This window comes from Phalangium opilio, unplaced genomic scaffold (genome assembly GCF_054372755.1).
Source record: "Phalangium opilio isolate 3A_F unplaced genomic scaffold, DU_Popi_V2 ptg000017l_1, whole genome shotgun sequence".
NCBI classification, from domain to species: domain Eukaryota; kingdom Metazoa; phylum Arthropoda; class Arachnida; order Opiliones; family Phalangiidae; genus Phalangium; species Phalangium opilio.
In genome coordinates this window covers 1295616-1762966 of record NW_028324151.1, presented here as the reverse complement: position 1 = coordinate 1762966, position 467351 = coordinate 1295616, and the positions used below count along the sequence as shown (strand labels likewise).

General features: G+C 37.6%; 93 protein-coding genes, 9 long non-coding RNA genes and 18 other non-coding genes across 175 annotated transcripts; 59 read left to right on the top strand and 61 right to left on the bottom strand.

Moving 5' to 3' along the window:
- Window positions 1-15036: 15036 nt before the first annotated feature.
- LOC149702368 (corticotropin-releasing hormone receptor 1-like) lies at window positions 15037-17352 on the top strand (the record flags this gene model as incomplete). The annotated part of the gene is made up of 8 exons (XM_089866144.1): window positions 15037-15230; window positions 15304-15418; window positions 15496-15652; window positions 15712-15842; window positions 15912-15997; window positions 16169-16304; window positions 16373-16414; window positions 16578-17352. Coding segments are annotated over 8 exons (1020 nt in total), but the record flags the coding sequence as incomplete, so codon positions are not given.
- Window positions 17353-20945: 3593 nt separating this feature from the next.
- On the bottom strand, window positions 20946-22895 carry Pex2 (peroxisomal biogenesis factor 2). Its single transcript, XM_089866139.1, has 8 exons — window positions 22651-22895; window positions 22170-22247; window positions 22043-22105; window positions 21778-21975; window positions 21566-21718; window positions 21460-21507; window positions 21188-21397; window positions 20946-21070 (listed from the first exon to the last, which is right to left on the bottom strand). Exons 1-8 carry the CDS (start codon window positions 22693-22695, stop codon window positions 20975-20977), a joined length of 891 nt encoding a protein of 296 aa, XP_089722265.1. The 5' UTR covers window positions 22696-22895; the 3' UTR covers window positions 20946-20974.
- Window positions 22896-25176: 2281 nt separating this feature from the next.
- LOC149702366 (uncharacterized) lies at window positions 25177-25850 on the top strand. 2 transcript variants are annotated; one of them, XR_016381722.1, is made up of 3 exons: window positions 25177-25295; window positions 25431-25636; window positions 25698-25850. It is a non-coding gene; the product is annotated as an uncharacterized LOC149702366 (long non-coding RNA). The 2 variants fall into 2 exon arrangements; XR_016381723.1 differs by having other exon boundaries at window positions 25257-25346.
- A 98-nt stretch (window positions 25851-25948) lies between these two features.
- On the bottom strand, window positions 25949-27195 carry MED7 (mediator complex subunit 7). Of its 2 annotated transcripts, none has more exons than XM_089866141.1 (2): window positions 26859-27195; window positions 25949-26676 (listed from the first exon to the last, which is right to left on the bottom strand). In XM_089866141.1, exon 2 carries the CDS (start codon window positions 26639-26641, stop codon window positions 25982-25984), a length of 660 nt encoding a protein of 219 aa, XP_089722267.1. In that variant the 5' UTR covers window positions 26642-26676; window positions 26859-27195; the 3' UTR covers window positions 25949-25981. The 2 variants fall into 2 exon arrangements, with proteins under 2 accessions (XP_089722267.1, XP_089722266.1); XM_089866140.1 differs by having other exon boundaries at window positions 25949-26691; window positions 26859-27185.
- Window positions 27196-27629: 434 nt separating this feature from the next.
- Window positions 27630-30288, top strand: LOC149702364 (uncharacterized). The gene is made up of 4 exons (XM_089866138.1): window positions 27630-28023; window positions 28635-29042; window positions 29141-29278; window positions 29569-30288. The coding sequence occupies exons 1-4, from the start codon at window positions 27924-27926 to the stop codon at window positions 29880-29882; spliced, it is 960 nt and encodes a 319-aa protein (XP_089722264.1). The 5' UTR covers window positions 27630-27923; the 3' UTR covers window positions 29883-30288.
- A 102-nt stretch (window positions 30289-30390) lies between these two features.
- LOC149702363 (rac GTPase-activating protein 1-like) lies at window positions 30391-33886 on the bottom strand. 7 transcript variants are annotated; one of them, XM_089866136.1, is made up of 14 exons: window positions 33647-33886; window positions 33235-33515; window positions 33107-33167; window positions 32926-33035; window positions 32694-32856; window positions 32565-32634; window positions 32297-32471; window positions 31985-32225; window positions 31721-31903; window positions 31552-31657; window positions 31385-31490; window positions 31187-31319; window positions 31010-31115; window positions 30391-30901 (listed from the first exon to the last, which is right to left on the bottom strand). In XM_089866136.1, the coding sequence occupies exons 2-14, from the start codon at window positions 33480-33482 to the stop codon at window positions 30747-30749; spliced, it is 1857 nt and encodes a 618-aa protein (XP_089722262.1). In that variant the 5' UTR covers window positions 33483-33515; window positions 33647-33886; the 3' UTR covers window positions 30391-30746. The 7 variants fall into 7 exon arrangements, with proteins under 7 accessions (XP_089722262.1, XP_089722261.1, XP_089722257.1 ...); XM_089866135.1 differs by having other exon boundaries at window positions 31385-31481; window positions 32297-32634; window positions 33647-33885; XM_089866131.1 differs by having other exon boundaries at window positions 32297-32634; window positions 33643-33884.
- Window positions 33887-34055: 169 nt separating this feature from the next.
- Window positions 34056-36010, top strand: LOC149702362 (protein odr-4 homolog). The gene is made up of 8 exons (XM_089866137.1): window positions 34056-34279; window positions 34331-34465; window positions 34524-34723; window positions 34793-35159; window positions 35219-35338; window positions 35409-35496; window positions 35560-35820; window positions 35885-36010. Exons 1-8 carry the CDS (start codon window positions 34187-34189, stop codon window positions 35953-35955), a joined length of 1335 nt encoding a protein of 444 aa, XP_089722263.1. The 5' UTR covers window positions 34056-34186; the 3' UTR covers window positions 35956-36010.
- Window positions 36011-36087: 77 nt separating this feature from the next.
- LOC149702345 (uncharacterized) lies at window positions 36088-38874 on the bottom strand. 3 transcript variants are annotated; one of them, XR_016381725.1, is made up of 9 exons: window positions 38772-38874; window positions 38079-38622; window positions 37919-38015; window positions 37437-37855; window positions 37117-37373; window positions 36635-37053; window positions 36475-36571; window positions 36315-36411; window positions 36088-36251 (listed from the first exon to the last, which is right to left on the bottom strand). It is a non-coding gene; the product is annotated as an uncharacterized LOC149702345 (long non-coding RNA). The 3 variants fall into 3 exon arrangements; XR_016381726.1 differs by having other exon boundaries at window positions 36315-36571; window positions 37117-37213; window positions 37277-37373; XR_016381724.1 differs by having other exon boundaries at window positions 36315-36571.
- On the bottom strand, window positions 36134-36215 carry TRNAS-UGA (transfer RNA serine (anticodon UGA)). The gene has a single exon. It is a non-coding gene; the product is annotated as a tRNA-Ser (tRNA).
- TRNAS-AGA (transfer RNA serine (anticodon AGA)) lies at window positions 36294-36375 on the bottom strand. Its single transcript has one exon. It is a non-coding gene; the product is annotated as a tRNA-Ser (tRNA).
- On the bottom strand, window positions 36454-36535 carry TRNAS-UGA (transfer RNA serine (anticodon UGA)). Its single transcript has one exon. It is a non-coding gene; the product is annotated as a tRNA-Ser (tRNA).
- TRNAS-AGA (transfer RNA serine (anticodon AGA)) lies at window positions 36614-36695 on the bottom strand. The gene has a single exon. It is a non-coding gene; the product is annotated as a tRNA-Ser (tRNA).
- On the bottom strand, window positions 36780-36861 carry TRNAS-CGA (transfer RNA serine (anticodon CGA)). Its single transcript has one exon. It is a non-coding gene; the product is annotated as a tRNA-Ser (tRNA).
- TRNAS-UGA (transfer RNA serine (anticodon UGA)) lies at window positions 36936-37017 on the bottom strand. The gene has a single exon. It is a non-coding gene; the product is annotated as a tRNA-Ser (tRNA).
- TRNAS-AGA (transfer RNA serine (anticodon AGA)) lies at window positions 37096-37177 on the bottom strand. Its single transcript has one exon. It is a non-coding gene; the product is annotated as a tRNA-Ser (tRNA).
- TRNAS-UGA (transfer RNA serine (anticodon UGA)) lies at window positions 37256-37337 on the bottom strand. The gene has a single exon. It is a non-coding gene; the product is annotated as a tRNA-Ser (tRNA).
- Window positions 37416-37497, bottom strand: TRNAS-AGA (transfer RNA serine (anticodon AGA)). Its single transcript has one exon. It is a non-coding gene; the product is annotated as a tRNA-Ser (tRNA).
- TRNAS-CGA (transfer RNA serine (anticodon CGA)) lies at window positions 37582-37663 on the bottom strand. Its single transcript has one exon. It is a non-coding gene; the product is annotated as a tRNA-Ser (tRNA).
- On the bottom strand, window positions 37738-37819 carry TRNAS-UGA (transfer RNA serine (anticodon UGA)). Its single transcript has one exon. It is a non-coding gene; the product is annotated as a tRNA-Ser (tRNA).
- Window positions 37898-37979, bottom strand: TRNAS-AGA (transfer RNA serine (anticodon AGA)). Its single transcript has one exon. It is a non-coding gene; the product is annotated as a tRNA-Ser (tRNA).
- Window positions 38058-38139, bottom strand: TRNAS-UGA (transfer RNA serine (anticodon UGA)). Its single transcript has one exon. It is a non-coding gene; the product is annotated as a tRNA-Ser (tRNA).
- TRNAS-AGA (transfer RNA serine (anticodon AGA)) lies at window positions 38218-38299 on the bottom strand. Its single transcript has one exon. It is a non-coding gene; the product is annotated as a tRNA-Ser (tRNA).
- On the bottom strand, window positions 38384-38465 carry TRNAS-CGA (transfer RNA serine (anticodon CGA)). Its single transcript has one exon. It is a non-coding gene; the product is annotated as a tRNA-Ser (tRNA).
- On the bottom strand, window positions 38540-38621 carry TRNAS-UGA (transfer RNA serine (anticodon UGA)). Its single transcript has one exon. It is a non-coding gene; the product is annotated as a tRNA-Ser (tRNA).
- A 389-nt stretch (window positions 38875-39263) lies between the features above and the next one.
- LOC149702344 (uncharacterized) lies at window positions 39264-40417 on the top strand. The gene is made up of 4 exons (XM_089866143.1): window positions 39264-39359; window positions 39451-39572; window positions 39808-40203; window positions 40282-40417. Exons 2-3 carry the CDS (start codon window positions 39561-39563, stop codon window positions 40186-40188), a joined length of 393 nt encoding a protein of 130 aa, XP_089722269.1. The 5' UTR covers window positions 39264-39359; window positions 39451-39560; the 3' UTR covers window positions 40189-40203; window positions 40282-40417.
- Window positions 40418-40785: 368 nt separating this feature from the next.
- Window positions 40786-41631, bottom strand: LOC149702343 (uncharacterized). The gene is made up of 2 exons (XM_089866142.1): window positions 41368-41631; window positions 40786-41310 (listed from the first exon to the last, which is right to left on the bottom strand). Exons 1-2 carry the CDS (start codon window positions 41595-41597, stop codon window positions 41076-41078), a joined length of 465 nt encoding a protein of 154 aa, XP_089722268.1. The 5' UTR covers window positions 41598-41631; the 3' UTR covers window positions 40786-41075.
- Window positions 41632-41658: 27 nt separating this feature from the next.
- Window positions 41659-42709, bottom strand: LOC149702342 (uncharacterized). Its single transcript, XM_089867112.1, has 5 exons — window positions 42680-42709; window positions 42513-42613; window positions 42315-42420; window positions 41975-42254; window positions 41659-41912 (listed from the first exon to the last, which is right to left on the bottom strand). The coding sequence occupies exons 1-5, from the start codon at window positions 42707-42709 to the stop codon at window positions 41659-41661; spliced, it is 771 nt and encodes a 256-aa protein (XP_089723238.1).
- A 724-nt stretch (window positions 42710-43433) lies between these two features.
- On the bottom strand, window positions 43434-45206 carry LOC149702341 (uncharacterized). The gene is made up of 7 exons (XM_089867111.1): window positions 45171-45206; window positions 45023-45102; window positions 44858-44963; window positions 44517-44799; window positions 44237-44454; window positions 43909-44171; window positions 43434-43847 (listed from the first exon to the last, which is right to left on the bottom strand). The coding sequence occupies exons 1-7, from the start codon at window positions 45204-45206 to the stop codon at window positions 43625-43627; spliced, it is 1209 nt and encodes a 402-aa protein (XP_089723237.1). The 3' UTR covers window positions 43434-43624.
- Window positions 45207-48749: 3543 nt separating this feature from the next.
- LOC149702340 (uncharacterized) lies at window positions 48750-80095 on the bottom strand. Its single transcript, XR_016381721.1, has 7 exons — window positions 79928-80095; window positions 79791-79831; window positions 60178-60297; window positions 52982-53135; window positions 49706-52860; window positions 49483-49638; window positions 48750-49414 (listed from the first exon to the last, which is right to left on the bottom strand). It is a non-coding gene; the product is annotated as an uncharacterized LOC149702340 (long non-coding RNA).
- Window positions 52406-83604, top strand: LOC149702339 (calcitonin gene-related peptide type 1 receptor-like). 4 transcript variants are annotated; one of them, XM_089866129.1, is made up of 19 exons: window positions 52406-52539; window positions 75133-75290; window positions 76761-76948; window positions 77010-77129; window positions 77369-77454; window positions 77523-77761; window positions 78133-78320; window positions 78405-78533; window positions 78793-78890; window positions 78996-79087; window positions 79159-79306; window positions 80405-80555; window positions 81495-81555; window positions 81786-81852; window positions 81916-82001; window positions 82070-82208; window positions 82294-82335; window positions 82785-82927; window positions 83200-83339. In XM_089866129.1, the coding sequence occupies exons 1-18, from the start codon at window positions 52516-52518 to the stop codon at window positions 82896-82898; spliced, it is 2130 nt and encodes a 709-aa protein (XP_089722255.1). In that variant the 5' UTR covers window positions 52406-52515; the 3' UTR covers window positions 82899-82927; window positions 83200-83339. The 4 variants fall into 4 exon arrangements, with proteins under 4 accessions (XP_089722255.1, XP_089722254.1, XP_089722253.1 ...); XM_089866128.1 differs by having other exon boundaries at window positions 82052-82208; XM_089866127.1 differs by lacking the exon at window positions 82785-82927 and having other exon boundaries at window positions 83200-83604.
- Window positions 83605-84621: 1017 nt separating this feature from the next.
- Window positions 84622-85413, bottom strand: LOC149702338 (uncharacterized). The gene is made up of 2 exons (XR_016381719.1): window positions 85223-85413; window positions 84622-84883 (listed from the first exon to the last, which is right to left on the bottom strand). It is a non-coding gene; the product is annotated as an uncharacterized LOC149702338 (long non-coding RNA).
- Window positions 85414-85985: 572 nt separating this feature from the next.
- LOC149702337 (uncharacterized) lies at window positions 85986-86877 on the top strand. The gene is made up of 3 exons (XR_016381720.1): window positions 85986-86056; window positions 86136-86546; window positions 86621-86877. It is a non-coding gene; the product is annotated as an uncharacterized LOC149702337 (long non-coding RNA).
- A 184-nt stretch (window positions 86878-87061) lies between these two features.
- On the top strand, window positions 87062-91093 carry Vps51 (vacuolar protein sorting 51). Its single transcript, XM_089866091.1, has 18 exons — window positions 87062-87317; window positions 87375-87518; window positions 87579-87734; window positions 87816-87889; window positions 87988-88120; window positions 88192-88280; window positions 88353-88452; window positions 88530-88645; window positions 88709-88808; window positions 88871-88971; window positions 89035-89401; window positions 89467-89574; window positions 89870-89971; window positions 90031-90323; window positions 90386-90506; window positions 90580-90692; window positions 90758-90839; window positions 90915-91093. Exons 1-18 carry the CDS (start codon window positions 87174-87176, stop codon window positions 90942-90944), a joined length of 2373 nt encoding a protein of 790 aa, XP_089722217.1. The 5' UTR covers window positions 87062-87173; the 3' UTR covers window positions 90945-91093.
- Window positions 91094-91217: 124 nt separating this feature from the next.
- On the bottom strand, window positions 91218-95184 carry LOC149702335 (ATP-binding cassette sub-family F member 3). Its single transcript, XM_089866093.1, has 18 exons — window positions 95046-95184; window positions 94397-94544; window positions 94198-94330; window positions 94047-94132; window positions 93852-93986; window positions 93679-93783; window positions 93452-93613; window positions 93230-93379; window positions 93113-93169; window positions 93021-93043; window positions 92902-92957; window positions 92621-92821; window positions 92452-92528; window positions 92193-92367; window positions 91949-92129; window positions 91748-91880; window positions 91601-91688; window positions 91218-91542 (listed from the first exon to the last, which is right to left on the bottom strand). The coding sequence occupies exons 1-18, from the start codon at window positions 95119-95121 to the stop codon at window positions 91390-91392; spliced, it is 2139 nt and encodes a 712-aa protein (XP_089722219.1). The 5' UTR covers window positions 95122-95184; the 3' UTR covers window positions 91218-91389.
- A 148-nt stretch (window positions 95185-95332) lies between these two features.
- Exo84 (exocyst complex component Exo84) lies at window positions 95333-99162 on the top strand. The gene is made up of 16 exons (XM_089866094.1): window positions 95333-95472; window positions 95675-95830; window positions 95897-95992; window positions 96053-96144; window positions 96207-96349; window positions 96493-96572; window positions 96643-96716; window positions 96778-96898; window positions 96964-97107; window positions 97232-97268; window positions 97515-97659; window positions 97730-97910; window positions 97985-98115; window positions 98230-98455; window positions 98522-98712; window positions 98810-99162. The coding sequence occupies exons 1-16, from the start codon at window positions 95418-95420 to the stop codon at window positions 99011-99013; spliced, it is 2076 nt and encodes a 691-aa protein (XP_089722220.1). The 5' UTR covers window positions 95333-95417; the 3' UTR covers window positions 99014-99162.
- Window positions 99028-100537, bottom strand: LOC149702333 (tetratricopeptide repeat protein 36). The gene is made up of 3 exons (XM_089866122.1): window positions 100024-100537; window positions 99721-99909; window positions 99028-99500 (listed from the first exon to the last, which is right to left on the bottom strand). The coding sequence occupies exons 1-3, from the start codon at window positions 100130-100132 to the stop codon at window positions 99229-99231; spliced, it is 570 nt and encodes a 189-aa protein (XP_089722248.1). The 5' UTR covers window positions 100133-100537; the 3' UTR covers window positions 99028-99228.
- A 98-nt stretch (window positions 100538-100635) lies between these two features.
- On the bottom strand, window positions 100636-103141 carry LOC149702332 (MFS-type transporter SLC18B1-like). Its single transcript, XM_089866100.1, has 13 exons — window positions 102941-103141; window positions 102594-102689; window positions 102471-102544; window positions 102259-102403; window positions 102117-102185; window positions 101967-102054; window positions 101695-101831; window positions 101532-101630; window positions 101377-101468; window positions 101221-101316; window positions 101085-101159; window positions 100919-101012; window positions 100636-100853 (listed from the first exon to the last, which is right to left on the bottom strand). Exons 1-13 carry the CDS (start codon window positions 103139-103141, stop codon window positions 100716-100718), a joined length of 1404 nt encoding a protein of 467 aa, XP_089722226.1. The 3' UTR covers window positions 100636-100715.
- Window positions 103142-104219: 1078 nt separating this feature from the next.
- Window positions 104220-105910, top strand: LOC149702331 (uncharacterized). 5 transcript variants are annotated; one of them, XM_089866119.1, is made up of 7 exons: window positions 104261-104398; window positions 104467-104592; window positions 104693-104831; window positions 104899-105075; window positions 105133-105336; window positions 105405-105617; window positions 105773-105910. In XM_089866119.1, the coding sequence occupies exons 3-7, from the start codon at window positions 104750-104752 to the stop codon at window positions 105805-105807; spliced, it is 711 nt and encodes a 236-aa protein (XP_089722245.1). In that variant the 5' UTR covers window positions 104261-104398; window positions 104467-104592; window positions 104693-104749; the 3' UTR covers window positions 105808-105910. The 5 variants fall into 5 exon arrangements, with proteins under 5 accessions (XP_089722242.1, XP_089722245.1, XP_089722241.1 ...); XM_089866116.1 differs by having other exon boundaries at window positions 104220-104352; window positions 104447-104831; XM_089866115.1 differs by having other exon boundaries at window positions 104262-104398; window positions 104463-104831.
- Window positions 105911-105995: 85 nt separating this feature from the next.
- On the top strand, window positions 105996-109430 carry LOC149702330 (uncharacterized). 3 transcript variants are annotated; one of them, XM_089866090.1, is made up of 5 exons: window positions 105996-106085; window positions 106158-106276; window positions 106543-106852; window positions 107023-107222; window positions 107285-109430. In XM_089866090.1, exons 3-5 carry the CDS (start codon window positions 106549-106551, stop codon window positions 109277-109279), a joined length of 2499 nt encoding a protein of 832 aa, XP_089722216.1. In that variant the 5' UTR covers window positions 105996-106085; window positions 106158-106276; window positions 106543-106548; the 3' UTR covers window positions 109280-109430. The 3 variants fall into 3 exon arrangements, with proteins under 3 accessions (XP_089722216.1, XP_089722214.1, XP_089722215.1); XM_089866088.1 differs by having other exon boundaries at window positions 106044-106276; XM_089866089.1 differs by having other exon boundaries at window positions 106044-106852.
- On the top strand, window positions 109332-110507 carry LOC149702329 (tetraspanin-33-like). The gene is made up of 6 exons (XM_089867110.1): window positions 109332-109362; window positions 109432-109440; window positions 109918-109958; window positions 110021-110095; window positions 110147-110245; window positions 110304-110507. Exons 1-6 carry the CDS (start codon window positions 109332-109334, stop codon window positions 110505-110507), a joined length of 459 nt encoding a protein of 152 aa, XP_089723236.1.
- LOC149702328 (uncharacterized) lies at window positions 109551-111373 on the top strand. Its single transcript, XM_089866124.1, has 2 exons — window positions 109551-110486; window positions 110555-111373. Exon 2 carries the CDS (start codon window positions 110582-110584, stop codon window positions 111065-111067), a length of 486 nt encoding a protein of 161 aa, XP_089722250.1. The 5' UTR covers window positions 109551-110486; window positions 110555-110581; the 3' UTR covers window positions 111068-111373.
- A 139-nt stretch (window positions 111374-111512) lies between these two features.
- Window positions 111513-120929, top strand: lgs (BCL9 domain-containing protein legless). Of its 3 annotated transcripts, none has more exons than XM_089866083.1 (14): window positions 111513-111817; window positions 112263-112366; window positions 112431-112504; window positions 112582-112636; window positions 112746-112835; window positions 112976-113024; window positions 114368-114934; window positions 114999-115112; window positions 115188-115540; window positions 115622-116102; window positions 116179-116557; window positions 116711-117213; window positions 117285-117519; window positions 117628-120929. In XM_089866083.1, exons 1-14 carry the CDS (start codon window positions 111793-111795, stop codon window positions 119762-119764), a joined length of 5166 nt encoding a protein of 1721 aa, XP_089722209.1. In that variant the 5' UTR covers window positions 111513-111792; the 3' UTR covers window positions 119765-120929. The 3 variants fall into 3 exon arrangements, with proteins under 3 accessions (XP_089722209.1, XP_089722208.1, XP_089722207.1); XM_089866082.1 differs by having other exon boundaries at window positions 116179-117213; window positions 117628-118475; window positions 118554-120929; XM_089866081.1 differs by having other exon boundaries at window positions 111514-111817; window positions 116179-117213.
- On the bottom strand, window positions 120115-121921 carry LOC149702326 (PIN2/TERF1-interacting telomerase inhibitor 1-like). Its single transcript, XM_089866113.1, has 3 exons — window positions 121611-121921; window positions 121438-121543; window positions 120115-121378 (listed from the first exon to the last, which is right to left on the bottom strand). The coding sequence occupies exons 1-3, from the start codon at window positions 121919-121921 to the stop codon at window positions 121007-121009; spliced, it is 789 nt and encodes a 262-aa protein (XP_089722239.1). The 3' UTR covers window positions 120115-121006.
- A 627-nt stretch (window positions 121922-122548) lies between these two features.
- On the top strand, window positions 122549-124470 carry Gdh (glutamate dehydrogenase, mitochondrial). The gene has a single exon (XM_089866097.1). The coding sequence runs from the start codon at window positions 122549-122551 to the stop codon at window positions 124220-124222; it is 1674 nt and encodes a 557-aa protein (XP_089722223.1). The 3' UTR covers window positions 124223-124470.
- A 161-nt stretch (window positions 124471-124631) lies between these two features.
- Window positions 124632-125994, bottom strand: LOC149702324 (uncharacterized). The gene is made up of 2 exons (XM_089866111.1): window positions 125621-125994; window positions 124632-125491 (listed from the first exon to the last, which is right to left on the bottom strand). Exons 1-2 carry the CDS (start codon window positions 125880-125882, stop codon window positions 124650-124652), a joined length of 1104 nt encoding a protein of 367 aa, XP_089722237.1. The 5' UTR covers window positions 125883-125994; the 3' UTR covers window positions 124632-124649.
- A 137-nt stretch (window positions 125995-126131) lies between these two features.
- On the top strand, window positions 126132-130041 carry Orc3 (origin recognition complex subunit 3). The gene is made up of 18 exons (XM_089866095.1): window positions 126132-126280; window positions 126412-126546; window positions 126623-126743; window positions 127026-127180; window positions 127257-127328; window positions 127404-127528; window positions 127603-127762; window positions 127821-127934; window positions 128006-128118; window positions 128202-128238; window positions 128316-128432; window positions 128492-128571; window positions 128651-128787; window positions 128886-128959; window positions 129029-129117; window positions 129190-129445; window positions 129618-129694; window positions 129857-130041. Exons 1-18 carry the CDS (start codon window positions 126248-126250, stop codon window positions 129960-129962), a joined length of 2001 nt encoding a protein of 666 aa, XP_089722221.1. The 5' UTR covers window positions 126132-126247; the 3' UTR covers window positions 129963-130041.
- Window positions 130042-130189: 148 nt separating this feature from the next.
- On the top strand, window positions 130190-133260 carry LOC149702322 (uncharacterized). Its single transcript, XM_089866103.1, has 8 exons — window positions 130190-131284; window positions 131358-131461; window positions 131519-131609; window positions 131667-131831; window positions 131892-132006; window positions 132063-132295; window positions 132355-132599; window positions 132667-133260. The coding sequence occupies exons 1-8, from the start codon at window positions 131240-131242 to the stop codon at window positions 132944-132946; spliced, it is 1278 nt and encodes a 425-aa protein (XP_089722229.1). The 5' UTR covers window positions 130190-131239; the 3' UTR covers window positions 132947-133260.
- Window positions 132979-135013, top strand: LOC149702321 (uncharacterized). Its single transcript, XM_089866114.1, has 5 exons — window positions 132979-133806; window positions 133869-134033; window positions 134091-134205; window positions 134265-134497; window positions 134581-135013. The coding sequence occupies exons 2-5, from the start codon at window positions 133878-133880 to the stop codon at window positions 134827-134829; spliced, it is 753 nt and encodes a 250-aa protein (XP_089722240.1). The 5' UTR covers window positions 132979-133806; window positions 133869-133877; the 3' UTR covers window positions 134830-135013.
- A 919-nt stretch (window positions 135014-135932) lies between these two features.
- LOC149702320 (dual specificity protein phosphatase 3-like) lies at window positions 135933-138354 on the bottom strand. Its single transcript, XM_089866120.1, has 5 exons — window positions 138222-138354; window positions 138082-138127; window positions 137791-138014; window positions 137439-137716; window positions 135933-137364 (listed from the first exon to the last, which is right to left on the bottom strand). Exons 1-4 carry the CDS (start codon window positions 138337-138339, stop codon window positions 137481-137483), a joined length of 624 nt encoding a protein of 207 aa, XP_089722246.1. The 5' UTR covers window positions 138340-138354; the 3' UTR covers window positions 135933-137364; window positions 137439-137480.
- A 614-nt stretch (window positions 138355-138968) lies between these two features.
- LOC149702319 (dual specificity protein phosphatase 3-like) lies at window positions 138969-139586 on the bottom strand. Its single transcript, XM_089866125.1, has 3 exons — window positions 139442-139586; window positions 139331-139373; window positions 138969-139257 (listed from the first exon to the last, which is right to left on the bottom strand). The coding sequence occupies exons 1-3, from the start codon at window positions 139584-139586 to the stop codon at window positions 138969-138971; spliced, it is 477 nt and encodes a 158-aa protein (XP_089722251.1).
- A 1938-nt stretch (window positions 139587-141524) lies between these two features.
- Window positions 141525-144418, bottom strand: LOC149702318 (dual specificity protein phosphatase 3-like). The gene is made up of 3 exons (XM_089866121.1): window positions 144267-144418; window positions 142466-142695; window positions 141525-142392 (listed from the first exon to the last, which is right to left on the bottom strand). Exons 1-3 carry the CDS (start codon window positions 144416-144418, stop codon window positions 142178-142180), a joined length of 597 nt encoding a protein of 198 aa, XP_089722247.1. The 3' UTR covers window positions 141525-142177.
- Window positions 144419-147803: 3385 nt separating this feature from the next.
- On the bottom strand, window positions 147804-149199 carry LOC149702317 (cystathionine gamma-lyase-like). The gene is made up of 8 exons (XM_089867109.1): window positions 149124-149199; window positions 148945-149057; window positions 148755-148889; window positions 148637-148694; window positions 148502-148579; window positions 148285-148437; window positions 148047-148221; window positions 147804-147939 (listed from the first exon to the last, which is right to left on the bottom strand). The coding sequence occupies exons 1-8, from the start codon at window positions 149197-149199 to the stop codon at window positions 147804-147806; spliced, it is 924 nt and encodes a 307-aa protein (XP_089723235.1).
- An 82-nt stretch (window positions 149200-149281) lies between these two features.
- On the bottom strand, window positions 149282-149573 carry LOC149702316 (cystathionine gamma-lyase-like). The gene is made up of 2 exons (XM_089867108.1): window positions 149442-149573; window positions 149282-149383 (listed from the first exon to the last, which is right to left on the bottom strand). Exons 1-2 carry the CDS (start codon window positions 149571-149573, stop codon window positions 149282-149284), a joined length of 234 nt encoding a protein of 77 aa, XP_089723234.1.
- Window positions 149574-149756: 183 nt separating this feature from the next.
- Window positions 149757-152849, bottom strand: LOC149702315 (cystathionine gamma-lyase-like). 2 transcript variants are annotated; one of them, XM_089866104.1, is made up of 10 exons: window positions 152718-152849; window positions 152577-152658; window positions 152406-152501; window positions 152222-152334; window positions 152025-152159; window positions 151911-151968; window positions 151773-151850; window positions 151556-151708; window positions 151317-151491; window positions 149757-149996 (listed from the first exon to the last, which is right to left on the bottom strand). In XM_089866104.1, the coding sequence occupies exons 1-10, from the start codon at window positions 152847-152849 to the stop codon at window positions 149855-149857; spliced, it is 1164 nt and encodes a 387-aa protein (XP_089722230.1). In that variant the 3' UTR covers window positions 149757-149854. The 2 variants fall into 2 exon arrangements, with proteins under 2 accessions (XP_089722230.1, XP_089722231.1); XM_089866105.1 differs by having other exon boundaries at window positions 151317-151443.
- A 37-nt stretch (window positions 152850-152886) lies between these two features.
- Window positions 152887-154820, top strand: LOC149702314 (uncharacterized). 5 transcript variants are annotated; one of them, XM_089866110.1, is made up of 3 exons: window positions 152887-153443; window positions 153529-154065; window positions 154156-154820. In XM_089866110.1, exons 1-3 carry the CDS (start codon window positions 153371-153373, stop codon window positions 154596-154598), a joined length of 1053 nt encoding a protein of 350 aa, XP_089722236.1. In that variant the 5' UTR covers window positions 152887-153370; the 3' UTR covers window positions 154599-154820. The 5 variants fall into 5 exon arrangements, with proteins under 5 accessions (XP_089722236.1, XP_089722235.1, XP_089722233.1 ...); XM_089866109.1 differs by having other exon boundaries at window positions 154123-154820; XM_089866107.1 differs by having other exon boundaries at window positions 153529-154155; window positions 154189-154820.
- A 36-nt stretch (window positions 154821-154856) lies between these two features.
- Window positions 154857-156759, bottom strand: Phb2 (prohibitin 2). Its single transcript, XM_089866112.1, has 6 exons — window positions 156614-156759; window positions 156204-156345; window positions 155982-156143; window positions 155495-155913; window positions 155121-155198; window positions 154857-155053 (listed from the first exon to the last, which is right to left on the bottom strand). The coding sequence occupies exons 2-6, from the start codon at window positions 156328-156330 to the stop codon at window positions 154946-154948; spliced, it is 894 nt and encodes a 297-aa protein (XP_089722238.1). The 5' UTR covers window positions 156331-156345; window positions 156614-156759; the 3' UTR covers window positions 154857-154945.
- Window positions 156760-157075: 316 nt separating this feature from the next.
- Fim (plastin-2 fimbrin) lies at window positions 157076-161781 on the top strand. Its single transcript, XM_089866096.1, has 14 exons — window positions 157076-157234; window positions 157313-157457; window positions 157728-157895; window positions 157968-158134; window positions 158431-158526; window positions 158613-158820; window positions 158897-159082; window positions 159144-159218; window positions 159288-159498; window positions 159571-159659; window positions 159725-159914; window positions 160027-160136; window positions 160532-160675; window positions 160767-161781. The coding sequence occupies exons 2-14, from the start codon at window positions 157386-157388 to the stop codon at window positions 160944-160946; spliced, it is 1896 nt and encodes a 631-aa protein (XP_089722222.1). The 5' UTR covers window positions 157076-157234; window positions 157313-157385; the 3' UTR covers window positions 160947-161781.
- Window positions 161782-162730: 949 nt separating this feature from the next.
- LOC149702311 (P2X purinoceptor 7-like) lies at window positions 162731-164285 on the top strand. The gene is made up of 3 exons (XM_089866123.1): window positions 162731-163190; window positions 163320-163529; window positions 164039-164285. The coding sequence occupies exons 1-3, from the start codon at window positions 163042-163044 to the stop codon at window positions 164193-164195; spliced, it is 516 nt and encodes a 171-aa protein (XP_089722249.1). The 5' UTR covers window positions 162731-163041; the 3' UTR covers window positions 164196-164285.
- Window positions 164286-164292: 7 nt separating this feature from the next.
- LOC149702310 (uncharacterized) lies at window positions 164293-167999 on the bottom strand. Its single transcript, XM_089866092.1, has 11 exons — window positions 167056-167999; window positions 166701-166964; window positions 166536-166647; window positions 166270-166474; window positions 165806-166163; window positions 165588-165752; window positions 165340-165526; window positions 165034-165282; window positions 164798-164969; window positions 164592-164740; window positions 164293-164529 (listed from the first exon to the last, which is right to left on the bottom strand). Exons 1-11 carry the CDS (start codon window positions 167371-167373, stop codon window positions 164360-164362), a joined length of 2349 nt encoding a protein of 782 aa, XP_089722218.1. The 5' UTR covers window positions 167374-167999; the 3' UTR covers window positions 164293-164359.
- A 371-nt stretch (window positions 168000-168370) lies between these two features.
- Window positions 168371-170564, bottom strand: Ada3 (transcriptional adaptor 3). Of its 2 annotated transcripts, none has more exons than XM_089866101.1 (8): window positions 170410-170564; window positions 170164-170287; window positions 169906-170081; window positions 169639-169755; window positions 169308-169569; window positions 169035-169250; window positions 168662-168975; window positions 168371-168599 (listed from the first exon to the last, which is right to left on the bottom strand). In XM_089866101.1, the coding sequence occupies exons 2-8, from the start codon at window positions 170279-170281 to the stop codon at window positions 168459-168461; spliced, it is 1344 nt and encodes a 447-aa protein (XP_089722227.1). In that variant the 5' UTR covers window positions 170282-170287; window positions 170410-170564; the 3' UTR covers window positions 168371-168458. The 2 variants fall into 2 exon arrangements, with proteins under 2 accessions (XP_089722227.1, XP_089722228.1); XM_089866102.1 differs by having other exon boundaries at window positions 169912-170081.
- Window positions 170565-170718: 154 nt separating this feature from the next.
- Synj (synaptojanin) lies at window positions 170719-177048 on the top strand. The gene is given in 17 exon segments (XM_089866084.1): window positions 170719-171054; window positions 171130-171216; window positions 171289-171562; window positions 171628-171853; window positions 171932-172015; window positions 172091-172249; window positions 172316-172482; window positions 172570-172961; window positions 173031-173210; window positions 173289-173400; window positions 173467-173607; window positions 173684-173876; window positions 174177-174335; window positions 174396-174974; window positions 175052-175211; window positions 175287-175498; window positions 175570-177048. Coding segments are annotated over 17 exon segments (3681 nt in total). The 5' UTR covers window positions 170719-170927; the 3' UTR covers window positions 175999-177048.
- A 186-nt stretch (window positions 177049-177234) lies between these two features.
- On the bottom strand, window positions 177235-183100 carry LOC149702307 (heterogeneous nuclear ribonucleoprotein L-like). 2 transcript variants are annotated; one of them, XM_089866099.1, is made up of 13 exons: window positions 182877-183100; window positions 182728-182798; window positions 182550-182625; window positions 182393-182478; window positions 182203-182299; window positions 182055-182127; window positions 178938-179009; window positions 178476-178656; window positions 178185-178383; window positions 177981-178102; window positions 177645-177907; window positions 177476-177571; window positions 177235-177402 (listed from the first exon to the last, which is right to left on the bottom strand). In XM_089866099.1, exons 1-13 carry the CDS (start codon window positions 182949-182951, stop codon window positions 177344-177346), a joined length of 1470 nt encoding a protein of 489 aa, XP_089722225.1. In that variant the 5' UTR covers window positions 182952-183100; the 3' UTR covers window positions 177235-177343. The 2 variants fall into 2 exon arrangements, with proteins under 2 accessions (XP_089722225.1, XP_089722224.1); XM_089866098.1 differs by having other exon boundaries at window positions 178467-178656; window positions 182877-183096.
- Window positions 183101-183280: 180 nt separating this feature from the next.
- Window positions 183281-189568, top strand: POSH (SH3 domain containing ring finger posh). Of its 3 annotated transcripts, none has more exons than XM_089866087.1 (15): window positions 183281-183540; window positions 183748-184253; window positions 184697-184910; window positions 184976-185071; window positions 185149-185189; window positions 185267-185358; window positions 185425-185768; window positions 185858-186199; window positions 186275-186573; window positions 186659-186826; window positions 186918-187305; window positions 187378-187788; window positions 187861-188024; window positions 188628-188765; window positions 188845-189568. In XM_089866087.1, exons 2-15 carry the CDS (start codon window positions 183748-183750, stop codon window positions 189014-189016), a joined length of 3375 nt encoding a protein of 1124 aa, XP_089722213.1. In that variant the 5' UTR covers window positions 183281-183540; the 3' UTR covers window positions 189017-189568. The 3 variants fall into 3 exon arrangements, with proteins under 3 accessions (XP_089722213.1, XP_089722212.1, XP_089722211.1); XM_089866086.1 differs by having other exon boundaries at window positions 183282-183540; window positions 185428-185768; window positions 186891-187305; XM_089866085.1 differs by having other exon boundaries at window positions 183283-183540; window positions 186891-187305.
- Window positions 189569-189682: 114 nt separating this feature from the next.
- LOC149702303 (pikachurin-like) lies at window positions 189683-226720 on the top strand. The gene is made up of 15 exons (XM_089866080.1): window positions 189683-189925; window positions 191257-191780; window positions 215921-216037; window positions 216172-216795; window positions 217227-217428; window positions 217930-218074; window positions 218162-218351; window positions 218468-218593; window positions 218689-218926; window positions 220359-220587; window positions 222212-222392; window positions 222464-222542; window positions 222616-222846; window positions 222907-223010; window positions 223410-226720. Exons 2-15 carry the CDS (start codon window positions 191672-191674, stop codon window positions 223556-223558), a joined length of 2724 nt encoding a protein of 907 aa, XP_089722206.1. The 5' UTR covers window positions 189683-189925; window positions 191257-191671; the 3' UTR covers window positions 223559-226720.
- TRNAN-GUU (transfer RNA asparagine (anticodon GUU)) lies at window positions 190057-190129 on the bottom strand. The gene has a single exon. It is a non-coding gene; the product is annotated as a tRNA-Asn (tRNA).
- On the bottom strand, window positions 190285-190357 carry TRNAN-GUU (transfer RNA asparagine (anticodon GUU)). The gene has a single exon. It is a non-coding gene; the product is annotated as a tRNA-Asn (tRNA).
- Window positions 226721-235660: 8940 nt separating the features above from the next.
- Window positions 235661-237827, bottom strand: LOC149702302 (uncharacterized). 2 transcript variants are annotated; one of them, XM_089866079.1, is made up of 4 exons: window positions 236797-237827; window positions 236474-236662; window positions 236347-236406; window positions 235661-236229 (listed from the first exon to the last, which is right to left on the bottom strand). In XM_089866079.1, exons 1-4 carry the CDS (start codon window positions 236842-236844, stop codon window positions 236194-236196), a joined length of 333 nt encoding a protein of 110 aa, XP_089722205.1. In that variant the 5' UTR covers window positions 236845-237827; the 3' UTR covers window positions 235661-236193. The 2 variants fall into 2 exon arrangements, with proteins under 2 accessions (XP_089722205.1, XP_089722204.1); XM_089866078.1 differs by having other exon boundaries at window positions 235661-236406.
- A 5595-nt stretch (window positions 237828-243422) lies between these two features.
- On the top strand, window positions 243423-248056 carry LOC149702301 (FHF complex subunit HOOK-interacting protein 1B-like). Its single transcript, XM_089866077.1, has 11 exons — window positions 243423-243781; window positions 243862-244153; window positions 244221-244432; window positions 244500-244650; window positions 244726-244884; window positions 245032-245286; window positions 245369-245448; window positions 245985-247086; window positions 247151-247337; window positions 247419-247515; window positions 247580-248056. Exons 1-11 carry the CDS (start codon window positions 243645-243647, stop codon window positions 247746-247748), a joined length of 2841 nt encoding a protein of 946 aa, XP_089722203.1. The 5' UTR covers window positions 243423-243644; the 3' UTR covers window positions 247749-248056.
- LOC149702300 (uncharacterized) lies at window positions 248013-249961 on the bottom strand. The gene is made up of 2 exons (XR_016381718.1): window positions 249766-249961; window positions 248013-249684 (listed from the first exon to the last, which is right to left on the bottom strand). It is a non-coding gene; the product is annotated as an uncharacterized LOC149702300 (long non-coding RNA).
- A 25-nt stretch (window positions 249962-249986) lies between these two features.
- Window positions 249987-251592, bottom strand: LOC149702299 (major facilitator superfamily domain-containing protein 6-like protein B). Its single transcript, XM_089867107.1, has one exon. The coding sequence runs from the start codon at window positions 251499-251501 to the stop codon at window positions 249987-249989; it is 1515 nt and encodes a 504-aa protein (XP_089723233.1). The 5' UTR covers window positions 251502-251592.
- A 1177-nt stretch (window positions 251593-252769) lies between these two features.
- LOC149702298 (uncharacterized) lies at window positions 252770-255979 on the top strand. Its single transcript, XM_089865775.1, has 4 exons — window positions 252770-254353; window positions 254704-254921; window positions 255574-255782; window positions 255865-255979. The coding sequence occupies exons 2-4, from the start codon at window positions 254721-254723 to the stop codon at window positions 255911-255913; spliced, it is 459 nt and encodes a 152-aa protein (XP_089721901.1). The 5' UTR covers window positions 252770-254353; window positions 254704-254720; the 3' UTR covers window positions 255914-255979.
- Window positions 255980-256054: 75 nt separating this feature from the next.
- LOC149702297 (sodium-coupled monocarboxylate transporter 1-like) lies at window positions 256055-258483 on the bottom strand. The gene is made up of 12 exons (XM_089867106.1): window positions 258157-258483; window positions 258018-258083; window positions 257839-257958; window positions 257626-257777; window positions 257427-257567; window positions 257224-257359; window positions 256955-257162; window positions 256732-256886; window positions 256490-256671; window positions 256323-256423; window positions 256180-256255; window positions 256055-256121 (listed from the first exon to the last, which is right to left on the bottom strand). Exons 1-12 carry the CDS (start codon window positions 258481-258483, stop codon window positions 256055-256057), a joined length of 1731 nt encoding a protein of 576 aa, XP_089723232.1.
- Window positions 258484-259086: 603 nt separating this feature from the next.
- On the bottom strand, window positions 259087-262164 carry LOC149702296 (sodium-coupled monocarboxylate transporter 1-like). The gene is made up of 13 exons (XM_089867105.1): window positions 261991-262164; window positions 261230-261577; window positions 261083-261148; window positions 260901-261020; window positions 260683-260834; window positions 260474-260614; window positions 260277-260412; window positions 260004-260211; window positions 259791-259945; window positions 259547-259731; window positions 259377-259477; window positions 259238-259313; window positions 259087-259174 (listed from the first exon to the last, which is right to left on the bottom strand). Exons 1-13 carry the CDS (start codon window positions 262162-262164, stop codon window positions 259087-259089), a joined length of 1950 nt encoding a protein of 649 aa, XP_089723231.1.
- Window positions 262165-262620: 456 nt separating this feature from the next.
- Window positions 262621-265097, bottom strand: LOC149702295 (sodium-coupled monocarboxylate transporter 1-like). Its single transcript, XM_089867104.1, has 12 exons — window positions 264771-265097; window positions 264628-264693; window positions 264448-264567; window positions 264232-264383; window positions 264020-264160; window positions 263817-263952; window positions 263553-263760; window positions 263321-263475; window positions 263074-263255; window positions 262902-263002; window positions 262759-262834; window positions 262621-262693 (listed from the first exon to the last, which is right to left on the bottom strand). Exons 1-12 carry the CDS (start codon window positions 265095-265097, stop codon window positions 262621-262623), a joined length of 1737 nt encoding a protein of 578 aa, XP_089723230.1.
- A 7896-nt stretch (window positions 265098-272993) lies between these two features.
- On the top strand, window positions 272994-276919 carry LOC149702294 (uncharacterized). The gene is made up of 4 exons (XM_089866075.1): window positions 272994-273189; window positions 273498-273866; window positions 273949-274045; window positions 274205-276919. Exons 2-4 carry the CDS (start codon window positions 273675-273677, stop codon window positions 276823-276825), a joined length of 2910 nt encoding a protein of 969 aa, XP_089722201.1. The 5' UTR covers window positions 272994-273189; window positions 273498-273674; the 3' UTR covers window positions 276826-276919.
- A 60-nt stretch (window positions 276920-276979) lies between these two features.
- On the bottom strand, window positions 276980-279849 carry LOC149702293 (uncharacterized). Its single transcript, XM_089866076.1, has 4 exons — window positions 277974-279849; window positions 277632-277910; window positions 277324-277545; window positions 276980-277245 (listed from the first exon to the last, which is right to left on the bottom strand). Exons 1-4 carry the CDS (start codon window positions 279804-279806, stop codon window positions 277051-277053), a joined length of 2529 nt encoding a protein of 842 aa, XP_089722202.1. The 5' UTR covers window positions 279807-279849; the 3' UTR covers window positions 276980-277050.
- A 44-nt stretch (window positions 279850-279893) lies between these two features.
- On the bottom strand, window positions 279894-284083 carry LOC149702292 (uncharacterized). Its single transcript, XM_089867103.1, has 4 exons — window positions 283797-284083; window positions 280321-280355; window positions 280119-280248; window positions 279894-280042 (listed from the first exon to the last, which is right to left on the bottom strand). Exons 1-4 carry the CDS (start codon window positions 283879-283881, stop codon window positions 279894-279896), a joined length of 399 nt encoding a protein of 132 aa, XP_089723229.1. The 5' UTR covers window positions 283882-284083.
- A 2472-nt stretch (window positions 284084-286555) lies between these two features.
- LOC149702291 (uncharacterized) lies at window positions 286556-287333 on the top strand. The gene is made up of 3 exons (XM_089867102.1): window positions 286556-286562; window positions 286666-286965; window positions 287028-287333. Exons 1-3 carry the CDS (start codon window positions 286556-286558, stop codon window positions 287261-287263), a joined length of 543 nt encoding a protein of 180 aa, XP_089723228.1. The 3' UTR covers window positions 287264-287333.
- LOC149702290 (uncharacterized) lies at window positions 287327-289942 on the top strand. The gene is made up of 2 exons (XM_089865774.1): window positions 287327-287601; window positions 287659-289942. The coding sequence occupies exons 1-2, from the start codon at window positions 287369-287371 to the stop codon at window positions 287888-287890; spliced, it is 465 nt and encodes a 154-aa protein (XP_089721900.1). The 5' UTR covers window positions 287327-287368; the 3' UTR covers window positions 287891-289942.
- A 588-nt stretch (window positions 289943-290530) lies between these two features.
- On the top strand, window positions 290531-290920 carry LOC149702289 (putative sodium-dependent multivitamin transporter). The gene has a single exon (XM_089867101.1). The coding sequence runs from the start codon at window positions 290531-290533 to the stop codon at window positions 290918-290920; it is 390 nt and encodes a 129-aa protein (XP_089723227.1).
- Window positions 290921-291704: 784 nt separating this feature from the next.
- Window positions 291705-292830, top strand: LOC149702288 (sodium-coupled monocarboxylate transporter 2-like). The gene is made up of 6 exons (XM_089867100.1): window positions 291705-291743; window positions 291805-292012; window positions 292078-292232; window positions 292295-292479; window positions 292548-292648; window positions 292715-292830. The coding sequence occupies exons 1-6, from the start codon at window positions 291705-291707 to the stop codon at window positions 292828-292830; spliced, it is 804 nt and encodes a 267-aa protein (XP_089723226.1).
- Window positions 292831-293261: 431 nt separating this feature from the next.
- On the bottom strand, window positions 293262-295104 carry LOC149702287 (uncharacterized). Its single transcript, XM_089867099.1, has 7 exons — window positions 295058-295104; window positions 294774-294890; window positions 294646-294712; window positions 294418-294579; window positions 294168-294324; window positions 293559-294096; window positions 293262-293490 (listed from the first exon to the last, which is right to left on the bottom strand). Exons 1-7 carry the CDS (start codon window positions 295102-295104, stop codon window positions 293262-293264), a joined length of 1317 nt encoding a protein of 438 aa, XP_089723225.1.
- Window positions 295105-295782: 678 nt separating this feature from the next.
- On the bottom strand, window positions 295783-297244 carry LOC149702286 (uncharacterized). Its single transcript, XM_089867098.1, has 4 exons — window positions 297241-297244; window positions 297087-297139; window positions 296266-296478; window positions 295783-295872 (listed from the first exon to the last, which is right to left on the bottom strand). The coding sequence occupies exons 1-4, from the start codon at window positions 297242-297244 to the stop codon at window positions 295783-295785; spliced, it is 360 nt and encodes a 119-aa protein (XP_089723224.1).
- Window positions 297245-298163: 919 nt separating this feature from the next.
- On the top strand, window positions 298164-299311 carry LOC149702285 (uncharacterized). Its single transcript, XM_089865773.1, has 4 exons — window positions 298164-298446; window positions 298513-298742; window positions 298809-298939; window positions 299003-299311. The coding sequence occupies exons 2-4, from the start codon at window positions 298551-298553 to the stop codon at window positions 299151-299153; spliced, it is 474 nt and encodes a 157-aa protein (XP_089721899.1). The 5' UTR covers window positions 298164-298446; window positions 298513-298550; the 3' UTR covers window positions 299154-299311.
- A 436-nt stretch (window positions 299312-299747) lies between these two features.
- Window positions 299748-300933, top strand: LOC149702284 (uncharacterized). Its single transcript, XM_089867097.1, has 5 exons — window positions 299748-299919; window positions 300132-300208; window positions 300270-300425; window positions 300493-300570; window positions 300756-300933. Exons 1-5 carry the CDS (start codon window positions 299748-299750, stop codon window positions 300813-300815), a joined length of 543 nt encoding a protein of 180 aa, XP_089723223.1. The 3' UTR covers window positions 300816-300933.
- Window positions 300934-301249: 316 nt separating this feature from the next.
- LOC149702283 (uncharacterized) lies at window positions 301250-303345 on the top strand. Its single transcript, XM_089866072.1, has 5 exons — window positions 301250-302041; window positions 302361-302437; window positions 302501-302656; window positions 302730-302807; window positions 302879-303345. The coding sequence occupies exons 1-5, from the start codon at window positions 301870-301872 to the stop codon at window positions 302882-302884; spliced, it is 489 nt and encodes a 162-aa protein (XP_089722198.1). The 5' UTR covers window positions 301250-301869; the 3' UTR covers window positions 302885-303345.
- Window positions 303346-303459: 114 nt separating this feature from the next.
- On the top strand, window positions 303460-304489 carry LOC149702282 (uncharacterized). 2 transcript variants are annotated; one of them, XM_089866070.1, is made up of 5 exons: window positions 303460-303631; window positions 303720-303796; window positions 303857-304012; window positions 304082-304159; window positions 304312-304489. In XM_089866070.1, the coding sequence occupies exons 1-5, from the start codon at window positions 303460-303462 to the stop codon at window positions 304318-304320; spliced, it is 492 nt and encodes a 163-aa protein (XP_089722196.1). In that variant the 3' UTR covers window positions 304321-304489. The 2 variants fall into 2 exon arrangements, with proteins under 2 accessions (XP_089722196.1, XP_089722195.1); XM_089866069.1 differs by lacking the exon at window positions 304312-304489 and having other exon boundaries at window positions 304082-304221.
- Window positions 304490-304642: 153 nt separating this feature from the next.
- LOC149702281 (uncharacterized) lies at window positions 304643-306195 on the top strand. Its single transcript, XM_089866073.1, has 6 exons — window positions 304643-304715; window positions 305338-305505; window positions 305567-305643; window positions 305710-305865; window positions 305930-306007; window positions 306075-306195. The coding sequence occupies exons 2-6, from the start codon at window positions 305340-305342 to the stop codon at window positions 306078-306080; spliced, it is 483 nt and encodes a 160-aa protein (XP_089722199.1). The 5' UTR covers window positions 304643-304715; window positions 305338-305339; the 3' UTR covers window positions 306081-306195.
- Window positions 306196-306774: 579 nt separating this feature from the next.
- On the top strand, window positions 306775-308002 carry LOC149702280 (uncharacterized). Its single transcript, XM_089866071.1, has 5 exons — window positions 306775-306980; window positions 307308-307384; window positions 307451-307603; window positions 307669-307746; window positions 307884-308002. The coding sequence occupies exons 1-5, from the start codon at window positions 306806-306808 to the stop codon at window positions 307896-307898; spliced, it is 498 nt and encodes a 165-aa protein (XP_089722197.1). The 5' UTR covers window positions 306775-306805; the 3' UTR covers window positions 307899-308002.
- Window positions 308003-308247: 245 nt separating this feature from the next.
- On the top strand, window positions 308248-309377 carry LOC149702279 (uncharacterized). The gene is made up of 5 exons (XM_089866068.1): window positions 308248-308456; window positions 308535-308611; window positions 308672-308869; window positions 308955-309032; window positions 309150-309377. Exons 1-5 carry the CDS (start codon window positions 308300-308302, stop codon window positions 309156-309158), a joined length of 519 nt encoding a protein of 172 aa, XP_089722194.1. The 5' UTR covers window positions 308248-308299; the 3' UTR covers window positions 309159-309377.
- A 401-nt stretch (window positions 309378-309778) lies between these two features.
- On the top strand, window positions 309779-310659 carry LOC149702278 (uncharacterized). Its single transcript, XM_089867096.1, has 5 exons — window positions 309779-309908; window positions 310024-310100; window positions 310162-310314; window positions 310382-310459; window positions 310558-310659. Exons 1-5 carry the CDS (start codon window positions 309779-309781, stop codon window positions 310564-310566), a joined length of 447 nt encoding a protein of 148 aa, XP_089723222.1. The 3' UTR covers window positions 310567-310659.
- Window positions 310660-310760: 101 nt separating this feature from the next.
- LOC149702277 (uncharacterized) lies at window positions 310761-315771 on the top strand. 3 transcript variants are annotated; one of them, XM_089866057.1, is made up of 9 exons: window positions 310761-311069; window positions 311144-311211; window positions 311284-311439; window positions 311519-311596; window positions 314360-314522; window positions 314599-314675; window positions 314738-314890; window positions 314961-315038; window positions 315420-315771. In XM_089866057.1, exons 1-9 carry the CDS (start codon window positions 310913-310915, stop codon window positions 315537-315539), a joined length of 1050 nt encoding a protein of 349 aa, XP_089722183.1. In that variant the 5' UTR covers window positions 310761-310912; the 3' UTR covers window positions 315540-315771. The 3 variants fall into 3 exon arrangements, with proteins under 3 accessions (XP_089722183.1, XP_089722184.1, XP_089722185.1); XM_089866058.1 differs by lacking the exon at window positions 315420-315771 and adding an exon at window positions 315183-315292; XM_089866059.1 differs by lacking the exons at window positions 314360-314522; window positions 314599-314675.
- On the top strand, window positions 315637-316520 carry LOC149702276 (uncharacterized). The gene is made up of 5 exons (XM_089866074.1): window positions 315637-315793; window positions 315874-315950; window positions 316012-316164; window positions 316218-316295; window positions 316382-316520. Exons 1-5 carry the CDS (start codon window positions 315637-315639, stop codon window positions 316388-316390), a joined length of 474 nt encoding a protein of 157 aa, XP_089722200.1. The 3' UTR covers window positions 316391-316520.
- A 152-nt stretch (window positions 316521-316672) lies between these two features.
- On the top strand, window positions 316673-318182 carry LOC149702275 (uncharacterized). Of its 2 annotated transcripts, none has more exons than XM_089866066.1 (7): window positions 316673-316971; window positions 317042-317234; window positions 317317-317393; window positions 317467-317619; window positions 317682-317759; window positions 317878-317956; window positions 318040-318182. In XM_089866066.1, the coding sequence occupies exons 2-6, from the start codon at window positions 317063-317065 to the stop codon at window positions 317944-317946; spliced, it is 549 nt and encodes a 182-aa protein (XP_089722192.1). In that variant the 5' UTR covers window positions 316673-316971; window positions 317042-317062; the 3' UTR covers window positions 317947-317956; window positions 318040-318182. The 2 variants fall into 2 exon arrangements, with proteins under 2 accessions (XP_089722192.1, XP_089722193.1); XM_089866067.1 differs by having other exon boundaries at window positions 317878-317966.
- Window positions 318040-322277, top strand: LOC149702274 (uncharacterized). Of its 11 annotated transcripts, XM_089866065.1 has the most exons (10): window positions 318326-318533; window positions 318603-318679; window positions 318753-318905; window positions 318969-319046; window positions 319725-319932; window positions 320002-320078; window positions 320139-320291; window positions 320366-320443; window positions 320849-320865; window positions 321087-321940. In XM_089866065.1, exons 1-9 carry the CDS (start codon window positions 318362-318364, stop codon window positions 320852-320854), a joined length of 1002 nt encoding a protein of 333 aa, XP_089722191.1. In that variant the 5' UTR covers window positions 318326-318361; the 3' UTR covers window positions 320855-320865; window positions 321087-321940. The 11 variants fall into 11 exon arrangements, 6 of the variants coding, with proteins under 6 accessions (XP_089722187.1, XP_089722186.1, XP_089722191.1 ...); XM_089866061.1 differs by adding an exon at window positions 318040-318134 and having other exon boundaries at window positions 318342-318533; window positions 320366-321940; XM_089866060.1 differs by adding an exon at window positions 318040-318134 and having other exon boundaries at window positions 318333-318533; window positions 320366-321940.
- A 1397-nt stretch (window positions 322278-323674) lies between these two features.
- Window positions 323675-324223, top strand: LOC149702273 (uncharacterized). Its single transcript, XM_089867095.1, has one exon. It carries the CDS (start codon window positions 323675-323677, stop codon window positions 324221-324223), a length of 549 nt encoding a protein of 182 aa, XP_089723221.1.
- Window positions 324224-326328: 2105 nt separating this feature from the next.
- Window positions 326329-328881, top strand: LOC149702272 (uncharacterized). Its single transcript, XM_089865772.1, has 9 exons — window positions 326329-326786; window positions 326865-326949; window positions 327005-327081; window positions 327194-327254; window positions 327317-327490; window positions 327552-327729; window positions 327793-328013; window positions 328068-328360; window positions 328430-328881. The coding sequence occupies exons 2-9, from the start codon at window positions 326920-326922 to the stop codon at window positions 328710-328712; spliced, it is 1317 nt and encodes a 438-aa protein (XP_089721898.1). The 5' UTR covers window positions 326329-326786; window positions 326865-326919; the 3' UTR covers window positions 328713-328881.
- A 452-nt stretch (window positions 328882-329333) lies between these two features.
- Window positions 329334-334047, top strand: LOC149702269 (uncharacterized). The gene is made up of 8 exons (XM_089867094.1): window positions 329334-329363; window positions 329427-329503; window positions 329636-329696; window positions 330017-330190; window positions 332761-332938; window positions 333000-333220; window positions 333275-333567; window positions 333652-334047. The coding sequence occupies exons 1-8, from the start codon at window positions 329334-329336 to the stop codon at window positions 333926-333928; spliced, it is 1311 nt and encodes a 436-aa protein (XP_089723220.1). The 3' UTR covers window positions 333929-334047.
- Window positions 330775-331432, top strand: LOC149702271 (uncharacterized). The gene is made up of 2 exons (XM_089865771.1): window positions 330775-331057; window positions 331130-331432. The coding sequence occupies exons 1-2, from the start codon at window positions 330816-330818 to the stop codon at window positions 331404-331406; spliced, it is 519 nt and encodes a 172-aa protein (XP_089721897.1). The 5' UTR covers window positions 330775-330815; the 3' UTR covers window positions 331407-331432.
- On the top strand, window positions 331906-332467 carry LOC149702270 (uncharacterized). Its single transcript, XR_016381656.1, has 3 exons — window positions 331906-332186; window positions 332247-332323; window positions 332406-332467. It is a non-coding gene; the product is annotated as an uncharacterized LOC149702270 (long non-coding RNA).
- A 504-nt stretch (window positions 334048-334551) lies between the features above and the next one.
- Window positions 334552-337202, top strand: LOC149702268 (uncharacterized). Its single transcript, XM_089867093.1, has 9 exons — window positions 334552-334724; window positions 334781-334857; window positions 334947-335007; window positions 335080-335253; window positions 335320-335497; window positions 335558-335778; window positions 335833-336125; window positions 336187-336479; window positions 337012-337202. Exons 1-9 carry the CDS (start codon window positions 334695-334697, stop codon window positions 337200-337202), a joined length of 1518 nt encoding a protein of 505 aa, XP_089723219.1. The 5' UTR covers window positions 334552-334694.
- Window positions 337203-338921: 1719 nt separating this feature from the next.
- On the top strand, window positions 338922-344555 carry LOC149702267 (uncharacterized). 2 transcript variants are annotated; one of them, XM_089866055.1, is made up of 6 exons: window positions 338922-339142; window positions 342557-342706; window positions 342899-343173; window positions 343229-343587; window positions 343662-343848; window positions 343916-344555. In XM_089866055.1, exons 2-6 carry the CDS (start codon window positions 342646-342648, stop codon window positions 344297-344299), a joined length of 1266 nt encoding a protein of 421 aa, XP_089722181.1. In that variant the 5' UTR covers window positions 338922-339142; window positions 342557-342645; the 3' UTR covers window positions 344300-344555. The 2 variants fall into 2 exon arrangements, with proteins under 2 accessions (XP_089722181.1, XP_089722182.1); XM_089866056.1 differs by lacking the exon at window positions 338922-339142 and having other exon boundaries at window positions 342394-342706.
- On the bottom strand, window positions 344443-349438 carry LOC149702266 (glutamate receptor 3-like). The gene is made up of 9 exons (XM_089866054.1): window positions 349414-349438; window positions 347760-347808; window positions 347375-347478; window positions 346924-347011; window positions 346682-346843; window positions 346482-346626; window positions 345812-346029; window positions 345451-345740; window positions 344443-345378 (listed from the first exon to the last, which is right to left on the bottom strand). The coding sequence occupies exons 2-9, from the start codon at window positions 347781-347783 to the stop codon at window positions 345084-345086; spliced, it is 1326 nt and encodes a 441-aa protein (XP_089722180.1). The 5' UTR covers window positions 347784-347808; window positions 349414-349438; the 3' UTR covers window positions 344443-345083.
- A 4624-nt stretch (window positions 349439-354062) lies between these two features.
- On the bottom strand, window positions 354063-360084 carry LOC149702265 (glucose dehydrogenase [FAD, quinone]-like). Of its 3 annotated transcripts, XM_089866051.1 has the most exons (13): window positions 359810-360084; window positions 359540-359745; window positions 357959-358151; window positions 357759-357890; window positions 357536-357657; window positions 357296-357469; window positions 356907-357206; window positions 356654-356828; window positions 355019-355147; window positions 354856-354947; window positions 354691-354777; window positions 354514-354600; window positions 354063-354208 (listed from the first exon to the last, which is right to left on the bottom strand). In XM_089866051.1, the coding sequence occupies exons 1-13, from the start codon at window positions 359898-359900 to the stop codon at window positions 354152-354154; spliced, it is 1845 nt and encodes a 614-aa protein (XP_089722177.1). In that variant the 5' UTR covers window positions 359901-360084; the 3' UTR covers window positions 354063-354151. The 3 variants fall into 3 exon arrangements, with proteins under 3 accessions (XP_089722177.1, XP_089722179.1, XP_089722178.1); XM_089866053.1 differs by lacking the exon at window positions 359810-360084 and having other exon boundaries at window positions 357959-358155; window positions 359540-359660; XM_089866052.1 differs by lacking the exons at window positions 354063-354208; window positions 354514-354600; window positions 354691-354777; window positions 354856-354947; window positions 355019-355147 and adding an exon at window positions 356054-356490 and having other exon boundaries at window positions 359810-360082.
- Window positions 359720-363468, top strand: LOC149702264 (uncharacterized). The gene is made up of 3 exons (XR_016381712.1): window positions 359720-359797; window positions 360588-361147; window positions 362718-363468. It is a non-coding gene; the product is annotated as an uncharacterized LOC149702264 (long non-coding RNA).
- A 3354-nt stretch (window positions 363469-366822) lies between these two features.
- On the top strand, window positions 366823-372421 carry LOC149702263 (uncharacterized). Of its 2 annotated transcripts, none has more exons than XM_089866049.1 (16): window positions 366823-366978; window positions 367520-367743; window positions 367831-368068; window positions 368138-368298; window positions 368381-368516; window positions 368594-369837; window positions 369908-370016; window positions 370083-370422; window positions 370486-370712; window positions 370781-370847; window positions 370935-371016; window positions 371081-371270; window positions 371343-371483; window positions 371791-371903; window positions 372061-372186; window positions 372283-372421. In XM_089866049.1, the coding sequence occupies exons 2-15, from the start codon at window positions 367538-367540 to the stop codon at window positions 372134-372136; spliced, it is 3330 nt and encodes a 1109-aa protein (XP_089722175.1). In that variant the 5' UTR covers window positions 366823-366978; window positions 367520-367537; the 3' UTR covers window positions 372137-372186; window positions 372283-372421. The 2 variants fall into 2 exon arrangements, with proteins under 2 accessions (XP_089722175.1, XP_089722176.1); XM_089866050.1 differs by lacking the exon at window positions 366823-366978 and adding an exon at window positions 367112-367380.
- A 463-nt stretch (window positions 372422-372884) lies between these two features.
- Window positions 372885-378177, bottom strand: LOC149702262 (uncharacterized). Of its 3 annotated transcripts, none has more exons than XM_089866043.1 (10): window positions 377791-378177; window positions 377425-377588; window positions 377067-377194; window positions 376903-376992; window positions 376691-376825; window positions 376505-376600; window positions 376245-376355; window positions 376006-376167; window positions 374222-375932; window positions 372885-373523 (listed from the first exon to the last, which is right to left on the bottom strand). In XM_089866043.1, exons 2-9 carry the CDS (start codon window positions 377546-377548, stop codon window positions 374307-374309), a joined length of 2472 nt encoding a protein of 823 aa, XP_089722169.1. In that variant the 5' UTR covers window positions 377549-377588; window positions 377791-378177; the 3' UTR covers window positions 372885-373523; window positions 374222-374306. The 3 variants fall into 3 exon arrangements, with proteins under 3 accessions (XP_089722169.1, XP_089722172.1, XP_089722170.1); XM_089866046.1 differs by having other exon boundaries at window positions 375357-375932; XM_089866044.1 differs by lacking the exon at window positions 377791-378177 and having other exon boundaries at window positions 377425-377772.
- Window positions 378178-379500: 1323 nt separating this feature from the next.
- osa (trithorax group protein osa) lies at window positions 379501-420946 on the bottom strand. 5 transcript variants are annotated; one of them, XM_089866040.1, is made up of 18 exons: window positions 419459-420946; window positions 418217-418441; window positions 417881-418048; window positions 394010-394529; window positions 392035-392121; window positions 391458-391586; window positions 390808-391100; window positions 390462-390708; window positions 389893-390380; window positions 389581-389769; window positions 388725-388929; window positions 387891-388656; window positions 387461-387809; window positions 387142-387361; window positions 385986-386093; window positions 384840-385087; window positions 384424-384734; window positions 379501-383297 (listed from the first exon to the last, which is right to left on the bottom strand). In XM_089866040.1, exons 1-18 carry the CDS (start codon window positions 420443-420445, stop codon window positions 381050-381052), a joined length of 7788 nt encoding a protein of 2595 aa, XP_089722166.1. In that variant the 5' UTR covers window positions 420446-420946; the 3' UTR covers window positions 379501-381049. The 5 variants fall into 5 exon arrangements, with proteins under 5 accessions (XP_089722166.1, XP_089722168.1, XP_089722164.1 ...); XM_089866042.1 differs by having other exon boundaries at window positions 390462-390669; XM_089866038.1 differs by having other exon boundaries at window positions 390462-391100.
- Window positions 420947-421802: 856 nt separating this feature from the next.
- Window positions 421803-422769, bottom strand: LOC149702260 (UPF0184 protein CG14818). The gene is made up of 2 exons (XM_089866048.1): window positions 422562-422769; window positions 421803-422130 (listed from the first exon to the last, which is right to left on the bottom strand). The coding sequence occupies exons 1-2, from the start codon at window positions 422662-422664 to the stop codon at window positions 421958-421960; spliced, it is 276 nt and encodes a 91-aa protein (XP_089722174.1). The 5' UTR covers window positions 422665-422769; the 3' UTR covers window positions 421803-421957.
- A 2244-nt stretch (window positions 422770-425013) lies between these two features.
- On the bottom strand, window positions 425014-426829 carry RpL5 (ribosomal protein L5). The gene is made up of 6 exons (XM_089866047.1): window positions 426672-426829; window positions 426212-426281; window positions 425978-426093; window positions 425778-425912; window positions 425512-425714; window positions 425014-425439 (listed from the first exon to the last, which is right to left on the bottom strand). The coding sequence occupies exons 1-6, from the start codon at window positions 426672-426674 to the stop codon at window positions 425070-425072; spliced, it is 897 nt and encodes a 298-aa protein (XP_089722173.1). The 5' UTR covers window positions 426675-426829; the 3' UTR covers window positions 425014-425069.
- Window positions 426830-427366: 537 nt separating this feature from the next.
- On the top strand, window positions 427367-428241 carry LOC149702258 (sn-1-specific diacylglycerol lipase ABHD11-like). The gene is made up of 4 exons (XM_089867092.1): window positions 427367-427371; window positions 427443-427587; window positions 427729-427902; window positions 427962-428241. The coding sequence occupies exons 1-4, from the start codon at window positions 427367-427369 to the stop codon at window positions 428172-428174; spliced, it is 537 nt and encodes a 178-aa protein (XP_089723218.1). The 3' UTR covers window positions 428175-428241.
- A 127-nt stretch (window positions 428242-428368) lies between these two features.
- LOC149702257 (uncharacterized) lies at window positions 428369-428795 on the top strand. The gene is made up of 2 exons (XM_089865770.1): window positions 428369-428544; window positions 428604-428795. The coding sequence occupies exons 1-2, from the start codon at window positions 428381-428383 to the stop codon at window positions 428746-428748; spliced, it is 309 nt and encodes a 102-aa protein (XP_089721896.1). The 5' UTR covers window positions 428369-428380; the 3' UTR covers window positions 428749-428795.
- A 231-nt stretch (window positions 428796-429026) lies between these two features.
- On the top strand, window positions 429027-429682 carry LOC149702256 (sn-1-specific diacylglycerol lipase ABHD11-like). The gene is made up of 3 exons (XM_089867091.1): window positions 429027-429043; window positions 429124-429268; window positions 429503-429682. Exons 1-3 carry the CDS (start codon window positions 429027-429029, stop codon window positions 429680-429682), a joined length of 342 nt encoding a protein of 113 aa, XP_089723217.1.
- Window positions 429683-429971: 289 nt separating this feature from the next.
- On the top strand, window positions 429972-430468 carry LOC149702255 (sn-1-specific diacylglycerol lipase ABHD11-like). The gene is made up of 2 exons (XM_089865769.1): window positions 429972-430182; window positions 430252-430468. The coding sequence occupies exons 1-2, from the start codon at window positions 429986-429988 to the stop codon at window positions 430394-430396; spliced, it is 342 nt and encodes a 113-aa protein (XP_089721895.1). The 5' UTR covers window positions 429972-429985; the 3' UTR covers window positions 430397-430468.
- A 157-nt stretch (window positions 430469-430625) lies between these two features.
- On the bottom strand, window positions 430626-431773 carry LOC149702254 (uncharacterized). Its single transcript, XR_016381655.1, has 3 exons — window positions 431639-431773; window positions 431062-431143; window positions 430626-430974 (listed from the first exon to the last, which is right to left on the bottom strand). It is a non-coding gene; the product is annotated as an uncharacterized LOC149702254 (long non-coding RNA).
- On the top strand, window positions 431345-431865 carry LOC149702253 (uncharacterized). Its single transcript, XM_089865768.1, has 2 exons — window positions 431345-431616; window positions 431677-431865. The coding sequence occupies exons 1-2, from the start codon at window positions 431500-431502 to the stop codon at window positions 431863-431865; spliced, it is 306 nt and encodes a 101-aa protein (XP_089721894.1). The 5' UTR covers window positions 431345-431499.
- An 866-nt stretch (window positions 431866-432731) lies between these two features.
- On the top strand, window positions 432732-434045 carry LOC149702252 (sn-1-specific diacylglycerol lipase ABHD11-like). Its single transcript, XM_089867090.1, has 6 exons — window positions 432732-432748; window positions 432821-432965; window positions 433164-433337; window positions 433403-433588; window positions 433647-433831; window positions 433901-434045. The coding sequence occupies exons 1-6, from the start codon at window positions 432732-432734 to the stop codon at window positions 434043-434045; spliced, it is 852 nt and encodes a 283-aa protein (XP_089723216.1).
- A 593-nt stretch (window positions 434046-434638) lies between these two features.
- On the top strand, window positions 434639-436052 carry LOC149702251 (sn-1-specific diacylglycerol lipase ABHD11-like). Its single transcript, XM_089867089.1, has 6 exons — window positions 434639-434655; window positions 434716-434860; window positions 435173-435346; window positions 435416-435601; window positions 435666-435850; window positions 435908-436052. The coding sequence occupies exons 1-6, from the start codon at window positions 434639-434641 to the stop codon at window positions 436050-436052; spliced, it is 852 nt and encodes a 283-aa protein (XP_089723215.1).
- Window positions 436053-436180: 128 nt separating this feature from the next.
- LOC149702249 (sushi, von Willebrand factor type A, EGF and pentraxin domain-containing protein 1-like) lies at window positions 436181-456144 on the bottom strand. The gene is made up of 55 exons (XM_089867088.1): window positions 456032-456144; window positions 454877-455107; window positions 454517-454807; window positions 454311-454433; window positions 454026-454229; window positions 453755-453949; window positions 453513-453692; window positions 449707-449889; window positions 449442-449621; window positions 449198-449380; window positions 448957-449136; window positions 448716-448895; window positions 448480-448659; window positions 448235-448414; window positions 447993-448172; window positions 447750-447929; window positions 447505-447684; window positions 447078-447437; window positions 446654-447013; window positions 446224-446583; window positions 445984-446163; window positions 445731-445910; window positions 445489-445668; window positions 445250-445429; window positions 444997-445176; window positions 444735-444920; window positions 444492-444671; window positions 443986-444165; window positions 443728-443907; window positions 443478-443657; window positions 443239-443418; window positions 442997-443176; window positions 442749-442928; window positions 442507-442686; window positions 442240-442419; window positions 441990-442169; window positions 441749-441931; window positions 441121-441300; window positions 440862-441044; window positions 440609-440788; window positions 440357-440536; window positions 440101-440280; window positions 439856-440035; window positions 439349-439531; window positions 439103-439285; window positions 438869-439048; window positions 438615-438800; window positions 438371-438550; window positions 438128-438307; window positions 437822-438001; window positions 437570-437752; window positions 437318-437500; window positions 437066-437245; window positions 436770-436991; window positions 436181-436685 (listed from the first exon to the last, which is right to left on the bottom strand). Exons 1-55 carry the CDS (start codon window positions 456036-456038, stop codon window positions 436453-436455), a joined length of 10542 nt encoding a protein of 3513 aa, XP_089723214.1. The 5' UTR covers window positions 456039-456144; the 3' UTR covers window positions 436181-436452.
- LOC149702250 (P-selectin-like) lies at window positions 450528-452915 on the bottom strand. The gene is made up of 8 exons (XM_089867043.1): window positions 452873-452915; window positions 452531-452830; window positions 452281-452460; window positions 452039-452218; window positions 451787-451966; window positions 451244-451423; window positions 450993-451172; window positions 450528-450935 (listed from the first exon to the last, which is right to left on the bottom strand). Exons 1-8 carry the CDS (start codon window positions 452913-452915, stop codon window positions 450643-450645), a joined length of 1536 nt encoding a protein of 511 aa, XP_089723169.1. The 3' UTR covers window positions 450528-450642.
- Window positions 456145-467351: the final 11207 nt, after the last annotated feature.

The window sequence follows — 467351 nt, the reverse complement described above, 5'->3', positions numbered from 1 at the left end:
CCTTTTAAGTTTGAAATGGAGGAAGATGGGAAGAAGATTTTAAGATGAAGAAAGAGGAGAAACTTTCTCAATATAGTTTTTATGTCTTAGATACAAAAATCAATTTTAAAATGTAGCCCCTTTTTCTTCTACCGTTCCGTTTTACGAAGAAATAGAAAAAAGTTGAAGGCATTTTAGAGAAATATATTTCAGGGGGGAGGGGGAATAGAAAGAAAGACATCAGTTTTGACTCAGTCGTTTAGAATAAAAAGATAAAAAAAAACAAAAAAACATACGTTTTGGATATCAGATCAGATCTGGATTTTGCGAAAATAGGGTTGGTTACTTTGTTTGGGACAATTGAATTTATCTTTTGATTATATAATAATAGATTAGCTTATATAGGTATTTCAGAAAATGGTTTGTTTGTTGTTTTTTTTATGACCTATATAGTCAAAATTCAATTCGTTAATTTCAGAATTTTATTAATTAACTTAAACTGCGTCCTTGATATCAGTAACACTTTTGCGAAAGGTCCATTAGAAGTGGTTTTTTGAAATTTTTGTCGAGTTCTACTTAAGCCATTAAGCCTATTAATAACGGCTTATTCTAAACCTCCACTCGTAACATTGTAGCTTTACGATTATCTCCCAATTAAACATTATCTTTTATATTGAAGTTTTATTGGAAGTTGAAAGAAAAAATAGCTAACAGATTACGTGTGTGTGACCAAAGACTATTCAATGTCTCTTTAGAGGGGCACGTTTCTGCTATATAACACCCTTGAAACGGCGGGTAGCTTAGCTATATTTATAAATTAGGGAAGAATTTTAAAAGATAATTAATTATTATTATATAAAGTTTCCAGGCCGGCATCTTTTTGCTGGAGTTTAGTCAAGCGCTATTCATATTCATTAAAGGCACGCTAAAATTATAGGCGGATAATGAGCCCAATTATCCTCCTCTAATTACGTAGGAATAACTCTTTTAATTTCACTAAAATTTAATTAATTACATCGAGGAGGTCATTGGCATACTGTCCTAAAACTTCGGATGAGCCAAATAGAGATAAATAGACCAAACTTATTTAGATTTTAGAGCTAAACTTTAGAATACACTTTCCTTTAGTCGCCTTTATAAGTAGAAACATAAGTTTATAAGATATATTCCATGATAAGTATGACACTACCTATACTTCGTAATGCTAGAGAGTTGCTTACAGCTCGACCTAGTTCGAGAACGACAAGAGAGAATTGAAGTCCTACACTCGGTGGTTAATTTTGCATGCAGGACCAAGTTCCATCTAGGTCCTATATAGTCTGCATTACTAAGCCTTTGACAGCAGCGCCTCACCAGGCGAATCTATGACCTACCTCACTCTCTTCATGACAAACTCCAGTTTCTAAGTTACCAGTGACAAACTTATAAATGGAACGTATCTTATGAACTTATGCTAGAAAGAGTAAAGAAATCTAAAGAGTACAAGTGACAAAGGCCCGTGCAATAATAGAATAAAATTGCATTAAGTTACTGGGGTTTAATATTAATATTTATTAAATTAGTTCTTTTATTTAATAAAAGTATTAATAATAAAATTATTATCGTTTCTGTTTATATTATAATCTGTAGGGAAATGAAGGAATTCTCCTTTCATCGCAAATTACTATTATTTTATTTTATTTTGGGAAAGAATGTCGGGAAAAGGAAAACCAAATTCGGGTAAGACGTTTCCGCCTCAGAAAATGGTTTAAAGATCGAGTTACGAATCGTTTGGGCAGAGATTTGGTTGCGAAACATCTAACGAAAGGCAGATAAGTAATGAGATTAGGGTAGTATAGACCTACCTACACGGGGACGGGGTTTAATCTAATTTAAGTCGATTTAAAGAAAAAGGAATTAAGATTTTCTCTAATCCATTTATACGGAATTTATTATAAACTGAAATAGGCCCTGATTTTATTTATTTCATTTTAATATCAGAGTTGGTTATCTTAAAACCAAAACGCGGTAACGTTTAAAATACTACGTTTTGTACGCGTTAACCATCACCTCATAAGACATAAGAGAGATACGTGGTTTTGGGTTTTAAAGGTATTATAAATTCCTAGTTATAGTTGATAAGGAAATTTATAATTTGAGCTAGATTAATCACGGTAAATACGCACTTATTTGGTAATTAACGCACTTAAGTTTAAGTTTAAATTTAAATATCTCAATCAATTCTGCGAGGTTTTTCCGAATTTTTATTTATTTGGTGAAAGCCAACTTTAAGGGGTAATCATCCTAATGCTATTCCTACGAGCCCCTTTAGAAATGTTGTTCCTGCCTTACACCGGTGTATACAGCAACAAAACTAAAAAATATTTCTTTCATTATTTCTAGGCATAATAATATATTTTATAATAATAATAATGAAGGTCTTTTCTCTTTGTAAAGAGAACTTATCTGTTCTTTCCAGAGAAAAATTCCCCCTAAACCTTAAAAGGAATTTCTATAAGCCGTTTTATATTGCGGTAAGGAGAAAAATGGGGATTTCGTCTATCTAAGTTGTTGGATTCTATTTTTGGGACTCCTATGAGAGAGACCTTCAAATTAATCACTATACCAAAATGGCCCTACCATCTCTTCAGACGTCTCAAGCGCCGTTTTAATTTTATTTAAAAAAAAATTAAAATTAAAATTAAATTTAAAAAAATCGTATTTAATTTATTCATTAAATTTCAATTCTTCAAAATAAAATTCTAGATTAAAAAAATTATATATCCTTAATATTACTTTCTCGATTTATTTAATGGATCGAGACGGGGAAATCATAATAACATTTTTGTCAGAAGGAAGAGACGACCTATTTTTACTCAAACTTGAATTGTTAAAAAAATCGATATTTTTTTGGAAAAGAAAAAGTAAAAATAAAAATTTTGTCAAAGTGATTCCTGCTCGTTCGTTGAATATCACTAACACTCCCGGATTTGATTTTGAAATTCGACAAAAATGAGATTACCAAATTTTTAAAAAAGAAAAAAAGAATTTCTGAAAATTTTCATTGCTCATGAAAAAGGGCAAGTATCGGGAGGAAGAGAGGAAGGGTGGGTATTAGAACGGCTTCCTTATGTCGGTTTCTGAATGCATATTAATGTATTTCCGTTCCCCGTGGGTTTTCTTTTTGGGAGGGGGCTTCAACCCCTTGGAAATTGGACTCTGTATGATCGATGTATGTATGTACGTAGGCTTGCTTTTTTGACGGACCGTGAAAAGAGCCCGGTTTACTCGCATTCTAGAGGACATATTTTTATTCGCTGTCCCCTGCCTTATACTGACACGCTGTCCAGGCATGGCATTGGAGAATATTATATCATTTAATTATGGAACCTGCCAACGGTGCCTGCCTTATTTAAGATATTGCTTCCGCATCAAGATACGGATTACTTATTGCATGATCCATTTGGTTTGGATATCAAGACAAGTAAAGCTTAGGGTCGGTAGAGGTTACAAGTACCTCCTTCGTGGATTTTAACCGACTTTAATACCTTCTCAAACTTATTAATATATTATTCAATGTCTTTGATTAAATTGGTTTACAGTGATTACAGTTATCTATAAATGCACGCGTCTCAAAGAGATAGTTCAATTATCTTTGGGTTATGACGTAAGAGAGTCACGTGGTCTCGTATGGAAAGAACTGTTAGTCTAAAACAAAAGACACCTTCTGATACCATCTCACCCATAATTCCTCGCGATGTCCATAATTTTTTAAGGCTGACAATATTTTGCGAAGTCGTCAAAGCTTTGCTGATTTCCAGGATAGCTGGAGACTTACAGGTTCCGGTTAATTAACTTATGATTACGATGAAAGAATTCAGAAAAAAGGGTTAAGAAGGCGAGAATAAAACATTTTTTGGTAGCAACGGCAGTCAAAGTAATTAAGGCTTCGTGAAGTCGGTTGCAGCGAGTTACCAATAGAATGTTAATTAATGCAAGTTTCCTGATCGAGCGTTGGAGGGGCAAGTCAATATAACGCTTCCCGAGCCCTTATCGGCTTTGCTTGGACACTTACACGTAAGTAATCTCTGGTTGTCGCGTCTGACACCGGGGTCATCGCCATCTGCTACCACCACCACCAAAATTGAACCTTAATTAATCGAATCTAGAGAAGTACGAACCCGATCGAATAGCAACGGCTATCCAGCATGCAGGTATGCAATTAGAACTCAACGATTCAAAGGCATATATTGTCTTTGAGGGCCTTGGTTTATTCCCAACATTACCCATTGGAAAAGTGGCTTTTCAATAAGGTTTTTAGGGATGAATAAGTCACTCAATGCGTATGTATACATTATTCACTCCTTGACTCGAGTTTCGTATATAACAACTGATTAAGGATTGTTAGCGAAGTGCAATTAATCCTCAGTATCCTCAGTGTTTGCGGGTCTTTTGAATTAACAATAAGCTTTATTTGGTGACGTGTAATTGACGTGTCGATAAACCATAATTGAGTAATAAAAGCCGTAGTTGTCAAGGAATGCTTCAACCTATAGTTGAATTACTTCGAGTGAGGCACAGATTTGCACGAGTAAAGGATACAACGTTTTAACTCATTTAGATGAGTCAACTTGAGTTGAGTAAACTAGTTGGGTCGTCTGAAAAGGCCTTAAGTTGGTAATTTAATCCCTTGCCGGAGTTGACAATACACGGTTTAGTAGTCCACTTCATATCATAGCTCAAACTTATGGGAACACATCTCATGACGTTATGATAAAACGTATAGCTTTATTTATTTAACTAATTAATTATTGCTTTATTGACTCTGCGATGTCAAAACCTTTCATTTTAAACTAATGATAACTACGACCCATTTATTAAATTTCAGCCTTTGTTTAAAATACACTCCAAATTTATCTCATTTACGCTCGATATTTATATTTTCAAAACCCGTTCTTGCTTAGAAAAAAAAATTAATTAAAAATTGTAAGCTGAGGGAATTTAAATTTTGGTTGAACTGGAATTGAAAAATAAAAACAAACATAAAATATCAAAGGATAGATGTGGAACCACCAGGAATAAGTGCCAAAAAAACCCCTACAGCGGGCTTCTTGTGACCAGTTATTGATTACAATCATCGTCCTTGAATGTCAAACGCGACAACCAATGTAACTAAATTGATGATGATATTTGGGAGGGATACGTACGACATAAGTGATGCCAGATTGAAACATACACATTTACTTTCTCGCAAGCCTTTGATATTTTTGGAATTAATTTGCCATTATAGGCCTATATATTTTTTTTATTATCCATTTACTTGAAGAAAAAGACGTCGTAAATCAACTCTGATGCACCGACCATTAAAGGGAATAGAACCTACATACACGTTTTATCTGTATATGAAGCATTAATGGAAGCCATTTTAAACCAACCAGAAATAGATTAAAAAGGCAAGCAAAGTCGGTCCATCCAAGAATGCAATAATTTCCAGAGCGCATGCAGATCCTACCACGCTGAATTTTCTGATAATTACAAATTAATGAATGTGCGCTTTTGGTAGTGCGTATGACCAAAAATAGGTTAAAATGCCTTTCCTACTTGACCTTATTTACTGGTCTGCAGAACTTTTGGGAATGTAAAGAGACCAGATGTTAAGGCACCGCTATATTTTATCAAGTTCAAGTATATATATTTATATTTATATATTTGGGACAGTATAGTTTTTTTTATAGAGGAGGGCGCTATGCCAGTTGCAAAAAGAGATAAAGGGTTTGACAGTTATAAGTGTACTCTAAGTGATCATTTATTAAGCGTCAATGATAAAAATCTGTCAAATAAAGGAGCTCTTAAGTTATTAATAAAAACCGATATACCTCGACGAAACCTTAATTTAGACAAAACGATATACGCTCTTTGAAACCCGAGTGACAAACACGTACCCAATAACCCTCTGATGCATTTTAACAATATATTGGTCCTTAAATTGACTGGACGTCGGATACCAAATTCCACAAAGCAAGGAATTTACGGGGCGTGGTTTAGCAGCTATTTGCGGAGAGTCAAGTCTAGCTTTCTCGATCCTCGGTTCAGATGAAGGACACGCGTATAGCTCAACAAACCCGTATACAACCAGTCTCGTAGTGTCATATGCGTCACCTAACTTCAAGAGAATGGAAATGACTCAGAATTTAACATTATAAAAGGGGATCAAGGGGGAACATTACGTTTATACTACCATAGGTTTTGACAATGGCTAGTGACAGCTTGCTGGTCAGTCACTCTCGTAGTGATGTAACGTCCGAAGACACGCGTGGTTGCGATATTCAAATTCTGTTTACGATTTCACGCGTCGGCTATAGATAGAGTAATTCTAATAATGGACGGTTGTTAAACATAACCAAGAATTTATACGATGTCACTAAGGAATACCCATCTTCTAAAGATAGCTTTAAATTATGAAAGGCATCGAGGGGCAGACACGTTATTTTTCTTAAACGTAAGAAACTAAAATTTCCTCATTGGCTAACACATTAAAGGTAACTAAGGCATTAGGCTAGGTTTCATCATACGAGAAATGTTTCAGCCCTGAAGAGAAGTCATTCTCGCCATAACTGTTAATATTTAAATTGGTACACACTAAAACCGAACGATGGCAAGGTTTGAAAATGACCTTCCATAAAAACCATGTGCTCTTTTACGTTTAATGAAATTCTCTTGGGGAAAAAAACTAGGCCTTGGCATCTCTCTTCTAGACTAGGCTTTCACTGTCTGCGCAAAAATGACAAATAGTTTTGTAAGTAAAAGGAAGCTAGTACCCCTAAAGTCCGGCTTTTAAAAGAAGTGATTAATCTAGACTAAATTCTTTCGCCTTCCTTTCCTTAAAAGAAGAGCTCTTCCTTTTTTGCCACTCAAGCAAAATATGCAAAATAATCCTGCATAATACGGCAATAAATTTAATACATTTTTTTCTTTTACACGTTGATGAGTTTGAACTTAAAAAAGACGCGTCCAAAAAATCTCGCGAAGTTTAACTTGTAGAGTTGTTAAGCCTAGAAGGTTAGGAATTAACAGTTGAACCGGAAGCGGAAGAGCGCGATAGATAATAAAAACACGCGTGAACTATACCTCTACCAATTACGACACGTCTACCTAAACCAAACGACCTTTCAGAGTCTAAATACTCTACAACATTCGCGAGCAAACTATGGTTGCGTATACATTCAAAATGATATTACCGGCACTGTTCTTCGCAATCGTGTTTATTGAAAAAATTTACGGTATGTTTATTTTCCCTTTTACCGTACCAGGTTGGTTAGATTTAATTCCAACTTTAATATTAAATAATTTAAACTAATTACGAAAATACTACTTTAATTAAATCAATTACTTATAGGAGGTGACTATCCGTGTGACGCTGAAACCGAAATAGACGGTAATTGCGGTCCATCTACGGAACCTACTTGTGCCGAACCAATGCCGATAACAAACAAAATGTGCGCGTTTGGATGCTTTTGCAAAACGAATTATATTAGACAATATACAAATGGACCTTGTGTCCCTAAAACATCTTGTTAACCGTCAATAAAACTATAATCGACTTTACGTGGTTTTGTCATTGAAAATTTCTAAGGATTTTCGTTCGTTCCATAGCTAACGAAGATTGAATGATAACCCAGATAAACGCATTACGGTGTACGTCCTACGGAGAAACAATTATGTTGGCAAATGTCGAATTTTCCTCTCAAGCCCTTAAAAGCTAGGAAGTAACGGGTTCCTTCGTTCAATCACGGTTAATATCCTGTTGTCCCTTCTAATCTTCCTCCTTTGTCCTACCATTCGCGAGATATTAGTTATATACCTTAAGTAACAAAGCAACTAAAGGTAAGACACTGTCCAAGAAAAGGGGCTAATAGAGATCATCATCATTATTACTCCTCCTTGGAGGGTGTTCATAGAGTGGTACTGAGAGGGGAGGAGTTACGGGGACGTGACGTCAACATTGGTATGCCTGAGCTGACGACTTCCAATATGGTCGCCAAAACCGAAGTAAAAGATAGGAGGGTGTGACTTGAAAACACACCTTCATTCAGCGTCATACTTATTGAACTCTTAAGTTATTTACGGCTATACTAGTATCTTCCAATCTTTTCCAAGAATGTCGTAAATAGTTAAGAATGACATCAGATAGAAGACGGTAAAGTATTTGATAGTGACAAACGGGACATGGTATTTTTGTACCTTAATTATTGTATCCTGAGCGATAGCAAGTGATGTCTTACCGCAATACCGGAAATAAAACCCATTGACCGCTTCCTAAATAAAAGAGATAAGTTTCGGGGAATCATTTAAAGTTATTTATATAAATCTACTTTCCTACAAATGGTTCTCTTATCGTCAGAAGTCTATGAGAATCTTGAAACTAGGCTCCAATATAAGCAGGTTTTAATCGTGTCAACATAAGTTGGGAGTCGCTTCACCTCGAATCTATGACCTACCTCACTCACTTCATGACAAGCGACTCAGTAACCAATGACGAACTTATGAAACATATCTTATGTCAAGTATAACACGTATACGATGGTATCGGGTAATTTGGAAAAGATATAATACCCTTTTCCCCTGAGCTCGGAAGAAACGGTATAATTGAATACCGCTCTGTGTTTCATCAATTTATTCCGAAAGGCAATATGATAATACCGAGGATACCGAATATAATCAAAGTAACGAATCTTTCCGGCAAGACCCAACAACCTCGTGTTTAGTTAATTGCTTTTACGAATTATCATATATCCTACTTGATTGAAAAACTTTTCAAGTTCTTAATAACGAAAAACTTCTAACCAACTTACACGGACTAAACACGTTAAAGTCCGTAAAATATAACGGTTATTTCTTAACACGTTTAAGAGCTCCCCGTATATAAGAAACGCGTTAAATTCCATTGAGCGAGCGTCCCATAAAACTTCGGGGTTTAAGGTTTCTGCCCATTTAAACTTAACTTTCTTTAAGATTTACTATAACGGTCGACTCGAGAGCGAATTTTCTTATAACCTTGCATGGAGCCCTAACTCGCACTCTAGAGATTATACGGACTCCATCTGGACAAGCGAAAACAAAACCACAGCAACCCGGGCCCTCGCTCGCTGTCTAAGACAATTCGGCAAACATATATTTAATCATAAGTAAGTAATATACTACCCCATAAGTCAAACAGAAGTAAATAGACTTTAGAGTTTCAATAGTAAACAAAAAAATTCACGTGATGTACGCTTGAAGCTCGTGCAATGACTTTTTCACGAGCTGATGTGTTTCGTACAACTACTAAGCAACGATTGCTAAACTAAACTTATGGAGGTTATTTGTTTATGATACAGCGATAGGTAGAGTTAAATGTTCTATCCTATCCTTGGAAGTTGGCATTGATTTTCTTCGAAGAAACTGGGAAATTGTTTCACGCCTCGAATTACTTGAGATAACCCCATTGTACGTCGTCGTTCGGAACTCGACTCTGTCTTCAAAGATGCCTATTAGATTTGTAAACTCCTCTCTATCTTAACGGGGAGATCGGCTGGTTTAATGTTTCAAGGGAAATACTTTCCATATAAGACGCTTATGGCGTAACGTCCTTTATTATCGAGGGGATAGCTAAAGTTGTTCGTTCGTACGTACAGAATTGTTCCATACGGAATAAACTTAGGCCTACCTCGAGAGTGATTAGACCCTCGGTACGTACTTCTCATTCAACCTTGAACACGAGATGTTCTCTATATAAGGATGCTAATATTGACTTTTCTATACATATATTGTAAAACCGGCTATGAAATTTTCTTAAATGAATAAAAGGAAAATGGATATGGTTTTGAGAAAAATTACTTCAGACACGTGATCGGCGATTCTAAAAATGGTTCTTCTAAAGCCGACACGCGAGTACCTCATCTTCGCCATTCGCCATTCCGCGAGTACCTTGAAGATTTTAATAAAGATTTAGACTCTTAAGTTCTAATGAGCTAAGATAGTTTGTTATGAGTGCATGGCGTTGACACGTTTTACGAAAACATTTTAAAATACAAAGGGCAGGTTGCCCGTGGTCTGTTTGTTTTCTTAATACAAGTAGAAATTTTGAGAAGTTTGCGTGCGACTATAAAACAACGCATTAAAATCCCGTACAGTTTTATAATTTCTTTGTACAGGTAATTCTTGAGAAATAGGAAGTCTAGGGTAAAAAGAACATATTCAATTTTCGAAAAATCTAATGGTTCCGGCAGAGAATACACACATTGCAGTACGCGAATATCCTAATATAATAAAAACAACGTTACGTATCTTTCGCTCTGTTTGTGTATATATATATATAATCAAACAGAGAACCGGATGGGGGATCTTCTGTTTTCTTTCAATTTCAATCTTAAAAACTAAAAGAGAATTAAACTTGTTATTTTTAAGGATGCTTTTTCCTTCTTATTTCCCCACAGGGTTGCATTGCCCGACATTCTTCGATGGTTTTTCTTGTTGGCCACCTACCGATGCGAACAGTACAGTTTCGAAACTATGCAGCGACTTCGAAATGAAATCGTTTAATGATGGTAAGACATAAATCCCTTATCTCAGGCTAATACTATTATACAGGGTGTTTCTGAAAAGTCCATCACAAATTAAGGGGCGTGTTTATGGGACCAAACTGAGCGGAAAGTACCAAAGAACATGGGGTGTACAACATTTTGTTACGGAGATATGGCCTTCCAAACATTCGCCCCTAAAACAAGGAAATATCCAAAAATGAGGAGTAACACTTAAGACCGACTAACCAGCTTGTTTAAAATTACTAGACAATTTCAATAGCCTTTAATCGAACAATTGATTTCTACCTTTACTAATCAGAAGCGTATAAATGAGTAGAAGTATGCCTACGGTGGTAATGTAAAATTAATCCCAAGTGACATGATGTTTCAAGATCTTCCCAGCACCAAGTAAAATGGTTCTGATTGAAGGGACTTTTATTAGCACAGCGTAAACAACGTTATTTTCAGGAATTAGTCCAAATGTCCACGGGCGGCATTACAAAAACGAGGCAGTCTTTCGAATGATACTTGGACATGTTGGAAGATCCCTGGCTTGTTCCTGTTATCTCAAACCGTAAAAAGCTACGCAAATCTTCATCATCACGGACAACACTCTTGTACGTTAGGTATGACCTTGAGAAAACCTAAAAGGACATCTCGAATGTATTTGAAAAACCCATCTCCAATTAAGGGGCGTGTTGTTTGTTTCCAACAGAGTAAACTCGCCCAGAGAACAATTACAATGCAGAGCCACGTTTCGGCGTTAATGGCCCACAAAGGTGGTCCCAAAAACAAGAACAAACTTTAATTTGTTTCGTTCAGTAAGTGTTTCATGTGTCATAGATAAAACGCCATGATTAATGCACAAAGAAAATGTTATTGACAAGTTTTCGGACCGCGATGCTGAAATGTGGTGGTGCACCATCGTGCATGAACCACATTCTGTTTATTAAACCTAAGGGTACGTCTTCGAGTAGTTCTGGTAAATCGTCCCGTAAGAACTACAAGTAAGCCACACCGTTTAACCTGGGCTCTAGGAAATATGGCCCAATTAAATTGTCACCCACAATACTACACCACACGTTTAAGCTGAATTGTACTTTGTGAATTCTAACGCAAGTTGCGTGTGGTTTTTTCTTAATCAGCAAACCAATTGGCGGCTGCTTGTTTTTGGATCGTCCTCGAAAATAGTGAGAACTTCGCCTATTCTTAAAAAACAGAGCACTAAAACAGAGCACTATGTTTTTTAAGAAAGGAATAAAAGAGGTTTCACGTACATGTGTTTGTTTTATTAAACTCATAATTCAACGAAGTCTGTTACAATGCCTTTCTTCACAAATGCCGAATATGCGGATATGCACCTAATGTATGGACTAGCCGAGGGGAATGCCGCTGCAGCTGTACGCTTGTATCAGGAAAGATTTCCGCAGAGGCGACTACCAAATCGACTGACGTTCGAGGCTGTGGACAGACGTTTGAGGCAAGATGGACGAATCCAACCGGCTGGACCTCAACCTAGAGCGAGAGCCATCCCAGAGGCCGTAGAAGACGAAGTTCTCACCATTTTCGAGGACGAGCCTGAATCAAGTACCCGCCAAGTTGGTCGCCGATTAGGCGTAAACCACACGCTCGTGTGGAAAATCCTCAGAAGCCACCGGTTTCATCCTTTCCATGTTCAAAAAGTTCAAGGTTTGAATCCAGCGGACTACCCACGACGCACGGCGTTTTGTCAGTGGTTTCTGGCTAAAGTAAACGATATCGATTTCCCACGGGATTTGTTGGTTACTGACGAAGCTAACTTTTCACGGGATGGTATTTTTAACTTACATAATAAACATCAATGGTCCCAGCTAAACCCCCACGCAACTTGCGTTAGAAGTCACCAAGTACAATTCAGTTTAAACGTGTGGTGTGGTATTGTGGGTGACAATTTAATTGGGCCATATTTCCTAGAGCCCAGGTTAAACGGTGTGGCTTACTTGCAGTTCTTACGGGACGATTTACCGGAACTACTCGAAGACGTACCCTTAGGTTTGGTAAACAGAATGTGGTTCATGCACGATGGTGCACCACCACATTTCAGCATCGCGGTCCGAAATTATCTTAACGCGACCTTCCCTTTGCGGTGGTTAGGTCGAGGTGGACCTGTGGAGTGGCCTGCTCGATCACCCGATCTGAACCCTTGTGATTTCTTTCTTTGGGGCCACCTGAAAGACTTAGTTTATCAGACTGAAGTGCCCGATGTTGAAGAGCTACGTCGACGAATAATTCACGGCTGTCAAACAATTCGCGAAACTCCAGGCATTTTTCAACGTGTAAGGGAATCATTTGTAAGACGTGCTAATGTGTGCCTTAACGCGGGTGGTGAACACTTTGAACAATTTTTGTAACTAGTTGCAATTAAATGTTAAAACTTGTCAATAAATTCATTTTCTTCGTGCATTAATCATGGCGTTTTATCTATGACACATGAAACACTTACTGAACGAAACAAATTAAAGTTTGTTCTTGTTTTTGGGACCACCTTTGTGGGCCATTAACGCCGAAACGTGGCTCTGCATTGTAATTGTTCTCTGGGCGAGTTTACTCTGTTGGAAACAAACAACACGCCCCTTAATTGGAGATGGGTTTTTCAAATACATTCGAGATGTCCTTTTAGGTTTTCTCAAGGTCATACCTAACGTACAAGAGTGTTGTCCGTGATGATGAAGATTTGCGTAGCTTTTTACGGTTTGAGATAACAGGAACAAGCCAGGGATCTTCCAACATGTCCAAGTATCATTCGAAAGACTGCCTCGTTTTTGTAATGCCGCCCGTGGACATTTGGACTAATTCCTGAAAATAACGTTGTTTACGCTGTGCTAATAAAAGTCCCTTCAATCAGAACCATTTTACTTGGTGCTGGGAAGATCTTGAAACATCATGTCACTTGGGATTAATTTTACATTACCACCGTAGGCATACTTCTACTCATTTATACGCTTCTGATTAGTAAAGGTAGAAATCAATTGTTCGATTAAAGGCTATTGAAATTGTCTAGTAATTTTAAACAAGCTGGTTAGTCGGTCTTAAGTGTTACTCCTCATTTTTGGATATTTCCTTGTTTTAGGGGCGAATGTTTGGAAGGCCATATCTCCGTAACAAAATGTTGTACACCCCATGTTCTTTGGTACTTTCCGCTCAGTTTGGTCCCATAAACACGCCCCTTAATTTGTGATGGACTTTTCAGAAACACCCTGTATAACAGCGGTTTCCTCATACCCTTCTGGTGAATTGAATTGTTGTAATGGTATATTTTTCAAATCATAGCAGGAAACTAACTATTAGATGACAGCAATATTTTTCTAATTTATTAGTAACAAAGTATCATATTAGCCTAGATCGGGATAAAATTCAAGCAGGCCTACTGTTCTATAATTGAATTTTTCAAATATCATGTATCAGGAACCTATAGCATAATTCAAAACAAAATCTCTCCATTTCCTCAATTTTAATTTCGGGTTAAATTCAAACAGACTTTCTAGTTATAAAAAACGCGAAAGAAAATACGATCCCAGTAATGTTTCTTTAAGCCAAAACAGGAAGTAAACGGAAATAATTCCGGAAATAGCTATATCAGGCAAAGGATTGGTATAAACAATAATCTAATCTATGAGCAAATTGGGTTTCAAAGTTAAATTATGTTGCAAATAAAAATCTAATAATTTAAAACCCAAAATTTAAATAGTGTTTTACGACCAATTCTGGCCATAGTACGTTTCCTCGAGTACTTTATCGGATCCTCCTTAAGAAGGAAATGTTTCTGGTTGGAATTTCCTGACAAACTGATTCGCGATCAGGCGTATATAAGAAAAAAGGGGGGAAATCTTTGAAACAAATCGTGGACAGGAAGTTGGGCTCTAGTTCATTCATTATTCAATTCACGTAATGCAGCAGGTGCTTTCGCCGCTTCCGACAGTCTGAAGAGGTTTAAGGAAGGGTTCCGTGTCTCTCCCATGTCCTATGGGAATTCGTGGGTAGAATGTAGATTGACCGTTGAGCGGAATAAATCCATTTGAGAGTTTGTTATTCGAAAAGTGCGATTTCTCGTTTCTTCCATCTCCTATCGGTTATTCAGCGTTTCCCAAAGATTTTGTAAAGAATTTAAAGTCGAAATCTCGCCGGTGATATTACGCTAAGCAAACCGTCCCTTCTTATTGAAGATCGATACCGGATTTGTAAAGGGGCAACGCCAGCTTGCCAGTGACGTAAAGATTGAACGGAGTTTATCTCAAATTTAAGTGGTGCTCTATTGAATCGCAATTTGAGAAGGCCTGGGTTGGTTTAAAACCTTTCCAATTTCCGGTATTCTTTTTATGAGACTCAGATCCTTCAGTATGTTATAGTCCTATTAGTCCCCTTTCCAACGATTACAACAATCAGGGTCCAAGTAATTAAGCAACATTTTCATAAATGTCCTCTCCATAGGATTAACGTGGTCTTATTTTCAGGACACCTGTAACACCCCTATACTTAAATTTCGTTCGCTATAGCCAAAGCCTTTAGAATATGCACTGAAAACGGTACGTGGCTTTGGGGTAATTGGACAAATTACAACGAATGCCTTCAAGAACCCGAACCACCAACTGTACTCGCGCACGTCGTCTGTGTCGGATCGGCCATATCTCTAACGTTACTTTTAGTAACTCTATTCATTTTCACATACTTTAAGTAAGCAACAAATAATATCAATAATAATCTTAAATAACATCTTCAAAAGACTTAGTGGTTTTTTTTTTCACAGATCACTTCACTGCTCACGTCTACAAGTTCACAAAAATTTAGTATGCGCCCTTGTTTTGCACTGCGTATTTTTACAATTAATCTCTGCACCGTTAGTTTACGGAGCCGATTGGAATGTAAGATGATTTTAATAGTAGGCCTACAACACTTTCTTTATAAATTTCGAAGATTTACTGTGAATTCATTTGATCAGGATTGGTTTTGTAAAACAACAATTTTCGGCGAACTCTACACCTCGATGGCCACAATAAACTGGATGTTCGTCGAGGGACTGTTGCTCCATTCGCGTATCGCCGTTTCAGTATTTCGCCAAGAAACGCCACTCAAATTATATTACTTCATTGGCTGGGGTAAGCTCGTAAGACTCGTTGTCAAATGAACGCAGTTTCATCGTCTCTTTTCCAAACAGTGTCACCTTTAGTATTTCTCTCAATTTGGACGTACTTTACTTGCACGTCGAATCACGGTCCTTGCTGGGAAGGTTACGGAAAATCTCGTAATATATGGATTATCACGGGACCCATGATCGCGGTCTTAACGGTAGGTAATTAATTAAATCGTCTAAGTTATTAATTAATTAATCTACTAATTAATATTCGTACGCTACAGGTTAACGCCGTATTCCTTGTCAATATTATACGTATCCTCGTTGCAAAATTACGAGGAAATTCGTCCATGGAAATAGTGCAAGTATCGTAAGTTTCCTTTCCTGTAGTCACGTAGATGTACCAATGTTGTAATTTGGTCAGTTGACCATCTCGTGATGACCCCTTTCTCCTTCGTAGAATATTAGAGGTCCACGCGATTGCATAATAAGACTTGTTGAATTAGGGACTTATTGTATTCATTAAATTATTTCTAAACAGTAAAGCGGCAAAAGCAACAGCGCTATTATTTCCGTTATTGGGAATTCCGCATCTACTGTTTTGCATAAATCCGGGTGACAATTCGGAATTTCAAGGAATGTATTTGATTTTTAACGGAGTTTTACAATCGTCGCAGGTAATAATAAAATGAATAAAACGTTTCTAGCGGTTTTTAAACTTAAAATACCCCGGTTACTTCTATAGGGAATATTCGTCTCGATTCTCTACTGCTTCTTGAATTCAGAGGTACAGTATATCTTTAAACTTTCAATAAAAATGTGACCTCTTTTTATGAAAGCCTCTTGGGTATAATTTTAGCCGTTATGATTTGAAAAAGAGGGGGTTTTGTTCAAATTTATCGATTCAATCGCTTCTATTTTCGGGGCGTTTTCTCTTTCTCCACGTGCAGGTTCAAACTGTTCTTCTAAACGCTTATATTAGAGAGATTCTACGTCGCAATCCAAACCGAAGGTATTCGAGAGGCCGAACGTTATCCCGAACTTCGACTACATTTCTATCGACAAATGATAGACAAAGAGTGGATTCCATTTACCCAATGAACAAATAGACAGAGAGAGAGGGAGAAATATATTCTTCTTCAAATATAAGACGAAGAGTAATAAAATAAGACTGATTTCGTGCCCATCTAATCTTATTATGAACCATGCTGCAGAGAAACCAAAACTCTTACCCGCGTTGATATTAACTAACTTGCTCCTTCGTAGTATATACTGTATTTAATCTAGTAATGCTACGGTGTAGTTGGCACGAGAGATTGAAGGGACTAAAATAACTAAACTACTATTTAGGTCAGAGCGGGGTCAAGTTGGCAAGATTAGGCTTAACACCGCATGTTACGAACCACCTCCTCTATAAGGGATGGGAAATTTATGAGAGTGGTCACTTTGTCGGCATAAAAAATAATAACGGAAGGAAATTAAGATTAGCGTTCACTAGTTTATCCAGGCCTAGTTATTCCTTAAAACATTCACAGTTAACTAACAGAATAATCAATTATAACCATTCCCAGACCTACTCAAATAACTTTACATTTTCTTATACGTATTTATTTCACTGTTGTTTAACAGTTTCAAAACCGAAATTTTCCAAGAAAACATCTCGATGCATTAGCGATGAATGGACAGCGATACAAGATGGGAGAAAAAGTTAGTGTAAAAAAGTGATCATAATCACTTAGACAATTACATTAATTTAAATGAAATTAAGTAAGGATAAATATGAGTCTACGAGTCTTTCATTTAGAAAATATTGAATCCTGTAAAATAAAACGATTAATTCGTTTCTTAATTGTAAAAATAATAAATGGTGCGAAAAACTGAATTGTAATTAAACCGTGATCGTTATAGATAATGAGCGGGAAATTATTCGTGTAAATAACAGTATAGTATTACAAATTCAATTCATACACTGGATTGCCACAAATGTTTCATTTCAAAATAACCCACCGTATTATCCCCAGACCAATTCGGAACACTTCAATTTGTACAAAAACAAGTCAGAATAATGTTGTGTCTAAAAAAGTCTAGTACCATGAACTTGAAAATATATTAGTTCCTGCAAGTACTACTAAAGGAAACATTTTTAAATTCCTCGACTTTTTTAGGTAATTGTGGCAACCCTGTCACACAATAATAGTTCAATTAATAATAATAATTGTGCAATATAAAATTAAAATTTCACAATACGATCCGAATGAGATTTAAGCATCTGATTAATGTACAATCAATCAATTAAATAAATACGTACTTTCATGTAAGGTACGGTAAATATGAAAATAAGTTCTATACTGTAATAAGGAAACAGTTGAATGTAATAAAGAAACAGATGACATATGTAATGCAAAGTTCATTTCATTGGCAGGGACCCATATCCATCACAGAAGGAGGAGGGGGCGGGAACAAAATCAGTTTTGATCCGGGCGCGGTTGCATAAAAGGGGCCCAACTTGGATCAGGGTAGAAATTGCCCACGTTCCTTCCTTCCTTTCTCTTATTTTCAGATAAGGCCCCCCCTGTTAGGCCTTCACTATAGTTAAGAATTGATTTTTTCCCTTGACTCTAGTATAAGAGCTGTACTTGGCAAAATTCCTTATTCTCGGGCCCTTCGATCTATACATCCGCTTCTAAAGCTCGAAGAGTTAACGGGGGATGCCTGTCGTAAGTGGCAATTGCTTCGTAAGGACTTTCCGCAGCTTTCGTCGAATTAAATGAACCGAAACTAATTATTATCCATTTCAAATGGCCATCGCGTAGCCAAAAGAGAAGAGAAAGTAACTGTGTCAGTACCGACCCAAATTTCTCTCTCTCGTATCTGGGACTCCAGAAGTCTAGAAGAACAACCCCTTTTTTCCCTGGATTGCTTTTATAAGAAAGAAAAGTATAAGATTCGAAAAGAACTTCAAGGGAATCAGAACTAAGATCAAGGCGAAAACGTAGATTAATTAACAATCTAGCTGACATTGACTGAGTTTGTATCTTGAGCTTCGAGTCATGGAAGGAATTATCTAAATCATTAACTAATCAACCCCAATCAATATATATAGGAAATCGTCTGGAAAATTATTGGCGTTTGACGGTTTTAATCCAAGTGCAATGAGATCAATTACTTATATAAACTTTCTCGTTCAAAATAGAAAAAAATAATAATTTAATTAAAAGCTAACATATCCTAGTATGGATAAGTCCTTCCCTTTTCGTGTCCTCAGGTAAAGAAAGTACCCTTGACAGGCACTTGACAGGTAAGTAAATTCATTACCCTCATGAGACCGAAGAGACTCAACTCGAATAAGAAATTTTTCTCATTGTAAGAAGACTTGAATTTGTTACTGGTTCCCAAGTATTATTTGAACTAAAAACCTTTCTTAGGAAAACGAAAGAAATCCCGAATTTATTGCGATTTTATTATCCTCTGAACTAATTAGTGATTTTCTTTTTATTTATTTTTTAATTAAGAAGCTTAATTTTTCTGACAATTGTCCCAATTAGAATAACTAAGTCCTTATCAGATGATCCAAGTTTTGGTACTTAAAAAACAAATGTCGGTTAATTTCTTTTTTAAACACGGAAATTTGTTTCCCAAGACAATTCACAGATTGTCTGAAAGGAGCTGGAGCTTATGTCGTTTTTATTATTCATTGGAATACGGCCAAGGAACTAGCTTCGTATTTCTACACAAACAAACGAGCTAATTTTCTAGAAAATCTTTTTTTGTCATCCCTAGCTAGTTCTTAGAAATAATTAATCAATTAATGAACGATGCTTATTTCTTCTTTTCTTAGTTCAATTAGAAACGAACATAAACTAATTAAAGTAAGTTCTAAGAAGTCGCGTTTGCATTCTATTTTTGCCTATAAACGGATTAACAACTTGGCTAAAATTAGTTTAAATGGGCGAGTGAGTCGTAAGTAGAAACTGTTTGCTTCAATCAAAGGTTCAAAACGCCAAAGTCGTTTTCAAAATAAAGCCTTAACCCAGAAAGAAGTCCCGTTCCCTTTTCTTAAAGATTTTGTGCGACAAGAACAGTTCTAGGTTTATTACCTCGGTGATTGTCGGGAGATTTTGGGAACACCGTGATATATGGGTTCTTTTTTGGCAACTGTCAAAGTCAAAAATGCTTCCAAAACTGTTTTCGAAAGAAATGGGAATTCGACTTTCGTTGGTTGGTTCGATGGCGGCTTTGGCCAACTTTAGTTATCTAAAATTTACGATTTTTTTTTCTTCAACTGAGTTTGCTGAAAGGAACGAAAGTTCCAAAGCAATTTTATTTCTTTCTCGGTGGTGAACATACATTAGCCCCATTATATTATCATATAATATGACTGTAAACTTCAACCTTCGGTGGTAACCGAAGTTTAAAAGAAAAATGATTGATTATCCCCTCGCTGCAAGTTCCAAACAACTATACCTTCAAAAAGGTTTTTATTTCTTTCTTTTTGCGTTTGAAATTTTACCAAAAGTATAAAATTATTTAAGTCTACCATAAGTTTATAAGATATGTTCCATAAGTTTGGAGCTTGTCATGAAGTGACGTAGGTCATCATAGATTCAGGGTAAAGTGACATACGCCTGGTGAGGCGCTGTCAAAGGCTTAGTAATGCGGACTAAATAGGACCTAGAATGAAGTCCTGCAAAATTAACTAACCACCGAGTGTAAGACTTCAATTCTCGCTTGTCGTTCTCGAACTAGCTCGAGCTATAAGTCTCTAACATTAGTTATGTTATCTACCCTTTGAAATATTTGACGTGTAAGGCCACAGCTTATAGAAACGCTCACATAAATATCGTTATCTTTGGTATTTTCGTGGCTTTTCTATGTTTTTTCTAACGTTTCTTTGTTTGTGAAGTTTCTCCTCGATCTCGAGGGAAAAAAATTGGTTTCCGTTTGAGAGATCAACTTCGATAAGAAATGGAAGTTACGGAGGGTAAGATGCAATTACTAGAACCCCACCGTCCGTGTTTCGCCAAGCTTAAGAAACTGTCCCAGTTTTGTTCTTAAAGACACGAGAAAATAAGAGGTAAGGTTTTTTACACCTTGTTGAGATAAGGTGGTAATTATTTTTCAATCAACTCAAGAAAGAGTTGTCTTGAAACCCCAAGAATAAAACCTCAATGTAAGAAAAACATTTCTAACTGAAGGTTGACCATTTTCTGTTCACTAACTAAAGTAAATCAAGGAAGTTTACGAAAGAACTCATTTTTGGACCAAGATTCACGAAGTTAACAACAACCAGTACAAAAATAACAACAAATACACAAGTGTTTTATTTATTTATTTATTTCGGAATGTATCACGTGATGGACACAGGTCGAAGCGAGTTGAGTCCATCAAGAGCCTGTTTGAAACATTTTGGACAACTGAATTTGGCATCAGCCTTTAGATTGCCCTACAAAAAATTCACAGAATGTCGTGATTTGTGAAACATCAATTTGTTTGTCCCAAAAGTAACCCTGGACAATAAAAAGAACTATTTAAAAAATGGTTATTAATAGTCTATACATACCGCGATGCAGTAGTAACAAAAAACGTGACGACATCCATATTCGCAAGGTCTATTGGGAGTTTCGTTACAAAAAGCGCATAATGCGAAGTCTATTTCAACGTTTGAAACCGAATGACTAGTTTCAACTTGTTTTTTTGACCATAGCAATCTCAAAATGGTGTTTTTCAAACGGTAAATATTTATCAATGGTAAAGCGAAACAAATAAACTCCTGAATAGAAAAAGTTCCAACTTTTTTAGACGTTAATTTCATTGTTAAATAATCGAACTCACGGCAAATCCATGCCAAAGTAGTTCCCTATTCATGTATTCATACTGAACCTATTTTAAAATAATCTTCAATATGAACATCGGCATGACGTATAGAAATGTCTCTAACCTGTCTTAACATTTGAGGGTTTGAATTCCCACTTCTAATTTGAAGTAATCTTTCTAAAACACTCTGATACTTTCCATTTCTTAGAAATACGAGAAAATTGAGAACACTAGCTACTTTGGTTACCAACGTAACAATATTATTATACATCAAAACCTAATTCAGAAAAAAATCTGTTAATTCCTCCAAAGCTACTAATTGTCATAAACTTCTACCTTATTTTGTTGTTCAAGAGATAAATGTGATAATAAACTATTAGAAGTTATTCTTTGGTTTAACCAACTACCAAAAATATCCAATGTCATTAGAAGTTTTCTTTTACTAGTATTTATAGTTTTAAAAGTTTTAGAGTCGACATATTCCAAATCTAGCATTTTTTGGCCAATTGAGGCGCCATTCTCGCCAATTGTAAACTATAGGTATTGCGCCAATTACACGTAAGTACTTCTAATTATTTACTAAGTGTAATTAATCACTTACATCCCAAATTAAGTATTTAAGGATAGCATTTATTTCAGGTTGTAAATTAGTAACGCTCCTTGTCTGAAAGGTTTCAATAATTATCTAAACGTTACCCCCGGGTTTCTAATTAACGATCAGAGCTTACGTTTAAAAACTGTAGAGCTTGTGACAAACTTCCTTTGACTAAGTTGAAAACTTCATTATCAAGTGCTATAGCGTCAAGCTTAAAAACGTTTGTCAAATATGTAAAAAACTAATAGGTCTTCTTGACAAATAAGAGCCATTACAGAGAGGGAAGTGCAACAAAGAGGGGGGCATTGGAAATGCTACTCAAATCCAGTAAGTAACTACAGAAATACCGCTGCCACAATAGAAATGATAATAGGTGGGTACAAAGGCTCTGGTGCAGATAAATGGAAATCAAGCCAACACCAATGCAGTTCAAACTATCAAAAGCTTGTAATAACACCACACTAGCTAATGTTATCCCATTTCAAACATAAATTTCCTAATGAACTAATCTTTCATTTGTATTGCCATTAAACATGACCTGTCCCCCGACTCCCTCATCATGAGGGCCTCGTGCAATTAAGCCAAGGCTTAGAGAAGTAAACAAAGGAATCTACCTGATTAACCCTTGAGACATGTATGAATTCGGCTTTTTCTTCCATCCTTATTTAATTGTATTACTTGGAGTCTTTCTATTTCTTGTATTTTCAGTATGGAACTTAATGCTTCATAGAAACATAATTATAATTACATTAAATTCAACATTTCTTCCATATAATTCAGTTCTTCCTTCCTTTTCAATACCAAGTTCTTTGTTCAAAACTGCCGTTTCACGTTTTTGTCTATGACCCGTCGTCTGCTTCATCCAATTATCGGTGGAAGCCACGTAGCGCTATCTATCTATTGATGGAGCAACCATAGACATTAGAATACTATTATCTCTATGGGAGCAACTACAAAAGTAAACACAAGAACGCGCGCGAAGAAAATTCCGGACACACCCATAGATATCTAAAATAAATATACATTTGAATACAAAATGTTTTAATGTTAAAATTACAAAAGTGCGTATAAACTCATATTGAATATTAATAGTAAAACGTTTTTAAACAGCTAAGAATTATTTAGCTAAGTTTAGTCTTGTCCATTAAATGAGCGTGAGTATCATGTGTTTCGCGAATATCAGTATATGTCGTGTTTGCAAAACCAACAGCACTTGCATCTGGCACATAAGAACGAATATAAAGAATAATAAGGACCGCCAATCAATAAGTATAGAACAATGGCAAGTTCAAAACGTTCGCTACACGCGAATTCCGGGTTGACGAAAGTAACAAAAATAGTTTAGCTAAGTCTCAGTACCGTTATTTCTTCCAGGCTTTGCTAACTCTGGATTAAACTGAATAAAAATGACGGTATACGTTACTCCGAGACCTAAAGTCGAGAAAAATAGCTTCTTGGTAAGTACGAAACAAGAACCAGCACGAAATACGACAAACTTTGAATTTAACGCGATGCTCAGCATTTGAACTTCACGACTCATTTCCGTGGTGCGAGCGTTACGGGCCAAGATCGCCAAGTAACTCTTGGCTCGTCCCAATAAATCGGGCACGAGAGAGGCGCTGAAAATTAGATAAGGTAAAATAACAAACTCTTTCAACTTTAAGAGGTAATACGTGGAATCGTGTTTCAATTGCGTGAAAATATCAACAGCAATGATGGTAGAATTGTGACACATGGCGTAAAAGGTCGAAACAAGTATAACGATGGTAACAGTTTGGAACAAGTCATTGACTTCTTCGACCATTTCGTCCAGGTCCAAAAAGAACTGGTGAAACTCGGTGACGCGCTTTACGCAGAAGTTGCGTTTAGAAGAGATAAAATCGCGTACACGAACGCGCGGTAGTTCGGCCACCATACGATAAACGAAACATATCAATAAAGTCGGAAGAAACGCCAGTCCCATTAGACTACATACGTAAACGTAGTACATGGTACTCGAAATTGCTACGATTGTGTCCCTGGACCATGATGGTAAGTCACCACCGAAACAGAAATATATTGTTAAAATTTCTTTGTGGAAAATGTCTACGGTCTTGATGGATAACTTCGCAGCGTGGTTCGCGACTACAACGTTAAGAGAAAATGTAAAAATAAATAGCGTAGCTAACTTCAGTTTAAAGTCACGCGAAATCTTATTTTCAGGAGACCGTCTTTGTACTAGACGCGTCAAAACTTTTAATAACTCCAAGAATTTCATCCGTCGAAAAAATAAATAGAAAACGCAATACGTTGTGAAGAAGATCATTATGGTATCACTGACAAACACATCGTTATGGCCAGCGGTTATCTTTCCGCGTACAAGAGCCACTAAGCTACTTAATCTAGTGAAATTTAAGAAGATTATAGCGATGGTAATCCACGACACCAAAACCTTTATGGTTATTTTCCAGAACGTTCCGTGAAATGGGCTCTCTGCGCGTGCGAAGGATTTTATCATGGCTTCACCCCGAACTTCGAGAGAGTGAGACTGGGATTCCGTAGAATTTGGTTTGGTTTTCTATACCGACTTCGGTGTATCAAATATGTATTGAGCAAACAGAAAACCCGTGGTATTGCGGGTAAATACATTGTCATGAACTAATAAAGTTAAACCTGACATGTCTTAACTAAATAAATCGAAAACAATTCTTTAAACGAGCAATATGATCAATCTACGTTATAAAGAAATGTACTCAAATGTTCTAGTATGTTCATTATTGATTTACTCCTGGAAAAACGAAAAAATGTGCAGTATTTACTTAAAACTATGTAATTACTCATTCCAGAACTATTTCCTTCACTTCTACCTGAACGACTTTCAAGATACGTTTAATTAATTATATCGGATATAAATTTAATGTTTTCGGAGCCGATCAATTCGAGTAAATTTGCATTCTCGTTTAATTAAAAAATGTCAACAAAAACGATACTTTATACAAATATTTGTCAACATTTAAATTCGAATGCTTGAAAATAAAACTCAAATTATCTTATGAAAATATTTCGCACAAATACGAAACTTTCTTTATCACGGATAATGCGTTTACGATTTTTAGGAAATACCAATAATCGTCTATCTCAAGGACCCTTCTACAAATGCGTTGGTAAAATTGAGATATGACTTTTCAAGAATATTGTATAAAAACCGAAAGACTTTTTGTATTTTCATCATTCGTTCTTAAACAACAGATTTCTTAGACTATTCCTGAAAAACCAGAACGTAAGTTTCTCGTTATACTTTCAACTTTTTTAACGTATATTTTTATACAGCGTAAGATTCAATTAATTGAATAGTAACAGAGATGTTTATTATTTAGTTTTGCATTTAAATACAAATCTCCCCTCCCCTATTTAGAATGGGCAAGTTCCTAGCTATCGTTTTGTTGGTTGTCGTCATGGCAGCATTTGCAATGTCTTACCCGCAACAAAACATCCAATTCCCAACGGAAGACATGGATACCCCAGTTCCTTCACCCCCAACTAACCAAGAAGGACCCGTACCGGGACAAGAAGGTCGCTTTTTCTTTGGAAACCATAATTTCCATCTTGGAAACTCTAATGGTAATTAGAACTAAAATATATCAACGTGATTTGTGTGATATAAAAAATATTTGTTTTGTAGGCTGGGGTGGATATCCTTGGGGACGATAAGTAACCTAATAATCACGGAATGCATCAAGAGAGAACTTCACCAAAAACCTATTTAATATCAGTACACAACACTGTAAATTTATAACCAATGAAATAAACGCCCCAGTACCAACTTTTTAATCAATGATATTGTACACCCTTAGTTTTTTTGATATTTCTGATATCTATGGTCGAAGTATGCATTTACAACATCGTATCGTATGTAAATAGTCGCAAAACACATTAAATATGAAGTCAATTTTATAAAAAATTTTATTACAAGAGATCAACAATCTCGCACATAATTTTATCATAAATAGAACACTTTTCAATATTAATATTTTCCAAACTCTCTGGATCCAACTGTTGAATTTCATTGGGAATCAATAACTCGTTTCCCATATCAGTGTTGTCAGGGAGACTGTTCAACGTGCTTTGTAGCAGTTCCATCGCCCGATCCAAATGTTTTTGAAACCTTTCTGCCGTTTCTAATCTCTGACGTTTCTGCATTTCCATCATTACCCTAAGAGTTTCTCTAGCTTGATGTGGACGAAACTCGTTAATTAAATGGTGAATATGAATAAATAACAAATTAATGTCGTCCTTTTTCTCTTCCCGTTTCGAGGTATCGGGACAACGTATTAAAATGTCAAGCATGTCCAAAAAATTGACAAATATAGAATGGTTCAGTTTTTTCAATTCACGTTTATGGTCATAGTTTTGGGGGTAAAGTCTCCTAATGCCTTGAGATTCTAATGGACGTATAATCACATCGTCCGTGTTGAATTGAACACCAAACATGCTATAAACAGTGTCTTGAATAGGTTTCGGTGGTGATGGGGCACGGCCCCGGAGAATATTTTCATCGGTGTAAAGGCTAAAATACTGTTTAGGAGGTAGTGGTAATGAACTGCTGGCTTGTGGTGCTTCCGCCATTATTTATAGCGCCTCCGTTAATAACAAATCAGTATCTGTTAAATTTTAAACTAACAGAAATTAAAGAATCAGAATTTTGCGCCAAAATCCTTAATTCCTGAGGCTGAATGAATCCTATTCCTAAAATAGGAATCCTAATATCTACTAGGCTCCGCGCCAAGGCCCAACTAAGAAACTTCGTATTTATACTTATATATTACACAATAATCACACTTACGAGTTATCAAGTTCGTAATCAATAATATAGGAGATTAAAACTACTTATTTAACGCCTAAAACGCGAAAAACAGTATTTTTTAAACTATTAACTGTAATTAACTAAAACACAACCATTATAACCTTCCGAAGTTCCGAGTTAGAAATTGATTTATAGCAGACAACTCGAAAAGTGAAGAGCTGGATAAGTATCGGATATAAGCAAAATTTTTGACTAAACATAGCACCCTATTTCTCTTTTCAGAGATATGATTGGTTATTTCTTACGTCGTCTGTATTGTAGGGCGTCCTGACTCCTGGGGCGTCCCACTACCCCAATTTAAAAATTAGTAATCCATAAGTTCATAAGATATGGAACATATCCTTTAAACTTATGGTCCAACTAATTAATAAAGTGTTTTTGGACCTGTAAAGTCTATATTCTATATCCAAGGCAAGGAACTTGGAAGCCTAAGCTGATAGGAATTCTGGGAAACGTTCGAGAACATAGATATCATAAATACTGATTCTTATAAAAGTATCTTAGAAGAAAATGTTCCCCAACTAGGCCTATGCCTACTTTTTACAAAATTGGGAACAATGATCGATAAATGTAAAAAAGATAAAATTAGAAACAATCTAAACACGAGAAATTTCATCAGTGATAAAGTACGAGCGTCAACGAATCCAAACTGATTAGATACGCGTATAAGGGCGAAGCTGTTACAATTGACGTAAATAGCTTTCGAAACAAATCTTTGAACCGATAATTATTTGAACAGTATATATCACCCGACTTCCAAAGTTTAGGCACATTCTAGGATATTTTTCCTAGGTTTGATATCGGTGGGTTATTTGCGAAGTATGAAATTTGACTGTTTAGTCGGAAAACATCGAAAAACATCCTTTCTCGGATACTGGATGCCTAGCAGCAAACCTACTTTCACGGTTGCAATAGTATGCACACCGGACTAACCACGAATGGAAAAACTTTAGCCCTTAACAATTAATCCGAATATTAATTTATGTACCGTAATTCATCACTTTAAAATTTTGAATAATTCCCGCCAAATATTTTCCTTCAAAAATGGCGACAATGATGGGATTGTGGCGAAACGAGCCATGCAAGTTCACCCTCGTGTGCGCATTTTTCCTAAATTTAATTCTTCAGACCACGCAAACACGTTGTAAGTATTTTTAGATTAATTAATAAGTGTTTTATAATTGCTTTTTTTCTTTACTAAAAAATTCATAGTCAAAGTTATGTATAATCCGATAGTAAAAGGTCTAGAAACAAAGGCTTAGTGTGTTTACATGAGTCAGATGATTTGAAGGGGTCGGACACACGCTGTTTTTGCAAAAATTGTGGGGTTTTTAGAAAGAATAGTTTTAAAGAGTCCATTCCTGTCGGGAGTGTAGCGCACTCCTGTAGGCCAAGCTACTGGGTGGCATAAATTGAGGGAATAAGGGACTAGTCGGCGGTCCTCCCCACTACCCCGTGTCCGCAGGTGGTGACTTAGCCCAATTCCATCATCCGTCACCGCCTGTACTAAACTCAAATCCTCCCCTGCTTCATCACATACGCTCTAGCGCTTTGCTCGCGGACCCTCAGGGGTCTCCCGCTCTAAAATTCTTCCTGGAGCACAAAACCCCACGGCTATACGCTCTAGTGGGCAGTAGGAAAAAAAAGAAGTGTCCAGCCCCTTGAATGTAAAGGGGTGTGTTTACTGTTTCGAAAGTAAACGTAAAAACGTTACTTTCAATGCCAAAAAAAAAAAAACTTCTTTTCCTATTGCAGTTGGAGCTACCAGCTACTGTGTTGACAAATCTATCAATGATATCCAATTTGGTCCGAGGGGTCCATCCTCCTATGGGACGTTTGAAATGAGCTCCAATGACAAATCCTCCTATATCCTTGGTTTAAATTGCACCGTCCAATTACGAGCGCCTCGAGGATACAAACTTCACCTTGCCTTTTCGGAAATATCCACCAGAAGTTGCGAACTAGACGAAATAGTTGTAAAAACGGCTGAAAACCAGAATGGCACCGCACTATGTGGTCACAGAAATTGTCCAGCCGAAAATTGCCTTGATTTACAGTTTGATTCAGAGAATATCACCGTTAATTTTTTTACATCAGTGAACGTAACAAAGGGGTACAAAGATCTTAAGGGATTTGTCAGCATGATCACTGTATTTTCACATGGTAAGTAGAACCACGGCCTACGTTAATGTAGAACAATAGAAATGGTATCGTACTTAATTATCTGACTGATGTGTCGAATTTTAATTTTTTTTTTGCAGCTGATACCAAAGGAAACTGTTACAGCAAGGACCAATTTAGATGTCATAATAGAAATTGCATTTGGAATGGGTTGTATTGCAACAAACATAACCATTGTGGGGACGATAGTGATGAACCACACGGATGCAAACCATTTGGTAATTAATTAATTTTAACGTGTAGTTTTTAAGTACACATTTATAACTGCGATATTTAAACCCAAAATCATTCTTATCAATGACACTAAAATTCCTAGTATCATATCAGGTCGTTTGAGTTACTAAAATAAGTCGTCCATTGTTTTCAACCTCTTTTGATAAGAGATAAAAAAAAATGTTTCGCAAGATTGCAAAACCCAATTTAGAGATAAATGATATCAATGATGATAACGTCATTAAAAACCCATAGAAACAGTGACGTTTAAAATACATAAAAATTTTCCTTGCAGCTCAACAAAGTCCTTGGGGCGTGATTGTTATCATATTAGGCATCGTCGCGGTTTGTTTCTTCCTACCATTATTCGTTTTCATAACTATTAAAGGCCAAAGACCGGAAGTAAAGATCATAAGATCAACGTATCAACCCATTCCAACATCTATAAACGCGGGGGAAAACCAAGTATATAACGCCGCCATTTTGAGTGACGAAAACCAACCAACATATAGGTTTTACGACGACTCTGCAAGTGGTAGTAGTACCGAAGCAACTCCAATTCACAACAAACACGCCGCCGCCGCCACCGCATCGTATCAAAATGTTTAAAAATTAATTGAAGATAATGAGATTCGCGTAACGAAGAAAGTCTTGTGGCAATTAGAAAGAAAGAAGAGTATTATAAAAAACAAATCCATCCAAACGCCACACGGAACAACACGTAAAGATTGTTTCGCTGTCTCATTATCTTCTGCCATTGAAGGAAAAATATTAAAATAGCTTCCATGTGAGATTAAAACGCGTTCTAGTCGTAAAATGATCATAAATTAGGAAAAGAATTTGAATATTATTTTTATACTCTCGAGAGAAACATTCCGTATTACGAAATAAAAATTCTACCGAATCTCACATCACATCACATAACATTGCAATATTAATTAAAAGAACCACGTGACATTGTAATTAATTTTATGTATACATAAATTCAATAATAAAAACTATATTATATTTTCAATATTGAATTATATATAAACACGTCGTGCCGTGAATGTGATCACGTCACGTACATTCTTTACGCCACGCCAAAATTATTATTATTAATTGGGGACAAAGTTAATTCATCTTAAAACACTTTTACTCAATCAATACAATGAAAATTAATTAATTTTTAACACGCAAAACGAAACGATAAATTCCCAAAAAAATTAAAAAAATAAAATAAACGTTGCAGAAAAATTTTGTTGCCCACCCCAAATGATGGACGCGTCCGCCTTACTTACAAAATGACCAGTTGAAGCTTCGTATCGTGAAATTTTGCCAAAAATGAAATGGGGGTTAGATTCGTTACTTAAAACTTAAAAACAATGTGAAATAAGTATGTTTAGGCCTGCGTTTTAAAAGAAAAACATTTAACACACTGGGGGTGCATTGCGTGATAAGCAATGGATGGATATCTTTGACACGTCACGAGGGTTACTTATGTCCCAATGATGGCGACGCGAAAAATCTTTGTCCTCTAGTCGTTCTCGTCATTGGGTTGCTTCTGGTCGACAGCGGAGTTTTCGTGACGACTTGACTAAGACTCGAGTACGATCCGCTTCTCAAGGAACCGTAATTTGATTCAGGCGCTGCGTAATAAAGTAAACAAAATGGCGGCGGTAATTTGATTGCAGACCCGTTGCAGATTAAAATCATCTGGAAATTTTATACGCGTTAAAACCTCCCAGAAAACTTACTATTTGTGCCTTCGGGAGTTGTTACGTGACTGGTGAAAACTTCCGTCTCAACATTGGTAAAAGTGCTCCAGTATCCACTTGAGATGTTTAACAACTTCTCCATAACCTTTAACAAACAAACAAACAACGTAATTACGCGTGTTTAAAACCGTTCAATTCCCCCCTTAAGTAACTTACGGCGCATTGCTTTCTTTGTTCAGTTATCAAAGAAGCCGCGTCCAACGTCGCCGATGAATAACCAACAATGGTAGGTCCTAAAACAGTGGCTAAATTGCGAAGTCCCATTTTTACTTCCGGAGTTTCGGCAATTCTAATGAAGAAGAACGAGAAAAAGATTAGGCTGCAAACATTAATCATTAATAAATTAGTAATTACCTTTGAAAATGTAATATTAAGTACGCGAGTGTGTCCCTGTTGGGTTGGGGAAGTTGACTGATGGCTTGGTACAAAGCGGTTTGCGAGTCATCATGGTCTTCAATATCTAAAGTGAAATAATGATTGTCGCGATGACGCTGAAGGGACAGTGTTTCTGTAATAATTACCGGAAGCCTTAATGAATTCGTGCCATAGCGCCCTCGGGATTAGAGTTTCAAATCCACGTAGAAAGTCCTTGATGACGCCACAGAGGACATGGACATCAACTCTAGACTAAAATAAAAATTAAGAGAGATTAAACTAAACTAATTGATAGGAAACTCCTTTAATACTTACAAGATTGGGGGCTCCTTTTCCTTTCAAAATCCTCTCTCTCAGTTCCCTAACTTCTCTTTCGGGTCCCGGGACGCGATACAATCCAACTTCTTTCATTCCGCGATTATCAATCTCATTAACGCAATATATAATGAGAGCCGGGACCATTGGCGCTGTTCTTGGCGCGTAGTCAGCGATGGTTGTCTACAAAACAAGTACTTAACCATGAAAAACCATCCCAAGAAGGGGGCGATAGAAGAGGGGGGGGATGTAATTACTAATTACCCTTTCTCCTTTATTTGGAGTATTTGTCGAGGGGACACAAGGTAATCCCACTCTAGATTGACATTCAGGATGGCAAGTCGTTCTGCAATCGATGCATTTCAAGGCTTCTTTATAGAACTTGATTCGTTTTCCGCATGGATTGCATTTCTCCGGTCTGATAACAGTTTTGGTAACAAAGTTATGTTGCCGACCGTTGATTCTTGAGCCCGATAATTGACGTTTCGGTAGGCTAGAGTTGCTTCTACTTACGATAAATTTTGTTAGTTTTAAAGCGTACTAGTTCGTGAAGGACGTGGGACACCAATTATTTACTTTTGGAGTGGCGTGCCACCAGTTGGAGTTGAAAATCCATCCTGCATTGTCATTTTTCGGCCAACTGAAGAGGAGGAGATGGAAGTGGGGTATCTGGGTCTCTCCGAAGAGAAACAATCCGATTCCGATCTCAAGAAAGGACGACCCACGGAGGGAGGCGCGGATGGGATCACTTCTTGAGGAATGAAAGGTTCAGGCTCGCTGTTACATCTTTCCATCTGATTTTGGTGGGAATTGGCTTCGATTCTCGAGGTGGCGACTATCTCACCTTGTTGAGGGATTGTTACAGTTGTGGTTGCAGTTACGGTGTTCTCCTTCCCACTCGTGATAAATATTTCCTTTCATAATGAAAGTACGTTAAAATCATCGTTTTGGATTTGTTCCCTTTGATGTTTACCCCCGATTTCTTGCGTTTAGGCGGGGTACTACCGCCGCCACTCTTGCGTTTACCACTGCTTCTCGTTCGCCTTTTACCAGATCGATTTTCCGTTTCATCCTCAAAGTCCAAATCATCTTCGGTTTTGTCATAAAACTCAGATTGTTCGTTTATGACTTCATTGCTAAGTAAAATACGTCATAATTTAGGAAAACTGATATCACGAAGTCTCACGAGTACAAGAGGGACTTACATTGGTTCAGGAAGGTTGTATCTTACACACTGCGCAAAACGTTCTTTCGTTTGGTCGTTGATCGTGTTGTCTCTGTTTACAACTTCTTTCACCTCTCCGAAGATTTTTTTCTGTAATTAAGTAACGCGTCATCATTTCTAGAATCGGTGACGTCATTGTTTTCAAGGATGTGATGACCTACCAGTTCAATTAACTGTCCTTCAGCGTTAAGTCTTTTATTACGTTCATCTCTGTATTTCTTCCTGTAAACATTAAGATTAGCGTAAATACATACGGGGGAATGAAGGAAAGATGGTTAAGAAGACGCACATTAAGTTGTCAAACTTGGTCTTCCATTCCTTCAATTCAAGAGCAGTTCCGTCATACTCCAATTTAAGTTCTTGTAAAGACGTCTCCGTCAAAAGCCATTGCTTTCTGGCTAACTGGGCGTATTTGACGAATTTGATGAACTCTGATTCTATAGAATTTTCCTGCGATGCTTCGTTTAGTACGGCATGGTAGCGACAAATATCGTCAAATTGGGCAATGAGGGACATCTTCCCACTGCTTGACGCCATGGCTGTTTTCCTTTATTCTACAATTTATACAGCCTGTAACATTAATTAATTATAGGCACGCGTGTAATTTAAGTCCAGAAACCCGACAATTTAAGCGCGGAAACTCAACAATTTAATTAATAATTACTAGTAGTCAACATGTCTAAGAAAAACGTCACACCTACCTACGTTCTTTGTTTCCAGATTCTTTATTTACAGTTGTAAATATTCAAAGAACACAACTAACAAACTCAATACAACGATGAAAATTATAAGCATCGAATTTAAATAACTGAAAATATCTTAAAAAACCTTTATAAACCGTTATCATAAAATTTTCAGAATCAACCGTTGGCGAAAACGGCGGCGCGTGCTTTTCAAAAACCGGCAGGAAAAAAAAATAACGGACTTTCGTTGGTCTTCCTGATTTTGAGAGTCCACGAGTCCCAAAACGCAAAATAAAATTTTCAATGGTTACACGTCGCACCTGGTTTCATGTTTTATCGCTTCTCATTGGCTCTTAGCTAGAGCGCGAATGGTTACTTTTGTCGTCTGCTATTATAGTACGTGTTGATATAGACTAATAGCACCCCATGTTATTTCCCCATAGAGCTTAATACAGTCGAAGGCAGAGGGCTGTCATTACTCTATTCCACGCTCAAGATGGTTTGATCATTGACACACTTTTGAATTTTGATGGTTTAATTTAAAAATAAAGAATAAAAATGGGGAGAACTATAGTTTACAACGATAATGTTGAAGATTTTCTTTCGAAATTATCTAAATCACCGCCACATTGTGGTCTTTTAATTGGATCGGTAAGTTTAAATTCAAAGAATGTAAGAATCCGGCTTATGGGTGACTTTTAGAGTACATCGGTAAGGGATATAGTGGTTCACGTCGCCCCTACACCTAAAAAAGAACCTTTAGAGGAAGAGGAAAATAGAAAGAATGTTAAGGAAGGCGAGATAGATGAGGCTTGGATATGTCAACACGCAAAACAGGTACAAATCACCAGGCTGCATTAAGAGGTACTCGTGGCTAAGAGTACGTTAATTATAGGTGACAAGAATGCTTCCTGGTGGTGTAGATGTATTGGGAATATACGCCTATGGACCACCTGAATTTTTGGTTAAAAATGGTCCCAATTTTCGCCAAATATTATTCGCATTGTATAACTCTATATCCAAAGATCAGAGATTAGGATTTTGTGGCCGAGTTAAAGATAGAATTCAGTTGCAGCTCTGTTCAGTTTCGAAAAAGTACTATGATCTACTTTTCAAATTCATAGATATATTTTCAGCTAAATACGTATAGCGTTTCTCCTTTAGAGCTACTTGCAAAACTTTTGACGTTTCCGACTATAAAAGTGGCGCCCGACCCGCTGATTGGAAACCATCACCTACTCCGATTCAATGGAATCAAATTGACACGGAGTATCATTTAGATCAATGGATACCAATTGAGAGTAAAAAGAGCGAGCAAAGTTTGCTGAAACAAATTCAAACTGGTTTAGAGCCACTTTATGGCTCAGTCGCAACCGCAATTGTTTTGATTGACGGGAAAATGAGGGATGGTAGTGAACTTCTTTCTCAACCGCCTTCGGAGGGTGGAGGGGGCAAAAGGAAACCAAAAGATAATAAAAACATTACTACGGGGAAATTGCAACATTCCGTGGAAATATTTTCACTTCCCGAGGTATTTCGGGAAATACTTTCAGGGTGGTCGAAACTGGTACTTAGTTATGGTAATTTTAGAATACATCGCCTGTAATTGACCCTGAACTTGTCAACTGTGGCGCCGTTATGGAAATGAAAGGCAGTTTTCACTGCAGAGCTTTTGCTCCTAGTAAATCCACAGTTGAAGAATCAATATTGGTAACGTGTCGCACGATGCGGAAGTGTCTGTAGAACTTAGAACTTGAAACTTGACCCCTGTAACTTTCAGGCTATAAAACAAGACATAATTCGAAGTATAGTATCCAGGTGTGAAATCCATTGCGAGGACATGCTGTTTATAAATGAAGAACAGCAAGGTGCACCAACGCGAACGAACCTTCATATTCTTAAACATATTCTGACCAAAACGTTTTTAAAAGATTCCAGTTTAGTTCATGAACTTCCAAGGAGAGTTTTCACGCGTTTGGGTAACATCACAGTTTCAGATTATGATTATGGTGACGCAACATCCTTGGAAGCTTTCAAAGAACTTCTCAATCTCGACCTGTCAGAAGAGGACATCGATACATCTACGGAATCTCGTTGTGGAAAGGATTTTTCCGAACCTGATATGGAAGAAAGGCTGTCCGAAGCGGGAGAACAAGTTATTGAGGCCATTAGCAGTCGACGAAATGTTATTTGTAATGTTCAATAAACGCGCCATGGGTCAAAGTGCAAAGCCTAATAAGGATGTTTTTGTTGCAGTGCCTGTTGTTAGTGCAACTGTTCTCGCAGCGGTTGCTGTTACATTGGGATATTTCTTTGCTTTTGAATAAAAATTATTAGTTGTAATTGGTTATAAATTAAAACAATAAAGATTTATTATTTGGACATTGTGTACTTTATTTACCTTTACCCCACGCTATACCCTTTCGAAAACATGGCGGACTTTATTATTCATTCGCGACTGAAGTCCATGAAGGCGGGAACTTCAGTAAAAGTTAAAATATATTTCGCAGCCGGCAGGATTCGAACCTGCGCGGGAATATCCCAACAGATTTCAAGTCTGTCGCCTTAACCACTCGGCCACGACTGCCTGATGAATGATAATACAGCCCACAATCTGATACGGCTATTAAAGAGATACTTAAACTAAGTCTAAAAATATTGTTATCGCAGTCGGCAGGATTCGAACCTGCGCGGGAAGATCCCAACAGATTTCTAGTCTGTCGCCTTAACCACTCGGCCACGACTGCCTGACGAGTGACAATACAGCCCACAATCTGATACGGCTATTAATGAGATACTTAAACTAAGTGTAAAAGTAGTATTACCGCAGTCGGCAGGATTCGAACCTGCGCGGGAAGATCCCAACAGATTTCAAGTCTGTCGCCTTAACCACTCGGCCACGACTGCCTGACTATTGATAATACAGCCCACAATCTGATACGGCTATTAAAGAGATACCAAAACTAAGTATAAAAGTAGTATTACCGCAGTCGGCAGGATTCGAACCTGCGCGGGAAGATCCCAACAGATTTCTAGTCTGTCGCCTTAACCACTCGGCCACGACTGCCTTGTGAACAATGGTACATACCCCGAACTGCTGATATGTCTACTAAAGTAATTTTTAAAAACCGCAAAACCATGAACATATTTTCGCAGTCGGCAGGATTCGAACCTGCGCGGGAATATCCCAACAGATTTCGAGTCTGTCGCCTTAACCACTCGGCCACGACTGCTTCTGAAAGTCTGAACATAATACTGAATGTTTTGACTATGTTTTTTGTACAAACATAAAAATCCAAAACATATCCGCAGCCGGCAGGATTCGAACCTGCGCGGGAATATCCCAACAGATTTCAAGTCTGTCGCCTTAACCACTCGGCCACGACTGCCTGATGAATGATAATACAGCCCACAATCTGATACGGCTATTAAAGAGATACTTAAACTAAGTCTAAAAATATTGTTATCGCAGTCGGCAGGATTCGAACCTGCGCGGGAAGATCCCAACAGATTTCTAGTCTGTCGCCTTAACCACTCGGCCACGACTGCCTGACGAGTGACAATACAGCCCACAATCTGATACGGCTATTAATGAGATACTTAAACTAAGTGTAAAAGTAGTATTACCGCAGTCGGCAGGATTCGAACCTGCGCGGGAAGATCCCAACAGATTTCAAGTCTGTCGCCTTAACCACTCGGCCACGACTGCCTGACTATTGATAATACAGCCCACAATCTGATACGGCTATTAAAGAGATACCAAAACTAAGTATAAAAGTAGTATTACCGCAGTCGGCAGGATTCGAACCTGCGCGGGAAGATCCCAACAGATTTCTAGTCTGTCGCCTTAACCACTCGGCCACGACTGCCTTGTGAACAATGGTACATACCCCGAACTGCTGATATGTCTACTAAAGTAATTTTTAAAAACCGCAAAACCATGAACATATTTTCGCAGTCGGCAGGATTCGAACCTGCGCGGGAATATCCCAACAGATTTCGAGTCTGTCGCCTTAACCACTCGGCCACGACTGCTTCTGAAAGTCTGAACATAATACTGAATGTTTTGACTATGTTTTTTGTACAAACATAAAAATCCAAAACATATCCGCAGCCGGCAGGATTCGAACCTGCGCGGGAATATCCCAACAGATTTCAAGTCTGTCGCCTTAACCACTCGGCCACGACTGCCTGATGAATGATAATACAGCCCACAATCTGATACGGCTATTAAAGAGATACTTAAACTAAGTCTAAAAATATTGTTATCGCAGTCGGCAGGATTCGAACCTGCGCGGGAAGATCCCAACAGATTTCTAGTCTGTCGCCTTAACCACTCGGCCACGACTGCCTGACGAGTGACAATACAGCCCACAATCTGATACGGCTATTAATGAGATACTTAAACTAAGTGTAAAAGTAGTATTACCGCAGTCGGCAGGATTCGAACCTGCGCGGGAAGATCCCAACAGATTTCAAGTCTGTCGCCTTAACCACTCGGCCACGACTGCCTGACTATTGATAATACAGCCCACAATCTGATACGGCTATTAAAGAGATACCAAAACTAAGTATAAAAGTAGTATTACCGCAGTCGGCAGGATTCGAACCTGCGCGGGAAGATCCCAACAGATTTCTAGTCTGTCGCCTTAACCACTCGGCCACGACTGCCTTGTGAACAATGGTACATACCCCGAACTGCTGATATGTCTACTAAAGTAATTTTTAAAAACCGCAAAACCATGAACATATTTTCGCAGTCGGCAGGATTCGAACCTGCGCGGGAATATCCCAACAGATTTCGAGTCTGTCGCCTTAACCACTCGGCCACGACTGCTTCTGAAAGTCTGAACATAATACTGAATGTTTTGACTATGTTTTTTGTACAAACATAAAAATCCAAAACATATCCGCAGCCGGCAGGATTCGAACCTGCGCGGGAATATCCCAACAGATTTCAAGTCTGTCGCCTTAACCACTCGGCCACGACTGCCCTTAACATTAGAAGAAAAAAACCATGCAAATTAATTTAATAATCGTTTTGCTGGAGAACTCCATTTCACTCTTAGAAAATTATTTAATTTTCCATGAGAATAAGGATAGTTTCTAAGAATGCAACTGATTACCAGAGTTACGAGCTTACAAAATTTAGTGTGAAAAATCATAAGTTACATCTAACTATAATAAGTGGAACTTCAATCTCTCTGTACAAATCTGCCAATCTCCGAAGTTTCAGAAACGAGAACCGCTTTGTTGAAACAATAAATACTTTTTCCAAAAGAGATAAGATAATAAAACTTGACGAATCTTTTAATTTGTTTTAAGAGAAAATATTATTTCTAGGCTACTTTACTGACATACTCTACGCAACCTTGCTTCCCCTAAACTTAAAAAAAAAATCACACTTTCATAAACAAAGCAATTAAAATATTCAATTAACAATACGTAACATTTTTTCTTACATTCCGGTCAATTTTCTCTCACGACTTTTCATGGTAAGAAGGCTGTACGTGTGAAATGACGCGGAAAATTGACCAGCGCTGAATAAATATTACGGCATTTCGTTCCAGTCATTAACTCCAATGAAGGGTGAACTTATTACTATAACTTTGATATCTCGTTGATATTGTCTGTAGGCGCTGTATTCTCATACTGGGATGATCTATATTAAACAGGGGCTAAACGTAACAATTCCGATGGCGCGAATGTGAACCCGCGTTTTCGAAAAAATGTAATTATTAGAGATTGAACCGCAAAATATGTAAGTGAGACGATAGTTACGTGAAATATTAATATTATTTTTTTTGGACAACACCCTTTAGTAATTGAACCGAAAATCGCGTCGAAGTGTCCAGCAGGGTATAAATTGAACGGGGTCCAACAGGGAGACAACATTCGAGATCTACCTTTCGAATTATCAACAACTTCCAACATGAATTCCATGGTAAGTTACTTAGGAAATAACTTTTGATCATGATATAACTATGTTTACAAAGATTGTGAAAAGTATAGAAGAAGTCGGCCTTCGAAGTAGTAAAGCTTAAGATAAATATAATCCAGACTTTAAATTTCCGGGTAGTTCAGGGAATTCTAGTGATTTACCCCTCGGGAAGTACCAATATGATCATTACCATTCCTGCCTTAGTTTTTAACCCATTTCCATCATATTTTTCTTACAGATCGCTGTCGTTTTCGCCACTTTGTTGGCTACCGCCCTCGCTGGACACTTGATCGGCGGCTACGGTGGACTCGGAGGGGGTATTGGTCTCGGAGGTGGTATCGGTGGAGGTTACGGAGGTATCGGAGGCGGTTACGGAGGTATTGGAGGCGGTTATGGTGGTATCGGAGGTGGTATTGGCGCTGCCCACATCGGATACGGTCGACCATACGCTTACCATGTCAAGATCCACCACATTCCCGGCTATGGTTACGGTGGTATCCGAGGTGGATACGGACTCGGAGGCGGTATCGGAGGTGGATACGGAATCGGAGGAGGTATTGGAGGTGGATACGGAATCGGAGGTGGTATTGGAGGTGGATACGGACATCTTTACGGTTAAACTCAAAAATACGCTGTAAGTATCGTCTAAAGACGGCTTTAGAATATAACTACAAAGTATTTATTGATAATGAAAGTATTATTTCTTTTATAGGTGATTCTGCGTCGGTTTTTCCAGAATTTCAAACAGAAATTCAACGGAAATAACACCAACGTTAAGCCAAATATTCAATGCCAACGAATGTATTGTATTTAACTTTGAAATAGAACAATAAACTAAATTATTTATAATTTTTTGGACTCTTTCTTTGTCGTTCTATCTTTAACGGTTCTAAGGACTTAAGTTAACGTACATTTAAGTATCACTTAGAATTAATCTATCGCTAGCGCAAAGAATTATCATAAATAAAAAAAAAGAACTCTAAATTTTCTCGGTTAAACTAATTTATCATAATTGCAGAGCTTTAAGGCCCCAAAATAAAATTAATTATTTTTCCTGGTAAATGCACCTTTTCCATTCCAACTAAGGAAGAATTTTTTACCCCACCCCAAATTGTTTCGGTTTTAATCAACGAAGAGCTTTCCTAAATTTATTCATTAAAATTCCTAGTCAAACAAACGGCTAAGGGGGAGTTGATAAAGTTCTCTGTAAAAATATTTCTCTTCTCTAAATTAACGACTTCGTAAAATTAATTACGATTCGGTTCGGTTAGAGTAGAAAATTATTGAGTTATAATCGTTGATCCGTAAACGATCAAATCAATCCTTGCCTTCCCAAAAATTAACCAACGTAGTTTGTATCGATTTTATTTATATTTTGATTTTCAACTTCAGTTAATATTAGTAGCATAAGTTCATAAGATACGTCTAAGTCAATTCTCGCTTGCGTCGTTTCAGTAGGATTTTTGCAAATGTCTTTGAGATAAAAATGCGTCAAGTTACCCACGATTACGCTCTAAGTAATTTCTTGCTACACCAATAATCCAATGCCTCGACGAGTTTCAAAATTACGGACAAAATAAGTCCGTAAAACCAGAGCCTGAAAACGGGGTAAAGAAAATCCAAAGTGATACTCTGGTATTCGTTCAAGACAATTCGTTCAAAATCCCTGACTTTACTTTCGAGCCAAGAGTCAACTCTCGTTTTTGGTTCGTGTACGGCAGTTTCCACAAACCTCAAAGATCTAGAAACGAATAGACTTTCAGATTCGTTAGGCCTAAACTAGGAAAGTCAATCTTACAAATAATTAATTTCCTCTTTGAGTGAGAGAGGTAACATCTTATTGAAGAAGTAATGAGTTGTCCCAAAATCGTACTTCCCCTTTCCCGTGTAAATTACGCGTTCCTTTGGGAAATTTGTCAAAAAATTTGGGAGAAAGTTTCCGGTGCTTTTAAGATACGCAATTTCTCCGCGATGAAACATTTCCTCAATTTGATTCAAATGTTCAAAATAAATACCGCTTTCATCCATTCTTTCTTGCAGAGACTCATAATGATTATTGAAATTCTCCTGCAACGTGCAAATTTCACTCTTATCCACGTATTCGGCAATTTCGGATAGCTTTTACCATAACGTTAGTGAAGAAACTGGTTGCCGTACAAATTGCGGGTTTGACGGATTGTTGCCGCAGCAAGTCTTCGATCGTATCAATATAATCGGTTTCCGATATCATCATATCGCTTTTCAAATTGCCAGAATACGATCGCATTAAAACGTTGCTTGATAAAATCCAAGCACCGAAGATGAATTTCGTGGCGTTATTCAGTTTCAAGTGTACGTTATCGCCTACGTGTGTAGCAAGCCTTAACGAAACTCAATCAGGACGGTAGGGCCATGGTAGGACTTACCGTTTTGAAAAAGATCTGATACCAGCACCCAAACAAAGTCCGTGAAAGAATTGCGGCGTTGCAACCGAAGTAATACGAAGGCGACAATGAAAAGGGAAATTGCAGTTGCAATCCAAACGAAGCCGTTTAAACCCAAGAGATTGTATTCTTCGGTTCCCGATTGTTTGCGATTGACGGAAGTGTGAATTGCAACCGACGAAAACCAGACACTGGGTGATACGTGATATTCTTCAATAGCTTCGTTATTAATCGACATTGGATATAGAAATACATCCAGAAGCTAATTAATTAAGTGATAATTAGTAGTATTAAAATATATAAAACCAATATTAACTCGTACTCCTTTCGATAAGGCTGTTGTAGCATCCCAAATTTTGATATTCGATGGTTGAATACTATTATTCCTCAGAAGTTGAACGACTGAGATATCGTTCGTGAAAACATTGCTAAAGATTTTGGTGAAATAAATTAACACCGCTACATTCACTTTCTGACATGTCTTTGGCTAAACCAACAGGAACATTTAGGCAAAGCTTACGTTGTATTTTTCAAATGACACACTATAAAATCAGCGTAAGTGTAAGTGAATGTTTCGTAAGCCGATAATGCGAACTTGCGGCAAACGTCGTAAGAAATATCCTATTAACAGATGTTAAAAAAAACCTTCGAACAGTTTGAATTAAATTTAAATATAGTTGTACTTACACCAGGTAGATTAAATTTGAATTGATACATAATATTTAAATATAATTATATTTCTAAATCCTTAAACTCGAACGTTCTAAATTTTAGCAAAAGAGTGTGTGTTCGCGAATCAAGACTAAATAACTAATATTCTTGGCTTTTAACCATTACCGCCCGTGGAACGAAGCTATCGTTACTAGAGTAATCAATATTTAATATTTGTTCTTCCTATGAGGAAATTTTGAAATCAATAACAAAAGAATGATTGTATTGCGTTTCTATTGTTGTGACTGGTCATTGTGACGCAACAAGATGGCCTATAACTTGCTCCATAATAGTTATTATTATTATTATTATTATTATAACTTGCTCCATAATCCTACCCGATCAATTTATCTATTTTTGCATAAATATATTAAATGATTAGCTTTATTTAATTTATTTTCTAATTAAAGAAAACAAACAAGCAAATTTATTAATGTATCCTTGGTTTACTCCGTTTAGAAGCTTAGCCTCGGTGTAATTAAGTATAGTGTGGTATTGGTGCAAGAAAGGGTTTCGGAAACTAGTACGTAAAGAGTGTAATTTTTGTGCCTAGACACATTCAAAGCATTACTACCACCACTACTACAACTACTACCAACATTGGTAAATACTGCAATGTGGCTGAAAAGAAAACGTATAAAACTGTAGTAGATTTGACGCGTTTACAATAGCCGCGTGGATTTACAAACCATTTAATACAAAATCAATGAAGTCAAGCAACTTGGGTAAAGGAAATCTTATCTCAATGAGAAAAGAAAGATTGAACAATTGTCTTTCTTTGTATTGATCTTGATCGTTTTGATGTCATCTCAAGTGTTATAGTGTATTTTCGAATCACGCTCGTGCAGTCTTTTATAAAGATTCCCAGGGTCACCTCTATAACATCCTGGTCTTATTGATTTTTAATGGTTGTCTTTTATTTCACCCTCGCAAACAAAGAATAATTACAATCTCTAGAAATTTGACAACTATGGACAAAACAAGGCCGTAAAACCAGATTCTGAAAACGGGTCGAAGAAAACCGAGTGTCAGGCTCTGGAATTCATTCAAAACGTCTCGCTCAAAATAAAAATCCTCTCTACTGAGCCAGGCTTCCCTTCGAACCCTGACTTCATCCACGGCAACTTCCACGAATCTCAAAGATCTTGAAATATAAAAGCGAGAAAATGAACAAGACTAAAACCGGGGCAAAATTCGAATCTTACAGGTAATCTATGTCCTCCTTGATGGCCAGCGGCAATTTCTTACTGAAGAAGAAGTGAGTTGTCCCAAAATCGTACTTCCCCTTGCTCGTATAAACTACACGCCCTCTTGAAGACAGGTTTTTCGTAAGTGAACCGAATGTATTTCCTTCGCTCACAAAATACGCAATTTTGCCGCTACGAAACATTTCATGAATTTCATGTGGATTGTCAAAAAAAATCCCACTTGCATCCATTCTTTGTTGCAGAGAAGCGTACTGATCCTCCTGCAACATATTGTATACTTTACTTCTTTACAAAAAAATCAAATATTAAATCGGAGAACTTTTACCATAACGCTAGTGAAGAAACGCGTTTTCGTGCAAATTGCGGGCTTGACAGATTGTTGCCGCAGCAAGTCTTCGATAGTGTCAATATAATCGACTTCCGATATCATTATATCGCTTTTCAAATTGCCAGAATACGATCGCATTAAAACGCTGCTTGCTAAAATCCAAGCACCGAAGATGATTCTCGTGGCGTTTGACAGTCTCAAGCGTACGTTATCGCCTACGTGTGTGGGAGACTTTTAAAAAAGTCAATCAGGACGGTAGGACCATGGTAGAACTTACCATTTTGTAAAAGGTCTGACACCAGCACCCAAACAAAGTCCGTGAAAGAATTGCGATGTTGCAATCGAAGTAATACGAAGGCGACAATGAAAAGGGAAATTGCAGTTGCAATCCAAACGAAGCCGTTTAAACCCAGAAGATTGTAATTTTCGGATCCCGATTGTTTGCGGCTGACAGAAGTAATTATAACGACGGACGAAAACCAGACACTCGGGGATACGTGAACTTCTTCAACTTTTCTATGATCGGTTATTCCCATGGGATAAATCAAGGCGTCCAAAAACTGCGATAAAGGGTTATACATTTTAAAACTATAGTATACGGTCTATGGAAAATTATACTCCATTTTTAAGCGCCTCCAAATTATCCCAAGTGTCAATTTCCATTACGCTAACATTGTTATTTCGAAGCATTTCATTCACTGTCGTCTGGTTGACGGAAACGGGGCTAAATAATCGACAATATTCAATTTTAACTGTAATAACATTACAGTAACTCTCTCTCACTTGATATTTTTCAAATGGCATAGCACAAACTGTCCATAAAACTGTGTGAACCATTGTACAGGAGGTAGATTACAAACGTCCTATAACAACTGCTGTTAATTGACAAGAAAAAATGTTTTCCTTTTCCCAATTTAAATTCATATCTTACCCCGTTGAAAAAATAGCTGAATGTATAATTATCCATCATTCCAACCCAAATATTTAGAAGGATCGCGTCTGGCTATTTGATATTACGCGCTTCAAAATTCTGCTACGAATATAACCACGAAACCTCCTGACTTTTAACATGGTCACTCTATTCTCATACATTGAACATGTTCTTATCATTAACTTGAAGATGTAGAGCACTTTATCGGACCAGATCATTAATTTAGTACAAATGAATGTTTTTGCGAACCACGTACGCTTGTACTTTGAAAACATTTTCATCATTAAGGGCTTTTCTATGGCCCATAATAAACGCGATATCAAACTTTTTGTATTAACTACAATAAAATATAAATAAAGTCGCTACACTTCGTATAGCAAGTTTTTCTTGGTTTCCCTAGCAACGTTGTTTTGACAACAATAATTGAAGTAAAACAAAAATTTCAAGTAAGTTTTGCGCAAATGTTGGCTATGAAGTTTGATCCATTAGACCAAGAACTAACTTATAAATCGACACTCCATGCTTTGACACCAGTTTACTAATAGACTGGTTTAACAACTGAAGCTAGAAGGTTAAAAGGTCAAGCGTATTCGAAAGATACACGCGATGAACGAGGGGCGGGCCTTGAAGTCAACTGTTTTGTTTATTCTCCCAAAGAGAGTGAGAGTTGGTTCTCTGTACACACTGTCTTATAGATATTGTCATAATTAATTACCGTCATAATAAACGTTTCTGTTTACATTTTATACTGGCCGTTGTTCACCTCCACATCCCACCTAGAAATTTATAACCGGCAGAAGCAAAGGGAGTTCCTGATAATTAATTTTTGTTTCTTTTATAAATAAACTAAAGTTTATTTAGTTTAAATTTGAGACAAAGTGGCTGCGGAATTAAAATATTTCATAGTTAGCGTCTAGTATCAAAGACAAATAGATGGAATAATGGAAAGTGTAGGGTCGAAGTTTGGAGAAACAATTCTTTTTATCATAGTAGGCCTATTTTAAGAGTTTTTCTAATAAATGAGTTGAGCGAACCGGACACAGTCCGCCTCCGACAATCAATATATTCTTTTATAATAGTACTAAAGAAAGAAAGAGAGAGTCTTTTCTTAACAAATACTTTACGTTCCATAGGGCGACTACTTAGCGATTTCTCCTTGGAGGAGAGAAGTTTACACTGGAGTTGTAATTATACTCTATAACGCTAACACGGTAGGCCCTTCCCAAGCGTGGCTGTAAATTTTACCCATATTACCCCGGATTTAGGTTGGGCCTAAGTTTCGCGTGCCACCTGGTTATAGCAACAAGAACTAATATTTACACGTGACTAAGCTATTATAACGCTGGGATTTTTAACCAGCCCCGGATGGCCGTCCCAACCCAACAATGCCACTCCAGTATGCCCTCCTCCAAGCTTCCTCCAACAAATATTGATTTTAAGTTTTATATTCTTTGCCCGTCTTCATAAAGTGTCTTTTTGGCGCCAGGATGCTATTGAACACGTAATGTATCTTCGTGTTGTTTCGCTGAATAACAAAATTTTCTGTATTTGTTCAATTTTCTTTTTTGCCTTATATATATTTGATGCTACAATCACGACCACAATCGAATATCGTATTGGTAACCATTATTGACTTACGCCCTTCTAAACTAATCTGATTTCCTCTTATATTGGAGTAACTAAAATAAAGAACATACCATGTTCCTTAAATATTTACTATTACTCAGAAAGGGCAGATATTCGGTATTTGCGGAATGCCGAGGTGGGTCCTCGGGTATCCACGTCCCATAATGGTTTTAGAGCCATCGAGTACCCGAATATTCCACTCATCGTTTATCCTCTGATTTTAAACTCGACAAAACCTAAAAACCTTCATAAGTCCAACCCTATTTTGGGACGTATTTAGTCCAATGTAGTTAGTTAGACATCATTTGGGAATTAAATTTGGACTGTCATATCAGCATTTTCGCGACATTCGTATCTATAACACAGTTATCTACCGGGAATGCATCAAAATCCCTACCAAAATAGGCAACAAAATAAAAACAGGCGTCTTTGAATATTTATGAACTTGAGTCAATATTTCATCCAATTCATATAATAAAATATGAATAAAATCGATTGAATCACGTTGAATTAAAGTTGCTTTTCATTTCTTCAAGAGACGCTTTTAAACTTAAAAGCTTCAATTTGTGTAAGAAACGTCCAAGCTTTCAACAAATAAGTTTCCAAACTGGGTCTTCGAATATATTTTGTAACCCATAAAGATTTCGTTTGTCGAGGATAACCTAGCAGACTTTAAAATATTATCGTGATATTTTTAAGTTTAACAAAGTGTTTCATTTTCCCGAAGATTCAGTGTAACGATATTCAATTAAATCGTTTTTATTTCTTCTAAAATTCGCGATAAATATCAGAAAAGATCTGGCAATAGCCGGATGGTTTTACTTTACCTCTAGCTAAATAAAGGTTTTATTGATTCGACGTAAAGAGCCTTGCAGCGCCAGACTTCTTTAATAAACTTTCGTTCCAAGATTGTGGCTGCCTACAATTACGGCTTATATAGTAAAAATAAAATCTAAAAATAAGTAGTGTAAAACCCGATGGCTCTTTCTGCAGTAAGTCATTTTCAGTAGTCGTAAAAAAACACCCAATTTTTAGTTACGATCTTTGAAAACGCAAGTTTGTTTCACTTTCAGTTCGTTGTATCATAATCATCACCTAAATTATTATTATTATAAAATCGGTGCCTTCCTTAATTGCTCATTAATCAGGTGACATTACTATTGTTAACGCGCGCAAAATTTCCTGAGTTCAAAACCAAAGGCTTAACTAATTTTCTACTTCAAACAACTAATGTTTGTTGATAATTCCTTTCGAAAACAACCCCAAATATTACACTTGAAGGTTGTGGGTATAGTCCCAAGTGTTGCCAGAATTGAGATAAACACCTATAGCAGTTCAGTTTGCATTAGTACTTGATTGATCTAACAAAGTATGAGATGGGTTCTTGGTTAGACTTATTATGGAGTTTGTCATCTTGTTTCGTCTGACGTTTTTATACAATCCCTAAAAGGGGTACTTGTAGACAGCTAGACTTATAGCTAGTTCTCTTTATTACTGAAGTAAAGATTTGGTGGAAATGCAAGACGTACCCTTTAATGGAGCTCGTATCTTTTATTTCTTTCTATTTCTTAGGCCGGCGCTAACGACTCACTCTGACGCTTTAAACTTCCTCGGGCCGACAATATTTTGAGAGTGTAGACATATTTATCAAGACTAATTAAGAATTGCGCTGTCGTCCAAGGAATTATAGCGAAAAGAGTCGGATTCCGACGGTGTAGAAGCCATGGACTTTGTAATAGCAAAGAGGACCAGAAAGTGAGCGTCGTTAGCTTGGGGGGGATACGTTCAATTCGTTTACTTCCCCCCTTCCGCACGTGCGCCTAGTGCTAGAATCCTAACGTGAAAATTTCTATGTAGCTTAGAGGGAAAGACACGGGGGGGTAAAACTTTGTATTCCATCTCGCTTTCTGGCGCGTGCGCTGTAGCCTTTTTGTATGTCCCAATTCTGAGGGTTGCCTACCCCCCTTTTATTACGTCGAAAAGGTTGTGGGTTTTGAATTGAAAGCGTTCTCCCAATTTTCCCATCCCCTTTATTGTTAAAGATCCGTGTTAGAGCTCGATGTTTTGCTTATCGCACGCTTGTTAGGCCTCAAATAGACTGTCTTGACAGCGAGTAAGCCTATATTTTGGAAAAATAAGAATGGGAGAAACTTTAGGATGTATAATACGATGTCGTTGCAGGAGACTATAGAAATTCCTTTTGAACAACGTTATATAGGCCTTGAGTCATTAAGTAACCCTTATAAATTTTAAATATGTTTCACTATGAACCAAGATTTTACAATTTGCCCTTTTTAAAGCGAAGAATTGATTGTATACTTCAAGCAACAGGTTTGCAATACCGCTGGATTATGTCTGAAAGTGATTAAAACCGTCCCGAAGAACCAAACGAAAGATTCCGAAGAAGGATTTTCAATCAACTAAGAACCTATATGGTTTTGTTTCGAACGCCATTTATAATCCTAGGCTCAAGATAAATTAACACTAGTTCCGAACTAGGATGCAATTTATCGTTGTTCCTTTCGTTTTTTCCCTCCGCTTTTTCTTTCTTCTTAAGGATATTAATAACACCTTCGATGTCTTATCTCTTATCCGGTAATCTTTTCGATGTCTCGCTGCTACAAGGATGCAATTCATTTATTTCGTACAGTATTAACATCATCTCAAACAGTAAGTTGGTTCTTACCATCCTATTTCTCGCGCAAAACAATTAATGCACCAAGAAAGAAAGAGAGCATTAAATCCAAACGAGCTTCTTAGGACGGTTTTATAATGGTTCATTACTCAATCTCTAATTGTGGTACGCGTGATCTACTCCGGAGGTTTTGGGTTGGTTTTACACCTGCAACATTGGAGGGAGCAAAACTTGTGTTCAGTATGTACGGTACTGTACATCTGTGTGAAGTCACCTTTGGAAGTAGTACAGTAAAGGCGTACGTAATCCAAATCTATTAGAAGCAACTTACAAGGGGTGTTTCTCGTATAAACAAGCTCAATATTGCTTTTTCATCATTGTGTATCTATATAGGTCTACGTGCTAAATAGGCGCTGCATGTGTACACCCTAGACGATAAATAGAGAAGATCGAGCAAATATTAGTATTCTACTTGCTTTTACTTTTTATGACAAGCGTTCCTACCATAAAAGGCTTATTAATGTACATTCAGATGTTTGGAGATTACCTAGTTGCGTTATATTACTATCATCGCGAGGGGAAAACAAATAATTTACCAGATGATAAAAGTAGCCATTCGCCCGCCCATCGAGTCAATATTTAAAGGAGGGTGACACTATAGACAACTAAAATGGCCGGCGTTCTCGGAAGCAGCTAGACAATCGTAAACGAAAATTAAACAAAAAAAACCTAGGCCTATGGGGACAAAAATAAATAAATATTTTAAGCGGGCGCAGAGACTGTCCTTGATACAGACTGGCTAAGCTATTCGAGAACCGTAATCTGTCAATATACATATAATAGGGCTGCTAAAGATCTTCCACTTTACGTGGAAATTCTATACCATCAGTTCAAACCGCTTCGAACAATAATAGCATTACCACATTGTACACTCTCCGGCGTCTCCGCAAATAGCACAGCCACACGGTCAAGCTAGGCATTGACCATTGATCCACTTTACTGACAAAGCGGAACACTCATTAAAGAACTCTGAGCACGAACTTTTTTGGGAATCCGAACAAATTCCTTCAGACTGAACCATTCCGGAAAAGGGACAAAAACGTTTGGAAAGCAATGAAGCGCGGCGCGTGTCTCGGGAATAAAACGATCCTTAACCCTGTTACTACGACCCAAAAGTATCTGAATACAAGCTCAATTGTACTACATCGATACAGCTAGAACATTTTGGGAACGTTTCTGCCTTGAAATAATACACAATACACTTCCTCCATTAGTGTGCGTGGAATAAGTAAGAAGAAGTGTAACCCCTGTAAAACAACGCTCCATTCTTTTACTTGTTGAATCTCTTGCACCTTACGGATACGTCCTTCGAAAGTAATGGCTCGGTTGTTTTTTTTTCTTCTTCTTCTCCAATATTCTTGATTTGTTGCTAAAGTAGTAAACTGTTACGTCTTTCCATACCACGAGAGAATACGGACAAACCTAAAAGTATATTATTTGATTACTGTTTCGGATAAGTCAAGTCTTAACCCATGCGGGCCATGCATGATTATGAGTATAATAAAACAAATTCACGTAGGCAGAATCCATGACTTATCTTTACTTCCCCGCAGTCGTATCATGGTTATTTTAAGGCTATCAAAGACTATTATTAGGACATCCGTAAGATTAGATAAAATAATAGGTCAAGAACAATGTATTATATCACACGGTTTAGCTATATATATTTTAAGTACCACATTTTCTAGCCCACGGCCTACTATTTGAGATGATAGCATAGTCCGACAGTGCCTTAATTGCTCCATTATTGTTGCTAAATCAGAGGCGGCGTTATGTACGGTGGAAGACCATGTACAATAACTGCAATTATGATTCCCGCTCTCTCTGTTTATACCTCCTTCTATAAACAGCCTTTCGAAAGGTTAACCCCTGGCTCCCTTCCACCCTTTCTTAGTAAAAGAAGGATTTACCATGTACGTAGTACCTTCATAAACAGATTATAGTATACCCAAAATGATTCATTATTACTAAAATTCGTTCCACCACATATCTTCACTTATAACTCTGGTTCTATAGAATATGTGGGGAAATCCATTCAGTATGTCATAGCTCCTTTTCTCCTCTTTCCAATGATACCTAAAATTTAGTCTTACAACAATCAGGGCGCGAGTAATTAAGCAAAATACGCATAATCGTAGTCTCCATAGGATTAAAATGGTCTTATTTACACGACACCCTTTAAATTAACTCTGGTACTATAAGAGATACATGTAAGTCCTTTGAGTATGTTGTAGTCCCATATCTTCCCTTTTCAAGGATACTAAGTACTTGACGTTACAATAAACACGTCATGAGTAATTAACCAATATAGGAAAAGATAGCGTTCTCTAGATGCCATAAACTATGTCGTGAAAGAGATAGATATCCCTATAAAGTGTCTATTGAGGAGCGATGCGATGTAAATGGGGCGCTGATGGCTGAGTGTCGAGTATGGGTGGTATTTCCCGACACTGCCATCAGGTGGTGGAGCTTGAAAGACGCGCGCGAGATATCTCAGCTGTTTCGCAATGTTCCGAAAAGAATCTCGACCGACCGAGTGCACAGTATAGTTTGTCCCGTTCGGAAGCTCAGGAGCAGAAACCTCTTCCTTCTCGACGCCTCATCTCATCCTCTGACGATCATCCTCGTATACCGGATGGTACAACCCTACAGTTACAGATTATACCATGCCGTTTCCTTCACTGAGAGGATAGTACTCTTGGACCAAACATCCCAGCCAGCGTTCTCGACTCAACAGTTTTTCAAGCACAGCCAGCCTAGATTTTCTATAGGCGATTTTTTTTTCAATTCGAAACCTCGTCATGCGAGAGAACACAGTTCGAACAGATTGTATTGCTCTAATCCAAGCCAGACGTTCAGTTTGAGGTTTGGAACTTCGCGTACATACGTATATGAACGGTTCGGTCATGACTAGTTGCCTACGAGTAAAAACCTTCCAGAAATAAAGGGTGCACTGGCAAGTACTAAAAAAGGACCTAAATAAAGATTCGGGGTGAATAATATTTTGCCAAGAAAAATATCACAATGAAACTTCAAGTCGTCGTCAGGGTGAGTACTTATTTCTTCGAATAGTTTTTGAAAGCGGTATAGGGTAGGGTCTATCCAACTAAATTTGACAGTTTGACAGTTTTTGGATGGCATTTTTATGTAGTTTTGTTGTCTACCCATGCATGGGTAAACACAGTAATTCATTATTTTAGGAAAATGTTTGTTTCATAGTCTCATAGACCTTGTAAATAAAAACTACTCAAGTAATGTTTAGAAACTATCTCAAAAATTTGACAAAAAGGGGTGTTAGTTATTTAGATACTCGGTTATTAAGTTCGCCTATGCCTTTTTGTTGACACTTATCGCGTCCCATTCTCGTTGCTGAAATAAATAAATTAACAATCAAGGGAAAACAACAAAACAAGTGCATTAATTAAAGTTTGATTTGAATAAAAATGGGCGCTCCCCATTCGGGATAAGGTACCGGGGTACACATACTTACGAGGAATTTGAAGATTTAGCAAAAGGGTTATCTCATGCACGTTCTCCGTCGCATGATACTGGCTAGTTTTATAAAGTATAAACCTCTGGAGAAGATTTTCTCGAAGAAAGAAAAGAACTTAGAGTAATCCCACTCGAGGGATTATTCTCAAGACCTAAAGGAATTTAAGGATAAAGATAAATAAAGGCTATCTGATCTCGAGTATTTCTTAGGTCTAATTTTGGTCTATTCCACTGGGAGGATGGATAGTGTGAACGTTAAACAGGCCCTTTTCCAAAGAAGGGAGTAAAATAGAGTCTGTTTTGTGTTTGACCACATTAATTTGGCGCAAGACTGGTGTCTTTGAAGCACTATTTAACGTCTTTGTGTCAGTATAAGAATTAATCAATGAAATAATAATAGTTAACAATTGCGGGAGTGACCTACCCCTCAGTAAGCTAACGTTATTTAATATTTTCCTTAATTTCTTCAAAACAAATCGATTGTGTTACGATTAAAACCCAAATCGGGTCATAAAATTTTCGATTCGAAACAAATTAAGCCATCCATAAAAAACCCCAGACGTTGTAGGTCTAGTCGAAATTAATTTCCGCTATGCTTTCCAAATTTGAAATTTGAAATATTGTTTTAACGTCGTAAGATTAAATTTTGGACAAAGGTCCGTCCTGTAGTTATCGATTCCAGTCTGAATTAAATAATTAAAATCAGAATTGCGTTTTCGTTTGCGTCAATCCATTGAGCGTAAAGCAACAGGTTATTTAATTATGCTAATTAAAATATCCTGGCCTTTAATTCAAACGCTAAGTGTTCTTAGTATTCTCGTTTGAAACTCCCTTTATAAATTGCATTATCTTCAAAGATTAGTTTCTATTCGGTAATTCCATAGAGGATATACAAGTAGAGGAGTAGACACTTTTGCTTCAACCAGTGCATAAGGTTGCTTGCCTTCTGTACAAGACGTATCATTCGTTATTGGTTGAAAAATGCCGTCTGCTTTACTGTATATCCTCCTTGAAGGCATGGAGTGATATTTAGACGAAAGTAATCACAAATCTTCCAAGAGGGTAGCTCCAAAGAAATTTAACCGGATCTGAATACAAAAATTATCGACTGCTCTATTGTATATCCTCTATGGTAATGCGAAAAAGTCACTTAATATCCCAACCATATTGCTTTTTTCTTGGGTGAAAAACTAAAGTTTAATACAAGTCTATAGAAAAATGTAGCCTAAAGACTCTTGTTACGGTCGTAAGATGAAAGAGAGTTGAAAGTATTTATAAATCGATCTACTTTCATAAAAGAATTCGGAAAGCAAGATTAAAGCTGTTCCCAATAAATCAGGAAATTCTTATTTTTCCCCATTTTTAAGCGCGTCAGAGCTTGATGTAGTGTTTGAAGAAGCTTAAGCTTTTGAATTTTTGCCCGTGTTACGGTTCTTGGTTTCCATCCCATTTCAATTCTTTCCAACCGAAATCCGAGCGAGGAAACCGAGGGGTTAGACACTCTACGTAATCGTTGAACGCGCTTAAATGGATTACTACCACGTAACTCTGGGGAGTGATTACCCCCTCGTTGAAACATTTCAGTGCAGGGCGTAAGTGCATGGCGTTATTCAAACAGATCTGTCAAAAAACTTCGGCGTTATTTTTCAGGAAACTTCTATTTATATTTAAAACTAAACAATCTCGTATTTAAAATATCTAGCCAAGTTTCTAACCTTTAGTACCGTCTTAATGTCTAAAACTAACTGTAGTAGACGAATTTGTTAAGCCTAAACTATCTTCAGGCTTCAGCACCTTTCAATATGTCTTTGATACAAAAAATAGGCCTGCAAGTTAATTATTATTTGAATTTAAACATAGTATTTAAAGACATTTAATTAATCCAACATATTTGACTTTCTTCTTTTTTAATGTATAATTTTAAGTCTCTAATTGATTCATGTTTTTTAAGAGTTCATTGGGGCGAAGGTTCATTAACAATTTCAGGGACCTAATTATATTCAAAAGGGATTCACGCAAAAGTAATTAATTTTCAACGTAATGGCCCAAGAAATAAACTAGAGAATTTAAGAACTTCAATGAAAAAAAAATAATCCAGGCGTCTGGAGATTAAGATATTTCAAACTGCACTCTTTCTTATGGCGTTGCAGGGTCACGTTAGGTTTCTTAACCTCTCTATTTCAGCCAGCGGATGTCTACAAACATGTCTTACGCGTAGTTTGCGGTGGAAATAATTAGCTTTGAAAGCCGCAAGGAGCAATTAATATTCTAGCAACAGCCCTTGAGACAAGTAACGAGGGACTCTAGTAAATATACAAAATTCAACACAGGCCTTAGGCCCAGTTTGGGACATTCTGTTCACGAAACGAAAGAACCAATTTAATAATGTATTGTACCCTCCCCGAAGTTTAAATTTTGGGTCGTTAGTGCCGCAATTGACCAGCTCCATTTTGTTAAAAAGAAAAGTTGATTACGTCGAATTGATCCGCGGTTTCTAGAGTTATAAATGTATAAATTGGTTTCGTTTAAATGGAACTCAAGAACCAACATTAAACGTGAGAGCATTTAAGAGTATAGAATTGGGCTGAAAATGAGTGTGCATGCTGTGATCTCGTGTTCTTCCCTCGTGCAGTTGCAAGGCTCGTATGTATGAGGTATGAGATCACACGAAGCTAAGATCAGGGTTCATAAAGCTTTTGGACAACCGATTTCCCTGAGTTTTCCAGGTTTTGTTCCATATATGTCCATGACATTTCAAAATACCAATGTGCTCGAAAGCACTGCAGATGCATATTCAAGTGTACATCGTTTGACTAGCTCTAAAAAAAATAATAAGAACCACCGCCGGTCTCGAACCCGGACCCTTCCGGGTTTAAAGCGCATGAGATAACCACTACACCGCTGATACATGTACAAGTGCATATCGTTTGACTAAATCTTATTTGAATTAAAAACTGACTTAAAAGAATAACTTCGGTATCTGAGCACAGACCTCTTTAGACACTACTTCATCTGGCACTGATCCACTGTGGGATACTGATCACTTCGGGCACTGATCCACTGTGGGATACTGATCACTTCGGGCACTGATCCACTGTAGGATACTGACCAACTTCGAAGATTGATCTTTTGGGCACTGGCATTCAATGGCGCTACCAACTGCGCCACGATACACGATGATAAAGCCTCTTTGAACTAATTTAGTTGTAAATTTAAACAAACGATCGTAAAAGAAATCCGTCGCACACACGTGGTCTCGAACCCGTGGTCTCCCGTCTGTGAAGCGGATGCGATAACCACTACACTGCAGATACACATACAAGTGGGCATCGTTTGACTAAATATTATTTGAATTAAAAACCAACTATAAAAAAAACTAATAATTTTTCCCATGGAGTAATAACAACGGGAGTGGTTTTTCATCGTTGAAGCAACCCCTTTAGTGCAAACTTACTCAAACTTCAGTAATGTCCCTGAATTTTACCAAAAAATCTAATTTCTTTTGGCAACTATTTATTTCCATGAGTTTTCCAGGTTTGCATGAACCCTGTAAGATGGGTTGTTGATACGTTCTCGTGTCTTATATGGGTTCTTGATTGAAGTGATTGCCAATTGCTGATTGCCATATCGATTGATGCTTCTCAATGTCAACGAATCCGTAGAGATTCGCTGTCTGTACATTAGGGAAATCACGTAATTTGATAGCTTTCAAGAAGGGATGCTGACTATACTCGTGTACAAGATGAACTTACGCATAAACTGATTGAAGAGTTGAATTATTAAGTTTTTTTGTTAAATTAAAATGGTAACTAAGGCAAAATTTAGAGCTGTTAAAAGTAGAATTTTATATTCCCCTAAAGACTAATACAAACCTACGTAAATGTATGTAATCTTTGCGGATGATATATATGGAAATGTCAGGGCGAATCGATCTGATTTCCTGGAATTTATCTACTAACGAACAGTATACCATATACCGACCAAACCTCATTATCCCAACGGAGATAATTAGCTAACAAAACCGGAACCTCCTCGTTACACAATGCCTCCATATTTAAGTAATATAAAGTTTCTCATATACTTCTAAGTTCTAACATAGCGGCCATATATATACATTGCATCTCGTGCAATAGAGCCGCGTCCGGCACGTGGAAAAGGCGATAATGATATTCAAAGGAATGGCGAGAAAACCACCATTTCCTTAAGTTATTCCGGAGAATGAATATTTTGCTTTCGTTTATTGCCCTGAATTATAAGTAGGACGAGAAGGGGAACTTCAAAGCATCAACGAAAACGAGTCTCATTGCGTATCATTTCAGTTTTATATCGTACGTTTACTACGGAATAATGTCTAGATTAAACCTAACGTTTCTAGAATGCAAATGGTTGGTCAGCCTAGCCACGTACGCGTGAACTTTGACCGCGTCGTATGACCATAATTTTTGCGCGACTCAAAGTGGATAGTTTTACCATCCCAAATATTGTTTATAAGATCCGTGATTGAGTTATGAATTTTCTTTCACTCAACCATTTTATTGTAGAAACAATGGCCCATCTGTCTGGTCCCCTCGATAGAGTAAGGAAAGCTAGGGTGTACGAATACGCAATGCTTAATCTCGTACGAAGAAAGTAGTTTTCGTTCGTCGAGTCTGAAGGAAGGTACGTTCCCCTAACTCTTGGAATATTATATTACTTTGTGTTTACGAGTTTGTTGGCTCTCCTATAAGAAGAATGTTAGACAAGAGAGTTCCGGAGTTAGGGTTAGCCCTAACTTGGAAAATTGTTGAGCTAGCCGCTCTTAAAACGCCCTAGTAGACATTATAGACCAACAACAACCGTGTACCGTACTTGTATAACCTCAACTTCTGAGAGATCTCCGCAGCCAGTCTTTTGAAGAATTCCTAGAAAGGGATGTGGATAAGGGTTTTTTCTTGCGGTGACTAATAACACGGTTAGCCAAACACGCTTCGTTCTATATGTTGACGTAAAAAATTGCAATCGCGAACTTTAAGACAAGCGTCAAATGAAGACTCACCCGCGAGGAAACTTTGCATAATGCGAAAATTATTCATAAACAGATCACAACAGACAGAAGTGAGATGCCAAAAAAAAAACCATTTCTTTCTTTGATATTAACTTGGACATGAAGAAATGTTCGAAGCTTTGACATTTCTGAATAAGTAAAGTTTTGCTTTCGAAGTCTTATTGGAAAACGGGTTGAGTCAGTTCGTTGATATTCCATTTGCTCATGTTACTTGTCGATGGGTTTACCAGATTATAGGGTGAATATGTGGAGACGAAAAAGCATAGAGTTGGAATCGTGATCTTTGCCAAAAAAAAAGAAATATCACGAGAATTGATAAAAAATTCACGAGAATTGATAAAAAATTCACGAGAATTGATAAAAAATTCACGAGAATTGATAAAAAATTCACGAGAATTGATAAACAGTTCACGAGATTTGATAGAAAGTTCAGGAGGTTGTTTTTTTACCCTACCATATTGGTCACTGGTCATTAATTTCGAAATCTATTACTTTTCTCTAAATTGAATTACATCTATTTCGAAATAGGATTTAATTTCACGAAAGCCTATTTTAACTTAAATATATATACGAAATGGTTGCTAAACCTGTTGAAGAGAGGATCGTTCTTCGAGGTCAACTGGATTCAATTACGTAAAAGTCTTCTTTCCTAAACTAAACTGAAAGAGAGAGCTCTAGTCCATTTAGACTGCAGTACACACTCCGGAATTGGTAGAGAACACGATTTCCCTTCTATACCCAAAATGCTTTTCGTAGCTTGAGTTAAAACTTTATCGCTGGGGGCATTTTAATACCTAGGTATATACTATCCTCTTTCGACTGATCACGTCTAAATGGACATACCACAAATTCTTAAAAGACGCGGGTAAACGATCTCAACCCGAAATAAGCGAAAACAAAATTGATGAAATTTTAGTGTAAATATACCAAAACAGATGATAATGTCAAGCCCCTAAAACTGTCAATTAGATAAGGACCCTCGTGGTAACCACGAAAGCGTCGAGAATAAACCATGTGAGACTACGAAATAAACACTGCATGGTCTAGCCTTTATGGAAAATCGAAATTTGTAATTAGAAGCCTGGGCGAGACAGCAGCGCAACCGTCTATGTACGAATAATAGACAGTTTAAGCAACTATAACCATCAGAAAACTTGTATGACTCCAGACAACGTTCTGGTGGTGACCCTTTATCAAAGTCATGGGTTAACTTAAAATAGAGTCTGATGTTTGACCACTTTTCATGAAGACGCGGTTCGTGTCTTAAACTGTCTATTACGTACTATATTCAAATACGGTGTGGCTTATTAGCTTATAAATGAGTGGCGAGAGCTGTTTCTAGCGGTGAATCCACTTAGCCAAGCCGACTGACGTGATTGAAGATGATAAATGCCTTTTAGTTAGACTCGGTCCTATCAAATTGCGAATCTACGAGACACGATAGTAGATTTATCATTTCAAATACACTTTAATCAGCCCTGTTTATGATATAACTTTGGGAAAAGTGTTAAATTTCCTAATCTAGAAAATGGAAAATTCTAGTACACGGTTATGACACGGTCCCTAACCCACGCCAAGTTTTTCTTAAGTTCTTTTTCTTTTCTATTATAAACTTTCTTATTACTATATTATGTTCCGTGAAAACCGAGGGGCTAATCACTCCTCGACAAAATTCGAGTATGTGTTAAGGAATGAGCGAATACAATGTGCGAAGATTAAGTAAATATCAAAGCGGGGCTTCCATAAGGCTCCTCCCATTTACATCGACATGATGGAGGATTTTACGAAGTAGAAGGATAGTTGGGGTGTAAAGATGATTGGGTAAGCGTAGGTCTGACGTTGGGTAGGAGGGGTTTTATCCCGTTTTGATATGTCCCTTTAAATTTGCTTAAAATAACTGTGTAGAGAGTTTATATTTTTTCCAACTCTAACTCTACTTATTTAAGTAACAATGGGAATTGTCAAAGATGAAAATACATATTTGCAGCTGTTTTTGAAGGTTAAACGCTGAGGTAATAATACCTTTAGACGAAGAAATATATATATATATATCAAGAATTACAAAGAGAGTTTCAAGTCTATTGCCAGAAAAGGGGGGCTATTGTGTATTAAAAGAAACCTATCTATTTGCAAATAAGGTACTAGTTAACCTGGAGGATACCATATAATGGTGTTAGGGACCAAGGGCCGCTCTGATACCGCCGCGTGATCCCTTGGGTTTTTATAAATCCCCCGTTGGGAGGATCAAGTTTTCCTTATTCCCCAGGCACCTGAATAGAAAAGACCAAAAATAGAACACACTTAGGGTTAAAGGTCAAATAAGGGGAGAATTCTATGGTATATATTTCAAAAGGGCTTTTTGTTAACCTTCAGAATTGCGGTAGTGCAGACCGCATGATTGATTCATTTTAATGATAAATTATTACATAATTGAGCCGCGCTTCCATTGTGTGTCAGTGATATCTTTAGTATTATAATGCTCCTCTGCTAACGGAACAGTGATAAGAAAAGTTCCAATTGTGACTAAAAATGTCTCATTTAAACGCGGAAGTTCAAAGAATGGACTATTCCATGAATTACTCGCTAAGAAACCAACAGACACAGGCGATAGGTCATCCACTTAGGCCTGTTATATCCCTGACCCCAGCCAAAGGGCAACACCAGACGTAGTTCACTAGTCTTAGCCACTATGCAGTAGAAAAGCCATCCTTAAGGGGCACCAAAGGAGCCGGCCTTTGCTTTAATGCTATCTAAACTTCTTTATATCTGATCTTATTAAAACAAGCACTAATTTCTCGACGGACGGACAACGAAAATAATTAAATAATAGCGTCTACGCATTGACGTTTGATGCCCTACACGTATGACCTTGTACCATAATTTGAAGTATTCTAATTAAAATACGAAACTACTAATAATACCTCGAAATTGCAAATATTTTCGAGACATCTTTACCTTTCGAAACGTTTCTAATTAAATTCAACGTACGCATACCTTATATTACTTTTCTTGAAGAGCGAGGATTTCAATTTAGTTCTATACCTTTTTCTTTCAAGATTAAAAGACACGTTCCTATACGTTAAATTCCAAGATAAAAAGAATAAGACAAACTAAACGGAATGAAATGTTTAATCGCTCCATAGATTAAACTTTTAGTGATGTGAGGGGAATTCAGAGCATCGAGAGTGGGGTTGTTTTTTTTCTTCTTAAATTTCACCGCGTAGGTGAACAGTCAAATCAAATTTGCATAATATTACTGAAAGACGAATCGAGCGGGAAATCGGCGAAGACGTGAACATATAGGTACCACTACCGGCCACCATGAATTGAAAATAGCGCGAGAGCAAAATAAATTGCCCGAATCCCTTTTTGCAGTTCCTTTTACTTTGAAAGAAAAATTGTCTCCCTATTTTCCAATTTTATTCCTAGGCTCCGGAACTTTCATTTCAATATACAGTATGGTTTAGGTATTTCAAAAGTATTCCAGACAGTTGCTTAACCAGTTGGGTTATTTTTTCTTCAGATAATGATGCATGTAGAACATGTAGTCTACCTTCAAGATCAGTTCTGAACTGACTTTACATAGAAATACTACAAAGGTAGCCAGTTCAACACGGGAAGACCAATATCTAACCTATTGCATTTTCTCTAAATATCTAAACCATTCTGCGTAATCGCCTCCAGGTTTTGACGCGTCGAGGCAAGGAGAAATTGGTTTCTCTAATTTCCAAGGAAACCTCTTTGTTTTCTCAGAAAATGGAATCAGATTTCAAAAATGATTCGAATAATATTAATATTAATATAATATTTTTAAATATTAACGAATAAACAAACGCGTATTACGTAAACACAAGCGAGATTGATTCATTGAAGTTCGTAACAAAAAGTAAAACTAACAGATCGATACGCGAATTAGCTTCAAATTGTTGCTGTTGCCGATCTGTGACGCGTTAAGATGACGCGTCGACAGAAAAAGGTGCGCCTGAATAAAGCTTCATATTGCCAACTGTGAAAGTTGAATGCAATAAAAAGCAATCCAGCATTGAAAAGGCGCGGTGGTAACACGTGTACCACGACTTACCTCCGCAGATGTGCCTTTGCGAATTTACTGAATTTTCTTTACTGAGGAGAGTTCTGGAAATTCAATTCCAGCAGGCTAGTACGTGAGCCCAAACCCAAAACAAATCCCATTTATCAACTGAGATAAACAATATTTAGCATTTTTCCCCTCAATTGACCCACGGACTATTCGATATAAACATACAGCAGTTTGATTCTCTCTTGTATTCATTGGTTTGTTAGTCCCGAAGTCTCGTCGTACACTCTTAGTTTGCTCAAGAAACATCGGTTTATCAATAATAATTTCAGGGCAAAGAAAGGACTTTCTTATGTTGAAATTGAGGTCGAGAAAAATGTCTTTCGGCAACCGATTTAATTCTCGTTTATAAAGAAGAGAAATATGGGTTTTCCCCGCAGAATCGCGAGCAGCTTTTGTGTCCAAAGTTATATGGGAACCGCTTCCTTGGTTTTTTATCGGATTATTTCGAAAGCTATCTTTCTTCGGGACAATATATTCCGTGGCATCTCTTGGGATACTAAATACTATAATACGGTTTAAAAGAGAAAAGAAATACTCAGAGTTGCGAGGGGAAAAAGGAAAAGAAAGAAACTGCAACTGCTTATCTCGCATTGTACGACCGTACGACCTATGCATTTTTATAAGTTGTCAAGGGGATTTTGGTACTCTTAAAAATACACAGGGAAAAATATCTAGAACTCTTTTAGTTCGATGAATAATTAAAATGTAGCGGTATTTGTTGCAATTTTAAATATGCGCATTTTAAAAATAGCTTTGATCAAATTTAATATTAAAATATTAAGTATAATCTAGTGAATACGTCAGCAAAGTTTCTCCAAAAACTATTTAGGCACTTGAGTAAATATCAACTAAATCTACTTATAATAATTAGTGCATTTATTTATGTTATTACCTTCAATATAATTTCCCATATATAAGTATTAATCGTAATTGAAAAGTAAGTGATTAATCATAATTAAAAGAAGTAAGTGATTAATCATAATTAAAAAGTAAGTGATTAATCATAATTAAAAAGTAAGTGATTAATCATAATTAAAAAGTAAGTGATTAATCATAATTAAAAAGTAAGTCATTAATCAGATTTCTTAGAAACAACGAAACTGATCGAATAATTCTTCCTTCAATATTATTTTGAAGGCGATTCTTGATTAGTCAGTTTTCTTAGTAATTTTGAATTGCGGTTTCTTCTGAATACACGATACAAAATGAGCAATCACTGACACCACGTTAAAAAATAAAGCCCCGATAAGTAAATTGACCAGAAAGTAAAAGACAGATTTCCAAATTGAAAAGTGATCGTACTTCTGATACAAGTAAAACATCCCGACGTAAATATCGTAAGCAATAATCAGGCCCATTAAAGTTAAAAAGAGGCCGTTTTGAAATTGAAAATTTGCAAACAAGGTAATTAGTAAGGACACTAGATAAAGCGCGTGTCCTTGAAGAACAGTGCGAGTTAATAGAAACATTATCCAACCTTTCACCCCACAAATAACGTCACTCTTCCTAACATAATTCAACCCCGTAGATAGTCTCGAAACTTGATTCAGAAATTCGTTAACGGTTAAGGTACCCTGTTCGAGAACTTGACCTTCGACCCAGCCTTTTCTGTAGCCCATATTAAACGCCTTATAAGAAAAATATACAAATTCTAGGATCGAACCGTTAAGACCTCCATCAAATGACACCTCTTTTTCGGTACAATTCTTACAAATTACAAATGAACCTTTCATACAAGAGGGAAACTCTTTCAAAGCCAATGCTGGGACTTTCAATAAACCTTTATCCCAAATGACTCGAATGGCCACCAGCATTTGCGTCAGAGTTCCAATTACGTTGTCCGGGTCGTAGGATACGTCCCCTTCTCCAAAGCAATACCTTCCATCATGAATAAAATTGACGATTCCTTTCAGACCCTCGGTAGTTAAAACACTGTCTTCATCCAAATGGACAATCCAATCATTGTCCGAAAGACAACTGACCCCTTCTTCCAAGCAGTACTGAAGATTCCGAGCTACAGTTTAAATTCGAATTTTTACGCATCGTTAAAGCTCAGTCAACAATTGACGTATTCAGTCTACCACAATTGGGTGACGACGACTGGGTTTTGGACAATTTGGAGGGCTAAAAAATTGAGGGTCCGATAATTAGGAGAATTTAAAAATTGAGTGTCCGACAATTAGGTGGGTGAATAGAAAATTTATTTTTCAAAAAGTAAATATTTGTTGAGAAAGTTAGAAAACTTTGGCGAGAGACAAAACATAACTGAACCAAACCTAACCTAACCTGACCTCGCAGAACATAAAATTTTGACCATCCGAATTTTGTGGTTTTTAAAACTATCTATTTTTACTTAATAAATTTTTTATTCACACAATTGATGCTCTGTGGGTTTCATTGCCACCCAATGGTCGATCACTCAATTTTCAAATTCTCTAATTGCCGGAAACCCAATTATCAGCCCTCCAAATTGTCGCGCTCCCAATTGTTGAGATCCCAGACGTACCTTTGAACATTGTTCCATTTTTCGTTCTGTAAGTTTGTGGGACTACAATTTGTACCAGGTCTAACGGCAAATGCATCTCTTTCTCCGTTACTATCTCAATTATAAAATTCTTCAAGCCTAATTCCGAGCAAATGTTTTTCATCGAGTTGGTATTTTTAGTAATTAATTTCGGATAATCGCCACGCGTCACGATTCTAAATGAAAGACGCGGTAGTTTCGATAAATTCGCCTTCATTTGAACTGGTCCCGGGAAACATTCGTAAAAAATTAGACCAGCAAATCCAATGGTAACCATGAAGAGCTTCTGAAGGACGCCAAGATAGCTCAGAATTAAAACAAAATAGTAGACGTAATTGGAAGGCGTCGTCAAAGCGGATATTCCTTGAAAATTGTTCTTGAAGAAGAACATTGACCGCGTAGACAGATAACAAAGCATCAATAAGACAAAGCAGTGAGATACGTGTTTCAAAGAAAACATCTAGAATTAGAGAATTTTAGTTTGCGACGAGTTGAAACTATAATGATCTATAACTTACATTTACGCGAGTTTGGGGTTGACTTACTCGACTAAGAATGACTGTTAACATAACAACTGTATAAAGTTTTACAAAATCGTATAGGAGTATACTTCCAAAATAAAAATAAACCATACATCATGATTGGTTGATAAAAATTCCGTTCAAAATGTTCATTGCGCGAAAAACCAAGGTTCGAAACAAAATCCTTGACTGACAAAACATCGAGCCTAGCTTAAACCTTTACACCCAGAACGCTGAACGTTGCAAGGACGCTTACAACGCGGGGGAATTTTTGGCAATTTTGAATATGCCCATTTTAAAAACAGATGTGATCAAATTTAATATTAAAATATTACGCAGTTTAGTAAGTACGTTAGCAACATTTCTACAAAAACCTTTAAGCAGTTGAGTTAATATGAACTAAATCTACTTATTATAATTAGTGCATTTATTTATTTACGTTATTACCTTCAATATAATTTCCCAAATATATATTAATCATAATTAAAAAATAAGTGATTAATCAGATTTCTTAGAAACTGCGAAACTGATCGAATAATTCTTCCTTCAATATTATTTTGAAGGCGATTCTCGATTAGTCAGCTTTCTTAGTAATTTTGAATTGCGGTTTCTTCTGAACACACGATACAAAATGAGCAATCACTGACACCACGTTGAAAAAAAAAGCCCCGATAAGTAAATTCACCAGAAAGTAAAAGACAGATTTCCAAATTGAAAAGTGATCGTACTTCTGATACAAATAAAATATCCCGACGTAAATATCGTAAGCTATAATCAGGCCCATTAAAGTTAAAAAGACACCGTTATGAAATTGAGAATTTGCAAACAAGGTAATTAGTAAGGACATTAGATAAAGCGCGTGTCCTTGAAGAACAGTGCGAGTTAATAGAAACATTATCCAATCTTTCACCCCACGAATAACGTCACTCTTCCCAACATAATTCAAACCCGTAGATACTCTCGTAACTTGATTCAGAAATTCGTTAACCGTTAGGGTACCCTGTTCAAGACATTGACCTTCGACCCAGCCTTTTCGGTAGCCCATATTAAACGCCTTATAAGAAAAATATACAAATTCTACGATCGAACCGTTAAGACCTCCGTCGAACGACACCTCCTTTTCCGTACAATTCTTACAAATAACAAATGAACCTTTCATACAAGAGGGAAACTCTTTCAAAGCCAATGCTGGGACTTTAAAGAAACTTTTGTCCCAAATGACCCGAATGGCTACGAGAATTTGCGTCAAAGTTCCAGTTAAGTTGTCCGGATCGTAGGATATGTCCCCTTCTCCATAGCAATATTTTCCTTCGTAAATGAAATTGCCGATTCCTTTCAGAGCCTCGGTAGTTAAAAGACTGTCTTCATCCAGATGGACAATCCAGTCTTCGTCCGAAAGACAACTGACCCCTTCTTCCAAGCAATACTGAAGATTCCGAGCTACAGTTTAAATTCGAATTTTTACGCATCGTTAAAGGAAAGGCTCAGGTTAAATAACTGATAATACCTTAAAAGAAGGGCCATTTTCTAAATATAAAAGGAAAAATATTAAAAATGAAATAAATGATCTCTTATTTCAAAATAATTACCATTTAATTTGTCTTAAACATGACGAGGAGGACTACTTCGCCACCCGCCATTTGTTTAGTGGCGTCTGCTAGCCTGAACCACTTACCCCAACGTGATTGGTTGAATGCTCACAGGCTGCGAGAGGCAAGGATTTAGTGGCTAGCAGACGCTACTAAACCAATTTTGTGATAAGAAACCATTGATTTTTCCTTTTATTTTTAGTAAAAGGCCGTTTTTTTAAGGTATAATGTTATGTTAATTGAACATTTAATTTAAAGTGCAGCCAAGAGTAGACGTTATGTACCTTTGAACATTGATCCATTTTTCGTTTTGTAAGATTGCGGAACTACAATTTGTACCAGGTCTAATGGCAAATCCATCTCTTTCTCCGTTACTATCTCAATTATAAAATTCTTCAAGCCTAATTCCGAGAAAATGTTTTTCATCGAGTTGGTATTTTTAGTAATTAATTTCGGATAATCGCCACGCGTCACGATTCTAAATGAAAGACGTGGTAATTTCGATAAACACGCTTTCATTTGAACTGGTCCCGGAAAACATTCGTAAAATATTAGACCAGCAAATCCAATGGTAACCATGAAGAGCTTCTGAAGGACGCCAAGATAGCTCAGAATTAAAACAAAATAATAGACGTAATTGGAAGGCGTCGTCAAAGCGGATATTCCTTGAAAATTGTTCTTGAAGAAGAACATTGACCGCGTAGTCAGATAACAAAGCGTCAATAAGACAAAGCAGTGAGATACGTGTTTCAAAGAAAACATCTAGAATGAAGAGAATTTTAGCCCTTGCTAGTTTAAAACTATAATGAAATATAACGTGCACTACATTTACGAGAGTTGAGTTTGGGGTTGACTAACTCGACTAAGAGTGACTGTTAACAAAAGGTTTTACAAAATCGTAGAGGTAATACACTTTGAAAATCAAAAAACCAAGTACGTGATGGCTTGTTGATATAAATCTCGCTCAAAACACGAAAGCGTCATATGATTATTTATCCCTCTTCATTAGAGTTGTTTGTTGGTTAAAACGGAGTACGCGTACTGAGTAAAAGCGCAAGTTCCATAAGTTTGTCACTGGTTACTGATTCGCTTGTCACGAAGTTTCTCGTAAAGCTATGCCTGGTCACCCTGGTGAGACGCTGTCAAAGGCTTAGTATAGACTAACTACAAAAATGGACTACAAAACCAACGTGCATCAAATCACGCTTGTCGTTCTCTTGCATTACGAAGTATATGTAGTGTCATACTTATGGAACATATCACTTATAAACTTATGATAAAAGTCATTAACTTTTGAAAACATGTTAGGAAACCTTTTCTAACAGAGAACTCTAGTAGAATTAATAACAGTTTTTATAATTAGTGAGGGCTATACAAAACTCTGCCTGATTGTTCTTAATTGAGATGGATTTTAATTGGGCGAATAACCAAGGTTCGTAAGGAATAATGTATAAAACGCTTGACTGAACCCTAACACCTAGAAAGCTCAACATTTGCAAGGACCTACCCTTGTGAAACGGCTATCAGAAATGCAAATAAAATCAAGACGTACTTTCCTCGCGTTGTCAAAGAAGTTCAAGTACCAAAAACGCAGGGCCGGTGAAGATTTCCACTCTGTACACGGCATACGTGTTTTAGTTATACCTAAACGATCCTGAATTCAAGATAGAAATAATGGAAAAAACAGAATCTTCTACGGTATACAGAATACATCAAAGCCACGTCAATTTACTCCTACACAGAAGTATAGGTGCTTGTAAACGAGTTTCGTTTTTCAATAGCAATTTCCTAAAGAGGATACGTCGTAGAACTTTGGTATACATATACGATTCCTATTGTATAATCCCTATAGGGTCAAGTCGGTAAAACCATCCTTGGACTAATCTCTTTTGGTTCGTGGCATACGTTACAATAGGTTAAGGGTTTAATCGAAGCAAACCAAAGAAAAAATAACATCTCCTAACGATCAGGCAAGACATTGATGCTTTTTCCACGGAAAGAGGACATCCCGTGGTGTTGGTTTCTTAAGCTAGGGATTCCAATAATACCGGAAGTCAGGAAAGGAAGAAAAAAATTGGAATTAGTTCCGTATAGGAGGAGTGGAGACACCGGAGGACACTCGCAATATCTCGAAAAGAGAAAGAAAAGACGCTCTTGTAAGAAGATATGTTTTTTCTGCAGTTGTCAAGTCAACACGCGAGACATCATTCTGATTGGACAATAGTTTAAGCTGCGGACTTTACAAGGAAACTTTCTACGTTGTTTTCTAACATCGAGTTTAATTTTTATCGCCAATTATTGTCACACTTTTTGGGACAAAACCAGTTGAAGCTCTTTTAAGTGCTTTCCATTGTTAGCGTTCAAGGAATGGCTACTTATGTCGAAAAAGGGTCGAGTGACGAGTTCTTTTTCGACAGATATCTTTCATAGAAAGTACAACAACGAGAAACGAGCAACAATTGTCCCGTCAGTAGGATAATACGACATAATTATAAATTAGACGTGTAATTAAAACTGGGCAGATTGTACCATGAAAATTAATTTAAATTCCATCGTTTCAAAAATCCTAGTTTGAAAATTTTACGTCTGTTATATGGTCTGTTTCATTTCAGAAAAATAAAAAAACGAAGAACGTGGGTGTCTCGAATCGTGTAAACAACACTTACAGCGCCAGAACTCTTCCTATAATTTCCTTGGATCATAAATTTCAATCCATTTAGAATTTAAAACCGCAAACTGCTTGCGAACGCGTCTCTCGAATGTGTTGAAGATAGTCCTTAGAAATAAAGAAACTACGTAAGAAGAAGAAATACGAGTCTTTATAATCTACTTTATACGGAAGGAGCAATATTTTTATAAACTAAAGATGGGTTTTTTTGCTGTTTGCCAGACCGTTGGTGATTTCAAGAGAATTATTGCAGTTCAGGTTTGATACTTGACAACGGTGAAGTGAAGTTAGAACCAAGAAGGAAAGGGACTTCTTAAAAATATCTGAAAGCCCTGGGAATTAAGGCTCTTGTATCAAAACTTAAAATAGGAAATGAAATATTTCCGTTTATCCAATAATTATTTTCTCGATCCGTTTTCTATTTCCGTTTGAATGAAATAATATCCGAGTATTCTTAAATTTAATTTCGAGCTTTTGATTTTCATCCCAAACATTACGACATCTGTTCCATATTCGAGGTATAAGAAATCAAGTCTGTAAGTTATTACGATGTATCGCCGCGTGTAATCGAGGATTCTCCGTCGCTATAACTTCCGTCCTTTCTTCCCCCTTAACTATCCCGGAACCGGAAGTTTCTGTTGATTTTACTTCCCATACAAAATATACTCCTGCGCGAGGGCGTATTTCTCATTCAGGAAATGGGTTAAAGCGAAAAAGAAAGTCAATAACTTTTGAGATCCGGACATTTTTGGAATAAAGAAAATTAGGTCTACATTTGTCAAGTTATATAATTTTTGAGCTAAGCTAGGGACGTACTGAACACTAAATACTCGTTGGGACCACTTGGGGCTCTAGAAAAGGACCTTCTTCACAAGTTTAATAGCTGTTAACATAAGTTCATAAGATATGTTCACCATATGTTTGTCACTGATTACAAACTGGAGCTTGTCATGATGTGACGTAGTCATAGGCTTAGTACGTACAGACTAAATAGGACCTTGATGGAAGTCCTGCAAAATTAATTAACCACCGAGTGTAGGACTTCAATTCTCGCTTCAGTCGTTCTCAAACTAGCTCGAGCTGTAAGTCTCTCAATAGCATTACGAAGTATAGGTAGTGTTATACTTATGGAACGTATCACTTATAAACTTATGGAAGAATTTAACCATCAAACCACTTCCGAAGTGTTACGCAATTTTGGCAAATTCGGTAGGGAATTGTGAAGATGCGCCAAGAGCAAAACAAACAAACAAACAAAGGAACAACTTCCTGAAATACATCTAAGACGATTTTACAAATATTTCTACTCGGTAACGAATAAAGCAAAGCTTTCTATTTGATTTATCGCGTTTCGCTCAATTGAAAATAACAACGGATAATACTATGTAGGAAATGCGGTATCCTACAATTCAATTACAACTGGGGTGGAAAACTGCCAAGCCTATCTTGGAAATCTTCCAGACCTGGATTTTCTAAATTTGGTTGCTATTTTATTGGAACAAAAATCTTTCGACTAATTACACTGGGACGGCGCGAAACAAACGGTAAAATACCATCAATCAAGAACAGTTTCGATTTCGCGCCCGCAGCTTGGACATTGCTATAGTTCTTGGTCTTAGAGACCAGTCCGTTGGAGTCCATCTATAACTCTACTACGGTTGGAATCGATACCTGTCACTCCTGGACTTCCTTCGTGAATTGAGGCGAATAGCGTTCGTTGCAAAGACGTCCTGGTGTCTCTGCGTTTCCTCAAAACCCTTACTACGTTGTCTTGATATTCCACCATAAGTTTATGAGATATGTTCCATAAGTATGACTTCGTAATGTTAGAGACTTACAGCTCGAGATAACTAGTTCGAGAACGACAAGCGAGAATTGAAGTCCTACACTCGGTTAAATTGCAGGACTTCCATCTAGGTCCTATTTAGTCTGCATTACTAAGTCTTCTGACCCGTGTCACTTCATGACAAGCTCCAGTTTGTAACCAGTGACAAACTTATCATGGAACGTATCTTATGAACTTATGGTGGTCTTTATATTCTGTACCGAAAATCCAGACTGAGCAAGCGTAAACATTGTTATTCCGCTATCGTTTCGTTTTAAAGCCGCGACCAGATCGCCCCGTCCGTCCGTTCGTCTTTTGACCGGACCGATTGTAAAATGTATCCATTTCATAAATTTCCAAGCCCCGATGGATCGTTTATTTCCGAGTCACGACGCACGGCACTTCTTTTACGTTTATTCCATAAGTAACGTAACTATAATAAGTTTGACAACACATCCCATTGCCAGTAATTCGATAAAAGTTACATTTTCCCCATGTTTTTTTTGGGCGAAAACGTATCTCGAGTGTCACGCTTATTTTTATTATGCTCTTTATGGTTTCAACAATTTTCACCACTCGCCAACTTTCGTATTTGTAACCATTTCGTAATGCATACGGAAGTATGTATGAATAAAGAAAGTATTTCAGTGTATAGAGTCACTTAATATACAGGCCATTCGGGTGTGAAGCGGTGGATGAAACAACCACTACACCGCTGATACACGTACAAGTGGGCATCGTTTGGCTAAATCTTCTTTGAATTAAAAACTAACAGTAAAAAAATAACTGCGGTATCTTTGCACGGACTTCATTAGACACGACTTCATCGGTTACTGACCACTTCGAGTACTGATCCACTGTGGGATACTGACCACTTCGAGTACTGATCCACTGTGGGATACTGACCACTTCGAGTACTGATCCACTGTGGGATACCGACCACTTCGAGTACTGATCCACTGTGGGATACCGACCACTTCGAGTACTGATCCACTGTGGGATACTGACCACTTCTAGCACTGACCATCTTCGAAGATTGATCTTTTGAGCACTGGCATTCAATGACTCTACCAACTGAGCCATGATACACGATGTTGAACCCTCTTTGAGTTAATTTAGTTCTGAAATTAAACTAACGAGCAGAAAATAATTCCTCCGCACCCACGTGGTCTCGAACCCGGGGCGTTCCGGGTGTGAAGTGGATGAGGTAACCACTACACCGCTGATACTTGTGAAAGTGGACATAGTTTGACTAAATCTTATTTGAATTAAAAACTAACTATAAAAAAAATAACTAATAATTTTCCCCATGGAGTAATAACCATGGGAGTGGTTTTTTTTAGTCGAGCAAACTTACTCAAACCTCAGAAATTTCAACTTTTTTACTATTATTATTATATTATATTTTTTGACCTCTATTTCAGGCTTTCCCTGTTTTCCAGGTTTGTATGAACCCTGATAAATCATAAAACTAACTTCCCCAAATGAATATAAATGAGACCTACTTCCGTTACAATGAAAGACAAAGAGAATTTCTATTAAATTCCGAGATAGACCCCAAAAATTATGTAGAAAAAGGTTGCAGTTTTTGACCAAACTTAGGCCGCCGCTCAACTCGGTGCAATACGGACTTAAAAGTTCATTTTCAAAGGGAAAATTAGCATAGCCCGCAGCGTACTGGAAAAATTTGCATCTCTGTCGTTTCAGAAAAATTAAAATTCGAATAACGTGCATGGCCTCGTATTTCCCTCAAAACCCAGTTTTTCTACGCTAAGTCATAACCTTATCATTAATTTTAATTAATTAAGTAGTTAAGTTTAATACTTAACCAAACAATTTTGTCTCGAGGTCTAAATACATAAACTTGTCTCAAACTCACGCGCAAAACTATATTACGTCATATCGATCCAACAGTATGGGAACTATACAGGGTGTTTCAGATAAGTCTGCATACCATAAATTAAGGGAGATTATGTTCTTTGGGAAATATATTTTGAGTAGAAAATTATGTAACTTCTATGTATCTCCATTTTGTTGGCCACAAGGGACACTGTTTCAAATCGAGATATGATTTGATGAGTGTTTAATTAAATTAGAGATCATTGTCTTGAATCAGTTTCTTAATAAAATTTAAATGGGTCATCTCTAAAATACTTTGACCAATTTTCGGCTCAAAACCGATTTCCGAAAGAACATCCCCCTTAATTTATGGCTGCAGACTTATCAGATACACCCTGTATATTATATTGTCCCGACGCAAACAAGGAGAAAGTGCACAACTACGAACTTGGGCTTACTATATATATTGAGTGGTGGGAGTCCCAAACCAAAAATGTAATTTCGGTAACGACCATAGCATGGAGGTAAAAACCCCGAGGGATTGAGTTATACGCGACAGAATAAGATTGGAGGAGCCTGATTTTTATCCTGGTCAGGTCTTCCTTAGCGCGTCAAACTCAATAAAGTTTTGGACAGTGAATTAATACGTAATTAGGTCACACTGTCATTTTAAGTATTTCAAGGCTCCAGTCATTTTTTGAAGATGCAGCCTATATACCACGCTTCATTTTAAGCATCGTATATACATGCCATTCTGTCTTTGTCCTGTATTAATTTTTAAATACCATAAGTTTATAAGTGATATGTTCCATAAGTATGACGTACCCTTCTTGTACTTCGTAATGCTAGAGAGTTGCTTACAGCTCGAAATAACTACTTCGAGAACGACAAGCGAGAATTAATTTTGCAGGACTTCCATCTAGGTCCTATTTAGTCCGCATTACAGCAGCGCCTCACCAGAAACACAAATCATTGGATTAAATCTTATTTGACTTAAAAACCAACTCTAAAAACTAACGAGCATAAAAAACTTGGCCGCGCCTACGCGGTCTCGAACCCGCGACTATCCGAGTGTGAAGTGGTCTTATTTGACATAAAAACTAACTATAAAAAATAACTACGGTATCTAAGCACGCGAGCTTCTTCGGACACGACTTCATCGGGCACTGATCCACTGTGGGATACTGACCACTACGGGTACTGATCCACTGTGGGATACTGACCACTTCGAAGACGGATCCTTTAAGCATTAGCATTGAACGGCTCTACCCACTGAGCCATGACACACGATTATGAAATCTCTTTGAGCTAATTTAGTTGTCAATTTAAACAAACGAACATAAAAGAATTTCTCCGCACCCACGTTGTCTCGAACCCGGGGCCTTCCGCTTGTGAAGCCGGTGAGATAACCACTACACAGCAGATACATATACTTGAAGGCATCGTTTGACTAAATTTTATGTTAATTAAACCAGGCGTCTTCGCTTTACACTGAATCTATGTCCTACTTCAATCACAAGCTCCAGTTTCTAAGTTACCAGTGACAAACTTAAGGTGAACATATCTTACAAACTTATGTAAATACGTAAATATATATTGGTCCCTCCTGCAAAGGGTTCAAGAGAGCGGAAGAGATTTTCCTATTATACTTCTTAAGACAAAGGAGGGATATGTCAAGATCGTTATTATCGCTTCGAAAAATCTCGTTAGCGTTCGCGTAAATAGAACGAATGCAGTGGAAGGTATACGGGGCTTAATCAGAGAGCATCCTTGGTCCTACATTCTCCTACAATACCCTTCATTAGTTATAGAAGCTTGACAAGAAACTATAAGACGTTAATACGTAACGTTTTTAATTTAAAATATTATCGATTGCTTGAGACATTTTAAAAGAAAGTTTATTTTATATCTTGAAGGGTCATCTAATATTTTTAGACTTCGAGGGCCCGAAAAGTGAAGCGCCCTGCATATGGAAAAATCAATTTTGAGTCTAAAATACTCTACCTACAGTGGTTTAATCAAGTTATTAAATATTTTCAGACGATTCTATTCAAGATCTGCTACATATTAATATCACAAGCGGAGGAATGTCGCATAAACGATGAACTTTTATCAGTGGACGCTTTCAAACGCGTCTCATGCGGGGAATGCTACGATAGCATGCCATCATTCGCTTTCAAAGAGAACCGTCAACTTAGGTAAGTTGTATTTAGCGCTCCGCTAATTAGTAATTACCTTTTTTCATTCAATACTGAAATCAGCGTCAACAAATAAACAAACAGAAATCTAATTTATCCGCTTTTGAAAACACCCCCTGTTAATTAATTGACACAAGCGGGGAAATTTAATTAACTATATCGTGTGTAAGGTAAGGCGTAGGAATACGCGATATAAAAAAGAAAGTAGTGTTGTTCCAACACCGAAAAAGCTAGGGTTCCTCTTCCGGATGATGGGAGATTGACGAGCAATCCTTTTTTGCTGGTGCAATTCGTCTGACCAGAAGTATATAATACTTCTCTTAGAGAGAAGTGTACCACCACAAAGTGGGCGGGGTAATTGTAACATAATTCATCCAATTCACCCCACGGTTTGATAAGCAGGAGAGCAAACAAAAAGGGTGGTGAACCAGGGAAGAATCATGTGCTTACATAACTAAAGAATTAAGAGGATACGGAGTGTCATGCTTCTTCTATTATCCCCTTCTGTTCTGACGAACTATTCAGGTCATATACCCATCCAACTTTGAACTTTTTCGGCGCAATTCGTAACTGTCACGGAATTTATAAGTGAGTGATCAACTAGCCTTAGAAATTCATCAAAATAAAGAACTCTTAATAAAAGTTTTGGCGAAACACGAAAAGTGCACTTTTAGACATCAGCATCTTACTACTCTAACATCGTAGAGAAAACCAAATACTTTAGGTTAGAACATTGGTTAGATTTACAGTTAGTTATAAGTGGCTTTTAGGTTAGAAACATATCATGCAAGAGCGTGTAAAGAAGCTCTATGCAAAGAAAAAAATCAAGATTATTTCTTTTCATTCCTTCAATATATTGGAAAAAAGATATACTGCATATTTCGGGAGTAAAAGGGGTCATTTCACTTTGAAACAGAAGTCGCGGGTGTACATTCGATACCGCTTTCAGGAAAGTCGATTCTGAAACGTCAAAAGGCCCCCCACTTTCAAACTATGACAAATTGTTTCCTTTTTTTTCCTACACCGTTCAGGGGTTCTAGAATTCTCAATTTTTATGACAAATCATTTTTAAATCGCTCCCCAATGCGATGCGGGTTTGAATTTCAGCCTGAATTCGATATTATTATTATTTTTCTTTGGAATTATTATTCGGTTGCGGATATTGACACGTAAATAGGTTTATCGACCCAGATGACAAATTCACTTTTGAGACACTGAATACTATATAGAACCTTATCGAGAATCATTATTCAAAAAGGCCTAAAGTTGAAACTGAAGTGAAGTTAGAACGTGTTTCACATTACTTAATGGGGAATAACATTGTCCCAATTAAGTCCTCTTTTTATACTGAGGCTGAAGGTAATTGTACTGACAGAGGCGTACATTTCAATCATACACACTAGGGTGTCAGGACTTTGTAAACACTCCGTGGTAGCGCGTTGAAATATATTTTGCGTAACCCTTAAATAGCTTCAACAAATCAACTGGTCTTCTATTTCACCCAAACACCGATGTAATTTACGACCCGACGGATACTGGTAGAGTAAGTGATTCATTTCGTAACGTCTCTTTCCTACTGAAATGGCAAAGGTGTTGCCACGACGCTGACAAATGTTGCTCCCTCGCAAAATTAAGCCAACTTAGCGAACAAAATGAGAGTAAGCCTAATCTATTAATGATGGAAATATTAATTTAGTAAGTTTAATTTACGCTATACAGCGTGTCTTTCAAGTTGGGACGGAGTTCAATGCTGGCCCGAAATGGACGTAGGGACTGTGTTAGAACTACCCTGTCCCAATTTTATTTATTTAAATAATGAAGACGTTCCGTTATGTCCTCGTAAGTTGTTTATTCTATAATTTATGTCCTTAAAATTACCTTAATTAAACTTGATCGATTGGGATTCAAAACACTATATAGGACTTGAGTGTTTAGATTTAAATAACCCAAGTATTAGGAAAAACCAATTGAACTGGTCAACGGATACTTTCGCCATCCGTTTTAATTAATAACCCTTTAGCTTTGAAAGTATGACATTATAGAAAAACACCGAGCACCGAGAACAATTTCTATTTCAGGCTATTCAAAGAGGGTTTGTTTATGGAAAAGAGGTTGGCAATCTGCTCAAGAACTAACGGACCATTCGGGATGCTCGGCTTTAAACGTAACTTTAAATCATTACTTAAATTAATTAAATATCTAATTAATAAACTCTATAATGATCACTTATAGTTTCATCGCTACATGTTTGACGATGAACGGCTCCGAGAAATGAAAACGTATTTGCCAGAGTTAATCGCACCGCGACAAAACACGTCGTTAAACGACAATAATACGTCGTCATCGGCATTAACATTCTGTTGTAGAACAGAACGAATGTTAGGTTTATCATACGAAGCCTACGTTTTGGATACGTGCGCGCGCTGTTACAATTACATGCCTCGAGGATTTTTCAACAATAGACGTTTCCGGTAAGAACGTGTCTATTTAATAAAACCTTAACCCTTCGTGCCCAAATTAACATAGACTCGTGTACTTGGTACTGTTCTAAAGAGTACAATTCCATCTATCATACCCTCAAGGCACATCCCTTTCACCTTACAGAGTTATAGAAACGTCTCCGGTACGAAAAGGTGTCTATTTAATAAAACCTTAACCATTCGTGCCCTAATTAACATAGACTCGTGTACTTGGTACTGTTGGAAAGAATACAATTCCATCTATCATACCCTCAAGCTATATCCCTTTCACCTTTGAACTTACAGAGTTATGACGTCCCAAAGTAGAAATTGTCAACAACAGAAGACATCGCATTATTATTTTTCTTTTTATGCTACTCTAGGTACAGCGATAGGTTAGCGACACTTACAGACCCGGAAACGAATGTGAGTTACGGAGCGTTATGGCGAAACGCGAGTCACCCGATATATCACACTTTCGCCTCATTGACCGCCGTCCTTAAGTGGAGGTCATGTTGCGTCGAGGCTGAGAAATGTTGTTTGTCCGGGATAGCCTCTTCTAATTCTCAAGGTTAGGCCAAGCTATTATCTTGGGTTTTGTATTTCAAATTTATGGGGTGCGCTAGAATTGACTTATGCTATACAACGTATTTAGGAAACAACGATACATGTGTCGGAACTTGGGACGGTTGGCAATGTTTTCCGGAGACGTTAGCAGGGGGAATAGCTAAAGTACCATGCGCTGATCATGTGTATTTCAAAACGGAAAAACCATCGTGCTTAAGTAATTCATACTTTTTCTTGTATGTACAACATTATTTTTATACATTTTTTGAACAAAGAAGAAGAAAGTGCAATTTAATCTAAGCCAAGAGTGTCTTGTTTCAGGCGCTGCGTTGTCTGGCGCGCTAATGTAGTCCCATTAAATTTTTTCTCAGTTAGGCCTAGCTAATGATTGAAATTAAAAACCGTTATCCGGTTTAAATAAGATACCCCCAAAAATAGGCTTTTCAAAGACAGGTATTCTTTTTCATCTTTTATAGAATACGCGGAGAAACAATGTATGGAGTCGGGACAATGGTATTTTGATAAACGGCGAAGAAAGGAGTGGACCTCGTACGCGCCTTGCGGGAGATTAAACGTGACTAAATATTAATTTCTATGAAAAATACTCGTGTTTATGTTGAAGTTGCTAACTTATTGAGCGTTTTGACAAAACCAAGTCGCTCAAATGCTATCGTTTCAGGATCTACGTCAACAACTCATATTTCATCTAGCTATGTACGCAATATCGGTCGCGTTTCTCATTCCAGCCCTTGTTATATTTTTCATTTACAAGTAAGAAAGTACTTACTTATACCTAGTTGTTTATCTTAGTATGGACCAAGACATTATTTGTTACTTATCAGGCAACTTCAAGTATACCGAATTTCCATGCACAAGAATCTTTTCGCGTCATTGTTACTCAACGGAGTTTGCTCAATTATTTTGAAAAGTACAGTCATGCTAGACGAACTAGACGGACCAACTGGGTACACGATAGTCGAGAAGAATAACGTAAGATCACGTGACCTTAGCCATAATAATTCCCTTCTGCTGGGTACTATCCCTTTCCCAGTAGGCCACAATGTCAATATCGCGGAGATATCTGACATATTAATACCTTACACTTACAGCAAAGGGTAACACTTTAAAAAGAACCTTTAGTTATAAAGTCAATAATGGCGTAGAACCATGATTAAATTTTCTTGGTAGAACGTTGTATTTTAGACATGTTAAACCCATAAAAAAATCGTTTCCCCCAATATATAATAAGCAATACCGAATCTGCACAGCCGAAACTGACAGCTACAGATTATTTTTCGACATAAACTTAATCTCAAAGAAAATATTATTACCAAGAATCAACTTCTCAAAATTCTTAGTTGACAGCTTACTTCTTACGTTTTAAAAACAATATATGTCATTTTCTTATGTCATAACATTGTTAGAAACTAATAATCCCCGATAAATTCCTAAAATTGAAACGTAATAAACTTACCCTAATGCTTATTTCGTCATTAAGTTACCGTCCATCGACTCCTAAAATTAATTAAAAGCATATTTTAGAATTGGCCTACTGAGCTTTGACCCTAACCCTGAAAGAACCCATTGAAAAATGAGGTATTTTCAACTTACAACAATGTAGAACTATTTTCACGTTGTTAAGCTTAGTTATTCTTCATTTTGACACTAGTTTAACTATTAAAACTAATAATGACTATTAAATTAAACGGGCGACACTTGAAAAGTTAAATTATTACCATTTTCGACCTGCCAAACGCGACAGCCTAAATGATGAATCACGTCTCAGCCAACTTGAAAATGAGGCTTAGTTGGAACAAAGAGGAGAGAACAGTTCCCTCCTCCCTGATTGGATCGTTGGAAGCGCGCCAAAACGCAACTCTCGCCTAGAGGGGAAGGGGGAGGGATATGCGCCGGCATCCACGTGCTTTTACCAATATAATTAAAGTGGTTATTTTACTTAAGGGGGGGGGGATTTTCTTTTTCAACTCTGGACTCGAGTTGAGGTCAATAAAATAGGGTCGGATCTGGGACATGAATAATAAATTAGAGTCTAATAGTTCAAGATTGTCTTTCTTTCTTTTGTTTTAGATTTGGTGCCGAATTTTATTGATCCTAACAAAGTACTTTCGAATGACAAATTATATGTGGATGTTTTGCGAAGGATATTACTTGCACAAACTAATAGCGTCCGCATTTGCCGAACAGAAATCGCTCATTCTATACTACTTCATTGGATGGGGTGAGAATAAATCAAATACAGAATCTTGAGTTGATTCATTCCAGAAAAACAACGATTAAACATTCTTACTAAACTATAGCTATCTTCCTAGAATTTTCGTATTTAGCAAGATATAGAGTTCCAACTGCCAACATTAGCTTAGAATAGAGTAGTGTCGGTAGAGAGGGGAGTAGACTGTGTATCCCTCCCTCTAGGCGCGCTTTTGTAAGAGGGGATACTGTACGCGCCTGGTAGGGGGGATGACACTGAGCTAAGAGATAGAAGGGTATGACGTTTGCGTACGTAGAACTGACATTACTCTATACGAAGTCAATAGAGAGGTCAAGCTACCCATAAAAGTGGGATAAGACGGTCTGAGCCGCCTGACCCGTCCATAAGTTATAAACTTATGGTTTAATCTATTTGGTTTTAATCGCGTAGTGCAAACAATTGTTATGATTAGACATTTTACAATAAAAACGGGTATAAATGCGGCGTTAACATAAATAGAGTTTAACATTACGATTTCGGATTAAAAAAATTATTAACTCGCGTCTCATTTTCAATTTTATTCGCCCTAAATATTACCATCTCCCTCCATTGATGGGATCGTGGACAACTCTAGGACTAAGAAACGATATCGATCTTAACCGCTAAACGATGTAGCTAACTTCATTAATCATCCTGATACTATTAGCGAATAAATAAAATATGGTTGCAGCTCAGTCGATGTAACGTAAAAAGAGTTTCTTAGCTTTTCGCCGTCGTCTTCGTGACCCCATTTGATATTGACCCTTCTTCTTTACATCTGGTTACATCTCAGCCTAAGGGAATTCCTATAATTAGATTTCAGTCGATGGGGTCCGATCCATAAAACCGGAAAAACAAATTGAATCATTAAGAAATTATTTATTTCCAAGTCAATTTAAAATAGAATATTTTTTATATTACAAAATTTAGGTTTTCCCATCATACCAGTTGTAATCTACTTAATTCTACGCATTCTCTACTACGATGAGAAGTACGTACGTTTGCAATTGTTTACTAATTAGGCAGATTTAGTTAACGGGGAAATTACACGGACCGTGCGTTGGGCTAATCACTTTATACATTCCCTGTATGTACACTAGCCGTTTTCGTGTTAGGTTGTATTATCTTAGCAACTGCCGTACTAGGCAGAGTGGTTAGCCCCTCGAGTAGCACATCTCGCGCTTGCATTTAATCTCTGTCTTCCAACATTGGCCTTCGTAGGTGTTGGGCTGCACCAGCGGACGACTTTGAATGGGTTTTAAATGGACCCAGTTTATTAAGTTTAATCGTGAGTATTTTACACGTATACTCGTGAATTAGTTTATAATGGACTTAATACTTGTGATTTCAGTCCAATTTAATCTTTTTGGTCAACATAATACGGGTCCTTTTAACTAAACTACGGGCGACCAACGCCAATGAACCTAGTCAATACAGGTACTTGCTTGTAATTAAAATGGTAATTTCGATTTGTTGGCCTTAAAAAGACAGTTTTTTCCACGCAGAAAAGCCGTCAGAGCCACGATCGTTCTGGTTCCTTTGTTTGGACTTCATTTTTTACTCGTAATTTATCGTCCCGAATCTGGATCTTGCGGCTTAGTAGAAGGATATTTCTACTTTGGACATATTCTAGATGGACTTCAGGTCAGTCAGAGATGCCCACAGGTCAAATATTAAATCCCCTATGGAAATACGCTATATCCATACGTTTATTTTTTTGCATTTTCAGGGATTTTTCGTATCTTTGGCATTTTGCTACTGTAATGGAGAGGTAAGATTTAAAGTGTTTAATTTATTAGGCCGTGGGAAGTTCGTTGATGACGGTGCAACTATATCTTCCACTAATGGGAATGAGATGAAACAATTACTTTCAATAAAAATTATATCACTTTTGATGGCTAAACATTATAGCCACCGTCGCCTACTAAATTCTCACAGCCTGTAAAGGGGTCAGAATGAATAAATTATTAGACACGACAAAGTTCAATTATTAAGTACAATCAAAATTAAATTAACTACATTTACGCAACACGTAACGTGCCCAATTACAACGTAATCCCCCCAAGTATTACGGGGTCTTGAAAAGGTTCCATAGATATCGTAAATAAACGTAGCCGTTTTATTTTATTTTTTTTTTCAATTTCGATATGTTATAATAAGCGCGTGTAAGTATATATTTAATTGGGTGTATATATATGCACGTGCTCATTTTCTCAACAGATACAAAAACTGCTTAAACGTTCCTTTGAGAGATACCATTTGCAACACTCTGTAGCAGCTTCTACAGAGCGACGGCGATCTACTCGCACTGAGCTAATCATGAAAAAGATCTAGACAACAATCGCATCATCGGAGAGACAAATGTACGGAGAATCCGTTTAGTCTAGTTGTCCCCTTATTTTTCATAATATCGTTCGTCGTTATGATATTTTTGCAGCCGAGGAATAGAGTGGTGGCACTCAATGTTCCTTCTCATTTATTCTAAACAGGCTAAGGCTGGTAGATGCCATTACTCTATAGCAAATTCAATTTTATCCGTTGACCAACATTTCTTACGTTACATTTTAAAACTTACTATTTAATAAATCAATTTTGGGAAATGTTTTTTTTTTTCTCTTTTTTCTGTTTCCTGCAGGTTCTTTACTTGTTAAAGAGAACGTACCAGAGATATTTATTGCAACGAAGCTTCGGACGTACTTTCGGTACTAGCAGTTTTACAACGGGTCAGTTTTCGATGTCAAACACGCACGCGTCATCGGTCACCGAATTAAGAACTTTCACTCATTCAATGCCGCGAGAGAAAAAATGTATCGTGACACCCGAAAATGTAATACGGTAGACTGACCACCCTCTCACACGTCACCTCGTCGTAACAACCCTTTTAGACACACTTGAGCGTAGAAACTGCCATTATAGGATCCCTGTTATTAGCGGACTCCGAAAATTCAATTTAATAAAAACAAGAGAAAGTTTGTCGTCGTCAATTGATTGTAAATTGTCTTTGGATCGATTAAATGAAGTTACAAATTAAACCATTGGACTAATTTTTCTCTAGCATTATTTTACCATTGTATTGGCAAGGAGGCAATCCTATTATCATAAGTTTATCAGTAATATGTTCCATGAGACTAGTGGTGGTACAGAGGGGTGTAGACTGTGTGTTCCTCCCTCTGGACGCACTCTTGTAAGAGAGGATACTGTACGCGCCCAGTAGGGGGATGACACTGAGCTTAGAGATAGAATGGTATGACGTGTGCATACGTAGTACTGCCATTGCTCTATACTTCGTAATGCTACTGAGAGACTTACACCTCGAGCTAGTTCGAGAACGACTACACTGAGTCGGTTTTGCAGTCCATATTCCAATTTAGTCTGTACTAAGCCTTGACAGCCGCGTCTCACCGGAATCAATGTCGTTTCATGTGATTTCGTGAAACACCCTGTACAAAGAAACAACCCCCCCTTGTGGATCGGAAATCCTTTATAAAAGACATGTGGATTTTCCTTCAATTGTGGAAATGTTCAATTTCGAAATAACATTCCACGTGGGTTGAGCTGAGCGTGCCAAATATTGCATCTTCAATTTAAATAAATCATTCAGTTGATTTAAGTGCGCAGTACAGGCAGTCCTTCTTTTTCCGTACACGCCAATCTCTTTAAAGTCTTACAAGCTACTTATATTAAATTCCCAGGGTGAGAAAGGTAACGTTTACTTTTTTCTTAAGAAAACCCAAGAAGATCAATAAAAGCCCTAAGTCTGTATTGACATTAGACAAGTTTGCTCTCACCGCCCGAACGGAAGTGATCTTTTTTTGGTAAGGAGGATATATTGAGTTTGTTCTGTGGCATACCAGTGTTTCGATGGTAAAAAAAAAGTACCATTAAGTTATTTGGGTTTACGGATTTTCGTAGGCCTACTTGTACAGACTTGTATTATAGACCTACACGATCAAGGAGACTTAGGTTCATGCCTTTAGATCGTTAAGGTTTAACTTTAATTTTCATTTTAAGTTCTGCAAAGTTTTAATCATGTAAATTTAAAAATGAACAACGTGAATTCTGTACGTCGCAATTTCTACATTTATTTTTCTTTATAAATACAATTTAGAGTTCGGAGATGTTTACAGAAAAATATTAATGAACTATTCGGTGACGTACATAATAGTCAAATTAAATTTAAATTTCTTATGTTATTTAAGAGGCTGGGGCTCGGCAATTTCCATTCTCGCAACTTTGTCCGGTGGCGCAACAGAATTTGTTATCGGGGCAGCACACAGCGTTTGACAAAGGACAACATCCGCCGTTGCAAATGGTTCCGGCTGTGAAAGAAGATAAGTGTTTAAGCTCAGTCAGATATTCTGGTCAGGATATCCTTTTCTAATATGGATAGACCGTGAGTAAGACCCAATTAAACCAGAATGGTGAACTTATGGAACATAACCAGTATTGGGGACAATTATAAGGTCGAAAAGGACTACAGAAAATTCGGTTTTAAATGGTAACTGTTCTTCTTCTAAGATTGTAGCAGTCTAAGTCTATTTTTCGTCTATTATCAAAGGTTTAAGTTTAGCTGGGAGAATGTTAAACCGGTTCTAATGAAAACTAGGCATACTTACATACAAAAAAATCTAGCGAAATTAGATAATTAGTTTACTTACTGGAGCAATCGTGGGGAACTCCGGGAGTATCGGCACCTTGGGCTTCGATTTGTGTCGCCATGAACAAGGCGCTGATGGCAACGACAGCCAAGAGAACGGTCATCTTCTTTCCGTACATTTTGCAGCGAAACTTTTTTGATTTGCTAATACAAATGTATTATAAGTAGAGCTGATTTCGTTTGATGGCAATAACGAGTTTTCGATCCCATTTATATACCCGGAGAAACTGTTAAAATGGAAGTGAAAATGTCTTTATCAAAGAACTCATGATTGAAAACCAAACATCTCAAGGGTCGATGGTTGATAACTATTAAAAATTTCAATCTCAATTACTGTAAAAGGAATTTTTTTTCGAGATCACTCGAGTTTTAATTTAAACTTAAACATTTGGGGTCAAAAACATGTTCCAAATGATATTAAGCTGGAATATTTTAGACTATAATCCAAACCATAAGAAACGTAACAACTATAAGTATGATAAGAAAATGAAATACGATAGTGGATGTGTGTATGATAGGCTAAGTCAACGCGATTGGGTAGTTGTCAAAACGTTCAAGAGAGTCAATAGGGTTGATGAGTGTTTGCCCGAAACTTGCTATATTGTTTCAGTTTTTGACTTACAGCAGTTTAAAGTGTCATACCTACAGTTTATACGTTACTTATAAGTTATATCAAAATGTAAAGTTTAAATTTTGATATCGTTTTAAAAGGCTCGAATATTTTCTTGATTTATCTAATTTACTTTTAAAGTTTTCTAGAATTTTTCTATGTAAATATTCGATTGATAATCTTGATTCTTGGAAAAATTCCTTTATAATATCCTACCTTTGAAAGGTAACTAATTTTCCACAATACGATAATTACTAACTGTAATTATTACCAATACTGGTAAAAATCAACCTTGGGCTTTCAGAAGGATAAATTCGTTGTAATTTATTCCATATTGCTTTTGTTGGGTCGATTTTACAAGTCACCAAATACGATATGTTTATCCGGTAACCCTGTCGTTATGACGAGGGCAAAACCTTACGAATTTTGAACGACATAATACGTCATACTGTGTGTGGATATCACATAAATAAGAAACAAATAAAATACACTGTCATTTATAACAAACTTGCTATATAAATAGCAGCAAATTTTTCATGGAAAACATAAGACTGACAAGGTTTAACGTTCATCAATCTAACTTCACTGTTAGGCAACGTTTTCGTTTTCAAAGTTTTCGGTCAATATCTTATTTCAGTTAATTTAATTAAAATGATTGCGAAATTGCTCGGTTTATTGGTGGTTTGCACCTTAATTGCCATGATAACCGCCGATGGTAAGCAAACGAATTGTTATTGTATATTTTAAAACTGTTTTGAATGAATAGTTTTTTCTTTTTGTTAAAAACAGCTTGCCATCCGAATGCAGCTGATGGTACCGCAACCGCATCGTGTGTTGGACCCTGTCCTGGTGGACATTACGTTTGCGATGATTCTAATTGTCCTTCATATACCTTTAAAATTATGTGTGGCACTTGCGTTTGCAAAGCGTTTGAAAATTGAATATAGGGAAAAAATTGAATTGAATAATTGTTAAGTCTTTTTAGTTTATTTTCATGTCTATGTACACTAGAAATAAAATTCGCATTTCGTATATTACCACTACAACTTGCAAACGATTTTTTAACAAATTTGCTTTCATTATTATAAGAAAGCGAGTTTTCAAAATAATACGGTGTGTGAATGTGATTCATATGTCTATGGTACGAAAACAAGGTCCGTAACTATGACAGCAGGCAAGGAGAATGTATACATCTTCCTTGCAGTATGTTTGCTCCATGGTATCGCCTTCGTGCGTACGTGCATACCGTTCGTGCTTATAAGAAGTTGTGTACAGTAGTGTATCGATTATAATTAAACTAATCGTTACCGTGTAAATGTATTAAAATAATTAAAAATACACCATGGAAAATATGGACGATCAAGATCGTCAGAAACGTCGCAGCATGTTAAAGGACTATTACAAAGTGTCAGAAAGTGAAATGGAAAATTTCGATCCTTATAATATTAACGGACCTGACTTTAACCCCGATTTGTTTTTAAATAAAGTAAGATCTCTAATTTGATTAGTGACTTAAGACAGTCACAATATAATTATATTGTAGCTGCTGAAAGAATACAGCTTGACCGAATTGATGGAAAAAGAAACGGAAATTTACCGTCAAATACAATGTCTTGACAGTGAAATGCAAACATTAGTGTACGAAAACTACAACAAATTCATTAGCGCAACTGACACTATAAGAAAAGTAATTTAATTTGAGCCAAAATATAATAGGTCAGTCTCAAAACTATCGCGTACTTTATAGATGAAACACGATTTTAAGAAAATGGAAGAAGAAATGGACCATTTGGCCAAAAACATGTCTTCGATAACGGAATTTAGTGGAAAAATATCAACAACATTGCAAGGCAGACGAGAGATAATATCGAAACTATCTGGAACTCATAGTTTGTTGAAAAAGGTATGTTGTTTTGCTCTAATTACTTCCGAAAGAAAGTATAAAAATTTGGATTAAAATAACGTATCATAAATTTAAACACAGTTGCAGTTTTTATTTGAACTCCCTCCACGTTTAAAACAATCTCTAGAAAGTGAAAACTATGCCCAAGCTGTTAGGTAATTAATTTTAGCAAGCTTATATGACAATTAAAGCGTGTTATTGAGGCTTAATTCCAATTAATTAATTAAATTGTTCGTACAAATTAAATCTCTAGATATTATTTAAGAGCTGAGCAAGTTCTAGTTCAATACGAGCACATGCCTTCATTCAGAGGCATACAGGAAGATTGCGAGGCCATAGTGCAGGAATTAAAGTCGAAATTACGTCAGCAGTTTCACTCAAAAGAAGTGAGATTATTAACTATAACTCACTTAACATTTTACTGAATAGGATAGGATGTACTAATTTCCGTGAATAGGCTACTCCTAAGCAGTTAGCCGATTGTGTAGACATGCTATTGCAGCTCAAGGAACCCGCTGATCAACTCTGTGACGAGTTCCTGGCTTAGTAAGTGAAAAATAGCAAAGAAGGAGCGATAATTGCTCTCAGTCATATTTGAACTGCAATTTTTCTTGAAAGTGCGGAAAGAAAACTCAACTTAGATCTTGAGGAATTGGAACTTCAAAATAGATTGGCGTCCAGTCGCCCTGAGTTGAACGAAAATGGAAATACCCCTATGGTAGTAATTGAATATCGCGTTTAATTAGTGTATTACTACACATCCATACTAATTAATTAATAATAACTCCGCAACAGGATGTTTTAGAATACGTTGATTACGGTTGTAATCATTTCTTGAGTAACTTATGTTTAGTTATTGCTTCGTACGGTGACATGTTTATGAGAAGGAAACCAAACTTTGAGCTTATTAGGTAGTTCAAGATTAGATTAGCTCTTCGTTATTTTCGGCATTTTAACTAGTTTTTATTGAGCAGCGAAGATCTTGATGCAATTGCCACTGAAAAACTAAATAAATTTGTTGCAATGTTAATGCAACGGTACTTTCAAGCTGTAGAAAAACGATTCATTGACAATGTAAGACGTCAATGTCTGTTTGAAGACAATTCCCAATTATTCAAACCTAAACTTTAAATTAGCACGATGACGGAGAAAATAGCGTTTTGGTAAGAGCCCTGGATCGATTTCATCGCAGATTACAAGCCATGACGAAACTAATGCCTGACGTTGACTTTTCAAAGTACTTAACTTAAAAATACCCATAATGAAACCGCCCTCATCTTACCGGCAATGCGAATTTTAGGCAAGGAATGGAGATAGTTTGTGAAGCAGCGAGATGCAAATGCCAACAAACCCTAACCCAACTTCGATTGCACTTTGCTGACTGTATGACAGACATCAGACAGAGTTTGGCTTCATCAGCAACAACAACTCCTTCATCCTTGGGTGGTTCCTTGGCCAATTCGGGAAATATTTTACCGGATCTTTTGAAATCATTGAAGGATTCGGTTTGCGATCAAATTAAGAGATCCTTTGAAAGTTTAAAGGCGTTTATTGAACCCGATATTACATTCGCGATGAAGAGCAACTTCAGGGAACCATTTTGTCAAATACACGTACGCGAAAATGTTCTAATCGCGTTTCTTCAGCACATTCATTCCACTGTTTTGGTAAGTTTGCTGGTGCAATTGCGTCGGATATGACGTCAATTCAATGATTTCCTTCTCGAATGCAGGAAATTACCAAATGTACCGGTAATAAAACCGCGTGTCCTTCAGGAGGACTTTTGTTGTTACTGTCCCGATTTTGTTTAGATATGGAATCGTCAACTATTGTTTATTTAGTAAGAAGTTTTTAAAAGTTCTTCCAATTAGCCTTATTCCTGATCAGCGCCATCTACCCATAGCGGTGACTTTGAGAACTACTGTAAGCGGCAAGCCAATCAGATGTCGCTAAAATCTGGTGACGTCATTTTTGGTAAGACCCGAGAGTGCCAGTCAGTGACGTCACCAGATTTTAGCGACATCTGATTGGCTTGCCGCTTACAGTAGTTCTCAAAGTCGCCGCTATGGGTAGGTGGCGCTGATAAGGAATAAGGCTAATTTGCTTCGCGAGTATTCATTCGCGATGTCTTTCAGTTCTCAATCCTGGAAGAGCAATTTCCAATGGAATACGGATCAACTCCGAGTTCCTACGCGTCTCCTAATTCTTTATGTATCGAAGCCAAAGAATGCGCCGAAGTAATATCAAAAATTCGTAGAACTTACGTCGCGATATATCAACGAAAACATCGTTTTAGGTTTTGTTAAGCAATTTCGTGCGTTTACAAGGATCGGCAATTTCGCAAATGTTAAGAAAGAGTGTCGAAACTCGTGATTGGATGAGTAGTATCGAACCCCGTAATGTTCGAGCTGTTATGAAAAGGGTTATCGAAGACGTCACATCCATGGATGCCCAAGTTGGACAATTGTACGAAGAAGGTTCTAGAAAGGAAAGAAGTTCGGATTCCAGTAGACGAACGTATCCCTATAGTAGTTCCCGACAACAAGGCGCGGTTGTTGGTAGGTCAAATTGGAGTTCATACGCGCCGAGGTAAACACCGTTTGAACAATACATTTTTAAAATGTTTGTGACAATAATGCGTTTTCATTTAGCGTCGAAAATAGTCTCATTAGTAACATTCAAAAGTTATTCTCGGAGAAAATAGAAATTTTTGGGAAAGTTGAGTTTTCTAAGGTCTCTGTTATGACGGGAATAATTAAAATTAGTTTAAAGGTACTTAATTTAAGCGAGAACGCTTGGAATATGTCCAATTAAAAATACTCCCCCCCCCCCCCCCCGATTTTAGACATTTCTCGAATGCGTCAGATTAAGAACTTTTAGTCGTAATGGACTTCAACAAGTTCAAGTTGACACTCATTATTTGCAACTTTATTTATGGAGATTTGTTTCGGATGAAAAGTAAGTGGAATTTCGGGTATTTTGAAGGTTCTAAATAAAAATTCGGGTCGAAACGTTTTTCGTAGCTTGGTTCATATATTATTGGATGAAATTGTCAGCAGCGCTATTAATAGATGCATTGATTCGTCAGTCATGATGGAACCGAGTGTCAGTTACTTTATTAATTATTAATTAATCTAAAAATAATGTAGTTTAGATTAATTTTAACTGTAATTTAATTAGGTTGTGGAAGTAATTTGCGACAGGAGCTAATTGCAGTAAGCAGTCCGACAGATGGCGTTGGCGAATCAGCGCATATATATTGGCGGAATCAGCGCGTATTTAAGCATATATATTAATTATAAAAGTTTATTAATGATATTATTTAATTAAATAAACTAAAAATAATTTATAATAGTCGATATTTTATAGTTTAGTGAGTTTCTTACACCCTTTCCCTGTAATGTTTCTCATCAAAGTCGTCTGCAACACGGCAACGTTGTAATTGTAAGTAAGTATTCACTTTCCATAAGATTTTATTTCCACTTTGTCAACTTAGGCAATTAATAATTAATTTTATTTTTGCAAATATAAATATTTTCAATAAAAAAAGTGAAAATACGTGTATATATATACAATAATCATAACTATTTAAAGCACCTAAATTTAAATAAATCCAATTGTTTAAAAATCATTAATTAATTAATTATCTCTAACATCAATGAACTTCGGCTAATTCCTGTTCGACAAGTTTACGGTACATTTCGAATCCTCCTTCAATGCTCGTGACGGTACCATTCTTGCACAACCATAACTCTTTACAGATCATTTCAATCAAAGTTTGGTCGTGGGATACCAAAATTACTCCACCCTAAAATTACAACGCGACATTAACGAACAAATTGAATTGAATTGAACAAACTTCATACTTTAAACTTGTTTAGTGAATTTCCCAAAGCTTCAACCGTTTCCACGTCTAAATGATTTGTAGGTTCATCAAGTACCAGAATATGAGGACTGTAACCGTAACAATATGTTAATAGTCGAGTTTAACGATGTTTTGAACATATCCTCACTTTGTCATACACATTGCGGCAAAAGCGACCCTACTCTTTTGTCCTCCTGACAAACTAACAACCGGTTGCAACGCGAGATCACCCGATACCCCGAAACTTCCCAGTTGTCTTCTGTATTCTTCCATTGTTTTCCCTAAACGGCACAATGTTATTACACGTCTGTAAACTGAAACAAATCAAATCAAATGAAGGGAACCGAACCTGGAAATTTTTTAGCCATAAACTCCAACGAAGATCCATTTAAATCCAACTGATCCACGTGATGTTGAGTAAAGTAACCAACAACTAAATTCCTATGAGCGTGTCTAATACCGGAAGATGGTTCCAAATCATTGATAAGTAACTTTAAAAGTGTTGTTTTTCCCGAACCATTGTCACCAACCTTTATTTTTTTAATTATTATAATTAACTCCTAATTATTAAATGCGGGCGGTTTAATACGTACGATACAAATTCTAGATTCCATATTAGCAGTCAAGTTTACGTTCAAAAGTATTGGAGTTCCTTTACTATATGAAAAACTAACTTCGTCTAATTGAAGAACTGGGGGTGAAAGAGCTTCGGGATCGGGTAGCCTGAATATGACGGCCGATTCTTTCTCAACTGGAACAAGTTCGGGGCTAAAATTTGCGTATTAATACTCTTAATTAGTTAATTTAATTAAGAGTTTAAAATTAAACTAATTTCCTTTTCAAATTTCTTACAGTTTATCGAGCATTTTAATTTTACTTTGAACCAAAGCGGCTCTATTTGCATTGTATCTAAATCGATCAATGAATTCCTTGAAGGGAAAAATTAATGACATCATTAAGTTAATTTAAATAATTAATTAACTTAATTAACGCGGGTTTTAATATTAATATTAATATTTACTTGAACGTGAGCCCTAAATTGTTGCTGAGCTTCGTATTCTCTTTGTTGATTCTTTAATTTCTCAGTCATAGTTTTATGGAACTGTTCGTAATTTCCGCGGTACGGTTCAATATGTTGCGAATGGAAATGAAGGATATCAGTCGGTACAGTTTCTAAGAATCTCCTGTCGTGAGAAACAACTAAAAGCGTCGTCGGCCAGTTCTAAAGAGAGGGGGTAACGGTACACCTTGATAAATACAATACATCATTCGCAATTGGCTTTTAAATAAAATCTATTCTACCTGTAGATAATTTTCAAGCCATATAATGGCCTTCATATCCAACATGTTAGTAGGTTCTAAAATAATCATAAGATTAGTGATTAGTTTTAATTAAACCGCGTTTAAATTAATTAGTTTACCATCAAGTAACAGAAGATCGGGTCTGAAATTATAATATAAATTGGTTTAGAAGATGATAAATCTTGATAATAATTAGACAACAATATCTTACTTTGAAAACAACGCTCTAGCTAATGCTATTCTCATCCTCCAACCGCCAGAAAATTCCCTAAAATACCGCAGTGATTAACATTTAGAAAAAGGTCGTTCTTTTTTTTTTTTCACGTACTTTGTAGCTTTCCTTTGCATTTCCGGATTAAATCCTAAACCAGCTAAAATAATAGACGCTCTGGCGGGTGCACTATCAGCGTCTATCGCTTGAAGATCAATATAAATTTGGCTGAGTTGTTGGCTCAAGGAGGAATCATCTTGAGCAGCCCTAAACATTAATTAATTAATACAATTACAAGTTTTTGCCTCCTTTGATGATATTAATGGCGACTGTACGTACTTAGATGAAGACATGGCCGCCGTTATCTCCTTTTCTTTCTTCATTAAGTTATTCCGGACTTCGTCACATTCAAGGACGCTTTCCAGGGCTGTTGTATCGTCACCAACTACTTCTTGTTCAACGTGAAGAATGGATATATGGGAAGGAATCTTCAATTGTCCTCTGTAAAGTAATTGTTTAAGGTTAATGTTTTCAATTACAAATTACTCGTTTCTCTTTTAACTTACGCGGAAATCATCCTCAATAATGTAGATTTTCCTATTCCATTTCTTCCTACTAAACCATATCTCCTACCAGCTGCTAAAACGACATCGGCACCTTGTAACAATTGCCTAAAAACGATATAAATAACATTTTTAATTATTCCTATTAATTGCTACTTAAATCAATCAAACTTTACTTATTTCCAAAGGCAACATCAAAATTTTCTATTCTGACGTCTTTAGCTTTGTTACTTCCTTTATTTTCCATTTTGATTTCTTTTTTACTTAAAGCTTGGCTTGCCGATGCTTCATTAGTAATTACAGGTACAATTCTGCGGTAGAAAAAAAATATTAAGTAATCTACAATTAAAATTAACAAAATTAGTACTAACACTGGCGTTTTTTCAATTATATCTCTTTTTTCTTGCTTTTGTTTAAGTTTAGCTTCTGCTTTTTCTAATTTTCTCGCATCAACAACCTAATGTTAAAAGTAACGTGTGAAATAACGTAAGTTTACCGCTTCTAAGGCGCGCTAATTCTTACAGTATTGAACTCCTTTTGTTTTAACCAAATGCTATTCATTTCTTCACTTTGAACTTCAGTGTTTTCCGCCATTCTACCGAGATAGATTGGTGCATTTAAAATTTTTTGCTCTTTTCCATTGCAAGTACTTTCTCTGTAAGTTTAATCAAGGTTAATCAGTAATGACATTGGTTCTTGGCGCCTGTAAATATTTAATTACCGTCGCAAGACGTCTAGAAGGTTGTTGCATACTTCCATAATGGTCAACTGACTTCTCCCGTCACCCGCGATCTCGTGAAGCATTTCTCCAATTGCCTCATAAACTTCTTCCGGAGAACTAAATTCATCCTTACTGTTCTCTAGAACTCCTGTTCAAAGTGAAAATTTTGTGGTTTTTTTTTTGGAATAAGGAGTCTTACAACGAACCCAAAACGTAATTTAACCTTATAACTTAATTAATTAACTTTATTATAATTTCACTTGGATTTAACTTAAGAAACAATAACACAACTTTTCACTTATCATCAAAATCGAATTCCATAATATAATTTAACACAACATTCTCACTTAATCAAACTTATCAAATTTCACTAGGATTTAACTTATGAAACATTACTACAACTTTTCACTTATCATCAATGAAATTCGAATTTCGAATAGGGTAATGGCAGCCCTCTGCCTTCGACTGTATTAAGCTCTATGGGGAAATAACATGGGGTGCCATTAGTCTATTCCTCATGGAAATTGTTTTTAAGCCTTGGTCAGTCGGTCAACAGAAAACAATATGAACTAGCTCAATACAATCGCTTTATTAACTTATTATATCGATTATATTATACAATATTTTTTCATTTAAAACAAACTCTTACCTTCTAAGTAATTTAATAAATCAGGGTCCAAAGCCGGAAATGCAGAAGTTAATATTCTACCGGTGGTAGCGGCCATCTTTTTATTCACGTCACTGGGACTGGTGACAAGCTACTAGTGAATGAATCACCTCGTGAGTCCTTGTTCTAAATGAATCACGGTGTTCGTGAGTCCTTGTTCTCGAACTTCACCAATTTTCGTGACTGATAGATGGCACTCGTCACCTCACTCGTGAACTTGTGACCTCACGTATTTGTATTTATTGACACTTGACAGTCCAAGTCCGGGACTCCGGGTACTCTTGGGTTACTTGTGTATCGTTTTTGGGGTATTGGTCAAATATTCTCGAGTCTTGACCATTATTGTTGTCCGAAATGACAGATATACTTGCAACGAAACTTTCCGCTGTGGATTTCAGCCCGGAATTATGTAAGAAATAATTTTAAATTCTAATTAAGTCAGAGCGGCATTCAGAATGTTGTATTTTTTAATGTAATGTTCGGTGGGTGTGTCAGACTCATAAATGTCAATCAAAATTTTTGACATCTCTCATAACGTCAATTTTGCAAATTAAAATTTATAATTAATTAATTAATTTAGTTAAATCTGATTTCACTTTTAATCTATTCAGATATAAAAAACCTAACCCAAAATGCATTATCAGTTGATGAACTTATAATAAACAAACAAAAAATTCAGTCTCTTTCTGATGAAACAAATGGTTGTCTTAAGAAAAATGTTTACAAAAATTACATGCAGTTCATTGAAACTGCCAAAGAAATATCATGTATGTTTAGCTAAACACTTTCCAACTGTTTTTAAAAGATTAACGTTAACGCGATTTTTGTTGAAGATTTGGAAAGTGAGATGTACCAATTAAGTCACATGTTGACAGAACAGCAAGGAGTAATTAATGCTCTATTGGAAATTTCAATTACTGGAGTGAAATGTGTGTTTTTACATTTTGAAAATAACATTGTAGATGTTAAAATGTTTTATTCTTAAAAAGCGTCAAATACGGGTGATAGACAAGTTGAAAAGAATGATGAGGACTCTAACAAGAGTCTGTCCTCTCTTTTGGAGAAAGTTGAAGGATGTGCAGTTAGTTTCAATGATTTATTCTACGTAACTCTCAAGATAATTAGTAAAATAATGGTTTTTAGAGCATTTTGGATGTGCGCGGACGTCATCTTGTCTACAGCGCGGAGCTTATAGAAGCTAGTCCATCAGATTTTACAATTATAAGAAAAATATACGCCGTTATGCTAAATGATAGTTTGATGCTAGCAACGCCGCTGTTAAACAGGTACACACGCGTTTTTTTACTTTTGCGCGCTTTAGGGCTGTAAAAGTATTGGTCCAACCCCTTATGGCTGACTGGCTGGGTGCTTTTTCGTGTGCGCGTATTAAGAACAGTATGTCCATACGCATTTGTATTTATTTTGTCAGGAGAGGACCCGTGCAATATAAATTCCAGGACCTTTATGAATTGGATAGTTTGGCCTTAGTTAATATACAAGATGATAATCGTAAGATTATCTTTAATTCTTTTAATTGTAAGGATTTCAATAGTTTAAATAACAATTTAAATATATGCAGAAATGAAGAATGCTTTTAAAGTGTTAATGTTCCCCGACACAAAACTGTTCATTTGTGAATCGTCACAAGTCAAAGTAAAGCATTATTAATTTTACTTTAAGCGTAATTAGGATAATTAATTAAATTTAATTGCAGAAAGAATGGATTGAAGTCTTTGAAAGATTAAAGAAAGAAAAAATTACTCCGACTGGAATTAGAAGGGAATCATTTTTAGATGCTAAAAATCCTTTCATAGAAGATCGCGTCTCTCTCCGATGTAAGTTGGAGGTGCTTCTGACGTATTAACTCACATTACGGTGATTTTTGTTATTATTTCTGAAGCATTTGGCGGAGAAAGTGCCGATGATTATAGAACAGATGTAGATATTGATCAAGTACCCGAACTATATCTGGAATTACCCGAAGAACTTGATGTGCATATTGCTCAAAGAGATTTTGAGGGCGCAGTCGAATTAGTTATGAAAGGTACACGCGAAAATTCAAATACGCCTAGATTGGAATTGCGTGTGAATTCGCCTAAATTTTGCCTAGTATTCACCTGAAATCTGATTTTTTTTTATTTTTTTGTTCCAACCTATTTTTTCTGCAGCCAATGATCCTAAAATCGCGTTACCAAAGGAAATGAGGTAAGTCTTTGTATAAGCCCATTTTGTAAGTTAACGCGAGAAATAACGTATATTCGTCGTAACGACGAGTGACGAGCATATTATAGCGCGATTTAAAAATTACTACCGCTTATTTTCATCTTTTGCGCGCCATCTTTGGGGAAAGTCGGTTTTCGCGATTAAATACCCAATCTATCGCGTTGATTATTCTGTTACGCGTGTTGCGAAGTCCAGTTTTCGATCAAAAAGCGAATGATACTATTTTAGGGCTCGTATTGATCATCGAATTAAAACTCTGGTTGATGTTCTGATGAAAGAACTAAGAGTTTCCCCGGATAAATCGCTTCAAGGTGGACCACGGGCCGCCAGAAGAGCGGTTCATCTTCTGATTTTACTTGAAAAATCATCTCAAGTACGATAAGTCAAGCGCTAATTGATTGTGGCGTCAGTTTTTACAATTACTTCTGAAATGACGCGAATAGGCTTGTAGTTTATTCTTGAAACATCGAAGCGCCATTTTGAAACAATCCATGAAACAACAAAAAGTCGAAGGAGCGACCACTCCTTACATAAATCGCCTTTGTACCGTTTTCTTTAATAATATGTCTGATACTGGCAAGGAATTCAATCGGGCTTTTAACAACAGCAATAATTGCGCCTCAGGTTTGAAAGAAAAAAAAAAGAGCAATTGCTTAGAGAACAATGTTGTCGAATTTATATTTTTCGTGGTAATTCAGCTTTTGTTATTTGGGCGCAATCTGAACTGTTGAGATTTCTGAAAATATTTTCGCGTCACGTTTTCACCATGCAAGTGACCTTGTCAACTGTGGCCGAATGTGTTGAGATGGTTCTGACACGATGTCATCAGGTATTTCTTCGTTTTTTTCTCATAACTAGTTTAAGCCTAAACGCGGAACTTAGTTAAGCCCAAACGCGAAACGGAGTTAAGCCTAAATGGGGAACCGTCTTTTAATTTCGGAAGCTTTGCGATATTGGTCTGGATTTGGTATTCATTCTTGAGGAAGTTTTGTGGCGCGATGTTGAAAATATTATCATTGATGCCAAGAGTAAATTAATGGAGGCGGTGAAACTGCGAGCGTCGGAGGAACGATGGAAACCGCAAAATCTTCAAAATAAAGCCGGAGTCACAAAGTTTCTCGAAGATATGATGGATATTGGAATTACCAATACAATTAGCTACGTTTATGGTACGCGACATGAAACAAATTGGTGGTTATTTTCAAAATCCTTATATTCTATTGTCTGTATTTCAGATGATACTTATATTTCGTTAAGTTTAAGCACTACTTTATTTAGTCGATCTTATATGACCTTTGTCGATGACCTTTTGAAACTTTACACTCCTACCAGTCATAATCAGATCACACTCGCTTTAGTCGAATGTTTTTTATCGCAACTTAGACATATCGAAATTGCGCTTTCGAGTGAAAAATATTCCGCAGAGGTAATTACTAATTACTAATTACTTAAAAAGGGTTAATGTAGTTAAATTAAATTAAATTAACTTGTTTGGGATACTTTTAATTTCAACGTCTTTTCAGGCAAAGTTTATTCAGAAAAACGCAAAATTCCTTCTCGATGTCGTACTCCCATTGGCTGAACGAAATTACGAGAAGAAAGTAGGCGAGGCTTCTCGGGATTTGAAGGAATTGCATAATAAACTACCCGAACTTCTCGCCATTCAGACATCAACTCCGAGTCCAGCAAAATCAATTACTAAGTATTCTTCATCCGCGTATTTATAGAAAGAAAGAAAAAATTGTATTACAAAAACAAAATGGTCAAGGACTAATTTTATTGTGTTAACTTAAATTATTCGTGTAAACTTTCCAGGTGAGTTTAATATAAGATTCTATTTAGAAAAGTGTAACAATATAAAACAATTTTGCAAATGAATTGCTCGTATATTCATAAAAAAAACCACGCAAAAAATTTTGAAAATTATTATAACGGGTTTTCTTCACTCGTCATCTTGATCTCTGATTCCATTGGCGACATTTGACATCATTTCACTTAACATTTGATTGCATAATGCGGCGTAAGGGTTCAATTTGACCATCTGCGATTTTGCAAAGGCGTTTCCTAATTCCGAAGCTTTTTTAAAGTCTTCTAATGATTCTTCGTTTTGACCCAAAAATCTCTCGATTATGGCTCGTTGACAAAGCGCTTTTCCCGCCAATTCACCTTTGCCCTTTGTTAAAATAAGTACTTTCTCCAAGTCTTCCAGAGCGCCTAAATTGGGAAATAAGTAGGTTGAATTTTCCCTCTAAAATCGTCTTAACGTAAACCATAAGTTTATAAGATATGTTCCACAAGTGATATTACCTATACTTCGTAATGCTAGAGAGTTACAGCTCGCGCTAGTTCGAGAACGACAAGCGAGAATTGAGACTATTTCGGCTGGGGCCCTGAACTTATGGAACATAACTTATAAACTTATGCTTAAACCAACTTCCGATATTTCCGTCTAATTGCAATGCCTGCGCTCTGTTATTAAAACATGACGGTTTGTCCGGTGCTAGATTAATCGCTTCGTCAAATAATCTTATGGCTTCTTTGATTTGTCCAGTTTCTGCTAATTTGATAGCTGACAACTCTAATTGGACAGCCTCGCGGTACTCCTCGGTTTCGTTTATTTCACCTAAAATGAATTTTTGCATACTAAATTCATCCATTCAACCAGAAATTCATGATGGAGGGTTATATCATGAATTTCTGACGCAACCAATGAATGAACGAACGAAGTATTCCATACCATTTTGATCCGAATCTTCCAAATCATCTTTTTCGTTATCCAAATTGATATCCGTTAGAAAAGGATTGAAAATGGCTTCCAATACTAATTTATCGCCCTTCGTGGCCATTTTGACCAAGGTTTGATTGTCGCTATATGTCAAGTTCCGAAGTTCGGATAGTATAACTTAATTTTGACCCAAATACAAAGTCCCGAATGCAATCGCGTAATATTCAACACGTACTAGGCATATATACCAATTGAAAACTTCTATACTACTACGTTCGAGTTACTAAAATCGTGTGGTAAAAATCACGTAATTATTGACGCATTTCTCCACTTTGATTACCGATATCTATTATTTATCGACTATGATATTTTTTCCTTCAAAATTTTTATCGGTTTTAATGGAATATCAAATTACCATTCCGAAAAAAATACGTTTGGATATTTAGGGAAGCGGCAGGTCTCTGGTTTTGACTGTTTAAACTCTTTTGGAGGAAAATGCAGAGTGCCATACCTATTAATCATTTGTTTACCCATGAATATGATAACGAAGACAGTTCCATTCTACAACTTGGAACATATCTTATAAACTTAGGCAATCCCCTATAGAGTTTATGAGATTCATGCTAAAATATTTTGTATTTTTATTGGTAAAATTTGGTTTTTACATGTATGGCAAAAATATTTCTAATTACAAAATATTTTAATTAATAGACGGTTTTAGTGTAAGATTGTTCGAATATAGATTTCCTCCGCGCCGAATTTCGTTCGCGTAGTAAGGGGTCCATTTCTTCGTCAGTTCGTTTGAAATATCGGTATATAAATTGAATAAGCAACGTTAAAAGCTACAAAATAAATAATAATTAGTCATATTTATGATATTATTAGATTTTTTCGTGAAGTTGTCTACCAATAATGTCTCTAGAGACATAATTGCCAGTAAAGCCCATCGAAAACCGCATATATCAAGCAAGTAACCACCCGCAATTGGGCCCAAAAATGCGCTAAAAACATTAAATTGAATTAATTGATATTAATTACTAAAATATGGGTAATCTTCCCTTTAAATCTCTTACCCTATCGATTGTGAAGTCGCGAAAAGTGTGGAAACTAATCCGTAAGTTGTAATATCATTCGGAAATCCTCTAGCTCTATTGAAATACAAAGTAAGAGTTTAATACAAAAACCTAAAATTAACAACATGATATTTACATTGTGTCTCTCAAGCTGATGACGAAACTTGGCACCAATTTTAATGAAAATCCCAGACCCATGAAAACTAATCCTAATATTACCATCCAAATCTCTCTAAATAGTAATTAAGATTAATCATAAAATTAAATAAGATATTCAAAATGGCGTACTTACGTTTCCACTGGTATAAAACCGACTGGACCAACTATAGTCTGAGAACATAATGCCATAATACAACCAATCAAAACGAATATCCTTGGATTTACCTTCGTAATTAAATCAAATTAAATTAAATACGAATTAAATATAATTAGAATTATTTAGTTTACCCCTTTATCGCATAATCGGCCAACAATGGGCGCAGTTAGCGCGTATATCGTCCCGGTTATAATAAAAATGCAACCAACAGCAAAAGGTGATAATGAAAACTGAAGAGTGTTTGTTACATTACGATGTACTGATTAGCTTTCCAAACTTCAAAATATTACGAACCTTTCGCAAATGCGGTTCTAGTGACGTTTGAAAAATCCCAACGTACAAAAACACTGACATGACAGTTAGTCCATTGAAAAGTAACGGAATGTTTTGGCAAAATTTAAATAATTCTCCTGCTTTTTGATATTCACCACCTGTCATTTCAAACATAATTTATTGAACCATAGTCAAGTGCACTTTGATTTGACAAAACAAGAGGTATACCGGCATCCGTCCAGTGTTAGAAAACTCGACCGGGATGCCGGTTTCTTTATTTTTCATCAACTAACCTGATCTTGTCAAAACTGCTAACATGATCGAAGCATCTACAAGAAGTAGAACCCCGACGACAGCGAACGGAGCCGTGTATCCACCAACCTAAATACATTGAACACAGTGTTTATGTTATACTAAAAATTCCTCTTCGCGCCCAAACTTACCTGGTACATTAATCCACCTAAAGTTGGTCCAACAATTAGTCCAATACCCAGTGACGTCTCTAGCAATGCCTTTTTTTTAATTGAATTATTCATATTGTAATATAATTACCAAGTTTAAAATCATTGCGGTAAATTCTCTTACGAACATAAAGGTGATGTTTTCCTTGAACTCCATTCCGATCAAAGCGTAACTCGATGTCTTGACCGATACCGATCCGATACCTTCGACCATACGGATAATGATTGCGAGTGGTATGAAGGCTTCATTAGATGCACGGTCAAGAATGCTGAAAATAGTTTCAGAACCTTAAATCTAATTCCAAAATAAACAAGCGTGTGTGACGCAATAAATACCCAAATAATATCGAAGACACTCCAACTATTACAATTCCCGTTGTTGAAGTTATATACGGAGGGATTATGTTGACCTAAAGGGAATTTTGTAATTGTTGCGTTTGATAAACATTAAGTACATACTGTTTTCCCGAATATTGGCGCGAAACAGAATATGGCCACTTGATAAACACCGAATACGAAGCCATATTGCGACGCGGTAGCCCCTTTACGTTCTGCCTGAAAAAGATTTAAGTTGTTACATTTAAAAACAAAATTAAAATACGCCTAGCTGTAATCGTTAATTGATAAGATATGTTAAGTAAGTTTGACACCAGTTGGTTATTGAGAGTTAGTCGTGGAGTGACCTATGCATGGTAAGACGCAATTAATTCTTGCTTGAACTAGATCACAGCAACACTGTAGCCTTTCAAAGCATATCTTACGCTGCAAAGTTAATTATCATAATTTATTAAAGAAAATAAACGTACCTCAGCCGGGAAGAACGGGGCTTGAAGTGATACGCAGGCGCCGATAGAAAAATTACCAAAAGCGAGGCCAACAACCGTAAGAAACTTTGCGTAAGTCAATCGACTAAGAAATGTACCCTTCGATTGTTCGACTTCGGTTTCTAATTCCACAGAATTATGCCGTGATTCGCTAGCACTGTCAATCAATTCTCGACTCTCCATTCGTGACAGTATGTTCGTAAAATTATAAAGAATCTAAGATCCAAAACATTTTGAGTTCTTGTTAATCTCGCATTGCTACAAATGGAGAAATTTTTATCATGAAAGAAAAAGTCCATAGTGTCAAAATAACTTGAGCATAACTTTTTGACAATAAATTACATTAGAGGGGCAAATCATGTGGCACACTTAACGAAAATTAGTAATAATTTCTATTACGATTTATTATAATTTCGTTTCAATTAAACGAAGCGTATAGTTTTTAAACTTTTTCGTTAATTAATTTTTAACTTACCGAAATATTTCCTAATTCTTCTTCATCAAAAGTCTATGAACTTATCAGAAGAATTAAGACTCCTAAATATTTCAAACTTTGCACGGAGGTTATCAGTAGAGTTCGTCTAAAGACCTTTTTTTACTCCAAAGTGTCGAATCCTACGTAGTATCTAACATCGTATCGTCTTACTAAAATCTTAATAAAAAATAATATATGTGGCACGTTTTGATAAAATATGAGATATTTAATATTTTTGTGTATTTTAAAACATTTTTTTCATCTTTATTTTATCATTGATTTTTATCGATTATGAGAAAGTTTTAACAGCATTTATTTTAAAATTTAATTTCACTACAAAATTATGGGTAATTTAAAAGATATACATATTTTTAACGAGTTAACTAGCATCTTTCCCAAGCGAAACAATTACATCTACATCCACTTGGTGGGCTACCACATCCCGAGAAGTCACCCTTTTTGATGGCTTTAGCTCGACAAGCGTGGTAAATTCCGCAACCAAATGTACAACCCCAACTAATTTCGGACTGGACTTCTTCCACCATTAGACCACAGACCATCAGGGTAGCCACAATGCACAAAGTAGCCAACTGAAATGAGAGGAATGTTTTTTTTTCAAAATTATGTATAAAATAGGGGACTCTGAATTAATTTTTATTCAATATTTACCTTCATATTTGCCTACGGTCTTTTTACTCCAATATGTAGTTACCTTTTCACTGTCTAAATTATGTATTAACGCTTTATATATAGCCTCAATTTAGGACAAAGGGATCGGTTACTTCATTTTCAATTTAAATATTTTTTGTCTAACACAGTTGATAAGAAAAAGGAGTGTTGTATTTATTTATCATATCATATCAGAGATCTCAGTCAACATTTCCATCCTGTCTTCGTATTAACAGGAAGTAAAGCGACTGTACGTTACACCACAATGATAATTGCTTGGGTTTTTAATATTAATTGTAAGTACCGCCTTTGATATCCGTCCTAAAGTTTTATATCAATTTTAGAAATAAAATTTCAAAGGAAGTTTAGTTAATGTGGAAAATCCCATCATAGCCTTTGAGAGGCTTGGATCGCACCATCGAAATCGTAAAAAGAACCTCAAAGTGTATCAATATGATGCAACAATAAACAGAAAGATACTTCTGGCGTTGTAAGCAATTTAAATGAAGCCAAAGTTAAATAAGTATAATTTGAAGGAATGCCTATTAAATATAACCTTCGTACATTCTGGGACTCTGAACATTGCTTAGTTCGCAATTGTGTAAGTAAATACCAAAACATAGATTTTTGTTCACTATATCGCGAAAATGTCAGGAACTTATGTTCAACGCTATTTAATTCTCTGGTTAATTGTAATTGCGGGAATCTCGTTAACTATCACATCTTCATGTAAGCGTAACTATTATAAAATCTAAATAGTTTTAATCTTTCTTAAAAAGTAATTATTATTTAATAGCGAGTTGTTTCGTATGTGAAAAAGATGGTTGCCAAACTGACCCTTGTAACAGCAAATATTTTTATCAATGCAATTTGAATAATTCAACCAAAACTTTACGAAAATGCAAAAAAGGATATTTTTACGAAATTGATAATAAATGCGGTTGTCGCGAGGGTCCGAAGCCTGAGAGTCCAAGTATTTAATAAATAATTATAAATTAAAGTGATTAAACTAATTATTAATTAATTTTAGCCTCTGACGATCCGTGTCCTCGACCTTTAAAAGGCAGGAAACTTATTGCAGACAAATGCGATTGCAGTACCTATTGGATATGTTGCTCGGAACAAGGGATCGTGAAGCAATCCTGTAAGATAGGGCAAGTTTTTGACCCTGCAACAAAGAAATGCGTCGCTCGTCCTAATGAGGGACCACTAGCTACTTGTTGCGGTAACAGTGGTATGTATAATAACCCCTGGACATAAATGTCATTGCTTGAAATAACTTATATTAGGTCGACATTTCAGATACCCCTGTCGACCGAATACATACGCGTGTATCTACAGGATGTCCTTGTAAAAAAGGGGCGTGTCACTGTCCGGCAGATTCCGAATGTAACACATTCTTCTCCTGCTGTGGCGGTTCAGTTTTGACCGCTACTTGTTATCCGAACTCTCTTGGGTTCGACCCCAATAAGAATTCCTGCGTTAAAAAGTCAGATGACCTAAAGAGTTCATGCTGTAAGATATCAACATACTGAAAGCATAAGAATATAATATAACAATTTAAATTCAAGGTTCTATACCACATAATAACACAGCGCCAATGCTTAAACGAACAGCTTTGTGCGAAACTATCAGTAAATCCCTAATTGCTTTTTTTTATTATTTTACAGCCAGCTGGATTGAACAGAATGGAATCCCAAGCTAATGTCGACACAACACCATATTTATGTCTTTAAAACGGTGATTGTATTACAATAAAATATCTACTAGTATAATGGTACATTTTGTTAAGAAATAAAAACCACGTGGCATTTGGTCTTTTTAAATTTCGCGGCTGGTTCACTTACAATAGCCCGAATCTTAATAATACCTTAAAATATATCCGCAGCCATTTGTATGTGTACAATCTACCTTCAAAGCGGTTTCAACGAAACTTTCTTAGCAATTCGTAACCAAATTCTAAGAAAGAATTCACCAAGAAAGGTAGTTCTAGCTTTATTTTGTATGTCTGAAAGTACGCCATAGATAGTTTCGTTGTCGTTGTCATTGCGGTAGTACGAAGTTACGAATTAACAAATAGAGTACGACGCACTTATCCGTTCGGGACATTCGGGCAAACAAAGACATTTACTAGACGCGTAGCAAAGTACTAATTAATTTAACGACAACTGAAGGTAATTAACTTTTCTGATAGTTTCTCAAGAAATTGTGAAGACTAATTCTTGCCAGTGTTAATTTACACATTTGCATAGCTTTTACCTTAACCGCTTTAAATAAATAAATAGATGATAAGCCTTTGCTATATTGCAACAATAGTTTCAATCATACAATCTCAATACAACATATAATAATGATAATATTTATTTCGCAAAAATAATTCGCTGGCAACCACAGAGGCAAGCCTATATCGTCAAGTTTATTCATAGTTAAATTAAATTAGGTGACGATGGCTTTTTCTGAACATCTGTTGCACGCCATTTTCACTGGCAAACTGGCGGACTACACTTATACTGAAGAAGATATGAATAAAAGCGTGAATAGGGAACTACAGCTTTTTGCCTTCAACAAAACAAATGAATTATTTCGAACAAATCCAGGGTTCTTTTTAGATGATACTGTTCTTGAAAGTACACTCAAATCCTGGCTTGTTATTGAGATTAGGGGTGACAAAGAATTAGATGAGATTCTAAAGCCCAAAGACTTGGTTGACATTCAATGTCTCATGAAATCTGTCAACCAGATTCTTCATGGTAAGCTTCCGCCAGCAATTTTATCTTTTTCGATAATAAAATAGGAAACTAAAATCTAGGTACAATGATGATTAAAATCATTAGTTTTAGGTTAAATTTTTTTATAAAACTGTCGGCCTGGTTAATTATTTAAAAACCTAGTTTATTATTTATGATTCACTACAAAACAGGAAAGTTTTTCCTTTGCCGTTTGCTGGTAAAACCAATCGTAAACGCATCGATTACTTTTATCGTGGAAGATTCAGTTGGAAAAAACGCTGTCACTGTAGTCATATACGAGAATCGATTACCATCGTCTTCGTTCAATAAAGGAACTTACTTGGCTATTCTAAACCCTACCTTCATGGTTAATAAATTCGGATATATTTTCGTAGGTTGCACTTTTTTCTCACCATATCCGCAAACTTGTGGCAATTGGTAATTTTTTTGTAGGTACATTGTTACGATCCAAATGAAGTCCTCATCCTAACGAGAAACCAGATAAGGCGTAGACTTCCTGACCTAAAATGGCACGATGAAGAAGAATCAGTTGAAACCAACACGCGAGTCATGGAACTTCGCAACAAAGGCAACAAGCTCTTTGTTGCTGGTAAATACGATGAGGCTTTGAAAATCTATTCGGATGGCCTCGCTTTGGACCCCAACAACGTGGAACTTCTTTCCAATCGTTCCTTGTGCTTACTGAGACTCGAAAAATACGAGGAAGCCTTGGACAACGCCTTACAATGCCTGAAAAAGGATTCCGTCCACGTGAAAGCGATCTACCGGGCCAGTCAGGCCTACATTGGTCTGGGCCTATTCGATAAAGCTAAAGATCTATTGAGCGCCAAGATTGAAGTACTCAAGCCTCCAAGCAAGGAAATCGAGGATCTTTTGACCAAGACCAAGGACAGAATCTTACAACGTGACCGTGCAATTTACAACATGGCCAAACTCGATGATAAAGATCGCGAGGAACTAGTCATTCAGGATATCAATGAAGAAGAATCAGTTGAAACCAGCACGCGAGTCATGGAACTTCGCAACAAAGGCAACAAGCTCTTTGTTGCTGGTAAATACGAAGAGGCTTTGAAAATCTATTCGGATGGCCTCGCTTTGGACCCCAACAACGTGGAACTTCTTTCCAATCGTTCCTTGTGCTTACTGAGACTCGAAAAATACGAGGAAGCCTTGGACAACGCCTTACAATGCCTGAAAAAGGATTCCGTCCACGTGAAAGCGATCTACCGGGCCAGTCAGGCCTACATTGGTCTGGGCCAATACGAAAAAGCTAGAGATCTATTGAGCGCCAAGGTTGAAGTACTCAAGCCTCCTAGCAAGGAAATCGAGAATCTTTTGGCCAAGGCTAAGGAAAGAATCTTACAGCGTGACCATGGCATTTACAATATGGCCGAATTCTACAAGCATTTAAAAGACTACGATATCGCCGAATATTATGGCCCCGTTAAAGTAGGTAATGCTGGAAAGAAAGGGCGTGGATTATTCGTGACGAAAGATGTAGAAGCGGGAACGTTACTCATCTGCTGCAAAGCGTTTGCCCACTACACAGCTCCTCTAAGCTCCAGCCACAACCAAGATCTAGAAAGTTTCGTTGACTTGATTGCTGAAAAGATTAGAAAGAACCCGGAAGTTGGTAAAGATCTTTATCAATTATGGGCCGGAAAGGAGATGGGCACTTTAGATCCTAGCAAGGACAAATGCACAATGGTCTACAAAGAAAGAATCCGTCGTATCGTGAAATTCAATCTCTTTAAAGCGATAATTAACGATCTTAATCATTACTATTTGTTCATAACCCCATCGTACATTAACAATGATTGCATCGATAGCACTTGCTGTTTGACGCATTTCGGAGACGTATGCCAAGTAAGAAGCACTAAGCCTTTGAAAAAGGGTCAGGAAGTTTTGTTTAAATATTTTCGCGGTTTATGGGATGATATTGATTTCCATTGCGAATGCGCCCTTTGCAAATTCGAAAATCAAGAACCTCTCGAGAAATTGAATCTTAGGAAATTCATCAACTTCACGGTATACTCGAATCCGAACGATCTTGCTCGAGATATCAAAAAAATGCGGGAGTTGACCGTTGGATCACCTTTTGCCGCGTACTATCTCCATCCATTGCTTTATAAATTGGGAAGAATGTACTACGATAGGGAACAGTTCCGAAAAGCCAAGAAACCCTATGAAGAGTTGTTAAGAGATTGGCGCGGAAGTTCCCGACATAATGTAAGGGCGTATTTTGAGGCCTCGTTCCAACTGTCTAGCATATATTTTGTCCTCCATGATATCCCGAATTTCAAAAAGATCAAGGAAGACGTCGTAGAATTGACCAAGATCGTTTTGGGTTCTTTCGATCTGCCAGCCTTGGAAGTTTTCATGCCTAATGTTAAAAAAGAATTTTTCGAGTTGCTGCTTAAGGACTAAGCAACTTCGCAATTCCTTTTTAAACAACGACCCAAAAGTTATTGAAGGTTTTATGCATGTCTGTTCGCCAGTCTTCGAAGTCAGTAAGCCTGGCTTTGCAAAATTCTTTGTATTCTTTATTACTTATCAATAAAATATTTGTTATTCTTAAGAGTTCGATGGTAAATTCAAATAGGCCATAGATGAATTGTGTCTAATAATGCTTATCTGTTCTTAAATAACGCGCGTGATTTATACGTCATGTTCAATATAATATGTCCAGCCTTATGTCGTCTGCCGCCGCCTTTTTTTAAAACAGTTTGGCGCGAAGCTCGGAACAGTTGCAAGACGTTTACAATTAAGTAGGCCTAATATTGGAGCATGCGGGAAACAATCAGATTAAACATGAAAAAACTTCTTGTGGTCGGTTTTATATTGTTTGTAAGTAGGATTAAAGCCAAGAGATACTTTTTTTTCAACTGATTTTAATTAGGCTTAACTGCATAAGGTGGTTGGAGTGATATACATCATTGTTGGCGCGATATCGCTCGTATACGAAGACAAATACGATATTCTTTTGAATACCCGAGAGTTTCAAATAGCGTCAGTTTTGCTTCTAATCGCCGGGATTTTCTTTATTATACTTTCCATTTTTGCAGTCTTCGCGATCAAATGTTACTCCGTTGATATCTTCCATTCAGTACGTTTCACCGACACCAAGTCAAATAGGGTTGTCATTACAAACTTACCTAATTCTTCCAGTTTATATTTTTTCTGTTAATGGCGCTACTGTTTGTCATATTCGCGGGTTCGTTAGCTTGTCGATGGGAGACGAAGGTTAGTAATTATTGGGTTTATAAAACAATCTATTGAACACGGATATTTCAGCGCTTCCATGAGTTCATCGAGACAAACATTTTTGACGTACGAATGAAATATGGAAGCGACGATGTAGTAACGGATTACATAGATATGGCCCAGAAAGAGGTGAAAGGGTTTCCTTCGACACGTAATCTCTTTCTTTGTAATTGAAGAAATATTTTAGTTACAATGTTGCGGATCAACGAGTTATTTCGATTACGTCGGAAGTTACTGGTGGTGGAAACACGGAAATGGAAAATACGCGGTTCCTCAGTCGTGTTGCGTCAATCCTTCGACTAACAGTTATTGCAACGAAGGTGTTCCTCGAGCGGCTGATATTGCCAACAGTGAATTCATTAACACAAAGGTAATTAGGGACACAACCTAGCATTCTTCCGTCAGACAATCTACGACCTTGAACTTTAACCTTTAAAGGGTTGCGCTATAGTAATTAAAGAATGGATGACGCGGAAGATAGGAATATTGTGTGGCTTTGCGTTCGGGTTGGCATTTGTCTTGTTCCTTTGTTTATTTGGGCTGCTGATATCACCGACATCGCGCGAAGAAAGTCACGTGTCTCAAACCAGCAGCATCACTCCATGCACTACTGATGATTTCTCATCAATTGATATCATAGCACCTATAACTTATAGGCCTAGTTTGCAAGGAAAACCCAGTTCATTCGAAGAACCAGTACCTAAGAGGAAGCTAGTTCCTCCAGCGAAACCCCCACGACCGTCGTTAGAAAAGAGGAAGCCAGTTCCTCCAACGAAACCCCCACGACCGTCGTTAGAAAAGAGGAAGTCAGTTCCTCCAGCGAAACCCCCACGACCTTCGTTAGAATCAGGCCGTTCGAAATTGCTTATCGCTAAACCTAAAGGAAATCCAAGGTCTTTGGCTGTGTACAAGAGAGACGCACTGGGCCGCAGAATTACAAAGATTCTGTAAACACAGAAATATGTGTTTTGTTTTATTATTTAATTTGTCATTAAACATTTTAATAAAAATTATGTTATAAGCTATGTTTTAAAAATTGAGAAATTATTTAAAATGTTTCGACGGTCCAGCCAGCCAGCCAGACATCACACCATAGTCTACGATGTTTTTTCAACCAAATAAATGTACGTAAAAAAATTACGTTTTTAGCTGATGTCTAGCCCTAATTTAGCTCGCATCGATAAATTAGGAAATTTTCATGTTACTGCGTTTTGTTTCTCGCATCTGTACAATAAAAAAGCTATTGTACAAAGACAAAAAGCAGTAACTGCATTCCTGAATATGATCCTTTACAACTGATTTGTAAGTCCTCCAGCCTTAGAGGCCTTTTTCTTTAGTCTTTGTTCTTTTCTTAGTAGTTAATTCTTTAGTGTCCAAAGAGACTGGAATGTTAAAGTTTTATCAAGCTAACTTGTTAGGTTAGGCCCGCTTAAGTACGCGTTAATAGGCCTAGGCAACGTTCGGCGATAATGAAGTTTCGTTTGTGATGTTATAACCCCGTAATTAATTCGAGGAAATGTGAAAAAAAATCAAATATTTAATAATCGCGAGTGGTGGTGTTTTCTTTCGCGTTAAATAAGATCACATGGCCTCAAGATGATTAGAGCGTCAACATGGAGACTTTCCAAAGTCTCTTCTCAAAAATGCCTGCGATTTGTAGGTGAAAGTCTTAGAAAATGCCCACAAAGCTCCAAACGACAGGTAGGCCTTTGCTTAATTAATTAATTAAGTTAACGATAATTACCTAAAAATCGCTATTAATAAAGTCTACTTTGACCAAGGCTTACGTATGATAGTAAAAGCGAAAATGGCTTCTATGCTATTTTAAGCTTGACATAAGCTTCAACCTAATAATATAGGGTTCAAAAGCGTAATTCTAATAATACAATACAAATTGTGTCAATTATCAAGCGTGATTCTTACTTTTTCTTTTAATAATTGTGGGATATGACAGTAGTGGTTTGAATTATGTGTCAAGTAACTTAGTAATGCAACAAAATAATTCCTCAAACCATTGCCATAATGCAAAGATATGTTAAAAATTTAAAGAACACTATTGAGAGTTTAGTTCACCATTGTCATGTTCTCTCTAAAGAGGAATTTCACGATGCACTTAAGATTTAAGCATTCTGACAACTCATTTTAGATGGCATTACAAAGGCTGAACAAATGTGGGAAAATTCCTACGCAGCGCAATCAGATGATTGGCTTGTCTCAAGGCGTCCAGTACTGCATTTAAAACAATTATCTGTAAGACCAACTATTCATTCCAACCTACAAATTATATATACCTATAATGTCTACTTTCCAATAGATTTTAGAGTATATTAAATCAAAAGTACACTTGGTGTGTGAAGTTATAATTCATTTTATCATCAATGGCATTTTGTATGTTAAATAGTTACCAAAACTTTTCAATGTCTGTCACGATATTTCAATACGCAACCTTAATTATTGTATAACAGATTTCAAGGTTTTTACGTTACACTGAATCTCTGGATATTTAAAATATTAGAACAGGTAAGCGTATACCTTAACCTTAGGTAACCTATCCTGCACGTGGCCATGTTGATTTTTTTTAACTAAAATCACTAACTTTAATTTAATATCAAAATTATTAACAATTTAGATTTTAATTCATCAAACTGACAATGTTTACAAAGAGAAAAAGGAAAACGTTATTAAGTTCTTGGATGATAATTATTGCTCTAAAGACTTGGTACTAAAATCTTTTCCAAATAATCATTAATTTCAAGGAATTTCAAATATTTATACAAAAAACAAAAAAACAAAAATTAACAGAAAAAAATATGCTTAGTATTTATTTATACTTAAAAACGTTTGTACATATTTTTCTAGCAAGGATTTTGTTGTGTTTTGGATGATTACTCCAATTGTAACGTAACAGGTATGTAACACTTGAGTCAGTGTTCATACAAACCTGGAAAACTCGGGGGAAATAAATAGTTGACAAAAAAAATACAGGGAAAACTCGGGGATTTTAAGAATTTTTAGTAAAATTCATGGAAATCGCGGAATTTGTGAGGTTTGAGTAAGTTTGCTCTGAAGGGGTTGCTTCAACTATAAAAAAAACTACCCCCGTTGTTATTACTCAATTTATGGGAAAAATCGGGAAAACGCAGGGAAATATATGGGGAAAACCTGGAAAACGCAGGGAAGTATATGGTAAAAAACCTGGAAAACGCAGGGAAATATATGGTAAAAAACCCTGGAAAACGCAGGGAAATGAATGGTAAAAAACCCTGAAAAATGCAGGGAAATATATGGTAAAAAACCCTGAAATACTCATGGAAATATATGGTGAAAAACGCAGGGAAATATATGGTAAAAAACCTGGGAAACGCAGGGAAATATATGGTAAAAAACCTGGGAAACGCAGGGAAATATATGGTAAAAAAACCTGGAAAACGCAGGGAAATATATGGTAAAATGCCTGGAAAACGCAGGGAAATGTATGGTAAAAAAACCCCTGAAAAACGCAGGGAAATATATGGTAAAAAACCTGGAAAACGAAGGGAAATATATGGTAAAAAAAACCCTGTAAAACGCAGGGAAATATATGGTAAAAAAAACCCTGTAAAACGCAGGGAAATATATGGTAAAAAAAACCCTGAAAAACGCAGAGAAATATATGGTAAAAAACCTGGAAAACGCATGGGAAATATATGGTAAAAAACCCTGGAAAACGCAGGGAAATATATGGTAAAAAAAACCTGGAAAACGCAGGGAAATATATGGTAAAAAACCTGGAAAACGCAGGGAAATATATGGTAGAAAACCCTGGAAAGCGCAGGGAAATATATGGTAAAAAACCTGGAAAACGCAGGGAAATATATGGTAAAAAAACCCTGGAAAACGCAGGGAAATATATGGTAAAAACACCTGGAAAACGCAGTGAAATATATGGTAAAAACCGGGATAACTCAGGGAAATATATGAGAAAAAAACTGGGAATATAGAGCTATTTCAGAGGGGGTAATGGCTACGTCACCAATGCTATTTGCCCATAGAGAAACCCTCACAAAATGGCCGCCCTCTACACAAAAAGGCAGGCCCAATTTTCGTAGCAGACGAAATTTTTCCCCCACTGAAATAGCTCTATATGGGGAAAACTCGGGAAAATGTGTGGGAAAAACGCAGGGAAATCGGTTTTCCAAAAGTTGTATGAATCCTGTTGAGGGAAATAATTAAATCAATAGAAAGAAATTAATTGTGGTCACATTGTCATAGATGTGTGTCATTGTGTCGGAACAAATTTCAAAATTGAACTGATATTAAAAAAGCATCGTGTTGTACAAAAAGTAAAAGTATTTGAGGAAATGTTGGAGAAGAAAATTTCCTGTAACGGAAGCACCGCCGCTACTACTCTAATAAACTTAAACGCAAACGTTAATAAAAGCAACGCAACCGCCACAACGAGTAGTGGTAACACGTCGAATAGCAATAACAAAAGTTCGACGACGTCTAGCGGGGGTGCCAATGCGTTAGAGACTAGTGCCTCGAAGCCCGTTGATGGTATGGCTATTAAGACTGAGGATAAGTCGTCGAGAAATACGTGTAAAACGGAGAAAGACTCTGAAAAAAATGAACAACTCAATGTGTCTTCGAGTAATAACGGACCGTCCGCTACCGCGTCTCCAACGAGTAGCGCGACCAGTAACGCCTTGCCAGTTACAAATACTACAGGCAACGCGACAACGAATGTTTCCAACGTGAATGGAAAACCTACTGGAGAAAAAAGTGTCAATGCCAGCCCCGAAGTCAGTCCGCAATCGCGGGAGATTAAAAATGAAGGAGGTAAATACGAGTTAGGGAAAATGTTAGGGGACATCATTGATGAAGGTAATTTCCGCGCGTGTAGGCGGTGCTCAGCAACAGGCGCCCTTTATGGAGAATCAGGGGGATAAGAAGGAAAGTGTGGCGCCTGGGAATAAAGGAACAGTTACGCCTGTTTCTTGCACCAGTGCTATTAAAAGTATGGTGCTCTTTTAAAGCTTTCGAACACGCGAAAAACAACTTAAAACGCATAATTTTCGCTGTGCCTTTCCAGCCGAAGTGATACCTAACACTGGGGCTAACATTTCCCCAGCGTGTGGCCGGGTTATTCCACCATGCCCACCAAATATAGGTCCGGGTGGTGGACCAGGCTTACCTCCTGGACAGCCAAATCCTGGTCCGGGCGGTGGGCCTCCAACACCCGCTATCTCAATTCAACCTCTTCCCAGTAACATGGTTAACAAATCGTCGACTTCCATCGAATCACAATATATGCAGCAGCAGAGCCAAATCTTTGTCTTCTCAACTGGACTAGCAAACAAAGCGGCGGAGGCGGTTCTTTCTGAACATTATCCTTCTATTATTGCCTTTCATTGCGCACAACCAGGAACAGTCAGGTTTTTAGAGGTGCGTGTTTTGTTGTTGCGTTTCATGGTTGAATCGCGCTGGTATTGTAAGTGTTGGAAAACGTGAATTGTCCTTTTGCAGAAGCATCCGCTAAAGGTTCAGCAATTTCACCGTCAAAGCTCCGCTATGTGGTTAAATAACCTAGCACAAATGAAACAGGGTAATCGTCAAATGAAGCTTGGTCCCATGAACCCCGTGCAAAGTTCCTTAGTTCATCACCAGTATCCTGGTGGTCCTTGTGGACAATGTCACGGCCCTTGCAACCAACCGGGTCACGGTCCAGGACCCAGAATGCCAATGGTTGGCGCCAGGGTTCCTGGGCCAATACATCAGGGAATGTGCGGACCCCAAGACTTTGGCATGGGTCCGAGGGGTAACTGGAACCATCCTATGAATGGTGCTAACATGAATTGTGATCCGAGATTTCAAATGCAACAAGGAAACCGGCCAATGTTTCATCCTGGAATGGGTCCGCATTGCGGTGATCCAATGGGAGGCGAATATCCTTGCAACAGTGATAATATGGGGCCTTGTACAAATCTGGACTCAACAAAGTTGAACAGTAAGTATTACCTGGAAAATGTTTCAGAATGCATCAGGACACTCGACGGTGTTTTATTTTTAATTTGCAAACCTAGGTGTCAAAGTTCCTGATGAAAATTTAACACCCGAACAAAGACAGCACAGAAAAGAACAACTTGTCATACTAAGAAATCTTGGACAATTATTGCTGCCCGATTTGCACAGTCCCGGTGGTAATGAACCTCCGCATAATTCTCAAAGTCCCATGATGTCGAATCATCACATGCTAGGAAATCCTCAAGGAATGATGCCTCATTGTCACAATGAAATGTGTAACCATCCCGGGGCGCATCCTCTTCAACATCAAGGATGTTCTAATAACATGGAAGGAGTTAAACACCCCTTGTCCCCCGCGATGGCCAATCATTTTGCTCAGCAAAAGGCGGCGTTACAAGGACCCAATTGCCCTTCTGGCGATCCGAATGATTGGCAAAGGTTAAATCATTTTTACGATGATGGAAACTCTAAATGTGGCGGTCCTTCCGTTCCGCAATCTCCTCAAGCTATGAATCAAAATCAACCCCCACCTCTTTCTCATCATCCTATCACCCCTCAAAGCGGTATTAAACAACAGCCATCTCTTAGCAGTTCGAGCCCCACTGTCGGTGCCAGTCCAAATTCAACCATAAGAGTTCAAGGTCCACCTCCTCCTTATCATCAAGGGTCGCGATGTCCGGTTCTCAGCCCTCATCCCGCTTCACCCAGTACCGTATCACTTTCATCTCCTCATATGGCATCCGGTCTCCCATCTCCAGTTGACCCATCTAGATCATTTCCTCATCCACCAACATCGACAAACCGTTTGTCACATCCGAGTCCGAGTGGAGGAAGTCTTCACTCGACTCCTCTTAGTTCGCCCAAACCATCAAACCCTGGAAATTCTGGAACTTCGGGGGCATTACCCAAGACGTCGTCGTCAACTCCCATACCAATTTCAACCCCGAATAATCTAGCGCCAAGCCCTGGTTCAGCCGTATCGACGACAGCCAGTGGTACCAATAGGAAAAGAGCTACCACACCCGGAAGTGTTAATCAACAGTCAGTTGATATGGATTACGGACCTCTTTCTCAGCCTTTGACCCCGAGTTCTGGTACGCGTCTGTTGGGAATAAAATCAACATTGAAGGATAGAGGATGAAGGTTTTGTTTATTTCATCAACAGATGGAATGATGTTTGGTAGCAATCGAAGTTTGCATCTTTGTGGACAATCTCCGAGAGCTACCCCAAAACCCGTGGAGGCAATGGGAGGACAACCTTGTCCTGGAAAGGAGCCCAGTTTGATGCCAGTTCCTTCTCCGCAACAAATTCAATACCTAAATACGTTTGAAGGCCAAGAATTAACTATTCAAAAACAGCCAAATACGGGCCTTAGGGAAACGGAGATGTTATCCCAAAAGTAAGTGTCCGCGATAAACCTCTTTCTCAAGTTATTTTAAGCGTTCAAGGAGTGCCGTTTTTCTTCAGTCAACTGCTCTTTAAACTTTAAACCGAGATTTGTTTTCAGTGTTCCTCCGAATGGTGCGGACCCCGCGGTCAATCCAAATTGTCCACCTTTCTCCGGACCCGATATGCAAAGGAATTCTTTTGGTAATATGCCTGGTCCTGGTCCTGGTCCTGGACCGGGTCCTTGTACGTCGAGTTTATGTTCATGCTCTGATGGCCCACATCCACGGTTTCCCCAAATGAATAACGGTGACAGTATGTCGCGTATGTATCCTGGTCAGCACCCCGGAATGCAACAGATGGAAGGGCCGATGCATAGGTTTAGAGGCGGCGCGCCTCCGAATAATATGAATTTTCATAATCAAGTGCCTGGAGCAATGCCTAGGTTCGCCGCGGCAGGCCCAGGCATGGATCATCATAGATACAGGGGTCCTCATGTTCAAAATGAAATGGGACCCACGAGGTTCCCGACTAATTTTGGCGCTCCTCAAAGAATGGATGGTATGATGATTAGGAATCAGTTTATTCCGGGAAATGGTAACCCGGAACCGGTTTTGCATCGTCAGTATTCCAGTCCCGGACCTTCGAATATGCAAATGTTTGAAGGACATCCTCCTCATACTCAAAACCTACCGAATTTACAAAAAATGTCGGGTCCGTTTGACCATTCTAAAACGGCGAGTCCCTTGGGATCGGGTATGGGTGGGGACGACAGCAGCTCGGGTATGGGAGTTTCCGGTGGTTCGCAAAGACTTTCTCATTTTGATCCCATCGCGTCGATGACGGCCATGAGCGATTCCGCCTTGGCGTCGCCTGGACTGAATAGAAATCAAAACCCTAACTCGCCAGTTATGAATGTTCCCAACATACATATGGGTAACAGCCCTGTAGGATGTAATCCCGGTCAAGGTATGAACTTTAATCCAAATGCGCAATCTATGCACGTAAATCAGTCCAATAATAATAATATGATGCACGGGCAACAAGGAATGCCTTTTGGTGGAATAGGCCAACAACAGGGTCAGAACTTAAGTCCAGCTCCGCGTCAAAACAATACATTTGTAAATGCAAGTATGTCCATCCAGCAGATGAATATTCAAAATGCTACTACCTCAAACTATAATCACGGGCAATCTATGAGTCCTGGCCCCTCAATGATGCAAATGCAACAACAACAACAACAACAACAGGTACCTTGTCCCGGAGCGGGACCCCCCATGGGGCCGGGAGGGAATACCATTAGTTCTCCCGCCACTTCAAACCATCCCATAATGCACAGCGGCGTTGGTGGTGGTGGCAAAACGGGTGGCCCTCGAAATGGCAATAACTTGCAACAATTTCCCGGATCACCCGTTGGTGTCCCTAAGAGGGGATCGAGTCCCTTGCCTCAAGGCAGTCCGGCGATGCTGCCGAGAAATCCGGGAGCGGTTGGTTCGCCCGGTTACATGTCCCCGAATGTGCACGTGAAAGCTAGCGCGCCAAACACTATTCAGTATCTTCCTGCCAGACCTCAAAACTGTTCATCCGTAAGCAATAGACCTCCGAGCTTAGATTTTTTGCAACGTTACGCGTCTCCGCTGACGAATCTGGATAGTAAAGTACCAACGCACAATTTACAGTATTTTCCCAGCGCGGGTCCGCCAAATAACGGACCTAACGGAATGCAGTTGCCTAACCCCGGAGGCGATATGCCTCTGGCGGGACCCGCTCACGATCTCGACGCGCAATCGAGGGCCATGGCCCAAATGAATCGGAACCCGATGAATTTTATGGGTGGGCCACCGACTCCCAACGCGATGGGTCAGCCAATGTCGGCCGCCTCCCCTATGCTAAGTGACCCCAATGACTTTAATAGGACTACGGGAGTGCCAATGGGTAATAATGGTCCCAATATGAACAACTCGATGGTTAATATGGGCTCTGTGAACAGTCCACTCGGAGGAATGTTTCACAGCAATAAAAACCTGCCATTATCACCGTCCGGACTCGCGCCGGACACAACTCAGCCATTACCATCTTCTATGGGCCAAACTTTAAACTATAAACAATCGCCGTTTTACGGGCCAACTACGGCGGACCCTAATTACGCTGTTCAGTTTCATAACTTTCAACAGCAACTATATGCAACGAATACGCGCGGAAATCAAGGTAATAACCAAAATGTTTCCGCCAACCCTAGTTTTTTCAACCTCAAGTGATATTATTAGCAATAAAATAATTTAAGAATTTATAAAAAGGTGAATTAAAAATGGAAGAAGGAATATCGAAGTAACCTCTCGATACCCCCTTTTTTTTAAAAAAAAAACAAAAATTACTAGTGCCACTCTGTAAATACATGAAAATCGCGTCGTCTATGTTGTAAATATTATTCTAACCGGTTTAAACAAGTTCCCCCCCCCCCCCGATTGTTTTTAACGAGAACTTTATTATAATTAATAATAATTAAAGTTTTTTGGCTTGGTTCTCATTTTTTGCTCAATGAGGGTTTATTTTAAACTGTAGTTTTCTTGCCATGGGTTGTTTATTAATATTGTTTTTTTGGTTTTAATTATTATTATTATTATTTTTAGTCAGTTCTGTAGAAAGTTTAACTATTTAGTTAACGCATCATCAGTTGTTATTATTATTATTATTATTATTATTATTTTTTTTTGAAAGTGTATTTTTTTTGCGCTTATTATTATTATTATTATTAGTTAATGTTTGGTTTTTAATTATAACATCCCCGCCCCCGCGAATGTTCTCCCCCCACTAAGTGCCACAAAAAAAAAATTTAAATAAATACCTTGATACTCTCGCCAACCGTAAAATGGTCGGACGCTAACTTCTTCGAGCTCTACGATTCGTTAACATCGTAAAGCGAAACAATTTGATGAAAGAAATAATTAATTAAAAAAAGTAGCCCAGTGGTTGTGTTATAATATTTAGTGCCATTGTTTTTACTCTCATGTGAATATGTTATGTAAATGTATAGTTAAACAAACAAACAAAGGGTAGTTTAAACGTAACTAAACTAAAAAAAAAAAACAACAAGAAACTTAATTTTTTTGGGATGGCCTTTGTTTTTAAAAGATTTTAATAAAGAAACTTAAAATATTTTCTACTTATCATACGCTCATAATTTTAAAAAAAAGACAAAATTAGCATAGATAGAATTAAACTAAAGTTAGTCATTTAAATTATCAAACCTACCTCTCAAAAAAAAAAACGTAAGTAATACGCGATGATGATGATGACGCTTTGGTGGTTTGCTATTTTATCTGAACTTGTTAAAGCCCACAGTACTTATTAAGAAAATAAAATAAAAATCATGTTGCTCATGTTATTTCTGTACTCAAAATAAAATGGTCATTTACAAAGTTCTCTGTTTTGCGTGACCTCAACAGTTTGACTTTGACTTTGACGCGGAAATGAATCAGACACAATTCTTTTTTTTTTTTTTACCAATTACCATATCCTTTAATATACAAGAAATTTGAACCAGGAAATACATCATTTTCATACATATCACTTAAGGATTTACAAAATTCCGGCATTTTAGTCGCTAAACTACGGTATTTTACTGTCCGTAAGTTATGCGAAACTATATTTAGGAAGTTCAGATTTTTGTAGAATGCTGGATCATTCTCTTCTTGAGGATTGTTTTTCGTAACTGGTTCATCTTTGAGTACAGGTTCAGTATTCTTTGGTTCAGGTTCCAAAGTGGCGTCAACGTTATCATTTCCGTTTTCCACCTTTTTACGTTTCATTTTGTTCGAAAAATAATCTTTCATGTTTGTTGTACTTGTTTTCAAGTTTGATTCGTCGTTTTCCTGAATTACAAAATTATGGTTTTTCAAGTCTTACCCACCATGACGCGGTTTGGTATTACCTCTGTCGGAGTGTCTTTACGTTTCCGTTTTTTTAGACCTAAAATGGAATTCATGTCCTCCGCATTAGCTTTACTTAAATCCTTCCCTTTTATGGCTTTATGGTAACTGAAAGTAAGGCGAAACTTTAACAACGTCAATGTCCATCATCATTGTATCAGCAACGTTTTCTTACTGCACTCTACTTCTGGACTGTTTCGATTTTTGTTCTAAGTTCATCCCATTTTTTCCCGTAACTTCTTTGGCGGTATCTTTGACGTTGTGTTGATCTTGAAGGGCAGACAATAGGCCATCAAAGTCATCTTGATGTGCCACCCAATCCAATTCGTTCCCTGTGAACCCCACTCCTTTCGTGTTATTTTTCTTCGATACTCTAATAATATTAACGTTGCCATCTTCGTTCTTTCCCAGGCCCCTTCCTTCCGACCAACCCATTTTTCTCATCATCCTCGAAGCGAAGCTAGACTCTTCCTTGGTTAGGTCCATTATTGTTTAATATAAGCACTCTTAAAGTGTTTAATTTGATTGAACGCTCGCTTTTAATATTTAACCACGTGGTAATGTAATATTTTTTGGCTCCAGTTTCAGTTAAACTTTGCTCCACGTGGTCAAATTCCCACCACGTGTTAAGTCGCGATAATTTCACCACCCATGTGCTTAAAAACCATCAGACAACGTAGCAGACATTTCGAAGTGCGTCACAATATATTTCGGGCGGGGTGTAAAAATTCTATCCAATTAAAATTATCCGTTTGTAATTATAATTCTTGATATAAGCTATGATCTAACCGTGTCGGAACAATAAGCTTCAACTCCTGTCTAGACCTTGAGTTTTTTTGACGTAGTTTCTAATCTCAATGGTGATGTCATAAGAGAGGCTCTGTGGTTTTCGATACCGACCGGGCTTCGAGCTCACGCTACATTTTGTGTGTCGGAGTTGTAGAGGTGAGTGTGAAGAAAGAAATCTGGATCTGTCCTTGTAGGGAGGCAAGTTGAATAATTATTATTCATAAGGTAATATAATTTGTTTTTTAACGCGTGGGATTTTTTATATTGTAGGTGTACAATATAAGGGTTTGAGTTTAAACTTTGATAGAAATTGGAAGGATCAAGATGTTCCGGGCGGCATCGTCGTATACCAAATTGGGCCTAGGTCTTTTAAGAAACTCGGCAGTGAAGCCAAATAACGCGGCATTAGTACCATCTTCTCAGGGGTATTTCTTTAGTACCACGAGTCAAGTTAACGATTTGCACGAAATTCCCGAGACACTAAAATACGTTGAAGATGCCGAAAATCCCTCTTTCTTCCACATGGTTGAGTATTTTTACCATCGGGGTTGGCAAGTGGTTGAAGATAAGTTAGTGGAAGAGTACAAGGGCAAGATGGCTTTGGAAGAGAAACGCAAGAAGATTCGGGGTTATTTACAAATATTGGGTCCCTGCCATTCAGTATTAGAAGTCGCCATCCCCCTGAGAAGGGATAATGGCGAATACGTCATGATTAATGGTTGGAGAGCTCAACACAGTCATCATCGTACGCCTTGCAAAGGAGGTATTCGTTACAGTATGGACGTCAGCTTGGACGAGGTCAAGGCGTTATCCGCCCTTATGACCTTCAAATGCGCCGCTGTTGACGTCCCCTTTGGCGGAGGCAAAGCCGGCTTAAAAATCAACCCCAGGGAATTCAGCGAATTTGAATTGGAAAAACTGACCCGAAATTTTGCTCTGCAACTATCTAAGAAAGGATTTTTGGGACCCGGTCTCGATGTACCGGCCCCTGATATGGGTACTGGAGAAAGGGAAATGAGTTGGATCGCCGATACCTACGCCCAAACCATTGGACACGCTGATTTAAACGCCCACGCCTGCGTCACCGGTAAACCAATCAACCAAGGTGGTATTCACGGTCGAGTCTCGGCTACTGGTAGAGGAGTATTTCACGGACTGGACAATTTTGTAAATGAAGCCAGTTACATGAGCATGATCGGAAACACTCCGGGATGGGGTGGCAAGTCCTTCATTATCCAAGGATTCGGTAACGTCGGTCTTCATTGCATGAGGTACCTTCATAGAGCGGGTGCCAGGTGTATCGGAATTATGGAAGTTGATGGCAGCATTTATAACCAAAACGGAATCGACCCCAAGGAACTTGAAGAATGGAAAATCAATAACGGAACCATCATCGGATTCCCTGGTGCCGAACCGTACAAAGGAGAGAATTTATTGTACGAAGAATGTGACATTCTGATCCCGGCGGCCACCGAAAAAGTTATCACGAAAGGAAACGCCCATAAGGTCAAGTGCAAAATTATCGGAGAAGCCGCCAATGGTCCCACAACACCAGCGGCTGATAAAATATTGATCGATCGTAATATCCTGATTATCCCTGATCTGTACATCAACGCTGGCGGTGTCACCGTATCTTACTTCGAATGGCTGAAAAACTTGAACCACGTCAGCTACGGCCGACTGTTGTTCAAGTACGAAAGAGAATCCAATTACCATCTGTTAGAAAGCGTTCAAGAATCTTTAGAAAGAAGATTTGGAAAAGCCGGTGGACGAATTCCCGTCACTCCCAGCGAATCGTTTCAAAAAAGAATTTCCGGTGCTTCGGAAAAAGACATTGTTCATTCGGGACTCGACTACACCATGGAGAGGTCAGCCCGGGCCATTATGAGGACGGCCATGAAGTACAATTTAGGACTGGATCTGAGAACGGCCGCCTACGTTAATTCCATCGAGAAAATTTATAATACATACAAAGAAGCGGGGCTTACATTTACTTAAATAAATAGCAGCTAGAATTAACGCGTTTCAATTAATAATCTAGGTCTGTCATCTCTCTTTAACACGATAGTAGCAATACCGTTTCATATTTGCTAATTATGAAGTTTGTTAGAGTAATAATAATATATCAGCATTTAGATTATTGGATATTGTTTGTTTTTTTTTCCTTGTTCTTTGTTAAGCTTTAATATTAGAAAAATTCCGAATGCTATTCTAAGTCAGTGAAAACTAATAAATGTTTTTAAGTATGTTGGTAGTTGTTCTTTATTGCAATCCTCGATCCATCCTAGAGCTTTGAATTGATTGCTTCTGTAGTTTAATTGCGTTGCGGTTAATTTTAATTTCAATTTAGATTAGTGTAAGTTATCATGGCTTGTTGGAATAAGAAATATAAGACACAACTACTACATTTTTCCATTAAATATTTTTATTTGTTTATCACAATCTCTCCAATTACTTCGCTATCAGAGCTAGAGCTCGATGGCATTTCAAACTTTATTGGTTTAAGGTTGACATTTTCTGGCTTAAGGTCAACAGGTACAAAGACTATTTTATTTGGCTTAAGGTCAGCAGGTACAAAGACTATTTTATTTGGCGGAACTTCAATGTATACGTATTTATCTTCTGTCGAATCACTTTCATCAGAAACATCGCTAACGCGTGTTTTCATGGATTTGTTTGCGATGGAAGTGTCAGGTCGCGTATATTTATCAACATCGGCAATTGCATCAGTATTAGCAACGTCAATGTCTTTATAAGTCGGACGTGAACTGCAATTTGATTCTTGATCGACTTCCATTAGGTTAAATTCCTTTTTAATATTAGCCAGATCTTTATGAGTTAAAAACTTCATTCTCTCAGTGGTTTCAACACCACCATCTGTGAAGTGCTTGATGATTTCATCGTCAGACACTCCACGTGATATGTTAGTGGCTATGGTCAACCTATCTGGCAACGTTAGCGAAAGGTGCTTCAAATCTATTCCGTGACCATAGTGAACTTCGCAGTAATTTGCGGTAAGTGTCGGCACATCGTCACTAGAGAATTGATTCTCTTTGAATACAATGAAGGCTGTGCATATCGCGTTGATTTTTTTCGATCCTTGAGATTTTATGCGCCGTTTACGATTGGCTTTATGCGTGTAATGACCGGTGCGAGAGCATTGGTAGTAATGATTTTTGGTAAGGCCATCGGGACTAGTTTTTTTGCGACTAGCTACAAAGTAACACATGGTATCCTTTTCCAGTTGCAATTTCCAACGTTGGAATGCTGCGGAATAGAATGAAAAACATTGGTTTAGGCCTATATTGATCTACGCAGAAGCAAATAAGGGAGGGAATAAGTAGCTTCTGGCTATATTTGCTTCTAATAAGTGTGTTACGTCATTAATAGATATACCATCTACGCTATCAAACTCCTTTTGGTTAACTTTAAATTCGGATAAATTATGAATTTTATTTAAATGTTCGACCAATTCCGAGGTACTAAGACACGAAAAGTCACAATCCTCTTCGTAACATCTCCTCGAAAAATTTGCCTTGGCATTAGAAACAGCTGAAGGATTTGAGTTTGTGTTGTGAAGCCTTCGAAGATGAGTTTTTAGGCCAGAATTCTTATTGTAAGGTTTCTTACAAAAATCACAAACAAATTGTTTACTCATAGTTTTTAATTAAATCTCGACAATTTTTTCGATTTACATTTGTATTTTTTCCCCCAAAAAGAAAACGTTTATAAATCCTAGAATAGAACTTAAAATAGCAGACAAGGATGCAGACGATGTTATCACTCCTAGCAAACTGTTACCATGGAGCAATATGTATGGAGATATAGGTATAACTATTGCATTTTAATGGAATATTTGTTTTCACTCCGATAAAAATACTCCATGGAATATTCACACACAATTTTTCAAGTCGTCTGCTCTAGTTCGCAGACTATGAAATTCAAAAGCGGTCGTGAGTAAAGACGTGCCGGACTCGTACATCTCTATTGTTCCTTTCTTTACCATTATTTCACAAAGAAATCATGAATGATGACAATCAACCATCACTTTCTAAAGTAAGCGTGTTTATAATAATTACTAATTGTACTAAGTTAAATGTTTTGCGGAAACAATGAATCTCCAGCATGGCAAGATTACTAGAATAGACATAGTGGACGTAATGGGTTGGTTGGGTGATTATTTTTAGGCAATTTTTGTGTTGAAGCCAAGTGTCACTTCACCCAGAAAAAAGCGTAAGGCTTCTTCAGTAAGTGTTGATTCATGGACCAACAGACGGAAGCTATTTCTCAAAACATGGATGGGGTTTGAAAAAGAATTGGATGTAGGTTGTCAAGGTGTCTTTTAAGTGGCATCACGGATAATCCGTAACAGTAGGCCTAAATTGTAATCAAATATAGGACCTTTGTGACGCCACCATTGAAGAAGAAAAGGCCTTTGTTTTAAATTACGTTAAGTCTGTTCACAACGCGGAATCTTTTCACACAATGCAAACCATTCCGACTATTGTTCTTATCATGGGTAAAACAAATTCAACCATATTATAATTTAAACGGCGTCAATTCAAAACTATAACCTAAGCCTTGGTCTTTTGGCGGCCATGACAGTTGCCGCCATGTTTTTATTATTACATCCTATTTGATCTACCTTTATTACGGATCTTTATGATAATAATGTGAATAAATAAGTTAAGAAGGCTCAAATACCGCAAATATGGCGTCTCAAAAACAAAATGGCCGCCATGTTGAAGTCTAAGTTTGAATGATCAAACGTGTCTTTGTATTAAATTGCATTATTGTTCAGGGGTTAATATTCCGGACCATTCGAAAATTTTCGATAAAATTGCTGTAGAGCTTTCTCATATTGAAACTTTATGCGTTTCGGTGCAAGCTAAAGATTGCACCTCTGTTCCATTAATGGTTCAAAACATTGTCACATCCGTTATTGAATCGTGCGATGTGAGTTAAAACATGTCATAGTTCATGACCCGAAGATTTAGATAAAGCAACGAAACTATTATGGGTCTTTTTTTAGGATGAGGTCAACATTAAAAAACATAACTGTACCTTTCAATCGTTAGCCGCTTGGTTCAAGAGTAAACCAAGGGTAAGGAACTTACTTACGCGTGCACCCGTAGACCTAGGCCTAATAATAAAAAGCACCAAATAATGGTCAATTTAGGTATACACCTCTGTTGGAACTCGATCTAAAAAGCAGTCAAAACCACTAAAGAAAATTGTCGTAATTCTTGAAGATGTTGAATCATTCAGTTCAAACGTTTTAGAAAACTTTATACTAATTTGCAGGTGTGTTATTATTATTCTGTTAAACTGAATATAGGCCTAGGCTTAGTTTATTTTGATGATAATATTGCTTCCAGCAATTACGTGGATTGTTTACCGCTTATTCTGGTTTTTGGGGTCTCAACCGCTATGGTATCTGTCCATAGCTTACTATCCCAAAAAGCTACTGCTCATTTATCAATGACTGTATTCACACCACCCCCGGCTTCGAATTGTCTGTCGCAAATACTACTTATGGTTAGTTTTCCAGTCATAGACCATTCTGAAATAAATTTACAATCATGCATTTATTTAGCTGCTAAAAAACGCAGCTGTACCTATTAGACTATCACCGGATGTTTTCCAGTTGTTGACGGACAATGTCCTGTACAATGATTTTACTATAAGCAGTTTAACACATTTTTTAAAAGTATGAACATAAGGGATCTCGTGTTTATATTGTAGACGAAATGTGTTGTGTAATTAGTGTTTTTTAATTAGTTTTGTTTATGGGATCATTTCTACTCGAAACCCGTTTCCATGTTTTTGGATAAAAATCAGGAAATTGGGGTTTCAGATTTAAAATATTTTGAAAGTCTTCCATCGTACCAAAAGTACGTTTTTTGTAATATAGTTAACGCGAGTAATAGTTAGAGGTGTAATAGTAAACAATATGTGTTATGTATTCTCATCTCAGGCACGTTTTAAAGTCAAAATCAACAAACAAACAACCCGTAAGCTTATAAAATTATGTTTAAAAAAAAGAAAAGGTCGGGAAAGAATTCTAATTTTTGGGTGCGTCATTTTTAAGGAAACAGTTTCTGAACTTTTAAATGAATTAGGGATATATTTTGAAAGTTTAATGGTTTTATTGGAATGTTTGTCTGAAATGACGAGCGATCTTCCCGGAAATCCCATGGGGAAACAAGTAAGGCCGATGTGGACACCATTTGCGAACAATTTCAAAGATATTGAACACTTTTTAAGGTTGTGAAAGATGCCTATATGCTTTTAAACAAACCCCTGATCAAATCAGAAAATTATGAAAAAACTATAAAATTGTTAAGGTATCCATCAAAAGTATCAATTATTTTTGAACTCATGGAAAGGCTTTCAAAGCACCTGACACCTTTCTCCATTCATTAGTATGCAAACCCCCGAAAATCTCAAGGAAAAATTGTCATTGGTTGCAAAAAGAATCGGAAATAATAAGAATTTTCCGGGCTTTTCTCAGTTCTTAACGGATTTAGAGAAGTTATTGAACGATATTGACAATATTCACGGTACAGTTAATGAATGAATATAAAAAACATACGTGATCGGTGATCACGAAGTTGTACCTTGATTTTCTTTCGGTTTTCGAATGTTTAAACAATTACAGATAAAATTGAAAAACCCAAACAAAAATTAGACGTGAAATTTGAAAAAGGAATTAAAGTTTCGGAGTTGAAAGAGGTGACGTCAACAACTGAAATCTGAAATTCAACAGCAGATGATAACCGTTTTGATAATAATTGTTTGTAGAAATTGAAAAAGATGTCCAGTCAGAAACCATTGTCCAATTTGGAACAGTGGAGGAAACAGTTCCTAAATACAATGAATAACATTTTCAAGTTAGCTGCATTTCAGCATTTAAAACGCAATTTAAAATAATTAATTCCAAACTGACTTGAATTATCTTCAAGCTTTCAACTACCAATGGACGTTCCGTTACACGAAGTCCTTATTTACAATAACGTGACGAACGTTAAGAATTGCCTTTTGCCCGCACCAAAGACGGCAATTCATCAGGGTTTACTTAATCCGTACAATTACCTACAATGCAAATGTTGCAAACTCACGAGTATCGAGGAAATACAAAGCACAATGCCTCGTTTATCAATTTTGTACAAAATTCATTTGGAACACAATAGGGTCATTAATCTTCAAGATTGGCTTCAGGTAGGGAGGAGTAGACCTTATTTACGTATGGCTTTGGGGAGTCCAGTGGTCCTATAATTCCTATAAAATCCTATAACCATTAAAATCCTGTCAACGAGTGTACTTAAAACTTGTCGCCATAAAAGAGCGAAAATAGAGAGCCTATTTAAGAACGCTATCTTAACATTTGCAGACCTTTATCGGAATTACGCAATCTCAAACACCAGCTAAGAAGGGAAAGAAGAAAACGCAAGAAATTAAACTGCGACAGTATCCTTCAGTATAATATTCATCATAAGTCTTATAACTTATCTTCGAAGATAAGTTATTAACTTATGATTCATATCTTGGGTTGCCTACAAATATTGATTTACCTTTTTCTAAAGGGGAGTTAAGATTTTCTTGTTTATTTTCCTAAGTGCCTCTTATCAGAGCACATTTTTATCAAGCATTGGCGGAATTGCATCTTTTAGGAATTGTCAAAACGCCTAAACGAAATTTGGATTCCGTTGTTAGGTTAACGTGGGGTCCATGTTAAAAACAAACAATACCGTCTTTATTTTTTCATATAAAACCAAACCTATTTTTCTATTGTTATTAAAACACTAATTTCGTAATTGGGGTGAACTAATTTAACCAATAAACAATAAGGGTTAAGCAAACAAACATGAGAAGGAGCGTTATGGATTTCTGACGCAAGTCATTTCGCTGTGTTAGTCAAAAAGTCTCCGTTAAAGTTAATGCAATTTCATGAAACGTTTCTTGAGAAATTCAATACCATGGATCATATACTTACATAGACTTCAAATTATACATAATAAATGTGCCAAATTAATATTACTCCGAAATAAGAGATCATCTGCCACAGAGGCTCTTAAAAACCTAAATTGGATGACCCTATCTCAAGAATATGAATATCAGCTATTAGTACTAATGTATAAAATCTATAATAATCAAATGCCAAAGTATATCCTTGATATGTTTCATTTAGTCGATCATAACTATAATACCCGCATAAATCTTAAAACCTTTGTTCTGCCATCAAAATTAACGACAACCAACTTGAAAAGTTTAAAAAACAGGGGAATCCAATCTTGGAATAACTTACCATGTGATATAAAAAATATAGCTAACATTAATGAGTTTAAGAGAGATGTAAAACAGCATATTTTTAATGTTTAACAATTAATTTAACTAACGGACCCCTTTGTAAACCAGTTTCGACTGAACAGGGATATCCAATAAAGCTTTAATTATTATTATTATTATTATATACAATATAGGGGACAGGATTTCTTTGTCGATACAAAAATGTATATAGTAACACAGTGAGTTAATTAAGATTAGTGTTCTAGAGTATCAAGGTCACTCAAAATTAATTTCAAGCACTGTCTAAAGGTAGGTGCGTTTGGGGTTGGAATTAGTTACTAACGTATTCCCCTTAAACTCATTGCATAATTTATGCTCGTATCGCTATTACTTACTTTCTGGTCCTCTTTATAAATAGAAAGTCCATGAGCAAACAATGAAGGTTCTGTTGTGGTTAAACGTTTTTAAACCAAACGTTTACTATTGTTTCGATATTCTAAATATAATATTGATTATTACTAACCGGCCGACGTTTGTTATTGTAGTACCTTCGTTTATTTCGATTTTTTTTCCTATTTTCTTGAATTGAACCCTCTTTACTGTCGTGCCGCGGAACCTCTCTTAGATTCGGAATTGAAGTTAAAGATTACTGACGCGTTACATTACGTTACCGTCAACCGCGTCCGCGCGTTTGATTAGGTTTAGTTATTGACCGGTGGTCAAAATATGTGTGAATGTTCTGGAAAATTGCTACAAATTGGTGTTGTTCAGGTAATGCTTTTCGGTTTAGAGAAATTCGCAAAATAATGAACAAATCTTTATTTACTTTATTATAAATTTAAAGACTTGTTACTTTGAAATTCTGAGATACAAAAATGGAACCATTTATGGGGGAAACCAAATGGAATATTTATTACTTCAAACCTTAGCCAGTTATTTAAATTTCAGGTACTTCAATTAAATTAAACTATTAAATACGCGTTTAGTTCATTAACATAATTACAGTTATGTAATCGAGGAAATTACCAATAACCATTTTGGTCATCAGCAACCCAATGGTTCATGGACGGGTTTGCTCGGACTAATAGTTAACGGAGTATGTACCGAAGGGCAATGTGTAATGATGTGTAAAGTTAATGAAGACTTTAATTAGGAAGTAGATATGGGAATTGCTAGATTATCTCTAACTGCGAGCAGAATGAAGGTACTTGAATATTCGAGTCCTTACGCCATCGATTACCCGTCGTTTTTTATGAAAAGTCAATTAAGACAAAAAGTAGTGAAAAATATCTTCTTCGTCAGTCCTTTTGATATTGGTGTTAGTATGAATTAACTTCACGGGTACTTACAATGTTGCTAAAAAGGGTTAGTTTTTCAGACGTGGATCGTTATTTTGATTCTGTTTGTCGTTATAACTTTCATCCTGGCAAGAATCGTCGTAAAAGATCTATCTTATATCCTTCTGCATCTTTTCGCGTCCATTTTTGGAAAAGGTTTGATTTAAATACAAGTTCCCTTAATAAGTTAATTATTTATGTTTAAAAAATAGGTTATGGTGTATTGGTTAATGAAAGTGGCTTGAGATATTCTTTATGGTCTGTGTGGTTTATATCGTGGGCTTTTCTTTTGGCCAATTACGGCAGTATGTTAACGACATCCATAACTAAAACCGATACAAGTGTTGTAAGTACTGTGGAGCAAGTGACCCAGTTGTTCAAAGATGGGTCCTACAATTTAGGGATACTAGCGGATAGTTTTTACTATCAGTATATCATGAATGACGTAAGAAGACGTTGTATTACGTTGTAATACAACGTGCCATGTAAGTTAACGTGTTTTAGGCTGGACACACACTACACGGACGCATTTATAAAAACGCCATGGAAACGTACAACGATTTCAAAGTTTTCGCCACGATTAACGAGAGGTCAATAATTTACCTTATGAATGCGAAACTGTTTAAGTTATATATGCATACAACGTTCCCGAATGTAAGATACCATCAAGTAGAAGAGAATTTGCTGTTCGGGTACTTATCAATTGGGATGAGAAAGAATTTTACTTGTCCACTCGCCATAAGCAAAGCGTGAGTTGCTAATCATGATCTGTTAAGGTACGTTATGATTATGTGGTCTCATGGTAATGTATTTCAGCATTGATCGTCTACGGGAAACCGCAATTGTTAAAAAATGGGAGGATGACATGCTATTCGAATCTAATATGAGATGGTTGGTGTTTAAAAGCAATTTGAAAGACGCAGTAGGTTATATAACGTTCGATGATCACGTGGCAACTTTTAAACTCTGGTTTTACGGAGTTGCCATCAGCTTTGCAATCATGTGCCTCAAATTAGCGTGGATCAAACTGAATAAGATATTAAAACGCTGGCACACAGGTGGACCAAAACAAGAACACAGTCGAACATTTAATTAAGATTGTGAAACGCGCGTTATGCTTCGATGCACATGAGATCTTTCGCCTGTTCATCGATTAAAACGCAGAGACACCGTTGCCATAGAAACTATTGTGATCTAATAGAAAAAGAAAAAGTTTAATGAAGTGCCCAAACCGTCCAAAAACCATTTAGGAGAAATACAATAACTTCAATAAGTTTAAGCAAACATTCTTAGCTGAAAACATTGCGTTTTCTCTCGCTATTGTTTATTCAAAGACAATGACATCGTGTCGAGTCCTCTATTGTCTCAAGTTTAGGCATATTGATTAAATGCTTTGCGAAACCTTTCTTGTCAGCGATTGCGTGCGTAGTTGGTAAACTAATGAGATTTCTATGTTCATTTGGATCTCGCCTGTTTCTATTTAGTTACATTTGTTCTAATATTGACGCGCAGGGTATCCCGATATCTTCGATTTTGGGTACTATAGTGTTTAGGGCGTGTACAGAGACCGATTTTAAAACGTGTTGAATTCGTATTAGTAATTAATGAAGTATGTTTGATGAAATTACCAACGAATGTTCTGGAAAATGCCTACAAGTTGGTTTTATTCAGGTAAAATTCATTTGGGTGGTCAAATTTAGGAAATATGTATGCTAGATATATTTGATATTTATTAGACTAGCTATTTTCGAAAAAATGGAACTGTTTATACCGGAATGGAATACTTTCTACTTCAGACATTATCCAATTACCTAAATTTCAGGTAATAATTTAATCAGACAATTATATATAAATACTAGAAATAGTTTCAGATTAACGGAAGTTACAAAGAATCGTTTCGGTTATAAGAGACCTAATGGAACATGGAACGGATTAGTAGGATTAATTGCCAATGAAGTATGCTTTCAATTTAAGCGAAAGTATTTTCTTAAAATGTTGTTAATCAAGTTCTAATTTAGGAAGTAGATATGGGTATTGCTAGATTGTCTCTAACTTCATTGAGAATGGAGGTACTTGATTATTCGAGTCCTTACACCATCGATTACCCTTCGTTTTTCATGAAAAGTCAAACGCGACAAAAAATAGAAAAAGATATTTTCTTCATCGCTCCTTTTAATATCGATGTTAGTATATCTTGATTTATCTTAAAAATTTTGGAAAATAATTAATTTACACTTCAGACATGGATTTTTATCGGAATTCTATTCGTTATTTTAACTTACATTTTGTCAAAAACTGTCATTAAAGACGTGATATACGTCGCTACGCATCTTTTTGCATCGGCGTTGGGAAAAGGTTCGTTAATTACAAACTACTCAAAAAATAAAAATTTTGAATGTACAATTGTATTGTAGGTCATGGAAATTTAGTTCAGAAAAGTGGTTTGAAATATTCTCTGTTGTCTCTGTGGTTTATTTTGTGGGCTTTCCTTTTAGCCATTTACGGCAGTATGCTAACGACATCCGTAACTAAAACCGATACAACTGTTGTAAGTACAGTGGCGCGAGTGACAGAGTTGTTCAAAGATGGGTCCTACAATTTAGGGATACTAGCAGATAGTTTTTACTATGAGTATATCACTAATGACGTAAGATATTCTTGAATATTTGGATTCTTTTATTTTCAAACTATGAAGCGATGAATTTTTCAAGTTAACTAATCAAATTCCAGGCTGTTAATACGCAACAAGGATCATTGTACAGGAAGGTCATGCGTACATACAACGATTTCAACGTTTACTCGACTATAAACGAAGATACTACGATTTACCTCGTTAATTCTAAGATCTTTAAGTTATATATGGAAACAAGGTTCCCCGAAGTGAGATACCATAAAGTGCGAGAACATTTGTTTTTTGGATACTTGTCCGTTGGAATGAGAAAGAATTTCACTTGTCCTATTGTCGTAAGCAAAGTGTGAGTCGCTACCGAGTAATTGTTGGTTAACTGGTCCTGATAGAAATATGTTTCAGTATTGAACGCTTATTGGAAACCGCCGTTCTTAAAAAATGGGAGGATGACATGTTATTCGATTCCAATATGAGATGGTTCGCGATAAATAGCAGACAGAAAAGAGCACCCGATTACATAACCTTCGATGATCACGTGGCAACTTTTAAACTCTGGTTTTTCGGAGTTACCATCAGCTTCGCAATCACGTGCCTCAAATTAGCGTGGATCAAACTGAATAACATACTAAAACACGGAGAACTTTTTCCCCGCTTAAATATAAGATTGTGAAGCGTGCGTGGCAGCGTTGCAGCTCGAAACACGCCAGATATTAAGTAATACTGTCACCAATGTCACGTTCCTCGTTTAAAACGCCCATACACGCCTGCCTTAGTAACTACAGCAATTTTGTCGAAATCGTGTGATAAAAGAAGGGTATAGAGAGCCCATCAACAACAATGGGTTACAAAGAGAAACAATAGCAGTTCTATCCTAGTGCAAACATTCTTGGCTTTTAAATAAATCGCTTTCTTTCGCAATTGTTTAATGATTTCTTTGGGTGTATATTGAAAGACAAGGAAAATGCATTTGGTTCTCTATTGTCTCAAATCTAGACCTAGAAAAGTATTGATTTAGTACGCGTCGTGTTTGAAAAGTAACCTTTCTTAGCGTCAATTGCGTGAGAAGTTCGGGTTCTAACGGATACTTGCTGTGTTCATTCAGTTGCAAATGCGTTCATATTCACCTTCAAGTATCTCCACGAAGCGTTCGAATTTTAGGCTTTTAGTGTCTGACGCTTACGTAAAATAAATTTAAATTTAGTTCTAGTATTATTAGTTATCAACTACAAATGTTTGATCAAGTGACGAACGAATGTGCAGGAAAATCTCTAAAAATTGGCGTCATTCAGGTAAAATGCATTCCGATGAAATTGACGAAAATGTGTAGGTACTATTTTATTGTTTGATATTTGTTAGACTGCCTATTTTCATATTCTGAGGGACCAAAATGGAACCATTCATGGCGGAAGTCAAATGGAATATTTACTACTCGAAACATTATCGAGTTATCTAAATTTTAGGTAAAAATTTACCTATAGGCTATATTTATTTTTTTAAACAAATATCTTACACATTTACAAATACTAAAAATAGTTACGGATTGAACGAAGTTACAAATAATCGTTTTGGGTATAAGCTAGCTAATGGTACATGGAGTGGTCTTGTAGGACTAATTGCCAATCAAGTACGATCTCTATTAAAACGAAAGCATTTTTCTTAAATATTGACAATTAAGACTCGAATTAATTAACTTAGGATGTAGACATGGGTCTTTCCAGATTATCTCTAACCGCCAGTAGAATGGAGGTAATTGATTTTTCGAGTCCTTACACCATCGATTACCCTATGTTTTTTATGAAAAGTCTATTAAGACAAAAAGTAGAAAAACATATTTTCTTCGTCACACCATTCGACGTCGATGTTAGTATATATTTATCATGAATATTTCGATTATATTGTTTCGAAAATTTATTAATTAATTAATACTTCTCAGATTTGGATTGTTATCGGAATTCTATTCGTAATTGTAACTTACATATTGTCAAAAACTATCATAAAAGACGTGTCATACATCGCTACGCAGCTGTTTGCGTCGATTTTAGGGAATGGTTCGTTAATTAATTAGAAACTATACATACAGAAGACATTTTTTTGACACGGTGTTGTAGGTCATGGAAATTTAGTTCAGAAAAGTGGTTTGAAATATTCTCTGTTGTCACTGTGGTTTATTTCGTGGGCTTTTCTTTTGGCCATTTACGGCAGTATGCTAACGACATCCGTAACTAAAGCCGATACAAATGTTATCAGTACTGTCGCTCAAGTTGCCGAGTTGTTCAAAGATGGGTCCTACAATTTAGGGATCTTAGCGGATAGCTTTTACTACCAGTATATCATGAATGACGTAAGATATTTTATTCGTCGATCTCTGGTTTTTTTATTGGTCAATTTATTGATTTTTTTAACTGGAAAGTCATTTAACTAATCGAATTCCAGGCTATAAATTCCGAATATGGATTATTATTCAGAAGTGTCATGCATACGTACAACGACTTGACCGTTTACTCGACCATTAACGATGTTAATACCGTTTATCTCATCAATTCTAAGATCTTTAAATTATATATGGAAACAAGATTCCCCGAAGTGAGATACCATAAAGTTCAAGAACATTTGTTTTTCGGATACTTGTCCGTTGGAATGGGAAAGAATTTCACTTGTCCTATTGCCGTTAACAAAGTGTGAGTTTTTTTAATGAACAGATAATTATGTTTTCAACCATTGGTGATACGTTTCAGTATTGACCGTCTCAGAGAAACTGCCTTTCTTAAGAAATGGGAGGATGACATGTTATTCGATTCAAATATGAGATGGTTGACGATAAAAAGCAGACAGAAAAGGGCACCAGATTATATAACGTTTGATGATCACGTTGCAACTTTTAAACTCTGGTTTTACGGAGTTACAATCAGCTTTGCAATTATGTGCGTAAAATTAGCGCGTATCAAATTGTATAACTTACTAAAACGTTAACTGGACGAAAACAAGACCACACGACGAAAGTTTAGTTTAAATTGTGAACGCTGCATTTTGGTTTGACACTAGTGATATCTTTAAGTCCGAGTTCATCATTTAAAACGCACAGTTGTCGCAAGAATCCGGTATTTGGGAAAATATAGCGCGATGCTTGAACGGTATCAATGGCTTTACGAATTGGTATACGGTGTTTTTTCATCAAATATGCAAGGACAATTGTCGGAGAGCGACTCATACCTACTCGGAAATGAACCAATACTTTTCCTGTAGAAATGTAATGATATTTTAAGCGGAAGTTTCGAAATTGTAATTAAGAAATGGGTTGATCTAGAATTTACCTCTGTTATCGAGACATTCCTCCATGAAAGCGGTTGTTTCATCAAAGAATTGGTTTATTTTGAAACTCTCGGTATCGTAGGATCGAAGTCCGAAATAAACTATACCATTATTTCCGTAGAACTGCTTTGACGTGAAATCTTGACCGATGTTTCGACCTTCGGTCATATTGATAACGTGGGTCACTCCGTAACGCCTCAATCGTGTTTGATTCCTGGCAGCCCTTCTTTACTCGTCAAATAACAATTAAAAATAATTATAATTAATGTATTCATTCGCCGATATTTACTTACTCGTTTCCCAAGTAGATATTTGGCCAAACTTCATTCATGTCATGATCTTCCATTGACATTGACACGATAAAGAACGCGTGACGCGAAATTGTGTCATTTAGCAAAATGACAAGTTTTAAATACTTTGACCCTGGACTTACCAATATGAAAAAGTCCTTGGTTGCTTTGTATAGCCAGCTGTCTTATCAAGTCCTCGTGGGTCACCGTAAGGTCATCCTTTTCCCGCTCAGATGGCATGGTTGCTTTGTTACAGGACATTTCACTAATAACGCTTCACGATTTCAACTCAGCACAAAATCACATGAATCAGATAATTCTTTTGAGAAATGAACAAAACTAGAAGATTCTAGACTCGTATCTATTTTGGGGAAAAACATCTTCGAGTTTGTTTGTTTGTTTGGGTTTTTGTCGATAAGAGAATCCCTTGATCAATTCAAAATATTTCAACTGCAAATTAAGCCTCGTACGCCCGAGTTATTTATGCCTATATTTGCAAGTAATATCTTTAGTTTATTTCACCAAGAACGGGGCTATTGCTTTGTTGACTACAGTTCCAAAGTGTGCAAAGTTTCAAGTCGATTTGGTAACTAAATATAATTGGTTCCAATTTATAGACAAATTGGTTTTTTGGCTTTTTTTTTTTACTAAAATTTGAAATACAGTAATTCATATACGAAGGCTGACGTTGCATCAGGATTCTTTTAAGCCAAGATCATCATTTAGTACGCATAGTTGCATAATAAAACCATCATTCGGGAAGATATACCTCGATTTTCGTACAGTTTCGATGGTTTTCCTGACTGGTACGCGGTGTTTCATCATTAAATACGCTAGAACTATCGTGGCTGATCGACTCATACCGACACGACAGTGAACTAAGACTTTACCTATAAAAATATAATTCTACAATAATTATTCAGACACTGAAATATATCGATAAATGGGAATCCACCTCCTTTATCGAGACACTCAGTGATGAAAGCTGTCGTTTCATCGAAATGTTTATTGATACTATAACCGTCAGTATCGTAAGCTTCAATCCCGAGGTAACGGATATCGCATTTTTCGTAGAATTGTTTTGACGTGAAGACCTGTCCGAGACTTCGTCCCTCAGCCATGTTTATGACGTGGGTCACTCCGCAGCTTTGAAGACGGTTTCTATTCCTGGCTGCTTTCCTTAACGATAAATGTACAGTTAACTTGGTTTGAAAGTACTTTAAAATTAAAACCCACTACGCCAAGCACTTACTCATTTCCCAAGTAAATGTTTGGCCAGACTTCATTCATGTCATCTAACGAAGGTGAAAAGAATTAAATTATGGACACAAAGGATATTCCACAATAAAACAAGGGATCGTACCAATATGAAGAACACCCACAAAATCATTGCGATCTAATTGAGTTTTCAAATCATCCGGGTTCACCGTCAGATTTTTTCTCTCCCACCATGGTGTAGTGACTGAAGTCATACCTGAAAATAGATATCCAAGAACCTTACGTGACATCGTATATATAAACTCAGGAAATAGGAACTGACACGCTTCATAACAATAACATTGCCATATAACTCAAAACATAAGTAGAGCAATTTTCTACCAAGTCATAACTTCCCGCGTTAGCAATGTTATGGCAAGACTATATAGAAATGTGATTTCAAAGATTACCCTCTACGACGTGTTAGTTCTAATTCTTCTCTTTGCAATGATGCCTTATACTGTGGATTACAACAATCATAACTCGAGTAATAAGTTTAATTGCGTAGTGCAAGCTACCGTTAATTCTTTCCTGAAGTAGGCCTAGTCGAAGCTCAACTCAACACCTACATTTAAGACAATCGTGACTACGTAATTTTGGGACACTTTCCAAATGAACTTAGTCTTTGTTTTATTAACGTATGATGAAAGGAAACTTACTTGGACCCAAAGAAATATTACTCCTCTCGAATTGTTTTTCAAAGGGCGACTGAAAAAATTATTTATAGCCGCGGTTATTTTTGTCCGAAACTACTGTTCGGTCGGTTCCTTGTCGCTTTCCCGTTAGCTCCCAAATTTCGAGAGATCTTCGTCCCCTTCCTCCGTCTTAGCTTAGCGCGATGGTAAAAGAGTGCGGTTGGAATTCGTGGTATTTCCCTTCTCGTAGGTGGCTAAATATAAATCTCGGTGGAAAACCAAAAGAACCCCGAGCTAGGCCTCCAGGAAGAGAAAACAATCCAGCTATGTTATTGCGTAAATAAACCCATTCATTTCGCGGGAATTTACCCGCATACTCCGGATATTTACACCAACCACGTGACCTGTTGTATTTCTCTTTTTAAAATAAGCGATACAACCATAAATGTCTCAGCTGTCATCTCTAATCACGCCATTTTCCCCCCTCCCATTTAGTAAACTTATAGACCACACCATTAATTCCAGAAGAGAAGCGAACACCACAGGGGGTGGAGAGCGCCTTTTTGGGTTATTTCCCTCGTGCCAAGAAGCACCACTAGAGGCAGCGCGAGTCGACAAGCCACCAACGTGTAGTGAACTCGGGTGACCTCCATCTGGCGTTGCTTCTTGGCGCCAGGCAAATAACCACGTGTGAATCAAAAGATAATATAAAGTGCTTGACTTTCTTTATTTAGGAAATTATAAAAAAAATAATTAAAAACTAACTAAAATGGATTCAATTTAATATTATAGGCATAAAAATTAATTTAAAAACTTGAGGCTTTAAAGTTGACCTCTGACCCATAGGGGCTACAATCGCGAATCACGATAGGTTTGTGGTATTTGGTCCATCTTGTATCAGTACTTAACATAGTTTTCGTCAACCCTCGTGGATGGTTGATCGCACCAGTCCTTGTCATATTTTAGAAATCCATAAATCACGTGGATTTTGTCTGTATAGGGAAGAAAATGGTTACAACTGGACATAGGCAACGACGCTTTTGCGAATAAGGGTGGCGAGTCCAATTAGTCGTTGTTGAAGTCCGTGTAAATGAAGAACCGGAGTTAGGACAGTAGCAAGGAATCAAGGTTGGATTAGGGAGTTCCAAGTACATCTTCGTTATGACTATCTCCATAAGTACATCGTTTCTTCTAGCGAAGTTAGTCGTGTCGTTGTTTACTAGTCCAATAACGGTTAGGGTTAAAATTAACACTCGAAGCACGTTGAAACTCGTCATGGTTAAACTTAAGTTAAAACAGAACGAGGATAATGATTGAAACCACTAGTTTATCAGTATATTTTTTTGAACTCAATCGTGGAACTTGATAAATTGAGAGTACTTTGTTTTTGAGATTTAATTTTTTTTAAAAAAATCGGACCTTTTGCGCCTGCGCGACTAATATCTAAATTTAATAGGCTTATATATTTTTAGTAGAAGCTTAAAAAAATATATATTACTAACTTGGGATTAGGAAAACCATAGTCGATACAAATATCGTGAAAGGACACGAGTATTTCAAAAAATCAATAATTTATTTGTTAATCATAAAGTATACGCAAAATCGTTTTGTTAAGCCTAAAATTACAATACTATTATATTAATTTACAATCTTGAATATTATTATTATTATTTACACGATGTTTTCTCTTAAACTGGAAAATTGGTATGAGATTGAGAACCGATATTTCAGTTTTATAAATTATATGTAAAAATGTAAATCAAAGCTTAGCTTATAATTATACCTTCATTCCTTACGTCACTACTGAATAGTTTTTATATTAAAAAAAAAACAGAAATTCGAGCCACGTGACGTAAAAAATGAAGTTGATTAAAGGGAAGGTGACCTCTTGACATGGGTGGGGATGAGAGAGACAATTTTTCTTTCCTCTCCCACTAAAAATATAGGTAACCATCCCTTTAACCAGTTATAATAAATGCTCAAACCGTAGCCACCTTCGCGTCTAATGTAAAAATAAATTATAGAGAAAAACAATGCATTTGTGATTTAAAATAATTATTTTAAGAGTTGAGTAACGCGCGAGTCCGTCTCAGTAAGTTTTGGCGCGAATGATCCTCGTGTCTTCTTATGACGAGATGAAGATAAAGTGTTGTTTGTCTTTAAAATATATATTTTATGTACAAGATTTGGCGACTGGGAAGGACTTCTTAAACTGTGATTTCGTCCATTAGTCCTTCTTGCATAAGCCTTTCGTTGAGGACGCACAGCTGTTTTAGGAAACCTTCGTTCGGGATGATTTGTCTGTTCGCGCGCACTATTTTAGTCGCCTGTTGAGCACTCAGGTGGCATTTGATCATTAAGTAAGCCAAAACTAAAGTTGCCGAACGACTGATACCTTCTCGACAATGAACCAGGATTTTACCTGCAATTAAGAATAAAAACATCTAATTAGATCACCTTTGCCACGATAAAGACTCGCCTACCAAAATACCAACCTCCATTTTGTAAGGCATCGTCGATAAAATTGGCTGCGTCTTCGAAGAAAGGATCTAGTCTGAAACCGGACACGTCAATGGCTTCCACTCCGAAGAAACGTATTCCAGAATCCCGGTAGAATGATGGTGACGTGTTGATTAGACATAGCTTTCTGTCCTTCCCATGAGCGGCGTTAAGGACGTGCGTTATTCCGAGTCTCTTCAACAATCCAGTACACAAAGCCGTCGTACTAATAACGGGGAAAAATAATAAATTCCAACTTGAGAATCGGGCCAAAATTAAAAAAGCGTATAAAAAAGTAGATGGAAACATCCTTGGCATCTTAGAGGTAATTATAAAAGGAGATTGTGTGTCCCGTCCCTTGGCCCACCTGGCAGAAATTTCAGACGCCCCCAATGTTTGTGGGATAACCTTCTTCTCAAAACATCAAACCCTCCCCCAATAACGACAACGAGACCATGGACTTTGCAGTTCTCTGACGATAAACCTATCATGTATCATGGACTTTTTAGTCCTCTAACGATCCTATTGCTCGTGCATACCGTGGACAAAGAAATCACTCTCCCCTATAAGATCCGTGTCTTGATGAAAACTCCGGGCGATTATCCCTCCAAGCTCGCGCGCGTAAAGGGAATTTTAATTTTCTTCAATAACTCTTGGCAAAGTCGCAAATACTTTATAGGCGGAACGAAGAATGTAAGGTGTGTCTGACGTGTTTTTCTCTCTCGAGCGCGCGCGTTCCTTGCCCATAATTATCCACGAAATAGACCTGGTCCTCTTATTCGAGCGCTTAATCCTAATCTTCCTAAATGGTCAAAATAATTAATATATCCGAAAGACTAAAGTGACATCAGTCACCGCGGTGACATAATGACTTCTCGGGTTGTTGGTTACGTAAGTGATAATGACGAAAGCTATTTTCGGTTAAGTACATTTTACAGATGGCTGAACCCGTTAAAGTTAATCGTAATTCTCTCTTTCGAGAGGAAAGGCGAATCAGATTTGGAACAAGACGGCGAGACACTCAGTTGTCTATTTAACCTAGATGCGAAGAATTACGTTGGGTTCAGGAATTCTTTCGTATTGCCGTTCAAGCAAAGTCCTCGGATCACGCACCATGCACTATAGTACCCTGACCTTATTACGTAAACTCGTTCGAAGCTCAAAACCCCAAACTCTAGTAATTGGCTTGAGTGTTTTCTATTTTAGATTTTTCATCATAAAGGTTTCGTAATGGTGGCTTCGTTAAATAGCCTTGAGAAGAGTATTGGCCTTATAGGCTTCGCTTCTAGCCACTGGCTTCAGTCCAGATTATTCTAAAACGCGCACGGCGCACTTTGACGATCATCCCGAAGATCTATTTTTACTTCAATGGCATTTATAACTTGACCTTGGCAATGACCCATTAAACGCGAGTGTAATGACAAGGCTATTGACAGGGCGATTCGATACCAATCCTCAAGGACGCCTTACGTAAAGTTTACAAACTTTGTCTGAGTCAACGTTCGAAAAGCGATGTCAGATATACTACGCCCCTCTAGGTGATGCCTAACTCAGTTTAGGTCTTAATTAGCACCCTTTACCCTTAGTTTTCCCGCTTTTTTTGTTGCGATTTTTGGCGCCTTTTGGGTAGGGTAAAATACGCCCTATGAACTCAACCTACGTTTATACTAATGTGACCTTTGGGTTTTGTATCAACTTAGCTACTTGGGAAGGGCATAGATTGTTCAATTGGAATTTTCGCGCAAAGCAAGCGCTGTGCGGCTGTTGGGTATCTCTCAGTTTAAAGTTACTTCTTACCCGTCTCCAATGAAAATTCCAGGGTAGACTTCATTGTAAGGATCCGTTGGTAGCATGTAATATCCACCAGCCGGTTCAGTAATGATTGCTGTCAAATCTTCAGGCGTGCAAGACATTTTTGGACGTGCTCTCCACCAACCAGTCATAGACATATTGAGAATTTAGTCCTTGGTTTTTATTTCAAATTTAATCAACGAGTAGCCTAACTTCCCTGTAAAGATAAAATTGAAAATACGTAAATTTTAAGCAGTGGGCGAATTTAATTGCAAAAGCGGCTTTTATCTCAATTGACCCTGAAATATTTCAACATTTCAAGTATTTATTTCTCACTAAAGATTTTTATTTTAATAAATTCAAGGCTAATTACAATCTTGGTGTAAATCACACGATGGACACTCGTTGGTCCTGTGATACACAAAAAACATCAGCTGAAAATATCGAATTTCATTGACTTGACGATTTTATCTCAAAGTCGGCCGTGTATTTGAGACAGTTGTCAAGAAGATATCGAATTACAAAATCATAATTTATTTCGTTTAAAATTTATGACGTTCTTCGTCGGAAGATTTTTAGATCGTTCTAACGATTCCGTTTCCCACGAGTTGTTTGCTCCAAAGACCCAATCAATTATCACGTATTTTTGAAAAGTAACGTTCGATGATGTTACTATGGCCTAGAATTGTTGTTGACAAATAAAAGAACCTCGTCGCAATTAACCCGATGGATTAAGTTTCAATAAACCATTTGAAGAATTGTGATAAACAAATCGTATATTGGAAACATTTCTAGGACGATGGTGGACCGTGGAATGTTAGTTAGGATTTGGGATGGCATTGTGGTACGAGGTTTGGGTTCAAAACTTAGTTCAAAGTCCATCTTGACCCCTGGTGTATCTTGGCGAGGACAATACGGACTGTCACACCCTAACCTAACCCAACTTTAAGGAACCGAATCTAACCTAAACCTGACCTCGCCAAACAACCCAACCCAACCTCACCAAACCCAAAACTATTCCCGAAAACAATTTTGATTAACTCATAAACATACACCCTGTAACTATCTCGCTAAGGTCAAGAGGTCAACACCTTTAAACCAAATTAATAATAACACCCAAGAACAATATTTAAAAACTTACCGCGCGCTTCGAAGGGAAGGGTGAGACAACAAGTGTTAGTCGTTGCAGTGACAGTAGTTCTCCCGCTTTGAGTCACTCTCTAAGAATCTCTCGTCAGACAGTCTTTAACCGTTTCGCGAAAGTAACCGTTATTTTAGAGTCAACACTTTGCGCTTGTCTTGACTTTAAGACGCTCTGAGCTGGAGAGGGGGATTTTTTGGCGTTACACCGAGCGTTAATCTCTTCGGAGAGTATGAATTCGCTCGTGGCGCTGCGGTTTAGCTTAGCTTAATCTTTGGGTTGATGACTCACTTCGGTGGCACTCGTGTCGCCGGGGGCGTTCACGCCGCGATGGGGGAAAATGATGGCACGCGAGAAATGTGACTCGTATCGATGCTCAGGCGACTGCAACTGTTTCTCCGAGTTAATTTTAGCCATTTCATCAAGCGGCCTTGAGGGCTTAGCGACTTTTCTTGATTTGAAGATTACCTCTCCCCACTCGTTTTTTATTTCAATAATTTTCAAATGAAACAAGTTCTTATTTCTCTTCAAGGCGAATATTAATCAACCTGAATCATGGGACACCGCTTCTATCAAAAGCGGATACAAATATCAGAAAGTAATTAGGAATGAAAGCGTTTCGATGTCTGGGCTACAACTCCATCAAGTGGTGAACAACAATATACATAAAAACCTTTGTTTTTAAGATCAGGTCACCATTCTGGTACGCGTCCCTTGACGCCAATATACTTAACTTTTATTATTGCTTAATATTTTTCTTGACGGAGGAATGTGGTATATGGAACAAGGTTTTTATTTGCTAGTGAAGCGTCAATCGTCGGTTTTAGAGTTGACATGTTAGAACTTTTTGAGGAGAAAAAATCGGGGTAGGGTAAATAAACATTCCAATCTGTTTTGAAGAAGTATATGCTCTAAAAAAAGGGGTACGCTTATAATTCACACTTGAATTACCACCAAAAGTAAAAGAATTTGGTGACACATTTTCTACCAGAGGAATTTTTCACCAAAAAGAATTTGAACCAGTAACATCCTAACTTGGAATATGTTTGAGGTTTAATTATGGAGTGAGTGTGGTTTAACGAAAGTTATCTAACCGGTTCTGTTGCTACCGTGGTCATCCCACGTTAGTATCGTGAAAAGTTTTTTTTCATTTTAGGTATACACTGCCAGCAATGGCTATTCTGGTGTATAGCAACATTCCTTTGACGTAAGACCTAAGGTTGTAAATAAGGTTTAGCCTTGGTAAGGTGCCAGTATTTGTTAAAAACAGTCAGGCACGTTGTTCTTGGTGTTTTAATTTGGGGGGTGGTTGAATTGAGAAGGCCGATCTATTTGGCATTTAATTTAAGAAAATATTCTTCACCCTATTGGCTTCGAGTAGTGGGTGGAACTAGGCCTAGGTTTAGATGAATCTGACATTCGAATCAATCCCGCGAGCGAGGTAAGGTAAATATAAATTTGTCCAATTCGAAACTGCGCAGTTACCTCGAGTCTTCTGTTTGGAGACAGGATGTCTATCCGTCATTCGTAGCTTTCGCGCTCTTTTGACTTTGGAACGTCAAGTAAGGTGAAGAGCGGACCGAAACCACGAGGATGTATCTAAAACGGGACTTGTTTCTGCACCCATAGTGAATCCCTCCAAACAAAATTTGATGAAATGAGACTCGAATGATCGAGGCTTGACTACACTCTGTTAATTTTGCAGAACTTCCATCTTCTCCTATTTAGTCTGTACTAAGTCTTTGATAGCAGCGTCTGACCAGGCCTCGCTTTACGAGAATCTTTGTCCTACGTCACTTCATGTAACCTCAGTGACAAACTTATCTCATGAACTTATGTTATATTAATTTCTGCAAACATATTATTTGTCTTTTCTTGACCGTTCCTTCGAACCCCTTTATTCCGTGGACAACCTAAACGTTACGCGTCATTGCTAACGTTTGAAGGTAGAAAATTCCCTTTGTTAGTTACATCTATGGAATACGTCACTCAAGAGAGGAACGTAAGAAAAGAGTTGTCCCTTCTTGGCATACCAAATTTAAAAATATCCTTTGGCATTAAGTGTATTAGAGTACATTCGCGTGTGCACTGTGCTGTGTATCGTCGAGAGACTGGTTTAGTTGCCAAAGTTAGACCTTACCTATCTTAAATGCGAAGATTAACGCCGCGTATACTCAGCTGTACTTTCCAATCCTTTGAACCGTATGAACTTACCGAAACCCTTTTAGTACCAATCCAAGAAGGAAATTTTCTAAAAATAATTTTAAAAAACGAGCTGACTGAAGTGCAATCTCGAACCTCTATTACGAAACTTTTAAATTACTCCCAACTCGTACATCCCTGGTTAGATATATTATTTTTATTTCAGTTTAATATCGCTATTTCAAACGCGAGTCATCAATTCAATTGAGAGCTTGTTCAATATCCGATATAATATCTTCGACGTCTTCCAATCCAACAGAGAGTCGAACCAAATTCTCCGTAATACCAAGTTTCAATTTGGTTTCGGAAGAGACGTAATAATGACTCATATTCCATCTGGAAATATAAACAATGGGGATGAATTCAACTCTGATAACATTATTTCTTTGTCTTCGTTGAACTTATAGGGCACGTTCGTTGTTGAACTTATGATATATACTAACGGATAAGCGAGAATGCTTTCGGCCATTCCCAAGCTGGCAGCGTAGGAAATGATTTTAAGTTTATTGACGAATGATTTCACTTTGTCTTGACCACCCTTAATGTAAATGGCCACCATTCCGCCAAATCCTTGTAGAAGAGATTTGGCTATTTCATGTTGAGGGTGACTTTCTAAACCTTTACGAGTGTGATAGGGTTTTTTAAAGATTCCATTGGTATAAAAATTAATACAATTTTAACCTGGGTATTTAACTCTTTCTACGGCTGGATGATTTTCGAGATATTTCGCAACTGATAATGCAGACTGTTCATGTTGAATCATTCGAATTCGAAGCGTTTTTAGGCTTCGAGACACGAGATAGCAATCAAAGGGTGAAGGAATTGAACCCAAGCCTTAATTTCAAAATGTTGTTTATTTTCTTTTTATGAAAGCAATTAAAGGAAAGTTTAAACTTACAACTCTGCACGTTTCTCAATTTTTTCCCCAATTCATCATTGTTGGTTGCCAAATATCCCATAATGGCATCACCGTGTCCTGAAAAGTGTAAACGTGTCAAGATATTTTTCTCTGTTATCTTTGATCACTATGTACCATTCATAAACTTTGTAAGGGAGGTCATAACAATGTCTGCACCGTTTTTTAAACATTTCTAAAAACAAATATATTTTAAAACAAATCAATCAAGCCCAACTAAAGCAGAACCAATTACCAAAAACTGTGGCGTCAAAAATGTGTTATCCACGCACAATAGCGCATCGGGTGCAATTTCACGGACTACCGTCGCAACCGATTTGATATCGACGATATCCAGGGTTGGATTAATCTCACCTTCCATCCAGAAAAGCTGAAAGTATAACGACATAAGTTGCACCACCAAAGATAATATTTAATTTACTTACATTAGCGTTATGGATTAACTTATTTTCACGCAAACTGCTAATATCCAGTAAATCCACGAAAGAAACTTTGAATCCCTGCTGTTTACAAAAATCTTCAAAGTAATGGGACACTCCTGAAAGGATAAATTGATCTCAGCGACAGGTTCCGAATGGTTCGAGTGAAATCAAGTGATTCTGACCTCCATAGATGATATGCGAACACACAATATGATCTCCTGGTTTTAGGAGTTGAACTACGGCCATGACTGAAGCCATTCCGGACGAGAATGTAACAGCTGCAACGATTCAAGCGTTACCTTGTAAATATAAATATTATTATTATTATTAAAATAATTAATTATGTAGTTAGATCTTTGCCATGTTTGGCTTCTTCCAATAGAGCCAGGGCTGATTCCAAGCATATTCTGGTTGGATTAGCGTTCCTCGAATATGAAAAGCCCTAATGAAGACTACGTGGTCAGCCATAATGATTCAAGTACACTTCTTTTAATAGTTACCGTTTCCCTCCTATCATCCAATGAATCGTATAAATAATTACAAGTTGAAACGATTGGTAATATGACTGGTTTCCAGGACCAAAGTTTCGGGTCGTGAGCGTGAATTACGGACGTGTTCACCTTGTAAGACATTTTAGAATCTTATAATGTAGGGACCGGATACATGAAGCTCAGACAAAGATAATTCTTGTGAATTTAACAGTTTTTAATAATCCATGTTTGCGTTTGATGAGAAACAGGTGTAGATAATTATAATATTTCACACAAATACGTGTGATTACGATAAGAACTTCAAGAGACTAATACTCGAGAAGATGGTTTGCGCAAACAATCTAGAAACTTTATTCTTTAAACATTTGCATATCGTACATCATTGTTAAAAAAACGTATAATCAGTTTATCAAAAATTAAATTTATTCACAATCGAGTGCTTGTTCAAGATCCGAAATTATATCTTCGACGTCTTCCAGTCCAACAGATAACCGTACAAAATTCACAGTAATTCCATTTTTCAACTTGGTTTCGGGCGGAACGTGGTAATGACTCATGGACCATCTGAAATAAAAATTCATTATTCATCAGGAACGTCACTTAAGTTATAAACAAACAAATTTTTATTGAATTAACGTAATCAGAGTATAGAAGGCAGAGTTGATGCGGCGTGTCATTAGACTCTTCGAGACTTACGGTTTTAATTGACTTTTCACCCTAAATAATTCCACCGATTGAATATTTCCATAAAAATAGTCGGTTCATTATTCCAATCTTCCGTTTCCGTAATTTTCTGGAAATTCTCTACGACAAACGGGAGGACGATGCGTTTCAAACCTCTACAACCGTACAGATCGACTCTGTACATCACCTCGGCGGCATTTTCCACATTTAACAGTTGAGCGGTATAAAACACACACATGTAGAACAAGGTAGGTATCGCGTACATACGGGCCAAATCCCATAAATTCAAAAAGGTCTTAAACATATTGGGCGGAGTCATGTTCGAGTACGCGAAATACAAGAAATCTCGAACGGTCAGAGCGTCGAAGACCCCGCGCCAATCTAGCGCGTTTTCGCGACGTTCCTTCATGTCGGTTTGAAATATGTTAAGGAAAACGATTGACTGAGATGCCAGCATCAACCTGTGACACGGGTAATTGTATTCGTTAGTTACGATAGTTAGATCCGTTAGTTGGCCGTTTCGAAGCATGTCGCAGAACGGAATGCATGACTTGATGGTACCGGTGTAGAGTGCACCAATTGTTAGCCTCAGGTTCCACGATTGTCGACCAACGGGCATTCGCGCGAAGAACTGGAAGGACGGCATTGACCCGTAAAAGGATGTCACACCGATCTCTTTGTTTTCGGTTTCTAACAGACAGTAATGTCTGCAGTACCTCCCCCCGTTTCGGCTGAAGGCCTTTACGCTAACGAAGCTCTTGTTTTTCACTTCCACTCTGAAGTTGGTCCACGTAATGACCCATATTACGTGTCCATCGCGGTAAGCGTAAGGTACTGTCCAATTTTCTACGTTGACCCTAAGTTCGTTTGTGATGGTAATCGGGATTTCCGTTCGTCTTAGTACTTGATACATTGTCCCGACTAGTCAAGCTGCTAAAGTGATTTGAAAGGCATCAGGATAATATTTTATATATTGTGGAACCGGCTTGATAGTCTATCATTAAATAAATGTTGCCCTTCGGGTCAAAAGGTCGATCGGTAACTTCCCCGGAACAGTAAATAATCAGTTATTGCCATCGAATTTGAGTGTGTAAATATTGGTACATTGAACAGTGTACACAACGGCTGGTTTTGCCCATTTTCACAAGAACTCTGATTACATTAATTCTCATCTTTGTTGATCTTATGATATATACTAACGGATAAGCAACAATGCTTTCAGCCATTCCCAGACTTTCAGCGAAGGAAATGATTTTAAGTTTATTCACGAATGACCTCACTTTGTCTTGACCACCCTTAATGTAAATGGCCACCATTCCGCCAAATCCTTGTAGAAGAGATTTGGCTATATCATGTTGAGGGTGACTTTCTAAACCTTTACGAGTGTGATAGGGTTATTTTAAAGATTACATTGGTATAATAATTTATGTAGTTTTAACCTGGATATTTAACTCTTTCTATGGCTGGATGATTTTCGAGATACTTCGCAACTGATAATGCGGATTGTTCATGTTGAATCATTCGAATTCGCAACGTTTTCAGACTTCGAGACACGAGATAGCAATCAAAAGGTGAGGGAATTGAACCCAAGCCTTTCGAAATTATATTTCTTTTGACATTGTGACACACGAATGAAGAAAGTTGAAAGAAACTTACAACTCTGCACGTTTCTCAATTTTTTCCCCAACTCTTCGCTGTTGGTTGCCAAATACCCCATAAATACATCACCGTGTCCTGCAAAATGAGCCATAATGTCACTTTAATGTTTTTCTGTTATCCCTTAACATCATGTACCATTCATAAACTTCGTAAGGGAGGTCATAACAATGTCCACACCATTATTCAAACATTTCTATAAGCAAATATGTTTGAAAAATTAAACTCGGCTAAGAATTACTTCAAAATTACCAAAAACTGTGGAGTCAAAAAAGTGTTGTCCACACATAAAAGCGCATCGGGTGCAATTTCACGAACTACGGTCGCAACGGCTTTGATATCAACGATTTCCAGTGTTGGATTGGTTTCAGATTCCATCCAAAAAAGCTGAAGACATAATTATAAAATGTACCAGACGTAACAATATAGGAAAATATGACAAAATTTACATTAGCGTTATGGATCAATTTATTGTCACGCAAACTGCTAGTATTGAGCAAATCCACGAAAGTTACTTGGAATCCTTGGTTTTTACAATAATCTTCAAAGTATTGAGACACTCCTGAAGTGGAAAGATAAATTTATCTCATTGAGAGGCTCAAAAAGGTACTAATGAAATGAAGTTATTCGGACCTCCATAGATGATATTCGAACACACAATATGATCTCCTGGTTTTAGGAGTTGAACTACGGCCATAACTGAAGCCATTCCGGACGAAAACGTAACAGCTACAATGATTTAAACATTATCAATTTCAAATGTGAGCTTATTAATATAAATATTTTTAATATTAAGGTCTTTGCCATGTTTGGCTTCTTCCAACAAAGCCAGGGATGATTCCAAGCATGCTCTGGTTGGATTTGAGTCTCTCGAATATGAAAATCCCTAATGAAGACTACATGGTCAAGTCATAAAGACTATGGTAGTCTTCCTTCAATAGTTACCGTATCTGCGTTATCATCCAATGAATTATATAAATAATTACTAGATGAAACAATGGGTAAAATTACTGGTCTCCATGACCAAAGTTTCGGGTCGTGCGCGTGAATAACGGACGTGTTTGCCTTGGAAGACATCTTAGAATCTTATAATCTAATGACCGAGTATGGGATAGTAGTTTATCTTCATATCGTAAGCTCTGAGAGAAGAAATACAGACTTAGATAATTCCATACTGCTACGTGTACTCGCGATAAAACCAAGAAGTACTCGAAAAAAATATTTAATCGTTTTAATTCAAATACATGATCTAAGATACAGTTTTATATTAAACCCCTTTACAATATTCATTTTGAAAAGTTGGATATATAAAGACATTAAATCTAAATTGCATTATTGTGTGTTCGTGTCATGTCATGATATTATGCTTTCGATATCGCAACGTACAAGGAGAATGAATTATTTCAATGGGAAAATTTTTATTGAGCATTGTTATTACGATCACAATGTGACATTAAGAATAACTGACTGACACGTACGAGTTTCGATATGATGTTTAACGACTTCAAAGCGAGGACATTTATCGAAATAAAACAAGCTTATAAAAGGATTGGAATCCCAAGGAAGCTTTACATTTTAGTTCCGACTCAGCGATCAAAATGGTTAGGAATTCTATCTTCTGTTTGGTTCTTGCATTGACCATTTGGCACTGCTCCGAAGCCATCGAAAAGCGTAAGTCTTTTGAACCATAAACGCACTGTATGAAATCGGGTATATCCTCAATGACGTAAACACTTCTTACCAAAAACAAATACAGGTTCACTTAAAGATATCCCTTTGTTTGGTCAATTAGTTCAAAAAACCTATAACAATTTGAATGAAAAGACACCCGAACTGGGAAATTTGCTTGGCAAATTCCTTGCCCCTCTTGGCTTTGATACAGGAAAAGCCAAAAGCAGCGTCGCCACTAATGTTAATCTTGGTGGTGCTACTGGTGCAACCCAAGGCGGTGTCACTGCTGCGAAGGAAAGTGGAGTCATTCCAGCTATTCAAGCCGGTGCAGACGCTGCCAATGGCGCTATCAAAGCTACTGATATCTCAGGTGGTACAGACACGACCGGGGAAGGCGCTGGAGATTACTCAGAAGGTGCCGAAGATACGAGTGGGGAAACCGCTGGCGAGAACTCTGGAGATGAGGGAGTGGCCAACAACGACGTAAGCGATTCAGGTGATGGAGATGCCGTAGGTGAAGCTGAAACAGGCGATGGAGATGCCGAAGCTGAAGCAAGCGATGAAGGTGGCGAAGGTGACGCAGAAGCAAGTGCCGAAGGTGAAGCTGAAGCAGGCGATGGAGGTGGCGAAGGTGACGCAGAAGCAAGTGCCGAAGGTGAAGCTGAAGCAGGCGATGGAGGTGACGCTGAAGCAAGCGATGAAGGTGGCGAAGGTGAAGCTGAAGCAAGCGATGAAGGTGGCGAAGGTGACGCAGAAGCAAGTGCCGAAGGTGAAGCTGAAGCAGGCGATGGAGGTGACGCTGAAGCAAGCGATGAAGGTGGCGAAGGTGACGCAGAAGCAAGTGCCGAAGGTGAAGCTGAAGCAGGCGATGGAGGTGACGCTGAAGCAAGCGATGAAGGTGGCGAAGGTGACGCAGAAGCAAGTGCCGAAGGTGACGCTAAAGCAGGCGATGGAGGTGACGCTGAAGCAAGCGATGAAGGTGGCGAAGGTGACGCAGAAGCAAGTGCTGAAGCAGGCGATGGAGGTGACGCTGAATCGGGCGATGGAGGTGCCGAAGATGACGCAGAAGCAAGCGACGAAGGTGACAGTAACGCTGAAGAAGGTGGAGACGCCGACAGTGATGCTGAAGGCGGTGGAGACGAGGAAACCCAATAGGTTAATTTTTTCCCCAGATGAGAGTAATCTCACCATGTGTGTTAAATTATTTATGGTGGCACTAAAATTCTTCTAACATAAGCGGATAATATGCTTATGCTCCTAATAAAAATGGTGTGTTATGTTAACTAAATTTTGGAAACCCGCACAAAAGAACAACACTCCCCAGGCAAACACAATCAATTGATGTGATAATAAAAATTATTTATTTAATTGGAATAACCTATTTTATATCAATGAAAACAAAAACTGAAAATATTTATGAAAAAAGAAAAAGCGTATTTAATTCTTTATTTCGCTTTAATTGAACAACTTTAAGTCTAAATTTTACATTTATATAAAAAAAATCACTTCTTCTTTCCACCAATAACACTAGTGATGTCAAAGTCTTTCTCGGTAATATTTAACATCAATGAATTTGTGTTCAAGTAGACTCTATTTTGAGACTGGGCAATCTAAGGATAATTAAAAATAATGGTTAATTAACTTTGTAATCAACTTTAAACGTAATTAAGAACATACTGTTCTCGCAATATTCTGAGCTGCTCTAATCTTTCTCAATTTAAGATAACCAGGATTCAATGTAATGGCTTCTCCAAGGTACAACAATGTTAAGGAAAAGTTAGTAGACATTAAACCTAATTAGCCTTATTCCTGATCAGCGCCACCTACCCATAGCGGCGACTTTGAGAACTACTGTAATCGGCAAGCCAATCAGAAGTCGCTAAAATCTGGTGACGTCACTGACGGGCACTCTCGGGGTCTTACCAAAAATGACGTCACCAGATTTTAGCGACATCTGGTTGGCTTGCCGCTTATAGTAGTTCTCAAAGTCGCCGCCATGGGTAGGTGGCGCTGATAAGGAATAAGGCTAATTAAGACTGATCAAAGGATATCATTTTAGCCGAATCAGCTTCTCCCTCGGCTTGCACAATTTTTTGTTGCCTTTCTTGTTTGGCTTGTTCAACAACAAAAGCGGCTCTCTGGGCTTCTTGTTGAGCAACCTGCTTGGACTCAACAGCGGCGGAATATTCTTTACTGAAACTCAACTCGGTAAGTGAGACGTCATCTAAGATGATATTAAAATCCTGAGCTCGCTCGATTAATTCTTTTCTAATGAGAAGAGAGACTTGTTGTCTCTGCGTAATTAATTGTGAAGCGTTGAATTTAGCCACGACGCTTTTTAAGACTTCATTGCAAATTGAAGGAAGTACTCTTTCATCAAAATCTGTCCCCAACATTTGATAAATGTGAGGTAGCATTTTAGCATCGGGTCTAGCTAATACTCTCAAAGAAATGTTGACCATTTGAAGGTCTACAATGATAAAGTTCGCATCTTTAACTTTGGGAAAAATATAACTCTTATGTATGGGTATTTTTTACCCTTGCTTCCAGTTGGAGAGGAAATTTTTCTAGGCTTTGCTCTTATATCATAGATAATAGGGTATTGCAGCCAAGGTATTCTAAAATGTAACCCTTCCGCGTAAACATCCTTTTGTATACCTCCAATACGATTGAATATAATGGACCTATGACCACCTTCAACTAAAATAGTGGCAAGTACTTATAATATGGGTCGATAGTTGGTGTACTTAAATTCCTTACCAGTGTATAGGGATTGGTTGATACCGTATGCTAAACCTCCAGCTGCAACTAATAATTTGAGACCAGTTCCTAAGCCTGCAGGTCCCTTGTTAAATCTACCAGCTAAATCTTTGAACTTATCAGCCATTTTTTAAGGTTCAATCTGATATCAAAAAGGGGGATTGTATGAGTTGCGAATATGTAAAAGAAAGAACTCTTATTAGTTTCGGAGATATAACCAAAAATTGTGACAGTTATTATTTAAAATTAATAATGAAAGCATTTCATCATCTTTCTTAATGAAAAAAATAACAATAAGCCTTTGCTATCTAAATTGTAAGGGAGTTTTCAAGTTTCGTTAGAATGCAACAGCTACGGAACTTATCAATGAAGACATAAATAAAATAAATAGCACATTTTTTTTACATTACCTATCAAATTTTAACGAAAATTACAAGATTTTTAATCACTTTTCTATGGAATTAATATAAAACCGGCACTTATCCTTCCTACAGAACGTGCGAAGAAAAACCACTTCGTTCTCACACAAGGTATAAGCGATCAGTACGTTTTATGAAGATATTGATATACCTTCAAGTTCGTCTGCTAAAATTCCCAGAAATTATATAATTGGTTATACCTCGCACCCATGTTCAACTTTTGAGAAATATTATTGGCTATAGGGGCTTAACAGAGACATCACATGATCATCTTTTCATGCGCATGGGATATTTATTGCTACGTTTATGAAACGTATTATATACCTTCCAAGTCCGTCTGCTAAAATTCCCAAAAATTATAAAAGCCTTTATACTTCGCACCCAGTTTCGTATTTTGAGAGATATGATTGGCTATTGAGTTGTGGGGGCAGAACACGGATACAGGTAAACGTTTAGACTCCCCTTCCGGAATCTCCGGATACCATTGGCTTTACGTAACGTTAGAGAACGGGATATTACTAGTAGTACCGCTGAGTCAGTGGTGGTGACTGGTGGTGATCGTAATCTTTTATTTCCGAAGAAGTGGAAACGCCCACTCTACAAGCGAATAACGTAAGTATTAAATATATGCGTGTATATTAATCATGCTTTCATATTTATGAGTAAATGATTTCAATTGATATTCGATAGGCCGAGGAATCCGATCATTCCGAAATCGACAGTGGAGTGGAATTTACTTCAAAGGTTTTAGTGAAAATTAATTATGACGAACGTAAGACAAAGCTTATTATTATCGGACGAACAACGACATGAATTATCGGATCATTTTCACACGGTAAGTGTTGTGTTATTAAATATAATCCGCTAAGCCTTGGCGCGTCCCAATTTTTTTGCCCAACCCATTCAATTTCATATATATGAAGGAAGCCACTTACCGAAATTCTTGTACCCACTTGAGATAGGAATTTTAATTAGTTTCTACTTTAATAATGTTCCTCGTATTTAAGTGCTTTTAAAACAATAGTTTTTATGTCAGAATAGATCACAAAAATTATTTATTTTTCTTTTAACAAAATGTGATAAAAAAATATGAATCTTATTGTAGCTTGATCAGGATGGAAATGGTTTCCTTGATCTCGGGGAATTGAAACAAGCCCTTGATATTGTTGGATTTAAAATTCCACAATGGCAAGTTCGACAAATGATAGATGACTTAGAACGGAAGAAAGTGGGAAAAACCAGGGGCCAGTTAACATTTGAAGAGTTTCAGAAAGTAAGATCGACTGTAGAAAAATTTAGGCCTAAAACTCTAAAACTGAGGAGTTTTTGCTTGAATGATAAATAGGTTTGTACAGATTTAAAGCTAAAAGATGTTTCGGTAACATTCAAACAACAAATCTCTAAAAGAGAAAACCTCCAAACATTGGGTGGCATGTCTGAAGCTTCCAGCGAAGGAACGACACATTCTGTCAGACACGAAGAACAAGTTGCATTTTCTGACTGGATTAATGCGTAAGTATTTTTTTATTATTTACCCCCTGAATTACTCTTACGTAATTCTAAATTATCTTCTGTGAGATAAAAGCTGTCACTGATAAATTACATTTTTATGCGATGTTGTTAAATCTTATCTTCTTGGTTTTAAGTGGGGTTTTGAAGATAAGACCTGTGAAATGGTCTATTTTGTTATCTATTAAAAGCTTCCTCTTATTATAATAACTGATAGCGTAGCAATTGATTTATTTTGAAAATCAGTTTTAATGTAATCATTCGGAATATATTATATCTTAGTAATTAAATAATTTCAGTAATTTGGGTCACGATCCAGATTTAAAACATCTTTTACCAATTGACAATGAGGGTAAAGGTTTATACGAAAAAGTCAAAGATGGAATTCTTCTATGGTAATTTAATTGTCAATTAACTATTGATGTAAACCATATTGGCCTTAAGTTAATTTAATACGCGTGTTTAACTATAATCTCATTAGCAAAGTCATCAACCATTCTTGTCCAGATACAATTGACGAACGCGCTATTAATAAGAAAAACTTGACATTATACACCAAACACGAGAATCTGACATTAGCTCTGAATTCTTCCCAAGCTATTGGCTGTAATATCATTAATATAGACGCCCATGATTTGGCTAAAGGAAAGCCTCATCTCGTCTTGGGCCTTTTGTGGCAAATTATAAGGGTAATTAGTATTACTTTAGCCGGCCGGGTGGTTACTTGTGAGAAGGACAGTGTTTGAGTTGATTCCTTGGCTCTAGATTGGTCTGTTCAATCAAATAACTTTGGAGCATTGCCCTGGTCTAGTCCAATTAATGTTGCCGGGTGAAGAGCTCTCTGAATTGATGCGTCTCTCCCCAGAAAATATTCTACTTAGATGGGTCAATTATCATTTGGAAAGAGCGGGAGTTAATAGAAGAATCTCTAATTTTACCACCGATGTTAAGGTATTTAAACTAGTCCGGGTGACGTAACATTACGGGCCTTTTAATCTGTTTTTATTTCTAGGATTCCGAAATCTACACTTACCTTCTAAAACAAATTTCCCCACCGACTGCTGGCGTCACGATAGAAGCTCTTAGGGTTAGTTTTATTCACCTTTGTGCCATCCCTCCGTGAACAGTTGAAGAATTTCGCGTGTGTTCACTCTAGGAACAAGATATGATTGAACGAGCTGAAATTATGTTGAAACAAGCTGAGAAAATTGGTTGCCGAAGTTTCTTGACACCCATGGATGTTGTTGAAGGAGTTTACAAACTGAACATGGCCTTTGTCGCCAATTTGTTCAATAATCACCCGGCATTAGACAAACCCGATGAACCCCTTGAATACGAAAACTTGGAAGAGAGTAGAGAAGAGAAAAGTAACTTAAACGAGTTAAATACTTCAATTTAACAATTACCTTGTAACAGATCGCGTGTTCTTTGCATTGCAGCTTATCGTAACTGGATGAACAGTATGGGAGTGTCTCCTTATGTTAATTGGCTTTACAGTGATTTGGCTGATGGATTAGTAATATTTCAAGTAAGTTTAGAAAGGTTTGCGCCTTTAAAGTCTTCAATAGTTAAGGAATATTTGCGCTCGTTTAGCTTTATGACGTCATCAAGTCGGGGACTGTGGAATGGCCCAAAGTTCATAAACAATTCAGCAAGTTAAAGGCCTTCATGGAAAAACTTGAGAACTGTAATTACGCCGTTGAACTGGGAAAGAAGTTGAAGTTTTCCTTAGTTGGAATCGCTGGACAAGATATTTCTGAAGGAAATCCAACCCTTACACTTGGTAAGTACATTGGTACAAGAGTATTGCCAGTTGCCACACGTCAGGGAAAGAAATGCTTCTTGGTAAATGAAATGGCACAATTAATCGTTTTTCAAACCCTTTTTGTTAATAGCTCTCGTTTGGCAATTGATGCGAGCTTACACATTGACAGTTTTAACCCAGTTGGCCAATACCGGACATCCAATTGTTGAAACCGAAATTGTGGAATGGGTAAACAGAAAAGTAAGTCTACGTGAACAATTTGTTCAAGCAGGGTTTGTACATAACCTGGATAAGTTGGGGATTTGGAAACGTCAAGGATATGTCAGGGATATAAAGTTTTGTCCTAAAACCTCAGGGATATAAAGTTTTGTCCTAAAACCTCGGGGATATAAAGTTTTGTCCTAAAACCTCGGGGATATAAAGTTTTGTCCTAAAACCTCAGGGATATAAAGTTTTGTCCTAAAACCTCAGGGATTTCGTTTGGTATAACAAACCATGCAATGCTAAAGATGGGCCCTGGTGTGACCATGAAGTGGACCTTATAGTGGTCAGGGATAAGCTAGAAAAGTCAATATAAAACAATTCGTCTGAACCCCGAGTTGAACGCGTTTTCCCCACTTGTTTACCCTTAATAGCTTAAGGAAGCGAACAAACAGTCAAGCATTAGAAGTTTCCAAGATCAAAGTATAACGACAGCCCGACCAGTCATTGATCTTCTTGACGCCATCAAACCAGGATCAATTAATTACAGTCAAGTTTTACCGGGAGAAACGGAGGAAGTAAGACACCTCACTTCATTCATTTCTTACCAACAGTTATTTATAGATTAATTAACCCGTCGTCATATCTTTTACAAAAAAAACCCAAAAGGATCGCGTTGCAAATGCAAAATACGCAATTTCTATGGCAAGAAAATTAGGTGCAAGAATCTACGCACTTCCCGAAGATATCGTGGAAGGAAAATATAAAATGGTTATGACCGTTTTCGCTTGTCTGATGGCCAGAGATTACATTCCAAATATGGGATCGAAAAATGAGAACAACAGTTGAAAATTTTGAGAAAGGTCTCAGTTCAATTCAATTCAATTCAATTCCGAATCAATCAATCTTTCCCCATGAAACAAAACAGTCTTTTTTTCTATAATCCTACTAGTAATTGGTGCTTAATTAATTAATTAATTAATAATTAGGGAGGGCATTAATGGTTAAGCCACGCTGCTCGTGCGCTCGTCTACGTGTGAAATTGAAATTGAACTCTCTAGATGTGGGTGGGGATGTTGGTTGGTGGGGTGGTGAGTTTTATAACGCGGCGGCGGGCTTTTTTACAACACGCTTTCAATGGTTATCGGATTCGGAAACACAGGCTTATTATTAGTCTCTAGGGGAGCGTTGAATCTGTATGGTCGTCCTTGTATCGAAACAATCATTCCATATTTTGTGTGCACGTAAGTGACGTAAGTCTAAAGGAAGATTTATTTTTTCTACCAAAAAGGTTTTTTATATAATGCCTTGAATTTAATTTAATTTAAATTAATTTTGTTGGAATCATTAATTATATAGTTTAATTGGTTGTGGAAATTAATTACTAGTTTTCTGGTCATTATAGAAGGGTGGTTAAATTAGGCTTAATTATAATAGTTAGTCGTTAGGAATTGAAAGTAGGCTTACGTTTTTAATTTTGATTTAATTATACTAATAATAAGTATTTCGTTTCATCTTCATATATCAAATTGAGAGATTTTTAATTTTAATATACTTAATCGTGAACGCTAGTTTTATATTGCGCGCCAAATTTGTATTTACGCTTTTTTCGTAAGTGTCATTCCACTGACTGTTTAGTATTTCATAGATTATCGTAATGTATTTTGAAAGAGATGAAATTAACCCCCCCCCCCTTTTTTTTATGATTTAAAGGGACTGGTCATTTGACAGTCACTTAAGCGCGGGTTTATTGGAGGAATTAATAATAATAATAGCAACCATAGCAAATTAACATTCCATAAAGATCTTTGCGAACCAGATTTATATATATGCATTTGTTAGGATAGCCTTAAACAAACCAACTGGTTCATTACATATCGGGAATTATTTTAGCTGAAAGGAAAGGTCGGTAACATAACGTTATATCTTAATTAAAAGAGCGGCCTTTTTCTAATTATAAAAGGAATTAAATATTAAAAATAATTAGCATTTATTTAAGTCTTAAAAACGAGGACTTCTGCGATACCCGCCATTGCTTTAGAGGTGGCTGCTCACGCGCGTGATTGAGTGTGCTGTGTGATTTCAGCCAATCCCTTTAGGGGTGGCTCTCGGACGTCACTAAAGCAATGGCGGCGCGGTAGTTATCGTTTTTAAGACAAATTAAGTGTTAATTATTATCAAATAAGACGTTTATTTTTATTTTAATATTTAATTCCTTTTATATTTAGAAAAGGGCCGTTCTTTTAAGGTATAATGTTATGTTACCTGAACTTTCATTAATTTGCTATGATGTGTTATTTCTGCCACCACGAAACCCTGTGATTTTATTTTAATATTATTTGCTTCCCGTTTTGAAATGAGTTTGTTTAGGAAAGGAAAAAAAAACGTAGCTTTGTTAGTTTTGAAACAAATTATGTGCCAACCTGAAATATTTTTTAATTTAATTGTTGTTTTAATAAGAATTAATTAATTAATTAATCCATTCCATTTTTTTTTATTATTATTATTATTATAAATCGTAGTGAAGATTTACGTCGTTAACAACTTAATTAATTCCATTTCTAAATTAGTTTGAAGTGTTTTTCTGTCGGGATTGACTAACCCTATTTATATTTTTTGAGACATTTAAAGGATAAAAGAAAGCTGCCTTAAAGAATTTTAGATTTTGGTATTTTTTGATTCTATGATATGAAAAACTAATATTGAAATTTTTAGAAATTTTTTTAAAACCTTGAAAATGCTTAAAAAAACCTTTTTAAAAGACAAACTTTCGTCTGCTACAAAAATCTATGGGTCTAATGCATTTCAAAATTGAATTCGGTACGCGACCAATGAGCACTATCGTCACCTCGCGACCAATCAGAACTCAATACTACTCGTTAGAAGTAAATCTGGAAAAAACTCGCGTTTCTCCCTTGTTTCTGCTATCTGCTCTGCTTAGAAAATGTTAGAAGAAGAAGAAGAGCAACAAATGCCAGAAGCCTATGCTTTTGAGCCTTTATTGCAAGATTACGTCGGTCAATTTAACGACGAAGGAAATGATGTGGAAGTAAATATTGATATAAATGAAAATCGAATTGGAAACACAGATTGGTAAGTTTTTTGTTTGACATTTCTTACCAAGGCTTAACACTATAGCCAGAAGGCTGTACTTGCTGCTATGTTATGTTTGTTAGGGTCAGTTTTCTAGGGTTTATGAACATGAACTAAACTTATTTACAGGTGCACGTGTGGTGAATGTAAAGCAATGGAGACGGGGAGAGAGAGCTTATGTTGCAAAGAAGTTGCAAGAATCCAAGCGAAGCTTGGTGACAACGTTTGTGCAACGTTACATGAATTTTTCCATCGCGTATGCCTGGATTATTATGTGCTGGATACAGCCATAGTTCGATATGTTGCTGAAACAAACGAAGAACATGATTATTCTCCAAGGTAAATATTTACTCCTGCATAAATAAATTTTATCTAAGATTATTAGCTTTTGGAAACTATAGGTCAATGATATAGTGTGCTCTCGGTGGAATATAATTTCTTTGGGCTTTAGGTTTGTTTTTAATGGGGTTATTATGTTCGAAAGAAATGTTATTTCCTCAACGAAACATTTTGGAATTACATAGGTGGGAAAAAGATACGATTTTAATAGGCTTAGAGTTGAAACGTTGGGGGGGGGGGGGGTGATGTTTCAGCTTCTTGACCCATAGGGAGCTAACAGTTCTGACCCAGAAACGTCCCGCCCTTCTATCTCTTACTGGAGTTTCATCCTCCCTAACGGTTGGAAACCGTATTCTACGCGCAAAAATGCCAACCAGAGAGGGGCTGCGTGACGTCAGACTATCTCTTCCCCCTAGCCAGTTGTTAGCTCCCTATAGGTTTGTTTCATTTTGAAATCATCTGATGTGAATTTGAAAGTAAAAATAATAGCTTCCAATTAACTTTCTCAGCCGTTTTAGATACATTGCTTATAGACAATTTGTAAGTGCCATTTGGCGTAAACTTCCTTGGCACACGAGAAAGGTTCTTCCGAGCTGTGTGGTCAATAAAATACGGCAAGAATTTCCTGATGATGTATATGTCGGTTTTAAAAACTACAATGAATAAATGTGTAAAATGTAAAATAATTTATAAATTGAGACTTATGTATGTTTATAACAATGTTAAATTTTAATTAAAGTGATTTCACAGCGAAAATGACATTTGGTTATTTAGAAGGATAATGAAGAATTTGTGCCACTAAAACAATTTTTGTCAAGTTTTTTAATATCTTATTTGGCAAAGCGGCTTTTGTGTTGTTCGATAATATCGGTTTTAACCACACCTTCAGAGTGTTTTTGTGACAAAGTGCCAGGTGATAGACTAGGTGGAATTAAGCTGGCAATCGTTGTTGCGGTTGAAAAGGTGGTTACAGTTTCTTCTAAAAGTTTGTCTATATAATCTTCAGGAATAGAATTATTATTATTAAAGATAATTTTATCATGCTGCAAAATTTGTTCTTACTATAAGTACTCTGAGCCAAAACTGGTTTAGCAACGGGCTTGCCTTTTTTGGCTTTTGAATATACAACTTTCCATTGCGGCTCGTTTAAATTTGTAAGGTCTTGGTCCTTAGCTCCATTTTCATTGTAATGCAAAATAGCAAGTATAGTGCTGAATAAACTCAAATATTTTACCATTAAACCATATTTAAGAATGTCACGTGCCTACCGTCCAAGCATGCTGTCATAGAAGAAGTGAAGCCTCTTTGGGCATTTAGACAATAACACACTATGAAAAGCCTCCACTGAAGATGTTTGCCACTTGGGAGATAATTTTTCGATACTTTTCAACGTAAGGGGAGATTTTACAAGGGCTGATAGTTTGGAATGAACTTCTGAGTCTGCGAAATGACAGCTGATGGATCAGTTTCTTATTTGAAGAAGGCTAATGACTTGTTATCTTACTTTTTGCAATCCATACTCTCTCATCATGATCTAACAAAGCACCATGGGCGCACTTTTTGTATGAGCCTTTGTGGTTTTGGTGTTGATTTGCAATGTGATTCACAAGGGAGGTCCATTTGTCTGTAATTTTTCCTGGAATTTTAATGGTGGCAGCGCACCAATAAACATGATTGACTATGGAAGGTATCCAAGGGGCTACAATTTCACATTTCTCTTGTTTTGACAGAGCTATCAATTTCTTTTGGATACCTAAAAAACCATAAACGTTAGTACTCTTACAGCCATTTTATTAGCATTGCAACCGACCTTTTGCAACGTGCCAATTATCAAAGTAATGATTAATTTCCGTATAATTTTCACGCATGAATTTCTGAATTGATACATGTCTATCAGTGATAAGACATTTCATTTTTATACCACTTTCAACGAGGTACAAAAGACCTCTTTTTAGCCCTTCAAGTTCCATGGCAAAAGAATTCTTGACTTCAGTTGACTAAAGAGAATGTTTGTAGGACATTAGCTTTTTAAATTCAGTCAGGAAAAGACTAATATACCTGAACTAATTCGAAATGTAATATTTTACGGCGATCTCCGTCCATAAATGTGTATGTGCCATATTTGGCAGTGTGACCAGGAGAATCGGCTCTGCCATCACCACAAATTGCCACTTCTGAACTTTTGTAGTCTTCTAATAGGAGCGTTTGTTCTTTTCTCCAGATCTAAAAAAGACCTAGTTTTAAGCTTTGTAGTATGGAAATTTAAAATTATTTACCTTTTGCGTAATAGACACAAAAATACGCTGATAGTAAAAATAAGTTCTGTCAACGAAAATTTCAATTCCAGCTTTCTTCATAGTGGATATAAATTTGTGGGGAAGATTTCCCATGTAGAAAAGGACTGACGCAAGAATTATGTTTCCCCAAAAGGTCTTCCCTAACCTGGGTTGACTATCCCACACGCAATTATGTCCATTTACACATTTAGTTTTTATCGTGAGAGCTGTCCCACAAACAATTTTGTCTAGTTTAATTACTGATTGTTGACATTGAAAACAAACGTGAAAAAGTAGAAGCAGGCAAGATTCAAAGACTATATATTTTTTTTCTTCATTAGGAGACTGTGCCCCTATGCTATAAGAGAAAGTTTCATTATAAAAACCCTTCCACGTGAACTTGAGTGAAATGTCATGGCCAAAAAGTCAAATTTATAAAATGACATTTCCCACGGTGTACTTACTTTTCAGCCTTTTCTGAACAAAACGACATATCTATTGATGATGCGGCGGTCATGTCAGGGTCAAATGTCGGATCATCCGGATCTGGTACATCTTCAACAACTGCTTCTTCAACCTCCATTGAAAATTCAGGACTTAGGTTGACAGGTGTTGACGTGCGAGTCCCCAAACCGCATTGAACTCCTATATCTCTGGTCTTTATTCTACCTAAAAATTAAACAATTATCTTTCCCACTTCTAAATATTTAGTTCTCAAAATCAAGTTTACTAGTTTCAGTTGCTTTTGTTTTTGAATTCACTTGAACTTGAACTTTCTTGTGACTAATATGCGTTTCTTGATGAAAAATATTTTTATTCAATCTAGATGAAGGCCGAGAGCCCTAAACAAATTTCATGTTAATCTATTTATTACATAGAGTAAGCTTTCACATACCCCCGAATCACTATCACGAGAATAAGTATGGTCTAAAGAAGAACTTGGTCTCGCTAAAGGAATATCAGTTTTTGGTGTAGAGGCTAATAAATTGCCTTCCCAATCTTGACTTTCATCAATTGTCAAATGTTCCACTATATCAATATCAATTTCAGTTGTGAAATGTTCCGCTATATCAATATCAGTTGTCAAATTTTCTGCAAGATCAGTTTCAGATGAAGTAGATGCATAGTTTATAGTATCTATCGAAATGTGCGAGGCATTCTAAACATTTAAAAGATGTTTGTATTAGGTAAGGTTTGTAGTTGATGGAAATTTTCAAATCATTCGCTAAAGAATCAAAATGTTGACTTACGAAAATTGGGTTAGCCGAAGCTCCATCAGCATTATCGTTAAAAATTCTAGGCGGAATAGGTTGCAAAGTTGGAATAGCATTTTTCTTCAAAAGTGGCCTTTGATTGGAATTTGGTAATGGTAAACAACGATAATCCGAATCTAAAAAATGATTTGAGCACACGCCGTCGCCATTCGCCACTAAAGTATTTTCAGGTTTGCCAATGGCAGTAAGCCAACTTATGATTTCAGTTCGGTCATTTGGAAACCGATGTATGACTATACCGCATTTTCTAAACGATGCTTTCTGACTGTTTATCCCACATACCATACACTTCATTACAAAAGCTTAGCCGACGCAAATTTATAAACAAACGGAATAACTAACCTATTTGAATGTATATTTAAACTAAGTAAAATGTTCTAAACGATGCCTTCTGACTGTTTGTTTATCCCACATACAAAGGCTTAGCCGACGCAAATTTATAAACAAACGGAATTACTAAACTATTTGAATGTATATTTAAACTAAGTAAAATTTTAAAAGAAAATTTCATACTAATTAAGATTATATCCTTGGAAATTACAAGAGATTTTAAATGGCTAAAGTTGAAGGAGTTCTACGAATTCCGAAAATCACAGTACACTAACCCAGGCCAACTTAGTTTCTCGTCGCGACTCTCGCTGTTCGAGTTTCTAAGCCCGACCCCATCTTTAAAATCCACGATTTTCACTCATTGGTCAGTTAAGCGTCACGAGGCATGGCACCAGCTCATTGGTCGCGTAACGAAATCAAAAATAAGCGCCAAGTAGAAATTTTTCCTCCGAAGAAATTTATCGTTCAGGTTTTATGAAGTGTTTTATAAATATTTTTTTACAATCTAAAATTCTGAGACTTTTTTTTTAAGGTTTTTGAATACGTAGAATTTCAAAACCAATACAATAAAAAAGTATGCCTCGCAGTTTTCATTTTCCCTTTAACCCTTTTTCGTTGGTAAATCAAGGTAGATGAAGTTTATAATTAATTAAACATATTGGATTGGTTGGTGACTACAAAATTGTTCGTAACGTTGTCAGTTAGGGGTTAGCACTTGGTTTAAGGAACGCAAAATTTAATATTAATCATTCCATTTAAGGTAGGGCATAATCTGTTGTTATATTAGGAAAAATAGTATAAGTATTTTATTCTAGAATTTCTACACTTGATAAAAACAAACCAATACAAAAAACTAATTCCCAAGTATGTTATATACCTTTTTATAAATAAAAACGTATTTCAAACATTTATATTATAAGTTTGACTCGCAATTTTCAAGACAAATAATTAATACAAAGCGTTTTTTTTTTAAAACAAAATGTTTATTAATGAAATATTTTACAAAAATGAAACTTGATTACGCGTAAAAATATTAATTAGAAAACGAGTTAAACATTTTGTCCTCCGTCAATTTGTTTGATAATCTGTTCCCTGTCTTTCAAAGCTTTCCAGGCTTGTTCTCTTTCTTTCTTACTAGGACTTCGCTTCTTTTGACGAGCGGCGATAATACGACGATAGATATCCATCACCTAGAAGTAAAATAATAATAAATTCCGAATGATATCCACGAAGTAAAACCTTCGGAACTTACTTCCGAATCAGCCAACTGCAATCTTTTCCTTATTTCTTGTTTAGCAACTTCGTCTTTGGCCAATCTCAGTAACTTTTTAGTTTGACTTATATTTGAAGCCGTGACCGCTTTCAATTCTGCTTGGCATTTGGTCAATTCCGTGTAGATTTCATCTCCGGATGGATTTTCGTGAGCAACTTCGTCTACATCAAGGATTCCCTGTTCCTCCAGTTCCCTTCTGATACGTTTCTCAAGATTGACGGCGTTTGATATATTCAATGATTTAATAAAGTTGGCCTTGGATGGTGGAACCGCGGCTCCCTCTTCAAGTTGATCTAACAAAATTAAAACTAAATATTTACGACCTCTTAACCCGATTGGGCATTGAATCAACCTTTCATGGGTCCATCTAGAGTTTCATCAAGAGACGCGACCAAATTTTCTTCAATCAAACAAGAGACTAGTCTTTGTGTCAAGGATCCAAATGGCGGTGATTCCTCAGTGTCCCTAACTTTATCCGATACTTTCTTCAGAAGACGATCCGATTCGGAATAATTCAAAGAAGAGTTGTTGTTGCTTAAACCGCGACGTTTGTCATTTACTCTCGCGCCTTGGAGGTTGAAGGAGGTTAATTAAACTTTCTCTTAGGTTAGTCTGATGGTTATACCTTCTTTTTGTTCTTCAAGTAAATCTTCTTGAGCCCATTTAATTGAGAAGTGCTTCCCAAGAGCGGGGACTTTATAGTAATCCGCGTCATCTTCGTGAGATTTCAACAAATCTTCCAAAACTTTTAAATCATCTTGGGAAATTTCTGAGCAGTATGGCTCAATAGAGGCCCAAAACCTATTGGGGGCGTCATTCTTGGGGGCGTGTTGTCTCGGTGCATCGAGTGGGGAATCATTAAATTCATATTCTTGTATCTTGCTTTGCTAAATTACAAAGTTGAGTACTCGAGTTTCTAAAGTTTTCTAAAGGGTGGTTGAACAGGGCTTAAGTACCTGAATATTTTTGCTTTTGGGTCTTCCAACTGGTAAAGGGTGAGCTTTCCCAGTACCATCCTTGAAACGTTTTTTAGGCTTGCCATGAGTTAATCTACTGCGTTTTCCCATTTCAGGCTTAAAATTCATGACTAATTAGAAACTAATTCTAAATAATATTAATTATCCCTAATAAAGTGTCACTAGGTGGTGTTAGGGTCTAATAGGCCAATAATAGACATAACCCCCTCCCTCCCTCCCCATATGTCAAAATGCAGTGCAACATACACTTACTATCTTTCCTGTTGGTTTTTCTTTCTTCTCTTGCCATGATACAAGTATATTCATTTCTTGCTCAAGTTCTCGGCCTCTTTTGGTGACTGACACCAAGAGGGTTTCAAGTTCTAATTGAAGGGCATCCAAGTCATCTTGACTAACACCATCACTCTCAGAACGTTGAAGAACTATGGAGATATGTTAATAATAATACTTATATCATTTAGTTGCTGGCAACCACAGTTAAATTGGTGTAAATGATTCACATACTTGATGTGTATTTCTGACAAATTCTTGTATGGTCAATTGGAGTGAAATCGAGAAATCCTAGGGGACAAATGTCTCCGGAATCCACTGATTCCTTTGAACCCTTTCCTTTTCCTTTCATTATTACCTGAACAGTTTTAACATACGTAGATAACAATATTGTTATTGTTGTCTATGTACTATGTAAGGTTACCTTCAATTTAAAGCTTAGTTTTGAGTATAGATTGAACAAAGAAATGAAAGACTTACGTTTTGAATTCGTTAGTATTCCTTAAATTTTAACTATTATACATTCAAATCTAATTTATGATAATATAAAATTGTTTTACTAACGAAACGAGTACAGCGGCCTAGTTGTCGAAACTTTGTTTACTTTCTTTTATATCAGACGAACTCTGAAACCGAAAGGGAAATTTTATTAAAATTTGTTATTTAAACTGAACCGACCTGAACTTCTTAAGTCCAAAGTAATAAATTGACCAATCATATCACAATTAATTGTGAAACTAGGTGCGATATATAACCCCAAGCTGGAGGTATTGGAAAATTGTATCCCGTCGTCTGCTTTTCAATAATTCTGACAGGTGGTGGTGGGCGGAATAGACTTAGAATTGTGAGTGTAACGATTTGTGATGAAAAAGTATTAATTAAAGTAATAATTATGAACGTTCCGGTTTGTTTAAGTAGTTTTAATTGAATTCAAAGCCCATTATCACAGTTTCATTAATTCCCGTAACCCGAAATATATTAGACCTTTAATTATCGAGATGGCCATTGGTAAAGGCTTCCGCGTTTATCATAAAATAGCACCATCAAGTCCTTACAGTGTAATTCTTGAGAAACGCAACTGCAAAGAGACATTACTATTCGAATCGCAGGCCATTGCTCTATTGTGTAAGCTCATTTTGAAGTTTGCACAATCTCAATAAAGATAGTCCCTCTATGAAGCCATTTTAAATCATATCATAGCTGCTCAAGAAACTGGATCTCTAAAGAAACTGTATACTACCCTTCTTGACGCTCATGGGTGTCTGGGAGTTCTCCAAGTGTATACTGGTTAGTGAAATTTAATTAATTTAAACTATAGAAGCGTGTTCCTTCATCGGGTTGCGTAATTTGTTGATGCAGGTGAAGAAAATCTGTCCTTCCTCGTTCTCATTATTGGGTGTAGCTCAGTCGGCAAACTGTTTCACTCTGAAATATTTTGTGTTACTGATGTAGCATTCGTTTCTCTTCGTAACGTACCGCAAGATATAGATAGGGTACAAGAAGTGAAAAGGATCCTAACGTGTGGTACATTTTACTTTTCCTGGAGCCCCTCCGGAGAGTTAGAGCCCTTTGACCTGACACTTTGTGCCCAGAGAAGGATACATACTGAAGAAACGGATAACAGATTTTTCTGGTTCATTAATTTTCATTAGGCCTATATTTGAATGGTATTTGAAGGTGTTATTTTATGGAATTAAGGAATCGCATGTTGCACATTCCATTACTTCGTTTTGGAGTTGATTGTTCTCAATGGCTTTTAAAAATCATGTGTGGTGGAATTGAAATGAGAACTATTTACGTTGGTCATCTACAAGCTAGAGCTTGCGTAATTTCCAGACTTAGTTGCGAAAGAGCGGGAACCAGGTTTAATGTTAGAGGAACGAATGATGATGGCCATGTAGCTAATTTTGTTGAGACCGAACAAGTAAGACCTACTGTGGTCTAAAATTCCTTTAGCAAATGGGAGAGTTTCTTATACTGTCGTATATATTTTTGGTATCAGGTAATATTTTTAGATGATAAGGTTTCGTCTTATATTCAGACTAGAGGCTCTGTTCCTTTGTTTTGGGAACAACCCGGTGTTCAAGTAAGTTTTGTCAAGGGAACATGTTCAATTACAAAAAAAACTGGGGCAATAGTTGATAGATTGTGGTGTTATAAGGTGGGCTCGCATAAAGTGAAAATGTCACGTGGAAGTGAAGTGTCCATGCCCGCGTACGAAAGACACTTTGCTTTAATGAAATATCGTTATGGAACCCAAGCTATAATAAATTTATTGGGAAACAAAGAGGGTGAAGCGCTTTTGAGTCTCATGTTCCAGGTATAATACTATTCCGTCTTAAGTACTCGCGATCTTCTGGGTAACTTAGACTTTACATACACTTAGAACCATCACAAAGCCAGTCACCATAGTGACATTCCACACTTTGCGTTTGATTACCACGCCATTTGTCGCGGTGGTAATCAAGAAAACTTACACATTCTAAGGAAACAAATTCAACAGTACATTGAATCTTACGGGTTTTTTGTCAAAGTAAAGGATGAAGTCAACTGGTGAGATAGATACCTTAGGTAGTTTCCCCTCCTCAGAGGTGTTCTGAAATTTCACCAATCGTCGTTGTTGCGTTTGTTCTTTAAAAGCATTCAAACTGGATCTTTTCGAACAAATTGTTGCGATTGCTTAGATAGAACCAATTCCGTACAAACATTCCTCGGGTTACTGATACTACCTAAACAGTTGGAGTATCTCGGGTTACACGATAAACCTCAAATCATGAGTCGATTTGTGGAACTGTTCCATCAAATGTGGATATTGAACGGAGATCAAGTTAGCAAAATATACGCTGGTACCGGAGCTTTGGAAGGAAAGTCCAAGCTGAAGGACGGAGGACGCTCCGTTGTCAGGACAATTCAAAACAATCTTTTGGATAATAGCAAACAAGAAGCGATTGACGTATTAGTTCTTGGAAATTCACTTTCAAATGAAAATGCTGATCGAGCTAGAGCCCTTCTTCCTACAAAAATGCTTCATGGTAAGTGATGTGGCCTTTATTTACCACATTACGGGAACTATATCCAACCATCCGTGTCTCTACCATCAGTACCAAGCACTATTTTGAATGAAATGTGTAGCCGTTACGACGAATACACGAATAAAATGAAAATGAAGGTATCTGTAGCCACTTGGAACGTCAATGGTGGTAAACATTTCAATAGTGTAGTCTTCAAACATCAGTCCATGGCGGAATGGTTGTTAGATAACCAAAAAGGACACAAGTCTTGTAAGATTTCGAGTTGATTTAATGGACAATTTAATCAAATTTTCTATACAGAAAATCGTATGGTATTACTATTTTTAGCATTGGTTGACGTCACTCATAAAGTTGATGACGAATCTACTTCACCTGACATATTTGCAATTGGTTTTGAAGAAATTGTAGATCTAAACGCTTCAAATATAGTTGCAGCGAGGTAAACTGAACTGATCAACGTTCTCAAGGTGTTATATGTTGATCCAAATTGATTTGAATTGCGCAGTACAACGAATCAAAGAGAATGGATGATCGAGCTACAAAAAACCATTTCGCGCGATAATAGATATGTTCTTATCACGTCGACGCAACTGGTTGGGGTCTGCCTTTTCGTTTTCATACGACCTCATCACGCGCCATTCCTTAGGTTAGATCATTCATTTCGTGACCTCTGACGTTAAAGGTCAAAATGCGTGTTCTCAAATTAAGTATTTATAAAATAGAGACGTGGCTGTCGACATGGTTAAAACTGGGCTCGGAGGAGCCACGGGAAATAAGGGAGGGGTTGGAATTCGATTCATGTTGTACAGCACTTCCATGTGCTTCGTTTGCGCCCATTTTGCCGCTGGCCAATCGCAGGTCACTGAGAGAAACGCTGATTATACTGAGATCACCAAGAAAATGTCCTTTCCAATGGTAAAATAATAAGACTTAGGCCTAAATGTAGACTTTAGTAGAAGCCTTTAATATATGTTGACCTTCAGTGACCTTGTATGTCCGTATCCATATTTTTGGGTGTAGACCATAGGGTTTGGTGTTATTGGGATGATTTGCCTTAAGTACTTAGGTTAGGCCTACAAAATCGCCAAAAACTACGACGTCAAGGTCAATTGAAGGTCAAGTGTTAAAATTTGCATTCGGCATTATGGCAAATGCAAAGTGACGTGAAAAATTGTTAGACTTGTCCATATGGAAGGCGATTGTTTATCTCAACAGGGTAGAACAATCAATTCGCATGATTACGTGTTTTGGTGTGGTGATTTTAACTATCGAATTGATTTACAACACGAAGAAGTGAAGCAGCTAACGAAAGATAGGAATTGGTCAGCTCTTCTTCAAGCTGACCAACTTAGAGTTCAACAGGAAGCGGGACAAGTATGTAATTTAGGATTACATCCTTGACCGCTCTTTGGTAAACGTTGTTTCTTGACGCAGTGTTTTAAAAACTACGTCGAAGCCGACATTGATTTCCCTCCGACTTATAAATACGACATATTTAGCGATGATTACGACACTAGCGAAAAAAATAGAATTCCAGCGTGGACTGATAGGGTTCTTTTCAGGCAAAGAAAAACACCTGATGACAATGGTAGTCACGAAATTCGCGTGGTCATCCTCTGAAATGTCGTTGCAATTTTCGTAACACCCTTTTCAGGTTATACCAATGGTAGTATTATACATTATGGCAGAGCTGAGCTCAAAACTTCAGATCATAGGCCTGTTATTTGCGAACTTGAAGTTGATGTTGTGGTAACGGATGACGCCAGGCGGGACGCGGTATTTCAATCCGTCATTTCGTCCATGGGACCCCCTGATGCCACAGTAATTTTTCACGGGGATTACGAAACTATTGGTGCTGAACTTTTTGATGACCAATTCATCAACGCGATGATACACGAATTTTCCGGATTTGGGGAAATTATTCTTATCAGATTTGTTGATGACGCACTTTGGGTGACGTTTAAGGATGGTCGAAGTGCCATTCACGCGGTTAGCCACTTTTCTGGGAAGGAGGTTAGTAATTAGGTCATTGGGTCACAGCTGGTCACTGGGTTTACATGGTATTACTCCCCTTTGTTGTTGTTCTCCAGATTGGTGGAAGATTAGTTACGCTATCGCTAAGAACACCTGATTGGACCAAATCCGTTGAACACGAGATGAAGTTGTGTACGACCAACACAACATCTCTTGTTGATAGCAATGCTCAGTTAGATGGATATGATCAGATTGAAGTTGATTATGATCTGGAAGGTAAGCTCTGAACAAGACTGTCTCGCGGTGAGTTGGTTAGTGTCACAGAGAACCGTGTCCCGATTGTTCGTTCAGCTTGCTATATGTTGGACGAGGATGACCATTATTCGTCTGGGCGAAACACGCCTCTGGAACCGGGTGATGCCGAGGTACAACCTCATCAGACATCACCTAGCAGACACGCGGTATCTCCTAAACCTCTTAGACATCCGCCTCCGCGTCCGGCACCTTCTAGGCCACCTCTTCCCCAAAATTCATCGCCGGTCCACGAACCCACGAGAGATGATGTAAGTCTCTTTGAATTCTAACCACTCCCTTTGACGAATGGAGGCTAGATTTCTCCGTGATAAATTAACAGAGTCACAAAGCGAGCCCGAGGAAGGTTCCACCACCTAGACCGCCACCGTTAGCCTCTGGTTCGCCAGCCAAGAATAGTTCGCCTTCCAGAAGAACAACCGAGTCGAAGGATTCCAAAAGCTTGTTCTCGAGTCAAAAAGATTCTTGGGAGACGCGTCCCAGTAGTGCCGATACGATTCGAAACGAACGAGACGAATACGTCGCCACATTCGAAAAGAAAATAATTCCGAAACAACCCAATCCGGAGTTTACTTTTTCATCTCCTAATTCGACTCCGACAAGCGTTCCACCTCCGGCCTGCGAACCACCACCGCCTCCCATACCAAATCGACCCAAAGTAATGCCAAATTTACCACCCCCGATACCGGCAAGAACAAACATTAAACAAACACCCATAAGTTCTCAAAATACAAAGACTACCGATTCCTAAAAGGTCAAACACCCCCCCCCCCACGTTTTCGCTCTCTCTCTCTCTCTCCTTCCTTACCTTATCGTAATGGTGTAAAAATATTTAGGACCTAAAACATTCAGCTTTAACGGTACAAAATAGATAGACTAGTAGGTTGTCCATAAATTATAGTGCAATAATTAATATTGACTGTTAGTAAGTACTGGTAACCATAATGCGTTTAGGACAATTGCGTCTGCTGAGGTCACAATATCAACCGGAAACTTAGTCTTTCTGCTAAAAATATTTTTTGTTGCTTCTACAGCATTCCAATCCAAATCAGTTGTGATATAACTTTAGGATATATTGGTCTCTGGTACGTATTTTGAGCCACTAACCATCTGCCTTTGGTTAGAAAGATCTCTTTAATGCGTAATTTAAATTAATTAAGTTAATTGCTTAATTATCCGCTGCTATTAGATTTTAACCTATTAGGTCAATTTTGAATGATCAAAGTCGCTGCCTTTTCTGACCATATAATTTCCAAAATGGCGGCTTAATTTTTGAGTTCGATAATGACCTTCACACAATAAAGGTCACAATATTATTTGCATTAGCAAAGCGAGTGCGAGGTTACGTATTACCATGCACCTATTACCAGGAATCGATACTGAGTACGGAATTCGATTAGTATTAAATTAATAATTAATGTTAATAATAATGTTTTATTATCTGGTGTATATTTACCGTGAAAAATCCATAATAATAATAATTTCCAGGTATTTTCATGAAATATTTTTGGGCGTATTACGTACAATCGCGTTATAGGCCTACATAATCCGTGTTACGATATAATCTAGTCAGAGGTCACAGTATAACACTTGATCGTGTTATATATATATAAAATTGATCTTTCATTAATTAATTTCCGTTTCTCGTTAGTTAATTATAATTAATTTAATTTAATTTCGAGTTACGGAGTTAAATATTTTAGGATGGTTTATTATAATATAATGTATATTAGATTGAGGAATTATCAACTGTAATAATCATGGATAATAATTAACGGTATTAAAATCGTTGCGCTGTTAATGCTGAGAGTATTATGTTACCTACCATAAGTTTATGAGATATGTTGGCCATAAGTTTATGAGATATGTTGGCCATAAGTTTATGAGATATGTTGGCCATAAGTTTGTCATGAGTGCAGATTCGACTTATGGAACGTATCTCATAAACTTATGTATTACGTAAGCAAATAAGTACAATTTACGGTAATAATATTCAATGATTCATTTATTTTTCGTTCAATTAATACAAAGGAAGTTTTTATTTGTTTTAATTATTTATGGTTTTAATTAGGAAATGGAATGAAATGATTCTGATTTTAGAATCTCGGACCACTCGATGAGAAACAAAGTTTTAAGATGAATGGGAACTTTCCAGCTAACGAAATAATTAATCTTATAATGTTTCCAATCAAAATTAATTAAATTCCATAAAGGAGTAATTAACTTACATGGATTAGAAATTGGGCTATGATTGCATACAACCAACGCTTCGAGTGCATCGGAAACACTTTCGAATTCGAGCAAACCAGACGAACTTCTTTCAGCTAAACGCGAAGAAATAGATGTACGTCTTTGAGTCTATTTCCGCCACTCTAACTCAACATTTGTTCATCTTACTTTTAGACGGGAATATTTTGATCATCTTTGGTTCTTTGACTTTACAATCAAGGAATATTTTCTGCATATCATCTTCTTTAAATCCATGAGGGGTGTTGAAAAAATGTAATGTTTTTGACGGAGGAAGAATGCGATTTTTCCCAGCCGCGTCGGGGTTTGTGAAACGATTGTTACGATTTCCCATAAAATCTTTAAAGGAAACTGTACCATCTGGAAGCTCGAACGGGGCTTGAACGTCGTTGAGAAAAGCTTGCTTCGAAAACCTGGGAAGAAGTCAGTGTTCAAATTGAACTGAACTGAAAATAAATAAATAAGCCACCACAAACATCAACGTACTTGAGCTGAATTTTGCTTCCAAAGAAACTAGCGTTGTTCAAATTACTTATAGATCTTTCGACCGCAATTCCATCCCCTAATTGAACCATCGCGCAACCCTCCTTGCTTTTTAAGAACTTCACCTACACATAAACACCAACACCAATGTGTCCCAAACATTGCAACAATCAATCACTTCCGAACATCGAATGTCCACTCACTTACCCTTACAACATTTCCATACAAACAAAATAGGTTGAATATCCTATCGCAATTAATTTCTTTCGGGTTTAAACCATAAACCATCATGACAGCCCCTTGTTGGGGTACTCCCCCAGGCGATGAAGGAACTGGCCCACCCATGGCGTTGTATCTTGAACCACCACCACTTGGTCCTTCCTCAAACATATCGTGATTTGAAAACCTGACGACGACTTGATAATATAGCTTGGTGGTTCCAAAGACGATGACATCTTGAAGATGTCATCATTAAAGAATATAAAATACCTGCCAAACCTATCATTTCCGGGTTGTGGTCCGCCATATCGTTCGGGTGTTACCGCTTGTGGCCCGTAATTGTCCCCGTAACCCGCGGCGTGACTTCTCGGACCCGGACTTGAGTAACTATCGTCGTATCCGCGATCGGGGGTGCCAAACAATGGTGGGTTCAAGACATTACGAGTCGGGATATCATTCCCTAAATTATTTAAAATTAAAATTAACTTCCCGATTTAATTTTTTAATTACAACATTCTCTGGGGTATACGCTTCAAAACTAACTAAAGTTCTTCGAATAAACGAGAGTCTGAACTCACTATAATTGGCAGGCCCTCCAAAGGCTCATGCAGGGTGGAATAAAAAATATAAGATTCGTTTTAAGGATAAGCGCGGCTTTCGATTAATTGTTAATCTACTAAGCTCTTAATTAATTAATTAATTCCCCTTTGAAACAATTAATGAAGCCTAGCTCAAACTCACTATATCCTCCTGGTCCGAAACCTCTTGGTTCTTGAAGCAAAGCCGGTCTTTCATTTTTCAACAGCGCATTTCCTGGCAACAAACGAGAAAAGCGGATGTGAACGATAATTGCCATAATTGCATTCATTAGGAATTAATTTAAGTTTCTTTTTTGAAAAGGAATTTGCGTATTTAACAAAACATACATTATAAATAATAATTCGGAATGTTTTAGATTTAACGGTGAATGAATATCCTGGTACCATATATATGTTGGTTGCGTCTAAAGATTGGTTTTTTTACGACATTTACGAAAATACATCATTACCATACTACGAAGCACGTTTTCACAGACTTAAATCATACGAGGACGTTTCCTTTGTCCATGTTTTCGAAATGTTCCAACGTATATCTTTAGTCCTAAACACATAAACATGAGTTAAAATGAACAGTCGTCGCTTATTTTTGTGTTGTTTCGTGTCTTTTTTGTTTCCATGTGTCTCGTGTGCGTGGGTGTTCTTGAATTTTGTTTTCTGTTTCGTGTTTTTTTCGCGATGTTCAGTCACTCGATCGTTTCTCAGTCTGTCTCACGTGAACATGGATGGAAACTTCTTGCGCTTCAATCTCAGGAATAAGGTTAGAACGTGTTGTTGTTGTTTTATGAGGCAGTCATGTTTATGTGCTCGTCTTTACTTATTTTTCACATTTTCACGCTAATGTTGTGAGAGTTGTTTTTTGGTCGGTTTGTTTAATTTGCCTCGTTGTTTCAGTGTTTTCTTGAGATTTTCAGCGTATTTTTATTCAGAAGTGTACAGTATATGCGTATTACGTAAATGAACATAACATATCGGTAAAAGAAAATTACAAGTTGGGAAAACCAAAATATTACCTCTCCGAGTCAAGAGGTCTACTACTACAAACTTATTTACCCAGATATGGAGTTATTTCACTTTTTTGAAGTAAAAATTTACGAAATATTGAAGTAGTATTCCAAACATAGCAAACAGTAAAGTAGACGACATTTTACATCCAATAAGGATAAATCTTGGACACATGGAAATCAGTCAATGGGGAAAAGAACAGGAAATGAAGTCTACGCTTCAGCTGTTTACCCTATATTCTGGTAGCTACATTCACAACTGGTTTTCAGTGTAAACACAATCGTCTCGTCTCACCTCAACAATATTCTTAGTTTGCCAACACGAATGTTAACGTTAAATAACACCAAAGCTAAATTATACCCAGACGCACTAATAGTCATAGCGCACCGTAAAGAGAATAAAAAGTCTGTAGCTACTCGTTTACCACTAGCCCTTTTACTAATCTAATTGCCACCATGATCTTTTCTTCTATTATAAAATCTTTACCTGATTATTTAAGAGTGTATTTAACTTTCGGCTCACTCTGAACCGTTAATGTCTCTTCATTTCAGACACGAAAATCAAAGCCAAAAGTTTACTTCACTTCAGGCCTCAATAATTTACACTTTGTTTCACTAAGCCTATTGCGGATAATACTTGTTTTACCCGCCGGAGTCTAGGTCTTAGGTTTCTTCATGAAGTCACTAAACCAAGGATTATTCTATATACAGATGTCGTATAGCTTAAGTAATATATAAACAGCCATTTCAAATAACAATATTAAAAAAAATCTTTGGAATATCAAAATGAAACAGAGCTTTAAAGCTACAAAACTACTAAATGCATCATAATTACGAAAAATACTTCCACATATTCACTTTATATTATGTAAAAAGGGAATATTAAGGTTCTGTATGATTTCTTAACACATCAACACAAGGCTAACTGCTAACGCGACGCACTAGTGTAACAACGGACGGACACACACAGACAAAAAAATAAGCTGCTTTTTAACTCTTTCCGTATTAATTTTGAGATGAGAAACAAGATTATCTTAAATATTAAAATAAATATAATTAATATTAAATATTTTCTTCGTCAGTTGTTTGCCTTATTGAACGTTACATCGTTTTGATATAGAACAATTAAACATTCTAGAGAGACTTGACTAATATTGGCGTTTGAAATGAAGCATACGCCGGTTGCTTCGACTTACTCAAATAGGTAGTATATAAGGGATTCGAATCGCGGCTGTAGATAAGAACATCGCAATTGCGTGAACCTTGGAGGAAGACCCCTCCATTGGAAGGCTAGACGTTTCTCGTAACCCTAGCCGATCGCCGCGTATGTCTTAACCTTAAGGATGTTGGTGGTGTTAGAAGCCAGGTGTACAGACTGGTGTCCATGTGGGATGGACAAAAACAAAGACCAGAAGATGGTTGTGTTAGAAACCAGGTGTACAGACTGGTGTCCATGTGGGATGGACAAAAACAAAGACCAGAAGATAGTGGTGTTAGAAGCCAGGTGTACAGACTGGTGTCCATGTGGAATGGGCGAAAGACTAGAAGATGGTGGTGTTTAGAAGCTAGAAAGTTCAGACTGGTGTCCATGTGGGGTGGACAAATGAACAGTTGTTAGACAGACAATGGAGTTATAGCCTGTAAGTGGAATACAATTTCCGGGACTGTAAATGCGGTCTGGAAATTGAATACACGTTTGCTCCGATCTGCAAACTGCGAACGCGGTCACGTGGGTATAACAACGGACAGACAGACAGACAGACAGACAGACAGACAGACAGACAGACAGACACGTCGAATTTAGAACCTCTCCGTGACATACGTCACTCGGAGAGGTAAAAACCACACCATTTTGTTTTTTTCTTCGAAAAACTTCACCCATAATCAAATATTTTTGTAGTATTTGTACTCTCTGAGCAGCTGAAAGCGACTAAATAAATTTTAGATGGCGCTAAAGTCATTTTCAAGTTGCTCGAAGATTATAAAAGTGTAATGAAGACTTAGACATCGAACGAGTGTTAATATCCACAGAAAAATTTCTATTTTAACTTAATTAACAATAAATTAACAGAATGTACATGTTTTTTCACGATGACTGCCTCATTGTGTCTAATCAAACTCGGGGTGAATTTCTTTGTTTTTATTGTTATATATTATTGATTGTTAAATGTATATGACCAAAGAATGTAATTTTTAATTGCACATATTCATGTATTTTATAAAACAAAGCTATCATTCAAAACCAACATCAAACTCACCTGGTTTTCCTAAACTCGGGTTTGTGTAATCCCAACTTTCATTATCATTCTTGTAAACGTTCAAGCGACTCGGCTGTGAACATTCCAAGAGAATTTTTTAAACCAACTTAAAAATTAATTTTGTACTAATTTTAATTTCAATTCACACCTTGGCAAATTCAATTTTTAAAGTGCAACAACCGGAGTATATATCCGCACCATTTAGGGATTCTTTTGCACGGGAAGCTGAATCAACTCCGTCAAACGTGCAAATGATAATTTAGAGTTAAAGAACCATAAATTATTATAATTATCCGAAATCTTATAGTCATCGTGATCCAAGTTTAAAAAAAGGATATTCGACCATAGCTTGTACACCATTCTTTTTAAAAATGACGATTCTTAACACTTTCCCACTTGGCGAACATATTGTATGAATAACATCCTACGCGTAATTTGTACGTTTTTTCACCGTCAACGAAAACTTACTTAATTGCATGCATAATTAGTACTTACCACAGTAACTGGATATGCTGGATTAATTACAGTAATCAATAGTATATGATTCTCTTTCACTTCTTCATCGTGTGACCTAAAGTTAATTTTTTAACGCGCGTTAACTAATAGTTTGGGAACTACGTTGCGTAGTCCGACCCCCCCCCCCCCTTAACCAATTTTAGTTAACAACAATTACTTGTTATATCTCCCGCCTCCACCGCCTGATCTTTGATTATTTCCGTAATAATCTTGACCATAACTTCTGTCCTACAATACCATAATTTGACATTACGCAATTATGACAAGTTGACAAGACTTTTTTCAATAACAATTAAAATTAATTACCCTTCCATCTACGTCAGTTCTTTGTCGCTTTGCAGCGTGTCCATTATATCCTGCCATTTTATTCTTATCGTTCATTAGTCAATTACCAAGTTGTTGGGTTGTTGAACCAAATCAAAATTGGATCTGTCAAGTGTCAAACTGTCAAATGTCAATCTTCACGGACCGTGGCCGGTGCCTTGCCCCTGTTTAGTGACCTTTGCTACAAAAACGCGAGGGGTGGGCGCTATGGCGCTGTATATTTCAAGCAATAGAACCGTGAGATCTTTCCATGGAGTTATTTTATTGGAGAGTAAACGAAAGTTTCATTAGCGTGATTACTAGCAGACAATGGAAAACGGCATCAGATTATAGTAATCACCGTTTTCTACTCCAGTCTAGCGGGTTTTTATACTCTCCTTGGTAAAAATCGGAATTTTACGCCTAGGCTTAATTTAGCGTCGACCGCGAGAAGAAAATTAAACTAATTATCATAAAAGTATTATTAAATTATTGATCCTAATATGGAGGTATTATTAAAGTCGGATTATTCAACGATTTAACTGCATCGAATATAAAGTTTAAGTTAGGTTTCTTAACTGAGTGGAAGTTTCGAAAATTTGACTTGAATTAGGCCTGTTTGAGTTAGGATTCATTATCTGTCAAAAAAATTGGATATACCTACCTTGTAAGTTTTTAACGTTTAATAATCATTTATATTCTTTAATTAAACTAAGTTTATGGAGTGAAACTTTGTAATTCTAACTGTTAACGAACGTCAATGTTATTTCGGTTTTTATTTTGTTGTATTTCTGAGTGTATTGAAATGTTTAAAGAAGTAATATTACGTAAGTCGGGATTGTTGAGTATGAAACATCACCCGCTTATATTTCAGATGGATGCTACTTTTTTAAATGACCTCTTAGAATGTTCAGTCTGTCTAGAACAATTAGACTCGACGAGCAAAGTCCTACCTTGTCAGCATACCTTTTGCAAACAGTGCTTAGAAGAAATCGTATCATCTCATAAAGAGTTAAGATGTCCCGAATGTCGAGTATTGGTTGAAACCAAGATCGAAGATTTACCTTGCAACATTCTCTTGATAAGGCTACTCGATGGCATTAAAAATAATAACGCCAGAAACCCTAAACTGGTGGAATCATCAAAGAAAGAAACTTCTTCTAGCCGTCAGAAATTAGCCACCAGTTCCTCCTCATCTTCCTCCTCACCCCTAACTCAGAATGTGGTTCGTTCTCCGCCACATTCTGTGCCCCAATATGTTCCTCGACAACGAGTTTCAGTTCAACCCGATCCGGGAAAAATGTCTGGGGTTTCCAAACATTATAATCACAGTTTACCCTGTGCCAAAGCTCTTTACCCATATGATGCTAAAGAACCCGGGTATGCCTTTAAAGGAAAAGTTCAGGTCACATAACATAATCCCTTAAGAGAACAGCCTTTTTCTAAATGTAAAAGGAAGAATATTAATTGATCACTTATTACAAAATAATTAGCATTTAATTAGTCTTAAAAACGGGGACTACCGCGCCGCCATTGCTTTAGTGACGTCTGATAGTCACCCCTAAAGTGATTGGTTGAAATCTCACAGCCCACTCGATCGCGCGCATAAGAGATTTAGCAGGCGCCACTAAAGCAAAGTCCTCGTTTTTAAGACGATAATTAAATGCTAATTATTTTGTAATAAGAGATCAATTAATATTCTTCCTTTTATATTTAGAAAAAGGCCGTTCTCTTAAGGTATAATGTTACGTTACGTGAACTGTCCTACAAAAGATCTGGGCCAATATCAACATGGAAATACAATAAAACTATGTTCTTTTTAGTGATTTATCATTTAAGAAGGGCGACATTATATTTCTTAAGAAACGAATAGATCAAAATTGGTACCACGGTGAACTGAACTCAAAGAGTGGCTTTTTGCCAGCCAGTTACGTTCAAGTCTTGGCACCAATATCTCACCCAATTCCTCAATGTAAAGCGTTGTACGACTTTTCGGTTAGCACAAATGATGAGCAAGATTGTCTCACATTTTCCAAGGTACATTCTCTCTTTACCCTTATTAGCGGTATGAGGATGTCAAATTAAGCTTTATCATTTAAAAGGGTGACATATTAACTGTAATAAGACGTATTGATGAAAATTGGGCTGAGGGAAAACTCGGTGATAAAGTTGGGATATTTCCCGTGTCATTTGCGCAGGTTAGTTTTTTCAGGTCACCAATGACGCGTGTCAATGTATTTTAAAAACAAAATGGCATTATGTATTTCTTAAATAGATGAATTCAGCTGCTAGAACAATAATGAAACTATCAGCAAAGTACGCGTAATTTGCCAGCAATTTTAATTAGATTTATTTTATACTTGCCTAACAAACTTATTAATTATTCGGTTCAGTACATTTTCCGGGCCATCGAGAACCGCTCCCCCAACCCCTAGCGAATCTAGCGTTGTACAGATTGATCAACCAACATGTGCCTCTGTTGATGGTAAAACAAATTGGCTTTTCCGTAATAATAGAAGTAGCTTCAATTTGAGAGTGTGATTTCGTTCAGAAGGAACTGTTACGACTGTCGCGAAAACTGTTGAGGCTACAGATGCAACGAAATCTTCAGTAACTAACCCTGGCACGACATTTTTGGAGCAAGGAACTTCGAGTTCCGTTTGCGCTTCTTCCATATCCTACTCCACCACTGCCACAAATGCCACCTCTTCCTCCGTTATGTCAGTTTCGGCTTTCCCCGGTGAATCCGTCAGATCTAGTGACTCTGGATTGGTGGCCGCTCCTTCGCACTCCATTAGTCACAGTACCCCAACTCCTAGCGTTCGAAATTCTTCATCCTCATCTTTGTCTTCTTCCTCATCTTCTTCTACATCATCTAATTCTTCAACGTCTCAGGTATTTGCGTTAAGCCATTGTCAAAATAGGCTTAAGTGTAAGTAAGTAGCTCCCGCTCAATGTCCCCGGCATGGTTTTTCGCACGGTAGGCTCTGTCAGCCGCCAATCTTTCTCAACCATCTCCTAGTAGTATGATGCATTTGCAAACGCACCATCATCGTAATCCGCACAGCGCTAGAGAGAAACGTCACTCTTTGGCTATGATAGGCGCTAATCAAAGATCGCCTCAGATTCTTCCTGGAAACTCTTCTCATCGTCATTCCATGGAAATTCTGAATATTTTGGATTGTTGCAATCTGAATGACGCTCCTCCCTTTGGTCCAGCACCATCCTCTTCTGGCCCAGTTACTGTCACTACCACTTCTACAGTGGCAACGGTGTCCGCTCTTTCTAGTGGCAATGCCAGAGCGATCCCTCCTACCCCTGCTCAAGTAATTTGACCCAACCCTTTTGATTGTCCTCTAAATCTTGGACTATCGGGAATAAGATTTAAACTGTGTCTTCAGATCTTTCAAACTCCAGACTCAAATCTCAATGCTCTGGCATCAAGTGGTGGTAAAAACGTCAGACGCGGCTCAACTCCTAAAGATAAGGAGGCATTTACAACGGGTACTTCAGTCTGCGGAGGTCCTCCAAGCGCGGGACCTTCCAGCCCTTTGGATCGAAGTTTAAGGAATGATTCAGTATCATCCAATAGTACTTCCGCTATTTCTTCAAGCTCTTGCACGCTCACTCAATCTTCTTCACCAATTTCTAATAGTAATCATTCTCAACCTAATCTCCAGAATCCTGACATGCCTATTTAGTAAGTGGTGTCACTAGTGCCAATAAGTACTTGAGGTTGTTTGTGAAATTTATTTACAAACTGGAGGGTTTATTGATCGTTTCAGTTATGTCGCGCTGTATAATTACAAACCGCAAAAGGAAGATGAGTTAGAGCTTAAAAAAGGCGAGCTTTATACTGTTAGTGAAAAGTGTCAGGATGGTTGGTTCAAAGGAACCGCTTTGCATAGCGCTCGAAGCGGCGTCTTTCCCGGAAATTACGTTCACGTCGCCAAGTAAGTGAACGTGGGACAAGCTTCTTATAGTTCGTTTTTCGGTCTTACCAAATGTTTTTGTCAGGCCTTCGCTAATTCAAGCTCAATTTAGTCAGCCATCAGCTGTCACAAATGTTCGTTCTATGGCTGGGAAGAACCCATTTGCCACGCCCTCTGTGGCTGCCGCCGCATTGTGTCATTCGAGACAACGATCTCTTTGTTCTTCCGTTAAACTTTATTCTTCGCAGCAGCAGCAGCAACCTGTTGATCCGTTAGATTCTAATATGCCATCGAGTTCGAGTACTTCAAGCCCCGAAGGATTGTCTTCTAAAACGGTGACAACAGTCACGCAATTACCGGTTAATAAAGGTCCCGGTGCTGAATTAACAACAGCTCCCATTTGCGCGCCCCAAGCGACTCCCCTCAATTGGGTCTCTTTGGAGAATACCCCTCCCGGTAAAACGCAAGTGGCTCTAAATCAACACGAACTTAAACAAGAGGTAGGTTGCTTATTGATTGTCTTACGTCGGTTGTTCAATTTGAACAACAGGATGTTGGTTACATTCATTCAGGCTCAGAATGTAAATCAAGGGTCCCCTTGGCCTAAACCTTGGCCAAATGACCCGATACCGAGTGTAAGTGACACAAACGCGAAATCGGAAGAAAAATCCTCGCAGAGAAACGAACAGCAACCGACAGTTATGGTTCCTTCGAGTGGCCAGAGTTTAGTTTCAACAACATCGGCAATTAGTAATTCCCATTCTCAACGTTCGATGGATAACTTTCCAAGCTCTTCCGTTGGAAATCCTCAAGTTTGGCTCGGGCCGAACTCTCTTTATTCGAGCTTGGTGCTATCGACGGCCGCTTCGGCCGTTACTCCCCCGAATGTATCTCTCGGAATGACCCCTCAGTGTGGTCGAAGCGGCTTACCAGGTGGAAGCCACGGTAGCCATAGTAGCCAACACGGATTAAGAAGCGAAAGGGTTAGTGTCGCTTTCTTTTGTTCGCGGGACAAAGGTAAGTAACTATGGAGGTTTTTCGCGTGTTTTTTGCAGAAAGAAAAGAAGGAAAAAGAGAAAGTTAGTCTGATGAAGCGATTGACTAGTAAACGAAAATCTCGTTCCCCACCTCCATCAAACTATTCCTGTGATAACCCCTCATTCGTCGACAGTTTCCCACAATACACCGCTCCACAGAAACCATCCGCAATACATACAAGGTAAATATGTGTGTATTAGGTTGTCTCGCGTTGCGCTTATGGAGATAGTGGTTGTGTTGCGTTGGGGACATGGAGGTAGTGATTTTGTTGCGTTGGGGACATGGTGGTAGTGATTGTCTGGCGTTGGGGACATGGTGGTAGTGATTGTCTGGCGTTGGGGACATGGAGGTAGTGATTGTGTTGCCTTGGGAACATTGAGGTAGTGATTGCGTTGCGTTGGGGACATGGAGGGAGTGATTGTCTGGCGTTGGGGACATGGAGGTAGTGATTGTGTTGCCTTGGGAACATTGAGGTAGTGATTGCGTTGCGTTGGGGACATGGAGGGAGTGATTGTCTGGCGTTGGGGACATGGAGGTAGTGATTGTGTTGCCTTGGGAACATTGAGGTAGTGATTGCGTTGCGTTGGGGACATGGAGGGAGTGATTGTCTGGCGTTGGGGACATGGAGGTAGTGATTGTGTTGCGTTGGGAACGTGGAGGTAGTGATTGCCTGGCGTTGCGCATAAGGGAGGGGCGTTTAACTAGCGATGCGCGTATGGAAGCGGTGATTACCTTGCGTTGCGCACATGTAAGCAGTGATTGTCTCGCGTTTGAAAACAAATAGATCTGGGTCCTGCCCAAGTGAAGCTTTCGGCAGCCAGAACACAGTTCATAAAAAAACCAGCTCTCTAGATGGAAGTTCCAACGAAACTCCCAAAATGACTTATAAATCAAAGCAACCTCCGCCCTTAGTACGAGAAAGGTAGGCTTATACTTTTTCCTTCGTTCATTAAAAATTTTGCGAATGGTGCCGTAACCCGGGAATATTTCGCTCGCTTAAGATTTCGATGCATTGTGCCTTACCCTCCGAACAGCGAATTTGAATTAGAGCTTAAAGTTGGAGACATGGTTTACGTACATAAGAAACGCGATGACGGTTGGTACAAGGGAACTTTACAAAGAACGGGAAAAACCGGTTTATTCCCCGCCAGTTTTGTGGATAGCTGTAATTAATTAATTAATTTTGGCTAAAAACTTTTAATTCATATCGATAATGTTATTATATTAATTCAAATTTGTGGAAATGTTAAATACAATTCGCCGTTTAAAAAGTTTTATGTGAAGAATCATGTAAAATTTGTATAAAAACAAAAATTAATAATTCTAATACTAATAATAATAATGATTAATAATTAGAGGGGGCTATTAAGAGCGTTTTAGAGTATTTGGAACTTGCATTTTTGGTACTGGTAAGTGATATTTATATTTATGTATAAAAATAAAAAAACCAAAAGAAAATCCAGGGTGGTGCAATGCCAAAAATCAATCACCTCTGTAGTATTCGAAAATAAGAGAGAAAAAAGTGTTTTACTATTTGTACAATTTTAACTTTTATCAAATTCTCATGATGATGATGATATTAACTGAATCTCAGTAGTTTATATCTTGGTGCCAATACAATAATATAGTGCGTTTTTTAAATTGTAAAAGTTACCAACCAATTTTTTATGTAATGGTTTACCGAGTTGAATTTTTGTTTTGTCCAGTAAATCTTTTAAACATGAATGTTCCGACTAATTTATTTCTTCTAATTAAATTAGCTTTAATTATAAGCTTATCATTCGATAATTCATGAATTTGAAGTAATTTGGTAATAAAAATACGGGTTTCTTTCTTTATTTGCAATTACAATTTAAAACTCCAGATGTCGTTACTAACGATCCCGCCATTTTTTCATGAGCCAATCAAAATCCTGAGTTTGAGTAACTGAAACTTAGACTTCGTCTGCCATTTTAAGTTCCCCATATCGGCACTCTGCAGTGCAGTGCAGTGTAGAAGCGTTAAGTTAATTATCCTACTTAATTTGGTTTTTAATTAGTAATGATTAAATAAAAGTGTCATTCAAACAACAGTAAATCTTTCGTAAGTAATGAATTTTACACCTCTTAACATTTCAATGGTTTTAGGAGTGTTAGGCCCTATACCGATAAGTGGTAACTCCTTGTTAGGTCATAGGTCATCAACTTGTGGCTTTAAGTGTAAAAAATCTTGTTCGCCCCCGGGTGGGCTCGAACCACCAACCTTTCGGTTAACAGCCGAACGCGCTAACCATTGCGCCACGGAGGCTGTGATATGTCATTCTAAGTTGTAGAGGCGCCATTTTGCTTTTCGGGTAATGATAATGACAAAATTGCTGATTTCTGCACGAGGAAAGGCTAGATTATATTATGACGTCATAGTTACGTTTCTAATAAAGGTCTGTGCGTAAAAAACCATTTTTCCGCCCCCGGGTGGGCTCGAACCACCAACCTTTCGGTTAACAGCCGAACGCGCTAACCATTGCGCCACGGAGGCTCTGATAAGTCTTGTTAAGTTGTAGAGGCGCCATTTTGTACTCTTTCCCTCACTACAAAGCGTCGCCACTGATGCGAGTCGTGGCTTTCCCTCTGATAATTTCCACCCTCCCCCTTTTTCCCCGCGTGGCGCATTAATTAAGATTCAGTTAATGAACTTATGATGACTTCCTTTAATCTTGATGCATAAATCAAAACAATCGAAGGCAAAATATTCTGGTAAAAATAAAAAAAAACCCCAATAGCATTAGGTGAATAAATTCTCCAGCAAACGGCTCTTTCCCCATCCATGGACGGTGAGTCATAGAGGACTAGCAAAGCGTGCGTTTTTTTACCCTTTCATACCGATCAGACTGCAAGGTCACTATAAGCTAAGGGTTGAACCCTTGAAAAGAGTGTGAAAAGTCCCCAGCATAATGTGGTACCAAGTACCTTGGACGATGACCAATTTTTCCCCCAAACCCCAAAAGGCTACGGAATTCCGGTCCTCTTTAATTCACCGTCCATGTCTCACCCACCATCTCTCTTTGTCTATTTTATTTTTCTCATCGTTGTTCATTCAAGGAATGCTTATACGATTCGGGACGGGAAACCAACACGTGTTATATTTTAGTCGGATCCACTCGTTAGATTAAGAGTTAGGTTCTTGAGGGAATGCCATTAATATTACTCCATATTGGCATAAGTAGGGTAATAACTCCAAGCCACGTTTCCTAGTAAAACGTGATTGTATATGCCCGTCCCGTTTGGAAGGGGAGTTCCCTGACGCAGCTCTCGGAATAGAGATAAGGGCAAGGCGCGAGTTGAGAGAGAGAGAGAGTCAGGAAAGCACGGGCTCGGAAACGAAGGAGTTGGGCTTTACGTAAGGCCCCTATAACGGTACTATTCTTTCGCATTTAGGCTATCAGCAGCGCTCCCACCCGCCCATCAGCCCGCCAACTCTCGTTGGTTCGTCCGTTTGCCGCTTCAGGTGGACCCTGAACCCATGGTTTTCTAATGGCGGACTGCGTTGCCACTCGGACTGGCTGCTAACGAATCCTCGGGACTCGCTGGTTTGATTCTGTTATAATTGAAGAATGAAGTTAGTCGCGACGATGCTTTATTCGGCCTTGGTCGGAGCAATTTCGTAAATAATCGGAAAAAGTGGAGGAAAAATAGCGCGTTTAAAAGTCCGGGAAAATTTTGTGCGCGCGAGAAGACGGACGGACGAACGAACGGACGGCTAAGGCCGTGAAGCTCCTTTGGCGGGAGCTGGTAGGCCGTACACCACCGTACGGCTTTGTCTGGCTATCGACCGGCTAAATTGACGGCAAACATGGCAACTTCTACCGTTCTCAAGCTAGGCCTGTTCTTCGCCTCGGCAGTTTTGATAGCGGGAGTCAACGAAGCCTCGTCTGATGTGCTTTTCGAAGCCGCTTTCCAGGGTGAGATTTTTGTTTGTTTTACACTACAAATTCTCCCTGCCCGAGTTTACCCCGTTATTATAATTCGTAAAATTTCAACACTTATGTACTGCACCCTCGAATCCCTTCCTTTTCCCGCCTTATTTTACGCGGGTGGTTAAATCATACCGAAAACAAACAGATTTTTTTTTTGCCCCATTCAAACATATATATTTACCTTCGCGACCAAAATCACGTTCTTTCTTATATAACAAGCGATAAAATTGCTAAATAACGAACAAAGCTGCAATATTTTACAAGGATCAAGATAAATAATAGAACACAAATATATGAAACGGAAGAATAGGTGGTGTTAGGCCTAAACAAAACGATTTTCTATACTTTAATCGAGGCCTACTAAAATCTGTTGAAAAAACAAAGTCGATTTTAATGTTTAAGGTGGCATTTAGACATTAAATATGGTAGATATCATGGTATCTTTCTCTACTGGGGTTAGATAATTGCTGTAGGACAGAATTGTTCAATTTTATTTGGGGTTAAAGAGCATCCCGTTGTAAAAGGTCATGGCAAAGCGAGTAAGGTCTAAAAATAGAATCGTCAAAGCAATCGTCGTCGATCGGGGGGTCAAAAGTGGTCCTGCACTTTTAAGACAAAGGCTGACAATTGATAAGCCCCTCCTCGATCGCGCAGTTGCAGCTCAGATTTATTTTCTTCTTTCACTTCCTAGTGAGATAACAGTCAGAGCCGTAAATGTTTTTTAAACGAAGATAAAGAATGCTCCAGTTTTTTCCTTTTTTGTGTGTAAATTGAGATAAGTTGAACTTCAGACTGAGATGAAACGTCTTGTTTACGTTTTACTTTAAAGACACTTCTACATCGAATATTTAACTACTGTTATATAAGTAATAGGACAGCAATTTATTGAAATGCAAATACAGCTAGCACCAGTTTTGACTTCATAGACTGAAATGACAGTTACCGAAGTCATTATAAACTTAAAACAGAGTAAATAAATAAGCCCTATGAATATGGAATCAAAGATCTAATAACCCATTCTTAAATTAATGAATTTTGAGCGAACCTGGAAAAATTAAAGTTTAACATAAACGACACACGTTTTAGGGAACATCTTCGTTCCCTCCTTCTCTAATGTATTCTTGTACACGAAGTAATTTATGTACGACCCCCTAGACCGCCAGATGCTAGGATTGTAAAGGCTATAGTTTGTTAAAACGTACGATAACGTAAGGGAGTAGGTAGGTTTAATGTACCAGTAAACATTTAAATATTCATGTCTCCTCTAGGCCTATAGTTTTAGCAACGCTTTTTTTCCAATGAATAACGAATGAAGACGAATAACGAATTACTCTCCTTAAATGAATCGAATTAATTATTTATTATCATCCAATCCAAATATGACAAATTGCGAATAGAGTTGTACATTTTAATTTAAAATTCTATTAAGAATGCGTCTCGAAATACGTCACAGGCACCACGTGACGTACATCAAGATACAAAGATGAACTCCTTATAGAGTGGGATTGGACACCTATAGTCCTTGTTTTGCAGCTCGCCAATTCTCCAAAGGGCTAGTTAGTTTTCCAAATAAAATTAACGAACTAAGTTTCTTTTGAACCACCACGCCTATCCTCGGTCACGTGTCTCTGACGTATTTTAAACCCACTTGGAGTCCCTTTTAATTATGGACTATAAAATTCATTATTAGTTTTTGCTCAATATTCCGCAGTTTTTTATTAGGCTTAGGAAAAACGTCACCGCCTCTAGTCGAGTCTTGATCCTTTGTTTTTTAAGCCTAAAAGAAAAGAAAATGCTATTAAAAGAAGGTAAGGTACATCAGGTACCTTAGGAGGTGAAATAGTGTAGATGTAGAGCTCTCGTTAAAGACGCTTCTGAAGGTGGGCGTGGCCGGTTTTACGCATTCTAATGACTCGTGACCCTTCTTTCTTTCTTTCTTCAAAAAACCCCAGGCTGTTCAGCTCTTACTTGAATGAATTTCGCCTTGGAAAATCGGTTTTCTTTGTTTTTTAAAAACTATGCATGGTAGCCAAGCTAGATTCTAAGAAACAATTTAAGAAATTGAATTTAAGAAATTGAATTTAAAAGGATTTTATTTTGATTACTGTATATTGCCCCCCCCCGTGAATGTCGCCAAATATTGACCTGTTTCGTCCTTATGAGAACCCGTAGAATTTATGTTGGTCAAGGGGTCATATTTTCTATTTGGTGGGTTTACAAGATACTGTTTAGACCCTAAGTCTCTCAATTGCCTATTAGGTGACGCGTAAACAACTTGAAATCGAACTGAAGTGCCGTAGTTCAAGCAGAAATTGTGGTTTCTATTTGCATATCCAATTTCGTAACATTCTATACGCCATAGATCGATTAGGAAAAGAAAAAAATGATATATTGTTTGAATTTAATAGCATATATTTTAGTTGGTGAGTTGAGGATACACTGCAATCAAATGTATGTTTAAGTTTTACATATTGGCAATTTTCCCATGAGAATATATACGTTTTCGTAAGCGGCTTTTGGCGAACCAGGGGGGGGGAGTTCTTGATACCAACAGATAAAATCAATAGTTATAGAAAGAACATTTCATCCCCACGCAAGAGGCGGTACTAGACATATTGGCAAATGGTTAACCTTTGCCTAAATGCCAGTTCTTGGTATACCATTAAGTCAGAAGTTTCGCTGTGCATGCATCTCAAAATAGATCAGAACCTATTGTTAAAAGTTTATTTTGGGTTTCATTATAACAATGAATAGTCCAATGTGTATTTAAATTTGATATTAGTCGCCTATTTAATTTATCCAACGGTATAGTTGTCTATGGTTCCGTAAGAGATGCAAGTCACTAGGGAAATTAGCAAGTTCTGTGGAGATTCGAGATCGGGGAAAAGTTTAAGTTTGGCATAATGCCTATAGCAAATTCAGGGATTTTGAAATTGTACTAAATTTTATAGAATTTCATATTAGTTCGGTAATTTTCCTACTATGGCATATATAAGTTCGTAAGGTATGTTCCATAAGTTTGTCACTGGTTACAAACTGGAGCTTGTCGTGAAGTGAGTGACGTATGTCATAGATTCGAGGTAAAGCGACGCCTGGTGAGGCACAGCTGTCAAAGGCTTACAACAGACTAAATAGGACGTAGATGGAAGTCCTGTAAAATTAACTACCGAATGTAGTCGATTCTCTAACTAGCTCGAGCTGTGAGTTTCTCAGTAGCATTACGAAGCATAGGTAGTGTCATACTTATAAAAGGAACATATCACTTATAAACTTATGGTTCATGGTACTAGTCATTTATTGATACCACCAACATTATTTCTGACTTTTCTACCTATAAAATTGGGGATAATGACTTCAGACTGTCACTGATGGGAAATCCCTTAGGACTATCATCTTAATCAGAGTTTACTCGAATATTTTGTACACATAAATTGAAATTGCGCGGCGTACTTACGAGTAGATATATTACTTATATTTCGTTGAATAATTAATGATGTACCAGCCAAGGAATTCTTGGATTTATTGGTATCTTTCCGCCGTAATGTAAAACGTAAATAGGTTACTGGGTCATGCTATTTTGAAACTTTAAACCCCCGGCCCGCATCTCAATGTACCGCTTTGGATAAGCGAAACTGGAAAATCAATTTTAAATCTTGTCTCCGCTGCTGTTAATGGAAGCTTATTTTTACCTTTATTCCAGAGATTATTATCGGTCCTTTATTCTCTCTCGTTTCAGTCTTATCCGATATTATTAACAAAGGATGGTAGCTAACACTCTTCATTTCATAATCCTTAGTCTCGAGTGACTCTTATGTGTCGCGATCTAGACTCTAATACTCTGAATTTAATTTCGAGATAAATTAATTTGTCTAGAGGTGCTTTTTAATTTTAATTCAGAGATCTTCCCTCCTCCCCCCCCCCTCCTAAAGTGGAACGAACAAGACAAAACGCTCGAGTGGCTTAATGTCATTATTTGGTTAAGAAATCTCAAAATATAATTTTTATTTTTTCTCTACCAATTAAGAAAAGTCAATTTTAGAATTTGTCAAATTAAATTTCAACGTAGGTTAGGTTTTCTTCGAATCAGACAGTGTCCCTAGAGTCTAACTTTGATTATCAGAATTCTGGAGCCGTTTAGTTGCGAATGTTGGGTCAGTTTGAAGCATGGGTCAAGGAATTAATGGGTTGCAATAACTTAGCATCTATTGCAACCCACACTTTGACGTGTCAGAACTCTGGTTCTATTAGAGATACAGGGACGTCCTTTGAGTATGTTATAGTCCTATTTGTCCCCTTTCCAATGATACTAAATAATTGGGGTTACAACAATCAGGTCCCGAGTAATTAAGTAAAATAACCAAAAAGATAAGGTCAATTTTCTCCATCCCAATATGAACGAACTTCCGTTAAACCGCAATGAAGGCCTAAATTCTAACTAAACTATATCTTTTTAGTTTACTCGCTAAACCGGAAATTCTCTAGGCAAACAGTAATTAATTAATTTCTACGCGAAAGTAAATGACTTTGCTAAGAAAGAGTGTTAAAATGTGTGTGAAATGGTCTTCTTCCAGTTTAACGAGATAGAATATGAAATATTTTCGGAAATACCAAGTTTACTCTTTGCCTGAGTGGACTATATTTTTAAAAATGTACTCGCTCGCTCGCTCGTTGCACTATATATTTTAGGAAAGTGGGTCAGACAGCTGTATTTCCACGAAGCCCATCGCCCATGCAGAGAGAGGCCGAAACGTTCCACCACCCACCCGTGCAGATGTTAATACGCTTGAAGATTTAATAATTAAACAATGTCATCTCCATTCTTTGACCGTTCTCTCTCTCTCTAAGATAAGAAAAATAGATAAAAATCTTCTTATTTTTCTTCTACTTCTTGGTGGTGCTTACATACTTTACTAAACTATTTTAAGAGTGGAATAAATTAAAGGTCATATGCCAGACCATTAGACCAACTTTGGAAATATAATCTTTGGGACTTCAGAACTCGGGTTGGTTATTTGAAAGCTAAAGGGATAAACTCTTTTGATAGACTAAATTCTCCTCTTTCCAATGGTGCCAAGTACTCGCGCCTACGTCATTCATAGCTTGAGTTTTTAAGGTTTTACTGAAATCAGTTTATCTTAGACCCCCATGGCACTGGGAACAAAACATGGACGCCAGAGCTCTGCCAATTTCTAAGTTAAGGGGAAAAGTTTTTATTAAGTGGTAGATGGAGGTGTCCTCTTTCTAATGGTACAAAGTACTTGACCCTAACTATACGTCAACCGGATCTCTGATAAAGTTTAAAATAATCATTTTAGACTTGCAACTGTGAAAATTACCATCCATACGCGTGAAATATATTTAGTAAAGCTCTTAAAAGTGCTGAATATATTTTCTAGGCGGTTACGTTATGAGCAATAAAAACTTAATGTCTCGGCTAGCACTTGGACTTTAGTATATAGCGGCTAAGATGGAATAAATTAATATAAAAACAATTTAGCAACGCGGGCGGAGCCCTACTTTAATAATTAGGGGTTTTGGCGAAAACCATTAGCCTAGGATGAAACTCAACGCCATTTTGGTGGTACTGGGGGAAAAGGCAAGGAGAGCGATATTTGGAAATTAGCATGACGCGTGCTTTACGAAGATTCTCTCTTATTTACATATTTAATAACGAAGCTACGCTACGCCGAATTAACTAAAGCTCCTCCTAACGTTCAAATAGAGAAGTTATTATCATACTACTACCACCATAAGTTCATAAGATATGTTCCATACATAAGTTTGTCGCTGGTAACTTAGAAACTGGAGCTTGTAATTTTGAAGTGAGTGATGTAGGTCATGATTCAGGGTAAAGCGAAGACACCTGGTTGGGCGTTGTCAAAGGCTTAGTAATGCAGATTAAATAGGACCTAGATGGAAGTCCTGCATGTAAAATTAACCACCGAGTGTAGGACTTCAATTCTCGCTTCCATCTGTAAGTCTCTAGCATAAGTGTTATACTTATGGAAGATATCTTATAAACTTATGCTACTACAACTACCACGCTACGCTCTCTGGCCGCTAGCTGCTTCAGTGACATTCCAAGCGTTCCTCGTCCAAACACACACATACACATACAGCAAGCCGCAATCTCCGTTTGCCAGAGCTATGATAAAAGCCAATCACGCAAAGTCAGTCTCCCTCTACCATCTTGAGTCAACCGATCAGTGATTGCTCTATTTTAATATTATACAGGGTGTTCAAAAAAGGGAGGACTGAAGTACATACAGTGAGATAGTAATTGATCTGGGAATGTGTTAGAAATGATATTTTAGGTTATTGGGAAATAGGCAGTAAATAGCTTATATTATTTTCGTTGGCCCTTCTTGTTCCTCGCGTCTTACTTTCTTTCTTTCATTTCTATTAACCTTTGTCAATAGGTTAATTTGAAATTAGCCGGAGTAAGCTTTATTTAAGCTTGTCACGTGATGAGCTTCGGCTTTTCGCGTTACAGTATGCTAATCCGGAATTACGCGAGTCAAAAAGAAATATAACAAGTTGCCAGTTTTGATTAGATAAGGTGAACATCTAGAGGCATTAGTATTTGGCAACGCTCTAACGCTCTCTCTCTCGCTCTCTCTCTCTCTCGCTCTCTCTCTCTCGCTCTCTCTCTCTCTCGCTCTCTCTCTCTCGCTCTCTCTCTCTCTCTCTCTCTCTCTCTCTTGTCTTATCCGTCGGACACGGCCGGCGTCGGGTGAGGTGGCGTTTTAGTTGGCCTTCCGTTGCCCTCCTCTATTAACTCTAAATTATTGATTGGAATTAGTGTTTGGATTTCCAATGAGTGATATCGAGGTTCGCCTCGCGTCAACACGATGATATTTTTATTTCATTAATTCCCGTTCGTGTACGCGAGATTCGAACTAAGCGTGTCTAATCGAGCGTCCTATTATTGGCTTGCCACCCTTCTCCAACTTACGATACGCCTACGAATTTAGTCGCCTCGTTGAAGCCATTTATGTTCGGGGCACATTCTAATTAAAGCGACAAACAGGGTGAAACGGATCAGACGAATTCCTCTCTGATTTTGAGTGGTGCTGGATTGCGCCGAAAAGAAGAGAAATCGTTATGATAACTGTCAGAAATACGACGCTGCTTTTAAACCTTGAAATAAATAGGACGCTTCGGATTTTGAACGTTGAAGAACGACATTCGCTCAATCTGATCCGTTCCACCCTGTGTGTATTCCGTTTGAAATATGTTTTGGCGAGTTGCAGCAATAGGAAATACGGTCGATTCTTAAAACCATATGGTTTAATTTTCAATACATAACATTGTTTTTTTATAGTAATATTACAAATATAATTTATATAGCCAATAGATTTTGCACTATTTCAAATTTAATTTTGATTTCTTGCGAAACTTGAGCCAAACCTAACCTAACCTAACCTAATCTCACCGTACACCCATTGTGTAGTTCGGTTGAAGTACTTATCTCTAATACGAGAATTTTTATACTATTATTATTATTATTATTATATTAAAAGGCAGATTGTTACCTATTTAATTATATTTATGTAATGTAATCAATAGATATTCCGACAGATTAATACATTTTTATTTTACGTGACCGTCTTCGTCACGTTTTGACGAGAGACCCGTTTTCCGGGACGTGCTTACGTACAACAAATAGCTTGATTCTATCCCAACCGAATGAAATTGTTGTTTTATTCAATTCTCGCTCGCTTGTTTAGGCCGGGCAATCCATTAACGGTTATTTTCGAGCTAAATAAGAAGAAAAAAATCATCAGAGCCCGCGCTAAATAGAACGGACGCTCGTGCGTGTAATGCTCAACTGGAGGGGTATCGCATTTGCCATTTTAATACGAGAATGTTTATACCCGGGATGGTACCGAATTAGGTGGCGAGTATCCAAGGCCTCGATCATTGAGTTAGGAACAAGAAACGTCGCAAAACGGTTGGTTACATTAGTGAAACATTACTCGAAATACAACAATATTAAAACAGTTTACGGGAACAAAAATGGGGAGAAAATTAATGAAAAATAAGTTGCATGTACCAGTTGTACTTGTGTTGTGGTTGGTGACCGCGTGACACGAATTACACCGCGAATTAGTGTAGTTTAGTTTAATTGACTTGTTTAAAGGTAGGCCTATATATTTTTAAGTCTTTCGCAAAAGCAATCAGAGTTAACAAACCACGTGCCTAAGGTTGTTTTTATTTTATATATTAAAAAATAATTTTAAATATTTTATTATGGCGCCTGTATGCTGGATTTTCCCTGAGCACAGGTGTGCGGCAGGAGCAACATTTCTACAGGGGCTATGGGAAAATACATTAGGTACCAATCCCCTTTATGTTTGCTTTCCCGTAATACATATAAAAAGCCATCGATTCCGGCTACAAACACCAAAACCGATGAAAACACTCTTAAAGACATCTAACATGTACCTACAAAACCGATTTTTCTAATATTACAAAATCCACATCGTTAGGCTTAGAGTTGACTTTTTTCCGCACTCCCGGCTGGCTCGTAACAGTTCATGAGTCACTTCCTATTTCCCCGTCGGCGGCGGGGGGTCCCGGATTGGTAGCTAATGTGCAGGACGACATTATTACCCCGTGCTACAAATAAGAGCGGAACACTATTAGACTATTACGAGAAAAACGGGCCTTGCTTGATTGCTTGCTTGGCTGGGTATTCGCCTTTTGTGAAATTCCCGTTCAGTTCGTTAACTGATTATGTTAGGGGTTGTAGTCACGTGACAATTTGGGTGTAATGGTACCCACCCACTTCGTGTTTTGTAAAGAGTGCTTGGTTATTAGCTGTGGCAAATAGAAGTAACAGAAAGTGAGGAAGTAAGCCCTGAGATAATTTTAAAAGCAATTTTCCTTATTAGCTCTAAAACGTAATAAGTACTGAGAGTACGTAATTACATCCTTGGAAGGTAGTTAAAGGCCGTAAGAAAATGGTGTAGATATCCCCTTTAGCAAGAGTGTAACTGAGATATCTCAAGAGCCCTATCAAATTTCATGAATTTTCATTGTGTTTACACATAGAATACTCGATCACTCCTTTCTTTTTCTTTCTCGTGGAGGAAACAAACTTTGAGAGATCTCGAAGACGTACGTACTTCCTTGAACGAGTTTGAGACCAAACTCTAATATTTACACTAGGTGTAACTCAGCACCGCCGTTTCCTGTTCAGGCATTATATTTTGCGCTCTCAACCAGTTGCGAACTCACCCCCTCCCCCTGCAAACCCTGGGAGTAGAACCCTCCTTTTATGGATATGACATAAGCACCTGTAAGCTCTTAGGCCTTTGCACAGGGTACCCAGTGTTACAATAGGTATGCGGATTGATACGCGGCGTTAAATCTCGTAAAAGAAAAAGTAGTGTTGTATATATTTGGAAGATTACGTTGGGTCAGTGGCAGCTGCGCATCGAAAATAGTATAAGCGGAGGGGACCCTCATTGTTCCCTTGGAATTGGATCTCGACTTATTGCGTGGTATGTCAGACTCTTGTACGCGTGATGGTGGTGGTTCACCTTCACCACCCCGACCCCTGCAGCGTGTGGCTTCTCCGTAGGAAATTATCGACAATCGTGTATTCGTATAACTCTCCCTCATTGATGAATGTAATTCAACAACGCTAGCATGCAAGGACTTCGTATTTGCTAAGAGGACCAACAAGGAAATTATTTTTTTTATCATTGCATTTACTCCTGCCTACCTTTACAGTAATTACTTAGAGGTTAATTAATTTTGTATGACCTTGAAGTACCAGAAACAATACAGTTCCTCATTTAAGAATATAATGTTGTAATTAATAATGAGAGGAATCCTTTGACCATTTCAAACCCTATTTGTAATCCTTTTGTACTTACGTCATGGTAAAACATCGTCATTCTCAAATAACAAAAGTGTGACGTCATTTAAGTAACCCTTTTATAACCCAATTTGTTATTTCGTCACGGAAGCGTCGTCATCCTCAAATTTCCAAAGCACGCAGGACGTCATTTATGGGAAGAGCTCCATTAACTTATCCGAGAGTCCTCCTAACTATAGGTATAACCTAATTTTAAACCCTAAACATATCCTTATACTTTACCCAAAGTTGCTTTTCGATTTTCCCGCGTCGTCTTTAGTGCCTTGTCAAAGTGTTTAATGACCAAAACTTTTCGAGGAAAGGAATAAGAAAGTTGATAATAACCGCGAGCGCGGCGAAATAAATAAAGCATAAAGAGCTAGGGTCGAAGCCCCCGCTAATATGGAAAACATCGCGATAGCTATTCGCCCCCCAAAGACTTTGTCCTATACTTCGTGTTCTACGGTCATTAGCGCCTTACTTCTTGTCCCTACAAACACGCCTAAGAAAAAAAAAAACGTCTAGCTGTATGCCTAGAACTTGGGGCCCCGCTCCTTCTTAGATGATGGAAGGAATAATGCATTGATGGTACGTACCGGGGAGCACACCTTACCACGTCGAAAACCACATCCCTTATCCATGCAGTGGATTTGCGCCTAAACCATAGTCATTGAGCTTCTTGGTTTGCCAGTTTTTACCATTTAAATTTGGGTAGACTTAAGCCACTATGAAATGAATCCGGGGGACTTAGACCATCAACTGTAAGTTAATATACGCCATAATTTTGGTAATTTTCACATTGAAATTTTACCAAGTACAAAGCCTGACTGCGTTATCTTTCCTCTTGAAGGATTTAACGAAAAGCTTGGTACGATTTTAAGATGAAAACTTGATATGATAGTACGCGATTTTTTATTTGCTCTAACGACTTGGGGTGCTTTTACAAGCTTCAGGATTTATAGGAACGTATTCCTAAATATCCATTACAACCATCCGTATATTGTCTCCAGGTTACCGTGACTTTTATCAGCCGGGTCAAAGGTTAGATTTCTATAGATTATCATTTGTAACATTTTGGGTTTCCCTCTTGCCTCGAAGACGTTCATTATATCGCACCTATCCAAAAAGGATATGTTGGTATATATCATCCATCGCATCTCAACCGCGAACTACAGGTACTTATGGGATGGCGAAAATACACCCCCATAGGTAACGACGAATTCTTATCAGACTATACTCTAAAGAGGCTTCGTGTCGTTGGCGCTAAACCGAAGCCAAGATGAGACTCGAGACACTGTCGGTACGCTTGGTTGCTGGCTGCCTGGCGCTTTCAACAAAGACTATTTACACCCGGTAGGACTAGCTACACATCCGTTGAAACTCTACCATTCTCAAGATATGGTTACGTTTACTTCGCTTATGCCTTTTGCTAGGACGAGAGAGATATGTAGCCTGAAACAGTGAAGATATGTCTAATTGTTTCCGGAAGTTGAAGGCCATAACTAACTAAGGAATTTTAAGAGTAGGATGTGTTATTGACGGCGTTCAGCTTGGCAAACCGATCCCACGGTTACTTCTATATAAACAATGTCTTCGGTATGTGCACTGAACGCGCAGGGTGCCTGCAAACAGTTGTACGAATCATCAGTCGTTAGTCCTTGCGGACTTTAAATGGTCTATGTAGTTTTGGTCTTTTGCAAAGAGGAGAGAGTATTTCGTATCGATCGATTCGTGCGTAGGCCATACTAATATCGCTGGCCTTTTATCTGTAGCCGTCCATACATCGGCTCGGCAATCCCCCCAGCCTTAGCACGCTCTACGGCCTCCCCCGCTCCGGCCCTCTACCGCTTTTCTTACGGTGTCACTCTAATAGTCTGTCATAAAATACGTAAAGCTCGAAAAGTGTACTCGGGGCCACATATATCCTATACACCAAAGGTATACGCCCTGCACCCCCCTTAATACTTTTACCTATGTACGTTTCTTTTTCCACTCTCGAGATACCGTTAGACGCACTTTACTTTCGTGCAAGGCAATAGCCCACCCGGCTATCTCTTTTCGCTAGCCAGTTTTCAAAATGCGCCCAACGTTACTACTATCATTCCTACAGGTCTACAACCTTACTGTCATACGTTAATAACACTTCTCTAAGTTTATGAGAACTCAAAAGAGTCTTATCAGGTTGTCTTCCTCGCTCGCTCGTGTACCGTTCCGTTGTTATCTATTTTTGCACGTGCACAAAGCACGCGCTCCCCCACTTTTCCCATCTTCCACTTGGGTTTATAAGTTGCGCGTATTACCCTTTCGCGTTATTGTTAAGATACGAACTTAGATGAGTATAATTTAACTTGGGCGAGTACATGATATAGTCTTTCTCGTAATGGTAATGGGAGAAAACGCTTTTACGTAGTATTTTTAGTCCGCTGTGTAGCCTAGGAATCGTCCGTTGCCATAAACCTCTTTGAGAAATATCGGTGTATAGTTGAGATTTCGTGTTTTAACAGAAACGTTAACTCGTTTAACTCGAAAAGCCCCTCTCTAGTTTCCTAAGAGCCGCGCACGCGATCCACTCAACAATTTCTCCCCAGTTTATGTTCTGACATTTATATTTGACTACTACTTGTTCTAACAAAAGTTAATAGTCGCGCCAAAAACCCTAAACTAAAATGAAACGGCGAATAGGCCTTTTTCACTTTTGAAAATCATTAGTACGTACACTCGTTCTCTTCTGGTTTGTTATTTACGGCGGTAATGGTACGTTATGTAGGGGGACTCGCTTCACAAATGATGGGTTTTTGATAGTTTGTCAAATTCATTTTGTTAAATTGACAAAATACGCGAGACCTACTTTGGTTTGGTTTAGTGGCAGAGATTCGAGTTGAAATTTCAAGTCAGTTTCTAATTGAAGGACCTTATACACCTATCAATCTTCAGAACATCGTTTACCGTATTCCGAAACCGTTCAATCGTTTCGTCTAAACATGATCTAGAGAAACTTACTACGAAGTTTCTAACCAAAGTTAGTTTAAACTTTACGAGTAAATGAATAGAAATCTTCTAAGTGTTGTTGACAGTTTCGAAGAGCCAAGGACGAAGGGGGAACTAACGATATTTGACACCCCTTTCGTAACACACGCTCCATATTAGCCCCCGAATGTATCGAGATATATAGTTTTCCAAGACACGTACCACTAGTCACTAGTCTAGGATTTCTAACACTTCTGCTTCTCGTCAAACGGAGATGCAATTTCCTCCTCCCAAGGCCTAACTATAAAGATTCCCCGATTGAAGTAAACAGTATAGGAAACTCTCACTCAAGTATCACGTGCCATGTTGTAGCGCGCGCGCCTTTACTCAAAATTGCGCGTGAACCTAAGTTCTTTTATTCTTAAGCTCGAGGTCATCGGCCATCTTGTTTAAATTTGACTTGAAAAGCTCGAGACATTCCTACACTATAGAGTATAAACACGAGGAGTATAAGGAGTGGCAATATCTCCATCCAGTCTTATTTCTCTAAAGAAGTAAATAAGGACAGGGACTTTAATTCTAAAGAGGACCAGAAATTAAAGAAGTATTTTATTTTTTACAAACGGAGCTAGGACGCAACGAACTTAGAGGAATAAATTGATTTCATTTACTTCCCAGTACTTAATTAAATTAATTTCTTGATATACTAGAATAAATACTGTGAATTTAGTATGACTTTGATGTACTTACTGTAGTAAAGGCCAATCTTAATACAGTGGCTTTTGTATGGCGAGTTCTCCCATCCCCAATAGAGTAGGGTTTAAGATCCGTGATAAAGGCAAAGAAACTAACTTTGTCGGCACGCGATCGAAGCTAGAGCTCAGTGTTGGTGGTCTAAAAGTACGCTCTAACCCAACACAGAGAGAGAGAGATCCATTCGCCGCAATCACTTTTTATTTTGTAGAAAGTTCTAACACTTTTCACTATACTACCTCGCCGACTTTTATTTCGTTTTTGGCCCAAGGCCTATATTTTCGAGGTTTCCTTGGTTTTCTATCCTTTCCTTTCCTTCAACTCTTAGCCAAGGCCTAAGATTCTCTAGGAACTTCCTCCTGTAAGTAGCGAGAAGAGACGACGTCTGATGTCTCTTCTCGAAGAATGACCTCGGATCACGAAGAAGTAATTAAGGAACAACTACTAAAGGAAAGGAAAGGAGATAGAGAATAAAGTTTAAAGGTTTCAGGCGACATATCGAAAATTTATTTTTAGTATTTCAAGGATGTAGTCGGTATAGTTTTGGGTGAAAGGTAAATGCCACAAGTATGGTAATTCATTCCCCTATTTCCTGCGCAGTCCATGTTGCACAGAAACGTGTTTAAAATAGGGTGCATGGTTCAGTTGTGATTTGCCCTACATTGATTGTGTACAAACGTTTATCAGGTAGTATTGACTGATTAGGTTAGGTTAAGTTTCTCCCTTGCTTCGTGTACGAGGGGCCAAAGGTTAAAGGGTCACGCATGATTTGGCCTTTCGTAATGCAAAGACAGCGCTTGAAGAGGTAATTAATATATGTATTAAGATATCGAATATTCTAGTAGAGTTTCCGTTACGATTTACGTGGGACTCATCAAAAGGTTAAAAGGTCACTTACCCTTTGAACTTTATACGGAGACAATCAAATTATATCGATATTAAGAAATCAAATATTTATTACGTACGTATTTACTTAAACATTGACGGAACACTCACTCGTGAACATGTTCAAATTTCCAAACCATTTACGTGGACATTTTTTAAAAAGAGAAGCTTGGTTATACGTCATGGAATGGAAGAACGGGGGGTGGAAGGGGGGCTGGAAAAACTGATTAATGTAAAAAGATTGGATGGATGCGATAACTAATACCGTCTTCGGGCCCCGGAAAGACTCGACGAAGGATTCTCTCCGATTGGATAAAAATAATAAGATTTTCCAATAAAATAGAGAAAAAGAAATTGATGGCTAAGAAGGAAAAACGAATGAAAAATTTGACACTGTCCCTGTTAAATCAACTGGATGGAGACTATCTTGATTTTTAGACAATATCTCCTCATTTTATTAATGGCTCTTCCTTACCCTTGACTGAACGGAGCCGACAAAAATTAATGCCTTTTCCCCCTTGAATACCCAAATTATATTATTGTATTCTGTATGCATGTTTTGGCCTACTTTTGGGAAAATTACCAATCCAATATCCTGGTCTTTAGGCAACAATGTAGCAAAATATCTGAACCAATGAATTTCATATAAATATAAGATAAGACAAACTTTTAAGTTACTCTACTCTTTGGGGAACCGATGGCCCTCTTAAACAAGGTTTTAATAATTTGCGAGATTCCGTTTGATGAACACCTGCTAACCAAAGGCTCTAGGAATTCGGAATTCAAAGCCGGGGGTTTTATTAATTACCGAGATACTTTTGCGTTTTAAGTTTATTCTCCAGTCGCGGCTCGGCTTTAGCGCTCTTTCGTTAAAATTTAAATTTTTCTATACGACTATGCTAGTGGACTTTGCGCCATTCTCTTACATGAATATGTAGATACCCTTTGGTGTCTTCGTACGCTTATATACTATCAAATGCAAATAGAAATTACCGAGAGCTTACGTTGTCTCTGGTCCAACAAAAATATACAGAGTGTTTTACAGTGAGTTTGCAAGGGGACCTTGTCTTTACCGCTTCAAGTAAAGTCCTACTTTCTGCCGCTTACATTTGCATTTGATACTATGCAATATATTGATATTTAGTACGCGATGGCGCGAATTGAAGCTGGGAAAAGACGTACTGTAATATACCACAATGAAGAAAGGCTGGTTTGTTTATGCGGGGAAAACGTATATAGGGAAGTTCTCCACTCGTACCCGAGGGACAACATTCGCTTTGTTCTTCGACGATCAAAGGAAATATCATCCAAATTTAGCCAAGTATATTTCATAAATGCATCGCGAATAAACAATGAAAAGAAAAGGCGAGAATGATAAAAACAAATGCGCATACATTTTCCTTACAAAACAAAGTATAGACGACGAGCTACAAATATTAAGCACTTTGGAACTGCTACTCCGTCCGCTTCAGCGAGTTGCTTAAGTTGAACCATAAACAAATGTAACGCGAGGACGTACCATGCAGACTTCCTCAAGAATATATTATTTGCTCGGTCCCCTGTTTAACGCAACCCCAAGTATTTGGTATCATTGGATAGATTAAGAGTTGGACTATCACGCCCCTTAAGGAATTTCGAAATGCGTTTAGTTTAACGGGAGTTGTGAATTTTTAAAGTTGGTTAACAATTTTTCCTCGATGAAAATTACTTTTTCATTCAAGGCGTTTTTTCTCAGTCACGGATTAACGTAACCCCTAGTATTTAGTATCGTTGGTTAGATAAAGAGTTGGACTATGATATCCTAAAGGAATTTAGAGTTTGGTTTTGTTTTGGGGGAGTTACGACGTTTCAAAGTTGGTTGGTGTCCTGGAAGTTTATTTGTTCTTGATTGAAGATTCGGCCTTTGAAAGTCTGGTCACGTACTAATTTATCTTCGTAGCATTATTTAGCACGCGCGCACGTATTTACTTTATTGCCTATTTTTCTTCCTGTATTCTTTTGTACGTTACATAAAAATTATTATTCACTTTATTCATTCCTTTCTCGTGCAGTGTTTTTCCTTCTATCCTACAGTAAGATTCATACTGTGGTCTTTTTTATTTATTATCAAATACAATTTATCGATTAAACTATAAAAGAATCATAGCTTAAAAGTGGCGGTATAATTTCCATAGAAAAACTTGGGAAAATAGATAAATTTAATGGCTACAATTAAAGCGTGATTTTCGTAAGGTTTATCATAAGGTCATAAGATATGTTCACCATAAGTTTGTCACTGGTAACTTAGAAACTGGAGCTTGTCATGAAGTGAGTGAGGAAGATCATAGATTCGAGGTAAAGCGAAGACGCCTGGTGAGGCGTGGCTATCAAAGGCTTGGTGATGCAGACTAAATAGGACCTAGATGGAAGAAGTCCTGCATGCAAAATTAACCACTGAGTGTAGGACTTCAATTCTCGCGTTGTCGTTCTCGAACTAGTTATCTTGAGCTGTAAGTCTCCAGCGTTACGAAGTGTCATACTTATGGAAGGAACATATCTTATAAACTTATGCTTTATTATGTCGTTATCTTCCTGTACTTTTTATGCTAATATTTCATACACGAGTCTCTTGTATATCGGTCAAAATGTAGAAGTGGGATTTTGTCGAGTATTCATTTAAAAAAAAACCCACTGGTTATATTTTTTCTGGGAACGGAAAAACGAAAGTTATGTTTGAAAGGGGGGAACCCAGTGGATGCATGCCGATAAATATCCGCAGCTTGGATCAGGATGGAGGTTGAAACTTTTAAAGCTGATTTATCGGTCTATCTAAGAGAACTCCCCTTCCTTCTTTAAAAAAGGATCGGCGCTCTTGCTTGCTTGCTTTGAGAGGGTTTATATACGACCAGAAATCTTAGTTTTGTTTAAAGGGATGATGAAAAAAAATTGGAAGGAGAAGCTCCTCGAGAACGATCAGGGGCCAAAAGAAGAAGCGAGGAAAGTGAAGGCCTCTTCAAAATCCAAATGGTCATTAGGCGGACGGATCTGGCGGCTGGGGGTTTACATTGAGTGTATGATACCGGAGGGGGGGGGTTCATGGGGATAGGGGGCGGGGGAAATCTGGGTCAGTTTGGCTTGGACTTCGGGAACATACGTTGGCGATTAGGCTTTAAAAGGTCGTCGCTATATCTTGCCTTTCGCCTCCACAATCTTTGGCATGAGGGAAAGTATATTAACCGGAAGTAGGGTTGGGGTCCTGTTTTGAGATGAAGGGTTGCCCCATACGTCCCAGAGAGCCCTGACATACTTTGATCGGTTAGGGTATACAAAAATAAGCCTTAAAGGTTGGGGAATTTGAATCTGAAAATTTTGTTTCGCTACAGACTACACCTGTATAGTTTGACCACCACAAATGAGCTTAATGAATTTAGAACTTGACTCGAAGGGTCCACTTGCACTTCCGGTTAATTTTGTTCGGTATCGACGTCGTAAAAATGTAGTATTACGCGAGCGAGGGTTCGTTTATCGTATCGGGTTCGATGGTTCCCGTATCGATTTTAACGCGGCTAAGCTTAAGAGAGCAGCCCTGGATCTCCCGCGAGTTCGCCGCTTGTTTGAGCCCCGAGAATCAATGCTATAGCTTAGCCTTTAAACGATATCCACGCATCTATGGAGTATGGACCACCGCGTCTTTTCTTTCTTTTTCCAAAATTCGGTGCACATGGGCCAGAAAAAAAATGAGAGAGAAACTATAGTTCCCGCCCGTTCAAGTATAGATGGAGATATTGGGGTATACAACGCTGAGATTTCTTAAAGGAATCGTGAAGTCTTTAAACCTATTAGAGCTATCTCAGAAGCCTTAAGTGTGACGTCACCTAAGGCTACTGTCGTCCGCTTACACCCTTCCATTTCTTATTTGTTATCAAAATGCGGACTAGCAGCTTTGACAAAGGGACACTCACCGTCTTTGGTAGAAGAAGACGGGGGTAACCCGACCCCCAAATCGACCCTAACAAATCCTTATCTTACAATAACATCCACGAATTCAACGGTGAGGGTCGTATATATTTCATTAGACCTTTGAACGGTCCTAAACCTTAACGTTTATTGACCCTCGTAACTTGAACCGAGTTTGAAGAGGTGACGTACTTGGTTGGGGTTAGACCATTTTCGCGTTATCAGCAAAGGCTTATAAAAATAATAGCCCCAAAAGCTTAGGGTCGTATTAAATAACGCGTGTCCTAACTCCGTGTATGATTTTTCTCTCAGCTATTGCCAAACTGTATATTTATATACGTAGCAAAGTGATTCCGATGTCTAAGTCTATTTGATCAATCTTACCGATCTCTCTCTCTCTCTCTCGCCATCAAAAGTTTCCTGGCGATCAGGGCCTGTTTTTACTTTGCTCAAGGGCAATTTGACGAAAATCCTTTGGACACGTAACTCGCCTTCGATTACCGTCTGTATATACCCAGGACCTCGAGAGACAATTCGCGACAACAAGCTTCTCTTCACCGACATTTTTTTTGGTTTTTTATTTAAAGATCAACAAAAAATTATTGATTCTTCTCTTTTCTTCTAGGCCTATCTTCTTTCTTGTTTTTAGGATATCGCTAGGTGTCCAATAAGCGAAGGTAAAAAGATAGGGGTCAAACGTAAAATGTTTTTGCAAAAAATGTAAGGATAGGTTTGGACAAACATAAATCTTTTTGACGTAAAAAAGGATCTGTACACACTTAACCTGGTATCTTTCCCTCTTTGTTATGTCATCGAAATGGTCTATTAAACCAGATAAATGCGTTGATGCTTAGCTTATAAAATGTACTCCTTTGCTAGTCCTCTTTAGATCTAAAAAGTCCATGGTTATAGCCAGACTATCCAATAATACAGCTACGTACCTGCGTGGGGTACTGAGTTGATTTAACATAGCTCTAGAGTAAATGGCTACGGAATAAAGTGAAAAAGAAAAAATCAATTAGCGTATTAGCTTGCCAGGGAGTGTATTTCAAAGTTATCTAGTCAAAACGTGGACCGTAACACCCTTGTACATCCTGTACCAGTGTCAATCGAACATCCTTTTTTTACATTGTCAAAAATCGAATGGAGGTATAAAAAAAACCCCCGGCTAAAACAATGCCAAAACATTAAACCCCCGTATATAGTTTACCTAATCCGCTGCTATTCACCGTCGCCAGCGGATCTTCGTCCTAAGCAATTAGCTTCGGTTTCAGGTTATATTGTCGCCGATGAAAGGGAGAAGGAGACTACACCTATAGGACTGAAACTGGGTGGAGTTGGCGGTGTAGCCTTGGTGTCAACCTCGGTTGGTCCGGGTCGTACTACGACCCCGAAAAATCAATGAAGCCCAGCCAGGCTAGCTAGGGTTTTTCTTTTTTTCTTTGCTTATTTCGACGAGGAAATGGGGACCGGGACTTTGGGTTGGCAAACGCCACTTCCGTTTTGAAATCATCAAAATTCCAAACTTTCATCGTGCAGTTCTCACTTTCTCTTTTCATTCTTTCTTTCTGTTGTTTAGTTTGGACTTTATTTTAGAGAAGTTCTATTCCCAAGGGAATTCTTTTAGTCTTACCTAAAAAAGAAAGAGGAATAACTATGCAAACCCCTTTCCACGCATGCAGCATTGCGGAGCCAACAAACAAACTCTCCCAGTCGCTCTCAAGATGGATTAAGCTAGGGTCAAATTCTAATGGACGTATAAGCTTAACCTTACATTAATTTCCAGCTTGCTCCCTTTGCTTACTTGCTTTCCTTTTTCTCTTTTTCTTGAAAGTCCCGCAAAGGCTTAGCTGAAAGAATTTAATGAAACTCTACGTTAACCCGTTTGGTGTACGAAGTTCATTAGACGAAGAATGCGCTTTATAGCAATGGGAGATTGAAATAGCTGAGTGTTAACAACGAGTAAGGAGCGCCATTTTGGTGTTAGAGAAAATAATGGAAGATAACCTGATATTAAGCTATAGAACTGATTGGTTGGTGCACCCAAATTAGGTAGAGAGATGGAAATCGATACTGAGTTGGAGTACGTCTTTTACATCATACTGGGAACTACAGTTAACTTTCACGCACTCCTGCGTATCTTCACTTTTAATTCTATACACGTGCCTTGATCGTAGAAAAAAAAGCCTTTGTTATTGATCGACTGTAATTTTCGATTAATTATAAACTTGTTTGATGATTAACATAGTTTTAATGATAATAATGGGAGCTTATTATTTTTTAATTTTCCGCTCCGTTCATTATAGTTCTATCATAAGTTTATAAGATATGTGTACCATAAGTATGACACTATTCCTATTAAGTCTGTACTAAGCCTTTGAGTGCGCCTCACCAAGCGTCGCTTTACAAGAATCTATGACCTACGTCACTTCATAACAAGCTCCAGTTTGTAACCAGTGACAAACTTATATGGAACGTATCTTATAAACTTATGGTACTATACTTTCTACAAAGAGCAGAGCAGTAGCGATTCGTCTTAGATATAAGGAAGAGTGTATTTTTGACAATCTTATAATCAATCACTGTCCGTGCCAATGGACTTATCTCTGTCGTGTTGGGATTAAACTAGATCGTCGGTGGTTATAACTCTCACGTCGATCTAGAGTTCTCGTCTAGAAAACTCGTCTACCAAAAGTTGCGAAATAGGTTTTAAATTTCTCTACCACAAATGAAATGACTCTGAGGCATTTGTCAAATTGTCCGAGACAAATTGTAATTGGACGAAATTCCTTGGCGAATTTCAGCTGACTGTACGATACGATTGCTATGGGAATTGAATTAACTAACTTGATTAGATGAGCAAGGAAAATGGGTCAAATTCTAATGGAGTTTTTGCAACGTCTTCACTCAATGTCATTTGTAATATACGTATAGTATACAGGGTGTTTTTGAAATGTCTTTCACAATTTAAGGGACATTTTTCTTTGCAGGATTTCAAGTCGAAAATGTTGTTTCATATTTTGCCCTAAGGGTTACCGTTTAAATCGAAAAATATTATTTATTACTAATCGATAATACTGTTTTTAACCCTTAAAATTAAAATAATACGAGAGAGGCCCTTAAATAATTGATATAGAGGCATTATAAGTCTTCTGTTTAAAGCTGCAAGCAGACTTGTTGGATAAAATTTTAAAAACACGAGTACTTATACATCATGGTACGCGTACCTAACCTCTCTCGTCTAGCTGTTGAAAATTGTATGGCTTCGCTCGGCCGTAGAATTGATTATTTGACTCGCGCAAAATTATTTCGGGAACTTTCCCGACTGATTTAAGATTCAGGGCTCAAAGAAGGGATTAAACTTTAATTTATTCACTCTTAAAATCTATTTCACGTTTTTTAAGATGAAATAAAACAGTTGGGACCTTTGCAATACTGAAAAACCAAGTCTTAATACGCTCATAAACAACGTGACATTAATTATTCCCGCCAAAAAATTGTTAAAGCGCGTGACATTAGTTTTTCCCGCCAATTTGTTAATTTAGGCCTTATATTTTAGCATTTTGGTTTTTAATTGATATTTACAACGCTAGATTAAGTTAAACCCAATTAACGCGCACCACATTTTGTCAGCAGCATTTTCAACAAGGTAATCTACATTTAACTCAAAATGGCCAGAAGAGCGGTTGCTAATTGGCCCTAGGTCCAAATTAACCTTATAACGAGACAGGCACTTAGTCACGTTTTAAATACCACTAGAAAAACAGCGTTAATATCCCTTCACGGGACTGTACTAGGAAACACTGTAGCGATGTTAACCACTGTTGAGGTCAGGCTGTTGAAGGAGACGGTAGCCCGTGTACCCTGTCCCTGACAATGGATATACCTTGATGGGTTCGCTTCCTACCAACCAATTACTTCGATCGAAGATGAATTTACTTTCAAAATTCAATTTAAAAAATGGTTCCTTCCGAATGAAAAGTCTTTATGGTCTTTATGGGCCTTTCGAAATTATATGACAAACAACAGGGAAGCAAGCGCTATGGGATACATGTACAGGTACCTGCATGGAGGTTGCTATTAGGGAGTTGGGGCTTAATTACGAAGCTTTACCCGAAACACGGTCGATAAGAGTAATTCGTTTTTCTCTTCCTACTTCACGGGCTCGATCTTCTTGCCCACTTTTTGCCCCCCCCCCTTTTTCTTCTTCGGGGAGTTTTCTATACCGGGATTCAATTAGAAATGAATCGATTTCGCTAGTGATTGATCAAGTTGTAGACTCCTTTTTCCTAACGGCTATAAACTATATCGACTTGGGTTTTGGACCAAAGAGAGAGAGAGAGATTCTCAAAGGCCTAACCATCTCTATATATATATACACTCCCTCGCCTCCCACGTTTTTAGCTACGCTGTAATAATTAAGGTTCGTGAAAATTGTACTTTTTCATCGGATGTCGTGGTGTTTTTATAGTATTATAAAGTAACCTTGATATACTAGAAATAGTACTGATACTAATTTTTACATCCACCCCAAGCTACTGTAGGTTTATAGAGTTGTGAAATTGAAATTCGAATCTTACCTTTATTAGGGTTTATAAGATCCATGTTAGTGACTGGAAATGTTAGAATTAGTCAAGTTAATTCTTTCAAAATTGTCATATGGTAATATATGAAATCAGTTGTTGAAAAATGTTTCCCTAACTGATTTCAACCGCATCTTAATTCCAAAGTTTCAGTTTGTTAATCTAAAATAAAATGGCAATGCAATGGTTTCCGGCGCATGTTGTGCAATAACTGCAATTCCATACGTCACTTACGTGTCAGTACTGATGTAGGGTAAACTTTTATTTCGATATTGAGCATCTTGTTCGTATTTTGGATGGAAGGGGGAGATCTTGACTTTCTCCTTATATCAGTAATGGCTTCAATCTTCACTGGGTTCGCTGGCTGGACCTGTTCTTCTTACTTAAAGTTGCCGTATGGTCTTCTTTATTGACGTTCCCCGTTCCCTATGTTTCTTTATATACGTCTAGACTCGAGTAGACTTTGATTTATAAGGTAGTTTCGACTTCCTCCAACTCTGGCAAAAATCTCGGAAACTTAAAGCTTACGACTGTGAAAAACCGCCTATAGATAGAGAAGGTATTTTACAGCTAGAATGAGTTCGGTTCTTTTTGGTCGAACTGAGAAACTTGATTGAATCGAATCGGTTTCAATTTTGGTCTTTTACGATTTCTTTCGAGTATTCTTTACATTTCATTTCCTCTTTAAATTGCTCGATTGGTGCGAAAATTGCAAAATGCGTTACGCAATTTTCAGGTACATCAAAAGTTAAATTACTAAAATTGTTTAGGTCCCAGCTCTATATAGGACACGAAAACTTTTATTTACAATTCCTGCAATTTTAAGGTGCATCATAAGTTAAGTTCCTAAAATTGTTTAGATCTTCAAGGAAACTTGTATTTACTATTCCTTTACTCAATTTTCTGTCGTCTAGACATAAGACAAGATTATAATAGCAAATTGGTATTATTATACTTGACAGGAAAGTTAATTTAGTACTTAATTTTTACGCTTCGGTTTCTTTATTTAATTTAGGATGGGAACCAGTCAAATATTTGACAAGTGTTTAAGTTTATTATCTTGTCATTTATTTCAGAGTGATGTCTCGTCTGGTAATCTTTTGGTTAAACTTTTAAATTTTAATTTTTTTCAGGAGAGTGTGGGGAAGATAGCCCGTGTCAGCATCTGTGTTTTGATTTGCACGATGGTACATTCGAATGTGGTTGCAGAGATGGATTCACGTTAAGCGATAATGGATATAGTTGTTCAGGTATTATAATTTGAACACATTCGGATTGATTCAAGTGGGATGATTTGTCATAGGATTGTTAAAAAAATGGAGTTAGGTCGGGATATGTTGTTGAAAATCACTGTTTTTATAGAGATTTGACATCTGTTTTTCAGAGAACTCCGATCTAAATGGCAACTACACGAAGGAAAGGCGAAGCAAACAAAACTTAACTTACTCGAGGTCGGTAAATGGTAAGCGTATCTTACCGTTGCCGCAACCCTCGCCGTTAGTCCGCGATACTAGTGATATTCGTTCCAACGGGAACATTCGAGTTTTGGAAGGTTTCGATGGAGGCTACGAAGAAGAAGAAACGGCGGCGGGGACGGGGTCAGGGGCGTCGGAACTTTCCAAGAAGAAAGTGGGTCGTTACTTGCAACAAGAAAAGTATAATAACATGGACAATAACGTGAAAACGATCGTGGAATCGTCGCGTTTGAAAACGGCGGGAGAATACCCTCTCGAGAGTTACGTTCCTAACTTTGAGTCGTACGATGACGATGACGCGTACGACGTCAGCGACGAAGAGTCCTTGGAGGAGGAGGACTTTGACGACGACGAACGGTACCAGTACCAGCCCATCAATACCGTCTCGGTGACGACGCCGACGAGTAAAATTAAGTTTCGATCGTGCCGCGATTTCGAGTGCGAGTCCGGTGGTGTTTGTGTCACGAACAAGAAGAAACAAGGTGCTAGGTGTCGGTGTCCTCTAGGAAGAAGGGGATTCTTCTGCGAGTATCGTAAGTATCAAAAGATTTATCTCTTTCTCTTCTTAAATGCCACCCTGAAGCAACGCTCTCTCTGCCCGCCGCTCTGATATAGCCAATTAGCTTTAGCTGAAAGAGTAAGAGATCACGTACCCCACTCAAATGGACTCTGTTAGTTTCTACTCTAGATTTCGTAAATGACTCTGTGTTTATTTGTTCCACATTGAGTGCTTTATACCTTTAGAGTCAATAGTTATAAACATCAAGGATTAATACGGTTTTAGAGCCGCCTAACCCATGTTTAACCAATATACCCCGTGGAAACATTTGCATTATTATAGGGTTCTCGCTTAAGTTGCCAGTATCTGTAATTATTAAGGAGAACTTTCACTAATTCATTTGATAATATGAGTTTGCAATGTATCGTTGTGAATGGTATTTTTTTCCTATTTTTCGGTGTGTAGCTACGGAGGTTCGATATCCTCGGTTCAAAGGAACATCGTATTTAACTCTTCCGATCCTCAGGGACGCGCACAAATCTATGCAGATAACGCTCGAGTTTAGGCCCGAAACGCACGATGGTATTCTTTTGTACAGCGGAGAAAAATTGGACCTTTCAGGCGATTTTATCGCTGTTACCTTAAATAGAGGATTCGTCGAATTCAGGTACGTACCAGCGTTCTAAATTTAACAACGCGCTAAGAAACTATAATACCCAAAAATCCTCTTTATTTAATTGCCCTAGATTTCAATAACCCCACCATTAACTAATAAACCATTTTTTTAATCAAATTGATTGTACCTAAATCAGATAATGTCATTATTGATTTCTTTTGAATTTACATTTTCGAAGAATGAGCCATATGTTAAGAAGGGAAAAGAAAAAGAATGTAATTGGGAAACATAATAGAAAGATTGTCTAGACGATTTTTTACCAAATTTTATTTTTATATTAATTTGGTTTAAAAACAAGCCAAATGAATTTGTTCACTTTGACTCTGAATTTTAAGCTCCTAACAAATTTCAGGTGTCAATTTTTCGATATGAAAAGTTTTTATTAGTTATTAACTTTACGTTGTTTTTAAGGACGAATAAATTTACGTTAATAACTAGATAGCGTGATATGATTAAAATTTGAGTGGTGGTCTTGTTTTTCTCGGTACTCAGGTTTGACTGTGGTATGGGCGAAGGCATTGTTAAAAGTGAGCAGCCAGTTGTATTGAATTCTTGGAACTACCTTACTGTCTATCGAGATCGATGGGACGCCTGGATGCAGTTAAATAATGGAAAACAAACGCAAGGAAGGTCAAAGGTCGGATTATTTATTACTTGAGCTCTTCTTCTTTAGACTCGCGCGTTATAAATCTTTGTCGTTTGTCTATTTTCTATATTTCGGTAGGGTCTTTTTTCGAGAATCACGTTTCGTTTGAGTCTTTTCATGGGAGGTTCACCAAACACGACCATCATCAGGGATCGTTTGAAAATGGACCGTGGTTTCCACGGATGCGTTCGTCTCTTAGAAATAAACAAAAGGTTGTACGACTTCCGGTCCGGAAATAGGGGTGACGCTAGCGATGGACTTGATATAGGTAAGACTGGTCACGCTATTTCACTCGTCATGATATTTCACGCATCCCGAGTTCTAACTTGTGGGTTTAAAAAACAGACTTTTGATATTAGTGTTTCTCATTTTATTTAATCACAGAGGAATGTAGCGCCGATGTTTGTAATCGTATGTCTTGTAGAAACGGCGGCCATTGCGTAGCGTCGAGTCCTGATCAAGGTGTTTGTCTATGTCCTCTTGGTTTCGCCGGATCTCTTTGCGAAAATGGTAAGTCAGTTCATAATTCTGAAGAGAACCGAGACACAAGTTTAATTTGGTACAGTTAGAAGTGATTATCTTTGGTTGAACTTTTCGTTTGACAGCCGTCGATATTGTGGTTCCATCCTTCAATGGATCGTCATATTTTCAGTACTCGGGCCTGGGTAATACGGTATTGTCTTTTTTGGAAGTCCAGATAGTGTTTCGACCCAGAGAACCGAATGGTCTTCTATTTTACAACGGTTATCGTATGGACGGTACGGGAGATTTCTTTAGTATAAATTTGCACAATGGATTCGTCGAACTTCGGTTTGATCTCGGAACTGGACCGGCTATTATAAGGTAAGTGAAGTTATCCTTTTGTTTCTGATATCTATGGCCCTGATTGTCGTCAAACGCAACAATTTATCACGTAGTTAAGTCTCAAACTGGTTAGCCATCATTTTGATTAACGGTGGCACTATTTTGATCCACTCTCGAGAACTTATTATGGATCAATTTTGGTCAAATATTAAACTCGCTTATATTAAACATAAGTGAAATAACTACCCTATAAGTTACAATTTCCGTGTTACCATTTCAAGACTGTTTGCTTGTTTGTGGATCAAAGCAAATATAAATAACAAATTATGGTGCAGGATTTGATCTCCCAAAGATTCCTAGCCATTACGCCTACGATAACTCAATAAAATTTGTGAAGCACGAGCTGGGAACATTTCGCTTTGAGACTTTGAGGGGTATTATTAACATACGCGGTTAGTCTTAAGGTTCCAGGAATATCGTTATCGTTTAATGGTTAAAACTTAGGTCGGGTTACGCGTGAGGGGGTTCAGCCCCCCGCGCTTCCCTCGTTGTCAGCGCGGCGTTGGTTGGGTCTCTGGTACTGGCTTCGGCCCGTTATATATCCAAATGATTCGGAGCACGAACCCGTGCGTGAAATTTGGCTTCAATTTATAAAAGATTTAACCCTCTGTTATAATAAATGGCAACAACGAATGGGCCCTCCTTATACTTCCCTCCGCGTCTTGGGGCGAACCTACCGAGGCAAGAAGCATAATAAAAGATCGAAAGGCAATTTGTTCAATTTTTAAACCAAATAGCCTGAAAGTTGAAATCCACGTTCGTACACTTAGCTAGCTATACGGGTTAACTATCGATTTATCCTTAACTCCTTTTGCCAAAATCAAAGACAAATGATACACTCGCGTGGACTAGAAACGGTCCCTGATCTTATAAAGATTTGGCCCTTCTCTGGCTTTGGTTGAGTATTTAGTACGGTTTCATGGAGGGTGAGATAGTTCATCTTTACCCACTACCTTCTGGAAGGTCACCATGTACCAAATTTTAACGTAGATTACGAATAGTCCCTTTTGTTAGTAACAGTTTATTCGAAAGACGATCAGAGACGAATTGCAGTCAAGTTTATAAGATATGTCTCCATAAGTATAACGCTACCTATACTATACTCACCAGGGGTCACTTTACCTCGAATCTATGACCTACCTTACTCACCTCATGACAAGCTCTCATTAACCAGTGACAAACTTATGGAGGAACATATCTTATGAACTTATTTATCTCTAAATAGTTTGGGATGTCTCATAACGAATCTAACGACCAGTTAGTTTTCCTTTCCCCAGTAGAAGTTATTATCCACGCACGACCTAGGCGATATGTAGAGGCGCGAGATCAATAATATTTTTATCATTTTATTTTTTTGTTTGTTCGGTTCTTGTTGATGTTGAGGGCGTGTTTGTGTTTGTGTGTGTTGCAGGAGTCCCGAGCCGATTGAAATGGATGAATGGCATAACGTGTTCGTGTCGAGAACAGCCAGGGACGCCATTCTGGAGGTAAACAAGCAGAAACGAGTCGAGGGGATCTCGCCGGGCGCCTTTACCCAGCTTTCTCTTCCTCTTAACTTATACGTTGGAGGTGTTCCCGATCTGCACGACGTTGCCAGAAAAGCGCAGATTAAGGATTACTTCACCGGCTGTATCCAAAAGGTAAACACGCTTACAAACTTTAATCTAAAACGACCCATCCGAGCTAGCTCCTTCTCAATAGAGTATTATTACCCTTCCCCCCACCCTGTGTCCGAAGCTCCTTATTAAGAGTCGATAAAGGGGGCTTTAATCTCTCTAAGGAGAATAAAGTAGGCCGACAACCATTTTTTTAATAGATTTAGGCTAACATAAGAATCATTAAGAGTTTCCTTTATGGCTGATATGAAGTTGATAAATTCGTTTGTTCAATTTAATATGCGTCCAAAAAACTGTTAAATTAGTAGGCCTTACAGTGTTAAGGAAGATTCGAATTAAAAAAATTAAAAATTAAATAAAATAAAATCGTACACCGGTGTATTGCGGGTTGGTGTTTTACAGGGGCCCATAGGAAATACATTATGACTTTTACCCCTGGAAGTTGGCTTCCGAATTTTCCGCGCCCTTTTAGTAGCAAATAATTAATAAATAAAATTACATACATAAAATTTCGTTAAGCCTTGGTTTTTGATTTAAATTACAAAATTAATCGCGCTTTAAAAATAAATAATTTAAAATAAAAATTTAATCGTACACGGGTGTATTGCGGGCTGGTGTTTTACAGGGGCCCATAGTAAATGTATTATTGCTTTTACCCCTGGAGGTTGGCTTCCAAATTTTCCCTCAAATAATATTTAGTGCATAAATTAATTTTCGTCTTATTTTTTTTTAACTAAGAAATTATATGCACTTTAGAGTAAGGTCACGTGATATATATAGATTTATGTGTATACTTTCAAAGTTTCAAAAATTTACTTTTTAAGCCTAACGCTCATTTTTAATAAGCAACGTTTGTAGTTTTATATTATGAACCTATTTTAACAATTAAATGGTTTAAAGACGTCAATCTGACCCCCTTTGAACCTAACGTAAGCCACCCTAAACTAACCAATCATACCAGGTTCTTTCTTGTCATGGACTTCTGATTACAACCTCTGTATTCGGACGAGTAGACGATGCAGAAAAGAATAAGCACGTCGCCTTTTTTCGATCATAAAGAAACATCATTCAAAGGGAATATATCCGATTTTTTTGGCGCGGGGGGGGAACGCGACAATAGAGGGCGAACAGTGAACACGTTTCCCACTCTAGGACGCCGCCCTATAAGCTAAGCTACAAGATACCGGTAATAGAACTTTCCGATTTTGTTATATAGAAATACATCACCGGGTATAGTCATATATTATATTATACTACTAGTCTTAGCTATACTCATCGATTTTCCTTCAGCTAGCAAAAGTTTTTCAATTTTGAATCCTTTTTTACAACTACAGTATGCCTGCCGCCTACAATATGGTAATATCAGGAACGCTACCAAAAAAGCGCGACACGAAGTTTCTTTTTTGAATGAAAGGCAGTTTTTTTTTCCATTTTTGTCACTGTAACGGTAGCTATTGGCAGTCTTAAGGAAATGTGTTAATTCTATACGTAACTTTTGAAATATGTTTCTTGTTAAAATTTCGACTGGTTCTCGTTTTGTCGTAGTGACAGAAAAGTGAAGCTACGTACAAGATGCGTCATGCGCGTTGACTCTGAGATAGCGAAACCTTATTAGTTTTCGTTGTTTTCTATTTGCATTTGTTTATAGGTGGTAATAAACAACCGGCCGTTAAAATTGGTACAAGACGCGCTATCCGGGATAAATATTGCCAATTGCGAGCATCCTTGCGTCCATTCGCCGTGTCATAATGGTGGCTCTTGCGAAACTAGAATGGATTTTTACATCTGCCATTGTCTCTTAGGTTCAGCCGGAACTAATTGCGAAAAAGGTGCGGTAATTAAACGCGTCTCCTTCAATTATCGTTAATTAAGGATTGAATTTACTAATGATAATTTGTAGAAGTTACCGAAATGATAGCGGAACCGATGTTCAATGGTTTCAGTTACCTTCAGTTTGTTGATGAAGACATAATGAAAAGGTACGTTACCTTACGTGTGCGTCTTACCACCAGTTTCAATATTAACGCGTCATTCGTTTGCGCATGGTCGCAGGATACGAGGTGATAAAACCGATATTAGGTTCCGTTTCCGTTCTTTCGCCTCGGAAGGGTTGCTTCTATGGACGGGTGAAAGGTTAATCGGACCAATCAGCGATTACTTGGCGCTAAGTATCAGAGACGGTTACTTGAAACTTCAGTTCAATCTGGGGTCGGGCGAAGTGTCTCTGTTGAGGAATACGACAAAAGTAGACGACGGAAGGTGGCATACTGTTCATATCATAAGGTTAGTTGTGGCGGCTTGGTCTTTGATTCAAAGATATGATGGTAAGTTGACTGTGTTTAGATTTGAGCGCGAAGGAACTCTGATTGTGGATAACAGTCCAGTTGCGACTGTCGCATCTCCGGGTGGTTTAAGTCAGCTTAATGTCAATAGCGGTTTGTTTCTTGGTACGTATGATGGTAATTGTATGCCTTCTTCAATTATCTCGCGCGTTGGGTTCGGGAGGATGACAAAGAATGTTGGACAGTCACTAAGCCTATTGAGTAGTTATAAGCCAAAATGGAGGGGACGTATGGTCTGTAATCCTTACAATTTTGACGGAGGTCTGTGGGAAGTGTTTCCATGAAACTATGGCGGTTGGGATTGGGAGGGGGTTACGTAAAATTAAGAGCTCCAACTTTGGCTGGGTAGGCATTGAAGAGAAAAGTGTCACTTACACATTTGTTTGAGAATCTTTACGGGTACAATAGTCCAAGTACCTCGTGTGGTAATCCAATAGAGTTAAAGGTACTGGTCCAGAGAGATTCAAAGTTAATGGCACTATTGTTAATTTTGTTTCAAAAAAGGCGGTCTAAGAGATATCGGTCATCAGACGGTCAACAGGTTTCATACGGGCCTGGTCGGTTGCATAGCCAACTTTACATTATCAACCGATTTCCACGTCAGGTTGGTGACGCAAGCGGCCACCGGGGTCAATATTCAACCATGCGTCTGACAACGCGCGCGAGTGTGACGAGTTCGTATGATAAAATTTAAATAAACCAAAGTATATATCGCTTAACTGATATTATATATACAACCAAAATCTGCCTTGTCAAAACTTCTTAAATTTTGCGGATGTTATATGAAAGAAAAAAGATGAAAAAACTAATTACAAAGAATGATTAACGAACGCGGGTGGAACAAACGAAACTTAATCGAAAACCCCAGCAAGCGTCTTCGTGGCCGCGGTTTCCGATACCTACCGGAAGTACTCTATCTAATTACCCTAAAAAACTTTAATTCCTTCCCTACGCCCCGCCCCCAGACACCCCAAAACGCGCGCGTTTATAAAGCAATCAAATATATCATTGAAACAAACTAATAAATAAACAAACAAACAAACATTGCTGATATCCGGTTTGATACGAACGTAACTTCCGCCATGTGTTTAAAGATGTAATGTAGCCTAGTAGTTGATGAACACGAATGACCACACCACACACCCCCTCGTCTTACCTTAACACACCTGAGACAGTAACTAATTCGCCTTTATAAAGAAAATTAATGTTTTAATTTTACTTTAATTTAAATAGTATTTTTAAATTTAGTCGAGTTATATTTAAGAATGAGCAAAAATAATTTGGATGGTTTGTGAACTAATTGGAGATTGGTTTTGGTAGTAGATGAGGTGGTAATGGACCCAAGGTTAATATGGCCCGGAGGGGTTAGGGGATTTGAAAGCATTTATTTTTTGGGTCTATAAAGGGGTTGGAAAAGCTACGTCATTCTACGTGTGTCACACGTGATATCAGAAAACCTGAAATTGGCTGAAATATTTTTTATTCTGTTGAACGCGACTTTCCAAGTTCCTATTGGTTAAATTCGCAACAGGTATTGTACGTTTGTTTACAATTTAGTGTTTGTTTTTGTCCAGTAATTGGAGGGGGGGGGGAATAAAACCACTCACTAGCGCCAAAAATATGTAGACCCAAAGACCCTGGTGGCATTTATTTGAATTAGAACCTTAATTTGCGCGCGAAGATATTATAGACGCGATTGGCATTTGACAATCCGATAATCGTTTGTGCCTAGAACATGATTAACAATTAATTAAATTAAATTAAACTCTTAATTATTATAATTATTATTAATTAATTAATCAACGCGTTTATGCGAAACCAATCTCTGATTAGTTCTGGGTAAAATAATTCTTAGATATAATAAAGCTAAATTAAAACTTATTGATTGGGAAAACACCAGATCCATTAGTTTTGATGACCTTAATATAAATATAAATATAAACAAATGCTAGGACACCTATATACGAAATAAATAAATAAATAAATAAATGACGTCATTTGAACCCCTAAACGACGCGACAAACATATATCAAATATTGTGAAAAAAAAAATAAGTGTGAATAAATTTCCGAAAAATTATAAAAAAATGGAACTGTTGCTTCTAAATTTAAAAATATATAGAAAAAAAATCGGTAAATATACAGAAAAAAATTTAACACGCTATCAATCTACGTGACGTCATCGGTCTTCACTGCTACTTCAAAAAAAATGAAGCATGAATTTTGCTAAATATTGCAACAAATTGATAAAATTTGCAAATAACAATTGCAACGTACCCCTACCGCGATTTGTTTATATTAAAAAAATAAATAAAAAAAACTACAAAAACATATATATGTATATATATATATTTGCCATTTACAAAAGAATAAAAAAAAGAGTAACCAGAATTTCACAGCCCAAATGTATGAAAAATCACGGTTTTGAAGTTTTTTTCGTTTAAATGATTTTTAGTTCGCGAATTTTTTTAATTATTTTTGGACTTCACATCGTCGTTAGAAGAAGAAGAATAAGAAGTCCGAAAAGTTCCGCGTGTTGACGTTGTTGTGATTGTTCCTATAGTCCTTGTACAAAAAAAAATTAAGAGATAAACATAAACAAAAGAAATACAAGATGAAATAAAAAAAACCATAAAAAAAATCCAAAAATGAATAGATTAAAAAAAAGTAAAACAAAAATTATATATATATAAATATAGAATTAATATAATAATGATGATAACGATCTGATAACGTAAGTAACTTAGTAACAATAAGTATGACATTAATTTTAAATCTATTCCCTAAACTAATTAAATGTCTTGAGATTACCAATTATGGTTTAATAATGGCATTTAATAAATACCAGTAAACCAGTAACACATTGAAGGGATATAAGTTTGACTAAAAGTGTCAATCTAATTGTTGTTAATTTCAGAGTTTAAAATATTAAAGTGCCATACTTATAATAAATAATTTATTTATGTAATGAAAATAGTTAACGCGCGTTTATACCTGATAATTTTTAAGTAACCACGTAATTAACATTTTCAGCAAATATAGACGGATTTTATTTAACAAACAAACATTGATTGTCATACTTATTGCGATGGAGTTACTTAGGTTATAAATAAGTAAACAGGTGTACTACTTTTTTCTTTGATACGAAATTATATATGAAACAAAAAAAAGAATCCACCCATTGCAAACAAACAAACAAACAAACAAATTTCATATTATACGCACTCGTGTAATCAATACCTGTATGTTAAAAAAAATAACGCGAAACACGGATAAACAAACAAACAAAAGTAATGTTTCTCCAGAAAGTAAGAAATAAATAAATAAATAACGTGTTTTTCAAGTTTAAAAAAAAATAAATAAATTGCTTCAGTTAAAAGATGGAGCTTAAATATGATGATAATAAGTAAATTTTTAATTTTGTATCGAGCGTGTTACGATGATAAACAAGTAAACAAACAAACAAAAACGTACATTACGAGCGTGACGTGTTACCATCTACATATAACGGTAATTAATAAGATTACTACAAAACCACGACATATTGTAAAAGTGAGCCTCTATATATAATAAAGTTGTAAGAAAAATAATGACACAAGTAAAGGAGAAGCTATTTAGCTCTATGCAATGAAATCAGTAGATCTGATTACGATTTTCGTTATTGATTTGAATGAAATGAAGGGAGTTAATCAACATTAATTAATTAACATTAATTAAAAAGGGGCTGCAGTAGACGCCGATTAATCATTAAAACAAAATTAATACATTACCTTTTTAATTACTTTAACTTTTAATAAAATTAGGTTGGTTTTCGTATATTTATTTTTCGTTAATTTTGTTGTCTTAATTAATTATGCTTTATAATTTTAGTTAAATTGGACGCAATTATGTTTCAGTTACGTTTCTGGAAGCCCGCCATTTTTTAAGATGGCCGCCGATTGGGGGAAAAAATCTATCACAGTGAGTACCTTCTACTTAAATATTAAATTAAAAATTAAGGAAAGTAATCAAGAATAACGTTGATTTTTTATATATTATTTTATTTATTATATTTAAATAATATTATTGCCATAATCATAAATATCATTAGCCATACAGATGAAGAGACGAATCCGAGGTAAACTGAACTTTTATCAAGACCGTGTCCTCTCATAATGTTTGATCGCAATCCTTTCATTTGCAACGTCATTGGAACGCAGTAACCGATGTACCTCAGTACACGAGGCATCGCTTCCATGGGCCAAAAGAATCCTAATTGTTGAAGGTAAGTAATTAATTTTAAGCTACTTATAAATAGTCAGCGGTGAAATGGATCGATAATATATCAAATTGTTAATCTTACCCGATAGCAACAAGATTGGATACCCAAAGAGGTTCATTAGATTCATCACCATGGGAACACTGTCGGCCATTGATGAGATTAGAAGGCCTTGAAAGAACCCGTGCATCTTAATTACATCCGAAGTACTTGAAATATAAGTCTCTTACCGCAAGCCATGGAGCACAAACTCAGTAATATCAACGAAGATACAGATAACAAAATGGAACCGTGATTTGGAAATCCAAATATAATGTATGGGAAAGTAATTACAATTACTAGTTGAAAAGGAAGGATGGCGAATTGGCAGAAGAAATGAGACAAAAGTATTTGCGTCCTCGTGGCCCCTGTCGTTAAAACCCTGTCGACGATACCACTCTTTCTTTCCATTACTAACGTGATCGCCGTTAGGGTTAAGCACATGCTGAACACAACACCGACTGATCTATTTGGCATGAAGTATTCAGCCATTGTCGTATCAAACGTTCCATATATTGGCGGTTTCACCATCTACAAAGTTGGAAATTTCGCAATCTATTTGGTTAAACTATAGGTTCATAAGATATTTTCCATAAGTTTGTCACTAGTTGTCAAGTGAGCGCTACTTACCCTCAGTGGTGAATCCACTATGTCAGGATTACGTCCCAATAATAGCGCCATTTCTCTTGAGAAAGTTCTATACGCTAATGAAATTTCACTCCGTATTGTTCCAACTATTAGATGGTCTGAAATGATTTCCTTAATATTTAATTAAATAACCCAAAAGAAAGCCGCTTACTCGAATAATCCAAATGAACTTTAATCGAAGCACAATCTATAGTCTCATTTGACGCCTTTAATCCGTCTTTTAATCTTCGAAATAAACATTTCGTGAAGTTGCGACCGATTTCAATCGTCCCCCAACTTGTTCCGTCTTTCACGGAGTTTAAGGCCTGATCCAGTTCCGAATATGATTTCTAGAAGTTGGTTTGAATATTTAGCTTTAAGAGAAAAACCTTGGGATTTGTTCTTAATTAGTAATTACCACATCAAGTATTTTGTTGTCAATCCGCTTCAAGTAGTTAGGACTTAACAATTTCGGCGTTTCCATATTGGCAACCGAAAAAGGAAGTTGAGATAGTTTAGTTCCGACGATGGTAGAAAAAAGGATCGTTTGAATAGCTGGAAGAAATAAACTGAGGACGGATAGGAGTAGGTTTCTTTTCAAAATTTCCAGGTTTCTTCTGGTAAGAGCCATGAGTTTTACGAAATCGTGTGATTTCGATGTTTCCTTGATCGTGGCGTTTACGATATGCCTCTTAGCGTACGACTGCATTAAAGTTAAGTACTATGAAGGGAGCTTTTCATTTACTATTGCAATCTCACCTTAGGAAACTCAATATTCTTTTCGTCCATCTGGAAGAGTTTGGTGTAACAGCTCTCGAGATTACGGTCCCGGAAGTTGGCGATCAATTCTTTCGGCGTGGTTTCCGCCAGAACCTTTCCTCTTCTCATGAAGGCAATCTACAAGAATTAAAGTTTATTTCCTCAAAATACTAAGATCCTCCTAATTAACCCACGTAATCGGCTCCCTTCGCTTCGCTAATGTAATGCGTTGTTATTATGATTGTTCTTCCCTGGTACTTAGCCAAATGAGCCAAGTACCCCCAAATCTTCTCTCTTAACAGAGGGTCAACTCCGACCGTGGGTTCATCAAGAACTACAACTGGTGGTTCGTGCATTAGAGCCAGGACAAACGACAACCTACGTTTTTCCCCACCGCTGAATTAGAAAACAAAACAGGCATTTATGCCTACGATGTAAAGTCCTACACGTCTTCAATTAAAATGACCTCAGATTTGCAGCTAGTTGGGTGTCGAAGTGGTTCAAATCCATATCCAGCATATCCATTAGTGTTCGCGCTTTTTTCAAGTACTCTTTGCACCCGTTTAAGGAAGCGAAGAGTTGTAGATTCTCTCGCACCGATAATTCTTCCACGAGGGCGGTTTCCTGAGGCATGAAACCGATTCCACTTCCTGGAATGGGTCTCGTGGGGTATTCCTGGTACAGAAACGATATCGAACCCTTTTGAAGCGAAATGGTTTTACACAGTGCTTTCAGAAGCGTCGTCTTGCCGCTACCACTCGGTCCCAATAGCGCGTATCTACCACAAATATTCGTTTAACAATAAGGGCCTAGTGAAAATACGTATGGATACTTACATGGATCCTTTGGGTATGTTAACGTTAACTCCTTTTAATGCAACATCCATTTTTTTCCCAGCACGATATCCATAATGTGCGTTTGAAATAACAATTGCAAAGATATTGCAGTTGTTATTTTCACCGCTAACCTTAGTGTTATTTAATTCCATTCGAGCAAAGACGGAATCAAACGGAAAATAAAGTCAAAATTACGATAAACTTTATTTATTGTGAACTAGAATTTTTCCGCTTTAGTAAGGCGTATCCTTCTTAGATAAAATAATTTGGAGATCGTTTGAAACTTAATTCTCTTAGTCGAATACCGAAGTTAAGGAACCTTTGGAACTATGATTATATATGTTTGACGTAACGAACATCAGAAGACACTTTGCCCTCAAACAGGGGCAATTCACTTACCTGATAAATTTCATACAAATGTAGATTAAAGTTGCGTTTACTGTTGCCCTAATTTACTTCATAGGAAATTATTTCCTATTTATACTCGAGTTTATTTTTATTTATTTTTTATATTTAAAAACTATTATTGACAATATCATAAATATCGTAAACCAAACGGAGGAAGAGACCAATCCTAGGTACACGTTGCTTTTATCAAGACCAAACCCTTTCATAACGTTTGCTCGCAAAGCTCTCATTTCTAAAGTCATCGGAAAACAATATCCAATGTACCTCAGTACGCGAGGCATACCTTCCATAGGCCAAAAGAATCCTGCATGGTTTTCAAGGTACGTAATTAATTTAAAGTGGAAGGTACAACTTGTTACATTACCTGACATGAACAACGCCGGATACAGAAACAAGCTTTGCATACTTATTACGACGCGAACACTGTCAGTTATTGACGAGATCCAAAGGCCTTGAAAGAACCCCTACATCTTAAGTACTTCCGAAGTACTTGAAATATAACTCTCTTACCGCAAGCCATGGCGCTCCAACTCAATATTATCAACGAAACGACAGATAACAAAATGGAACCGTGATTTGGAAATCCAAATATGAGATACGGAAAAGTAATCATAATTAATATTTGGAAAGGGATGAAGACGAATTGGCCGAAGAAGTGGGACAAAAGTATTTGAGTCCTCGTTGCTCCTGTCGTTAAAAATCTGTCCATTATACCGCTGTTTCTTTCCATTACTAGCGTCACCGATGTTAGCGTTAAACACATGCTAAACAGAATATTGACTGCCATATTCGGCATGAAGTATTCAGCCATTATCGTGTCAAACCGTCCGTAAATTGGTGGCTTCACCATCTGCAACGTAAGATTTTTAGCCTAATTTCATACTGGTTACTCGTACGGTGTTTATGTATGATTTAAAATAAAATATTTGGTATTTTTTTTTATAGGTGCATCCTCAAACAAGTGGCTCAATATCACTAACCCTCAATGGTGAGTCTGCTATGGCCGGATTCCTTCCAAGTAATTGCAACATCTCTCTGGAGAAGGTTTTGTATGCTGATATAATTTCAACCCAAACGGTTACCATAATTTGGTGGTCTATAATGATTTCATTAATATCATAATTACCAGTCTGTTAAAGGGGCTGAAATTACTTGTATAATCCAAATGAACTTTAATCGAAGAACAGTCTAAAGTTTCATTTGTGGTGTTCAACCCTTCTTTTAATCTTCGAAACAAGCATTTCGTAAAATTGCCACTGATTTCAATCGTTCCCCAACTTGTTCCGTCTTTCACTGATCCCAACGCCTGATCCAATTCCGAATATGATTTCTAGAAATTGATTTCAGCATACCTTCATCCACCTTGGATTTCAGCAATTATCTTTGCAAAATTAAATGTTGGTGTTAGTTACCACATCAAATGTTTTGCTGTCAATCCGCTTCAAGTAGTTAGTGCTTAACATCTTCGGCGTTTCCATATTGACAACCGAAAACGGAAGGTGAGTTAGTTTAGTTCCGACGATGGTAGAAAAAAGTATCGTTTGAAAAGCGGGAAGGATTAAACTGAAAGCGATTAAGGGTAGGTTTCGCTTCACCAGTTGCAAATTTCTTCTGGTAAGCGCCATTAGATTCAGGAAATCACGGGATTTGGATATTTCAAGGACTTTCTTGTTTTTGTCATGCTTGTACGTGAACGACTGTGAGAGAGTCAAATTGAAGGGCCTAGTATGGACACTGTTTATTTGTTTACCCTTGTAATCTCACCGAGGGATACTTTATATTCTTTTGGTCCATCTCGAATAGTTTCTGGTAACAACTCTCGAGATTGAGGTCCCGGAAGTGATCAGTCAATTCCTTTTTGGTGGTTTCAGCGATAACTCTTCCTCTTCTCATAAAGGCAATCTACGAGATATAAAAACTTATTTCCTCATAATACTAAGATCCTCCTAATAAACCCACATAATCGGCTCCCTTTGCTTCGTTAATGTAATGCGTTGTTATTATGATTGTTCTTCCCTGGTACTTAGCCAAGTGAGCCAGGTACTGCCAAATCTTCTCTCTTAACAGAGGGTCAACTCCGACCGTGGGTTCATCAAGAACTACAACTGGTGGTTCGTGCATTAGAGCCAGGACAAACGACAGCCTACGTTTTTCCCCACCGCTAAATTAAAAATAACAAAACAGGCATTTATGCCTACGATGTAAAATCCTACACGTCTTCAATTAAAATGACCTCAAATTTCCCGCTAGTTGGGTATCGAAATGGTTCAAATCCATATCCAGCATATCCATTAGTGTTCGCGCTTTTTTCAAGTACTCTTTGCACCCGTTTAAGGAAGCGAAGAGTTGTAGATTCTCTCGCACCGATAATTCTTCCACGAGGGCAGTTTCCTGAGGCATGTAACCGATTCCACTTCCTGGAATGGGTCTCGTGGGGTATTCCTGGTACAGAAACGATATCGAACCCTTCTGAAGCGAAATTGTTTTACACAATGCTTTCAGAAGCGTCGTCTTGCCGCAACCACTCGGTCCCAATAACGCGTATCTGCCAGTAATTAAGATATGATATGGGAAACATATGAATGTAATTTCATAAAATCATCGACTTACATGGATCCATTGGGTATGTTAACGTTTACTCCATTTAATATTAGATCAAATGTTTTCCCAGCTCCATATCCATACTGCGCATTTGATACAACAATTGCGAAGTTATTGCAGTTGTTATTGTAAACGGGAACCTCCTTTTTCGAGTCAGTTGTAATTAATTCCATTTGAGTAAAGACGAAATCAAAATAGTAAGCAACGTCAAAATTACTATTTATTTTTCTATCGCGAATTAGGCCTATAACTCGAAAAATATTACTTTAACTTTAGCTCCGAATTTATTTTTCAAGAAATACAGATTACTCGGAAGTTAGTGATATTAGTAATTACAAAGATCTGCCATTAATATAAAAGTTACGACACCTTTGGAACCATAATTTTATTTATAACTTATTGAACCTTTAAAGAAACTTTGTCCTCGTAAGAAATATACTAATTAAGAGTTTGATAAATTTTATTTCAGTAATAAATTGATTAGTACACAATTTTTCAGAAAATTTTGATTATCTAAATGATAACTGAGAAAGGTTTATCATATTTATTATTTTTTATATTTAAACAGTATTATTGACATTATCATAAATATCATAAACCAGACAGAGGAAGAGACCAATCCTAGGTAAACGGCTCTTTTGTCAAGACCATATCCTCTCGTAATGCTTGAACGTAGTGCCTCCATTTGTAACGTCATCGGAAAAAGATATCCAATGTACCTCAGTACGCGAGGCATGGCTTCCATGGGCCAAAAGAATCCTAGTTTTGAAGATAAGTACATAGAGAAAAACAGTCTCTGTTACCTTTGTAAATTGTCATCTTACCTGATAGGTACATGGCTGGATGCACAATGGAGTTGGCCATGTTAACCACCATGGGAACAGTGTCGGCCATTGATGAGATAAGAAGGCCTTAAAAGAACCCATACGTCTTAACTCTATCCGAAGTACTCGAAATACAAACTCTCTTACCGCAAGCCATGGCGCATAAACTCAAGATTGTCAAGGAAAACACGGATAATATAGTTGAACCATGATTTGGAAATCCAAATATAAGATATGGAACGGTTATTACAATTATAAGTTGAAAAGGGATGAAGATGAATTGACAGAAGAAATGAGACAAAAGTATTTGCGTCCTCGTGGCCCCTGTCGTTAAAATCCTGTCGATGATACCACTGTTCCTTTCCATTACAAGCGTCACCGCTGCTAGCGTTAAACACGTGCTGAACACGACACTGACTGCCATATTCGGCATGATGTATTCGGCCATAGTGACGTCAAACCGTCCATAAATAGGTGGCTTCACCATCTACAGCGTTGTAGAGATTTACCAATCTATTTAGTTCTAATTAGCCATCATTATTTACTTTCATTGACGATTCCGCTATGTCGGGATTTCTTCCAAATATCTGCACCATTTCTCTGGAGAATTCTATATACGCTGAAGAAATTACACCCCACGCAGTTGAAGCTATTTGGTTGTCTGAAATGATTTCATTAATATCTATTTTAACATCCTGAAAGAAAGTTCTTTACTAGTGCAGTCCATATGAACTTTAATCGAAGAACATTCTAAAGTTTCATTTGTGGCGTTCAATCCTTCTTTTAATCTTCGAAATAAGCATTTAGTGAAGTTGCGACCGATTTCAATCGTTCCCCAACTTTTTCCGTCTTTCACGGAGTCTAACGCCTGATCCAGTTCCGAATATGATTTCTTGAAATTTATTTCAACAATTAAATTTATAAATGAATTGTCGGGAGTGGTTCTTAGTTACCGTATCAAGTATTTGGTTATCAATATGGTTCAAGTATTTCTTGCTTAACATTTTCGGCGTTTCCATATTGGCAACCGAAAACGGAAGTAGAAATAGTTTAGTTCCGACAACGGTAGAGAAAAGTATCGTTTGAACAGCGGGTAGGATTATGCTGGAAAATATTAGCGGTAGGTTTCTCTTCAAAATTTGACCGTTTCTTCTAGTAAGCGTTAGCAGTTTCGAGAAATCACGTGATTTGGATGTTTCCCTGACCGCGCTGTTGACCTCGTGCCTGTACGAAAATGACTGCGGGAAAGTTTAGTCAAAGGAGCCGCTACCATGGACACCGTTTATTTATTTACTCTCGTTATCTCACCTCGGGAAGCTTTATATTCTTTTCGTCCATCTCGAATAGTTTCGTGTAACAGTTCTCGAGATTAAGGTCCTGGAAGTTGTCTGTCAATTCTTTTGGGGTGGTTTCCGCCACAATTTTGCCATTTCTCATAAAGGCAACCTGTTCAATAGTTAAAAATATATTATTTACCTGACGAAATGTAATGAGCCTAATGAGCTAACGTAATCGGCCCCTTTTGCTTCGTCAATGTAATGCGTTGTTACGATGACTGTTGTGCCGTTGTTTTTAGCCAAATGATCCAAGTACTGCCAAATCTTCTCTCTTAACAGAGGGTCAACTCCGACCGTGGGTTCATCAAGAACTACAACTGGTGGTTCGTGCATTAGAGCGAGGACAAACGACAATCTACGTTTTTCCCCACCGCTAAATTAAAAATAACAAAACATGCATTTTCGCGTACGATCTAAATTACTACGTCGACTTCAACTGAAATGACCTCAAATTTCCCGCTAGTTGGGTGTCGAAGTGGTTCAAATCCATATCAAGCATATCCATTAGCGTTCGCGCTTTTTTCAAGTACTCTTTACACCCGTTTAAGGAAGCGAAGAGTTGTAGATTCTCTCGCACCGATAATTCTTCCACGAGGGCAGTTCCCTGAGGCATGTAACCGATTCCACTTCCGGGAATGGGCCTCGTGGGGTATTCTTGGTACAGAAACGATATCGAACCCTTCTGAAGTGAAATGATCTTACACAATGCTTTCAGAAGGGTCGTCTTGCCGCAACCACTCGGTCCCAATAGCGCGTATCTGCCAGTAATTAAGATATGATATCGGAAAGAGTTTAATGAAAATTCATTGAAAAGGTTTATTATTGAAAACAATTCAAGGAAAATTCATAGAGATATCTACTTACATGGATCCTTTGGGTATATTAACGTTAACTCCATTTAAAATCAAATCCGATTTTCTCCCATACCTATACTGGGCATTTGAAATAACAATCGCAAACTTTTCGCATTTGTTATTTTCACCTCCAACTTCGTTTGTTAAGTTATTGTTAATTAATTCCATTCGAGTAAATACGAAATGAAAGCAGTAAACAACGGTACAAAATACGATTGAATTTGATTTTATTGTGAAATAGATTAATATTTTAGCGAGTACAATTTTGTGGTCCTGCGTAATAAATCTCATAGATCAGACATCATTAATACTCGATGAAGACTAAAACCTTTGGAACTATAATTTATTTTCCACCTAACGAACCTTGAGAGACTTTTACCCTCGAAAAGGAGGAGAATTATGCTAATGAAGCGTTTTATGCGGATAAGAAATTTATTACAAGCTTTCAGGTATACTTTTACCTATTTTACTAATTTTAGGTACGACCTAATAAAGCTTTATTTATTTAAATAATATTTATTGCAGATTTTCGTGAGAACATTATCCACTATATGAAACAAATGCCGTAACGACGTGAATGACGGAACCAATGATTCCAAAGGACTAAATGCATTGAATATGTAACTGTTTAATACATAGCTTAAGGAACCAAATGGTTAAAATACGCGGCGCGGGGGGGGGAGTCGAAAAAATTTCGAAATATGCGCCATTTTTTTACGGTGGGTCGATTTTCATTATTTTTGAGTTTATACGTTCCCCTCCAAAACTTGGTGCTGATGTGCCTTTAATTCAAATTAATTTTAGTGTATAGTTTAAGTTAAAATGCTTACAACGGCGGTGCTTATAAATTCTCTGTACAGGCCGCTATCTCGTTCCATCAAAAAAGAATGATTACTAACTAGGAACTCCACACATGAAGCAAAATATAACACAGCCATCGTAATTTGATGAAATTGAAACTAAGATTAAATCATACAAAAAAGTCCTTATATCCTTTTATTTCACTGAACGTATTTATTTACTTACAAATTTGGATTTTAGCATGACTTCACCCGATAAAGATATTACCAGTAAAACGTGAAATATCAATGATGCGCAGGCGCTGATCAATAAAACAGCGATGCTACTGAAGTTTGCTGATATCAGACCTTTGAGCTTAGTGTCATATCCAGTAGAAACGGGACTAATAGCACCAATTATGACACAAGCCACAACCTGTAAACATCCATTTTAATCAATTCAAAGTGTTTGGAAACGTTTCCTGACTCGGTTTGTATTGTTTCTAAGTGATTTTGATTTTTCATTGGACATTTTGTTGAAAAATAAGGTGATCAAAGTCATATACTCACAATATTCACAAAACACAAAACTCCACATTTTGAACAAAATATCGACATATTTACTGTAAAACTAAATGGTTATATTTAAGAACTAGGTCCTTGGCAACCATGTAAGTCAGATTCAGAAAAGACAGAAAGAGTGAAACTATGAAACTATGAGGAAATTTGTTTTCACGCCACAGGATAGGCAACTCCCTATCTCGCACGGCAGCTTATTCTGGTTATACTCTGTTCCAGCTTCCGTTGTCAGCACGCGCAAAGCGAGGTCTCTATGTAACGTCGCTTTGAGCGTGCTGACAACCGAAGCTGGAACGGAGTATATATCGAATAATAAGAATAAGCTGTCGTCGGAGATAGGGAGTTAGCTATCCTGTAGCGTGAAATCAAATTTCCTCACGGACGTTCTTTATCCATGAGAATCAAGCGTGTGAAATACGTTCTGTTTAACAAAGATTTGATTTTAGGAAGAAAGGTGAAAGTTTAATAAATGTAGGCTTAAAATAATAACTCCTAGTTATTTAACAGACGTGTGGCAGTTAGCTTAAGTGGTATTAGCGGAAGTTTATAATTATATATATTATAATTATATATAATTATAAACTTCTGGTATTAGTCAACTTGCCTGGCTGACCGACACACAATCAAATAAACCTGGTATTAGCGCATATAATACAATTCCGACAATATTCTCTAGTAAAATATACGATTATACAATAATAATATTTAATTAATTATTTCAGCAATTATTATGATTAGTATTCAAGTATATTAAAAGAAAACACGGAAGTGAATGTAATTCATTCCCGAATCAAGGCCTCAAGGGCGGTACTGTACTACTGTGACCTATTTTCCAAGCTGTGACTGACTAATGTCTGTCGCGGTCCGGCTGACCCTGACCGTGCGGACCAATGTATGTAGGTGTTATATGTCTATGGTTCGGAGTTTCGGACATCGCAATAATCCTGTAGGTAGCCAACTAGCTATGCCACGGCCAAATTAGTTCTTCTCCTCCGTGGCCTCTAGAGATGATCTAAGTTGGCCGTGGCCAACGGGTGCTCGCTCGCCTGAGATAAATTTTCGATTTCTAGAGTCTGTTCCAACCCCCCCTTACGTGACGTCAGCCTTAGACCTCAAGCGCGCGCGGTTTTGATTCTGTACGGTAGACTATATGAGAATTGCCATGAAATTTATTTTTAAAACGCTAATTATAGGGCATAATTTTTATATATTTTTTAAATTAAATAATTAGAAAGGGTTTGGCATAGATAATTGTGCACATTTTAATAAATAGTAAGGCAGAAACCGAAACTTTATGCTTCTATCAAACTTCATAGCAGAGTCCTGCACGGGCCGGGTTCAAGCCCGGTCCGGCCCGAGGCCCGGCCCGATCGGGTCGGGCCGAGCCGGGCTTTCCACTTTTGAAAATTGTATCGGGCCGGGCCGGGTCGGGCTTTTAAAATTTTGGAAATTAACGGGCCGGGCCGGGTCGGGCTTTTAAAATTTTGGAAGTTAACGGGCCGGGCCGAACTTGATTCTCATTTAATCCAAAGTTCAAATGAAAGATTATTTAAATGAGTATAAGCTTCTAAGAACAAATGTAAAGAACAATTATCAAAAGAAATGAATAATACACGAGGCTAAAGCAAATATGAATTCAAATCATTGATTTTATGTAAAAAAATATAAAAATTACAACTGAACTACGTGTAACGGGCCGGGCCTGTTCAATTCATTCAATGTGTCGGACCGGGCCGGACCGGGCTTGGTTAATGCATGTAACGGGCCGGGCCGGACCGGGCCGAAAAACCAACTATGTACTCGGACTCGGGCCGGGTTTCGGGCTTATTCAAAATTCTAAAACCGGGCCGGGCTTGGGTCGGGCCTGAAAAACTCGGCCCGTGCAGGTCTCTGCTTCATAGTTCAGTACCTATTATGATTTTCTTTAAATTCAAGAGGAAAATGATTACAATTACTTAATAACGGTGATAAGTAATCAATGCATTAGACCAAAAAAATTTAAACCAAGTATAATTCCAATGAAATGAATTTTATTTCTATTGATGAGTTTTGAGATCTTAATTTGAAAACTCCAGCCAATTATAACAATTATAGGAACTTTAGTTTACAATTTTCTTAAATTTTTTACCTAATTTTCTCCCACAATCTGTCTTGCTGGGATTGATTGAATTGTGATATTTCATTCTAATGAAAATTCTTAATTTGACAAATGAATGGATTAAATCCAAAGGATAAGTTTCATGTTCTTGGTGAATTGAATTGGATATGTTTTTAACAATATTTATTTCGTTGGAGAGGACTTTGTTTGGAAGGAAATTACGAAAAATGGTTTCAAATGAATTCATTGCTTTTAAGAAAGTAGAGCTAGGAACAATTAAACCGCCATAAGATAATATTGTAGCCCAAGATGGTAATTGATAACAATGATCACTCTGACTTGAGTCTCTTAAATCCAGATTGGCATATTTTTTATAGAATTTTTTTGGCTATAAAACCAGACATGTATTCTAGCCCATTTTCTTCAAGCTTTGAGAATTCGTTTGCTTCATTACCATCTTGGGTTACGATGTTGTCTACACTCTTTAAAATACCAATTTCTCCAGAGCATAAGGAACTAGTACCAAATCTTACTGAATTTAAACTGGGATCAGCAATTTCCCTAGGAACATTTTTTGGGTTTACATTTACCGAGACTGAGCTAGTGTTGCTATATAAAAGGTCTCTTGTAAAACTTTCTAAAGGGGATATAAATGAAGTAGCTATATCAGTTTTTATAGAAGCTTTTTTCAAAATATCACTTAGTAAATAGGTCTCATTGTTTACAGCAGTTTCAGCGACACCGAGCTGATTTTCCTTCTGTAAAATACTATTAGCTAAGAATTCATCTTGACTCATGTCAACTGTATTACCTTTATCATTTAAAATTCCGGGATTTTTCCCCAAAATAATCATTCGGATTCTATAAAGCGCATTAAGAGGTGTTGGGTGATCATCCAATCCCCCTCTGGAGCGAACTTGGGAAAAAAAAATTTCCAAACAGTCTTGGTTCAAACGATGAGTCAAGATGAATTTTATATTGAATTTGTTCTTCATGTCAAAAAATAAATCTTTGAGAGATTTTATAGAAATTATAATACCTTTCTGAAACAGCTGTAAAACATTTTTGCCTTTACATTTCATATTAGTTATTAAGTCCTTCATTTCATCAATGGCCGCTATTTGTTTTTTTAAGTGTAATCCAAAACCCATTTTTGTTTCAACAATATCTTTTTCTGTGTATGAGTTAAATACGTCGAACCATTTATCTACAGTTGCAATGAACTCACTTAATTATTTAGTTCGGATATCATCGAAATTTACATCGCTTTTAGTCTTTAACATATATAGCAATGCTTTGGAAACTGTATTGGACAATAGTTGTGAAGCTAATTTAACATTTTGCCTAGTAGGACCGTGACATTCTAAATAGATTTTTTTAAGCTTAGGACACATTTTAATTTCATTATTATCAAGTTTAAGCAGAAGTTCTAAAGGTTTTTTATCAACGTGAGTATCGTCAATCAAAAAACCTGTATCCAAAAGCCAATTCCTTATTAGTTTTAACTTGTGTGGGGCATCAGCGAAGCAATAAATAATTTGATCAGTTGCTATGGGATGTTGAAACCAATTTTTATGGATAGATACACCCATTTCTCTCCATAAACCCATGTTACCTCCCCCCATATCACAGACAGATGAGACTATTAAATACCCTGCCTCATGAACTTTGGATATTATGTCCAACAACAGTTTTTTAGTCATTTTGGTATCAAAGCCAATGTAAACAGGTTGTTTCCAAGGTGAAAATAAGCCCCTAACCATTGCTACCTGCATTTGACTATGTTTTCCAACTACTTGATCGGCTTTCACATCATATTCATATTGCGATGAAATTTTCATTTCGTCAAACGTTATGACACATATTTTTTCTATATTTGATTTTTTAGATCCAGCTAGTTTCATAATATTTAAAACATCTTGTAAAATTCCTTGTCTTAAATTTAGTTTTGATGCATACCGCCTTAATGTTGACAAACCTGGTAATGGATATCGCAGGTCATTTTTTAAAAACATATAAGCTTTTCTGTTAAGGTATCGCAAAGTAAAAGCCCGTGCGAGATCATCGGCAGACCAGATAACCATCTTTTTCCCCATTAGTTTCTTAATTTGACTAGGTGAGAAAATATCATTTAAAATATTGGTGCATTTCTCCTTAAATTCTTCTTTTTTCCTTTTGTCATTCTTCATTCTCTTGAGTTTCTTTACTTCTTCAGTACTAATTACACTCTTCATTGCTTGTTCAATTTTTAATTCTTTAATTTTCTTCTCATTTTTCATTTCTTTAATTTTCAATTTGCTATAATGAGCTCGTAATGTTCTATTTTGTTTCTCTAATCTCTCGCATTTACAGCATGGTTTGCGTTTAAAAACAACAGTATCACGTTTAGGAATCATATTATCAGGGCTACGATCCATGTTATCACAATTAGTTTGAACATTAGTTGCTTCATTCGTGAGATTATCAATTGCAGAAGGACTAGATTTCTTTATTAAATTGTTAATGATGACTCGCTCCTCTCTTCGTTGCACTCTGGATTTTCTCTCTGTAGATTTACAGTTTTGACTTCCTTTCAGTCCCAAATTTTCAGTTGGAATAGCGTCTTCCAATAATTCCTTTTTATTAGGAATCCCCAGCAACTCAGACCTAAGATCCCTTTTGTAGGCATGTTCGTTAAAGTGCTGCGAGCAAACATGACTAGTCATGGGATTGAATTTATCCTCTCTGCGGCATTTAAATGCCCAAACCTTTCTCCTATGAATGTCATTTGGAAATTTGTGATACACAATATGTTTTGTACTATCATTCTTTTTGGTTAAAACTAGGCTATTATTGCACGTCGCGACCGCGCACCTTGTTCCAGGCATGGCTCATAAATTTTTATTATGTATGAATCTAAAAATATACAATTTATTCACATTAGTATTTTGGTTTTGCACCCAAATAAGTTATAACAACCCGAACCGAGTCCCTAGTCTTATCCCTTAAGTCTTAATACAAATAAACTAAAGAAGCAAGTTCCAAATATCTCTAAAAGCTTCCTAATTTAGCATTAATATTTCATACAAAAAAGTTATCAGAATAAAGTAATTAATTTACCTTTGAGGATGCCAATACAGCACAAGCTGCACAACTCGCGCCTCGAAAGACTATACATAAGCAGACGATGCTTCACTAAGGTCTACGGGAGACGTCATATTCGGCAGCCAATAAAAGTCGCGAATTTTCGAAGGTAAAAGATGGGCGCGTGAGCAAACCTATATTAGCGAAGCGGCAACTCTATAGACCTTGGGCCGTGGCTATGCTCACAAATTGTAAGATATCTTTGCTAGTCGTCTGCTATTTGTTTGTAATGGACTAATGGTATGGTGGCCACGGTGGCTGGCCTAGCTAATTTCAGAATGACTCTTTGTATGATAGAAGGGTGTAACATGCGTTCCAAAAGAGATAGTGTCAGTTTTTTTAAAGTTCCAAATGTCGATGAAAATTTAGAGATAGCTAACATTTGGTTTAAATACGCGAGTGAGTCGGCGAAAGCGAAGTTCAAAGAGGTTTTAGAAGCCCTTAGAGCTAAGCCTTTGTCTCGCGCGGAAAAACATTTACTAGTGAAACGATTTGGCTACACTCTTCGAGCTTGCCAAAATCATTTTGCTCCAGAATGTTTAAGAATGGCTGGTTATGGCCCGGCCATCCGCGGTTTTCTAAAACCTGGCTCGATACCAACAAGAAACCTTCCAAACGACGGGATGGAAATCATGGAAGACGTGATACTATTTCCAAGATTGAAACGACTGTTAAATAACCGCCTTAATCCTGATAAATCCATCGTTGTTAAGACAGTCAACCAGACAATTGTTGAGACAGTGAACGGGACAAGGAATGTTGGCATCCAAACAACCCCCCAAAACTCTAGGACAGTAGCTATACAGACATTCCAACCAAAGACTATAAGCCGCTCAATTGCTAATCAGACTGACTCCTGTAACAAAATTGATTCTCCAATCGAAACGTGTACCGATGATGATATAGAAACAGAAATGTTAATACTAATGGAACAGACCATTGAGGATGTAGCCAAAGACCATTGCTACTTTGCGCATGCTCCTTGGGGTGCAGACAAAAGTGGAGTGAAAGCGTACCGTGGGAAAAAACGTGGTAGAAAAAAACGAGTTCGAAGAAAACATTAGCATTTCATTGTTAATTTATATACGTGTACAAAGATTTCAATAAATTATCTCTAAAAATTGGAACGAAGTTTTTACGTTCTTTGGCAAATTCAAATGATTCAAATGAAATATGGTGCGAGTTATAGGAACTATTTTAATAGCGTTTTCCTGTGGTTCCTCGCGGAGCGCTCCCAAGGAGCAATAAAAATGGTAGTTGTAGTTTCCAGCTTCGTTAAAGACTGTTTTTGAAGAATAGGATCTCCTAGTTTTATTCCTCCATGGGATCGCTCCGCGAGGACACAAAGGAAAACGCTATGAGAGTCCGGGACTGCCAGAGTTTTCTGCGTTCTGCTCTTTTTCTGTCGTCTGCTGTAAGATCAGAGTAACTTGTAACGCGATCATGATAACATTAAGGGGGTCATAGAATTAACATATGGTTATTTACTGGATAGAACGATATTTAATTAATTAAATTATGAAATAAAACGATATTTATTGTTATTAAAGAGGGGATTTGATAGTTTGTTTCTGTATAGGCTTATTTTGTGGTGTTTGGAGCTGAGGATTAATTTAATATGAGCTGGTTTAAACGGGACAGTCCGCTACGTTCAAGTTTCTCGAGATTTTCTTCGGCCAAAGCAGACTCTTCAACATGCTACGAAACTTTCAAGAACCACTGGAGTCAAGCGAATGATGTCATCGAACAGCAATGGTAAAGTATTTTTCCGTTTTTAAGGTATCGGAAAATTTTTTGTACACAGCTCATTTATAAGCGACCCCTCGCACACTTAGGGCGGCTTTACCAGGTTCAAACCCTTTAAACGTTGATAATGTGACAATCGTCGTTAGTAATTTGGGACATATGATCACCTTATTGTTGCAAGAAACTTCTAGCCTTTGTCCACCTCAAGGCTATCAAGTTAATAAATCAGAGACATCCAGTTCTCAGCATGATAACTGGATTATGGGTCCAATCTTGGATTACCTTCTGACTGAAGGGATTTTAGATAAACTCTATACCTGGTCCCTTTGCAGCGGAGAATTCATAAATATTATGAAATTGGAACAGCTAAAAATCTACGAAGTTAGTCAATTTTCCCCCCGTTCTTATTCATTTGGTATTCAAACGTATCTTACACCTATTATATTAGGTCTTAGTTAGTCACTCTCATCACAACTTACTCTTTCAAAAACCCGTAATTCGTCCGTTACTCCAACTTCTTAACGAGTGCAAAGATAGTTCACCTTTAGAAGTGGAAAAAAGATTAATAGTGCTTTTAAATACTCTCTGCGTATGTTTGTCCCAACATCCTGAACTACTCGAAGTATTCTTCAGTGCCAGTTCAGAGCAGGAACCAGCTAGGTTAATATCAAAAAACGTTCAGTTAATTAGTTTAAAGCAATTAGCGTTAATCGTACATTTTTAATAGGTTTTTGATATTTTCTCTACTGATACCTTACGTTCACCGTGAAGGAGCTATTGGTCAACAGGCCAGAGACGCGTTGTTACTTTGTATGGCTTTGTCTAGGAAAAATGGAAACATTGGCTCCTTCATCGCGGAACATTCTAATTTTTGTCCCGTAGGTCACTAATTAATGTAGAACGCTTTAATTAGTTTGGCAACTCTGACACAACTTGACAACAACCTCTCTCAGGTTTTGGCGACGGGATTGAGTGGTTTATATTCCGCTCTTCCTAGAAAACTCGTGGTTGTGTCGGACGATTGGCATTACTTTACTCCCGAAGACATTCAAGATATGCCTGAACTTGAAATGTTTCTTAATTCACTTGAATTTTGTAACGCGGTCATCCAAGTAAGTATTACTAACATTACTTTTACAGCAATAACGTAACATCACTTTTGAACTATAACATAACGTCACTTTTGAACTATAACATATCATAACTTCACTAATTTTGAACTATAACATAACATAACATAACGTCACTGTCAATTTCAGGTTGCTCACAATCTTGTTGGTGAGCAACTGTTGGAGTACATTTATCAAGGGTTTCTGTTACCAGTCCTGGGGCCCGCGCTGAGTCAAACCACCATGGAGGAAGTGATGGCGACAACGGCCTATTTGGAACTGTCACTTCGTTCAATTACTGAGCCATCACTGATTCAGCTTTTTCTGAAGTTTATCTTAACAGCGTGTTTCGAAGACAAACCCATCATTGACGTTCTTGTGAGACGCATTGAAAATCAGTCAAAGGTATATTGTTCAGCGCCTTTCGCACTTGGGTCTCTTGGGTTTAAAGGTAATATATTGACACACCATGCGCCTCTTCGTGTAGCTATCATTGGTGACCATGGGACTGTTTCGAACTCTCCTTGATATGAACTGCGAAGATGTCGTTTTCGAATTAATTTTGAAGTGAGTTTTTGATAGGTGTAGTTATTTATGTAACCAAACCTAGGTATGCGATGGGGTTTTGTGTGTGTGTGTGTGTTTGTTTGTGGCCCGGGATACACCATGAACAAGTGTGGATAGAAATCGATTAAGGTAAGATCCACTACCACCTTGGAGCTTCTAATGTGAAAGAATTTCGAAAGAAAGTACATTAGTGGTATGGTAAGAGTTTACAGCAGTTTTCCTGACTTCGGATGGACATAAAACAGGTTTGTCGGGACCTTTTTTAAGAAAAGGTCCTCTTTGGATTCTTAATTGTATTGGGAAAGGAACAACAGTGGCATCGGTTAGATCGCGGAAGGGATAATTTGATGGACGGCTGTATCGAATGCAATTTGTAGAAAAGCGTGTAGGAAATATGTTTTTTGAATACTGTACTACATTAGCACATACGAAACTAACACGCCCTCCCCACCCCAACCACATCTCATGTTTTTACATGACTTGTTTGGAATATTCAAATGCGTCTTAATCATTGCTGAATACGTAATTCCGATTAGATTTTTGATCCCCTGCTCTCACGTCATGGTGAGTCAAAGATGCCGAGTTCGCGACTTGGATGTCTATTGTCAAACAGCTGAGAAACTCTTATCGTTGATTCCATCTTGTTGCCTGCGTGAATCGAGTCTTGACGCTTCAAACGCGTCTCAGACGTCTTTAAATTCCTCGGGTTATTATTCGCCATCGCCGCTATCCCCGGATTCCTCCTTCGATAGTCCTAACTTAAATGGCAGTCTAAGAATTAAAAGGCATCAGAGAACGTCGTCAACTTCCAGTTTCACGTTCGGTGACAATTCTCAAGTTTATCGTCTCTTCGCCTCGCAATCGAACGAAGTCCCGGATTCGGTACAAGCATCGTATCAGAATTACTTGAATAACGCCCATAAGATGTTATTGGCTTGTAACGTGGCTTGTCGTTGCTGGTCGGCTCCTTACGACGGATATGACCCGGCAGCCGGAAGCGTCTCTGACAATAGCCGAGGAGCTTCCGTCGTCAGTAACGCCTCGAGTAACGAAGTCTTTGGCTTGTACGAATCGAAACAAAATGGAGCCACGGGGTCCTCTTCGGTCTTACGTAACGAGTATTACAACACTCCGAGCTCGTTGAGCGCCGGATTGTCTCCCACCTTCGATAGCCCCGAAAGTAACGATAACTTGTCGCCGTCGTTTAGTTCAATCGCTTCGTACGGCGGCGCTAGTGATGTTGAAGAAAAGAATACCATACTCGGACACGAGTTTGATGGTAAAAACGAAGACGAATTACCTCCCTTGATCAAAGCCGATGATATTGGTAAACTTTACCCAAATCATAACGTCAGTCGAGCAAATTCAGTCGATGGTAAAGAAAAAGAAAGTTCCAGTACAAGAACCAGCCAATCGCGAGCCTTGTCCAGTAACGAAAATTACGGGACACCCGACATTGGTCCCTTTCTGACCTCACTCTTAAGTCGTTTGGAGATGATGATGCAAAATGACGTTTACACTAATTTACAATTAACCGGCTTGATAACGAGACTGGCCATGTACCCGCAACCTCTGATTCGTTCTTTCCTCCTAAATCATTCTCTAGTCTTCCAGCCAAGTGTCCGATCATTAATTCAGGTTGGTCATCGAGGTTCCTGGCCGTTTGTAAGTGTAAAACACCTTTTCTAACCTTGGCTTTCAGATCCTGACAACTCTAAAACAGAAAGTAGACAGTTATTCATATTCTGTGGATAATTTCGATAGCGTCTTAGTGAAGGCCAAGCAGTTTTTAGCGGCAAGGGAAGAACGACTTTTGAAAAATGGTCCACCACGTGTTTACGCCGAAGCTGCCATTCAGAACAAACGGAACAGTCTGGAAATTAGTCGAGGTATACTGGGTCTAGGCCTATTTGGTCTAATTACGGCGGGAAAATTGGCCTATTTTGACAAAAACATTGATTTTTAAAAAGGTGATCAACGGAGAAGAAGTTTGACCAATTTCTTGTTCAGAAAAAATGTAATGGGAGAAGCGGTTATGGAATCTATTCCCGATTGCCAAGGATATAGGTACGTTGTTGATCTCACGGATATCGAAGTGATCATGTGGGAAAAACTGCAATGTTCTTAACAGGTACGTCAGCAACCCGAAGAAATCTCCGGGTGAGGGACAACTAGAGTACATTAAAACTCGTAATGCCGCACTTTGCGCTATTATTTTCGAGGAGTTTGTTAAGGAATTGGCCGCGGTCACTCAAGAACACGCTCTAATTCAAGCTGACCCCGATTTCATTAATTTTTAAATAACATTTTGTATAATTAATTAATTAATATATTTAGGAATTAATATCTAGTACGATGTATGTCTTAATATATATTTCTAATTAAAGTGATTCTAGGCCTAGATTAGAACAACTTGTATCGAATTATATTTGAATTGTTTTTTCTAGGTAATAAAATTTTATTTTACAAAATAAAGTACAATAATAAATATTGACGAGTTAATTAACGGAGTTTGTTTGTGATTTTGAAAATAATATTTTTTCTTTCTTTCTTTTTATGTAAAATGTTTGATCTTATTCGAATTATTTTAATAAATTTGTTAAATTAATATTGCCTAGTTAATTTTAATCGTATTTGATATCGTTAATTACTATTTTTCCGCGAAAATCTTTTGGCGCCAAAATTTGGAAAAAAGAGGGCGCAGTTTGACGGCGGAGGATACAAGTTGCAACTTCCGTTTGGTTTTGAAGCCAGTTTTGAGGTAATTTCTTTATTTTAATTCTTTTGTGATTAAATAATACTACTATTAGCCCTAAAATTAAATTAAAATAATAATTAACGTAATTAATTATGGTTTTTAAAAGTAATTATTTTTTCTAAAGCTTTTTAGGTGATTTTGCGTATGTGACGTCATCCTATGGCTCTTTGCCGCCAGTTTTCGTGTAATTTTTTCAATTTTAATTCTTTTGTGGTTAAATAATACTACTATTAGCCCTAAAATACAATGAAAATAATAATTCCACTAAAGTTGGTCGACTCCGGTCTGGGGTCAATTTTGAACTATCTATTTTACTAACCATGAAACACAACACACACAAACAAGGGGGTTCAATTGCACGCCTTCGGGTTTGGACCCTTAGCACGTTAGGGCTTTAAGGAATCTCCACTCCCGTCCTTAACTAACCACTTTAAATCCGGTGCAGTGTATTATAAATTATTACGAGGAATGTTTAATTTAATTTTAATTAAATTAGACGTTGCTCAATTGTCTTATGTGTTTTGTAAATTTTTGGGGAATTGTTTTATAATTTTTGAATTGCAAATTTTTATTGAAATTTGTGACTTGTGACTTCACGCGTGGCTGTGACTTTATCGCGTTTCGCGTGGCTGTAAATAACGCGTTTGCTGTGAATTTTAGTTAAGGTTTGAGAAGTATTTATGATAAAATTGATTTTCAATCAAAAAAAAAATGGAATTTTTTTCGATTGTTTTAATGATCAAACTTTTGTTTACAGGTATCGCTTAATAATAATAATTATTATTTTTATCGTAATGAATTGAAGTTTTGTTTACAGGTGTCGCGTGCTAACCTTTCTTCTCCCCACAGGTGACTCTCGAAGTCGGAGTGGTCATACCTTCTCGAGGTGAGAGTTGTTACGGTTGTAGAGTACACTTTTAAACGCACTTAAAACTATTAATAATTTTGATATAGTCGCTTTTAATTCAAAAATGTATTCTAAACCTAACTAAATGACCCACGCACTTTTTAAACGGAATCTTAAATTTTTATTCCATTCAAATAATGTAATTTATTTTAATTTAAACAAGTTTTCGGAAGTATCATCGTAAAAATAAGCAAGTTATTGTTGAGAAACAGTAGTTCATTTAATTTTAAGAAATAAATCACGGGAAGTCATGTAATATCACTCGTGTTAATGATAATTAAAAAATTATTCACTTTTGATCACTTGATTTTAAATTTAAAGTTATTTTGGATCTTTTCCCAAATAGTTCGTATAAATATATATTAAAATTTTGCCCTCCAATTTTTTTTTTTACAAATCACGAGTGTTTTTGGCCTTCATTTATCCTTGGCCAAGTGTTTCAACTCCATTTCTTTCTTAATTATCTTGTCTTCGTTGGAAAATCCCAAGTTTTCATTTCCTTTTTGATCTTTGTTCGTGATATACTTTTCCAGCTGGATTCCCTTCAAACCGTTCTCCTTGCCATCATTCGCTAAAACATAAAGATCGGGAATCTATAAGTCCTTGCTGTATTTTATTTGTGCAGCTGAAATTATACAGATAGTAAAAACACCTTTGTTTGCTGATTCTTGTACAGTCGCTGGCCTCAATTTTTTCAACCAACAATTGTAAATGATCAGATATAGAACTGCCATAATAAAGGCTTTAACGGCGTACAGGTGGTAAGTCATTTGACTACCAACTCCGTCAATCATGTAACCACCAATCACGCTACCCAAAGCTCGACCTGTAATAATTAAAATTGGTCATACTTACAAATTGTTTTTATGATACTTAAGATTCAATAGATTGTTTACCAACGGCGAAGTGTAACGCTGCCCAAGTAGCTTGCATTGTAGCGACAAGTTCGGCTGAGGCCAACATGTTCGCGTAGGTTGTAACGGTAATCAACATTAGTGACATGGTCAATGCCTCTAATGACTCGAAAAACAAAGCCTGATACGGAATGACCACAAAAGAATAGCCCACGAATCTCACAGCATACGCAAATAAACCAATTGAAATAATTGCCACGTGTCCGATCTTTCTTTCGATGGCCCCCGCGAATATTGAGGGTAGTAACCCACAAACTGACCCTATCGTGAAGGTCAAACCCATTAGAGACTTGCTGGCACCAATTCCTTCTAGAAACCAGAACAAAAAAGTCTCCAGGAAACCCCAACAGGACCCCACGAATGTGACGTAAACGAGTAAAACGCAAACTTCGGGACTTTTAACTAACTTGACGACGTTTTTAAAGACTTCCACGGTTGGCGCCTTTCCCGCTAAGGGTATAAACAGCAACATTATTGCCATTATGACTTTCATAGCGCTGTAAATGTAGAAACACGGTGTGTAATCTTCAATCTCTCCTTTTTGTAACTTATCCATAAGTAAGCCAGTAATTAAGGGAACTATGCAAGCCGCGATTGTTCCCCATAATCGTTGAAAACCGTATTCAGTGTTGCATTTGTCCACTAGCGTCAAAATGGCCGCTTTGAATAAACTCATTTCCGTGGCTATGGTTACGATTAACAAAACCCTAACCACCATATAAAGCCAGAACGTTGTAGATCTTGAATTTTCATCCGGTTTAAGATGTGGGGCGTCGTGTTCGTTTAGATGCGTAGCGCAGGTTGCCCGACATGACTGTCCCTTCTCCATGGTACGATGATTCAAATCCTTACAGTTCATGACCCCGTAGTACTTTTCTTTGAATGGATAGTTCTCCGGGATCGTTTCCCAGAAACCATCCTCTTCCGAAAAATCTAATCTCTTCAGATGAATTTTGAAACTCGTTTTTTTACCATTGGCCCTGAAACATTCTTCGTCTCCGGTTTCGTTATGGTACAAACAGACGAAGGATACCAATGACTCGGTTTCACCGTCGCAAGTCCAATTACATCCGGATAAGTGAAATGTTTGGTTTAAAATAGCCATTTTATTATTATTTGCGGCTTCGTTCTGTACCAGAGACGTGTTGAGGAAACTAAAGTTACTCGGTAAGCCAATGGATACTCCGGACTTGTAGTTAGGGTTGCACGTCACCGTGGCACGGTACTCGTACGGGATCTCAGTTTGCAAGTAGATTACTGGCGGAATGAAGGCGAAACATTGCGCCAGGGCCCCACAAATTACTAGAGATATACTTAGAAGGACCCGGAAACTACCGATTTTATCAGCCAACAGACCAACTAAGGGTGTCGCCAGTAAGGTCGCCAATGGGGTCACCGCGAATTGTATTCCAATTTCAGTAACGGTAATTCCCAAGTACTTCATATGCAGCGTGAAGAATGGATATAACGCCATGTCACCTGAAAATATTTATTAAATGTCAGACGTCATAATTATATTAAAATTATAATTCATTATCTTTGCAACGCGTAAATAATTCTAACAAAGGCGGAAAAATATTTAAATAATTTATTATATTTAACGATTCAAAAATAACACAGTGTGGTTTTAAAGATGTCAATTTTATCCAATTAATAATGAAGGAAATAACAAGCTAATTGTGTAAAATATAAATTCAAGGTTACGGTAGAAGTGAAAATGCCGTAGACATTCAATAGGCAAAGAAGTTCTATTCAATTGTTTTGAAAGAATCCTTATGAAGTCTTCATTTAACCAGGGGTTTTTTGTTTTATTTAAATTTTAACGTTTTTTAGAAAGTGAATCGTTTTAAATTATTCGGATGAAAGGGTCTCTCTTACGAAATTGAATATTTTAAACTGGTTTTGGTATTAACGTAAAGAACTTAAAGTTATTGTGACAAGTCATTTCAACGAAACATCCTTCGTTTTACCTCTAAGACCCAAATACATTTTTTGTACGTGTACCATGTACTAATGTTAAAATTAAACGCGAATTTCTTCTAAGTTGTAAGAATGTTTTTCTTAGTAAATAACCTATTTTTAAAATTTATTATTTCCACGACCTGTGTAAGGGTTAATAAAATATGTTTAGTTATCAACAACACACTCAAAGCGGTTTAGGGAAGTTTTAAATGGACGAAAAAGGTCAGGAAATTGGATTTTAGTGCCGAAACGTTCTTGAGTTTGCAACATTGAATGTGTTTTAAAACATGTTGACTTGTTTATAACAAACAAGTGCCCAACAACTTGCTTTTGTTTGCTTAAAAATAATTGGGGAAATAGTCTGAGAGAAAATTGGAAAGTTCAGCTATGAATTTGAATGTGTAAACAATGCCTCTTATTCTCGTCTTTATTACCATTTAAATACACCACATTTAAAAACGTACATATCTTAATCGTTGATAATATATTACTACATAATTTAGTCACTTACCTGCTGCTTGCATGAACAGCAACAACTTAATAGGTGCCATCTCCTTGGACTTCAAATCTTGCCAAAACGAAATCGGCATTTTTATAACTTCTTATAAAAACACAATGTTTACTAACTAAAACGCGAAAACTGTTCGTTATTCTAAACTCTTCTACCCGTCAGAATCTATATCCGTCTGAAGCAGAATCGTGCCAATTTTTCTAAAATAATTCCGAAAAATGAGAGGCAACGGGGTTTTCCACAATGAAAATAAGAATATTTGGAAAGGTATTTGATTACTTAGCCGCGTCGCGTGTGCCTTGAGTTTAAAATCATCGACATCACGTGACCTTAACAATAAGTACCGACTTATATAAATCGCTCTATGTGTAGAAATAAAGTCGAAAACAGTGGTGCGTTCGCGACTACCTCTTCAGGTAAACGGAAAGGTTCATCTTTCAATAAAGCATCATTATTCTTCATCAAGGTCTCGTGCTGCCTTACCTGGATGTAACTAATAAAGGATGTACTTCACCTTAAGTATTCCAGCCGGATTTAGGGGGTGTTATTGTGCCTATTCAGTGTTGTTTATTATATAATTTTTGTTGCTTTTTTTCTTTAGGGGGGGAGGTAGAAGTACGTCCTTATTTTAAGTAGTCCAATATCTTTAAAATTGAAATTAGAAGATGTTAGCGAAAGCTGTATAACCCGTTTTGATATATATACATAGTTTTTTAAACTCGACAGTTATATAACTTCGGAGAATTTTTTTCATAATATTTTTTTTTTCATATTTTCTTTGAAATCTTCTTAAATATAAATACTTCTAAGGCCTCGCTATTTTGAAGGTATGGATGTGAACTTTTGAAAATACGTCTACGTAAAGATGTATATGTGCTAGTATAATTACAAAAATAACATAAATTATTCAGAAGTACAATGGGAAAATAAATTACATATTTTAGTTACCTTTTTTTAAGAAAGGTTTACTGAAAAATAGTGTTATAAACGTTTCTAAAAAATTTAGTCGCAATTAAAATCAGTTGGCTGCTGTAGATAGAATTAAGGTTAATCTCAATCGAATTAAATTTAACTAATATTTTAATAAGTCTTATTGTTTAGGTTTTTAAAAGTAACGCAACAGATATAAGTAAGAAGTAATTTATGTACGTAATCAAAGGGTTGGAGAGGAACTACGGAAGTGACGTCAATATTGGTCATCTAAAAGTTGAATGTCAACATGCCCGACTTAACCGACGTAATGTACGACCGCATTTCAAGTAAATATCTTATATAAGCAAACGGAACTAGACCAAAATGAACCCAAAATAAGAAAGATTGTTTCTTAGTAGATGTAAATTTGTTTAAAATATGCGTAAAGATAAAGAAAATGAATCATTAAGAGTAATTTATTATTGAGGGCGAAAATCTTGGTAATTCAGGTCTCCCAATTATTCAATTTATAAATGTGTAATTCATCATTTGCTTCACTTATTTTGGTCGGTTTCCCAGTGTTTTTGACAAGAAAAAAACCTAAGTATTCGTAACAAGTGTTCATTGGAGCGTGGCGAAGGGTTGTGTCGCGTTATAAAGAGCAATAACGACACTTTATTACTCCGAACCCTATATTTTAGCGTCTTCCATCATGCGCACAATCTATTCTACTCCATCATATTGGTTCTCTTCTAACGCCACTGTAATTATAAGAGGAAGATTGCTACGTTAATTCTCAGTGGTCCACTTTTCATTTGGAGAAAAACCATCGGACGGTTCAAGTCGCGTGGTGTGCAATAGTCCACCTTCCTTGCGGTGATCTTAATTCTTGCTTTGGTTTTATCGATGGATTATGTATGTTTATATTGGATTCGTCTTTGGTAAGGGATTATTTTGATTTGTGTTTTTTAGGTTGTTACTGGGTTTGGTTTTGGTTTATTCCTGGGGATTTTACGGTTGTTTAATGGGTTTTAAGTAAATATTAATTGTAGCTTGGGATTAATCGTTGAAAACATCGTTATGGAAATAGGGGTTTTCAAGGTTTCTTAATTAAGGATTATAGACCTAGAAATAGTTAGGGATTTTGAATTGAAAATGTGTTTAGAATGTCAGGGAATTTGAAAATTGGTAAGGGAAAACCTGGTAAACTTAGGGAATTTTGAAATTGAATATCTCTGAAATTGAATCCTGACAAATGAACAATAATTATATTTTTGAAAATGTTTTTTAGATTGATGAATATCTGAAATGGTCCGATATTGCATCATTTTCGTCTTGACCATACTTATCTTTGAAACGGTTATTCACGAGAAACTTGTGGCGCATTCGTACAACATCGCCAGTCCACACGCCATTAATATCGTCCGATTTCGTCGCCGGACATTTCGAATAAGACTCGATGGAATTTATAATCCCATATTTTTGGTGGCCTTGTATAAAATTGTCAAAGTAAGAAAGAACAGCTTTCATCAATTTCAGTTTTGTTTCTTATGTTTGGGAATCGTATTGTTTTCGTAAACAAGATAAGAAAGATTAATAAAATCATTTAAGCGTTGACCTCGTAAATCTCCTGTGTGAGAGATTAGTACTCTAGTATATCAAGGTCACTTTAAAGAAATTAAATCATTTAATTATAGGTGCGAAGCAAATAATGAATGATCCATGTTCGAATCCCCAAAAAAAAAAATTTCTTAATTTGCTGGTCCTCTCTAAAACTAAAACTATGGAGTCCATGATATCGTATTAATTTCAAGTAAACAAGATACAGCCCGAATTCCCGAATCATTTAAGTGAATCTAAACCACTTTCAACGGCTGAATGAAAGCTGGCCCTTTTTTTTAAGTAAAACACACCAACCAAAACCAGTTGAGCGTGCCGTGATTTCAACTTCTCAATCTATCTTTCTAGCTGTCGTTTCATCTTCACGCTACTTAATATATTTATAATTCTTACTGTATAATTTGACGTATTTAATTAACCCCATTCGAAATACGTTATTACTCTGAATAGAAATTAGGTTAATTTAAGGTTAATTTTAAATATAAATCAAGGTTAAATTGTAATATGAATAAAGAATTACTTTCTGTTCGGTTATTTTTAGTATATCGCCAACCATAGTGAAGATTTCTCGTTGTACAATATTGAGGTTGGAAGGCGCGTTGTAATGGACCGAGTTAGCAGACTGATAAATATTGATGAGGATGATGAAGATGAAAAGGATCGGGATAAGTACAATTACCAAAGTAATTACGATAATTACGGTGATGGGAGTGATTACGGGGATTATTCCTCGGAGGATCGTTCTTCGAAGTAAGTAATTGAAGTTTAAGGTCAGTTTTTATTGCTTTTTAATTAATTTTTAATTAATTTTTAATTAATATTTTTAACTTAGAAATGGGGACGTAATTGATTGGCTTAATTCGTATAATGAAGCTTTATGACGTATTAAGTATTGACACATTATCAATGAATGACACGAGTGACTTTTTCTAGTCGAATTTTAAAAAAAATGTAATTATTTTTAAATCGAAATAAATTTTGCATTTAAATAAAATTGAGTGCGGGAAATAAGTAACTCCCGCTTACGCTTCAATTTGATTTTTCTTTTGATATTTTAAAAGCTTTAATTCTTCCGCTTCATGCTTCTTTCTGTAATTAAATACGCCAATTAATATTATTAATTCACTTAATTATTATTCTGACAAACCTTTCAATCGTTTCTCTTTCTGATTTGGTTAACACTAATGGACTTAATAGCCTGATATCAACTTCTTTATCAGGACCTACAATAGAAACACTTTCTTAATAACAAAGCCTCAGAGTGGGAGCAGGTAGACCTGTTCGTTTTACCAAATAGACGCGATAAGACGACAATCAAGACGCAAGCGAGTGTAGATGACATGAATGGAAACCAAAGTGAACCAATTCCATAGATAAATAGTCCTCTTTCTCTAATGAAATCACGATTGTTTTCAATAACAAATATTACTAGGCTAATCATTTTAAATTGTGCTTACTCGTTGTTAGGCTGGTATTGCAAAGCGTTATTGTTCCTTAGACTCGTAGAGTTAGTGGTAAAATCTAAACATTGTTGTCCTTTCGTGTGGACAAACTGAGGTCGATGAGGATAGTACAAAAAAGATCCTGTACTTAACCATAAGCTGAACGCGAGACTCGCCGCTATCGCCAATTTACAAGCCTAGAATCCAATAATTAAAAAAATAAATTTCAAGAAAAAATAATTTCTAATCTATTTGACCTTGGTACTCGATTTTCGGTAAAAGAATCCCATGCATAAGACGGCGGCTGTTGGTCCAACAAAGGCCCCAATCATTAAGAATGTCATTGAAAGTATGCCACCAATGTAGGGAACGAGTAGGGCAGTGATGATAGTCAAAGTACCAAATGTTCCGGCTAAGGTAATTTAATTTAAAATTAAAATTTACATTTACCTGTCCAGAGGAAATGAAAATGGATCTTACTTAAGATTTTGCACAATAACAATCTTGCCGATTCTTTGTTTTTTAAACTGGGTTTCAAAGGGACAATGAAATCATCTAAGGTATTGGCCGCCAAAGAGTTTATGACGGATGAAACGGTGCTTAGAGCGGCGCTGATCAAACCTGCCAATAGGAACCCCAATAATCCTGGATAACCCTTAAGCAGCTTGGCCGAAATATAAATGAATATCTGTAAAAAAAATGAAAAACTAATTAACAATTTCTCAATTGCTTCTATAATTGACTAATACTTGATCTGGGAGTCGAACTCCCGAGTTTGGGTCTTGCATCGGATTGCAGTTCGTTGTAGCGGCAAAAAGGGCAACACCCATTAAAATAAGTGCAACGTAATTTATTTGAATTAATACTAGGCTCAGTAAATACGAGCTAAATTAAAATACGTTTTCTGTAGTATCCATATTCTTTAAGAATTTCGAGAGCTCTTTTTAATTACTTTCGAGCTGTTTTATAGTCTTTGAGACATAGAAATCTTTGAGCTGTCGATTGTGAACAAACTGATCTGAAAAACCCGAACACCAATCCGTAAAAGCAGAGATTCCAAACCGAATAGCTGTTATTTAAGTCTTCGAATATTCTAAATTTTCACTCAAAGTTAATTAAAATTTAATCACTCGGAGCTTCGTCTTTCATACCGAAAATGCTGGTCAAGTTGTCCAGTAAAAGTGACGTCCCACGCATTTTGGAATCCAACGTCCGCGTAAGCGAATACAACTACTAAAACCAGACTCCCAAACATTAAGAAACTTTGAAAGACATCGGTGTAAACTACGGCTCGAAATCCACCCTAAAATTGAAGTGTCTGTCAATTGTATCACGCCCACTCGAAGCCTGAGGTATATACTTACAATAATACAATATAATGAACATATTACACCTGATACAATAATTGTTATTCGGTAAGGGATCCCTGTGACTGTCGTTATAGTAATGGCTGGGGCGAACAGAAATGTTCCACACCTGAACAGCTAAAATTAAAACGAAACAGTGAACTCTCTTGGGCAGGGTTCATCTTTAACGAGCTTACGTTGACCAAAATGAAGATGAAGGAGTAAAATTTTCTTAGATGTTTATCGAATCTTCTCTCAACGTACTGTTTCATAGATCGAAAACAAAGATTGGTTTGAAAAATGACTTCTCACCTTTGGGTACTTGTAGAAACTGACCTCGTACACGCTAGTGTAAGGCATATTATGAAATACGGGAATGATGTAAAAAGCGATCGGTATTTGCACTAAAACACTCGATATGAGCATAACGAAGATTTGAATTCCATTGACGTAAACATCACCGACAACTGAAGTAAAAGAATTGGACGAAACCATTGTGGCGAATGTCGAGAACGCGACTGGAATGATGGACATTTTTCGGTCCGCCAAGAGATAATCGTCCACAGTTTTCTTAACGTTTCTTTTCGCAAGTACGCTGATTAAAATGCAAATGAGTATAGAACTACCTGCCACTAAAGTGTCAACAATCGAGTCGATATTCATATCGATTGATGTTCAATAACAAATAAATTAAATGAACTTCTTGTCTATAGACTTATCGTTTAACCAAGCTAGTCCCTGTTCGAGAAATACTGTATTGCAGCTAGAGTTTCTAACTCTACAGCATTACGAAATCCTCTGTATTGTAAACAGAAAATATTCAACTACATTATAAGTGATATAATAACAATAAATGTGACTCTTTTAACTAATATAGAGGATTTGGCCTGGAAACATTGAAAGGTTCCAATCAACTTAAAGCCATAGTTTGTATTTATAGCTATGCCTCACCTTCCATTGGTTGATTGCTTCTACGTAAGCGAGTTAGAAGGTTAGAAATGCATCGTCAGTACTGTGTTTCATTTAGTGTCAGACTTAACTTTGTTTACGTTACTTATGGCTATATCGTGCAACGACAAAAATAACTTTGAGTTTAAACTCATTAAAGTATGTTATTACGCACTTCATAAAGGATTTTTATTTACGGTTATTTTTAAATACAAGTAAAAGTCAAGTTTATATTTATTTAATGCGTTTTTAAAGCCAAATCACACACGTGGAATATTGCGTAAATAGATTAAAGCATGTTGGAAAATATATTATTGTTTATAAATTATAGTTATCGAAAATTGCTTCCATTTCATGTTTTTCTCCGCATTTTAAAAGTCTTGATCCTTTCCTTTCATAATTCATTCTGAAAGCAAAAAATTTTAATTGATAATTAAAAATTAAATGTTTAATTATTATTCGGACAAACCTTTCGACCATTTCTTTTTCTAATTTGGTTAACACTAACGGACTTAATAGTCTAATATCAACATCTTTATCTGGACCTACGATAAAAATATGTTGGAATTAATTAGCGATGTTAAATTTAGTCTCAACATGGTCTTTACCAAATACACGCGAGAAAATGACAATTAAGACGTAAGCTAGCGTAGATGACATGACTGGAAACCAAAGCGCAGAAATTCCATAGATATAACTACCCCTTTCCCTATGGGTTAAAAATTAAATCGAGGAAATTATTGCCAATTAAAGTATAGTGATTTTAAATTGTACTTACTCATTACGAAGTTTGAATTGCAAATAAGTGTTATTGGTTGATAAAAGCGTGGCGTTAGTGGTAAAATCCGAGCATTCTTGACCTTTCGTGTGGACAAATTGAGGTCGATGAGGGTAGTTCAAGTAAGATCCGGTAGTTATCCATAAGCTAAACACGAGACTAATCACCATCGCTAATTTACAGGCCTAAATATCAAATAATCGTTAAACTGCCGGGAAGAAAAATAATTGCTTATCTATTTCACCTTGGTACTCGATTTTCGGTAAAAGAATCCCACGCATAAAACCGCTGCTGTTGGTCCAACAAAGGCCCCAATCATTAAGAATGTCATTGGAAGTATGCCACCAATGTAGGGAACGATTAGGGCGGTGATTATAGTCAAAGTACCAAATACTCCGGCTAAGTTAATTTTTAAAAATGTTACATTGTCATCAAAGGAAATTAAAACGGATCTTACTTAAGATTTTGCACAATAACAATCTTGCCGATTCGTTGTTTTGCAAACTGGGTTTCATAGGGACAATGAAATCGTCTAAGGTATTGGCCGCCAAGGAGTTTATGATGGAAGAAACGGTACTTAGAGCGGCGCTGATCAAACCAGCCAATAGGAACCCCAATGATCCCGGATAACCCTTGAGCAGCTTGGCCGAAATGTAAATGAATATCTGTAGTATGAGCGAATTTAGTTTTAACTACTAAAACGTTAATTTTTTCAGCAATTGCCTCTTACTTGATCTGGGAGTCGAACTCCCGAGTTTGGGTCTTGCATCGGATTGCAGTTTGATGTAGCGGCAAATATGGCAACAGCCATTAAGATTAGAAACACGTTATACAGCTGTATTATTATTTGGCTCAGTAAATACGAACTAAATTAAAGTAATATGTTTAAGGTGCGTATAATTTAAGAATTGTTATCTTTTTAATTACTTTCGAGCTGTTTTATAATCTTTCAGGCAAAGATATCGTTGAGCTGTTGATTGCGAACAAACTGCGTAAAAAAATCCAAACATAAACCCGTAAAAGCAGAGATTCCAAACCGTGTAGCTGTTATTCAAGTCTTCGTAAAAGCTTCGTAAATTTTGCCCAAAAGTCAATTAATTAACCTAATTAATCTTCGTAGGTTAACATGTTTATACCGAAAATGTTGATGGAACTGTCCACTGAAAGTGACTTCCCAAGCCTTTTGGAATCCAATGTTAGAGTAAGCGAAAGAAGATACTAAAACTAGACTGGCGAACATCAAAAAACTTTGAAAAACATCGGTGTAAACCACGGCTCGAAATCCACCCTAAATTATATTGTAAAAGGGGTGTGAATTCCGTTGAATTGAAGTTGTGTTGCCAGTGGTACTTACTATAATGCAATACATAGAACATATCACGCCTGAAACGACAATAATAATCCAGTGCGATAACCCAGTGACTGTGGTTATTGTAATGGCTGGTGCGAACAAAAATGTTCCACACCTGAACAACTAGAATTGGAACAAAATTTCAAGAAATCTTTTCGGGTAAGGTTCACCATTTACTTGCTTACGTTGACTAAAATGAAGATGAAGGAATAAAATTTCCTTAGGTGTTTATCGAATCTTCTCTCAACATACTGTTTTATAGATCGTAAACAAAAATGGTGTTAAAAGTAAGTACTTCTCGTTTCGCTTAAAGGTACTTGCGAGTAACTGACCTCGTACACGCTAGTGTAAGACATATTATGAAATACGGGAATGATATAAAAAGCGATTGGTATTTGTACGAAAAACACAGAGATAAACATAACGAAAATTTGAATTCCATCTATGTAAACTTCCCCGACAAGTGAAGTAAATGAATTGGCCGAAATCAGGGTGGCGAATGTTGAAAATGCTACTGGAATGACGGACATTTTACGATCAGCCAAGAGATAATCATCTACAGTGTTCTTATCGTTGCGTCTAGCGAATATGCTAATTAAAATGCAGATAAGAATGGCTCCACCCGCTACTAAACTGTCGATTATAGCGTTGAAGGTCATCTCAATTGATGAAGTATCGATCTGCAATGAAAAAAAAATAAATAAAATAAATTTATTTTAAAACTTGATGTATGTAATGTTATCGTTAAACCAACTTCGTTTCCACGTAAGAGCGAACAGTCCGTGTATGAGGCAATACGAGCAAAAATTGTCAAAAACAATGCTCTTGTTTTTGGGTCACGAAACCTTTGCACTGCAAAACACTTGAAAAAATGTGCAGTTATATCAATGCGGAACTAATTTTGTTAAACTCGCAACAACGTCGTTAACTTTGCCTTTAACATTTAATTAAATCCTGATTAACCCGAAAAACTAAACCGTCCACGATCGCGTCGATATTGAATGCGATAACGGTCCAGAATCGATTCTTAAGAATTGCGTTTTTCTCGAGTTTTATCACAACAGTACGGTAGAAAAAAGCACGTTGAACTGACTGATTTTTTGTTTTGATATTTGCATATAAAAAATATCATTTTTCTGTCACTGGAATTGTTAGATTTGCGTATTTCATATTGTTTGACGTCTGCATATGGTAATTGGACAAAACCAACCAGTACTTCACCTTCGAAACTCAAATTTTGGTGTACATGTTTCGCCCTGATCATCATATTGGATAACGTACAATATATACTTTCTCTAAATGGTACTTTGTACTAGGATAGCTTAGCTTTCATTAGATATGTCATAATGTCACGTGACATTATAACATTACAAGGTACATGGTGGTGTATAACATGTTATTTTATGCAGCGTCGTACGTGTAAAGGGAGATGTTTGAATTGTATGTATTTAGTAAGTTGTAGCATAAACTTATAATTTACCAATAAGTTTCTATCTCTGAATGGGAAGAACGTATTTGTTTGTGCAAGAAACCTCCAAGTAATTTTAGATAATTTTAATCAGCACAATTTTTTATTTACAAAATGAGGAATTAATTGATTGGTAAGAATTTCTAGTGGAATAACTTGCACTAATTAAAATTAAATATTTAAGTGCTTAATGAAAATTAACAAGAGTTGCAATCAATGTTTATTATTTTAAAATTATTGTAAATTGGTGCTCAATTAGGCTATTATATGATTTTGGTTTTTGTCTTGAGGTTTTAAAAGAGTTAATTCTTCCCGTTCGTCTTTCATTCTGTTAAATAGTACACCAATTAATATTAATATTTAAACCTTAAGTTAATCATAATTCGGACAGACCTTTCAATCGCTTCTTTTTCTAATTTGGTTAAAATTAACGGACTTAATAATCTGATATCAACTTCTTTATCAGTACCTACAATGAAAATACTTTCTTAGTAACAAATCCTCAGCGTGGGTGCAGGTAGAGCTGTTCGGTTTACCAAATAGACGAGATAAGACGACAATCAAGACGCAGGCCAGTGTAGATGACATGACTGGGAACCAAAGTATACCAATTCCATAGATGGACAATCCACGCTCTCTGTTAAAGTCGGGATTATTGAATAATCAAAGACACTAAGAATATTGTGGGGTTGTTTTAATTGTACTTACTCATTTCGAAGCTGGTATTCTAAAGTTTTATTGTTGGATAAAAGCGTAGCGTTAGTGGTGAAATCTAAGCATTGTCCTCCTTTTGAGTGGACAAACTGAGGTCGATGAGGGTAGTTGAAGTAAGATCCGGTAGTTATCCATAAACTGAATACTAGACTCAGCGCAATCGCTAATTTACAAGCCTAAATAGTAATAAAACAATCGTTAAGGAAGCAAGAAAGATAGGCTTTTGAGAAATTTCTTTCACCTTGATATTTGATTTTCTATAGAAGAAGCCGACGCATAAGACTGCAGCCGTCGGTCCAATAAAAGCACCGATTATTAAGAAGGTCATTTGGAATATGCCACCAAGATAAGGAACAATCAAGGCAGTCACGATACTTAAAGTACCAAATGTTCCCGCTGGTTAATGTCACAAAAGGTCACATTAACACGCAGTATTTACTGCCCTGGCGAAGCTTGTAAAAAAAGGGTCTTACTTAAGAATTTGCACAATAACAATCTCCCTGTTTCGTTCTTTTTCAAACTAGGTTTTAAAGGAACAATGAAATCGTCTAAGGTGTTAACCACCAATGAGTTTATGTTGGATGAAACGGTACTTAGAGCTGCGCTGATCAAACCAGCCATTAGGAAACCCAATAATCCTGGATAACCTTTGAGCAACTTCGCGCATATGTAAATAAATATCTGCGAAGAAACGAATTTAGTTACAACTTTAATTTGTTGCTGCAATTGACATATACTTGATCCGGAAGACGAACTCCCGAGTTTGGGTCTTGCATCGGATTGCAATTCGATATAGCGGCAAAAAGGGCAACGCTCATTAAAATGAGAAATACAAGGTTCGTCGTCAATATTATTTGGCTGAATAAAAACGAACTAAAAATGGAATAATATCGTTTAAGTTTCAACTTTTTTAGAATTAATAGATTTAGGATCTAATTACTTTCGAGCCGTTTCATAATTCTTGAGGCAAAGAAACCGTTGAGCCGTAGCTTGAGAACAAACAGAGAAGAAAAATCCAAAGAGGGTTCCGTAGAAGAACAGATTCCAAATGGAGTAGTTGTTATTTAAGTCTTCGAATATTCTAAATTGGGTCCCAAAGTCAATAAGGATCTCCTTTACAATGAACATTCTTTTATACATAAATGTGTTTACCGAAAATGTTGGTCAAGCTGTCCAGTGAAAGTAGTGTCCCAAGCATTTTGGAATCCAACGTCCAGGTAAGCGAATACAACTACTAAAATCAGACTGCCAAACATTAAAAAACTTTGAAAGACATCGGTGTAAACTACGGCTCGAAATCCACCCTAAAATTTTATGAAAAAGTAACTGTCAATTGTATCACTACCTCTTGAAGCCAGTGGTACTTACAATAATGCAATAAAGGGAACATATTACGCCTGAAACGATAATTGTTATCCAGTAAGGTATCCCAGTGACTGTGGTTATTGTAATGGCTGGGGAGAACAGATACGTTCCACACCTGAACAACTAAAATTGAAAAAGAAACATTTAACACTCTCGGGTAGGGATCATCTTTAACGAGCTTACGTTGACCAAAATGAAGATGAAGGAGTAAAATTTTCTTAGATGTTTATCGAATCTTCTCTCAACATACTGTTTCATAGATAGTAAACAAAAATGGTTAATAAAAGCACATACCATTTCGTCTAAAGGTATTTGTTGAAACTGACCTCGTACACACTAGTGTAAGGCATGTTATGAAATACGGGAATGATGTAAAAAGTAATTGGTATTTGGGTCAATGTACCCGATATAAACATGATGAAGATTTGAAATCCATTGATGTAAACATCACCGACAAGTGAGGTAAAAGCATTGGCCGAAATCAGTGTGGCGAAGGTCGAGAACGCGACTGGGATGATGGACATTTTGCGGTCAGCCAAGAGATAGTCGTCCACAGTTTTCTTATCATTCCGTTTAGAAAGTACGCTGATTAAAATGCATAAAAGTATAGATCCACCCGCCACTAAAATGTCAACAATCGCGTCGATATTCATCTCGATTGATAATTGTTCAGAATCGATACAATTTACTAAAAATTCGCTTTTACAACTGGGCCTAATTTTCCCTCCACAATACTGTAGAAAAATACCCGTTTATTTGAGTAAATCTATGTGGATGAAAGGCTTCACTATCACTATAGAACGTGTACTTTATTCGCCATAAATTACATTTGCTGAAAGCTATATTTTCGATATTTGGTCTTGTTTATTATAGCATATGTTGTTCGACAATGAACCGGTACCTGCCCTTGAAACTTAATTTTCGCCGTACTTACTTTTTGCTCCGTTAACCTCAAGTACTGAAAATCGTCAAAAACAAAAAAGGGTATAGTATGAAAAAAAGGTAAAGCTACAATCTTCTATAAAGAGAACACTGTGGTATATAACATATGTTATTTTATTGCAGCAGCGTCGTACATGCATAGATTGATGTTCGATAGTGCGTTTTTAATATCCCGGTGAAGTGTCTTTCCAGTGTATTAAATCGATGTCGGGAATTTCGTCACACGGCATGTAGTTGTTTCTAAGAGAAACGTTGTGAAGAAATTAGGCCTATTTTATGTCATAGCAACAATAAATACGTCACTTAATGAAGAATTTGTCATTTGCCAAAATATTTATCATTATAAGTGTCGTACTTATTTTTATCACGTTACTTATAAAAAAATTATTTAATTTACTCTTTGGAAACGGGTTGAAAAGCATCTAATTGCATGGCCGGTATAAAATCACCCGCTAAGCAAATTATTTTCGACAACCATGTTTTTCTAATCTCAAAGAGTTGAGCTGTAATTAAAATGATTAGTTAATTTTAAAATTAATTAAAATGGCGGTTCGTTTTATCTAACCATCGGTAAAAGAACCGGGTTGATTTCCATGTTCAAAGTGATATCTATCTCCGTATTTCATGTAGAAATATTGTTGACCAATAAGACAACCGAAGGTCGGACCCACAATGGCCTTCTTCAAACGGTATTCGTGTAAGGCTCCGGTGAAAAGGTCGATATCCTCAACGTACCTTGATATCATAAATTATTATTAAACCTTGAAAATTAAACTAGATATTCTATAACTTAAAAATTGTCGTGGACTTTCAAAGATGACCAATGAAGTACAGCAAAAATTTCGTAGCCTATAATTACTTGTAAACACTCCGAAGTTTGTTAATGTTATCGTAAGACATGACGACTTTCAAGTCATTAAAGTCGTAAATTTGAATATCGTAGCAGTATTTTATGTAATGGATATATCCTTTAAGACCGTGATCTCGACCACGATGAATGTTTACCGCCACCAAATCTATGCCATTAGGTTTCTCTGGTACCTATAAAATAGTTCAAAGTTCACCGACTCCGGTAAGGAAAAAAAGCTGAACACCTCTTGGACTCACTTTGTACACGTAGTTGGTCAAATCCGGGATTATATGCTGATCAAAGGCTTGCGCCGGTTGATTGCTTAACCCGACTAATATACTATCTAGGCTGCCATTGTACAGTGGCATTGGGTTGAAGTAATTGTCCTTAAGTGACAGTGTACTTAAATGACCGCCACCCATAACTTGGTAAAAGTCTTTGCTAACCAACGTGTGTCCGTATCTTTAAGAGGTACAATTGTTCGTTATCCTAAATTTTGCTAAGCCTAATGGGGGACTGTTACCTGTAAGCGGCTGTTGAAAATTCGGTGAAGAGGTTAGGGTTCATAGTAGGATTATATTCGGTTCGGCCATACTCGTGAGGCCAAAGGTCATAATACGTCATCATAGTTGGTCCAATGACTAAATGAATGTACTCTCGAAACGTTATCATGCTCATCTGAGCGATAACTATACGTCTATTCATTTTAAAAAAACATATATAATTTCTCAAAGTTAATGTTATTAAATTCGTCAATTGATTAACCTGCTTTCTTGAAACAAAATTTCGTGATTCCAATGAGGATTTATTAATCTTAAACGATCAACCAAAATATTATGCCATCGAATTATTAAAGTGTTTAACGATGTCAGTGCAGGATGCTGGTTGACCCTAACGTCACCTAAAAGACAGTTCAATCCGTTTATGGCCTAGGTATTATTGACATTTGAGTTAGGCTTAATTACCAGCGGCAAAGCAAGGTAGTTGCGGATGTTTACTGGTGCACTGATCTTGCGACGTGTCCTTCGATCTTGGTAAAAGTGAACCGTACCGTGATTGAGAAACAGCCATTTTTGCTGTGATAAATCAGAAGATTACATCATAATTGAGTGAATCTTAACGGAGGTAGTATTACCTGGATCAATTGGATCTCTCAAAGCCTTCAATTCGTCGTCAGAGTTACCATAAATACCCGAACCATCTAAAAACGCCGTTACTTGGTTCGACTGGGCTCTCGGTCCTGCGTTGCGAAACCAAAATATACTTAACCTTAAGAAATTTTCAATTCCTCGCGAGATACTTACCCAAGGCGCAAGAAAGGCAAGATGCCGAACGTACAAAATTGATGCAATTAACGCCAGCACGTGGGAAAAACGGATCATGCGGTGGTATCAGAATTGGCATACATCTAGGATGTACGCTGAGTGGCGGATTATCGACGTAAGCGTACGATATATTGCTTCCTTTGTAAGGTTTACAGCAATCCAATACGAAACCACCAGCTACAAGTTCAAGTATTAAATTACCATGAATCGATATAAATTAGTATGCGAATAAATATTACAAGCCAGGAATGATTGCGTGAAGGTAACATCATGGTCAACAATTTGACCCCATTGCATCAGCATATGTGTTGACATGAAGTCCGGCTTTTCAACGTACGAGTGTAACGTAGTCGAGATGTATCTCGCATTTGGTAATGGACTTCCATCAATTGAAGTACGAATAGACGATATACCTTAAAGATAAAGGGGTCAGGGGTCATCGGGTAGTCTGTCGAATTGACCCAATGCTTACCATCTTGATACTCAGGTGCTAGTAGACGTTGAAAGCAAGAAAAGGCCGAACCCCATGTTGGATTGTTTGGGTTATTACAAGTACCATCTACAGTTCTATACTTGGAAGGTTTGCAATAGACGGTTTTGACTTTGTGACAAGTTTCAATGGCGCCGTATCCTTCTCGAATTCCGTAAAGCGGATACTTGGGTAACGCGTAGTAAACGTCATCCGATTTCAAATTAAGTCTGCGTACATTCGTAATTACGTTTAATATAGAAATAAAAGCGAATTCAAAATACCCAATTACCTGTATTGCAACCTCTTGGTCAATTCTTCCAAGTGGTCCTGAACTTCCTCTATTTCGAAGAGTTTGTTGGGTTTGGCGAGATAATGGGCGTTGTGTCTAGCTGTCGCTGATAGCTTGTCGAGTGGAATATATCCCTCTATGGAAATAATTGTTGAAAGCTACCAAGTTTGTAAAATATAAATGACCACTTACTTTGATCTACTATGGTTCTTTCTAAATTAACTTTTAGTCGGCTAGCAGCTACAATCTCGTCGTACGACTCTTTCAGCAGTTCTGGAGGAATGGTGGGCGCTTGATAAGCGCTGGCTGCCCGATAAGGAAACAGCTTAGGGTAGAAGTCGACGACGACATCTTGGGGACCATATGGAGGAGGATGGGGGTATTCTTGACTCGAGACATTGTTTAAAGAGTGTGCCAGAAACAAAGCTACGAGCGATAACCTATGGATCACAAAAATAGACTAATCTATTTATATTTGGCCTATTTTTCTCTTGAACATCCAAATCTTAAGTAATGATTAAACTTCGTAGATGCTGCTCAATTTTTGAGTTTTGTTTTGTTCACCAAATATATTCTGAATTATACAAGCATTTTCGATTAAACCGCAATTAACTTACCATTTAAGAATCATAACGTTCGATTCTGTCCCGAATAAAAATGCAAACGACTCGAAAGGGATGGAAATAAATTACTTAAATGTTTGCAACATTATAGCGACTAAAATCCCAGGCACGATTTGCCTATTAAACAGATAAATATGTATCATCGATCCGAAGAAACTCGATCTTCTAAAGATATTCGCCGAAAGAAATTAGCATCAGTCGCAGATAAAATATTTGACTACTGAGCGTTTTTCAATGTATTAGTTTAATGTAACTTTAACCGATAAGCTTAAATTGAATGTTACATGGTGAATTATTTAAAATTAGCAATGTAATGGTGAAATACAACATGATATTTGCAAAATATTTATTTACAGTCTATTACTAAACACTGCAGTGATTTTTAGAGTAGAAGCTGCTGGACGCTTTTGACTCCAAGTTTCTATAATCGAAGGTTCAATGGCAGAAATTTGCTAATAACGCTTCAACGCAGAGTACCATTGTCGAAATTGCTATACCGTACAAGTACAGGATGAAAATGGGCGAGAGATACAGCGCGTCTAACGTCTTTTTGGTCGTAAGAGTTACTCTTCTCACTTGCACCATGGAAACTGCCAATTCTTGTCGTACATGCGGTGTCATCTGGACAGTTTCTTGGAATCTGACGCACCTATATCATAAACGAAACTTGTTAGTTTAAATTTCAATGATTTAAGTAACCGTACAAATAATTGATGTTTTCCAAAACACTGAGTGGAAGTTTGCGACTCAGCAGGTAATGATTCGTGAACGTTGCGAAAGTTTCTTGGCCAATGTAAATCTGAATTGGGGCTTCCTTAATAAACGTGTACCCTATAGTATGTTGCGACACATATGATATAGCTCCTCGTTGGAATAACATGGCGATTCTTCCTGTGGTAAAGTAGGCCATCTCTTTTACGCCAAGAACTTCAAAGTACGTTCCGTTTGATTCCAGCCGTTCTTGAATTTTAGCGTATTTACTTGATGGATCCTATGGGAGTGATTGATCTGCATTTTCCAATCGGGCGTTTTCAAAGATAGCTTGATATTACCCTGATTTTAAAGTCGCGCAGATGAACATCCAGCGGACTGTCTTCCATAATCATCAGTTTAATAGACGGATCCAATAGAATGTCCTCCAAAGTGTTTACAAACCCATCGGATGAAGCCAGCATTTGCGACTTCAAACAACAGCAATATATGATCGTAAGAATCAAACTGGCAAACGACCAGGCAGCAACCAGAAATTTCGCTGAATTGAACTGACTCCGAACACCAAGCTCACCTGAAATATAGTCCAAGTTGAAATACTTAATTAGTTCTACTCATCTACTTACCCTGATTTAAACAGTAATTACTTTGAAATTAGTGACCTAAATAATTTTAGAATCCTAGTTTCTGCCCTACAAAGCGCCCAGCTTTCCCCCGTATATTTACCATTCTGGAGGATATCAGCGGTAAAAGACCAAAAATGCTGAATTAGAATTGATAGACTGAATTTTCCCTGGGATCTGATGACGTTTAACAAGTATGAAACGAGGGATACGACGACCAGAGCCACGATGGTTAGAATCCAAATGTTACTGTCCAAACCCCGGAATGATATTGTCTCGGATGTTTGCCCTTTCTCTATCCAGTCCGTCGTTACTATGCAGAATCCGTCGTTATTGATGGGGGGTGAACGGTATACCGTTTCTTCTTCCATTGGATTAGCCGAGTATTGATTAAAAACACCGTGGATAATCTAAAAAATCCACGTGTGCTATAGATCAACCTATGTCTGGCCAATAAGAGTACTTACGTCATAGCCAAGAGCATCGGTTAACATCGTACTTTCTCGATCACTAAAAGTTAAATTCTTTCTGTACATTACATACCGCGCATAACCGGATTCCACGTAATCCAAACTGAAATAAGAAGATACGAAATAGGTCTACGCGAAAGAACCTATGATTTTATATGGCGTAAATTTTTACTTACGTCACATTTTTTAAATTAAGAAAGACGTATCTAAGAGCCGCAATATGATCCGACTCTTCAGAGGTATATTTCCCACGAAAAATCCTTCTTAGACTACGGACACTTTTCTAAAAATATAAGTAAATTATATCGTAATTAGTCTATCGCTAGGATTGTCACGATGTTCAATAACGATTGTGTACTCCAATTACTCCCTCAGTTTAAATTCTGATTATAAGAATTGAATTGTTTATGATACCTCCAATATAGAAAATCGAAACGTGAACATTTCGTAAACGCGAGTTCAAACCACGTTCTAAGAGACACGACTTATCGGTACAGTTTTGGAAAGTGAACTACGTATTTCAAACTCAACTCTGGCCTAGAATTTTAAAACATGGAAATAAATATTTAACCTAAATGCACTTGAGTTTATTGTTAAATCGATGATGAGTGGACAGTTGTTTTACCTACAATAATTATTAACTTCGGCTTATTGCTCGGAGTAGAATCCATTTAGAATTAAACTACGCGAAACTCCAGGTGCTCTTTGACTAACCGTTAAATTTTGTGTTGGGAAACAAAGTAACTGTTCACGCTAACATGTTTTCGCAACACCATAATGACAAGGGTTTTACGTTTATTTTCTTTTTAAACAAGTGTTCCTAAAACTATATTGACAATTTCTCATGTTAAGAGGTAGCTTAATCGATGTTTGCATAATCATTAAGTCCGGTCTGTTTCTTGGAATACAGTCCATTGAGTACTATCCATTATTAATTCGACAAGGCATACAGATGTTGTTTCTTCTGACGTTAAATTTTGTATGACAATTTTTCAAGTACAAACCCTAATGGCTTTTTCGATATAATGTAACATGATCTCTCTTTTTTGTAAATGACAATTGGGTTTCTCAGTTTATGATTCGAATACTGGGAGGTAATTAGGAGAGAAATTGTGTTCGTGCTTTTAATTAGGAACTTTAGAAACTTATCTAAGACTTATGACTGGTAACGTTTAAACATCAAAATGTTATTTAGGCTTATATTTATTTAATAATTAACATTTCAAAAATAATAAATCAACAACCGCAACCATCGTCAGTATTATTGGTGTTTATTATCTAAGTGGTCCAAGTTTAGCTAAACGTTCTGTTACATCATTCGCTATTTGAACAATAAAAATATTTCTTTAAAATAATAAAGTAAGATTAATTAGTCATCAAGGGTGAAAATCAACACTCAACATAAAAACCGTCATTAAACCGGATTCTTCTAGTTTTCAATGCCGCCTTTAAGATAATGAATGTCTGTTAAATGCGATAATAACGTTTACAATCTGATCTATCTGGCATGTTAGCAATTAAAGGGTCGGCCAAAAATTAGGGACCGTCCATAAATAACGTCAATTCTAAGAGAGTGTCTTAATGACCACAAATGTGAAATAATTATAAAATTGATTACAAACGCGTAGGGTTTGAAGCGTAAAATAGATAAGCGAAAGTGTCTGGTAATTTGTGAACGGTCCCTTTCCCTCAAAGATGTTTAAAAATTTATACCTGAGATATTGGTATTATTATCTGTAATTGTTGATATCAATAACAACTACTGACGTATCAATTTTGATTACTCTTGTCGTTTTGCGCCTAGAGGAGAAAATCATGGACTTTCTATTCCCTAAGAGGACAAGTAAACAAGCAGTTTTTTGGGACCAAGTTATCAAATGTAGCGAGATTACGGAAATCTCAATGGTGCCTATCTTTAAACACCGTATTATTTGAAATTATTTTAAAGAGGTATTGATACACAAGAAGAAAAAAAATATCCTGATTTGTTCACAACCCCTATACTGAAAGACCTTGATATACTATAATCCCAATCTTAATCTCTCTAATTGTATAGACAAAGAAATCACTATCACAGTTTTCCTATCCCTTATTGGATTTATAAGTTCCATGGGAAAATAGAATTATCATCTTGAGAAAAAGTTGAGTCTAAGATATTCACCACCACCACTTAGCTGATTTTACGAGGCCATATATTATTGTAGCTTGCTCCGTCGTGTTAGTCTTATCATTTGCGCCATTTTTCTGTTATGTCATTGTCACGAATGTCTAAAGGTCGATCCCGATCTTTACAAAATAAGATCTCGTAGAGACAGAAAGAAAAGAAAGACTAGCGAGGTATTTGAACGATTGCGGTTCTTTCTTCGGCGACTCGAGATAGAGGTCGACTTCTTTTTTGCTCGCCTTCACCGTTTTAATTAAATTAAAGTGATAATTGCAGGTAGGTTCTGATTTATTTCACTTAAATTAATTCTACGTTCACGTTAGACACAAAAAGCAGTTTGAAAGGATGTAGATTAGACGAGCAAACGTTGTTGTTAGTTAAGAAGGCCAGTGCAATTCACAAGCTCGAATTGTGGATTATCTCTATAAGTATTAAATATCAGACTTGTCTCTACAGATTTGACCCCAAAATTTTACAATTTGACCTTTCAAACTTGAATTTCGATCTCGTTAGAATAGGTCAACGTGAACGAGTTGTTGATTTATCTTTCTTGACTATCCCTTTAATTATATTTGATAATTTAGGCGCTGATCATCTCATCATAATTAATTGAGGAAGCTCATTAATTCCGGGTGGTTGTTGTTGTTGGAAAAGAATGCGATTGTTGTCACACATTGTTAAAAGTCCTAAACTTTTGTAATTACGAATAAGTGACGATACAGCGTTATCGAAAAGATTTTTAAAACCGTCATCCCAACGAGATGGAGAATTATAATCAAAGTCGATTGAACATTCCGTCATCGAACTCGGCTTTTCTTCCGCCATTGTATCTTCAAACTGATTTGGCAATGGCTGGGAATGCCTCGCCCGCTTCCTTATCTTCGCCGGGGAGTCCTTACGTAACCGAGAAGTTGTCTCCGGGGACTCAACTTTCGTCTTCACCAAGTACTCAGGTTAGATAGACCCTCGAGATCTCGGATTTTTTTTTCTACCAGGTAGAACGGATAGCAATTCTTTCTTAATTAATTGTTACAGAATTTCTTCCAATACCTACCTGAATACGATTGCTTTACTCCGATTGGTTCACCGTCTGTCTTCATTCGAGGTCGACGTTCTACCCGTTCTCCAGAAGGTAATAATTCTTAAATAGCCCTTTGAAAATGTCTATCTCTATGGTAACAATATACCATGATAAAATAAACATAGTATTCTATTGGTTGAGAGCTCTTTCTCGCGCAAGTACTTAACATTGTCACACAGAAATTAAGTTAAGTAATTATTTTAAATTTAGACAATTTAATCGAGACGATCGGAGCCACGTTAAAGAAACTGTACAGCACTAAAGAACCGTGGCAAAAACCTCTCCCTTGGTTACCAAATAAAAAGGTCAATGCCGAGGACTCGTTTGTTGAATTTGAAATCGGAGAACTGAACCGTGCCGGTCGTTTCGTACGACAAGATGATTACCACGCCGAAGACATATTTAAAAGTAGTAAACCGGATGAGGAAGCTCCAACTAAAATTCTTCTTCAAGGGGAAGCCGGCTTTGGGAAAACCACCATCTGCACGAAGATGGCCTACGATTGGTCCGCCAGTCCCAACTCGTATTTATCTCATTTCAAAATATTGATTTTCTTCCGTTTGAGGAATTTGATGTCCGGTAATTTGGAAGAAACCATTTTAAACCTATTAACCAAAACCTGCAATTCCAATGGGGAGCAAGGCGTCATTCAACAGAGAATCAGACAAGCTTTTCGTGGACTCGGATCGCGTCTGCTATTAATCCTCGATGGTCTTGATGAATTGCCGAGTAATTCCGAGAGAATCGCCGTCGAGAGAGTCATCAAGATCCATAAAGGTGAAGTCCAATCATTCCTATGCGCCGCGACGGTCCTGGTAACCACTAGACCCATGCAACCGAGCAACCTCGTCAGGTCTTTCCAAAAATACCTCAACATTAAAGGATTTTCGCCTATCCAACAAGACGCGTACATCAATAGAAACTTTATGCACGCCCCATCCAAAGCCAAACTTTTAAAAATAGAGTTGTTGCGACCCTCGGGAAATTTGTACGGGTTGGGAAGATGTCCCTTAATGTTATCCCTAATTTGTTTCCTCCATCAAAAGGAGGACTTGAGCGAACTTCGACGTAAGACTGACGTATTTATGTCCGTTTTGTATTTCCTGGCCGGACAATGCGCCGAGCATTTTGGCGTTGATTTACCCGAGGGTAGCGCCATTCAATCGGGGAAACTGCCTTTTCACGAACTCTTCGTGCGTCTAGGATACGTTTGCTTGACGGCCCTTACAAATCGTCGTCTTCACGTTAGAGAACGCGAGATAATAGAAGTATTCCCAGACGAGGAAGAACGCAAAATAGCGCTTGGCATGGGTATTCTTAAAAGAGTGTCTCAATTCTTCCGAATGTCCGACGAAATTGTTTACGAAACTGTTTACAAGTCTTTGATGGAGTTTTTAGCCGCTTTGTATTTAGCTTCGATGTTTACCGGCGAAGGAAAGGAACAGGAAGTCGAGATACAAGACATTTTCGTCAAATGCGATCCTCAGACTTTATACCAAATTGTCATTTTCCTTTGCGGATTGTTAGGACCACGCGCGCACCAGATAATCAAACTCTTAACGATTCCCGAAATAACCGGACCATCCGGATTGGCGATAATTCCTCTGGATTTGAACGTCATCGTCCCCGACGATTTACAAGACGCTAACCTACGCGTGGCCTTTGTGGCTATTTTGCTTAACGAATGCGGGGCATCCGACGAGAACCTGAAGGCTTTGCTGGATCGCGTCAGCTCGGATGACCGTATCGAACACTCTGCGGCGCATTTAAGTTCCATGTTTTGGCGTGGATACACCGACTTACTTACGAGCCAAACGAAGAAAATACATCGATTAACATTCGTGTTTAACTCCACAATCGCCACTCCTTATCATAACCTCCTTCTTCAACATATCACAACCGCGTTACGCGAAGCTCAAGCCGTCGAAGAGGTACAAGTAGCTTGGGTTCCGGATGGACTACCATCTGAAGAGTTCACCAGTCAAGAGTACGAGTACCAAGCGTCCGTTATGGACTCTTTTTGCGCGGCAGTTTTCTCCAACCAATTAATTCAGTCGCTAATCATAGACGTACCACAACCACTTCTTTTACGATTCTTTCGACTATTGAGAACCGCGTGTCCTAGAGGAAGTCTAAGACAAACTCGCATATTTGGAAGATACGGTCACGAAATTCTTCAACGATTGTTTCAAGAACACCTTTTGGAATCATCAAATTTGCAGGAAAAGTTCAACAAGTTGGACATTGGTTTTACCATGTCTTCTGATTCGTCATTTTCGAGTCTTTTACGCACCATGATCATGTCTTTAACCAGCGGCCGTTTCGACGAGTTGGTGGTTTGCGATGGACGTCGCGAAGTTGTCGTCGTATGCACGCAGAGTTCTCATTGGAAACCTATCTTCGACGTGACAGTCAACTTGCAAACCAGGACGCTATCATCGGAAACCAACCAAAAGCTACAGGATGTTATCAATACTTGCTCGCAAACGTTCCCACCTCCCGACCACGATATGCTTTTCGAGATACGAATGCAGAAGCAACAGGCTGTGGCTGACAAACCGTTCCGACTGTACTTGGGGATTAAGAATTGTCTAGGAACTTGGAAGGATTTCATTCAACAAGGAGCTACTTGCGCTCAAGTCAGCTCGGAAATATCTTTCCGGATATCGCAAGTCATAACGTTTTGTTCCCACGAAGAAGGCAGTTGCACCGAAGACAAGAAGTTATGCGATGTTAGTGGTCGAATGAAAAGGGAATTGGCATCGTGTTTAGGGATAAACTCCATCTTTGGTATCTCTACATTTTTCCGGTACCCAGCTTTGTTGTCGTAAAGTAAGACATTAATAATAATATATCACGAAGGAATTAAGTCTAGTCGAAAGATTTGTAATTGTCTTTTAAATAAAACGGTACAAAATTAGTTTAAAATGTAAGTTTAATTCTTATAACTTTACTTAGAACACACTTTTATATAAATAACTGATCCACAGTCTTAAATGTTATATTGTACGAATTTTTAAGGAATGTATATTGGTAATGGCAACCAGCTTAGGGATCTACACCATTCTTCGATGTTTTCTGTCTTTCACGGCGTTCCTAAACGCCGTAATTGGAACATATATGTTCGTACGTGCCTGTCTGTTATTATTTGCGGTCCCTTGGCGCTGAGACCTAACGTAGTTTCTTCTATTTGGCCTCATATCCACTGATCTGGAAGTAACTCTTAGTTTTTCATTCGAAGAATCAGATCCCTGCAAAAATAAAAAACGTTTCTATGGTGAAAAAGTAGGCTTAAAATTTTTCTAATGTGGTTTTTTTTTAAATATTACTTGTTCAACTGTTTCCTGCACATTTTCGCTTTCGTCCGTGATTTGATCGGCTGTCGGTTCTGACTGCTGATAAAGTTCTCGGTTTTTATCGAAATGTTTTTCGGAACTTTTGCAATCGACGTTGTACCACCATTCGCAAACCAGAGAAACTTGATTGAACAGTGTTCCATTGGGACAAAGGAATCCTTGCTGATCCCCTGCCAGACTGCATTGGTAATAAACCTTAAAGGTAATTTAATCAAGTTAATATTTATCTAGTATGGCGAGGTGTCATTGGTTTTAGGCTTACAAATTTACCACGCTTATACCTGGCATTTATGTTGGGTATCCGAATAAAACCCGGCACTCTTGCCTCTGCAGCTGAATTTCGGATCCTTGGGTAGTGACGCGTATGTTGGATAGTCTTTTCCGGGCTCTCCTGGTATGGCACCACTTCCGGATGTCATTGCGAAAATTTCCGGTGTGGTATTTTTATCTTTAGACTTCCTATTTCTCTGGTAGTCCCCTGGCCTTGGCTTGTATTTGGGTCTCTTCGGAGTCGGTTTTGGTTTTGGGAGGTATTGAGTCTCGAGTGGCGGGGCCTCATCCTAGAAAGGGACAGTTTTATAATGGAAATTGTAAATAATTTGATATTATTGGGTATCATTTACCTTCACTGTTTGACTGGAATACTGGTGCACTTGGGCCTGGTTTGAATTCTGAGAGTTGTAGGAACTAAAATAAGCTGGGGGGTTCGTGGGCACGTCCGGAATTTCTGGGCTCTCCTCTTCGGCTGACTGAGCCGGAGGTGATATACTGTGAGTGGAATATTGTCTATTATGTTCTTGGTGAGTGCGATATTGGTGGTCAACACCGGTATTGATAGGAGCCCTATCATGTTCTTTGGCGTGAATGTCTTGCTCTTGCGTCACAGCATATTGCAATTGTGATGATTGAGGGGATTGCAATTCTTTAAGACCGCTTTGCTGGTTATTATGGAGTGGGAGTTGTTCTTGTTTATCGGCCACAACGTACTTAGGTTGTGATGGATCTCTGTTCGAGGGATCCGCCACAACGTACTTCGGTTGTGATGGATCTCTGTTTGAGTAATTTCGTTGATAAACCACGCTAGAAGCTGGTCTATGTTTCGGTCTAGATTGCGATTCGTGTTGATTCGATTGAGGAGCAGAGATGGGATGGAATACCTCATGATGGTTTGGACCCTGTTTAGGTTGTTGGTGAACCTGGTAAACTTGACCTTGATTTTCATTTGTAACTTGACGGTTCGCGTTAGCGTCGGATGTCGTGTATTTAAGGTTATCATGATTGGCCCCCTCGGACGTGACGTAAATTAATTTTGGGTGATGGACTGGTCGTTCGTCTGCTTGATGATTTTCCTGCGCTCCATGTTGACTAGATTGGTGGTTATTATGATGAAATTGATTTCCTTGGTTAGATTCACCCTGAGCATGGTGATATTGAATTTCTTGTTCTGGTAGTCTCTCCACGTATTGAACGCCAGGTTGAACTTGTTGATACTGAACTTGATGTTCTTGTGGTCTGGCTTCAGGTTGATGATCTGCTAGCACTTGTTGGTACTGAGCTTGATGTTCTTGTGGTCTGGCTTCAGGTTGATGATCTGGTAGCACTTGTTGGTACTGAGCTTGATGTTCTTGTGGTCTGGCTTCAGGTTGATGATCTGGTAGCACTTGTTGGTACTGAGCTTGATGTTCTTGTGGTCTGGCTTCAGGTTGATGTCCAGGTAACACTTGTTGGTATTGAATGACTTGCCCTTGTGATTGTATGTTTTGAGTTTGATGTCCAGGTGGTACTTCTTGAACTTGAATTATATGTTCTCGCGGTCTTTCTTGATGTTGATCTCCAGGTGGTATTTCTTGAAGTTGAATTACATGTTCTTGCGGTCTTTCTTGATGTTGATGTCCCACAGAGACTTCTTGGTACTGAACCTGTTGTTCTTGCGGTCTATGTTCAGCTTGATGGGCTGGCTGTATTTGTTGGTAATGAATTACTTGCTGTTGTTGTTGCCCTTCCTGCTGCCCTGAAGGTGGACCTTGTTGATACTGAACTTGATGTACAGGTTGTCTTTCTTCGGGGTGTCCATGATCGTGGTTTCTTTTTTCTTCAACTATAACTTCAATGACCTCGTGTGGTTGTTGGTTCTGGTCGTGGTTAAAGGGAACTTGTTCTTCCGCTTGGTGTAAATGTAGGCCAATTTGTTCATGTTCCGAGGGTTGTACTTCAACAGTCTCTCCGGAATAGTCTTGAGCCATGTGGAATTCTTGCTGGCTCTCAGGTGCTTGGATAAATTCTTGAGAGTCTTCGGTTAGGAAGTGGTTAACCACGTGGTGAGGTTGTTTACGGTTTCCAAGCGCTCGATTTGGAAGTCCAAAAACATTGCCATTCAAATAGCGAAGATTATGGCTGATTATTTCTTTATGCGCTTGACCATTGTAAGGCATTTGCTCTCGCGCTCTGTCCATCATCGCATGGTCTCTTTCGAAGTGCGATGACCCTCCACCTTCTGAAATCTCGTAGCTCTGGAAAATTTCCAAAGTTTTCTTACTACATGGCTAAACTAAATCGTATAACGTAAATACCTCTTGAAATTGGAATCGAGCCGAATCAGGGTTACTAGTTTCTTGATGATCTCGTGGTGGGCCTGGCGGTGGTCCTGGTGGACTGTTGTAAGTTGGAGGATAATGTGACATATCATGTTGACCTTGGTATTATTTAAATGAAAATCGATTTGGTAATTAAGTAGTAATATATTTTTGTATAAATAATATTACTAATACCCGTATTAAATTGGTTATGATGGTTTGGCCTCGAAATGGACTGTTCGGCGCTCAAATCGGAGAAATGGTGGGATCGAAACGAATGGGAATTTGAGGGTCCACCTGGTGGGTCAGGTAAACTCACCACTTCCTATAGTTACGAAAATAAATAGGGGGATTTTTGAAATTTGTGAAAACATTAATTAAGAATAGGGCGTCTTACGTGTAGTTCGGACGATTTAACATTCTTTATTACGCCTAGAAAAATAAAAGAAAAAAATCCAATCTTGATTTTTCAAAAGAGTAATTAAGTGTAAAATAAATTTGCCATTAACGCCCGGGTCTTCTCGAATCATTTAGAACGAAATAAGCGATTACCATAAAAGCAGCGCGTAATTAGGTTCATTATGATAATTCGCGTATAGATAACCAGTTTGGAAAGTATGATTTTCATTTCATTAGATGAAAAAATTGCAATATGTTTAATTCTGACTAAGGCCACCATCAAACGATATGAAAAGAGACGCTTTTTAATATATTGCTATTTTAAAACTAATTATCCTTAAAAGCGTGTAATAATACGCGAAACCATTAAATTAAGCAATTAGCGTATATAATTAGTGTTTTAATGAGCAATAACTTGCCCTTAATAGCCACAAAATTTAGGTGGAAAGTAGGTAATTGAATGGATGCTAAATTTAGATTAAAATATGATCAGTAGTTCAAGCAAGAGCACCTTTGGCTTCACCTCGAGCAACTCCAAGGTTTGCTGTGTGTATTTACTCTAATTGTAAATACGCCAATTCTCCATAGAGCCACGGGGCAAATCACGTTTGTTATTTAATGACCTTATTAAAATATCAATACGCTATAAATATCGTTCGGTATTTTGGGAAAATAATTCGAATTTATTCTGTTTTTCCCTATTTTGGTCGAAAAGTTTGAACTTGGTTTTCATTCATTGGAACAACAAATGGCAATCAGACTTCCTTAAAGACTATTAAGGAATATTTGTAACGCTTTGTTTGTGTGGAGTGTTGAACCAAAGTCAACGTGCAACGCCAAATATACCATTGCCTCGATTTTTGAAGAAAATTGAAATTTAAGTCTAAAAGAGTGCGATTTAACTAATTAATGCTGATTTAAATGATTATTCTGAGGAAATTAATTAAAATTGAAGTAGATTTTGCTGTTTTTCAGTCTCCCAAACCAAACTATCAAGAAAAAAAGTTGAATTTAGAGAACTTCATACTCTTGCATGTGCACTTTTTAAGCGTTACATTTCACTTTCACGCGCACGCGATTTTACCTGTACACAAATTAAAGACCGTGAACTTGTTAGGAGCTCTAGTATGGAGTAATAGCAGATCCCCGCATTTGTATAAGGAATATAACATTGGATGCCACTAGTCTATAAACGGCCGGCTTTTTTTTAAGAAAGTATTTTGTTAACGAATGAGCGATGAAGCGCCGAAAGAAGAGCATCTGGAATTCAAGTAAGCGCGAAGAAAAACTATCGAATCAACGCGTAAATTTAAATAGTGAAACTGAATGGATTAGTTATAGCCTGAATGGGTTAAAAATAACGAAAGAGATATTAGACTATGATAAATCATTCGCGACAAAAATAGTATTACTCAATTATTGAAGTGAAAACAAAACTTCTCGATTGTGAAATCAATTTCGCGGACCCGTTTTGAATATAAATTTAAAGTATAACCATAAGTTTATAAGATACGTTCCATAAGTATGACACTACCTATACTTCGTAATACTAAAGACTTTCAGCTCGAGATAGTTCGAGAACGACGGAAGCGAGAATTGCAGACTACAAACTTATGGATCGTATCTTATGAACTTATGGTATAACATGTGGTACACCTGTCAGTAACAGGTAAACTTAAAAAGATTCGCAACTAAAGTTTTGATACGTATAATCAAGTTCAAAGTTTTACTTTATATTCTTCACAGCCCCGGGGTAATAATTTTGCATACCATCTTAATTACGGTTTTATTTAGAAACATCCTTTAAAAGTTTCAGAGAATAGATCATTTTCGTTACAATGAAATTGTCTCGTCATCATCTCTGTAACCACCAATTATCATATTTAGTTCATCTCTTTTCAAAATGGTATCCGTCATCACACTCGTAATAACAACTATAATAAACTTTGAGCGTCTTGGAATCTACCAAAATTATCAATTGAGGATCCGGACTTTCCTTGGCCATTTTCGGTGCCGGCCAAGCCTCTCAAATACTACGCGGATTTATTACCTCTTTTTTAGCAATGTGGGACGGTAATCATTATACCATTGTTGAAAGAAAGACATTTCAACGCGGATTTGCGTAAACTTGGGTTGAAAAATGACAATACTTTGTAATAACTACTTTTAAATCAATCAGGTTAATTAAATTTAATCCGATTTGACTTAGTAATAATACCTTCTCTTGAAGATGAATGTATTGTTAATTGTCTTTCAGTCTGTCAGTGTTATTTCTGTACACGCATCAAGTGTAATCCCTTTACATAGTACAGGTAGAATTGGTTCACTTAACTTATTAACTACCCCCAATTAATTATTAATTCAATGTGAGTCTCTCTTATCAATCATATCATATCATATCGACACAAAATTTTAATTTCCATGTCACCAAAAATTAAAATAGTAATCTCTACGAAATTTATTACAATCTTTAAATTAAATATTCTGAATATAGGTCATTCTTTTGGATTTAAAATTTTTTTCTTGCCAAAAATATCTTGTTGAATCTTTCAGGATACGTTATAGACATTGGTGATTTATATAATGTAAGATATAATAGAGTAATTATAATGTTATTTCCTCGAAACGTGCCGCAGCTGTTAACTTATGTCGCATCCTATTCATTTTTTCTTTTATTTCTTTACCCTCAAGGTGACTTATAAGTTTAACGAACTTAAACTTTCGATAGGAATAATAAAATTAAATGTTCTGGTAACCCCCAAGGGGCCAAAGTCATTAAATTTAATGTCAGTCAAGTTCGTAAGTCTATAAATGGGGGCACGTCACTTAACCATTACTGACTTTGATATTGCTTCGGTGATTAAACGCTTTCGATCGCCGTTTGAAAAGTATATTAACACGAAATTTGGAAAATGTATATTTCAGTCCATAAAGGTGCTCTTTTAGTCACCGGCCTTATTACGGATTTTACTTCAAAATTAATTTACTTTGTCAAACCGCCTATATGATTGGAATTTTTTTAATGGACAAAATATTTATTGGAGATGTTTCTTTGTTAATTGCGTAAACAAATTATCTTTATAAATGGAGCGTTCATTTGTAAGGCGCATCTTTACCTAATTTCTTACCTTTATCAATAATATATTTAAATATAATAAATGAATTTTACGAAAACGTTTAGATGAATATTTTTAATATATTTCAGACATTAAATTATCCATGTAAGCCCTTATTTTTTAAGGTAGCAACATGCAAAAATTATCAGCATCTAATTACCCTTGATCACTAATTAATTCACCAGAAATTAATTAAAAATAATTAAGCAATTAGCTCCTAGTTTCACGCGATTTGAAAAAAAAAACTTTATTTAATTTATCATAAAATTTTGGACACTTTTGTCCACCCCATGCAAATTCCCATAATGACTTAATTCTAATCCTAATTAATTTAAAATTAATAAATAAATGGACTTACCCAAGGTCAATACCAAGGTTGATAATACGGTTGCTTTCATTAGGGTAGCAACTGTGGAAGTCCAGCACCCGCTGCACCCTTTCATCTCGGTTGTTTCGTAACCTCTCTCGTCAAAGTGAACGACAACGAGTGTCTTAAAAGAACAACTCCAAAGAAACGTGTGAGAAACTGGCGAAGAAAGATTTCAATTATCCCGAACTATTCTGGGAGTCAATGTCAAGGCGAGTTATTTTAAAACGCCAGCCCCTTTTTCCTTCAAAGAATAAATTTGATTTGATGTTGGTTTTAAGAAGTCTAGAGACGTTTGAAGATTCGGAGACGATTTCGTTTCTCCGTCAAAGAAGACCGGCGGGCATTGGCCGACTGGCCCATATTACTACCAACAGAGAGACTTCTTTTCCGATGGGAAAAATATCTCGGATTTTTTATAATATATTTACCTTTTTCTACGAAAGTTATTTTGTTCCAAATAATTAATACGAAGTGGGAGTGGTTCCTACGTGTTCTGGGTTATGTTTGCCAAAAAACAACTCCCAGGAAAACACAGTATTTAATTTTAAAGTGCATTAAATGGTTTTATTTGATTCTATAATGAAAAGCGTTTAAGTATCTAAATCTTTTAGTAACTCTTGGATAGACTTAACTTGTATAATAAGGTTTTTAATTTAATAAAACTTATCATGTCATATCATTTGTTCTTATTATTTTATCGTGTTTAGTTGATTGGATAGAGAAGTGGATGTTTTCTTCCTTAATTTTGCTTTTAAAAATTAAGTATGATTGATTGAAATGTTTAATTTAGTTAATATCTTCAATCTTGATAATGAACGGTGAATATTTTCGTTATAGGTAAATCGATGGATGACCTCTTTAGCGATGCGTGAATATTATCTATTATTAATATTTTGTATTCAAATATATCGGTGTCAATAAAACAAAGTGCACCGATATATTGCCTTCTTTGTTTCCAATTTATTAAAACACTCTTAGCTTCCAATTTAATAACAAAACCCTCTCATCGTGTAAGTATACAAGTTGAAACGGTAAACTTTCAACCCCAATATTTAGCAGTAGGTCACATCACAACCACACATACAAAGTTCTTCTCCATGAGGGTGAATCGCTCCTGAACGGTGTGTTTAAATTAAAGATTAGTAAAGCGACCCTTTGTTCAGTAATCTGAACAGGAAAATTCTGGAACTTGCCGATTACTTGTAAGTAATCGAGAATATTATTTAAATTTAACTTATTAATATATTTAATTCGAATCTTCACAGACACGAAAAACTTGACCCATGCAAACGAAGCGACTACTTTTCGACTGGTCCACGTTACAAATTTGTATCTACGGAATCTTAGTATCGATCGTGGTAATAATAATCGAGATCGACTTCGAAATGATTTCAACGATGTTATCGATTGATTCATTGTGAAAAAATCGTACATAATTATTTAATATTCAATCCTATTAATACTAATTAGATAAGTCGAGTAATTATTGCAAGTTGCAACGCATGTCGAGAAAAACTGTTACTACTTGATCCGTATATGTATAGCACGCGATATATGAAATTGAAAATTTGAACTTAATCATTATTCATCGATTTAATCATCATGTTCTTATCAGAGTGTGAACAATTTTGACCAAAGTCAATGTTAGGATATAGAAAAACAGCGTCATTTAGTTTGGAAAGTTGAATTTTCATCGCGTCGGTGGGTTATCTGCCTTGCTAATAGTTTAAATATTGAAAACCGATGATGACATTTTTTATGTAGGCCTAGATAAAGTTTAGAATTGTAAACAGGCCTAAAATTCGGAGAGTAATACAGTTTGAGTTGCACGGAACTTCCATGTTTTCAAGCGACGATATCTTTACTTGTTTTTCCCAAATAGCATTTAGCTGATTGCATAGTGGGAAAGTAGGGGGGTTTCTGTTTAAACGAAGCATTATCGAACGAAACTTTAATCTTCATTAATATTTAAAATCTAAATTGAGGTTTCAATATAAATGATGTTATATTAATATTAACATTCTTTGTTTAAAAGGAACCCGTACGCTTCATTTCATTTCGTTCCGCGTCTCTAACAGTTAATATTTAGACAAAGGTTACGAATCGTTTTAACTTTTCCATGGTGTAGCGTACTTCACCAAAATCTCTATCCATTTTTATATTGATTTAATCATCATGATCTTAATAGACTGTATCGTATTAACGTTTTTGGACAAAGTTAATATTATCATTTAGTTTGTAAATTGAAATTTTCTTCGCATCGTTGCCTGATTTACCTTTAAAACAATCCATTTATAGGTTTAATATTGTCTTTGACCCTCGATGACGAATGCGTATTTGACCGCTCAAACTTAGCTTGGATTATCCGGGAAAGGCCCTCAACAGTTGGTTACGCGTCCAGTTTGAAATCATGTCTAATTCTTCGGATGTATTTACGTTGCTAATTCCATTTGTAAGTTTTTAAAATTATTTATGTTTGTAATAGTTTAAAATTCATTCATTTTGCTTCTAATTAGGGACCGAAAGCAGCAAACGGAGTGTTTAAGTTACCTTTTGCTATTAATTTGCCACCCTTGGGTATACTGGCGCACTATGTTTTTCGAAATCTGAACGTTAACATCAGGTGAGAAGCCATTTCATTAATTGGATCCCGAGTTATTATTAAAAAATTTATATAAATGCTTTGAACAGAATTAAAATTGTAACGCTATATGATATAGTGGTTTTGGATGTTATTGATCACAACAATGACCCGTTAGACTATCAAGATCAAGCTGTGGAAAAGAACGTAAGATTTGTTTCAAGACATATCCATCACAGGAATTGCCTTACACGTTAATTTATTTTCAGGTGGTAGATGCTGTGTTAAACTTTAGAACACGTGGCTCTAATCACGAGGTTTCGAGTCACTACTCCCCCACGTGCCAGGCGTCGTCCGCTTTAATCTTGTCGACTGAAGAGATATCGAACGTGGATGAAAACAGTTACTATTCGATAAAGGGGCTGAGTTTCCCCGTCTGGATGACCTTCTTCGTAGCAGGGTGCCTCGTATCCTTCATTTTGCCCTTGGTCGCTAAGAACCTGGAAAAACGAATCGGTTTCTTCGAAAAATTGGTTGAAAACGCTTGGTTTTTCATTTCGGATATTCTGCAAAACCGTACGTTTAGTTCGTTTTTCCCCCCAATTATTTCCGTGTTTTAAATTAGGATTAATTTTTAGCATCGTCATTGAGTTTCGCCTTGTTAAACGGTAAATCGGTCCTGATTTTTATCGGATGGATTTTGGCCAGTTTCGTGCTGATGAAAGCCTATTCCGGAAGTCTTCAAAGTGAACTGATCGCCAAGAAAAAACTCCACATCGACGTCATCGAAGACGTGTTGGAACGAAAAGAGGTTGTTCCAATAATAAGGGCTTTTAGTCAGTTTGCGAGTCTTCTTAAGGTCAGTATATGCTAAGGTCAGTAAAAGTGGATCTTGGGTCATTTATCGAAGTCGCTGTTTCAGCTTTACAATGAGGGATTGTACGGGAAATTGAAGAAGGAGATTGATTTGCGTGGCATTATGGTCGAAAGTGACGATAAGAATAAGAAAGAGTTTTACCAAGCGCTAGGTTCTAAGAAAATAGCCTATTTTGTTGAGAGTTGGGAAGTAGATAATTACGTTCGTAATCTGCGGTATCAGCTGCCCGAAACCAAGAAATTCTACTTGGGAAAGCATCGCTACGAAGAGAAATCCTTTCACATGCTATTTTCCAAGAATTTATCTAGAGGAATGCTTGAACGAGCCGATTACTTGTAAGTAAACATCACGAAAGAATGTTCCAATCACTTCGGGTTGTTCGATTCTTTCAGATTCTCTCGAAGTTTCGAAACTCGTCAGCTGGATCTTTACTACAAGCACGCTTCTTTCTTGATGAAAGACTTGACAGACACATCTGAAAAGGTGGTCAACGAAGTGGCTCCATTTACCGTCAAAGCACTTTTGCCTGCCTATGAAATTTGGCTCTTTGGATTGTTGGCGGCCATATTGGCATTAATTGCCGAGATTTCACCGCTTTGTTTGACGAAAACTTCTAAATTTTAGCAGGTTAGAAACGGAGAGCTCGAAAGGTGCTAAAAATTGCACTATATTCGTCAACTTGTTAAACCTTGACACAATCAATATTATTGATAATAACATAAGTTCATAAGATCTGTTCCATAAGTTATTGAGAGCTTGTCATGAAGTGACGTAGGTCATATATTCACGTAAAGCGACGCCTGGCGAGGCGCTGTCAAAAGCTTAATAATGCAGACTAAATAGGAAGATTGAAGTCCCGTAAAATAAACCGAGTGTAGAACTTCAATTCTCGTGTCGTCGTTCTCGAACTAGCTCGAGCTGTAAGTCTCTACGAAGTATTGGAAGTGTCACGCTTATGGAACATATCTTATGATAATACACGAGGCGCACGCGTGAAATAAAACACTGAAATATTTTGACAAACACTATTCAATATTGTCAATAATCTCTCGAATGTTAAGAAATTTAACGATAGCAAAACGACATATTTTTCAAGCACGGTAGTTTCTTTGTTATTGAAACAAATTCGTGTATGAACCAAGACATATTCTTGATAGATTGTTTGTACTTTATCTAAATTAGCAATCGCGTACGTGCTATGCTTTATCTAAAATAGTGATCGCGTGGTAGGCTATTTTCAAATGTAACTTTAACTACGAATTGTGTCAGGAAATATACCCGATATGGCGTGACATTTTTTGCATTCAACGTAGATTGTAAAAGAACAAAGATTAGAAAACTTTACGGATTGTTTTAAGTAAATACGTTAACCTTGACGTTGAAGAATCAATAAAATGTACCGAGGCTCAAACGTATTGTATCGATTCGGTTCCGCTTTCTAAAATTGTAGCTTTGTTTTATAACGAATAGCGGTCAAATAGTGAAAAGGTTTAATGGGAAAACGAACGTTGCGCCAATCTTAAAATTACAATGCGAAAATTGAAGAATTTAAAGTGGTTAAAAACCAAACCGGCATACAAATCAAGCGATGAAATGGAGTGTATTCGTCGCGTTAACATTGTGTTTTACGTTATTTTGCGATGGTTACGATTTATTGGAATTTATAGAAATGAAAATAATTTGAGATTTAATAGTATCTTCGTTGTAATCATGTTAAGTGTTTATTGTATCTACATCACTATATGGACGATCGAATTCGAAGTCCGCATGCAAAGCGCCTCATTGTTCGTCTACCCCATACTTGATTTAGTGCGAACTTATTCCGTGACGTATATTGTAATGTCTTGCGTCTTTCGACCGAGGAATTCATTCGTATTTAAATGTATCAAAATAACAATTGGTTATTACCAAAATAGGAAACAAACTTACTCGGTGTTAAATGTAATTATTTCCTTAATAATCATTACGAGTTTTATATTACTTTTGTTTCGACTTTTTCTAATTAGCGATGAAAATTGGGCTGTTGGTTATGTCGAAACTGATATGTTTAATTGCGATTATTTGAAACGAGTTAATATCGTGACTTATTTGATTTTAGTCCCGGAGAGTATTATCTACTTCTTTGTTTTGTCTCTAACTTATTTCTTTCAAGCTGTTATTACATTTACCTTATGGTCTACCTTAGTCGAAGTTAACTTACTTTGCCATCTTTTAAAAAATGACCGTTTAAATAAATTCATTATTTCTCATACCGTAGTTTACGGTAACGTGGTGCAAATTGACAAACTTTGTAAGAACTACATTGTAATTTGGTTGATTGAATGGATTGGACATTTTTGTCTGGAATTCACCGTGTTATTCGATATTCTCGAAGACACGTTATGGCTTGACCACCTTTCATGGGCTATTCAAATTATTCTGCCCTTAATTAGCACCGGCCTTTTATTTTTTGTAATATCGCTAATTAGCGATTGCAACGGTCAACTTTTGAAAGCTTGTCATCTGAGGAAACGATCGTCTTTTAACAATCAATTGTCGGAGACCTTTTTGATGTGTAAGTTTAGTTCATCTAGACTTTCTTTGACCTTCGTGAAATGTTCCAATATCGATAAGACTTTTATCGGCAGTATTTTAACCGGGGCTTTTTCTTACTTATTTTTCGTAATTTCTATTGTCAAAAATAAAATTACCTTTTCAAATACGGATAATTACACTTTATTAAGTAATCATACGTAATGTTATTGTGTTTTAAAATACGTGTATTACATTACTAATAAATTTTGCTTGTATAATAAGGAACTCTTTTAATTACAATGACTAATTAATTTCAGGGCTAACTAGATAAATGTATCTAATTAATGTTGGCAGCTGCTAACTTTATGTATGGTAGTGTACGAATTTTCAACGACTAAAAGAACAGTAGAGGAAGAAATCATCCAATCAAACTGCTTATATACTTCGAAATCTGAAAGCTTTTTGCCTAAGATATTTATTTGAATGAATGTTGAACATCGAAAACAGTTTTTACCAAGGTAAACCTTCGAATCTTCATCGTCATTTCGATCTGAAAATATCATAATATTTGTGGTTTGACGTAGTGGTAAATTTGAACATGTGTTTTGTCAATACACAGGCTTAGAAACGCTGTCGATCCAGTGAAATGAAAATTGTTCAGTGTCAGTATCGCGCCTCGAACAAACTTAAATTTATCGAGCTCAAAAACAAGTTAAATTATTGTAGCAGATCGATTCCTAACGGATCAAGATGAATATTGACGCGATTGTTGACAGTTTAGTGGTGGCTGGTTCAATCCTTTTTTGCGTTTTAATCGGGGTACTATCTAAACGGAAAGACAAGAAAACTGTGGACGATTATTTATTGGGAGACCGAAAATTGTCCATCATTCCGGTGGCCTTCTCGACATTCGCGACCCAGATTTCGGCCAATTCATTTACGATGGTAGTCGGGGAATCTTACGCCAATGGAATGCAGATATTTATGTTGTATTTCGGAGGTTTCTTTGGGAAAATGTTCCTTGCCTTTTTCATCATTCCCGTATTTCATAATATGTCTTACGTTAGCGTCTACGAGGTGAAGTACCATTTACTTAATATCACAACTGAACCAGTCAATAATTTTTCCTTTTTTTTCTGATCAGTATGTCGAGAGAAGATTCGATAAATCGTCAAGGATATTTTTTTCTTTAGTTTACAATTTAATAAGTGTACGTTTAACAATTTTTTGCCAATACTGCTCGATGTTCATTGGTCTAAAATTAATTTAGTTGATCAGATGCGGTACATGTTTGTTCATCCCAGCCATTACCATAACGACAGTCACTGGGATATCTTACTGGATCGTTTTATCCGTCACTGGAATTGTATGTACCGTGTATTGCGTCATTGTAAGTATCATTACCATTATTTCCCATTCCAGATGGGTTTTTTTTATATAATTTACACTAACACGTCAAGTTTTATAATATTTTAGGGTGGATTTCGAGCTGTTGTTTACACGGATTTTTTTCAAAGCCTTCTGATGTTCGGCAGTGCTATTTTAGTCACTGTATTTGTTTACGTTAACGTTGGTTTTCAAAAGGCTTGGGACATTACTTTCACTGGGCAGTTTAATCAGCATTTTAGAGTAACCGAAGACTTGGAGAATAACTATACCGTTTGGAATGTCTTCATCAATGGAATGGTGCTTATTGTTTTCATCTCCGTTGGATCTCAAGCGACAGCTCAACGATTTCTTTGTCTCAAGGATTATAAAACAGCTAGAAAGTAAGCGGTACCTGCAACTTATCATTCGTAATTAATTTTGGTTTTATTTATTTTTCAGTTCGTTTATATTCAGCCAAGTAATAATTTTATCACTTGCCATATTGCTTATCTTTATGACTGTTGCCATATTTGCCGCTACATCGAACTGCAATCCGATGCAAGACCCAAATTCGGGAGTTCGCCTCCCAGATCAAGTATATATCCATTGCCGCGACAATTTATTTAAAGTTATAATTAAACTGGTTTATTATTCAGATTGTCGTCTACATTTCGGCCAAGCTGCTCAAGGGTTACCCGGGACTATTGGGGTTCCTATTGGCTGGGTTGATCAGCGCCGCTCTAAGTACCGTTTCTTCCTATATTAACGCCATGGCGACAAATACTTTGGAGGACTTTATTTTCCCTTTAAAACCCAGTTTGAGAAATAACGAAGAGAAGAGATTGTTTTTGTGCAAAGTCTTGAGTACGGTCTATGATTCGTTAATTAGCTCGAAAGCAGTTGTTAATTTTTTATGTTCACGTGTTTAGCCGGTGTATATGGGTTGTTGACCGTCGTGATCTCACTAGCCGTTCCCTATATTGGTGGCATACTTCAAGTGACCTTTTTACTTAGTGGTGCCTTCGCTGGACCAACTGGTGCCGCAATGTGCGTGGCCTTCTTCGTTCGAAATATAAATTTAAAGGTAAACTATACGTCCCAAGATTTTTCACCTGATTTGAAACAATGGTTTCTTGTGAAACCTAGGCCTGTAAACTCTCGGTTCTGTTGAGTCTCGTCTTCAGCGTATGGATGAGTGCCGGATCTTATTTGAATTACCCCCACAGACCCCAATTTGTTCACACGAAAGGACAACAATGCTTAGATCTTACCACAAACGCTACGTTTTTGAGCAATATCAATAACACTTTGCAATACTCGACCAAATATGAGTAAGAAAAATTTAAAGCCACTGTGTTTAATGGAAGTTAATTTCGTCGAACTAAATCGTAACCACCAGAGAAAGGGGACCGTCAATCTATGGAATTGGTTCATTTTGGTTTCCAGTCATGTCAGCTATACTCACTTATCTTTTGATAGTCGTGTTAACGCGAATATTTGGTAAGACCCTCGCATGCCTACAAAAAAAATTTTATTAACAGTAAAAAGAAAATATTTTTATTTTAGGTCCTGATAAAGAAGTTGATATCAGATTATTAAGTCCATTAGTGTTGACCAAAGCGGAAAGAGAAATGGTCGAAAGGTGCGACCGAATATTAATCAATGAAGTATTTCTTTATTAATATTAATTGGTGTACTTTTTACAGAATGAAATATGAAGGGGAAGAATTAAAGTTTTTAAAATGTCAAGAGAAAAATGAAATAGAAGCTTAATATTTCAATTTTAACATCAATTTTTTTATATTTGTATATTGAATTGGTTATTCAAACAAGTAACGTATTATTCATTTAAAAGCAATTACTAACTAGATTGGCTCGTTAATTTAGATAACGATAAACATTTTAGCTTCGCGCCTCCCACATTGACTTTTCGTACACGCGACGAAAGTATGTCGTCACAACGCGAGATCCAATGTAAAGCGAAACAATATAGTTTTGAAGATAATAACAAACTTTCTATTTTGATATTCCATTCATTCGGCACAAACAGCCTTGACACGAAGACGAAAGACAAAATGAGAGAGGAGTGATCGATAGATCCTTACGTGAGACTCTAGCGTCTCTGAATTGAATTTAATACGAAATTGATCAGAATTTCTAAGAACAACGCCATGAGAGATAAGAGATATCCACCAAAAGCGATGTAGAATGCCCCCGAAACTGCCAAAACGTTTAAGACGGACGCTTCTTTCATTGGTTTCGACCACGTTACCGAATGAATTAAAAATAATCTTTCCTTGTCCAGATAATCCAGGACTCTAGTTTCGAAGAACACTAGAACTCTATGAAACGTCATTAAAAAATTGGTTACTAAAGGGTTTAGTTTTGCGTAGGTTAACGAGAGGCTTACAGTTTATCAAAATCATCTCTCATTTGTCGATTTGCGAAGAACGTTTTGTTAAAAGCAAAAACCGCAATGTCCGTCTTGATGGCTGTTTTTGAAAAATAGAAACCTCCCATTTCTTCCTTGATATTTGCGGCATGCACTTTGTCGTTGCCAATGACCAATCCCAAGACGTATTGTATGTAATCCTCGTTCAAAATCAGCGTCTTTTCACGTCCGATGATCTTGTCGAACCAATCCCAACTCAACAACTCGAAGATTTCGCAAAAGTCCGCGGGATCCAAAGTCTTAAGCCACTTCTTGATCTTATCATCCGTTTCAGCGGTCTTTCTCAAATACTCCATAACCAAGGCGTCTTCGATCATCAATGGTCTCGTTGTTGGGTGGTACATAATGTCATCCAGGGTTTCGATGTAAGAGTAATTCTCGTCGAGTAATTCGGACTTTAGAAAGCAACTCATCAGAATCCCCGTGAACGTGATACCCACGAGCCATGACGCGTGCAGTAATCTGTCCGGCAAGTTGCGTTTAATCGAACCAAACGCTGAAGAGAAAATTATATTTATTTGTACATTAACACGTATGACTTAATTTCGTCATGCCATTTAATCTCACGTTCAAAAAAGAATATAGCGGCCATGTCCCAGAATGTGGTCAAGAAACGTGGAATGAAACGCTTAAAACAAGTGGCCTTTCCATTCTGACAAATTAAATACTTCCGGCAAAGTATGACCGATATTAGGGTTCCGGTGAGAAATATACATAATGCAGCCTGTAAAGACAAATTCCAATAATCAATAACTCTCGTTTTGGAATTTGCGTACCGCAATTTTAATGACAACAACAACAACAACAACTAGCGTACCTCAAGATCCATAGAGAGGAAGGTGAGTGACGTTGAAAGCGTCACAATAGGCGGTGCTGATATCATAATTGTCCTCGTGTCTCCGAATACTTGACTCGGAATTAGGGCAAAGTGGTTCTCGAAAAGTCTAACGTCGATTGGGAAAGAGGCGGCGTGGCAATTCTACGCGAACATTTTTAAATATTACAATTTTAAATAAATCAAATAAATGGTGTAATCGTAACTAACGTAATCTTCACAGTTGCCATGGAAACAATCTTTCAGGGCGAAATACGAGATGGTTTTCAATTGTTTCCTGTAAGGATGACGCAAAAATTGTAACTGGGGCCGAATGAATCAATTGGAAGTACACTTACGTAACGTTATGAACTCGTTCCGCGAAATCTAATAGAGTATAGACTTTCCTAAGGGTTTCTGGGTAATTTTCCATTTCCACTAGAATCGCGATAACGTAGTCTATCTTTTCAGTAAATCTGTTTCAAGTGACATTGATTAAAGTCATTAAAGTTGAATAGCAATGAATTGTTCCATTGGACTGAAACTCATTCGACCGAATGTACCTAACCTCACCTTACCTTACGTAACTTAGTGATATTTCAGTCTTATGGGTATAGAACCTATTGGTGACATCGTAACATACCTGTATTTAAAGTACTGATCAGGGAAAACGAGTGAATACGACTCCATAATTCGATTGTTGACAGGTCAGGAAAGAGGTCTAAACCCAATGAGTTTTTACCACTGTTTTGCTGGCTTATTTTGATAACCATTCTACGCGTGGTTTTCAGACTAGGAGGATTGATACCATATACACCAGGAAGCCAGGTTACTTGACGGACAAAGTGCATTACCAAGTAGTCTGGCCTCTTGCTGTTAATTATATGAATAGTCCTAGTTCGAAAACCATGTATTTATTTACAGGGACTACTCCACGGGGAAATAAACAGTTTATACAAAAATATAATGAAAAATTCTGTTTGTGTTAGAGACACGCCTCTATCTGATTATGTCCGAAATGCTAAAAATGAATATCATATCATTTCCATTATTATTTCTAAGTTATGGTTTGAGCTAAAATTAATAATTAACTTCATAAACAATTAAGCTTGGTATAATCCTTCAGTCTTTAGAAAATTGAATTGGTAAAATAATACATACGCCAATTTACTTATTTATTAATAACAATCTTTATTCAACATAAAAGTAATTAGTATTAATTACGATAGACCAATTAAAAAAGTACCCCTTGATTATAAAATTGTAGCAATTCTTATAGTCATTTAGTATTTGTACAATTATTTTTTTTTGTAAATGACTAGATATATTTTAGTATTTTAAATATTACCCGGTATACTTGTTTTAGATTCATTGAAGCATTTTATGTGTCAATTTCAACTTTGATATTGGAACGTCCAAATCCATTCTTCCGATAGATAAGCGACGAGTTATGGCAACCTGAAAAATACGCGTCAGTTTGAAATGTCTAGCCCAATTTATCCTTGTATTTTTACCGCGAGTTTATAATACAACTCCAAGGGAATAGCTCCTTAGACTCTAGTTTTAAAAGTTGCCTAGTTAGCGCTTGCCTAGATCCCCGCGCGGGAGAGAGAAAATATTATAATAACTCAGCCATGACCTAGACTAAGTTTTTTCCCCATAACGCTCCCCAGCGGTCGAGATTTGAACTAATGAACTTGGTAAGGGGTGAGAGGGAATATAGAAATGCATTGGAGGGTACATAACACACCTCTTCGCGTTTTTTAAACTAAGGCTAGCCATTTCTTAAGAATTAGTCCTTTGCAGATGTATTATTACAGCGAGATAATGCGTATTATAAATTTTACTTACTCTTAAGGCGTGGAGTAAGGCGATTGCGATTAAGGGGTTGTAATCCTTGGCCAAATTTAACCATTTAACTTTTGGTTTATATTCGATACTGATGCCGAATGGATATCCAATATTGTAGCCACCAATACTGCGACTATCAACAGTGTGACATATTAGCAGTAGTGTCACCCATAAAGTCATTGTGATTGTAATGAAAGCTTGTTCTCGACGCATCTTATTATAATAACCTAAAAAGAAATAATTTACAGCGTGTATATCGTTTGGCTTTTTTTCAAGAGCAGTTTACAAAGTTATTAAACATAGAATTAGATGTTCAGAGAACCACTTTTTTAATCAATTTATATTTATTTAAATAAAATCATTAAGAAAACTTCCCAAATATATTCCGTTAATTTCATTTTAAATTTCCAAGTTTCAAAAGTTGAGTTACTAATAAGTACTAAAAAGTTTTATCAATGACTTACGTTAAATTAAATCGATTAAAAATGGTATTCTGTCCAATTAATTTTACATTTAAACCTAATTAAGATTAAAATTTTCTTGATCGCAACTAAAATTGAAATTAAACCGAATTAGGATTAAAATTTTCTTGATCGCAATTAAAATTGAAATTAAAACCGAATTAGCTCGCAGCCTGTTGTTTAAAATTAAAGATTTAAAAAGATTTAAAAAAATTTAAATACAAAATACTGAATTGAGACTATTTAATAATATAAATTTTTCTTATTTTTCGAATATAATAAAACAGTTTAATATCTCAGTTTATTCATTCAATAAATAATTTATGAAATAAATATATTTAAGAAAATAAAAGGGCTTACTCTTGGAGTTGGAACTTCTGTGACTTCTGTCGCGGTGTCAAGTTTAAGAATGTCTGTTGAAGTGTGGCGCGAGGAATTCTTTAAGCGTATACCGGCTAGTTGGAAATCAAGGCCAGGGAAAAAAGATGTAACCGTGAAAATCAAGTTCACTCACCCATTTTTGAGAAGAAATAAAAAACAGCAACGGGGAAATCCCCCTCCCCCTGAAATATTAACGAAAGATGTTTTGGCGATTACCGCGGCCAAACTCGTTTTGATATAAAAAACAAAATTTAGGTTATGCTTATACCCAAATAACAAGAAGAAGAAGAAGAATTATTAGAATGGTACGAGAGAAGAGAGATACAAATGAGGAAATTCTAGAAAGTTATAAATGCCTCGATTCCGAGATAAACAAGTTACGCCGAGCTGACTAAATTTGATATAAGAATAATCGTGATTAAAATAATTAGACCGATCCCACTCCATGCTGCCGCCGCCATTCCGATTTTAGGTGTGGGTTCACAATTCACATTGAAATGGAATAACCCGTGAATCATTCTGACATTGTTTTTAAAAAATACAGTCCATTAAAGATGGGTTCCTTTAAAAGTGGTCAAATATATGAATTATTGACCACTTCCATTTCAATTTCGATTTTTATTAAATTATCAAAAATTAATTGGAAAGGGTGGTATTTGTTTATCCGAGTCGATTTATATAGAAATAATTGATAAACTTTGACAGATTATTGAATTTAATAATTTTACAACCATTTTGTAAATAAATAAATTTTGCCTAAACTGGTTTCAAATTTTCTAATATTCCGCTTCCTTCCCTAAAATTATTTTGCTTGTAATCTATTTATTTATTTACCTATTTATTTATTTTTTTATTTACCTATTTATTTATTTTTTTATTTACCTATTTATTTCTGTACTTACTTATTTACTTCAATTATTTATTTACTACTTTAATCCCAAGTAGTGTTACTATTAATTAAACTTGGCACAATAAAGTTTGTAACCCTTAATAAAAAAAAAAGAAATCTCTTAGAATTCCTTAAATGAGAAGTCATTGCTCTTCGTTACACTTTCTAAGATTTTTCTTAATCGCACAACTCTTTCAATGACTTAAGGGGGTTTACGGATAGCTTTCACCTTCACCTTAATTCTAGGTACACTGTTTCTTCTTCGCAACGATCTGACCAGGAAAAATATATCTTTAAAGAAACAAGTTCGAGAACTTTCGAGAATTAAGTTTTTTCAACCCATTTACGATCAAAACTTATTCACCTAATAGTCAGAAGTGCAAGTTGTAAACGAAAGTTGAACGTATCGTGTAAGGCAAGTCCAGAAAGTGTAACAATAACGAAATAAAGGTAACTTAGTTTAAATGTTATTTAATATTTAACTTAATTTAATTTTAATTTAAATACGTCTGTTAGGTTTCCGTATGGGTTGAGCTCGGATTTTTTTAAGTAATATGAGGCCATTTTATTTGATTTGCGTATTATTTTCACTGGTGGAGTTTGCAAATTATTTTCCAAGCGCAGTTGGCTTCAATATCGTTTCACCATTATCATTGAGCGTTCACGTTAAACCTATTTTATTGAATCTCAAATTGGGCGCGGATTTAAACCCATTTTTAATTTATTCATTTTTAACTATCTTACCAGTAAGTAAATTTTAATTTAAATCCTTTAAATTATGGATATTTTATTTGATCAAATTTCTCTTTTAGCTTCTTGGTGTCTTACACAATAGACGAAACGATGATTTTCAAGAAGTTTCCCAAGAATGTCGACTGGCTCGAGCGTGTGTTTTGGGAGCGCAAATATCTTACCACGATAAATACGTTGATCACGTGTTAAAGTAAGTCGTGTTCGCGCTACTCTTAATTTTTTTTACGTATTAGTTATTTCTTTTGTAATTTAGGAATTCGCAAATCCGTCTAGTCAAGAAGGAGGTCTTAGAAAAATTGCTCTTTCAATACGAGAACGAATTAAGAACGTTTACGAGCGGTTTTCATACGTCTAAAGAAATGTGCCGCGTTATGTACAGACACGAATTTCAACATTGTTCTTAGAAGATACGATTCCAATAAAATTATTATTTAGATGGCGGACAATATTAGAAACACTATGAATTAGAATATCGGTTTGAAGAACATTGGTTAATTGTTTGATATTTCGAAACTGAATAAAGTATTCAAGATATTATACATTATGTATAATTAATTTTAATTAGGACCTATAATTTATAATACCAATGTAATATAACGTGCTTGAGAGGGTGCCCTCCCATTGATTCCTTGGTTTAACTTCTTGGTGTGCAAAGCGGTAGAAAAATAATGAGATGCCAATAAAAAGAATTTGAACTGAAAAATACCTTTACGTATTTCGTATAACCGCCAGACAATGGTAGGAGAAATAATATATTCATTTATATGATAATGGAACGAATTTTGTGATATGTCAAAACAAGGCAAATTTATAGATGAATTATAAAATGTAAAAATTAAAATTACCATATTTATTAAAACCGTGGAACAAATGAGACGCATCAACATGAACAAAACTCGGCTCATTTTGCTTATGTACTTCAGTTCACTTCGCCTCTCATCGCGAGCTAAACTAATCAGTGACATTGGTCTTCAAACTGCTATCGAGTATCTTACATTATGTTGGGAAAGATGGAAATCCTTTTCTTCTTGTCAGCAGGCATGATCCTGATTTCGACGGTGAACGCCAAGGAGAAATGCGTGTACACCGAGGCTCTTCCTGACGATTTCCCGTGCTACTCAGAGGCCTACGTGTACGGCTGGTTGAGGGCGATACAAGTAGCTGGGTGCAGTAAGGAACAAGATAATACTATGTCCCAGGAACGAATAAATAGTAGTCAAGGTTTCATATGATGAAAGGCCCTTTCCCCTTTAGTATTTGACCCTCCCTTTAACTTTAATTCGCTACATCGTAAGACATACCGTTCTAATTGCTACTATCTATAAGTTCCTGGTACAACTAAGCACTATCCAATTTCGAGCTTACGAAACCATTATTTCAAGATTCCGCGATGTCCAACTACACTTTTCCGATCTTTTACAATTTTTTGAAAGCCTTCAATTCTGACTACGTAACATTAGTAAGTGGTCATTTAATAGAGAAATTATCTTTAACTTAATTGGGTTTGTTTCTGATTCAAGGTCGACGTCCACGTGATGAGAACCCCACTTCAATGCGGGGAAAAATTGGTGAATAATTCGGTCCTGGCTTCTAACCCTTCACCCGAAGCTAGCATTCATTTATATTGCGCCAATACTCCAGCTTCCTTTGAAGAAATTACACCTTCGTCAAACGCGGTACGTAAGAAAGAATTTTTAAATTAACTACAAATGTGTGACGTAAATAAGTTCCACTTTGTTACAGTTCAAGCTAATGTCATGCTCTATGTACGAATACGTTAGAAAGTTCGAGACAAAAATTCAAGAGTTTAAACTTTTCAAAGTAAGCAAAGAAATAATGTTCATTATGGGATGTAAAACGACAAGCGGCTTTAATGGGACGAGTTGCCCAAAGGAAGCTTGGAACGTTTTTTTACTTCTAATAATGGATTTCTTCGTGATTTATAATAGGCCAAGTGATTATTTTGAATAACAATGTTGTTTTGTATTTTTCGCATGACGTATTAGATAGCGGACAATATTGCAAGCGCCGTAAAGAGTATTCCGAAGCCTACAATTTTTGGTTGAACCTAAAAATGTTAGTGACCTCATATTGTGAAATAAAATGAAATATTCGAGGCTTAATGTATTACTTAATTTAAATAATCATATGAAAACCCTTACCTATGGTCTCCCTCAAGAGTAACCGGTTTAATTATTTCAGTAACCCTATTCCTATATATATTTGTATGTCTTCGTCTTAATAATTCCAGAAGTAAATAGATTTATCTATTTACTTTTGATAATTCGTACATCTTTCAAACTATTTAGAACTGAATAACACGTAGACTTATTTCACATAACTCGGACAATCGCTATTGTTTGTCAAAAAAATGCATACCCTATAATCATTTATATGATAATAAAAATGATTATATATATTATATTTTTTGTCAAAACACGTCAATAATCATATAAACTAACATATACGTGAAAAACAATTGGATTGCATTATGAACAGTGTGACATACGTAACATGATTTTACAGAAAGTATGATAGTTTCCTTTGAAGTAATGTAAACTTGAAGAAATTGAAGTTTCTTTCCCATGATAAGGGTTTTATCTCAAGGGGATAATCACTCTTAGGTTCCCTGGATTAAGAGTAATCATTTTATCATTGCCAACTGCAGTTGTTTTAAAGACTACGCGTCAAAAGGGTGCATCGTGTACACTGATTACTCTGGGTGGTTTTCCCCTCGTTTTTAAGGCTAAGACAAGTTCCTAGCAACTCTAAATCTATCATTATGACTTCTTTGATCTGCCTCACCACTGGTTGATTGCTTCTACTGATTAATTACAATTAAGTTGGCCGTAAATAGTTTTAACTTCATTGAGCGACTCACATATTTATATTATGATACTTATATCGATTACTATAACGTAATAAAAACAAGACAATGGACCAATTTAAAATTTAAAAAACAATGCTAAATAATGTGACACGTCAGTCCATAAACTAAAACGATAAACAACTTATTTGGCGTGTGTATATATAACAGACTCAGTAGCAGCAAAATACGACTCAGTTTCTCTACAGTCTGTTTTCGTCGAAACTACATCGAGAGTATCTTGCACTATAATCATGTTATTCAAGTTACAAATCGTATTGTTCTTGTCAGCTAGCCTGATCATGATTTCGGGCGTAGACGCCAAGGAAAAATGCAAATACACCGAGACACTTCCTGATGATTACCCGTGCTACAAACCGGATGATATTATAGCATGGGCGAATGCTCTAAGAACGGCCAATTGCAGTAAGATAAATCTCTAAGTAATCCTCTAAACAAGTACTCGAGTGCCTGGTCATTTTGTCCATCCTTGAGTCAGAAAATTTGACTTTAGACTCAGATCACTTCACGCTAGTTACTCCAGCCCGGATTGTTGTAACCCCAAGTATTTAGTACCATTGGAAAGGGGAGAGATAGGGCTATAACCTACTCAAAGGACATCCCCGTATCTCTTATAGAACCAGAGCTTTAACCCTTCATTGCCGCGAACTTAGTTTCATATACTAATATTTAATTTTATGACACCGTATCAAAGATAACGTTATTATAAATAATTTGATTCGAGGTTCATCAATGACACCGGAACAATTTAAGAAATATTTCAATTGTTTGAAAACCCTTAGCGCCGACTACGTAACAACAGTAAGTGTGGTTAACTAAATTGAAACGAATGTCGTTAAATCAATTTTTTTTGCCCATATCAAGGTGGATATCCACTTGATGAGAACCCCACTTCAATGCGGGGAAAAACTGGTGGACAATTCGGCCCTGGCTAAAGACCAATCTCCAGAAGCCAGCGTCTCTTTGTTTTGTAAGACCCTTCCACCTGGAAAAGAAGAAATTAAGCCTGATTCAAAGGCGGTAAATATAAAGATACTAATTTCTTAACTATGTCCAATTACGAATGGGTATTAGTTAAGACGCATTCTTACAGTTCAAGCTAATGTCTTGCGCTGTCTACGAATACTCCAGAAAGTTTGAGTCAAAAGTTAAAGACGGTAATCTTTTCAAGGTAAAGAAATAAACTCCATTATTTGAGATACTGTTTTCCAAAAGATAATATGTTCACGTATCTCCGTGTAGTGTTAAATGACCAATTACGAAGCAAGATGTATATCCGCACATGAGCACGTGAATCGGTCGTAATTGGTAGCACATTAATGTCTTCTTTCAAGATAAATATTCATCAATGTATTAAAATAAAAGAAAGTGTTTAATGCAAATAATTGAATTAATTTTTCACTTAAAAATGAAATGATTTTTTCAATCCAAGCAAAAATGTATTCATTTGCGAAGCTTGGAATGAAATTTATCATTGAAACTTAGTTCCATCTTTTATCTTTAATTTTTTCGAGTTATTTAGTCAGCTATTTAATTTATGTAAATGAATTTATTTTAATATTATTTACGTATGAAATATATACTGCAATTATCATTAATGTATCATCCATTAAGTTTGAGTTACTTTCAGTAAAAAAAAGATCATTTTTGTTCCCTTTTTTAAAGTAGAAATTAATATTAATAAAGTTTGTTTAAGATGTTATTCAGTCGGCAGGTGTAGCTTTAATTAATTTTAATTACTTTATATCGTATATAAACTCGTGAACTCCCCCTCCTTTCGCGAGTTAGTTTCATTTCTAACCGTAATTCTTTTAGGCCTAGTCATGTTGGCGAAATTCCAGTTTGTCTTAGCATCCGCTTTCCTGATCCTGATTGCCAGCAGTGCAGTGGACGGCAAACAATGCGAGTACATCGAGGCCCGTCCTGACAATTACCCGTGTTACACGTCGGACCATATTAACGGCTGGTTGAAAGCTATACAAGCAACCGGATGTAGTAAGAATCAATAAAACCCGCTAAGAATGCCTATAAATAGTAGCATTTACAATGGGTTGAGTCTAACTCGCGCTTCGTATACATTTAGATGCCATGATGACCAAAGAAATCTTTCCCACCTATTTCAAATTTGTCAAAGCTTTAAATCCAAACTACGTTACAGTAGTAAGTATGCGTTCAATTTGAACAGAAGTATCTTTACGTCGTCAATTGGTTATTTTCTAGGTCACTCAACACATAATGAGGACCCCACTTCAATGCGGTGAAAAACTGGTCAACAATTCGGCTCTGGCTTCTGACCCTTCTGACGAGGCTGCCAATTTTTTGTTCTGCAAGAGTATTCCAGTGAATTTTGCTGAAGTCACACCTTCGTCAAACGCGGTAATATCAAAATTCCAAAATTGTAATTATCCACATTTACAAATATAAATAAGTTCCGTTTTTTTGCAGTACAAGCTAATATCTTGCGCAATGTACGAATTCGTCAGAAAATTTGACATAATGCCTCAAGATTTTAAACTTTTCAAGGTACATAAAAGAGTAAGGTCCATTATTTGATGTAAAACACGACAACCAGCTTCAAGAGGACGAGTTCTTTACTTCAAATAATGGATTTCTTTGATTGTAAAAAAGACCACTTGATTTTTTGTAACAATATTGGTGTATTTTTCCCGTATTAGATGAACTAAAAACCAAAGTTTCCACATAACCTGAACACTGAGGGAAATTGGAAGAGCATCTTTTGAAAATGTATTTTTAATTACCTAATAATGTGAAATTAAATAAAGTACTTGAGGAATTATACATGACATAAATTCAATTTTGAAATTAATAAAAACAAAAGAACACAATTCTAACTGTTTCGCAATCTTCTGTCCAAGAACACATACAAGTCCTGAGAATATTCGGGGCCATACTTTAGTCAAACTTTCAAATATGGCGTCGAGGGACGGATAGTGGGGAAAAACAGCTTAACTGCGACCTAAATTTATCTTTGTTGCTCTAAATCTTTCTAGCTTTTCGCGTTCCACGTTGAGATTGCGTTTAAAAAGCTACGTTAAGCACACAGTTCACGAGCTACACGGTTTGAGATCTCGTTTTACACCTGTTGTTTCGGTAATCTCTTAAACAAACTTAATTAGTTATTCTAATAACGTAATAAAGAAGATTACCGAGAAACTAAATTTAAACTAAAATAAACCGAGAATAATGTAAACTACTTAATGATGTTTAGTATAATTTAAGGCTACCCTAAATTAAATAGCTGCTTAAATGATTCCATGGCACGTCAGATGATCACGTCAATTGTTCACGCGAGAAAAGCACTATCGTTATGAATCTTATAATGATTTTTTTTCTATTATTATTTGGGGTTATTTAGTCAGCTATTTAATATATGTAAATTTCAATCTATTTTATTGTTTTATCTGCGAAATATATTACAGTAAATACCATTAAATTCTCCATTAATTTTAGTTTTGTTTAGTTTACTTTACTTTATTATAAAAAGATCATTAATTTTTGCTCTCTTTTTTATCAGAAAAATTAACATTAATAAAGTTTGTTTAAGATATTATTTAAGCCGCAGGTGTATTTTGCAGTTATTAAATTAATTACTTTATACCGTATATAAACTCGTGATTCCATCCTAATTTTTGCGACTTAGTTTAATTTCTAACCGCAATCAAGTATCTCTTTTCATTTAGTCATGCAGGGAAAATTCCAGTTCGTTTTCTTGTCAGCTTGCCTGTTCCTGATTTCGACTGTTAACTCCGAGAAGTGCTCTTACACCGAGGCCCTTCCTGACGATTATCCTTGTTATACAGCTGATGATATTACGTCATGGATGAAAGTCATAGCGAAATACGGCTGCAGTAAGTATCAACAGAAGAAGTACTTCGAGAGAGGTGTCTAATTGTACTATTCCTTACTTAGGTGGTACCGCAAACGCGACTCAAATGCTAGGATATTTCAATTGCATTGAAAAAGTCGCTAAAGACTACATACCAACAGTAAATTTGTTTATACCGAGTTAGGTGTTATGTTATTGATAAAATTGTTACCTTCTTTTCAAACAGGTCGTCACTCACGTGATGTTGACCCCTCTTCAATGCGGTGAAAAACTCATTGACAATATGGAGCTCCTCAAGAACCCGAGTCCATTGGAAGGCATGAACCTCTTTTGCAAAACTATGCCGGGTCCCGATGAAGAGATTAAGCCATCCTCCAAAGGGGTTAGTTACTTAATTATAATTTTGTCGATTTTAGAACGGAGTTTTTAATTATTATATTTTGCAGTTCAAGTTAATGTCTTGCGTTATGTACGAATACTTCAGAAAATACAAATTGGAAGCTCAAGATAACAAAATTTTCAAGGTTGGTATTATCATATTGGAACCAATTTGAAGCCAGATTTTATTTAAAAGAAATTAATTTCTTTTAGTGCTAGGATTAACCTGGTCAACATTTTGATTACGAGGGAATTGAAAGCGAATCATCTCAATATTTTTCAAAGACAAATTCCTTATATGTAATATTGAAAATTAAAGAAAATATTCGAAGCATTTTTGCCTAACTTTAATTTCAAACAATGGTACATAATCTTATTCAAAAAATTATCATATATGTCAAAAACTTTAATTTCGCTAACGATTAATGTTAAAAATTATCATATGCTGAATTTAAATGATGAATAACAAATCAAAAACCAAAACATGCATTCATCTGTCAGGATTTGCATATAAAGCGAATGACTTTGGCCTATATAATATGTACGTAACACTGCGTGGTTTAGAGATTAAATAGCAACGTGCGAGTGTTGCCACTAGAATGCTATCGAACGTGAATAGTGGCAATTTTGCGGGTAATTGCGTGCCACAAACATCTTGTAATTACCAAAACTGCTACAAACCATGCCAGGAATTCATAAGAGTAGCATTTTCCTCAACGTCTCTAGGCCGGCTAACGTGGAAGATGATTCCTGAAGTAGAACATAGCCTACTTCGTTTATTGATCTTTACTAAACTGTATAATACACGCAGAAATTATTCAAAACAAAGGGCTAACGTAAAGACAAAATGAAAATTTTCTCTCGTAAATACTCGTGTTTCTCTCTCATTTTCATCGTGCACTCGACCCGTTATCAAACGTTGATTACCTGAGTTAAGCGAAATTATGATGGTAAAATTCGAATACATCGTCGTGGCTCTTTGCCTGGGTCTCTGCGTACTAAGTTCGGTGGACAGCAAGGAGAAATGTCCCTATAGAGAAGCTGTTCCCGATGATTTTCCTTGTTACTCGAAAGATGATGTTAATGGCTGGCTGAATGATCTCCAAGACAACGGATGCAGTAGGGATCATTTTTATTAAAGGGTGTCCAAAGAAGGCTGCGACGAGTGGGTATAAATGATTTGAAATACGTCAGAGGCACGTGACCGAGAAATTAAAAAAAAACTTAGTTCAATTGGGGTGTCCAGTCCCACTCCATAAGGAGTCTTTGGATCTTGGCGTCACGTGGTTCCAGTGACGTATTTCATATCATTTTTACTCACCCACGGCTGCCTTCTTTGGACACCCTTTAAGAGAAGCACTGCGCAGAGTTTATCGCGCACCTTCTTCTAATAAACGTTACAAACGCACCTTCTTCTAATAAACGTTACAAACGCATCTTTTCTAGGTGATAGCGCGACTGATGAGGAATTTGAAGCCTTTTACAAATGTTTTATGAACTACCAACCCAACTACGTAGAAATGGTAAAGCTCCACTAAATTCCTAAATTAATTATCACTAAATTAAAAACACGTTTGATTAAAAAATAGCTGAATACGCACGTCGTTCGGACGCCTCTTCAATGTGGCGCAAAACTCTTGGACACTTCGTCCATCAAGGGAAACCCGGATCCTAAAGCCGCCATTAGACTGTATTGTCAAAATATTCCCAGTAAAGACGAGGTTAAAGTTAAATCAAACGCTGTAAGTATAATTAAAGATTATTTTAAACATTAATTATTGGTTTTTAATCGAGATCATTTTTATAGTTTCAATTGATATCTTGCGGTATGTACGAATATATTCGAAAATTCGAAGCGAAATCTCAAGATTCCAAACAGTTCAAAGTAAGAAAACGTTTTAACAATAATGATATCCATTAGTTAAAGTAAAAACTAACGTCTGTGTTGTTCTACTTTAACTTACGCGTTTTTGAATGATTAGAAATATCAAAATATTTATGAATTGTTTTATTTTTATCAAGTGCACTGCTTCGTAAAGATCGTAGTGATTTTGAATAACTTCGCAGCAAAACTGATTTGATAATAGTATTGTTAAAGTACATCATATGTAATGCTGTGAAATTAAACATTGCAAAAGTTATCAATGTTGTAAAAATCTATTTAAATATATCAACTTATGTGTCCAGTACAATAGTACTTTTGTATTGCTGATAATCCTTTGTTTTCAAAAACATTATATTTTTCAATGATTCACTGTATTTTCCAAAGAGGTTGTTTCTTAATCCTTTGGTACTTCGTGAAGCATATCTTGAAGATAACTCGTTTAAATTAACCTCCACTTTAAGTTAACCGATAAACAACATCCTTTATATATAAACCCTTGTTTACTCGAAACATTATTTGACTCAAATCCGTCGAAGTAATTGCTAGGACAATCATGTTGAAGTACACTTTGGTGTCACTTTGTCTCATTGCGAGCTACGTCACTTACGCGAGGAATTGCAGGACGACGGAAGTTCATCCTAAAGGTTATCCTTGTTATACCCATGCTGATGTTGTGGGTTGGATTAAAACTATAGTTGACCACGGATGTCGTAAGATTATTAATTAAATTAATTTGATTTTAATTAAATAAAGGGTCCAGAGATTAATCGTCTTTACTTTGAATATAGATGCCCACGCTACTGAAGAAGAATTTCAGAAGTTTTGCAAATGTTTAGGGGACAATAATCCGAATTACGTGTTAACGGTGAATTAAACGGATTCTCTAATTAATGATATACTAATTTTAATTTTAATTTAATTTTAGGGTGACTCTCTCCTTAGGTACCCGCTTCAATGTGGCGAAAAGCTCATTGACACCTCGACGCTACCACATAATGCGACCACCGTAGACACGCTTCGTTTGTATTGTAAATCTTATACAAAAGAATCGTGTAAAACCACGAACGCTGGACCCACCGCTGGACCCACCGCTCATGGTAAAAGCGAACCTACACCCGAACAGGTAATATCAATCAAACTAACGTCGCAAAATCCAAATTTAATTTACCAAAGTGTCGTAGGCCTAATTGATCTTTGTAATTTTGCAGTTCAGGCTAGCAGCCTGCGCCATGAATGAATTTGTAAGAAAGTTCGAGTTGAAATACCCAGATTATAGAGCTTTCAAAGTAAGTCTCCGTGACGTAATCTTTTAAAAAATATATTGGACATAAGTAAACTGAATTGGGGTGGTTTTTACTCCAATTTATGACTTTCTGAATGATAAATGAATTTTTTTTTTCAAGTGCGATTGAGACCGAGAAGTTTTAAACACGTTGAATATGAAAGTTCCAACGAAACTTGATGAAGAAACAGTCGCAGTCTATTTTTTGAAAGTTTTTTTGCTTTCAAATATTCCGCTTACCATAAGAAATACACAAATAATTTGATGTTTAATTTAAAATAATCCGAATGTAAAATGCGCAAAATGTTTATAATTAATAAAAAAAAGTAACATCCTGCAATGATAATAACGTAATAATGATAAATATGAAAACCGCATACTTCTAGTACCCATTTAAAGTGTAACTATTATCTATTATTAGGATTTATCTAGGAATGTTAGGTCACTATAAGCTGATACCTTTCCAATTAGCTTAGCTGAGGATAAGTGAAACCACTGCATTTTTAAGGGGGCGAAGATCTGGCATCACGCTATGAAAAAGTGAACATTCACCTTTCAATAGCTCTACATTTAGAGTAATAATTATAGTTAATTCGTTTCAGGCTCTAAAGTCGCCAAATAATTGTTATTTAACGACCGATATATATTTCTTAATATCCCGTTGTACTTCATAAAACCTATCAAGTTTGTAAAAATAACTCGCTTGAAAAATACCCTCTATTTCAAGTTAACCGATATAGTGATTGAACTATGTTAAAGTATTTAGCGTTAGGTCTGCTTTGTTGTCTTGTTGAGGGGTTTGGGAATTCTGAAGAGGTTTGCGCAATTTCTCACGCTATCCCTGAAGGTTACCCCTGTTATTCGCACGATGATGTTAATGGTTGGATAAAAGCAGTAGTTGAGAATTAATTAGTAGTAAGTTAATTAAGTTAATTAAATTAATTATAATTAAGTAAAGTTTCGAGAGATGTTAATCCTCTTTGTTTTGTTTATAGACTCCGAGGCTACTTATGAAGAATTTGAAAGGTTTTACAAATGTTCTTTGAAAAATTGTCCGGAATACGTGAAAACTGTGAATTTAAATTACTCCCTAATTTAATTGTTAATAAACTAATTTTAATTAATTTTTAAAGGGTGAAGTTATCGTTAGGTACCCGCTTCAATGTGGCGAGAAACTCCTGGACAATTCGGCCATCTCAGGGAACTCGCGCGTTTTCGACGTCATTCGATTGTTATGTAAGAATATTCCATGTGACGTAGAAGAAATCAAACCAAAGACAAAAGCCGTACGTAATCGAACTCGAGCCTATCAACTTTAATAATGTGTTTTAATGAATCTATTTACGTTTGCAGTACAAGATAATGGTCTGCGCTTTGCAGGAATTTTCCAGAAAGTTCTTGTTGAGCTACGCGGATTTTAGAATATTCAAGGTAAATATGTGGTGGCTTCATCCTTCAAATTTAAGTAAATTGAATTCGGAAGGTTTTAAATAATATTGATACTGTTTGTTTTTGATATATTTTTCAAGTGTGATTGAGATTGGGAAGTTTGAAAAACATCGAACTAGCATTTTCAAGAAAAAAAATGTAATAATACAAATAAAATTAAAGTAAATATTCGATGCGTTAAATTTGATCATTTTAAGATATGGTTTACTTAAAAATTTTACTCGAGTCAAAATTCCGAGATAACAAACTACTCAAAGTAATTAAGTTAAATTGTACTTGGTAAAACATATCAAGTCCTCGAAGATAACTCGATTAAATCGTTTAAATTCTATTCCACTTCAAGTTAATCGAAGTCTTCCTTTATATATAAGCGCTTAATTGTCAAATCGATACATTATTTGACTCAACTCCGTCGTAGTAATTGCTCGGACAGTCATGTTGCAGTACATTTTGGTGTCACTTTGCCTTATTGGGGGATACGTCAATTCGCAACGTATATGCAGAACACCGGAAGTTCATCCTGAAGGCTACCCTTGTTACTCTCACTATGACGTTCAGAGTTGGGTGAAAGTTTTAGTTAACAACGGATGTCGTAAGCTTATTAATTAAAATGAATATATTTAAATGAACTTATAAGAACTTTAATTGCCTTGATTTTGCTCATAGACGCCAAAGCTACGGAAGATGAATTTAATAAGTTTTACAAATGTTTGACCCCGGATTACGTGAAAACCGTGAGAAAAAAATAGTTTTTTGTTAATTAGTGGTTAATTTTAATTGGCTATGGGGCTTTGATTTATTTTTAGGGTGATCTTGTCGCTAAGTATCCGCTTCAATGTGGCGAGAAACTCCTGGATACCTCGGCCCTGGCAGAAAACGCGACTACTTGGGACACCATTCGTTTGTATTGTAATAATATGCCAGGTGATGATGAAGGTATAGTCGATATTACATCGATATACGTAAGTAAATCAAATCAAATTGACAAGGAAATTCAACTTTATTACCGTGTTCTAATTAAACTATTACTTTCTTTAACAGTACAGGTTAGTGTCCTGCACTATGTACGAACATACTAGAAAGTTCCGCTTGGGACGTGTAGATAGCAAAAATTTCAAAGTAAGTATAATGGTGCCACAATCATTTAATATTAATTAGGAGAAAAGTAAAGCTTTTATTTCATTTTTCGAATTTTAGAATGCTTAGTGACTTAATTAGCTATTTGACTTCGCTGTATATCAATTATCATCTAAATTGTTTTTTCTTTGTTTTTCAAGTGCAATTGAGGCTGAGAAGTTTTAGAAATAAATATTTCTAGATAAATTTTCAACGAAGGACAATGAAGAGACCGCGAGATAATTTTATTTAGTTTAAATTGTATTTAAGAAAAACTTATTTGCTTTCTAATTAATTACGCTGGTCTCGGAACTATTTGGTATCGTGATTATTTGGTCTCGGGACTATTTGGTATCGTGATTATTTGGTCTCGGGACTATTTGGTATCGTGATTATTTGGTCTCGGGACTATTTGGTATCGTGATTATTTGGTCTCGGGACTATTTGGTATCGTGATTATTTGGTTACCTAATTAACTGCCTCCTTTTCCAAAGCAATGGTCCCAATAATTCGTTGCCACCTTTTCCAAAATATTCTCCTATTAATTAGCTGCCACCTTTTCCAAAATATTCTGCTATTAATTAGCTGCTACCTTTTCCAAAACATTCTCCTACTATTTAGCTACCACCTTTTCCAAAACATTCCTACTAATTAGCTGCCACCTTTTCCAAAATATTCTCCTAATAGTTAGCTGCCACCTTTTCCAAAATATTCTCCTAATAGTTAGCTGCCACCTTTTCCAAAATATTCTCCAATTAATTAGCTGCCACATTTTCCTAAATATTCTCCTATTAATTAGCTGCCACCTTTTCCAAAATATTCTGCTATTAATTAGCTGCCACCTTTTCCAAAATATTCTCCTACTAATTAGCTGCCACCTTTTCCAAAATATTCTCCTACTAATTAGCTAAGACCTTTTCCAAAACATTCTCCTACTAATTAGCTGCCACCTTTTCCAAAACATTCTCCTAATAGTTAGCTGCCACCTTTTCCAAAATATTCTCCAATTAATTAGCTGCCACCTTTTCCAAAATATTCTCCAATTAATTAGCTCCCACCTTTTCCAAAATATTCTCCTAATAGTTAGCTGCCACCTTTCCCAAAATATTCTCCAATTAATTGGCTGCCACCTTTTCCAAAACATTCTCCTACTAATAATCTACCACCTTTTCCAAAACATTCTCCTACTAATTAGCTGCCACCTTTTCCAAAATATTCTCCTAATAGTTAGCTGCCACCTTTTCCAAAATATTCTCCAATTAATTAGCTGCCACCTTTTCCTAAATATTCTCCTATTAATTAGCTGCCACCTTTTCCTAAATATTCTCCTATTAATTAGCTGCCACCTTTTCCAAAATATTCTCCTATTAATTAGCTGCCACCTTTTCCAAAATATTCTGCTATTAATTAGCTGCCACCTTTTCCAAAACATTCTCCTACTATTTAGCTACCACCTTTTCCAAAACATTCTCCTACTAATTAGCTGCCACCTTTTCCAAAATATTCTCCTAATAGTTAGCTGCCACCTTTTCCAAAATATTCTCCAATTAATTAGCTGCCACATTTTCCTAAATATTCTCCTATTAATTAGCTGCCACCTTTTCCAAAATATTCTGCTATTAATTAGCTGCCACCTTTTCCAAAACATTCTCCTACTAATTAGCTACCACCTTTTCCAAAACATTCTCCTACTAATTAGCTACCACCTTTTCCAAAACATTCTCCTACTAATTAGCTGCCACCTTTTCCAAAATATTCTTCTAATAGTTAGCTGCCACCTTTTCCAAAAAATTCTCCAATTAATTAGCTGCCACCTATTCCAAAAAATTCTCCAATTAATTAGCTGCCACATTTTCCAAAATATTCTCCTATTAATTATCTGACACCTTTTCCAAAAAATTCTCCAATTAATTAGCTGCCACCTATTCCAAAAAATTCTCCAATTAATTAGCTGCCACCTTTTCCAAAATATTCTCCTATTAATTATCTGACACCTTTTCCAAAATATTTCAATTATTGCTAATAAATTGTTCGTGGTAAGAGGCGGGTTTTAATACTCATATAAATAATCTTCTTACCCCCAAACAATGTTGGGTTGGGTTAGGTCCCGAGACCCATTTGTCCCGAGACCCAATTGTCCCGAGACCCATTTGTCCCGAGACCCAATTGTCCCGAGACCCAATTTGACCCGAGACCCATTTGTCCCCATGACCCAATTGTCCCGAGACCCATTTGTCCCGAGACCCATTTGTCCCGAGACCCATTTGTCCCAAGACCCAATTGTCCCGAGACCCATTTGTCCCGAGACCAAAACGGCGAGACCAAAACGGTGAGACCAAATCGGCGAGACCATAACGGCGAGACCAAATTGTCGCGTACCGTTCAGGTTTATTTTAAATAAAAATAATCTACATGTAAATTAAAATTAAAAATACCTATAAAAAATAAAGTAAAAATTAAGTAACGCCTGAAAATTCCTGTTGAATTACCACACCAAATTAAATCCTGCATTTATATAAAGTAGTTCGGAAGTAACATGATAATAATAAGTATGACATGTTTCTATCATTAAGCGTTCATAGTTCAATAGTTCTACCTCTAGAGTAATTACTCTAATTAACTCCTTTGAACGTTTCTAATCCAAAGTCCTTCGACTTTTCAATTTGTTTTCTCGTACCTCTGAGACCATTGCTTGAAAGCCACTAGCCTAAAGAACTGATTAAACGTATGAAGATAACTTGTCTAATTAACGCAATTATGTTGAAGCCCGTTTTGGCCTTACTTTGTCTTATTGCGGGGTTTGCTGATTCCATATTGCCGAAATCTGGATTGATTTGCAAAAGCACTCAAATTACCCCTAAAGACTTTCCTTGTTATTCTCACGATGATCTTGAGAATTGGTTAAAAATTGTTGTTGCTAACGGATGTCGTAAGATAATTAATTAATTAATTTGATTTTAATTGAATTAAATTAAGTTCCAATGGATAACTTAATTTGTTTTAAGACGAAAAGGCTACGGATGAAGAAATTAAAAAATTTTACGAATGCCTATTGAAAATCTGTCCGGATTACGTATTAGCGGTGAATTAAAAATACTCTCTAATTACTAGGTAATTAATTAATTATGATTTAATTATTTTTAGAGTATCAGTCTGGTTCGGTACCCGCTTCAATGTGGCGAGAAGCTCTTGGACATTTCAACATGCTCGAAAAACCCAACCGGTCTTGAAGCAGTTCGTTTGATTTGCAAAAATATGCCGTGTAAAGATGGGAAAATTGATCGGAAATCGAAAGCCGTAAGCATACTCGAACTCAATAATAGCAAATTCAACTTTAGGAAGAAATCCTAATGAAGTTCCTATATAGTTCAGGATTATGTCCTGCGGTCTACTTGAATTAGGCCGAAAGTTCGACTTGAGATACGCAAATTGGAGAACATTTAAAGTAAGTAACGATAACGAAAGTGAATTGAATTGAATTGGTAAGGTTTTTATTGCAATTAATGGCTTTCTGAGTGTTATAATACAAGGTGGATTTGATTAGCTAACCCACGTTTCTAATTACATTTTATTTTCTGTGTTTTTAAAGTGCTACTGAAATTGAGAAGTTTAAAAAAAACCTTGAAAAAATTTTCAAGAAATGTTATGATATAGTAAAATGTATTAATATAAATTAAACTTCATAAAGATTATATTCAAGATATGGTTTGCTTTCAAATTTTATTTTAACAATAACAAGAACGAATTAGTTTCAGTTTAATTTTAAAATAAATGCCTATAAATAATAATTTTAAAATTGACCGATAATCCTTTGTTTTCAAAACAGATAATAATCTTAAGTGATTCATTGTGTTTTCCCAAGATTTTGGTTCTCGACCCTATGTATTTCCTAATCCTTTTGTTTTTCATAAAACGTATCTTGAAGATAAAAACTCCACCACTTTAAGTTAACCGATAAACAACGCCGTTTATATATAAACCCTTGTTTACTCCAAACATTGTTTGACTCAACTCCGTCCGTCGAAGTAATTACTAGGACAATCATGTTGAAGTACATTTTGGTCTCACTTTGTCTTATTACTGGCTACGTCACTTACGCCAGGAATTGCAGGACTACTGAAGTTTACCCTAAAGGTTATCCTTGTTACACCCACGCCGATGTTACCGGTTGGTTCAAAGATCTAGTTGACAACGGATGTCGTAAGATTCATTAATTAACTCGATTTTAATTAAACTAATTAAAAGTTCCGAGAGATTAATCGTTTTCACTTTGTTTATAGACGCCCACGCTTCAGAAGAAGAATTTCAAAGGTTTTACAAATGTTTAGGGGACAATAATCCGAATTACGTGTTAACGGTGAATGAAAACGAATTCTCTAATTAATGTTAAACTAATTTTAATTTTAATTTATTTTTAGGGTGACTCTGTCCTCAGGTACCCGCTTCAATGTGGCGAAAAACTTGTGGACACTTCGACCCTCCCGCATAACGCGACTACCGTCGACACCATACGATTGTTTTGCCAAAACGTTCCGAGTGAAACTTGTAAAATCGAACCCACATCAAAAATTGTGAGTAGATCAATTTTACGAATATTCCCCAATTGAACTTTATACGTTTACAGTACAAGTTAATGTCCTGCTCTATGCATGAATTACCCAGAAAATTCGAATTAAAATACGCGGATTGGAAAATTTTCAAAGTAAGTAAACATGGTGACGTCATCTTTTATTTTTCAAGTCATAATTTAATAATATTTAAAACGAATTTTTTTCTTTATTTTTTAAGTGCGATTGAAGTTGAGAAGTTTCAAAAACTGAACCAAGAAGAGACTGGAAAGAAACGTTATTTGTATTCACTAATTAGGGTGAATATGTAATGATATAAATAAATTAATCTTAATGTTGATTGCTCTTAAAACAGAGAATATTTTTAAATGAATCAAAGTATTGTTTTTCGACCGTAACATTTCCTAATCCTTTAGTACTTCATAAAGCACATCTTGAAGATAACTTGTTTAAAATTCCCTTCACTTTAAGTTAACCGATAAGCCACTTCCATTCATTATCTATAAACCCTTGATGCCCCGAAACATTGGGGTTAACTCCTTCGAAGTAATTGCTTGAACAATCATGTTCAAGTACATTCTGGTCTTATTGCGCGATAAATTGAGGATGGGGAGGGAGACCTGAGATCACCGTACACTGCAGTCCAATATTTTAAAATCTTTATCGTTCACAGTTTAATTACTCTATCTTTAATGTAATTATTCTTGTTATTATATGGTTCTTTGAATCCAAAGTCTCTCGACTAACTGTTCTAAATCATTTTAATTTTTCGCGTATCATTATCGTTTGATTGGAGACCATCTTTGAAAGGTACAAGTGTGAAGAACTATTAAGTACGTTAGTTTTGATGGTATTGGTTTGACCAATTGTTTCTTAATAGTCCTTCTTGATTAATGCTACCATGTTGAAACTAATTCTGTCGATACTATGTCTTATTGCGGGCTTGGCTGATTGTATATTGCCGAAATCTGGATTGGTTTGCAAAAGCACTCAAATTCTGCCTAATGGCTACCCTTGTTATTTACCGATTGACGTTGAGGGTTGGATAAAAGCTATAGTTATTAACGGATGTCGTAAGTTAATTAAATTAAATTGATTTTAATTAAATGAATTAAGTTTCGATAGATTAATCGGACGTCTTCACTTTGTTCGTAGATGCCAAAGCTAGCGAGAAAGAAATTGAAAATTTTTACAAATGTTTAATCAGATATTGTCCGAATTACATACAAGTGGTGAATGAAACTGACGTTTTAATTAATTAAGATGAACTTTTAAATTTGATAATGGGTTCTTATTAATATTTAGGGGGTCATTTTGGCTCGGTACCCGCTTCAATGTGGCGAGAAGCTCTTGAACAATTCGCCGCTCCCCGAAAACTCAACTGATTTTGAGGCCGTTCGATTGTATTGTAAAAGTCTTTCGAATAGTTTGTTGAATATCTGTTCTAAATCAAAAGACGTAAGTTAATCAATATTCTTACCAAAATTATGTCTAGGAAAAGGTTCTAATAACGTTTACAGTTCAGGTTAATGTCCTGCGCTATGCACGAATATAACAGAAAGTTAGAGTTAAGATACGCCGATTGGAGAACTTTCAATGTAAGTAATGGTGACGTCATATGATGGGTTAGACAATCAAATATTTATTTGATTAACTAACCCTTTTAATTCGATTACGTATACCAATATTGGTTTTTTTTTCTCTCTGTTTTTGAAGTGTCCCAAAGATTTTAAAAACTTTGAGTATATATTTGAAGAAGGCGGGACTAAGCAAACTATGCACTAAGAGTTAATATGTAATAACATGTATAAAATTAAACTTAATTTTTATTGCGTAAAGACTTTTGATCAAACTATAACGAATAAAAATAAATTTCAGATTTAATTTAATCTGAGATCACGGTCTGCACAGCCCTACAGTCCAATGTTTCACGCAATCTTTATCGTTCACAGTTTAATTACTCTACCTTTCGTGTAATTATTCTTATTATTAAATCGTTCTTTGAACGGTCCCAATACAAAGTCTCTCGACTAATTGTAAATCAATTTTATATCTACACCGGTCGCTTCAACAATCCCTCAAAATAACTTCATTCGCTTTGATCAATAATTAATAAATTAATGACCGATAAATTTCCTAATAATCCATTGTACTTCGTAAAACGTATCTAGTTCTCGCAGATAACGTGTTTAACTCAGCCATGTTCAAGCCAATATTGGTTTTACTTTGTCTTATTGCGGGCTTGGCTGATTCCATATTGACGAAACCTGGATTTGTTTGCAAAAGCACTCAAATTTTGCCTAAAGGCTACCCTTGTTACTTGCCGATTGATGTTGAGGGTTGGATCAAAGTTATAGTTCCTAACGGATGTCGTAAGTTAATTCAATTTGTTTTAAATAAATGAAGTTCAGATAGATTAATAGTCTTCCCTTTTTTAAAAGACGAGAAGGCTACGGACGAAGAACTTAAATATCACTACGAATGTTTAATCAAACATTGTCCGAATTACATAAAAACGGTGAATTAAACTGACGATTATTATTAATTATGATTAATTTTCCATTTAAAAATAGGTTTTCGTTTATATTTAGTGCGTCATCCTGGCTCGTTATCCGCTTCAGTGTGGCGAGAAGCTCTTGGACAATTCGCCCCTCCCTGAAAACTCAACTGATTTCGAGGCCGTTCGATTGTATTGTAAAAATATTTCGAACTGTCCGTTTAAACTCGCCTCTAAATCAAAAGACGTAAGTTAACCAATTTGTTTACCAAAATGAACTCTTAAGAAAATGTTCTATTGACGTTTACAGTTCAAGTTAATGTCCTGCGCTTTGCAAGAATATAACCGAAAGTTAGAATTAAGATACGCCGATTGGAGAGCTTTCGTAGTAAGTAATGGTGACACAATTCTTTAAAACTAATTAGATGAAATTAAACTGAATTGGAAAGCTACTCGTTTCAATCAAATACATGATGGGTTAGGCATTTGATTACGGATAGCAATATTGATTTTTTTCTCTCTCTTTTTGAAGTGTCCCAAAGATTGAGATGTTTCAAAAACATTGAGTTTAAATTTTCAAGAAATCGCAACTAAGCAAAATTGAAGATTTTTCACTGTGTACTAAGAGTGAATATAAATATAATTATAATAATATAATTTAAACTTAATTTTCATTGCCTAAAAACTTTGGATTTTTCAAACATTATTTTAACAATAACAAGTACAAACAAATTTCAGATTTAATTTAAAAAAAAAACACACGAATACAATTTATCAAGCTTACCAATATGACGATTATACTCAAGTGAAGACACATAATGAGGGGGAGGGGGGCCTGAGATCACGGTGTGCACAGCCTTACAGTTCAATGTTTCACGCAATCTTTATCGTTCACAGTTCAATTACTCTACCTTTAGTGTAATTACGTTAATTAACTCGGTTCCAATGCAAAGTCTCTCGACTACTTATTCTAAATCATTTTAATTTTCCGCGTACCACTATCACTTACTTGGACCGCTAGTCCGCTACGTAACGTTTCTTAATAGCCCTACATACTTCGTAAAAGTTTCTAGTTCTTGAAGACAACTTGTTTAATTCAACCATGTTGAAGCGCACTTTGGCGTTACTATGTCTTATTGCGGGCTTGGCTGATTCAATGTTGCCAAAACCCGAATTGGTTTGCAGAAGCACTCAAATTCTGCCCAAAGGCTACCCTTGTTATTTACCGATTGACGTTGAGGGTTGGATCAAAGTTCTAGTTACCAACGGATGTAGTAAGATAATTAAATTGATTTTAATGAGATGAAGTTCCGTTAGATTAACCGTCTTTACATTTTTTATAGACAAAAAGACTACGGATGAAGAATTTGAAAAGTTTTATAAATGTTTATGCGATAATTGTCCGGATTACGTGAAATCGGTGAATTAAACGAATTCTCTAATAAATAATAAACTAAGTTTAATTTTAATTTATTTTAAGGGTGACTCTGTCGTCAGGTACCCGCTTCAATGCGGTGAGAAGCTCCTGGACAACTCGGGCCTCCCAAAAAACGCCACTACTTGGGACACCATTCGATTGTATTGTAAGCATCTTCCGTGTAATGTAAAAAAAGTCGATCCTAAATCGAAACTCGTAAGTACACAAACTTATATAGCAAATTTAACTTGACCATTGGGTCCGAGAGAAAATAATTGCTGCGATTGCAGTACCGGTTAGTGGCTTGCGCAATGCACGAATATACCAGAAAGTTTGAATTGAGATACGCCGATTGGAGAACTTTCAAGGTAAGAAATGAAGGTCTAATTAAATTCAATCAGGTTTAAGTTTTTAATTCAATTAATGGCTTCTGAGTGATAGAATACACAGTGGATTAGATTAGCTAACCCTTGCACTTACTTTGTTTTCTTTCGTGTTTTTGAAGTGCCACCGAGATTGAGAAGTTTCAAAAAAATCTTGAATTTATTTCCAAGAAAGTAAACCGAGAGTAAATATGTAATAATTATAAAACCAAATAAAATAAAATGTCATTGCATAAAGTTAGATCATATAAGAGAAACTATGTTTTCTATTATTACTCTAACCGTAACGAGTATTATAAATAATTTCAACTTTATTTTAAAATAAATTACTATAAAAAATAAGTATTGCTGCATTTGAAGCAACGCTAAAAACCCATATTTCTTTTCAAGGTGTAACGATATAAAACGTACGTACAATGGTAAAACTATAAGTAACGTAAACTAATAAGTATGACACTTTCAATTGCTCTCGTAATGCCGAAATATTACAAGTTGGTTGGCGCGTTTTTGGTGAATTTCAATTAAAATATGACATTTTAATTGAAATTCACCATCAACGTATTTAATTGAGTGTTGTCTTACTTACCCCTGTCGTTTTACTTATGTTAAAACCATTCCCCTTACTCAGCGCTTCAACGTCATACATCTGACACACCTGTATTCGAGTTTAACGTATATAACGAAGCAAAGTCTACTCGCGAGCTCTTCTTTTGACAACGTGTAACCGAACAACATTCATTCCTCGCTAACAAAATGATCCGCATCAAGCTGAGCTGTTTCGTTTTACTAATTGCTATCTTAATGATACGAGAATCGGGTAAGACAATTCGACGTTTGTTTGTTAGTTTAAGGAAGGGGCTGAAGTGATTTTGGGTCTATTGCTCGCTTTTAGAATGTATTTTTGTCTCGTAAGTTTCTTTTTATTTCTGAAAATAGACTAGCTACGGTGTCTTTTTCAGATTGTGTATGTCCAGGAAGGATTATTAGATGCGGTGTAGTGTGTCGAGAATTAAGTTCCGTTACTTGCGTAGCTCCTTGCCGTCGTGGGTTAGAATGTTGTCGAATCTCGTGTGGCTGCACCGACAAAAGTTTTAAGTGTATCAACACCACACTGTCCCTTGTCAGCAATGTGTAATCATTAATTTTTTTGCCATTAAAACTTATGGTACTTCATAAACAGCGTCCATTTGACTCCTATGCCTATCTGTTAAGAACGAATTAGTCTGAAATACCGCGATATACACATTCAAATCAAGGGTATTTTTGTGGTTTTTAGATTGTAAATGTCCCAGAATCCCCCAGGCGTGTGGCGTGGTCTGTGATGCACCAATTAATACTTGCGGACCAGGATCTTCGTGTCCTCCCGGATATGAATGTTGTCCAACCGGATGTGGTTGCAATTTGAACTGTGTCCAAACTCTTACCTGAACACCTTAAAATTAAAACTATGAGATTTCAATAAAGTTTTGAAAACCGGTTAAATTTTGTTGGAAGTTCTTATTGAATTTTAAGGGTGTAGTTAATTAGTTTAATTAAGATAGTGTTAAGTACTCGGGCAATATAGCGAAAGCAAATTTCAATATTCAAACTTCACCAATACATAATTTGTGAATATTCCGTTTCAGAAACGACATGTACTATCTATTGCGACATCATAAAGAATTTGAACTGCGGAGGTCCATGCGGTCCAGGATTAGAATGCATTTTGAACCAATGTGCCTGCGCTTATTCATGTATTCCAAAAGTAAATTCATCTTAGAAAAAACTGTCCTCCGAGGTCTAAGTGATTTCACGAATAAAACAAATAAATTTCAATGACGTTTCATTGTTTCTCTATAAAATGATATAAAACTCTCAAAGTGAACTTGACCATACAGTCAAATTTGAGGAGCATTATTACACGGTGCTAAACCTGATAGTAAAGAAAGTAGTGTCTGGACAAGCGATAGAATCATAAATTTTGAGTTCAGTACGTGCCGGAATTATTTAACCTTTGAAACGCCCGAGGTCAATCAATGGTAGTTTTCTTGAACTTTAAATATTTTAAACACAGAGTCTAGCAAAAACCTAATTCGTGAAAATTATTATTTACTAGGCCTAGAACCTTGAATGAAAAAAAATTAGTGAAATAGTGAAAGTTGTTGACCTCTGAAGGGTCACGGAAACATGTCTGGGAAAAGAATTTAATTATCTTTTATCTCAGTGGAGGAATCATTTTTTTGACGGCCGAATTTTCGTACCTAGACAAAATTGATTGAACTCTTAATTAGAAAGATTATGACCCCGTATTAATCGCATGATGCAGAAGCGACGCTTTCTCTATTATTTTAAACGCAACTTTGTGGAAATTCCCAAAAAGATCCCGAACGTGCCTCGAGAATCATTGACCTGTTAGGAACTTTATCATTTAGGATTGATAGGACCGGAATTTTTAAACTAAAATTTGATTAATATCCGAGCATCGAGCATCTTTCACTTTTCTAATGGAATTCTGTCGTTTTAAAACGAACTTCAGGTAGATTTTTCTGTCTCTTGCAACCCACGCTTGGAGTTAGTTAGGCTTAGAGATAGGAAGTATCTATTTCCAAGTGGCCTCCCGCTTCAAGTTAATTATACGGCTATCGTGGTTGGTTATTCCCTACCTGCCGGGTGACCTTTCGCGTGTAGATTTAGATTGCCATTTTAGACGCGCGTATATAAATAGAAGAAAGTTTCATTCCCAACTTCATCCGTTCGTTGTTTCGACAAGTTTCTAGTCAACGTCCGGAGAAGCGAAAGGTCTTTCAAGGTAGGATTAAGTTCTGTTCAATTCTCTAAGTATGTTTTAAAAGAGAGTAGTCTAAATAGGGGAGAAGTTGGGCTTTTGTGCTCCTAAGGCTTTTATTCTCTGTCTGATCTGTTAATCTAGAGTTAGTACCTCAGTTGGGACAGACAAAAGTTGGTTAATGGTAGGACTAAGTTTTTACGCAGCCCAACATGTTTAGTGACATTATTTCGGAGATTGCGGTTAGGCTAATGTACCATAGCCTACATGAGCTTAGAGTTATGGTGTATCTTAGAGAATTTCATATTAGAATAACCCAATATTAGTTGGGCTATCAGAGTCAGAAGGTTTTTGTCCTCTGTCTACTTTGGTAAGCCCTAGTTATTCTATTCCAAAGTTGGTCAATGGTATGTTATTGTGTTTAAAGGGATCGTGACACGCGCCTGACCAAAATGATGTCCAAAATTATCTCCATCTTCGTATTATACATCGTGCTTGACATCGCCCTTGGTCAACAACAGTACACGTCCGTCAATGAACTACCCAGAAACGTCCACCGATTGAAACTGGACGGTATAGTAACGTCAGTACACGAGGGAGACACTATCATGTTTTACCACGCCCCCGATGACGTACCGATCCCGAGGAAAATCAGCTACCGCGACACGATGATCGTCAGACTGGTTGGAATTCGCGCCCCTAGAATGGGCCGACCTGGCAAACCAGGTGAACCTTTGGCGGAGGAATCTAGAGCGGAACTCGAACGCCAACTTCTGAACAAACGCGTACGACTGGATCTATTCGCCAAGGATTATTCCGACCAATTATGGGGGTCCATTTTCACCGGAAACGATTACGTATCACTTAAAATGGTTGACAAAGGTTTAGCTACGGTTCTGACCGATTACGACGCTGTTTACGGTGACATCAGGAGAGCGTTATTTATGGCGGAAAGCGTAGCTAGACGTAAGCGTGTCGGCGTTTGGAGTTTAGAAAATTAAACTCGTTTAAATAAGTTATAACATTTTCCGTACATCTAAGTTCATCTTTCAAGTAAATCCTTTTTGTTTTTGTTTGTTTCATCCCATTAAACTTTATCGGCTCTTTAACCACGTATGTTTAATTATGATTGTACCACAAACAATACGTTCTTGCCAAAAAAAAAGAGAAACACGAGTTGCATACTCTTTTTATCAACTCTTGGTTAAACCTATAAATTGTAACTGTGAAATAAAGTGTCGACAATTTTGAAATATTTATTTTTTCTAAATTTAATCTACATTAGTTAGAAGAGATTGGGTGTCATTTGAATTATTTTAAAAATCTAAAGTGAACCCGATTTAGGCAAAAATACGAGGTGAGCGAAGGTCAACTTAATTTTTTCGGAAAGTTTATTAATTGGACTTTTGGGGTTAAAACAATCAGAGTCGCTCTACCGATACGCGACGTCAGTCTTAGATCCAATGACCGATGTCTTTCTTTCGAAGGAATGAAGCAAGTATACTGCACCTTGAATGATGTTAGGTATGCAAATTCCAAGCCAAACACCCAAGAAACCCCCAATGAAACTGAATGTTTCGATCACCTACATAAATTAAGGTAAAATTAATAAGTTATATTTAATTCGTGGTTTTTTTCTTTTAATTTATTCACTTTGAATTTGGGTCTGTGGGTAAAAATAACTTCCGTACATCCGCGTAGCTCTAAATGCATCAGCGTTTTTGTCATATCTTCTCGTCTAAAATTATAAAAAAAAACTCTTCAGGTCGAAGTTGATCGAGTGTTTTTAGATTAATACTTAACATACGTAAAATCAGTGAGTTTAGTAATTGCGAAGTCAAAATACTCCGTCCTATAATGAAAACCAATTGAACTTGATTAATTAAAATTAAGAAATTAATAATTAACTCACCGGCAAGCCATAGGGCACTTGCTTTCGCAAAACACGCGAACTTTGTCTTGAATATAAACACATTTTTCTAAAGAAGTGCAAGTCTTATTTTGAGAATAAATAATACACCCTAATCTGAAATCTTACCTGTACAGTTGTGAAGTGCAAAGAAGGAGGGAATCGTATTTGGTACGCAACCGCAGATATCATTTAGTTTTATCCACATACACTCGTATAAACACGTCTAACAATTGAAATTTTAAATTAAATTAAATATAATAATTAACTGAAATTTCTCATTATAGAATGCCGTGTTTATATTAATATTGACTCGTTAGCTTGTAAGGTATATTTGATAAAATAAGTAGGAATGGTTACGAACATCTCGTCCAATGTTTCTAAATTTCCTGGATTTCAAGAGCTGCTTGGTGTAGTTGAAACATTTAGTTTTGTAAGGAGGGGGAAGTAGATTTACGACAGTCTGTAAGACAAAAAAAATGTAATAATTGATAACCTTATTCATTAGGGAAACGAAGAATATAGCACCTTTTTGAATACGGTTTTCAATGAAGCACCCGTTTCAAGATAGTACGTTCTAATTGACCTTGTCGGAAAGATTTTATCGCTATGAATGAACAAGTCAAATCCTAACATTCTGTTCATATCAATTTCGATGTCGTTGTAAACGTCAACTTCGTAGAAAAATTCTACGAAAGAAATTGTTTATATTTGTTTGAAAGATTCTAGATCATTAACCAACCCGCGAATGGACCGTCAGCTTTAGGCAGTGGATTCCAGGCTCCATTTATGATGAAACAAAGTTGGAAGCCATTGTAGACCCATGACCTAACAATCAAAATTATTCGAAATACCATAAGTATTGGTCTATGGCTCTTAATGTACTCGACTCGAAGACTACCTGTTACTGTAATCGATATTCAGAAATATTTTCGTATCGTTTTCGTAAATGTATCCGCATTTCGAGACCAGTTTGATGTTTCTCATGGTATGCAGTTGAAACTGTTCCACCTCTTCTTGGGACACAATCTAAAATATTTGCATTTTTTAAATCAGCGCTCAGTTTGACGAAAAAACAATTTATACTTTTAAAGAATCGTTGCTAATCCATAGTCGCACGACTCTGAAATTAAAAATCATTCTAGCGCATGGTGTTTATTCAACGTGAAATGCAATCCTTACTCTAAGCTTGGACAAACGGTGGATGCCGGAGGTAAGACGTTGTCGTTTATTTTAACAGCAGCGTCGACCGAAGTTGGAAAAGTGTAATAGTGATTGATAAAATTCCAAACTTGATAAATAAAAACCACCGTGCACAGAAAATAAACTAGGTATCTTATTTGTATATTTTTATTAGGATTTCGTGACGTTAATTGGGGCGAATTTTGATGACATTTCCGCCTCCTCCTTCGAATCGGATTTCTTAATGGCTTCGTTAAATAGCGACTGTAACGCAATGGTTTTAATTTCAGTGGCATCTCGGGTTTATAATACCTTTATCAAAATTTGCCCAAGACCACTATAACTTTAGAAAATGTTGACTATTATATTGAACAAAAACAGTGAAACAATACTATAGCATAGTTTTCGCATTAACTGTACACGCGCAAATGGTGAAACGCTGTGATTGTATTACTTTGGTCAACATTGCGAAAGTAGGTCGTGTGATATCGATGTTTTCGCATCTCCTGGAACGAAATATGAAAAAAATTTCTCATTGACTTTCGATATAGTTTCTCAGTGTTGTCCTTAAAGTATTCTACTTGAATTTACTTTTGAACAAGTAACATGAACGTCATCAGAGCTGGAATACTCGAAGTGGGTGACTTGAAGCAACGTTTCTTCCAGTATTAATGTTATATTTAATACGCAGGAGGCTCTTATGATCGAATCGGAAGTCAAGTTCTACGATGAAGTAAAAAGATACCTTAAAGAGACGGCCAATTTAACGTGAGTTATTTTCTTAAATCAATCGAATCGAGGACTTTGCTGGGTAATTTAATTATTCGAAACTTATGTTCAATGTAATGTGTAGGGTTAATTAATTACTTTAATCTTGTAGATTAGAATGGACTAAATTAAATCAAAACGACCTGGATAACATTGCGTTTTTCGGCCGTAATGTAAGTCGTTATACTTAAAAATAATGCTGCCTCATTTCGTCTCGAACCGCCTTAAATTTCAGGAAACAATTGTGGATCTGTTTATTTATCCAATCGAATTGATAATTTTTGACTCGTTCTTGAGGTCGGTGACCAGAGTTTCCGCGTCATACTCAGAGTCCCTGTACGTGTTAATATCAAGCCCCCCTCCAATGCTGAAAATTTCAAATACGACTCTAGTTAACGTCGACAACGCCGTAATAATCATTTAGGGACTTTTGTCTGTATTTGAAAATAGTAAATCTTTATGCTCTCAAGGTCTTAGGCTTGATATTGATCTTTCTGTTTGCTCTAACGACACTTTGGTACGTAATCCATTACATTAAGAAAGACCCAAAGTTCATCTGGCGCTCAGGAAGCTCAAACCATGCCTGGAAAAAGCTCGTTAATTTCACTGAGACGTTCTATGGATTTTTGGTCACACTACTGGGAAAATGTAGGCTTATGATACTATAACTATAAGTAAGATGTGTTTTGTAAGTAAGATGTTTTTATTTAGCTTTCTTGGCAATTCCGAGATACCTCGCCATTCGAGTCTTCGTGATTATCTGGTTGATATCGGCGCAATTTGTAATAATTCAATTTGCGGCTGTACTGCAAGCCGATTTCGCCGATATCACCTATGATTACATCGATTCGATCGAGACGCTGTTGAAGCATCCCGACAAAAAGCTCAAGGCTCTGGAAAATTCACCCGAGAAGTATTTTCTAACCAACATGGTAAGCTGAATCTCGAGATTCTTGGACACAAATTAATGCCATTTATAATTTCAGGCAATTGACAACGTGAATTACAAAACCCTATACGAAAGAAACAAAGAAACGATGTCTATCGACGCCTTTAACTTATTCGATGAAGAATTTTACACCAAATTTGATAAAGACACGATTTTATTCGGTTCGTCTTACATCATGGAGTTAATTTTGTACCACGCTCTGAAGGACAGTCACTCGAGCGTTCGTCTGTTCTTCTCGAAGGAAGTCAGGGCTAACACCGTCTCTATCATCTACCCCACCAATGGTCAACTGTGGAAAAGTCATAAGGAACGCGATTTTATTGACAACAGGTAACCGGCCGGGATTTATGAACCTATTCAACCTATCAGTTTTTAATATAATAAGTCTATATAATTTAGACTGATGACGGTCTTGTTTGAGACTCAATGGGTTCACTATTTTCGGTACACTAAAAAAATTTTGATTGATGCCATAACTTGGAAAGAGGAACAACCTGAAACCGGACCACTCTTATTGGTCAACATCTACCAGTTATTTTTGTTGGTATTCTACGGAAATTTATTCTCGACCTTAATTTGCATAATCGAATGTCTGACCCATCGCGGAAAGACCAGGGTAATAAAGGTCAAGAAGACTCAAAGACGACTTTATTTACTAAGAAGGAATTTCTTCCTTGAATAATATGGTATCTGATTCAGTATTGTTACGAGGTACACCTAACGGATATTGTCACTAATAATCTTTGCTAAATCCAAGTTTAATTACTCGTTTAATTATAATTTGAAATATTTCTTATTTTGTACGCTCTCTCGAATAAATACGAAAAACATTCTAACCATAAACTTTCCTTTAATGACTTTGCATCACGTTCCAGCATTGATCCGTTGTTTTTCTTAGCTTGCGTTTATATACCAATTTTAACAATATAAAAAATTAGGCAATTACGGTAACGAGTCTTTCGTGTTTTCGCGGTAAAACATTACTTGGAATAATCAATACAAACAAAAAACACTCTTAAGTATCCACACACCTGTCACATTCAAAAGTGCATTTGACAAATTCCGGGAAAGTGATCATCGCGTTAGGGAAGTTTTAGCTTGGTTACTCCTGCACCCACTTCGAAAGTCCGTATCATTATCGCTTACTCTAATATATGAGCGTAAACAAGTAAGTTCAGTTTTTGTTATCAACGGTATGACTGTATAAAGTAGAGCTTTATTACTTAATAGGTTGGAAATAATGTGGAGACACATTAATAGCCATCTCTTACACTCCAACTTATTCCCAACTTGAACGAGTAACATGAATAGCTACAGAGTTGGTTTGCTCGAAGTAAGTGTTACTGAAGATAAATTTCCTCACAAAATTATAATGTATTCATTCATACATTATCAGGAGTCTCTTCTGATAGATTCGGAAGCCAAGTTCTACGATGAAATTAAAATATACGTTGAAGGGGTGTACAATGTCACGTGGGTTCATACGTTACTTACGCTTAAACGAGCACTTTGTTACGGAAAAATCGCGATATCCGTCCATTTTAAATTAATCATCATGAGTTGAAAATGATTTTTCTTGTAATATGTTTAACTTAAATCTTGCAGAATAAAATGGATAAAATTCGGTCAAGAAGACATTGAAAACTTCGCCGTTTTTGCGCGTAATGTAAGTTAATGGTAGTTCATAAATATATATTAACGGAGGGCAAATGAAAGGAAAAGTTATGCTCAGGAGTTTATGAAAGTGCCCAGTATGATGTTTACATCGCTAAGTCTCGTTCTCTCTCTAGATTCTTTGGTATTACGTTCTATTCCCCCCCCTCTACTACAAAAATAGTTCGGCTCTTGAGATGGTTTTTCGTTTTCGGTGGTGATATATTTCGTCACCCCAACGTGATAAGTGAAATGTGGTGACGTTTAATTTGGCTTAGAGGCAACTGCCCTTTCCTTACTATCTCACATTTTTTCGAAACGTAATCATTTCAGGATACACCAGTGGATTTATTTGTTTATCCGATCGAATTGATCATTTTTGACTCGTATTTGAGATCGCTGACCAGAGTTACAGCGACCTACTTAGAGTCCTATTACATGTTAATATCAAGGCCTCCTCCAATTCTCAAAATTTCGAATGCGACTCTCGTTAACGTCGACAACGCCGTAAAACTCTCATTTATTGACTGTATCTTGAAAATACGTTTCTAATTTTTTATTACTAAAGGTTACCATCTTGGTATTATTATCCCTGTTTGCATTAACGACACTTTGGAGCGTGATCCACTACATTAAGAAAACCCCGAAGCTTGTCTCGCGCTCTAGAAGCTCAAACCATGCCTGGAAAAAGCTCGTTAATTTCACTGAGACTTTCTATGGATTTTTGGTCACATTACTGGGGAAGTGTAAGTGAGTTTACAGCGTCATAAATAAGATGTGTTTTGTAACTAAGATCCTTTATTTAGCTTTCCTGGAGATTCCGAGGTACCACGCCATTCGAGTCTTCATGATTATCTGGTTGATATCGGCCCAATTTGTAACAATTCAATTTGCGGCTGTACTGCAAGCCGATTTCGCCGATAGCACCTACGATTACATCGATTCGATCGAGACGCTGTTGAAGCACCCTGACAAAAAGCTCAAGGCACTGGAAAATTCACCCGAGAAGTATTTTCTAACCAACATGGTAAGCTGAGTCGCGAGATTCTTGGACGCAAATTATTGAAGTTTATAATTGCAGGCAATTGACAACGAGAATTACAAAACCCTATACGAAAGAAACAAAGAAACGATGTCCATCGAGGCTTTTGATTTATTCGATGAAGAATTTTACATCAATTTCGATAAAGATATGATTTTATTCAGTTCTTCTTACATCATGAAGTTAGTTTTGTACCAAATTCTGAAGGGTAGCTACTCGCGAGTGCAACTGTTCTTTTCGAAGGAAGTCAGGTCTAACACTGTCTCTCTCATCTACCCCACCAATGGACAATTGTGGAACAGTAAAAGGGAACGCGAGCTGATTGACTCCAGGTAGGGAAGGAATACTTATTTGCACCGCAGCCAAGCTAAATGAACTTGTTGATCATGACCATTTTATTTTAGGCTTATGATGGTGATATTTGAGACCAAATGGGATCACTATTTTCGTTACACTCATAAGTTTGTAATGGACGCCATAACTTGGAAAGAGGAACAATCTGAAACCGGACCGCTCTTATTGGTCAACATCTACAAGCTATTTCTGTTGCTTCTCTACGGCAATTTATTCTCGACCTTAATTTGCATAATCGAATGTCTGACCCATCGCGGAAAGACCAGGGTAATAAAGGTCACGAAGGTTCGAAGAAGACCTAATTTTCATCGAAGGAATTTCGTATAAAAATCATCCGAGTGTGAATAACAACTTTCCGGCTAGGAAAACTTAACTTTGTCAATGAACTGTCAGTATAGTCACGTGATAATCCAAACAGCTAACCTCACCAATAATCTTCGTTAAATCAAACTTCATTATTTTTTTTGGCTTTTACGAATAAAAATGAGATAACTTTAGATTGGAAGTTTCCTTTAATTACTTTGCATCACGTTCAGCCATTGATCCGTTGTTTTTCCTAGATTGTTAATTTTTTCCGGTTCTTAGGAAACAGTTTCGTGTACTAGATTTAACAGTAGGGAAAATAGCATGTTTGCCCTAGCGTACCTTTTGCGTTCTAACATTAAAACATGTTTTGAAATAATCAATACAAACAAAAAACACGTGAAGTAACCACGCACCTGTCACGTTCAAAAAAGCATTTGACAAAATTCAGGGAAGTGACCATGGCGTATAAGTGAAGTTTCAAGTCGATTTCTCCATGCACTTCGAATGTCCGTATCATTATCACTTACTCGTATTTGTGAACTTAATGGGCATTCACTGTATTGAAATTAACGTATTGTCTGTATCTAGTAACTATAACGATTTTTATGGTTAGGGTAAAGGTTCCTGGGAATATGGATTATCGTAAAGCTTACCAGCGGTTTCGCCTTAAATCATTGACACAAAGCTACGAGCGATTCTCGGTTGAGCTACGTAATTAAATAAAGTTCCAATTTAATTTAATGAAATATATTGCCCGCTCGAACGAGTAACATGAACGTCATCAGATGTGGTGTGCTCGAAGTTAGTTAATGGTTTTGAGGTAACGTTTCTTCAGGAATTAATGTTATATTTACTACGCAGGAGTCATTTTTCATCGACTCGGAAGTCAAATTCTACGATGAAATTATAAGACACATTAAAGAGGCGGCCAATTTAACGTGAGTTCACTTCGTAAAATTAACTAACTTATTTCAATTTTATTCATATTGATTTGAAAAGATTGTTCTTTAAACTTTGTAGTTTAGAATTTACTAAAGTCAGTCAAGTTGACATAAGTAACTTTGCCATGTTCGGCCGTAATGTAAGTTTTTCTGTTTCGATAATTTGGTATGGACTAGAATGAAAACAATCTGAAATTTCAGGAGACAGTTGTGGATTTATTTATTTATCCAGTCGAGTTGATCATTTTTGACTCGTTCTTGAGATCGGTGACCATAGCTTCGGCGTCATACTCAGAGTCCCTGTACATGTTAATATCAAGCCCTCCTCCAATGCTGAAAATTTCAAATACGACTCTAGTTAACGTGGACAACGCCGTAATACTCATTTTCTGATTGTATCTTGAAAATACGTTTCTAATTTCTTATTACTAAAGGTTACCACCTTGATATTGATCTTTCTGTTTGCTCTCACGACACTTTGGTGCGTGATCCACTACATAAAGAAAGACCCGAAGTTTATCTCGCGCTCTAGAAGCTCAAACCATGCCTGGAAAAAGCTCGTTAATTACACTGAGACTTTCTATGGATTTTTGGTCACATTACTGGGGAAGTGTAAGTGAATAAACAGCGTCATAAATAAGATGTGTTTTGTAAGTAAGATGTTTTTATTTAGCTTTCTTGGCAATTCCGAGGTACCTCGCCATTCGAGTCTTCATGGTTATCTGGTTGATATCGGCGCAATTTGTAACAATTCAATTTGCGGCTGTACTGCAAGCCGATTTCGCCGATATCACTTACGATTACATCGATTCGATCGAGACGCTGTTGAAGCACCCTGACAAAAAGCTCAAGGCACTGGAAAATTCACCCGAAAAGTATTTTCTAACCCGTATGGTGAGCTGAATCGCGAGATTCTTGGTCGCAAATTATTAACGTTTATAATCGCAGGCAATTGACAACGAGAATTACAGAACCCTATACGAAAGAAACAAAGAAACGATGTCCATCGAGGCTTTTGACATATTCGAAGATGAATTTTACATCAATTTCGATAAAGACTCGATTTTACTCAGTTCTTCTTACATCATGCAGTTAATTTTATACCAAGCTCTGAAGGACAGTCACGCGTCAGTTCAACTGTTCTTCTCGAAGGAAGTCAGGGCTAACACCGTCTCTCTCATCTACCCAACCAATGGACAATTGTGGCAAAGTCCAAAGGAACGCGATTTTATTGACAACAGGTAACCGAGGATTTAAATATTTCCATCGTAGCCACGCGCCCACGCTTAGCGGATCTGTTGACCGTAAGAAATTTTAAAATTTAGATTCCTCATGGTCATGTTAGAGACCAAATGGGACCGATGTTTTCGCTTCGCTAATAAAATTTTAATTGATGCCATAACTTGGAAAGAGGAACAACCTGAAACCGGACCGCTCTTATTGGTCAACATATACAAGCTATTTCTGTTGCTTCTCTACGGCAATTTATTCTCGACCTTAATTTGCATAATCGAATGTCTGACCCATCGCGGAAAGACCAGGGTAATAAAGGTCAAGAAGGTTCGAAGACGACCTCATTTTCATCGAAGGAATTTCATGTAAAACTCATCCGCGAGTGGATAGCACATATCCGGCTTTGTTTGCCAATGAAATGTCAGTACAGTCACGTGGTAATCAAAACGGCTAACATCATCAACAATCTTTGCTAAATCAAACCCATTATTTTTTCACTTTCGAATAAAAATGAGAAAATTTTTGACTGGAAGTTTCCTTTAATGTTATTGCATCACGTTCAACCATTGATCCGTTGTTTTTCCTAGATTGTTCATTTTTTTTTAGGTTTCATACGAAACAGTTTCGTGTATTAGATTGAACAATAGGGAAATTACTCTATTGCGATAGCGTACCATTTGCGTTCTAACATTAAAACATGTTTTGAAATAATCAATACAAACAAAAAACACTTTAAGTAGGCATGCAGCTGTCACATTCAAATAGGCATTTGACAAAATTCATGGAAGTGACCATTGCGTAAGTGAATTTTCAAGTTGATTACTACACTCACTTCGAAAGTCCGTATCATTATCACTAACTCGTATCTATGAACATAATGGGTATTCACTTTTTTCAATTTAACTTAATGTCTGTATCCAGTAAGTATAGCGATATTCATAGTTACGTGAAAGACGCCGGGGGAATATGGATTATCGTAGCTTACCAGTGGTTTCACTTTCTTATCATTGACACAGAGCTACGAGCGGTTCTCTGTTGAACCGCGTTGTTATTTAAAATTCGGGTTTAACAACCATCATTAAATCTGCATTCCAATATAATTTAATGCAATATATTTCCGGCTTGAACGAGCAACATGAACGTCATCAGAGCTGGTGTAATCGAAGTGAGTGAATCTGAAGCAATATTTCTTCAAATCTGTGTAATGTATCTTCTACTCAGGAGTCCTTGTTCATCGAGTCGGAAGCCAAGATCTACGATGAAATTGAAAGATTCATTAAAAAGGCGAGCAATATAACGTGAGTTCACTGTGTAAAGTTAGTTAACTTATGTCAATTTTAAACATCTTGATTTGAAAAGATTGTTGCGCGTATTTAAATATTTGCAGTATAGAATGGATTAAAGTCAGTCAAGTTGACGTGAGTAACTTTGCCATGTTCGGCCGTAATGTAAGTTTTTCTGTTCCGATAATTTGGTATGGACTGAAATGAAAACTGATCTCAAAACGTCTGAAATTTCAGGAAACCGTTGTGGATTTATTTATTTATCCAGTCGAATTGATCATTTTTAACTCTTTCTTGAGATCTGTGACCAGAGTTTCGGCGTCCTACTCAGAGTCCCTGTACATGTTAATATCAAGCCCCCCTCCAATGCTGAAAATTTCGAATACGACCCTAGTTAAAGTCGAAAACGCTGTAAAACTCATTTTTTTTACTGTATCCAGAATAAGTTGTTAATATCACCTTACTTTAACTCTCAAGGTTTTAGGCTTGATATTGATCTTTCTGTTTGCTCTCACGACACTTTGGTGCGTGATCCACTACATTAAGAAAAACCCAAAGTTTATCTGGCGCTCTAGAAGCTCAAACCATGCCTGGAAAAAGCTAGTTAATTTCACTGAGACTTTTTATGGATTTTTAGTGACATTACTTGGGAAGTGTAAGTGAATTAGCAGCGTCATAAGTAAAATGTGTTTTGTAAGTAAAGTCCTTTATTTAGCTTTCTTGGCAATTCCGAGATACCTCGCCATTCGGGTCTTCATGGTTATCTGGTTGATATCCGCACAATTTCTAACAATTCAGTTTGCGGCTGTACTGCAAGCCGATTTTGCCGATATCACATACGATTACATCGATTCGATCGAGACGTTGTTGAAGCATCCCGATAAGAGACTCAAGGTTCTGGAAAACTCACCCGAGAAGTATTTTCTAACCAACATGGTGAGCTGAATCTCGAGATACTTGAACGTAAATTATTGAAGTTTCTAATTGCAGGCAATTGGCAGCGAGAATTACAAAACCCTATACGAAAGAAACGAAGAAACAATGTCCATCGGGGCGTATGACTTATTCAATGAAGAATTTTACACAAAATTCGATAAAGACACGATTTTATTCAGTTCTTCTTACATCATGAAGTTAATTTTGTACCACGCTCTGAAGGACAGTCCCTCGCGAGTTCATCTGTTCTTCTCGAAAGAAATCAGGGCTAACACCGTCTCTATTCTCTACCCCACCAATGGACAATTGTGGAACAGTCATAAGGAACGCGATTTTATTGACCGAGGGTATTTTCCATCATAGCCACGCTAAACAAATTCATTGATCCTAAGAAATTTTAAAATTTAGACTCCTGACGGTCATGTTTGAGACCCATTGGAACCAATATTTTCATCGCGCTAATAAAATATTAATTGACGCCCTAACTTGGAAAGAGGAACAGTCGGAAACTGGAAAACTATTATTGGTTAACATCTATCAGTTATTTTTGTTGCCCCTCTACGGAAATTTATTCTCGACCTTGATTTGCATAATCGAATGTCTGACCCATCGACGAAAGACCAGGGTAATAAAGGTCAAGAAGGTTCAAAGACGACCTCGTTTTCACAGAAGGAATTTCATCGGAAAATCATCCTTGAATAGTACGAGCTATTAGCTAACTTTGTTCGTCAATATCACGTGGTACACCTAACGGCTAAAATCATCAATAACCTCTGCTAAATCAAAATTCACTATTCAATATAATACAAATATATATTCAGATAGTCCATATTTCGTAAGCTTTTTTGCTATAAAAAAAAGAATAAAATAAAAAGGCAAACATTGCAGCCATGCAACATTGATCTGTTCTTTCTCGTTTCATAAGAAATATTTTCTTGTTTACTTCTGTACTAGTTTTAGCAATATAAAAAATTAGACAATTACGGTAAGGATACTTTCGCATTCTCGCGGTAAAACATGCCTTGGAATAATCAATACAAACAAAAAACATTAAGTAGCCACGCACCTGTCACATTCAAAAGGACATTTGACAAATTTCGGGGAAGTGATCATCGAGTAAGAAAGGTTTTTAGTTGATTACTCCAGGCACTTCGAAAGTCCGTATCATTATATCTTACTCGTATACATGAACGCAACAGGTTGTATTTGGATTCAAGGCAATGTTGTAAACAGTAATTATCGTCATAATTATTGTTGCGCGAAGGTTCGAAGGGATATTGATCAACACCGTTAACGCAATGCGACTAGCGTTAATCAGTTGCATTCCTTACTTCTTAAAATACGGCTTGATTTCTCTACATCGACATATTTCCATTTCAGTTGTATTTAAAGTCATTCATTCCCCGCTTGAACGAGAAACATGAATTCTCTCAAAACTGGTATCGTTGCGGTAAGTGAGTGAATTTGAAGCGATATTTTTTCAAACGTTAACGTTTACGATAATACACAGGAGGCACTAATGATCGAATCGCAACAGAAGCTCTACGATGAAATGTACGCGTACGCTTTAAACTCTTACAATATAACGTGAGTTATTTTCTGAAAGCGTAACTTAACATCGATGAAATTTGTTGTTGTTAATATTTTTGCGTTACTTTTATGTTGTAGGTTAGAATGGGTTGAAATCACTCAAAGCGAGATTGATAATTTTGCCATTTTTGGCAGTAATGTAAGTGGTTCTGATTGGATATTTCGTTGGTGCACCCCTTCCTGTCTCACTTCCTCTTACTTCAATTTGCTTTCGTAAAAACTGATCTCTAATCGTCTTAAATTTCAGGAAACGGTTGTGGATTTATTTATCTATCCAGCCGAATTGATCATTTTTGACACTTTCTTGAGAACGTACACCAGAGTTTCGGCGTCATACTTTGAGTCCCTGTACTTGTTAATATCAAGCCCTCCTCCAATGCTGAAAATTTCCAACGCGACTCTCGTTAAAGTCGATAACGCTGTAATACAGATTTTTTGACTGTATCTTGAAATTACGTAACTAATTTCGCGTTACTAAATACTTTCAAGGTTACCACCTTGATATTGATCTTTCTGTTTGCTCTCACGATACTTTGGTGCGTGATCCACTACATTAAGAAAGACCAGAAGTTTATCTCACGCTCTGGAAGCTCAAACCATGCCTGCAAAAACGTCGTTAATTTCACTGAGACTTTTTACGGATTTTTGGTCACATTACTGGGAAAATGTAATAAGCCTTAATACGAACTATAAGTAAGATGTGTTTTGTAATTAAGATTCGTTATTAGCTTTCTTGGAGATTCCGAGATACCACGCCATTCGAGTCTTCATGATTATCTGGTTGATATCGGCGCAATTTGTAACAATTCAGTTTGCGGCTGTGCTACAAGCCGATTTCGCCGATATCACCTACGATTATATCGATTCGATCGAGACGCTGTTGAAGCATCCCGATAAGAGACTCAAGGCTCTGAAAAATTCACCCGAAAGCTATTTTCTAACCAACATGGTAAGCTGAATCGCGAGATTCTTGGACGCAAAGTAATGACGTTTATACTTGCAGGCAATTGACAACGAGAATTACAAAACCCTGTACGAAAGAAACAAAGAAACGATGTTCATCGAGGCTTTTGACTTATTCGAAGATGAATTTTACATCAATTTCGATAAAGACGCGATTTTATTTGGTTCTTCTTACATCATGGAGTTAATTTTGTACCAAGCTCTGAAGGACAGTCACTCGTCAGTTCAACTGTTCTTCTCGAAGGAAGTCAGGGCTAACACCGTCTCTCTCGTCTACCCCACCAACGGTCAACTGTGGAACAATAAAAAGGGACGCGAACTGCTGGACTCCAGGTAAGTGCGGGAAACATATTATTTCGCACGCTAACTGTACCTGTTGAGAGTAAGAATTTGTTTATTTTTAGAATCTTTCCTGTCATGTTAGAGACCAAATGGGACCGACGTTTTCGCTTCGCTAATAAAATTTTGGTTGATGCCATAACTTGGAAAGAGGAACAGCCTGAAACCGGACCACTCTTATTGGTCAACATCTACCAGTTATTTCTGTTGCTCATTTACGGGAATTTATTCTCGGCTTTAATCTGCATGATCGAATGTCTGACCCATCGCGGAAAGACCAGGGAAATAAAGGTCAAGAGGGTTCAAAGACGGCCTCGTTTACGACGAGGGAATTTCGTAGGAAAATCATCGGTGAATAATTCGGTATCAGCGCCTTTCCGGCCATGAAATGACTTAATATGAACGTCGATATAGTCACGTGGTACACCTAACAACCTACGTCACCAATATTAATCTTTACTAAATCAAAAATGTATGATTCTTGCGCAAGTTAATTACATCGGCTTTTTAATTATGAATAAGTAATTTAATATGTATATTGCTCGTTAGTGTGTCTAGATATTGTACGTTAGTTTGAATTTAGCCTTAGCGTGACTTGGAACATAAAGAACCTTTATCCTAAATTTTTTATATCCCCATTGTGAGAAGTTAACTAAGTTTAGTTTATACGGAAGCAAAATTGTTTTAATGTTAAGGCAACTAGACCATAAAATAGCTCAACAATAATTTATTCTTTGCCATGGTTGTGAAATTTTAGTTAAACCATCATAACACTGTAATGAGTAAGTATGGGACTGCCAACTTGGAGTCACAGTTTTTTTACCTCTCCGTGTGACGTAGTCCAGGAGAGGTTCTGTAACGGCCGTGTCTGTGTGTCTGTCTGTCTGTCTGTGTGTCTGTCTGTCTGTCTGTCCGTTGTTACACCCACGTGACCGCGTTCGCAGTTTGCGTATCGGAGCAAACGTGTTCGCCATTTCCGAACTGCTTTCACAGTCACGGAAATGGCTCCTCTACTTGAGTTCTCACACCACCATCTTCTGGTCTTTGTCCATCCCACACGGCCACCAGTCTGTACATACTGGCTTCTAATCACCACCATCTTCTGGTCTATGTCCATCCCACACGGACACCAGTCTGTACATACTGGCTTCTAATCACCACCATCTTCTGGTCTTCGTCCATTCGACTTGGACAGCAGTCTGTACATACTGGCTTCCAATCACCACCATCTTCTGTTCTTTGTCAATCCCACATTGACACCAGTCTGCACTTACACTGGCTTCTAACACCACCATCCACTGGTCTTCCGTCTATTCCACATTGACACCAATCTGTATCATTGGCTTCTACTCCATTATCATCGTTTGGTTTTAGGATATACGCGGCGATCAGCTAGGGTTACGAGAAACGTCTAGCCTCCCTAAGGTGGGATCGCCACCAAAGGTTTTCGCAATTGCGCTTTTTCCTTACTATTATAATGGAAACGAATCGTATATATACCCCAAAATTTGAATAAAGCGGGCAAGAGGGGTACCCTTCACTTTAAACGTCAATATTAGCAAAGTTTGAGATGATAATAGGTATAACTTTATTTTAAACGATTTAACTATTATTAATGTTAATTATTGAAGATTAAAATAATTAAAAATAATTATATTTATTTAAATATTAAAGATAAACCTCTCGTGCAAAGAGAGAGATTATCATTGCCTCCTATATCTACCAAGGCCCGTGCATGCGATATATTTCCTTCATTGCCTCCTATATCTATGAAGGCCCGTGCATTGTGATATATTTCATTCATTGCCTCCTATATCTATCAAGGCGCGTGCATTGTGATATATTTCATTCATTGCCTCCTATATCTATCAAGGCCCGTGCATTGCGATATATTTTTCAAAACAACAACAAAAATGGGAAGCTCCTCTCAGAAACATAATAATTTCTTTTCTCTGTATATGAAATGAAAATATGGATAATATTGCGCTCCTTCTTTAATGGTATGAATCCTTGCCTGTCTATTAATATTTTACGTAGGAGTAATACGTTTTTAGCGAAGTCTAGAGAGGATAAACATAAGCGATATTGTTTCGGAAAAAAAATACTGCTTCCACTAATGGGTTTATACTCCTTGTTACTGTTGTATAAAGTAATCATGATAAAAGCTTAAAAAATTACGAGAGGACAGACCTTTTTATCCTCTTGTTTTATTCTTAATAAGAATATAAAACATTTATTTTGTATCAAAAAATATTTTTTGGTGCTAAGATTGCTTTAAAAAATCCAAACGGTTAGGCATTGGTAAAAAAGACAAATGATATTTTTCAAATCTAATGAGATAACACCCACCTAGTTGAAAATTGCCCTTTTTTATCCGCGGGAGCCATTCTTAATGAGAATTTCGATGCTAGTAGGTTGTCAATTAAACTACCGGTATATTATTGTTGTTGGAAATTGGACATTAAGTCAAATTTAGTGGTTGTATAGGGCCAGCAGGTTTTTGCCGCTTCTTTTTGTGAGTATTTGATTTTTGTATGTAAAATGGAGGAAGATAATGTTGAGAGTAAGGATGAAATGAGGAAGCGCAAAGCGCGGGAAAGGATGAGGGCAAAAAGGTCGACGTTTTCATTGGATACTTAAGTTTATATAATCTTCTCGACACGGAGAGGTAATATTTTGGTTTTCCCAACTTGTCTTCAAACTGGACTAGAATAGAAGCGTGACGTACTGTGATCTAAAATCCACGTGTAGAGATAGAAGCCATAGTAGGCTATCATAGTTTTTCCCCGCCAGGTGGCGACCCTTTACCCTTTTATAATAATATTTGGACCCATACTTATGGAGAGTAAGATTAGTTTATGTTACCGTAAATTAAATTATTCCTGTGTGTAGAAAAACCGCCACTGTGCAAAACAAGCCCTCGAGCTGTTAAGCTGTCAAGGAAATGCTCTAGAACAATCGCAATCGCAAAATGCTATTCTTTTTCCATATCTAGACAATACATGGCAAATATAGGCAATAATATATTGTAGGGTATTCGCGAGTCAAAACTCTAGCATTATCATAAGTTCATAAGACATGTTCCTCCATAAGTTTCTCACTGGTTACAAACTGGAGCTCTTCATGAAGTGAGGGAGGATGGTAGGTCATAGATTCGAAGTAAAGCGAAGACGCCTGGTGAGGCGCTGTCAAAGGCTTAGTAATGCAGACTAAATAGGACCTAGATGGAACTTGGTCCTGCAAAATTAACCACCGAGTGTAGGTAGTAATTCAATTCTCGCTTCCGTCGTTCTCGAACTAGCTCGAGCTGTAAGTCTCTAACATTGTGAAGTACAGGAAGTGTCATACTTATGGAACATTTATGGTACTGCATTGTATTGAAGAAATAGTGCAATGGCGTGTTCAAAAATAACGAAAATGAATATTGATTCGAGCTGTTAAGTGTCGCTACGTCTTAAAACTGTCAGAAAGATTTTTTCCCTTCTAATGTATTGGTAAACAACTTTGTTTTTGCAAACTTCTTGAAACCTCAGTCATAAAACGTTACGCACTTCGAGTTGATAAAACATCAGTTTTTGTTAGCGCGACAAGGTAGAATTTAGACCAAACACTTAACTCGGTTTTATTTGAACGCTACGTACTTAACTATAGTTTCACGACATTAATTATTAAACGTTTTCACTTTGCGTAAGTTGTAGAGTAAATTGGAGTATTGCGTAACGAAATTGCGTGTGTTTCTATGGAAAACGCCCGAGATTAGCTTATATAATCTAAATGATTAAAAGTTTCACTTTTTGCATTATAGTTGTTGCGTAAATTATAGTATTGATTGACTCGCGTGTGCGGGTTTGGTTTATATAATCTAGATGTATTTTTGTTGGATTAGAACTTGGCGTTCTTGAGACACGGACGACAATATCTAGCTAAAGAACTGTGAAAAATATGGTATTGGTTTGATTTGTACAATTCGAAATAATGGCCAAACCGGATTATCCTCTGAATAAACCAGATTTGAACCGATCGAGGTATTTTATTGGTAAGTTCAAACTTAGTTTGTCCATCCATGGACTCTAAATTCTATAGAGGACTGGTGATGATATATTTTTGCCATCCCAGCTCAGTGAACTTATTTGAATACATTAACAAATTAACTTACTTCCCCGGTTAACCCCTTGGCACGCCTACCGAGTGACCTTGACATACTAGAATCCTAATCTCCTTGTTCCAGATGAGAAAAGCGACTTTGGTTTTCTGCAGTTAATTTTAAAATGCGTCGGGATACGAATGGAAGACGAAGGTCAAGGTCAAGGTTTCCGGTCGTATCAACGCAATATCCACGTTTTGTTCTCGAAGCTAGTGACGGTTTTCATTCACCTTTACTTGTTGCATTCGATAGTCTACGTGTTTTACGACTATCAATACACTTGGATTCGATTAATGGATGTCTTGCGATGTCTGTCCGCCATTGTACCATTTGATATTTTCATTTTTCGAAAGCAAAAGGTAAAAACTTCCTCGTTCAAAGCCTTAGAAAACTTAACTCACATTCATCTCTTAGGTGCAAAAGCTTTTGATTTGTCACAAAGAAATGATAATTAAAAACGGATACTCTTATGCCGTGATAAAACGGAAGATGAGTTTGGTTTTTGTTCTGATCATGGGATTGACAGTGTCTATGTATTTCCTTCAAATGTCGCTTTATTGCGTTTGTGATCCGGAAATGTACTTGAATGGGTTTATTTACGGAACTAACGTCACGACGACCGGGAAATTAGGAGCTAGTGTCTTGTGTTTCTTCGATGCGACGATTTTCTTTATCTTCATTTGGGGAACATGCGGATTATCTGTTATTTATTACCAAACCTATTGCTTTCTCTTCACAAAACACTTGAAGACGATAAAAGAGGACTTGAGTGGGTTAGTTTGTCGCTTAATTACTTCCTAAAATATTCAATATTGTAATTAGCGCAATTCATTTGGCAAAAATCAAGAAATTTATTTCGTTGGGGAGTGGCGAAAATTGGTCACTTATCGACGAAACTTCTGACGATTTCAAATTGCGTCGCCGCATTGGATGAAGCCTTTTCCGTTGCCGTACTATGGTGGTACGTCGAAACCATGGCCTTTGTCTGCGTTAACGTTCACAGTTCTCTGGTCGAAGGAGCCAACTTCAGTGAAGTAACTATACCAACCCCCAATTGACTTAATAGGTTTACATTTCATTTAATTCCGTGACGCGATTAAGGGCTCTGTTGCGGACACTTTATTCTACGCCTTGGGCATGATCTACATTTTGGTGATATTCTTCACCATCTCCTTCTCGGCTTCGGCGGTCATTGAGGAATCGGAGAACTGTCGGACAGCGTTCGGAACGTTAATCGCCAAGGCTTGTTCCACGTCCGAAACCTACACCATGGACAATAATTTTTTATTGAAAGTGCAACTATTGGAAAGACACTTTGACAACGCGCAACTGCAGCTGACTGGATGGCGTTTCTTCATCATAACCAGAGCCTTCATTGTCAGCGTACTGGCCGCCTTCTTTACCTACACCGCTGTGTTAATTCAATTGGCTCAAGGCAATACCCGAGGACAAGACACGGTGAACAGTACTGACGTTCAGGGTTGATTCTATAGGTAACGCTATGAGACTTTTTGCCGTTTGACGTGTGTATCACGAGTCAAATACCGTGCTATTATTTTTTGTGGGAGAATAACATAAGTTAATCAGAATATTTGCACGATGGACGTTTTTCAAAATGGTAAAGGTAATTAATTTTTAAGCAAGCTTTATTTAATGAACAATTTTTATTCTGTACATAAGAATTATATCAAAAATCTTGCGAATTATATTTCAAAATATTTTTTGGATTAAAGGCCGACTTCCACCGAAAAGGGTTCTTACGAACTGAAGACCGTGCATCGATTCTTAACAATAGAGCGACCGTGCCAATTTTCGAGTCCCCACTGGGGCAAAATTTGGAGGGGTTCTTACGAACTGAAAACCTTGCTATGCGGGTTCTTACGAACTGAAGATAAACAATAGAAAGTCTCTTAAATATTTTATTCCCGATTTTTACGACCCTCTGAAGGAAAATATCTATTGTTTATCTTCAGTTCGTAAGAACCCCCGTATCAAGGTTTTCAGTTCATAAGAACCCCTCAAAATTTTGTCCAGCGGGGATTCGAAAATCGGCACGGTCGCTCCATTGTTACTCTCGATGCACGGTTTTCAGTTCGTAAGAACCCTTTTCGATGGAAGTCGGCCTTTAAGTTGTTTTCCAAGTGATTAGAAGCTTGTAAACCGGTTCATAACTGAGCTATAAAATTGAGAGTTTAATGTTAGTTAATTTGGTATAGCAATTTTTATGTAGCCAAACTCTTAGTTGAGATCATGTTAATTACTAAGTTAATTAATGATAGAAATGGTTGCTATATTGTTTAGGCAATAAACCGACTCGTCTGCGCTTATTTACTTTCTTATTGACGCGGAACTTAGAGTTGATAAGGGACGCGCAACTTGCCAGACCGCCTAAAATTACGCCCAATAACAAAACAATAAAAGGAATTTTGTAATTGTTAAGAGTTAGAGGTTTTTTAATGGAATGATCGACTCGGGTGTCCCCGCTGAAGTAGATCTCCTTCTTCATACGAGTTGATAATCGGAGAGTTTCGTAGAACAAATCCGATTCGAAATGCATGAGAGCGCTATAAGAAAAAGTAAAACAGTAAATGTTCATTACTCGAAGTGGTACAATTAACTTGAGTGGGATTACTTACAGTTTCGTGAATTTCGCAATTACGTAAGGATCGAGGCTTCTTTGTAAGGCGTACGACAGATATTGGTCCGTGTACTGTGTTTTGGACATGTAAAATGGTGACCCTTCATCTCTATCGGTATGATCCCCTAGAATAGTTTCCGCAAACTCGAGCAAAGTGCTTTGAGAAAATATGCCCACAGCTTTTCCTTCAACTACCGCGTCAACGGTGGCGAACATGTCTTCCAAACTACTAACGTCGATATCTTGAAATCGCCGTCTTAGTTTAATCATTTCCTCCGATTTGCTGTTCTGTCAAAACATTAAGACATGGTCAAGTTAAACGAGGGCTAGACCTAATAGATACGCGGATTTTGTTTTACTTTGAGCATGGTGTGAACGGGTCCGTTTGTCAGTGAAGTTATTTTTACATTTGGGTAATTTAGCAATTGTTCGAAATATTCAAAGTAATGCTTTTGAGGCGGTAATGTCAGCTTGCTAAGTAGTTTTCCAGTGAAACTACTGGAGAGGTACAACGTCGCGATGGCGTAACAACACCACACGATCCTAAGACTGATTCTCGAAGATCGAACATTTCCACCTTAAATTAATTAAATTAACTTAATTTTAGCAAATGAACCATGTCGTTAGTTTTAAACTAATTTTATAATAATTCAAATTCCGCTTAAGAGATGGCGCGTTACACTCGGATCATGAAGGTGTAAAAAAAACCAGAATGGGATAATAGAAGAAGGATGACACTCTGTATCCTCTTAAAAGATCATTCTTCCCATACAGACGTGGCACAAAAATCCACAAGCGCCGCGCATATGCGCCTTGGCAAATATTTAAGCGCTAATAGAGTAATGATAATGATGAGGGAGCTATTTATTTATCAGTTTCGTAACCTTGCTCCTATTGTAAAATGATGTTGGGAAGAATCATGTTACAATTAACTACCCCGCCGCTTTGTGGTGGTGGTACATTTCTCTCGAAGAGAATTATTATATACTTCTGAAACAACCTTAAAATGGGGAAATAATCCTTCTTTACCTTGTCCGAATATCAGTTCCAGAGTTAGTAGTAAATCTTGACGGTATGTCTCGTAAAATTTTATCCGTTTCCCCCCCAATATTATCCGTTGTCCAGCTGATACAATGGGTGTCACGAGTACCGACAAAATTATGCAAATCCAAACCTAGACAAGAGACAAATGTAACAAATTATAATGAGGATGAAAATCTTTTATCTACCTCTAATTGGAATATTTGAAACATGGCGTATTCGTTTTTGATCTCGTCAATTGGTTGTCCGGACAAAATGGTATAAATTGCACTTGCAATTGGATAAGTGTAGGTGACGTTTTCGAATCCGTCACGAAAATAAGGTATGGGGAATATTGTAATATCGGCTTTCTACAAAGTGGTTTTAATTACATGCAAATGTAATTTCTCGCTAGAATAAGATAAATGCGTCACGCGTCTTAAAATTTTACCCCAGTGACGACAGATCCCAGTAACCCAGTCCACGTTCCGTTCACGAGCCCTCCAATATCGTACTTTTCCATATCTTCGAACGTATAACTATCATTTAAATGCCTGATTTTAGTTTAAATATAAGCAGGGATAGATTTAATTTTAGAAGTAGGAATGGAGAACGGTTAGTATTTCCTTCAGTCCGACTCATAGCCCAGTATAGAGCCCCTCCCTCTTATGCCTCTATTGGCTCACTTAAACTACGTTTTGATGACGTTGCTGACGGGGACGGCGAAAAATAGGTAATTACTCGCTATAACCCGCCTCTTCTTTCATACCCCTCCGTCCCGTTGAAGGCGGTCCAGGACTTTGACGCGCGCCCAGATTACTCTGTTCTCCATTCCTACTTCTAAAATTAAATCTATCCCTGATATAAGCTTAAAACGGTAGGTTTATTTTGGAGTATCTTACTTGATATTTATTCTACATAGTATGTCGGTGACAACCCTCCCTAAATACCCATTAAAAATGACCAAACCATCCTCTTTCTCTTCGGGTTCGAAGAACTGAACCAACTGAAACGATATAATAAACAAATTCGTTTATTACAAACCGAGAAACCAACAACACAGGGGCCAAGAAGGGTCGCCCGATGGAGTTCAGTTCACCCGAGTTCACTACACGCGGAGGAAAGCTAACCGACTCGCATTGCCTCTGGCGGAGCTTCTTGGCTACAGGAAAAATACCCCAATGGCGGCCTAGCCCCTGTGTGTTGGTTTCTCTGTTTGTAGTAAAATAATTTGTCTACAGGATCATTGGAAATTATTATTTCTATAAATAATTAAAGTGTACGTACAGTTGCAGCTGTTAATTTCAACATGAGTTCAGTTTAAATCAATTCAGAACTTAAGCGAGGGAAGCGAAAAAAGGTTATTTAGTTTCAAACCTCGGCTGCGGAATAATTTACTCGGGGAAAAAAGGCAATAAGGTGTGAAGTTAGGAGGAAAACGTCTCCGCAATTCTTGAATTTATTTAACAAACAATGGAACTGGGTGATACATTAAGATCCAAGGACATGGGTAGGCAAACAGCGTGAATCTACGCAACACGTATGTCGTATGGATTTATGTAAACCGTGACAAAGTCGGTCGGATTTTGCAACTTCGCGAAACAATAGATTTAATCCATATTTCCATATAAAGTTAAACCCAATAGCGCTTTTAATGGTCTTAGATTAAACAGACTTGGGTTTTCTCGCAAAACACCACCAAACTTATGTTACAGAAAAAAATGTACTATAGGTTGTCGTTATGGCAACGTAAAGCGATCAAATTAGTTACAAAACCCGCGAGGAAATTAACATTGGAGATATGGGGGCACAATGGTTCCTAGTAGCTTTTTGGATTCCTTATTTTATATATATATTTCAGAGCGTTGTTTGCTCTTTTTTTCTCTCTCTCTCTTCTTCTTTCTTTATGCAAGGTCAAGGTCAAGGTCAAGGTCATTGAAGAATTGGAGCAAACTGCTCTGGTTGATATCAGCGGGGGGAGATTTTAGTGAACTTAAAATAGTCAGGAAACTAGCCCCTGTTTGTGGTCCCTTAGAATTTCTGGAAACTGGAGGGAAGGTAAGGCGTTGCGTTCGAAAGAATATAACCCTTGAGCGCCTTGGTATGGCCCAAAATCACCACTGCATCAATGCCTGTTCTTCGTGGTGAATTTTAGTAGAGACAAAAAAAAGCGCTCAACAAGTGTAGAAAAACCCGGACTGAGGGACTATTTGCTCCTTCGTCGCCACGAAGCCTGACCACGTGACACTCCTTAGAATAGATTTTCCGAGAAGTTGGGCCAAAACTTACAATAGAGTGATTGACAGCTAAAGTAATAGGTATGGGCTTGTTAGCTAGGTAGGCGACAACGAAGTAGATCAGATAAGAGTAGTGGCGCCAATGATATATTACCATATAGAGACTAGTACAATCAAAGGCAGAGAGCTGTCATTATACTCTAAACCCTTTACATTTATTTTGGAATTTTAGGATCGTCCATTGAAAATAGCTTCTATCAGAAGGGGATTTACCAACCATATCCCAACTAATTTCATAAGTTTATAATATATGTTATAAGTTTTGTCACTGGTTACAAACTGGAGCTTGTCATGAAGTGACGTAGGTCATAGAAGGTGGACTGCAAAACCGAGTATAGTTAATCAATTCTAGCTTGTCGTTCTCGAACTAGCTCGAGCTGTAAGTCTCTCGCATTACGAACTTGTATGGGAAGTGTCATACTTATGAAACGTATCACTTATAAACTTATGTTATTACTCTGTTGTTGTAAGAGGTGCGGGGAAAACCTTTAGCTCTTTTCACGAGCTTTTTCAACTACTACTTATTTTGGATTAGAACAAACAATCAAAGCTCAAGAAAATAAACAATTAAATATGTAGCGTTATTAAAATTAAAAATATTCAGATTGCATTTAGTTTTTCTAAATTTTGTGTCGATAAGATACCCTGTTAATTGGCCCAAGGCTCGGTATGTACGGTTGTAAATGACAGCAACGCAATTGTTGTACATAGAGAAGTAAAATCTGTTAATAACATTAATTTGTACACGTCAGTGACGAATATCTATTGTTTTTAGTTCTGACTCGCTAACAGCTGGTGTATTATTTTAAACATCTATAACTTAATTGTTTCGAAAAAAACCTTAGGCCTAACTTAATTAAAATAAATTAGGCGTGAGTCAAGTTTGCTCAACTTTATAAGCGTCAATATCAACGAGAAAGATTCACTAACTAATTTTAATTTAAAAAAAACTAAATAAATATTGTCAGACTTGTAAATAATTAAGCCTAAAAATTAAGACGAACTTATAAGATATGTTCACCATAAGTTTGTTACTGGTAACTTAGAAACTGGAGCTTGTCATGAAGTGAATGAGGTAGGTCATAGATTCAGGGTAAAGTGAAGACGCCTGGTGAGGCGCTGTCAAAGGCTTAGTAATGCAGACTAAATAGGACCTAGATGGAACTTGGTCCTGCAAAATTAATTAACCACCGAGTGTAGGACTTCAATTCTAGCTTCCGTCGTTCTCGAACTAGTTATCTCGAGCTGTAAGTCTCTCAGTAGCATTACGAAGTATAGGTAGTGTCATACTTATGGAAGGAACATATCTCATAAACTTATGGTAATATGTTAGTTATTAATTTAACCACTTCCATTCCATAATGGTTTTATTTTTCCGTCCATACCCGATCCGAATATGGAAAACAATCCATTCCCACACTTTTCCATGGTTACCTACCCTTTCCAAGTTTCCACGCGGCTCTCTTTTAGAGTTCTAATTCTTTGCTAAGTAGATTGCAATAAAATAAAAAATATCAAGGCGACTCTATTCCTAGGCCCAGTTCTCATCGTCTTATCTATCTATTTTCCATCGAAATTCTTTTTTTTTTTTTTTTTTTTTTTTCCTTTTAGCAGAAGTCCATTAAATTAGCCTAGGAAGTGAACAATTATAATGGCTGGTATAGCGTACGTCTCTGCTGGGATAAAAACTCCTTCTAATTCCATGGATAGGGGGTTACATTTTTCCCCCTTTCCTAACACAATTAGAAATCTCGAGCTCCTCTCTAGAAAGTCTTTCTTGACGTGAGCGGGGCGTGACTTCTTCAGCCCATGAACGCTGCATCTCTAAAGGGTAGATTGTTTGCTTTATAAAAAATTAAAAAAAGGAACGGCCACGGTTGTTAAAGGGAGGGTGAAGTAGAAAATCAAGTGGTTTTTTTAATCGATTCTGCTACTAATTATAAAAAGGCAGGGGGTTACGCGATTGGTCGGACGTCCTTATTTAAAATTATCTTTTAAATCTGAACCTAATTTGAATTTTAAAATCATTCGGAGCTAGTATTTCCTGAATGTTTGACTATGCAGACTCGTCTTGTAAATAGTAGGGGAATCGATAAAAAACCACTTGATTTTCTACTTCACCCTTCCTTTAAATAGTTTTTTCTATAGGTTTATGAAGAGTCATAAAAAACTGAATGACCTTGACTGTTCCAAAATTCACACCCCCATCCCTTCTCCTATTTTTAAGCGGGCTCGGTCTTGCAGTGGAAGGGGGCGTTTTCGGCCAATAGTTTTTTCTCTCTCGATAGGGCAAACTTTGGCGTAAGAGTCGCACCTAAACCGGAGATCTGAGAAAAATTATCGCGAGGTGGCGAATGTGTCGCCCTTCTTCAGTACTGCTACACAAGAGAGGGGAGTCCCAAACCCCGCTTTTGGTTACTTCCTAGGCTAATTTAATGGACTTCTGCTTTTAGCAAGTGCATGTTTTATGGTCAGGGGTTTGGTACTTGTGTCCCTTATTTCCTCTCCTTTCAATTTTGCTAAATCTAGCCTCGATTTTTATCTCTCTTTATTATACTCTTTCAAACTTCGCACGTGTGTGTTAAGCCTAGGCCCGTACAATACCCTAGGCCTATTTCTTTTAACTCTAATGTATCGAAACCATCAAAGTTTTATAGGCTGTTTCTCATGGGAACCTAATCCCTAACCCCAAAGATTCTGTTTTGTTAGTTCTGATGACTCACATCCTTTCTAGCTGCATGGCCAGTGCAGAGATATTTCACTAAACCAAGAGAAAATATTTCCACACACAAAAAAAGAAAAACGAGGGGCTGGTCACTCAATGCAATCGGTGTACACGGCTGTACCTTCGACTGTACTAAAGTGATTACGCGAGCCCCGCTCTTGACAATGCTAAAATGATTACACCCAATTCGTATTCGGTGTACAGCGAATCTGACAGTGATTAGCCCCTCGAAAATAAACTAAAACTTTCCAACTTAAACTAGCCTAACGTTACAAAAAAAAAGAAATGAACATAAATCTTAAACACAAGAATATTTGCCCATGTTAGGCCTAACTGATATAACCCTTGACCGTCTTGGTATGGCCCAAAAATTACCACTGCATCAATACCTGTTCTTCATGGGGGATTTTAGTAGAGACAAAGGCGCTCAACAAGTGTAGAAAAACCCGGACTGAAGAACTCTATTTGCTCTTTCGTCGCCAAGAAGCCTGACCACGTGACACTCCTTAAAACTTACAATGGACTGATTGACAGCTAAATTAATAGGTATGGGGGGCTTCTTAGCTAGCTAGGCGACAACGAAGTAGATCAGATCAGATAAGTAGTACTGGCGCCAATGTTATATTGCCATATAGAGACTAGTACAATCAAAGGCAGAGAGCTGTCATTGGATGATAAAACCCTTTACAAATAATTTTGGAATTTTAAGATCTTCCATAGAAAATAGGTTTTATTCATTTTCCAACCACATCGAAACTAATATCATAAGTTCATAAGATATATTCCATAAGTTTGTCACTGGTTACAAACTGGAGCTTGTCACGAAGTGAGTGATGTAGGTCATAGATTCAGGGTAAAGCGAAGACGCCTGGTGAGGCGCTGTCAAAGGCTTAGTAATGCAGACTAAATAGGACCTAGATGGAAGTACTGCAAAATTAACCGAGTGTAGTTAATCAATTCTCATTTGTCGTTCTCGAACTAGCTCGAGCTTTAAGTCTCTCGCATTACGAAGTATAGGTAGTGTCATACTTATGAAATATATGTTATAAACTTATGGTTGTAGTCAATCCAATTAAATTCTTTATTTCTAATTTATTCGCATACAGCTAGAAGTAATTATATTAATTAGATGAATTAACAGCGTATAGTTGTTGTTACGTATCAATGAAAATATCAACAACTTACGTGTGTTATGCCAAACATTTTCTAGCAAAAGTAATGATAAAAGTACGTGCCTGGCGAGCACTTCTGATATTTTAAATAAATCAAAAAACGGGGCGTTAGATAATACTGACAAATATCATAGGTTTAGTTAGGAAAATTGTGGTAAAAAGCTTTTTGAATTAAAAACAAATTTATCATACTTTGAAGCTCTGCTCTACTGAAGTCGCAAAATGTATTCTTGACTAATTCATTTTGCATTATTATTACCATAAGTTCATGAGATATGTTCCATACATAAGTTTGTCGCTGGTTACAAACCGGGGCTTGTCATGAAGTGATTGAAGTAGGTCATAGATTCAGGGTAAAGCGACATACGCCTGGTGAGGCGTTGTCAAATTTGGGCTTAGTTATGCAGACTAAATAGGACGTAGATGGACTGCAAAACCGAGTGTAGGACTTCAATTCTCGCTTCCGTCGTTCTCGAACTAGTTATCTAGAGCTGTAAATCTCTCAGTAGCATTACGTAGTATAGGAAGTGCCATACTTATGGAAGCTATCTTATAAACTTATGTTATTACCCTGTCGTTCTGCTAGAACTAGTTCGAGCTGTAAGTCTCTCAGTAGCATTACGAACTTGTATAGGTAGTGTCATACTTATGAAACATATCACTTATAAACTTATGTTATTACTCTGTTGTTATAAGAGGTACAGGGAAAACCTTCAACCAATTCATTAAGCCTTTTCAACTAATAAATACTAATTACTTTAGGTAACTAGAAATAATCAAAGCTCAAGAAAATAAAAATTAAAATATAGCGTTCTTGAAAATATTCAGATTGCATTTAGTTTTTCAAAATCATGTGTCGATCAGATACACCCTTTTAGTAGGCCCAAGGAGGATGCATATACATCCTCCATGGTGGGCCTTAGACTCGCTAAATTCGGTTGTAAAAGACAGCATCACCGTGGTAGGTAGAGAAGTAGAATCTGATAAAATCTTAGTACCATGTCAGCGTCGAGTTTTCTCTTATTTTTCGTTGTGACTCACTAACAGGTGGTGTGATATATAGAGTAGTGGCACTCCATGTTAATATCTCGTAGAACATAACGTAGCCAAAGGTAGGGAGGTGCCATTACTCTATTATTTGAAACAGCTATAGCTTGTTTTGAACCAAAACCTTAGGCCGAAGCCTAACTTAAGTTAATATCTTTGGTCAACTTTAGCATCAATCGACCAGAAAAATTCACTAACTGAAATTAATTTAAGAGCTGAATAAATATTGGTAGAATTTTAATAATTAAGCCTAAACATTAAAACTAGGCTTAGTTAATTTCCGAATCGGTCTATGCCTCCGAAAACAATTAGGGATTTAGGAAATAAATAAATAAATAGACAATTATTAGTTTTTAAATGCAAGTTTAATTAAGTTTCTGTGCCTCGAATTAACAAAGATAATGGTGCATATAATATTTCAGTATATAATTAGGAATTTTAATTAGCGTTGCATGAATTAGCAGAAGCGCAACTACCGTCTTTCTTATAGCAGCTCTGAAAATATCGAAAATTAGTAGGAATTAATGGTCGGCCTAGCATTTGGTAGTTTCATAAGTATGATCATAAGATATGTTTCATAAGTTTGTCACAGGTTACTGAGAGTATATCATGAAGTGAATGAGGTAGGTCATACATTCGAGGTAAAGTGACGCCTAGTACAGACTAAATAGGAAGATGGACGGCTATACCTAGCATTATGAAGTAAAGGTAGTGTCATACTTATGGGACATAACTTATGGTAGTATCTTGAAATTATATATCGTGTGTCCTATATTAAAAAATATGTTTCAATTTTATACCTCGGCAATTTCTTCGACGACACCATAGTCTAATCCAGAGGTTTGGGCAGATCGAGTTTTCAGACAACACACAATTTGCAAGGTAGTCTAATAAATTTTACCAAGTTTTTCCGTATGAATAACATGTAAGATGAAAGCAAATCTTACGATACCTAATTAACCCTAATCAATACGTACTTCGTAATTAAGTGGAGAAGTATCGCAAACCTTTTTGATCTGGTCAGCGGAATAATTCAAAGCTTTGGCGCAGTATGAAGCCGCTTCCTGGAACGATATTCAAAACAGATAGGGCATACTTACATCTATTACTTTACTTATGTTTATCGGTTGTATATGTCATACATTAGCGTCGAATCCTTTGGGGGAGATGTCTGGGTTAGGGTTCTTGGAGCATTCGGCGAAAGCCGCGAAACATTCGTCACTATCTATGTAATCTGTAAAGGATAGGAAAATTTGAGCCCGTTTCCAAGGGTCTCGAATTTTAAAATTTAAAATACTAATTTACCGCATTTATTCTGTATAAAATTAGCCGCGTAAACGATGCTTTCAGGAGTGCATTCTTTAAGTGGAAAATAAAGTTGCAAAGAAGGGCCGGCGCATAAAACTAAATCGAGATTCGGGCAAAGTACTAAGCCTACCAAAACAAATATTAAAGCTAGATTCATATTGGAAGGCAAATTTTTTCGCGTAACTAACTTAAGCGAGATTAACGGAGGATTTGAATCCAAAACAGTACGCGTTACGAACTTATATACGCGGTTATTAAACGGGGATTCAGAGCTGGGTGTTAATTTATTCTAGTCTAAAGTCAGTGTGTACGATCCTGAATGGCCTGTTTTGTCTCTTTAGTCGTAGCTTAGTAATAGGCGTGACCCTAGCTTCCCATTTACTGTCATTTCAGATTGGTTTTGAACGCTAACACGTGAATATCTAGCACGCGAGAGTTTTTTTTTCATTATTCACCTCCACTATTCAGTAACTACTTTTTCTCTACGGGGCTTTATAAACGGTATCCCGCAGCCGTAGTTTCAACCTTACTGACGCTTAAAAGATGTTAAATAATAAAATACTTATCTAAGCCCACCACACATCTAAAACGTCCAGAAAACTGGTATATGTTATCAAGCAAACAGACATGTGTCTTAAATGCCATATAGAATATGGAAATTTCTAGTCATATGTCACATGAAAAATACTGAATAAGGTCAGTAAAGGATGATTTAACCTATACCCTGTTTTAAATTGTTACGGGTCATCTAAGGGGGTATTTGCGTTGCCCTCCCAGGGGGTCAATGCGAGAGATAGAACAGATTGTTAACCTGATAAAAAGGTATTTGCAAACTCGTCAAGGATTTTTGCTGAAGGTGTCAAGGAACGTGATAGAGCTTTCAGGGTCGGTTTGTACGTCATCACTTTGGTACCTTATCTAAGTGTAGTTGAATTTAATATGAAAACCCGCCTTATTTTTCCCATTTTTCGTGCAGTTGAGCGGGAATTGAATTTAATTCATTCCCCAAAACATGTCGAATTAATCAAAGACTCTGTTTTAATTATAATTTAATTATATATTATTCTCTAATCTCACTTAAATAATTTACATTCTAAAGGCATAATTATTGGTATACAAATTCCATTGTTTCTTGATGATATCAGCCGCTTTTTCGGCAATCATGATAGTAGGGGCGTTGGTATTTGCGGATAAACTCGTGGGCATGATCGAGGCATCAACGACTCTTAACCTTTTGATGCCCTTGACCCTTAAACTATCGTCAACCACAGTCGTAGGGTCGTTGATTTGTCCCATTTTGCAAGTACAACACGCGTGGTACGCCGATATTGTTAATGTCCTAGCCAAACATCGAAAGTACTTGTCAGTAGCCACTTGAAATCGTTCGCAACCGGGAACGGGACCAATCATTCGGGGCTTTACTCGAGAGAGAGCCTTGGAGTTTACTATTTCTCGTATTTTCTTCATGGCTTTAAGAACAAGTAAACGTTTAAAGGGTTCCACGGTATTATAATCGCGTAATTGCTTTGTAGGCCCAACTCGTTAATCAAACTCCAAAGGATATCAAGAGACATTGTGGAAACCTTTGCTTTGGTGGTTGTATCGAAGGTTTCTACCCTGTATAGAACTTACCATAAACCAAGACTTCGACATCTTTAGGATCAGAAAGATAGTTCATAAAAACTTTGGGTTTATCTTTGGGATCCGTTGAATTCAGAGTGACACTGCCCCTTGACGCTGGGTGTAACAAACTGGGAATCATAGTAAATGATTGCGTTTTCACGTATTTCAAATAATACTTCATAAGCTGTTAACAATTTAAAATTTTGGTTTCCAAAGAAAAAAATAAATAAATAACCTAGGCCTAATTTCTTATCTTGTTTACCTCAAGGTTAAAGAAAGATTGGGGTCCCGAACTCATGGAGACAAAATCCAACTGCAAGTCATTATAATCACCCTGTATTTTCTCGTAAGGAGATTTCACGTGACCCATGACCTCAGTAAAATAAGGCGATGACGTTTCACCCGTCAATACATCCGGTTGAGGTAATGTTGGGATTGCGTTGTAAATGAGGAGGTTCATCTCAGTTGGCATGTTAGTTCCTTCAACCGTGAAGGTGTTGCCCAAACAGGTCACGTGGTCTTGTAAATTTTGTCCAACTGGAAGATCGGACAGTACTGGAATCTGAAGGAATACGCCCGTTGTTATTATGGCAGTTTTTATTAAAAGAACAAATAGAAGTAATGGAAAGTGCCCAGTATGAAGTTAATTGCCTTCAATTTTTCCAAGTGATTCTTTGGTCCAATTCCGGATAGCATCAGAATTTGGGGAGACTTAATAGCCCCGGCGCTAATTATGACTTCACGTTTAGCAAGAACATTGTAGGTTTTACCATTTTTGGTAACAAAGAACACTCCTCGGGCCACTTTATTGGAAGATATGTCGATCTAAAGTACACCGAAGAATATAGTGACGCTATTGAGTCTGTATGGTCACCCGATTGAGTTTAATACTTTAGTGACTAGGGCACGGGTCACCACTCGCAAGTTCCTTCTTGAGTAGGCGGGTCGTAAATAAGCCTTTTCAGTACCACATCGATAACCGTCTCGAAGTGTAGCCTGCGTCACACCAAAACCTGATTTTTGGTAGTAAAGTTATCGCGCTAAATAGATTAGTTGACCTTCGTTGACCATCGAGGTTCGTACGAACCCTGAGGTTGGCTAATTGTAAACATACCTTGTTGAACTCTTCCGTTAAAGTCAAGAAGCGGGTGTCCGGTTTCATTGACCGCGGCCAAATAGGAATCTCTAAGCTCACCAACGTAATTTGGGTGTGATACGGTCAAAGGTCCGTTCTCTCCGTGGTAACCTTGAAAGAACATTGATTCCTGATGTCTCTTTTAAGTCAGGAGTACATGGACATATTTTTTTTTTTACCTTCGTCAATGGCGTCCCTGGGAATTTGTACGCCTTCGGCCTTTTTGAAATAGGGTAGTACGTCATGGAATCCCCAACCTCGAGCCCCATTAGCTTCCCATAAGTCGTAATCCACTCGGTTACCATGAGAGTATAACATGGAGTTTATTTGACTCGACCCTCCAACAGATTTGCCAGCCGAAAATAAACAAGTCTATCTAAGCATGGGTCGGAAGTTATAAAATACCCTAGAGTTATGTCAAGGAAGGAACCAAAATCGCCTAGAACAAGATGGTCTATAACCACATTCAAGCCACATCGTTTCCCATAGTCTGGTATTACTACGAATTTTCTAGTGACGTAACACCCTCCTATCTCTTATCTCGGTTTTGGCATCCATATTGGAAATCAGGCCATACAATTTAAACTACCAAAATTGACGTCACGTCCCCGTGGCTCCTCCCCCTCAGTACCACTCTATAGAGAGCTTTCAGATAGGTTAGTATTACGTCACACCCGCCCAAGTCTTACCGGTGTTCTGGTAGATATATTAGGTGGTCTCAGCTTCATTCCTGCAGTTTAAACCCACCACCAATATGGCGGCGTAAATTATGTCACGAGACTCAGCTCCTCCTCCAACTGAAAGCTCTCTATACTCCACCTCTGAAGCCTTAGTGTGACGTCACCCATGCTATTTGGCCATAGAACCAAAGCGATACCAAATATGACCGCCCACTGATACCCAAGCTAAGCCCATGACGTATTACCTGGGCACTGACCTCACAAACCATAATTCAACCGATTTTTCTATTGAATGTAACAAACAAGAAAATTAGAGGGAATAGCCCCTCTATCCACAGCCTCTAATAGTGCTAAAATTATTACCGTAGCCCTTAAATAGGCTTACAGATTTGTTTTTATTGATTAGCCCCTCGATGCTCTACTCTTCTACTTTTTATATGAAAAGAAACCAGAATTCAAAAGAGAGAATGCAGTGGGGGTGGGTGGTAACGTTAGGCCCAGTATTTATTTGCTTTTTGGTTCAAAATTCCTCTCGATTTCGGGCAAAATAGACGTAACTACCGCCATTCTATACATTTTGTCAGTTTATACTTGCTTTTGCTTCTAAAAATACTCTGGGTTTCTCGGGTTTTCTTTTTTGAGTTTCGAAATGCAGGTGCGGTATTGTATCGAAGGCAGGAAAGTGGTGTCTAGAGTAGGCCTATGGGGAAGTTTAAAGGGAGGAAGACATGTCCTATTTAAATAGATGCAAATACCAATAATCTCATTGAAAATAACCAGAGGACGAAAAACATAATTATCAATGCTTAACCTTATTATCATAATCCTCTCTCTTTCAAAAACAAACGTACTGAAAAACATCACCTTACCACAATCCTCTACCTTTCACCCTCCCCTCAAGGTCAAAACCAAAATATTTGTACAGGCCTATTCAAAGAAATAGCAAAAGTTCCTACCAATAGAAGACCTGTGACATTCCTTTACCTGTGTACTTTTGCTACTAGCCTATTGTTAGATATTCATCATACGATGTGGCTTAATACCAAATGTTTCTTGGCGATTTATGGTCATCAAACTTACCTGATTTCGGGCTCCTAGGCAACTTTTTCCATTTGGTTCAACTGGAAAAACCCAAGACAATGACGATCCCAAGCCATATTTGGCTGCTTTAATGGGAATATTCGCTTGCTCTGGTGGATACCCACCAGCTTCCAGTAAAAGTACGTCAACACGTCCGTCTTCGGTCAGTCTATTGGCTAGCGTCGCGCCACCTGACCCTGACCCAACTGAGAACAAAATGTTTTCTAGATGGATTAGCTACCGGTGAATATTTTTGTCGTAAGTACTTACCAATGATGTAATCGTAAGATGGTTTTAAGACGTCATTTTGACGCGATATCAAATTGAGAAGATTCAAATAAAGGGTTAAATTTAGGGCCATTTTAGTAACGAACTTAAATGAACGCGATTTTAACTGAAATGTAGCGATTTTTTCAATCCCTCTCGAACAAACTAAGCTGTTAGTATCTTGGTTAAGTTCAAGTATTTAATCATAAAATACTTAAGAGTTTAATTCATATATTGAATACTTAAAGTATTGTCAAATAACAAATACATAGTTTTCAGATTAGGAGCATTTATACCATTTACACAACAGGAGGCGAGGCTACTTGGTGTGCTGCAGTCTGTCCGCCATGTAGCCTGACCTCCTGGTGTAAATAGAATCAATCCTCCTAGTCTGAATTAACTATGTATTGGAATGCGTTACGTGTTCATTAAAAACAAGTACATTTCAGTATCCCGTTAAATATTTCGCAGCGTACAGATTTGTTTATCAAAACCAAATAAATTTCGACAATTTTTCTGTTAACATTTTGAGTGTGTTTATTTAAATTGTGGACTTAACTTAAATCTAATGTTCTTCAAAAGTTACGTAATTTTAATCGTAAATGCTTTTTACTTCAATGTATGATAGTGAATGTAGTTAATTTTAATGAAAATTATTATTAATTAATATTTAAACTGAGATGGACTCGATGAAAGCGCGTATTTATGCATAGATAGGCCTATTAAATTGGTGACATTCCCTTTAAAATCCAGTAGAAAAATAGTTTTTCACTTTTGAAAGGAATCTTTTTCCTCTGGGTGAGGAGTGTATCGTCAGACCTTCCGAAGTCTTACCACAGTTCGGACAGCTATCTTGGTGGCATTCAACCCACCAATATATTCGTGTAAATTGTGTCACAAAACATAGCTTCTCCTCCAATCATAAACTCTCTCTCTACTGTGACAATTTACCGTGGTTTAGCTGCCTTGCAGTAAAACTTCTTTGATCTGAGAGTATGATAAGAGTGGCAGAGACAGCCATGGCGCCAAACATCTAGCCGAGGGATTCTAGTTTTTGACGGCCAACGAAGAGAAAACGTACCGTACGTTTTTCAACATGGGTTGCACCTCCATATTCATCCTTCTTGCTCCTAAACAACTTGTATCCCTAATTTTACTTAACCCCCCCCCCCCCGGTCCCAGTTAGTGCCGGAGCCCAGGCCCAGAAGTTGCCAGAACTAAGTTAACTCCTTCGCCTACTGGACGTGTTTTTCTCTTGTCCGCTGAACTCGCCCAGCGAGACAAAGAAACTTCGCGCGCGAACTAGTATCAAATTTTCAAGAAAGGAGAAGCATCAAATTAGTAAGTAATCTTTATTAATTTATTTATTCTCAAACTTAATCCGGCTTTAGAACTATGGTTGAAAGAATTTTGGTTTTCGTGTTTTTTTTGGATGGATAGCATTTTTGGAAACTTCCTTAATTCAACTTTATTATTTTGAACGCGTGAAAAATTAATATTCAAAGATCCCCATAATTAATTTTAATTTGAGATTAAAATTACGGATAAAAACCCCCGGAAATCAACCATAGTACGAAAGGGCTTGTAAAATTCAAATTAATAGGCCTACAAAACGCTAGTTTTAGTTTTCTGAATTATTTTGTTATTTTTAATTTGTTCGGAAATTTTATAAGCCCCTAACTTGCGCTTAACCATCTAGTCTAGCGTTTATTAGGCTGATTTACAACCACCCCATGTACAAAAACTCTTTCTTCGGTGCTTAGTGGTTATAGGCCGTTTAATATCACGTGATCACTAATTTTGCGCCGTCTCTCCCATTGTCCCGCGTACCGCTGCTACCGTAGTAATCCATCCCCGTATATCGCGAGCTTTCGCGGCTCTCGGCCTCTCGCTCTCGAGTCGTCGCTCGGCTCTCGCCTTCCATCTTGGGCTCTAGAGCTAGACTCGCTAAGGGAAGTTTAAGATGCGCTCGTATTTATTTAAACAATTTTTAACTCGTTAAATAATTAAGATTAGATTAATTTGAGCCCTGAGTTAAACGCCAAAAGCTAGTTAAATTCATCTTTAGATTAAAATCTAGTAAAAACCTTCGCCATGACCAGCGAAAAATGCTGCGCACTTTGGTATAATACTGTATACAACAACAGGTGTTTTGGGCCTGCCCCCTTGCCTGTTTTTTTTCCAAAGTCTCGCGCGATTGGTCGGTTAGCTTGTGGTGTGATACGTCAGGGATGAGTAGTTGGTCGGTTAGCTAGTTTTGTGTCGTGAAGAAGGGGATTCAAATTTCGTCAGTTCTCGCTCCGGCGCCAACTTAAGAGGTAAGGCGAAGATCCGCTCCTAATTTTTTTATATTTCATCCCGATACCCGATAGTTAGTTGAAATTAGATTTATTTCAGCCTAGGATCTTAAAAACTTTAAGCGCTTAAACTTATTTAGTTATTTTAGGTAAAACATTTGGTAGTTTAATGTTAGTAAAGACAAATAGGAAAGTTTAAAATTTTTAGTACGCTCCCTTCCTGATAGTGTAGCTTAAGCATCCCGGGTCCCTCCCGAAGCCGCCATCTTCTTCATTGTGTCTTTGCCGATTCGAGTTAGGGTTTCCCCGTCATAGTTGCGGTGGTTTTCCCGCGCGCGCCAAAATGACTTGCGCAAACCCCAACTGATACACAGTTAAGCTTAATTAGTCTTTTTCACGGGTTAAATTATTTTTTTTTAAATTAGCTTTTCACGGGATAAATTTTTTTTAGTCAAGTTTTTCACGGGATAATTTTTTTAGTCAAGTTTTTCACGGGATAAATTAATTTTTTTTAATTTGTCAAGTTTTATTTAATTTTAACTGAATTTATTTTTCACGGAATAGTTTTTTTGGCTAAAGTAAATTTACTAATTATTATTTTTATTTTTCAAAAGGTGATTGGTCCCACCTATTGGCGAGCGATACTAGTTTTCTTCATCATGGATCGGGGTATCTGGATACGACCAAAGGGACCATGGTCGGCTAAAAAGGTAATGCGTTTTTTGTCCTCAATTATCAAGGACGATTTTTACTAAGCATGTCCCCAACTCTCTCTAAGCTAAGCTTAACCATTGCATGGCCAATTTTTCCCATTGCGCTTTTTGTGTGTGCTACTTCCCATGTCTTTTTTTCAATCGCAATTAGATTAAGGGTTAAAATATTTTGATAAGTTCTTCTGACCTACGATTAAAATGGTGCGCGTGACGTCACGACTTGAAGATTGTGCGCGAGAAACGACGTTTTCGGCGGCAAGAAAAACCATCCGCGACGCGAAAAACTATAAACAATACGAACATTTCGGCGCGAAAACTATAAACAATACGAACATTTTCGGCGCGTAAAAGACTATATCGCGTATACAACAATTTTCGACGCTGAAGACAACAAACATCGACATCAAACCTACTAACTTACTTTTATTATAAGCTTACCTTTTTTGCATGTTTATTATTTACCATCTCAAAAGAACTCTTGATTAATTTAAGCTTTATTTCAGCGGACAAATGGACATTACACGATCCATACTATGTATGTATGGGTCAATTGTGGAAACATTCGACGTCATCAATTGTGGAAAACGTCATCGTAAAAGCTTTTTGGTGGTACCTGAGTGAGTCCTTAAGTCTATGACTATTTTTCTTGCTTGACCTTTTAAGCCATGAGAATAGGCTTACCTTTTTTTGTTGTTAAAGGGAGGGTGAAGTGAAAAATCACTTGATTTTTCAAAGATTCTTTTACATAATAAATTATTAAGACCATTCTTGAATGTTTCACTGTTCAGTCTGGCCTTATAATTAGTATAAGAATCGAAAGAAAAAATCACTTGATTTTCCACTTCACCCTCCCTTTAAAGGAGTGTATTTTGGTTCAATGTTAAGAAATCTTTATTTCTGCGGAGGCTGAGGTGACCAATGGTTATTTAATTAATTAAATAGTTAATAGTTAGGAAAGAGTAGGACTTTTAATTTAATTTACAGGTCGATTTGTTGACTGTTGTTGTTGTTGTTATGTCAATTTATCAGCTGCAGTCGCGACATCTACAGTAGTTTTAGAATTAGAATTAGAACAAACGCGGTATCGAGAATTTAGGCGCGTCTCGATCTTAGTTATTTTCAAGTCATCGAGAACTTCCCGTTCCGGAAGACATCACCAGAATCGTTTTTAACGATTCATCTTTTACGCGTAGTTTATAGACATTGAGGATTCCTACCATTTGCGCAAGGAGGACCAAGCGACTTAGAGTGTAAAATAGCAGTTTGCTACTATTTTACACTCTTAAGTTGCCTGGTCTCCTTGCGCAAATGGTATTAATCCTCCTTGCCTGTAAACTACGTATACTTCTCCATCCATTTTTTCCATTCTTTTCTATCTGGATCTGGAAAAATCATTCTTTATGATTTGGAAGGATCCTTAGCCAGGACTTACAATGGTTCGTGTTGTCCTTGCAAACATGTCTTGTACACTCGAACCATTAATTTTTATAATTTTTAAAGTGTTTTTATTTGTATTAGTTGTTAAGAAAGACCTCCATTTTTTGTGAGGCAGTAGAACTTATTAAATCCGTCTACACTTCTTCTTCTCGACCTCCGATTGGTTGAATTTAATAACCTTCGGAAACCGAAAACGGATTAGTAGTTCTACTTAAATGTTTGTGTTGTGTCCCCGGAATAATGTATTGTACAAAGTACTTAATTTTAGTTAAGGAGAGTTTTGAATTATAGTTATAGTTAGTTTGGGACTAGTGCGTTGACTCTTGTCCGCTGTCCAGGGACTAGTGCGTTGACTCGTGTCCGCTGTCCTTATCAGAGAAGAATGTTTGTTACATTACGCAGTTGTAATTACGACATCTCTCTGCGCGTGGTACAGGTACAATCATTCTTAAGGGGACCCCCTGCCGGGAGCTCCACTAACGTTGGTGACTTCCGGTTTGGGGTCGTTTTATAACTATCTTTTGTTTACTAACATGGGCAATGGTACCGCTTGCACACCTGGGGGTGCGGACCGAGTAGGCCCACCTACAATTTAGGCCCCCCCTTTACTAACGCCTTCTAGTTTTAAGAAACGAGAAAAGGCATTGTTTGATTTGTGTTTTAAACATTGTTTTTTCTCTTTGCGTCTATTTGTCCTATATGTTTTTTGTTGTTGTGACTAAAATACAATACGCGTTTGCTGTGAATTTGGGCGGGGAGGGGAACTTGTGACTTGATGACGCGTTTGCCGTAAATATTAGCAGCAGCAATTTCGCTGTGATTAAGTAACTTTACTATGATTGATATTTTTTAATATTACTATTATTAATAATTTGTGAAATTGAAATATTTTTTTTTTAAAAAAAAACGTATGTGAATAAAACTTCGAAAACTGTTGTTTTTATTTGGTGAATTTATAAATATAAAAAAGGTGTTAAAGGTAAGGTGTTGAAACCTTGAAAGTATAATATATAAATAAGGTGTTAAAGGTAAGGTGTTGAAGCCTTAAAGGTGTATTAATATAAAAATGGTATAAATAAGTGTTGAAGGTGGTATATTAAAAAACCAAAGGTGTTGAAGGTATAATTGGTTTTGATTTTTAAATATACATATATTGCATTCATTTATTGATGAAATATTTTTTCCTCGACTAAGCAGGTTGGCGTCTTTATTTCGCTTCGATTACCTTTACTATTATTGATATTATTTACTTTTACTATAATTAATAATATTGAAAATTGATGAAAATAAAATAAATGAAAAAACCGTTGTCTTTACTGTTGTAGGAACTGATTATATATTGCAATATTATTAATACTTTCTTCTGTTTTTTCTCAACAGGTTGAGTTGAATTATTTTGCCCATATTATAAATTATACATAATAATATGGAAATTGTCTTGGATATAAGATAATAATAATAATATTAATATGGAACCAGTACTCAAAAAGGAATTAAGTGTTTGGTTGGTTTAGTGGGCAATTAATTTTGCCCACATTGTATAATGATGTTTTAGCAAATATCCCGCCTCCTGCAGGCATCGCGCGCACTAATCTCTTAAAATCTTTTCCCCCAACAGGTGACTCTCGAAGTCGGAGTGGTCATGCCTTCCCGTGGCGAGAGTTGTACGGTTTAAGAGTACCATTTTGTTTTAGATAGTGACGTCACCTGACTGCGCTATTTAAAATAAAATATGTACTCTTAAACTAACCAAATGACCCACGCACTCCTGACTTCGATTTAATTAAACCCAATAAAATGTTGACAGAGTTTGGAATATTTATTTTAAGTCTTAAGTTATTTTAAATGAGTTTAGAATTTTTATTTTAAGTCTTAACTTATTTTATATATATTCAGATTTTAAAATATATTTTTTAAGTCAAATTTATTTTAAATATTGAGAGTTTAGAATATTTATTTTAATTATTTAGAGTTTAGAATATTTTAAGTCTAAGTTATATTAAATATTCAGAGTTTAGAATATTTATTTTAAGTCTAAGTTATTTTAATTATTCAAGAGTTTAGAATATTTATTCATGAAAAATTACCTATAATACCAGAAGGGGATAATTGAAGAGAAGTATTATATACTTCTGATAATACCTATATTTTCGAAATTCTTCTGGGAGCCGCCCTGGGTGTTCCAAAAAGGGTAAGTAAAAAAGTAAGTACATCATGCTGGCGATTCAAATATAATTCATGGGTTGTTGAACCTATTCATGGCTTGTTTACTCTGCCTATTCATGGTCGTGGAGGGGGTAAAGTTGGTAAACACGGTTCTGGGATAAAGTAGGACTTCTGGTATGCTCGAGCAAGTTTAAACGAAGTGTACTTTCTGTTTTAACCTCTATATACTTTTGGTTAGATTAAGTATTGCCCGTTCATTAGTGTCCCCTCCCCCCCCCCCACTGAAAGAAATTGTAATCCGCCAAAAGAAAAGATTAAACTCTCATAATACGTGTAACGTTGCTGGCTTCGACTCCCCTTCTTTATACCCTCTTTGCTGCTTGGCCGCTAGCTTCAACTCCCCTTCCTTTATACCCTCTTTGGTACCAGGGCAGTAAGCGAGCGGCGCGCGCGCTCTTCACGAATGTTATTACCAAGGCTTAATTAAAACGGGAACGAATTATAGACGTGTGAAACTGTTTATTAGTGTAATTAAGTCGGCGCCTTTCAACTTGGCTATGTAAGTAAAGTATATTTCCGCTTCCCAAAGGAATTTTCTTTAATAAAATTATAGGTTCCTTAATTTAAGGTTTTAATCTAAATTAATAAAACAAAATTTCGTTTTTGGATCTCTGGTGAAGAAACTAAATAAAAAAATGTTGCCAGTAAAATGAGGGGGGGGGATTGCATTGCATTGCGAGTTTGCATTTGCAAAAATTGCAACAACACCCGTAATAAAATTAGGCCTAGGCTTTTAATTTGAATTAAATTATAATCTCTGGCGTATTATTTAATAATTAAATTAATTATAATATAATATAATTAAGGCGAGAAGTTTAAAATAAATAACTAGTATTTTTTATTTTATTGAGGATTTATTTTTAAATTTAAGAACAATATTTGATAATAGTGTCAATACTACGTAAGCAAACGTCATACCTACCCTTCTATCTCTTAGCTCGGTGTCATCCCCCCTACTGGGCGCTTACAAGAGCTCGCCTGGAGGGAGGGATACACATTTTACACCCCCCTCTCTAACGACACTAGTCTATATTGTTTAGGCTAACGATGTAAGAACCATGTCTGAAGAAGATGCGGCTCAAACAAGTGCCCCTTTCGTTGTGAAAGCCGCCTTTGTGCCTGTTGAGTCTATGCTTTACTATTATGGCAACATTTCTCGAGAAACTGCCGAATGGATATTATGGGATCGAGGTTGCCAAGATGGCATGTATCTTGTTAGAGAAAGTAGCGGAGACTACGTTCTCTCCTTATGTTATCAAAAGAGGTAATTGTTGGGCCCCTGTAGAAACCCAAAATATCGCTAGCTAGCTCTTAGCGTGTGAACTTTACTAAAAATGTAAATTTTATTTAGCATATTGCATTATCGCATAAAAAGGTTACCAGGTGGGGATGTTGGCTTATGCGGTGTACCACACCAGCTTTTCCCAGGCCCGGTAGAGCTTGTTAAGGGAGTGGAAGGGCTGGCTTGCAAGCCTCTAATACCCTGTAATAAGTCTCTGGACGCGATATTGCCACTAACCCATTGGGGCCTGACGCAAGATGAAATTAGGCAAGCCATAATAAGGAAAGGTCTAGAATGGGGGTTAAATGTAAGTGCAATATACGGGTACCTAAGGCTCGGCGGCAATTAGATGCAATATGGCGTTATTTTATATTAGGAAACTGAACTAATGCTCAGTATGTCGGAAGAACACAATGACGTTAAGCACTTGATTATTAAAACGCTACACGAGATTCAACCTTGGTTTCATGGCCAGTTATCTCGGGAACAAGCCGAGAAGGCGCTCCTAGAAAGTGGCTTAAGGGATGGAAAGTTTTTGTAAGGAAATCATTTCATTCAGGAAGTTAAAAGGCTTAGTTCCGATTGTTGATTAGATTATTTTAAAAATAACAATTTTCAGAGTGAGAGAACGCAATGATTCTAGCTATGCATTTTGTTTAAGTCACTGCGGAAAGATTAAGCATTACAAGATTGACGTACTTCCATCCGGGGAGTTTGCCATTCAAGATGGTCAGAGATTTCCTAGCATTATCGCAGTAAGGTAGTTTATTATAAGCTCTCTCAGTTGTCTTTCTTTGGGTTTTAACGGACGAACGAATGATTTCTCGCTTAGCTGGTTAGCCATTATAGTTTGTTCAGTGATGGCCTTTGGTGTGCCTTGACGGAGCCTTGCGACAATCGTACCACCACAACCACCTCCACCACTAGCACCAGCGCCGCGAGTCATTCCAGTATAAAACAAGCCAATCATCTTAATAAACAAACGTTGAACCTTCCATCTAGTCCAAATTTGGAATCGGGAGAAACTCATACTTCCAATTCTTCATCCAGCAGTAGTATCCATTCCACTTCTAGTTCATCCATTGTACAAAGCGAGATCCGTGCCAAAAATAATAATATGGAAGTAGGACGCCCCTCTAGTAGGCCTAGTAGTAGTCCTTCTTCACCCGGAGGTGGTAGTACTGGTAGTAGTACTCCCTTTTCCTCCGCCATTAAGGTCAAATCAAATCCGCCCGTTGCCATTGGTGGTGGTAGCGGGAACCAAAAAGGAATATTTACCAAATTGATGCACACCGTATCGGGCTTCGAGAGTCAGTCCAACAATACGTCACCCGCCAAACATAGTAGTAGTAGTAGTAACGAAGGTTTAAACATTACCCTAACTCCGCAAAAGCGAAAAACGTCTTGCAGTAGCGTTCCTGGTGGTCAAGCGCGTAAAGAGACTGAGGATTTAGTTGGAGGAACGAGACGTCATAGCGGCGCCGGTGGTACCACCACCGCCAAACCGATGCAAAAAGCCACCAGTTTTGATCTTATACCAGCCTTTCTATCTGCCTTATTAGCGGGAAATGATGCCAAAGACTGCAGCGGCGGTGGTAAATTGAGAAAAAGGACATTACCACCGTCGGGACCGCCATTTGAGATTGAGGTCCAACCTAACGCCATACCCGCACGCAAATCAGAATTTTACGTCAGCACGCCAAATTCCTCGTCGGACTGTGACGTTTCTATGACGAAACTATGCAACAATAACAAGAATAAGTTGAAAGCGGCGACAACTACGATTAACTATGCAACTAAGAAAGACGTTTTAAATGGCGCCGGGAGATCGCTCAGTTTAGGGGAAACTGAAAGCGGCAATTTTCATATTGAAACTAGTAGTATTAAATCCAAAGACAATGATTCGCTAATATTTATTAGAAGTGCCTCGTCGCCGTCTGTCGTCGTTTCAACAACACAAGGAGCTAAACAAAAATCTACGCCCCAGCATGAAAATACCACCATTTTGAAAACTACCTCAAAGAACCCCTCAACCACCCAAGATGATGATGACGTAACGATGGTGGTGGGAGAAAAGTAAGTCTTGCATGTTTTAATTTTACCCCTTTAAGTCTATTTATTTAATTATTCCGGGTATTTCAATTAGTTTAAAAGGAAGTAGTAGTCCAATACACCAAAAGCAAGATGTTTCCGATACGCCTCTAATTGATACTAGTCCAAAAAATAACACCAAAGAAGGTCCTCAGCCTGTTGAAGTAGGGAACTGTAGCCATCTTGCTTTTGGGTTTCCGAGTTAACATTTGGTGGTGGTTCCATTATAGGATCCTGAAGAAGACCTGATTTATTTTGATTTTGACGAAAATGAGGAGGGGTCGGGTGGTAGTAGTTCTTCGTCGTGTCGCGTCATCAAAGCCCTACCATCTTCTCCCTTGAGGAACGATTACCTTTCCGCCGACCCTCTCAACAACAAGTCCAATGATAACTGCTCAAACCTAGGTGGTGGTGGTGGTGGTATCTCGACATCCGAAAGTAGCGAACAACTGGATATCTACGCTACTCTCAGTGATACGAACACCTTGCAAGGAACCCTAAAACGGAACAAACAGGAGCTGGGTATCAACGAGTTGGATCAGATGCCCGATGTTCATCCCGCTAAACTAGGTATGGCCATCAACTTGGTAAGTGAGGTATCCTTGACGATGAGGACCGTTTTCTTTGTTGAAGATTGGCATGGCGGATCGTTCTTGTCACAAGAAGAGTCCGAGTTAGCGTATCAAACTTTGCGAAGACATCGGCGGGGTCCCGTTAGCTTAGACCCAACTGCCATTGTCTTAAATGACAAAATAGGTTCAGGTAACTTTGGGGAGGTCTGGTGTGGCAGCTTCAAATCTGGGAGCCTCGAAGTTCTATTTGCTGTTAAAATGCTTAAAAGCAGCGCTTCCCATCAAAAGGTAAGTTACTTCAACGCGCCTTGTTATTCGTAATTGTAATTAATTAAAAGGTGCACGCGTATTATTAGAGTGAAATTCTGTCAGAGGCGCATACTATGGCGGCTTTAGATCATCCCCACATTGTTCGTCTTATTGGTAAGGATGCCTCAGTCTCCCATGTTAATATTTGAACTCATTAGGGTAACTTTGAACGCCGCCATTGTTTGTTTATTTAAATTTCAGGCGTTTGCGATAGCGATCCCTTTATGCTCGTGATGGAACTGGCTCCTCTCGGACCCCTTAACAAATTTTTAAAAGCGCACAGGTATTTAATTAGCGCGACGTCAGGTATTTGATTAAATAGCTCGTGGTACTTGCGCGTTGTTTAGAGATACGTCACTGTACGGTATCCTGATGTTGATGCTTCAAGTCACAAACGCCATGGAGTTTTTAGAAAGTGAACAGTTTGTTCATCGGGATTTAGCTGCCAGGAACGTTTTACTTGTAAATGAAAACTTTGCCAAAATTAGTGACTTTGGGATGTCAAGAGCGCTTGGCTTTGGGAAAGAATACTATCGCGTAAGAAAGATCCAAAAATGTTATTTTAATTAATAAACGATCCGTATGACGGATTTAACGATATCATTTTAGGCTGAAACACCAGGAAAATGGCCGCTGAAATGGTACGCCCCCGAATGCATCTATTACTTCAAGTTTAGTACCAAATCGGACGTTTGGAGTTTCGGAGTTACACTGTGGGAAGCCATGTCCTACGGAAGTAAACCCTACCAGGTAAGAGATATGTCTATTTAATTAAATGCTCAAGGATGATGGTGGTTGGGGGAATCTAGGCACGCGCGTTCTAACTGTGGAACCGCTTAGGTTGGGTGTTTCGCCAAAAGGGGGGGGGGGAATAGTCGGACTAAATTGCAATTGATTCGTCCGTAGCCCCTCTTAACCAATTATCAACGCGTCCTACTATGCCTCCCCCATTTTTGGCGTCCCACCCAGCCTGAGCCGTTCCACAGCTAGCGCGCGTGCCTATTTCACTCCCATCATTCCTTGGAATGGTAAACTTCATATTCCGCTTCATGAGCAGGGCCTGACGGGCGGCGATATCCTCCAAATGTTTGACCGTAGCGAACGATTGCCCAAACCAAAACTCTGCCCTGATGAAGTCTATGATATAATGTTAAAATGTTGGAATTACAGGTAAGTTTTTTACGAAGTTTATTTTATTTATTTTTATTTATTTCTTTATTTTTATTTATTTATTTCTTTATTTTTATTTATTTATTTCTTTATTTTTATTTATTTATTTTTATTTCTTTTTATGTATTTATTTATTTATTTATTTATTTCTTTTTAGACCAGAAGATAGGCCAGATTTTTCGTTGCTTCACGAGTTACTGAAACAATGCGCGGCTAGTTACAAGTGTAGATGAAATACAGTATTAAAGATAGCTGATGATGAAATTATTTCGCTTCATAATGGGTACGTGTTTTTTATTTAATTTAATTTAAATGAGTTTAGATTAAATAAGGTCAAAGGTATTAATAATTTGTTTTTGTTGTTGTTGTTGCGTTTTAGATTGCAGAAGTCGTCGGGTGAAGTGCAACGTTGTACTTTAACTGATTATTAATGTTTATAAATTGTGCATTTATATTTTGTTTATGAAACGAGACAATTGTGAATAAAGATTTTCAGTCGCCATTATTGGCTTTAAAAACTTGAGTCTCTTTTATTCTCTCCTACTTTTTTAAGCCTACTTTAGCTGGATGCACCCAAGTGTTATTCTAGTCCATCATCGATTCAACTATGCCAAAAAAAAGGTAAGTCGAAGCTTTTCGATGCCCAAAAAGGTAAGGAGTAAGTAGTTTTCAATGTTGTGTTTGTGCAGGGAGTCGTGCGCAAACGTCTGCTTTTTGCGCACGACTCCCTGCCTTCGCCTGTACTACATTGCGTTGCGTTCGACGTTTATGAATTCCACCTTTAAAGTACGTTTTGATAACGTTGCTGACGGGGACGGCGAAAAAACTTACCTCTGTCGCTATGACTCGCCTCTTCTTTTACACAACCCCCCCTCCCCCCCCCCGTCTGGACTTAGACGCACGCCCAGATTCTTCATTCCTGCTTCTAAATTACATGGATCCCTGCTAAAAATAAGCGTAAATAGAAAATCAATTTGAAAATCAAGTAGAATCATTTTTTATTTCATATATATTATATTTTTTAGGCGTTTGCGCACTGATACACATTTTCATATAATAATAATAATAATAATAATAATAATAATAATAATAATAATAATAATAAAAAACTCAGTATAGATTTTGTAAACTTTTTCAGAAAACATTTTTATTTAAAGTTAATACTTTGAAATCAAAAACTTTAATATTATTTATAAACTGAAATATATATATATATATATATATAGATATAATCTAACACGGCGGCGAAACCTTTTCATCTAGAAATTGCCTTAAATAACAAAACAATCGTTAAATGAACGTTAATTATTCCTGTTAATCATGATCGCGTTAATTCATTTAAATTCTTTTTTTAACTATAACGTTAATGAGTATAGATTATAATAATCATTTGACTTCGCGAAAGTCTCTAGAAATAATCTCTACGGGTTAGCGGCTGTATAATTAGTAATTTGTAACGGGGTTCACGATTGATCATAATTAAAATATGACTTTATAAAGGATATTAATTGAATTTGGTGGCACAACGTTTCGAAAAAGGCAGGTTACGTGGTATTACGAACTATTTCCTCCTAAGAGCTTCTTCACATTTCGGATTTTAGCGTAAATTGGTTCGTCATTCTTAAATAGTAAAGAAATATTCGTCTTATAAATTGTAAGTGGCGCCGCCATATTGCGGGTGATAAGTAAAACGAGCATTAATAGAGCTATCCCAGTTGTGACGTCACTAACTAGGTATAAAACGCTAGGGGATTTTGTTAGCTTTGGCAGTGGGTGGCGGCCATGTTTGGTACCGTTTTGGTTCTACGTAGGGATAATAGAGAGCTTTCAGACGGGGGATAGTAGCACGTCACACCCTCCCAAGTCTTACCGCTGTTCTGGACTCGTATATTGGGTGGTCTCAACTTCATTCCCGCAGTTTAAACCCACCACCAATATGGCAGCGTAAATTATGTCAAGAGACTCATCTCCTAATACTCCCAACTGAAAGCTCTCTATAGAATGGGTGACGTCAGGCGTTAAGGGCTCTGAGATAGCTCTATAATGGATGTTTCCTCTGCGCGAAATCATAGAATACATAGAAACATAGAAGAAAAGCTAGTAAATTACTAACAAAAGCCACAAAACACATAAGATGCACATTGAAATTAATTAAATTTAACCAATTTTTGAGATGTCAGAAATATTAAATGATACGGGGATTGTTAATTAGAAATTTAAATTAATTAAAAATTTATAGAAACCTTACCGTGTTACGTGTTAGTTCATGCATGCAATTAAAAAGACATGCATAACTTGAAGTATTGCGTGTAACCTACCATACAAGTCGACTGTCAAGTATCCGCATGATTTTGTCTTGAAGAAAAATTTCAAAAAAACACCCTCTCTGCGCCTGCGTCATTATTATTTAGCCAATGATAGGAAAAAATCATCGGCAAATGGATCTTGTTTCCTTTTAAATATACTCAATTCTTCCGGACTCATAACAACAGCTTCCGGTTTTTCGTTTGTAACTTCAACCGAAGTCGAAGACGCCGATGAAGACGTTCCAAATATCTGCGATCCAAAAGACTGCGCTTCTTTACAGGGCATTTTAGTATTGGTTTGAACTGCTGCCAAACTGCTACTGCTACCAAGTTGTGGTACTGGTATCGACGGTGGTGCTGTTGCCGTTGCCGTATCGGTTTTATCAAATACATCGTGTACTACTTTTTGGCGGCGCAATTCGCTGCTAGGCGTAGGCGTAGGCGTAGGCGTGTCATCGATTTCGAAAGTATTCCAATTTGATCGTTGAAATGTTTTGCGTAAACCCATTGAGGAGGAGGAGGAGGAGGGGCTTTGATGAGTTTCCTCCTCCGTAAATGCAATTTCATCATTCGAATAAAATTTATCAGATCCTAATTTTTCCCCCCTGTCGCCACCCCCGCTCTTAGTAGTAGTATCTTCAGTATTAAATTTCGAAGATACCGACCAAGACGAAGAATAAGCACCAGTGGTGGTGGTTTCTATAGAGGAGGCTCCACTACTCCTTAGTATCTGCGTCGCGATTTTACTGTTACTAACCGCGATCGGGGGGCTAACCACCGAACTGGGAAAAAATGCACCATCCGAATCGTTTATTTTTGGAAGAACTGGACTTTTATCAGTAGAAAAAACACTAGTGGTGGTGGTGGAAGCAGGGGCGGCGCCTAAAACGGGAGGCGGGGTATTTGGAGGCGGTATCTCGACCTCGGTCGCGTTAAATGGATTACCGACTTTAGTTTGATGGGGCAGTGTCTGATTATCGCGACAAAAAACGTCAAACGTGGGCACTCTTGGCGGAACACGTGGCGGGGATGAACAGACGACATTATTATTATCACCACCAATAACAAAGGGATTAGCGCAGACTGGCGGGGGATAATTGGGAGGCGGTAGTACAACGTCACGATCACGATTTGAAAATATACTCACGACCGGCGGAGGAGGAGAATTTGGCGCGATTATCGAAGTGGCGCCACTACCACCATCTATGGTGTTGTTTCGTGTCATCAGATCCTTTAGATTCTTTCTAGGAGGATTTTTAATCTCGTTAAAGAATACTTTTTTATCGATAAAAGGTCTGTCCGCGGCCAGAGGATCCAAGTCCGCGAAGAGACACGGAGGAACTGCCATTGAAGGGGGGAAGGAAGCGTTGGCGAAATCCGTTTCGAAAGAGTTGTTCATTTCGCTGGAAGAAAAGCTGCTCTCGAACTTGGCGCCTCCTATCAATGGAGAGTCACGTGACACCGCTGGAGGCGAGGCGACGCGTTGCTCGAATGACGTATTTAGTTGATTGAATGGCGGGTTTTCAAAGATACTCGTCGTGACGCGATCTATCTCCTCAAAAACGGCGTATTTGTCAACCTCAGGTGGTGGTGGGGGTGGTTGGGGTTTTGAGACATCGACAGGGGGTTCGATAGCTTCAGTCTTCGCGGTTGTTTCACTTTCTTTTGGCTCGACTGTTTCAGAAACTGACTGGAATAGAATCGGTTTGTCCAAGAAAATAGCCTAAAGAATAGTATTAACGTTTCTAGAAGTGTTTGAGTGGCTTGGTTTGAGTGGCACTCAAGGGGCGGCTCACCTCTGATGAGATTGGTTGAGTTTCCTCAAAATTTAAATCTAACAGATCTCCGCATAGCAGATCATTGGCTGTTTTTAATACATCCTCGTTAACGGTATTAGTTGCCTGGCCTTCTTGAGTCGCGCCTGCGCCTGCGCCTGTAGGTAGGAACTGACCAACCTCCTGCAAAGTGTCAAACAAAAAAGAAAAAACCCTCAAAATAAACCAAACAACATATCCTAACGGTATCTAAGACTCACAGCGTAGATGGCCTCTTCACAGGGTTCAACCGCTTGTTGCTTTTCCGAACTAGTGTCGGATTTACTTTGGGCTGAAGAAACCGAAGTTGTTTCTTTAAAATTTTCATTTTCCTTGACGTCAAGAGCGAAAATAAAGAAATAAATAAGTATTTTACGAATTATTTTAAAGCAAAATACGGGCGGGTCACGTGGTTCCCCTACAACAAGTTGAACCACGTGACTCGCTCCCCGCGCTTCGCTTTAAGATAAGACGTATTTACTTCATCTTTGGCTTGTTGCTGTTTAAGTTTATGCTTTTTCTTAATGTCTAAAACGACTTGGAATAAATCCCTCAACGTTAAAACGATCAACGATGCCTAAAATACGCAAAAACTACTTTTAAAAACAGCTAGATTGACTAATACAGCGCCATCTTGCAATAGAAAAAATAAGCAAAATTAATTTACAGATTTTTCCGTTTTTATGGCAACAAAATGAAAAATGGAAGTAGTTGGGCTGCAAATATATCCAAAGGCTCTGTCATCGGCTATGTCTTGCGAAATGAATGATATTTGATGAACAGGGTGATGATACAATAATACCTGCGTTACACCAACAACAACGTTCATCTTATAACTTATTAAAATCAATCTCGTTAATAATAATAAAATTGGCGTACTCCAGTCTTCTCCTCTAATAGTTTAACTCCGCTTAATGAAACTGAAAGGCTTATTCTTTGTTTATGGGTACCGGATGTTTTGACTACTTGCTAAAAATTATAAGTGACCGAGAAAAATTAGGAACCAAGGATGATTGAAATACAAATTTAATTTATTGATCTACCTTCAATCTTTGAAGCGTTTCTTGGCATAATTTATCCCCTCTCGCTTCGTCTATTTCCTCAACACCGATTAATTTAGCTTTGAAAATAACCCCATCTCCAACAAATCTCGACTGAGTTGAGCCTTTTTCTAATACGAAAGACAAGTTCATTCCGAGGGGATACTCACTTAGCGTAATCGGAGCACGCGACTGTACTAAAGGGATTACGCGTAACCTTTAAGTCATCCGTCCGTCCTTGACAGAGCTTAAATGATTACGCGTAATCCGTCATCGGTGTACAGAAACTCTGGAGAGTGATTAGCCCCTCGGTTCGTGCATAGTAAAACCCTTTGAAAATCTATTTTTCAGCCAACCCTACCTTTTCTAAGTAGTTTGTTCTTTATAGATTTCAATTCCCTTCCAACATCTCTCTTAGCAGGATTTTTGGATAAGGTTTTGTCATCTTGAGCAGCTTTGTTGCCACTTTCCTCCGAAGAGCTCATGTTATTTTATAACCCCGAAGGTTTTAAAATTCCCAGAAGACTAAAATTAAGATTTATTACCGTGAACACCCAAGTTGGGTCTTAATTTCACTAATTTAAACTAAGCTACAATTTACTAATTTTTGACTTTAGCTTCTTCGTGGTTTATGCTTAAACTTAAGTTCTATGGCTAATATTAATGCAGTTTTAAAGTTAATAATAATGAATATTTAAGCCTAACATTAATGAAATAAATTACTTACTTTATTTATTAGACTAGTTACGTTTCTTCACGTTTTTCCGCAGCTTTGAAGCCATCAAAGCCACATGATAATCAGACACTGCACCGCCCCATTTTTAATAATAAAGTTGCACTTTAACCTCTAGACTAGAGATTTGCCAGACAGAAAAGCCCAAGATCCAGGCAAGAACAACAAACCAACCCCCCAGGGGATCGTAGCACCAATCGAAACGGGTTCTAACAACAATGTGATAATTCTACTGGCAGAAGAAGTAAGCCTTGGAACAAATTAACGCTTAATTAATTCGATAAATAAGCGACGACTTTCCTCCTCGACCTCAATGCTTGATCTCTACTCAAGCCAAGGCTTACTGCAAACGTTTGAAGATGCAGACGACGCTGGATTCATGAAAGCAGAAGAGCACTACAGCAGTCCGGCGGAATGGCAGTCGGGACTCGTTAAAAATTAGTGGGACTCTTAAACCCAAAATTATTTAAATAATATTATTCATACTCAGAATATCTCGACTAACTCGCTAAATAAAGAAAAATAAATTTCCACGATTATTATGAAGTAGTCATACGAAACGTAACCTGTATAGTCTAGAAAACGAAATACCATCCGCCATTTTGGTTATGGATTGAGTTTGTGACGTCACCGACTGAATGTGGGGCGAAGATGGGTTTATGATTGTATTGATTTCATCAGGATGTTTGATATAAGATCCATCAAATCAATCTGAAATATATGATCTGTAGGCAGATAATTACACCCTCCAATCAGAATTTGACGAAAAAAAAGGCCTAAATGTATCGCGTACAAACACAAACATCTATTGTCACTGAAATATCATTTACTTTTCACGAATAATTAAAACCTAAAGACCCTAATTAAAAAATGATAATTCCGCTTAGGTATATTAAATAAAGTTGAAACTATATTCATTTTTCCTGGTAGTGGTAATTTATTATGTACATTTATTTCTTTTTTTTTGTCAGACATATACATAGTATAAAGCTTCATCACGCGCATTATTATATCAAAGAATTGACAATATGGTAATTAACGTCTGGACTGGAAAACCCTAGACATGGAATTTAAACTTCTACGCATTTTCGCTACTGTAAAAGAACCTAGGTTTTTAATTTACTTTCAATGATTGGAGAGAGAAAAAAAAAAACGGGCGAGTTTTTTGTTAAAAAAAAATCGTCAAAAAACTGTCGTATTCTACAATAAAATTTATTAATTATTTTGTTTTATAATAATAATAAAACAAACTCGATTCGAAAGAATATCCTGTCAATTTGGTGGTTTAATTTTCATTAATATTAAATTAAATGAAAATATTCCCGGGGGTGGGGGGAGGAGGAAGGAAGAAGGAAGAAGGTAACGGAATTTTAAATTTAGGGTTTTAAAAAAAATTAAAAATAAAAATAAAAAGTAAACTCATTTCAGTGAACAATAGTAATAGTCTCTTTCTTTTTTAATTATTTGTAAGTCAAATTTGTTTAAAACTGTATGTTTGTTTGTTTGTTTGTTTTGAAAAAGTGACCTTGTACAACCCAATAATTTTATCACCCGCTATTACTCAACAGCGGCCCTTGAGGAGGTTTCACGCTATTTTGTTTAGTTTTTCTTATGAAAAATTCTGATTTGAGGTTTTTTTGTTGTTCAATCGTTACGCACCCCTGTTTAATTAGTTAATTAATTAATTAAATAATAAACCATGTGAAACGTTGCAAGCACCCACTTTTTAATTATAGTACATCAGAGGCTATAAAAACGAATAATCAACGGAGTTTTCTTTTCTTTTTTCTTCTTTTTAAAATTACGGGCAACTGGATCATTGTTTTTTCTTTTTATAATTTTTTTTAATCATTTTTTTAATGTTTTTACTTTAAATTGGTATATTATTTAAGGGGGTTGGGGATGGGGGAGGGGGGGGGGGTGCCGGCTAACAAAATAAATTCCCTACACAAATATCTACATCATTTCACTGTTGTTGTGTCGGTTGTTTGGTAAATCACTTTTGTTTTTCATTTATTTTTCCCTTAAATTTTCATCTCAATTGAAATCCACGATTTTGTTTTTGTTGTTTTTTTGTTTTTTTTGGCAAACGAAACCATTTATGGTGTGCGGCCGCGGCCATGGCGTTCCACCATCTTTAAAAAAAAAGTAAAAAAAAAAAAAAAAAAAAAAATGGTTTCCGCCATCCATATTTGTTTTTAACCGTAAAATGATAATACCAAAAATTATAGATCCGTTTGGTTATACTTTTTGTTTATCGTTTTTCCGAGAGAGTTTTGTTTGTTTGTTTGTTTGTTAAAAGTACATAAATTGTTTTCTCTTTATTTATATTTATTTTAGAGTGCCGGGGATGAAACGTAAAACAGTTTTTATCAATTTGTTTTTGTTTTTTTTGGAAGTGATATAACGGAGTAATTTATCAATCTTTGTTTGTTTGTTTTTTAGTTCATTGTCAATTTTGTTTTTGTTTTTTTTTTGAACATTCACTCTAAAACGAACGAACGAAAACATCCTTTTTTTTTTTAATTATCAGGCATACATTTCCATTTTTATTTTTTTAATATACAATCATACAGTTTTACAGGAGCCGTAGACGAAATTTATTTAATAACTAACCAGGAACTGGTAACTCTATATATAACAATGTCAAGAAGCGTATATTACACCCCTTTACGTTTTTTTTTGTTTTTAAAGGGGGGGGTCTCTCAACTTCTTTTAAAAACAATACTACCACTGTCGATAGATAACCACCAGTAGTTTTTCTTTTCGGAAATAAGTCTTGTTTTGTTTCTTTTTTGGGAAAAATAAATACAACTAATTAAAAACTCATTTAGCTCCTCATGACGAAACTCTCTAGTTCTTCCTCGCGTTGCAGCCGATTTTGTTTTTACTTATTTTTTTATATTTTTTTTGACAAACCACATTGTTTAAACCTCCAAATATTTCTTAAACAACACATTTAAAGTGAGGTAGGCTTTAGTTACATAGCCGTGAAAAACTACATTGCACTTTCACAGGGAGGAAGGAATTGGGGGGAGTCAACCACTCCGACCGAGAGAGTGACTACGCGCCAACCACGATTTGTTTCCCAACCCCTAACCCTGCAGTTATGCTATTCTTTTTTTCTTTTTCCCCCGGATACTCGGGTCAAAAGTATCGGACTCTTCTTCTGGTTTAACGCGAGATTTTAAAGGTTGATTTTCTCTAAAACATTTTTTTTTTTCAAATAAAAAAAAAAACAACCCATCGGATACTACGTCATTCCATCCGTTAACGCGGTGGCTGTTGTTGTTGTTGTTGACGTCGTAACTGTTGGATTTGTCGTTGATTCCGTGGCGGCGGTGTTAGAAGATGAGGAGGAGGAGGAGGAGGAGGAGGAGGCAACTTTAGTTTTAAAGTCCGGAACCTTCTTTGAGCACTCGTATAGAACGTCAGCCACGAGAGACGCGACGCCTTGGTCGAGAATCTGAGACATGACGAGCGTCAAAAGTCTCTGCTGATGTTGTAGAAATAAGGCCCGATTATCGGGGACAGACGCGAGACACCTCAAGGTGGCGGCGGCTCTTCTAACCATATCTAGAGTCGTTCCCATAAGTTCGGGGTTTTCTCTTAAAGCGTTAATACCTTGAGAGTTGGCTACTTGAAGGGCACTCTGTTCGGCTTGCTCGACGAACGTAATTAGCTGCGATATGCAAGATCCTTGCAGGGCGATGGCTCGAGCCACTCCGCTGTCGGCTTGAGCCAGATTTGATAAAAGCACGACGGAAAATTCCCGCGTGACTTGATCCTCGTTTTTGCTGAGCGAACGGCTTAAAAACGCGAAGAGCCGCTCCATTCTCTGCCACGGAGGAGTAGCTAAGAGTAAGTCTACGTTGCAGTCCATCGTTGAAAGCTTGCAGAGGGCTTCTAAAGAGAGCCGCTGCGGCGATAGGACGGAGTAGGTTGGCAGATTCGGTAACGGATCTTGGGCGTACGAAGAGGGACAGACGGCCCAGTGTAAGAGACCGTCTAATATGGGTAAGCTGATCTCTTCGAGGTACGGCGTCAAGTCCAAATGCCCCGAGATATTAGCCAGGGTAACCAAAGTATTTTCCCTGAGATGGTGCAGTAAGTCCCACCACCACTCCTTTTCCGCTAATAAACTACTGCAAGAGTCCGCGCTCTGATTCGGAGTCGCGTTTTCACCATTAGCACCCGAATTGGAATTGTCCGCGTTGTCGCGAGCGTCCGGCGCTACCGCTTCCTCCTTCTCGTAATGGTGTTGAGGCGTCTTTTTCACGCCGTGAGAGTGATGAAGTAATAATACCCGACCCATTATCAAAAGAAAACCGGCGTGTTTCGCCATCTCGCTATCGTTACCCGGCACGAAAGAAAAATTCCTGAGCAAGGTCGAGAGCGAAATGCATCTTCTAGCCAGAGAGTCTTGAGCCGGAGTTAAAGTACACAGCGACGGCTCGTCCCGATTGTAGCATTCATCCTCGAGATCGTCCATGTTAACTCTTTTACCGTCACTCGATGGAAACGGCCTCTTTCTAGGGTACAGCGTTTCTTTTTCCGAAACGCTTTTTTCTCGCTCTGCACTCTCGACCATTTCGGTATCAACACCACCACCACCACTCTCTTTCCGCGACTTTTCCATGTCTTTGATTGGGCTTTCCTCTTTGCCATTTTGTAAAGAACTTTCCTCGACACTTTCCTCCGCGACCTCTTTCTTCACTATCACATTAGTTTCCTTCTCGGAGTTGACGCCTCCCGTTTCTAATGTTTTTGGTTTGTCATCTTTGTCTCGCGAGGAAATTTCTTTAAGCTCTTTCAAATTCAGCCCGTCTATCGAAATGGCGTTTCTCTTCGAGTTCAAAACGTTCAAGAGTTTTTTGGGTACGACGACGGTCGAGGTGTTGACGCGTTCTTTACTCCCGTCTCTCTCTTCTTTCTTAGCGCAATCGCGGAGTCTCTTACTATCTTTGTCTTCGTTTCGCGCACCACCATTCGCGCCACCGTCGTTGACCTCTCGTGGGTCGTTAAGTTCCGCGGCGGAGTTTTCCTTATTGACGTTGTCCATCACTCGGGCAAACTTTGTTAATTTATAAGTATTTTCAAAATGCGTTTGAATGAAGGAAGAGGTATCGCCGCCGCCCAACATCCAATGGTCCGCGCCGCTGGTAAACCCTTCGCTACAATCCCATTTTTTATCGGGGTCAATTAGAAATAACGTTTCAGCTGTCCTACACCGCACAACTTTCTTACACCTAGTTTTAAAAGAGTAGTTCTCGGTATTTAAAAAGACCGTCTTATCACACGGATCAATGCTGGCGATCGAACCCAAACTGTCCCGCTGAGAACTCTTCTCAGCGTCGCGTTCGGTTTGGAACCAAGGCCATGTTTGTTGTTCTTTATTTTTCAGATCTGAGGTTTCGCTAGAAGAATCTTGGTTTTTCAATTTTTGTAGTTCGTACCCTATTTCCACATCCTCCGTTAATCCAAATATAACGTTCAAGCACCTTCGCGGAAAAAGAACGAAACAAAAACCTCGTCTTTAACATTCCAAAGTACAAAAACCTCATCTTTAACATCCGAAGGCCCAAAACCTCATCTTTAACATCCGAAGGCCCAAAAACTAGTCTTTAACATCCGAAGGCCCAAAAACTAGTCTTTAACATCCGAAGGCCCAAAAACTAGTCTTTAACATCCGAAGGCCCAAAAACTAGTCTTTAACATCCGAAGGCCCAAAAACTCGTCTTTAACATCCGAAGGCCCAAAAACTCGTCTTTAACATCCGAAGGCCCAAAAACTCGTCTTTAACATCCGAAGGCCCAAAAACTCGTCTTTAACATCCGAAGGCCCAAAAACTAGTCTTTAACATCCGAAGGCCCAAAAACTCGTCTTTAACATCCGAAGGCCCAAAAACTCGTCTTTAACATCCGAAGGCCCAAAAACTCGTCTTTAACATCCGAAGGCCCAAAAACTCGTCTTTAACATCCGAAGGCCCAAAAACTCGTCTTTAACATCCGAAGGCCCAAAAACTCGTCTTTAACATCCGAAGGCCCAAAAACTCGTCTTTAACATCCGAAGGCCCAAAAACTCGTCTTTAACATCCGAAGGCCCAAAAACTCGTCTTTAACATCCGAAGGCCCAAAAACTCGTCTTTAACATCCGAAGGCCCAAAAACTAGTCTTTAACATCCGAAGGCCCAAAAACTCGTCTTTAACATCCGAAGGCCCAAAAACTAGTCTTTAACATCCGAAGGCCCAAAAACTCGTCTTTAACATCCGAAGGCCCAAAAACTCGTCTTTAACATCCCGAAGGCCCAAAAACTCGTCTTTAACATCCGAAGGCCCAAAAACTCGTCTTTAACATCCCGAAGGCCCAAAAACTCGTCTTTAACATCCCGAAGGCCCAAAAACTAGTCTTTAACATCCCGAAGGCCCAAAAACTAGTCTTTAACCTCCCGAAGGCCCAAAAACTAGTCTTTAACATCCCGAAGGCCCAAAAACTAGTCTTTAACATCCCGAAGGCCCAAAAACTAGTCTTTAACATCCGAAGGCCCAAAAACTAACTCTTTCCCACGTTCCCGTCCATAGTAATTTCACCCTCGTTCAAAATCCGGTACAATTGCCAAACGCTTACCTTCTGTAATGATCCAGAACGGCTTCTAATAATCCGGGAAGGTGACTAAGACCAAAGTACAAGATGGTATTGTCATCGTACAATAGCACCGATAGAACGTCGAGTGCCCACGTGCTTTCGGCCAAAAGTCCGGACTTGATGGCCATCATTAAACGCCAAGCTTCGACTGGACTTACATCCTTGGCTTGTAACTTGCGCTTTTTAACCAAAACGGGTCGTACACCTTCGACCGTATCGGGAGGAAAAACTAATTCCTTCTTTTGAGGTGGAACTGGATAAGGTTGAGAGGACTGCGACATTCCAGGATGAGTCTAATTCATAGAAACATAGAAAACCTTGGTTCAACCCCCGGTTCATAGAGCGCGCGAATGAAACTAACAACAACTCGGGTCAAAGTGGCAACACGTCTTATTCACCTTATTGGGTTGCGCGTACAGGCTTCTATCTCTATTATAAGGTGGCATCTTGACGCCTCTGGCTTGACCGGCGGCCGAGTTCATAGCGTACGAGTCGGGATTAGTCATATACCGTCCTTGCCACGGGCCGGTTGTCGCAGTTTGCCCTTCACTAGCGCGCGACGAGTCCCAGGACTCCCGCATTCCGGGAGCGTACTGGCTTTGGTTTGTGGATGAATAAGGTCGACACTGGTTTTCACGAGTCCACGCTAATAATTATAAAAGAAAACAAAACCCGATACCCAAATTTAGAACACATCTTCGAACCAATAAATTAACACCATTATGATGAATCAATTATAACAAAACATTAAATACACTCGAATATCCGAAAGTTTAGACAAATATTTAAAATGCAATTTCTCCGTTCAAACATTTTGAGAAAAATCAGTTAACTTAATCTTAAAACCAAAAAATATTAATTAAATCAGGACTAATTACGTAATATTCACCGTAAAAATGATAATTAAAAGATATAGTTATTTAATTACGAGTATTATACTACATTAGCACTTTGTTAATACGAAAGGGAGAAAAATTTCAATAAAAAAGTAAAAATACGAAATACAAAATAAGCTTAAAAGTAAATGAAAATGCAAAATGAAACAAAAGTCTGGATTAAAATTAAATCAAATCAAATCAAATCAATCTTGAAGAAGGAAGATGTTTTTATTAAAAGATCATGCTTATAAAAAAAACTAGCCATGCAAGTCGCAATTCACTAAATAAATACGCAATCAATCAAAAGTGTTGGAAGTAAATTAAGTAGATTAACTAATTAATTAATTAATTAACGTAAATTAACTAAATAATTCCAAATCTATGCTCTTACTCACTCACAGACTTTTGTTTTGCAAACTCAACGCCTGTATTATAATAAAATTGAGTGGATAAACAATCATTAACTAACGCTTAAAGTTAATTACAATTAATTAAACGCAAAAAATATAACTATCCCCAAATTATCCACTTAACGTAAGCTCAGCACTAAAAATAATATTATAAAAGAAACTATTAAAAGTAGTAAGCTTTTGAAAAATAACAAAGGCATTGAGTTTTTGTTCGTCCAATGATCAATGGGTAAAAGCAAAAACAAAAATTATTTACTTTGGTTTAATATATTCCTTAAAAAACGCTCACCAGGTTGGCCCGGGCCAGCTGTAGGCGGTGGCATACCCATATGGGTGGCTCGATAGGGAGGATACTGATTTCGATCTGAAACGACATTACTATCTTATTAACACTACTTCGTCAAAACCAAACAAACGAGGACCCGAGGGCTCCTAATAGTAGCCACATCGTGCCTGCCCTACTTAACAGGCGTACGTAAATTTTTTACGTGAATAGCCCGTAATCCTTACTTCAATAAATTTATTTTATGTTATAATTGTAATATCGCGATCGACACAACGAGAAATTTTGAGTGAGTAGCCCCTCGACGCGCTACCCTTAACATTGCTAAAATGACTGCCCGTAAGACCATTCTAAAAACAACAATGCTAAAATGATTACGCACAAGTAACCCTTAATAGAAGAACAGAAAGTTTTAGTGATTACCCCCTCGATGATCGAGTTAACTATAACAGTGCTAAAATGATTACGTACTTAACTCTCAATTAATACACGTACAGAATGTTTTAGTGATTACCCCCTCGATGATCGAGTTAACTATAACAGTGCTAAAATGATTACGTACTTAACTCTCAATTAATACACGTACAGAATGTTTTAGTGATTACCCCCTCGATGATCGAGTTAACTATAACAGTGCTAAAATGATTACGTATTGTGCTAAAATGATTACGTAGTTTAAGGTCGATTAATACACGTACAGAAAGTTTTAGTTTATGACATAGACTTATGCCGACGCGTAATTTTCGCATCTTATAAGTTTCTAACATCAACTTTTGTACAGAAGCATTTGAAAGAGAAAGAATTCGGTAAAACACCCAATAATTGTAATATCCCAAGACCATTCTAAATAGAACGCTGAACGTCAGTAAATACTTGCTTTTGCTTTCAAAACTTCCCTCGAATTCTTTGTATGTTGAAATAGGGGAGCGGTATTGAAAGCGTGAAACTCTTATTGTCGACGGGTGAGAGGAATTTTTAAGGGAGAGTATATGCCTTAACCTAACTATCATCATTCCCTTCCTTTAAGTAGACGAAGGAAAAATATCAACTTGACCACAATTCTCTCCCTTTCACTATCCCTTCAATGGCGATCGAAAAATTTTATCGGCGCGACCTAAGAGAAACTTACCAGGATAACCCGTCGTATTGGGTTGCTGTCCGTATCCAGCCACTGGAGGATACTGTTCAGCCGGGCCCATCTGAGACTTCATGAAATCCGGGTGACGTTTCGGGGCTCCGGGAAACATGTCTCTAGGGAAGGCTTCGCGGGGCGGAGCACCAGGTGGAGCGACTTTATTAGGGGGCACTGTGGCTTGACCATACATCGACTGTTGATTAGGAGGGTAACCCTGAAACGAGGTAAGACAAAACGCGACCCAACTTTAGACCACCGCGGGGGAAGAGACTAATTGTTGTCAAAAAAAGAATTAGCCGAGACTGGAACCAACCTGATAACCTTCTGGAACTCGGTTGTAACTATCAGTGGGAGGGACTGGAGGAGGATACGGTGACTGTCCCGGAGGTTGTTGAGGAGTAGCCGGGTAAGTGGGTTGTGCCATAGGACCAGTCCTACTTGGAGGATACGCGTTGGCGGGAGGTTGAGGCGCCACCGTTGGTGGGGGTGGTGGAACGGCGGCAATGGCCGTTTCCCTACCGGTAGAACCCGAACTCATAGTTTGACCACCAGGGCCATACCTCGACTGAGGATACATTTGATGATCGGGTTGGGAAGATGGTATCATTGTATTTGGTTGAGACGGTGGTCGAATCATACCAGCCCCTTGTGTAGAATCATATCTAAATAATGAAATATATCATCAAGTTAAAACGCGCCAATGAACCCTACCTAACTCGCTTTAAAGCCTTTGAGCCTCTTACCTTTCCCTGTCGTACTGAGACTGATAAGGATAAGGTGTAGTGTTTGGAAGGCCACCGATTGTTCGATTAGGCGGATAACTTCCGGGTGGAAGTCCGTAAGGGTCTGGCACCGCGTTTCTAGCACCGTAACCAGGCGCTTCCGAAGATGGTGGTGGTGGTGGAGGGGGTGCGGCGCTAGGATGATGAGGATACTGTTCCCCGCTGTTACCGTACACTTGCTCGGGAGGCGGCGGATGACCGCTAACCGGAGCATTCGCGACACTACCGACGTTTGTATTGGAGCTAAAACCAAACGAACCGCCACTCATGCTGGACTGCGTACTACTGTACGAAGGCATCATCGCGCTTCCAGCCGGAGTTTGTCCGTAACCCGCGTATCCGTCGGGTGTCGCGTGCCTTTGGTACTGCGACGTTTGGATATCTTCGGAATAAGGGTCAGTCATGTGCATGTTTTCTGGTCCAGAACTGGACGTAGGAACAGTGGGCGGTACGTTGTTAGAGGGGCTCATGTGGTTAGGTACGACACCGGGTCCGTGAAGGTGAGACGAGGGTGGTGGGGGCGGAGGTGGCGGTCCTTGCGGATGATGAGACGCCGGAGGACCTTGTTGATAAGGAGGCATGTGAGGTCCCACTGACGGAGGCGGATACTCGGAGTTCATCATCTGATGGTGACCGGGAGGACCGGGGCCATACCCCCCGGGGTAGGCGCTCGGTGGATATCCATCCAATGATTGGTTTGACGGTGGAGGAAATGGATCGGGACAAACTGAAAAGTGATTAGAACTTAAACCCTTCCGTTCCCACCCGCGTAATTGAACTTCAAATTCATTATACCAGGTTGATTTTTGGCTCCCTTTTTTCTCGAAGACGTTTCAACTTGTTGAATGATAGGATTGGGATCGATGCCTCCTCTATCAAATTTGCACTCGAATGGCAATAAATGTTTAATGTATTGTTTCCTTAACGTGTAAGCCGCGCTCGAAGAGGCTCCGATACCCAATAACCCGGCTACGTCTTTCCAATGTTTAGCTTTGGTCACCTATCAAAACCAAAGGTCATTCTTAAAAAAATGTTACCTACTTTTTGTCAATTCGAAGGCGGAAAATAAAAAGGAAATAAACTTGCCCCGGGCCTCTGAGGTGGCAAGGTAAAAAAAAAAAAAAAAAGGTTTAATTACTTTGGGGCAGACAAAAATTAATTAACTAAATGTACTAATTAAATTATCGAAACTAATTTGTTGTTTTAGAAAAAAAAAACATTCCATTCTGAGATTCATGCAACGTAAAATTTTAGCTAGCCACACTACTAACACTTCAACCACCAAATTTCCCATAAACTTTAGCTCGCCAACACCTTTATCGTAAACCCTCTAATAATTAAACCATTTCTAATAGTGACTAGTCCCTTAACTTAAATCGCCGGTAATTGCGACGTTACACAGTTAGTTGAAACGAACCACCACTACCACCAACCACCCTGACACGTAATTACTTTGCACAAAGGGATTTTATTTAGCTTGCCACCTGGGCCGAACTAAGACTAACGCGAATAGCACCCAGGGATAGTTAATTCGCGCTCCCTAAAGAAGTAAGTAATGACAGAAATGTTCCATATAACCCTATGGCCATGCTTTTAGTAGTAGGGTTATGTGAAATGGTAACGAAAATAATCAAACGAAACAAAAACTGACCTCGACAAATCCTCCTTTTTCTTTGACGGCCATGTACAGCCTGTAGAGATCCAGCGGTTGTTTGCTTATCGTTGGACACTGAGATATGGGTGTCCCTCTTTCCTCGCTATACATTATAAGCTTATCGAGAAAATTTCGTCGGTCAGGGTCCTCTGACATATCGTAAAGCTTAAGCAATCCATCGGGTCGCTGAAACATTCAGATTTAACAATTAAGTTAAAAGTATGCCTTCTTTAGATCAAATGACGGTGGTAGCTTAGGGTCCTCAACATCGCGTTGTTACGTATACAGTTACAAATGGAAGATAAATACCTTGATAGGATGATGATCGTAACCTTGATTATTCACCACGGGACTGGATGGCGTTCTTGGCCAACTAGGACTGGAAACATTTTCAAATTCCTCGTGAAAGGATGACATGGAAGCTGCGCCTGGTGACGGCAATGTGTTAGGAGTTGGAGGATGGGACAGCGACGTTTTACTATTGGGTTTCGGCGTCTCCGATCTGTCATCCGGTAGAGAAGACGTCGCGGAGGCGTTGGACGCTTGACTAGCTTCATCCAATATTGGCGGAGGCAGAGACTGTAGGTTTCCGCCGGGCATTCTGCCGCCGCCGCCGCCACCTTGAGGGCCGAGGCCGCCAACCATAGACTGCGGCGGACCCCCGCCTCCCATGCCGGGATGCTGTTGCGATTGAGACTGCATATCTACCATGTTCGACATAGATGGACTAGAGACCATCATGGATACCGCTGGAACAGGACTACTTATGCTTTGCGTGACTGATGTGGAAGTGTTACCTTCAAGGTGCGTAAGATCAGAGGCCGGCACGCGCATTTTGTTCACGAGAGTACGTAAGGCGCAAAGAAGGGAGGACTTACCACTGTTGTCCATGGACGATATCGAATTTTCCACGTTAGAAGAGCTTCCGACCGAATGAGAGGATGATGGCGCGCTAACGGATGGAGGAGCGCCGGAAATTCCATCGGGTTGGCACGGCATGTTAGGAGAAGAACCCGACGGATGAGGAAGGAGGTTGCCCATCGGATGAGGAGCGCCGGAACCCGGACCCTGTTGAGAGTTGGGAACCTGAGGATGCATGGAGTTATAGCTTCCTCCGTACATCTTCTGTTGCAGTTGATGGCGAATATACATTGGAGATGACCTCAATGTAGCCGAACTAGCCGCCGCAATTACGGCCGCTTGAGCCGCGGCTTGCGCACCAACCTGTGAGTTAAGACCTCCTGGACTTTTGGGATACTGGCTGGGCGGTGGCATCATATTGTTCATCCCGTATCCGACACTCGGTCCGCTCGTATTGTTATACTGAGAATTATGATAGCCGCCAAAGTTTTGCGACGTCGGTGGCGTATTAGCGGCGTTGCTCGACATTCTCACGCCCATCATCGACGAAGAATAACCGCCGCCTCCGCCTCCTCCGTGACCAGCCGGCGAACCGAAATTGTTAGGCCCTTGACCGTACCCTTGCATCATCATAGAGTTTTGGTTACGGTAATTACCTAAGTAAAAACCAAAGACCATGTTTCCTATAACGCTATACTCAATTTTACACGATGGTAATGTTAAACCACAAAAACCAAGAAATACATTTCAACTGGTAATGCCTGTAAAAGGTTCTGACGTTCTTAACATATATTACTTTGGTTTCGAAGTCACCAAAAGGACATTTTATATCAATCGCGTATTGAATACGATATCATGCCATGGCTGTAACTGGTTTAATTAACTAAGTGACGCGTCTAAGTTTTTTAATTTATTCAAAACATTGGCCTAACAGCAAAATAAAAAACATTCTAAGGAGCAAAAAAATGAATAACACTTCGACTTAAAACAATAGGCAACGGATGTTAAGTCACCTTGCGTATAATGACTGCCTTGTTGAGGGTAGGAGTTGAGTTGGACACCAGCGGCGGCGCTTCCCATCATACCTTGGCTCATTTTGTTACCGTACATAGGAGGAGCCATTTGAGTATTACTGTATCCAGCTAATGAAAACACGGCAAAAGCAATATAATCACCACTTCATTCTTGTCTACTCTGATCACCAAATCATTATCACCAAATCACAAACATTAACGGAAATTAGGAAAAAAAAAACACCCGCAGAAGTTAGTCAATCCAAGTATTTAGAAGTAAAGTACGTTTTATTAGAAGACCATATTCGGAAGTACTTAAGAAAGGTTATTTATTTTACAGAAGTTACGAAACAATATCACCAAAAAAAATTAAAGGTCTATTCAAGGTCAATTATTACGGCTACTCAAGCAATTTCATTCAATGTTAACACTAATAGAAAGTCGGAAAAATTAATAATTAATTTTTGTGGTTTAAGCAAGACCAGTCAATAAATGAAATACGATAGATAAAAAGAACGAAAAGTGAAGAAGAAAGAAAGAATGAATGAATGAATGAAGGAAAAAGAACAAGACTTACTCGCTGTTTGGCTCATGGTGTTTGGTGCAATACTGTCAGATTGGCTGGAGGAGGGCCGTGGAGGCATGGGAATGTTTTGCTGTTGGCCTACAAATACGCAGCAAGAAAACAAAAAAGAATTCAGTGGAAAAGTAAGCGTATGACGTTTGAACCACTACAACTCCTTAACACAGTGACATACAATTTCAAATATCATATAATGCCACGCTCAAAATAAATTAAAAAATTAATTTAGGATAATTGTAAAAACAATGCACTCTTTTAAAGGTAATTTGGTTAAACCCTACTTATTACTATATTATCTCATGATAAAAAACACCCCTAATAATAGTCAAGAAGTCAAAACTTCAAAGTTCATTCATAATATAAACAACTTTGAATGTTATTTGATTTAAGGGGGGAAATAAAAAAAATGTTGGCATGCAACCAAGGCGAGGCGACGCTCCAAACACCGGGATGACATAATAGTTAAAGCATACTGTAGGACCTCAACAAGTGTTTCTCCCATCTCCCCTTTCCCCCCTCCCCTGAAGTCTCCAAAATACTCTTCCATCCTTTCATCCCCGGCATCTCTTCCATCTACCCCCCCCCCAACCCATCTCATCTCCTCCTGTCGATTGGTGTTGGTGCTACTTCACAAGTGATGCGGACTGTTTTTCCCCGTTTCTTTCTCCTATCAACTTCCCTGCTGGCAACATAAGTTAATAAAGTTCTCATATAAGTTCCCGACCTATATACCTTTCGAGTCGCGTCTCTTACAGTTAAGACCTTTTCAGACGATACAACATTTTGATGAGTCAACTTGAGTTGAACAGAAGTTGAATCACCAAATTAAAAATTGATCACCGACTCAACTTTTTGACCCATATAGTTGCGTCAAAATTTGTATCGTCTGAACAGGCCTTAAGTTAGCTTAGATGGCTCCACTTTCCAGGTTCTTGGTGAGCCAAGAGATTGCGTAACGGTTCAGTTTGAACCACTTGGTTCACAGAGAACTGGACAATGCACTAATTGTGTTATAGCTAAGAGGGGGGGGTGTGAAATTCCTCTACTACTTAACAAAAGCCTAATCAGTTTCAAATGAGAAGCAACGACTCTGACCCCGATATAGCTTTTTGACCCCGAACGAACCACTGCGAGAGACTCTAAATTTTAATTGGAAAACACCACGTATCGTAACGTGTCTCCGATTGGCTCAAGAGAGAGAGAGAGAGAGAGAGAGAGAGAACCGTTTATCAGGGCTAACATTGAAAGATAAGAACTTGGGTAAGATTTGTTTTTACTTATGATGATGGTAGATTCCTTTTCGGTGGTCGTTTTTATCAGTTGCGCGACGCGTGCATATAGGTTTTTGGAGCGAGAAGGAGGAGGGGAGAGGCCCGTAGTATTCCGAAAGGATACGCCTGTATTGTACTTATTTACAAGGTCAATGTCGAGCTCACTTGAGTGCATCAATAAATCCCGTCAGCTGTTAGCGAGGGAATGACGTATAGCCTCCGCGCCGGCAAGGACGCCTACCTAATATATACCGAACTAAGGGGGGGGGCAACCCTGGGAGGGGGGTAGGAGAGGAAGAGATGGGATATAGAGAACCATCCTTTTCTATAGATAGATCTCTACATAATCCTCGCTCAAATCTAGATTGTTCTGCTCCACAGCTTCTTCCATCCCATGTAACTCTCATGGATGGGGATGAACGAAAGAGTTGCGAATAAACATTAACCCAAGGATTACGTAAGCTTCTCTTGGTACGAAATCTACTTTTTCTACCAGAAATGGCAAACAATATCAAATTTTCTACCAGTAATACCACTTAGAACTACGGTGTTTCCGAAATTACTCAACATTCCGACTACCTTCCCAGGTAAACCTTTTTTAAAACAGTGTAGGCACAAAGACACATTGTTGAAAACCAACCAAGATTGCACCAAATGTATCCACTCACACACCATAACAGAAAATTGAGTAGACTTACCAATGGCCGGTGACATGGAACGTGAACCCGTGGACGAGCCCGATGGTGAGGGAACGGGTCTTAATGGCGACACCCCTTGTTGCAAATTACCACCACCACCAGCGCCGCCACTTCCGCCGTTGTTATTATTGTTGTTACTGTTCCCGTTTCCGGAAGTATTGGCGGAATTTCCGTTGCCCGGTTGCTGTTGCTGAGACTGAGCGTTGGAACTTTGTTGAGATTGAGACCCGGAATTGCCCCCTTGAGGCTGCTGCTGTTGTTGTTGCGAAGAACCCGACTGTTGTTGCTGCTGCTGACCACTTCCGGGACCACCACTACCACCACCGGGTCCACTTCCGCCTTGAGATCCCGGACCTTGTTGCTGGGGTCCCCCCGAGGCTGAAGGCGGTGTTCCCGAGGTTCTACTTCCGGGTGTCGAACTCCTCCCACCGGGTCCACCACCCGACTGACCACCACCTTGACCGCTATTACTATTGGAGTCGGAAGAATGTTCCTCGAGATTCGAAGATGAATTTTCACGCTGTATAATTAGAAGTAAAGAAATATAAATTGTTAATTAATTCCATCAATAAAAAGAGTAATTAAAATACTACACACGCGCGTACATCTTCCCCGAAAGATTTATTATTATTTTTCATAAAAATTTAAAGTCTAGCGCGGGAAAATACCAAACCAAGGCTGAAATTGTATTTTATTTGACTAATCAAAAGTTTGCTGCTATCTATTGTCGTTTTAACAAACAATGTTTCAGCCTAAGTAATATATCAATGATAAGTTCTGTTCTACTACTCCTAGCTATAGTTCTGATAATTTCCGATTAACTTTAATATTTGAACTTGGTTCCGAATTGGAGCGATCCCACCACAATTGCGAGCAACCGATATAGATACCATCCATAGATCGAGGGGAAAAAAATATTCCACATTTTGCAAAGTTCTAGAAGACTTATCTTTTGAAAGAGAAAGTGGTGCTTTTTACAAACTAGGTTCTTTTGAAGTGTTGATACGGCCGCTCGTATCGAAGGAATTCAACCCAACCAACTTGATTTACTATCTCTTAAATATAAACCCTTACTCGTGAAACTGACTCGAAAATACTGAACATAGAATAAAAACCCCTAGAAAATTTCCCGACTTTTAATAAAATTCCCAGACATATTTTGACACATTTTTAAAATCCCTAAAGTATTCTTTACTAAAATAAGGTTAATTCATATTTGGACACATAATATAAGATAATAAAAGTGACGTCACGGCAGGCGCAACAGTAAGTAAACGCGATGATGATCTTTACATAGATGGGTTGGTTGTTCAGACACAATAGTAGCTAGCGTAAAGGTTGAAGATTAGTACGATCCATCACGAAGTTAATAGTGGTTGTATATTCCCCACTCCTACCATCCCCTTCTTATCTACGGCCATCCCCATTCAATAAAAGCATCAAAGGCGAAATGAACTTCCTGAGAGCGAAAGTGTGTGTCTAGGGGGTGAAATGGGAGAACGCTTAAAGGGATACTTAAAGAACCACATTGTTCTTGATGGGACCTAAAAAATACCCACGATTTATTTGATACAATTGGGCTAATCTATTCGAACCACCGCCATTTTTAAAGATGGCGACCGATTCAAACGAAACTTTACATACACCCCCAATAGATTATAGTGAACAAGCGTACAAATTTTAATCAAAATCGGTTGGAAATTAGCGGCGCAGTTTTCAATTATAGGTTCGAGTCAATAAGAAAAAATAATTAGTACACTGTTGATCAAGCCGCCATTTTTAAACATGGTCGTCGATTCCCACCATACTTTACATACACAAACATTAAGGTATAGTAAACGAGTGTACGAAATTTCATCAAAATCCGTTGACATTTTAGGTCAGTTATAGGTCAAGGAAAAAAAATAAAAAAAACAACTAGTGAAATTTAGAATCATTCGTGTTTCCCTTTAATAAGAAGACACGTGCTCGGTGTAATCACGATCATTCTTCAATCGTTTTGGCAGACATCAACACGTGGTTTGGATATAAAAAGAATTTACATTGGGGGGGGGGGGGGGAGAATGTAGGGGAATTGTTACGTACTCTCCTGAGGCGTAAACAAGGCAGGGAACAGGGGGAGGGGAGGGGGTTGCGCTCTATTCGGATGGAATGACGTATCACAAAAGGGAGTAAGTCGAGATATCACTGCTACATTACATTACGAAGCTTGGAGAAAATAAATTAGGGAAATTCCGAAATTCATTCTCGTAGTATACTCTTATCAAAACGGGGAACCCAGCCAAAAATTTAAGTTACATATATTTTTGGATGAACTATGTTCATTTTTATGTATCATAAAAAATAATAAAAAACCGCTACTGAACTTTGAAAATGAAATTAAGGAACTTGGTATTAATTCAACTGGACACGCGTTTGGTCAGTAGAGACCAAGTACGCCAGTTGCCGAGTTACCTTTTGACCTTTAGAAAAGTCTATTTGAGGAATACGAGGATTATTTAGATACTAAACAACAAAATAATTCTGGAAAGTCAAGAAGACTTAGTAGCAAATATAAGATTTAATAGGTATTATGACCACTGGCCACTCTGTAGCTCCGCATCGCTTTAGGACTGTAAATTGAACCCACCAATAGAAACTAAGTATATAACATTAATTTCCTGAGGTTTTTTCGCCGGATTTCAATGTACTTGACGACCAGATATTCCAGGTTACTCTAAAATTTCATTCTGATCTCATTAGGCAAAAGTTCACTCTCCACATTTAATTGTTCCAAGAGCGAAACAGAGAGAAAGGAGAGAGAGAGAGAGAGAGAGGGAGCGTGAGTTTTGTCATTAAGCGAATTAGAGTTTAGTAGGACCAGTCAGGCACTGGGGTTAATAGCTTTTCTCCTTCTTCAATGTCGATGGTAAAGAGAGAAGAAAAAGGAGGGGGTGGATGGGGGGAGGAAACACAATCGGTGTTGGTTGGTTTCTGAGCTAGCGCGGGAAAACGGATTTCTGTTGACATTATTCCGATTTATTATCCACGGCGGGGGTTAAGAGGTAGGTCCGTCCGTCCGCTCCGGGAGGAGAGTAGGTAGTACGACGATGACATAAGCAAGTAACTGTTCGAAAAGGAAAAGTGGGAGTGGCACCCTAAAGGTAAGAGTGTACGTACGTACGCGCGCACAACACACAATCAGCTGTTTCTGTCTGGCCATTTTCTCTCTTTTCAACTCTACTAGTCAACAGCTGACCGAGAGAAAGTTACTACGTAACAACGGTACAACGCGCTGGTGTGTGTGTGATGGTATGGTACGGTACGAGGGCCGGCCGAGGAAAGACCGATTACGGGAGGGGGGGGGGAAGCTTTACTAAGGAAGAAGACTACTAAGTGATGGACAACAAACAGAAACAGTCCCACTGGATTTCTCTTTCCGAGATATCACGTGTCCTAGTCTAAGAGTACAGGTTTGGGAGATATTGGTCAAGTTTAAATTTAACGACGGTAGGGATACGAATTTGTACCATCGTGGTGCAAATGATATACCAGAAGAAATACGCATCATTTACGCCCCCTCTCTCCGAGCCTAACTAAATTTAATAGGTTTAATCAGATTTAGGATGACCTTGAACGATGCCCTAGCCCTCCCATCGACGAAGAGCACTCATATAGGTTTTATAGCTCAAACGATCTAAAGATTTCGGTCGCTCCAAGCCACACAAATACTATACAATCAAACGAACGAAAACCTACAAATACGGGACCAAGAACTCATAAACAAAACAGAATACTTGGTTCTTAAAATAGGTTACGCGCACAGTCCAATATGTTACTAGTCTCTGACCATATCACTACTACCCCCCCCCCACCAACCCAGGACTGTCCGTCTATCCATTCCAGGAGTGCGAGGATGAATATATTTTTGTCCTTCCGTAGGTCTCGTCCCTAGAGAGTCATTAAGAGGAACGCGCGCCAGAGATTTACGGTAAGGGTCATACGAGGCCGATTGAAACTGGGTCTTTTGGATTGCTTCCCCCCCCCCCTAGTCCTTTCACGAGCCCCGCGTTACGTTACGTTTTCTTCGAGCCTGCAAATCCCCCCTCCCTGCCCCATCCCTTCTCCTCCTAGGCGCCTACGATTATAAAAGGTCGTCGTGAGCACGCGGTCGACGTAAACATTTAAACGAGGAGGCAAGGAGCATCCGCAGACCGCTTGTCTACCGCAATTTACGCGAAATGGCCTCCGAAAACAAGGGAGAGAGAGAGAAAGGGGAAACCACTTTCGCACAAAGAAAGAAAAAAAGATACTTTCGAATTCCGTAATTAGAAATTCAGACGAGTACCCGCTTTCCTTCCTCGATTAAACGCCCGGTCAGCTGGACTGGACCCGTTTACGAATTCAAGCCGGTGACGCTACTGGACTACTCGATAAAAATACTACTACTCTACTACAAAGACAACACCATCAGTGACCAGTAATTAACTTCACCGTAGACATTTGTTTGTTTTGTAATCAACAAGAATGCTTAGCACAAATAAACCTCAGCTACTTTCCCAGAACTAGGCAACTTCTTTCTTCAAAACCAAATATATCTACTTGGGAGGTTGGTTGGTATACAATGCGGGCCATGTGAATTTCCTACTTTACTTTTTCTACCGTTTTCTACTCCGTGACAGTTACTTTGATGTTGGACATGAAAACCTACGGAGCAGTTGCGCCACGGTGCCATACGAGACCACCATGAAGGAAGGCGCGAGTATCCTCGACAAGCTAGCTACCGCCATCTAGCTACGTTACCCATGGTAGATAGAGGATTTACGTCATTCGTGTCTACCACACTCCCTCCCTAAATTAAAGGTTGAATAGAAGATGGCAACTTGACCCCTCCCCCACTGACCCTTAACCAAACTCCAAAAGAAAAAAAGTAATTTTAACCCAACCCAACCTAAACTGACCCAACACCACGAATACTATATGAGAGGTAAAGTTGCAATCTTATCTCCAAAAGATCAGATCAGTAAATAATTCCCACTGACATCACGTCACCTTTGACACGTTTACAATGACCTGACCCCCCCTGGGTTGTCATTATTACAGTCACCAGCGGCAGTTGAAAGCCAACGTCTCCGCCCACAAGAAGTAAAACTGAATTACACTTACCCAATTTTAATTTACAAACAGAACGGGCAAACTAGACGTTTTTTAATATCGCGTTTGAGACAATTATTTAGTTCATAAACCTCTCTTGTTTATTAGAAAAATGTCAAAACAATAAACCGTAGAAGTAAACAAACGCGAAGGCCTAAACACACGGTAAGGGAATAATAAGGGAATACGTTTTCTATCGAGCGCCAGTTGGAAGTACTAGCTAGAATTTCGCGTTGGGCTGGCTAAAAAAATACGAGTTAAGCCCCGCTGCTCTTTATCGTGGAAGGGACTCGAAACGGGCGAAACGAAGTGTAGCGGGGACGTCGTTTCTCTTGGAACACGATATTAAAGCCTTTCATAATGTATAGCGAAGGGAAATATCTAGCGCCAACGAGGCAGCGGCAGCGCACTTCGACTACACTACACTGGCGCACACCAACACCACACGCCGGCCTGGAAACTCGCGGAGGTCGATTTTCAAACAAGCTAAAGTTCTCTGTTAGAAGCAGCAGGCCCTAACGTTGGACGAGGAGGTTTTCGCTAGGCCTCGGCAGGCTTCGTAACCATTCTTTTCAAACAGCCCCTCTCTCTTCCGTTCGTTTCCCCGAACGAGTACTCCCCCTACACGGAGCACTTCTCCCACTTTCGCAACACTCCCAATTTGCGAAGCTGCCTTTTCTCTATACTCTCTAGTTCTACGGAACACGTACCACGTCGCTAACTCCTCTATACCCCGAATTTTCACAACCACACTTATTCGAGAACTGGTTTGCTGCCAAAAAAAACTATACACCAGCAGACGACAGACAATAAAACCTTGTCATCTCAAAAGACATTTCAAGAAACATATTAAGTTAAGCTATCTCATAAGACTTAACAATAAATAACAGAGTTAAGTTTCAATTTCACTTGAGCTTGTAGGTGTTAAGCCTAATATGAAATAATGAAAAATGCGACAAACTTAAAGATTTATGTCTAGAGCGCCTATATCAGATCGCCATATTATTTTTGATGAGTAGAACCTTTCATACTCATTCAATTTATCAGAGAATTAAATTTTATCGCAATGGGGAAACCAACTTCAGTTGTCAACCTATATTCTCGAATAACCCTGCTTACGTAAGTTCGACTCGTTTCGTTGGTTGGTGGACGCATGCGCTGAGGAATGAATAGCAATATTCGATAGCAACGTACACTAGACTGTAGTAGCAGTAGGAGCGAGAGGTTAGGATCCAACTTCCAAAAGCCGAAGGGAAAAGTAGGAAAACAGTTTTCGGCCTTATTGGAAAAGTATATCCCCTATGTGCGCCAAGATTTCAAAACCGTGCACGTGTAAAAAACAGCTGATATTAAAAGCGCGCGCGCGCGCCTTTTTTATTATCCACCCGCGTTTAAGGGAACATAAGGATAAAACTTAATACGGAATAAGAATTTAATACTTTATAATACATACATAGACTTGATTACATTCAAAATTATATTAACTGAGACCTCGGTGGTAGGGGGCGGGGACATTAAGTCATTCATTTAAATAAATAAAGTATTGTGTTTTAGACGAAATATATAATAGTATTTAATTACAATAACCTCACCTACAGATGGCGTTACCTTAAGATCGATTTTTTACTTATTCTAGAAAATAATCTAGAGCGAGTCTCTTGAGTTTGACCTTTTGTTAAGGTTAAACCAACGGGGTTCGGACGAAAAATGTTTTATTGAAAATCCCTGACTTTTCACGCAGCTTATCCCTGACCAAATTTAGTCAATATCCCTGACCATTTTAAGGCGTTGACCAAAGCCCACTTTATCAAACCAGGGCATCCCTGACCTTTTAAGGAAAAAACATGTAAATCCCTGACTAATTCCTCTATTTCCCAAACCCTGACTTATCCAAGTTAACCAGATTCCGTAGGAACCATGAGATAAAGTTGAACCAAGAACTCATATACGCATAGAGAACATTCAAACAACAATTCCAGTTTCCCAATCCATAGAGAGCAAAAGAAAGGAGTCGAAACTCACCAAAAAAAATAAGAAAAACTAACGGAATCAAATCCGAAAATATTAAATAACCATTAAACAAATTAAAAGTAAATAAATAGATACGGCTTCATTATCTAATCTATAAAAGTCACGTGTCAAAGGTTCCGAAAACAAAACAATTGAATAGACGCGTACAAACATTCCATCGCATTATATACATATATATCGGTATATAGCGATGGATGTTTTGGGAATTCCCTTTTAGTAGCAGCGGTTTCCCTCGGTTTTTCGATTTCCACGTTAAAACCTATCAGTCACTCCCGTACACTGGGTCAATAGGTCTTCATCTACCCCTCCCCTCCCCCTCCTTCCATCTCATTCAAGGGAACCCCCACCCCACTCCCCCCTTCCTCCGGTACCTTTCTTAATCCCCCACTCCTACATACAGATACCGCCTTACGCTAGAAGCGTTTTACTAAAATCTTTCTCCAAAAAGGACCACAGCCAAAAATATGATCGGAGGGGGGACTGTTTTTTAACTCATTGCGAGGGTATGGGGAAACCCTTCTTCAAAAGAGATACACACAGAGAGAGAGAGAGAGTAATGAAAAGAATTTGAAATACGCCTACTCGCGATAAATAAATTATCGTGACAATGATTTAATATGGATGGATAATTAACTGACTACCCCCCTTGCCCCCCCCGGAAGGAAAACGAAACGTTCGGGTTGAATGGTACTATTAAAAATTTAGATTATTTAATGTTTCTTTTTTTAATGGAATTTGGCATTCATTCAATATTATCTTATCGTTTTAATTACGTTGAGTTACGCTTTATTAAGAAAGGAGAGTATTGCAAATTACGTACGTTTCTAAGTCTGAAGTTAGTTAGGTGTGCCATTCAAATCGCTTAATGGTTTAATGATTTAATGTTTAATTGAATTCTTCTAATTCTAAAAACAAATGGTTGCCACAGATTTTGCATTTCAAAATTTCCCCTGAACAATCTTAATCTCCTCACTCTTAATTTGTAGGAAAAAAAAAAATCAGAATTTTGCGTTAAAATAAAGCTACATCAGTTTACCCGGGAAAATTACCATACCGCGAGTTTTATTATAACAATTTAAAAAAAATTCTGACATCTATTTTAAAAATCCAAGATTTTACCAGAATTTTACGATACCAGGGCCATTACGAGGGGCTAATCACTCTCCAGAGTCTCTGTACACTTATTACGCTAAATGAGTGGCCCCCTCGGACAATCCTCAAACCATAAAGGACAACGGTCAACGAAGAACGGTAGCTAAATTACCCACCCTACCAATATGAAATTCACTGACTTTACCTGACACTTTACACTTACTTTATCTGATAGCTATTTACAAAACCTCCCCATAAATCCAGGTGCAGTGTCAACCCTGAATTAAGTGTAAATAAAAGCGTGTCAACAAAAAACGTAACGTAACGTACGGGGCTTCCCTAAATCTAAATCGGAAATAATCGAAGCCTATCATGATCATCTCTCGTATCACAATGAACCGCCGAATCATAATCCTCTTGGGCGGCGGATTTGCCACCGCACCGTCCGTCTCTTTCGGGCGCGCAAGATAATCTCTTGTTAGAGTCAAGTATTTAAAAGTGTTTGTGGAGCAATGCAAACGATAGGGGTAGTGGTAGGGGGTGGTAGCTGGCTTCGGCAGAAGAATGCCAATTCAATTGACACGTGGATCAGAATTCCATTAAGTCCACCATCCCCCTCCCAAAGTTGAGTTGAAGACCTTCCCATCCCCGGTCGTAAAGGGAGGTGAGAGACGGCAACAAAATTTAACTCCACCAATCTCCCTAGACTAATTGGCGCCTCTTTCACCTACCCTACCCCATCCACCCCTTCCCTTCCTTAAACAAGGAACATATGATTCGTAACTACTATACTATCACTAATCATTATCTTGAACTCCCCCTCCCCCCTCCGTCTCTTGATTTGTATCGGTAGTTAGTTAGATAAGGAAGATCTGCGTCGATATGTCTCCAAACACGCCGAGATGTACAATGAATGATTATTGCGTAATAATTGTATATGTATGTATTGCAAATAAGTTTAAAAACCGATCAAATTAGTTTAGCACATTATTACGTAAAACAACAGAAACGTACAAATTTGAAGTACACATTCTCTTATATGTTGTTCATTTCGTAATCACATTAAATTCTACGATTTCCTGTTTGGCGTCCGTGTACGAACCCAAAATGCATCGTAGTAGTATTTCAGTCAAAATATTTCATTAAAGAGCTAGACGTGAAAGTCATTTTAAAATAAAGCAAACAAAAACGTAAAGAACTCCATTAAAAAGCACTAATGATTATATCGCTCTTGAAAAACAATTCCATATCCCTATGAATGAAATACCACGTGCTACGAAACGACGATAAACCGAAAATCTTTCCTTGTTTGTATAAATTTATATTTATATAGAATGTTAAAAGAGTACGTAACTCTCGAAAATGGTTTCAGTTTAGGTCAGGAACTATTTGAACAAAACCAGAGAGAATCTAGATTCAAGAAGGAATAAACTAAACGACAAAAACGTGCGATAAAAAGTGAAAAACAAATAAATATATAGAGTAGATATATTGTCGCGAGTGCAGTCAATTTGACGAGAGAAAAAGGCAAAGAGCCTTGACAATACACTTTTTCTTTAAAAAGAAACAGAAAAAGAATAAGAAAGAACAGGGCGCCGTGTACAGACAATCACGGACAGTATCAGAGAGAATTTGGAAAAGGAGTAAATGAAAGAGTTAAGAAGAGTTTTAGATTAATATAAGAACATCAAAAGCGTTTTTGACTCGAGCACTTTTGAAACTTTATATTAAATTAACGGAAACGTTTTGTTATGATTACGATATTATCCGTATAAATCGATACACAAATACTTGTCTATTTCATTCTCTCTTTAACCAATAACGCGTGTCAAGTACATTCTATTTCCGGTTAAAACAGGTTCAGCATTTATGGCTACAAAAACACATGTCCTACAGTTGTTGTTGTAAAAAAACTACAGCCCCCTAAAATTGGATTATATTATATCTTTTCATCAAAACCGGTAACCAATCACTAATATCGCGAAATAACCTTAACCTCCGACCTTCCGCGGCGAAGGTTATCGCGTTACTTATAAAATTCGTATTGTATTATTAGACCACCTGCTACTTCATTCCTAAACCACCATCACCGTCCTCAAATCGTAAGTCGTAAATGACCGTCGAACTGCGGAAAAGAAATCGCCGTAGGCTTCCATCAAAAATAAAAGAAAAAAAAAAGCGCGGGAAATCGAGAAACAAAATAAAAAAATAATAGTTCGCGCGCAAAGTGTGTCCCCCCCCTTCTCCAGTACCTCGCTGGCTAGACTGGCGCGGGACCGTCATCGTCATTTTCTCATCCCTTTTCTAAAACCCCCGGTGCTTTGAAAAAAATAATAATAAAATATATATATAAAATTGCCCGCGGCAACACAACGACGTTAGAGTTGAGGGGAATATTTTTCGCAACATGTGCGTGCGAGGCTAAACTTTGCGTCGCGGCAGCGGACAACTCAAGCGAAACCTGCCCCGTAAATTTACTAAGTAATTTTTTCCATACCTCGAGCGAGTCGAGTAGTCGAGAGATTTTTCTCTCTCAAATCCTTACCTGCCTAACAAATATTTAAGTTAATGTTTGTTTAGAATTAGATTTCGCAAAAAGGGGAAAGAGAGGGAGATTTTACTTGGTACCGAATTTTCCGTGCTGAAAAATCAGTAATTGGATTTTTAGAGATTTAAACCGTAAATAAAATCCGGTTTTTCTTAGTCGAGAGTGATTTCTACTATACAACTTAAATTCATTGTTTTTTCATTCGAGTTTTCAGCCCATAGATGGCGACGTCTGTTTTAACTTAACAGGAAAAATCGAATTTAATTCGATAAATTCACCGAAAAATTCCATCCTAAAAATCTAAAAAACAATTTTCAATCGCCTTGAAAATTACATCGCGATTTTTTCCGTCACCGTTTCCTATTACTCGCTTAGAGGCAATATACGAATTACTAACGGACTAACGACGGTTATAATTAGATATGGCGTTTTATAGACACGCGTAAATCTATTTTACGACGGAATATATTCGGTTAAATAAAGTTACGTCATTTAAATTCGTCAAAACATCCTTTCCCACTGAATTTGACGTACAAGCCTCTTCGAAATAATAGTAATAAATACATATTTTATATAAATATACACAAGCTTTCAAAAAGCGGCGACGGTGTTGTTTTCGTGCACAAAGTCGAGAGAGAGAGCGAACTATAATATAAGTTTAGCCCTTGGGTGAATATGTTTGGCACGAAGTCAACGTCACATTATCTTGGAAATGCCAAGTTATAATGGATGATGGGTGGGTGCGGGTAGAAGGGGACCTTCGGGTCTTTTTCGCGGGAAAAAAAGGAGAAAAGCACGTGGATCCGAACGTAAACCTATTACTGCCAAAAAGGCGTAACTCGAAAGCAAATTTAATCGAAGAAAAAAAACACGTGGTCTTTTGCGAATCAAAAAATCAAAAAATTGGATAAAAAAATAAATGATAGCGGAATTCAATAACAACTTTTAAATACAATGAAAATATAGTAAAATTTCTGTGAGATTTTCTAGGGCTACGTTGGAGGGTTAATAATTTTATACTATACATGTTCATTTAGATTGGATTTTATAAAGAAATTTAAAAGATCGATAATAAAACTAACTAATTTTATATTTAAAAATGATCAAGCTAGGCGATAAATATCTTAGTAGGTGGAGGGGGGAGGAATGTGAAGAAGAGTTACAGGGCTCGTCTGATAAACGCGCTTCAATTATTTTCTAGGAAAATAAGTCGACATAAACTAGGCAAGGAAAAGGATAGGATAGGGGACTGGTGGTGTAGTAGGGTTTATGATCGGACCCTCGGTACACGGCACCACCAAATCTGGCGAGTTTAACAGTCCCCGAAAAAAGAAAAACTTTTATATTTTGCGCCCTCAAAAAACCTAGAAGCAGAAGCGAGCGAGCGAGGGAGGGCGGGAAACTTTGGTCGCGCCAAAAACGAACGAGGGATTTCGAGGAAAGCAAAAGATAACAAGCCCAGCAATACAGCGGCGCGAAACTCTCGAGTTAAGGGAAAAAGAAGGGGCCGGGCGAGTCGAGAAATCGGCCAGCTAGCTAGTCCAACGTTCCCTTCCTTCGTTCGCATGCTCGGCCTTTTAGCTCTCGGAATTAAGACCTATATAGATTTTCCCCCGTTTTGCAGAGAGAGAGGAACGCGCCCCGCCGCCAGGGGCTTGAAAGTTTCCCCGCTGACTGTACGCCAAGTAGAATAATAGCGGAGCGGGCTAGTGGGTGGCAGCTAGGAGGATTGAAAAGGACGGACGATGGTGGCGCTAGTTTCTACGAGGGATTCGTGTGTACTGGAGTGAAGCGGTCGTTCGGAGCCAAGGCCTAGCGATATAAGCGGGGCGAACCCGTCAGGGCAGCTACGGCGCTGCGGGCTGACGTACGTACGTACGGGGCAATAGGAAAGACGAGCCGCCACCAACCACCTCGAAAAGGGGGAAGTGATGGAAAAGGCCTCGGTCGTAACACCGTACGGGGAAAAGAGGAGAGCGAGAGAACGAAGGAAAGAGAGGGGGGATCCTTTACTAAGCCCCACTGCCACACAGCGTAGGCCCATTTATCAAGTGGGCTGTCAATACTGCAGCGAACGCTAGGCTAGGGAAGTAGCGTAGAGAACGCGGACGGCTACGAAGTATGAACCCTCCCCGTTTAATTCCGTACTCTTTTCTGTTTGGGCGACCCCCTCTCTTTCGCTAGCCTCGCTGCTGGGATCCGGTCTAGGCGAAGCTTTGTTCGAGAGCTAGCCTCGCTGCTGGGATCCAAACGACTAGTCATTACGGGCTGCGGCAGCGGGTTTAGCGCGCCGAAGGAGGGGAGTCAGAGCTACGAGCGAAATGGCGGAAAAGATAGTTTCAGCCTAGAAAACGCCCGACTCTCCGACGCACACCACATCAACAACAAATTTCAGCTTGCCTCGACAATATAAACCAGTTTATCCTGGAAAAATACGACTAATAAAATATTGCGCAAAAATTCCCCCCTCGGAAAAAACTACGCCCGAGAGATAAAAATGAGACTGGACTCCCCGGCCTAAGAATATTTTTTAAACGGGGAAAAAGTTCGCTCGGAATTTATACACGTTGCCTGCCTAGTACACATACGAGATAGCGAGGGCTCTTTCTCAACGTTGTCGAAATTATGTGCTTTTTAGGAGCGGTTGCGAAGCTGGCTAAACCGACTGAAGGGAATATTAGAGGATAAAGGAGGAATAGTAGGGGGTGGGTGGGTGGACGGGATATATAAAAGTTGGGAAAGAGAGCTCTCTCGCACGGTGGCGCTGTCGTACGCGGGCCAAAACCGTGGAAACCGTTGGTACCATGGCCGTACCATCATCTTCGAGGCTGTACCCGCTTTTAAGGTAGGCGGAAATAGACAGCTTAAGCAAAATACGCCTAAAACCATTAAATTCACTCGACCACGAGGAAATCTACCTCGGACATCAATTTTGAAATTGATTTTAAATTATTATTACCCTTTCAATAAATTCTGACCAATAAAGATACGCTAAAATCTATTTCAGAGGTCAACAAGATGGCGGTAGAAAAATAATAAAACAAAAACCGGATATTAAAAAAACGAGACTAAAAGTCCCATCCGGTTTCGTAAGTTCCTGGCGATTTTTAATATTCGTCTGCTTAAACTCCCTAGCAGAGGAAAACAGTCGGGAAAGGGGGGGGGACTGAACTCTGGTATCTTTACCGAAGGCTCGTTCCATTCTCCGCGCTGTAAGCTCTACGTGCACTTCGGCGAAAAAAAAAATTCTAAAAAGAGGACGCTCGGCTCGGCGCAAAAACGCTTCAGAACGTGGCAAAAAATACCAACGAAAAATCCTGCCCCTATACCAATACACCCAACCTAAGAACCATGAAGTTTTCCTATAAAGAATCCATTAAATTACGTCGCTTTTAAGCCTGAATCTTTTTATATACGAACCCCTAACTAAAGAGAGCTCGCGATATTTGGACGAAGCTTTTTTAACAGAAAAAAAAATCCCACGAATATATTACGGTAATGAGGAAAAGGAGAGAATGCTTGTCCCGTCCGACCCGATAAGCGAAATATTCGGTTTATTATACATTAATAACTAGAAAAAAACCGCTGGTACAATATTTTTCGCAAAGACAATAAAAAGAGAGGACGTATAATTTTTACGGCTTACAAAACCGGGAGGGATGTCAGTCAGATCTAATACTAACATTAGTAGAAAAAAGAAAACTCCGAGTAATTGTCCAAATAGAAGAACTTTAACAAAACTCAAGTACTAGCCCGCCTCTTTTAACTTTATCTCTCTCGCGCCGTCTGTATTGACGTCACGAGGGGTAATTTAGACTCGGTTTTTCGAAGAACCAAGTTTCTAGAAGAATAAACGTAATGATGACCTTCGCGTTAAAGTTAGATGGCGCCACGCTAAAATTTAATAACTTTTGATAGCGAGTCCTAATGAAAGATTAGTTTAAACTCCGGTCTTTGTTTTGTTTTGTTTATAATTCATTACTGAATAAAGGATTAAAATGTGTTAGATTGATTTTCAAGTACCGCGTAAATACTCCACGATGTCTCGCAGTTGAGTTCGCCTCAAAACAATGAAATGTGTCGTGTTTGACACTAATTAGCAAATTTACATTGAGGTGAGAAAAGCTACGGCGACGGTGGAGCCAATATATTAAATAACGTAATAAATACTATATAAAACAGTAGTAATTAGTATCAAATCTATCAATTCTAGTAACGAAGGGCAAAGGAATACCCGACAGTAATTAATATATTTAAATTACGACAACGGAGGAACGAATACATTAAATAATATAATATTTAAAATAGAAATGAAATTAGTTTAACACCAATCAGTTCTCGGAATAATGGGCAAAGGCTAAAGTTCAACAAACGTAAAGAAACTATTATAACAAAACTTCTTTTGAAGTTTCTCTAAGTTGACTGAATGAATGAATTAGTATCTTGGTGAATAAAGCAACGATTGTATACAGTATTCGGGAAATTATACATACAGGAAGGTGGGTACTGGTACCCTATAGTGCAGGAGGAGAGTTTCGTTTATCTACCGGACGGGAGAGAGTCTGACTTAAGTACATTCAGCATGCGGAGATGGCAACTGTCACGAACCGAACCCAATGCCCCTTTTTTCCCCAAAGTTCCATCTGCCGTTCCGTTCTGAACCCATCAAAAAAGGTCGGTCGGTCGGGGTGTCCTCTCATACGGTTGGTACTTATATACCTCGTGGTAGTCACTATCTAGGGGTCTTAAGATTGAACCCTCGTCACAACAACAACCCGTAGTACCCTCGCAAAAATTCGATTAAAACAATAATAAACATAATTTCTTACGCCGATATCAAAATGCAAATAAAAGCAAGTTATTTCACAGACTTCCCACCAAAAATACTTAAAACAATTCAGATAAATTTATCTTAGCTTCAAGTCAGACGTAAATCCTTCAAAAATTCTGAGTAAATAAAAATAAACAATGACGTAACAAATAATATAAATTTGAATGGACAAACATCATATCTCCGCGCGCAAAGCCATGCATAGGATAAGGTTATCTATCTATCAGTTATCTGGCGAAAAAGAATCCGCCAGCGCACGTGGATGAATAACATTAAACACGAGGGGGGTGTTGGGTGGGTGGGGTGGTTTTGGCGGGAATTGGGAAAAGGCGCCAAAAATCGAGAATATATATAAGGAACAGAGGAGCAAACATTAGCGCGCGCGCGAGGGGATATAAAAACAAAAAACAGCTGATTCCTCCTCTTCCCCCCCCCCACCTCTATATAAAAAGAAAGCGGGGACAGAAGGGGGGGAGGGGGCAACCCGGGGAACACAGAACCAAGATTCTCGAGCGCAAAATGTTATACAAAAGCCAAGTATTCAAACAATATCAACCAAGACCGCCGAGAATGGACAAAAAAAAATAAAAGGAGAAAGAAACAGAGCGTTCAAAAATCTAACGAGTAAAATTGTTTCGTAAAAACCACGACCGTTTAAGTTATGTCAAAATCAATGAAATCATGAGAAGGGTGTGTTTATATAAACCCAATTAAACTAATTTTGACAAGTTAGAGAATAGTAATTTATTTACGAACCAACGGTCTGGCAACACTGAGGGAAAAATACGTATTCGATTCATGATAAACTTAACTATATCGTAACAAAACCTAATTTTAAAAGTGGGCATTTATACCCAAAAGTCAAAATCAAGTTAAATCCATGGAAAGACGTCACCATTCTCCACTGTTTCAAACCAGAGTTCTCAAAGGTAACCTGGGGGTTTATCTAATTCCCATATCTATTCACGGTTACAACGGAAACGATATAGGTTGGCTAAATCTAAAAGGCACTACTTATTCATCCTCGGTCATAGTCTATATAAATCTACGGGCGTGACAGAAGGATTGGGGGGGGGGAACAGAATGGAAAAAGGTAATCCTCCACTTTTCTCTTCCGTCCGTCCTACTGCTGTCGAATGCAGTAGTCACCTCACCTAGCCGGTCATCCCACGGAGAAGGGGTTTTCCTCAAAAACAATCATTGATTGCTAATAAGGACCGGCAGATTTGCCTTCGATAGTAATTAAAATGAAGCGGCTCCCGTTGTCAATCGTCCCAAAGTCCAAAATTATCGTTTATTATTAATCATCAGTTAAAACGTAATCCTTTCCCATAACATGCGCATGCGCAAATACTCAAAACAATGAAAGACTTTCGTTTCTAAAAGGTCGAAACCCAAAGAAAAGCGTGTGGTCAAGCTCCCAGAGATCTAATTTCAAAATTCCCTGACCATTCCCCAAGTTTTCTTGACCATCTACAGATATTTCCCCTGACCAATGCCAATATTAATTCACTATTATTGAAAAATCCGTTATGTTGCGCGAGTCTTGTCTGATTGCAATTCAACAGCTATCTACAACAAACTAAGAAGCTTGTAGCTCAGTTCGATTCAGTTCCAAAAACCCGAGATGCTAGTAGAGTCACAAATTAAAGGGCTACAATTCCCACCATAAACTAACTACACTTGGCCGCCGATTATTTAGAAAACAATATCAATCTTCTAAAATAAACAAACACTAATCATATCTAGACTAGGTTGTCCACAAAATTATCAACCAACACTCTTTAAAAAAAAAACCCGGTGAACTATATAACATTCAAGGTTAAGAAAAGAAGAAAAAAATCATAATAAAGAGGAAGCTGAAGTTAAAAGGGGCGTCTACCGAACCTGCACCACCAACCACCACCAAAACTTAAGTAGCGCTACCGTATAGGTAGGTATTTTCACTCTTAATCGCCGGGTGGATCGGGAAGATTTTTGTGTCGCTTTTGAGGGCTTTCCCCAATGTTCACTGACACCTCATCTCACCTCCCACCCCCTTTGACACTAGTCTATATCTTCCCCGTCACCTCTACCATAGCTCGTTTATCAAGAACCGGCACAAATTTCTACTTCGAAGTAGAAATATATATCCCGAGCAATAAACCCCCACATACATACACACCCATCCATACGGAAGTGACAGAGAACACAACAGACGCGGTGGTGGTGGTGGTAGTCGTCTCCGGAACGAGGGAGGATTGGAAGAGGACCTTTTTCTAGCCCCCTCCCTAACCCCCCTTCCTCTCATCCTCATCTTTTAGGAAACATTCCAAAGGATGGATCATTCATACAAATTCCTCATCTCTCTCTCCTTTCTCTCTCTGTAACGTAGTTTCTTTGCAACCACGATAAACTACTAGTTGATCTTTACGTTAACAAAGAGTAAGTAAGTAAGCAAGTTAGTCTGTGCCCAGCATAATGAATTGAAAAAGTATAACTGATACTTCAGAAGATTAGAAGATAGATGCTATTTGCATTTTGTTATCAAAAAATTATCCAGGGATAAGACAGGCTGGCTGGAGAGGTAGGTGAATGTTGTTGGTCACCGTTAAGACATCGGCCTTAAATTCAATTTGGTAATGAAACTAAGCTCCTATTGCGATTGAGGAAATTTAATCTGAAGGGATTTGATTATGATTAGACAAACGCAACGAGAATTAACAGAAAGTTGAGCTAGGTATCCCAAGAACCAACAATATTATATAGTCGACGAAAGAAACTAAGGAGAACGGTATCGAGACACGGATTGTGTCTACACATAATGGACACTAATGACATTACAGGCTTTCATACCCTTCCTTCCATCCCCCCTTGAACCTAATCGCTTTGGGTTGATTTGACTTTGAAGGTACAGATATCGTGTAGAATCAATATGACAATTGGTATCAACGGTAAATTGTACAGCGGGGCAATTTGAAGGTGGTCTTCGACTTACCATAAGTTTATAAGTGATATGTTTCGTTCCATAAGTATGACACTACCTATATATACTTCGTAATGGTGGAGATTTACAGCTCGAGCTAGTTCGACAAGCGAGAATTGAGTAATTACACTCGGTGGTGGTTAATTTTGCAGGACTTCCATGAGTTCCATCTAGGTCCTATTTAGTCAGCATTACTAAGCCCAAATTTGACAGCGCCTCACCAGGCGTCGCTATGACCTACCTCACTCACTTCACGACAATCTCTAAGTAACCAGTGACAAACTTATGGATGGAACATACCTTATGAACTTAGGGCAACTTTGGCATGCACCAAACGGCAAACAAACGAAATGAATCTTAGTTTAACAATATCAGGGTGGATTTTCTCAAGTTATTTCGTAACGAACACTTAAAAAGAAATCAATTTTCTTGACTATTAAGAATCGCTTTAATCGTAATATAACTGTCTTTGTACACGGCCAAGTAAACAATGCGCGGGGAACGAAGGGATAAAGGAATGCGATGCGTTAGATCTAGTGAAAAGGCAGCAAAACTAAAGCAAACAAGCGTCATTTATTCTCTCATTAAAACCGTTTGCGTATATTAATTAAGCTATGAAAATTTACAAATCTCCCAGAGGGAAAATATGAAACGGTTTAAGGCAACTTGCTAGCTCCTACTGCGGGTGTGTTTATATCTATATGTATAGGGGGCGGGGCACCTTTTAAGTCACGAATAATTAATTAACAATTTTATTCCTCAATTACGTATAGCTCCGACGTCAAAATATTTATCTATAAACCTTTTCAAAGTCGTTAGCAAGAAATGGCCTCTACAATACCCTAGCTCTGGTGTGTCTTCTTATGGAACTTCAATATCGCAACTAATAGGTCAACGGGGACGCCAATGCCTTATGGCAAAGCATTCCTCGTATTCTTAATCTAATGCAACTTGGCTTGACGCAATTTTAACCCGATTATTGACAAAGCCAAACCATTTCAGTATCAATATTCAAGAATTCTCGTGAAATCGGGTAATTTCAGCGCAAATATTTGAAACATTCTCGTGAAATCGGGCAATTTCAGCTCAAATATTTGAAACATTCTCGTGAAATCGGGCAATTTCAGCTCAAATATTTGAAACATTCTCGTGAAATCGGGCTATTTCAGCGCAATTACTTCAAAATTAAGCTGAAATCGGGAAATTTCAGGACTCCTACACATTGTCCTTAGTTTTACAATAATGTCACACAGTTTCCTTAGCAATTCGCTTTCCGTCGTACAGCTTTTATAAAAGGTAAAGTAAGTGTGTGCAGGCAGGCAGGCAGGCAATTTCGCTTTAATTTTGAAGTACAAGTGACATGGCATTGGATGGGACGGGGCGGAAAGAGATAATCAAATTCGCGTAGAAAATAAGCGGACCTATCTATTGTTTAAGGTTGTTAACACTGTCAAGGCTAACAGACAGAAGGAAGAATACATCCACGGTAGATAAAACCGATGACAAACATCGGGACTGAGCGCGGCCAACCCAGTCAGTCTCCAAGAAAAAGCGAAATTCATCTTTACAAACAGAAGCCCCTCAACAAAATCCACATTTTTACCCACAAACCTCCTCATTCTTCTTCCAACTTTGATCACCAAAAATTGAATTGATACTTATCGTAAAAAGTATTATTCAACTACATTATAGTTGTTTCCCCTCTAACAGTAGGGAAATATTTAGTCGCATTTCATCCCCCCTCCCCATTATACTTTAAATTCCACGACACCCCGACCTTATAATGGCCCATTTTTAAAATTCCATGACTTTTCTCTCAGATTTTCACGGAGATTTCAAGGCATAAACCACATATCATGAAAGATAATTATACATCTAATCACGAGTGTAGTAGTAGAAAAACCACTAAAAACTAGTAGAAAAAACACTATAGTATTGTCCCTACTTATTTGTATTTCAAATAAAATCAACAAAAATAACTACCTAAATTAAACCAGAAAAATTTAATTAATCATTACTAATTAAGGATATGATTAAAAGTAAAAAAATCACGAGTGTACTAGAAAAACCACTAAAAACTAGTAGAAAAAACACTACCGTATTGTCCCTACTTAATTGTATTTCAAATCAAATCAACAAAAATAACTAGGTACCTAAATTAAACCAGAATAATTTAATTAATCATTACTAATTAAGGATATGATTAAAAATAAAATATACAAGACAATTATTACCACGATGGAATTTGTTAACTAGCACCTAATTCCGTATGTAAGAAGGAATGAGGAATAATTTTGGGTAGTATTAGTATTATATCCAATTAAAACAGGCGAACTCGTTAAGAGGGGGGGGGGTGTCGTTTGGAAATCCATCAAAGCCAAGCAAGCATCCAACAGGTATTTCGCGTAACGATATCATACGCGCTATAATAGCGCACTTATTTACCGTTTTTTTCACGCAAAACTCGGCATTATATAACTTTAAACATTCAATTACAACCAAGGTGGGGGGGGGGGAACTTAGTGTATTTGGGGGGCTGGTAATGATCCTGTCTTTATAGTCTAGGCCACGCGACTGGAATATTTATTAGAGGTTATTTGTAGCCATATCCATTTTCAAAATAGATTATGTACTTAAAACATCACCGGGGAAGTTTACAAAAAACGAGGCAGACAAATTGACTGACTGATTAATCAAAAAAAAAAAAAAAGAAAACAACAACAAACCATTTTAATGTCGATTGTTAATGAATTTGGGTAAGTTTTTTTATTAGACTACTCGACTTTAATGAGTATGTTATAGTTTGATTAGCCACATGTCCCGTTTCTACCTGAAACCCCCTATCATGGGAACAAAGGGTTACAAAGAATCGGTAAGATTTTTGTCCTACACGTTTGGAGTGTCAGAACTCTGGTTCTATTACAGATACGTGGATGCCCTTCGAGTATGTTATAGTCCTATTTGTCCCCCATATAACCATACCAAATACTTGGGGATCGAGTAAACAGGGGCCGAGTAATTGAGAAAAATGTTCACAAACATACCCCCTCTATAGGAATAGCATTAGACCCAATTTTGGAGGCTCATAACTCTGGCTCTATTAGAGATTCGGGGAAATCCTTCGAGTATGTTATAGCCCTATTTGTCCCCCATCCAACCATACTAAATACTTGGGATCGAGTGAACAGGGGCCGAGTAATTAAGTAAAATGTTCACAAATATACCCCCCCCCTCTATAGGAATAGCATTAGACCCAACTTTGGAGGCTCATAACTCTGGTTCTACTAGGGATACGGGCATGCCCTTTGAGTATGTTATAGCCCTATTTGCCCCCCATCCGAGCATACTAAAAACTTAGGGCTACGACAAACAGGGGCCGAGTAATTGATGAAAATGTTCACAAACATACCCCCTCTACAGGAATAGCATTAGACCCAAATTTGGAGGCTCGTAACTCTGGTTCTTTTGAGTATGCTATAGCCCTATTTCTCCCCCTTTTAATTATGCTAAAAACAATGACTTAACTTTTAACCAAGTCCAAGGGGTCGACTGTCCACTACCAACAAAATTTGGTCGAAAATTCTAGTTACCCAATTAAAGAGTTAACGTTTTACAACCTTAATGTATATTTTATAATTCAAAAGTACTAACTATAACTTTTCCCCCCTTCAAATAATGAACTTTCGCAAAATTAACTAAGTTAGAAACGCATTAAACACAAGGAGAAGAGGCCGAACCATAAGGAGAGAGGAAGGACACACCGTCCAAATCGCCGAAAAACAAAAATGAGAAAACAAAGAAACCCCGGGAAAGGAGTCGCAACTACGCAGAAAGGAGATACGATTACCTAAAGTACTTAACCTTTGACCTTACCCACGGTAGATTAGAGACAGTTAAATATTTAACCTTTGAACTGATTAAGTTAGCTCTAACCCTTCTTTTTTACTTCTAATATAAGTCTTTATATATTTTTATACCCTTTGAGCGGATTGTCGTGAATGAAAATGAACCTTATACTATTTAAGCAGCTTGCTCAACAATAAGACTTACATAACATAACCGAAACCGACTTGAAACTTATCTTAAATAATTGCCTATTAAAATCTAATTTCAAGTTCGATGGTACCATAACACTAACTGACCTCTGACCCAGACGTAATTAAAATAAAAAGGAAAACTAAATTATTTCTCTATTTCTTTCATATAGGCTTTCGACTCCCAAATAGATTACAACAACGCTATACTCTGATTTCAAGAGCCAGCCAGAGAGTATAAACTTTTAGAAAACAGGTCCGAGAAGGAAAAATATGACGTAAGCGCGCGCGGCTCTGGCTCTGGCTCCGTCGTAATTGGATCCGGAAAGACCTCGAGGTATATATTGCCGAAGCATTTTGGTTAATTGGTAGAGGATATGACAGCTAACCCCCTCTTCAGGCGTCTCCTCCTACGATTTTGAATTTTATATCGTAAAAAACACCAGCTAGATAATACCAGTGAGAGCAGCGCGCCTTGGCTCTTTTTAAAAGATCCCTACTTTTTCATTTCCCCGCCAAAAACCCCCAACAAAAAAAATAGAGAAAGAAAAATCGCGGGAAATCTAAATTTCGCGCAAAAAATAACAAAAAAACGTGTGCCATCGTAGGACACGAGGTCTCTCTCCCCGTTATAGTTTGGCAGCTCATTGATACAATATCGGTTAACCCGAATTTTAAGCATTCCATATGATTTCAACTCTCTTGTTTAAGTGCCTAATTACGCATTAAATAATTTATGTGAATTGATATTTCTTAAACTGTAATTCCCATAGGGAAAAAGCACCAGTTTTTCATTGGGTTTTGAATAAAATTTGGGTACACTTGATTTCATAATGACTTGATTTATATCATTTAAAATCTACCCAAACTTTAAATGACTTCAGAACCTTTCCTGACACCAGATTTCACAAATGGTCTCTCCCCCCACCAATAATTGACCTATGACCTTTATACAAAGTTTGTAGAACTTATGGTAACCAGGTTCAAATGATCCAGACCAAAACCGGTGTACCTTCAGTTCAATGTGTACCTTGTTTGTCATCAACATGGAGTTCAAATGACACAAAAGGGGGTGTACCTACAGTTCAATGTGTACCCTGTCATGAACATAGGGTTCAAATCGTACAAAAGGGATGTACCCATGGTTCAATGTGTACCTTGTCACCAAATGGGGTTCCAAGTACCCTCGGAACCCAAAATAACCCCCCCCCCAAGTGGAATAAGAAGGGGTTCTAACCTGAGGACTTTGATTGTTTCCAGAAGATTGCTGGAAGTTAGGTTGATGAGACTGATTTGATTGCGAACGCTGTTGCTGCTGATGGTCATAGTTATTCCCCGATTGAGATGCGTTGGAAGCTCCACTACTAGCACCGGTTCCGTGCATCCCATATGGTGAACCACCCATCTGAAATCAATTTCGAAAATAAAATTCACAAACTGTGACCTGAGACGCGACGTACAATGGTTAACATTCCCATTTTCAAATTCCCCGACTTTTCCATGACCCGTGGCAACCCCAAGGATGACCTTTACCCTTTGACCCCTTTGCCCGATAATTAAAAGGTCATATTACCTGAGGAGAAGGGTAGTTCTGATTGTGTGGTCCTCTATGTTGCTGTTGAGAATAGGGCCTTTGAGGATACTGTTGGGGTGGTTGACCAAACTGACCCATTTGTGGCGAAGACGCGGGAGATGGTGCGCCACCTTGATTGGGAGTACCACCTTGAGGTCCACCCGGACTCATATAGGGTGGTCGCTTAATACTGGGATCACCTCCTGGCCCTTGCATTGGCACATTCTAAACAAAACAAAACGGACACCAAAAATATTATTATATTACAGTTCCTCAACCATAATAATTCTAATAACCATGACAGCGGAAAGATATTACAGAAAAATAATTAAAAATTACGCAACCATATTTCTAGTAACCATGACAGCGAGAATCCATTACAGAAGAAAAGTAGTAAAAATTACGCAACCATATTTCAAACAACCACGTTATATTTTTAAAAAGTTCCCTAACCATAATTCTAACGACCATGACAGCAAAAAGTTATTATAGAAAAAGCATTAAAAATTACGCAACCACATTTCAAACAACCATGATATGGATGCTATATTTTTAAGAAGTTCCCTAACCATAATTCTAACTACCATGGTTATGTTATGAAATAGTTATTTCGGCCTTTTCAACGAAAATACATTTTGTTTCCCAGATTACAGAAATAACAAACTAGAAGGAAGTAAGAATTTGTTGAGGCAGGTGTCTTTTAGGCCCAACCCCCCCTTCAAACTATAATTACAGAATTACATTCTCCCAAATACATTCTCTCTCAAGTAAATAAACAATTTCTTGGTAATTGTTAGCGATTCAGATTATTTTACCGCGAGAAATTATGTTAATTTTCATCGCAATTAATTAAATCTAAAACGTTATGAGTTTAATTTATGCCCCGTTTGACGCCTTCAGAGCAAATTGAAGTTTTGCAAGAGGTAACACAAGGGCATTTATTGTAAATATAAATCTCGTTAAATTAATTAAGGTTCAAAATTTCGTCTTAATTTAGCTTAACCAAGGCTTAGTTAAATAAAATCATCGGGGACCATTTGATTGAAATGTCAAAATACGAGAATAACTAATTAGTTAAGGGGGCTGTCTAATCATACATCAATAACACCGCAAATTTCTTGTTAAAGGTCAAGACCATGGTGGTATGACGATGGCAACTGGGTGATTTGATTGTCAAGGGGGTATGTTTAGTTCTAATTCGCGTCATATTGAAGAGGAGGAGGTTAGTTGAGATTATATTACCTGTCCTCGATAGTTAGCGGCGCCCATTCCGGCCATCTGCTGTTGGTAGGACATTCCTCTGGTGGGACTCCATCCGTGGGGCGAACTTGAGGATCCGGGATACTGGTTGTGTCCGCCGCCACCGCCGCCGCCGGTGTGGGGTCCGGCCGAAGGGTCTTTGTGCATTCCTTGGTTACTATTATAATCTCCGTAATTGTTTTGAAAGCGTTGGAGAGGATTTGGCGCTTGTAAGAGTTGATTGAGGGTCGGTGTCGGCCCTCCTTGTTGACTAATACTTTGTCCGCCGAGAAAGCGTTGTTGCTGAGAGTTTGGCGGATAGTTCATAGTAGGGGGCATGCCCGAAGCCGAGTTGGCCGACCTGGGTAAGGGTCCTCGCGGATTGGGTTGAAAGCCAGCTCGCTGGTACTGAGAAAACATTTTGCTGGCGTTTTGTTGCTGCGAATTGGGCTGCGAGGCCCCGGGGTCTCCGCTATTGGGGGGCAGAGGTTGGCCGCCATGTTGTTCGGCGGGGTAGCCCGACCTGTCGTAAGGGCCGCCGCCGTAGCCGGGCATGGCGGCCCCGGCGTGATTGTCCCCTTGCGAATTTCGATATTCGTCCGCGACCATGGCAGGTTCGCGAGGATTCGGGTTAAAATTGGGGAATTCCGAATTCAAACGCGTCCTTTCGACGGGAGACGCGAAGCCCGTTTGATCGACGGCGGGATTCGCGGCCGAGTTAGGCCTACCACTCAGCCGCGGGCCTCCATCTTGAAAGTTATCCATTTTCATGTCTCGATTTTGGCCGCCGCCGCAATTATTCGCGCGAGGTTTCCCTCGATTATTCGAAGAAATTACGTTACCCGGCGTTGAGACCTCTTCCGAGTTGATATCCTCGTTGGACGATCCATTCTGTAGATTCGAATTAGCGCTTTGGTTTCGCGACTCTCCCGTATTATCGAGTTGTTTTTGATCCGAGCAGTTAAGCAGTCTCTGCGCTGGGGCTGCCATACTGCCACTACGCCAACACCCAACCGCCACTACGCGACCTATTCGCCGCCGCCGCCATCGAACGATCAGCCTAGGCTTTGCCTATTCGGATTCGCGCTAAGATTGAACTCGATCAACCTATTCCCGAGTTAAATCATCGTCGCCTTGTTGATCATTACGCTTCACGCACGTGTTTAGACTAAAACTTGGACGAACGCGAAGCGAGGCTTACGGCTGCTGCTGCCGCTTACACGGGCCCTTATCACTAGCGCTTCGAGCTTCGCGTAAAAAGCGCCAACATCTTTTTTATAAAGGCCAATTCCTTCGCCGAAAAGCTCCCGAAACGAGCCGGACACTCGCGATCCCAAATCAATCCATCCCGACACGACTTTTTCGCCAACCAATTCCTATTTTTGACAAATATCGGAAACGATTCTTTAACGCGAGATGATTTCGCTTTAGGGACTCACTCCTCGCAATTAGGCACTACGGCGGAGTAACACTAATACGCGTTCTAGTCGGTGACGCGACCGAGGCTTTTTTACCCGAAAAATACAGCTACGGGGGTCGTCCCTAAAGTCAGCAACCGCGCCAACTACGTACTCGTCATTCCAGTTGTTAATAAAGACAAAAAAACCTGCTCGCGGAAAAATTCCCAAAACGGCTCTTTCACCGTGATAGAAATTCCCTCAAATACGACGAACTAAATAATATTATTTTGCCCTCTTTTACGAGCGAAAATATCCCCGAGAATGGCGCGATGTTAAAACTTCTTAAATATAACATTTTCACACCTAAAATTATAGGACACAAAATTCTAATAATAGCCACGTAGTTTACTGAAATTGAACTTTTAAAATAATTCTTCATTCAATAAAATGACTGGTGTATTAAAATCAAAAATAATCAACACCAATAGGCCTATTAATTAAATCAAATCAAGTCTTTTCTATTACGTAAATAGGGTATAATTTTGGCGGGCAATTCCAAGAATGTGATTAATTTGACAAGTGGTCACGAACCTTTAAAGACGATCCCCAAAATTTACAAAACTGCATTCTCTATGGGTATGCTGAGACATCTAGCGGAAATTATATATTATTTAGATTTATTATTAGAGAAATAATTCAAAATTTAGTTCCAAAACTAAAATATTTAAGATAATATACGCTATTTTATCAATTTCAGATCAAAATATTATTAACCCTGAACCTTTTAGAGATGGCGCGCCAAAACATGGCCAATAGTGGGGGCATGAATGGGGGAGAAATTGCCGGTTTGGCCTTTAGGGGTCATCTTTGAAAAGCTTACTGGCAAACTTTAGTGCAATCTAAATTAAAGTTTTAAACAATAATCAAAGAATCAAGACGCAACAATATAATTTTGGACATGCCTATCCAATATACATTTATTTACAATTATTAAATTAACAGGGTAACCTTTGAGATTACAATAAACTTGACTGGAATGTTTGGAAATAAAGCTTTGATTATGTTGTTTTATTCTATAGTATAAATTTGTTTAATAAAATTTTCATTCTTGATTAATTTTATTGGGATTAGTTTCAACCACTTCAGCAAGTTGCCTGGCAGCTCTGTTTGACTCCAGCAATTCCCTTAACTGGGCATTTAAAGTGTCATTCTTTCTCTCAAGAGCGTCCAAACAACAGTTAATTTGATCCAAGGCTCGCTGTATCGATTTGTATTCTACAAATAACATTTTAATTGTGGTTAAAACATGATTCTGACATCATGGATTTATAATAGAAGCTAAAGGCCGGTTCAGACGACACTATTTTTCTCGCTACGCTCGCTGTGCTGAGCTCATCAGATTTTCTGGCTTCACCAGCCTCTATAAAATTCACTGTTCACACGGACAAAATTTTCTCACTGTTGACATGCTGTTGACCTCGGTGAGGAAATTTTGTCCATGTGAACAGTGAATTTTCTAAAGGCTGGTGAAGCCAGAAAATCTGATGAGCTCAGCACAGCGAGCGTAGCGAGAAAAATAGTGTCGTCTGAACCGGCCTTTACGCGTAAGCTTCTATTATAAATCCATGCTGACATATCCAATCCTTTCGAGATGTTTTAGGCGCAAAGGCTTAGCGACAAGGTTGAGCTGTTAACCTATAATTTACCATTTTTTTCTTCGTTTGTCATCTCATTCCATTCTTCCTCGGAAAGTTTCTCATTTTCTAACATATCTTCTTCAATATGTTTCTCTTCCGAATTTTGAGGCATTTTTCAATCGAAATTAGAGCAAAACTTTAACTCGACTATAAATTACGATTCCGATCAGGGAAAACAATAAGATGACCATGAACGTCACGTGAGGTATCAAACCAACGTCAGTCCCGGACTCGTGAACCCCTACTAGGAGGACTTCCAGTCTTGCTAAACTATAGCCGTTCATACTATAATTTCAAGACCAGTTTTCAATATAGAAAAACCTGAAACGGATTGATACATAATGTTAAACTGCGTGGGGACAAAAGCAGTCTATGAAAAACTATTTTGAACAGGAACTGGAGGCTGTCGCTGTGATTATTTGGTAGACATTGTTGTGTAAGAAGAGCAAAATCTGTCTGGGATTTGAGACTGGGAAAAGTTGTTTGTTTATGGTCATGGTAATTACGTACACAAAATGGAAAGTTTAATGATCTAAATAAAACGGCAAAATTTAATTTGTTACTGGCAAGTAGCAAATGGCGTAACTGTTCGAAAGTAGTTTTTCTTAAGGATTTCGTAAAAATGAAGCGCCAGAAACTTGACCACCCTCATATTCAAACGCAAGATATCCCGCTAAACCATATTGCGATGCAACATCTAAGCGACGCCTCGCAGAGTCTTTATTATTTAATGCCTATGAGCGATAACCCAACTGTGAATGAAGCTGAAAATGTAGATTGCAATGAAATAACGGTAATCACTTCGCCTCAAAGTGACAGTCACGTCATACACGATCCGAGTGGTCTCGAAAGGAAACACGAAATGCTAGAAGACAATTCTAGATTATCAACAACACTGCCAGACTCCGAAACAAACGAATCTGTCCCAATTCCGTGTAACGAAGTTACTATTGAATTTCCATCAACGATGCTTCAAAACAACATGACCATTGATAATTCTTCCCAAACGGACAATAGTCCTTCCTATTTTTCTAGCAATAACAATAACGCAACCTGCGAAAATTGCACTCAAACTAGCGCGCAAATCGGAGAACAGTACACTTCGGAAGCGTTGTTTTCAAAACTGCAAGAAGCCCAAACCAAAATTGAATTACTAAGCGGGCAACTTAGAGCCATGAAAGACGTGGTGAAAAAATACCAAAACGAGCAGCGTGCCTTGGTTAATAAAACGGAAAGTTTAGAAAAAGAATTGGAAAAGAAACATTTTGGAGAATCGTATTTCATCAATAGCAACGATAAAGTCAAATATTTCACTGGTTTAGATACATTCAAACAGTTCGAGGACTTGCTAAATCAAATCAAACCCAGTCTCTTCAAAAGTGCGAAACTAAATCCGTTTCAACAATGCATTATGACTGTCATGAAAATGAAACACGCTCTTTCCAATCGAGATTTAGCCATGAAATTTGATATTTCAGATAGAACAGTGGGCAGAATTTTTTACAATTGTTTAGACCCATTATACAAGTTTTTAAGATCGTACATCGTTTGGCCTTCCAGAGAAGAGATACAGATCTCGTTACCAACAGCGGTCAGGGATAAACTAGGCAACAGCATTCTAATATTAGCGGACGTCTTTGAAGTACCTACGGAAAAGCCTACGAGCGTCACACCGGCCTCCAGCGAGCACCAAAACCCTAATAACCCGCCACCTCCCCCTCCACCCCCGACCGAGAGCTCGGGCGGCGTCAAATTCGCCATTTGTATAACCGCCCAGGGTAAAGTCAGCTTCATCTCAACGGGAATCGGCGGTAAACAGAGTAACAGACAAGTCTTGGAGGCCTCGGGAGCCTTGAACCGTTTGTTACCCAATGATTTAGTGCTGGGCAGTCGTAACTTTGAGTTTGATAACGTAAACGATATCCATTGCGCGAGTGTCAAAGTAAATCAACTGACTGGTCTAAGAGAATTAATTCCCGCCGATTACGAATTTAAAAACAAAGCTATTCTTGTTTGTAATAACGCCCGTCAAATCGCCAAGCGAATTTGTCAAAAATATTCGATATTGTTGTCAAGAATACCGAGTGAACTGTTATGTATCTCGCCAAACAGCGAGGAACCCATAACGCCTTTAGATAAAATTGCCGTCGTCATTTGCGGTTTAACTAATTATAGTTACGTCCCTCCTAAACAACAACAACAAACTGGTTTCGTGCCCCAGATGTAATTAAGTACCTCGTAGCAATGATTTTAAACGCATTTTAGTGGTTCTTTTACCGAATCTTCGTAGATTAATCACGTATATTTTCACAATCACTCTGTTAATATTTTTTCGGGTTTCTTATTAATTTGGGCATTAAAATTTGTATACGGTTTTTATTGATTACAATGACGTCCCCAGCCTTGATTTCCCCATTATGTTAATCAATAAACTTTTAATTAACAAATAAAAGTAAACAAATTTCATAATCAATGTATTTATTTTCTCCGTGTAAAATATTACAGTGAAGAGAAGCCCTAATTGTCGCCGTCTCCAGCGTCCAAACGATGCAAGAAAGATTTCTTCTTTTGGGCGATACGGTTCCTTCTTTCAGCCAAGGTCATCTTCTTTCTATTCCACCTCTTCTTCGGTACTTCCTTGGCCACTCTGGGTTTCTTCTCCGGGTTAGCTCTGATGGCGGCGTGAGCGTTTTTGTAAATAGATTCCAGCTCGTCAGCGGTGATTCCCAGCTTAATATACTTGGAGAATTGCCTCTTGTAGGCCTCTTCATCTTCTTCCATAAGTAGACGCATATATTCGGCAACGTGTTGCCCAAAAATATGCTTCCTATGAATGTCAGGATGGAATTCCTTCGTTTCCGAATCATAGCCAGGGAAACGCTTGTTACTGAAATATTTATTAGAACTCTTTTGTTTGAACCAGGATCAGATTAGCGGTGATGGTAGTGTGACTACAAACCTATGCGGGACATCGATGCCACCATCAACAGCACCCTTCATAACGCCAAAAATTCTGGCACCGGTGGTGGTTCTAGCTAAACCAACATCCAAATACGCTCTAAAAGCTCCGGGTTGCCCATCAATGTCTTCAACTAAATAATCTCCACCATTCACATCCTGACATCCAGTGTAGATTTCATCCATTCCAAATTTACGGAGAAGCTAAAGAAGAAACAATTATTGCTTGCAGTTGCAAGCAACACCCATCTAAATATATCAACTTACTCTTCGTGCTAACAGTAATCCTGTGCAGTAGGCTGCAGCGTAATTGGTTAACCCGACCTTGATGCCAAAGTTAGGGAGTTCATGGGCGTACGCGGCACACACAATCACGTCCCCTTCAATTCTGGCATACGCTATCTATAAACAGACCGAATTTATGTTGAAAATTTGGCTGGAAGTTCATCTAAGTCAACCGTCATTACCTGGCAAACAATGTCCTTGTTGGTAAAACGGACAATCATTCTATACTTCGGGGTGTTGTATTTATTTTTGTCTTGAATGACAAGACGCTTACGAGCGTAATAATCGGTTTTTCCCTCTGAAAAATGAGGGAAAAACGAAGAGTTAAAAGTGTCTGGTAAACTACACGTATACAGTTTGAAGACGTAACGTAAACAGGCATATGTGTCTATGAGTTAGATTAAAAACTTAATTACCGCGTCTCCTCTTGAACTTGACTTGGAAACGCTTAAAGTAAGCTTTGCTCTTCACAACTTTAACAAATCCCTGGAAAAAAAATAAACGGAGTGCGTCAATGTATGATATCCTAACTCGACATGAGGAACCGGAGACTTCCTCAATTAAACACTTCATGACCTAATTAGACGTTTCAAACTATTATTGTGGCCGAATTTGAACACCCACATTCCTAATTTAATTATTCTAACTACAATTTCAATAAAAATTAACTTAGTTTCCGACACCAACTCTTCACTAAGTAATAAATGCATTAAGACCGAGGCTTATACTAGAACACGTCGATATCGGCATCGTGTCTATTGGGCCTGGTTCAATCGCGATACATCAAAGTTTCGGTGAGATTTTAACACAAAAGATGATTGGGAATAGGTTTACGGAAGATAAATTAACAATTAAAACGTTTAATTAATCACTTACCATTATTCCTAATTTTATTTATCCCGTTTTTCAGGTAGCTTCGGCTAGGGGTTAACCTTCCTCACACTAAAATGGAAGCCTCAGAGAACTGACAGAGCAGTCCCCCAGATAAATTTTTCCTCCTAGCGGGTAAGCTTCCTAGCAGCGCGAGCAGCTTGCGTCGTGATGCGCGTGATCGAGTGGGCTATGGTGTCATAGAGACAGCCGTCTACAAATCGCACCCTATTTCACATTCAAAACAGGCTCGACCTACCGCAAACCTTGGGCGGGATTTTTAAACTGGAGAAAAAATGAAAAACAATATAAGCAATGAACGAAACAACACTTTCCTTATTATACAAACAGGATAAATAACAATAAATATTATATGGATAATTAAAACCATAGAATAATGTAATTAAAATACTTGTTGTTATCGAAACCAATTAAAATATTAATTAATTCATAATTTTTTGGTTGTTCTTGGTTCCTCCCAAGTTTTTCCAATTAAAATCTTTGTCGTTATATCGAAACCAATTATCATTAATTGGTTTTGATCGCGCTACACAAAAAAATTGCTTTCCTCTGGTTAACCTTATAAAGCACCTCTTTCATTAAGAAAAATGTAGTAATTGATCAGTTGTCCTTTGTTAAACAGCTTAATTTTATGATTAAATTAATTGAACTCAGTTTCATTACGAGAGAGAGAAACAAATATGAGGTTCGTTTCTTCAGTTTTGAGTATTTAATTTTCCATTTCTCGAAAGTGAATAATTTTTGTAAATTTTGCAGCGCGATTGATTTGGCTTATAGCGAATACAATGAAAACGCAACGACTTCGGAAGAACCACCCATTGTTATCACGCATTGCTTTATGGGTAATCGTAAAACTTGGGACAAAGCCGCTTCATATTTGGCTCGTAAAACTGGACGAATTGTAAGTACATTAAAAACATGTTGGACAATTAGTTACTCTAAAGATAAAGAGAGCTACTAAGGTGTAAATACACGAAACAATTATTACAATAGAGGTATTAGGAAAATTTGAGGACAGGCTGCGATGTTAATTACTATTTAGGTTTATTGCCTGGATCTCCGCGACCACGGGGAAAGTGCAAACATGACCGATAGCCATTTGAAAGATTATGTTTCCGATATTGAAATATTTCTATTGAAGAAAAACTTGTTAAGTTGCGATTTCATCGGACATAGTTACGGAGGGAAATTCTTATTAATGCTCGCCTTTGAAAAGGTATATTTAAACTTAATTTTTTAATAAATTTAGTTTTTAATAATATTTTTTCGATTCAGCCCCACTTCTTTAAATCATTAATATTGGTTGATATTTTACCCAATCAAACGCCCAAGATTTTTGATAGTTATTTGTTGTTTACCTTGCGAAAACTCGATGATATTTTGAAAGATTTAAACGAAACCGGAGCTAATCTCCCGGAAGCCATTAATATTTGCGAGAGGGAACTTGCAAAAAATTGTATCGTAAGACACGAAAATTTCATATTCTAATTTGGAACTAATTCGATATTAAAGGAATGGTGAAATGTATAGACAATCGTGTCTCTTAAAAAATTTAGAGTAGTAGAAGAAAATATTTGGTAAATTTTCTAAATGATGTCGATGTCCTTTTATTATTCAAAAATGGTTGTCTACTTCCCTTTAAGGAAGGTTACTAATTATGTCAATTATTTTAGGAGCCGGCTTCATTTCGCGAAATGCTAACCGATAGTTTGAAACTCGTCAACGGCAGATACGAGTTGGCCTTCAATTCGAATCAATTTACTCGTCGATCTCAACGCTACATAGATTTCGATACGCGAGGCAAGGTATTTTCCGGACCAATTTTAATCGTAGCTATAGAAAAATCCCTTTTTGTGACGTAAGTCTTACCAGCTGACTCTGGTTTCAAGGTCAAGCCTAATTATCTTCAAATTTCAGGCCCGTTGGACTTAAAGAAACTGCCAAAATTATACCAAATAGAAGCGTGGTGGTAATACCGAACTCATCCCATAATATCCCAATGGAAAAGCCGCGAGAACTGGTTGACGAATGCGTCAAATTTTGGAGTAATTTGAAGCGATGATTTAATATTAATTCCTCAATAAATTATGTTTTAAATAACTAAACCAATTAAAAACACCTAACTAGTTTTCAAAATATTTATGCTGTTGTATTGACACCACTTAAAAACATGAATAAAGCGTTTGAAATTACCCTTGAATTTCCTCTGATTTAGCAGCCTTGAATATATGATTAGCGTCGCTTATACTATATCGAGGAAAATGTCGATATTCATTAGTTACAGTTTCTAAAACATTTATATTTTAAATTTGCATTTAAAAATTTCATTTAGGTTGCGAGATGGAATCGAAGACGAGGTTGGTTTCAGTTCAGATTCTATGTTATATATTATTATAAATTTCTACCGAGTAAATAAATAATTTCGGCAATTTTGCAGCGCAATTGATTTGGCTTATAGCGAATACAATGAAGGTGCAACATCGTCCTTAGAACCACCCATCGTTATCGCGCATTGCTTTATGAGCAATCGCAAAACTTGGGATAAAGCCGCTACTTTTTTAGCTCGTAAAACTGGACAAATTGTAAGTAAAATTAAAACTAAACAATTGGGTCACGAGTTGACAGAGCCGAAATGATTCCCTATTCCGTAATCGGTGTACACGATCTTTCCGAGTGGTTAGCCCCTCGATTACAACCTTAAAGTTAAACTCAACAAAAATTCAGTCTATTCTATAAAACTTTAAATTGAAAATAATTAAGCACAATTTTATGAAATAAATCTCGACTGTGTTGACAAAAATGGCAATGATTTGTAGGTTTATTGCCTGGATCTTCGTGACCACGGGGAAAGTGAAAACACAGCTGACAGCGATTTGACGGATTACGTTTCGGATATAGAAAGATTTCTATTGAAGAAAAACTTGCAACGATGCCATTTCATCGGACATAGTTTAGGAGGGAAACTGTTCTTAATGCTCGCCTTTGAAAAGGTGTAATTAAATACCTTTTCTTAATCATAATTAAATCATGACTGAACTGGCAAATATATTTTCCCTTCTAGCCCCACATCTTTCAATCATTAGTATTGGTTGATTTTTTACCCATTCAACTCCCAAAGCATTTCTCGAATTATATGTTCCTTACCGGACGAGTTCTCTATGACATTTTGAGTGATTTAAACGAAACCGGAGCTAATCTTCAAGAAGCTATCAAGTTTTGCGAACAAGAACTTGCAAAAAATAAAATTGTGAGATAAGAAAATATCACACAGTGTCTAGCCTAGATTTCGGAAGTAATCGATGGTATTACAGGGGCCAGCTTCATTTCGAAAAACCTTAACCGATAGTTTGATAATGGTTAAGGGCAGTTACGAGTTCACCTTCAATTTGAACCACCTGTTGCGTCGATTCAATTGCTATACGGATATTAATACCGAAGGCAAAGTTTTTCCGGGACCAACTTTGGTCGTAGCTATTGAAAAATCCGTTTTTGTAACGTAAGTCTTAATTTTCCTCTAGTGTTGCTAAGGTCAAGAGCGCTCTATAAGATCGAATTTAAATTTCAGACCCGAAGGTCTTGAAGACACTTCCGAAGTTCTACCAAATAGGACAGTGGTGGAAATACCGAATGCCTCTCATCAAATCCAGATTGAAAAGCCTCGAGAACTCGTCGAGGAATGCGTCAAATTTTGGATGAAATTGAAGCAATAACTGCATGCCTAAATAATTGAATTAATATCATTAAATATGTTACAACCTTAGAAAATAAATATTTTTCGCTTAAAAACCGGTCTTTCTATACGCTATTTGGTTCCTTCCAAGCTCATAATTAAAGTCGAACCCATTTAAAATAATGGGTAATTTCGATTCGATTAAGGGTACATTTAAATATTTATTGATCCGCAAAACTTGATTGTTCGATCGCTACCAATTTCTTCTGGTTTTCATCCAATTAAAAAACCTAAATTAATTAAGAGAATTGAAAATTTCGTTACTAATTAGTCTGCGTCTGTTAAATAGCTTAATTTGCATAGATCACAGTCATTTTCGTGGCGAGATGGAATCGAATTCGAGGTTCGTTTTCTTAAATTTTCGAGTATTTATTTTTCCATTTCTCGAGAGTGAATAATTTTGGCAATTTTGCAGAGCAATTGATTTGGCTTACAGCGAATACAATGAAGGTGCAACGACGTCCTTAGAACCACCCATTATTATCTTGCATTGCTTAACTAGTAATCGTAAACACTGGGACACAGCCGCGTCGTATTTGGCTGGTAAAACTGGACGAACTGTAAGTAAACGTCACTTCATGACAAGCTATCAGTAACCAGTAACAACTTATGGAACATATCTTATGAACTTATGAATATACCTACTACTTAACAGTAACGTCTCTGTTAAAATTTAGCTGGCTACTTATGTCGGTTTGGGATCAGCTTTCATTAACAGTCGAGATAGCTAATTAAAATTAATTTGATGTTAAATTTCTATTTAGATTTATTGTTTGGATCTCCGTAACCACGGGGAAAGTGCTAAGACGTTTGACAGCGATATTGAAGATTATGTTTCGGATATTGAAAGATTCCTATTGAAGAAAAACTTGCAACGTTGCGATTTCATCGGACATTGTTTAGGAGGGAAATTTTTCTTAATTCTCGCTTTTGAGAAGGTACATTTTCCACATTTTAATTATTAAATATATTAATTATTGTTAAACGAACTGGCATTATTTTGCGTTTCAGCCACATTTCTTTCGATCGCTTATTTTAGTGGAATTTCTACCGCTTAATGTACCAGAGTTTTTCAAAAATTTCATGTTGTCTACCATGCGCGTACTCGGAGATATTTTGGAAGATTTAAACGAAAAAGGAGCTAATAATCTTCAGGAAGCCATCAATATTTGCGAGCTGCAACTCGTAGAAAATAAAATAGTAAGATATTAAAATTTTCTACCTTGTTTAGATTTTGAATTGGTCCGTTAATTATTACAGAAACCAGCTTCATTTCGCCAAACATTGACCGACAGTTTGATAATGGTCAATGGCCGTTACGAGTTGACCTTCAATTGGAAGCACGTCTTGCGTCAACCACACGTCTACGGTGATATCGATACGGAAGGCAAAGAATTCTCGGGACCGACTTTAATCGTAGCTGCTGAGAATTCCGCTGTCGTTACGTAAGTCATACTCTAATCTAAACTCAATCTAAATAAATTTATTTAAGTCAATCGCTACAATCTTGATATTTCAGGGATGAAAAACTTGAAAAAACTGCCGAAATTTTACCAAATAGAAGCGTGGTGACCTTAGACAATGTTTCACATAATATTCAAATGGAAAAACCCCACGAACTCGCTGATGAATGCCACAAATTTTGGGCGACATTGAAACGATAATTGCGGATCCTTCATCGAATTAATATCATATTATATATACTGTTGCAATTGCGTATTTTTGGCTTAATACACACTGTTAGGTTTCGCTCAAATTTGTACGCGTAAATAAAATGCTCCTTGATTATTCAAAACCAATTAAAATAATAATTGATTTAATTTTTTTCGATTAAAAATCAGTTGTCATTCCAATTTTTCACAATCAAAATACTCGTAATGATTAAGCTCACTTTCCTGGAATTTGAAAGTCGTGATTTTTTCCCCTAGAAATATAAACGATAGCATCAAAATTATTTTTCAAATTACTTAACCAAACTTACCCAAATAATAAATTAAAAGAGAATTTCCTTATTGGCCAAACTCCATCATAAGTATCATTAAATATGTTGTAGGCCTAGACCTTTCACAATCTTGGGAATTACGAATGTCTGTCTTAAAAATTGGTTATTCCATATATCTTCCAAGTTTTCGTTTAATCGTACATCATTAAAATCTCACCAATTAATTTAATGAATAATTTCGATTCGATTAAAAATTGTTTGATTTACCAAAAACATTATTTTAATGGGCAGGCTTCCAATTTGATTATTATTTATTAATTGTACGATCAATTTTGCCTTTTGATTAAATCATCAGCTTCATTCGAGTTGAGAGATGGGAGCGAGCACCAGGTGCGTATCTTCATTTTCAAGTACTTAGCTTTCGATTTTTGCTACGGGTAAATAATTTTGGCAATATTGCAGCGCAATTGATTTGGCGTATACCGAATACAATGAAAGTGCAACAAAGTCCTTAGAACCACCCGTCATTATCGCGCATTGCGTAATGGGTAATCGTAAACATTGGGACGCAGCCGCTACGTTTTTAGCTAGTAGAACTGGACGAATGGTAAGTTGACAACTCCTTTAGTACTTACTCTTTTAAGTTCATAATAAGATATGTTCCATAACTTTGTCACTGAAGTCTCTAGCATTACAAAGTATAGGTAGTTTCATACTTATGGAACATATCACTTATAAACTTATGGTATGGGCCGCTTCAACGTAATAGTACTACAGGTGTGGAATGGGGCCTATTTTGTTTCAGGTTTATTGCCTGGATCTCCGTGACCACGGGGAAAGTCCAAACATGACCGATAGCGACATGAAAGATTACGCGTCGGATATAGAAAAATTTGTACGCGACAAAAACTTGAAACGATGCCATTTCATCGGACATAGTTTAGGAGGAAAGATTTTATTAATTCTGGCCTTTGAAAAGGTATATTTCTTCATTCTTAATTAATAAATAGGTAATTATAACGTTGGCAGTATTTATCTTTACAGCCCCATTTCTTTGAATCCTTAATATTGGTTGATTATATACCAATTGAAATGCCAAAGTTTTTCTCGGATTACATGTTGTATACTCTACGAGCACTCGGAGAAATTTTATTAGTTTTAAATAAAACCGGAGCTAATCTTCAGGAAGCAATCGATACGTGCGAACAGGAACTTAGAAAAAATAAAATCGTAAGAGGCGATAATTTCGCGGTTGAAGCCCGTTACTAATTATCTTAACTATTTACAGAGGCCGGCTTCATTTCGGAAAATCTTAAGCGAGAGTTTGATAATAGTTAACGGGAGATACGAGTACTCATTCAATTTGAAGCATATGTTGCGTCGATCTCAACGCTATATCGATTTTGATTTTGAAGGTCAAGTTTTTCCGGGACCAACTTTGGTCGTAGCTATTGAAAAATCCGTTTTTGTAACGTAAGTCTTAATTGTCCTCTAGTGTTGCTAAGGTCAAAGGCGCTCTATAAGGTCGAATTTTAATTTCAGACCCGAAGGTCTTAAAGACACTGCCGAAATGCTACCAAATAGGACAGTGGTGGAAATACCGAATGCCTCCCATCAGATCCAGATTGAAAAGCCTCAGGAACTAGTCGAGGAATGCGTCAAATTTTGGAGGAATTTGAAGCAATAATTGCGGATTCGGATTTGGGGACTTCGAAATATATCATTAAATATGTTATAGATACCTAATTACGATTTTTCTTTTCTTTTTTCATTCACTGTTAGGTTGCTCCCAAGTTTGACTGGGATTACCAAAATTAATTAAAATATTAAATCAATTATTCGCATTAAACGTCTGTTGTTTCAATTTTTTATAATTAAAATACTGGTTACGATAGGCCCTGGTAAACGTTTCGTCACCCCAGATTCCCAGCTATTTACGTAAAATGAATCTTTAACACTTTCCTCAAATATCAATAAAAATACTTAGACTGTTGCAATCTTAGAAATTGCATATTTCTGGCTTAAAAATACGGTTTTTCTATACACCATTAAGTTCCTTCTAAGTTTGGGTGAAATTATAAGTCATTCAAAATAATGAATAATTTCACTTTCATTACCCGAAGTTTTAAATAATTAATGATGTACCGTAAGAGAGTTTTTTATAACACCTTACCATTATCGCTTGGTTTTCCTCTTGCGTATTAAGCAAAAAAGTTGAATATTTCGATCATAAATAGCTTAATTTTGTATTGCCACAATTCACATTCATTTTCGATCGAGATGGAAGCGAAAAAGAGGTTCGTTGTTTCAGTTTTGGATATTTTTGTTACGCGTAAATAATTTTGGCAATATTGCAGCGCAATCGATTTGGCTTATAGCGAATACAATGAAGGTGCAACGACGTCCTTAGAGCCACCCATTGTTATCGCTCATTGTATAATGAGTAATCGTAAAACTTGGGACACAGCCGCGTCGTATTTGGCTGGTAAAACTGGACGAATTGTAAGTACTCCGAAAGAAATTATTTGATGTTAAAAAGATCATTTTATTCACTGTTACGTTACCTTTCTGGCCTCCATTTTAAAATATGGCGGCATATTTAACCCTTAAAGCTCATAAGGCTTGTCTATAAAGTATAGCGGAAGTTTATAAGGTATGTTCCAGAAGTATGACGTATACTTCGTAATTATAAAGACTTACAGCTCGAGCTAGTTCTAGCAGAACGACGACGCGAGAATTGACTAGCCTACACTCGGTGGTGGTTAATTTTATTAAAATCAGTTTACGCAACCGCGACGATAAATTACAATTTAGGTTTATTGCCTGGATCTTCGTAATCACGGGGAAAGCGCGCACACGTATGAGAGCGATATGGAAGATTTCGTTTCGGATATAGAAAAATTTCTCCTGAAGGAAAACTTGCAACGTTGCGATTTCATCGGACATAGCTTAGGAGGGAAACTGTTTTTAATGCTCGCCTTTGAAAAGGTGTAATTTGTATTTCACAATTAGTAATATTAATTAAACGACTAAACTGGAAAATATTTTCCCTTCTAGCCCCACATTTTTCAATCATTAGTATTGGTTGATTATTTACCCATTCAAACACCACAGTCATTCGAAAACTACATGTTGTTTACCGCACGATTATTCAATGATATTTTGGGTGATTTAAACGAAACCGGAACTAATCTTCAAGAAGCCATCAAGTTTTGCGAACAAGAACTTAGAAAAAATAAAATTGTGAGATAAGAAAATATCACACAGTGTCTAGCCTAGATTTCGGAAGTAATTGCCTTTATTACAGGGACCGGCTTCATTTCGCAAAATCATAACCGATAGTTTGATAATGGTCAAGGGCAGTTACGAGTTCACCTTCAATTTGGACCATATGTTGCGTCGACACCAACTATATAGTGATTTCGATACCGAAGGCAAAGTTTTTTCGGGGCCAACTTTGGTCGTAGCTGTGGAAAAATCTCCTTTTGTAACGTAAGTCTTAATTGACCTCTAGGGATAAGGTCAAGCGCTAAAAGATCTTAATTTTAGGCTCGTCGAACTTGAAAACACTGCCAAAATTTTACCAGATAGGAGCGTGGTGGTATTGCCTAATGTTTCCCATCATATGCAAATTGAAAAACCACGAGAACTTATTGACGAATGCGTCAAATTTTGGAATAAATTAAAGAAATAATTTCATTTCGATATAAATAATAACTTATTAGCGGGAAAATGTACCCGTATAACGAATCTATGTATAATTTTGAGAATAGACCAATATACGTCACAAATACGCTTTTTGTGTATATTTAAATATCTAAAAACGCTTTAACACTTTATTTACATTTTTGTAACACTATTAAATATAAAAATAAAAAAATCCCAATTAACACCTTTTTAAGCCTACAATTAAGCTATTAATTAATTTTTTAAGCTAAGCTTGAGCCATAGCGGGACCTAGGTATATTTTCTGACGTACAACGTGACGTAATTAAAATTAGTCCACACGGTTACTTACTTGTTTTTACTTGAATTGGAAATTACATTGGTCGTAACGGGATGTTCTTCTAAGGACTTAAATTTAATAACTAATTTTAATTATTTCGACGTTGTTGTTGATAAGCTCCGTTCGGGATGACGACCGTGCGTTTGATACAAGTGGGAGCCAAACCATCCCAACGACCATTCGGTTGACAAGTCCGAACGGGACCTCCGTAGATGACGTAACCGTTGTTGCAGGTGAAAATACATTTCCCGCCTTCGTACAAATCGCAGCGATCTATTCTACCATTGGGTGGACGAATCAATCGAGAACAAATAGGATTGGCTAAAAATTTCAAAAGATAAACGAGAAATTGACAAAACATTGTTATCATCTCAAACAAAATTACTAAATTAGTATTTTACTTACGATTCACTGGCGTTTGCGTAACTGGTGACGGACTGGCGGTACAAGTCAAGGGATTTGGGGGAACGGGATTCCATTTGCCGTTTTGTTGACAAGTATATATCGCGGAGGCGGGGTTAAGTCCATCATTGCACGTAACCGTACAAGTCTGCGTAGGAATTCCAGGAGCGCAATCTCCCGCCAATTTTCCGTTGGTCGGTGCCGTTAAGGGTGGACATATCACTTCTAAAATAATCCTCCAAATTCATCACTACAATCCTTTCCCCCTCCCCGAATTATAACGGTTTAACAATACGTACTTGTGCAAATTGGTTTATTTCCCGACCAAGTTCCATCGCGATTGCAAGTAATTGAGGATGTTCCTTCCAGATAAGTTCCGGGTGAGCAAGTGAATCTGCAGACGTCATTAGGACGCGCGCTTTTACAAACTCCGGAGACCACGAGGCTTTCGACTTCCCCAATGTCGGGACATTGAATCCCTGGCAATAAAACGGATCAACCCCGATTTCCGGTGTTCACATTCCCTTAATAAGTAATTGTTAACAACGTACCTTCGCAAACGGGTGACTCGCTGCTCCAAGTACCGTCATCGTTACAAATCAACATATCGTTTCCGACCAGTCTGGTATTTAAATCAATGCAGATGAAGACGCACCTCTGACCGGGTGTCGCCCTTGTACACTGTCCGCTAATGGAGGCTCCCTGAGGTGGGAATTTGTTCGGACAAGTGATAGCTGTAACCATACAATACGTAAAGGTATTTTAAAAGGGCCAATTAGTCATAAGTTGTTGAAAAGACTTACCGACGCAACGTGGTGGTCTCGCATCCCATCTACCAGTGGCTTGACAAGTTAGGGTCTCAGTTCCGACTAAATTGAATCCGGGGGCGCATAAAAACGAACAGGTGTCAGGCGCTATTCCATTCGGTTCGCAAACGCCGTCCATCGAACCATTTCCGGGTGCTTTAAGACCGGGACATTTCACCTCTACACAAATACTTCAATTGAACCGAGCGAGTTCCGTCAAATATCAAATGGAAATTGGGATAATCTTACGCGAACACACGGGCGGTTTATAATTCCATTGGCCATTATTCTTGCAAGTAAGAATGGGACGTCCAACTAGCTTGTAATTGTCACTGCAAGTAAACGTGCAAGTTTTTGTCGGAACTCCCGGGGCGCAATCGCCCGTCATGGCACCGTCGTCGGGAGCGTTCAAATCGTCGCACGTATTCACTAAAATTGAATTAATAATTACTTATAAAGAGGACAGCGCGCCTAAAATTAAATTTAGAATGACCCTGATGTCCCCTCCCACCCTTGAATGGACAAAGCCCCCAGTTTTCCAATGATTTTACTTACATTGGCATGATGGTATCAATTCATCCCATTGTTCATCGGCTTGACAATTCAAAACCGCTCTACCTTCCAAGGTATAACCCGCGTTGCATTTAAAAGTGCATTTACTATCCAATGTCGCGCCTGTACATGCGCCAGCCATGGCTCCCTGGGCTGGAGGTGCCAAATCGGGACATGCCAGCGCTGAAAAATCACCGAGAAAACCAGGTCAAAATCAAGTGATGAAGTAAATAATACTATAATTACGATTGCAAATAGGTGGTTGCGTGTCCCAGCTGCCTTCGGCGGTACAAGTGATAGAGGGTGGTCCTTGTAGCTTAAATCCTCTTTTGCAAGTAAATCTGCAAGAAGCTCCGGGCAATCCGGGACTACATTGACCACTCGTTGCGCTGTTGAGAACGGGTTGCAAAGCGGGACATTGTATCTCTGCAACGTGCCATAAAAATTTCAAATAAATAAACTCAAATTAATTTAAGTAATTGTAACTTACGTAAACAAGTTGGTTCTTTTCCGTTCCATTGACCGTTGGCTTGGCAAACGATAATTTTAGCATCTTTATTATTCAATCGGTATCCGGCATTACATTCGAATTCGCAATCCATAAAGGCATTCCCCGGTGAACATCTACCAGTCATTCTACCATTAGTTGGAACTGTTAAACTTCGACAACTCTGGACTGAAATAAGACAATTGAAACGTAATTAGTATATTGTCATACTAATAATTTCCGTATTATTTAATTACTTTCGCAAGTTGGAACGTTATATGACCAATATCCTTCGGCTAGACACGTCAAAGAGGCGGTACCAATAAGCCGGTACCCCTCATTACAATTAATGATACACCTTTCATTGTAAATACCAGTAGTGCAACCATCGGTCCCTTTTCCAGTTTGGGGAATTACAATCGGACCACAACTGATTGCTGTAATTGAAAATATTAGGTATTGGTCTTGGTCACAAGACGTCAATGACTTACGTTCACACGTTGGTACAGGTTCAGTCCATTCTCCGGTAAGTTTACATCGCGACGAAGATCTACCAACTAACCGATAACCGCTGGAGCAAGTGAAGCGACATTCGTCACCGTATACGGCCCTATTTGTACAAGTACCGCTTGTTTGTCCATTTTCCGGTCTGTTCAAAGCGGGACATCGTAACTCTGTACGAGTAAAATTGTTATCTGAACAGGTCACACGGAGGTCACGAATCAATTTAAACTTACGCTGACATTTAGGTGGTGGGGCGCTCCATTGACCACTGTCCTGACACGTCAAAGTCTCTTCGCCGTCAATCTTAAATCCAGCGTCGCAAGTAAATAGGCAAGTCTTACCTGGATCGGCCCGCGTACAAGCGCCACGACTATTTCCACCTGCCGGGTCTTGCAGATTCGGGCATTTTACTTGCACTGTACGGAATGGCAATTAGAAAAAAAGCTTCGAATATTATGTGTAAAAAAGGATCTAAATCTATCTGTCTGTATGTAACGCTACTGAGCGCTACTTTCAAAATGAACACGAGGATCTGGGTATAAATGTGTTCTATGATAGGTCGAAAGTGGAATTATTGAGTTTGTACCGGATACGAAAGCAAGGAGGTTTAAGTATGGAATAGGAATTAAGAGGAAATTGGCGTTGACCAGGAACTATAAAAGCCATTAATTAGAATTAAGCCCGTCAATATTTACCACGTGACAAGTAGAAAGGTTAGTTACAGAAAAAGAAGTACTAACCTTCGCAAGTAGGCGCTGCCGCATTCCACGTTCCATCTCCTTGGCAAGTTAACTTGGGCGTTCCGACTAAATTATAGTCATTATTGCAGGCAAAATTGCATTCGACGTTTGGCGAGGCGTCAGTACAAGTCCCGCTCATGCGACCATTGTTGGGAGTGAATAAATCTGGACACTTAATAACTGTATGAAGTAATGTTGGTTAATATATACATTACAAATACCTCTTGGGATAGATAAGTACTTACGGACGCATGTAGGGGAGTCGGCGTTCCAGTTGCCCGCAGGCGTACACGTTAGTTCTTTACTTCCTAGTAAATTGTAGCCTGGATTACACTCGAACGAACATATCTGTTCGACAACCGCGTCTTGACAAATTCCCTTAATGGCGCCGTTGGTAATTGCTGTTTTTCGGGGACAGACGATACCTGCAATTAACATTAAATGTCCGTCATCAATCTAATGTTTCTGTTGCCTAATTTCAAGTTAGGAGACTCAATTTACGGTTGCAAGTTGGCGGCGATGTATCCCAATTGCCATCGGGTCGGCAAGTCAATGTTGTCGATCCAATCAATTTGAAACCATTTTCGCAACTGAATTGGCATTTATCTCCCCCGACTGCTGACGCGCAAGTACCCGATATCGCTCCAAATGGTGGATTGGCTAATTCCGCGCATGTCGTTTCTAAAACAAGCAAAAATTCACGCAAACAATTTAAAAATAAGCTTCGTAACGCTATCGTAAGTATTTACTTACGAGGACAACTCGGAGGAGTCTCGTTCCAATTACCATCAGCTTGACACGTAATAGACGAAGCTCCTTCGATGGTAAAGCCGGCATTGCATTTAAATTCGCATACTTGATTAAACATCGCATTGGCGCATGTTCCGGTTGCGGCACCATTTTGGGGCGAGGCAATAGCTGGACAAGTCACGGCTACACCAAGTAGTTTATGGCGTAAATAAATCTGAAAATGTTATTATAGACACGGTTATATTGAGTGACATACCGGTACAGACAGGGACAGCGTTATCCCAAGTGCCATCAGCCAAACAAATAAGTTTGGACGCTCCGCTAATTCTAAATCCTTCGATGCACCCGATTAGACAAACTCTACCCGGTTCCGCATTGGCGCATGCTCCGTTTTCTACTCCATTCGCGACGTCAATCTTCGGGCAATTTACTCCTGGTACTAATATTAAGGTAAGCCATAAACCATCAAAGGGTTACTGGAGGTAATTGGGTTATCAAAGGTAAGTATAGCTTACACTGGCATGTTGGCGCGGCATTGTCCCAACGTCCAGGCGCGAGACAAGTCAATAAAGCGTTTCCGTTTAGGACGTAACCTCCGTTACAACTGAATTGACAAGATTGTCCCGCCGAAGCACCCATACACGAACCAGAAGCGAATCCATTAGCTGGTGTTGGGAGAGCCGGACACTGCGGAGCTTCGCGTGTAATTTTAATTAAATTAAGGTTAATAAACATTAAGTCAAGAGGTTATTCCCGGGGCTTAACGAACAACCCTTAATTTTATCATACCTAACGATTTTCAGGTACAGTTATTGTAATTATAGTATAATGAATGTGCTGGGTTAATTAGGGTTAGGTTCAATTAGTAAATAGAGCGGAATTTTAATTTGGAGAAGTTATTAGTTTTCAGAGAGGAAAGGAAGTAATTAAAATTCGTGTTGTCTCTAAAATAATTAACATAATTAAATACAAAATACTAAAATAATTCGATAATCTTTTAAATAGTTAATATTAATAAAAATAAATTAATTTCTTTGTTTTAATTGATTATCTTAGAAAGTTAATTGAACAATCGCGGCAGGCGCTCTTAGGATAATGAATAACACGTTGATGTTCATACGCGTAAAGTAGTTCTAAGCTTACCTTGACAAACTGGTGGTTCACTGGACCATGTCCCGTCACTTCTGCAAGTCAACTGATTAAATCCTCTCAACTCCCTACCTTCCGTGCAAGTGAAAGTACAGATAGAGTTTGGTGCCACCGAAGAGCATTGACCATTAACTGATCCTCCAGCGGGAGGAAGCAAATCGGGACATCGAGGTGTCGCTGATGACAAATGGAACCAAATTTATTCGATTACAAAATTAAATACGCGAGTACATACCAAAGCATGATGGTAAATCAGCATTCCAGCCGCCATTCGATTGACAAGTCAATGTCGATGAACCACTCAAAACCAGTTCACCGTTGCATTGAAAACTGCAAGTACTTCCGACTAAGGCTTTGGTACAAGTACCACTAAGTCGTCCTCCAGTCGGTGCGAACAAATCGGGACACGTATTGCCTGTATTTGGGATCAGATATTGACTGTATTTGCCCAAGTTTACTCGAGTACTCGTTAATTTTAGACTTACCAAGACATTGCGGAGATGGTTGATCCCATTGTCCGGTAGGTAAGCAAGTTAAGGAACTAACTCCTTGAAGTTGGTAGCCAGGATCGCAGGCGAAGTTGCATTTATTGCCGCTTGTGGCTAAAGAACAAATCCCGGATGTTGTTCCTCCGGCTGATGCAGAAAGAAGTGGGCAATTCAAGACTAAAGAAGAACGGTGGTCAGTTGTTACTTGGACTAACCTTTGTGTTCAACAGAACAGCTAGAACGGAACAACTCAAACTAACTCACCATTACACGTAGGAGGATTAATATCCCAAGTACCATCGGGTCTACAAGTAAGTACTGGCGATCCATTGACGTTGTACCCCGGTATACAAGTCACCGAGCAAGTATTTCCAGATACGGCGTTTCGGCAAGTTCCTGTTGTTTGTCCGTTTTGAGGCGGACGAATTTCGGGACACATAACGGCTAAAGAAAAGTTTCAAATTAATAGCGTGATTCAAAATCAATCTAAAGATTAAAGTACTTACTCGTGCACGTCGGTGGTTGTCCAGACCATTTTCCATCCGGTCCGCAACTTAAAGAATTGGAACCCATGATTGAATTTCCGGGATCGCATGAAAAAGTACAAATACTTCCGGGTGGGGCTTGCACGCAAACACCTGACTGTTGTCCTCCAGAGGGAACCACAAGATCGGGACACGTGATCGCTAAAAAATGTTTTAATTAAATTGGCAAGTACGTGCCAAAACTGTCAAGATATAAAGACGGCCCGAACCTCCGCAAGTAGGTAATTGGTCACTCCACGTTCCATTAGCTTGACAAGTGATGCTATTCGGACCTTTAATGCGCGTTGCCGCGCTGCAAGTAATTCGGCAAATATTACCAGGACTAGCTTGCGTGCAAACGCCAGAAAATGTTGCCGATTGAGGGGGAACCAAGTTGGGGCAAGTTATAACTGTTATGAAATAAAATAAATTCATTTTTGATCTTACGTAATTGAGAGTATTTTACAATTACCTTCACAAATTGGAGCGTTACCACTCCATAAACCATCTCCGGAGCAAGTGAGGGTCGAATCACCTCGCAAACGGTAGCAAGGATTGCAAGAAAAACTGCAAACCGCTCCTGGACTCGCTTGAGTACAAATTCCTTGGATTCGACCTTCAATTGGTGCTCGTAAATCGGGACACTGCAAAACTATTGGCAACCATGTTTCTTTAAGGTGCCAACAGACTATAGTTACACGAGTTACTTACGTCTGCAAGATGGCGGATTTCCATTCCATTGACCAGTAGGTTGGCAAGTTAAACTCGCACTGCCTTGCAAGACATAACCGTTATTGCAAGCGTAAGTGCAAACGGAACCTTGCGAAGCTTGGACGCAACTTCCGCTATTAGTTCCGTATTGCGGAGGAGATAGGTCGGGACAAGTAATTCCTTCCAAAGTAATTACGTCAATTAGATATGTACTTTGAGTTTGAGATGTTATGGTGAAGGGAATTTATACTTATGCATCGAGGAGCTAGTCCAGTCCATTTCGAATCAATTTGACAAGTCAAGGTACTGACTCCAATAAGGTTGTATCCTTCCGCGCAGGTGAATGTGCATTGATCGTAAGCCTTAGCATTTTTGCATACGCCATTGGCGACTCCATTTTGCGGAGTTTGCAAGTCTAGACACGGAATTGCTAAAGAAATTATAAAACCCCCTGACTTAAAACAGTCTGTCCCTTTAATTCCTGGTAGAGAGTCGTCTGAGTACTTACGCAAACAAATGGGTGTTTGATTGTCCCAATTACCCCTGTCAGTACACGTCAATATAGCTTGTCCAAAAACGTAATAACCAGGATTGCAAGAAAAAGTGCAAGAACCACCGGAACTGGCTTGTTTGCAAACGCCAGTCGAGAGTCCGTCTTTTGGCGCAACTAAATCGGGGCATCTGACTCCTATTCGTGGTGTAATTAAGGTGTAATGGTTAAAAAACTAATTAGCATTAAAGTTAATCCCATCTTAATAATTCCCCATACACAGCAGTAGCAGCGAAAAGCGCGAAATCGCGAGTTAATGGTCGCAAAAAACCGACACAAATATTCGTTTTGTCGAAGCTGATTTACCAATTTGCCAAAAAGCGAAACGCACTAAGCACTTAGGACACTGAAAATAAAAGTCGAGTATTAAATTAAGTGTAATACTTGTTATTACGTTACTTCAATGTTTGTACTAATTAAATTTGATAAGCTTAATTAGTGATTTTAAGTCTTTAATTAATTACTTTCGCAAATCGGCGGTGGTCCGGACCAGGCGCCATTTTCGCTGCAAAGCAAAGATGAACTTCCGGTAATTTGAAATCCCGCGTTGCATTGGAACCTACAAGCGCTATTGGCAATTGCCGAAGCGCAAACGCCGGTTGCGGCACCGTTTTCCGGATTGTTTAGTGTCGGACACGTGATAACTGAGAGCAGAAATTAAGAGATTGAGTTTAATTGGTGCGCAAACTTCGTGATTAAATACTTACGAGTACAAGTGGGTGGATTTCCATTTGGCGACCATGTACCATCAGTTTGGCATACGAAATTAGTATTTCCAGTGGCGAGGAACCCTTGGTTGCAACTGAAAGTGCAAGTATCCGTCGGGACAGCTTGTTGACACTTACCCGTAATTCTACTGTTAACATTCGGCTGCAAATTCGGGCACACGATTTCTTGAATCAACGAAATTTGTTTAGTAACTCGTTTACAATTACCGTTTTGGCAAATAATTGGTAATTTTTTAATTACCAGTACAAGTGGGTGGATTTGAATTCCACGTTCCATCGTTTTGACAAAGAAGTGGATTTGTCCCCGATAATCGAAATCCTGGATTACAAGCGAATAAGCATTGCGCGTCTGGATTGGCGTTTTGGCAAACACCGCTTAAGGAACCGGATATTGGTGGGACAAGTGACGGACAAACGATCTCTAGGAATTTTGAAGATAGAGTTAAGTTGGTTCCCAATGGCCACAAAAGAGACATCAATTAAGTAGTACTTACGGACACAGACGGGTGGAGCCGCGTCCCACTGTCCAGTAACTTGGCAAGTAATCTGCGGTGGACCATTTAAAGAGTATCCTTTATTGCAAGTAAACGAGCATTGGGAACCGGAAATTGCCTGAGTACAAACACCACTAGATACCGAATTGGCCGGTAAACTTATCTCGGGACACATTATTTCTATAAGTAATTAAACGTAAGTAACTTGTAATAATAATTACAAAGGCAGTTAATCGTACGTTGGCAGACGGGTGGAGCGCCGGTCCAAGTACCATCATTTTGACACGATATTTGCTGGGAACCAATCAATTGAAAGCCATTGTTACAAGAAAAGGAACATTGCGATCCAACAGGGGCATTTTGACAAGTACCGCTGTTGACACCATTAACTAAGTCTTGCACATTTGGACATAGTATTTCTGTAGAAATTTTCCCCCAATTATAATTTAGTTTAGTTATAAAATGAATGTTTTTAACATACGTTGACAAGTAGGTGGTTGATTAGACCAACTTCCATCGGATTGACAAGTAGCGGAAGGATTTCCATTGAGGTTATATCCGGGTTGACAAGAAAATTGGCATATCTGACTTGGGGTCGCGTTTGCGCAAGTACCGGCGTTATTGCCATTTACGGGTGGGTTCAAAGTTGGGCAGATAATTTCTATTTATATATAAGTATATGAGGATCTGCGATATTCTTAACTCGAGGTTGACAAAGACTTGAATTAACTTACGTGCGCATGTAGGCGGTTGGTTAGACCAAGTACCATCGAGTTGACAAGTCGCTGAAGGATTCCCATTAAGGTTATACCCGGGTTGACAAGAGAATTGACATATCTGACTCGGGGTCGCGTTAGCGCAAGTACCGGCGCTGTTACCATTTACGGGTGGGTTCAAAGTTGGACAGATGATTTCTATTACAAGTAAGTCCATGAGGAATCGCAATATCTTGATAAAAACTTAATTTAACTTACGTGCGCATGTCGGCGGTTGGTTAGACCAAGTACCATCGAGTTGACAAGTCGCCGTTGGACTCCCATTAAGGTTATAACCAGGTTGACAAGAAAATTGGCATACCTGACTCGGGGTCGCGTTTGCGCAAGTACCGGCGTTATTACCATTTACGGGTGGGTTCAAAGTTGGACAGATGATCTGCGCGCATGTCGGTGGTTGGTTAGACCAAGTACCATCGGGCTGACAAGTCGCCGAAGGATTCCCATTGATTTTATACCCGGGTTGACAAGAAAATTGACAAACTTCGGCGGGAACAGCACCCGTGCACATCCCAACTTGATTACCATTAACCGGTGGGGATAAGTTCGGGCAAATAATCTCTGTATAAATTATAACGTAAACCATCAGTACTTACCTTTTTCGACAAATTAACTAAATTACGTTAATTACTTTGACAAGTAGGAGTGGGACTGGACCAACCACCGTTTATCTGACAGTTTGAGCTCCCGTTACCAATTAACAGATAACCAGGTTGACAAGAAAACTGGCAAACTTGCCCGGGAGTCGCGTTTGCGCAAGTACCAGCGCTGTTACCATTTACGGGTGGGTTTAAAGTTGGACACAGGATCTGCGAGCATGTCGGTGGTTGGCTAGACCAAGTACCATCGGGTTGACAAGTAGCGGAAGGACTTCCATTGAGATTATACCCGGGTTGACAAGAAAATTGACAAACTTCCGTGGGAACTGCCCCGGTGCAAACCCCAACTTGATTACCATTAACCGGTGGGGTTAAATCGGGACAAGTGATTTCTTAAGCAATTAAGAAAGTATTTTTTAAGTAATTATGGTTAATAATCGATTAGGTTTAACCTACTTTGACAAGTTGGTGTAGGACTGGACCAAGCACCGGTTATCTGACAGGTGGAGGTCGCGGTACCAATTAACTGATAACCAGGTTGACAAGAAAATTGGCATACTTGATTCGGGGTGGCGTTTGCGCAAGTACCGGCGCTGTTACCATTTACGGGTGGACTCAGTGTTGGACAGAGGATCTGCGCGCATGTCGGTGGCTGATTAGACCAAGTACCATCGGCTTGACAAGTCACGGAAGGACTTCCACTGACGTAATATCCGGGTTGACAAGAAAATTGACAAACATCCGTCGGCGAAGCACCGGCGCAGATTCCCGCTTGATTACCATTGATCGGCGGGTTTAAATCGGGACAAGTAATTTCTTAAGTAAATAAATACACGTCATATCGTTAGTAATTACTTGTAATTGTTTTTGAAAAAGAGCTTACTTTGACAAGTTGGAGTTGGACTAGTCCAAGCTCCCGTGGGTTGACAGTTGGATTGTGGACTACCGAGCAATCGGTAACCCGGTTGACACGAAAACTGGCATATCTGTCCAGGAGTGGCGTTTGAGCACATTCCTGCACTATTTCCATTGACAGGCGGGGGCAGAGTGGGACACAATATTTCTAGGGTTAAAAATAATTATTCTTCCCTAGTTAAAATTAAAGTAATTATAAAAATTGACACTTACGTTGACAAATTGGAGCTGGATTTGAATATGTCCCATCATTTTGGCACGTTGACGACTGACTTCCAATTAATATATAACCATCTTGACAAGAGAATTGACATATTCCTCCGGGATTAGCGTTGGAACATTGACCCAATTGGTTACCATTTACAGGAGGTTGAAGGTCAGGACAAATAATCCCTAATTTAAGTAAAGATTAGGGTCCGTGAACGTAATTAACATCTAATGAGAATCATGACGTACTTTGACATGTCGGAACTGGATCGGACCATGATCCGTCCTCTTGGCAATTTGAAACGGTACTTCCAACAAGACGGTAACCATTGACGCACGAAAATTGACATCGTTGACCGGGAGTGGCGCTGGAGCATGTACCAGTAAGGATACCATTTTGCGGTTGCACCAAATTGGGACATTGAATCCCTATACACAATTATTTCCATATAATATTTGTTATGATATTACTAATAAATAATTATAATTACTTGAACATATCGGTTGCTGTCCATTCCAAGCTCCAGTTTCGGTACAGAGTAAGGTGAATGGATTGGCCGGAATGTAACCTGGATTGCAAGTGAAGGTACATTGCTGTCCGACGCCGGCGTTGACGCAGACGCCCGACGCTTGCGCGTTGGGAGGCGTCGATAAACTTTGGCACGTAATTCCTGGCAATTAAATTAATTGATTATAAATTAATAAATACCATTAAGATAAGTATCGTATTACTTACTTTCACACGTTGCAATTGGTAAGGCCCACGAACCATTAGCTAGGCAAGAAATCCAGGAACTTCCGGTTAAACGGTACCCAACTGAGCAATTAAATTGGCAACCATCGTTATAATAGGCGTTTGAGCAGGTGCCAGTGGCGGCACCGTTTACGGGTGGATCCAGAGGGGGACACACATTGCCTAAAGTCATGTCCAATTTAGTTCGACAACCAAAATAACACTATTCAAATACTTACGTTGGCAAGCTGGAGTCGGTGAAGACCAAGTTCCATCATCTAAACAATTCGAAGATGGACTTCCGATAAGGGTTTGTCCAACTGGACAATAAAATTGACAAACGTCCTTTGGTGACGCGTTGGAACAACGACCGCTCGATGAACCACCCGCTGGTGGACTAAGTGTCGGACATATTACCCCTGGAATGTATTAGTTTAAATATGACGCGAAATTATTAAACAATATCTAACAAGTACTTACTTGTGCAAAATGGCGTCGGTGCGTTCCAATTTCCGGTATTCATGCAAATCAATTGAGGACTTCCGTTCAAGGAAAATCCTGGATTGCAACTGAAAGTACAAACGGAACCAGGAGGCGATGATATGCAGTTTCCGCTAATGGCGCCTTCCACAGGCGCAACCAAATTAGTGCATAGAATTGCTGAAATTAATTAAATTAAAATAAATTTAATTTGAAATACTTTACTAATAAATTTACTTACGTTCGCACATCGGTGGAACTCCAGTCCATTGTCCGTCATTCTGGCAAGTTAATCGATTGACACCCAGAAGTCTGTATCCAACACCGCATGTAAAATTGCATTGGTCACCTGTTGTGGCTGATACGCAATTACCTGATACGGAGCCTCCTTGCGGAGCCACCAAATCCGGAGTGCAAACAACCTCTGCAACAAAAAGCATCAAAGTATAAACCATAACTATTTTTTTTTTAATTCAAAAACTTACTTTGGCACTCTGGTACTGGATTAGTCCAAGTACCGTCATCTTGGCAAGTAGTTACGTTGCTTCCCACTAATCGGAATCCGTTTGAGCAATAAAAGGCGCATAAATTGCTAGGCGCCGCGTTTGAGCAAGTACCAGAAAGCGATCCTCCCGGAGGAGGGGCTAAATTTGGGCACATGACCCCTAAAAATATTCCAAACTTAAGTTACTTAAATTGTGACGCGTGTCCTGGTATAATCCAGAAGAGTTGAATAAACATTGAACTTACTTGAGCAAATTGGAGTTGGTCCATCCCAGACTCCATCAGGTCCGGTACAAACAAGTGGTGACTTTCCATTTAGGACATATCCTTTATTACAGAAAAACTGGCACTGGGATCCAATAGGCGACTGCGAACAGGCCCCGGTTGTGCCACCATTGATGGGAGCCAATTGATCGGGACAAAGATTTGCTAAGAAACAGTAAAAACAATTAGACCAACGCGTTGATCTACAAATTAAACTTTCTGAAAAATAAGCTATTAGAATTTTGGTTGGTTTATGGATTGATGGTCAATTCACAAGCTACTGGAAAGGCATTCTGGGTAGAGTTACGGAGGGACAAGTAAAAAAATGGGGCAGGGCCAAAAAACTGTTTAAAACCTAACTGAAGCCGAAGAAGCTGAAGCGTGTATTTTTGCAGATTGCGGCGCGCAGAAAAAGCGCGTTGATGATTTTGTAACGCGCCAATCAATTTTTGTTAAATACTGCGATTTAAGAAGCCAGTCCATCATTGCAGTTGCAATTTCCATCCGAAAAGCGCAAGCTGGCGTTGCCTTGGTCGACCTACGTTGACAAACAGGAGGAGGAGACGTCCATGTCCCGCTACTTTGACATTTCAATGAGTTCTGCCCTTCTAAACGATAACCCTCGTTGCAATTATAATTGCAGATTTGGTTCAGTTCGGCCATTTCGCAATTGCCGGTTACGGAACCGTATTGCGGTGCTTCCAGGTTCGGACAAAGTATTTCTAAAGAAGATAAATGAATATAATGTTCTATGAAATAAAGTAATGATAAGTACGAACGTACTTTGACAAGTAGGCGGTTGATTGGTCCAAGCACCATTAATTTGGCAGAGGGAACTAGTAGGTCCAAGTAGTTTATAGCCGATACCGCAGGAAAAGTAGCAATACTGGTCGGGGTTCGCGTTGGTACATGATCCGGTCACGGCCCCATTCTCAGGAGCGGCAAGTACCGGACAAGTATTTCCTTTTGCCGAAAAATAACTTTTTTGTGACCACAGATCCCATAAAAGAACTGATAATTGCGTGACTTACTGGCACACGTGGGCGTCACCCCATTCCACGTTCCATTATCAGTACAAGTCAAGGATGGACTTCCCACTAACTTGTAACCAGGATCGCAAGCAAATTGGCAAATACCACCGGGTGTCGCGTTGATGCAATTATCACCGGCGGTTCCTTGAGAAGGTGCATACAGATTCGGACACGTGATCCCTAACAATCCATTGTTTTTAATTTGGTTTTAATTACGATTTAGCAATAATGTCTTACTTTGACAAACTGGAACCGTTCCGGTCCAAGCACCGTCATTTTGACAAACAATCGATTGCACTCCATTTAATCTAAATCCAGGATTGCAAGTAAAATTGCACATGGCGCCATACGTGGCTTGAAGGCAAACGCCAGATGACTGACCATCGGTCAACGTTTGCAGATCGGGGCAGAATATTTCTGTTCATAAAAACATTCTTAGATTTTTGGAAAAATTAATTTTAAAATGGTACGCGCAAGTATTTACTTACGTTCGCACACCGGAGGTCCCGCCGACCACGTCCCGTCGTTTTGACATATGGCGCTGTTGGGTCCCGTTGCTCGATAACCATTTAAACAAGAATAGTAACAGATTTGATTTGGAGCGGCGTTATTGCAAGAACCGGATATGACCGAACCGGAAGTGGGTATTATTGGAGGGCAGATGACCTCTGAAATAAGAGAGGATAGCTTTTATTTAATCTTCCCCACTTTTTAAGAGAAGAATTACATTTTCGAAGAAACGCGTACACTAGCTTAGTAAAGTGTCATAACATTTCTTAAATGATCTTAGCCTTGGATTTTTCAAATAGTTTTCCAATACGTAAATGATACAGAAACGTTCAAGGCTTAGTTGATACGTTTCCAATACCTAAATCGCGTCTTGTATCTGATATGGCGCGTCATTCGCGACATCAGCCGCTTTCTAAGTATTTTCAGGGTTCGTACAAGATTCGCCAAATAATTTTTCCCAAAGTTTTCTTTATCCGAATCAAGCCTTAATTCTTTGAAAGAAAAATTAGGTATGCACTCACGAACGCAGGTTGGAGTCTTGTAATTCCAAGTTCCATCAGGGTTACAAGTCAATACGGCGTTTCCGGCAAGTACATAGCCAGGAGAACACGCGAATTCGCATGTCGCGCCCGAACCAGCGTTGACGCAAGTACCGGAAGTTGAACCCTGAGACGGTGCGTACAGATTAGGACAGGTTATTCCTAAAACAATGAAAGATAAAACCATTTGAGATCAATTAAAAACAAACAGACAAAATTTTTTAATAAGCCTACTTTGACAAATTGGTGGATTTCCTGTCCATAGTCCCGAATTTTGGCAAGTGATGCTATCGGCTCCTAAGAGACGAAACCCGGAATTGCAAGTAAAGTTGCAAACGGCCCCGTATGTCGCGTTGACGCATCTACCATTTATGGCGCCTCCTTCTGGCGGTAAGACGTTGGGGCATATCAATTCTGAAAGATAAATTCATTATTGACATATTTTCAAATAGGTTAAAAGTGACGTCGCGGCTAACCTTCGCAAGGTGGAGGCATTGCGGACCAAGTTCCGTCACTCTGGCAAGTTATAGACTGTATTGGACTCGGTTTGTAACCAGGAAGGCAAGAATATTGGCAGACATCATTGGGTGAGGCGTCATTACATTTACCACTAAGTCGACCGCCTACCGCGCTTGTCAGAGGCGGACAAATAATTCCTGAAAAATAAGACCACCCCAAAGGTTAGTAGGCGCTATATCAACCGAAAGTCGCGATTGATGGACTTACTCTCGCAAGTGGGTGGTGGCCCTGACCATTTCCCAGTTTCGTTACAAGTCAAAACGGGAGACCCAGTCAAACGGTACCCATAAGCGCAATAAAAATTGCATAACTGCCCCGGAGTTGCTTTGATACAATTCCCATCCGTATTTCCCTGATAAGGAGCTATTAAGTCTTGGCAAAAAATTTCTGAGACACAAAAGTTAAAGGTAAGTATTCGTTTCGATAAAAACCTTCGTTCCTTAAGCGGACATGAAGACGTAACGCGCCGAAGATTGTATAAGCCTAAGACGCTCGCTGCTACTGCCGCTGCGTGTTAACGATTCCCATTGAAAAAGAAAAAACGCGTACATACGTGAACAAAATGGCGTTGGTCCCGTCCATTGACCGTCATTTTGACAAGTCAAATCGCTAATTCCGTTTAGTTGAAATCCGGGATTACATTGAAAACTGCATTTATTTCCTGGAATGGCGTTACTGCAGGTGCCGGAAGCCGCTCCGTTATCCGGGTTCCCAAGGTTAGGACAATTGTTAACTGGAAGGATTTTGCGGGAAAAGTGCCGAGCACAAGAACAGGCCGTGAATTAGGACAAGTACGGAGGAATTGTGTGTTAGAATGAAAAAATAATGTTAGGCGTTTTCAAGGACGTGTTAAATTGCGTTAGTTGAAGGAATATTGTACGGTGAAATTGTGGGTGCCAATTGATTGACGTTAGGTATGATAAACGAATATTAATCTTAATTTATTAAGTATTTAACCAGTAGCTTGGGAATTGGGTCCATCTGGGGACGTATCTACCGATTGCTAAAACAAGACTGCCACAAAATCTTCAGTTTTAAATTCCCCGTTTTACCTGACCAGTAGCAACCCTATAAAATAATTTCATATCGCCAAGTACCATTAAAGTTCTACGTATCGTTTCCACAATTACAAAAGAATTTCGCGAAAGGGTGTCCAAGCTTACTTATGGATGTACTTCTTTCTACTTACCCCTACAAATTGGTACGTTAGTATTCCAAGTCCCCGTATCGAGACACTGAAGTCGATTACTGCCGACGAGTGTGAAACCGGCACGACACGCGAAGTCGCATACAGCACCGGGAGTGGCCGCTGTACATTGTCCGCTACTAGAACCATCAGGGGGATATTGAAGATTTGGACAGTTGATACCTGATGAAAAAATAAAAGGTGTCCAACAAAAGTTTAATATTATTATTAAAATTATTAATTACTTTGACAGATTCCAAGTGGACTATCCCATCGTCCAACTCTACTTCCGGGATCGGCGATGCATTTAACAGACGTCACACCAACCGGTCTGGTATTTCCCGTACATTGCAAAATGCAAATGGAATCCGCCGGGGCTTGGGCGCATATCCCGGATAATACACCACCGGCTGGAGCGTTTATCGTTGGACATAACACTCCTAAAAACCAAATTCATCCGTAACTTATTCCCATACTTACATTATTTATAACTAATTTGATTATAGACAAGCGTACTTTTACAATTAGGAATGGCTCCAGCCCAATACCCAAGGGCTTCTTTGGCATCGTCGGTACAAGTTAATTTAAACTGTCCATTTCCCGTCGTGGGATAGAAATTAGGTCGACACGTGAAAAAGCAAACGGAATCAATCGGCCCCGAGGGACAACTCCCCGTCACTCCCCGAGTCGAATCGATTTGCAAAGCGTCGCAAGTTTTTTCTAAACAAATTTAATTTAAACCACCTTTTCAATTATTTCGAGAAGTGTCAAACTTTCACGCAAAAAGTTGTACAAACTTACGCGATTGTTGAGCCAATTTGTAAACTTTGAAGTCATTTTCATTTTCTTCAGTTATTTTATAAGCTTTAACTATATCTTTCGTTAACCCTAATTTCTTTAATTTTCTAGGTTTTTCTGTCGGTGCTGTAAAATAATTAATTGATTAATAAACTCATTTAATTAATTAAGGGGTACAATTTATCTTTACGACACAAAATGTTAATTACCTCTACATGGAATTATTTTTCCAATCCATTTTGATTCGTGCATTCCAATGCTTCTATCCCATACTCTAACGCATTTAATTCCCTCTTTAGCGAAACATGGTGAGAAGCAAGTCTCGCCTTCTTTAGCATCCTCGCATTTTACGGTAATTGTCGCGTTACTTGAACTGTTGTTATTCGATAATGGTAAAGTTAACTCGAGTTCCGCGCATCGTCGAGTGTGTTTACGCGTTAAGGCTTGACGTTTCCAAACATGGTTACGACGATTTCTTAGTATAGAAGAATTAATTTCACCTGTCAATTTAATTTGGAAGTTAATTAAAACGAAACCTAATTTTAGTTTAAACAATAATAATGATTTACCGAGTAAGGTACAAACGATAATAAATTTAAGAATTCCACGCCAAGAAACAATCATCGCGTTTTGGGTTTTAATAAATAATTTAATTTTATAATAATTTTTTTTAAAAAAAAAGCTGGGTTTGATCTTCAAGACATTTTTAGTTGGGAACCGCGATGGCAAATGACACCAAGAATCGACTCGCGACGAATAAGGATTATCCGAGGAAAGGGTTAGCCTTAACCTTCTTTTGCCTAAGAGGCGGCGGAATATGTAATGGTATTATATAAAATTCCAGGTATTATAAAAGGTAGATCCGTAATATTAACGTCAAACTCAAAGCGGCGACTGCAGCCGCGTTTATACTTTCGACATTTATTTGTTCAGCTTCGACCACAATATCAAAAAATTAAAAACGACATCGCCTGAGCAACTTTACCAGTTTAATCATACATAGCAGAGACCATTAAGATAAATGAAAGGACATTACGACGTCAGATTACCAGAGATTTCTACGTTATTCAATTTTTGAAATTGAATTCTTTGCCGTTTAAACTCGTAGCCGCAAAGCTTACAATGTCAAATGTATAACATCATAAGTTCATAAGAAATGTTCCATAAGTATGACACTACTTATACTTCATCATGCTAGAGACTTACAACTCGAGCTAGTTCAAGAACGACGCCAGAATTTACGAAAATCGTTTCTGCAGTTCATCTACGTTCTATTTAGTCTGTACTAAGCCTTTGACAGCGCCTGACCAGGCGTCGCTTTACCCTGAATCTATGACCTACCTCACTCACTTCATGACAAGCTCCAGTTTGTAACCAGTGACAAACTTATGGTGAACATATCTTATGAACTAATAGTTACTTAAATACTGTTAATCTGTTTGTTAACTTGGAGAGTGTATAGGGATGGATTTTGGAGCTTAACTCGCGGATAAGTAGTCCCGATGAATATCTTAATGGTCTTTGAAGCGAACATCGCTTTCATTTTTACGTAACAGGCCAGTGGTATCCCATAGAACATTAAATGATATTAGCGCCAAATAAATTATTAGTTTTTCGGGGAAGTAGATCGCGTGTGTTGCCGGCCTCCGACTTTCCATCGAACAAACGAAAAAATATACGCACAATAGATCCTATCTCGAATAATAACATAGTGATGATGTTACACAGCATCCGATGTCCCTCGAAATTATTTTGTTATTCCAAAATTCAGAAGTCAATTCACGAAAGTGTATATACACCTCTTACAATGGCTTCGTTCATTTACAAAAACCGTTACCCTGAAACGTAATAAATGGCAACTTTTGAATCAGTTGCGTTTGAGGTTGAAATAGAAATGAAGTTTAACTACTAAATAAGATAATCTATTTTAAATTACAACGGAAAACTATATCATTAAACAAAATACGCCATCTCTAAATATCATATAAAACTAATTTAATTAGAGTTTGTCACGACATAGGACTTGTGCAATGTTAATAACGATTCTTATTATAATTTCCCACGGATTTTAAAAATGTAAGCAACGTCCTTGGTCTACTACAATCCTAAGACTCAAAACTTTACGTCAAATAATTTACATCTTATGTAGAATAAATTAAAACATATTATATAACGTTAGAACGTGATATGAAATTAAACGTTACGAGCGGGTAATTGCGTATTATAATAAATGTGAAAAATAAGGTGTTATCCCGAAATTAAACGAGTGAATTATTAACCCTTTCTGTACAACAAAATATAATGTGACCAATTCACGTCGTGTGTTTTTACACGTCGCAGCTATTTCAATATATTACGGAATTGTTCTTAGGAAGAAAAAAAAAGAATTAAATAGGTTTTTAGGGCAAAGTATTTTGTTTAAGTATAAAATAGGTCTATGTCGTCTATAATTTAGGTTAACTTAAAACGGTAGACAAACATAGATATTTAGATCTAGGCCTAGGTTATATATCATTTTTCCGGGTCATTTCTCAAGTTTGTAGGCGTAAAATTTTTCAAAAAAATATCGAAATCGGTCTATTTACCCCTTTATTTGATCGGCTGTTCAAACCAATTAATTGGCATGGAATAAAAATGGTCTCCCGGCGCGAAAATTCTTTGTCACTTTTTTAAAATGACTCATGAGGGAAATTTACGACAACCCTTTTGTTGTTTCTTGGCGCTTTTAAGCAAAAAATGAAAGAAAATAAGCTGAAAAAATTTAGCGTCTCAATTTTTGGAGAAAAACGCTGGTTTTTTCCATTCCAACAGAAAGCAAATATAATTAATTTCATCGAAAGCAAAAAACAAACTTAATGGAAATTGGTACATTCAAGTGTGAATAAACACGAAGTAATGTGTTTTTTTGGTTGCAATGAGCTTAAGGGAATTGAATGTAAAAAGTTACAGACGATATACTAATTTAATTAAGGAAACAGGTTTTCCCTGAACCCACCAATCACGATGTCCCTTGTGGTAAAATGCCACAGAAATTAACATTTTCCACTCAAAATCGCAAATTGTACTTGGGTTCTCCCATTTTGTTACACCCTGTATAAGATCCTTGATCACACGCAACATTAAATAATTTTTTGGAATTTGAATTAGAATCTTAGACACTTTTTTCAATATCCGGTATATTTAATTGAAGAGAATGGCCCAGCCAACAATTTTTTCAACACTCAATCCTAGCTAGCTGATGACTAGGACGAAGGAAGATGGGAAGGGGATGAAAGAAGTAGTTTAAATCAACATTGAACCATCATTTCTATTTTTAAAAAACTTATCCGCGACTCCAGAGAGAGAGAGAGAGAGGGTTAGAGAGAGATAGGAGCCCGAGCTTTAGTTCCTTATCTGGGGTTCCATCAAGGAAAAATAAGGAGGAGATGGTGCTGGGTGAGGAGGATCAGGAATAAGAGATGTCTCAGAACCTTGATTTCATTTCTTGACTGCAATTGCATTCCCAGCGTCTTCGCATTCCATTCTCGCGCCTTTCTAAAAGTTTCTGATGTTTTTCGACGGTTGGTCGTCAAGGGAATGTACTGAGTATTGTGGCCTAGCTCCAACCCGGAACCCCAAAGACACAAGAGCGCCGAGACTGAGAGAGAGAGACCCTCCTCTCTAGGATGGACCTAAGGCGGAACGGAATAATAAAAAAGGAAAAAGAAGTTTAAGAGGAGGAAATTTACTTTGGGGAAAATAAAAACATCTCTTTCTAAAGCCGTAACCCCCCTTCCTATTCTTTTCAATTCAAAACCAATAAATCAACGGCAAGTCTTTTCTCGCTCTCTTTCTTTCTCTCTCTCTCTCTCTCTCTCTAGAGCGAGTATTAAACGAACTTACGACCTTAGACCTTCCTCATTCTCAAGTATTTTTATTAAAAGGGTAAGAGATTACCCTCTTTCCAAAGTCGACTTCATTTTTATTTAGAAGACGGATTTTTTTATTGTATCGCGATGCAGGAATGATTGGAACGATAATACGATAGGTACTCTAAAAAATATATATTTATAGTTTTATCATAAGTTTATAAGTGATATGTTCCTTCCATAAGTATGACACGGCTTATACAAGTTCGTAATGCTACTGAGAAACTTACAGCTCGAGCTAGTTCGAGGGAGAACGACGGAAGCGAGAATTGAAGTCCTACACTCGGTGGTTAATTAATTTTGCAGGACTTCCATCTAGGTCCTATTTAGTCTGCATTACTAAGCCCAATTTTGACAGCAGCGCCTGACCAGGCATCTTTGCTTTACCCTGAATCCATGACCTACCTCCCTGAATCCATGACAAGCTACAGTTTGTAACCACTGACAAACTTATCACGGAACATATCTTATAAACTTATGATATAACGCAGTTCAAAATGATTGACTGTTGATTAAATTATTTGCTACGCGAGTTGCGTTGAGATTTGATAAGACCGCAACCGTCCTATCATCGTGGCAAAAGGATCCCGCGACGAGGGTTTATTGCGCAAATGACTCTTAAGTTAGATCCTTCAATTAAAAGGGCTTTGGAATATTAAGAGAGAATTCTTTCCAATTTTCAATCTAGGACAGGAAATGAAAAACTGATAAACGACGTGATAAAAACTCGAGTACATTTATGATTAAAAAGGCTAACCCTTCACCAAAGAGTAAGAGCTGGGGTATATCACATCAGCGACCTCCCCTTTTAATAAGGAAAAAAAACCAGCATTAATTTTGTTACGCAAAACGAAATTAAATAAAATCTGCATGGTGGGCCATGGAGCTAGTGCGAGTGAAAAGTGTTATAGTAACAGCCAGAAAAATTACCAAGGGATGTCGTAATGTCTTTTTTATGTCCTTAATTATGGCCTTTCTAAACCATCCCTTCTCCCCAACACCCCGTTTTTTGTTAGTTTTCAATTCAACGGGGTCCTTTCCAAGGCAACTCTGATAAGGATGTTATGTTCAGAGTAAAAACAGGCTGCGCTAGACAATTTATACCGTGTTCATCATTTACAACACTACAATTGTATGTTCAGGTTCGTGTTAGGCCTATTTTGTTCGCTTTGAAACGATACTCAATACTTGGGGTTCAAGAATTGAAGCAAAATGTTTATAAACATCCTCTCCATTGGGTAAGGGTTAACGTGATTTTTCCTGGCAATCAACTTTGGAGGCTCATAACTCTGGTTCTATAAGAGATACAATAAAATCCTTTGAATATGTCATAGCCCTATTTGTCCCCTTTTCAACGACACTAAATACTTGACCTTACAACAATCAGGGCCCGAGTAATTAAGCAAAATATAAAAAAAACGTCGTCAAATCTCTCCTAACCCTATCTCTATGACGGGAAAACCCTCATAAGATATTATAATAACTTAACCCGTGCTAAGTAGATATAAGTAGCACCTGCCCCGAGGTTTCTACCACCATGAACTTTGACCAACGTCTAGCCACTTATATTTTACATTTCATTCCTGGTGTTTAAAAAAAAAAAATCTGCTGGTGAATGAAAAGATAAAAGTTAAATTTAGTAGAGAAATACGTGATCCGGCTAAAATGGATGGCCGTAATTGCGATAACGTGCTCGAAAAGTGTTTAGCTTTATTTTTATCGGCTAACACTCTTACCGAGGAGTAGATTCTCTCGTTGTTCCGTGTACCCAAAGAGAGTATGAAAAGGGGGAGTAGAAGGCTTGGCTGGAGTGCTCTCGTTTTGAAAGTTTCCCTCTAAGTTGCCGGTATGCGCGCGCATCTTTCTCTGCCCTGGTTGAAATATAACAAATAAATAAAAAAGAAAAGCTTAGAGAACACCCCGCTAGCTTCAACTCCCCCTGTTTATACTCTCTTTGGTATACTGGGGTGAAAGCCTTAGCCAAGAATGAAATAATACAGTTGCGAAACAATAAAAAGCTTGGCCCTGTTAAATTCCAGAGATCTGCACGGCGCGGCGGTCCTTAGCCCGGCTAACATTTTATTTCTAACGATATTTAATCGCTTTTTCAAGTTTAAGTGACCGGAAGAGATAAAATGGAACTTGGAGCAAAATATAAAGCCCCTTACTAAATTTCCAAAAAGAGAGAGAGAGAGAGACCAGTTTAATTGCGGTTTAACTCTAGGTTTTAAAAGAAGAAATAAATTGCGAGGGCAATTTAGATTAGCCGAATAGATTTTTCGTATTTTAGATCGATATCGAAGAAATCTTTAAACTTCTCAATTACTTCGTGCACCAAGTTTTGGTCCTTTTTAGACTTGGAGTCTTGGACCTTCTCTGTGCCACGCTTCAATAATTCAGGGTATGTTTTGATGCGGATAATGAAACGCAATTCGATTACAAAATATGGCAAAAGTGCAAACTTCTCGCTCAAAAATGATTGCGTCGTAAGTTAAACTTTTTTCCCTCCCCCTTCTTAAATTTCTAGTTCCTAATATCAAAAAGATTTCTACCGTTTTCAATTCTTCGCAAGAAAAAAATGAAAAATAAGAAATAAGATATTACATAGAGCATGCTCGAGCAACAGCCTGAAACCTAGAGATTTCATTCTAAAATTTTTCCAATTTCGTAAGGCGATTTCTTTAAAACTCGGCCTCGTTTTTATATACCGACTGTTTCTCCCAAAACTTTTTCCCCATCGCTTCGACGCTTTTCCATAAACTATTCAAAGACACTTTTCCTTAAAGGGACGCTTAAATGCTCGTCCCGAAATAAAATCTCAATGAAAAAAAAAAACCCTAATAAGATTAGGGGATTGAGTCTTAAAAGTGTTTGTTTGTTTTCTCATTCAATTCGATACCGAATTTTGAACAAACTTCGTTGATCAATGGATCAGAAACAAGAGGGGTTGGAAGCGTTTTGGTTGGGAGTTTCAGTAATGGTTCGAGACGAGTCCCTAGTCATTAAAAACGTCCTTTTCCAGACCCATAGGATCAGGGCCTTCGAAAAGGGTTTGCGGGCCCCGGTAAAAATTACGAAATCACGGTCCCCCATCTATACAGTCCTACAAATGGCCACGGGCCCCCTAGAAGGTACGGACCCCGGTAAACCTGACCGAATTGCCCCCTTCTCTTAACGGCCCTAGTTTTTATGAATCATCCCTTAATTAAACGTGGTTTTATTGAAATTGAAACGAATCTCAACGCTCCATAGATACTCTAAGACGCTTGATTGAAGTATCACTTTAAGAGCGTGGCTCTAGGGTGTGATAGTCTACAATAAAGAAAGTACTCGGACTTTTCTCTTTCTCTCTCTCAGTTCCTTTTGTTCCATTATATTCCAGTCTTTGTTCATCCCATTTTAGGCTGACGGTATATCTAACTGGATTCCGACTCACTCTAAAAATTTACGAATGTAGAGATATAGTCCATAGGGAGAAAACTCAGTTGTATTACACGAAAGCCAACGCGCCTGACGCTAAAAACAATTCTTAACTCTCTCTCTCTCCCTCTCTCTCGCGAAGCTATATTTTCACTAGATTGCGAGATATTTCAAAAGTAGGGCCTAGATCTTAATACGTAAAAGTAAAGCTTTCAACTTTAAATTGGACAGAGCTTCCCAACTATCTAGCGATGTCGAGTTAAAAAATTTGAAGTTTCAACTACAAAGGAAGGAAAGGGAACGTTAAATTTCTTCAGACTTTAAATATTAAACCAAAAAGAAGCAAAAAACAAGCTTTTTGTTCTTAAGGAATTGTATCTTATTTGAGTCTCAAAGGTACCCCCTACTTCGTCCCTAAGCAATGATAAGAAAAAGAGAAGAACCCTTTGAAAAACGAAATGTATTTTCCTATTTCCTAATGATAGCAAAATACTTGGTTAATCGACTCTAACTGGTTGCTGGACAATTATCTACCGAAAACAACTTTAACGGTTTATTGACGCGTAAACATTTGTTGATTATGGTCGGCACGGTTCAAGTGGACAGAAAGAAACGGAGGTAATACTACTTCCTGTTGGGCTATGACCCACCCACCTACGATATTGTAAGAGTTATAGTACGGAAAAAAAGGAAACCATTTGGCCCCATTACGCGAGATGGCTAACGGATCTCCCTCGTTTAACAAACCTGTGTTTGCTCTACGCGTCCTCGAGACCCTCATGCAGCCCGTCCGTGTTTGCCAGAGAACCAACCCAAAAGAGAAGATGGTTTTGCCTTGTTTCTTTTTTCTTCTTTCGTTGGGGGCGTTTGCCTTAATGATTTGTACAGGCTACTTGAACTTCTTACGAGGTTACAGGTCAATAGAGTGGAGAAAATACGACAACGCGTCATAAATACTAAGCCAAAATCATCTTCGAAATCTAATAACTCAATATTGAAGCTATTCTAGGTCATGTTATGGGGTCAGGGGTTAATAGAGTGGGAAAAATACGACCACGCCTCATAAATATAAGAGTTTTCATTAAAGGGGCTAAGGTCAGGTAAGGTTTGGTTCGGATGAAGGTAAGGTTTGGTCCAGATGAAGGTAAGGTTTGGATCGGATGAAGGCAAGGTTTGGTCAGGTAAGGTTTGGTTCAGATGAAGGCTATAGGTTCGGTACAATTTCGGTATGAGTGAATAAGGTCAAAAATCATTTTAGAGCAAAATCTAGCACACCATTCGATAGAGTGTAAAATTTAGATCTAAAATGGCCGCCGCTTTTTTCAAATTTCCAAAAAAAAAAAGTCTTATCCCCCATAAGAATTGCCACAGCTTAGGTTAGGTTGGAAAAGGTGGCAAATTATTGGCCCTCTGATCATGAACGCTGGATCTCTAAAGGGACCGGAAAACGCCCGCCTTCCACTGTACAAACCGAGTCCTCTCTAGCATAGCGTCGGGTGAAGGGACGGGGGATGTGAATTTGGGAACACTCAAGGCCATTCGGTCTTTTGTGATTCTGAATAAACCTATTGAAAAGAAATTTATACGACCTTGGCCGTACCCGGTTTTTTTATTTATTTTTTTACAAAGCAAACGTGGTGTAGAGAAAAATCTATTCCGTTTACCAGTCCCTTTAGAGATCCAGCGTTCATGCTCTGATGTTTTCCACACTGTTTTTGACCTTGTTCACCTATACTGCAAAATTTTCTTTTTTGGTTTTTTTTTGGGTTATTTTAGATCTAAATTTTACGCTCTATCGAATGGTGTACTTGATTTTGCTCTAAAATAATTTTTGACCTTATTCACTCATACCGAAATCCTACCCTAGGTTCAAAGGGGAGTCAGACAGAAGAATGTATACAAAGCCAAAGACAATTAAGCCATAAACACTAAGCGTAATCCCACTTTGCGATTTCGGAACTAGCTATGTTAGTCTGTTCGATACGTTTCAATTTTGATCATTTTGCGATAGTTGGGCGATACTGATGCTCACCTGTTAATTCCGAATTGAATTCCCAAATGTTCAGCTTGTCCTAGAGCGCATCAAAGAAAAAGCTAGCGAAGGCTCGCGTGTTTGTAGTGGCGCGTGTACTTGGATACTGATACATAAAGAAGCGGCATACGTGGGTCTAGCTTTGACACACGCTTGCAAAGATATAAAGACGTCTAAGAGAGAGAAAGAGAAAGAAAGAGTTTATTTTCTAGGCTAAAATCCCCGGAGATATCTTCACCTCTCTATGGTTCATCCATAATTCATCATCAGAATCTTTAAAAGACCTCATCTTCCCTTTCTTATTTTTACTCGCGGCCAAGCTTCTTCTTCTCTTTTCTCCGCGTCTGACCCAAAACCATGACGCGCTCCGTCATTATTTTCCATATAGTCCACGCGTCCTTCGGTATCGTCAGGGACCCCAATCCCCAGACAAATTATACCATGGAACGGAATTGCGTAAGGAGAGAAGGGTAATAATGGAATGCAATGAATGGATCAATAACGGACTTGCCACGCAATTAGACAACAGAAGGATCCTTAATTCCACGAAGGCATATTTTAAAATTCCCTGACCTTAGAATTACCTTGATGTACCAGGATACTAATTGACAAAGCGCTCTCCAAGTTTTACCCATTGATGTAAAACATCGATTTTAGTCCGTGTTATAAAGAAGTATAACTTTTAGTACGAATGTATATTGGGCGACTATAAACTCCCTTAAAGAGCTGGTAAAGACAGATAAAGTGTTTTGAGGAAAAAGTAATAGATGGTTAGCGAAACGTAGTCTGACGTTTGCCCATGCAACTCGGGGCCCATGGCATTCTCTCCCTCTCTCCATCTCTCTCTCTCTCTGGAGAGACAGGCGGAAGATGCTGCGGAGCGGCCCTCGTAATACCAACAAACATTTAAGCTCGTACCATTACTCAATAAACAAAAGCCCCTTTAAATCTCCATCCTTATACACCAAAATATATTATTACGAGACGGAGTAAATTTACAAAATATAAATAATTAAAAACAATTTATATTTAGGTCTTAAAACTTAAACCGCGACGGATTTCCTAAATAATAAATATTCCGTAGAAGTATACCACGTGACCGGGTCGCGCCCTAAGGGAAGATGTATTAATTTATTAGCGTGTTCGATCAAGGGTTAACTCGATTATGGGAAAAGCCAAAAAAAAGAAAAAAGGGAAAAATCCAGTTTCCCATTTAATTTTTAATAAACCGCACGCGTTTGCTGCTACGTAACGATCGTTCGAAATAGATTTATAGTCAATAAGCGGCTTGGTCGCTCGATTGGGAAATAATTAATATATTTATCGAGCCACGTAATTGATTACCCAAAAATTTCTAGCTAGAAACGAAAAAAAAAAACTTTTTGGAAACAGCGGAGCTAGTAAGAAGACTAATTGAGTTATCGTTAATGTCTACGGTGGTCAAGTTTCTGCTGGACGTAACGCCAAAATGATTCGGACAGTCTGTTACGATATGTTTCATCCATTAAGTAGCATGACTATACCTTCTGTAACAGCCACGCATTTTTCCTTTTAGGATTTACTTAATCTTTCTATTATAACTTATAGTGTTTAAACTGGACTTCCTTAGCGATACGGTCGATAAAATAAGGAGTCATTAAAAGCCATTATACATGTATAAAAAGAAAAAGTCGTTTTGAAATCCGCTGAATTCGCCCTATAATGGTAAAAAGAGAAGTATAAAAAAACCTAGGCGATTACCACGCTGGTACTTACGAAGCAGACTTGAGTTACGCTACCCATCAAGTTACCCTTGGGTACTGGCACTAAATCACGGAGGGATAAAATAAAAACCAACGAGGCCTAAGGGGTCAAAAGGTCGAAATCAATTGTAACCTAACCATGATTGAATCAAATGATATATTCCGTCATCAAGTTACCTAATTTTTTTATGGGAATTTCGCGACATTTTATTTATCCAAATATCAAGACTTTAGTTTGACCATTTACCTAGAGTAGGTTTTAAACGTACATGACGTATCAATATCAGTTTTAATACAAAAATTTCGGGTTCAAATTGGAAGCAGAACCCTCTCCGTCCATGACTTGACCTTGACCTTACGGGTTCAGTTTTTAAACCTCACGACTTTTCCATGACTTTCATAATAATAATATGAACCTGTATATTCGAATTATGACAGAAAGCATGCATAACCCATACACGTCCTCGGGAGAGAATTTTAAGGAAATTTAATAGTAATATCGTTCATATTTTAAACAATAAGTTATACGGTTTCGAACGAATTCACTGAAGCACCAATTCAATTTGGAGTCGTACCTTAATTCTAATTGTGAAAGGGTGCACTAGCTGTTTCCAGCTCACCTGGGCTCAGAGACACTCGGCGAGAGAGAGAGAGAGGGAAAGTTAGAAAGGATAGAGAAAGAGTGAGTGAGAGAGAGAGGGAGAGAGAGAGAGAGAAAGTCAGTGAATTTCAAAATGTTTCATTGGATTAGGGCAGCATTTTGATTAAAGACGGGGGCATCGGAGCTTGTATCTTTTCGGGAGGAGTATTCTTTCCCGAAAAGCTTTATGGCGGGACGAACGTCGTACGTTAACGCCGACTCGATCCTGTCACTTAATATAGAAAAGTGGGGAAATCGGATTAGTTCAACTCACGCGCCGCCGGTTAACGCTTTAGCCCATTTTAGGAAAGCGGCCCTATCGATTTAAAGCCAGAATCAACGCCCCCCACCCCAACCCCAAACATTATAAACTATAAACTTCTAAACTCTCCTCAAACTTTGGATCTAAATTTTTAAAAATCATAAGTTTATAAATTTATGTTCCTTCCATAAGTATGACGCTTCTTCCTATACTTCGTAATACTAGAGAGTTGCTTACAGCTCGTGATAGTTCTATCAGAACGACAAGCGAGACTTGAAGTACTACACTCGGTTAATCTATTCATATTTTGCATTACTAATTAGGCCTTTGACAGCGCCTCACCAGGCGTCTTCACTTTACCCTGAGTCTATAACCTACCTCCCTCACTTCATGACAAGCTCCAGTTACAAACTTATGGCCAACATATCTTATGAACTTATGTTTATAATTATATATCTTTTCCGTAAGTTTGACACCGATATTATTACGTCGTGGAGTGACTAGTATACGCGAGTCATACATTATATCAATGATTCTCGTAAGCGTGGTTGGTATAAGGCTTAGAACAGACTTCAACCAACCGGAAGTAAATTGTAAGGAAATCCATGGCGTGTATATAGTCAAATCCTTGAACTCTACCTGGAGTACCTTTGCGAAACACCAAAAATAGTGTCACTACGGTATTTTTCTCTTGACTAAAAGATTGTTGACACTTACAAAACGAATTCCTTCACACCTTGACACGGATTCATCTTAAGTCTAAGTACCTAGTAAAAATTTCGCGAAGGTGAGTTACTTTTTTGCATATTCTTTCCTCAAAGCTTTTTATCTCTTGTCGCGGAGGTCCTTTTCAGTTTTGGGGTGGTAAAGAGCTTCGAGCGCTTTTTCTTATCTTTCAGGTGTCCCTGTCCCTTACAAAGCAGTCCCGTATAGTAAACTGATCCCTAGCTACTTACCTACCATAGAGTTGGTTGAACTACTTCAAATTCCCAGATATAGGCCTAGATTTTTTTGTTGGTTAAAAGCATTTTCAATAGAGA

What these genes read in the sequence shown, in the direction of transcription:
- LOC149702275 (XM_089866066.1), top strand. Translation starts at nt 317,063, where the DNA reads ATGTTGAAACTAATTCTGTCGATACTATGTCTTATTGCGGGCTTGGCT. An exon ending in TATAGTTATTAACGGATGTC is followed by an intron (nt 317,235 to 317,316) that starts GTAAGTTAATTA and finishes CTTTGTTCGTAG; the next exon opens with ATGCCAAAGCTAGCGAGAAA. An exon ending in GTCCGAATTACATACAAGTG is followed by an intron (nt 317,394 to 317,466) that starts GTGAATGAAACT and finishes ATTAATATTTAG; the next exon opens with GGGGTCATTTTGGCTCGGTA.
- LOC149702265 (XM_089866051.1), bottom strand. Translation starts at nt 359,900, where the DNA reads ATGGCCCTAAATTTAACCCTTTATTTGAATCTTCTCAATTTGATATCG. An exon ending in ATCTTACGATTACATCATTG is followed by an intron (nt 359,746 to 359,809) that starts GTAAGTACTTAC and finishes TTTTGTTCTCAG; the next exon opens with TTGGGTCAGGGTCAGGTGGC. An exon ending in CCCGTGCCCTAGTCACTAAA is followed by an intron (nt 357,470 to 357,535) that starts GTATTAAACTCA and finishes GGTGTACTTTAG; the next exon opens with ATCGACATATCTTCCAATAA.
- LOC149702286 (XM_089867098.1), bottom strand. An exon ending in CAGAAGTTCCAACTCCAAGA is followed by an intron (nt 296,479 to 297,086) that starts GTAAGCCCTTTT and finishes TATTATAATAAG; the next exon opens with ATGCGTCGAGAACAAGCTTT. An exon ending in CCTTACTCCACGCCTTAAGA is followed by an intron (nt 295,873 to 296,265) that starts GTAAGTAAAATT and finishes CGTATTTTTCAG; the next exon opens with GTTGCCATAACTCGTCGCTT.
- LOC149702315 (XM_089866104.1), bottom strand. Translation starts at nt 152,849, where the DNA reads ATGTCTTCCAAGGCAAACACGTCCGTTATTCACGCGCACGACCCGAAA. An exon ending in TTTTGACTCCACAGTTTTTG is followed by an intron (nt 151,969 to 152,024) that starts GTAATTTTGAAG and finishes ATTTGCTTATAG; the next exon opens with AAATGTTTGAATAATGGTGT. An exon ending in ATTGAGAAACGTGCAGAGTT is followed by an intron (nt 151,709 to 151,772) that starts GTAAGTTTCTTT and finishes TAATTTCGAAAG; the next exon opens with GCTTGGGTTCAATTCCCTCA.
- LOC149702335 (XM_089866093.1), bottom strand. Translation starts at nt 95,121, where the DNA reads ATGGCCGCTACCACCGGTAGAATATTAACTTCTGCATTTCCGGCTTTG. An exon ending in TTATTGAGGATGATTTCCGC is followed by an intron (nt 93,614 to 93,678) that starts GTAAGTTAAAAG and finishes ATTACTTTACAG; the next exon opens with AGGACAATTGAAGATTCCTT. An exon ending in ATTAAAATGCTCGATAAACT is followed by an intron (nt 92,368 to 92,451) that starts GTAAGAAATTTG and finishes CGCAAATTTTAG; the next exon opens with CCCCGAACTTGTTCCAGTTG.
- LOC149702291 (XM_089867102.1), top strand. An exon ending in TTCGGATATTCTGCAAAACC is followed by an intron (nt 286,966 to 287,027) that starts GTACGTTTAGTT and finishes ATTAATTTTTAG; the next exon opens with CATCGTCATTGAGTTTCGCC.
- LOC149702279 (XM_089866068.1), top strand. Translation starts at nt 308,300, where the DNA reads ATGTTGAAGTACACTTTGGTGTCACTTTGTCTCATTGCGAGCTACGTC. An exon ending in ATCCGAATTACGTGTTAACG is followed by an intron (nt 308,612 to 308,671) that starts GTGAATTAAACG and finishes ATTTAATTTTAG; the next exon opens with GGTGACTCTCTCCTTAGGTA. An exon ending in GCGAACCTACACCCGAACAG is followed by an intron (nt 308,870 to 308,954) that starts GTAATATCAATC and finishes GTAATTTTGCAG; the next exon opens with TTCAGGCTAGCAGCCTGCGC.
- LOC149702293 (XM_089866076.1), bottom strand. Translation starts at nt 279,806, where the DNA reads ATGATGGACAGAGCGCGAGAGCAAATGCCTTACAATGGTCAAGCGCAT. An exon ending in ATACCCAACATAAATGCCAG is followed by an intron (nt 277,546 to 277,631) that starts GTATAAGCGTGG and finishes ATTACCTTTAAG; the next exon opens with GTTTATTACCAATGCAGTCT. An exon ending in TGCAGGAAACAGTTGAACAA is followed by an intron (nt 277,246 to 277,323) that starts GTAATATTTAAA and finishes TTATTTTTGCAG; the next exon opens with GGATCTGATTCTTCGAATGA.
- LOC149702272 (XM_089865772.1), top strand. Translation starts at nt 326,920, where the DNA reads ATGAACGTCATCAGAGCTGGAATACTCGAA. An exon ending in GGTCACACTACTGGGAAAAT is followed by an intron (nt 327,730 to 327,792) that starts GTAGGCTTATGA and finishes GTTTTTATTTAG; the next exon opens with CTTTCTTGGCAATTCCGAGA. An exon ending in CGCGATTTTATTGACAACAG is followed by an intron (nt 328,361 to 328,429) that starts GTAACCGGCCGG and finishes TATATAATTTAG; the next exon opens with ACTGATGACGGTCTTGTTTG.
- LOC149702330 (XM_089866090.1), top strand. Translation starts at nt 106,549, where the DNA reads ATGGCTTTTTCTGAACATCTGTTGCACGCCATTTTCACTGGCAAACTG. An exon ending in TGTCAACCAGATTCTTCATG is followed by an intron (nt 106,853 to 107,022) that starts GTAAGCTTCCGC and finishes ACTACAAAACAG; the next exon opens with GAAAGTTTTTCCTTTGCCGT. An exon ending in ATAAATTCGGATATATTTTC is followed by an intron (nt 107,223 to 107,284) that starts GTAGGTTGCACT and finishes ATTTTTTTGTAG; the next exon opens with GTACATTGTTACGATCCAAA.
- LOC149702269 (XM_089867094.1), top strand. Translation starts at nt 329,334, where the DNA reads ATGAATAGCTACAGAGTTGGTTTGCTCGAA. An exon ending in ACAGAGTTGGTTTGCTCGAA is followed by an intron (nt 329,364 to 329,426) that starts GTAAGTGTTACT and finishes ATACATTATCAG; the next exon opens with GAGTCTCTTCTGATAGATTC. An exon ending in GGTCACATTACTGGGGAAGT is followed by an intron (nt 332,939 to 332,999) that starts GTAAGTGAATAA and finishes GTTTTTATTTAG; the next exon opens with CTTTCTTGGCAATTCCGAGG.
- LOC149702316 (XM_089867108.1), bottom strand. Translation starts at nt 149,573, where the DNA reads ATGTCTTACAAGGTGAACACGTCCGTAATTCACGCTCACGACCCGAAA. An exon ending in TGGATGATAGGAGGGAAACG is followed by an intron (nt 149,384 to 149,441) that starts GTAACTATTAAA and finishes AGTCTTCATTAG; the next exon opens with GGCTTTTCATATTCGAGGAA.
- LOC149702331 (XM_089866116.1), top strand. Translation starts at nt 104,750, where the DNA reads ATGTCAGGAACTTATGTTCAACGCTATTTAATTCTCTGGTTAATTGTA. An exon ending in GTTAACTATCACATCTTCAT is followed by an intron (nt 104,832 to 104,898) that starts GTAAGCGTAACT and finishes ATTATTTAATAG; the next exon opens with CGAGTTGTTTCGTATGTGAA. An exon ending in TCCGAAGCCTGAGAGTCCAA is followed by an intron (nt 105,076 to 105,132) that starts GTATTTAATAAA and finishes AATTAATTTTAG; the next exon opens with CCTCTGACGATCCGTGTCCT.
- LOC149702256 (XM_089867091.1), top strand. An exon ending in CTCGTAAAACTGGACAAATT is followed by an intron (nt 429,269 to 429,502) that starts GTAAGTAAAATT and finishes AATGATTTGTAG; the next exon opens with GTTTATTGCCTGGATCTTCG.
- Gdh (XM_089866097.1), top strand. Translation starts at nt 122,549, where the DNA reads ATGTTCCGGGCGGCATCGTCGTATACCAAATTGGGCCTAGGTCTTTTA.
- LOC149702273 (XM_089867095.1), top strand. Translation starts at nt 323,675, where the DNA reads ATGATGTCCAAAATTATCTCCATCTTCGTATTATACATCGTGCTTGAC.
- LOC149702311 (XM_089866123.1), top strand. Translation starts at nt 163,042, where the DNA reads ATGTTAGAAGAAGAAGAAGAGCAACAAATGCCAGAAGCCTATGCTTTT. An exon ending in CGAATTGGAAACACAGATTG is followed by an intron (nt 163,191 to 163,319) that starts GTAAGTTTTTTG and finishes ACTTATTTACAG; the next exon opens with GTGCACGTGTGGTGAATGTA. An exon ending in GAACATGATTATTCTCCAAG is followed by an intron (nt 163,530 to 164,038) that starts GTAAATATTTAC and finishes TAACTTTCTCAG; the next exon opens with CCGTTTTAGATACATTGCTT.
- LOC149702271 (XM_089865771.1), top strand. Translation starts at nt 330,816, where the DNA reads ATGTCCATCGAGGCTTTTGATTTATTCGATGAAGAATTTTACATCAAT. An exon ending in CGCGAGCTGATTGACTCCAG is followed by an intron (nt 331,058 to 331,129) that starts GTAGGGAAGGAA and finishes ATTTTATTTTAG; the next exon opens with GCTTATGATGGTGATATTTG.
- LOC149702282 (XM_089866069.1), top strand. Translation starts at nt 303,460, where the DNA reads ATGTTGGCGAAATTCCAGTTTGTCTTAGCATCCGCTTTCCTGATCCTG. An exon ending in ATCCAAACTACGTTACAGTA is followed by an intron (nt 303,797 to 303,856) that starts GTAAGTATGCGT and finishes GTTATTTTCTAG; the next exon opens with GTCACTCAACACATAATGAG. An exon ending in TCACACCTTCGTCAAACGCG is followed by an intron (nt 304,013 to 304,081) that starts GTAATATCAAAA and finishes GTTTTTTTGCAG; the next exon opens with TACAAGCTAATATCTTGCGC.
- LOC149702289 (XM_089867101.1), top strand. Translation starts at nt 290,531, where the DNA reads ATGAATATTGACGCGATTGTTGACAGTTTAGTGGTGGCTGGTTCAATC.
- LOC149702290 (XM_089865774.1), top strand. Translation starts at nt 287,369, where the DNA reads ATGGTCGAAAGTGACGATAAGAATAAGAAAGAGTTTTACCAAGCGCTA. An exon ending in CTTGAACGAGCCGATTACTT is followed by an intron (nt 287,602 to 287,658) that starts GTAAGTAAACAT and finishes CGATTCTTTCAG; the next exon opens with ATTCTCTCGAAGTTTCGAAA.
- LOC149702364 (XM_089866138.1), top strand. Translation starts at nt 27,924, where the DNA reads ATGGCGACAATGATGGGATTGTGGCGAAACGAGCCATGCAAGTTCACC. An exon ending in TCAGACCACGCAAACACGTT is followed by an intron (nt 28,024 to 28,634) that starts GTAAGTATTTTT and finishes TTCCTATTGCAG; the next exon opens with TTGGAGCTACCAGCTACTGT. An exon ending in GATCACTGTATTTTCACATG is followed by an intron (nt 29,043 to 29,140) that starts GTAAGTAGAACC and finishes TTTTTTTTGCAG; the next exon opens with CTGATACCAAAGGAAACTGT.
- Ada3 (XM_089866101.1), bottom strand. Translation starts at nt 170,281, where the DNA reads ATGAAAGGAAAAGGAAAGGGTTCAAAGGAATCAGTGGATTCCGGAGAC. An exon ending in TTGTCAGAAATACACATCAA is followed by an intron (nt 170,082 to 170,163) that starts GTATGTGAATCA and finishes ATATCTCCATAG; the next exon opens with TTCTTCAACGTTCTGAGAGT. An exon ending in TCTAGATGGACCCATGAAAG is followed by an intron (nt 168,976 to 169,034) that starts GTTGATTCAATG and finishes TAATTTTGTTAG; the next exon opens with ATCAACTTGAAGAGGGAGCC.
- LOC149702342 (XM_089867112.1), bottom strand. Translation starts at nt 42,709, where the DNA reads ATGTATCAATTCAAATTTAATCTACCTGGT. An exon ending in TCAAATTTAATCTACCTGGT is followed by an intron (nt 42,614 to 42,679) that starts GTAAGTACAACT and finishes ATCTGTTAATAG; the next exon opens with GATATTTCTTACGACGTTTG. An exon ending in TGTCATTTGAAAAATACAAC is followed by an intron (nt 42,421 to 42,512) that starts GTAAGCTTTGCC and finishes CAAAATCTTTAG; the next exon opens with CAATGTTTTCACGAACGATA.
- Vps51 (XM_089866091.1), top strand. Translation starts at nt 87,174, where the DNA reads ATGGAAAATATGGACGATCAAGATCGTCAGAAACGTCGCAGCATGTTA. An exon ending in CTCATAGTTTGTTGAAAAAG is followed by an intron (nt 87,735 to 87,815) that starts GTATGTTGTTTT and finishes ATTTAAACACAG; the next exon opens with TTGCAGTTTTTATTTGAACT. An exon ending in CGTCAACTATTGTTTATTTA is followed by an intron (nt 89,575 to 89,869) that starts GTAAGAAGTTTT and finishes GATGTCTTTCAG; the next exon opens with TTCTCAATCCTGGAAGAGCA.
- LOC149702362 (XM_089866137.1), top strand. Translation starts at nt 34,187, where the DNA reads ATGGGGAGAACTATAGTTTACAACGATAATGTTGAAGATTTTCTTTCG. An exon ending in CTCTGTTCAGTTTCGAAAAA is followed by an intron (nt 34,724 to 34,792) that starts GTACTATGATCT and finishes TTTCTCCTTTAG; the next exon opens with AGCTACTTGCAAAACTTTTG. An exon ending in AAATATTTTCACTTCCCGAG is followed by an intron (nt 35,160 to 35,218) that starts GTATTTCGGGAA and finishes TGGTAATTTTAG; the next exon opens with AATACATCGCCTGTAATTGA.
- Pex2 (XM_089866139.1), bottom strand. Translation starts at nt 22,695, where the DNA reads ATGGAAGAAAAAGCCGAATTCATACATGTCTCAAGGGTTAATCAG. An exon ending in CTCTTGAACAACAAAATAAG is followed by an intron (nt 21,719 to 21,777) that starts GTAGAAGTTTAT and finishes TTTCTGAATTAG; the next exon opens with GTTTTGATGTATAATAATAT. An exon ending in ACCCTCAAATGTTAAGACAG is followed by an intron (nt 21,508 to 21,565) that starts GTTAGAGACATT and finishes ATTTTAAAATAG; the next exon opens with GTTCAGTATGAATACATGAA.
- RpL5 (XM_089866047.1), bottom strand. An exon ending in ACAAGGACATTGTTTGCCAG is followed by an intron (nt 425,913 to 425,977) that starts GTAATGACGGTT and finishes GTCTGTTTATAG; the next exon opens with ATAGCGTATGCCAGAATTGA. An exon ending in GGCATCGATGTCCCGCATAG is followed by an intron (nt 425,440 to 425,511) that starts GTTTGTAGTCAC and finishes TAAATATTTCAG; the next exon opens with TAACAAGCGTTTCCCTGGCT.
- LOC149702252 (XM_089867090.1), top strand. An exon ending in CTAGTAGAACTGGACGAATG is followed by an intron (nt 432,966 to 433,163) that starts GTAAGTTGACAA and finishes ATTTTGTTTCAG; the next exon opens with GTTTATTGCCTGGATCTCCG. An exon ending in TAATTCTGGCCTTTGAAAAG is followed by an intron (nt 433,338 to 433,402) that starts GTATATTTCTTC and finishes TTATCTTTACAG; the next exon opens with CCCCATTTCTTTGAATCCTT.
- LOC149702276 (XM_089866074.1), top strand. Translation starts at nt 315,637, where the DNA reads ATGTTGAAGTACATTTTGGTCTCACTTTGTCTTATTACTGGCTACGTC. An exon ending in TCTAGTTGACAACGGATGTC is followed by an intron (nt 315,794 to 315,873) that starts GTAAGATTCATT and finishes CTTTGTTTATAG; the next exon opens with ACGCCCACGCTTCAGAAGAA. An exon ending in ATCCGAATTACGTGTTAACG is followed by an intron (nt 315,951 to 316,011) that starts GTGAATGAAAAC and finishes ATTTATTTTTAG; the next exon opens with GGTGACTCTGTCCTCAGGTA.
- LOC149702324 (XM_089866111.1), bottom strand. Translation starts at nt 125,882, where the DNA reads ATGAGTAAACAATTTGTTTGTGATTTTTGTAAGAAACCTTACAATAAG. An exon ending in GGAGTTTGATAGCGTAGATG is followed by an intron (nt 125,492 to 125,620) that starts GTATATCTATTA and finishes TCTATTCCGCAG; the next exon opens with CATTCCAACGTTGGAAATTG.
- lgs (XM_089866081.1), top strand. Translation starts at nt 111,793, where the DNA reads ATGCCCACAAAGCTCCAAACGACAG. An exon ending in TGCATTTAAAACAATTATCT is followed by an intron (nt 112,367 to 112,430) that starts GTAAGACCAACT and finishes ACTTTCCAATAG; the next exon opens with ATTTTAGAGTATATTAAATC. An exon ending in GGAGATTAAAAATGAAGGAG is followed by an intron (nt 114,935 to 114,998) that starts GTAAATACGAGT and finishes CCGCGCGTGTAG; the next exon opens with GCGGTGCTCAGCAACAGGCG.
- LOC149702266 (XM_089866054.1), bottom strand. Translation starts at nt 347,783, where the DNA reads ATGTTGAAATTAACAGCTGCAACT. An exon ending in TGGGATCTGTCGTCACTGGG is followed by an intron (nt 346,844 to 346,923) that starts GTAAAATTTTAA and finishes ACCACTTTGTAG; the next exon opens with AAAGCCGATATTACAATATT. An exon ending in TTCAAATATTCCAATTAGAG is followed by an intron (nt 346,627 to 346,681) that starts GTAGATAAAAGA and finishes TCTCTTGTCTAG; the next exon opens with GTTTGGATTTGCATAATTTT.
- MED7 (XM_089866141.1), bottom strand. Translation starts at nt 26,641, where the DNA reads ATGGCGGAAGCACCACAAGCCAGCAGTTCATTACCACTACCTCCTAAA.
- LOC149702263 (XM_089866049.1), top strand. Translation starts at nt 367,538, where the DNA reads ATGTCTGAAGAAGATGCGGCTCAAACAAGTGCCCCTTTCGTTGTGAAA. An exon ending in GCAGCGCTTCCCATCAAAAG is followed by an intron (nt 370,713 to 370,780) that starts GTAAGTTACTTC and finishes GCGTATTATTAG; the next exon opens with AGTGAAATTCTGTCAGAGGC. An exon ending in AAATTTTTAAAAGCGCACAG is followed by an intron (nt 371,017 to 371,080) that starts GTATTTAATTAG and finishes CGCGTTGTTTAG; the next exon opens with AGATACGTCACTGTACGGTA.
- LOC149702298 (XM_089865775.1), top strand. Translation starts at nt 254,721, where the DNA reads ATGGTCCGATATTGCATCATTTTCGTCTTGACCATACTTATCTTTGAA. An exon ending in CCTTGTATAAAATTGTCAAA is followed by an intron (nt 254,922 to 255,573) that starts GTAAGAAAGAAC and finishes GGTTATTTTTAG; the next exon opens with TATATCGCCAACCATAGTGA. An exon ending in TCGGAGGATCGTTCTTCGAA is followed by an intron (nt 255,783 to 255,864) that starts GTAAGTAATTGA and finishes TTTTTAACTTAG; the next exon opens with AAATGGGGACGTAATTGATT.
- LOC149702262 (XM_089866043.1), bottom strand. Translation starts at nt 377,548, where the DNA reads ATGAGCTCTTCGGAGGAAAGTGGCAACAAAGCTGCTCAAGATGACAAA. An exon ending in GTGAAGAGGCCATCTACGCT is followed by an intron (nt 376,168 to 376,244) that starts GTGAGTCTTAGA and finishes GACACTTTGCAG; the next exon opens with GAGGTTGGTCAGTTCCTACC. An exon ending in CTCAACCAATCTCATCAGAG is followed by an intron (nt 375,933 to 376,005) that starts GTGAGCCGCCCC and finishes ACTATTCTTTAG; the next exon opens with GCTATTTTCTTGGACAAACC.
- LOC149702320 (XM_089866120.1), bottom strand. Translation starts at nt 138,339, where the DNA reads ATGTCCTGTAACAAAGCAACCATGCCATCTGAGCGGGAAAAGGATGAC. An exon ending in AATATCTACTTGGGAAACGA is followed by an intron (nt 138,015 to 138,081) that starts GTAAGTAAATAT and finishes TGACGAGTAAAG; the next exon opens with AAGGGCTGCCAGGAATCAAA. An exon ending in GGAATGTCTCGATAACAGAG is followed by an intron (nt 137,717 to 137,790) that starts GTAAATTCTAGA and finishes ACATTTCTACAG; the next exon opens with GAAAAGTATTGGTTCATTTC.
- LOC149702288 (XM_089867100.1), top strand. Translation starts at nt 291,705, where the DNA reads ATGCAAGACCCAAATTCGGGAGTTCGCCTCCCAGATCAA. An exon ending in GAGTTCGCCTCCCAGATCAA is followed by an intron (nt 291,744 to 291,804) that starts GTATATATCCAT and finishes TTTATTATTCAG; the next exon opens with ATTGTCGTCTACATTTCGGC. An exon ending in CGTGTTAACGCGAATATTTG is followed by an intron (nt 292,649 to 292,714) that starts GTAAGACCCTCG and finishes TTTTTATTTTAG; the next exon opens with GTCCTGATAAAGAAGTTGAT.
- LOC149702258 (XM_089867092.1), top strand. An exon ending in CTCGTAAAACTGGACGAATT is followed by an intron (nt 427,588 to 427,728) that starts GTAAGTACATTA and finishes ATTACTATTTAG; the next exon opens with GTTTATTGCCTGGATCTCCG. An exon ending in TAATGCTCGCCTTTGAAAAG is followed by an intron (nt 427,903 to 427,961) that starts GTATATTTAAAC and finishes TTTTCGATTCAG; the next exon opens with CCCCACTTCTTTAAATCATT.
- LOC149702332 (XM_089866100.1), bottom strand. Translation starts at nt 103,141, where the DNA reads ATGGAGAGTCGAGAATTGATTGACAGTGCTAGCGAATCACGGCATAAT. An exon ending in AGCAGTTTTGACAAGATCAG is followed by an intron (nt 101,832 to 101,966) that starts GTTAGTTGATGA and finishes TTGAAATGACAG; the next exon opens with GTGGTGAATATCAAAAAGCA. An exon ending in GCCGATTATGCGATAAAGGG is followed by an intron (nt 101,469 to 101,531) that starts GTAAACTAAATA and finishes TTAATTACGAAG; the next exon opens with GTAAATCCAAGGATATTCGT.
- LOC149702314 (XM_089866106.1), top strand. Translation starts at nt 153,371, where the DNA reads ATGGTTAGGAATTCTATCTTCTGTTTGGTTCTTGCATTGACCATTTGG. An exon ending in CTCCGAAGCCATCGAAAAGC is followed by an intron (nt 153,444 to 153,528) that starts GTAAGTCTTTTG and finishes AAACAAATACAG; the next exon opens with GTTCACTTAAAGATATCCCT.
- LOC149702343 (XM_089866142.1), bottom strand. Translation starts at nt 41,597, where the DNA reads ATGGATGAAAGCGGTATTTATTTTGAACATTTGAATCAAATTGAGGAA. An exon ending in AAAGAGGAAATTAATTATTT is followed by an intron (nt 41,311 to 41,367) that starts GTAAGATTGACT and finishes ATTCGTTTCTAG; the next exon opens with ATCTTTGAGGTTTGTGGAAA.
- LOC149702310 (XM_089866092.1), bottom strand. Translation starts at nt 167,373, where the DNA reads ATGAAGTGTATGGTATGTGGGATAAACAGTCAGAAAGCATCGTTTAGA. An exon ending in CTTCGGCTAACCCAATTTTC is followed by an intron (nt 166,965 to 167,055) that starts GTAAGTCAACAT and finishes TTAAATGTTTAG; the next exon opens with AATGCCTCGCACATTTCGAT. An exon ending in TGTTCAGAAAAGGCTGAAAA is followed by an intron (nt 166,164 to 166,269) that starts GTAAGTACACCG and finishes TTTCTCTTATAG; the next exon opens with CATAGGGGCACAGTCTCCTA.
- LOC149702292 (XM_089867103.1), bottom strand. Translation starts at nt 283,881, where the DNA reads ATGAAAGGGTGCAGCGGGTGCTGGACTTCCACAGTTGCTACCCTAATG. An exon ending in TTAAATCGTCCGAACTACAC is followed by an intron (nt 280,249 to 280,320) that starts GTAAGACGCCCT and finishes TCGTAACTATAG; the next exon opens with GAAGTGGTGAGTTTACCTGA. An exon ending in TCATAACCAATTTAATACGG is followed by an intron (nt 280,043 to 280,118) that starts GTATTAGTAATA and finishes AATAATACCAAG; the next exon opens with GTCAACATGATATGTCACAT.
- LOC149702322 (XM_089866103.1), top strand. Translation starts at nt 131,240, where the DNA reads ATGTGTGAATGTTCTGGAAAATTGCTACAAATTGGTGTTGTTCAG. An exon ending in TCGGACTAATAGTTAACGGA is followed by an intron (nt 131,610 to 131,666) that starts GTATGTACCGAA and finishes GACTTTAATTAG; the next exon opens with GAAGTAGATATGGGAATTGC. An exon ending in CGCGTCCATTTTTGGAAAAG is followed by an intron (nt 132,007 to 132,062) that starts GTTTGATTTAAA and finishes TTTAAAAAATAG; the next exon opens with GTTATGGTGTATTGGTTAAT.
- LOC149702280 (XM_089866071.1), top strand. Translation starts at nt 306,806, where the DNA reads ATGATGGTAAAATTCGAATACATCGTCGTGGCTCTTTGCCTGGGTCTC. An exon ending in TCTCCAAGACAACGGATGCA is followed by an intron (nt 306,981 to 307,307) that starts GTAGGGATCATT and finishes CATCTTTTCTAG; the next exon opens with GTGATAGCGCGACTGATGAG. An exon ending in TTAAAGTTAAATCAAACGCT is followed by an intron (nt 307,604 to 307,668) that starts GTAAGTATAATT and finishes TCATTTTTATAG; the next exon opens with TTTCAATTGATATCTTGCGG.
- Phb2 (XM_089866112.1), bottom strand. Translation starts at nt 156,330, where the DNA reads ATGGCTGATAAGTTCAAAGATTTAGCTGGTAGATTTAACAAGGGACCT. An exon ending in AAGCTGATTCGGCTAAAATG is followed by an intron (nt 155,199 to 155,494) that starts ATATCCTTTGAT and finishes ACATTGTTGTAC; the next exon opens with CTTGGAGAAGCCATTACATT. An exon ending in CTCAGAATATTGCGAGAACA is followed by an intron (nt 155,054 to 155,120) that starts GTATGTTCTTAA and finishes AATTATCCTTAG; the next exon opens with ATTGCCCAGTCTCAAAATAG.
- LOC149702307 (XM_089866098.1), bottom strand. Translation starts at nt 182,951, where the DNA reads ATGAACGATAAGAATAAAATGGCAGGATATAATGGACACGCTGCAAAG. An exon ending in GGAAATGATAGGTTTGGCAG is followed by an intron (nt 178,384 to 178,466) that starts GTATTTTATATT and finishes AGTCGTCGTCAG; the next exon opens with GTTTTCAAATCACGATATGT. An exon ending in CAAAATATTCCCGTCTAAAA is followed by an intron (nt 177,572 to 177,644) that starts GTAAGATGAACA and finishes CTTCGCGTTTAG; the next exon opens with CTGAAAGAAGTTCGTCTGGT.
- LOC149702341 (XM_089867111.1), bottom strand. Translation starts at nt 45,206, where the DNA reads ATGGATAATTATACATTCAGCTATTTTTTCAACGGG. An exon ending in TGGAGGCGCTTAAAAATGGA is followed by an intron (nt 44,800 to 44,857) that starts GTATAATTTTCC and finishes CCTTTATCGCAG; the next exon opens with TTTTTGGACGCCTTGATTTA. An exon ending in GTTTCTTCACTAGCGTTATG is followed by an intron (nt 44,172 to 44,236) that starts GTAAAAGTTCTC and finishes AATATGTTGCAG; the next exon opens with GAGGATCAGTACGCTTCTCT.
- LOC149702257 (XM_089865770.1), top strand. Translation starts at nt 428,381, where the DNA reads ATGCTAACCGATAGTTTGAAACTCGTCAACGGCAGATACGAGTTGGCC. An exon ending in GAAAAATCCCTTTTTGTGAC is followed by an intron (nt 428,545 to 428,603) that starts GTAAGTCTTACC and finishes TTCAAATTTCAG; the next exon opens with GCCCGTTGGACTTAAAGAAA.
- LOC149702297 (XM_089867106.1), bottom strand. Translation starts at nt 258,483, where the DNA reads ATGAATATCGACTCGATTGTTGACACTTTAGTGGCAGGTAGTTCTATA. An exon ending in CAACTTGACCAGCATTTTCG is followed by an intron (nt 257,568 to 257,625) that starts GTATGAAAGACG and finishes GTGAAAATTTAG; the next exon opens with AATATTCGAAGACTTAAATA. An exon ending in GTTATTGTGCAAAATCTTAA is followed by an intron (nt 256,887 to 256,954) that starts GTAAGATCCATT and finishes AAATTACCTTAG; the next exon opens with CCGGAACATTTGGTACTTTG.
- Orc3 (XM_089866095.1), top strand. Translation starts at nt 126,248, where the DNA reads ATGAATGATGACAATCAACCATCACTTTCTAAA. An exon ending in GTTTAACACATTTTTTAAAA is followed by an intron (nt 127,935 to 128,005) that starts GTATGAACATAA and finishes TTTTTTAATTAG; the next exon opens with TTTTGTTTATGGGATCATTT. An exon ending in AAGTTTCGGAGTTGAAAGAG is followed by an intron (nt 128,960 to 129,028) that starts GTGACGTCAACA and finishes AATTGTTTGTAG; the next exon opens with AAATTGAAAAAGATGTCCAG.
- LOC149702253 (XM_089865768.1), top strand. Translation starts at nt 431,500, where the DNA reads ATGTTGTCTACCATGCGCGTACTCGGAGATATTTTGGAAGATTTAAAC. An exon ending in AACTCGTAGAAAATAAAATA is followed by an intron (nt 431,617 to 431,676) that starts GTAAGATATTAA and finishes TAATTATTACAG; the next exon opens with AAACCAGCTTCATTTCGCCA.
- LOC149702277 (XM_089866057.1), top strand. Translation starts at nt 310,913, where the DNA reads ATGTTGCAGTACATTTTGGTGTCACTTTGCCTTATTGGGGGATACGTC. An exon ending in TCGATATTACATCGATATAC is followed by an intron (nt 311,440 to 311,518) that starts GTAAGTAAATCA and finishes TTTCTTTAACAG; the next exon opens with TACAGGTTAGTGTCCTGCAC. An exon ending in CAAATTGGAGAACATTTAAA is followed by an intron (nt 315,039 to 315,419) that starts GTAAGTAACGAT and finishes TTTTCAAAACAG; the next exon opens with ATAATAATCTTAAGTGATTC.
- LOC149702250 (XM_089867043.1), bottom strand. Translation starts at nt 452,915, where the DNA reads ATGACGGTCAATGGACGGGACCAACGCCATTTTGTTCACGTAT. An exon ending in AATGCCTCCACCTTGCGAAG is followed by an intron (nt 452,219 to 452,280) that starts GTTAGCCGCGAC and finishes TTTATCTTTCAG; the next exon opens with AATTGATATGCCCCAACGTC. An exon ending in GGGACCTCCGGTGTGCGAAC is followed by an intron (nt 451,173 to 451,243) that starts GTAAGTAAATAC and finishes TTTTATGAACAG; the next exon opens with AAATATTCTGCCCCGATCTG.
- LOC149702251 (XM_089867089.1), top strand. An exon ending in CTGGTAAAACTGGACGAATT is followed by an intron (nt 434,861 to 435,172) that starts GTAAGTACTCCG and finishes ATTACAATTTAG; the next exon opens with GTTTATTGCCTGGATCTTCG. An exon ending in GAAAAATCTCCTTTTGTAAC is followed by an intron (nt 435,851 to 435,907) that starts GTAAGTCTTAAT and finishes TCTTAATTTTAG; the next exon opens with GCTCGTCGAACTTGAAAACA.
- Fim (XM_089866096.1), top strand. Translation starts at nt 157,386, where the DNA reads ATGACGAACGTAAGACAAAGCTTATTATTATCGGACGAACAACGACAT. An exon ending in CATTTGAAGAGTTTCAGAAA is followed by an intron (nt 157,896 to 157,967) that starts GTAAGATCGACT and finishes AATGATAAATAG; the next exon opens with GTTTGTACAGATTTAAAGCT. An exon ending in TGGAATGGGTAAACAGAAAA is followed by an intron (nt 160,137 to 160,531) that starts GTAAGTCTACGT and finishes TACCCTTAATAG; the next exon opens with CTTAAGGAAGCGAACAAACA.
- LOC149702329 (XM_089867110.1), top strand. Translation starts at nt 109,332, where the DNA reads ATGCATGTCTGTTCGCCAGTCTTCGAAGTCA. An exon ending in CCGTTGATATCTTCCATTCA is followed by an intron (nt 109,959 to 110,020) that starts GTACGTTTCACC and finishes TAATTCTTCCAG; the next exon opens with TTTATATTTTTTCTGTTAAT. An exon ending in TAGATATGGCCCAGAAAGAG is followed by an intron (nt 110,246 to 110,303) that starts GTGAAAGGGTTT and finishes GAAATATTTTAG; the next exon opens with TTACAATGTTGCGGATCAAC.
- LOC149702326 (XM_089866113.1), bottom strand. Translation starts at nt 121,921, where the DNA reads ATGGACCTAACCAAGGAAGAGTCTAGCTTCGCTTCGAGGATGATGAGA. An exon ending in CAGTCCAGAAGTAGAGTGCA is followed by an intron (nt 121,544 to 121,610) that starts GTAAGAAAACGT and finishes CCTTACTTTCAG; the next exon opens with TTACCATAAAGCCATAAAAG. An exon ending in GTAAAGACACTCCGACAGAG is followed by an intron (nt 121,379 to 121,437) that starts GTAATACCAAAC and finishes TTTGTAATTCAG; the next exon opens with GAAAACGACGAATCAAACTT.
- LOC149702333 (XM_089866122.1), bottom strand. Translation starts at nt 100,132, where the DNA reads ATGGCCACGAAGGGCGATAAATTAGTATTGGAAGCCATTTTCAATCCT. An exon ending in GGAAGATTCGGATCAAAATG is followed by an intron (nt 99,910 to 100,023) that starts GTATGGAATACT and finishes AATTCATTTTAG; the next exon opens with GTGAAATAAACGAAACCGAG. An exon ending in ATTAGACGGAAATATCGGAA is followed by an intron (nt 99,501 to 99,720) that starts GTTGGTTTAAGC and finishes TTCCCAATTTAG; the next exon opens with GCGCTCTGGAAGACTTGGAG.
- LOC149702255 (XM_089865769.1), top strand. Translation starts at nt 429,986, where the DNA reads ATGGTATTACAGGGGCCAGCTTCATTTCGAAAAACCTTAACCGATAGT. An exon ending in GAAAAATCCGTTTTTGTAAC is followed by an intron (nt 430,183 to 430,251) that starts GTAAGTCTTAAT and finishes TTTAAATTTCAG; the next exon opens with ACCCGAAGGTCTTGAAGACA.
- LOC149702281 (XM_089866073.1), top strand. Translation starts at nt 305,340, where the DNA reads ATGCAGGGAAAATTCCAGTTCGTTTTCTTGTCAGCTTGCCTGTTCCTG. An exon ending in CATAGCGAAATACGGCTGCA is followed by an intron (nt 305,506 to 305,566) that starts GTAAGTATCAAC and finishes TTCCTTACTTAG; the next exon opens with GTGGTACCGCAAACGCGACT. An exon ending in TTAAGCCATCCTCCAAAGGG is followed by an intron (nt 305,866 to 305,929) that starts GTTAGTTACTTA and finishes TATATTTTGCAG; the next exon opens with TTCAAGTTAATGTCTTGCGT.
- LOC149702283 (XM_089866072.1), top strand. Translation starts at nt 301,870, where the DNA reads ATGTTATTCAAGTTACAAATCGTATTGTTCTTGTCAGCTAGCCTGATC. An exon ending in TCTAAGAACGGCCAATTGCA is followed by an intron (nt 302,042 to 302,360) that starts GTAAGATAAATC and finishes ATTTGATTCGAG; the next exon opens with GTTCATCAATGACACCGGAA. An exon ending in GCGCCGACTACGTAACAACA is followed by an intron (nt 302,438 to 302,500) that starts GTAAGTGTGGTT and finishes GCCCATATCAAG; the next exon opens with GTGGATATCCACTTGATGAG.
- LOC149702321 (XM_089866114.1), top strand. Translation starts at nt 133,878, where the DNA reads ATGGGTATTGCTAGATTGTCTCTAACTTCATTGAGAATGGAGGTACTT. An exon ending in TGCATCGGCGTTGGGAAAAG is followed by an intron (nt 134,206 to 134,264) that starts GTTCGTTAATTA and finishes ATTGTATTGTAG; the next exon opens with GTCATGGAAATTTAGTTCAG. An exon ending in ATGAGTATATCACTAATGAC is followed by an intron (nt 134,498 to 134,580) that starts GTAAGATATTCT and finishes ATCAAATTCCAG; the next exon opens with GCTGTTAATACGCAACAAGG.
- LOC149702295 (XM_089867104.1), bottom strand. Translation starts at nt 265,097, where the DNA reads ATGAATATCGACGCGATTGTTGACATTTTAGTGGCGGGTGGATCTATA. An exon ending in CAGCTTGACCAACATTTTCG is followed by an intron (nt 264,161 to 264,231) that starts GTAAACACATTT and finishes GACCCAATTTAG; the next exon opens with AATATTCGAAGACTTAAATA. An exon ending in ATAGAAAATCAAATATCAAG is followed by an intron (nt 263,256 to 263,320) that starts GTGAAAGAAATT and finishes ATTACTATTTAG; the next exon opens with GCTTGTAAATTAGCGATTGC.
- LOC149702267 (XM_089866055.1), top strand. Translation starts at nt 342,646, where the DNA reads ATGGCCAAACCGGATTATCCTCTGAATAAACCAGATTTGAACCGATCG. An exon ending in TCATTTTTCGAAAGCAAAAG is followed by an intron (nt 343,174 to 343,228) that starts GTAAAAACTTCC and finishes TTCATCTCTTAG; the next exon opens with GTGCAAAAGCTTTTGATTTG. An exon ending in ATAAAAGAGGACTTGAGTGG is followed by an intron (nt 343,588 to 343,661) that starts GTTAGTTTGTCG and finishes GCAAAAATCAAG; the next exon opens with AAATTTATTTCGTTGGGGAG.
- LOC149702303 (XM_089866080.1), top strand. Translation starts at nt 191,672, where the DNA reads ATGGCAACTTCTACCGTTCTCAAGCTAGGCCTGTTCTTCGCCTCGGCA. An exon ending in GGGATTCTTCTGCGAGTATC is followed by an intron (nt 216,796 to 217,226) that starts GTAAGTATCAAA and finishes TTCGGTGTGTAG; the next exon opens with CTACGGAGGTTCGATATCCT. An exon ending in TCACCGGCTGTATCCAAAAG is followed by an intron (nt 220,588 to 222,211) that starts GTAAACACGCTT and finishes ATTTGTTTATAG; the next exon opens with GTGGTAATAAACAACCGGCC.
- Exo84 (XM_089866094.1), top strand. Translation starts at nt 95,418, where the DNA reads ATGACAGATATACTTGCAACGAAACTTTCCGCTGTGGATTTCAGCCCG. An exon ending in AGATCGCGTCTCTCTCCGAT is followed by an intron (nt 96,899 to 96,963) that starts GTAAGTTGGAGG and finishes TTATTTCTGAAG; the next exon opens with CATTTGGCGGAGAAAGTGCC. An exon ending in TACAATTAGCTACGTTTATG is followed by an intron (nt 98,456 to 98,521) that starts GTACGCGACATG and finishes TCTGTATTTCAG; the next exon opens with ATGATACTTATATTTCGTTA.
- LOC149702249 (XM_089867088.1), bottom strand. An exon ending in ATCGCCGCCAACTTGCAACC is followed by an intron (nt 440,281 to 440,356) that starts GTAAATTGAGTC and finishes TGTTAATTGCAG; the next exon opens with GTATCGTCTGTCCCCGAAAA. An exon ending in ACCTGTACCAACGTGTGAAC is followed by an intron (nt 439,049 to 439,102) that starts GTAAGTCATTGA and finishes TTTCAATTACAG; the next exon opens with CAATCAGTTGTGGTCCGATT.
- LOC149702318 (XM_089866121.1), bottom strand. Translation starts at nt 144,418, where the DNA reads ATGTCTATGACTGGTTGGTGGAGAGCACGTCCAAAAATGTCTTGCACG. An exon ending in GGAATTTTCATTGGAGACGG is followed by an intron (nt 142,696 to 144,266) that starts GTAAGAAGTAAC and finishes CCCCGTTATTAG; the next exon opens with TACGACGGCTTTGTGTACTG. An exon ending in CGATGCCTTACAAAATGGAG is followed by an intron (nt 142,393 to 142,465) that starts GTTGGTATTTTG and finishes TCTTAATTGCAG; the next exon opens with GTAAAATCCTGGTTCATTGT.
- osa (XM_089866038.1), bottom strand. Translation starts at nt 420,445, where the DNA reads ATGGCAGCCCCAGCGCAGAGACTGCTTAACTGCTCGGATCAAAAACAA. An exon ending in CACCATGAGCCAAACAGCGA is followed by an intron (nt 391,587 to 392,034) that starts GTAAGTCTTGTT and finishes TGTTTTCATTAG; the next exon opens with CTGGATACAGTAATACTCAA. An exon ending in TCTCAGTACGACAGGGAAAG is followed by an intron (nt 387,810 to 387,890) that starts GTAAGAGGCTCA and finishes TTCATTATTTAG; the next exon opens with ATATGATTCTACACAAGGGG.
- LOC149702260 (XM_089866048.1), bottom strand. Translation starts at nt 422,664, where the DNA reads ATGCCTCAAAATTCGGAAGAGAAACATATTGAAGAAGATATGTTAGAA. An exon ending in GACAAACGAAGAAAAAAATG is followed by an intron (nt 422,131 to 422,561) that starts GTAAATTATAGG and finishes TGTTATTTGTAG; the next exon opens with AATACAAATCGATACAGCGA.
- LOC149702268 (XM_089867093.1), top strand. Translation starts at nt 334,695, where the DNA reads ATGAACGTCATCAGAGCTGGTGTAATCGAA. An exon ending in AAAAAGGCGAGCAATATAAC is followed by an intron (nt 334,858 to 334,946) that starts GTGAGTTCACTG and finishes AAATATTTGCAG; the next exon opens with TATAGAATGGATTAAAGTCA. An exon ending in TTGCCATGTTCGGCCGTAAT is followed by an intron (nt 335,008 to 335,079) that starts GTAAGTTTTTCT and finishes CTGAAATTTCAG; the next exon opens with GAAACCGTTGTGGATTTATT.
- LOC149702319 (XM_089866125.1), bottom strand. Translation starts at nt 139,586, where the DNA reads ATGTCACGTAAGGTTCTTGGATATCTATTTTCAGGTATGACTTCAGTC. An exon ending in TGTGGGTGTTCTTCATATTG is followed by an intron (nt 139,374 to 139,441) that starts GTACGATCCCTT and finishes CACCTTCGTTAG; the next exon opens with ATGACATGAATGAAGTCTGG. An exon ending in AACATTTACTTGGGAAATGA is followed by an intron (nt 139,258 to 139,330) that starts GTAAGTGCTTGG and finishes TTTATCGTTAAG; the next exon opens with GAAAGCAGCCAGGAATAGAA.
- LOC149702301 (XM_089866077.1), top strand. Translation starts at nt 243,645, where the DNA reads ATGAGCTGGTTTAAACGGGACAGTCCGCTACGTTCAAGTTTCTCGAGA. An exon ending in TTTGTAACGCGGTCATCCAA is followed by an intron (nt 244,885 to 245,031) that starts GTAAGTATTACT and finishes TGTCAATTTCAG; the next exon opens with GTTGCTCACAATCTTGTTGG. An exon ending in GTGTCCGATCATTAATTCAG is followed by an intron (nt 247,087 to 247,150) that starts GTTGGTCATCGA and finishes CTTGGCTTTCAG; the next exon opens with ATCCTGACAACTCTAAAACA.
- LOC149702302 (XM_089866078.1), bottom strand. Translation starts at nt 236,844, where the DNA reads ATGTCGATATTTTGTTCAAAATGTGGAGTTTTGTGTTTTGTGAATATT. An exon ending in TTTTGTGTTTTGTGAATATT is followed by an intron (nt 236,663 to 236,796) that starts GTGAGTATATGA and finishes GGATGTTTACAG; the next exon opens with GTTGTGGCTTGTGTCATAAT. An exon ending in TCATGCTAAAATCCAAATTT is followed by an intron (nt 236,407 to 236,473) that starts GTAAGTAAATAA and finishes ATTTAATCTTAG; the next exon opens with TTTCAATTTCATCAAATTAC.
- LOC149702363 (XM_089866131.1), bottom strand. Translation starts at nt 33,482, where the DNA reads ATGGCGTCAAGCAGTGGGAAGATGTCCCTCATTGCCCAATTTGACGAT. An exon ending in AAGGACAGTTAATTGAACTG is followed by an intron (nt 33,036 to 33,106) that starts GTAGGTCATCAC and finishes ACTTAATTACAG; the next exon opens with AAAAAAATCTTCGGAGAGGT. An exon ending in AACTCCCGAAGGCACAAATA is followed by an intron (nt 30,902 to 31,009) that starts GTAAGTTTTCTG and finishes TTTATTACGCAG; the next exon opens with CGCCTGAATCAAATTACGGT.
- LOC149702339 (XM_089866126.1), top strand. Translation starts at nt 52,516, where the DNA reads ATGAAACTTCAAGTCGTCGTCAGG. An exon ending in CGGGATGCTCGGCTTTAAAC is followed by an intron (nt 77,455 to 77,522) that starts GTAACTTTAAAT and finishes GATCACTTATAG; the next exon opens with TTTCATCGCTACATGTTTGA. An exon ending in ATTCTCTACTACGATGAGAA is followed by an intron (nt 81,556 to 81,785) that starts GTACGTACGTTT and finishes TGGCCTTCGTAG; the next exon opens with GTGTTGGGCTGCACCAGCGG.
- LOC149702287 (XM_089867099.1), bottom strand. Translation starts at nt 295,104, where the DNA reads ATGGAGTCGTATTCACTCGTTTTCCCTGATCAGTACTTTAAATACAG. An exon ending in TCCTCTCTATGGATCTTGAG is followed by an intron (nt 294,325 to 294,417) that starts GTACGCTAGTTG and finishes TTGTCTTTACAG; the next exon opens with GCTGCATTATGTATATTTCT. An exon ending in CGCTATATTCTTTTTTGAAC is followed by an intron (nt 294,097 to 294,167) that starts GTGAGATTAAAT and finishes TTTTCTCTTCAG; the next exon opens with CGTTTGGTTCGATTAAACGC.
- LOC149702328 (XM_089866124.1), top strand. Translation starts at nt 110,582, where the DNA reads ATGACGCGGAAGATAGGAATATTGTGTGGCTTTGCGTTCGGGTTGGCA.
- LOC149702284 (XM_089867097.1), top strand. Translation starts at nt 299,748, where the DNA reads ATGTTGGGAAAGATGGAAATCCTTTTCTTCTTGTCAGCAGGCATGATC. An exon ending in TTACACCTTCGTCAAACGCG is followed by an intron (nt 300,426 to 300,492) that starts GTACGTAAGAAA and finishes ACTTTGTTACAG; the next exon opens with TTCAAGCTAATGTCATGCTC. An exon ending in AAGAGTTTAAACTTTTCAAA is followed by an intron (nt 300,571 to 300,755) that starts GTAAGCAAAGAA and finishes ATGACGTATTAG; the next exon opens with ATAGCGGACAATATTGCAAG.
- LOC149702296 (XM_089867105.1), bottom strand. Translation starts at nt 262,164, where the DNA reads ATGATGATCAGGGCGAAACATGTACACCAAAATTTGAGTTTCGAAGGT. An exon ending in GTTCTATGTATTGCATTATA is followed by an intron (nt 260,835 to 260,900) that starts GTAAGTACCACT and finishes AATATAATTTAG; the next exon opens with GGTGGATTTCGAGCCGTGGT. An exon ending in CAGTTCCATCAACATTTTCG is followed by an intron (nt 260,615 to 260,682) that starts GTATAAACATGT and finishes AAATTTACGAAG; the next exon opens with CTTTTACGAAGACTTGAATA.
- LOC149702317 (XM_089867109.1), bottom strand. Translation starts at nt 149,199, where the DNA reads ATGGCTTCAGTCATGGCCGTAGTTCAACTCCTAAAACCAGGAGATCAT. An exon ending in AGTTAATCCATAACGCTAAT is followed by an intron (nt 148,890 to 148,944) that starts GTAAGTAAATTA and finishes TTATACTTTCAG; the next exon opens with CTTTTCTGGATGGAAGGTGA. An exon ending in ATTGAGAAACGTGCAGAGTT is followed by an intron (nt 148,438 to 148,501) that starts GTAAGTTTAAAC and finishes TTTGAAATTAAG; the next exon opens with GCTTGGGTTCAATTCCTTCA.
- POSH (XM_089866085.1), top strand. Translation starts at nt 183,748, where the DNA reads ATGGATGCTACTTTTTTAAATGACCTCTTAGAATGTTCAGTCTGTCTA. An exon ending in ATAATGAAACTATCAGCAAA is followed by an intron (nt 185,190 to 185,266) that starts GTACGCGTAATT and finishes TATTCGGTTCAG; the next exon opens with TACATTTTCCGGGCCATCGA. An exon ending in CTAATTCTTCAACGTCTCAG is followed by an intron (nt 185,769 to 185,857) that starts GTATTTGCGTTA and finishes TTCGCACGGTAG; the next exon opens with GCTCTGTCAGCCGCCAATCT.
- LOC149702299 (XM_089867107.1), bottom strand. Translation starts at nt 251,501, where the DNA reads ATGGCGTTATATCCATTCTTCACGCTGCATATGAAGTACTTGGGAATT.
- LOC149702278 (XM_089867096.1), top strand. Translation starts at nt 309,779, where the DNA reads ATGTTAAAGTATTTAGCGTTAGGTCTGCTTTGTTGTCTTGTTGAGGGG. An exon ending in TTCGCACGATGATGTTAATG is followed by an intron (nt 309,909 to 310,023) that starts GTTGGATAAAAG and finishes TTTTGTTTATAG; the next exon opens with ACTCCGAGGCTACTTATGAA. An exon ending in TCAAACCAAAGACAAAAGCC is followed by an intron (nt 310,315 to 310,381) that starts GTACGTAATCGA and finishes TTACGTTTGCAG; the next exon opens with TACAAGATAATGGTCTGCGC.
- LOC149702274 (XM_089866061.1), top strand. Translation starts at nt 318,362, where the DNA reads ATGTTCAAGCCAATATTGGTTTTACTTTGTCTTATTGCGGGCTTGGCT. An exon ending in GTCCGGATTACGTGAAATCG is followed by an intron (nt 320,079 to 320,138) that starts GTGAATTAAACG and finishes ATTTATTTTAAG; the next exon opens with GGTGACTCTGTCGTCAGGTA. An exon ending in TCGATCCTAAATCGAAACTC is followed by an intron (nt 320,292 to 320,365) that starts GTAAGTACACAA and finishes CTGCGATTGCAG; the next exon opens with TACCGGTTAGTGGCTTGCGC.
- LOC149702294 (XM_089866075.1), top strand. Translation starts at nt 273,675, where the DNA reads ATGGAGAATTATAATCAAAGTCGATTGAACATTCCGTCATCGAACTCG. An exon ending in CGTCTTCACCAAGTACTCAG is followed by an intron (nt 273,867 to 273,948) that starts GTTAGATAGACC and finishes TAATTGTTACAG; the next exon opens with AATTTCTTCCAATACCTACC. An exon ending in TTCTACCCGTTCTCCAGAAG is followed by an intron (nt 274,046 to 274,204) that starts GTAATAATTCTT and finishes TTTTAAATTTAG; the next exon opens with ACAATTTAATCGAGACGATC.
- LOC149702285 (XM_089865773.1), top strand. Translation starts at nt 298,551, where the DNA reads ATGAGGCCATTTTATTTGATTTGCGTATTATTTTCACTGGTGGAGTTT. An exon ending in CATTTTTAACTATCTTACCA is followed by an intron (nt 298,743 to 298,808) that starts GTAAGTAAATTT and finishes TTTCTCTTTTAG; the next exon opens with CTTCTTGGTGTCTTACACAA. An exon ending in TACGTTGATCACGTGTTAAA is followed by an intron (nt 298,940 to 299,002) that starts GTAAGTCGTGTT and finishes TTTGTAATTTAG; the next exon opens with GAATTCGCAAATCCGTCTAG.